Raw genomic sequence first — 576,716 nt, 5'->3', positions numbered from 1 at the left:
ATTTACTTTTTACAGCTTTTTGTTTGATCTATCTATGTATCTAATTGTGTACGTTCAATTTTCCAGTTTTTAAAGAGCTCCTTGCTAGAATGCTGGAAGAAAAAAGAAATAGTGCCCCACACTTACCCAAAATAGGAGACATCAAGAAGGTCAGCCGCTACTCCATTCCAGACCTTGCAGTTGATGTTGAGCAAGTTATAGGCCTGGAAAAAGTTAGCAAAAAGGCCAAAGCTAACACAGTTGGAGGAAGGAACAAATTAAAGAAGATTTTGGATAAAACCCGTATAAGTATTCTACCCCAGAAACCGTACAAGTAAGAATATTTTTCAAAATATTTGAAAACTTTTGTATCGATGCAATATTGTGATTACTGTAAATGTTTTTTGTTTTTAACGAAAACCTCAGCATGCATTGGTCAGACATTTGCAAACACTGGTTACTTAAAATTTGTTCCTACTCCACAATTGTTCATGTGGCTCCAAAGTTGAAGTTAGTTATTGCCATATATTTACAGCTTTACTTTTCACCTGACTCTGAGGAGGAGGCTGGAGGTATCTGTGTGGGCATGATTATGGATTTAAGGAATAATGCAGTACAGAATGGTGATATGCAGCCAGCAAGATCAACGTGGTACCCGTGTCCACTTATTGAACTTAATGTTGGTCTATTGTAACACAGACCTGATTTTCCAAGGTACTCTAGGGCTGAAGAACAAGAGTGATCCTGCAGGCCTGGTCAGGATTTACTGAAAATAGTCATTCTTTAGGTGGTAGATGTTGGTAATCCTGACATGGACCATAGCAGGCCATAGAGAGATGGTCAATGGGAGACTAATAGTGGGCTTGCTTTCAAGTCTAATACCAATTATATGCTGCTTGTCAATGCGCTAAACAAAATAAAGGAGTGCGTTTGATTGGCCCTGTTACAGACTGAATACCATTTACAAGCTATTTGCAAGCAAGCTGGCATTGCAGACTTCTCACTGACCATCTCTAGTGATAGGTTAGTGAAATGGTGGTTGTGTAATTGTTGAGGTAACATGCATATGACTTCATTAGCACAGCTGCTGTTTCATTAACCTTTTAGCAATTCTAGCCATGGGCTCATTGGAAATGAATACACGCTATCAGCACAATGAATCCCATGCTAGGTCTTTTGCATCACGTATATTCTCCCGAATCGTTCAACCCGGGGTTCTTGATGAAACAGAGCCATTGTCTTGTATCCAAGAAGAGACACAAGTATGTCTTTGTCATCTGTCTTTAGACTTATCGCTTAATGCCAGCTTTACATCATGGCCTAAGCATCATTTCCTTTTACCAATAACAGATGCAATCTAACAAACAAGTCTTAATAAGTTGAGAAATATTTAATTACAGAGCACACACCCAAGAGCTACTACTTGCTACTTCATGTCCTGAAGTAATAAAATAGTCTATTGTATTGCACTAGCCTGTTCAACAAGCCTTCTACAAAGCACTTTTCAAAGGGTCTGGGGATTGTTTTCCCTGTGGTTGGGCCTCACCCTGCCTTATTGTAGCCGCAAACAGGTGCTGCCTATAAAATGTGTGCATTCATATGATCCGCTAGCTGGAGAAAGGAACTAATTGGTGGGAAATAGCAGTTAGTTGCCTGACACTCGGAGGAAAAATGCTAGACTTCCCTGCAGTACACATTATGCAAGCCTTCAGCTAGTGCACTCCCGGTAAACGATTAAGCAGAGCCGTGCTCCTCCTGGCTATAGCGTGATGTAATGTATCAGGAGAAAAGGTACCTGAAGCTCCACTGCTGATTAGGAAAGGCTGGACTGCTGCTGTCATGGAATATGTAACATAGCAACATAATATTTTCTGCTGTCGGAAATGGACTTCAAGTGAATAGAGTTTTCTCTCTATCGCTGGTCAGATATGGATCTCTTGTCTTTCCATTTGACATTTGCTAGTGAAGCATACACTGAGAAGGATTTCCACTTGACAGGATTTCTGGTCCTGTTTAGCGATTCTCTTTAGTGTCAGGTGAAAATATATTTACCTCTTGAAGTTCAGTGACATTTCACTCCTCTTGGAAGTGTTATCACACAGCAACGTGTAGGCGGGCAGCTCCCACGCATACAGCTTTGCAGCATCCATCCACCTGGCCTTTAGTGAGGTTTTTATGTTTAGGAATACTAAATAGAAATTGACTTAAAGAAAGGTCTGACTAACAAAGGATCATTTCTTCAAAAAAGTACATTTTCTTATATAATTATGGTTATGTTGACCAAACTGCCTTCTGGTGTCTTAGCTGTGAAGGAACCTAGAAGTGCTCTATTCAATTCTTGTCTCTGTTCCTCCCACTTAGTGTTTCTACACTACAGTTTCAATTGTCACCAGGTAGAGTCAATATTTTCTCACTGTACTGTTTCACCATATCTGTAAGCCCATGCGTACGTATTGTCTGGCCACCCAGTCAGATGGGGCAGGGTTAGAAAAATGATAGCTCACCTTACTGCTGATGAAATACCAGGAAGCGTAAAATACTATTCCCCCTCTGAGTCGTAGCAACTCGAAGGAAGAACTAATTTAAGATCCAGCTATTGCCGGTTCCCGAATTAATTTAAAATCCCGTGGGGTCGCTATAGTCATAATAACATTAAGTCTATGGTGGCGCCAAAGTCAGGTGCAAGGTAGTGTGCGCCAAGACAACCTGTCTTGTGTTGAACTCCAGTACTCAAAGATATTGGTTTACATTTTCCCATACACCACAGAACATATATTTTGATATTTAGCCTATTGTTCTAGCATCAGCTAGCCACCCACGCATGCATACTTTTTTTATTAGTATTCAATGTAATATATCTTTCTAGTAAGAAACATCTGAAAAAACTGAGGCTCAGTGTTCAAATGCTTGGAAGTAAATGCTGCCGACACGTGTCAGAATTGCAAGTATTGGTTGACCTTAATTGCTTTTGTATTTCCAGTGATATTGGAATTGGCCAGTCGCAAGATGACAGCATTGTTGGCCTGCGACAGACCAAGCACATGCCGGCCACACTTCCTGTCAGTGGGACGCTGTCATCCAGCAATCCAGATCTGCTGCAGTCTCACCATCGTATCTTAGACTTTAACGCCACACCAGGTAAGAACCTGCAGTTCTCGAGGTGCTGACACCTTTCCCCTTCTGATTCTGTTCACTTATCACTTTGCTCTGGCATTCTCAAGGAGCGGCTAGTGCTGATCTGTTTTCATTAACCTAGCTGATTGCGTGAGTTCCCTCTAACAGCTGCCAACTTATCCAAATGTTTATTTTTCCACTTTTCAGGATATTTTTAGCTGCGATTTTATACATGTACCGTGTATCAATTAGTCATCAGAAAATGTAACCTCTTGGAACAGACAATCAAACAGGGTGATTAAACCAAGAGTGCATAGGGATGGCTGCAGGTTGGGTAGGTAGATAGGAGGTTGATGAATGGGGCATGTAGGGAGTATATATAGTTTGTGTAAGGGAGGGGGCTGCAATGTTATTGGCTGGATCAGTGGCCAGGACAGACTCCTGCAGTCTACTACAGAGCACATGTAGTGTTACTGCACCCTGTTAAAACTCGTACACATGTTTAACTAAAGTCGGCGGAGGAAGCCGATAGCAACCACCTTAGACGATAATCCAGCGTGTGTATGGCAACTAGAGACCAATCCGCCCGGGGGATCAACTCACCTAGCGGATGGACAACTGGTCAATGCCACTCCCCTGTCCACTGCGTGACGTCACACATGCTGCTCCGTCGTCCCTCCGCCCCCACGCATAGCAACAGTACACATCGTCAGCTACATGGCTTCCCTGTGCTTCAAACAGTCTAGAGAAGTCACACAGGGTTAACTTCACCCTTGCCTCTGGATAAGGGCCGAGGGAAGGGAGGGGGGAACATGGCAGCTCCTACAGCTATTAGAAACCAGGACAAACTGCAGGAAAAAATGGTGCTTGGTTACCTTTAAAGACCTGTATAAAGCAATAGCACATAAAACGCATTCTATGCTATAGTATGAAGCTTTACATAAGAAGCACTTGTGGCTCACACATCATGCATTAACAGGCTGGCAAAACGTATGTGAAAAACGTGCTACAGGGCAGCAAACTACTGAACCGTGGAAACAGGTTCATGTATGTGATTCTGTATGCGTAGTCTTCTGAAAGGTTAGCTAGCGTAGTGGGAGGATGATTATTTTTTCCCCCTTAATTACAATTCTTTTTTTTTTTCCTCCCTTTGTATAGCTTTTCTTTGACAGGTAGAGAAAGGAAGAGAGATTTGGAATATATTATAAATATGCACTTCTTGGCTCAACACTGCCACTCAGTGGTAACATTTGAGATTCCACACTTCGGCTAATATTGCTTTTTGTGCGGTTTCTGTATTTTTGCAGCACATTCCTTGCCACAAACACATATATTTTTTCAGCTTTCTCAAAATGTGTGTAAATGAGAAATATGTTGAATTACTTTATGAATTAATAATAATTATATACCATATTCAATTTGCAAGCTACTGCATACTCACGGTTACAGGGAATAGACATAAATATATCAAAGTTTACTGTTTTATGTAGATATTTTGAAGAAATAATGTACATATTGTCTTCTGTAGATCTGCCTGACCAAGTATTGCGAGTGTTTAAAGCAGACCAGCAGAGCCGCTATATAATGATCAGTAAAGACACCACAGCCAAGGAAGTGGTCATCCAGGCTATCAGGGAGTTTGCACTTACCGCTGTGCCAGATGCTTACTCTCTGTGTGAGGTGTCTGTCACACCTGAATTGGTCATCAAGCAGAGAAGACTTCCAGATCAGCTGTCTAAGCTGGCCGACAGAATACAGCTGAGTGGCAGGTACTTTATCTTTCATCAGTGCTTCACGATAGGATTACTTTCCAGTCAGCCATTGATTATAATGCTCTACTTATATTCAAAAGAATGTCACTGCCAATTTAAATAAATATCGCCATGATAGATTCAGCACTACACTGTAAGTTATTGGTAGAGGCTGAGTGCCATCTGCCTTTCAAATTGCTCTGAATCAGTATACCATTTATTGGCTAGCTTAAAGGACAACTATAGTGAGAAGAATATGGAAGCTGCCATATTTTTTTCCTTTTAAACAATGCCAGTTGCCTGGCAGCCCTGCTGATCTAATTGCCTACAAAAGTGTCTGAGTAACACTTAAGGTGCCCATACAGTTGATTTCCCGCCGATAGACAGCAGATTCGATCACTGTGATTGAATCTGCTGTGAAATCGATACGCAAGCGCTGACTGTTCAACCGATTTCCCTCCGAAATCGATCCTGTCGATCTGTCCGCACAAAAAATTTTGCTCGAACGCCGGCGGGTAGGGAGTGTGTCCCCACGGTCCCTTTTCCGCACTGGGCTCCGGCTGGCTTCACTTACTTCCTGTGGGGGGAAGCGCCCTCTACTGTTTAAACTTCCACTGACAGGAAGTAAAGTGAAGGCGGAGCCTAGAGTGGAGAAGAGATCGTGGGGACTCGTGCCAGCTGGATCAGGTAATGTATGCGGGGGGAGGCGGCAGCGACAGCTCCACAGATTCTATATCGATTTCATAGTGAAATCGATTCAAAATCTGTTTGCCGTGTAGGCAGCCAATGGATCCCTCTGTGATCAGATTAGATCACAGAGGGATCTATCTGTTTGTCGATCTGGTAGCAAGCGATCAGTGTATGGCTGCCTTTAGAAACAAGCATGCAGATTCTTATCAGGTCTGACAATAATGTCAGAAACACCTGACTGCTGCATGCTTGTTCAGGGGCTATGGCTGAAAGTGTCAGAGGCAGAGGATCAGCAGGACAGCCAGGCAACTGGTATTAGTTAAAAGGAAGAACATATGGCAGCCCCCATTTCCCTCTTGCTTCATTTGCCCTTTAAGATGTAAAAGGAGCCTTTACCCCTTCTAAGGGCGCGTTTCCACTTGAGCGGAAAGCGCCGCGAATCCGCAGAGTTTCCCCGCAGGCGAATAGTGCGGGAAAACTCTGCCATAGGGTGCATTGGTAACGCCGGCCGAATCGATACCACTAGCGATTCGGCCGGCTTTTCCATCCAAATCGGCTCTGGAGGCTGCGGATCCCATAGCCGTGCATGGCACGGCTGATTGGATTCGTCTGCTTTCCCCGCAGACCTAGAAGAGCTGGCGCGCCCCTCGTAGACGCGCGCCGCTCAAGTGGAATCGCGCCCTGAATGATACAATCCTATAGTATCAAGTCATCTGCAGAGTCATCTCTACAATACTCTCAGCCAAAAATGGAAGTGAGTATTTGTATTAGCATTTCTACTTGAAATGCATATGTTGTGCAAAGATAACCTGTATTTGTCTCACTTGCTTTTTAAGTTTTGTTGGAATTTAGCAATTTAATAGAGTATCTGTTTAGGTATTACCTTAAAAACAACATGGAGACGGAGACGTTGTGCTCGGATGAAGATGCCCAGGACTTGCTGAGGGAAAGCCAGATCTCCTTGTTGCAGCTGAGCACCATTGAGGTGGCCACACAGTTGTCCATGAGGAACTTTGAACTGTTCAGGAACATTGAGCCTACAGAATATATTGATGATCTCTTCAAACTGAAATCAAAGATTGGATCTAGCAACCTCAAGAAGTTTGAAGAAGTGATCAACCAAGAAACCTTTTGGGTGGCCTCTGAAATCCTAAGGGAAACCAACCAGCTGAAAAGGATGAAGATCATCAAGCATTTCATCAAGATAGCGTTGCACTGTAGAGAATGCAAGAACTTCAACTCTATGTTTGCAATTATTAGGTAAAATTCAGCTAAATCAACATGTAGTTTTAGTGTTAATAAACTGTCTAGTTATGTTTTAAGACAAGAATAAAAACTAAAGCAGTCGCATGGTTTCAGCTCACCAAGCCCCAAAACCGCTTCCATGCAACCATCTGTTAATTGCTAGTATAGTAGTGCTATGCGAGCATTGGTGGTATTCATTCAGGAATGTCGACATACTTCTTATGGCATACAGTCTAGTTCTATTAGCATCAAGTATCTAGCTGATGTAACCACTATTTATGTTACTCCAGTATTTGCCAAACTTTGTATTTTCACTAAAGGTCTCTTCATATTTCTCTGCTTTGGGAGCAGTTTATTATACCTCTGATAAACTTTCCGTGTTCCTACCAGATGTGGAGGTAGGCTGCATACTCCCAAGCTTCTCTGTCAAAATAGCATCACTACATAGACCTTATGCTTTTCTTTTGACTTAAACTCTTTGGTGCTTCACCCTTTACTCTATATCTTCTAGTGTTTTTTCACAAATGTGCTAACATATTGCCATTTGGGATCCATAATTCTTTTTATCAAGCAAAGTATATATATTAAGTTTACTGATTTTGTCTTAAAAGCACTGTTACAGTTAATATTGATATTGGTTTGATTGCAGTGGCTTAAACCTGGCTCCAGTGTCTAGACTAAGAACAACATGGGAAAAGCTACCTAGTAAATATGAAAAACTTTTTCAAGATCTTCAAGACCTGTTTGACCCGTCAAGGAATATGGCAAAATACCGTAATGTGCTGAACAGCCAGAACCTCCAGCCACCTATAATCCCGTTATTTCCTGTCATCAAGAAAGACCTAACATTTCTACATGAAGGTACTGGCATTGCTGTACTATTTATTGCATGTTGTTCTTGGCAGTTTATTAGTTCTCCATAGCAAGAGTTGCAGGTGACACTTTTCCATGTGTACAGATGTCCCACCAGATGTCAGCATCTTTCTGTTCAGTAGAGATTATCAGTGACATGCAACATTTATCTGCTGGTACAAATCAAATTGCAGTTTTCATGCAGCTTGGAATTCAGTTAACCAAATACAGTTGCTGCCCATTTGGATCTGTCTAATTCCACACCGCTTTCAATTTGCAATTAAATTTGCCTAAACAAGCATCTGATTCTCATTGATCACTTCTGGTTCACGGTGCGCTTGTTGGGAAATCTGTAACTTCTATTATTCAGTGATCTGCTAAGTTGGATGCCTCCTGCTAGTCCTTGCTTCTCCCCTGTCCATAGACAAGAACAGGCTGCTCAGCATGTGTGCAATGATTGTTCCAACACTGTCCTGTAAAATGATTTTGGATGACCATAATCCAATGAAGATATGTACAAAGCTTTAACTCTGCAAGTCCAATTAACTTTGCTTATTATTTTTTTGTTTACCCCAATCAGGTAATGATTCAAAAGTTGAAGGACTGGTGAACTTTGAAAAGCTACGGATGATCGCTAAAGAAATCCGCCATGTTGGTAGAATGGCCTCTGTGAACATGGACCCAGCTCTAATGTTCCGCACAAGGTATCATCTCATATTTACTCAGTGTGAATGCATAGTGGGATCCTTTCTTTGTAGTATATCTGAGAGTCAGATTTTGTAAATACGCTGCAGATAATTCCAGTAGCCTAATGTAGATTTCAGTAGAGGATTTACAGCTTCCTAGATGCTGTTTGTTGATCTTCAGATTCTAATGTTATATGTATGTTATACCAACTTCCTCATCAGATGTAGGGCCTGTTTCCACTACATGCAGATTGAATGCAGAAAAACTAACTCCAATGAATGCCTATGGGAAAATCTGCATCAGAAAAATCGCGTTTAGTGGAAACAGGCCCATAGGCATTCATTGGAGTCAGTTTTTCTGCATCCAATCTGCGTGTAGTGGAAACAGTCCCTAAGTGTTTTAACAAAGTGTGTGTTAGGGAAATAGTGCAACTAGCAATTATACGATTTTGTGTCTTCAATAGTCAACCCATAAGTGTCCTTAGCTGTATTCTCACCAAATCATACGTGAAACTCTAGTTTGGACTCTTATCCTTGTGCTGGTTTTGTTCTGATATGCTAGCTTTCCTTCTACAGTGCTTGGAGTAGGACCCTAGTGACGCATATCCCAGCATGCTTTATACTGCTCTTACCAGATCAAAGGAACATTTACTGACATAATTGTAGTTAGAGTTCTTGTTTCATATATCTCTAGTAGTAGCTACCAGAGGAAGAACAAGATGACAGGTGAAACTTTATTCTAACAGCTAAGAACCGATAGTTTACAGCAGTAAAGGCAGGGCTGTATTTTATCAAACAAGGCAACTGGAAAGACTTAATAGTAAGAAAGTTAAAAGAGAACTCCTGAGTTTGTCAAATAAGTGTCCAGTATCTACCACCAATGATCTTTGAATACCATTGTTCCGTGCTCATTTCCTATTTCTGCTTTGAAATATTGCAGTCTTTTGTTTACAGTGTTGTGGAGATTCTTTAAAGGGACTCCGAGCAGTGCAAAAACTATGGAAAGATGCATATCATTTTAAAGCTCTCTTTCTCCTCTTTCCAATGATATATAAACCGCCACCCTACGCCTTTTAGTTTTCGCTATTTTCGCGGTTGAAATTGCCGCGGCCGCGATTTCAATCGCGAAAATAGAGAAAACTAAAAGGCGTAGGGCGACGATTTAGGTGTCGCCAGAAAGAGGAGAAAGAGAGCTTTAAAATTATATCTATCTTTCCATAGTTAAATTGTATTACACAGGGCGACTTTTTCCTAAAATCAGCAGCTCCATTCTGCGAAAATAGTGAAAACTAAAAGGCGTAGGGTGGCGGTTTATATATCATTGGAAAGAGGAGAAAGAGAGCTTTAAAATGATATGCATCTTTCCATAGTTTTTGCACTGCTCGGAGTCCCTTTAAGTGGAAATTAAGATAGTATTTATACACCCTTCTAGTATTAATCGTGACAACTCAGTTCTTCTGAGTAGAGCCCAGCTATTTTATTGTCAATAATAAATATTTTTGTACTAAAAGTTTGTTCCTATAATTATTTTCTTTAAATAGCACTAGTTGTGCAGTTGATACTTTTTCATGGACCTGCAAGAGAAAAAAAAATTATGTACAATTTCTATTCGATGTCCAGTCCAGTACATTTTCATGGAAATGGAGTTCTCCTTTAAACTCTTTTAATTAAAGCCCTATATACACACAGTACTATACAAGCACTATATAGAGCAGGCAGGGATTTTGTTAATAAGAGCCTGTAGAATTGAGCCATGACTATCACAGCTTCTCGTGCTGTTAGATATAGCTGTTGGCTTCTAGTGTGTCTTGTCCTGACGACTGGGTCTTTCTTTCTGAGCTTGTGATCTTTCTCTCTCCCTTTTCTCTCTGTCTCTGTACCCGTGCTTCTTACTACATGGCTATCACTTGCAGGAAGAAGAAATGGAGAAGTTTGGGGTGAGTTTGTCGGTGGTCTTACTGCGACACCTTTTTCATTCTACCCATTCGCATTTCCCCCTTTCTTTTGCTTTTTCGCTTTTTGTTACCTTTTAACCCTTTGGCTGGCAGACTGTTGATTTACTCAACTCATACTGTTATCTTTGTCAGTTTACAGCTAGACTTATCTTGGTTTATTTAAATGTGTACAAACACATGTGCTCTGTAAAAGCTCTTACCTTATTCTGTAAAAGTCAACCTGTTTCTGATATTGCAGAAGCATGGCACGTGTGGCACCAAACCATAGCCACAAGAGTGATAGCACTTTGGTTATGGTTACAGTATTAAAGCCAATTACATGATTACATTTTTATTAGCAGTGCAATAAACAAGTGATTATGGCATCCAGGCAACGTCCAGTTATGATTGGCCAGGAGAGGGCAGACTGAAGACACTTGGTTTTGAATTTCCCACTATATGCCTCTGCTATTGCACTGCATCATTAGCGGAGAATAAACACTCCTAAGTACAGGTGATATATAGTCCTGTCCACCCAGTGGTTTAGCCCTGGACACAGCAAGTGACTTGACTTCCTTTTACTACACTGCTCGATATCAAACTCAGACAAGTCAAGACTCCTAATAAGATACTTTAGACCACCAACCCTCTGAATATTTCTCACGTTGGTCCTCCCCTGTCAGCAAGATGTGTTATTTTTTTTACTTTTAAAGCACATTCTGTAGTTAAGGGAGTCCAAATCATCCTGAAATAACTTTTGACTGTGTCAACATAACAAAACAATTGTCACTTCAGCTGGAAGTTTAGTTTCATGAATTAGTTGCTTTGTGTTGTCAAATTGTTTTCTTTTAGGCGTGGTAAGTGAAGGGTAACAGAACGTGACAAACGAGATTGTCTCTCTCCTTTCCTCCTCAATAACCATTTAAGGTCCATATTGCATGATTATCAGTCCAGGCCTCCTCATGTACTAACTGGCTACTATACTGACCACAGAACACAATAAGTTAACAAAATAACAGTCATCGAGCCACATCATAAACCATGACTGCAGTAGAACCATCCAGATATTTGCAGCATGAACTTCTTCTATGTTTTGGTTGCGTATATTTACTACTTATGTTTTACATGGGTAAGTGTGTGAGTCTTGTCACAGTGGAAGGGGTACATGAGCTCTTCGGGAGCAGTCTATGCAGGTATTCATGTCCCCTGTATTGTAACATATCCAGTGGTTAATGGGGATTTAGTTTTTAAAATAACTAGCTTGCATTAGCTTTGTGTTACCATAATGAAGCATGTTGGGAATATACATAGATTTTTTTTTTATTTTTTTTTAGAATACCTGCATGTCTGTGATTCTTCAGAGCCAGATGCAGAAGATGTTATTTCATTGTCGCTTGTCATCTGTTTGCAGGTCACTCAGCCAAGGGAGCACCAATGCAACTGTCCTCGATGTGGCACAGACTGGTGGCCACAAAAAACGAGTCCGTCGGAGCTCTTTCCTAAACGCCAAGAAATTATATGAAGATGCACAGATGGCTCGCAAAGTCAAGCAATACTTATCTGATCTGGAGCTTGAAATGGATGAAGAAAATCTGCAGACACTATCTCTGCAATGTGAGCCTTCAACAAATACATGTGAGTAATGGGTTATTGGACACAAACCATAAGCACCTTTTCTCCTCTGCAGACTGACTTCTAGATGCCCCTTGATGTCTGCTTGCTATGATTTGGAAGCTGCTAGCTCTTGTGTAGAGATCAGGCTATTGGTCCAGCTACCCCTAAAATTTACATAAGGCGATAGCAGTCTCCAAAACTAGAAGAAGGCAGCAGAGGACACTTTATCCAACGTGCAGCCCCAGCTTTCTTCTCCTCCCACTTCCCTGCAGAGCTCACCAAGGAAAGGGAACAAAAACATGTACATGCAAAAAGGGCGTCTGGAAATTTGGGTGCCCGAAATAGCCACTAGGAGATTATCAGGGAATGTACAAATATTCTACTATTATAGCAGTCTCCAAAACCAGAGAGACACACAACAGTGACTGCCATTGGCGTAGATCAAGTACGTTGGGAGAAGGTGAGTATACCATTAGTGTTGAAATGAATTTACCTGAACACCACACTTTAGTACTGAACCTGTGGACAGGACAGGGTCAGGGGACATTCACATACTTGTGCTCACAGCATGTTTCACATGACTCTGATACTTGCTCCTTTTGACTCTGGAAGGAGGAAGTAGTCATGTGGAACGCACTGTGAAACGCAAGTAAGGCCACTCCCCCTGATCTTGTCTGCGGGTTTGCTGCTGAATGATGCTGCAGTGTGGTGTTCAGTTGAATTTGGAACAATGTTCTGAATTAGAGAACCAAATACCGTATACAGTATATGCTCCACGTGACAGCTCGCAGCCTTATCCCGAAACTCTCTTTAGTGACCATATCCAGCCTTTACAAAAAGCATAATGGACTGTTCTGTAACAATCAAGGCAGAGGGATATTCACAGATAACACCAGTATAACTTGGGTGGGGAATTAGATTAGTTTTTCCATGGATATTGGAATATAAGCTCTTTAAAATTGTCCACCTTCTGGTTTAAGTTTATTGGTCCTTTTATCGTATTGCATTACACATGGAATTATAATGATAAAATGTTTCTTCAGTGCCAAAAACCCCTGGTGACAAGCGATCGGGGAAGCCAGAAACATCACCTGTGGCACCGCGGGCATCATCACAGCAGAAGCAGCAGCCAGCGAAGCCCGCCCAAGCATTACAGGTGCCAGCTGTGGCTCTTTATCCTTCCAGGAAGAAGGTGGCAGTCAAAGATCTTCCTCCTTTCGGTATGTTTAATAATTCTTGCTTCCTGGATAGAATAATACTTGCTTACCTAGATAGATCTTTCCATCCTATACTTTAATAAACTGTGACTCTCTGGTTGGCTGAAATTGTCTTAAAGTGAACCTGGGGTGAAAATAAACTGAGATAAACAAATAAAGAAAACAAACAAAGAAAAAAAACTGAGATAAACAAATGTATCTATCCTCCTACCCCAATTGTATAGATCGATATCCCACAGTTTTATGTTTAGACCACTTTAAAATATATTTAATGTTTTATTGTCTCTGCTCAATGACAGTCTGTCAAGTGTCACAGAGCTAAATATAAGAACTATTGACTTTTTTTATCGCCAGCTTTTCACTGCCAAGCAAGCGCTTTATAGCTATAATTACTTATCCATCTAACTAGGTCCTGACTGAAGAGAAACTGCTAATTGCTTAACTAACAGTTACAGGCAGAAAAGGAACACAGCCTGGTTAGTAATCTGCTTGGCATTGTACGTACACGTGTATCTCATCATGTCACCTCAGGTACACTTTAATAAAATACAATTTAAAAAAATAAGGAATGAGGACACCATCCGAGGCCACTGATTAAGTTATTTATAAAACTATATTTTTCCCCTTTACAAACAAAATCCTCCCAGCGGCTATTTATAAAGTTGGAAAGTGGTTAATCACTAGTGTCTTTTCATAATAATTTATTCTTCATATTGCTTGGATGGCTTCACCATGTACAAGTGAATCTCAGCAAGCCAAAAAGTTACTTACTGGAGATGATCACTCAAATGCAAGAAATTCCTACTTGTATGCACATTTAATGCAGATTATATACAGATTGGGCCAATCAAGAACTGTAGACTGTTCATTTAATTGGTCCAATAATTGTTGCTTTTAATTGGTCTTATTCCAGTTTGCATTATAGTAAACCGGAGATGGGCTTAATAAAATATTTGACACCTATCCAGGGCTTCATCCAGTCCCATGAGCACCGATGCGTCCATCGCCGTCCTCCCGAGTGCCTCCGCTAAGCTGCAATCAGCCCTGCTAACTGGCTCGGCCGCGCCAGTCGGGCTCTTCTGCACATGCGCGACTGGGCCAAATTACCGGGACTGATTGCGGCTGAACAGAGGCACTCTGACGCTGCTCATGGGGCTGGAGGAAGCCCCGGGTAAGTATGAAATCTTTTAGTAAGCCCATCTCAGGTACACTTTAAGGGTCCTTTTACACTTAGGCTAGGTTTCCATTTATGCAAAATTGGGCCAATTCCTCGGCCACAAATTCGAATGGAATTTGGCAGCCTATAGAACTCTATGCAGAGCACCCGAATTTGTGGCCGGGGAAAAATCTGAGGCCCTGCAGCATAATGATGGCGTCACCCAACCGAATCCCATAGCGCGGCTAGAGGGATTCAGCTGTGAGACGTGTCACAGCTGTGCCGCATCGCATCTCGCAAGATGTATGCCAATGCCACAGTGGAAACGATGCCTAAGGGTCGGGTCGTGTTTCTCAGCTCGTTGCAGTGGCTATTACAGTCGATGGAGAATGACACACTGCCTGCGATGCGAAGGAAATGCTCCGGGTAATGCAGAAGCTGCAGTACGTTACCATGGGACCTCTGCAGTAATCCTGAATGGACATGGGCTATAATGTGCGGTGCCACTTGTCACCTCCGGTGTAGTGTGATTTTCCAAATTGCACCGGATTCCACCTATTGTAAAAGGACCCTCAAGGACAACTATAGCAAAAAAAATAAAAATAAATAACATTTAAAATCTAAAACGTACATGTCTCACAAAGTAAAATTCACTATACATTCCTTTTTTCTTATGTCACTGTTCCTTACAATAGGTAGTGAAAATCATATAGATCCTTTCCAGGGAGTGCTTTTGTAAAGAATAAGGGCAATACTAAGAATCGCTCATGAGGAGATGGACTAGTCTAGTCCCTATCAGATGTGTCAGCTTTTTACTACCTACTGGAAGTGACAGCAACTTAGGAAAAAAGTGATTTATAGTGCATGTTACTCTAGGAGAAATTTACATTTTCTACATAGGTATTTTACAATTTTTCAGGATAGTGGTCCTGTAACTTTTTGTGCAAGTATGCATTATTTGCATCTCCAGTGATCATCTCCAGTACTTCCACTTGCATTTTCCACATCCCTGCACAACAGACACACACCTTCAGCCCTCCCTATAAAAGACTCAGCCTCTATACTTTGACATCTGTCTCTTTAATAAGGCATCAACTCTCCACAAGCGTTGAAGAAAATTCTTTCTTTATCAGAAGAAGGAAGTTTGGACCGACACAAGAAGGCAGCAGAGGACACTTTATCCAACGCGTCATCCCAGCTTTCTTCTCCTCCCACTTCCCCACAGAGCTCACCGAGGAAAGGTAACACAAAACATGTACAAGCATTAGGAGTGTACATGCAAAAAGGGCACCCGGAAACTGGCACACCCGAAAATAGCCCCTAGTAGAATGTCAGTACATTTACTGATATTCTACTATTCGCCGTGCCAATTCTGATAGTAAAATATTGGTAAATTATACCGATATTTTCCTACAGCTAAACCTTGCCCTATGCTCACACACAACCCTTCCTCTACCGATGCCTAACCCTAAACTTCCCTCCCCCCCTCTTGCCCAACCCTAATCACCCCCTCCCAATCGATGCCTAACCTTAAAATACACACCTTCCTCCCCACCCGACTCCTAACCTTAAAGACTTACCCAGCGACGCCTAACCTTAAAGTATCAGACGCTTGCTTTTTGTAGACGCAGTTTGCATGGTACGTGACCGTGCCACTATTCTATCAGGCGCTTAAACTTCCCACAGTAGCTTATTTCGCTATGGGTGCTTAAGGTGGCGCCCAAATTTCCTGCTTGCGCATTATGAAAATTAGAGCCTGGTATTAACAGTGCATATAGTAATTGTGCTGAGTGCTACTGCTGTGCTAATGGCTGTATAAAGGTGTTTCCATTGCAGTTGCCTTCTCAGGCTGGCAAATTCTTTTCCACTCAAGTTTTGTAAAGCTGCACTATTTTTTTTTTTTTTTGCTTGTGTATTTTCAACATATTAACTTAAAAAAAGTTTCCTGGCTGATTACAATGTAATTACATTACATTGTTTTTCTAAGGGCCGAATGTATCTGGGAGAACTTAGTGAGGAACTAAGTTCTTTTCCCACAGAAGACACCAGGCAGATTTAGATTGCAGGTTTTGAATGTTGTCGGGGGGGGATAGTTGGAGAGTAATTTTGTAGAAGTGGTGGGGACAGCATGTAGACTAGCTACATTTGCTAGCATCAGTTTTAGGTGTGTGTGTGGGGGGGGGGGGGGGATTGCCACATTTTTGTAGCTGCATGAGTCCATCAATTGTAAAAATGAGGACCCCAACACCAGCTAAATGTCTTCAAACTTTGTATTGGCACTTTGACAGGATGCTCACTGGTTTCTAAGTATCACAATCAATCGTTGCAAATATTCTCGGTTTGCATTTTAGAATTAAGCTAGATAAATGCTGGAGCTTCATTTATTTGTTTTGCTGTCTTCCAAACTGCATACCCTGAGTGCAAACCCTAATTTGCTACTCCTGAAGTGAAATCCAAAGTGAACAAAACTGTTACGCAAACCAGAAGCAAAAGTAAAAGGATAATTTGATTTCTCTTGTTCTACTTAGTTTATGAATCTTATCAAAGCCTTTATAAGCACTTTTGACGATTGTGCTGTCTTGGTACATTACATAACAATCTTTTATTCCTTATTACAGTTTGGTACAGCAGTGTGATATGGATGGTTTTATCTTGCAGGATATACCATGGCAGCGAGTGGCACAGTGGATAACTTCTCAGACTCTGGTCACAGCGAGATCTCCTCCCGTTCCAGCATAGTCAGCAACTCCTCATTTGACGGCATGCACTTGCATGATGGACGACAGCGGCATTCTGTGAGCATTGTGGAGACCAACCTGGGGCCGGGGAGGACAGACAGGAGAACTGCAATGGATGATCCTTGCTGTATAGGGTATGTGTCTAATGGAATTTACCAAGCTTTCTCATTTTCCTATTGTGAGCCCTGCCATGATGACCACATAAAAACTATTTATATGAATGAAAGATACATTCTCTATTCCATTATGGCAGCTTATGTCAGTGTGTGTTTGCATGCTATGAGATGAATAACAATAGAATCGTTACCATGCTCATTAGTGTTGGGATGGCATCAGAACAATGATATGAATTACACATTTGGCTAAGGGCTATAGCAGAGCTATGTATTGGGTGATTACCTGTAAGGACTAGTGTTATGCAGATTGTTCTCAGACAGTTAACTGAGAGAGATGAACTGGCATGTTTTTGCATGCCTTTTTGTCTGGTTTCCATTGCTGAACCAGCTACATCAGGAAATATACCAAAGACTTAAAGTGAACCTTAACCGTAAAAAATAAGAGTTTCACTTATCTGGAGCTTTGACCAGCCCCCTGCAGCCTTCCTGTGCCCACATAGTCACTCACGGATCCTCCAGTCCCCTGCCGCAAGCTAGTTTTGGCCAGTGCGCCTATGCGGCCCTTGTCGTGCACAACCTTGATCATGCTCCCGTTGCTGTGACCGTCTTGCTCATGCGCAGTATGTGTACGTACACGTACTGTGCATGTGCAGGACGGCCACGATGACAGGAGCGCGATTGAGGATGAACAGGGCCGCCAAATGATCAGTTGGTGAAAACTAAACTAGCTAGTGGCGGGGGACCAGAGGATCATTGCTTGACTACGAGTGCACAGTAAGCCTGCAGGGGGCTGATCGAAGTCCCAGATAAGTGCAACTCTTGTATTTTTTTACGGTTAAGGTTCCTTTTAAAGGACAACTAGTGAGAAGAATATGGAGGATGTCATAGTTATTTCCTTTTAAACAATACTAGTTGCCTGGCAGCCCTTTTGTTCTATTTATCTGCAGTAGTGTCTGAATAACACCAGAAACAAGCATTCAGCTAATCTTGTCAGATCTGAAAATTTCAGATACATGCTTGTTCAGGGTCTATGGCTTAAAAGTATTGGAGGCAGAGGATCTTCAGGACAGCCAGGCAACTGGTATTGCTTAAAAGGAAATAAATATGGTGGCCTCCATATCCCTCTCGCTACAGTTGTACTTTAATATAATATTCTAGCAAGGACGCCTCTAATCTTCAGTATAAGCGTAAGATGAGACCGATATGCTGGTGAGAGTATGCAGGTTTTACTCACATTAATAGCTTGTATTCCATGCAATCACTTCTAGCATTTGTGTTGTCATATGAATTGTCTGCAGGCATTCATGATTTCTCTTTTCTTAATCTTCTAGGCCTTATGGACATCTAGAGAACAGAGGCTTGTATGCTAGCGGACCCGTTCTGTCGTCTCCCAGCATGGAGGAGCTGTCCCAGGATCAGGGTGACAGAGCTTCTCTGGATGCCGCAGACAGTGGACGAGGTAGCTGGACTTCTTGTTCGAGTGGCTCCCATGATAATATACAGACTATACCGCATCAGCGGAGTTGGGAGACTCTACCTTTTGGCCATGTTCATTTTGACAGCACATCAGATGGGGCAGGTTATTGGCCCCCTGGGAGTCATATAGACCATGGAATATATTCTGATCATAGCACAAAGCATGGTAGACACAATCAAGGAAGAGAAGCTTTAGAACAAGCACAGTCCAGAGCAAGCTGGGCATCGTCCACTGGCTATTGGGGCGAGGACTCTGAGGGAGACACTGGCACCATTAAGAGACGAGGGGGAAAAGATGTTGCCCTTGAAGCAGAAACAAGCAGCATATCCTCACAGACTGCAGAAGAGACAAAGCCTCTACCTGTGCCCCAACACATAGCTGTGACAGCAGCTTCCTCAAAGGGTCTCATTGGTAAGAGCAGCTTATTTCTTAGTTATGTTTTAAAAAACTTAAAGTAGTCACCACTGAAGCCCCCATGTCAAATAAAATGCCTATGTGAATTAACGTGCCAACAAGCATGAGGTGGTTGAGGGTAGAGGTGGCTATTAGATGCCTTGGTAGGCTTTGATCGTCAGGTGGCAGGTAAAGCAGCAGTTTCATTTGTTTACTTGAGGTTGTGGTTTAGCAAATACTAGAGAATCACTTTTTTTAGTCAAAGGCTAAAAGTCGCAAATTTCATGAATCTGGGAATGTAACAGGGTACATGGCTCTGTCTTTAAGTAATACTTAAAATAATATATTTAAAAGAATAAACATTTGTAAAATGATTTTATTTATGAAATGGCACCTGTTCCCTCAAGAGCTTAGTAAGGCAGGTTTGTAGGTGTTGGGGCGATTATGGAGACCAGTGCTGTGCTATGTAGGATGAAATTGTGTGCTAGGAGTCACATTTCCCCCCGACAGTCCCTGGAGCTGCCTCTTAGCTAGGTGCTCCAGGTTTGCTTATATCAAAACTGGCAATGTAAATGTATTATGATACTGTTACTTTTTTCTCCAACCACTGTTATTTGATTCAAATGCTTTTTACAGAGTGAAGCTGATAAAATATTAGAAAAGTACTGATAATGATAGGATTATCATGCTGCAGTGTTTCTTATAGCAAAACTTATTTTGGCACTTTTTTTTGCCAATCAGCTGTTTCCAACAGTGCTCTCCTCCTTGGTAACGCTCAACCCCGACCTTCCCCTGATATAAAGTCCATCTTGATGCCTAACCTTAAAAGCGCCCCCCACCCCCACCTCCTTCTCCTCTTTCACCACCCAATGTGCAGTTCTCTCCTATACATAACTCTACCTCCTAACCCTGATTGAGGCATATAACCTCCCCTAAATAAGACCTCTAACCCTATCAATTACTTGTGTTCTACTAGTTTGTTTTCATGGGTTTGCTTTGCCAACTGTGTTTGGCATCAACACATCAGTAGCACATCAGTGGCACTGGTAGCCAAATCAAACACCTGACACCCAAAGGGGCATATAGCTGTTAATATGCATTCGGTGAAAAGCAGCATCCACATTAACAGGTACTCTATTCATCTGTCTTGTCTTCTGTAATTTGTATAACCTTCGGTGCAATGGGGACCTGGCAAAGTCATTTTAAAAAGTGAGATTATATAATGCAATGCTATTTCTACCCCTAGAATGCCCCAACATTCTTAAGAACTAGTGGTCATCAGTACAGCCTTGTCGATAAATAATTTGTAAATCTTAGTAGTTTTATTTGTAGATATACATTTGTTGTAGCATTGTTTAGCCCGCATTAGGCTAGGACAATTCAGTGATAGGTAATCTTGGCTCTCCAGCTGTTAAGGAACTAAAAGTCCCACAATGCATTGCATGAGTCTGACAGCCACAGTCATGATTCATAAAGGCAAATGCATTGTGGGACTTGTAGTTCCTTAACAGCTGGAGAGCCAAAAGGAAATATTCTATTATCTTCAGCCAGTGATAGCCAATACAGTTGATTCAGATCTATGTGTAGGTAGTGTCTTTGCTTAGGAGTGGGTCATAACGGCTCTATCCTAATGGCTGAAACAAGTTACACAACTGATTCCCAAATGACTGGTTATAGTTCTCATCTCCAGGAGGTTTGACCCTATGAAAACAAATCCTATGTAATATAGCCCAGTACTAGACACTGGCTCTTTGTGTTCATGCTTTGGGCTATATCATGTGGGTTGCTTGTAGCTAGTTACAGTATGCGAATGCTGTATGTCCTTGTAGCTATGAGCTCCTGGTTGTGTTACACAGTTAGCAGCAGCAGAATAATAGCAGCTACTGTGGATGGGGATTTGTAGCTGCCATGTGCTGTTTTATGTCACAGCCCAGTGTCTTGGTTTTGAGTTTTTGTTTCCTTTGTGTTCATTTTTCAGCTTTTTCTTACCGTTCTTCTGACGGATAAAGTCTAGCTGTTCCTTTGTGGCCACTGCAAGTCTGATAACCGATCTGCAACTACCTCAGTGATTGTGCAGCTGACTTCTGTCCTCTTTGATTTATGCTGTACCTTTTTCCTAGTCATTGTTCTTTTGATAGCATAGATTTCTTTTTTTGTGTAAAGTAGGGCTTTTCAGTAACGGATTTTAACAGACATTTATTGGCTAGTAAGAGAGGTGAAGTCTTCTTACATAGTTTTCAGAATCCATTTTCATATTTTTTTTACCACAAAGGGATCCGGCATACTCAAGGCAAACAGCAGTTCCACCATTCATCAGTTTCCAAGCCAACTCCAGAAGACTTATCTGTTTTAGGCTGCTGCTGGTTGACATATAAGGACTGTGAAATGTAATCCCGGCTGATCTGTTCTTGATATTTTCAGCCTAAAATCCAAACCTTGTTAGGTTGTAGATAGTAAAGCACAGAATTTCAGAAATCTCCACTGTAATGAGACTGTAGTATGATCCCGTGGCAGGCCCGGATTTACATCACAGGAGCCTATAGGCACAGATATCCTGGCACCTTAGGCTTCGCCCTCCATGAACCTACAAACCCCACTAAACTGCAGCCCAAGTGTGCTGCCTGTCCCAGCCGTCACTTCTCCCTTACCAGTCACAGGTAGCTACAGATGCCCCTTAGCATTAGGTAGCCAGAAGTACGCTATTAAGAAGCTAGATGTGCCCCCAAGTATTAGGTAGCTAGAGCAACCTCAGTATTAATTAGCTAGTGGTGCCCTGAAGGGAGATCTCATCAGTGGAATGTATAGAGCAAGGTAAGTAACCTCTCATTTACACTCTCATCAGGACTCTGCATAGGGAACGAGGGAGGGAGGCGCTCTGGAAGGGGAGTGAGCCACCCTTCCATCATCAGGCGCCTGTAGGCACGTGCCTACAGTGCCTTATGGTAAATCCGGCCCTGTCCCGTGGTGTAAACAGAGGCATTTTGGGTAGAGGCTTACATCCACTTTTGTAAGCAGACCATTTTTTGGCTTTATTCTGCACCATTCTCCTGACTCCTTCAGAACTTTTTTTAGTTGTCTGGTCATGTCCTATCTACTAGATTATTCCGTCATGAAATTACTACTGTCCTCTGTTAATTCTGCTTTCTAGCCTATCTCCTTTAAATTTTGTGAGTAAAGCTTCTCAACCCTAGTGTGATCAGACTTTAGAATAAAGAGCTTCTTGCATATTATGTTCAAGTAGTAGAGTTGCACTTTGTAAAAGAAAATTGTTTTTTTCGACTGCCTTAAGCAGACGACTGACAACTAATAGTCAGGATTTATGTCTCCTTTAGACCCCGTTCACATTACAAACGCGGATGGCCACGCATGCGGAACGCACGCCATCCGCGTTTGTGTGCGTTGCGTGGCTGATCCCATCACTGAAGTGAATGGGACAGCCACGCGTTTTTGCAAAAAATGCGTGCAGCATGCGTTCCCAGACCGAACAGGTCCAGAACACATTCAGTGTGAACATCAGACATTGCACTCTATGCAATGTCTGATGTCGTGCGTGTCGGCCACCTGCACGCGTTTCCAAAATGCGGCTGGAAACGCGTGCAGTGTGAACGGGGCTTTAGACTGCCTCCTTAGACAGAGGACTCTAAAACTGATGGTGAGGGTTTATGTCTCTTTTACTGCCTTAGGCAGAGGACTCTGTAAGGCAGTAAAGACACATGCAAGCCCTGACCGTCAATTGCCAGAGGACTCTGAGAACTCTGACAACTGATGGTCAGGACTTGTTGCTGCTGGTATTTTTATGTTGCTTTAGTTTACTGTCTGCTTGTATATAGACTGAAGAGCCAGTGCCTATTGAATTTCTATAGTCCTGAAAGGAGAAGTCATTTTTCCTGCCTTCTCCAATATCCTGCTGGTATGTGTACGCCATTGGTGAGCTGGGCACTGGGTGAGCCGAATGGTGGCTCAAATCCCCGGCGGCGTAAAATACTAGCAGTAGTCATAGCAACTCAGAGGTACTGTAGATGTGTTTCGGGATCCGGCAATCGCCGGAGCCCTGATTTACCCTTATGTGCAACGCGCAACATAACATTACTGCCGCGGCAGCTCCTAGTTTCAGCGGCCACCTGCTTTGTTCTGTATAACCTACAAAATTTTGATCTTTCACAATGAAAGAAATGCAAAACCCTTTTTAAAGAGGAACTCCAGTGAAAATAATGTAATAAAAAAAAGTGCTTCATTTTTACAATAATTATGTATACATGATTTAGTCAGTGTTTGCTCATTGTAAAATCTTTCCTCTCCCAGATTTACATTCTGACATGTTTTACATGGTGACATTGTTACTGTGGGCAAATTATGTAGCTGGTCTGGCTTTAACAGACAGCTGTAAGCAGCTATTTCCTGTCTGAACATTGTTACATTGTGGCAGTTTGCCCAGAGTACCGTACGGTACCAGAGCCTCTTGTGGGAGGGGTTTCAGCACAAAATCAGTCATACAGCGCCCCCTGATGGTCTGTTTGTGAAAATCATTATTTTTCTCATGTAAAAGTGGGTATCAGCTACTGATTGGGATAAAGTTCAATTCTTGGTCGGAGTTTCTCTTTAAGTCAAAATAGAAATGGCAGATCATAAAGGAGTGGTGTATTAAGACTGAAGTGTTTTCAAACCAAGCCCTTATCACTAATGCAGTATACATGCGTTACCAATTTTAGCCCCATTTCATAACACTGCCGTGTCACCTCCAGTATCTAGCGTTACTCCGTGCTTGTTCCAATAGTGGTCTATCTACAACTTGTACAGTTTCCTAGTTGTATATGTTCCTCTCTTTCTCCTATGTTGTAAACTACATGTCTACACTGCTTATTATCTCTGTGCAGATGATACAGTGACCCCATCACACACTGAGCACAGAACTAGTGACAGATCACTTGTTTGTGTAAACATGAATTACATGCCAGTATTTTAAAGCAGAGTAAAACCACATAGGCAGTTGTATAGCAGTATTGATCAGAGCCCCATTTTAATCAGTACACTAGCACTTTAAAATGTCACTGCTATGTAGAAAACTGTCCTACCTGTCACAGCTCAACATTTCTTTAAAACCTTGATACAGTTTACAGGGATTCAGTATATCAAAACTTCAACTCTGATATCCTGATTTTCAGTTCAACCTGCATGACCTATCCTGCCGGAAGCGGGAAAAAAGGGCGCAGGCCGCTAGTGGACAAAAAGGGCGCCGCCATTCACTCTCATAATAAATAACGTTTAATGGGTGCCGAGCAGGAAAAAAGGGCGCAGGACATAAATAACGTTTACAAACGGCGCCAGGAGATTTTTAATGATTTATAAGTGTGCTTGTGGTGATTTACGTTTATAAAATGCACCCGTGCCGAATAACGTTTATAAAAATACTAAACATATTAATCTTATTTAACTAATTAAAACATTATTTAAAGTTTTATCCCTTACTGTTTGTATAACATTATTATTCACAAAATAAAGCGATCAGTACGTAACGTAAATTGCAAAATATTTTTTGCATCCACAATTAGTAAAACATTATTATCCACATAATAAAGGGGGGGGGTCTTAGGTTTATTCACCACCAGGGGGGTCATAGGTTTAGGCACCACCAGGGGGGTCTTAGGTTTAGGCACCAACAGGGGGGTCTTAGGTTTAGGCACCAACAGGGGGGTCTTAGGTTTAGGCACCAACAGGGGGGTCTTAGGTTTAGGCACCAACAGGGGGGTCTTAGGTTTAGGCACCAACAGGGGGGGTCTTGGGTTTAGGCACCAACAGGGGGGTCTAGGAGTTAGGGGTAGGTACAGGGAGGGTTACTTAGGCACCAACAGGGGGGGTCTTAGGTTTAGGCACCAACAGAGGGGTCTAGGGGTTAGGGATAGGTACAGGGAGGGTTCTGTGTAAGAGTAGGCTTAGGTATAGTTTTAGTAAAATTTTAGTAATAATTACTAATGTTTTACAACACTTATTACGAACGTAGTTATATTTATATCATCGTTATAAAGAATATTTTCAGATTTTATTATAAGAACAAACCGTAAATGAAGGTTATTCACAATAATATAGAATAACAAATTAAACATATATTATTGTTTTTTTAATAAACGTAATTATAAGTTTAACTTTAGAAACAGGGAAGATTAACGTTTTCACAATTTCCGATTTCATAAACATTATTTAATGATTTATAATTTTGTTAAACATTATTTGTAAACGAAATATAGCACACTATTTTTATAAACCCTATTAATGATTAATTATTATTTAGAGTTTACACCCCGCGCCCTTTTTGTCCGGGCGCCCTTTTTGTACGTACGCATTCTGCCACCTCTCCATCCTAACATAACCCTACACACTGCTTTCTGCCTAATTCAAACGTCCCACCCTATACTTTGCCTAACAGTGATGCCTTTCTGATACCACACCTCCTCACACAGACCTTGCAATTACCCTTAACCCTTCTTAAATGTCTAATCTGACTTTTCACCTAACCCTAGCCCCAGATGTACATCCTGTGAACAATGCTGAACCTAACATGTTTCCTGGTCTCTCAATAGTAATAACCTAATTGTTACTTTATCCTAACCATTGGCCTCACCTTTACCCTGTCTTAAAGTGAACCTAAAGTCAAGGGGAAAAAACGAGATTTACTCACCTGGGGCTTCCCTCAGCCCCCTGCAGCCGATCGGTGCCCTCGCAGCTCCGCTCTGACGCTCCAGGACCCGCCGGCGAACACTTCCGGTTTGGCCGTCACCGGCCGACAGGCATGGGAACGCGAGTGATTCTTCGCGTTCCCAGGCTGTATATCGCCCCCTATGCTGCTATTGCGACCTCCTGGCCGCAATAGCAGCATAGGGGGCGATATACAGGCTGGGAACGCGAAGAATCACTCGCGTTCCCATGCCTGTCGGCCGGTGACGGCCAAACCGGAAGTGTTCGCCGGTGGGTCCTGGAGCGTCAGAGCGGAGCTGCGAGGGCACCGATCGGCTGCAGGGGGCTGAGGGAAGCCCCAGGTGAGTAAATCTCGTTTTTTTTTCCCTTGACTTTAGGTTCACTTTAACCATACACTCACCTATAGTCATTGCTGATACCTTTTAGGGCGGAGAGCACTGAAAATCGCAGTATAAAGGTGGCCACACACCATACAATTTTTTAAATATCTGCTAAATTCAAGAATAGCAATGACTGATTCAAAAATCTGACCAATGTACCACATACCTATGTTCATTTTTTCCCCAATCATGAATAAAATAGAAAGCTCAGAAAAAAATGATTGGAACTGTACATCAAGTAATTGACAATCCATTACACACCATACAATTCTTGATAAAGTTGGTCTAAAATTTCCAACATGTCTAATCTCCAAAAATTGAAAAAACTGGAAATCTGATTGGATTTCTTAATTGAAAATAAAACTCTCGATTTTTTTGGAGGGACAACAGATTGTAGTTATCGAATTGGTGAAAAATTGGATCTTTTAATCATATGGCGTGTGGCCACCTTAAGGCCTTGTTTCCATCTGTGCGCTTCTGTCCGCTTTTCAGCAACATGAAGCAATCTGTAACATTGATGTGCTGGTAAAAAGCAGACAGAAGCACACATAGGCCTCGATCACATCTATGCAGTGCAGTTGGCCGTGTGATTGGAACGCTATCTGTGCTGCTATCCGCTGCGCTGCTGAACCCATTCATTACAGTGAATGGGTCAGCTCTGCGCTTGTGGGCAGAACGCACACAGCAGTACGCAAGAGCATCATAGCACATCGTACTGCTGTGCCACGCCTTTGATGTGAACGGCAGAGAGGCTTTCTATGCCTTCTCCTGTTCTTGCGTGTCACCACGTCATACGTGCTCTCAAATGCACACGGAAGCGCATATGATGTGAAAATTGGGCCTTAAAGCAACTGCTGCACACAACACCCGCATTAGAGGACACCAACGTTTTTTTTAAAAAGGGCTATAAGAACTGCTGAGTTCTGATTATTATCGCACTGTAGTAGCCCCAGTCATCGGTAGTGCATGTGTTGTAGACCGTAAACAAGTCTGAGTTTTACTCCAAACTCTTCCTTTGTATAATTGTTTTTTGTATAATTTAATGTTTTCTGTAGTGTTTATTTTCTGTTGCTTGATTTTCTTCCTGTTTCGTTTCTGTTGTTACAATAATTGTCTCTTATGGTAGTGTATTGTGTTGCCACAGCACGGAAAGAAGGCCGGTACCGAGAACCACCTCCAACACCTCCTGGTTATGTAGGAATTCCCATAGCAGACTTTGCAGAAGGACATCCACAGATATCCAGAAAGCCACCAGATTACAACGTAGCATTGCAGCGGTCTAGGATGATGGCCCGAAGGGGGGATAGCGAAGGAGCACCTGCAACATCTCCACCATCACACAATCAGCCTCTTATTAAAGCAGTTAACAAGCCACAGTGGCATAAACCAATAGAGGCAGATCCTCGAATAACTATGTATCAAGCGCAAGGGGTTACAAAAGATGATGGTAAGGGTTTCACAGCTTTACAGTTCAATTCTTATATGATGATAAAGGATTTTCTGTTTATTTTCATAATGCACAGTAGTGTCACTTCTAGGGAGTGCTAAAATTTGTGAGCTGAAAAACCAAGAGTTCTAATACTGAATGTGGAGGTTTCAAATTTCTCGTATTTGAAAATGTGATTAATATTTAGTTAAACCATTAAAGTTAGTGCAAAATGAGCTAAGTACACAGTTTAGACTATTTGCTGTGAATACACGGTGCGTTTCTGTACCGTGTATCGAGCCGGTGGCTCGATTACGGCGCGTCCCCGCGCGCCTGGATCGATTCCTGCTCATCCCCGCGGGCGCTTCCTTATCTTCCGCTTCATTTATTCTTTTGTCCTGCCCGCCGGTATCGAGCGCGGAATCGATCCGGCGGGGTATCGGACACGTCGGATATTATCAATTGAGCCATCAGCGGCTCGATTGATAATAAAAAATGTAGCAAAGAAATGAACATCCCACTTTTTTTGCGCAATAATAAAAAATGTGCCGTGTATTCACAGCATTAGTCGCACAAAATGATCCCTATACATCGTTTCTTAGGGCAATTTGAAATGACTGATGTAAAGACGGGCAGTTTAGTTCCCGGCCGGGCAGCATATCCTGTGTAGGCAGATGGGGGCAACATGCGTGAGCAGTACCATGCTATGGTACCGGAACTTGCTTTGCAGGTCCTGCAATACCCTTAGGCTTTGTCAGAGGCAAGCCCTCTGGCAACATTGGGGGACACTTGTACACAATTTGGTTTGTTTGCATAGTTGATCAGGAATAATAGTTTTGGTCAAGAAAAATTGAAAGTGTGTACGCAGCTTAAAGAGAGCCCAGTGAGGGCTGGAGATGCTATTAGCTTTCTTCAGTATAGTGTGACAAACAGAACATGGCTGCCCTCATTGTATCACAGCAATAAATAATCATAAACTTTTGAAGCTGTTTGCAGCTAGATTTGCTGTGTAAACTATCTAAACTTTTGATAAGATATATAGGCAAGTTACTTGTTATAGTTACTTTTTCATCTCGGATACGCTTTAAAAAACATGTTCTGTAGCATATTAAGCAGCTTCAATCCTAGTTTACTGTGTTTTTGTTTGTTTTTTTTGTTTTTTTTTAACGGTACAAGAAAATGTTATGTGACGGTATTTTAATCTATTGAATTTGCCTTTCATGTAGCCCTTGTGCAACTTCTCTTTTTAATGCTTGTGATGGTAAATATGAAATAGTCATAACAATCAGCAATGCACAAAGGCTGTACTTATTGTAATAAATTTAAAAATACCTGCCTGGCTGGAACCTGTAGCTCCCTGCTGCCAGGACAGTGGAGGGTTTTGTAACTTCATTTTTTGTTGGAACGACTGTGCTATTTTATTGTACAGAAAGCTGTCCTAATGTGGGTGATAATGGGACAAAAAAGAAATTTGGAGGGTAGTCTAGCAGGACCGGGTAGAGGGCACAAAGAGTTAATGTCTCAACAGAGGTAATAAGTGGGTGGAGTTAAAGGATATGCTCTGTGGGAAGCAACTTCCACTCTTCTGGCAGCAAGCAGTTACAGAATGCAGCCAGCCAGCTGATTCCAGTATATTTTATGCCATTGATAACTAATTAATTAAAGACAAGGGACAGACAAGTTACCTATCAAAATCAAACAGATCTTCCCCTCTGGGACCTAGGGTGCAAAATGACGACAAGAAATAAACACCAAATAGAGGGGAGAGTACATATATATGTATAATTATCCCATAAAGAAAAGTTAGGAAAAAGTTACTACAATATAAAATATTTACATTTTATACATCACAATTATAAATATAATACAAACAAAAAAATAATAAAAAGATAATGGCCACATAACTAGCATATGTCCAAAAGATTTACAATCAATAGAACCTAAAAAAAAACCAGCAGAAAAATAGGGATTGGCCAGTCGTATAGTTTATATTGCACTGTGTTCAAATCCAAATAAGATGAAGTGGCATGAGTTCAACAGATTCAATAACACCATATCTTAAAAGTCTCCAACCCTGGAACATGTATATTGGCCCATCCAGCAAATAGTCACACAATGATTGTACAGAACCTACCTTAGGAGTACATGTCAGCCAGGGGCCAGATCCCCTTTTGCAGTCCTCCAAGTGTAATATGATGTATAGAGCGATGTTTCCTGTTACAGATATACCAGATTATGGTAGAATACAGGTAGGATGAAAAGGCTGCTAGAGATATACCTTTAAAGGGAACCTAAACTGAGAAGGATCTGGATTTTTTTCTTTTAAAATACCAGTTGCCTGACTCTCCTGCTGATCCTGTGTCTCTAATACTTTCAGCCACAGCCCCTGAACAAGCATGCAGATCAGGTGCTCTGACTGAAGTCAGACTGGATTAGCTGCATGCTTGTTTCAGGTGTGTAATCCAGCCACTCCTGCAGCCAAAGAGATCAGCAGGACTGCCAGGCAACTGGTATTGTTTAAAAGGAAATATCCATCTCTCTCTCAGTTAAGGTTCCCTTTAATGCAGAGTGCCTGATGTCATATATCTAATAGGCTTTCCCAAATATATATCCAAGTGGTAATAGCATATATCAGAAACAGAGGATTGTTCACTCTATGATGCAGATGATGCTTGTTATATCAGCGTAGTAAATCTCCACAAAATAGTGACAGGTAAATCAGTTTGTCATAGGCAGTGCTGGAGCCCCTTGTACAGGGTCAGATCAAAGTTCAATGTATATCACAGGTAGAATCCAGTGATTACTCATCTGATCCAGGAGATGGTAGAGTAGCCTGTTAGTTCAATTGTCTTTTGAACCCACAGGCTGATCTACCATCTCCTGGATCAGAGGAGTATTCACTGGATTCTACCCGTGATGTACATATAGGGCTTGATTCACAAAACTGTTAGCACGCCTGTGAAAACCCCCTTAGCACGTCTAAATGAGCTTTTCGCGCGTAAAACTTTACGCGCGCACTGCACAGAGCACCGCGCGAAGTGCCCATTAAAGCCTATGGGACTTAGCGCGCGCATAGGACTTTGGGCGCGCAAAACTTTGCGCGCGGTACTTAGTGCGCGAGCTGATTGAGAAAACCGGTGCTAACCTACTTAGCACCCTGGTTAGCGCGCCTAAAGACTTAAGACGTGCTAAGTAGGTTAGCACTGCATAGTGAATTAAGCCCATAGTCTTTTAGTGCCCCAGAAGCAAAAGTATACAAACTTTAGATGCTTTTTTTTTATTTCTGCTCTCAGAAGCTGTCCTCTGCCAGGAAAGTGTTTTATAACTCTAATTCCTTATCGGTGAGGGTTGCTATAGTGGGCTCAGTCCCGACTGGAGAGAAAAGGTCACTTGCATACCTAAATCTTATCTCTTTCAGGCAGAAAAAAAGGAACACAGCCTAGTTATTTGCATGCTTAGCACTGTACATACACGTCTGTCTCATCATGTCACATGTAACCTTCGGTATCCTTTAAGAAAATATTTGTAAAATAATGTGCATCATCTTTTTCAATTGGAAGAGTGATGTATGTGATGCAATGTTGACGCACACAGTCCTCATTTTCTCTTTTGTGTTATGTTTTTGGCAGATGATGAGCAAGTTTCTGCAGTATGAGGATGAGTTCTTGTCCTGTGTTAGGATAAGCCACCTTAATGGAGAGCACAAGAGGATGTCCCATATGACTGGAGCCTGTGGACCGTTTCCTCCTCTTCTGCCTTAAAGCAGCACTGGGCATCATCAGTCCCTCTGTCCCACTCCCTGGCATGTGAAATACTGTGAAGACATCGCCCTGGCACTTTGTCCTCGGCAAGTTGTGCCGCTTGGAAAAGACAATGTAGGAAGCTGCAATCCGATGGTAGCTGGCTGAACTTTGCACAGTATCATTCCAAACTCCTCAGTCACCACATCAGCAATGACTTAGACCTTGATTGCACTTCTTCCTGCTTTGGAGGGTGTCTTTTTTTAAAATCTGTTTTAAACTTTACTCATTTACCTAGCTGTGTCTGCTGTCCGTAGGCCAAGCTAGTCTCGTGCTTCTATCAGCCGTTTTTAACTTGAGCTGAGATTGCATTTCAATAGTCTCTTGAGTTGGTTTTTTGTTTCGTTTACAGTCCCACTTGTTACACTATGGTCCCCTTTAACGCGGGAGGAGTCCTCTGCAGTAAAGGAGGGGCCGGCTTTGAGTTCAGAGAGCGTAATTGTTACATCAGGATATTTACAGTGTTATTTCACACCTAAGTTATGACTTCTTTTTATGTTTATATAGAGATTTTCAATTCAGAAAAAAATAGAACTGGATTATATTGACGTGACGGCAGCTCGGGACTCTCAACAGATGCTACTAGTTATGACTACAAGCTCTCTCATTGCACCATTAGAAACCGGAAACCTCCTCATCCACCATAATCATGTTTTTTTAGTAGGCCATCCTCGACGAAGCGGCCCAATCATGTTGGTGGGTGGTGACCAGTCTGGCTGGCCATTGTTGGACAGTGCACTTGTAAAGAAGGCCATTGTGTAGCACTCACCTGCTCACAGCTGCTATTGTACACCTCTGTGATGAACATCGGCATCAACTCCCTTTGCACAGACTCCGGATACCTGAAGGCTGCCAATCCGAGTTAAACTCCTGTGTGAGAACATTTGATCTTGGATTATCATTATTATTATTTTTTTTTTTTTCCTTTGGAGCTGAGCTGATCATATTGATCAGTGGTTTTATATATATAAATATATATACGACTTTAAAGAAAAACAATGATACAGAATGCAGTGTTTTTTCACTGTTTATAATAACATCAGTGCTTTATTTAATGATTCTCTATCCTGTTACCATGGCTTTTGTCTACCTTACTTCTCTATCACACTGTCGGTTTTGCCTATGTAATTTGACATGTAATATGCATTTATTTGCCAGCTTTTTTATTTTCTATTCTATGTAAGTGATGGAGCTCGCGCATCTAGGCAGACAGAAGCCCAGCTCAACGACACATTGCACAAACGTTCTTAGCATCATATAATGGTAGAATATAGGACTGCTAACCTCAGTTCGCTCTGTGATGTCAAGTGCAGAATGTACAACTAACTGGTGACTTCATCATGCTTTTGATACTACTTGTACCTGTATGTCTTTTAGAAAGACATTGGTAGAGTCTGTATCCCTTTTGTATTTTTAATACAATAATTGTACATATTGGTTATATTTTTGTTGAAAATGGTAGAAATGTACTATGTTTATGCTTCTACATCCAGTTTGTATGAAGCTGGAGAATAAATAAATATAATAACATTGTTGAAGTGTTAAATACTGTATATACTAGCAGTGGCTGAATAGTGTACTGGATAAGGCCACCTGGCTAGGGTCAGTGTACTGGATAAGGCCACCTGGCTAGGGTCAGTGTACTGGATAAGGCCACCTGGCTAGGGTCAGTACCTGTTCAGTAAGGAGTTCAGTGTCCCTAACACTGCAGGGTGGCCTCTTGAGCGCGTCTCCGTGGCTGCAGCTCTTGAGCGCTTTGAGTCCTATAGGAGAAAAGCGCTATACAAATGTTCTTCTTCTTATTATTATTATTACTATACACATGTTGGGAATTGAACATATGGGTGGTTGTTTTAGTAGCTCTGCTAAAACAGTATATAATTTACTGTCGAGGGCTTTGCATCATGCACAGAGATTGGGAACCCTGTGGTGCAAATCTGCAATAAAAAGGAACAAGTCACCTAAGTAATAGGGCATATTGCAGTCCAGAATACAGCTGGGATTGTTTGCACATGATCGCCCAATGCTATAGTAACTTTACCAAACCAGTTGTACCTTCAGTTAGTGACTATCAACTGCTGTAGACAACGAAACCGAAGTAGCGATAATGGAATACTCCACTATATGTTAAAGGACACCCGAAGTGAGTGATACATTATTTGCCATTTTAAACAATACCAGTTGCCCGTTAGTCCTGCTGATCTCTTTGGCTGCGTTAGTATCTGGATCACACACCTGAAACAAACATGTGGCTACTCCAGTCAGACTTCAGTGAGAAACATCTGACCTGCATGCTTGTCCAGGGTCCATGGTTAAAAGTATAACAGGTAGAGGATCAGCATGACGACTGGGCAATTTGTATTGTTTAAAGTGTGCCAGAGCTGAACTAAATGCTAAAATCGATACTTACCCGTGGCTTCCTCCAGCAGCATAAGCATGTGGGACTCGCACATGCTTATGCTGCTGGAGGTGCTCACTTCAGGTGTACTTTAAAGTGACTCTGTAACAAAAATTACAACGTTTTTTCTACCTTCCTACAAGTTCCTAAACCTATTCTAATGTGATCTGGCTTGCTGCAGCTCTTTCTACTATAACCATCTCTGTAATAAATCAATGTATCTTTCCCCTGTCAGACTTGTCGGCCTGTGTCTGGAAGGCTGCCAAGTTCTTCAGTGTTGAACTGTTCCTCTATGCACACTCCAGTGTGTGTTTTATTTACATAAGCCAGCAGCTTCTCTGCTATCTTATCAGTGATAGAAGAGAGCTGGATAAAAATCCTCCTCTGGAGGCTGTGAAAGGAGCTGGCTGACACATACTGAGGAATTAACGACATAGGCAGAGCTGTCTGCAGGAAGCCTGTAATGTTCAGTGCATGAGAGAAGCTGGGGACAGAAGCTAAACACACACAAGTGATCTCTTGAGATTCAGAAGTAAGGCTGTATACAGCCTGCTTGTGTATGGATGTATTTTCTATGTGTGGACATACTGTACATCAACCTACTTCCTGTTTTGGTGGCCATTTTGTTTGTTTATAAACAAACTTTTTAAAACAGTTTTTGACTACTTTTAATGCAGCGGGGAGCGGCGAAATTGTGACAGAGGGTAATAGGAGATGTCCCCTAACGCACTGGTATGTTTACTTTTGTGCGATTTTAACAATACAGATTCTCTTTAAAGTGTACCAGAGCTCAAGAAAAGAAAAAGTTTTATATATACCTGGGGCTTCCTCCAGCCCCATAAGCTCTGATCGCTCCTACGCCGCCATCCTCCACTGTCTGCCACTCAGGTATCGGGTCCCATCACTTCTTTTAAGTGCTGCTGTAAAGACTATGTGTTTTTTAAGATGCTAATCTTGTTAACTGATACAAAGTTAAGGTGGCCATACACTGGTCGATTTGCCATCAGATCGACCAATAGATAGATTGAATCTGATCAGAGAGCGATCGTATGGCTGCCTTTACTGCAAACAGATTGTGAATCAATTTCACTATGAAACAGATCACAATCTGTGAAGCTGCCGCCGCCCCTGCCAGCTGTACATTACCTGATCCGGCCGGCGCGTGTCCCCGCTGCTCCTTCTCCGCTGGGTTCCGGACCGGCTGGCTTCACTTCTTCCTGTCCGGGGAAGTTTAAACAGTAGAGGGCGCTCTACTGTTTAAACTACCTGTCGTGACAGGAAGTAAGTGAAGCCAGCCGGTCCGGAACCCAGCGGAGAAGGAGCAGCGGGGACACGCGCCGGCCGGATCAGGTAATGTATTACCGCTGGCATCGGTCGTTGGGCATTCAAACGCCACTATCAACGCACTCCCGACCCGCCGGCGATCGAGCCAAATCTTCCGCACGGACGGATCGACAGGAACGATTGATTTCGTACGGAAATCAATCGTTCTTTGCACAACGATTTCACAGCAGACTCAATCACAGTGGTTGAATCTGCTGTATATTGGCGGGAAAATTGTTAGTTGTAAGGGCCCCTTTAGAGTATGTTGGCAATTTAGAATTGTCCCTATGGAATGTGGTACTGCTGGTTTGGATTGGATGCAGTGCAGTTTGTAACATTTGCACAAACTGAGAAAATTGATACTTACCATTCCCTTGCTAAAGGTACGTACACACGTCCAACTTTTTTGAAAAACTTGTCTGACTTGTCGTTTGAATGACAAGTTGGACGTGTGTACGCGCTGTCAAGCTAAGGATAACAGCCGGTTTGCCCAATCCACTCAGCTGATCTGTTGGACCAATTGTCGTTCAAATGACTGTTATGCTGGGAATACACGGCTCGATTCTGAGCCATTAAGATGGCTCGATAGATAATTTCCGACATGTCCGATCACCGTTCGATCGTTTTGCCGCTCCATTCAACATTGAAGTTAATTGAAAAAAACATAAGCGGAAGATAAGATAATCGAGCGGGCAAAACAATCGGGCGCAGAATTGAGTGCCAGAATCGACCCGTGTATTCCCAGCATTAGGCCCGCACATGTGTACAAACGACTTTTATGCTGGGAATTCAGGGCTCGATTCTGAGTCATTTAGATGGCTCAATAGATAATTTCCGACACGTCTGATCTCCTGCCCGATCATTTCGCTGCTCGATTCTGCATTGATGAAAATGGAAAAAGATAAGAAAAATGAGTGGAAGATAAGAGAATCGCCTGCAGAAACGAGCAGGGAATCGATCGAGTAGAAGAATCGAGTGGCAAAATCAAGCCGTGTATGCCCGGCATTAGACGTTTGTCCAACTAATAGACGTTCAAACAACAAGTCATTTGATGGGTCATTTAATCTAGTCCATTGTTCTATCTAGTCTATTGTCCATTATCAAGTTGGTTAAATGGCATGTAAATTAGGTAAATTAGCATATCAGCAGCTTTGTTGGTCAGTGTGTACATGACGTTTTATTTATTGTATTTATAAAGTGCCAACATATTAAGCAGCGCTGGGCATTAGTTTAGGTTACAGACAATGTTTAGGGGTGACATACAGCAATATGACAATACAGGAATACAAGAAAACCAGATCACACAGCACAGTATGAGTACAAGGTAATGCTTAGTCAGTCACTGGAGGGGAGCATGGAGATTAGGCAAGTTAGGTTCACTCAGATCCATAGCATGGGTTCACAGTAATGGAGGTGCATGATCAGGTAGGACACAAAAGGAGGAGGACCCTGCCCAAAGGCTTACAATCTAGAGGACGTTTGAACGACTTGTTGTTTGCACTCCAAGTAGTTCAATCGTCAAGTCGGACGACAAGTTGTTCAAAAAAGTTGGACGTGTGTACACACCTTAAAGAGACTCCGTAACAAAAATTGCATCCTGTTTTTTATCATCCTACAAGTTCCAAAAGCTATGTGTTCTGGCTTACTGCAGCACTTTATACTATCACTGTCTCTGTAATAAATCAATGTATCTTTCCCCTGTCAGACTTGTCGGCCTGTGTCTGGAAGGCTGCCAAGTTCTTCAGTGTTGTGGTTCTGCTATGAACTCACCCTTCCAGGCCCCTCTCTGCACACTGCCTGTGTGTTATTTATATTAGAGCAGCTTCTCTCTTAACTTTTACAAGCTGGATAAATCGTCCTCTGAGCTGGCTGGGCTTTCACATACTGAGGAATTACAAACAAGGGCAAAGCTGTTTGCAGGAAGAAAAGAGCAGCCTGAAACTTCAGTGCATGGGGGAAAGAAACACACAAATGATCTCTTGAGATTCAAAAGGAATGCTGTATACAGCCTGCTTGTGTATGGATGTATTTTCTATGTGTGGACATACTGTACATCAACCTACTTCCTGTTTTGGTGGCCATTTTGTTTGTTTACAAACAAACTTTTGAAAACGGTTTTTAACCACTTTTAATGCGGCGAGGAGCGGCGAAATTGTGACAGAGGGTAATATGAGATGTCCCCTAACGCACTGGTATGTTTACTTTTGAGCGATTTTAACAATACAGATTCTCTTTAAAGGGAACCCGAGGTGTGTTTAACCACTTTACCCCCGCGCGTACGTATTTCTCCGCCCCTTTTTCCATCCTTTAAAAACCAGGGACGGAGAAACACGTACTTTCCGCGTTCCCGACGCTGTCCGCGCTCCCGCTCGTAAACACGCCGCCCGCCGCTAGTAAAACCGCCGCCGCCCGCTCGCCCGGAGATCAATGAACGGGAAAATCCATTCCCGTTCGTTGATCTAAGCCCCACAATGACCCGCTGCTCTCCTATGGGCAGCGCGATCATTGTGAGAAGAAACTCACGTGTCCAGCCTCCTTATTCTTCCTCCAAGCTTCCGGAAGGAGGCTTGGAGGTCGCAATAAAGCAAAAAGTTACTGTGGCCATCTTGTGGCCAAATAGTAAACTACACCCTACACATTTTTCACATACAAATAAATGACTTTTACACACAAAATTAACTCATTACCTCCCACACTCCCCATTTTTTTTTTTTTTTGTAATTAAAAAAAAAATCAAAAATTTACAATTAAAAAAAATACATAATTAGTTACCTTAGGGACTGAACTTTTTAAATATTTAAGTCAAGAGGGTATAACACTGTTACTTTATAAACTATGGGCTTGTAATTAGGGATGGACGCAAAACTGAAAAAAATGCACCTTTATTTCCAAATGAAATATTGGCGCCAAACATTGTGATAGGGACATAATTTAAACGGTTTTATAACCGGGACAAAAGGGCACATAAATTTCATGGGTTTTAATTACAGTAGCATGCATTATTTAAAAACTATAATGGCCGAAAACTGAAAAATAATTTTTTTTTCCCCACATTTTTCCTATTTTCCCATTAAAACACATTTAGAAAAAAATAATTCTTGGCATAATGTCCCACCTAAAGAAAGCCTAATTGGTGGCGGAAAAAACAAGATATAGTTCATGTCATTGCGATAAGTAATGATAAAGTTATAGACGAATGAATGGAAGGAGCGCTGAAAGGTGAAAATTGCTCTGGTGGTCAGGGGGTAAAACCCCTCAGTGGTGAAGTGGTTAAAGAATGTTATCTGCATACAGAGGCTGGATCTGCCTATACAGCCCAGCCTCTGTTGCTATCCCAAACCCCACTAAGGTCCCCCTGCACTCTGCAATCCCTGATAAATCACAGCCGTGCTGTGAGGCTGTGTTTACATCTGTAGTGTCAGTCTCAGCTGCTCCCCCGCCTCCTGCATAGCTCCGGTCCCTGCCCCCGTCCCTTCCCTCCAATCAGCTGTGAGGGAAGGGATGCAGGCGGAGACTGGAGTTCTGCAGGAGGCGGGGAGAGCAGCAGACTGACACTATAGAGATAAACACAGCCAGCTCTGACAAGCTGTTTGTCAGCAGCGTGGCTGTGATTTATGAGGGATTACAGAGTGCAGGGGGACCTTAGGGGGGTTTGGGATAGCAACAGAGGCTGGGCTGTATAGGCAGACCCAGCCTCTGTATGCAGATAATATTCTTCAAACCCACCTCGGGTTCTCTTTAAGCACAAGTTTAACCTCCCATTTAATTATTATTATTTATTAATTTATATAGCGTCAACATATTACGCAGCGCTGTACAATAAATAGGATTACAGACAATGATAACAGGGGTGACAGAACAATACAGGTAATAGACAATAGATACAACAATACAGGCAATAGCAATAAGATACACAACACAATGCAGATAGTAGTACAATGCCAGATCATAAACTGGAGTGATGGTGGTAAAAATTACCAGTTCCAAATTCTGGGTCAATTTAATTAATTTAAATTGACAATGCACAATGCTTTGTACATGGCATACCTGCTCTTTTTATAATATATGTATTAAAATTATCTTTGATGCTAAAGTTCCATATCCTGATTAAATAACAGTGCAGTTTTGCTGAAGACTAACTCCCTTACTATTATTATTATTTTGTATTTATATAGCACCAGCATCATCCATGGTGCTATCCCATCATTGCCCAGAAGAGCATGCCTGCATGAGGCACTATTCAGTTTTTCCAAGTGAACACAGACTGCCTAACTGCCCCTCCCACACCACTTCCCTTTATGGTGAAGAGAGTAACTATTTGTGGCCAGTACTACAACAGAGTGCCAGAGAAATATGACTTTGTTGTAGCAGCAGTGCTGGCCACAGAGAGTTAATTTGTTAAAGCGGACCTTAACCCAGTACTTCCAATCTGCCCTAAAAGATAAGCAACAGGAAATTACTCTTACAGAAAAACATTTCCTGGTTACAGCTTTAGAGCTCCTCAGAGATGCTGCAGTGTAGTTACTTCCTGGTTTCAAGGAAAGACATACAGGGTTAAACTCCTGTGTTTACATATGGCCTGTCTGAATGGCACACCATGCCACAGAGCTAACAGCTCAAATTACAGCGGCTCATTACTAGCAGTTAAGAGAGAATTAGACCGTCTCTCCTGTGGCAGAATTTAGGTCCCTTTTTAATTCCTAAGCAGCAGGAGGTAGGTGGGGTCTGTGCTTGGCGATGAGATCTACTCCCTTACTAAGGACACTATTATTCTTTTGGATGCAAGTCTTTATGAGTGGATCCTGGGTCATGTGACTGACGGTTCCAAGGAGAATTTCTTTAGTTGTGGGAGTTAGTGCACTGTGGGGTTCGCTATAACAAATGGCTTATTAGAGTTAATATACCTTATCAGAGTAGCATTGTGAGCACTACGAACTTATGTCTGCTAATTGGCAATGACGAGAGTTCCACTCCTCCTGCCCTGATTGGACCCACAGGGGCTTAGGGCAGGAGGAGTGGAGCTCTCGTCATTGCCAATTAGCAGGCATAAATTCGTAGCGCTCGCTATGTTAACTCTGATAAGGCATGTTAACTCTGATAAGGCACGCTATTTGTTATGGTGAATCAACCCCTGTCGCTCACGAATGATGGAAAATCTGTGAGGGTGAGCTTTTTTATACATTTCACAACATTTTTTTTATCTCTATGCTGTGTTAACAAGCAGTTTGTTTTTTTTAGGAAGAACCCAACTGTTGCTTTGCCTTTAAAAAGAATCACAATTTTGGAGCCATCATTCAGAATGATCCCTCTTTGCTTTTCTCTCTGACTCATTCAACTAGCATGAGTAAGACAGCAGACCTCCTTGGGAGTTGTAACTTCTCCAGCCCTGAACTTTTCAAACTTTTTAAAACACATTTTTGTCATATATTACAAATGTGTTTGCTATTTGATGACCAATCTGTTAAAACGTCATAAAGTGTTCCTTTAAAAACAATGCAAGATGTAAAAATTGTTGCTTACATTTTATTTTGATATATTCTTTTTATTAAAGTTTTCAAATTGGTTAGAAATTTACATTCACATAGGAGTCAGGTGGCAGAAGACATAGGGAAACGATGCTATACATAAAGAATTGAAATTAAAAACGATCAATAAGAACAAATATCAGCCTGTCAAAAAGAGGTACAGGTAACATCAGGTATAATTATACTCCAATCAACAGAGAATAAAGGCAGAGAATATGTAAAGGTCTGATTATTTACTCAGCCTGAAATGGTTACGATATTGGCCCATAATCTTGTTCAATCTTCCAAAGGTCCTATAGCTGCCAAACACCATCAAATAAATCTAACCTGTTCAGTCTAGCCATGATTTCCTCCAATCGCTTCACATCAAGAATGTTCTCAAGTAACGTCCCTTGTTGGAGGAGATTGGGAACGCCACAGCGCCGCAATGGATCTTTTAGCAGCATTAAGGATAATGGCCACAAGCTTATTAGTTTTACGTGATTTGGAAGTGGGTAGCCTAGGAGCAGAGTAAGCAGTTTACATTCCACTGGTATCCACAAGATCTCACTTAATAGTTGGGAAACAGATTTCCAAAAAGGTATGATACGCAAACAATCCCAAAAAATATGCATTAAGGTACCAGTGGCGTTCTGACATCTCCAGCGAAAGGCTGAGACACTGGGATCCTATTTATTGATAACAACTGGGGTCCTATACCGCAGAAACATAAGTTTGTAATGATTCTCTTTATAGGTGGTACATAGAGGAAACCTAGAGGATGTCTCCCATAGCTTCTGCCACATGGGTGGAGTGATGTCAATGGACAAGTATTGTGACCATTCGGTCATATAGCGATGGGTAATAGGATGATCTGGGGATGGAGTGTGAAGAATTTGATAGATCACAGAGATCAGGGGCTTGATTCACAAAAGGGTGCTAACTCAGTTAGCACGCCTAAAAGCTTTGGGCGTGCTAACTACAGTGCTACAGTGCCCCTAAAATGTCGCACTGGGTGCGCCCGAAACGTCGCATGGTGCGATATTGTGGGCGCACCCAGTGCAACGTTTTAGGGGCACTGGGTGCGACGCTTCACGCACACCGCGCGGAGCGCTAAACTTTCCGCGCGCAAACTTTTTGCTGTAACATGCGCGCAAAGTCTCTAGGCGTGCTAAGAGGCTTTTTACAGGTGTGCTAACACTTGGCTCTCTTTTGTAAATCAAGACCCAAGTGGGGTTGGGTATGGCCCTGTGCACATAACATTTCAAAAGATGTAGGTTTATCAATCATGGTGGTGCCATTAAGAGACTGTGCATAATGTCTAATCTGTTGATAGTTTTATACAAGGAGGGAGGGTAAATGGAATTTAACTTTGGCTTGCTCCGCTGATAACAGTTTGTCAATAAGGTGACAAAGCTGAGAGACATCCTCCTTGACCCATGCATTTACATAGAAAGGGACAGCACTGTTGGGTAGATCTGGATTGAAGAGTACATTAATCAATGAAGGCGTTTTGGAGGTTACAGGGAACCTACGTGTGCAATATGACCATCTATATTTCGTAAACTGGATAGTCTGCAGCAGAAGAGCATTAGATGGATTATGATGAAGAGGCCATAGAAGGTAGCATGGTTGGGACGGACCATTGCTTTTCAAACTCCATCCATTTGGAGTATGCGGGACGATTGGTCCATGAGATGACATGTCGTAGATGTGTTGCTAGATAGTATTTGTCAAATTCAGGGACACAGAGTCCTCCCTGCTCCCTTCTAGTTAGCATAACTGAGTTAGGGATTCTGTGATATTTGGAGGCCCAGATATATTTCAATACATCTCTTTGTAAGGATCTCTGCGTGGTCAGAGGTACCTTGTTGCTTAAATTTTATTTTAAAAAAAAAATGTAATTGCTATGTCCACAATTTCCTCATCGTTCTCTTGCCAGCAGCTCCTGCGCTACTGCTTTTTCCAAAAGAATGTTAAAAACAAAACCATAAAATCCCAACCCTTATTATTTTCTATACTCGGGCAGGTTCAGTGGCTGCTACAACCCAGTGTTCATACTCCTAATGCACTTTCCTCTGCGAATGATCAATGCCAGATCTAAATATCGACTGAATCGGTTACAGAAGAACGCTAGCATACACACATGCATTTATTTCAGATGCCTATCATTTTTTCAATTGCATATCAAATGAAAATGAAACCAGTCACCTGTTTATCTTTTCTTCAGCTACTGTAAATTTTACCAAAATAGGGAAATGGGTTTATAAAAATATAAAGTGCACAGTAACCAATGCTTGGTAGCCTTAAAATGGGTGAACTAGAGTTAGTTTTGATCAACAAAGGCTATGACGTTGTGGGATAAAAGCTATTGATTGGATAGCAAACTTGCAGGGGTCCGATGTGTTTAGGAAGGCTAGGGCAGGGAGAAAAAGTGGAGGGGTTTGTCTCTTTGTTGCAGCTGGCATTAATGAAGAACTGGACTATAAAGATATGTAATCTATTTGGGTAAATATTCATGGTGGAAGTAACTGTTCAAATACCTGAACAAAAAGGAGATGGTTTGTAGGCCCATGAGAGTCAATCCAGTATCCATAAAACATTTTTTACAATAGGATAAAAGTCAGACATGTAGACATCTATAGCACAATTTCCATGATCATGTGGGTATATAAGTACAATATGCAGCCTAACACGTTTCGTAGCTGTATGCAGCTACTTCAGAGGCATAAAACTTGCAAATAGATGATCATGAAGATGGAGATAATATCATAGTATCAAATAGGTCTAGCAATAACATATCCTCAAAATATCCACAATAGTGTAAATAGGTCTGGATCAGACGTAAGTAGTCGTGTGGGCAAAAAAAATAGCTGATAGGCTAGTGCTAACCATACCAACAGTGATTTGTGGGAGCGTTAGAACGAACAGGTATGTTATTGCTAGACCTACTTGACACTTTAATTTTATCTCCATCCTCTGTTGAAGTATCCTCATAAAGCTATGAAACATGTGTCGGGCTGCATATTGTACTTGTATACCCACATGATCGTGGAAATTGTTTTTTTTTTGTTTACAGATCTGATTTTTCACAGATCTGATAGTTGATTTTTATCATATTGTAATAAATGTTACATATTTTGGATACCTGATTGACACTCACTGGCCTACAAATCATATCATTTTTGTTTAGTTATTGTAATAGTGTGTACCGTATATAATCGCAAGCAAGCCAAATTTGACCCCCAAAAAGTGGGTCAAGAGTTGGGGGGTCGGCTTGCTTGCGAGTGTGTCATAAATGAAGCTCCCCCCGCGGCCGCCGCTGCTATTACCTTAGCTTGGCGCCGCTTCTATTCCCCTGTCCTGCTCGTATAATCCACAGCAGCGCGCCCCACGGCGGCTGCTGTAATGAGGGAGGGAGCCGTAGAGGGAGAGAGCGGTTCCCATAGTAACGGCGATACACATCGCCGCTACAGAAAGCCGTTCTCTCTACGGCTTCCTCCCTCATCACAGCAGCCGCCGTGGGGCGCGCTGCTGTGGATTATACGAGCAGGACAGGGGGGAATAGCAGTGGGGGGAGTGGAGGTGCACAACCTACCTATACTGGGCGCTATACTGGGGCACTACGTACCCATACTGGGCACTATACTAACTATACTGGGTACGATACTAGCTATACTGGGGCATTACCTACCCATACTGGGCACGATACAAACTATACTGGGGCACTACCTACCCATACTGGGCACTATACTAGCTATAATGGGCACGATACTAGCTATACTGGGGCACTACCTACCCATTCTGGGCACTATACTAGCTATACTGGGACACACTGGGGGGAATCACACGGACAGCATTTCCTACCCCCGGCTTATATGAGGGTCAATCATTTTTTCCTGTTTTTTCAGGTAAAAGTTGGGGGGTCGGCTTGCTTGCGAGTATATACGGGTAATATTGTTTTGGTTTTTTTTACTAGTTCTTAACTATATTTGGAAATAACTGTTGCCAACTGCTTATTGGGGTGTGCTATAGACTGCCACATATCCATGATACTGCAGAACTACTACAGCAAATTGCAAAAGCTGCAAGTAAAAGTGAGACCCATAGTTGTGGGATATTGAAACTACTCATTCTAATAAAAGTGGCTGAAAGGGAAAAAGATTATTGGCGACCCTACAGGATAGCTACTTGACTCAAATGGTAACTGAACCAACTAGAGGGAATGCGCTGCTGGATTTGGTCATATCAAGTAGACTAGCTAAAGTATCAAATGTGCAGGTTCAAGAACATTTAGGTAATCGTGATCACATGGTAACATTTGATCTGGTGATTAACATGTCGTGGAGCTAAAACTATGCATTTTAAAAAAAAGTTACGTTTTATCAACTAAGTGATACATAAGTTTGGTGGGGTAAGGACACTGAAGGGAAATGGCAAACTTTTAAAAAATAATCTCAGTGAATATCATAGTAAATACATCCAATATGAAAAAAAACTAGGAATAAAAAAGGCATCTATCAATGAATAGAAAGGATGGAGATAAAATTAAGCTGAAAAGGTATGCTTATAAGGCTGCATTGAACAATCATAAAGAGTGCAATAAAATTGTAAAAAAAGAAATGAGACTAGCAAAGACTGAAGCTGAAAATCAAATCACTAGGGATACAAAATAAAATCCAAAGAAGTTTTCCAAGTACTATAAAAAGAAACCTTAGAGGTGGGCGACTGAAGTAGGGTAGAGCTATTGAATGCTTGCTTTGCTTCTGTTTTTACAAGGCAAACCTTGTTGTTTTATATTACAAATGTGGAAGGGTCCTAATCTTCTAATTTTAATATTGAATACCTAAGGCAAGAAGGAGTTGAAAGCAAGACTAAACTGATAGGGCACCTGGCACGGATGGCATACACCCTCAGGTGCTCAGGGAATTAAGTTCATCTATCTGTATACCCCTTTATCTTTTGTGACTCTTTCAAGTGTGATAGTTCCGATAAACTGGCCTACAGCCCATGTTTTCCCATTATTTAAAGAAGAACTGAAGTGAGAGGGATATGAAGACGGCCATATTTATTTCCCTATAAACAGTTCCAGTTATCTGGCTGCCCTGCTGATCAGACCGCCTGCAGTAGTGTCTGAATCATACAAGTGAAACAAGCATGCTGCTAAACTTGTCAGATTCTTCTTAGAAACATCTGGTCTGCATGCTTTTTCAGGGGTCTATGGCTAAAAGTATAAGTGACAGAGGTTCAGCAGGACAGCCAGGCAACTGTTATTGTTTAAAATGAAATAATGTCAGCCTCCACATCCCTCTTACTTCAGGCTCGCTTTAATGCTGGGCATACATGGTTCCTTTCTTCTTATCAATCGAGCCACTGATGGCTTGATTGATAATATCCGACGTGTCCGATCACCGTGGCGGATCGATTTTGCGATTGATCCCCGCTGGCGGACAAAAGAAAAAAAAACGAGCAGCAGATAAGCGCCCGCGGGGACGAGCGGGAATTGATCCATGTGCCCACGCGGACAAGCAGGGATGCGTCGGCATCGAGCCTGCGGCTCGATTCCGATGCATAAATGCACCGTGTATGCCCAGCATAAGAAGGGCATACCAATTAGATCCGGTAAATAATAGACCTGTAAGCTGAAAGAGAATCTGTACTGTCCAATTTGTACAATAAAAAAACATACCAATCGAGTCACTGTGATCTCCTGGATCTCTCTCTGCTGTTTCCTCCGCTCCCTGCCGTGGTCCTGGCTTTTAATTGCCAGTTTTAGGCAGTGTTTACAAACAACATGGCCGCTAACCAGGAAGTGATGTATGTATATATGTGTGTGTGTATATATATATATATATAGATATATACAATGGGTTGCAAAAGTATTCGGCCCACTTGACGGTTTCCACATTTTGTCACATTACTCCCACAAACATAAATCAATTTTATTGGAATTCCACATGAAAGACCAACACAAAGTGGTGTACACATGAGAAGTGGAACGAAAATCATACATGATTTCAAACATTTTTTACAAATCAATAACTGCAAAGTGGTGTGTGCATAATTATTCGTCCCCCTTTGAGCTGAGTGCAGTCAGTTGCCTATAGACATTGCCTGATGAGTGCTAATGACTAAATAGAGTGCACCTGTGTGTAATCTAATGTCAGTACAAAATAAATACAGCTGCTCTGTGAGGGCCTCAGAGGTTGTCTAAGTTTAAGAGAATATTGGGAGCAACAACGCCGTGAAGTCCAAAGAACACACAAGACAGGTCAGGGATCAAGTTATTGAGAAATTTAAAGCAGGCTTAGGCTACAAAAAGATTTCCAAAGCCTTGAACATCCCAAGGAGCACTGTTCAAGCGATCATTAGAAATGGAAGGAGTATGACACAACTGTAAACCTACCAAGACAAGGCCATCCACCTAAACTCACAGGCCGAACATGGAGAGCGCTGATCAGAAATGCAGTCAAGAGGCCCATGGTGACTCTGGAGGAGCTGCAGAGATCTACTGCTCAGATGGCAGACTCTGTCCATAGGACAACTATTACATAGTTACATAGTTATTTTGGTTGAAAAAAGACATACGTCCATCGAGTTCAATCAGTACAAAGTACAACTCCAGCCCGTCCCCCACATACCCCTGTTGATCCAGAGGAAGGCGAAAAACCCCCCACAAGGCATGGTCCAATTAGCCCCAAAAGGGAAAAATTCCTTCCTGACTCCAGATGGCAATCAGATAAAATCCCTGGATCAACATCATTAGGCATAACCTAGTAATTGTAGCCATGGATGTCTTTCAACGCAAGGAAAGCATCTAAGCCCCCTTTAAATGCAGGTATAGAGTTTGCCATAACGACTTCCTGTGGCAATGCATTCCACATCTTAATCACTCTTACTGTAAAGAACCCTTTCCTAAATAAATGGCTAAAACGTTTTTCCTCCATGCGCAGATCATGTCCTCTAGTCCTTTGAGAAGGCCTAGGGACAAAAAGCTCATCCGCCAAGCTATTATATTGCCCTCTGATGTATTTATACATGTTAATTAGATCTCCTCTAAGGCGTTGTTGCTCCTATTAGTCATGCACTGTACAAAGTTGGCCTTTATGGAAGAGTGTCAAGAAGAAAGGCATTGTTAACAGAAAGCATAAGAAGTCCCGTTTGCAGTTTGCCACAAGCCATGTGAGGGACACAGCAACCATGTGGAAGAAGGTGCTCTGGTCAGATGAGACCAAAATGGAACTTTTTGGCCAAAATGCAAAACGCTATGTGTGGCAGAAAACTAACACTGCACATCACTCTGAACACACCATCCCCACTGTCAAATATGGTGGTGGCAGCATCATGCTCGGGGGGTGCATCTCTTCAGCAGGCACAGGGAAGCTGGTCAGAGTTGATGGGAAGATGGATGGATCCAAATACAGGGCAAACTTGGAACATAACCTTGGAGACTGCAAAAGACTTGAGACTGGGGCCCGGCGGTTCACCTTCCAGCAGGACAATGACCCTAAGCATAAAGCCAGGGCAACAATGGAATGGTTTAAAACAAAACATATCTATGTGTTAGAATGGCCCAGTCAAAGTCCAGATCTAAATCCAATCGAGAATCTGTGGCAAGATCTGAAAACTGCTGTTCACAAACGCTGTCCATCTAATCTGACTGAGCTGGAGCTGTTTTGCAAAGAAGAATGGGCAAGGATTTCAGTCTCTAGATGTGCAAAGCTGGTAGAGACATACCCTAAAAGACTGGCAGCTTTATTTATTTGTAAAAAATGTTTGGAATGATGTATGATTTTCGATTCACTTCTTACATGTACACCACTTTGTATTGGTCTTTCATGTGGAAATCCAATAAAATTGATGCATGTTTGTGTCAGTAATGTGACAAAATGTGGAAAACTTCAAGGGGGCTGAATACTTTTGCAACCCAATATATATATATATATATATATATATATATATATATATGTATATATATATATATATATATATGTATATATATATGTATATATACAGGATCTTCTCAAAAAATTAGCATATTGTGATAAAGTTCATTATTTTCTGTAATGTACTGATAAACGTTAGACTTTCATATATTTTAGATTCAAATACACACAACTGAAGTAGTTCAAGCCTTTTATTGTTTTAATATTGATGATTTTGGCATACAGCTCATGAAAACCCAAAATTCCTATCTCAAAAAATGTGCATATTTCATCCGACCAATAAAAGAAAAGTGTTTTTAAAACAAAAAAAGTCAACCTTTAAATAATTATGTTCAGTGATGCACTCAATACTTGGTCGGGAATCCTTTTGCAGAAATGACTGCTTCAATGCGGCGTGGCATGGAGGCAATCAGCCTGTGGCACTGCTCAGGTGTTATGGAGGCCCAGGATGCTTCGATAGCGGCCTTAAGCTCATCCAGAGTGTTGGGTCTTGCATCTCTCAACTTTCTCTTCACAATATCCCACATATTCTCTATGGGGTTCAGGTCAGGAGAGTTGGCAGGCCAATTGAGCACAGTAATACCATGGTCAGTAAACCATTTACCAGTGGTTTTGGCACTGTGAGCAGGTGCTAGGTTGTGCTGAAAAATGAAATCTTCATCTCCATAAAGCTTTTCAGCAGATGGAAGCATGAAGTGCTCCAAAATCTCCTGATAGCTAGCTGCATTGACCCTGCCCTTGAAAAAACACAGTGGACCAACACCAGCAGCTGACATGGCACCTCAGACCATTACTGACTGTGGGTACTTGACACTGGACTTCAGGCATTTTGGCATTTCCCTCTCCTCAGTCTTCCTCCAGACTCTGGCACCTTGATTTCCGAATGACATGTAAAAGTTGCTTTCATCTGAAAAAAGTACTTTGGACCACTGAGCAACAGTCCAGTGCTGCTTCTCTGTAGCCCAGGTCAGGCGCTTCTGCCGCTGTTTCTGGTTCAAAAGTGGGTTCATGCTTCCATCTGCTGAAAAGCTTTATGGAGATGAAGATTTCATTTTTCAGCACGACCTGGCACCTGCTTACAGTGCCAAAACCACTGGTAAATGGTTTACTGACCATGGTATTACTGTGCTCAATTGGCCTGCCAACTCTCCTGACCTGAACCCCATAGAGAATATGTGGGATATTGTGAAGAGAAAGTTGAGAGATGCAAGACCCAACACTCTGGATGAGCTTAAGGCCGCTATCGAAGCATCTTGGGCCTCCATAACACCTGAGCAGTGCCACAGGCTGATTGCCTCCATGCCACGCCGCATTGAAGCAGTCATTTCTGCAAAAGGATTCCCGACCAAGTATTGAGTGCATCACTGAACATAATTATTTGAAGGTTGACTTTTTTTGTTTTAAAAACACTTTTCTTTTATTGGTCGGATGAAATATGCAAATTTTTTGAGATAGGAATTTTGGGTTTTCATGAGCTGTATGCCAAAATCATCAATATTAAAACAATAAAAGGCTTGAACTACTTCAGTTGTGTGTATTTGAATCTAAAATATATGAAAGTCTAATGTTTATCAGTACATTACAGAAAATAATGAACTTTATCACAATATGCTAATTTTTTGAGAAGATCCTGTATATATATATGTTACAGTATACAAGTTTTTATTACATAGTGAATTATCTTTACTCCAGTCAGGATTTCTCACAGTTTCTCAGCATAGGCAGCTTCCTCCCCACTCAGACAAGCTGAAACTGGGAGCAGAGACATGTCTGTGAGGGATAAACAAAGTACACACACAGAGCCTGGAGGGGGCGTGCATAACTTCTCCCTATCACAACAGAGGCAGTGCACTCCTCTCTTGGTTGACAAAGCTTGACAAAGAAAAGAAGATTACAGAGACAGTGCAACTAGAAAAGGCTGCAGTAATCCAGACCGCATTAGAACAGGTATAGGAACTTACAGGATAGAAGAAATAAGGCTGAAAATTGTGTTACAGAGTCTCTTTAACATCAGAGTCTCTTTAACAACAAACTATTTGAGGGGTTCCTAAGAAATGCTATGCAAGACTTCATAGCAGAGAATAATCTAATTTCTCCATATCAACATAGGTTTACTAAGACAGGTCTTGTTCAGCTGAGATGCTCAGCTTTTATGAGGTGGTAAATGCTGATGTGGATATTGGGAAATGCTGTAGATGTGATACTTGGACTTTGCAGAGGCCTTTGATACTGTTCCACACAACAGTCTATAGCAAAAGCTGCAAGGACTGCAGATGGGCAGATCCATACACACATCTGTGTGTATGGATGAGGAACTGGCTAAAAGACAGAAATAAAGAGTTGTGATCATTGTTTCATAATCAAAATGGGTGACTGGCTGCAGTGGGGTTCTTCAGGGGTTGGTACTGTGTCTAGTAGTCTTCAATTTATTATTTTTGTAGATGATACCAAGTTGTGCAGAATTATCAACACACAGGAAGATAGTGACATATTGCAGAGGGATCCTGATAGGATGGGTATATGGGCATGTAAATGGCAGATTAAATTTAATGTTGAAAAATGTTGGTCATATCAACGGTCTAGCACTATAACAAAATATCTGGATAGGAATGGGGACTTTAATCTTGGAGAGAACATTAGGCGTACTTGTTGACTACTTAAATAAACATATTCAATTCCAAGCAGCTGTAGCTAAAGCAAATAAAATATTGGGATGCATTAAAAGGGAAATAAAACTTGGGATGCTGGTATAATACTGCCCCTGTTTAGCTCTCAAGGCTGCATCTGGAATATGGAATTCATTTCTGGCCACTGCATTACAGGAAGGACATGGCAGTTTTAGACCTCTTTAACAGGGGGGCGTTGCGTTTGATGCAACGTTAAAGACGCGCAACGTGCCCATAATGCAGCGCATGTAGGTTATGAAATTGGGCGTTATCTTGCTCTGCGTTGTCTCTTGGTGCGCCGTTTTCGTCGCATACTGATGGAACGAAAATGGAGCATGCGTTACATTTAAAAAAAAAAAAACATTACTGAGCATGTGCAACACACATAACGCAGCAAATTTATTGCTAAACGCACAGCAAGCAGCACTTTCTAACTATTGCTACACGTTACACACAACGCAACGTGTGCACTGTGAATATCACACAGACTTTGTATTGCTGTGCGTTACTCTGCGTTATAATTTTTTATAACGTGGAACTTTAACGTCCCACTGTGAAAGAGGCCTAAGAGCAGGTGCAGAGATGAGCAACAAAATTACAGGCATGAAAGGTGTCACTTGCCAGGAAAGGTTAGATAAACAGGGCTTATTTAGGCTTGTGCAAAGGACTAGGGGACTAGGGCCTCGATTTATTATGGTCTTTGAGATAACTTTTTCCAGTTTGATAAATTACCGAATTTGAAGTTTATCGATTTCTAGTTGTATTCAAGGTTTTTCCGCATTCGGTGTGAATTCGATAAAATATCGGTAACAATTCGGTAACCATTCAGTAACGTGTTATTTCCATTTTACAGCGGTAATTTAACACAAGGCCATAAGATTCTCATGGAATTGTGGGTAAAAGGCAGGTCCTCTGAACACCACGTAGCAACATTCTGAATAGGGCTTAAACACCTGGACCAGGATTCTGGAAGTGGTTTGGGACAATCCCACAATTTCGCCAGCTGCGGCTTGATAGGAGCCTTTTCTAAAAAAAATATAGTGCAGCTAGCAAATTAGCTAATCCGGGCACTGCCTGTGTTCTCTTACAAGATGATTCAAGAGAAATGCAGATGTCCTGTTATAGCAAATAAATCCATTCTCTTGCAAATTGATATGGTTCTAGACCTTATTCTTGCCCTTCTGCGCCTTTGAATCACTCTCAGCTGATACATAACCACTTCAAATGGCTCCATCTTCTCTGTCAGCAATGATCTGACAGGAATAACGACAGAGCAATGAAGGAGATAACTAATCCTAAATGTAACGCTAAACCACGCCCACTTTCATTTTCATGAATTGCACTTTGTTCCGTTTTACGCATCATTACCGAATGATTACCGAATGATTACCGAATGCTCGCTAACAACTGTAGATAAATTTGATGAATCCTGAAATCAGCTTAACGAATTTGGTATTTTACCGAACTGTCGTTAACCAATTCGATAAGTCTTGATGAATCGAGGCCTAGATCTGCGCATGGATGTTTGATAATTGTGCTGCATAAAAGACCGTTGTTGAGCGTGTGTATGGGGCTTAAGCCTTGAGAGTTTTTTTCTGTTGTTGTGCCCTTCTCTGGATCAACAGGGATATGTGAGAGTGCGCCTTATTTTCTGGTTGATCTGGCTGGAGGTATGTCTTTTTTTCAACCCAAATACCGGTAACTATGCAACTCACAAGTCCAGTCACCAGTCCACTCCTCTGAAGTCTCTCTGTTGTCACTATTTAACTAACCTCCTCCCTTCTACAGTCACGCTGGTGCAAACTGCAGTCAAGATGTGCAAAGGGCAGGCCAAATCTGACGATGGGAACACGCCTCTTGAGAGAAATATAGATAATTGAATGAAATGTCTATTAATCTGGAAATGCTTGCAATTTATTTGACTATGGTAACAATAAAAGTGCTGGAGAGTTTACAATGTGTTTTCCATAGCTAAGCCCAGTACTTTTTGGGAAATTTGAATATTAGGGTTTGTGTTTCAGAATTATAAGACTGAAATTGTAAAGAGCAGTTCTCTGGGAGGAACACACCCATTATTATTTTTTTACTTTCCATAGAGAAAATTGCAAGTATTTAGTTTTACAGCCACTAATCTTTTCTGCTCCAGCATTATTGCCAAAATTCAGACAGACTTTCTATGACTCTAATGGTAAAAAAATAGTCACAAGCTATACTTAGCCTTCAAATTATGAGATAATTGTAAGGCTTGGTGGTGTATTCTCCACAGTCAGCATGCAACGCATGAGCTGGCGTGGAGGAGGTACACACACTAGCACCAGGAAACAGGCTATCCCTAGTATAGTGGAGGGGAGGACTGACTCCAATAGGAGATTGTGGCGCACAGAGCCGGTGCAGATCTGACAGCCACAAACAATGCTTTCGTTATAACGTCTCAGCGCAAAGTAGCGCTGAGCGCATAAACCAGAACTGAGGAGATCAGGACAGGTAGACAGAATGAACGCTTGCTAGCTAGCGGCTACTTAGCGACAGCAAGCGTCCAAAACCAGACAGACTGGAATGAGGCAGCCAATGCGATGCGGCGATGGCGTGCCTCACAAAGACAGGACAGGACAGTCAGAAAATAGCAGGATTAAGATAGATGAACGTAACACAGATAAATATACAATAAGTATGTTTTCCTAGCGTATTACAATTACAGCTATCAATGAAACTATTTGTAACGTCTGACTAACATATGTATATATCGGCAATGAACCGATATATGACATAAGCAGGAACGCTGACTAGGAATGGAGTAACACAGGGAACAGGACTCAGAAGGATTCGCTATCTCTTCGCAGAGATGAACGCAATCCACAAACGGTAACAGAACAGGATTCAGAAGGATTCGTTATCTCTTCGCAGAGATGAACGCAATCCACAAACAGTAACAGAACAGGATTCAGAAGGATTCGTTATCTCTTCGCAGAGATGAACGCAATCCACAAACGGTAACAGGACAGGATTCAGAAGGATTCGTTATCTCCTCGCAGAGATGAACGCAATCCACAAACGGTAACAGAACAGGATTCAGAAGGATTCGTTATCTCTTCGCAGAGATGAACGCAATCCACAAACAGAACCAGGAGCAGGGTAACTACCTCAGCACGGGTGGTCACGGTACGCGCAACCTACCAAAACGTGCTGGAAAGCTGACTAACTGCACACAGGATATAAACAGTTCGTGTACGTATACATCAGCGACACTGATGTATCAACGTAACACAAATACAAGGAAAATAATAAACGTGCTGGTATGCATATATATTGGCAATGAACCAATATATGATGCAAAGACCAGCAAAGTATCTTTAGAACAAGAAACACGATCGAGGGCTGAAGCGACAGCAAGACAGGCTTAAGCTGAAGCTATGAAAACCCAAGGAAACCCTGCAGGAAGCAGATCTTTATACTGAGGTCATCCAATGGGAGCAGACATGCAGATTCCCACACAGGTGAATGATAATCAGTCACAAGCTGACAGCAGGGAAAGACAGACAAAGCTATGCAGCTTGCATGGAAAGACATCAGAACTGCCTGAGCTGCAGCACTACTACTTCCAGCAACACCTGCTGCAGCAGCGATCATTACAGTACCCCCGCCCTTAAAAGCGGATTCCAGACGCTTTTCAAAACTGAAATTCCCAACAAAACAGTCTGACTGATAATTCATGATGACCGGGACAGCCCGGCAAGACCGAATTCCAGAATCAGTCCCCACAAGACTGGACCCATCAGAACCAGAGCCTACAGAACCATGCCCATCAGTACTACAAGCCCCAGTGTGACACCCATCAGAACCATGATTTCCAGAAGAAAGCCCTCCGAAACTCCCTGAGCGATACCCACCGCCTTCCAGGAACCGTTCAGAAACGCCAAAGCCTTTGCAATGCCCACCGGTACTGTCTTTACCAACACAAAACCCACTGTTGAACCAGTCCAAGGCACCAGGACAAGTTTTCTCAGAGACCTCCCAGAACACCTTGAAGCTCCAAAGAGATCCCCATAGGTCAGAATGCCCCTTAGGCTCACATGGAGAACCATCAAGAACCCCTATGGAACCTAGGGCAATTCCCGAGTCAGGGCCACAAGGACAAACATCAATATCAGGGCTTTCAGGGACCAGAACCATCTCTGGGCATGCAGGCAGACTGGCAACATCAGAACATGTTCCCACTAAGGAAGCATCAGAGCACGCTAACACCTTAGACACACTTGGGCATTCTGGCACACAAAGAACATCTGGGCACACTGGCACAAGAGAAACCTCTGGGCACGTCAAGGAACTGTGAGCCTCAGGGTCAGCCAAGACGGGACCAAAACCAGGACCGGCCAAAAAAAAATCATCATGACTAGACTTCGCAACTACTGGATTTTTACACGAGAATGCAGGATCAGACTTAGATGTCGCTGATTCCAGCAAAGTCAGTAACAAATCAGATTCAGGGGCACTAACAAGACAGGACAAATCTTCTGATGTATGCACTGAACCAGATAGGGACTCCACAACTACCTCTGGACTGGACAGAGACTCATTTAATATACTGGATTGGAGCTCATGAGGCGCTGCAGAACAAGTCAGTATTGCAGCAGCCCCCACTGGACTAGGCAAAACTGAGGAATTCCCTGGACAGGAAGGGGACTCTGGAACCTCTGCCACAGCGGCCAGAGATCCAGAATCTTTCAGGATACAAGGCAGGGTTTCAGGAATGCTTACTAAATCAGACTGAAATTCTGAGACTTCTGTTATTTTGACCAGAGAATCAGAATTATCCATGTTACAGGGCAAGACTTCTGAAACATGCAGAGGACAGGGCTGGAGTTCCTCGGCTGTTACAACACTGTAGAGGGACTCAACAACATTGGTTAAATCAGACTGTGTACAGGGCAAGGTATCTGACACACTTGCTGACGAGGACAATATTTCAATGGCTTCTGCTTTGCTGGGCAGAAATTCATCAAGTTTTATTAGAGCAGACTGTAATTCCAAAACAGCTGCTAGACAAGTGAATATTACTGCAACACCAACTGAGGTAAGCAGTGCCTCAGACCCTTCTGCTAGAGGGTTTGAAATATCCAAAGTACTGGGTGAAGCATAAGACTCTGCGACCACAGCTTCACTGGACAGGATCACTGAACAGTCCATATTGCAGGGCAAAACCATGGAAGCACCTGCTGGACAGCATAATGATTCTGTGACCTGAGTTTCATTGGAGAGATCTACTGCACAATTCATGGTACAGGGCAAAGTTATTGGAACATTTTCTGAACAAGGTAATAATTCTGCGATTTCAGGTTCACATAGCAGATGCTCTGAGCTATTCACAAAACTAGAGCGAGGTGTAGAAACAGGAAGATCAAGACACAATGTTTGCGCATCTGAATCACCATTCATTTGTAAAATTGGAAAATTCAGATGCTGGGGTTCTGAGGTTACTAGACAGGATTGCTGGGACTCGGAAACTGATGTAGTGCATCTATTGGCATCTGCTGGATCAGACAGGAGTTGAACTTTATTAACACAGGTAATTTCTGCAGAAGTGTTTGCAGAGACAGGCAAGATTTTTCTGGTGTCTGTTTCACTAAACAAAGAGTCATGAGTACTGGCTAGGCTGGACTCGGAAGTCAGCAGGACCTCTGGATTCTCTGCTGAGAAATTTGCGCAGGGCAAGGTTAAGAATGTATCAGTGGCTTCTGTTTTACTGGGAAGTAACACTGAGTTATCCATGGTACAGGGTGGAATTGCAGGAACTTCAATTTCACACAAAAAGAGCTCCGAATCACCTGCTGAATCAGCCAAAGGTGCTGAAGCAGGCGGGTCAGAACGCCAAATTTGCGAATTCGGAGTCACATAAAAATCATCCAAAATCAGTTCCCACACATCAATCAAAGGAGCCACACAGTCATACCTACACACACCAGCCTCTATTAGGTTATAGGCTGACTTAATGCATGCGTTCAATACCATTTCACTTTTTGCACTGTAAAATTGACAAAATGAACTTGAATCATTCTTCCATTCACAGACCAGGGCTTCCATCTCTCCCCTCTCGAATGGAGGATCCCATGCATACTTAACAGCGAAACATTTAGGCTGATCACAGTCTGCAGATATGATTGTGGCAGGCACATGTATAGGGTTAATTAGCAGGTGATTGGCAGATTCCTTATTCTTAAGAATCTCCAATACCTGTAGCAAGTGTTGAACTGTAGTGTATGCAAACTTCCCTTGGTTCACAAATAAGTTGATTTGTTCAATACTCTGTAATATCTCATCATAATCATACTCAGATAATTCTTTTAAACAAAAATCTTTATTTTCCCTAGCCAGGGAGGAAAGTTCATTAGTAGTTTCATAAGTCCATTTAACTCCCCTGAAAGACAATTGCATTTCATTATCTGTTAATGGCAGAATCTCATTATAGGTCTCAGTCGCTAAGGATAACGATTCTGCAGATTGGACACGTTTCTTAGAACGTTTGCGTTTTGCCTTTGACCTTGCTGTTTTTGGTGATTTATTCAAAGCTGCAGGAAAATTATCAGTAACACTTTCTGCTTGCTGCTCATTCTTGCAAGCAATTGAAGGAGTAGCTGATTGGCCTGCTGCCAGGAGTTCATTAAGAGGAAAAGGCAATGGATCTATGCGCAACCAGTTATGGATCACAAACGCTAGAAATTCCAGCGGTCTCTCTTTCAAATCGGAATGATTGAGAACATCAAATGCCCACTGGAATAATTCCCCTTTAAACAAAATATAACTTAGTTGGAGTGCCCAGGTTGAAACAGGAGTCGCTTGGAGATCAGGATTGGTCAGGAACCTGGCACATTCAGAGAAAAACTCATTCTCTGTTTCAGAGCTAAGTTCTTCAAATTTCTTAAAGGAACAGGAACCATAATTAACAGTGTCATACTTTCTGGGAATCCCCCCCACAATGGGGATTGGTAATGGGGTTTTCATAATGTAAGGCTTGGTGGTGTATTCTCCACAGTCAGCATGCAACGCATGAGCTGGCGTGGAGGAGGTACACACACTAGCACAAGGAAACAGGCTATCCCTAGTATAGTGGAGGGGAGGACTGACTCCAATAGGAGATTGTGGCGCACAGAGCCGGTGCAGATCTGACAGCCACAAACAATGCTTTCGTTATAACGTCTCAGCGCAAAGTAGCGCTGAGCGCATAAACCAGAACTGAGGAGATCAGGACAGGTAGACAGAATGAACGCTTGCTAGCTAGCGGCTACTTAGCGACAGCAAGCGTCCAAAACCAGACAGACTGGAATGAGGCAGCCAATGCGATGCGGCGATGGCGTGCCTCACAAAGACAGGACAGGACAGTCAGAAAATAGCAGGATTAAGATAGATGAACGTAACACAGATAAATATACAATAAGTATGTTTTCCTAGCGTATTACAATTACAGCTATCAATGAAACTATTTGTAACGTCTGACTAACATATGTATATATCGGCAATGAACCGATATATGACATAAGCAGGAACGCTGACTAGGAATGGAGTAACACAGGGAACAGGACTCAGAAGGATTCGCTATCTCTTCGCAGAGATGAACGCAATCCACAAACGGTAACAGAACAGGATTCAGAAGGATTCGTTATCTCTTCGCAGAGATGAACGCAATCCACAAACAGTAACAGAACAGGATTCAGAAGGATTCGTTATCTCTTCGCAGAGATGAACGCAATCCACAAACGGTAACAGGACAGGATTCAGAAGGATTCGTTATCTCCTCGCAGAGATGAACGCAATCCACAAACGGTAACAGAACAGGATTCAGAAGGATTCGTTATCTCTTCGCAGAGATGAACGCAATCCACAAACAGAACCAGGAGCAGGGTAACTACCTCAGCACGGGTGGTCACGGTACGCGCAACCTACCAAAACGTGCTGGAAAGCTGACTAACTGCACACAGGATATAAACAGTTCGTGTATGTATACATCAGCGACACTGATGTATCAACGTAACACAAATACAAGGAAAATAATAAACGTGCTGGTATGCATATATATTGGCAATGAACCAATATATGATGCAAAGACCAGCAAAGTATCTTTAGAACAAGAAACACGATCGAGGGCTGAAGCGACAGCAAGACAGGCTTAAGCTGAAGCTATGAAAACCCAAGGAAACCCTGCAGGAAGCAGATCTTTATACTGAGGTCATCCAATGGGAGCAGACATGCAGATTCCCACACAGGTGAATGATAATCAGTCACAAGCTGACAGCAGGGAAAGACAGACAAAGCTATGCAGCTTGCATGGAAAGACATCAGAACTGCCTGAGCTGCAGCACTACTACTTCCAGCAACACCTGCTGCAGCAGCGATCATTACAATAATTCTAGAAGCTACTGTTGCCAGTCTTTTTTAAAGATGCTATTTCTGTTGCTATTATTCTTTATTTAGCATTTTATATAAGACCTTCCCCTGAGTACAGATCACATGTTTCTGACCTGCATACTTCTCTCAGAAAAGGGACAATATTCTACCACAGAAGATCTGCATTACAGCTCGGCAGCCTTCATATTACTGTCATAACTTATTCACTTCAGCTCCATGATTTTAAAGAGGAACTTTAACACAGGACTTAACTTCATTCCAATCATTAGCTGATACCCCCTTTCTCACAAGAAATCTTTACCTTTACAAATAGATCATCAGGGGGATTTGTACGGCTGGTAATGGGCTGTATTCACAAAACTTCTCATAAATGACTTCTTTATCACCTAATTGATAAAAATAACCTTTTAGCACATTTACAAGTAAAATAATCACTCAAAGTAAGTTCCTGATTAATTTCATCTCAATATTACTTTTCTTATATTGCTCTTTGGGAGCCTTAACCTCCTTAGCGGGACGAGGAGGGCGCCGCTCAGGCCCCGCTGGGCCGATTTTCTTAATTTTTTTTTTCAAACACGCAGCAAGCACTTTGCTTAGTGCGTGTCTACTAGGGATGCTCGGTGGATTCCGCGGAATTCTTAATTCCGCAATTCCGCCCGGAATTAGGTCAATTCCGATTCCGGCGGTCCGTAATGTACCATTATGATCAATCCTAGAGAAAAAGTAGCATGCTTAAGGATTTGTAGCATGTCAAAAACCAACTCACCATGGCTGGGAATTGAACCCAGGCCTCAGTGTGTGTTAGGCAACTGACTTATCCGCTATACCACCAAACACACTACATGCTGAAGCCAGCCTAGCATTTACCATTATGATTAATCCTAAAGAAAAAGTAGCATGCTTAAGGATTTGTAGCATGTCAAAAACAAACTCACCATGGCTGGGAATTGAACCCAGGTCTCAGTGTGTGTTAGGCAACTGACTTATCCACTATACCACCAACCACACTACATGCTGAAGCCAGCCTAGCATGTACCATTATGATCAATCCAAGAGAAAAAGAAGCATGCTTAAGGATTTGTAGCATGTCAAAAACCAACTCACCGTGGCTGCAAATTGAACTCAGGCTGGGAATTGAACCCAGGTCTCAGTGTGTGTTAGGCAACTGACTTATCCGCTATACCACCAACACTACACGCTGAAGCCAGCCTAGCATGTACAATTATGATCAATCCAAGAGAAAAAGTAGTATGCTTAAGGATTTTTAGCATGTCAAAAACCAACTCACCGTGGCTGGGAATTGAACCCAGGTCTCAGTGTGTGTTAGGCAACTGACTTACCCGCTATACCACCAACAACACTACATGCTGAAGCCAGCCTAGCATGTACCATTATGATCAGGCCAGGCATTGCCTTGCCTTTTGTGTTCAACAGTTGTCCGAAGAGAGAGAACCCCAGATAGCCAGGTAGATTCATCTCTCTCTCTCTCTAGTAGGGAGGGTCACCGCTTTCCGCGGAATTGTATTTTCCGGAATTTTTAGGCGGAAATTGCTCATTCCGTTCCGTTTGGTCGGAACGGAATTGCTTTTTCAACCTGGCAGAATTCTGAAAATGCCTACAAAATTCTGCTGGTATCCGTTGATGGTTTTAAGCTGAAAATTCAGTTCAATGGCATCAAGTCCTAGAGAGAGAGAGAGCGCTCATTTTTCTCTTGGGTATATCACAATGATACATGCTAGGCTGACTTCCGCATGGGTTAAATTCCCAGCCATGGTATGTAAGTTGGCTTTTGAAAAACTACAATTCCCTGGAAGATGATATCCTCCTCCCTTGAGGATAGAGAGAGAGAGAAATTTTTTCCGGCGGAATTTCGAACAAATCTGACGGAATCCGTGATTTCCGGCGGAACGGAATTTGCTGGTTCCGATCATCCCTAGTGTCTACTCTGATGCCCGCCGCTAGGCTAGCTACATGATGGGGATAAAAAAAAAAATGCTGCGCATCCACTCTGGCGATCTTAATAGAACGCCAGGGTGGTTAATAAGTAACATAGATAAGGTGAAAATAGATTAAAACAGGTGAAAAAGCGTTATGAATTATTCCCATTGTGGTGAAATCCCTCCCACAATGAGATGTCATGACCAAGGTCCTGACAGTTTGGGGTGTGTGAACCTCGTTGCATTGTGGGAGAAAATTACTTTTTCCAACTGCCGAGCAAGCAGTATCTCTCTCTGTGCATAAAACTAACAAACATTCCATAGAGATCACCTGGCAGAACTAAAGATGTCACCACCAGTAATACATTTCAGAAGGTAAATCAGAGAGAGGAAACATTTTACAATGGACAAACACTGACTAAATAATGTATAAATGAATATTGTAAACAATTAGCAATTTTATACATGATGTTATTTTTACTTTGTCTTTCTCTGGGAACCTAAAGTCAACGTAAAAAAAACTTCACTTAGCTGAAACTTCTACCAGCACCCTGCAGCCTCCCTGTGCCCACACCGTCATTCCATGATCTCTCCGGCCCTCTGCAGTAAGTCTTGCTTTTGGCGACAACCAGTCGCTGGCCACTGCGCTTGCAGGGCCCTGTCTGCGTGCGTACTCGATCATGCTCCTGCCGCTGGGAGAGTCCTGCACATGGGCAGTACGAGATTTTGCAGGTGCAGCGGGCAGCGGATGGTTCTGTCACTGACATCGAAACTTACTGTGTGGGATCGGAGAATTGCGTAATGATGGCGTAGGCGCAGGGCGGCTGCAGGGAGCTGGTAGAAGCCTAAGGTAAGTGAAACTTTTTTTTTTTAGGTTTCCTTTAAATAACGTCGAGATTGTGTGTTATGTTCAGTAAATGACCATAAATTGGAAACAATAGATTCTAATTTTCTTAACCGTAAAGTGCCAATAACGGGTACAATTTTTATCTTATTTTTGATCACTTTATTTTGATCATATTGTATGAAATCAGAGAAGCTGAAGGGACCCAATGGATCCGAAACGGCCGTGTTATCGATCATTTTCTTAAAGAAATGGTTAATCAACAAGGTAGATTTTTTTCATAGATTATAACTGGTTTAGATACGATTGCAAGTTGGATTATTTAATGCTGCGGAACCATTTTCTTTCACCTCTAAATGATCTTATCGAAAATAAGTTCATCTACTCTACTGCCACTGTGTGAAAGATGCCGTCTCATGTAAAAAGGAATCTGAGGTCTGAGACCTATGGAAGCTGCCATATTCATTTCCTTTTAAACAATACTAGTTGCCTGGCAGCCCTGCTGATCTTTCTGGTCAGCGGGGTCCAAATCACACACCCGATAAAAGCATGCAGCTAAACTTGTCAAATTTGTCATAGACACTGGACACAGTTCCAACTGAACACTGTTTAACCACTTGCCGACCAGGGCTTTTCTGAATGATCTGTGCTGCGTGGGCTCTCCAGCCCGCAACACAGATCAGGTTTTAGCCAGGGCGATCAGACTTACCCCCTTTTTTCCCCACTAGGGGGATGTCCTGCTGGGGGGGTCTGATCGCCGCCGGCTCTCTGCGATTTGCGGGGGGGGCTCTTCAAAGCACTTTCGGCGCTCCGTCCCTCTCCCTCCCTCTCCCTTCCCCTCTGAGCTGCGCAGGACGGATATCCGTCCTGCGCATTGTAGGATAGGCTTCAGCCTATCAAATGACGGCGATCCCCGGCCAATCAGAGGCCGGGGATCGCCGATCTGCCTTACGGCGCTGCTGCGCAGCAGCGCCGTATCATGTAAACAGCGGGGATTTCTTCCCCGCGTGTTTACATTTTGCCGGCGAGCCGCGATCGGCAGCTCTCCGGCTGTTCACGGAGACAGCCTCCGTGAACAGACATGGAAAGGCCGCTCGAACGAGCAGCCGTTTCCATGGAAACTTGCAGACGACCAGTTTACGCCGATCGGCGTTAGCTGGTCGTCAAGAGGTTAAAGTGAGGAACTTGAGATTGGGGGGGGGGGGGGGGGGGGGTCAAAAATTCTAATTATACAGGCTGAGCTCTCCTTTGCTGCCGCCCTGCGCCGCCTGGATCCTCTGCTATTCGGCTCGTGAAGTCCTTTGCTCTAGGTCAAATTGCGCATGGCAGTCCATTCTGTGCCTGCGCAGTATGCTCTCGGTAATGAGAGCGCGATGGGATTGGAGCGTACAACTGGACTGCGCATGATCCGACAGAAGGTTTTACAGGTCAAATTGTAGAGGATCCAGGCGGGGCAGGAGGACGGCAAGGGAACGATCAGTCTGGAGGGGGCGGGAGGAAGCCTAATGTATATATAATTTTTTTACATCTCCCCATCTCAGGTACACTTTAAGATGACATTCGCCATGTTTCATTTTAAAGTCAGCTACAGTTTGATGTCAGTTAACTGGTTCGTGTTAGTGTACACTGACCTTTGTTTTTCAATTTGGGTTGTTTCCAATGCGAATGCAAATCGCAAAATGCAAGGACTTCAGTAAGATAATGGAATAAACAGGAACCCTTTATACTAGTGCAATGCGACTGGGATGCAATTTTGCCTGTTTGTAAAAGTCTTGAATGCTGCATTTTTTCTGCTTTTTTCGTCTTTTATTCACAACATTCAGTGAAAATGGCATCAAAATTGCTTTGTAAAATAGTGATGAAATTGCATCAAAATCGCAATTGCGATTTGTAGTGGAAACCAGGCCCATTTCCACTGTGCTCAGCATTTCTCTTGCAAGACGGTATGCTGGCACAGCTGTAATGTGTGACCCATCTGATTCCCTGTAGCTGTGCTACGCCTGTGTGATGCAAAAAAATGCAACATGCTCTCCGACTTCTTTTCCTCCCCCCCCCCCCCCCCGCATGCAAATCCGATGGTTGCTTATGACATGAGGTCTCTGCTTCTGGAAGTCATCTAAGTTCACACCAGGAATCGCAAAACCCAATTGTGATTTTGCAGTAAGATGTTTGGTGAGTTTTCTGCGATTGCGTTTTGCGGTTCTTATTCCGGTGAATGAGAATCGCAACACAATCGCCAGAAAAATGCTGCATGCAGGGAGGTTGCAATCAGTGAAAATCACAATAGTGCCCTAATTACCGCAGTGTAAAGGGGCCCATACACTTAATGATTTTCCCGCCGATATACAGCGGATACAATCACTCTGCTCGAACCTGCTGTGAAATTGTTGCGCAAACGCTGACCGGACGATCGATTTCCGTCCAAAATCGATCGTTCCCATCAATCTGTCTGTGTGGAAGATTTTGCTCGATCGCCGGCGGGTTGGGAGTGCGTCGATAGCGGCGTTTGAATGTCTGACGACCGACCCTGGCGGCAATACATTACCTGTTCTGCCAACGCGTGTCCCCGCTGTCCCTTCTCCGCGCTGGGCTCTGGCTGGCTTCACTTACTTCCTGTCGGGGGAAGTTTAATTAAACAGTAGAGCGCCCTCTACTGTTTAAACTTCCCCCAAAAGGATGTAAAGTGAAGCCGGAGCCCTGGAGCCCAGAGCGGAGAAGAGGCAGCGGAAACCGGGGGACTCGCGCTGGCTGGATCAGGTAATGTACGTGGGGGGGGGGGGGGCGCGGCGGCAGCTCCACAGATTGTGAATCGGTTTCATAGTGAAATCAATTCAAAATCTGTTTGCAGTGTAGGCAGCCAATAGATCCCTCTTTGATCAGATTCGATCACAGAGGGATCTATCTGCTGGTCGATCTGGTGGCAATCGACCAATGTATGCAGCCTTACAGGACTTACGAGGCCAAATTAGGGAAAAAAGTTAATTACCTGCATAATATTTTACGGCACGGAGGACGCAGTCCGCGCCCTACATGCCGATACGCCGGGTCCCCCCGCTCATTAGCCCCCCGGGCCGGCTTCCAACCCCACGGCCCGGGTCGGTCGCTACGTAGCGTGGATCGGGGAGGTTGGCCCTAGAGGTGCGCAGCCGCACTCACGGCTATGCGGACTGCGCAGCCGCGGCCAGAGCAAGCGGCCATTTTAGAAGAGGCAGGGGAGCCCGACCCGGGCCGTGGGGTCGGGAGCCGGCCCGGGGGGCTAATGAGCGGGGGCACACCCGGCAGATCGGCACGGAGGGCGCGGACGGCGTCCTCCGTGCCGTAAAAGATTATGCAGGTAATTAACCTTTTTCCCTAATTTGGCCTTGTAAGTCCTTTAAGTAATCCTTTAGGATTGCATGTGCTGCATCACTTTTCAGACTAAACTGCCTGCTAAAAGCACCTACGGTAAGTGTGATCAGGGCCTTATACTGGTATTGAGCTCATCTAGACACATTTTCCAATTTAAAATGGATATCTAGTGACACCTAGTGGTGGTTTTTAGAATTGCTAACATTCTTTTGTGTACAGTATATAAGATTATTACAGTAGAATCCCTTTATAGTAAGCTCCAAGCAGGGGCGTAACAATAGACCCTGCAAGGGGCCCTTCCTGAGAGACTGACAACTAAGGACAAGGAGAGGGAAAAATGTTTTGCTCTTTGCACAATTGTTCTAATGACTGCATCTGATCAGCTACTGATAAGGAATCATACAAAGTTTTGAAGACAAATATTTGTAGACAGTCCCTATTCAGTATGCAGCAGGGTCTTTTGTACAGTGCTAATCTAACCCCAGCCTTTCTACTCTTCCCCAAGTCCTGTGTCCTGTAGTGATGCTTGAGGAGTCTGGGCACGGAGAAAAAAAGCTTTCTATTCTCTGTGGCGGGAGGGGGCTTCATCCAAAGTCTCACAGGGGGGCCCAGCGATTTCTAGTTACGCCCCTGGCTCCAAGGAACCGGGAAAAGTAATTTACTATATCAGAAGTTGTCATACATTGCTTATTATTTATACAGACTAATTTGCTGGGACATGAGGACGGAGTTTACTATATCCAGAGGTTTACTATATTAGAGTTTACTATAATGAGATTCTACTGTATTATTATGTATTTATATAGCGCAGACATCTTCCACAGCGATGTACAGAGTATATAGTCTTGTCACTAGCTCTTCCTCAGGGGAACTCGCAATCTAATCCCTATGAAAATCATGTCCATCATAGTAAACTGGAGTGCCTGGAGGAAACCCACACAGAGACAGGGAGAACATCCAAACAGAGTAGCTTCACTGAAAAGTGTTCCAAGGAGACAGCACCCAGGTGTGCTTGCCTGGGATTGTGCCGGTGCCTTGCCTCGATTGCTCAAACGGTGCTGGTACAACCAAACGTGAAAAAGAGGCGGCACACCAATGGCTGAAAAACGTTGCTTGTATTGCATAACAGGGACACTTCATGTTATGGACACGCAGGTCCTTCATCAGGTGTATCCACCTGATGAAGGACCTGCGTGTCCGTAACATGTAGTGTCACTGTTCCGCCATACAAGCAACGTTTTGCAGCCGTTGGTGTGCTGCCCCTTTTTCTCATTTGTTAGAACATACAAACACCATACAGCTAGACGTGGCTGGGATTCAAACTGGGGACCCCGTGCTGCAAGGCGGGAGCGCTAACCACTACGCCACTGTGCTGCACACGTATACAGTATATACATGGAAAAAAGATCCTTCCCTCTGGGCATTAAAGGCATCTGAGCAATAAATTAGTAAAATATATAAAATGAACCGCTCCCTAAGGGAAGTTCGTAAATAGTGTTGGCCAGGCGCTACTTACCTTTGGGAGCTTCTCCCTAGCCCCTGCCTGTATACGTTCCACCATCTTCGTTAGCAAGACCCACATGTGCCACCACAGCCGTGAATGTGTGAAAAACTGAGATGACAACTTAAACAGTCTAGGTTGTTTTTTTTATCATGCATTACATGCATCATCATAACTACAGTGTGTAACAGAAAGTAAAGGGGGTGGGGAGAGGGCTGAGGACATGATAAACATTTGGTGCAATGATTTTGTCCAATACGCCGATAATGTGTTCATAGCTTGTTATGGAGTAGCCTGGGGCTGAGTTGAAGTACAGCAACCATTGGTTCAACCCTTATGGGACACATTCTATTTTCAAACCAGTCCCATCTGGACTTCCTATTTACAACTGTCTGTGCTTCAGGTGTACTGCAAAGGAAGCAAAACCCCGGAATCTGTCCACACACTTTATGTGCAGCCTCTACACTTTTATCTTGTTTCTTCAATGGTAATATTAAGAAAGAGTAGTTATCCATCAAAAGAAGCAGTGTGATTTGAAAAATGTCTTTACTTCTAAAGTATCATGGTGTGCCTGGCTTGCGTGTGTGTTTTCCGTGTCACTAAAACACATCCTCCTTGGTCATCTCAGAATGTTGTGAGGTCTCTGGGGAGATGCAAGGTGCATCACTGAGATCATTGGTTGACCAACAATCCTGGAATTGCTGGACAGAACTGGGCCAAGGCATAGGCAGAAAAGGCCCCAGAAGCACAGCCACCGACCGATCAGGACACATTCCTTCCCCACGCACCCCCTCCCGCTGTCACTTTCACTTCTCCAGGTTTCCTCACTGCATCTCCAGGAAAGTTTGACCAATCAAATTCTAGCAGGGTGGAATTCAATTGGTCCATTTTCAAACTGCATCGGTTTGAAAAACCATGCTTCAAGTTAGAACTATTTGCATCTCATTGACCATCCCGAAAGGCTCGTACACACGTGCAATTTAATTCTCAACCAACCACCCCAACTTGATGACCCGAACGACTTGTTGTTTGCACCATATCCGCATAAAAAAACAACAACAAATCATTCAAACGATAGTTGGTGAGGTGATGTGCTGGTTGGATAGTGCAAACTGCCTCTTATCACTCGCTCATCTAGTCATTTGCTACGCATACACACGCCGAACTATCCTCCAACAGACACGCTTGGACAATACTGAGCTTGTGTACGCGCCTTAATAGTGACATTTTCACACAAGCAGTTGCAGTTGTCCACACCTGGCTTGGTCCAGCCTGCAGTAAAACACATCTACAATAACCGTACAGATTTAACACTGCTAGATGACTGTTTAATTAGCAGACTGGCTCAGTAGCCAATTGAGCTTTGGTGGCCACAGTGAGCCTCTGAAAATCTGACCTGAGAAGGATCCAAATGTTAGCGAACAACCCATGAGCATATTTAAGCCAGTAGTCCCATCCCACTGGCCAATTGTATGCCAATGTACAGCTGATGATTCATAGAGTCCCATAGGGGCATAAAGGAAATGAAAAAACAATAATTCCATATTAAAGTATCTGAGCAAGTATAACAAGTTAAGTTGCATATAGCATTGTCATATAGGCTCAGAGAGTTGTAAAGGACCTAAGTATGGGAACAAGTATGGGAGCAGGTAGCAGAGTCTGTACATGAAGGATAGTTTATCAACAAAATAACAAGAGTTGCACAAGGGTGTGGAGTGTCAGAACAATCAAAATGACACTTTTGATCCTTATGGCTGGGAGCACACTAGGCAGTACAGAAAACCATGCGTTTTCTGCACTGTGCATTTTTTTTTTTTGCTGCATTTTTGTAAGTGTTTGCCATTGCGTTTTGTGTCATATTTTCGTGCATTTTTGTAAGTTTTGCCTTTGCGGTTTTTATTAATTTGCCTAATCAATACAATAACATACAATACCATTTAAAAAAAAGGATCAAAAACGCATGTAAAAATGCATTCCTCCGTGCATCTATTGAGATACATTATGTGAGTTTTACATGTGTTTTTGAAAACTATGCAGCAAGTAAAAAAAATGCACATATATGCGTTTTTACATGCGGCCCATAGACTTCAATTAGGGGCAAAAAATGCTACCGGTTTCCTCAATGCTAGTATTTCTACCTGGTGTGTTCCAAGCCTGACACACAAACCATTTTCTGGAGGCCAAGGTTGTCAGCATACTGGATCCAAGGGTCCCAGGTCTTCTGGAAGTGCAGGATGCTATCATGAGTGTATGTGTTCGTAGATCATGATTTGATGTACTCTTGGATAACTGGGGAGATTAAGTTAGCAGACTTTCATTGGGAAGCTAGGTAAACTTTAACTACCATACTATGAACTGTGTGAGGCGATGAACCAGGAATTTTGTAGTACTATCCTTATGGCTCATTAGTAGTATAGCAGGATCAAAATTGACTCAAATCTTAAAGGGAACCAGAGACGAAGCACCCTTGTGTATTTTACCATAAATATCAGTAAGAACATTAGAGAAAACACTTACCATGCTCTCTGTTTCATCCTCACTGCTAAAAGTGTCTGTTATCAGCTGTGATAAGAATCCCGGACTGAGCATTCAGTCTGGCTTTGCAGGGAATAATTATAGCTGAGTCATTATAGCAGAGCCACAAGGGGGCAGGCTTGGGCTTGAAAAGACACCAGAGAAGACCGACTCCGCTATAATCTTTCCATAGCAAAGCTAGACTGAGTGCTCAGTTGGGGATTCTTATCAGAGGTGATAACAGTCAGATTAAACAGAGAACAATGAAACAAAGAGCAGATTAGGTGTTTACTGTCATGTTCCCACTAATTTATAAGGTAAAATACAAGAGGGTTCTCTTTGAAGCACAAAGGCAATCTGACTATCCACTTCCCACCAGAAATCTGAGACCCAAGGGCATGTGAACCACATGTGAGTAATAGTCCCTCCACTTCACCTGAAACATCTAATGCGTAGGCATACACGGCATTTTGCTTCCTTATCAATCGAGCCGCTGATGGCTCGATTGATAATATCTGACAGGTCCGATGACCTGCCGGATAGATTCCCCGCTCGATCCCCGCCGGCGGACAATAGCGGGGAATGGAGCGGGTGATAAAGAGCGCTGGCGGGGACGAGCGGGGATCGACCCGCGCGGACGAGTGGGGATATGCGGATCCGGTGCATAATTGGCTAGGTGTATGCCTAGCATTTGAGCTTTGTGTAGCCTAACTTGTAAGACCTGTGGAAGAGTTTAACATTTGTTTCAATCAGTGAAAAATATGGGCTACCCTTCAATATGAAAATAGTGGGCCGAGTCTTAGGAGGAATGGGCGATCCCTAGATTCACATTCCATCTCTCTTGATAATCTACTATTGGTGAGGAGGCCTTATCTACAGATGTGGCATAAAGGTACGATATAAGGCCATCCTGATTACTTTTAGAATTTGCCTTACTCAATGTTGCGTTTAGCTGGACCAATATAAACAAATGAACTGACTGAAAGGAGATTTTTTTTGTAAAATTTAAACTATTGGACAAGAAGAAACGGAAGTGACTGGAAAGCAGTGCTGACATCATTTGTATGTGTTCCTATTATGCTGTAAAGAAATATGAGCTGTATAATACAAACTTCCTTGGTGTATTTGTCTATTACTTGCTGTTTATCATGGAGAATATTGATGATGGGCAGTGTGGTGTCCTACTGAGAACTTGCCTGAAGTCCCTCCAGCTTGTCAAATGTCAGTCCTGGTTTCCTGAAAAGTAAACAGAAGCCAAACCCTTTTATGTGGCTGAGAAAATCCTGATGATAAGGTTTTAGCACTAAGAAATTCAAAGGATCATTACTTTAGCTTGTTTTTCAGCTCAAAAAAGCAGATTTTACATCAGATTGAGACAGTTGTTGTTTAGAATATCAAAAATAGAAATAAAGCCATTAAACTGAAAATAAAAATGAGACTAAGTTCTATTTTGCTAATGTTCTATTTACCTTTAGGAACACACCATTCTCTCACAAGTTTGTTTTCATTTCAGGTTTGCTTGAAGGGATCTGCAAACACTGCTGATTTTTAGTGAAAAATGTGACCACCATACTTGTTAAACTAACCCTGATGTGCCAATATTCATCAACATTAATATAGCATGTACCCCTTTATTAATGACTATGTTGACCAAGTGGGAAACATGTATACGTGTTATGTAGATGACAGCTGTCGCTGAAATACCAGGCAGCGTTAAATACCCTCAGAGTTGTAGCAACTCAGAAGGAAGTAATTTGGGGTTCACCTTTGCTGGCACCCGAATTACATGTAAAATCTCTCGGTGCGGCCATAGATTTATTAACATTACGACTATGGCGGCGCCCAGGTCAGACGCAGCACGGGGAAGAGCGTGCGCCGAAGTGACCTGCTTCTCTCAAACACTCCTTGATGCATTATATAGTTGTTAGGACTAATCCATAATTGTGTATAAGTAATTCTCAAACATTCCCTAATCTTTCTCATTAGTTATAAATACTAATTCAGAGTTATCTGTATTAATTCAGTTTTGTTTACATGTTATTTGTCTTTTATAATCTCAGAACTTCCTGTTATGGATGGACTAAAAAAAAGTTGAATTATCACCTGGGTTCTTCTAGGTACAGTACATACACTGGTATAGATACCTTGTGCTGGGAACTTCACACACAGATACACAATAGTAGCACTGTGCATATCTACTGAATGATGTGCCTTTAGTGACATCTAGTGTTCAGCATGAGGAAAATCTTTCATTATAATGTTATAATTTATAAAACGACTAAAATTCAGTTCTTTTTGATTGTTTGTGAATATGATACTCATTAATTTTCAGACATGTGACCATTAAAATGTATTGTTATTATTTTCAGAGGGCAAGATGAGCTTTTTGTCCCTAGGCCTTCTCAAAGGACTAGAGGACATGATCTGCGCATGGAGGAAAAACGTTTTAGCCATTTATTTAGGAAAGGGTTCTTTACAGTAAGAGTGATTAAGATGTGGAATGCATTGCCACAGGAAGTCGTTATGGCAAACTCTATACCTGCATTTAAAGGGGGCTTAGATGCTTTCCTTGCGTTGAAAGACATCCATGGCTACAATTACTAGGTAATGCCTAATGATGTTGATCCAGGGATTTTATCTGATTGCCATCTGGAGTCGGGAAGGAATTTTTCCCTTTAGGGGCTAATTGGACCATGCCTTGTAAGGGTTTTTTCGCCTTCCTCTGGATCAACAGGGGTATGTGAGGGAGCAGGCTGGTGTTGTACTTTATACTGGTTGAACTCGATGGACGTATGTCTTTTTTCAACCAAAATAACTATGTAACTATGTAACTTGAGTATAGTCTTATAAGGCTGCATTTTTTAAAAAGATAATTGCAGGTGGTAGCTCCAAGTTGACACCCGCCCAGATAATTGTGGATAACAATAACATGAATGGAGATGACTATAAGCTAAAGATCTTAATGGATATTAAATGGCAGAAAATAGCCACATTCACCTAACCTTAGTCCTTAAAGGGAACCTGATATGAGGGATATGGCGACTGCCATATTTATTTCCTTACATCAGAAGTGTCAGAATCACACACCTGAAGCAAGCATGTCTCTGATCCAGGCAGACTTCAGTCAGAAACATCTAATCTGCATCCTTGCTCAGGGAGTATTGCTAAGGTTGGGTTCACAGTGGATATTGCAGGATTGCCCTTTTGTAGGTCGCAGTTTGCATGTGTGCTATCTTATCAGCCACATTTCCCCTTATAGCTGCAACTAGTATGGGTGGCTGTGGTGGCACCAAACCTTCCCTGACGCCCGATATTTATAGTTTTTTGCAGCACGTATATTGGCAGGTTTCCATTGGGGGATGGTTAGTGTTAGACATCGGTAGGCGAGCCCCCTCCCCTCTCCACCATCCCACCAGGAATGCAGTAGGCGGTAGTTGTAATATGCATGCGAAGCACTGCGTCCATGGCATGCATATTCCAGCTGTCATTTAGAAATATAGATCAGTAAAATTAACTGATATTTTACTATTTGTATTAGCACTACCCAGTAGTAGAATATTGGTAATTTTACAGATATCCTAATAACGATTATGTCTGGTGTCTAAATTTCCCCCCACCCCATTTTGCATGTACGCAATCTTGCCTTGGTTACAAATTAGTAGTTATTAAATACAGATTGCAGCAGCACTGCCCCCCTCCCCCTGTTTTGGCCTTGGACTCACTACAGCACTTTCAGCAGCGATTTATGCTTTCTCTGAATCTCTGGAGATTCCAAAAGTGCTTTGTTGGCAATCACAATCTTCATGCAGCATTTTCAGAGTGATTTCATAAGGAAAAGCAAGGCCCAAAATTGCTTTCCCTGATATCACTCCTAAAATTGTTTTGCTTAGTAGTGAAATCTCTCACAAAAATGGTAGTGTTTATTGACTATTTTGCATTCGTAAGTGGGTTCCAGGCCTTTGAGTCATATTTAGGTGCGTCTAGTTGTTTCTGTAGGTACTAATTTAGCTTATTTTTAGGTTCAAATAAAAGATATTTCCAGCATATGCTTTTTAAAATGTCATTTTTATGTCTTACCAAATGTTCTAAACTTTGTAGTCACTCCAATCAATGTTGTATGAAGTACAGAACTGGTATTCCTACAAGCATGTCTCCCTAGGTGTCCTCATGTATCTTCTATGTGTCTCCCATGGGTCCTCCTGTGTCCCCCATATGTTGCCCTGAGCCCCTCCAGGTGTCCTCATGTATCCCCTATGTGTCTCCCTCCTGTGTTCTCTTCACTGCAGTCATTCCTCTCTCACCCTCCCCCTTGTCACTCCTGCCCCCCACCCCCTGTAGTGTTAATAGCAATTCACCTTCTCTATGCTCCAGCGTTGATTAAATCACAGCGCTCCCCCGCTAGCCTCCTCTCCCTCCCCCTTCCCCTTGCGTCTGGCTAATGACCTCAGCGCTCCCCCCGCTAGCATGCGCTCCCTCCCCCTTGCGTATCTGGCCCCCCTGGGTGTTAGAGTCAGTAGTGACAGCTTACCTCCGCAATGTGCCCACGATGACTGCAGACATTCGTCTCCCCGGCACTTCTCGCTCTAGTGACTGGCTTGAACTGTGTGTCATCAGTTCAAGCCGGAGACGCATGGGGGAGGGAGAGAAGGCTAGCGGGGAGTTGCCACTATTAACAATACACCGGGGGGGGGGCAGGAATCACAATGGGGAGGGAGGGAGCAGGCACACAAAGGCAGGGAATCCCCGACATGGCGGCGGGTCGGTGGTTCCAAATGGCGGGCGTTCATAAGTCTAGGATTCCCTGCCTTTGCCGTATAAGACGTAGGGACTTTTTCTCCCCATGTTGGGGTGAGAAAAAGTGCATCTTATCCGGCGAAAAATACGGTAATTACTTTATTTTCTATGCATTTTATAGGGAAATACAAGAACAAAAATGCACAATTTCTCCAATTCCATATCCTATAGTTTTAAAATAAACAATGCCACTAAAGATAAAACCCACACATTTTATTTGCCCCAATTGTCCCAGCTATCGAAACATTTTTTCTAGAATTTTTTTTTCTAGTAGACTGTATGGCGAAACTATATTATTTGGAAATAAAGGTATATTTTTTTCTGTTTGTGTCCTATCAACATTTACCAGCCATTATTTGCTAAAATAACAGTAATATACCCTAATTACATAAATATTAAACAAGTTCAGGCCCTAAGGCCCTAAGGTTTTTTTTTTTGCATGTGCCTATGTTTGGTAGCTATGGGGGGGGGGGGGGGGGGGTTAAAGGGATTTGATAAATATTGATTTGATTTTTTTTTTACTTTAATTGTACTTTTTGGGCACTAGATGGAGATATACACTCTCCTGGAAGTTCTCTGAAAGTGTACTACTTTTGTACTTTCACTTTAATAAATCAACATGCCTCGTAATTTGAGGCATGCTGAATCGGTCACAGGGGCTTCGGTTGGCTTGAAGAACACGTTCCCCTTCATCAATCTATTCCCTGTAAGTGCCACCATGAATGAGCACCCTACAAGGCTCATGCTAGAAGGATTTATCCGTCCACTTAGCCATGGCTGGTTAAAGACCAACTCCGTGCAAAGTTCTAACTGTACAATACAAGGACTTTAACCACTTCACTCCACATGCTGTTTTACTCTTCCTGCCAATAACAGTTTTCACCTTTCAGTGCTCCTCCCATTCATTTAACCATAACTTTATCACACCTAAATGGTCTACATCTTGTTTTTTCACCACAAATTAGGATTTTTGGGAAATATATGTTTTCAGGAATTATTTTATTTTCATACATTTAAATTATGTTCCCAGTATAATGTATGGTGGCAATATATTATTTGAAAATAAAGGTGTATTCTTTTTTGTACCCTATCAATAACTACAAGCCCTTATTTGCTACAATAACAGTAATGTACCCTCATGGCATATATGTTAAAAAAGCTCTAAGGTAATTGTTTATGTATTTTCTTTAAATGCTTTTTTGTTGCAAGTGTTTTATTATGGTAACTATGGTGTCTTTTGTTTTGGTATATTATTTTTTTATGGCTCTGTTGCTGTGAAGCAGCCCAGCTAGAGGGGATAACAGAAAGCTTTTTAATTGGATCAGTTTCTGCTTAGTCCTGTATTATCTAGCTATTGAGCCAGCAAGAAACTGAAAGGCACTTATAATTCTTACAGCTTCCCAATAAGACACATACATTTTAACCAGAAGAAGTAGTTTGTGTACCGTGAAATGCGTTGCCATCTATTGTGCAATAGCCCTGGAAAACAGGCTAATACTTGCCTTCTTTTAAGCTGTTTTTAATTATTTTATGTACATCTGGGCACCGCTAAGTCTTGTTTTCACTAGGGGTGATTTGCAGCGTTTCCCTAAATGAAAATTCAGAAGTGGAATCATGAAATCAATAGACTGCTTCCGATTTGCGTGTGCAAAAAAAAAAAATCCTACCTGCAGCATCATGTTTTACTTGTAAGCAGATACAACAGGTTAATTTTCTTTTTATATTATGCTCTCCCTACTAGTGTACAGTAAATCTTCAGTTGATTAGCCGAGGACCAAAACCCTAGCAGCATGGGCGTAACAATCTCTCCTGCAACCCCTGTCATTGCAGGAGGACCCAGAGGCTTTGGGGGCCCTCCTCCTCCCTCTACCCAATCGCAAGTGCAGCCAGTTAGCAAAAAAACCCTCCCTGTTTGCTCTCAAAAACAGTCTCTGCCATCTCCTCCCGCCATGCAGAATAGCGACTAGAGAGGCACCTGTAATTTTTTCCTGATTCCAGACGCTGCTTCAAAGTAGAACAGTCTCTGCTGCCATTCGCTGGCTCCCGATCATGTGACCCTTATGGGGTTCAGGGACCAAGGGGCCCACGTGCTATCATTTTTGTAGGGGGGCCCTATTAAGTCTAGTTACGCCACTGCCTAGCAGCTATTGATAGTCCACTCCAGGTATCTCCTTCCTCTTACGGTATATTCTGAGTTTTCTCAAAGGAGGTATTTTTTACACCTTTTATCAATAAAATAACTGTTAGGGCACAACTGCATTAGTGGGCTCAGGCCCTTATGTCTGAAAAAAAGATGCAAAAATGAGTTGTCCTGAACTTACTTAAGTATAATATTATTTTTATGCTCTTCTTTTTAGGACATTATCTGTTGCTACATTTATTAAAAACATATTTTGTAGATAAGATGAAAAAATATCTCCCGTGTGAAAACTCAAGATAAACGTTTATTCAATAAAGCCTTGTACACACCTACAAAGACTGTCGCCTCACAGGCATTGGGACTTGATCCTTCGGTCAACAGTTTGGGGCAGACTTCTGTACAGACTTGTTGCTAGCCTAGTGGCTGGTGACACATCCTTTACTATGGAGGGGGAGGAGGGATGACACACAGCCCACAAGAGAATGACCTCTCGCATTTGGAGTGAGTGGGAGAGCAATGGGCTCACGGGTTCACTTGCTCATTGGACATCAGAAAACTTTTAGCATGCTGTATTTTTAGGGGAATTCGAGGGTCCTGTGCACACCCTAGATTTTTAGTAGAGTTTCACTCGAGGTTGCCTTTATTGACCGGCTAAGTTCTAACGTGTGTATGTAGCTTTAGGGCCTAAATCGCTCTCCACTGAATAAATCTGCATACACACGTGAGATAAAGGTCTTTGGAAACTGAAAGATCAATGATTCAATTCACTTTATTGTCATTGTGTAACACAACGAAATTACTTTTCATGATAAATATCTCCCGTGAGAAAACTCAACATAAACGTTTATTCAACAAAGCCTTGTACACACCTACAAAGACTGTCGCCTCACAGGCATTGGGACTTGATCCTTCGGTCAACAGTTTGGGGCAGACTTCTGTACAGACTTGTTGCTAGCCTAGTGGCTGGTGACACATCCTTTACTATGGAGGGGGAGGAGGTATGACACACAGCACACAAGAGTAGATAATCTTTGTAAGTGTGCCAAAGATCTCAAAAGATAGAGACGAAAGATCTTTGTATCTCGATCTTTCAAATCCTGATCGGAACTGCAAACGATTGTTCATTATACAAGGTGTGTATGAGATCTGCAGATATTTGACTTTCTGTAAAAGCACCAACTTTTTGCCTGTCTCTGCATTTTAATTTCCATATTTTCTGAGGGACCAATCTCCAGCTGCTGAAGTCAGCATGGAACTGAAAACATTGGCTGTCATTGTGATGTTTTTGTATAGTTTGGGTATCACACCAGGAACATGCATGCAGCCGATGAGTCAGAACACGTGATCTGCATACTAGTGCCAGATCAATGACTTAGAAAATACTACAGGCAAAGCATTAGCTAGGCAAGTAGCATGTTTCTTTAATGGAAGTCAGCCATGAGAAGTTCTGCACTAATATCACTTTGTTTTCCCTGTCACTATAAAAATAAATGCATTCAGGTGTCAGTTATGTTAGCAGCAGAATACATTCCAATATCTCTTGTCTACCAGCAATAACATCCACCCTATTAGCATCTGGTACAGTTTCCCCTGCGATGAATGGAAGTGTATTGCTTGGCACTGCAGCAGGTGATAATGGTGTGTGACATGACACCCATTCAGCGCTGTGCCTTCCATGAAGATTGTGTCACATGGCTGACATTGGCTGTTTCTCATGATGGTGTGTGTGGCTGTCAGGGGAGATAAAAACATACTGGGATCTTAGTATCCCCTCATAGAAAGGATTTCCTGTGTCAGATCTAATAGGATGGGTTTATGGCCTCTTGCTTTACAGATGCACTTAGCAAAGATGCTGTGAGCAGGTAATAAAAAAGGTTCAGAACAAGAAGAAACCAAAAAGCAGCTCGAATGACATGATGAACGACATTACATAATCTCCGAGTCCAGAACATCAGCTTACTGTATTGGAGTACAGAAGACAGTGCATGAAGGTTGAAGCTTTTAATTATAATTATATATGCTAATAACTCAGGACTTGTTACATTTCCGCATTGAGACATTAATATATTCTGATTGATTTTTTTCCCACAACTTCAATTTCACAGTATTGCAACAGGGAATTTTACTTTCCATTCATCTGGCTCAGTGCACCATACTACTTTTGACTTTAAATATAAGACTGTAGTGCATCATCTAGCACACCCAGTTTTACATGAACTATCCTTTTTTAAGCATCAGAAACACTTCCTATATCTAGAGATAGCTGTATATTGGTATGTAACTGGCATCTGATTCCATTCACCTGTAACCGGCCCGTTCCAAAGCCCTGGTCAGCGGGGTTGACGCAGGTGTAGTACGTCCGCGGGAGTACGCGCACACTCCTGCAGGCAGACGTAGCCGGCATGCACGCCCTCTGGCCTGGACATACTACGCGTGCATGTGCAGTATGTCCGCTGGTGACCGTGTGCGCTGGCTATGTTTTCCTGCCGGAAGGAGCACATACTCCCGCGGATATACTGCGCCTGCGCCAACCATCGTATATAACTAACTATCTGGTTTGGCTCATGCTCTGCATGAGAGAAGGTGAATCTGCAGAAAGAGTAATTGGCTGCAGTTTATCTTCCCTGCAGGACCATTACAGTATACTCAAAATAAATATGACTTTAAGTAAATCGTGATCCATCTAATATATCTTTGGAACATGTAAAGACTCAAAAAATGAGTCAACTCAGTAAACGAGTATTCACCTGCCCTCCCCATAACAACCATTGGCTTTTTCTCCACAACAAACATGAGCAGAGCTGGGACAAGGTCCTCCAGCACCCAAGGCTGAGACACCAAAGTGCGCCCCTCCATACCTCCCACCCCAGCCGTCACACACTGATTGCTCTTAGACTAAGAGGCACCCCAGGGCCCCAAACACCTTAATCTCTAGTTATCTGGCTTGTAGTCACTTCCATGTATCTCCTTTTCTTATTTCTTTCTGCTTCAAACACAATTAGAAATGACAGCTGAATGAATTATGCGCCCCCTCCTACACTGCACCCTGAGGCTGGAGCCTCTCCAGCCTATGCCTCGGCCCGGCCCTGAACATGAGTATATTCTCCTACAAGTGGGGGAAAGAGGCATCTAGAGGTGCTCAAAACCCGGCTGCATTATTGTTCTGGCATAAATTTGTCATCCGTGAGGTAAGCCTCCTCCTCATTTTTTATTTTGTTTTTGTTGTTTTTTTTTTTAACTTTGTTTTATTTACATTCTGGGTAGCTCTTTCCCCAACTTGTATTGTCACACTCCCATTGGGAGATTTGTGGGTCCCACCCACCAATGGGTTTGGCTGGAGGTCCTGGTTTTTCTGAAGAGAGTGACCATCCCAAGAAGATCCAGTGATCAACCGAGTGAGGATGGGTTTATAATCTTCTCTGGCCTATTTAGTTGGCTGCCCTCACTAGCAACCTGATTTTGTGAGTACCCTCTTTTTAATCAACTCTACAAAGAAAAACATAACTTACTGCACCATTTGGGCTCCCTGTGTCTCTGTGTTTTGTTTTTAAAGGTGCAATGTCATCTCATCCCCCTGGTAATCGACTACACCAAGTGTCATATGCTCCCAGGGGCGTATCTGGGTAATATAGTGCCTATGGCAAACACTTCCCTCCAGTATGGATATCCAGAGTTGTGTCCACCCCAGTATAGGTAGCCAGAGGTGCCCCCCTCCCAGCATAGGTATTTAGATGAGTCCCCCCCCTCCCTATATAAGTAGCTCCCCCAGTAAAGGTTGCTAGAGTTAGCCCCCCCAACTATAAGTAACAAGCGGAATCCCTCAGTATGGTAGTGGAGCATGAGAGGGGAGGGGGCAAAGGGAAGAGGGGGCAGCCATGGCGCCCATGGCATGAGCCATGCCTGCACCCCTCTCAACATGCCTCTGTAGGCTCCCAACACAACAAGTATTGTGATGGTGCCACATGAGTTGTAGTAATTCCAAGACCTGAAGGTCCATATGCAACTTTTTCTTCTGAGTTTTCTCATAGGTGATATTTTCACACTTAAATGCCCTTTAAGTCCCCAGCAATCAAGAAAATATTCAAAACTATTTTTATAGTACTTTTTCATTTACTTTATGGTACTTTTTTTAATTGCTAAGTGCTGTCTAGTGCTGAAAAGACTTTTTAAACAGAAGATAAAATAATATCTCCTAGGAGAAAACTCAGGGAAAAAAGGTGAATTAAACATGGGGCAAAGAGTCCCCCAAAAAACTGTTGCAGAACTTTTTGATCTTTGACTATTCATTTCTGAAATGAAAAGTTGCCTTACAATAGAGGTGATCAAAAACAGCCCAGGAAATGCCGTAAAGAACACTTGTTTGTATCTGCTCTTTAGTACTGTAGTGACTGCGAAAACATGTTTTGTGCGTACTTTATAAGCAAGCCAATTATCCTTAACAAAACAACATTGATAGCACTTCTGCTGACTGCAAATGGTTAGTACTTGCTTAGCAGAGGTAATGTAATAATTCTTAAACGGATAAAATAAATCTGTGCAGTTTTCACAAATGACATTTTGTTAGTTAGCCACAAGAGGTCACTGTTGTCTGCTCACCTAGAGCTGTGCTGCTCTCTGTTCAAGGAATATTTCTGTATGTCAAAAATGCATTAATTTACACTTAAAAATTAATGCAGTCACAGCTTGTTTTCATCACTGTTTAATGTAATGGCTATAGAATAAAGTTGTCCTAATTATCTCACAGTGTTATTCATGCATGTGAAAATATTAAATAATAGCAGTGGTTTCTTTTTTTTTTTAATTATTATTTCTTAGTATCTTTTTTTTTGAGTTACAGATTTATGGTTCCTAGATAAGAAATTCCATGCTGTTTTAAAGCAAGATGGTAAAGTTCGCTGAAAGTAGGTCATGCGTCACAAAATAAATGACTAATAGAGATGGAGAAGAGAGAGCGAGATAAATAAAACTATTTCAACACAGATAAATAGACTTTCAAAGGCAATTCATAAATTCAATAAAATGTAATAGAATGGAATATTTTCTGTAGGCCAAAGATTATCTTTTACTATGGGAGGAGGATACACGTATGCAGAGTCTTATCTTCCTGTTGGACCAGAGGAAGAAACACAACCTTTGATGTAACAGTTACATCAGTAGTCAGCTACTGGGAAGTATGCTGTGAAAATGGCTGTGCTCATCACTGCCATCTCCTTTATTTTCCAAAGCACATAGTGAACGGGAGTTGCCCAATCCAACTGCCAGAATACTGTGCAAACAGGTGGGGGGTGGGCGTCGGGATATGCCTTCATCTCATATAGATCCGATAAATGAAATACTGAGAATTCGGCGTTCCAGACCCCAAATGGCATCTCCCTCCGAGTTTCGACAACGTGAAGGCAGGATAGTTATTTACGACGCTGTGTAGCAGAAGCCTATGACAGCCGATCGCCATAATTGGATCAGACCCCACCAACAGAGAGCTCTGTTGGTGGGGAGAAAAGGGGGAGGGGAATCACTTGTGTGCTGTGTTGTGCGGCCCTGCAGCTTAGCCTTAAAGCTGCAGTGGCCTATTTTGCTAAAAATGGTCTGGTCACTAGGGGGGTTTAGCACTGCAGTCCTCAAGTGGTTAAGAAGCGCTTCGGCCAAGTGAGAACGGCCCTTAGGCTTTCTTTAGGTGGTATATTTTGCAAAGAGTTACTTTATTCTAAATGCATTTTAATAAGATTTATAAGAAAAAAATTCATTATTTCTCAGTTTTCGCCTATTATAGTTTTAAAATAAAATGTTCTATTGTGCATAAAACCCACACATTTTTTTTTTGCCCATTTGTCTCGATTATTGCAACGTTTAAAATATTTCCCTAGTACAATGCGTGGCCAATATTTTATTTGGAAATACTTGTAGTGAATGGGTCAGCCACGCGGTTTTGCTAAAAAATGCGTGCAGCATGCGTTCGCGCACCGCACTGGTACGGAACGCATGCAGTGTGAACATCAGACAGTGCAGTCTATGCACTTCTGATGTTCGTGCATGTCTGCCTCCTAGACACATTGCCAAAATACTGACGACGAGTGCAATGTAAACAAGGCCTTACAGTACAGTGATTTCTTTCTAGGCTGGCGGTATCACCACCTGTTACTTAACTGCACTGTCTTTCCAAAGCTAGGCAGAAAGCCCATCTTATACAGGGCTTGAACTTGTTTATCCTGTGCTCTGAGATTTCATCCATTCCATTCTATTCTGTCTACAGTAACTTTAAAAATCCTCTGATAATCAACATTTCATGGCCACGTCTCAACACTGAGCCCAAGTAGGTGGTAAGTAGCTCCGTCTGCAGGACACAGAGCATGACATTCTTGAGCTGTGCTTCTCAAAGCTGTTAGGTATAAATGCAAATTAGCATGTTTGAAAAGGCATGAGACATATGATTTTGGCAAGTGTTAAGTGTGCCTAAAAGATAACGGAATTTACAATGCAAAGTATTCTACTTGCATAGGTGGAGTCAGTAGTGTGTTCTCTGCGCTGTGGGACACCTATCTGTAGGCTTCTCTGCATAACAGGCACTGCTGAAGATGAGACCTTGTCGTAGCCACCCTGGCGTTCAATTTCCCCAGGATTTCTATGCAAAAAGTGGTTCAATTCATTGTGTAATCATTTTTTTTATTTTGAAATCAATATAGGTTATTGTATTGAATTCAATAATAAAAAAAAAAGTGTTTGCACTGGGATGTTGATGATGTTGTGTGACCCTGGTGTCATCAACGCCGAGGGAGAAGAAAAATCTGCCAAGGGACATGGAAGAAGGCACTAGGGAAGCTATCAGAGGGGGGAGCCCCCGCTCGGCAATCCGCACACATAGAAGGGGGATCCCCCCACCCGCCCGCATAGAAGGGGAAGCCCCCGCTCGGCCATCCACACACATAGAAAGGGAAAGCCCCCCACCCACCCGCATAGAAGGGGGAGCCCCCGCTTGGCCCTCCGCACACATAGAAGGGGGATCCGCCCACCCACCCGCATAGAAGGGGAGCCCCCGCTTGGCCCTCCGCACACATAGAAGGGGGATCCCCCCACCCACTCGCATAGAAGGGGAGCCCCCGCTTGGCCCTCCGCACACATAGAAGGGGGATCCGCCCACCCACCCGCATAGAAGGGGGATCCGCACACATAGAAGTGGGATAGCCCCGCCCGCATAGCCAGCACATACTCTGCCCCACTCGCTGCACAGGGATTCCCCAGGGTTGCTGGATGCTAGTTCTGCACGCTGGGGGTAGCACAGATCGCTACCCACAGCGTGCTGACAGGCATCCAGCCATCCTGGGGAATCCCTCTGATGAGGGAAAAGTGGAGCCGGCAGTGCAGAGAAACAGGAAATCTCCCTGGCAGTATTGACGAGCCTAGCTCGTCATTACCACTTTCAGCAGGTTTCTGCTGGACGAGCCAGGCTTGTCATTACCACCAGAGTAGCCTCCCTGGCGCTCAATTTCCCCAGGATATCTGTGCAAAAAGTGGCTCAATTAATTTCAAATATTTTTCAAGCACTTTTTTTTGGTAATCAACTTTTTTTAAATTCAATACATTATTGTATTGAATTCGATAAAACAAATTGTTTGCCACCAGATGTTGACGACGCTGTGTGACTCTGGCATTATCACTACAGGGAGGGTGGGAAGGAGCGAGGGGAGGTTGCTGCGGGGATGGGGGGGGGGGGGTGTCGGCCAATCACTGGGTGGGAGGAGGGAAGCCCTGCAACTTCTCTGCTTTGCAGACATTTGCATTTTCCACACTGAAAAGTGTAAAGGCCGGTTTCCACTACTAAAGTGATGCGAATGCGGCTACCTAGCCGCATTGCATCATTTCCGCCGCCGCCTGCGTCACTTCCGCATCTCCCGAATCTCTCTCCCGAAGAGATTGGACGCAACTGCGGTAATCTGCAGAATGCTGCAGATTCTCGGATCGCTCTGCACGGCTCTGCTCAACATGCATGCAGTGGAAACTCTTCCATTGCCGTGCATGTGTTTCAGGACACCCGCAGTGCGATGCGGCTATGTACCCGCATCGCACCGCTCCTAGTGGAAATGGGCCCTAAAGCCTCCCTCTTGTAAATCACTCCCGAAGCTCTGTGTCTTTGTGGCAGCTGCAGCGCCCTCCCACTTAAAAACAACATTGTGTTTTCTCCATCTCCAGCAGAGAAACATTATGTCATTTCTCAGTGGGGAGCAGAACAGAGAAAGATCATTCACCAGGCAACCTAGGCAGATGCTTGTGACCTAGTGGATGTCAAGAGACCCACCAGCCACCTTCTCTGACCTCTCTCCACTTCAGCTTACCAAAAAGATCACAACGGGGTCCCAAATCTACTACCTTGCCTAGGCTCCCATTACTCTGTAACAAAATTTTCAGCCTTATTTCTTCTATCCTATAAGTTCCTATACCTGTTCTAATGTGGTGTGGATTACTGCAACCTTTTGTAGTTGCACTGTCTCTGTAATCTATCTAATCTTCTTTCCTTTGTCAAGCTTTCTCAACCCAGGGAGGAATGCACTACCTCTGCTGTGATAGTGAGAAGTTATGCATGCCCTCTGCACTCCCCCTGAAGGCTCTGTGTGTGTGCTTTGTTTATCCCTCACAGACAGGTCTCTGCTCTCTGTTTCAGCTTGTCATGCTGAGAAACTGTGAGAATCCCTGACAGGAGTGCAGATAATTCAATTTGTAATAAAAAATTATAGTATACCGTAACATGATATATATATATATATATATATATATATATATATATATATATATATATATATATATACATATATGTGTGTGTGTGTGTATACACATACATCACTTCCTGGTTAGCGGCCATGTTTTTTGTTTGTAAACACTGCCTAAAACTGGCGATTAAAAGCCAGGATTGCAGAGGGGAGCGGCGGAAACGGCAAAGAGGGATCCAGGAGATCACAGTGACTTGATTGGTATGTTTTTTATTGTACAAATCGGACAGTACAGATTCTCTTTAATCCATCTCTGGTGGGGAGAGGGTGGTGTTGTGTGTATTACGTGCTGAAAACCGATGGTCCTGCAGCCCCGGGTAGGATTCACAAGAGGGAGACCCAACTGGCAATAACAACTTTACAGGAGAAGAGGACTCATAGAATATGTGATGTACACAGAGGTCCACTTTAAATCCAATGCCTAACTGCAGCAGTGCTTTCTCCAATCCCTGACTGATACGACTGACAGAACATATGGAGGATGCACCCTCGGAGGACAAAGCACCAGCAAATAAGAGCAGATTGTCCTGTGTCTAGCAAGGTGGCCATGGATGCTGCTTATTTCTGTTCATATTGAAAAAACAACAGTTTGCGCTAAAAAAAGAACTGGAAATTACACATTAAAATAGCTACAGCTTCTATAACTCTAGTCACAGACAGAACACGACTGCTTTCAGTATGGCAAATAACCTGCCACAGTTAGAAATGGCTTTCATTATATCCTAAAATTGTGGCCATTAAATTGCTGCACCACTGTCATTGCTGTCATTATCTGACCCTAATTCCTGACTGGATGACCTCTGAATAGAAGATGGCAAAGGTGCAGCCCTCTGTTTCCTGTCAAGACAATTTTCTTTGCTTGTTATTTTGTTTGAAATAACTCATCATGCTGACATAATTACCTTGTGAACAGGACTTTTAAAAAAAGCCTCAATTTGGAGAGTAAGGTCATTATTATCTTGAAGTGTTGGAGACGTCTGAAAATCTTGCTAAATTGACATAACTGTGGTTTGAACCACAGAAAATTGACTTTTTCATTTAAAATATACTATATACTGATAACTTGGGGGTAGGTGGAAGTTCAAGTTACAATAGAATAGGGCAGCATGGTGGCTTAGCAGCACTCTCAAATGACCAATTAACATCATGCTCTCCCAAACCAGGCACAGGGAATTTTGCCTGATGGAGGAAGTTTGCTGTACTGCAGTCAAGTAGAATATAGTGCATCAAACACGTTGTGTGCTGTACTTAACTTTGTTCAGTAAGCACACTCACCTAACATGAATAGAGTCACAGGTTTGAACCTTGCTCAGTATGCTGTCTGCATGGAATTTACATGTTTTCCACATGTTGGCGTCAGAGGCGTAGCTAGGCTTTCCAGCACCTGGGGACAAAGACAGTTTTTGCACCCCCCTCTGCACAAATTGGGCATGACCATGCATCAGAATGTGGGTGTGGTCATGGGTGGAGCAAATGTACAAATGCTGTTTGCCTTCCTTCCCCACTTTTATGCTGGGAATACGAGATGAGTTTTTGGCAGATTGATTTTCCGATTGTTTTTCCAATTGATTTCAAAATCATCATTAGATATACAGATGTGCCTCCCTTCCCCACGTTTAGATTTAGCCAGATGTACCCCTTATAGTTAGCCAGATGTGCCCCCCCCCCCATTTTCTGCTGCCGTTGACACATATGCACTCCTCTGCAGAAGGAGGGAGAGAAGCAGGGGCCCTACGGGCAGCCAGTGAGCTGCCTCTCACTCACTTGGGGGTGTGGTGGCCGTGCTCTGTGCCACATTACAGTGCTGCACCTGGGGATATGCATCCCCCTTGCCCACCCATAGCTACGCCTCTGGTTAGCGTGGGGTTCCTCAAACCACACTGGTTTACTCCCTTACATGTCACATAAATGGCAGGTTACTTGTTAATCATTATATTTAAAATAATGCACATGATTTAATAAATAATACCAGTTATAGTGATTTGTGTGATTAGGACTAGGTGGCAACCCTGGTTTGTGAGTTTCTTTCTTTATTACAGAAGTTTGCCTCCTGAAAACAGAGGTTTTTGCGATTATTCAGGTTGGCGTGAGCTTTGAGGTGTCCCTCAGTGCATCACTGCTGAATATGCACTGCTGAATTTGGTGCCCTTGAGTTTCTTTATTACATGATATTATATTTATTTATTTCCTTAAACTACAACGCTTTTGTGGCTCTTGTCCATGTCCTGTTTGCTCTTTTGGAGATCATTAGCCTTCATATCTCTCAATGCCCATGATTTATTGAATAGAAATGAATACATTAGGATCACTTTACTCAATAAACAAACAAGTTTCATGTTTTATTTGTTCACCTGATTCTCATTATCCACCAACTGGCATATAAAGTAATGTACAATTTCAGGGTGTTTTCTATCTCCTTTTCCTCTCACATCCCCAGCTAGGGAGTGTGAAGCAGTCCTTGCATAGCTGGCAACCAAGGAATATACCGTTATAACATAAGTATCTCATTACACATTTTCTCATTGCATGCTGTATAACACCTTTTTCCCCCTTCTTTATTTTTCACCACTTTTGTTGGATTTTTTTTTGTTAGCTTTTTCCCCATTTCAGTGGAGCTTATAACATCAATTAGTGTGATTGTACAGCGCCACGGAATATGTTGGCGCTTTATAAATAAATAAATAATAAATAATAATAATAATTACTTTTCATCACTTTTCTAGGTTGGTTTATTAAGGATATTACTCATCTAGACTTTTACAAATGTGTTAAATTAGAACTGACAAAGACAACCTTAAAAATAGAAAAATATTAAAGTAGTTAAAGTATTTATTTCCATTAGTCCTACATGATGGGGGCTGGAGATTACTTCTCCTTCCTGAAAGGGACAGGAAATGCAGTAAGGCATTAAAAGCACGTCACACCATGCAGACCTCAGTGCTTTTCCTGTCCCTCTCGGGATAGGAGGCAGTAAGGTCCAGCTCCATCAGTGAGCTGAGGGTGAGTAGGCAGGTCTGGCTTACTACCTTCCGGGGGATGTCTGTGAGGCGGATCCTGGTGCAGGGAGTCTTGGGGTGAGCAGCCTGTCGGGTCCTCGCGCGGAACTGTGGAAGCTGCCTGTGAGTCAGGACCTGTTAAGTCAGGGACCAGCCAATCACCCAAATCCAGAGCAATTGGCTCTGATGGCCTGGCTATTGAAAGGCTAATCCTTTAAAGGAAAGGTGTTTCAGGAAAAGTAATTGAGACTTTGCTTCAGTCTAGGAAGCAAGTCACTTCTGACATTTATCTTCGTATTTGGTAGTCTTTTTGTAGATTTAATCTAGACAAACAAGGGTTTATTGAGAAATTATCAATTCCCAGCGTTCTGGAATTTTTGCAAAACGGGTTTGATATGGGCCTGAAGTTGAGTACACTCAAGGTCCATATTGCCACTTTATCAGTCTTTTTGACGTTTCCATATCGGTGCATCCGCTAATTAAGCGTTTTGTTAGAGCCATTAAACAGAAACAGCGGTCAAGCCGAAAGCAATGGCTCCCTGGGATTTAAATTTAGTCTTAAACATGTTGACTGGTGAAATGTTTGAACCTTTACAAGACATTCCCCTGAAATACTTTTCCTGGAAAATGTGCTTCCTTATTGCAATTACATCAGCTAGACGGATAGGAGAAATACAGGCGTTATGTATTTCTCCTCCGTATATGACTATTTGGGAACAGAAGGTAGTCTTTAAACTTCTTCCAGAGTTTTTGCCAAAAGCGGTATCTTCTTTTCATGTTGAGCAAGAAATTGTCTTGCTGTCTTTTTGTTCGAATCTGAAAACTCCAGGTGAGGAGAAGTTTTCCACACTGGATGTTAAGAGATGTTTGTTAACTTATCTAGATAGGACCAAAGATTGGAGGAAGGACAGTAACCTTCTTTTACAATTTCAAGGTGGAAGGAAAGGGCTTCTAAACTTCTAAAGCTTCTAAACCCGGCCTGACTATTGAAAGGCTAATCCTTCAAAGGAAAGGTGTTTAAGGAAAAGTAATTGAGACTTTGCTTCAGTCTAGGAAGCAAGTCACTTCTGACATTAATCTTCGTATTTGGTAGTCTTTTTGTAGATTTAATCTAGACAAACAAGGGTTTATTGAGAAATTATCAATTCCCAATGTTCTAGATTTTTTGCAAAATGGGTTTGATATGGGCCTGAAGTTGAGTACGCTCAAGGTCCATATTGCCACTTTATCAGTCTTTTTGACGTTTCCATATCGGTGGGTCCGCTAATTAAGCGTTTTGTTAGAGCCATTAAACAGAAACAGCGGTCAAGCCGAAAGCAATGGCTCTCTGGGATTTAAATTTAGTCTTAAACATGTTGACTGGTGAAATGTTTGAACCTTTACAAGACATTCCCCTGAAATACTTTTCCTGGAAAATGTGCTTCCTTATTGCAATTACATCAGCTAGAAGGATCGGAGAAATACAGGCGTTATATATTTCTCCTCCGTATATGACTATTTCGGAACAGAAGGTAGTCTTTAAACTTCCTCCAGAGTTTTTGCCAAAAGCGGTATCTTCTTTTCATGTTGAGCAAGAAATTGTCTTGCCGTCTTTTTGTTCGAATCTGAAAACTCCAGGTGAGGAGAAGTTTTCCACACTGGATGTTAGGAGATGTTTGTTAACTTATCTAGATCGGACCAAAGATTGGAGGAAGGACAGTAACCTTCTTTTACAATTTCAAAGTGCAAGAAAAGGGCTTCTAAACTTCTAAAGCTTCTAAACCCACTTTAAGCAATTGGTTGACTCAAACAATTTCATTAGATTATACTAGTTCAGACTTGGTGCCTCCAGTAGGTTTGAAGGCCCATTCTACGAGAGCAGTATCCTCCTCTTGGGCAGAAAAGGCATCCGCTTCAGTCTCTCAAATTTGCGAAGCAGCCGTACGGTCTTCTTTTCATACTTTTATAAAGCATTATCGCCTAGATCTGCTGTCGAATCAAGACATGGCTTTCGGAAGGAAGGTTCTGTCCGCTGTTGTCCCGCCCTGAGGAGGCAGTAATCTGGAAGTCTCTCCAGCCTCCATCATGTGGGACTAATGGAAGTCCAAAGTTACACTTATCGGTAACTGAATTTCCATGTAGTACCACATGATGGGTCTAATAATACCCGCCCGGAATGGTGAGTAAAGTAGAGATTAAGTATGTACACATGCAATTTGACGAGGTAATCGGAAAATACACTGAGGTCTGCATAGTGTGATGTGCTTTTAAAGCTATACTGCATTTCCTATCCCTTTCAGGAAGGGGAAGTAATTTCCAGCCCCCATCATGTGGTACTACATGGAAATTCAGTTACCAGTAAGTGTAACTTTGGACTTTTCTGCCTCTTTATGAATCGGCCCCTACAACAGTGGATAGGGTCAGCTCCGGATTTACTTCACAAGAGTCTGTAGGCACAAATGTCCTGGCACCTTAAGGTGGCCATACATGGTACAATTTTTCAATTAGATAATTTAGTTCGATTATTCCATTAGATCGAATATAAAGATTTTTCCAGCATGTCCGATCATTTTTCCTGAAAAAACGGGATAATCGTTCGAATTTCTTGTTCGAAAAAAAAAATATTTTCAACTTTCATTCAATTCGATCATTTAGATCGAATAAACGGGAAAATCGAACGTTTTTATTGTACCATGTATGGCCACCATTAGAGTTCGCTTTCCATGTACCTACAAATCCCCACCAAACTGCACCGTAAGTGAGCTGGCTGACCCAGCTGTCACTTCTTCCTTAACGTCATAGGTAGCTACAGGTGCCCCTTAGTATTCGGCAGCCAGAAGTACTCTCAGTATTAAATAGCTAGAGGTGCTCTCAAGTATTAGGTAGCTAGAGGAACCGCAGTGTTAAGTAGCTAGAGGTGCCCCCGACTGAAGGGAGATCTCGTCAGTGGAATGCTGAGAGCTGGGTGAGTAACCCCCATTTACACTCAGCATAGGAAGGGAGGCACTCAGGGAGGGGAGTGAGCCACCTTTTTATCATCAGGCACCTGTAGGCACTTGCCTGCGGTGCCTTATGGTAAATCTGGCCCCGGATAGGGTGATATGGTGACATTAATGGAGGCAGGGCTTGACATCAGTGATGACAACAATGAATTTGGGGTTTCAGACTTGTTCCTCTACACCTGGGAGAGAGAGGATTTGAGACCATGTACAATGCAGCACAATGAATATCTTAGTGCTTCAAAATCCTCCTCCTCCTCCTGGGTGATGGGAAATTGTACAGAGATGGTAGGCTGTGTTTATAGGATGTTCCACCATTTGGTTCCACAGGGATAGACCTTATTTTAGAGGTAGGCTGTAAAGATATGTATTTAGCTATGTTGGATTTTTCTGGCTAACCTCTACTATATTCATGTGAGAAAGCCATTAAGGATTCCTGCTCCTCTTTTCCCTCCTCTCTCCATATGAAACTACACACTTGTTCAGGAAAGCCAGCCCAGCTAAATAAGCATTTGTTTGGCTCCCTACAGATACTGACAGTCAGTGACAGATGATAAATCATTCATATTCTATACATCCAGCTATAATTGCATGTTTGAAGGTAGCTTTAGGGCCAGTTTGCACAGGCTCCACTGCATTGTGTTGAAACGCAGCAAGCACCGAACAGCAAAGAGGTTAAATACGGTGCACCGATAGACCTGGTAATTATGGCGCGGCCATACAGAACAATATAAATATCTGTTACATTGGTAACAGCTCTATAATTCTGGCACATGCTATCTCACGCTTTTGCTGATGTCCAGCAGTCTTGCCACACGCTATCTCCATGCTATTGCGGTTTAGGGGAGAGGGTAAGGTAGTTTCTAGGCTTAATGGGTGAAGTTAGAAAAGTTCTCCCCCTCAATGCAGTCAGACTCAGGCACAATGTTTGTTGTAATGTGGCAACCAGAGCTGCCCCCTAATGTTAGGTAGGCCTCCAGTAGTTGGTAGCCAGATGTTCTTCCCCTCCCCACAATTTAGTTAGCCAGAGAGGCCCCCAGACCAGATAGTATTATGTAGGCAGGGAGGGCACCTCCAGTATAGGTAGTCAGAGAGCCCCCCCCGTGTAATAGTCCGATAGGTCTCCAATATAGGAAGTCAGAGAGCCCCCCAGTAAAGATAGCCACAGAAACCCCCCCCCCCCCCCAATATAGGCAGCCAGAGAGCCCTCCAAACCACTATAAGCAGCCAGAGAGCCCCTCTCCAGCCAGTATAGGTAGCCACAGAGCTCCCAGAATAGGTAGTCAGAGTCAGAGATCCCCTGCTAGTATAGGTAGCCAGAGAGCCCCCCAGTATTGGTAGTCAGAGATCCCCTGCTAGTATAGGTAGCCAGAGAGCCCCCACTTTATGTGGTGAGAGCAAGGGAGCCCACACAATGCAATGTGCAGGAGAGGGGTGATGTAACTTACCTCTCCAGCATCAACAGGAGGAAAGGAAAGGTCATTTCATGGTAATTTTGGGGGTGAGCCTCACAGCAATTTGTTAGTGGAGCTTCACAGCAGCTTCCAGCACCCCTTCCAAGAAGATTATTGAGGCACCCTGAGCAACCGCTGACGGCCCTGACACTATCCCCACACTATTGTCAATCCGAGCACTGACATGCCAAGTTCCGAGATGGTGCCGTACCACTCGGTTACACTGTGCTCCATCATTTCATGGCACAATTTTTACATGTACAGTATGCCCAAACAGGCAGCAGACAGCTGGAATATATCCTGCCATAGTCCCATAGTATGCGTTCACACTCCATGTAGTCCCTGACTTACGAACGGCCCGCCGATACGAATGGCATGGATTCTCTGTTCCCATGGGAACAAGTAAAAAAAAATTTCAAATTGGACTTGTAGTTTTTGAGAAAATCGATTTTAAAAAAATCTAAGAAAAAATGGCTTTTAAACTTGTATAAACAGGTACAAAGGGCAGAGGTGACACAGAGGGGGACACTGGAGGCATAGGGGGCACAGAGGAGGTACAGGGGACAGAGATGGCACAATGTTCCGACTTAAGAACAGATTCAGGTTAAGAATGAACCTACGGTCCCTATCTCGTTCGTTAACCGAGGACTACCTGTATGTGTATTGCTTCAAGCTGTGTTAGAGCATATGAATGTGAAACCCATTCAATTGTATGGGCTTGTTCACACTTTTCCGTTGTCATTATATTTCTGAGTTGACCAATCAGAGAATGCAGAATTTGATGCGGTAATCGGAATAACACAAACATTTTAGGCCAATCAAAAGACCCAGAAATACTTGGTAGTAACAGAGTCTTGTGATTGGCCCAAAATTACTGCGGAAGAGAATGCCAAAAAATTCTGCATTCTCTGATTGGTCCAATACTTCCGAGTTCTGTGAGCGGGCTAAAATTACCAGGTTGCGGTAAACCCGATTTCCGTTTTCTGATCGGAAATGTCGATTTTCAATCGAAAATGCGGCAATTTCAATTCCGCACAATCTGAATGAGCATCCCTAAGCGGCCCTAATTGTTGAACAGTTGATTGCATAAATAAATGGGCCAGAATGACATTGCAAATTGTCAGACATATGGATATTTCATTACCTGTCTACTACTGCTAAACTCATCACTGATTTATCTTTAAAATCTGCCCAATTACAACCCCATCACAAAATGCATTTTATTAACGTCATGGGAGTTGGCTGTTATCATAATGACAAGATTAATTCGGTAAAACATCATTCAAAATCTGTTTCAGTTTTTTCTTGCGGTACTTCAATGGCTGAGCAGCACATTTTCCAAAGTGCTAAAATTAATATCTTGATCCTTGAGAAAATCAAAATAGAAAAGGCTTATAGTTTGATGAGATATGATTTAATTACATGTATTGGTCTGTGCTTTCAGAAAGCCTTTCCCACACTAATTACAATTATTAGGCTAATTTTTTCACAGTACAATTAAATACCTTCATAAATTAAATATCAAATGGGTTTACCATATCAATGGTTTTGAGACAGATGTATGCCGAGTACTGTTTATTACAGTATTATTATTTTTATTTATATAGTGCCAGCTTCCTCTGTGGAGCTGTACAGGGTAAAAAGCAGTCAATAGTGGTGACAAAGGAACAGGCGGCTGGATAGTGTACTGGTTAATGGCACCGCCTTTGACATGGGAGACCAGGGTTCGAGTCCTGGCTAGGGTCAGTACCTATTCAGTGAGGAGTCCTTAGGCAAGACTCCCTAACACTGCAGGGTGGCCTCTTGAGTGCATCCCAGGGGCTGTAGCTCTTGAGTGCTTTGAGTCCTACAGAAGAAAGGCGCTATACAAATGTTCGTAAAAACGTTCTGATAAGCAGGTGAGAGCGAGATTCAGTATAGACTGAAGCAGTGTGTTAGTGGGGTGAGGTTGTGAATTTCAGTCTGTGAAGGCGGAAGTGTGGGGAAGATGGAAAGCAGCATGCAGTGTATCGGGAAAAAGGTGTCAATATACAGTAGATAAGTTAAGTCTCTCTGCTGTTGAAAGTGCACAAAACTGAATCTTAATCTCGTTTTCACCTGCTCATCCCTGCTGGGGACCATGGGTAAAAAAAAATAGTTCAACGCAAAATAGTTCATCACACATATAAAACAGATACATAGTTCATGTTATGTATGAAAACATCCAGCTATCTTACTTGTTAACTGGTATAGATGGAGTAGGGACCCTTGCCATGAGAGGAAACCTCAAGGCAGGTGAAAGGGTCTAGTTCAGAATTGGTTGCCTGCAATCTATTTTGGAAGCGAATGTCCTCTATTTGGATTGTATTGCTGCTAATGTTCCAGCTTGCTGTGAGTGTCTTGTGCGCAGTAAGTTAATGATTGTTTGTATGTAAATCAAAACTAAATAAATAATGAACTAAAATAATGTATAAACTAAAATTGTAAAAAAGTTAAGCAATTTTATTTAATACATTATAGATACAGAAAAGTTCCTCTTTTATTCCTGACCACCGCATTGTTTCTACGCAGTGATAGGGTGGTCAGGAGAAAAGTCAAAGTAACACAGCTGTTTTAACCCTTCTTCAACCATTTAGAAATTGCATTAAAAATGAAAAGATGCAGAAAATATCTGATCACGTGACAGCATAGTGCCATCATTACTTAGGTCTGGCTCCTTCCATTACTCTGACAAGGTGACTATTGCAGCAGAGAAGGGAATGCATCCACCATCACTGCAACTCCATAGCATAAAAGAGGTGCTTATTACATACGTACGCACAAAACAATAGAGCCATAAAATAAATAAGCTGCCATGGATTACAAATGTACTCAGAAATCAACAAAGGAAAGAATCCATCTAGCATGAACAACTGTATTCCATAGGCGGTGCTACACCGGGGCATGCTGGGGCACTGCCCCCCCCTCGGTAATCACTTTGCCCCCCTCTCAGTATCAAACAGTTAACTGTTTCCAGGCTCCAGCAGTGTAGAGTGAACAGGATAGGGTCTGTAAGAAAAAAAAACCTCTCCATGTCATCCTGTGTCTATGCAGGTGCTAAGTAAACAAAGGTCTTATCTAGTTGCCATAAATACCTCACAATCCTTGCAAGATCCTTTGCAATGGATGACACAAAAAATCTCTCTACCTCTGTCTGATTGTATGTTCTAACACTGTCAGTCAACAGGAATAGAGTCTGAAGAAGGCTTACAAGCTGAAAGCTTATGGTTTTTCTTTTAAATTAGCCAATAAACTAGAGCTAGTATTTTACAAACAGGAAGTTTTGAATCAGGATAATAAAATATCTAAGGTTCGCCATACAAAAATCGATTTTTTTGGCAAACCTATGTGCACCCTTTGTGCCCCCCCCCATCCCCGCAAAAAAAATAATGAAGCTGGAGCCACCACCATGTACTCCGTTCACAGGTGAAAATGTGAAAATGCACAAAGTCAAGTTTATTAGGGAAAATTCAACACATATATATATAACTTGTGAGTGTAGTACAGTTGTTCATGCTCAATTGATTCTTTTATTCGTTGATCTCTGTGCTTATTACATACGCGTCATGAATAATGTACAAGTTATTTGGCAAATGTTTCATTTAATGACTTGTTCTTAGCAAGAAACTAGAGTTTTTCCTTACTTGACATTTTATCTGTTATCTACAGTAATGTCTTCAGAGAGAGCCTGACAGAATTGAGAAATCCCCGGTGCCTATGTTTTTTTGGCTGCTCCTACTTGTATAAGTAAGATAATACAGGGAAAGAGATTCTTATTTAGAGACAGAACATTTCTTCCCCCCGCTGCTGCATTTTGAGACTAGTATAGAAGAAAAAAATCATATATTAGCACATTTGAAGTAAATGGAGCTTAGAAACTTGAAGGTCTTCCATTATTCTCAAATAGCACAACTTAGGATCAATGAGAATACAATTGCTAAATATATTGCCTGCCAATAAAGTTATGTCTTTTAAAATGCTGTGCTGTTTAATGCAGCTACAGAGCATATAAAATAAGGTGACTTCTTCCAAGTAATGCCCCAGGCATATATTAGATATAAGGTTAAGTTGTTAATAAAATGTGAAACCTTATCACCTTATGGCCCTTATTCCAGTGGTGTCACTAGGGGGTGGCGGTAGGTGCGGACTGCAAAAGGTGTCCAGCAGAGGGGGTGGCACCAGGCTCCAGGCTAAGGCAGAGTGGAGTAAGGCTAAGGAAATACAGACCAGGCTAGTGCCTGATACACTTCTCCCTCCTGCTCTTCTCCCTTCTGGCTGCTCCGTGTTGAGCTGATAACAGAGTTCAGATTCCCCCAGGGCCACATGGCGATCATCTTATCATCCCACCATAACAAACAATGTTACTACCTGGTGGGGTTGGAGGTTCATCGGGTAAGAGGGGGTGACACCATGAGTTTCTGCACCGAGTGACTCCAACCCTAGTGACGCCTCTGCCTTATTCAATTCACATTTTTCTTCTAGGTGATGTTTTAACTTTATCAATAAGATGCAAGCAAGCAAAAGAAAAACACTCCAGCCAGTACCATTTCGTCTACTTTTTGGCACTCCTATGCTTGCAGAGTGCTGAAAAGTGATTTTAAAGGATCCCAAAGGGGAACTCACCTAAAGAAATGGAGGCTACAGGCATGTATGGGCAGGAGTTTTCCATAGGGTAAGAAGGGGGCCATTAGACACCAAGGAACTTTATACAGGAGGGAGGTGGCCACTAAACATTGAGGTTGGCCCGCAACATGGCCCCAGTGTTCAATTTCAGCCCACTATGTATTTGAGTTTGACACCCCTGCTTGAAAGAGAGGATGAAAAATGAAAAAATATCTTCTTAAGAGAAAAACTTAAAGGGACTCCGAGCAGTGCAGAAACTATGGAAAGATGCATATCATTTTAAAGCTCTCTTTCTCCTCTTTCCAATGATATATAAACCGCCACCCTACGCCTTTTAGTTTTTGCTATTTTCGCGATTGAAATTGCCGCGGCCGAGATTTCAATCACGAAAATAGAGAAAACTAAAAGGTGTAGGGCGAAGATTTAGGTGTCGCCAGAAAGAGGAGAAAGAGAACTTTAAAGTGATATCCATCTTTCCATAGTTACTTGTATTACACAGGACGACACTGAATGGAGCTGCTGACTTTAGGAAAAAGTCGCCCTGTGTCACAGGCGTAGCAATAACCATAGCGTCCATAGCAATGCTACGGGGCCCGCTCTGTCCCTACGCCACAGGGGGCCCGCAGCTGAGAGGATTTTTTTTTTAAATACATATTTTTTTAAATATATATACACATTTATGATGAAGCCGGGGCCCCCCTCCTCCTCCTCTCCAGTCCCCATCCTCCCCAGTCCCCCTCCTTCCCACGAGTATAGCAGGTGAGGGGGGACTATTTTGGCTGGCGGATGGATACTTCCTCCCTGGCCAGCTGCCAGACCCGACAATTACTTTTTAGTTCCGGCCAGGGAGGAAGGAGGAGTGGAGCCCTGACAGGTGGCTGACGATGGGGGAGAAGAGGAGGACCGGAACAGCTGTGACTCAGCAGAGGCTGCCTGAAGTTCTGGAGGAGCCCCTGGCTGGACCTGGTCCTAACATGTGGCTTAGGTGAGACTTGTGCTATCAGTCTATTATCACTGCTGCTAGTGGCAGAGCTGCAGCTGTCAGCCTGAGAACGGAGTTTACATTGACAGGCTGACAGCTGCAGCTCTCCCACTAGCAGCAGTGGTAATAGGCAGGCAGGCACTCGCTCACCTCCACCTTGCTCCAGGCGATGCAGGTCCTCAGTCTCCTGTGTAGTGCAACTACTCTGCACTTCCTGCTCCTCCGTTTGGGCTCTAGTGCCTGATGTCAGAAGCAGGAAGTGCAGAGTAGTTCCACTACAGAGAAGAGAGAGGGACCTGCAGCCCCTGGAGCAACAAGGAGGAGGAGGTGAGTGCTGCCTGCCTGTCCCCCCCACTGTGTAGCTCAGTAATGCTGGGAGGGGGTGAAGGAGTTATCACACTGGAGGGAGGGGGGTTGGGACACTTCTAGGTAGGTAGGTGTGCGTTTTTATTATACTGGGGGGTGGGGGAAGGTACAAATCTACTATACTGTGTGTATGGGGGAGAGTTGGAATAGGGGACACAGCTAGCTATTATACTGCAGAGGAAAGGGGGGGGGGTCAGGAGGGGGCACAGATCTAGCTATTTCTGCTACCTCCAGTATGTACAGTATAAGGTGATACTGTATGCCTGTAAGAATATTTGCTGCAGTGTTTGCTGATCTCAGCTACCTCCGGTATGTACAGTATAAGCTGTTACTATGTGCCTGTACTGATAGTATACTAGCTGCAGTGTGCGCTGATCTTTGCTGCTTCCTGTATGTACAGTATGAGCTGTTACTCTGTGCCTGCACTGATAGTAATGTAGCTGCAGTATGCGCTGAACTCTGCTACTTCCAGTATGTAACTAGCTGCAGTGTGCGCTGATCTCGGCTACCTCCAATATGTACAGTGTAAGCTGTTACTCTGTGCCTGTACTGATAGTATATTAGCTGCAGTGTGCAATGATCTCTGCTACCCCCAGTATGTACAGTATAAACTGTTACTCTGTGCCTGTACTGACAGTAAACTAGCTGCAGCGTGTGCTGATCTCTGCTTCCTTCAGTATGTGCAGTACTGAGGAAGAAGGGGGTGGGGTCGGTTATGGGGGGTGAAGAAATGGGGGGTGGGGGCCCAACCACAAAATTTGCTATGGGGCCCAGGGAATTGTAGCTACGCCCCTGCCCTGTGTAATACAGGTAACTATGGAGAGATGGATATCATTTTAAAGCTCTCTTTCTCCTCTTTCTGGCGACACCTAAATTGTCCATATCATTGGAAAGAGGAGAAAGAGAGCTTTAAAATGATATGCAATGCATCTTTCCATAGTTTCTGCACTGCTCGGAGTCCCTTTAAGAGAAAATGGAAATTTAATAAGGACCCATCCCTGATTCAGTATATGGCATGGGTGAGTTAGGCATTAGTCCTATTCAGACATTGCAGACATGCCATTCTCCCCCTTATAAGATGCATTTGGCAGTCATAAGCTCTGAAGTGGCGAGTTCAGCAAGGAAATTAAAGGATAAATAGAGTAAGAAACTGTTTATTGACAGTGTAATTAGGAATAAGTAAGGAGGGGTGGCGGATACCAGCTGGCTGCATCCGGTTGGAACATTCTGAGCATGCTCTGACCTGGATCAGATCGGTCAAGTAACAACAAAAGAAGTGAAAAATGAGCGCTGCTCAAGTGAACTTTAATTCATGCAAGGTGCACGTGAGACAAAACAAAATTGCACATACCGGTGACAGCAGTCCAAACAAACCCTTGGTGGGTGCAGGGCACTAGAGCCTTATTGCTGTTTTGCGCGCTTCTACGGAGGCTACAAAATGGGTGGACAGGACTTGCAGTATAAATACTCGGAGGTATGCAGTTGCGTAGATCTGCACTTGCATCTCCTCCCTCTTACCTAAACTTAATTGCGATGAGAGTGCTGCCATCTTACGGTGGATCACAAACTGGGTTCCAATGTGGCCAAACTGGCACTTGCTAGTCGGCAGTGGTGACGCATAGTACCCTCTAGTGCCCTGCACCCACCTATGTTTGTTTGGACTGCTGTCACTGCTATGTGCAATTTCATTTTGTCTCACATGCATCACAGATGAATTAAATATAAAGAAAGGAGAACCGAGAGCCCAATATGGTGTAGTATGTCAGGGTAATTGGTATGTTTGAAAAAGGAGTAAATTGTATACTCACAAACATGGGTTACCTCCAGGCAACCACTGTATAAGCAGGTGAGGAGATTGACCTGTCCCCACTCAGGATTAAGAAGTCGCTCTCTGTAGACTTGAAAAGAAGGGGTATCCCCCTCCACCAAAGGTGGATATATAATGTGTTATAGACTGAACAGAGGCGCCAAAAGGATAAAACAATGTTTAAAAAGTTGAAAATTTTTTTGCTTAGGAGGCAGTGGTGGACTTACCTCCCTCAAGCAGACACAGGGAAGCTGTGCAATTTCAACATAGACAATTTTTTAATGGTATACTCCAAAGGGTTTAGTACCAAACCCTTTGGAGTATACCATTAAAAAATTGTCTATGTTGAAATTGCACAGCTTCCCTGTGTCTGCTTGAGGGAGGTAAGTCCACCACTGCCTCCTAAGCAATTTTTTTAAACGTTTTAAACATTGTTTTTATCCTTTTGGCGCCTCTGTTCAGTCTATAACACAGATGAATTAAAGTTCACTTGAGCAGTGTCGACCTCTCGCTTCTTTTGTTGTTTTATGAAATTAAAATATATATAAATATATATAAATATATATAAATTTATGAAATTAAAATATGATTTAGCGCTGTTAAAAATTGGGGATAGTAAGCATGGGTAGGAAGCTCTCCTCATGCCCCCTGTTCTCCTCCATCTCCTCCGCCCCACCCTGTCCCCCTTAGTTATGTTCTAAAGGCCCCCAAAGCTACTCTGACCCGCTGAGTTGGCTGGATTCCGTTAGCAGTGCGCAGGTGCTGCCTGGCGAAGCTAGTCCTTCATGGTGCACCCGTGGCTGCGAGCACTCTGCCCATGGCCACTTTGTAGTTGTAACATCGTGCCCACGGGCACGCTATCAAGGACACGCATCACCGGGCAATGCTTGCACACTGCTCATAGTCCCAGAAGTAGCTACGGGGGGGCCTTTAGAACATAACGAGAGTGCTGAGGAGAACAGGGGGAGTGTTGGGCATAAAAAAAGTTTCCTACTCATGCCTACTCCCCCTGTTTTGAATTTTTTAACAGCACTAAGGTGGTGTAGGATGCCTAGCAGGAGTTATCAGAGCCAGATTTTCTCCAGCACTTCCTGTTTCTCTGGCAGTCAAAAGTAACTCAAACATATTTTTTTATCATAAAGAGAAGTCAACAGTAATGTCATTAAAACAATTCTTTTATTAATTGTTTTACAGTTTCTTTAATGTTGTGTTATTATGGAAATAGTAGTATAATATAATGACATAAATTCGCTCAACCAAATCCATTTTGTTTTGCAAGAGGTTTGTGTCACACATTCGCTGCCGAAGCCATTACTGGATAATTGGTTCTGAACAAATGACACATTGCTGAGAAACACGGGAGAGGCACTGAGCCTTTTTTGTTCATTAAGCTCAACTGTTTTTATGCTGCATGTGATCTCATCGACAGGAGCTTAAATCCAAGAATACAAAATGTTTTCTAAAAGCACTGGGATTCTTCAAAGCAGGAAACCCGGAGATGAAAGGAATGCAGTTCTCTGCTCTTTGTCTGTATGTTCTCTAAAATATTTCCCAATTACCAATGAAACTAGCATAAAATCTGCGCTTGTGCTATAGCAAACCCCAGAGTCAATGAAAGTAATATGCATGCTGCTCCAGGTAGGGTAGCATGACATAAGTTCTTCTCAGTTTTACATTTACCATCCACTGAAATATTTAACACTCCGTAAGGTTTTTATTATACTTGTAGATCTGTTTGAGATCTAGCTAACTGGACGTTTCTTTTGTTATTTTGAGACCTTAGATTTAAAGGGAACCTAAACTGAAACAAAGAAAAAAAGAGTTTCACTTACCTGGGGCTTCTACCAGCGCCCTACAGCCACCCTGTGCCCACATCGTCACGGATCGATCCTCCAGTCCCCTGCTGCCACTAAGTTTCGTTCTTGCCGACTTAGCCATGTGGATGGCCACTACGCCTGTGTGGCTCTGGCCGCACGCATTCTCCATCATGCTCCCGCCACAGGGAGTGTCCTGCGCATGCGCAGAATGAGAAAATCTCATACTGCACATGCGCAGGATGCTCCGGGTGACAGAAGCATGATTGAGGACACGTGCACACCAGGGCCGCAAAGGCACAGTGGCCATCGACTGGCGAGTCAGCAAGAGTGAAACTGACTCACTGCAAGGGACCAAAGCAGGGGTAGGGAACCTTGGCTCTCCAGTTGTGATAAAACTACAAATCCCAGCATGCATTTGCCTTTATTAATCATGACTGTGGCTGTCAGAATCCTGCAATGCATTGTGGGACTTGTAGTTCCTTAACAGCTGGAGAGCCAGTTCCCTACCCCTGGACCAAAGGATTAATTTGTCCCAGCGCAGACACAGGGCAGCTGCAGGAGGTTGGTAGAAGCCCCGGGTAGGAGAAACTCTTGTTTAGGTTCCCTTTAAAGAGACACTGAAGCGAAAAAAAAATATGATATAGTGAATTGGCTGTGTACTATGAATAATTACTAGAAGATTAGCAGCAAAGAAAATATTCTCATATTTTTATTTTCAGGTATATAGTGTTTTTTCTAACAATGCATCATTCTATAATATGTGCAGATTACACAACACTCAGCATTCAAAATGATTCTTTCAGAGCAGTCTGTGAACTAATGACCTCTCTTCTGGCAGAGAAAAAGTAAATAGTTCAGGAACAGTTGAGATATTAAAAGTCAGAAAACAGCCCTCTCCACGACTTTGAAAGTGTTATAAACTGTTCTTATCACCTTGCTTCGACACCATCGTCTCACAGACTGTGAGATCACTTGACTCTCCACACAGCAAACAGGAAATAGACTTTCTCAGGCTTCTCCAATGTTTCCGTTATTTATTCAAGTCACAGAAGGACAGATAGATACAGTCATCATATCCTAGCTATGCAAATATTCATGTTGCATTATAAGCTCATGATTAGACTCCCTACTGAAGTCTATCAGGTACCTTCTTCCTACCTACGTTACACTAAACTACCTATGTACATAGCATACATTATATCAGCTTACATAAAGGAATAACATGCTTAGAGGTCCAAGTCGGCCTTGCGAGCTAGTGCAGAAGGAAGAAGCAGAAGTGAGTTCTCCATCGCTCGCTCCAGATTTAATACCGGCTAGGAAAGAGTTAAATATGACATCATCTTCGCCACCCCCTATATCAGTCTATTGGTGGACCCACTCATGGTGTCATCATACCCGCCTACTCGATTAATAATCAATGAGACATTTGACATACATGCAGGAATGTGAATATTTACAAAACATGACTGATGTTTATTGTTCCAGGCCCAGGTCAGGGAGACCTGCGGCCTTGTTCAGAACAGCTTATTGGTATGTTCTAGTTCTGCTGACAGAACTGCAGATTTTCTCTCTTCAGAGAAAATCCCCTTAAAGGGCAGGTCTGCTCATCAAGCCTTTTTGACTAACTCAGTCCAAATAACTGAGGCCTACTTAAATTATAACAATCCCCCCTAAATCGGCAAGACCCGCAGATCCCAGCGTCTGAACCTCCCAGTACCTGGTTTCTTTCGTTTGTTTCACTTTTCGATGTTCGTGCTCACACAACTTCTCTGCTCTCGGTGGTTACCCCTGGAAGAGAGAGAGCAAGACCTCTTGGTCTTCCTGTAACCAGGCTCTCTGGGGAAGCCCTACTTCTAAGTCCCTCAATACCACATGCTCAGCATTTGCGTCACTTGCGTATCACTCACAAACTTGCATGACCACAGAAAAGTGAAACTCGTTTGGTTGTTACAAAACGGAGCAGTGCCAGGTGCCTTCTAAAAGAGCGCCTTTATACAATCAGCTCCTAGGTACTACTAAACCTATACCCGTAACCCTGTTTATCCCTTAATTTAAACTATTGGTTCAGTAGATTGTTTATGAGGCACCAATCTCTGGACCAGGTTAATTTATTTTACGTAATTTTAACCCGCAACCTCACCTGGACAATGATGCCTAAAGTTGTCATCCCCATCCAGACGACCAGTGGGTGTAGAAAGAACTTTGGAACTGCAGATGCCCCGTCCGAGTGTCCCTGGAACATCACCGGAACCTTTGTCCACCAGAGCAGACTGGAACTCACCTGCTCATTTTTGTGTTCTACCTCGTTAAGATCACCTGTATCATGGTGAAATCTTACCTCTAACTTAGTGTACTGTTTGTTTAACCTTTGTAACAAAATGTGGTCGTCTTGGATCAAACCCTGTTCCCCTTTGTCCCATGTCGGGTTCTCTTTCAGGACGGGAACTACCCGTGAAACTTTGACCTTCAGAGTTCTCTTAACAATTTGAGAAACAACGTCATCAAACCTGGATGACAGGATCCATATGGGATCTCCACTCACACAATATGTTCCCCTTGGAAACTCCCCCTTATCGGAACAATTATGAGAATATACCTTGAATGTATCACTAGACCTTATGTTAAAAAACTAAACCTTTCCTTCAGCCACCGGAACTATTGGTTTGGCTTCAGGGTGGATCTTTTGAATGGTAGCCTCGCATTCTGCGTTATTGAGCCTGCAGGCTTCTTCACTAAATTTGGCTTGCCTCGGCCAACGCAGATATTTCTGCAAGAATTGCCCGCATGAGGACAACTCTACTTGCTTCACCTCCCCGTCTAGCACCAAAAAAGGTTGACCTCTCAGGTCCTGGTGTAAGACACGGGTTGAGGTGGGAACTAAGGAAGTAGCGGTGCCTAAAGGAATGTTGCACCGTTTCCATTTGTTCACCCAAACATCTCGAAGCTGCCATGCAAAAGATCCTTCTCCAGAAAAATTAATATACCTCCCCTTGTCCAATCTCTCGCTGACAAAATATGTCCCCAGCTGTCCTGATTGGACCACTTCCCCCCTTATGTCCTGAGGCACACTATGTACCTGAGGTCGGGAAGACTGTACTCTCTGCAATCGTTCGATTAAGAGTACCTCTTCACTTACCCAACTCTCATGAGGATAAGCTGTTGCATATGGACTGTGTAATATCGTCCCCTGTTGTGACCCGTGTGGTATGAATGGGGTTCCCTGTGTGGGCTTTCCCTCCCCCGGGACCGCTCTCCCCACCCTCTTTGTCACCTGGAAATGTGGCTTGATCTCGATTGTTACTTCTTGTTTCGAGAACCACCCACCCTTGGCTTTCCAGCCTTTACGTGTGTATAGTTGTTTCAGAGGCACTCTCTGTTGGTAGCTCCAGGGTGTGATGTTGTCCCCTGCGTCTCTCCGGCAGGAGAATTGACGCCTCCTACTCGTTCCTCTCCTCACCCCTCCCACCACGCACAGGAGAGATGAGAAGCCCGCAGCCTCCCCACTGCAATTAACACAGAATATACACATTAACACATTAACCTCCTCTCATACAATAAAGATAATGCAACACAACAACGTAAAACATACTTGCCTGAGCAGAAGACTTTGTAAGCCTGCGAATTCGACCAGCTTTTGGCAACTTTCCACGACACTGAGTGGATCCCTGGAACTACTGAGCGTCAGCTCTGTGTACCCACACTGGCTCAGCGGATCAATCTCCAGCGGCAGCTGCCAGCCGGCCTCGGAGCCTTCCAGTCACCTGTGATCCGGTTTAGGCTGTGACTGATGTGCACTGTCAGTCAAAGTTTAACATCCACGAGTGTCGCCGCTGGTTCTCTCGAATTGCAGCTGTGTGCTTGGCTCCCGCACACTCCCACTTATCAGTATCAGCTTGATAAGCTTTACCGTCTGCGTCCGTCTATTCCGCTTGTTTTGCTGTGGAATATCTTGAAACCATTTTTGGCCCCCGGCCCCGTCTGCCTGTATTGCTAGGCAGGGAAGGATTTCAGGCACCACTGTTATAAACTGTTCTTATCACCTTGCTTCGACACCATCGTCTCACAGACTGTGAGATCACTTGACTCTCCACACAGCAAACAGGAAATAGACTTTCTCAGGCTTCTCCAATGTTTCCGTTATTTATTCAAGTCACAGAAGGACAGATAGATACAGTCATCATATCCTAGCTATGCAAATCTTCATGTTGCATTATAAGCTCATGATTAGACTCCCTACTGAAGTCTATCAGGTACCTTCTTCCTACCTACGTTACACTAAACTACCTATGTACATAGCATACATTATATCAGCTTACATAAAGGAATAACATGCTTAGAGGTCCAAGTCGGCCTTGCGAGCTAGTGCAGAAGGAAGAAGCAGAAGTGAGTTCTCCATCGCTCGCTCCAGATTTAATACCGGCTAGGAAAGAGTTAAATATGACATCATCTTCGCCACCCCCTATATCAGTCTATTGGTGGACCCACTCATGGTGTCATCATACCCGCCTACTCGATTAATAATCAATGAGACATTTGACATACATGCAGGAATGTGAATATTTACAAAACATGACTGATGTTTATTGTTCCAGGCCCAGGTCAGGGAGACCTGCGGCCTTGTTCAGAACAGCTTCTTGGTATGTTCTAGTTCTGCTGACAGAACTGCAGATTTTCTCTCTTCAGAGAAAATCCCCTTAAAGGGCAGGTCTGCTCATCAAGCCTTTTTGACTAACTCAGTCCAAATAACTGAGGCCTACTTAAATTATAACAGAAAGTCGTAGAGCTTAATGGCTTTTTTGCATAGAGATAACAACTGGAGTTTCTTAACTCTTCCTGTACGGGAAACAATTAGACTGATGTATCTGATCTTAATGTTTTATTTCTTAGCTGTACTACACATACAAATCATAATATCATAATTTTTTTTCGCTTCAGTGTCTCTTTAAGAACAGCTACAAATATGTGAATTAGCTTAGAGAGTGTTTATAACAGTGAGGCAGATTTATCAAGACAGGTGCACATAAATTAGGAACAAAACTGAAGCTGCAGCCCTGAGCAACCAATCAGATCCAGCGAACAAATTACACAAGGAATTTGATTGGCTGCTCTAGTCACCGTTTAAGTATTACTACATCTGCAGTGGCGTAGCTAAGGAGCTATGGGCCCCAGTGCGAGTTTTACATTAGGCCCCCCCTAAGCACTCTATACATAACAAATTATATGGCACACCGAAACCTTCCAAGGACAACATAGTGTCAGAGGTGCAAGAAGGGGATGGGGAACAGCTTAATGATTATGAAAGAAAGAGCTAATACTTTATGAATAAAGACCCAATACTGCAGATGAGGGAGGGCACTATGAGGCCCCCCTGGCACAAGGGCCCCGGTGCAGTGGTGCAGTACAGACCTCTGCACCCCCTATTGCTTCACCACTGTACATCAGTCTTGATACATTTGAACCAGTGCTCATTTTGTTACTTTAAAGGGTTACTCAACTTTAGTACAAAGATCTATATAACATGTATCATCGCTATATTAAATATTATCCACTATTTCTGACAGACATCCTAAGGACACTACTGGAACATACACAGGGGAAATATAAGAGAGAACATAGTGGATGTATCCTGTAAAAGAAGAATTTATTCTTATTGCCATTAGGTTCCTTCGGAAATCAACTCGCATGTACTTTTTTTTTTTTTTCACAATACAAGTTTATTGAAAAATATGTTGAATACAAACTGTAACCATAAATGATACATATTATGCCGGTAAGGTCAATGAAGAGTTACATAACATATTTGTAGTCCTTATTGAAGAATGTGTATCATAAATTTCCTAAATTAGCTCAGTAGGTAGTATAAAGCTTCAATCTGTTTAATTGCTAGGGTCATAACAATATAACTATCGTCTTCTCATAAAGAAAAAAGTGTGTGGTATAAAAAGTTGGCTTAAAAGCAGAATGACTATGTTCCATGTACCAGTATAGGTGTTCATATTTAGTATTTCCTTAACTCCTGTAATGTAGGACTAGAAGAGTATGGGAGGTTAAGCACATGCCCAGCGGACAGGGTCATTGTACGTCTGCTGAATCCATGATGGTCTTTTAACTATCTGAATGTTGGAAATCCACCCAGATAGCCCAGGTCATTGTGCATTGTTCTGCACGGTCCTTGGAGCGGAGTATCAAGTCCTCCATTCTAGAAATGGCTTCTACTCTTCTGAGCCAGGATTTAAGTGAAGGTGGGTTAGTGGACTTCCAATTCAGAGGGATTAAAGCTCTAGCTGCGTTAATTAGGTGAATTGTCAGAGATTTTTTGTAGACCCGCATGGATTCGTGAGTCTCATGCAAAAGAAATACCGCAGGGGAGAAGGGTATCGAGGAGCATGTGACCTTTTCAATGAGAGCATGTACCTCCTGCCAAAATTGTGTGATTTTGGGGCAAGTCCAAAAAATGTGTAGCAAGTCTCCAACTCCTGAGTTGCATCTCCAGCATTAATTATTTGCATGGGGGAACATTTTCTGTAGCGAGGTTGGTGTCCTATACCATCTAGAAAGAATATTGTATCCCAGTTCTTGGGTGGTTACATTCAGAGAGCCTTTATGGTTCAAAGCGAATATTTTTCCCCATTGTTCTTCATCTAAGGTGACTCCTAAATCCCTTTCCCATTCAGTCTGAAAACGAAATTTGTTATCATTAGGGGAAGTAAGAAGAATTTGATAGAGCTGGGATACAAGATGCCTATGTGGGCCTTCACTCACTAATATATTCTCAAAGGGAGAGAGAGTCTTTGTGAGAGAAGTCTTGGGTTTTAGGGAATTAATGAAGTGTCTTATCTGAAAGTACTGCCATAAGCGCAGAGGTCTATCATTTCTCAGGGCAGACATTTCAGAAAACGACATGATCCCATTTGTTGTCAAAAAGTCTCTGACTCTAGGGCCGGAGCCACCCCGCCAATCTTGTAAGAATGGAATATCAGCTGCTGCAGGGAAGCGTATATTGCCACACAGAGGTGAAAGTTTACCCGGAAGCGACACCAGCTTCATGGCTGGTAGGTGTTTTCTCATAGTTTTGAAAGTGGCTTGTATTAAGGGATTATGCCAGGAAGAGAGAATTTTGGCTGGTATCTCAGACCATCCCAGTGTGTATGTAGCACAAGCAGTGGTTTCTTGTTCTATGGCAACCCAATTTTTGGGTGACTCTGTGTTCGCCCATTCCACCACCCTGCAGAGCTGAGACACCAAATGATATCGTAGGAGGTCTGGTAGGCTGGTGCCACCCAAGTCCTTGGGGGCATGTAAAATAGACCTTTTGATTCGGGACGGTTTTTGGCCCCAGATAAATCTATTGATGTGTGTTTGGAGACTCTTCAGGAAAGAGGTGGGTAGGTCAATTGGGATGCACTGGGATATGTATAGGAAGCGTGGTAACAGGTTCATCTTTACAGATGCCATTCTTCCGAACCAAGAAAGATTTTTTTGCTGCCCCCATCTCAAAAGGTCTGCCTTCAATGTCTCACCCATAGGTGAAAAGTTGGCTTCAAAAAGTTCAGAGAGATTTCTGGTAATTTTTATTCCTAGATATCTTAAAGATGATGACGTCCAAGTGAAAGGAAACAGTGACTGAGAGCTTTTGACCGTCTCTTCTGCTAGTGACACATTCAAAGCTATGGATTTAGTAAAGTTAATTTTTAGATTTGAAATCTGACTAAAGTTTTTGAAATGTCTAATTAAATGCGGAAGGGATTTTAAAGGGTCCTGCAAGTAGAAGAGAAGGTCATCAGCAAAGGCTGAGACCACATGCTGTGAGTTGCCCACTTTTATGCCTCTAATGAAATCATCTGCTCTGATTGCATTCAGGAAGGGCTCCAAAGTTAGTATATATATTAAGGGTGAAAGAGGACATCCTTGCCTCGTTCCATTTGAAATTGTAAAAGGATCAGAGAGCAGGCCGTTTGCTTTTACACGGGCTGAGGGATTGGAGTACAGTAACGCTATCCAACGTCTCATGCTAGCTCCAAGACCCAGGCTGGCCAGAGTGGCGTGGATGTAGTCCCACGCCACTCTGTCAAAGGCCTTTTCAGCATCTGTAGAGAGGATAAAGGCTTTGATATGGTGTTTTTTTGCGTATGCCATGAGACTAACCGTGCGCATGACGTTATCTTTGGCTTCTCTGCCCGGAATAAAGCCGGCCTGATCAGAGCAGATGTGTTCTGGGATGAATGGGAGCAACCTGTTAGCAAGTATTTTGGCCAGTAGCTTGGCATCTAAGTTAAGAAGGGAAATCGGCCTGTAATTAGTACAGTACTGTTTGTCTTTTTCAAGTTTCGGGATGACTGATATGTGCGCTTCTAGGAATTGCGATGAAGGGGTTAAGGAGGGGGGAAGATCATTGAAGGCAGAAACAAATGCGGGAGCAAGAAGGGGACTGAACATTTTATAGTATTGAGCTGTAAGCCCGTCTGGGCCAGGAGCTTTTCCAGGTTTCAAGGATTTAACAGCTAAATGGAATTCATCTTCTGTAATGGGAGCTTCGAGTTCCTCCATAGCAGAGGTTGTCAAGTTGAGTGCAGGTGAGTATTTTTTAAGAAAGTTTGATATCTCCGTTTGTCTCTTACCTACTTCTCCTGTGTTTTTTGTACCCTGGTGAAGGTTGTAGAGAGTTTCGTAGTAACTTCTGAATTCTTGGACTATCTCTTCTGATTTTAATAGTTTATTTTGCTTTTTATCAATTAGGGAGGGGATGTGGGATTGTAATGTTTGTTTCTTTAATGCTCTAGCAAGATATTTCCCACTTTTATTCCCGGATTCATAGACGATCCGTTTTCCCATCATTACCTTTCTCTTGGCTTCTGAAGTCAAGAGGAAGTCCAAGTTCAGTCTAGCTGATGTTAGCTCTTCAAAAACCTGACAGGCCTGGGAATGTTTATGGAGGGCTTCTAATCTTGCTATTTTCATTGATAGATTTATAATTTCTTCATCCCGTTCTCTCTTAAGTTTGGAACCCATGCGTATGAAATAGCCTCTAATCACGGGTTTGTGAGCCTCCCAAACAGTTAGGTTAGAAACTTCATCATTTTGATTTGTCGTAAAATAGTTGTCTAGAACACGTTTAGTTTTCTCGGTTCTGACTTCATCTGCCAGTAAGCCAGGGTTCAATCTCCAACACCAGGTTTTAGTATGTTTGTCTGGAAAGCGTAAGGTCATGAATACCGGAGAGTGGTCAGAGAAAGTCTTAATGCCAATGGATGAGTCTGCCACAAGATTGATATCTCTCTGTGCAACAAAGAAATAATCTATCCTGGTGTGCTTGTTGTGGATAGGAGAAAAAAAGGTGTAATCTTTTTCTCGTGGGTGGCCCACTCTCCAGACATCCATGCATGTCAAACTTTGCAGACTTAATTTGATGTTTCGCAGCGCTTTATAAGAAAGGGACGTGGAGCCATTGGAGCAATCTGAGAGAGGATTAAGGGGGACATTAAAATCCCCTCCTAGTATCAGGATTCCATTATAGAAAGCCGTTAATTTACCAGTGACCTGTTTAACGAATGATGGTTGCTTTTTATTGGGGGAGTAGATAGATGCCATGGTAATCTGTCTTTCACCTATTTTACCCTTCACAAAAATGTATCTGCCTTCCGGGTCCCTCTCCGCCTCCTCCACGCAAAACGGGACATTCCTTTGGAGAAAAATCGAAACTCCCTTTGTTTTAGTCGTGGGTGAGGTGGAGTGGAACGCCATCGGGAAGTCTGTGGAGAATCTGCTAGGGATATGATTGGACCGTAGATGTGTTTCTTGTAGAAATGCTATCTGTACTCTTTCCCTTTTTAGTGAGTCAAAAACTAGGGACCTTTTTTCGGGGGTATTAAGACCATTTACATTAACAGTTACGAATTTATATGAAAGAGGACCTGTCGTGGTTCTGGATCCAGAATCAATCTGGGAGTCCATGTTTGATGTTAAACCCTCTCTAGAGTAGGGGGATAAGCTTGTGGCCTTGCAGGAGTAGCAATCAGGAGCAGGAGAACAGGAGTTAAGGAAAAGGAGTAACCCAAGTATAATGTGGTACATGGAGCGTAAATATGACAGTAACTTAATACAAGGTGTGTTTTAAACCCGTCAACAATGAATAGAATGTCAAAGCTCACGCAGACACGACTTGGGTGGTCGTGACTGTCAGTTTTGTGAGAAATCAAGTAAGTGCGAACAGTTTCGCACAAAGTGGGGAGGTATTAACCTTCAACCGTCAAGCAGATATACCTCTAATCAACATAGAAAACCCCTTACCCACCCGCTTAATTGTATCAAACATATACACACATATCGCCCAAATGGTCAAAACATATTCCACTTATTAGAAAGAGGCAGGATAATTTCCTCAGGAGTACATAATGAATCTGTTTCACTATCCGTTATTCCTAACTAAGGTGGTTTAAGGAAGCTTTTGCTAAGCATAATAGGGGCGGTACAATTACCCAAAATCCCCAGAACCATAAACAAACATGTTATAACGATGCCATCTGAGTATATTGAATAGAAGGGAGAACTTACTTATATACAGCCAGGTGCTGTAATAATTAGCAAACATTTATAACAACCTGCAAAGGGAGAGGTATGGTTAATTACAGTGTTAGTACTATAAGGAGTGGAGAGGATCAAAAATCCTAATAACCTTCCCTAACCAGGCTGACAGTACACTTTGTTATTCTCAGAGCCCCTATGAAAGGGCAGGTAATCCACCTGGTGCCAAGTTTCTTCGGCAGTATATATGGGACAAAACAGACAGCGGAAAAAGTGTTTACTTTATGAAGCTTATCTATCAATCTCCGTCATCCTCTGAGGTCTCGTTTACAGAACCTTGTTTTTGAATGTCATCTTCATCATGGGCCTGAGTAACATGAAGATCAGATTGCTGATGTGGTTGCAAGGGTTCATCACGAGAACTGATCTGTGAGGATGTCCCCTTAAGGGATGGTGTTATTGTCGGATAACTGTCCCAATTTTGTAGTTTGGGAGTAGCAAGGCCTAGATCCGTGCAGAAGTCACGTAATCCCGCGTTGTTGCGGAGTACAAACAACTTTCCTCCTTTCATAACGGAGAGCGCAAAGGGGAACCTCCATCGATAGGTTAAACCGTTCTCCTTCAAAAGCTGTAGGAGAGGTTTGAGAGCCCTTCTTTTGGTCAGTGTAATGTTAGAGAGATCCTGGTAGAGATGGATGCGTGAATCATTCAAAGTAATTTCTTCCTGACCTCTCGCTGCTTGCATGATGTTCTCCTTTAGGTGGAATGATGCCAAGCAGCAAATTATATCTCTGTACAGTGTGGGATCTGCTGCGCGTGGTTTCAGTGCTCTATGCGCTCTAACAAAGTCTATTGCTGTATCACTTGGCCTGTCAAGCAGATTATTAAAGATGGCGGTTAAGGCCTCAGGGATTTGCTCTGCAGAGATTGATTCCGGGACACCCCGCACTCTGATATTACAGCGGCGCCCTCGATTGTCCAAATCTTCTAGGTGCCTTGTATGCTCTGTCAATAAGTCGGTGTGGGTTGAAGTTGTGTGGTTGAGCACCCCAATTTGTTTGTCCCTTTTGGCGCCCGCTTTCTCCAGAGATTGAAGCCTCGTACCAAGAGCTGCGACATCGGCGCGCACTTCAGCTATAGCGGAGTGAAAAGAGAACTTAATGTCCTCCGCCATTGACCTTATATCTGCGAGTGTAGAGGGTCTGTCTGGCTTTTCACCAACCTTACATGCTGCTGTAGTCGGGGAAGCTGGTGGCCTCTGCGTAATAGCGTTTTCCTCTGTGGGCGCCATCTTGGATGCCTGTGTAGGTCCCTTCTTCGTTTTGAATATCTCGGCGACCGCTGCACCGTTTTTCGTCTGGGTTGACTTGGGGTCTGCTGCGGAACTTAGGGTGCTTCTGGTTGCTCTTGCAGCCATCTGGGATGTGTGTGAGAGCTTGGTTTTAAGCTTCTAGCGGGTGTGTGCCGGGAGCTCTCGTCTCAAGCGGCCATCTCCTCTCAGCGTCAAGCCACGCCCCCAACTCGCATGTACTTATGCTTAAAGTGAACCCGGAGTCAAAATAAACTGATGAGATAAACAATTATATTTATCCCCCTACTCCTAAAAATTACTTTTTTAAGTATCCCATGGTTTTCCTTTATACTGTATATAAACATTTACAAAGTAGGTTGAATGTTTTACTGTCTCTATTCAGTGGCAGCCTATTAAGTGTCCCAGAGTTAGGAAATTGTCGATAGTTCGTGTATTTTTATTTCTTCCTGACCTCTAGAAGTTGTATTCTGCCAGTAAAACTTTTTGGGCTGTAATTTGCATATCAGTGATGTTTACTGTATTCCTGAAAAGATACACACAAGACAGAAGTGACAGCTTCCATGCCTAATGAAATGAACTCTTTCAGGCAGCAAAATAGAACAAGTAAAACAGCCTGGTTATTAATATGTTTTGTACTGTACATGCACATGTTTATCTCATCATGTCACATTCTAACACTAACCCTCCCCCCTAATGCCTAAGACTAAACTCCCTTCTAGTCCCTAACACAAACTCTCCCTCATAATGCCTAATACTAACCCCCATCCTAATGTCTAAAACTAACCCCCTCCTATTGCCTAAGACTATCCCCCATACCTAACACTATCCCTGCTCCTAATGCCTACCAGTCGCACTATCCCGCCTCCAAATGCCTAACACTAACCCTCCTTAATGCCTAGCACTATCCCACCTCATGACGCCTAACACTAACCCCCTCGTAATGCATAACACTAGCCACCTACACTAACCCCCTCCTAATGTCTAGCACTAACTCCCCTCCTAATGCCTAACACTAACTCCCCTCCTAATGCCGAACACTAACCCTCCTTAATGCCTTACACTATTCCACTTCCTAATGCCTTACATTAACCCCATTTTAATGCCTAATACTAACCTCCTACCTAATGCCTAACACTAACTCCCCTCCTACTGCCCTGCATACTAACCCCCTGTGTCAAAAGTACCAAATAAATTAGCCTAACTACTAGCCTACTTCTAGCTAGTGATAGCTGATCTGCTAGTGTTACCTTAAAGCAGTGTTCCCCAACCCTGTACTCAAGGCTCACCACTGGTGCATGTTTTGTGGAAATCCACAGAGGTAGTTAATCAGCTCTGCTGAGACACTTATTACCCCACCTGTGTGTATTTGTGGTTTTCTGCAAAACATGCACCGTTGGTGGGCCTTGAGGATAGGGTTGGGGAACTCTGCCTTAAAGCAACAGCTGAAGTATTAGCTGATCAGCTAATGATAGCCGATTGGCTAGTAGTAAAAAGATGTAGCTGAACTATTGCTAATTGGCTACTGCTAGGGTGTCGGGTGCCCAACTCACCTCCCCGACACCATATGACCCCAATGGCCTCAATTCTGGTACACTTACCGTCTGGTTTACTGCATAAGTGGTATTTAGCTGCATGAGGTAAAAGAAGTTTTCTATTCTGGTAGATTATAGTCATAATTTAGGTCATGAAATGTGCTGTATTTTACCAAAAATTGAAAAACAAATGAAAAATAGGTGATATGTTAGCGCATAATTTACTAATCACTTTAAGACCTGCATGTACGTGGCGGTAGTCAATTTTTGTGCATTTTGCAGTTTTTAGTGGAGTTCCTATGCAGTTCCTATTCCTGTTTTAGTGGAATTCCTATTAAGGCTGTGTAATAGAGAAGAATAGTGGAAATAAAACTCCAAATATTAACCTCCCTGGCGGTACGCAGTTGCGCGGGAGGGACAAAAAAAAAAAGACAAATTGTTGATTTTTTTCTCTTATAGACTTATAATATTTAGTACTTATAATAGTTGAATATATTATATTATGTTGCCATGTAATTGCTGTGGTTGCTTTGCATTGTGGTGCTTTGTAATTCATTAGCTATGTGTAGCATGTGCTTCATGTGTTCCACCACTCACTATAATCTCAGCCTTCTTGTCCATTACTCATAAACAGTGCGGTCTATGCATGACATACGCTGCTCACTGTAAATTCAAAAAAGTTTTATGTCCCTTTGGCGAGCTTTAGAATTTATTGTTAGCATGTGAAAGAGCCTTGAGTGAGCATAAATTAGCCCGTCAATCTCTTCCTGCTTGGATTGAAATCAGAGAGATTCATACATCAACCCTGGATGCTTTCTAAATGAGATTACTGGGCAGCTGCATGAGAGTAATGAAACAAAGGAACTCGATTGCCCGGACACCAGAGAATTTAAGGTTATCCTTGATGTGCTGTGTGTGGACCGTTAGAAGCACTGTACTTACCTATCAGAAAAGATAACATCTTATGTCGTTTCATAGCCCAAGCCACTACATAAATCAGCAGAAACCTTCTATAAACAATGACTGCCTTTTAATTATATCTCTACTCAAATTTATAGGTCGATTTTTTTCAACATTTCTGTAGAAGAATTATGCAAACTACAGTGCAGAAATAATGTGTAAAATGTATTTATTTTAAGCCTATTTTCCAGGTAAATAATCTTTTGCTCAAAAATTCACCACCTCTTCATAATTCTAGTGGTTAGCAGTCTCGTCTTGCAGCACTGGGTCCCTGGTTTGAATCCCAGCCAGGGCACTATCTGCATTGAGTTTGTATGTTCTCCCTGTGTGGGTTTCCTCCGGACACTCCAGTTTCCTCCCACATCATAAAAATATACAGATAAGTTAATTGGTTTCCCCCTAAATTGGCCCTAGGCTACCATACATACAGGATGCATGCATACAAACATAGGCATACATTAAGATTAGATTGTGCGCCCCTCTGAGGGACATTTATACTCTGCACAGTGCTGAGGAAGATGTTGGCGCTATAGACATACTAGATAATAATAACTTGTGTCTAGCACTCTAACCTTGTAGCATTGTGTCCTAAATTCAATTCCCAACCTGGACAATATCCATGTGAAATGTGCATGTTCTCTCTGTATCTGTGTGGGTTTCCTCCTATATCCCAAAACATACTAGTAACTTTTTGACTTATTTCTAAGTACCTGAGCCTACTGTGGCATGGGTAAAAAATCTAAAGTTTGCTCTTAGGAGATCATTTTTGCATCTTCTGGTTAAAATAACGTTTTAACTCTCTGCAATTGAAAAAGTATTATAAAGTAGGTGAAAAAAAGTACTGAGTATGTTCTTGATTGCTATTGAATTAAAATGCATTTTATTGACAAGTGTGAACATTTCATCTAGGAGAAAGCTTTACAGAAGTAAAACTGCCTCTCAGAGGTAGCACATAGGAATTTCACTGGTCCTAACTGTAGAGGAGCAGTATTAGCGCCAAATGCTTTACTGGGATAACGTGTGGCATAATGAGCATTGCTATGGTAACGCACATTATGCCACACGTTACCATAGCAATGTTCACATTATCTCGGAAAAAACACACATGGCGCAAATATAGTAATGGGTTGTGCTCCTTATTACTTTCTACGTGACCATGTCGAAATCTAATTACATATTATAGGCATTGTTCTTATTGAATACTGAAAAATATGTTATTTCATGAATATTTCTTCTTTCTTTTTCACTTCAGATATACTCTATTTACCTGAGAAGCTGAGGAAGAAAGACATAGGTATGCACACTTATGTTGACATCCATGGGTTTCTGTCAAGCTTCAAGTTTCAGCACTGCACTCTTCACAACGTAACATTATTCTCTTTATGAAACACATGAAAGACATATTTGAAAGATAAACTTGTACCTGATCAGACTTCTAGCAAGTCATGCCTGTATGAAGTATGTAAAATGACACAGTTCCCGGGAAGGAAAAACATTCATACATAAATCTAAAAGAAGAAACAGGCAGGCAGGAGGCTGCTACTACTTTAACACCAAATGTAGGTTAGATATGTAATAATGATAATGAAGGTAGTGCACCTCAAACATGTAATACGAGGGTGCAGATCACTCCTCTAACTGGAATCCGTTCACCTCATGGAGTGATGTGGTGGTTGTCAGTGGTGCTCAAATACCCCTTTTTAAAATTCGAGTTTGGTCGAATTCGAATAGTAAATTATTCGAGGTCAGTCGAATATTCGAGTCGAATAAATTTTACTATTCGATTCGACCTCGGACTTCGAGCTCACTATTCGAGTCGGTATTCGAGCTCATTATTCGAGCTGACTATTCGAATTGGCCTTAAATAGCTTCCCAACACTTGTTCTGAGGGTTAATGATGCAAGAAACATATTTTTTTCCAAGTGACAACAGCAAGTGATTATGTGGGGATGTTCCTTTAAAAAAAAAAAAGGTGAAAAGAGAAGTTGTGTCCAGAATTTTGTTCAGTACTGTATATACTTCTTCTTCTTCTTCTTCTTTATCTTCTATATCTTCTTCTTCTTCTTCTATATCTTCTTCTTCTTCTTCATCTTCTTCTTCTTCTTCTTCTTCATCTTCTTCATCTTCATCTTCTTCATCTTCTTCTTCATCTTCTTCATCTTCTTCATCTTCATCTTCTTCATCTTCTTCTTCATCTTCTTCATCTTCTTCATCTTCATCTTCTTCATCTTCTTCTTCATCTTCTTCATCTTCTTCATCTTCATCTTCTTCATCTTCTTCTTCATCTTCTTCATCTTCTTCATCTTCATCTTCTTCATCTTCTTCTTCATCTTCTTCATCTTCATCTTCTTCATCTTCTTCTTCTTCTTCTTCATCTTCTTCTTCATCTTCTTCATCTTCTTCTTCATCTTCTTCATCTTCATCTTCTTCATCTTCTTCTTCATCTTCTTCATCTTCTTCTTCTTCTTCTTATTCATCTTCTTCATCTTCTTCTTCTTCTTCTTCATCTTCTTCATCTTCATCTTCTTCTATATCGTCTTCTTCTTCACTTATTTCTCTTTTCATTTTTTTTTTTTAAAGAAATGCAGCTATTTTTGAGCGTAACAACAAATAGCTGGTGGCGCACGCATGTTGGAAGCGCCATTGTATGTGCTCCCTGGCAGTGGAAACACACAGACAGCAGGAGGTAAATTTAGCAGCAGGAGGAGGAGGATGAGTGTGTGGCAGCATGCAGTCAATGAGGCAGGCAGCGTGACATAATAGCCCTGGTACCTAGCGGTGATACCAGGGCCGTAAATAAACACAACAGGAGGTCCCAGACAGCGGTCGTGCAGCCCACATTGTGTCCAATACACAACTGGGACAACACAGTTTTCAACCCGGGCACCTCAGAAAAATTAAACCTTTTTTTGTAATGGTTTTGTAGTTTTGGTTTTACAACCAATTACACAGATATATAGCTATTTTTTGACGTAATAGCTGGTGGCAGAGTGGCAGCAGAAGGTAAATCTGTGTACCCTGGCGGTGGGAAACACAGACAGACAGCAGCAGCAGCAGGAGGAGGAATGGAGGAGAGTAATTATGTGAGCAGCTATTGTTTGACGTAATAGCTGGTGGCAGTGTGGCAGCAGAAGGTAATTCTGTGTACCCTGGCAGTGGGAAACACAGACAGACAGCAGCAGCAGGAGGAATGGAGGAGTAGTGTGAGTGTGGCAGCAGGTAGGCAGCGTGACATAATAGCCCTGGTACCTAGCGGTGATACCAGGGCCGTAAATAAACACAACAGGAGGTCCCAGACAGCGGTCGTGCAGCCCACATTGTGTCCAATACACAACTGGGACAACACAGTTTTCAACCCGGGCACCTCAGAAAAATTAAACCTTTTTTTTTTTTTAATGGTTTTTTGGTTTTTGGTTTTACAACCAATTTAGCTATTTTTGGACGTAATAGCTGGTGGCAGAGTGGCAGCAGAAGAAGGTAATTCTGTGTACCCTGGCAGTGGGAAACACAGACAGACAGCAGCAGCAGGAGGAGGAATGGAGGAGTAGGCGAGCAGCTATTGTTTGACGTAATAGCTGGTGGCAGAGTGGCAGCAGAAGGTAAATCATCTGTGTACCCTGGCAGTGGGAAACACAGACAGACAGCAGCAGCAGCAGCAGGAGGAGGTATGGAGGAGCAGTGTGAGTGTGGCAGCAGGTAGGCAGCGTGACATAATAGCCCTGGTACCTAGCGGTGATACCAGGGCCGTAAATAAACACAACAGGAGGTCCCAGACAGCGGTCGTGCAGCCCACATTGTGTCCAATACACAACTGGGACAACACAGTTTTCAACCCGGGCACCTCAGAAAAATTAAACCTTTTTTTTTTTTAATGGTTTGTTTGGTTTCGGTTTTGCAACCAATATAGCTATTGTTTGACGTAATAGCTGGTGGCAGAGTGGCAGCAGAAGAAGGTCATTCTGTGTACCCTGGCAGTGGGAAACACAGACAGACAGCAGAAGGGCAGTACACAGCAGCCCACTGTAGGTGTAAAATGTGTGGCTGCAGGCGACGTAATAGTCAAAGTGAACCAGGCTGGCTTAGTGAGCAGGAGCCAGGAGGTGGTAAAGGGTGGTAAGGCACATTAACGATGGTTCCGGCAGCCAGTTCATGTCCCCCTCTCGCCGACAACAGGGGCCAGGAACTCGCCTTCCACCCACGCCTGGTTCATCTTGAGAAACGTCAGTCTGTCCACAGACTTGTGAGACAGACGTGAGCGTTTCTCGGTGACCACGCCACCAGCTGCACTGAAGCAGCGCTCGGACAGCACGCTGGAAGGGGGGCAGGACAGCACTTCCAGGGCGTACTGCGCTAGCTCGCTCCAGATCTCCATGCGCTTGACCCAATACTCCATGGGATCAACAGGGGCATCGCTGTCAAGCCCGCTGTACGACCCCATGTAGTCAGCCACCATGCGGGTCAGGCGCTGGCTGTGACCGGAGGAGGATGCTGCTGCATGCATCTCCTCTCTAGTCACTGCTGCCGGAGCCTCTACAGTCCTGTAGAGCTCGTGGCTGAGAGACAGCAGGTCTGTGGGGCGCTTGCTGCTGCTGGATGCAGGCACCTGCTGCTGCCTCTGTGCTGGCTGCTGGACAGTGGGGGTGGAAGGCTGGGGGAAGGCTTCCTCCAAGCGCTCAACAAGGGCCTGCTGCAAGCTCCTTATTTGTTGCGCTGGGTCTCCTCCTGCAGGCGGCAGGAACTGGCTCAACTTCCCCTTGAGGCGTGGGTCCAACATCATGCTGATCCAGATGTCCTCCCTCTGCTTCATCTGGATCACCCTGGGGTCCCTGCGCAGGCACGCCAGCATGTGCGCTGCCATTGGGAAGAGGCGGGCCACGTCTGCTGGCACATCGACGTCAGTGCTGTCCTCATCCTCCTCCTCTGCCGCCTCATCCTCTCTCCACCCCCGCACCAACTCAGCTGCGCTGTGCTGATCCCCCTCATCAGCAGCCAGGTCAGGGACCTCCACCAAGTCCTCCTCCTCCTCCCCCTCAGAGGTGGACTGCGCAGCTGGTTGCCGCTCCTGCTGGTCCAAGGCTGCCGCTCCCTGTTCCAGCAAACCATCGAGGGCCCTGTTCAGCAGAGAAACCAGGGGCACCCACTCGCAGACCATAGCATGGTCCCTGCTCACCATGTTTGTGGCCTGCAGGAAGGGAGCCAGCACAAAGCACACCTGCTGCATGTGCCTCCAGTCATCATCGGGGACGATGGACGGGATGTTGCTGGTCTTGTCCCTTCTCCGAGCGGCGGAAACAGTGGCCAGGGCAAGGTACTGGTTGACAGCGTGCCTCTGTTCAACCAGACGCTCCAACATCGCCAGGGTGGAGTTCCAGCGAGTCGGAACGTCAATGATCAGCCGATGGCGTGGCAGATCCAGCTCCTTTTGCACGTCTTCCAGGCTCGCACAGGCTGCAGCCGAGCGCCGGAAGTGACGCACAACATTCCTTGCCGTTTCCAGCAGTTCGCCCATCCCCTGGTAGGTGCGCAGGAACTTCTGCACCACCAGGTTCAGCACGTGGGCAAGACAGGGGATGTGGGTCAGGTTTCCCCTGTCTATGGCAGCAACCAGATTGGCCCCATTGTCGGACACCACCTCTCCGACTCTGAGGCCTCTGGGGGTCAGCCAAATCCTCTCCTGCTCCTGGAGTTTGGCCAACACGTGGGCTGCCGTCAGCTTGGTCTTGCCAAGGCTGACCAAGTGCAGCAGCGCTTGGCAGTGGCGGGCCTTCACGCTGCTGCTGAGGCGGGGGGTTTGGCCAGGTGTGGCGGAGGATGGCAGAGGATCGGAGGAACCCGCTGCAGTTCCCCTGACCCTGCGGGGTGGCACCACCCACTGTGTTGCTGCTGCTGCTGCTGCTGTGCCCGCTGCTGCTCTCCCATCCTCACCCCCTTCCACCAAGCTGACCCAGTGGACAGTGAAGGACAGGTAGCGGCCTGTCCCGAAGCGGCTGCTCCAGGAGTCCATGGTGACGTGGACCCTTTCACCAACCGCGTGCTCCGGCCCTCGCTCCACATTGGCCATCACAAAGCGGTGCAGTGCTGGAATGGCCTTGCGGGAGAAAAAGTGTCTGCTGGGGAGCTGCCAGTCTGGGGCTGCACAAGCAAGCAGCGCCCGCATGTCGCTCCCCTCCTGCACGAGCGTGTACGGCAGGAGTTGGGAGCACATGGCCCGTGCCAGCAAGCCGTTCAGCTGCCGCACGCGACGGCTGCTGGGAGGCAGAGCCCTAACCACCCCCTGGAAGGACTCGCTCAAAAGGCTCTGGCGTGGCCTTTTGCTGACACGGGAATCACCAGACACAGCGGAGGAGGCCACTGAGGACTGGCTGCCAGAACAGGCCTCAGTGTCGGCGGCAGGAGTTGCAGAGGGGGGAGGAGCAGTGCGTTTCCGCACTCCTGTTGGTGCTGCTGGAGGAGCAGGAGGGCGGGTGGCTGCTGTTGCTGCTGCTGAAGGCTGTGCAGTGATGGGTGTGGTGCCACTGCCAGCACCAGATGCCTTCAGCCTCTGGAACTCCTCATGCTGGTGGAAATGTTTAGCCGCAAGGTGGTTGATCAGCGAGCTGGTGCTGAACTTTAAGGGGTCTGCACCTCTGCTCAACTTCCGCTGACAGTGGTTGCAAGTGGCGTACTTGCTGTACACAGTGGGCATGGTGAAAAAGCGCCAGATTGGTGACAGAAACATCCCCCTACGGCATGGAAGCGCTGCTGCCTGTCTCCCTGTGGTGGTTGGGGGGGGGGCTTGGGTGCGGCTGGTGGTGGTACTGGCTGATGCTGCTGCTGCTGCTGCTGAGCCTGAGACACCAGCAGGCTGTGGGTCGCTGCCAATGCTTGCAATGATGCGCCTCCTTGCAAGGCCCACAAGCGCATCCTCCTCCTCCTCCGAGCTGCTGAGGACGACATCCCCTGGAGGTGGTGGCACCCAGTCTCTGTCTGTCACCGGGTCATCAACATCATCCTCCCCCTCCTCAAACATGTCCTGCTGGGATGATGACCCCCCAAACTCCTCTCCTGATGCATGGATGGGCTGCTTGACTGTCGCCACAGTCTTGCTGTCCAATCCCTCATCCCCCAAAGTGCCCATCAGCATCTCCTCCTCCAAATCGCCAACAACAGCAGACAATTGACTCATCATGCCTGGGGTCAAAAGAGTGCTGAATGACAGGTCGGCGACTGACGGTGAACTGGCCTCCTCCCCAGACCCTGCTGGGCGGCTGCTGCGAACAGGGGTGGTGGTGGTGGTGGTGGTGAGGGTGGAGGCCTCGGATGCAGAGCTGATGGCGGGCTGCTCATCCTCCGTCATGAGTTGCACCACAGTGTCTGCATCCTTTTCCTCAATGGGACGTTTCCGACCCGGCTGGAGGAAAATCGGAGCAGGTGCTACACGCTGCTGCTGCTGTGTCTCTGCAGCGTGAGTTGCAGATGCTCCTGCTGGGCGGCGCCCAAGGCGTCCACGGCCAGTGGCTATGGGAGGAATGTTAGCCACTGACGCTGCTGCTGCTGCTGCGGAACTGTGCATGGTGGCGCGCCCGCGGCCGCGGCTTGCCACAATGCTGCTCCCTCTCCTCCTGATTCCCTTGCTGCCCTTCCCCTTGCCCAAACCGCGCTGGCTGCCACTTCCAGACATCTTCAATGTTTTGGGCGTATAGATAAAAGTTTTTTAAAAGGGCGGGTGAAAAGTGGGGTACTTTAATGGAGTGGGTTGGTTGGTGAGGTGACTGAGTGAGTGTCCCCTAGTACAGTAAGTAAGTAGTAACAGTCAGGAAGTACAACTAGCAGTTACAATAATCAGTAGTAATCACAAGTAAATTTAGTGTGTGTACACTCAGACAGTGAGTGCACGCAGGCAGGAGCTAGTAGCCTATGAACACAGTGACTAAGTGTCCTAGACTCCTAGTACAGTAAGAGTAAGTAGTAGCAGTAAGAAGAACTAACTAATTACAATAATCAATCAGCGATCAGAAGGAAATGGAGTGTGGGTGTGTGTACACTCAGACAGTGAGTGCACGCACGCAGGAGCTAGTAGCCTATGAACACAGTGACTGAGTGTCCTAGACTCCTAGTACAGTAAGAGTAAGTAATAACAGTAAGTAGAACTAACTAATTACAATAATCAATCAGCGATCAGAAGGAAATGGAGTGTGGGTGTGTGTACACTCAGACAGTGAGTGCACGCAGGCAGGAGCTAGTAGCCTATGAACACAGTGACTGAGTGTCCTAGACTCCTAGTACAGTAAGAGTAAGTAGTAACAGTAAGAAGAACTAACTAATTACAATAATCAATCAGCGATCAGAAGGAAATGGAGTGTGGGTGTGTGTACACTCAGACACTGAGTGCACGCACGCAGGAGCTAGTAGCCTATGAACACAGTGACTGAGTGTCCTAGACTCCTAGTACAGTAAGAGTAAGTAATAACAGTAAGTAGAACTAACTAATTACAATAATCAATCAGCGATCAGAAGGAAATGGAGTGTGGGTGTGTGTACACTCAGACAGTGAGTGCACGCACGCAGGAGCTAGTAGCCTATGAACACAGTGACTGAGTGTCCTAGACTCCTAGTACAGTAAGAGTAAGTAATAACAGTAAGTAGAACTAACTAATTACAATAATCAATCAGCGATCAGAAGGAAATGGAGTGTGGGTGTGTGTACACTCAGACAGTGAGTGCACGCAGGCAGGAGCTAGTAGCCTATGAACACAGTGACTGAGTGTCCTAGACTCCTAGTACAGTAAGAGTAAGTAATAACAGTAAGTAGAACTAACTAATTACAATAATCAATCAGCGATCAGAAGGAAATGGAGTGTGGGTGTGTGTACACTCAGACAGTGAGTGCACGCAGGCAGGAGCTAGTAGCCTATGAACACAGTGACTGAGTGTCCTAGACTCCTAGTACAGTAAGAGTAAGTAATAACAGTAAGTAGAACTAAATAATTACAATAATCAATCAGCGATCAGAAGGAAATGGAGTGTGGGTGTGTGTACACTCAGACAGTGAGTGCACGCACGCAGGAGCTAGTAGCCTATGAACACAGTGACTGAGTGTCCTAGACTCCTAGTACAGTAAGAGTAAGTAGTAACAGTAAGAAGAACTAACTAATTACAATAATCAATTAGCGATCAGAAGGAAATGGAGTGTGGGTGTGTGTACACTCAGACAGTGAGTGCACGCACGCAGGAGCTAGTAGCCTATGAACACAGTGACTGAGTGTCCTAGACTCCTAGTACAGTAAGAGTAAGTAATAACAGTAAGAAGAACTAACTAATTACAATAATCAATTAGCGATCAGAAGGAAATGGAGTGTGGGTGTGTGTACACTCAGACAGTGAGTGCACGCACGCAGCAGCTAGTAGCCTATGAACACAGTGACTGAGTGTCCTAGACTCCTAGTACAGTAAGAGTAAGTAATAACAGTAAGTAGAACTAACTAATTACAATAATCAATCAGCGATCAGAAGGAAATGGAGTGTGGGTGTGTGTACACTCAGACAGTGAGTGCACGCAGGCAGGAGCTAGTAGCCTATGAACACAGTGACTCAGTGTCCTAGACTCCTAGTACAGTAAGAGTGAGTAAGTACAAGTAGTAACAGTAAGTAGAACTAACTAATTACAATAATCAATCAGCGATCAGAAGGAAATAGAGTGTGTGTTGTGTGTGTACACTCAGACAGTGAGTGCGCACACGCAGGAGGTAGTAGTAGCCTATATGAACAGTGACAGTGAGTGTCCCTACGGGTACAGTAAGAGTAAGTAGTAAGTAAGTACAACTAACAATAATCAAACAGTAATGAGAAGGAAATAGAGTGTGTGTACACACAGACAGTGAGTGAGTGCACACACGCAGGAGCTAGCTAGTAGCCTATAAACAGTGACAGTCAGTGAGTGTCCTACTCCTAGTACAGTATAACTACAATACTATTAGTAAAGGACAGCAGAAATACTGGTATAGAATATGAGAGAAATAAACAGAGGACAGCTGCCCACAGAGGCAAGGCCCCCCTGAGGCCTAAACCTGTAAGCTTGCAGCAGCTGCCTGCAGTTCTCTAATGTAACACACAAGCTACTAACTAAAATACAATGTCTATCTAACTAACAACAATATAGGTGTATATGGCAGGTGTAGGTGAGCAAAAACGCTAGGTAAATGACCACAATAGAGCACTTGCTAAGCCAAAGCACAAAGGAGCAACTCTCTCTCTGTACAAGTCTCAGGCAAGCATGGAAAAACCTAACATGGCGGCCGCTATTTATAGGGTAGGGGCTGGCCAGGGTCCCCCTCTGTGATTGGCTGCCGTCAGAGGGCCTGGGAGCCCTCTGATTGGCTCGAAGGACATCAATCTGGGCTATGACGCTATTCGAGCTCGGTACCGAGCTCGAATAGCGCCGGGTGGCTCGAATAGCTCGAATAGTGAATGGGCTATTCGAGTGTACTCGGATAGCCCATTCGAATAGCTCCAGCTATTCGGAGCTCGAATACCGAGCTCGAATAGCTGAAAAAGAGCTCGAATATTCGAACTACTCGAATATTCGAGCTCTGCTGAGCACCACTAGTGGTTGTACACTAGTAAGTCTCAGCAAGTAAGCCTGTATTCTAAAGGTCCAGGATGAGGGGTGGAAAGGGCCCCTGCTAGAGTGTACACGTAAAACAGGGCCCCAGATATTCCTGCTAGTAGAATATCTGTAAAATTACAGATTTTCTACTACTTATTTCCAATAGTAAAATGTATTTAATCTCTACCAATCTTTTACTATGACCTAACCTAACCCTAATCTCACCCGGAACCCTCTCTCTACCGATACCTGAACTAACCCCCCCCCCCGGGGTGCTTAACCCTTGAATCCCCAGTGGTGCCTTAACCCTTAACCTGCTCCCTGGTGGTGCCTAACCCTTAACCTGCTCCCCGGTGGTGCCTAACCCATAACCCTCTCCCTGGTGGTGCCTAACCATGAATAACCCCCATGGAGGTGCAAAACTTTAACCCATAAGCCCCCCACACAAAAACACCTATGCTTTAAAACCCACGATTATCGTCAATAGGCAGAATAAATCTATTTGTAGCCACAATTTACATAGCAGGTAGTTCTGGCACCTGCCATTTTATCGAGCACCACTGGGTGGCCAAATTTCCGCATGTTGCCACTAATCGCAGCTTTTATCATTGACGCCTATGGCAGCTCCCTTCTTTCCATGGTGCCTTGGGCCCCCTTTTTCTTAAAGGGAAGGTCCAAGCAAAAAAAAAAAAAATGAGTTTCATTTACCTGGGGCTTCTACCAGCCCCATGCAGCCATCCTGTGCCCTCGTAGTCACTCACTGCTGCTCCAGTCCCCCGCTGGGAGCTTTCTGACCTCGGAGGTCAGGGCCGAATTGCGTACATTTTTACACATTCCCGCTAGTGCAGGAACATTAACGCATACATTTTTACGCGTTAGTGGTGCAACGCGTAAATATTTGTTCCTGCACTAGCTGGAATGCGTAAAAATGTATGCAATGTGGCCCTGACCTCTGAGGTCAGAAAGCTGCCAGCGGGGGACTGGAGCAGCAGTGAGTGACTACAAGGGCACAGGATGGCTACATGGGGCTGGTAGAAGCCCCAGGTAAGTAAAACTCATTTTTTTTTTTTGCTTGAACCTTCCCTTTAAAGCGGAATATAACCCTGCATTTCAACTTTGCTCTAAAACATTATTTACAGCATATTATACGCAACCAGCATTTTTTTTTACTAGACCAGCATTAGAAGGGTTAAACACAGAGGTTTAAAGTTCTGTGGAGAGATATGCAGAAGTTCAGATAGATACATTTAACTAAATAGAATGTAACAAGTGATAAATGTTACACATTCTTTGGCTGTCCTCCAGCTCCTTCTCAGTCAGAGAGAGTGAGTCACATTCAACACTTAGATACATTTATGTAAACAAAATGTATCTATGTAAGCTTCGGATGCGTCTGCAGTTCTCTCCAGGAACTTTAAAGCTCTGTGTAACCCTTCCAATGCTGGTCTAGTAAAAAAAAAAATGCTGGTTGCATATAATATACTGTAAATAATGTTTTAGAGCAAAGTTGAAATGCAGGGTTATATTCCGCTTTAACATACAAGAAAGTGAATATGGTTTTATTAATGCAATGTATTTTTAAGGAGGTAATGTTTCTCTATGCATAACTTTTCATGTAAGAAAACCACGTCAGAGACTTTTTCAACTCTAGTGGCAGCAGTTAGGAGAAGATACAGGGCAGAACACTTTGGTTAGCTAGTATATAAATTATATATTATTATATATTAAATATATTTTCTCCAGCGGACTTTTTGGAGGGGTTATATACTTATAATATATACTTACAATATATTATATTGGGGTTATAAACTTACAATATATTTTAGTTATAGTATAAGGGAGTCAGTGACATATTAAGAAAGTCTGGGAAACACTGTTCTGAGCATCACAGTGCTCTCTCGAAGATGGCCACTAAAGCCAATTTCCAGAAAACCACCAAACTGTAGGTTAAACTGGATAGTTTCTTAAGCTATTACAGTCATGGTCAATAGTGTCTTTAAACTTTAAACTGCTTCACTGTGGGGGATCTGGGTGATGGCGATATGCTGGATAAAGCATGACATAATGAGCCACTTGTTCTCTGCTAATTGGGAGATTGAAAACTTAATAGATGTGAACAAACTCAAAACAAAACATAATAGCTTCAGTGGCTCTTGAACAGAGGGTGAAGAAGCAGACATAAAATAGATACAGTCACCGCAGGCACTACATCTGCCTGTTGCGCTTTCTTTGAGGATGACGTACAAATGGGAGAAGGAAATTAAAGCTTCTACACACATTCAATAACTGTTAATTCAATAATAATGAGTCATTGGCTCGTTGTTAGGGTGATAAGGGATCAGAATGGGGACTGTACTGATGTGCTGCTAAGCTATAGCTGAGCAGCGTGTGCTGTCAATGGCGTCAATTCACCAGAGGTTACCAACCCATTTATCTCTTGGGAGGTAATTTACCTCCTGTGATATCTCCAAATAGCAATTCTCCAGAAGTATAGGGGAAAATATCGAGAGAGAGAAATGCAAGAGATAAATGTGAGATAAGTATGAGATAAATAAGTGATAGTTAGTAGTTAGTTTTTCTCCAAATCACAATTCACCAGGGAAGAAAGGGGGTGTGGCCATTCGTTATTTTTTCATCTCTTTATCCCCTGAATGAACCTGGAGATATCGTGGTTTTCACACAGCAGCTGCTGCTGTGGAAGATGGAGCCTTTTGAGCTTACTCTGTTAGGCCTGGTGCACACCAAAAACCGCTAGCAGATCCGCAAAATGCTAGCAGATTTTGAAACGCTTTTTCTTCTTTTTCTGTAGCATTTCAGCTAGCATTTTGTGGTTTTGTGAAGCGTTTTTGGTGTAGTAGATTTCATGTATTGTTACAGTAAAGCTGTTACTGAACAGCTACTGTAACAAAAACCCCCTGGCAAACCGCTCTGAATTGCCGTTTTTCAGAGCGGTTTGCGTTTTTCCTATACTTAACATTGAGGCAGAAACGCCTCCGCAATTCAAAATCTGCAGCAGCCCGGGAGTATACGTTTCTGCAAAACGCCTCCCGCTCTGGTGTGCACCAGCCCAGTGAAATACATTACCCAAGCGTATCCACAGCTGCAAGCGGATCGCAAAACGCAGCCGAACCGCTCTGGTGTGCACTAGGCCTTAGAGCTTGCTTCTATTATGAGGAGACGAAGGCGCAGGAGGAGGGTCTGTTTAATCGCCCCTCGTATTTTTCGTGAGAGAACAGCTCTTGATAATTTTACTGAGACAGAGGTGGTGAAGAAGTTCAGACTCACTCGTGATATGATTTATGATATGATCCGGCAGTAAAAGGCGGGAATACTCTGGTCACGTAGTGGTAAAACTCCGCCTCCTACCCACAATGCTTCACTTTCAAGCTTACAGAGAGGAAAAGTATCCCATGTAAATCATTAATACCGATTACCTAACTCTCTGCTTTCTCACACTTTCCTCATGCATATCTCTCCATTATCCCCTGCTATCGAACATTTTTCTCTCTGTCCTCTCACACTGGTGAATTGACTCCAGAGTGTTAAAATACCTCATGAGATAAACTACCTACCTTTTTTCTCTTAGTAAATCCTCTCTGGTGAATTGACGCCAATGGAGAGGGGAGGTGGGGTGACAATGTGGAGCCCAAGTCAGCAGGGCTGGATTTGTACTCTTTACCATCAAGGCCACTGTCACCAGCCGCCCCCCTTCAGTATAGGTAGCCAGATGACCCCTCCCCCTTTCCCTCTAGTATAGGTAGCATGATGACCGCTCCCCTCAAGTATAGGTAGCTAGATGACGCCCTTAATCCCTCCCTTTACCACTCCCACCTTTCAGTATAGGTAGCCAGCTCGCCTCCACACCGCAGTAGCCATCAGTGTTATTTCTAGCTCATCTCCATTGCAGAAGCTTCCTCTTCTCCTCCGTCTCCATCAACCACTGCTGTACCTCCAACCAGTATCTCTCACTTGTGACTTGACAGCATGTTACCAGCGAGTCAGATAGGAAGAGGAAGCTTTAACATTGGAGATGAGCGGAGAGTAGTAGGCAGGTAGGTATAAGCACAATGGTTGTTTAGCAATCTAACATCATGGGACAGCTGTACACATGCTAGATTGCCAGCTGAGATGATGTTGAATGATGACCTCAGCTGAGGATCATCTAGTTTATAATTTATGTATGAGACCTTATAGACCAATAGTCCCTCATCTGACATGGCTTTACAATTAATGGGGAAGGGTATGGAAAAGGAAGGGGGGGAGGGTTAGAAGACAACTGGAGTTTGCAGAGGACCCATGTACTGTATTGCTGCAATAACAGTTTGTTAATGGTTATACTGTTCTATACTGATTATAAATAAAAATTATCTCTGGAATTGGACTGTAAGGAAATGTCAGCTCAGCAGCACGGTGGCATAGTGGATAGCACTCCCGCCTTGCAGCGCTAGGTCCCTGGTAAGAATCCCAGCCAGGGCAACAACTGAAAGGAGTTTGTATGTTCTCCCCGTGTCTGAGTGGGTTTCCTCCCAGCACTCCAGTTTCCTCCCACATCCCAAAAACATACAGGTAAGTTAATTGGCTTCCCCCTAACATTGGACTTAGACTACAATAGACATATGACTACGGTAGGGATTAGAATGAGAGCCCCTGAGGGACAGTTAGCGACAAGATTATATATACTCTTTAAAGTGCTGTGGAAGATGTCAGCGCAATATAAATACTAAATAAAAATACCTCTGCCCCCAAGACAAAAAGAAAAATAGGTGAGAACACAGCTCAGTAGCACATCTGCACAGTCTTTCCCTTCCTTATTAAAGGGAACCTGAAGTGAGAGGAATATGGAGGCTTCATCTTCATTACCATATAAGAAAGTCATTTGCCTGGCTGTCATGCTGAGCTTAAAGAGAAACTATGACCAAATTCATCCCAATTAGTAGCTGATACCCCCTTTACCATAAGAAATATTTTCCTCTTATCAAACTGATTATCAGGGGGCTCTGTTTGGCTGATATTGTGGTGAAACCCCTCCCACAGTGTGATGTCAGGACCATGGTCCTGACAGTTTTCTGTCTGTGAACCTCATTGCATTGTGGGACATAACAGCTGTTTACAGCTGGGTCCAACTGCCAAAAAGGCAAGCAGCATCTCCTTCCACTGACATCACATGTGAGCAGTAAATATGTTACCATGTGATAAATGTCAGTAAATCAGGGACAGGGAAAGCTTTTACAATAGGCAATCACTGACTGAATCATTTATACATAATTATTGTAAAAATGAAGCACTTTTTTTATTACATTATTTTCACTGGAGTTCCTCTTTAACGGTTTTATTAAATTTGAGTTAAACACCTGCAAAAAGCATGCAGCCAGTGAAGTCAAACTAGACTCAAAACATTTGATCTGCATGCTCATTCTTGGCCAGTAACTTAAAGGACAACTGAAGTGAGAGGGATATGGAGGCTCCCATATTTATTTCCTTTTAATAAATACCAGTTGCCTGGCTATCCTGCTGATCCTCTGCCTCTAATACTTTTAGCCATAGGCCCTAAATAAGCATATGCAGATCAGGTGATTCTGACATTTTGTCAGATCTGACAAGATTAGCTGTATGCTTGTATCTGTTGTGATGCAGACACTACTGCAGCCAAATAGATGAGCAGGGCTGCCAGGCAACTGGTATTGATTAAAAGGAAATAAATATGGTAGACTTCCTCCATATTCTTCTCACTTTAGTTCAGTCCTTTAAAGTATTAGAGGCAGAGCATCAGCATAGAATTTAGGCAACTAGCATTGTTTGTTAGAGAATAAAGATGGCAGTCTAGGCACTGCAGGTTCCCTTTAATTAGCCTGCATAACAGCAAACATCTCCAATGGATGGTGGTAATCATTGCCTTCATGCCATGGCTCACTTGTCTCTTTCAATGCTTAAAGGACACATCCAAGCTTATTAAAAATAAAATAAGTCTACTTACCTGGGGCTTTCTCCAGCCCCTGTCAGCCGTTCCGTGCCCTCGCTGCAGCTCCGATCACTGCTGGTGGTCCTGGGTCCACTCTGGCGCAGGGTTCCTACTGTGCCTGCGCGAGCAGCTCTTGGAGTCGCGCTGACGTCATCTGGACTGTGCTGCGCAGGCGCAGTAGTTCTGCACCTGTGCAGAACAGCCCGGATGATGTCCGTGCGACTCAGTGAGCCGCACCTGGCGAGGTCGGCCTCTTCACCGGAGGGGACTGGGAGCCAATGGAGCTGTGGTGAGGGCACAGGTCGGTTGCCGGGGGCTGGAGGAAGCCCGAGGTAAGTGGATTTCTTTTTTTTTTTTACTCCTTGGATCACTCCTTTAAGTTAAAAGCAACACTTGTAAAAATTGGGACTTTTTTACATGAAACAAAAAGGAAAACATATTTATTTTTGAATTAATAATCTGCGTTACAGCCTACTTCCTTTATCTTTAAGTAATGTAGATATTTTGGAGTGTAAGTAACTATTCAGCACTTATAAAGTGAAAGTTAGCAATATGGCCTGTTTTTTTCAAGATGTCTTTTGCAAATCCAGTAATTAGGACATGAAGGTATGCTCGTAGTATATTCTATTTTGAGTTAGTAATGATGTTTATGAATGTAAATGCAGTCTGCTCAAGTGCCTGAGGCAAACTCCATGCAGTCAGCTAGTGCTTTTTACTGTAATTGCCATGCTGAGCAAACTATTAATTATCCCCATTGTGACTGTCTGGCGCTTTTTAATCATATCAAAGTTAATAACATCAACATAAAGGGGAACAAGAGATAACTCTTTTTGAAACTGCTCCAAATATAAATCATTAAATGACTGATGATAGCACAGTGGCCAGAAATCTTGGAGGCAAATAGGGTGGCCACCAGAGGCAGAATTCTTCCAAAGGATTGAATGGTTGCCTTACTTTCAGTAAATGTACATCAAAATAAATGGATTGTATTCCCTGATGTGAATAGGCAAGTCAGCAGCAAGCGTAAGCAGATTTCACAAAGCAGCTGTTGTGGGCCATGGTGAAGGCCATTGGTGTATACCAGTCATTAAAGAGGCATAATTAACTCCCCACTCCTTAGTTCTGATTTGTGCTGGAGACTGTTCAACCACCCTTGATCCAACTGTGAGCACTGCTCCATGTCTTTCGCTGCAGGTCACCAGGAGAGCACAAAGTACCCAGGGTTGTGTTTACCATGGTGTTTAAAAAAACAGCAATTTTTGTGTCAAGTGTTTTTTTCTATAATACACATTTTCTTCAAAGAGAGACAAATTACGTCTTTAAGATTCCCTTTTGGTATTATATGATTGCAATTCCCTCATGTTTTATTTTTTACTGTGAATTTAGAAAACCTCTGTGCCAATTTCCAGGTTGGATTATTTGAAAAGCAGCTGCTTGAAAACAAATGTAAGCTTTGCTACAAATCACTAGACGCAGTGGCGCACGGAAGGGGGGGTTTCCGGGTGTCTGAAACCCCCCCCCTGCACCGAGACCGGAAGTGGGGCTGCCGTTTGTGTGTGCGGTGGATAGTCCCATCTGACTGGCAGCACGAGTAGGGGCACCCGAGGCCTCACGCTGCGGGGGGCCTCGCTTGCTGCTGGCGGCGGGGAGCGGGCGTACGGGCACTAGCGCTGCGGGGAGAAGACTTTCCACTTACCTTCCTCGATCCTGCCAGCTTCTATCTACATCCTGTCCCGGCCGGCGTCTGTCGTTATGGTAACAGCGCCCCCTGTGATGACGTAACCGCATGTCATCACAGGGGGAGCTCTTACCGATGCGACGCTCGCCGGGAGAGGATGAAGATAGAAGCTGCGTGCAGGATGAAGACAGGTAAGTGGAAACTCCTCTCTTCCCGCTCCCCCCGCCTAACCTAACTAATGTATACTGGGCATATACCTATATAATTTATACTGGGGGACATATACTTATCTAATCTGTACTGGGGGCATAAACCTATCTAACTTATACTGGGGGCATATACCTATCTAATCTATACTGGGGGTCATTTACCTATCTAATCTATACTGGGCATATACCTATCTAATCTATACTGGAGGCATATACCTACCTAACCTATACTGGGGGCATATACCTATCTAATCTATACTGGGGGCATATACCTATCTAATCTATACTGGGGGCATATACCTGTCTAATCTATACTGCGGACATATACCTATCTAATCTATACTGGGGGCATATACCTATCCAATCTATACTGGGCATATACCTATCTAATCTATACTGGGGGACATTTACCTATCTAATCTATACTGGGCATATACCTATCTAATCTATACTGGGCATTTACCTATCTAATCTATACTGGGGGACATTTACCTATCTAATCTATACTGGGCATATACCTATCTAATCTATACTGGGGGCATATACCTGTCTAATCTATACTGCGGACATATACCTATCTAATCTATACTGGGGGCATATACCTATCTAATCTATACTGGGCATATACCTATCTAATCTATACTGGGGGGCATATACCTATCTAATCTATACTGGGGGGCATATACCAATCTAATCTATACTGGGGGCATATACCTATAGCCTATACTGAGGGCATATACCTATCTAATCTATACTGGGGGCATATACCTATGTAACCTATACTGGGGGGCATATACCTATCTAATCTATACTGGGCATATACTTATCTAATCTATACTGGGGGACATATACCTATCTAATCTATACTGCGGACATATACCTGTCTAATCTATACTGCGGACATATACCTATCTAATCTATACTGGGGGCATATACCTATCTAATCTATACTGGGGGCATATACTTATCTAACCTATACTTCGTGCAACTATATGGGCTACCTATTCTGGGGGGGACCTATAGCTGGCAACCTATACTGCGGACACCTATACCTGTCTCTACGTTGGGGGCACATTTTACACCCTCACCCCGGATGCAATTTAGCCTAGAAACTGCTAGTATTTGGCTCCACCCACACCATGTTTTGTCCACGCCCACACACCGCTTTCAGGAACCCCCCCCTTGGAAATCCTGGATTTGCCCCTGAGACAGGTGCACGAGAATACGTAAGACAAGTCAAAAGATTTATATTGCGCTTTTCTCCTGGTGGGCGATAGCAGTGTTAGGGAGTCTTGCCCAATGTGCTGGCTTACTGAATAGGTTCTGGCTTATTGAACAGGAAGAGCCAAGATTCAAACCCAGGTCACCTGTGTCATTCCCTTAAAGGGAATGTGCAGGCTATTAAAAAAAAAAAAAAAGACCTACTTACCCAGCGCTTCCTCCAGCCCCTTGCAGCCGACATATCCTATGCTGCAGCTCTGCTCTCAGCCGCTGACCTGGGGTCCCCGCTGAAAATATGGACTTGATTGACAGTGGTGCTCGTGCAGGCACAGTAGAGGACGACCTCTTGAGGTCGGCCTCTGCACCGGATGGGACCGGGAGCCAGCAGCTGAGAGTGGAGCTGCTGCGTGGGACATATTGGCTGCCAGGGGCCGGAGGAAGCCCCGGGTAACTAGATCTTTTTTTTATTAGACTGGATATTACCTTCAACCAGTACAATATCCAGCCACTTATACATAATGCTGCCAGCTTAGGAGGTCACCGCACTCAGATTGATCACAGCAGCCCTCCATTGCATCCACACCTTATGGACCAGTTAGTCAATTACTGGTAGCACCTATTTATATGGAATGGTGAACACACTGATTGGTCAGTAACTCTGGCAGCATTACCTTTTCAAAATGGTGCAGGTCTTGATCTGTAATAATTTTGCAGTAGTCATACATAGCTTCTGCAAAAATTCAAGAATTGCTCAGAAAGTAATGTTACAGTTTTCCTCAGCAAATATTTCTTCGTAATTCCATCTTCAACAGTCTAAGGTTCTAGTATCATTTTGACTGATAATAATATTCAGCATTTTACTGTTGTACCATCAAAGTATTCCGATACATTATTAATTTTACTTGTACTTAATACTTGACTTATGCACTGGAATATAAGGCTGTATGCATTGTGCTGTTGTAATGTCTTTTCTCTCAAAAAACTTAATAAAAGTTAACTGTTAAAAAAAATATTTCTTAGTAAATGCTTGAAATGTACTCACAATACAAATGAACGTGTAACGATAGTGCAGTGGGCGGATCGCCAACTTTTTAGAAAAAAAAAAAGATGGCAGAAGACTAAAAGACAATTAATAGCATTAGAAAGAATTGTACAGATGAAAATGCTAGAATAAGATAAAAGTATACAAAGGAAGGTTATGTCTCAGCATCAAATATATAGAAGAAATAAAGGTTACAGATGAAAAGATTGTGAAAAAATATATTTCAAAATATTTTTTGTCTTCTTTTATTTTAAATTAGCTTTTCAACTTTTAACCCTTTTTGTAAATACAGTAAGTAGGGGATCTAAAATCACTCCTTTTCCTATTTAAATTGAAGGGAATAGATACCTGGGGTTTAATAATAAAGAGGTCTCCTATATTCCCTTATAAGTCTCCCTGGGATTTCTCACCACATGTGTGGTTAGCTAATCTACTTCTCCAGCTTTGGTAAGGGAATGGGCCCCTTTTCCTTAAAGAGAACCCGAGGCGGGGTTCTTCCATCGCAATCCATATACAGAGGCTGGGTCTGTCTATAGAGCCCAGCCTCTGTTGCTAGTTAGTTCCCTCCAAAGCCCCCCCCCCCCCCCCCCTGCGCGCTGTCAGACCTCATAAAACACAGCCGCGCTACGTGGCTGTGTTCACCTCACTACTGTCAGTCTCGGCTGCTCCCCCGCCTGCTGAATCGCTCCGGTCCTTGCCCGTGTCCCTTCCCTCCAATCAGCGGCGAGGGAAGGGACGTGGGCGGGGACCGGAGCGATTCAGGAGGCGAGGGAGCGGCGAGACTGACAGTAGTGAGCTAAACACAGCCGGCTGCGACACGCTGCATGTCGCCAGCGCGGCTGTGTTTTATGGGGTCTGACAGCGCGCAGGGGGGGCTTTGAAAGAAACTAACTAGCAATAGAGGCTGGGCTCTATAGACAGACCCAGCCTCTGTATATGGATTGCGATGGAAGAACCCCACCTCGGGTTCTCTTTTTTTTTATAACTCTTTTATTTATTTTCCGAAAGAGAAAGATACATACAATGTACAGACTGATTCCAATAAACACATAGACCAATCTTGCTCAAAAGAGTAACATAATAAAATCAACCGTAAACATCATAACTGTCTATGCGTTTTTTTTTGGTCTCCTCACAGACGACATCCCATTGTGCATATATAGATGGATATGTTTCTCTTCTTCAGATACATATCATCTTTCATAGCCTATAATTCAGTATACAGTTATATCTCCTCTGATCCAGGTGTAGGTATGAGTAGCTGTGACCTAAATAGTGCACCTCTATTCCCACTTATACCCACTTATACCCCCTCCCTCATATATTTCGCCTAAAGCCACCTTTCCGTTAGGCCTCAGCCCTCCCCTCGCCCTCATAATTTATATCCCAATAGTCCCATATTTTCTTAAATTGGTCTTCCGTTTCATGAACTAAAGAGGTCAAATGTTCCATTGACCTAACCCATCTGATTTTATTTACCACATCTTCCATTCTAGGACATAAATTTCTCTTCCAAAAGGCTGCTATATTCATTCGGGCAGCAGTGTAGATATGATTAAGCATACGCTGAGTATAAGATTTTAAGCCTGGATATTGTTTCCCCAATAAATAGACCCAAGGGTCCAGTGGTATATGTTTCCTAATGACTTTATAAACCAAGGACTGGACTGACCTCCAATATATCTGTACCTTTGGACGGAACCAAAAAATATGTTCAATCGTGCCTATCATGCCACATCGTCTCCAGCATAAGTCTGAAGTATCAGGGTATATTTTGCTAAGTCTGGAAGGAGTCAGGTACCACTGGAACATTATTTTGTAAATATTTTCTTTTGTTTGGGTGCAAATTGAAGTCTTGCGCGCATTCATCCAAATATCTTCCCAATCTGATAACTGTAGTGTCCTATCCAATTTAGATTCCCAAAATAACATATATTTATGCTTAGCAAAAGTATTTGCCCCTGATATAGATAAGATTGAAAACAATTGTGAAATAAGACCTGGCTCTCTATTTGTCTCGATTAGAGTCTTCTCGCACTGTGTAAGAGAAGTAAGTGACCTTGATCCCCATTCCTTATTCATATAAAATCTTATTTGCAAAAACTCATAGAATCTATTATGGGGTATACCAAATGTTTCTTGTATTTGGGAAAATGCCAGTATCTTTGAGTGGGACTGGTCATACATATCTTTCCCTTAGACCCGTCTCCTAACTTTGTCAGAGAATTCTGAGGGAGAGATGGGTTTCCCTTCAAATAAATCAATGAGGACGGGTAATGAGACAAATGGTACTTTTTACATGCCCTCTGCCATATTTGCCAAGTAAAGATAATTGTATTAAGGACTTTAGTCATAGAAGTTGGTAATTTAGTTAGAATTCCTGGAAGAGTGCCTATAGCATATGGGTATATTGAGGCCTCTTCTAACTCAGCCCACTTAGTTCTCAGAGGTGATGCCAACCACTCAGCAATCTGTCGTAAATGTAAAGCTAAATAATATAACTTAAACTGTGGAACTGATAGACCCCCCCTAGTCCTATCTGATTCTAATACCTTACTTGAAACCCTAGGCCTCCCCTTAGCCCAAACAAAGCGGAGGATATCTTTCTGAAATTTATGTAACACTTTACAAGGGATGCCGACTGGTAATGTTTCACAAAGATATAAAAATCTAGGAAGCAGATTCATCTTTACTGAGTAAATTCTGCCAATCCAGGATATCTGATATTGGTTCCATGTATCTAAATCCTTACGAGCTTGTTCAAAAAAAGGTACAAAATTAAGATCAAAAAGTTTTTTTATACGTAACTGCTATTTGAACTCCTAAGTATTTAATACTAACCGTCCTCCATTTAAAGGGGAACCCATCTCTCAAAGTTGTAAGAAGCGATTGCGGCATGTTAAGAGGCAGAGCCTCTGTCTTGTCTGGGTTAATATTGAATCCTGAAAACCTTTCAAACTCATGTATCAGCTTAAGCACATTTGGAAGAGAAATTATAGGAGAGGACAATGATAGGAGCACATCGTCAGCAAAGAGAGATAGTTTGTATTCTTTCCCCCCAATAGTTATCCCCGAAACATCCCTGGATTGCCTGATTGCCATAGCTAATGGTTCTATTGGCAAACAACAGGGGCGACAATGGGCACCCCTGTCGTGTCCCATTGAAGAGCCTAAACAGAGAGGAACATGCTAGTGGAACGCATACTTTAGCCTGTAGGTTACAGTACAGTCCCTGAATAGCAGTGAGAATGTTATCCGCCAAACCGAACCTTTTAAGCACCTCAAATAGGTAAGGCCAAGCTACCCTATCAAAGGCCTTCTCTGCATCCAAACTCAGAAGCAGAGAAGGCCTTTGTGTTTTCTCAACCCAATCTATAATGTCAATCGCTCGCCGAGTATTATCTCCTGCTTGTCTTTTCGTTATAAAGCCCACCTGGTCTCCATCTATGAGACTTGGCAGCAACTAAGTTAATCTATTTGCCAGTATTTTGGTATATATCTTCAAATCTGAATCTATTAATGAAATAGGGCGATAGCTGCGAACACCTTGTGGGTCTTTACCTTCCTTATGTATTATAATTATATTTGATATTTTCATAGTTTGCGGAATCCTTCCTCCTGTAAGAAAAGCATTGTACATCCTTCCCATATAAGGTACCAACAACTGTTTATATTTCTTATAGTATATATATGAAAACCCATCTGGGCCTGGTGCCTTCTTAGAGGGTAAAGATTTAATAACATCTCTAATCTCCCCCTCCTGTATTGGGGCGTTCAGTTCCTCTAGCTGATCTATCGCTAATCTAGGAATTGATAAAGTGTCTAAAAAAGTCATCATCTTAGACCTGGTTAACTCTGGTGTTATTGGCATTTGTAGATTGTATAAATCTGTGTAGTAGCTTTCGAATGCTGCAGCTATGTGGGTTGGATCTGCCGAAGTAATGCCTTGTTTATTTGTAACCGCATATATTTCCCTTTTCTTTTTGAATTCCCTTAATTTTCTTGCCAATAGGGAATGAGGTTTGTTTCCTCGGTCATAGTATAGTTGTTTCGTCCAGGCAATGGCTCTCTCTGCTCTACGAGTTTGTAGGTCATACTCCTTAGACTTGGCTTCCTGCCAAAAGCGATAATACATGTTAGAGGGAGATAGTTTATATTTGGACTCAGCTTTTCTCAGGGACTTTAATCTCCACTGCAAAAGGGCAGCATTATTCCTCTTTTTTTGCACCGCCTCTCTGATTAGGGCTCCTCTAATTACCATTTTATGTGCCTCCCATAAGACTGCTGGATCGGCAACAGAGCCCTGATTCAAAATAAAATACTCTTCAATATCTTTTTTGATAGCACTATATATACCCTCATCTTTAAGCAATGATTCATTTAATCGCCAATGGAATGGCCCACGTGGTTTTGTATTGCATGACATCTGAACTGAAATTGGACCGTGGTCCGACCATGTGATGTCATGTATTTCAGGCTGTCTAATCTTGCTAAAGAGTAGCTGGGTGGCAAAGAAATAGTCCAACCTATCGGGTTCTCTTTAATAAAGATAAAGGGGGATTTGCAGGAGATGTGAAGGATTTCTGCCCTCTCCTGCAGAGCCTCCCTTCATATCATTGATCACGTGAGGTGGTATTGTTCAGATGGGGAAGACCCATGCTGTCCAGCTCCGCCAGCCTGGCAATACCAGCTATAATTGAAAAAAAAATCGTTAAAATTCTAGTTCTTTTTGTTTCTTTTTATATATAAAAATAGTTAACAAAATAAATTAATCAAAATTGAGAAAAAGTCACCATTCTGAGATGAGCAATATATGTGTTATCACCTGGGTAAAGCGGGTAATACATTTTAATTCTCACTTGCCCTCATTTTTGCCATTAATCAATGCCTCTCCACATCTAATCCACCAATTCAATGAAGAGAATCAAACTCAGGATGAGAAAAAAAACATCCTTCTAATACTGTTGGATGAGCATATATCCACCCTGCAGTACAGTGTTCATTGAATTATGCCATTTGAAAAGCACATGATTTGAACATTTGTCAACACTGAACACTGGTGATCTAAGAATTGAATTGAGCTGAGATTTTTTTCTATTTTTATGAAAATGAATTTCCCTTTCAGCTACTGTTTAGCCATATTGCCTACTTCTGCAGTGTAGTGAATTCTGTATGCTTTTTTGGTAGAAATATGTTATTAACAATAGTGCAAGGTGCACTGCAGAAAGCTTCTCCAGCTTAAAACGGGACTCCTGCAAACACTTTTAAAACTGTATAGTGAAAGTCAACTTTAAAAACTACATAAATGTTTGTCAATATAGGTAATACTGGTGGGTGGTGGCACCCAAAAAAAATAAATTCAATAAGACTGTGAGAAAACGCGGAAAAGCCGCTGCATATGCCAAGAGCGAGGCGGCTGACTCCGCGTCCAAAGCGGCGGTTTGCACGCATAGACACGCGCCTGGTAGTATGGTGGAATGCGGAAAAGCTGCCGCATGTCCTGACAGCAAAGCGGCTGTTTCCGCGTCCAACGCAGCGGTTTGCATACAGCAGCATGCGCTTGGTGTGGCTGGGTCTGTTAGTGCACTTAGGCAGATGGAGAGCTATGCGCGCGCGGGCCTGAACTCAGGACCTTTATACCAGCAGGGGAAGTGTCAGCTGATCAGGAAGATCAGCTGATTCCTGCAGGACTCATGATTGGCTGAATGGCTCGGGCGGGGCGGCAGAGTCCAGCAACTATATATTCTGCTGCTTGTCAGTTGCTGGTTGTCTGCCATTGCTAACACTTGCGTGAAGGCACTCAGACCTTAGCTAGACCCGACAGTGTGCCAGAACCGGCTGGAGCTGGGAATCCACACTGAGTCAGATTCTTGATAGCTTAAAGTACTAATTGAATTGTATTATTTGTTAGACCAGTTCCAGGGTGTGAGATCAAGGCCCTCACACTCCAGACTAGGAATACTGTGTATCTTCTGTGTATTCTCTAGCATAGTTCCAGGGTGTTGAGATCAAGGCCCTCACATCCAAGACTAGGGAACTGTATTATCATTTATGTTATGCTCCAGACTAGTTCCAGGGTGTTGTGAATACGGACCTCACACCCCAGACTAGGTTGTGTTATTACTGTGTTACGTTAGCCCAGTTCAGGGCAAAACCTTACATATTAGCAGCAGGGCTTCCTGCATCCCAGCCTTGGTCCCTCGTTTAGGGGTCCACAGGCTACAGGAATATCACCCACCACTCAGGGGTGAATTCCTCAGAAGTATAGGCCGCCAGCTGCTCTGGTGGTCTTTACTCAGAGTTGTTACTGTTGCACCAAACACTTACACTCTCTCTGGTGTCTAGAGGTTAGACATATCTGATTATTGACGATTCCGCAGATCCTCAATAATCGGGTATATCTGTATTCTTGAGGATACTGTGGATCGCCAAGGATCAGATTCTCTCTCTGGTTGCTGACACCGATCGTTACAAAGACAAGTAAAATAAGTGAATGAGCAGAGGTAGTACTAGAATTACCTCTCCTGTAGATAAAATAGCCAACACAATGTATCTTCATAAGATTTATTGCACAGAAATAGGGTTTAGACAAAGCATTTCGCAGGTATTGGCCGCTTCTTCAGTTCAAAAAAACCACAACAAGAGTGCCCTTGGCTGAGGTGACAGAGACTCAAGGCCCTTGACTTTATTTTTTGGGCACCTCCACCCACCAGTATTACTGTTTTACACCTCATTTTGAGAGGTTGTTCTTTTTGTTTAGTTCCCTGGATTAGGGGTCCTATGTAATCACCAGGAGCGTGACCAGTGAGGACCCTCACCAGCTCCAGCAGTAGCAGTTATTTTACACATAAAAACATACTACACTATTGGCTCGTTTTGTCCCATTTTCGGTTCTTGGAGTTTCTGGGACTAGTTCCACCCACCCCCAGTCTTTTCAATATATGAATATACAAACTGTTGACTCTAGGACTGTGCTAGTGTTTGAATGACACCATTACTCAGTTCAGTGGTGTAGCAACAGGGGATGTAGAGGTAGCACTTCTTCATATACTGTCTTAGCTCTTCATTGGTTATATGCTAGTAATGATCACTTCTATATGTACTTGGAATAGTGGTAACCATAATCCATAAACCATAAACCTTCCCTGTTTATACATCTCTGATGCGGCAAATGTCCTTGGCAGGCTTTGGTGCTCCATAGAGAATAATATGTACAGTACAGAATATTTGAGAGGAGGACCCAGAGTAAAACTTGCCCTGGGGCCCATAGCTCCTTATTATTAATAATTATATAGTGCCAACATCTGCTGCAATGCTGTACAGAGTATATTGTCTTGTCACTTACCTGTCTTTCAGAGGGGCTCACCATCTAATCCCTACCATAGTCATATATAAATGTGTATATCAAGTAGTGTATGTATGATAGTCTAGGGCCAATTTAGGGGAAGCCAATCAACTTATCTGCATGTTTTTGGGATGTGCGAGGAAACCGGAGTGCCCAGAAGAAACCCACACAGACACAGGGAGAACATACAAACTCCTGCAGATAGTGCCCTGACTGGGATTCGAACTGAGCACTGCAAGGCAAGAGCTCTAACCATTACACCTTGCAGCCTTATCCATGCCACTGAATAGTAGACTGACACTTTCACACTTGCCTGTCACACTGCAGCTGCAGCAGCATCTACAGATATAGTTGTACAACATCTATACTGTGTACTCTATTGTTCACAGCCTTGCTGCTCAGTTTGTTTTATATGCGTCTTAGGGCCCTTTTCCACTAGAGCGTTTGTGATTGCTGAATCGCAAAATCGCAAATCGCTAGCGATTTTAAAATCTCTACGGTTTGCTAAATAACATAGGAATCGCGGTAGGTAATTTCCACTACCGCGATTCATTTTTTATTAAATCGCAATCGCGCCACAGAGCGATTTTTGCCGCGATCTTGCTATGCTGTGCATAGCATAGCAAAATCGCGATTGCAAACGTCGGGAAATTGCCAGAAACTTTTGGATTTTGCTGAATCGCAATCGCTAGCGTTTAGCGCGAACGCTAGCGATTGCTAGTGGAAAAGGGCCCTAAGTCCTTTTTTCAAACCATGCTACCTTACTAATTTTTAAATACATTTTTAAATTGTGAAAACATCACATTGAAAGTAGTGGCATTGCTAATACTGCAGTTCTCCAGCAGGGGGCAGTCAGACCCATGGAAAAGGGTTATTCAAACTTATTAGGAAAATGTTATTTAGAAAATAAAACAGCAGTAAACAGTGGAGCATTAGTTTAAATACTGTGGCCTGCAGATTACTTGATTCAATCTTGTTTTGCAGTTTTGTGACTGTAGCTACAAGCAGCCCAGAGTTTATTAGTGACACTTCTACTGCTTAGGTTAAATTTACAGACTTTCAATCCTTACAATGCTCTGACACACCATTACATTAATGAAAAGCAAGGAAAGCGGCCCTGCAGACTGTACGCTTAGCATATCAGACGCAAGCTTGCCCTTTGGCCTCCAGCCAGACACAAGGAACAAACTTTCTTATATAGTCCTCCGTGTTTAATAATCCTGGAGGAAGAGACAAAATATCAAACAGATGCACCACTGACTTTTTAATGAAACGGAGGAAAAAGTGCAATGGTGGGAATCAACTGACAGAGCACAAATGTAACTCTGCAAATGGAAACTCAGCTTGAGAACCCCATTTGACAAACTGCTTGAAGACAACTATAAAACGCGTGTTCTTAGAAAAATAGCCAAGACCAAGTTTGTCTGGGATAAAATAACTAGTGCTGCTGAGTAACTTGATCAACTGAAATAAATATGCGTTCTTTATATAGAGCAATAATGTGTGGAGCAGTTTTAAAGAGAATCTGTCCTGTCTGATTTTGTACAATAAAAGGCATACCAATCGAGTCACTGTAATCTCCTGGATCCCTCTTTGCCGCTCCCCGCCGCAATTCTGGCTTTTAATCGCCAGTTTTAGGCAGTTTTTTCAAACAAAAAACATGGCCGCTAACCAGGAAGTGATGTTTGTGTATAGATATATACAGGGAGTGCAGGATTATTAGGCAAGTTGTATTTTTGAGGAATAATTTTATTATTGAACAACAACCATTTTCTCAATGAACCCAAAAAACTCATTAATATCAAAGCTGAATATTTTTGAAAGTAGTTTTTAGTTTTAGCTATTTTAGGGGGATATCTGTGTGTGCAGGTGACTATTACTGTGCATAATTATTAGGCAACTTAACAAAAAACAAATATATACCCATTTCAATTATTTATTTTTACCAGTGAAACCAATATAACATCTCAACATTCACAAATATACATTTCTCACATTCAAAAACAAAACAAAAACAAATCAGTGACCAATATAGCCACCTTTCTTTGCAAGGACACTCAAAAGCCTGCCATCCATGGATTCGGTCAGTGTTTTGATCTGTTCACCATCAACATTGCGTGCAGCAGCAACCACAGCCTCCCAGACACTGTTCAGAGAGGTGTACTGTTTTCTCTCCTTGTAAATCTCACATTTTATGATGGACCACAGGTTCTCAATGAGGTTCAGATCAGGTGAACAAGGAGGCCATGCCATTAGTTTTTCTTCTTTTATACCCTTTCTTGCCAGCCATGCTGTGGAGTACTTGGACGCGTGTGATGGAGCATTGTCCTGCATGAAAATCATGTTTTTCTTGAAGAATGCAGACTTCTTCCTGTACCACTGCTTGAAGAAGGTGTCTTCCAGAAACTGGCAGTAGGACTGGGAGTTGAGCTTGACTCCATCCTCAACCTAAAAAGGCCCCACAAGCTCATCTTTGATGATACCAGCCCAAACCAGTACTCCACCTCCACCTTCCTGGCGTCTGAGTCGGACTGGAGCTCTCTGCCCTTTACCAATCCTGCCACGGGCCCATCCATTTGGCCCATCAAGACTCACTCTCATTTCATCAGTCCATAAAATCTTAGAAAAATCAGTCTTAAGATATTTCTTGGCCCAGTCTTGACGTTTCAGCTTGTGTGTCTTGTTCAGTGGTGGTCATCTTTCAGCCTTTCTTACCTTGGCCATGTCTCTGAGTATTGCACACCTTGTGCTTTTGGGCACTCCAGTGATGTTGCAGCTCTAAAATATGGCCAAACTGGTGGCAAGTGGCATCTTGGCAGCTGCACGCTTGACTTTTCTCAGTTCATGGGCAGTTATTTTGCGCCTTGGTTTTTCCATGCGCTTCTTGCGACCCTGTTGACTATTTTTAATGAAAGGCTTGATTGTTCGATGATCACGCTTCAGAAGCTTTGCAATTTTAAGAGTGCTGCATCCCTCTGCAAGATATCTCACTATTTTTGACTTTTCTGAGCCTGTCAAGTCCTTCTTTTGACCCATTTTGCCAAAGGAAAGGAAGTTGCCTAATAATTATGCACATCTGATATAGGGTGTTGATGTCATTAAACCACACCCCTTCTCATTACAGAGATGCACATCACCTAATATGCTTAATTGGTAGTAGGCTTTCGAGCCTATACAGCTTGGAGTAAGACAACATGCATAAAGAGGATGATGTGGTCAAAATACTCATTTGCCTAATAATTCTGCACTCCCTGTTTACATATATATATATATATATATATATATATATATATATATATATATATATATATATATATATACAAAACCATTAGCAAGAAGCTGGGAGAGAAGGTGACAACTGTTGGTGCAATTGTTCGAAAATGGAAGGAGCACAAAATGACCATCAATCGACCTCGCTCTGGGGCTCCACGCAAGATCTCACCTCGTGGGGTGTCAATGGTCCTGAGAAAGGTGAAAAAGCATCCTAGAACTACACGGGAGGACTTAGTGAATGACCTCAAATTAGCAGGGACCACAGTCACCAAGAAAACCATTGGAAACACATTACACCGCAATGGGTTAAAATCCTGCAGGGCTCGCAAGGTCCCCCTGCTCAAGAAGGCACATGTGCAGGCCCGTCTGAAGTTTGCCAATTAACACCTGAATGATTCTGTGAGTGACTGAGAGAAGGTGCTGTGGTCTGATGAGACCAAAATAGAGCTCTTTGGCATTAACTCAACTCGCTGTGTTTGGAGAAAGAAAAATGCTGCCTATGACCCCCAAAACACCGTTCCCACCGTCAAGCATGGGGGTGGAAACATTTTGCTTTGGGGGTGTTTTTCTGCTAAGGGCACAGGACAACGTAATCGCATTAACGGGAAAATGGACGGAGCCATGTATCGTGAAATCCTGAACGACAACCTCCTTCCCTCTGCCAGGAAACTGAAAATGGGTCGTCGATGGGTGATCCAGCACGACAATGACCCAAAACATACAGCAAAGGCAACAAAGGAGTGGCTCAAGAAGAAGCACATTAAGGTCATGGAGTGGCCTAGTCAGTCTCCGGACCTTAATCCAATAGAAAACCTATGGAGGGAGCTCAAGCTCAGAGTTGCACAGAGACAGCCTCGAAAACCTTAGGGATTTAGAGATGATCTGCAAAGAGGAGTGGACCAACACTCCTCCTAAAATGTGTGCAAACTTGGTCATCAATTACAAGAAACGTTTGACCTCTGTGCTTGCAAACAAGGGTTTTTCCACTAAGTATTAAGTCTTTTATTGTTAGAGGGTTCAAAAACTTATTTCACTCAATGAAATGCAAATCAGTTGCTATCTTTTATTTAAGGTTATTTTTTCGATTTTCCTTTTGATGTGCTATCTGCCACTGTTAAAATAAACCTACCATTGAAATGATACTGTTCTGAGACTTTTCATTTCTTTGTCATTGGACAAACTTACAAAATCAGTGAGGGGTCAAATAATTATTTCCTTCACTGTATATATATATATATATATATATATATATATATATATATATATATATACACACGCACACGCACACGCACGCACACTAATGTGTTACAGTATACTACAAGTTTTTATCACACAGTGAATTATCTGCACTCCAGTCTGGGATTCTCAGAGTTTCTCAGCATGTGACAGGCAGCTCCCACTCCCCTCAGCCTCACAAACTGCATCACACAGACAAGCTGAAACTGAGAGCACAGACTCTCTCTGTGCGTAATAAACAGATAGAGATGAGCGTAATGACCTAATTACGATTTCGCGAAATTTCGCGTAATTAGTGTAATTACGATTATGGCCGTAAGTACATAATCGTAATGAAGAAGGATTTCGCGAAATTTCGCGTAAGCGTAATTTTCGCGTAATTTTCGCATTACAATGGGTATTTGTTCATGCCGTAATTTCGCATTAAACGCCACCGTAATTTCGCGTTAAACCGTAACGCTGCGTATACTATAAAAAAGCCGCCGACTTTAAGGGTTAATAGCAAAGCCCCCTTAAATGCTAAGAGCCTCAAATTTGGAGAATATATTAAGGAGATCAGGAGGAATAAGAGGAAAATTTTTTTTTTCAAAAAGACCTTATAGTTTTTGAGAAAATCGATGTTAAAGTTTCAAAGTAAAAATGTATACATTTAAAAACCCGCCGACTTTAACGGTTAATAGCAAAGCCTGCTTAAAGTTTAGGAACACCAAATTCCCAGGGTATATTAAGGGGATCAGTGGGAATAAGAGGAACATTTTTTTTTTCAAAAAGACCTTATAGTTTTTGAGAAAATCGATTTTTAAGTTTCAAGGGCAAAAATGTCTTTTAAATGCGGAAAATGTCAGTTTTTTTTGCACAGGTAACAATAGTGTATTATTTTCATAGATTCTCCCAAGTGGGAAGAGTTTTACTTACTTCGTTCTGAGTGTGGGAAATATAAAAAAAAAACGACGTGGGGTCCCCCCTCCCAGACCTCTTTAACCCCTTGTCCCCCATGCAGGCTGGGATAGCCAGAATGCGGAGCACCGGCCGCGTGGGGCTCCGCACCCTGACTATACCAGCCCGCGCTGATCCCACGCAATATCCTCGGAAATGTTCTATCAGTTACAATGTAACAAAGTTATTACAATGTAACAACTTTGTTACATTGTAACTACGCCGCACCCGACGTCACTCGCCGCTCAGCCGCCGCATACACTTACGCGTCCTTGCAGGACGCTAAGTCCCCGCCGGCTCCCGCTGTCCACCCCGCCCACATCTGTCACCCACATGTGGGTGACATGTGGGTGACATGTGGGAGAGGCGGGGAGGGCAGCGGAGCCGGCAGGGACTTAGCGTCCTGCACGGACCCGACAGAGCTCTGAGCTATATAGCTCAGAGCTCTCTAAAGCATCTTTGTATTTGGGCTCCAAGGAGCCCCATTGGTCCTTAGCAGACCAATGGGGTTCCTTCAAATCAGAAGGAACCCCATTGGTCTGCTAAGGACCAATGGGGCTCCTTGGAGCCCAAATACAAAGATGCTTAGAGAGCTCTGAGCTATATAGCTCAGAGCTCTGTCGGGTCCGTGCGGCGGGTGAGCGGCGAGTTACGTCGGGTGCGGCGTAGTTACAATGTAACAAAGTTGTTACATTGTAATAACTTTGTTACATTGTAACTGATAGAACATTTCCGAGGATATTGCGTGGGATCATTTATTTAAAGGGACAGGTAAGTATTAATGGTTAATTAAGAATATTAAAGGACTTTTTTCGTGGTTATGTTTTTTGTTCAATTAAAATACTTTTTCTATGTGTTTATGTGTTTATTTACTTTTAACTCTTAAAGGAAATGGATAAGGGGTACAAGTACCTCTATACTCATTTCTCCTGGGAGGGGGGGTGGGCATCTGGGGGACCCCTTTTTAAAGGGGACTCCCAGATTCCACCATGAACCCCCCACCCAGGAAATCGCGGCCTCCACCTCCACCGCCCATCGGAGGTGGAGAAGAGCCCCTTGTCCTTGGATTGGACAAGGGCTCGGAGGGGGAGGGGAAAGCTTGGCTGCCCCTCCCCTTCCGATACCCCCCAATCCATGGACCATGCGGGCTGGTATAGTCAGGGTGCGGAGCCCCACGCGGCCGGTGCTCCGCATTCTGGCTATCCCAGCCTGCATGGGGGACAAGGGGTTAAAGAGGTCTGGGAGGGGGGACCCCACGTCGTTTTTTTTTTATATTTCCCACACTCAGAACGAAGTAAGTAAAACTCTTCCCACTTGGGGGAATCTATGAAAATAATACACTATTGTTACCTGTGCAAAAAAAACTGACATTTTCCGCATTTAAAAGACATTTTTGCCCTTGAAACTTAAAAATCGATTTTCTCAAAAACTATAAGGTCTTTTTGAAAAAAATTTTTTTCCTCTTATTCCCACTGATACCCTTAATATACCCTAGGAATTTGGTGTTCCTAAACTTTAAGCAGGCTTTGCTATTAACCGTTAAAGTCGGCGGGTTTTTAAATGTATACATTTTTACTTTGAAACTTTAACATCGATTTTCTCAAAAACTATAAGGTCTTTTTGAAAAAAAAATTTTCCTCTTATTCCTCCTGATCTCCTTAATATATTCTCCAAATTTGAGGCTCTTAGCATTTAAGGGGGCTTTGCTATTAACCCTTAAAGTCGGCGGCTTTTTATATTATACGGAGCGTTACGGTTTAACGCGAAATTACGGTAGCGTTTAATGCGAAATTACGGCATGAACGAAACGCGAAATTTCGCGTTGAAAATTACGCTTACGGTATTTTCAATTACGATTTTAATGGCAATTTCGCTACGCTAATTTCGCATCGTAATCGCAAATTTCGCATGCGTAATTATAGTAATGCTAAATTACGAAAATTTTGGCTCAACTCTATAAACAGAGCCTGCAGGGGGCATGCATAACTTGTATTCATTACAACAGAGGCTGCCCATTCCTTCCTGGGTCGACAAAGCTTGACAAAAAAAAAAGATTACATATATCACAGAGTCAGTGCAACTAGAAAAGGCTGCAGTAAACCAGACCACATTAGAACAGGTATAGGAACTTATAGGATAGAAGAAATAAGGCTGAAAATTTTGTTACAGCGTTTCTTTAAAAGGGCGCCTGGTATAATAGCTGGTGCCGGGACCGCCCGCTATGCCAACCGCAGCTACAAACATTGGCTACAAATATTCCGATCAGTCAATAATGGCGCACAGCGCCTATGCATAAAAATGGCGCCGCATTAAAAATAAATGCTTATCACTATTTATCGTTAGTACTGCATAATAATGGCGCACATGGAAAAAAGAAGAAAAACAGCACACAGTAATGTTATTTATCAATAGCGCCGTTCATATACCAAACAGCAGACGTTATTGCGCACAGTAACGTTATTTATCAATAGCGCCCTACATAAACCAAACAGCAGACGTTATTTAACTGCAAAACGGTGAATGGATTTAAATGTAACACTGTCAAGGTTAGGGTTAGGCACTACCAGGGAAGATTTAGGGTTAGGCACCACAAGGGAGGTCTTAGGGTTAGGCACCACAAGGGAGGTCTTAGGGTTAGGCACCACCAGGGTGGTGCTTAGGGTTAGGCACCACCAGGGGGGTAGTTAGGGTTAGGCACCACCAGGAGGGTGGTTAGGGTTAGGCACCACCAGGGGGGAGGTTAGGGTTAGGCACCACCAGGGGGGTGGTTAGGGTTAGGCACCACAAGGGGGGTGGTTAGGGTTAGGCACCACCAGGGGGCTAGTTAGGGTTAGGCACCACCAGGAGGGTCTTAGGGTTAGGCACCACCAAGGAAGTGGCTAATAGCGCCCTACATAAACCAAACAGCAGACGTTATTTAACTGCAAAACGGTGAATGGATTTAATGTAACACTGTCAAGGTTAGGGTTAGGCACCACCAGGGAAGATTTAGGGTTAGGCACCACCAGGGAGGTCTTAGGGTTAGGCACCACCAGGGGGGTGCTTAGGGTTAGGCACCTCCAGGGGGGTGGTTAGGGTTAGGCACCACAAGGGGGGTGGTTAGGGTTAGGCACCACCAGGGGGCTGGTTAGGGTTAGGCACCACCAGGGGGGTAGTTAGGGTTAGGCACCACCAGGAGGGTGGTTAGGGTTAGGCACCACCAGGGGGGGTTTTAGGGTCAGGCACCACCAGGGAAGTGGTTAGGGTTAGGCACCACCAGGGGGGGGGGGTCTAGGGGTTAGGGATAGGTACAGAGAGGGTTCTATGTTGTAACGCTAATTTTCAATAAAATAAACAGCTAAATAACGATAAGGCTTTAATGTTAATTAGCGCTAAGCAACAAACGGATTAGCGGCAAACCGTGCGCCATTATTCGCAGGCACCATTTTCAGATGGATCCACAAATATTTGTCCTTTTAAGTAGAGATTGCCCGAACGGTTCACCGACAAACGGGAACCGGCAAACTTCCAGGGTTCGCGATCGCAGAGAACCGCAAACTTTTCCGGAAGTTTGATTCGCCCCCATAGTGCATCATGATGGTCAACTTTGACCCTCTACATCACAGTCAGCTGGCACATTGTAGACAATCAGGCTACACTCCCTCCTGGAGCCCCACCCCCCTTATAAAAGGCAGGCAGCGTCACCCATTTCACTGACTCGTGTGCCTGCAGTAATTAGAGAAGGGAGAGCTGCTGTGCAGAGACCTATAGGGAAAGCTTAGTTAGGCTCTTGTAGGCTTCTTAGGTGGCTCCTTGTTGATTCTTATTGCTAAGAAAGCACCCCTCAAAAGCTCTTTTGAGAGCTAATCTTGTTCTTGTGATCTATTTTTTTTTTTGTGTGGCCCACTGACACTTGTGTTGCATAGACAGCCTTGGTAATTCCTACTGTGTGTGCCACTGCCAGGCCCAGCACATTCAGTGACTACCTGTGTGTGTGACAGGTGCACATTGTAATACCCATCACTGCATATACCTACCTGTTGTTCACTTCAGTGCACGCACCTACCTACGTGAGCGCACGCAATGTCACTGTGCCGGTCCGCTACCTATGTGTGTGTGACATGTGCACATTGTAATACCCATCACTGCATATACTTACCTGTTGTTCAGTGCACCCACCTACCTACGTGAGCTCACACAGTGTCACTGTGCCTGTCCGGTACCTGTCTGTGTGTGACAGGTGCACATTGTAATACCCATCAGTGCATATACCTACCTGTTGTTCAGTGCACCCACCTACCTACGTGAGCACATGCAGTGTCACTGTGCCTGTCCGATACCTGTCTGTGTGTTTCAGGTGCACATTATAATACCCATAACTGCATATACCTACCTGTTGTTTAGTGCACCCACCTACCTACGTGAGCGCATGCAGTGTCATTGTGCCTGTACAGTACATGTCTGTGTGTTACAGGTGCACATTTGTAATACCCACCACTGCATATACCTACCTGTTGTTCAGTGCACCCACCTACCTATGTGAGCGCACGCAGTGTCACTGTGCCTGTCTGGTTCCTGTCTGTGTGTGACAGGTGCACATTTGTAATACCAGTCATTGCATAATTGTTCACACTACCTGTGTGACCGCACGCTGTGTAATATGCACATTGTATTGTAATACCAGTCACTGCATACCTTTCACTGCACCTGTGTGACTGCACATTGTATTAGTCAAGTCAGTGCATACCTTTCACTTCATCCCCCCCGATATGGACAAAACAGGTAGAGGCAGAGGCAGGGGCAGACCCAGAGAAAGGCCACCTGGCAGTTCTGTTCGAGGTCGTGCTGACGTGATTTTGTGCGGCCCTAGCCCAAAGTACAATGCTCAGAAGAAGGAGCGTTCCATCAACTCCCAAGATTGTCAGGACGTGGTTGACTATTTAATACAGAACACCTCATCTTCCGCAGCCACCAGCGCTACTACTAGCACCACATCCGCTGCATTTGAAACTTCGCAGGAGTTATTTGGTGGGGAAATCACTGATGCACAGCCATTCTTGTTACAACAAGATGAAGATTCTAAGCAAGTTACACCACCTCATATGTCTGAGTTAGGCGACACTATGGACGTAAGGTGTGAGGAGAAGGATGATGAAGTACCTGCTGTTGGTGCAGTTTATGAGGTGTCTGAGGCAAACAAAGCTGGGGAGGATGATTATGATGATTGTAATGATACGGGTGCCACGTGGGATACTAAGAGACATGATGACCAGGGGGACAGTTCAGAGGGGGAGTCAGAGAGGAGTAGGAGGAGACGAGTTCCTGAAAGAAGCAGGGGGAGCTCATCATCAGAAACAGCTGGTGGCAGTGTCCGGCGCCATGTATCGCCACCTATGGACAGCCAGCCAACATGCCCTTCAACGTCAGCTGCTGAGGCCACCATAGTGCCCACACCCCAGGGTGGCTCAGCGGTGTGGAATTTTTTTTAGTGTTTATGCCAAAGATCAGAGCAATCAGGGCCGGATTTACCATAAGGCACCCTAGGCACGTGCCTATAGGCGCCTGATTGTGCAAGGGCGGGTTTTAAATAGTCCCTTTCTTAGTTAAGAACCTAAAAATGTGTTCCTCCACAACAGCGGCGCTCGCCCCGCCCACTTACGCCACGATCTGGCGGCTGCAACTACAGTGTGTCCCTTCCCTTTCTTCCCGCCCCCGCCGTATTCATGCCTGCATGCAGCGCTGCAACTTGCTAGTGAGCAGCAGCTGCGTGCATAGGCACTCATGGGGAGTGGGCAGCGTGTTTGTCAGCCTCTCCTGCCGCTATCTGCTCGGCTGGGACTGGGAGAAACTGTGGGTGGCCAGGGCTGAGCAGGCTTCCCTTACTTCCTGTGAAATCAGCCTGCCTGTGCTAAGAGAGTTAGTGACAACTCGAACGGAGGTAGGCAAAAATCTCCGCTCTGCCCCCCTCTCCTGTTCACAACAGCAGCCAGCCCACATGTGTAATTCGAGTGACACTGATTGAGACAGGCAGGGAGGGGGGCAGACGAAGCAGCCCTGTCAGATTGCCCTGTCCTGTATAGGCTGCAGCTCCACCCCCTGTGTGTATGCTGCTGGGACTCGAGGGCTGAATCTGATCTTTCCCCTATGATCTGTGACAGTAGGGGGAAGGGATCTGTCAGGCCGGGGGTCAGGGGGGGTGCAGATGCATAGCTTTCTCCTCGGATTGATTCCTGCTGCTTGGCTCCAGCCTGACAAAGAGTGTCACCTGGCTGCATCATTTGAAGGGTACTTTTCCTCCTGTTAGCTAGATGATTGAATGGGGGAGTGAAGGTTTTGTTTTATGTGTGTGCATGAGGGGAGTATGTTTTCAGTGAGTGTGATCTGTGTGTGTGAGAGTAGTCTGTGTGTGTGAGAGTGATTTATGAAGTGATCTGTGTGTGTAAGTGTGATCTGTGTGTGTTAGTGAGCATGTGATCTTTGTGTGTGTGTGATCTCTAGGTTAGTGAGCGTGTGATCTTTGTGTGTTTGTGTGTGTGTGATCTGTGTGTGTGTGTGTGTGTGTGTGTGTGATCTCATGTGTTAGTGAGTGTGTGTGATCTGTTTGTGTGTGTGTAGTGTACGTAATCAAAGGGCACCTAAAAATTTGGGTGCCCTGGCAAGCTGATAGTAAAATATAGGTACATTTACCAATATTTTACTATTAAAGTGTAAAGAAGGATTGTAAAATATTGATATTAAATACCAATATTTTACTATAGCTCCACCTACCCCTACTTTCACACAAAACCCTCCCCTCTGACGCCCAACCATCCCACACTGCACAGACACCTTACTGACACCTAATACTTACCACCCATTCCGCACAAACACCCTACCTGATGCCTAACTGCCCCCCCACACCCACACACACAAACACCCTACCTGACACCTAACAACCACGCCCACGCCACAAATCGCCACAGAAAAAGAAAATAATGTAATTTTTCGGGCGCCACCATAGGCCCATTGAAATAGTGTCATTGAGGAGTAAATAGATCCACCATTACATATTGGGTACTGGACTGCTAGGATGCTTATTAACGGGCACCGAGGGCGCCCAAATTTCCACTCTACCGCCATTTCAATGTCTTGCATAGTTTTATTTTGTAACAAAATGGGGTGTGGCTTAAGGTGTGGCCTGTGCAGTGAGGGCGGAGTTTAGGGCGCCAGATCTTCTGTGCCTATAGGCTCCACAGCTCTAAATCCGGCCCTGAGAGCAATGCTATCTGTTCTCTCTGCCTCCAAAAATTCGGCCATGGAAAGACCAACACCCACGTAGGGACAACTGCCTTACGAAGGCACCTGCAGAAAAAGCACAAACTGCAATGGGAAGAGCACCTGAGGAAAAGCAGCACACAAAAGCAAAGCCACCCTCCTTCTCCTCTTCCTCCTTCAGGTGCATCATCTTCAGCCGCTTTCTCCCTTGCACCTTCACATTAAAGGGGATCTTTCGCGAAAAAAGTAGGCAGTTAGAAAATGTGACAGATGACAGGTTTTGGCCCAGTCCATCTTTTTAAAGGGGATTCTCAGGGCTTTCTTTGTTTTCAACAGCATTTCCTGAACAGCAGTTTAACTGCCAAAATAGCAAGATACCAGCCGGCCTCCCTAATCACTTGCACACTATTATGTTAGTTACATTTTGCAACTGTTGTTCAGGAAATGCTGTTGAAAACAAAGAAAGCCCTGAGAATTCCCCTTAAAAAGATGGACTGGCCCAAAACCTGTCATCTGTCACATTTTTTAACTGCCTACTTTATTCGCGAAAGAACTCCTTTAACAGCCTCCCTTTTCCACTCCGCCTCAGCTACACAGACCCATCTCCCCAGGGCCTATGCTGCATGCCAGGTATGACGGTGTCACGCCATATTAGACATGTCTTGCCTCAAAGTGGAGAGTCACACTGGAGCAGCTCTTCTGGCTGCTCTGAACAAACAGGTGGATCAGTGGCTGACCCCGCACCAACTGGAGATCGACAACATTGTGTGTGACAATGGCAGCAATCTCATTTCTGCTTTGAATTTGGGAAAGTTGACACATGTACCCTGCATGGCACAGGTGCTGAATCTCGTAATTCAGAGATTTGTGTCTAAGTACCCAGGCTTACAGGATGTCCTAAAGCAGTCCAGGAAGGTGTGTGGGCATTTCAGGCGGTCTTACACGGCCATGGCACGCTTTGCCAATATACAGCGGAGAAACAACTTGCCGGTGAGACGCCTGATATGTGATAGCCCGACTCACTGGAATTCGACCCTCCTGATGCTGGACCACCTGCTACAACAGGAGAAAGCCGTCAAACAGTATCTATACAACTATAGTCAAAGGACACAGTCTGGGGAGATAGGGATGTTCTGGCTGAAGTACTGGACACTGATGCGAAATGCCTGCAGGCTCATGTGGCCGTTTGAGGAGGTGACAAACCTGGTGAGTCGCAGTGAAGGCGCCATCAGCGACTTGATCCCGTATGCCTTCTTCCTGGATCGTGCCGTGCGTAGAGTGGTGGATCAAGCTGTGGAGGAGCGTGACCAGGAACGGGAGGAAGTGTTGTGGGATCAATTTTCAGCAGAAGCAGATGATTCCTCAACACCTGTGGCAGCACAGAGGGGGGAGGAGGAGGAGGAGGAAGAGTCGGGTGGAGAAGAGGAGTCAAATGATGAGGAAGGTGTTGTTTTGGAAGAGGAGGATGAGGAGGCGGAAGAACAACCGCAGCAGGGGTCACTGGGGGCTTGTGCTGCTCAACTTTCCCGTGGTATTGTTCATGGCTGGGGGAGGAGGAGAACTTAGCGGACATCACTGAGGAAGAGCAAGAGGAGATGGATAGTACGTCTGCATCCAATTTTGTGCAGATGGCGTCTTTCATGCTGTGCAGCCTGTTGAGGGACCCCAGTATAAAAAAACTCAAGGGGAATGAGCTGTACTGGGTGGCCACGCTACTAGACCCTCGGTATAGGCACAAAGTGGCGGAGATGTTACCAACTCACCTGAAGGCAGAAAGGATGCAACACTTGCAGAACAAGTTGGCAACTATGCTTTACAATGCGTTTAAAGAAAACCTGAACTGAAAATAAAAGTCAAAATAAACATACACAAGTTATACTTACCTCCTGTGTAGTCTACTCCTCAATCTATGTTTCCTCTCCTGCCTCCTGTTTGTCCACTGTGATCAAGGGAATTCTCCATCCTCCATTTTGAAAATCGCTATTACCCATAACAGCTTTCTGGTCAGCACACTGTTAAACTGTAACATCGCCCACTTGAGCCATAGGGAAACATGCACACATCAGTTCTCCTCTCAGCTGTAACTGACAGCAACTGATACATAACTGACAGCAACTGATATATTTCAGTTCTGACAAAATGTTGTCAGAACTGGAAGGGATCACTGTAAGAAGAAAATGGTGAGCTTCTGAGAGGAACTGATGGCAAGGTAACTATGTAATGTTCATTTGAAGTTACCTCGTGTGTTTATTTTAAATAATTTTACTCAGTACAGGTTCTCTTTAAGGGTGATGTCAGAGCACAACACAATACAGGTACCACTGCCAATAATCCTTCTCCCAACTCCACGCAGGCAAGGACAGGGCACTCCAGCGATCTCATGGTGATGTCGGACATGCAGACATTCTTTAGTCCAATGCCTCGCCTTAGCCCTTCAGGATCCACCCTCCACCAACGCCTCAACCAGCAGGTAGCCGACTACCTGGCCTTAAGTGTGGATGTAGACACTGTGAGCAGCGATGAACCCTTGGACTACTGGGTGCGCAGGCTTGACCTGTGGCCAGAGCTGTCCCAATATGCCATCCAACTTCTGTCTTGCCCTGCCTCAAGTGTCCTGTCAGAAAGGACCTTTCAACGCAGCTGGAGGCATTGTCACTGAGAAGAGAAGTTGCCTAAGTCAAAAAAGTGTTCAGTACCTCACCTTTATCAAAATGAATGAGGCATGGATCCCGGAGGGCTACTGCCCGCCCGAAGACTAAGTCAGTCTCCACACACAGCATCTCTGCCTGCACGCCGTGTGACTGGCTGCCTGCTCCAAGACTAAGTCACTCCCCAAACAGCATCTCTGCTTGCAGGCCGCTTGACTGCCTTCTCCGCCACCACCAACAGGGTCCAGGACTCCAGGCGGATTCCTGAATTTTTAAGGCCGCGGCCACCATAATAATTTTTCTGGTGCGTGTACATGGCTGCCTAATTTTTTTTTCTACACTTCGGCTGCAACAACAAAACAAAAGGCATGTACATGTGTCAATTCTTCTTCGTGATCGCTACCTTGCCGTGGTGAAGGGGCTTGCGTATCACAATGAAGCAATGACCGCCGGCTATATGAGTGTCTCGGGGGGTGGCACACCAAACATAATAAGGTCATTGCTTCATTGTGGACAGACCAAATTCGATCAGCTGGACAGTCACTGTTGTTCTGCCATTGAGTTACCTCAGCCCGGCGACCATATGGGCTTGAAAACCGCCATGGCCTGCACTCTCGCCATGGTGCGCACCAGTCCAGCACAGCCGTCACAACACAAACAGCTGTTTGCGGTGCGTTACACAGTAAGTTTGGTGTGTCAGTGTGAAGCGGTACACTAATTGCAATCACTGATTGATGTATACACATGCAAGATGTTTTAAAGCACTTTAGGCCTCCAATTTAGCATTCAATATGATTTCTGCCCTTAAAACGCTGCTTTGCGTCAAATCCAGATTTTTCCCCGGGACTTTTGGCGTGTATCCCACTCATCCATGCAAAAACTCAGATGTTACACCCCTTGAAACATTTTTTCCATCACTTTTGTTGCCAGCATAAGTGTTTCTAGTTTTCAAAGTTCGCCTCCCCATTGAAGTCTATTGAGGTTTGCGAACGTTTGCAGAGGTTCGTGAACCCAGCTCACGAACCTAAAATCGGAGGTTCGGGCTATCTCTACTTTTAAGTAGTATGCCCACATGGGTGTGTGTGTGTGGGGGGGTGAAGGTTAATTAATCAACTGGGGTTAAGGTTAATCATTTATGGGGGGGGGGGGAGGTGTTGAGCTTTGTTGCTTGTGGAAGGAGGGGCTAAAGTTAGTTGCCCACGGGGGTGGGGGGGGGGTTGAGGTTAGACACCCACGAGGGGGTAAGGTTTGGATCCCACTGGGGAGGGTAGGGTGTCAAGATTAAGTGCCCACCAGCAAGGGAGGTGGTATACAGTTATGCACCACCAAGGGAGGAAGAGGTTAGGTCATAGTAAAATATTGGTGAATATTAAATATATTTCACTTCATGAATGGAGTACTAGAATACTTCTATTCTTCTACAGCTATCTGGCGCCCTTTTAAAAAGGCACCTTTTTCACATGCACTTGAAATGTCAGGGTTGTCTGTGGCCATGGCCCATTACTTAACATTCTGCTTTGTTTTGTGACCTGATGATGTGTGGTTGCTTGGTCTTGTTTTGGAGCTTTCCTTGGTTCTTCTAAGCTTTGCATAAATGAGTTATTTATTTTGGCAGATTCAATCAAATATTCCAGAGATTTAGTTTTCCCTCACCAGTATGAAAGCCAGTGGCATGCTGCTAGGTTCTTGGAACCAGGGCTCTTGTCTTGTATCATTGTCAGGGTGCCCCAAGTGTTGCTCCTATTGGGGCAGAGATCAGTGGCGTAGCTAAGGAGCTTTGGGCCCCGATGCAAGTTTTACATGGGGCCCCCCAAGCACTCTATACATAACAATTGATACGGCATGCCAAAACCTGCCAATGGCAACTACAGTGTCAGAGATGCAAGAAGAGGCTGGGAAACAGTTTGTTAGTGATTACTACTATTCACAGCATCTATAGAAATGATTATTATGAGCACAGGACCAATAGAGAGGTAATAATGTAGATGAGGGAGAGCCCTTCGGGGCCCCTCTGGCCCAAGGGCCCCGATGCGGTCGCTACCTCTGCACCCCCTATTGCTACGCCCCTGGCAGAGATAGGGGTTGCTTATGCTGGTAAGAATATAGTTACCTATTCCTGCTCATTGCTGCTGACTTCTCTGCATCTGTTGCAGTTTTCTTATATGAGGTTTGCTTTCTTGAACCAGTTTCTTGAACCAGTTGTTTTGTCAGCATATTCATTAAGCACAGGTGCAGTTTTTTTGCAATTGGCACTTTTTTTGCACCAAGTTCCAGGTCTTTACAATTTGTGTATGTCACAATGTTGTGTATATTCAGTGGTCATTTTTGTGCTTCATATTGCTTCACTGATTGCACAAGATTTTAATTTTTTCATTTAACCACTCGTGCACTTTATTAACCGCAACTGTTTGGACATTTTATATTACAAGCAATTTACTATTGGATTTTCTATTAGTGTATCAGTCAGCCTACCAATTACATTCAGATCTAGGGGATTACTTTATTTGCTTTTTCCCATGTTTGGAATATGGCCTTAATACAATTTGTAATACTTTCATCAGAAATGACTGCATGATTTTTTGATGCAATAACAAGTGTGTCCATCTAACATCTGCAGCCACTATAACCATAATGAGTACAGCCAGATTTCATTATCTTGACAACGTTTTTGGTTTAGTATAATACATTTGGACCAGCCATATGTATAGGATGCAAATGCATTCATATGTTTAATTCTAGCTCTAAAATGCTTAGTTAAGCACTTGTTATAGGAGTCATTTTTGTTAGTAGCGTCACTGGTTTAAAGATGTTATTGTCATAAAAAAGTTGTATATGTGAGTATTGAATTTATAGTATATTTTTTGTCAAACAATGCTTGCTCAGTAACCTACTATTGGACTTTGCAAAGGCTTTTGACACTTTTCCCCACAATAACCTGGTGCAGAAGCTGAGGATACAGGAGCTAGGAGAAAATGTGTGTATGTAGATAGAGAAATGGGAGACTGTTAGTAGTGGAGTACCATAGGGGCAGTACTTGGTCCAATTATTTTCAATTTATTTATTAATGATTTAGTAGATGGAATACAGAGTAATGTAGCCATTTTTACAGATGATACAAAATAATGCAGATTTATCAACACTAAGTGGCATATTACAACCGCATCTTGACAACATGGCCATATGATAAATGTTGATAAATGTAAAGTCATACACCTTGGATATACCAGTGTTAGAGCACAAGCTAAAATAAATGGCATACATCAGACTTGGAGAAGGACTTGGGAATACTGCTTGATCACAAGTTAAGTTATTGTACACAACGCCAAGCAGTGGTAGCTAAAGCAAATACAATTCTGGGATGCATAAAACAGGAAATAAAATCTCGAGATGCTAGTATACTACTCCCTCTGTATTAATCACTTGTGAGGCCACATCTGTAGTATTGGATACAGTTTTGGGCACCACACTATAGAAAGGACATTGACCTCCTGGATCGGGTACAAAGATGAGCAACTAAATTAATCAGTGGGATGGAAGATCTCACTTGCCAGGAAAGGTTGGACAAACTGAGCTTATTAGCTTGGAAAAAAGGAGACTTGTAGGTGACCTAAATTGTCATTTATAAATACATCAGAGGGTAATACTAAAGCTTGAAAGATAAGCTTTTTGTCCCTAAGATTGTACAGCGAACAAAGGGGAATGATCTACGTATGGAGGAGAAAGATTTTTGCCATCTGTTTAGAGAGGGGTTCTTCACAGTGAGAGTGGTTAAAATCTAGAATATCTTACCTCAGGAAGTAGTTATGGAAAACTCTATATCTGCATTTAAAGAGCTTGGATGCTTTCATTGCATCCTTGTATTGAAGGGCATCCAGGGCTATAATTAATAGGTAGTTCCCAGGAGAGTTGATCCAGGGATTTATCTGACTACCATCTGGAGTTGAGAAGGAATTTTTCCATTTTAAGGTTAATTGGCCCAGGCCTTGTAAGGTTTTTGGCTTTCCCCTGGATCAATTGGGATATGTGTGGGTTCAGGACTTCTTTTTTTTTCTCCTTTTCCTTCAAATTTAACTTGATGGACTGATGTCTTTTTTTAATCAAACTGTTAGTATGTTAGGTATAATTGTTGTTATTTTATACATTTCTGTTACACTAAGCTTAATGCTTTATTTAGTTTGTATAGCCATTTACATCTGTCATAGTCCTGAGAAGAGCCCACATTGTAATCTAATGTCCCCCAAATCCAGACACACAACAGTAACCACAGCAGTCACCATAGAGACTACTAGAGCAGAGGTAGGGGAGGGACACGTTCCAATATTAAAATGACAAAATCCTTGGAAATAGCTAAGAAATATTTTCCTACAGCTAACTATGCACAGTTTTCATAAGTGTGCCTTGTTATTCCATTGTAGAAATGTATAGATAGACACAAAGCTTTCCTTCTAAGCCATATAGACAAGAGGAAACATGCTGCATGACTGCCCAGGAAATCTCCCTCCATTTGTCAAATCACCACAACAAATTTTGATTTAAGTTTTCTTTTTAACTTTTTCAGACACACAGAAAATGTATATCGCGCTTTTCTCCTGGCGGACTCAAAGCGTCAGAGCTGCAGCCACTAGGACTGGCTCTATATTCAGATGTATAGGTCTCCTTCTGAATAGGTGCTGGCTTACTTGAACAGGCAGAGCCGAGATTTAAACCCAGGTCGTCTGTGTCAGAGGCAGAACCCTTAACCATTATACTATCCAGCCACAGCATCTGTAATAAATAGGCTACAAAGGTAACCACAGCAGTCACAATAGAGCCTACTAGAGCAGAGGTAGGGGAGGGACACATTCCAATATTAAAATGACAAAATCCTTAGAAATAGCTAAGAAATATTATCACATTAGTGTGATAATTCAAGTCCTTTGTGTGTTCTCATCAGTGATGCTCGGATGGAGGTCGTGATCACTTTTTTCAGCTATCCGCCACGGGTATTCATCGCCGTGGATCAATTTTCATTCACTAAAATCCGCTTCGGCAGACCGTGAATGAACGCATTCAGGCTCGTGAAAAGTGCACAGAAGCCGTGGTTAGGTTGTGATTAGCGGAAGTAGGCGGAAGTGACTTCCTTGGGCCAATCAGAGGCCCCCAGCCTATAGCTTAAAAAGACCACATCACTAAAGAACTAATAGATAGTGTATGAAAACCCACCACAAAGAGAAAAAGGCAGAGGCACATTCCAAGACAAGATGAACATTATAAACTGGGAACAAGATAAACTGTAATCCTATATTGGGCTCTAGTCATAAAGCATTCCCGCATGCGGTAATGCTCAAAACAGCTGACTTTACCGACCATTTAGCAAAGTGTCTATTCATAAAAGCTGTTTCCGCATGAAAAGCTACAATTCCTGAGCAGGGCGGGAAATTACCGCCTTATGCTGTGATTATCTCAACATGTCACTACATGTCGATTTATAAAGATTAGAGCAAGCGGAATTGGAACGGAGAATACCGGCTGTTTACAAAACGCGATAAGGATACGGTTAACAGCCAAGCTAATGGGGACAGACCTCCCAGGCAGCAGCAGAGAGGAGGGAACAAAAAAGGCTTTCCGGAATACCCAGGCTGTGTTTTTTAACCCCTTGGGTACCTGTTTTCAGATACATTTCACATCAGAAAGCCTGCATATGTAACATTTCTTGAAGTTCTTCTAAGCTGCGGCAATTAAATATATTGTTTAGAAAGACTATTAGACAGATACAGCATAAATTCAGAGCAAGGAGAGGCAGTTTTAAACAAAAAATGCACTTCTAAAGGGAAGTTGGGGCTGCCTCCTTTATAGTAACTCTGTCTCTGCACAGAGAAAATGTATCAACTCAGCCAGCACCGCCAGTTTAGTGCGGGAATTCCCCAACCTTTTATTGCAAGTGTAAACTTTTTTATGAATTAGCACACAAAAGTCTAAAATACCGATGCAGTATTTTCCTTCCAAGATTTTTTTTTACCGCAAAAATGTGATGAATAGAGCCCAAAGTATCAATGTACCCAGCCCTCCACCCGTGCACGTGCCTGACTACATGATAAAGTATTGCAAAAAGGTCTATCACTGTTCCTAACATCTTTCTTTTCTTCTCTCTGGAAACTTATTTGTTACATTGCAAGATTTTAGCAACTAAGACTTAAAACAACCTTAATTTAATTTATTGTAGCTCATTAACCTCCTTAGCGGTATGGACGAGCTCAGCTCGTCCATTACCGCCGGAGGGTGCCGCTCAGGCCCTGCTGGGCCGATTTTCTTCAAATAAAAAGGTGCACACACAGCCGGCACTTTGCCAGCCGCGTGTGCTACCTGATCGTGAAAGAGGGTCCCCTTAGCCGCCCGAACCCTGCGCAGCCGGACCAATCAGTTCCGGCCAGCGCTAAGGGCTGGATCAGAGGCGGCTGACGTCAGGACGTCGGCTGACGTCACTCCGCTCGTCGCCATGGAGAAGAGGAAAGCAAAACAAGGAGGGCCGCTCATCGCGGCCCTTCTTGTTACTTCTGATCGCCGGAGGCGATCAGAAGTATGCGTCAGGAGCACCCTCTAGTGGGCTTTCATGCAGCCAACTTTCAGTTGGCTGAATGTAATAGATTTTTTTTATTAAAAAAAACCCTGCCGCCCTGGCATTATTAATAGAACGCCAGGGTGGTTAATGAAGCCAGATCAATGATCCTGGCTCAGTGGACGATACCACAAGTGCTCACTGTGCCTCAGTGATGTACAAGTGTCAATATAGAAGGAATGGCTCTTACAATAATTTAACACTTGGGCCCATATGCAATTTACTTTTTTTCCTGAGTTTTCTCCTAGGTGATATTTTCACACATTGTCATAAAATGAATTTTAAACCACCAGCAATCAATAAAACACTCAAAATAATTTTGCTTTGCTTTTTCCCCCCAACATTTGGGTAATTTTTCAATTGTAAAATGCTGAACAATTATTTTAAAGAGAAGATGAAAATTCTCTCCTTGGAGATAACTCTGGAGAAAAAGTTAATTGCATGTGGCCCTGGTCTTCCCGGGTTACACTCAAAGACACGGCAGAGTACAGATGAGAAACCAAATATTGAACCCTGAAACCTTACTATTGTTACCCTTGACTATTTTCAGGATGTAAAAACTCCTCTGTTCATCATGTATGCAAACAAAGGTGCTGGAAAATTAGGGCGCTGGGAAAGTACCGATAGTAGAATATTGATAACATTTACCGATATTCTACTATACACAGTGGTAATTTTTGTTAGTAAAATATTGGTAAATATTACAGATATTTTACTACAGCTAAACCTAACTGTACTCTCACACAGAACTCTTTCCCCTCCAATTCCTAACGCTAACCATCCCTCTGATGCCTAAACGTAGCCACCCTGGCGTTTTATTTCCCCAGGATTTCCGTGCAAAAAGTGGTTCAATTAATTTCCCATCATTTTCAACCAATTTTTTTTTTGCAATCTTTTTTTTTATATTGAATTCAATACAGGTTATTGTATTGAATTAAATAAAAAAAAAAGTGTTTGCTGCAAGATTTTGATGATGCTGTGTGACACTGGTTCCATCAACGCCGATCGACGGGGGACATGTGATCTCCAAGGGAGAAGCAAAATCCGCCAAGGGACATGGAAGAAGGCACTGGGGAAGCTATCAGAGGTACGAGACGAGGGATCAGCATGCCAATGGTGAGTATAAGACCCAGATGTATAGCCAGATGTATAGCCAGGTATAGTTAGCCAGATGTATAGCCAGGTATAGTTAGCCAGATGTGCAGCCAGGTGTAGTTAGCCAGATGTATAGCCAGGTATAGTTAGCCAGATGTATAGCCAAGTATAGTTAGCCAGATGTGCAGCCAGGTGTAGTTAGCCAGATGTATAGCCAGGTATAATTAGCCAGATGTATAGCCAGGTATAGTTAGCCAGATGTGCAGCCAGGTGTAGTTAGCCAGATGTATTAGCCAGGAATAGTTTAGCCAGATGTTTTGCCAGGTATATAGGGAGCAAGATGTTTGCCAGGTGTATAGAAGACAGATGTGCAGCCAGGTGTATAGGAGACAGATGTGCAGCCAGGTGTATAGGAGACAGATGTGCAGCCAGGTGTAGGGAGTCATATGTATAGGGAGCCAGGTTTGCGGGTGCCTCTGCCCCCCCCCATTGCCCCCGATGCCCCCTGACTCTGGCCGGGTGTCCCTTTTGTGGGGGGGCTCCCCTTCTGTGCTGGCTAGTAGTGGCCGGTGGGGATCCCCTCTGGGGGGGGGGGATCCCCATACTGTGCGTGCAGGTGGCTGGGTGGCCCTTCTGTGTGTGTGTGTGGGGGGCTATCCCCTTCTATGGGGGCTAGTCATGGTCGGTCGGGGACACCCCCTTCTGTGGTGGGGGGGAGGTGGGTGTCCCCATCTATGAGGGCTGTGGGTGGCCTCTCCCTCCTCTTCCCCCCATCCCTTCCGATCCCCGTGCCCCCCCCCAATCCCGTGTCTCCCCCCCTGTCAGAAGCCCTGATCTACTCACCTGAGGGCTTGCTCCTGCGGCGGAAGCGGCGCACTTCCTCCTCCATCGCGAAGTCTCGTGTTCTCTGTAATTACTGTACGCGGCTTGGTGACGTCACCAAGCCGCGTACTGTAATTACAGAGACCGGGACTTCGGCGATGGAGATGGAGGGTGTACATCTCGGCCAGCGCAGGAGAAAGCCCTCAGGTGAGTAAAGCAGGGCTTCTGACTGACAGGGGGGAGACACGGGATCGGGGGGGGGGGGGGAGACACAGGATCGGGGGTGAGGGGGGCACGGGGGGACAGGGAGGGAGGAGGGAGAGGCCACCCACAGCTCTCATAGAAGGGGACACCCACCTCCCCCCCGCACAGAAGGGGGTGTCCCCGTCTGGCCAAGACCAGCCCCATAGGGGGGATACCCGCCCCCCCACACACACACTACAGGGTCACCCACACGCACAGTACGGGGATGCCCCCCCCCCTCCCCACAGAGAGGATCCCCGCCGCTACCGGCCACTACCAGCCAGCACAGAAGGGGACACCCCCCGCACAGAGGGGGTCCCTGCACCAGCCACTCGCAGCACAGCAGGGGATTCCCCCTCCCCCCACAGAGGGGATCCCGCACCAGCCACCCGCAGCACAGAAGGGGAATCCCGCACGCTGCTGAGCACATTCTCTGCTCCGATGGCTGCACAGGGATTCCCCAGGGTGGCTGGATGCTAGTTCTGCACGCTGTGGGTAGCACAGATCGCTACCCACAGCGTGCTGACAGGCATCCAGCCATCCTGGGGAATCCCAGTGCAGCCGGCGGGGCAGAGAAACAAGAAATCTCCCTGCCAGTATTGACGAGCTCAGCTCGTCAATACTGCTTTCAGCAAGTTTTTCCTGGACGAGCTGAGCTCGTCAATACCACCAGGGTGGTTAAACCACCCTCTTACACATAACCTTAAAACCCTCCTTCCTGACACCTAACCTTAAAACCCCCTTTCCTAACATTTAACCTCCGATCCCACTGCAAAAAATTTAAACTTTTGGTCAATGTGAAAAACGAAAATTCCTGCAAAATATGAAAACTTTCCCCTAAGCAAATTTATTGGCTGGTGAACCTATGAATTGAATTTATCAGCCCATGGATAGACACTCAGTGTTACCTGTACCCAAGGGACACTGCATATGATCTGTAGTATGAGGAAGTGGGGGTGGAGAGGTGGAGGGAGACAAAAAAGAAAAATATTTGGGTAGTTTGTATTTACCAGACTGGGATACAGCAATTTGAGCAGTCAGTTATGCACAAGGCAAATGGAAAGGCTTTAGATATCGATTTACATTTAGACACCATTCTCTTCAATTCTCCTGCTGTTTGCAATATAACTCTATAAATTTTGTTTATTGCATGTCATGACCATGTTTTGTTACACATTTGAATTCAGATTTCAATTTGGTTGATTCAATTTGCTCCTGCCTTTTCAAAGATGTTATTAGGTAATATTCAAAGCATTTTGAGGTCTTTTTCTTTGTGTTACCTTTAACATGAATACAATAGAATTACATTTAAACAGTACAGAAAAAAATAACTTGTAGTGGGGGAATGGGGTGGGGGTGGTAGACCTCTTGTAATTGAATTTGGCCCACAGATTGCTGAAACAGAACACCTGTTGGGCAGATCTGGTGTTGCCACATGTAAATAACCTTTTTTGCCCCAATGCACTAAACGTGTGTGTGTGTGTGTGTGTGTGTGTGTGTGCGCGTGCGTGCGTGCGTGCGTGCGTGCACTCTTTGTCAGATCATTATTTTGCATCATAGTTTGAAAAAAATAAAATGTATTTACTGTATATTCTAGCATATAAGACTACTTTTAAACCCTTGATAATCTTCTGAAAAGTCAGGGGTCGTCTTATACGCCGGTTGTCATTGATGCCGGGTGATACGCCCTATCCTGTTACCGCCTCTCAGATCTCGCTGCTGAGGACCGTAGTGAAGCAGTGCAGGCGCACATGTGGGAGATCTGAGAGGCAGAGCAGGAGGTAAATAGGATAGAAGGGTGGGCCAGAAGGGTGAAAGAGGTGTGTTTTATGGACACAGCACAATCTATTCTTCCATACCGCTCTGATAAACAGGCAGACAAGGAGAGCTGACCAATCCACTTAGGGAGAGGGACAGTTGACCAATCCAAGCAGACAATCGCCTATATACTGTTATATATACTGGGTACCACAACAGTATCTGTTCATACATAGCAACAGTATATAATTTTTTTATTTGGTGTGTGTTGGAAGAGGGGTAGTCTTTTACAGTGAGTATATCCCAATCTCTATATTTTAACTGAAAAGGTTGGGGGGTCAACGTATACGCCCAGTCGTCTTATACGCCGGAATATATGGTATATCTATGATGAATCTTCTGATAAATCAGAAGATACAATAGTATAGATTCTGCCACTCCTTTCATCATATTCGTTCCATTCACCATTTATTCAGAGTTCCCAATGAGTCAAAATCCCAAGTTCCACACCTCTTTCATTTTGACTACTCCCAACCGACCAGATTCTTGCTACTTTCTAAAAGCTTATACCAATTTGTTTGCCATTCTTGCAGAAGTTTGTTGTATGTAAATTTGTCCAGTTCCCAACCCTCTAGTTCCATAAAATTGGACTTGAGAGCTCTCATTCTCGAAATTCTGAAGCAGAGGTGTTTTTTCAGTTTTGGGCTATTAAGCTTTTAGTGACAATAGCCGTCGACACTGTCTGGTCTGGGCCACTCCCTCCTGATTCATCTATTCTGAACATTGCGATTAGTTCAGATTAACGGCAACAATTTTTGTGTGTGTGTGTGTGTGTGTGTGTGTGCGCGTGCGTGCGTGCGTGCGTGCGTGCACTCTTTGTCAGATCATTATTTTGCATCATAGTTTGAAAAAAATAAAATGTATTTACTGTATATTCTAGCATATAAGACTACTTTTAAACCCTTGATAATCTTCTGAAAAGTCAGGGGTCGTCTTATACGCCGGTTGTCATTGATGCCGGGTGATACGCCCTATCCTGTTACCGCCTCTCAGATCTCGCTGCTGAGGACCGTAGTGAAGCAGTGCAGGCGCACATGTGGGAGATCTGAGAGGCAGAGCAGGAGGTAAATAGGATAGAAGGGTGGGCCAGAAGGGTGAAAGAGGTGTGTTTTATGGACACAGCACAATCTATTCTTCCATACCGCTCTGATAAACAGGCAGACAAGGAGAGCTGACCAATCCACTTAGGGAGAGGGACAGTTGACCAATCCAAGCAGACAATCGCCTATATACTGTTATATATACTGGGTACCACAACAGTATCTGTTCATACATAGCAACAGTATATAATTTTTTTATTTGGTGTGTGTTGGAAGAGGGGTAGTCTTTTACAGTGAGTATATCCCAATCTCTATATTTTAACTGAAAAGGTTGGGGGGTCAACGTATACGCCCAGTCGTCTTATACGCCGGAATATATGGTATATCTATGATGAATCTTCTGATAAATCAGAAGATACAATAGTATAGATTCTGCCACTCCTTTCATCATATTCGTTCCATTCACCATTTATTCAGAGTTCCCAATGAGTCAAAATCCCAAGTTCCACACCTCTTTCATTTTGACTACTCCCAACCGACCAGATTCTTGCTACTTTCTAAAAGCTTATACCAATTTGTTTGCCATTCTTGCAGAAGTTTGTTGTATGTAAATTTGTCCAGTTCCCAACCCTCTAGTTCCATAAAATTGGACTTGAGAGCTCTCATTCTCGAAATTCTGAAGCAGAGGTGTTTTTTCAGTTTTGGGCTATTAAGCTTTTAGTGACAATAGCCGTCGACACTGTCTGGTCTGGGCCACTCCCTCCTGATTCATCTATTCTGAACATTGCGATTAGTTCAGATTAACGGCAACAATTTTTGGAATGAATATTACAAACATTTTGTATCTTATACTAAAACTTCTTTATGATAGAGCAGGACCACCACATATGTGTAAGTGAACCTGGTTCCAGCTGACATCTCCAGCAAAACTCTCCACCCTGTCTTCCCATCTTTTCTAATTGGATAGGGGAAAGGTACCATTTTGCAATTAATTTATAGCTAATAAGTTGATGTTCTGGGGAAGCCATACATTTTAGAAAATTTTATGCCAATCAAACAAAGCGGGATTGGAAAAATCTCTTTTCCATTTTGACTAAAAGTAGGTAATATGGACCCGAAGCTATTTACTAACAAGCTGTAAAGCTGAGCAGTCAGTTTCTGCCCCCTTATAGCATGATATGTTTTTTAAATGGGTTCAATTCTTTATTGAGTTTTCCTTTTATTTTTGAAAGGAAGCTCTTTAGCTGAAAGTGCCATGGGCTGGTCCCACGTCCAGTATACATGCGCAATATTTAAGACTAGAGTCCAATTTAGTCCATGAGAGCAGTTCCTGGAGTAAGTAATTTATTTTTATTTTATATTATACCAATATGGATCAAATGCTGGCTCAAAGTTTGAGTTGTTACCTATAGTGGTCATTAGAAAGATTCCTGTTTTGTTCCACAACCGTAGTAGATTGATTCCCCAAAAATTCATAGTGCAGTGCATGAGATTGGAAGATGGAAAGTGTAACTGAATTTGCTAAGCCAATGATAATCTAGGGGTGCCAGGATTCAACTAAGCTCTTTTCATAAAGATCCATAATTTCTTGGGGTTAGCAATTTGCATGTCTAATATTCTTTCTAAATGCAAGCTTTGATAATAGTTCAGAATATTAGGTGCCTCTAACCCCCCTGGCTTTTTAGTACAACTAATAGCTTTGAACTGAATTCCTGCGATGGGAGGCTCCCCATATAAATTCCTGGAACAAATTATTTACCTATTTTTAGGTACAATCTTTAGGTACTGCAAAATGCATGTTTTGCATAATGAATATTATTTTAAGGAGTATTTTCATTTTAATAAAGTTAATTTTGCCTAATATGTTAAGTTGTGATGATTTTACGGTGTTCATTAAAGTCCTACATTGCTCTTACACTTGAATATAATTTCTTTTTAAAAGATCCTTAGTATTTTGGAAGATATTAATTACTAGCCGACCCGCGGCGTAGCATACGCCACATAAGGGGGTAGAGGGCAGGAAGGGGGTATTGGGCACAGTGGTGGGGAGGGGGGTTGGACCCCCCCTCAACTGGGTCCCCCATGTGTGCTCTACCTCCAGCTTAAGCTCAGCAGGAACCCCCCCCTCACCTGGGTCCCCTATGTGCGCTCCCCCTCCTGCTTAAGCACAGTAGCAGCCACCACTATTAGTAAGAGGCAGTGGGCAGGGATGACTCACCTCTTCCGTGTTCCATCGTGCGTTCCTGCAATGCCGCACAATGTATTGGTATAATTTGCCTTTTTAAAACTGAAGGAAATCTGCAATAGTTCAGCTATAAGTGAACATTTGTGGTTACCCACAATTCACTGCTACTAAATATGAAAATTACCTCTTTTCCCCCTTGGTAAGCCAAGCAAGCATCCAGAGCCACTGGTGTATAGCAAGCATATAGCTTTAAATTTTACACAGTCATATCAAATCCACATGTAGACAGCCTGTTCCAGACTTTTAGTCCTCATCAGTACATGGCAGGGATACAGCTGAGTGAGATAGGGCTTGGACCAGTACAACAGAGTAACCAAGCAGCTCAGGGTGACCCAAACCACTCGTAATGTATAGGGGGATAAAAGGGACCAAAAAGACCTCCTACTAAAAAAAAGCAAAGCTTGGTGTAATTTTCCTTCCTAAAACAGAAAGAAATATGCAATTACTCAGCTATAAGTGAACATTTGTGATTACCCACAATGCACCGCTACTAAATATGCAAATTATTCCTTTTCACCCTTAGTAAGCCAAGCAAGCCTATAGCTTTAAGTTTTACACAGTCATATCAAACCCACATGTGACAGCCTATTTCAGACTTTTGGTTCTCATCACTACATAGGCTATCATTCATAAAGCATTTCTGCATGCGGAAATGCTTAAAACAGCTGACTTTCCCGCACACGTAGCAAAATCTGCATTCATAAAGGCTCCTTCCACATCAAAAGCTGACATTACCAAGCAGAGCGATAAATAACCGCCTTGTGCGGTGATTGTTGTAAAAAATTTAGCAAAATGTTAATTCATAAAGATCACCGCAAGCGGTGTGAGGTCGGGAAGTACCGCTCCCTCTGATGTGGCGATAACAATGTTAAGTGAATGGAGACACAGAGACCTCCCAGGCAGCTGCAGTAGAGCGGAACACGGAGAAATGTGTCAACTCAGCAGCTTCCGTATCTCCGCAAGCCTACCACCAGCCTAGTTCAGGGAATCTCCACACTGCTACCGCACCTGGATACTTTATGAATCAGCAGCCAGAAGTCTAAAACAGCGTCAGCAGTGTTTTCCCACACTGATTATCCATACCAACAGCACTTTCAAGAATGATATCCATAGCAGAGATTGATATGGCTGTATAAGATAGGGCTTGGACCAGTACAACAGAGTAACCAAGGAGCTCAGGGTGACCCAAACTTCTAAGAATGTATAGGGGGATAAAAGAGACCAAAAATCCCTCCTACTAAAAAAAGCAAAGCTTGGTGTAATTTTCCTTCTTAAAACAGAAGCAAATCTGCAATAATTCCGCTATAAGTGAACATTTGTGGTTACCCACAATGCACTGCTACTGAATATGCAAATTATCCCTCTTTGCCCTTGGTTTGATATGACACTACTTCTTCTTCTTGCTTGGACCTGCCCCTTCTTCTTGCTTGGACCGGCCCTGGGGGCAGGGCACTACTTCTTCTTCTTGTTTGAAGGTTGAGGCACTTACTCTATTATATATATATATATATATATATATATATATATATATATATATTATTAGTGTAGTTTAATTGGTATAATGATTTCAATTTAATTAACACTCTCCACAATTTCTCATGCAAATTCTTTTACACAACTCATGCAGGAACCAACGCTATCCCCATAGCTAAGTTAAAAGCCGGGGTTTTCATTACCATAATAAAGTCTCTTGCATAGTCACATACACTGCGTAGAGGTCCCCCGTGTTAGTATGTGTCCTACCTCTGGCCCTATATCACACATAGTACAAACATGAAAGCATTCAGTGTGTCAAACCTACCTAGGGATTAGGAGCAGATATCCCAGCAACCTCTCATGGGACAGGTAGCGCATTAAACTAATCCACCAAGGGAGTCAGGCTACCAAAATACATCCACATGTACCATGCACACACCAGCCTAAGCTGTGTGTATGCTGGCAATGGTAACTGACAGGGAAAAGATGGAGGGCACTTGATAAAATCCTAGCCACAAGGATCAAATGCAAGAAAAAAACACAGAACCCAGGTTCCTCACCTCGCGCTAGGACATTTAAATATTTTAATATGTATTAGAAGGGGTGTGGCACCTCTCTATTGCATACTAAAATATTTGAATGTTCTAGTTCTTGGTGAGGAGACTCTCGAGTCATAGAGGAAGAGCAGCAGACTGGAGATGAAAGGGGCTGCAAATATGCCTCATGTGAGTCACAAAGAAAAGACACAGGAGTCGTATGCACAAGCAGGGGAACAGGCAGGGATGATGGAACCATCAGGAAAGTGGAGCAGGAAGAAACGGAGGTCATGCAGCAGATGGCAAAGAAAAAGAGCAGAGTGGTTGCATGCACCTCTCCTGTGCACACCTTTTTCACACATAAACCCAATGACGATGCATAACACTTTGCATCCTGTGCCGTGGACTGACCTGCAGAGGACAGGCTGGATCCCATTTGAGTACAACAGCCCTGCTTTTCCACATGCCCAAGAATCACAAAACAAAGTGGGACCAGTATCTGAGATCTCTTGAAGGAGGTAGAACCACCTCATTGTCTCTTTCAACTCCACCATCCCCTTTAACTATTTCTCCACTCAGTGGCGTAGCTAAGGTGCTGTGGGCCCTGATGCAAGTTTTACAGTGGGGCCCCCCCAAGCACTCTATACATAACAATTGCCACTGCGCACCAAAACCTGCCAATGGCAACTACAGTGTCAGAGGTGCAAGAAGGGGATGGGGAGCAGTTTGTTAGTGATTACCACCATTCAAAGTATCTATAGAAGTGATAATTATGAGCACAGGACCAATAGAGAGCTAATACTGTAGTTGAGGGAGGGCCCTTCGGGGCCCCTCTGGCCCAAGGGCCCCGATGCGGTCGCTACCTCTGCACCCCCTATTGCTACGCCCCTGTCTCCACTAACTCCCATTGCTACCGTGTCTCAGGAGGTTTGTGTACAACCTTGTCCTCCTGCGGCAAGGAAGTACCATGTTCTGATCACAGGTTTCTTGGGATCAGACAACATTTATGCTTGGTGCACACCAAAAACCGCTAGCAGATCCGCAAAATGCTAGCAGATTTTGAAACGCTTTTTCTTATTTTTCTGTAGCGTTTCACCTAGCATTTTGCGGTTTTGGGAAGCGTTTTTGGTGTAGTAGATTTCATATATTGTTACAGTAAAGCTGTTACTGAACAGCTTCTGTAACAAAAACGCCTGGCAAACCGCTGTAGTGTAGCATTTTTCAGAGTGGTTTGCGTGTTTCCTATACTTTACAATGAGGCAGAAATGCCTCCGCAATCCAAAATCTGCAGCAGCCCGGGAGTATGCTTTTCTGCAAAACGCCTCCCGCTCTGGTGTGCACCACCCCATTGAAATACATTACCCTAGCGTTTCCACATCCGCAATCGGATCTGAAAACGCTGCCGAACCGCTCTGGTGTGCACTAGGCCTTAGGGATGGAACCTGGGTACTCCAGTGACACCTTCAGCTCCCTTCGCTCCCAGTCCATTCCACCCATTCTACCAGAGGCATGTGACTTTTCTTTGATAAAAGAGATCACAACAAAATAGCAAGATGTTGCTATTTAATGGCTGTCTCTAAGATGTGATTTTTATTACAAGAATAAAGAACTTCGCTTTTACTACATGGTGCAAAATTGATATATTTGTTTTATTACTGAGGAACATTTTCTGGCTAATATTTAAAAAGAAAACTTGGTAATCTCAACTGTGCAGCAGGCTCTCATGCTTCAAAAGAACACTGGGTAAGCATTTTAAGCCTAAGTTCTGTGAGTGCTTTTTTTGCTCATTATGCTACATTATACACCATTCTCTCACAATGAGAAATTTTCAACATAATACATCAACATTTATTGTAAAACAAAGATTATATAGAAAAAGATACACAAAACAACTGGTGGCAAGAACTGCAATAACAGGATGTTACAAAAATCGAAATTTAGCTTTAACCACTTGCCGACCGCACGCTTATACCGTGCGTCGGCAAAGTGGCAGCTGCAGGACCAGCGACGCAGTTCTGCGTCGCCAGCTGCAGGCTGATTAATCAGGAAGCAGCCGCTCGCGCGAGCGGCTGCTTCCTGTCAATTCACGGCGGGGGGCTCCGTGAATAGCCTGCGGGCCGCCGATGGCGGCTCGCAGGCTAAATGTAAACACAAGCAGATCGGCGATCCCCGGCCAATCAGCGGCCGGGGATTGCCGCCATGTGACAGGGGACGTCCTGTCACTGGCTGCACAGGACGGATAGCGTCCTGTGCAGCCCGGATCACCGGGGGGGGGGGGGGGGGGAAGGTAGGAGAGGGAGGGGGAGAATGTCGCCGCAGAGGGGGGCTTTGAGGTGCCCCCCCCCGCAACATGCCTGCAGGCAGGAGCGATCAGACCCCCCCTGCACATCATCCCCATAGGGGGGAAAAAAGGGGGGCGATCTGATCGCTCTGCGTGCACTCTGATCTGTGCTGGGGGCTGCAGAGCCCACCCAGCACAGATCACAACAAACAGTGCTGGTCCTTAAGGGGGGGTAAAGGGTGGGTCCTCAAGTGGTTAATAAGTGTGACCACTTTGACTTTCCTCGCCCATAACAAGTGTAGACCCTATGACTCTCCTCACCCATAACAAGTGTGACTACTATGACTCTCCTCACCCATACCAGGTGTGTGACTACTGTGACTCTCCTCACCCATAACAAGTGTGACCACTATGACTCTCTTCACCTATAACAAGTGTGACCACTATGACTCTCCTCACCCATAACAAGTGTGGCCACTATGACTCTTCTCACCCATAACAAGTGTGACCACTATGACTCTCTTCACCTATAACAAGTGTGACCACTATGACTCTCCTCACCCATAACAAGTGTGGCCACTATGACTCTCCCCTCACCCATAACAAGTGTGACCACTATGACTCTCCTCACCCATAACAAATGTAGACCCTATGGGCCAGATTTATCAAGAGTGTCTGAGCCAAAATATTAGTAGATTTTTGCACTTGTGGATTTGCACTTTTCTTAACTGTAGTGCAGCTCTAGAAATTCATGCTAAACTGACACTATTACCTAGGATTTAAGAAGGTTCTTATTATCATGCAGAACTGTTCTCCCTGCTGGTTAGAACAGATTAAGAAGAAAAAACTGTCGATAATGCATTGATAAACCTTCCCCTATGACTCTCCTCACCCATAAATAGTGTGGCCACTATGACTCTCCTCACCCATAAAAAGTGTGGCCTCTATGACTCTCTTCACCCATAACAAGTGTGGCCACTATGACTCTTCTTACCCATAACGAGTGTGACTGCTATGACTCTCTTCACTCATAACAAGTGTGGGCACTATGACTCTTCTCACCCACAACAAGTGTGGCCACTATGACTCTCCTCACCCATAAAAAGTGTGGCCACTATGACTCTCCTCACCCATATAAAGTGTGGCCTCTGTGACACTCTTTACCCATAACAAGTATGGCCACTTTGACTCTCCTCACCCATAAAAAGTGTGGCCACTATGACTCTCCTCACCCATATAAAGTGTGGCCTCTATGACACTCTTTGCCCATAACAAGTGTGGCCACTATGACTCTCCTCATTCATAACAAATGTGACCGCTATGACTCTCCTCATCTATAACAAGTGTAGCCACTATGACTCTCCTCACCCATAACAAGTGTGACCACTATGACTCTCCTCACCCATAACAAGTGTGACTGCTATGACTCTCCACACCTATAACAAGTGTGGCAACTATGACTCTCCTAACCCATAACAAGTGTGACCACTATGACTCTCTTCACCCATAACAAGTGTGGCCACTATGACTCTTCTTACCCATAACGAGTGTGACTGCTATGACTCTCTTCACTCATAACAAGTGTGGGCACTATGACTCTCCTCACCCATAAAAAGTGTGGCCACTATGACTCTCCTCACCCATATAAAGTGTGGCCTCTGTGACACTCTTTACCCATAACAAGTATGGCCACTTTGACTCTCCTCACCCATAAAAAGTGTGGCCACTATGACTCTCCTCACCCATATAAAGTGTGGCCTCTATGACACTCTTTGCCCATAACAAGTGTGGCCACTATGACTCTCCTCATTCATAACAAATGTGACCGCTATGACTCTCCTCATCTATAACAAGTGTAGCCACTATGACTCTCCTCACCCATAACAAGTGTGACTGCTATGACTCTCCACACCTATAACAAGTGTGGCAACTATGACTCTCCTAACCCATAACAAGTGTGACCACTATGACTCTCTTCACCCATAACAAGTGTGGCCACTATGACTCTTCTTACCCATAACGAGTGTGACTGCTATGACTCTCTTCACTCATAACAAGTGTGGGCACTATGACTCTTCTCACCCACAACAAGTGTGGCCACTATGACTCTCCTCACCCATAAAAAGTGTGGCCACTATGACTCTCCTCACCCATATAAAGTGTGGCCTCTGTGACACTCTTTACCCATAACAAGTATGGCCACTTTGACTCTCCTCACACATAAAAAGTGTGGCCACTATGACTCTCCTCACCCATATAAAGTGTGGCCTCTATGACACTCTTTGCCCATAACAAGTGTGGCCACTATGACTCTCCTCATTCATAACAAATGTGACCGCTATGACTCTCCTCATCTATAACAAGTGTAGCCACTATGACTCTCCTCACCCATAACAAGTGTGACCACTATGACTCTCCTCACCCATAACAAGTGTGACTGCTATGACTCTCCACACCTATAACAAGTGTGGCAACTATGACTCTCCTCACCTATAACAAGTTTGACCACTATGACTCTCCTCACCAATAACAAGTGTGGCCACTATGACTCTCCTAACCCATAACAAGTCTGAAAATTCTCTAAATGATTTTGATTGCACCTTTTCACCTACTTTTTGGTACATTTGCAATTGCAAAGTGCCCTGCTGAAAAATTATTTTAAATAGAATATGCAAAATTATCTCCTAGGTGAAACATTTAATTTCATATGACCCTTATTCAATTTACTCTTTCTCCTAAGTTTTCTCCTAGGAGATAATTTTTCACCTACTGTTTAAAATAACTTTTCAGCACTCTGCAATTGAAAAAAGTACCCAAAAAGTCGGTGAAAAAGTTAAATTATTATTTTCTTGCTTGCCAGTAGCTTTAAGTTAGCCTGTAACATAAAAAACCCCTCTGGAGGATACTTACCTCAGGAAAGGAAAGCCTCTGGATCCTAATGAGGCTTCCCCCATCCTCCGGTGGCCCAGCAATCCAACAATGTCCTACCCCCCCCTCCACGAACAGCGGTGAGGTAATTATTTTCCTACCGGGATCCTGTGCATGCGCAGTAGCGGCTCTTCGCTCGGGCTAAGGCGGAAATAGTCAATCCTGATCGTCTCCGCTCTGCTGCGCAGTGTGGTGTACAGCTGCTGAATCTTCTCCCGATCCCGGCCTGCGCTGTTTTTCTACCTCATGCTGGGAGCAAGGCTGCTGCAGTGTGGGGATGCCAGATTACCTCCTGACTCTGACCTGCACCATTCTGCTACCTCCCGTTGGAGGGGGGGGGGGGATTGGAGGATGGGGGCTTCTGCAGCAGTCTGGTGTGCAGCTGTTGGATCTCTTCTCAACTCTGGCCCGTCCCCTGTCTTTATGTTCTGTCCATCATATAGCTGGGGGTAGTAGAGAGACAGCCCCTGTGTCTTTGTGGCAGAGCTCCTATGGCTTAAAATGGCCATACCCCGGGAGCTTTAATTGAACCAATAGTGCACCCTTGGGAGACAGTACTCCAGGAAGAAGAGGAAGGAGGCACTCGGAGATGGGAGGGAGCCACCCAGGGCCAGTTCTAGACTTTTTGCTGCCTGAGGCAAACTTGTGAGGATGCACCACCCCCCCTTCCCCATTTGGAATGATCGCACGCACCTGACAATTTACTCTGCTTTTTACATGACAACACAATAGCACACTGGCTGGCTGTGAGTGTGACAAACAAACTGCTCACCAGTGGCGGCGCCACGCTGGGGCTTACCCAGGCTTCAGCCCCAGCTGGCGACTCAGTAGCCCCCTAAAAGCCCCCCCGCCGAGTCCGACCCGACCTTGCCGAGTACTGACAGACAGTGACGACGAGCCTGGCTGGAAGTCTGAATGGGAGGAGCCGAGGAGGGCTTGGGCTGGCGCTGACTGACTGTCACTCACCTGACCACACCAACCGCCACCAGCGATCAGTCAACGCCGCCCCGCCCAGTCCCGGGTGCTGCTGCTAGTACGCGCTACGCGTATGTCACATGACGTCACGGCGGCGGCATGCCGGCATCACGTGACGTGCAGTGTGCGCTCCTCCTCGCCCGCGCAGCTAATAATTTCGCCGCTGCACCCACCCCGCATAGCCAGCCCAGCACGTGACTCGTCGTCACCGCCCAGTCAGTGCGACCCGACCCAGGCAGCCAGTCTGGCAGTGTGTGACTCCCCCAGCCAGCCCAGGCAGGCACGGTGGCAGGCACCCCACCCACGGTGACGGTGGTCAGCGGCAGCGCACACAGCCAGGTCCGTCTGACGGCGACAAGAGGCTACAGTCTGCAGCTCAAGGTGGGTGTCCTGTCCTGCTGACTGTTCACTACTCCGGCAGCCAGGCCAGCCAACTGACAATTTTTTTTTTTTGCATAAGTATGACCAGGCACTGCAGGCAGCCACCCAGGCCTGAGCTGCCCTCCTGAGCCTAGCACCAGCACGGCCATCGGCCAGGTGGCACCACCACCACCCACACCAGGCCTGGGGGGCCCATCACCAGCCAGGCCTTAGCTGCCCTGGGGCCCCCAGCCTACCACCACCAGCCAGGCATTGGCTGCCCTGGGGCCCCTAGCCTACCACCACCAGCCAGGCCTTAGCTGCCCTGGGGCCCCCAGCCTACCACCGCACCAGCCAGGCCTTAGCTTCCCTGGGGCCCCCAGCCTACCACCACCAGCCAGGCCTGATCTGCCCTGGGGCCCCCAGCCTACCTACCACCACCAGCCAGGCCTTAGCTGCCCTGGGGCCCCCAGCCCACCACCAGCCAGGCCTTAGCTGTCCTGGGGACCCCAGCCTACCTTCCACCACCACCAGCCAGGCCTTAACTGCCCTGGGGCCCCCAGCCTACCACCACCAGCCAGGCCTGAGCTGCCCTGGGGCCCCCAGCTCACCACCACCATCCAGGCCTGATCTGCCCTGGGGCCCCCAGCCTACCTATCACCACCAGCCAGGCCTGAGCTGCCCTGGGGCCCCCAGCCTACCACCGCACCAGCCAGGCCTTAGCTGCCCTGGGGCCCCCAGCCTACCACCACGAGCCAGGCCTTAGCTGCCCTGGGGCCCCCAGCTCACCACCACCATCCAGGCCTGATCTGCCCTGGGGTCCCCAGCCTACCTACTACCACCAGCCAGGCCTTAGCTGCCCTGGGGCCCCCAGCCTACCACCACCAGCCAGGCCTGAGCTGCCCTGGGGCCCCCAGCCTACCACCACCAGTCAGGCCTGAGCTGCCCTGGGGCCCCCAGCCTACCACCACCAGCCAGGCTTGAGCTGCCCTGGGGCCCCCAGCCTACCACCACCAGCCAGGCCTGAGCTGCCCTGGGGCCCCCAGCCTACCACCACCAGCCAGGCCTTAGCTGCCCTCGGGCCCCCAGCCTACCACTGCATCAGCCAGGCCTGAGATGCCCTGGGGCCCCCAGCCTATACCACCACCAGCCAGGCCTGTTCCCAATTAATCAGGGTAATTAGGATGATCTCAAACAGCTTGGACTATTTTGGAATGGTATACAACTTTGGATTTTCACACAGACTGTGACAGTTTGTGAAGCATATGAATAATTTTGGACTAGGCACTTGTAATAATGCCTCTTGTACATCCTCTAATCTTTTGGGAGACACATATGTCATTTCCTGTCAAAAAATTACTTGCTGGATGAATAAAAGTAACTTTAAAGGGGACCTAAACTGAAAAGGATATGGATTTTACCTTTTAAAATAATACCAGTTGCCTGACTCCTGCTGATCCTGTGTCTCTAATACTTTGAGCCACAGCCCCTCAACAAGCATGCGGATTAGTTGCCCTGACTGAAGTCAGACTGGATTAGCTGCATGCTTGTTTCAGGTCTGTGATTCGGCCACTACTGCAGCCAAATAGATCAGTAGCATAGCCAGGCAACTAATATTGTTTAAAAGGAAATATCTATAATACTCTGTCTAGGTTCCTTTAAGGCTGCTTCCACACAGGGACGTTACAGGCGCACGTTAGTGCAGCCTGTAACGCTCCCCCAACGCACAGCAATGTAACACAAGTGGGCTGTTCACACTACCCACATTGCGTTACATGTAACGCTGCACGTTGTAGTGAAAGTGCAGCATGCTGTGTGTTCTAGCGGCTTTAGCCGCGTTAGACTGTTTGCACATGCTCAGTGGGGGGCGGAGAGGAGGCGGGGAGATGCCGCTACAGTAGCCGCGCACATGGCTACTTAATATGCACTGCACTGGCGGCCGCTGATTGGCCGGCGGGACCACGTGATGCGGAGTGTCTCGCTCCGCATCACGTGGTCCCGCAGGCCAATCAGCACCACCCTGGGAGACCTTATGCGGATAGAGCCGCCTAACGCGGCTCACTCTACCGTCCTCTCCCGCACCAGCATGCGTTGCATAAGGGGCACGTTATGCGACCATAACGTCCACTAAAACGCAAGTCTTGGTGTGTAAGTAGTCTTAAAGGAGAACTGGATTGAGAGGGATATGTAGGCTGCCATATTTCTTTCCATTTAAGCAATACCAGTTACCTGGCTATCCTGCTGATCCTCTGCCTCCCATACTTTCAGCCATAGACCCTGAACAAGCATGCAGCAGATCAGGTTTTTCTGACAATTTTGACAGATATAAGATTAGCTGCATGCTTGTTTCTGGTGTGATTCAGACACTTCTTCAGCCAAATAGATCAATAGGGCTGCCAGGAAACTGGTATTGCTTAAAAGGAAATATGGCAGCCTCCATATACCTCTCACTACAGTTCTCCTTTAAGACAAAATTTGCCAGGGGTATGAATACATATGGGCAGCACTGTATATCTTTAGACTGAGGCTGTTTTTGAGGAATACACTGGTCATATGAGCAGAAATGTAGAGCCTTCAAAAAGGTATTTGTGCATTATGTACTTATGAAAATGTGGGCTATTTAACTGAAGCAAGTGTTATTTTCAGGGTTTGGTTTGGTAGTTTTTACTGTGATCTTCTTTGGTGTCACAAATGTAGGTTTATCATGCTTATAAATGTGATGCTGTACTATATATTCTATGGTAGATTTGTTCACTTTCTGTTACGTGTTCATATAGTTTTTTGACATGGTCTTTGCTGAATGCAGCAAGTTTTTTTTGTTTTTTTGGAGTAAAAAAAAAAAATTAACGGAAAGGTGTGTAATATCTGTAGCATGCACTTTATAGCATGTAATTGACAATTTCAGGGAATATTATATATTTTTTTTCATGTGCCCGTGAGCCCCACCTGCCACACATTGTGCCCCTTTTGAGCCCCCCCAAGAATCTGAAGCTGGAGCCGCCACTGCTGCTCACCCTCAGCCACTGCATTCCTCCTCAGTCAGGACAGCAGTGCCACCTCCTCCCTTCTGCTGTGCAAGTCAATTGAAACACTGATGCTGTCAGAATCCTCACACAGCACAGCAAGCTGCTTTTCCCCAATGGTAACATCTTCACCTCACTTCTCCTCCTACTCTGACTCCATGCTGTTAGTGCAAACACAGTACAAACATGGCGTCCCTGTAATCTCTGCGCCTGATACAAATGTTTCACCTTGCTTCATGACAGCCACTTCTACACTATCAGAGGCCTCTAGGCTAGAGCCTCAGTGCATTTATGGAAAATCCAGCCCCGTGCATTAGGGAGAGGTTAACATTAAATTACCACTAAGGAAATTCATTAGTATTAGAAAGCTGCATAAATGAAACCCAAAATAGAATACTATCAGTTATTGTATTTCCAGTACTATGATGCCTGAGCACTGCTGTTAATGCTGAATCCACTGATGCCAAATACAAGCATAACTATACAACATCCGTTTTGTTATAGAGATCTGTTACAGCTTGCTGAAAGACAAGACCAGAAATAATGTTTATCAGCCAAGAGAGCAAATAAACAGGAATCATCTAGTCGTAACACACACTGGTGCTGATCCCAATCGTGTTTAATTTGAGCCTATGCCTGGGCCATATTACAGCAACTTGTAGCTGCATAGGCAAGTACAGCTGTACAGTATTCTCAGGTGCTGCAAATCTTTCAACTTTCACATTTTAAAATAAGTCAGCAGTTACGCCTGTCATGTTTCTGTCCTGGCAGGTTCCTTTTAATCCAGGAAGAAAAGTGCTGGGATGCTGACAGCAGCTTGGCCTGCAGTGAAAGTGAATTAAGTTATGACTGACCTTAGAACAGCCCCAGTGTGTGGCTGCCACAGCTGAAATGTAAGGGAAAAAAAAAACAGTGAGAATCATGCCTTTAACATTTCTCTACGCCACTTGGACTCTGGAGTTGCTGTAAAAACAGCAATAAAAAGAGGATTTTGGGATAACCATACATATCCCACCCCACATGACATAGTATAGTGAGTGATGAGCACCAAGCTCGGGTCTGAGTTCTGCTGCACACAGTCAGAAAGCAGTGCGCAAGAATTTTCAAAATGAGGCAATGACTGTAACAGCTGGCAGTATTACGGTGCTGTCTATGTTATTAGCAGACATCTTGTATTTTTATTGAACATTCAGAGGCTGTATTTTTATCAGGATTTATTTTTTATTTTAATTTAATTTCCCGTTTTACATGTAATTTTTTTTTGCTGCACTGTATATACTTTTTAGAGCAAACAAAATGCATAAATGCCTGGAAAAGAACACCAGTTCCATAAATAAATATGTGAGCATGTAGGGCCTCTGCTATGATGATACCAATCTTTTTATGATTATTTGTCAAGAGGGGCTGCAAAATGTTCTCCCTTAAAACAGAAGTCCTGGGATGATGGACAATGGGTTTTCTGGAATTTCCAACAGGCCAAAGCTACTTGATATGGAGTGGTAAGGGGCCTAAGTGATTTACACTATCGCAGTTGCAACATCCGCACTTCATTTCCTACCAAGGACACTATGCCTTCAGTTTGTTTCTAAGAACTTCTCAATGTGCTGTGGTTTCCTCGCACATACCAAAAACAAATTGACAAGTTATTTAGACTCTTTCCAATTGGCCCTAACAAGAGTTTGAATAACAATTATGGGAATTGTTTGTATACTTTTTCCTAATATGTATGTGCATTATGGAAACTTAAAAAAACAGGAACAAACAAACAAAACTGGAGCTTGTCTGTGCAGCATAAAATAGATAAGACGCCGCCATTATACCCTGGCCATGTACTAATGGGGTCTAAACATGGAAGAAAAGTGTTAAGGTGCCCATACATGGTACAATTTTTAATTTTTTCGATTAGATAATTTAGTTTGATTATTCCGTTAGATCGAATATAAAGATTTTTCAAGCATGTCCGATCAGATTTTTCTCGAAAAAAACGGGATAATCATTCAAATTTCTTTATCGAAAAAAAAAAATATTTTCGACTTTCATTCAGTTCGATCATTTAGATCGAATAAACGGGAAAATCTAACGTTTTTATTGTATCCTGTATGGCCACCTTTAGAAACTGTAATTAGTGAAAGAAAATTTACAACTTCTATAGAAGTGTTTTTAATTTAATTTCCACTCCTATTTAATTGACTATCTTGGCCTGGTTCCCATCAGAAAGCTATAGAAAGAACTAGCATTTTTCTATGGTTAGAGGAGGACTCACCATATTGGGGACACTTTGGCGCAGTTGGTGAGCTTAAGCGCTTGTACCAATGCTACAATTCATGACCAAGAGGCCCCTGTTGCCCTTATTTCCTGTGTGCTGCAGCCCTTTGCATTTATGTATTTTTCATGTGGAGTTTGGGGATCTCCATTGCTGCGTGCATACATTGCAAACAATTGCATAAAAGTTAGTTTGTGCTACTCACACCCCTGCATTATTTATTTATAATCCCCTGTGACCACACCCACTTCTAGTACAATCATCGCATCTAATTGATTAGATTGCATATATCTAGAGAGTTCAGTCAGTAGCTAGTTGAGGTGTTTTTAATTTCATTTTTTATTCCCATTTAGTTGACTCTTGGGCTTTTGGCATTGTTCTCATTAGAAGGCTGTAGAGAGAACTAGCATTTTTGCATAGTTAGAGTAGGGCTTACAATATATGGTGCAATCGGTGAGCTTAAGCGCTGGTGCTAATGCTGTAAAGCATGACCAAGAGCCCCTGTCTCCCTTATTTTCCATTGTGTGATGCAGCCCTTTGAGTGAGAGCACGTGGTTAAAGCGGAATATAACCCTGCATTTCAACTTTGCTCTAAAATATTATTTACAGCATATTATATGCAAAAAGCATTTTTTTTTACTAGACCAGCATTGGAAGGGTTAAACACAGACGTTTCAAGTTCCGTGGAGAGATATGCAGAAGTTCAGATTGTTACATTCTATGTATCTATTGATAAACAGTTACACACTCTTTGGCAGTCCTCCAAGCTCCTTCTCAGTCAGAGAGATGAGTCATTCAACACTTAGATACATTTCTGTAAACAAAATGTATCTCTTTTCAGCTTCGGATGCGTCTGCAGAAATCTAAAGGAACTTTAAAGCCCTGTGTAACCCTTCCAAAGCTGGTCTAGTAAAAAAAAAATGCTGGTTGCATATAATATACTGTAAATAATGTTTTAGAGCAAAGTTGAAATGCAGGGTTATATTCCGCTTTAAGAATACAATTGTCTCCATAATATTGACAGCATCTAAAATTCTGAAAATATTGAAAACACATAGAAACCAATTGCCCATCAACATTTTTTGGTGGTGTGAAGAACTATTATTAAGGCCACCATGTAAAGCAAATACCCATAACAATACGTTTTGATGTTCCCGCCACTTAGATAGTACCTCTGGGAAGAGAAGTTTGTCTTATGATAGCACTTTAAAAAATATGAATTTTAATATATATGACATTGCTTTTGCAAAGCCATAGTTTAACTGCTAATCTTCACTCTTCAAAGTAATAGCTTGCACCTATTAAAATAACTTAAACATTCTTTTGTGTACCAATTTTTTTTTAAGTGTATACAATCTTAGTACTTTATAAAGAAAAGAAAAAGTTCAGGGAAGTAGAGACTATTTTTTTTATAAATAAATCTATCGTAATTTCTCTTTATTCTGTGACTGAAATAAACCTCACAATAAGGACGAGTTAACTTCCATTAAACATTCACATTTTGCTTTGCATTATACAGAATAACGAAACACTGTTTGTAACAGGTCAACCAGTCACAGAGACAATGTAGAAGTATTTTATGAAAGTTGTCAATATATACCCATTGATTTCACAAAGACATTCAGTGTAACCACTGACTAATAGCTCAATAGCAGGGCAAGAATGACTGATACAAGATTAAACAAGAAGGCTGATGATTTAACCATTGCATAAAGCATTGCAAATGTGAAAATCCACGAACAGTAGGTGTCTGTCTAGAGATGTGAATGAACTTTTATGAAGAGCTCAAGGACATTGCATTTTAAGGAACCAGTTTTCAGACTATAATAGGAAATTGGAGAGAGAGAGAGATTCTCTAAACTCTGATGATAGAACTAGGTATTATTATTCAAGCAGCTGCAGAATTCTGTGTGCATTGTTGGCAAGTGTTTTTTTTCAGTGATTGGAAAACAACATATCATTTCTTGAAGCCTACTAGTCGCCTAGAGCAAAAATCCCGGGAAGAAACACTACATGCCATTTAATTTAGACTCTCTTCAAGGTCTGATCTGATCATTTATAATTTACCATGGATCCATGTTTGACACTTGTCTAGACTAACCTGACTATAAATATTGCCAAATAAACTGAATGTAATGAATGCTTTGTGTCAAGGCTGCCAATAGAAATAGTGGCACGAAGGATCAAGTCATATAGCGACACACTTTTCAGTTAAATAGGAAATGTTATAAAAATATATGATGATATAACATTTTTGTCTTTGCACTTTTTCACCACGTTATTCTATCTGGCCAACCAGGAAGTACAGTAGCTGTGGGGGGCAAAAGTAAAGGAGGGGTATGGAGGATAAAGGGGGGGTGGGTAAATGAGTGGTGGGCACTCTCGTCCTCCCGGGTGCCTTCGTTCTCCTAGTATCAGTCCTAGTAACTGGCTCAACTGTGCCAGGGGCCGTGCATGCGCAGAAGAGCCGACTGGCGTTACTGAGCCAGATTACTGGGACCGATACCAGGAGAACAGAGGCACCTGGGAGGATGGCGAGGGATGCATTGGTGCTTATGGAGCTGGAGGAAACCCTCAGTAAGTATCAAATCTTTTAGTGTGTCCATCTCAGGTACACTTGAAAGACTCCACCCTGCTACAGACATTGCGAAAGTTCCAGTAGTACTAGGCCTCTGCTTGCTGCAAGCTGCCTGAACTCTGGTCCCATTGCCTGTTTTCTGATATCCCTGGTCTGACCAATTGCCTGTTTATTACCTGTCTTTTGGGTACTAATGCTGTACTGGGTTGCTCTCCTGGTTTTTGATATTGTGTTTTGTCTTGACTTGCCCTTGATTTTTGATTTGGTACCGCATTCTCGGATCTGTATAAAGGTGCCCATTAACAGTACCATTTTTCCTTCAGATTCGATCTTTTGATGCACTTTTCATGGAAGCCTCTGAGGACTCTGCCATTATAGCGGCTGAAGATGTACTTGTCAGCCGGGATCACGCTGATGCTGGGCATGATAAAAGAAGATCAAAGCATTGGGGATCATTACAGCGGCTGCTCCTATGCCGCTTGGAACCTCTGTGGATCGCACTGCTGTGGGGCAGATGCCGGTGACTGGGCATGATAAAAGAAGATCAAAGGACCAGCATTGGGGATCATTACAGCGACTGCACCTATTCTCCTAGTTGGAACCACTGTGGATTGCGCTGCTGCTGCTGCCACCCCACTACGGACCTCATTAGGACCATTTACTGCTTTGACACCCAGACCAGACCCAGTTACTTTCTAAAGAAGAAGCTCCCACCCAGGCTGGTGAGATCTACTGCAATGTAATTGTAGTAGTTAGTTAGTGTAGCTGGGGAAAGGGGGAGGGGGGAAAGCAGGGGTTTGTGTAGTGCAGTGTAGCTGTGGGTGCAACAGCAGTTAGTGAAGTATAGTGTAGTATAGTTTGTGGGGGCAGCAGGGGTTAGTGTTGCTTGGCAGTGCAACTTAGATACATCTTGGGGAGGGGAAGGTCTAATAGACACCCTTGGACCATGGACGCACCCAGGTTTAGTATATTTATTTACCCTGGTTTTTGCCCTCTAAACCTAGGTGTGTCTTACAGTCCGGAGCATCAGTGGCGTAGCTACAGATCAGTGGGCCCCGATGTGGAACTTAGACATGGCCCCCTCACCCCAGTGACATTTACCTTGCCACCTAGTTTGGTAAACCCACTACCATTTTGTTTCAGAATGCACACAACATAGCATTCTCACCTATCAAGCAGGCGCACTTCCCCTTTTTTCCATTAGTGCTCTTCTGTCTTCATCCCTGCGGTGTTTCTGTGACCTGTGGCATGTATGTAACCTCTTGGTTGGTCACAGTGACAGAGACAACACAGGAATTAGGACACAGGATGGATCCTGAAGGAGGGAGGAGGTAGCATGTCTGCTGGACATGTATATGATGTAGTCCTCATAGTTACAGTTACATAGGTATTTGGGTTGAAAAAAGACATACATCCATCGAGTTCAACCAGAAAATAAAGTACAACACCAGCCTGCTCCCTCACATATCCCTGTTGACCCAGAGGAAGGTGAAAAAACCCTTACAAGGCATGCTCCAATTAGCCCCTAAAGGGAAAAATTCCTTCCCGACTCCAGGTGGCAATCAGATAAAATCCCTGGATCAACATCACTGGGCATTACCTAGTAATTATAGCCATGGATGTCTTTCAACACAAGGAAAGCATCTAAGCCCCCTTTAAATGCAGATATAGAATTTGTCATAACTACTTCCTGTTGCAATACATTCAACATCTTAATCACTCTTAGGCCTGGAGCCCACTAGAGCGATTTTGTGAGCGTTTAGGGAGCGATTCAAACCTCTAGCGCTCAGCTAATGTTAATGGATGGGCCAAATTCCACTGGAGCGATTGCGATTACCAAAACGCAAAACATGCTGCATCTTTCGCGTTTAGCGTTAGCGGTTAGCATTACCGTTTCTGCAGTATATAAACGCTGGCCTAATCGCTGATCAAAACCTACACAGAGCGATTTAGCTAGCATTTTGTTTGTGTGAAACACTACCCAGAAGGCCTTGTGCTCCCCAGAAGGCCTTGTGCTTCCCAGAAGGCCTTAAAAACTCCTACTTCCTGGTGACGTCTGCTGGATGGTCGGAAGTGCTACAGAGCTGCAGGCTGTGTGCAGAGGAAGAATTTCGGACAGGGCCGGATTTCTGGGAAGGCCACAAAGGCCATGGCCTATCAGATAAGATAAGGGCAGCATGACTTGGAGAGAGAAGAGGTCATATGTCAAAGTTAATCACTTCTTCTTGTCCCACAGAGCAGCCAGCCAGCGCCCTGCTCTGCACTGATAGCTGAATTCCAGAGTTCCCCAATTCCAGCAAGTCTCTCTCTCACAATTCCTGGTGTGTTATGACAATCAGCATCTACTGTCACCTCACCTGATGATCCATTCCTCTGTATCATGGACATACAAGTTGATGTGAGAAATACCAGGGATTTACATTACAAAGCAGATAGAACTAAGTTCTGCTGAGTTTTAATGCAGGCATTCACAGACATCAGTAAGCTCTGCTAGTTTCTTCACTTTCTCCTTTACAGCTGTGACACTAACCCCAGCAGCTGTAAATTACACTTTCTTATCTCTAGTCTACCTGAATTTATGGCTTTAGGTTTTTTTTTCTTCCTAGCCAGCAGTGGTCTCAGTTAACTCTTTCCTGGCTTATTTTCTGTCCTTCAGTTCCTACCATCTCTGAGAACTGCTGGAATAAAAATGCTGTTTGCTTTTTCTTTCATTGCTAAACGGTCACTGTCACCTGAGCTGTTACTACTTCTATGCTAGTGTGTATGGTTTGGCATCCTTCTCCTTTCCTGTAGCAGCAGAGCATTGTACCATCTTAGCCATCAGCGAAAGCAGAAAGTTTTGAATCAGGATGATACCATTTATTGGCTTGAAAGAAAAAAGAGTAATCTTTCTGCGAATAAGCCTTCTTCAGACTTTGTTCCTGTATACTGTCAATATGTTAGAGCACACCGCCATATGTACATTCAACATTTCAACATTCAAAAGAGATACATAGATTTTTCAGCAAATATAAATAAATGTCATTCAGATGCTTTAAAGTGGAGCTGAACCCTTGCACAGGACAGAAGGAAAACATAGAAAAATCCACCTTGTATGTTTTTAGAGAGCCTGTGTAATTCCCCTCATCTGTGTCTAATCTGAAGTTGTAATTTGATCTCTCCCCTGTGTCCCCTGACTGCACAACATCTAAGCTCATGTTAACAATATGTCTGCTTCCATGAAAGCAGGAAGTAGACACTGCCGATTTATTGCAGGATTTGCATCAGCTGTAACAAAGAATTTTTTTTTTAAAGGTTATTATGTTGTTGTGTATCTTTTGAAGCAGAGAGGAAGTTCTGAGTTCAGGTCCACTCTAATTACAACCAAACATCCAAATGCCCTGGCCACTAATGACTTGCGCAAGTTTTCTGCTCCTGCCCAGATGTGCACATCAACCAACGCCAGTATAGTGTTATGCATTCTTGACAAGTACATACATCAGCGTCATTTCTCAAGTATGCATGCCCAGAACACTATTGGCTGCTGTGCACATTTGGGCAGGAGCGCAAATTGCAGGAATTATTAAGCAGACAGAGCATCCTCTGATTCTTGGCTGAATGGGGGACAGAGCAGCACAACTGAAAGGAGCCCATTCCAACCAATGATCGCTAGTCAGAGTGTTATTATTATTATTTATTGTATTTATAAAGCGCCAACATATTACGCAGCGCTGCACAATAGATAAAAGGGTTAACATACAAGGTAGGACATATAGGCAACTCACAACAAAACAAGATCATGCAAATGATTTGATAACAATACAATGTCATAGGTCAAAATAGAGATTGTTCTAGTCCACAAAAGGGGTGATTGTCAGTAAGATTGCATAACCAAGCTGGAAACACTAAAGCTGGCCATACACTGGCTCGATTTGCGGGCGTTTCGACAGCAGATTCGATCACTGGGATCGAATCTGCTGCCAATCGTTCGCGCTAAACGCAACCGCCAATCCAATTTCCTCCCAAAATCGGATCGGTCTGTCGATCGCGCCGTGCGGAAAAATACCGTCGATCGCCCGCGGGTAGGAAGCGCGTCGCTAGCGCCGGCCGATCCGATCAGGTATACATTACCTGACGCTGGCTCCCGGTCATCTTCTCCGCGCTGCACCGCTCTGTTCCTGCTTCCATCCCAGCGTACATTAACTTCCTGTGTCACTGCAGTGACCAGGAAGTTCAAATAGAGGGCGCTCTATTTGAACTTCCTGGTCACGGAGTGACACAGTGTACGCTGGGATGCGGTGCGGGGTGCAGTGCGGAGAAGAGGACCCGGAGCCAGCTTTAGGTAATGTATACGGGGTGGGGGGGGGGGGGGTGGGGGGGTTGGACAGGTGGCAGGAGCAGCTCAACAGATTGTGATCGGTTTCAGGCTGAAACCGATTCACAATCTGTTTGCAGTAAAGGCAGCCATACGATCCCTCTCTGATCAGATTCGATCAGATAGGGATCTGTCAGCTGGTCGATCTAATGGCAAATCGACCAGTGTATGGCTACCTTAAGGGAGAGGGCCCTGCCAGAGGCTTACAATCTAAAGGGTGGGGGTGGAGACAATAGGTGCATCTGTTGAGAGGGTGTCTAACAGAACATATTATGGTGCTGGTGTAGGGGGTATGCGAGCATGAAAGGGTGAGTCTTGAGAGCTTGTGTGAAGGTATTAACGGTGGGGGCGAGTCTGGTGGCTGGAGGGAGCGAGTTCCAGAGAGCAGCTTATTGCGGGTGGACCTGGAAACAGGAAAACAGGGAGCGAATGCCTAGGGGTAGGATGGATAGGAATAAGGTTATGCCAAGGGTGTGTGTGGGTAGAGTGTGGGGGGGAGGGAAGGGAGGTGCATGGGGGTTGAGGGCTAAAAGGGAGTCTAAGGACAGAAGGGGAGAGGGTGCGGGGAAACAGAAGGGGGACAAGGTGTAGAAGGAGGTGGAGGTACAGCATGGGGTGATGGGGGAAAGCGAGATGGGGAGGGAGATAGCTGGGAAATGGTGGAGGGGTCAGGGAGTGAATAGGAGGGAAGGGGTACATTTTGTACTGAAGGGATAAGGTAGGATGGGGTGTGGAGAGTGGAAGCATACACAGGGGGACAGCAGTTAGACCATGATGAGATAAATTTCACCAATGATGTGGCTGAAGGGGGTTCAGCAAAGTTGCATTAATAATCAATCTGGTAAGGAGCAGTCCACAGGAGATCAGCAGAGAAGTTGGCAGAACATCAATGATGGCAAAAAATCCAGCTGTGTGTGATTGGTAGATGGGGTGTCTGGTTGATAATGACGTAACTTGTCTGGAAGTCGGCGATGGATCAGTTGGTGGGGAGTTCAGCAGTGGAGCAGCCAGTGAAGATCAGTAGTGGTGTGGTTGGTGAGGCACGGTGAAACCATCAGTAGTTTGGTAAGTGGGTGTGCAGTGCTTAAAACCACTTCAGCCTACAGCGTCGAAAATCTTAAGCATCCGAGCAATGTTCACCTCCCATTCATTCGCCAATAACTTAATCGTTATAGCTTGTTTTTACCGCCACTAATTAGGCTTTCTTTGGGTAGTACATTTTTTTGGCCATTATAGTTTAAAATTAATACATGCTACAGTAATTAAAACCCATGCATTTTATGTGCCCATTTGTCCCGCTTATTACACCGTTTACATTACGTCCCTATCACAATTTATGGCGCCGATATTTTATTTAGAAATAAAGGTGCATTTTTTCAATTTGCGTCCATCACTATTTATAAGCTTATAATTTTAAAAAAATTAATAAGATACTCTCTTGACATGTATATTTAAAAAGTTCAGACCCTTAGGTAACTATTTATGTGGTTTTTTTTTTTTTTTATTGTAATTTTTTTAATTTTTTTTTAAATACAAAAATGTATTTGGGTAATTTTAGTTTGGGAGGTAAATAGCTAATTTTAGATGTAATATAATGTATTTTTTTTTTCAATTTAGGTATGTGGGTGCAGTTTACTATTTGACCACAAGATGGCCACATTCAAAAAATTCCTAGATGCGAACGATCTCGCATCTAGGAACTATAAGAAGAAGGTGATGTTTCCTGGGGGCAGAAATACCACGCTCTCTGATGAGAAAGCGTCGGCATTTCTGCCGGAGACTTAGATCGGTGAATGGGAATTATATTCCCATTCACTGATCGGGGGGGCAGCGGGAGGCAGCGGGAGCACGCGCGGGCGCGCGCCCGATCACGCGCACCACACGGCTGCAGCAGCAGTGCCCATCTGGACGGATATATCCAGATAGGGGGAAGTGGTTAAATTTAGCTGGCTGTATGTTTAGCTGGTGTATGTTCAATATGGTATTGAAGGTACTTCTATGCAGGGTGTAGAAAATCAGCAGATGAACAACAGCCCAGAGTTGCGTGCTAGTTCACTTCTGTTCCCTTCTGGCTCAATTCTGGTATAATTCGGTTTGTCTGTTGGACAGAGTGTTTTTTGGTGGTGGCGGTGGGGGGGGGGGGGGGGGGAGCAGTAGGTGACAGTAGGCCTAGGGCACTGGAAAGTACAAATCCGGCCCTGATTTCAGAGAAATGCCTCACAAAACGTGGTTTACCTCTGAGGATGTCATTGTAAAAGTGCAGCCTCATGAAGTGCCTAAAAGGTTTGAAGACTACAAAGTTAACCCGCAAGCCAAAAAACTATGGACAGAAATTACCAAAGAGCTGTATGAAGAGGCTGGCTTGTCATGGAGTGTGCTGTCACCCAAGCTGCAGGAGAGGAAAAGTGAGTTTATTAGTTTAACCTACTATTTAAAGTGTTTCGCTATATACATTTACCTTAAATCCTTTGGTTGAGTGTTGGGAACATCATCAGTCGATACCTTATGTGACATACTGTATAATGAAGCCTGGCTGCACAGAATATGAATTAAAATCATATTAATCCTCAAGTATGTACATTACCTAATAACCTGCAATATAATCAATATGTTACAAATGTGTACTATGCATATTTTACAGTGAAAGAAGTAAACAAATTGATGGAAGAATATTAAGGACAGCTTTGGAAGGGAGCTCTTGGAAGAAGTAAAGTAGAGCAAAAGTGGGTCTGGGGCATCTACTAGGACCAAATATGTTTACACTGCGCAACTTGCTTTCCTCAGACAGAGAATGGACCTGGAGCCGTAAGTAAACTTTTTATTTATGTGGATTTGTAACATACAAGATCTTTGCTCTCATCCATAACACATGCATATGCGTACACATATGTCATGTTTACACTTGAAATATTGACCAAGCTTTGTCCTTCCATATGACTGTAATGATCCACTCAGCTGGCTGCACAGGCAGACAGCTGTTTGACCATTCCTCTAGTCTGTGGGCTGCAGGTCTCTGGAAGAGAGACCTGTCTTTTCTTTGCAAGTTCCAGACCTGTTCTGCTGCTGAGGGATTTGCATACATTGGTTATGCAAATCACCTAGCTGCCTCCTTTGTAGGCTGGCAGTATAAAAAGCAATGTTTCCCAGAGTGCTTTGCTGGTCATTCCTTCATGGTTTGTTGAAACACTCCTAGAGTGTCAGCCTTGTTATTTTTTGTCAAAGTTATCTTAGAGTAATTCTTGGGACTGCACTAGGCAGTTTCCCTAGTGCAAACAAAATATAGGTAGAAGGCTGCGCATCCCTGACCCAATACTGTACAATTGAATGGTTAATCGCTGTGGCGCATGCAAAACTATGATGGAAGCTAAAATTTCTCCATAAACCAGTATTGCATTGCTTGGATGCGGGCGTACATTTTAGTCCAGGGGGGGGGGGGGCGGTGTGCGCCACAGCGATTAACCATTCAATTGTACAGTATTGGGTCAGGGATGCACAGCCTTCTACCTATATTTTGTTTCCACAGTTCTGTAACTGCCAGGCTAGCAGCACCCATTGTGCTATCCTGTTTTGCATGGTAAGTATTTAGTTTAGTTTTGCATATGTTTTGCATCTGTCTAATTGCTGAGTGTGTATTTGAGCTATTTAAGCGGTGCATATGAGGTGATGAGTCATTCAGTTGCAGCCCATATTGGTGAGAGCTTGGTTTGTTTTCTGCTCTCTGTATTGAATGTAAGTTTCCCTAGTGCAGTTAGATTGTTATCTGTTTTGTCTGTTTTGCCTCTCTGCTGCGATTGTCCTGTCGCCAACGGTGGGTGTCAGGAAATCGTTCTGTCTGTCTGGGGGTGCTAACCAGAGCAGCGGTTGTTACTGGTAGCCCCTTCTGTTCATCTTGCTTGGATCGCTCTAGCCTCTAGCGGTAGCGGCTGTGGCTCCTTCTGATCTGCTTTCTTGGAGTATAGCTGGAGCAGCGGTTGCTACCAGCTATCTCATCTGCCTGTCTTGCTTGGATCGCACTAGCCCCTAGCGGTGGTGGCTGTGGATCCTTCTGATCTGCAATCTTGTTTGTGCACCTGGATCGCACTCGCTCTGGTGGAAAGAGCAGTGGATCTTCCCTTTCTTGTTCCTGAACCCAGATCGCACTCGCTCTGACGGAAAGAGCAGTGGATCTCTCCTTTCTTATTCCTGTTTTCCGTTTGTCTGTTTTGTCTGATACGAACGCTTGCTGTAGGCTCGGTGAGGTAACCGTTAAGCAAGCGCTCACGTTCTCTGTTTCGTGTTTGTCTGTCGGTGGTTAGTTAGGCGTGCTTGTCTCTGTTGCGCTTAACGTGAGATCACACTGTAAACGCGTTCGCTGTTGCGAATGAGTGCAGTGTTCGCGTTTAGTTAGCGTTTGTTGTTTTCGTTGTTTTCTCATTGTTGTTTGCTGTGCCTTTGCTCCTCTCGTGTTCTGTTCTGATCTGTCTTGTGTCACTTCTGGCGATCGCCTTTCTCGCGATCGCGTTCTTGCTTTTGTTTCTGTTGATGTGTGTTCACCGTCGCAGGGTCGCGACTAGATTGGTGCACACACATTCATCCTGTATCTGTGCTCCTTCTCTTTAAGGGCTGTTCAGGCCCGCATTGTCTTAGTTCTGTACAATTCTCATCTGGCATTTGTGGCTGTGCAGAGGCTGTGCTCGTCTGTACTCCACAGCGCCATCTGCCGGTGGGAATTGCCCTCTGCTGGTGCATTGCACCTAGCCTGGGTTCACTTAATTATATGCTTGTGGAAGGTTTTCGTTGTGTCAGTGCGCATCTCGTGCGCTGACAACGAAAACGATTCCGCGAACGTTACAAGGACACAAGATAATATTTCTGCTGATGTGCCGGTCATAGTTGACGAAGCTGATGATAAAGATGGCATGGACAATACTTCTGTACCTTTATTCTCAGTATCAGACACACAAAGTGATGACACCTCAAACACTAGTAGTGTCACAGTACTGTCTCCTTCACATTCAAGTAGTAGTGTCCCATAAGTGTCTCCTTCACAGGCAACTACATCTGCCTAAAAACCTGCAAAAGTAACAGGAAGAGGAAGGCACAGAGCTGCACTTACTACTGGACAAACCTGTTTTGAGACCGGCGTACTAAGTTCCATGCAGGAAGCAGTATGTGCATTATATTACGCTAGATGTGATCATTATAATTTTGCAGTCAGTCTAATACCCTATATGAAGATAGTCCCTGAAGAGAAAATCTTAGACCTTCGACAGGGTATTCTTGATCTCATCAAAAAAAATATCACCTCCCAGTCATCTAATACAGTGGACTAATCACACAGCTCTTCTTCCAGCACACCTTCACAATCACCTCCAGTGCCTATTCCGCCATATCCCAATCAACCACCCTATGGGCACTTGCAATACAATCAGAGACAGGGTTACTACCCAAGTGAACAGGATGCAGCATACCACAATTACCCATATAGGCCTCCAAGTCACATGGGCTATTACCCACCTTACCAAGCTCCTTATAATGTTAATCAGCAAACCCAAGAGCCTGTTATGTACACTGATCTTACACAAACAAGGCCACAACAAGCAACTGAGAATACTGCTTCCATCAAAAGTTCATTTGTGGACCTGCTCAGACGAGATGATGTCTAATTATTAGTTTGATTTTGGCACCAATATGCAAGTTAAAGTAAGGTTTGTTAGGCGCAGCCTGAGATCCCATTACAGTTCTTATGACCCAAAAAATTATAACTTGTAGTATTAAAGGACCTCTATGGCAAAAAATGTAACATTTAAAATACATACAAATAAAAAATATGTTTCTCGCAGAGTAAAATGAGCCATAAATGACTTGCTCCTATGTTGCTGTCACTTACAGTAAGCAGTAGAAAACTGACAGACCCGACAGGTTTTGGAGTAGTCCATCTCTTCATGGGGGATTCTCCACCAGGCTTTTATTATTTATAAAGAGCCAATCCCTGAAAAAAGATTTATATAAACATGCAGACTGTTCCCCTACCTGTTTGCACACTTTTTGGCAGTTGGGCAGACCAACTGCCATTCACTAAGGAGATGGACTAGTGCAAAACCTGTCGGTTGTGTCAGATTTCTGCTGCTTACTGTAAGTGACAGCAACATAGGAGAAAAATAATTTATGGCTCATTCTACACTGGAAGAAACATACCGTATATACTCGAGTGTAAGCCGACCCGAGTATAAGCCGACCCCCCAACTTATACCCTAAAAAAAAAATGGATAAATTATAGACTCGAGTATAAGCCGGGGTATATCCAGTATAGGTAGCCAGGTGTAGATGTCTGCAGTATAGGTAGCCAGCCATTGGTGCTCTAGTATAGGTAGCCATGTGTAGATGTCTGCAGTATAGGTTGGCTTCCATAGGTGCTCTAGTATAGGTGGCCAGGTGTAGATGTCTGCAGTATAGGTAGCCAGCCATAGGTGCTCCAGTATAGGTGGCCAGGTGTAGATGTCTGCAGTATAGGTAGCCAGCCATAGGTGCTCTAGTATAGGTGGCCAGGAGTAGATGTAGGCAGTATAGGTAGCCAGCCATAGGTGCTCTAGTATAAGTAGCCAGGTGTAGATGTCTGCAGTATAGGTAGCCATCCATAGGTGATCTAACATAGGTGGCCAGGTGTAGATGTCTGCAGTATAGGTAGCCAGCCATAGGTGATCTTACATAGGTGGCCAGGTGTAGATGTCTCTAATATAGGTAGTCAGCTATAGGTGCTTTAGTATAAGTAGCCAGGTGTAGATGTCTGCAGTATAGGTAGCCAGCCATAGGTAATGTGTAGATGTCTGCAGTATAGGTAGCCATCCATAGGTGATCTAACATAGGTGGCCAGGTGTAGATGTCTGCAGTATAGGTAGCCAGCCTATAGGTGATCTTACATAGTTGGCCAGGTGTTAATGTCTCTAATATAGGTAGTCAGCCATAGGTGTGCCCCTTTCCCCATAGGCAGTGTGCCCCCCTTCCTCCCCTTGCAGGCTGAAAGATTATATAGAAGTAGAGGGGATCAGCGAGACTCAGCCGCGGGCCGACTTTTCCCTCTTGTTGGGTCCCCTCTCACGCCTGAAATAAAAGCAGCAGCAGCGGCGGCAGCTCGGTGCCTCACCTTCGGGGCGGCTCCAGGCAAAGATCAAATGTCTCCGGGCTCCTCCGTGTACATCGTGGCTAACAGGAAGTAGTAATCACACTACTTCCTGTTAGCCGCAATGTACATGGAGGAGCCCGGAGACATTTGATCTTTGCCTGGAGCCGCCCGGAAGGTGAGACACCCAGCTGCCGCGGCCGCTGCTGCTGCTCTTATTTCAGGCGTGGAGAGGGGACCCGACAAGAGGGAAGAGACGGCCTGCGGCTTAGTCCCACTGTTCCGCTAATCCCCTCTCCTATCTAATCTTTCAGCCTGCGGGGAGGGGAGTAGGGAAGAGAGGAGGAGGGGTGCGCATTGCCTGCAGGGGAAGTGGAGGCGAACTGCCTGCGGGGGAGGTATGCCTGGCCACCTATACTCTCTCGAGTATAAGCCGAGACCCCCACTTTGGGACCACTTTTTGGGTCCCAAAAACTCGGCTTATACTCGAGTATATACGATACTTCTTATTTGTATGTGTTTACGTTATGTTAAATTTGTGTTGTTGAACATTGAACAATTTTACCTTTCTAAAACTATTATGTGAGTACATATGTGCACACGATACATCACTCCAAAAATACTGTGGGTTATGTGTGCTTCATACAGATACAAAGTTGATTTTGAGGTTGTTAAGTAAACTACCACTATTGTTTCTGTGTGACTACTTTTATTATTATTATTATTATAATAATTAATGTATTGTGTGAAGTATGTGATGCTGCCACTCATACAGGTGTGTAGTCCCCTTTAAAAGCTCAAAAAATCCTACACATTGGCTAAAATTGGATAAAAAAAAATTGAATCAACCAATCAAATTGCAAATCGCTTTCGCTCACAAACCGCTATGCACTTTTTGCAAAACGCTCACCAAAATGCCAGAAAACGCTGATGAAATCGCTAACAAAATGCTCATACAAAACGCTAGCGATTGCGATTAGCGATTGCGTTTTGTAGTGGGTTCCAGACCTCACTGCAAAGAACCCTTTCCTAAATAAATTTCTAAAACGTTTTTCCTCCTGATCATGTCCTCCAGTCCTTTGTGAAGGCCTAGGGACAAAAAGCTCATCCGCCAAGCCTTTATATTGCCCTCTGACATATTTATACATGTTAATTAGATCCACTCTAAGTCTTTCTCCAGACTAAATAAACCCAGTTTATCTAACCTTTCTTTTCTCATGCCCACCGCTCCCCCATTATCCTCCATCCCCTTCCTTTATTGTGCCCACTGCAGCCACTTCCTGGCTGGCCGGGTCGGGCATTAGTGTGTATGTGCAGAGCGCTCGCAGGCAGCAGGCACATGATCAAGGATGTACACAGCTGGGCCAGCACCTGCACACTAATGCCTGACTGGGCCGAACAGGAAGTGGCTGCGGGGGCATTTGCTTAGTAAAGGTAGGGGGAGCGATGGGCATGAGAACTACATCATATACATTCCTGCTCCCCCATTTTACTTTTTACTACAGGTCTTGTATCCTTCAATGATTTCTGGGTAGCTGCACTCACTATTGCATAGGCAACTCCATCGAATAAAGTGCGCCGCGGCTAAAAAGTGTGTGTGGCAAAGACGTGATGTGGGTGAGGCCAAATACTAGCAATATACAGGTAGTCCCCAGTTAACATATCAGATAGGGTACAGGTGGTGACCTCAGTATACGTAGCGAGCTATTGGTGCTGCAGTATAGGTAGCCAGGTACAGGTGGTGGCCTCAGTAAAGGTAGTGAGCTATAGGTGCTGGATATAGGTAGCCAGAAACAGGTGGGGTCCTCAGTATAGGTAGTGAGCTATAGGTGCTGCATATAGGTAGCCAGGTACAGGTAGGACCCTCAGTATAGGTAGCGAATTATAGGTGCTGCAGTAGGTAGCCAGGTACATGTGGTGCCCTCAGTATAGGTAGTGAGCTATAGGTGCTGGATATAGGTAACCAGAGACAGGTGGGGTCCTCAGTATACCTATATGAGGTGGTGAGCTATAAGTGCTGCATATAGGTAGCCAGGTACAGGTAGGACCCTCAGTATAGGTAGTGAGCTATAGGTGCTGCATATAGGTAACCAGGTACAGGTGGTGACCTCAGTTATAGGTAACCAGGTACAGGTGGTGACCTCAGTATAGGTAGTGAGCTATAGGTGTTGGCTACCTATAACCAGGTACAGGTGGGGACCTAAGTATAGCTAGTGAGCTATAGGTGCTGCATCTGGGTAGCCAGGTACAGGTGGGGTCCTCAGTATAGGTAGTGAGCTATAGGTGCTGCATATAGGTAGCCAGGAACAGGTGGGGTCCTCAGTATAGGTAGTGAGCCATAGGTGCTGCATATAGGTAGCCAGGTACAGGTGGGGCCCTCAGTAAAGGTAGTGAGCTATAGGTGCTGCATATAGGTAGCCAGGTACAGGTGGGGCTCTCGGTATAGGTAGTGCATATAGGTAGCCAGGTACAGGTGGGGCTCTTGGTATAGGTAGTGAGCTATAGGTGTTGCATATAGATAGCCAGGTACAGGTGGGGCTCTCAGTATAGGTAGTGAGCTATAGGTGCTGCATATAGGTAGCCAGGTGCAGGTAGGGCTCTCAGTATAGGTAGTGAGCTATAAGTGCTGGAGCTGCTGCATATAGTAGTCAGAGGTGGTGCCCAGCCCAGGCAGTGTGACTTACTTGAATCCTCGTTCCAACACAGACTCCTCTCAGCGCGCTCTCCCGCTCTTCCCACACTCTCCTCCTGTTGCCATCTCACCGTATCCTATGCCATGGTTACTTCTGGCAGCACCTCTGACGTCATTGGAGGCACCGCTGGGTAACCATGGAAACAAGACGCCAGCGGCGGCTACAGGAGGAGAAAATGAGCAGCCTGGTGATAGGAGGAGAGCGGGCGAGTGGAGTCCGCGCAGGAGCAAGGTTGTGTAAGTAATTTTCACTGCGAACCCCTGGGACTACACAGAGCAGGTCGGCAGCCACCAGCAGCAGAGCAAGGCCCCCCGCCACAGTGAGGCCCAAAGTGGAGGCTTTCCTCGCTTGTACGCTGGCGGTGCCCCTGAAGTTGTACATACTGGGCTCAGTGTAATTGGTACATTACTCATGTCTATCATGCTGTACTCAAAGGAATTGTCAGCCAAATAATGCTGCCCCATGATATAGTTACTCTGGGCTTCTTCTGGCCCCTTGCAGCCGACATGTCTCGCGCCACAGCTCCGCTCCCAGTCGCTGGCCCGGGGTCCCCACCAGTGCAGAGGCCAACCTCGAGGTTGTCCTCTACTGCTCTTACGCGAGCGCCGCTGTCAATCAAGTCCACGTTGTCTGCAGTGTACTGCGCAGATTGCAGGCGGTGCTCGCACAGGTGCAGTAGAGGAGGTCAGCCTCTGCAGCGGTAGGAACCCCAGGCCGGCAGCTGGGAGTGGAGATGCTGCGAGGGACATGTCGGCTGCAAGGGGCCGGAGGAAGCCTCAGGTAAGTATATCAAGGGGCAGCATTATTTGGCTGACAATTTCTTTAAGTTGTGCAGCTTCTGTAACTTCCAGGATCAGGTTGTTGGAACTGGCTAGTAAGTTTGTCTCAAATACCCTCATTGATTATCCTAAAGCTTTTTGATATTAGTAACTTCCTACTTCATTACTATAACTTCAAGAATAATTACAGACAAGATGGGAAAACCTTTCTTCCGTGGAGCTCTGTGTATTGTAGGAATTACTGGCAACCTTGTTTTAGCTGGCTTACAAATAGCATGTCACATGTGCTGTATGTATAAACCTCAGCGCTGTTCTGTCACCCCAACCATTCTCATTATTATTATTATTATTTATTAGATTTATATAGCGCCAACATATTATGCAGCGCTGTACAATAAATAGGATTACAGACAATGATAACAGGGTTGACAGAACAATACAGGTAATAGACAATAGATACAACAATACAGGTAATAGCAATAAGATACACAACACAATGCAGATAATAGTACAATGCCAGATCATAAACTGGAATGGTAGTGGTAAAAAATTACCAGTTCCAAATTCTGGGTAAAGTGCACACAGTCAAGTATGATACACAAGGGAAGAGGGCCCTGCCAAAGGCTTACAATCTAGAGGGAGGGGCTGGTGACACAAAAGGAGGGGGTGCATCAAGAAGTTATTGGCATTATCATGAAGCCTGCAGACACCCAGTGCTCAACAAAGGTGTACAGTGTCCACCACCAAGGGACACAACAATATGCCAGGCTCAGTAGGATTTTGTTCACAGGGGGTTACAATTTTATTCAAACAGTTGCATTAATAAAACAAGACAAAAAACAACTTACATTGTGGGCCCATGCACACTGGACCCACTTGCATGAAAATCGCTCATAAGGTTTTTGCACTGAATAAAATTCTAAGTGCACCTTATTACTTAAAGAAGTGTTCAGAGTTAGCCCGTCTCTCCTTTCCTACCAGGTTTCGGCTCTATGCCGTCATCAGGGGATATATGTCACATGTGCTGGTGAGCGAGGAAAGGCTGTGATATGGAAGTGTCGCAGGCCAGCCTTTCTTGTGGAGCGCTGGGAATATGTGCAAAATCCCTCAGTCCTGGTGTGTAAAATGAGTAACAAGCTCCTACCCAGTGCAGTCAAGGTCTGGGCAGTCCATACTCCATAAGGCGAGTACAGATTTCATGCTTGCAATGAAGAGCAATTTCTCCTTCAGTCAGTTTTGGATCAAACCTGAAATGAAAAAATATTTTTGATAACATTAAATCCATTTCCAAGAATCATTTTTGATTGTAGTTTTGGGCAGTCTGATAAGGAGGTGAGAGCCTCAACTTTTTATCCAGAGAGGATGAGTTAGAATCCCTGTATTTGTAGTATTTTATAATATATTTCTACCTTCTTGTCCTTGATTTGCCAATTTTCACATTAAAGGAAACCTGTGAGAAAAAAGTGCCCCAAATGCGTACTCACCTTGGGAGACGAAAGCCTATGGATCCCCCGTCCTCTGCCAGGCCGTTCAAGCGCTGTCCCTGCCGCACAACCGTTGATATTGGCTTGACAATGGTTCAGGCATGTGCAGTACCACGGACCTGATCAGGCTTGTTTTCTTCCAGCTCAGCCAGAGCGGGTCTGTGCTACTGCACTGGTGCAGTGCAATCACACTTCAGGGACGCAGCGCTGGAATGGCCTAATGAAGGAGGACGAGGGAAGCCTCTGAAGGATCCATGGGCTTCACTCTCCGAAGGTAAGTATCTGTTATTTTTTTGGCGTTTTAAGAAGCCACATGCAGGGACGTAGCAGCTGCTATGGGGCCCTGGAGAAGAGGGGGCCCAGATGGTACTTTGTGTTCACTATTAGCTTTGCTTTGTTGCTCCACCCTCTGACTTTGTCTCAGTGCTCATAGACTAAAAACAGTGTGCACTGCATGAGAATGCAAATTGACCAATCAACTCATATTGATAAGGAAGAGTTAGGTGGCATTACTCAAGAGTGCCTGAATATTCTTTATAGGACAACTGTAACACATAACAGACACAGGACATTTATATTGCGCTTTTCTCATGGCAGACTCAAAGCACCAGAGCTGCAGGCACTAGGGCGTGCTCAGTAGGCAGTAGCAGTGTTAGGGAGTCTAGCTCAAGGTTTCCTACTGAATAATACAATACAATAATACAATAACATTTGTAACACGCTTTTCTCCCATAGGACTCATAGTTGTGTCTCAGATCAATACAGGGTTGAAGGCTGGACTGTGTTACAGAGGAGATAGTCAGGTGTTTATAAATGCCAGACTGAAGAGGTTGGTGTTCAGTTTAGTGCTTTTACTTTAATGCTTCTAGAGATGGTGCTATCCTGATTGCGTGTGGCAGGGAGTTCCAAAGTCTAGGGGCAGCATGACAGAAGGCTCTGTCTCCAAAGGTTTTGAGGTGGACTTTGGGGGTGACCGAGGTGTTGCATCCTTTAGATGTAACATTGTGGGGGGTGTGATGCAGTTGCAGCAAGTCCTTCAGGTATCCAGGGCCCAGATTGTGCAAGGATTTGAATGTCAGTAAGCCAATCTTAAACAAAATTCTCCATTTTATCGGTAGCCAGTGGAGTGAGCTCAGGGTTGGTGTTATGTGGCAATGGCGGAGTTGGTTTGATAACAGCCTTGCGGTGGCATTCTATACTAATTGCAGGCGGCATAGGTCTTTCTTATGCAGGTCTGTGTAGAGAACATTGCAGAAGTCCAACCTTGATGTGATGAAGGCATGAACTAGGATTGGAAGATCCTCTGAAGGAATGAGGTGTTTAATCCTTGCAATATTCCTTAGGTGAAAGAAGGAATGTTTCACAACAGTTGAGATTTGATTCCTGAAGCTTAATTTCCCATCAATCAGTACTCCCAGGCTGCGCACACAGTCTGAGTTGTTCAGGTCTGAGCTCCCTATCCTTAGCGGTGTTGGTTGAGACTGGGGCTGCTTTGCTGTAGAGCCCTGACCTTCGATAACAAGAACCTCACTTTTGTCAGCATTAAGTTTTAGCTAGTTATTATTCATCCACTCCTGAAGCTCAGCTAAACATGCATTTATCTGTGGAGTAGAATTTGCGACATCAGGTTTGAATGCCAAATATAGCTGGGTGTCATCAGGGTAGCAATGATATGTCAGGCCATGTTTTTGTATGATTTGTCCAAGTGGCAGCATGTATATGTTGAAAAGTAAAGGTGATAATATCGTGCCCTGGGGTACACCATATTTTAGTGGTACAGGGTTGGAGAGGAAGGGCCCTAAGGCTACCCTTTGTGTTCTGCCAGCCAGGAAGGAGTTGAACCACCGGAGAACAATGCCATCTATGCCACAGTACTCTTGTAACCTGTTAAGCAAGATTTCATGATCAACTGTGTCAAAAGCCGCTGAGAGATCTAGCAAAATCAGAATGGAACATTGGCCTTTGTCTCTTGCCATGAGCAGATCATTGCTAATCTGGGTGAGGGCTGTTTCACAGCTGTGATATTTCCTGAAGCCCTATTGAAGAGGGTCGAGGATGCTGTTTCTGGAGAGCCTGGCTTCAATTTGGAGGTAGACAGCCTTTTCAATATTTTTCCCCAGAAAGGGGAGGTTTGAGACAGGTCTATAGCTATTTAGAGCGTCTGGGTCTACGGATGGTTTCTTTGATTAGTGGCCTGACAATTGCTTTTTTCAGACAAAAGGGAAACCACCCTTCTTGTAAGGAGCCGTTGACTATTTTGTGGTATGCCGGTGTAAATAGCTCAGGGCATTTCAACATGAACTTAGTGGGGCCAGGGTCCAGATCGCAGGTAGTCTGGTGAAGGTGTGAGAGGATATCCAAGATGTCTTTTTCAGTGATAACCTTGAAATCAGACCATGGTGGTAGGCTATTTTTGCATCCATTATATGGCTCTGCATAGGTTTCTGGGGCTGTGAATTGTATGGCAGATTGTATGGAGGAGACTTTGTCTGAGAAGAAGGGGCAAATTTCTCGCACCGGTCCTGTGAAGGTCTGACGCTGGATTTCCTACAAGATGCATTGCAAACATTGGCAACCATGCGGAAAAGTTGGGCAGGTCTGTTAGCTGCATTTGCAATTTCGTGAGACAGGAATAAGGACTTTTTTTTGTTGATCAGCGTTTGATATTTTTCCAGGTGAGCAATTAGGGAAAGTTTGTCTTCAGGGGACTGATAGTTGCGCTACTGTCGTTCCAATATGCGTCCCTGTTTCTTTCGTTAAAAGTTGTTCTGAAAGTGTTGGGGTGACAAACCTTTCAAGGAACGATATTTTATTAGTTCTTTCACTTGGTGTTTTGTAGCTGGTGCTGTAAAGGAGAAGTGGATGGCGTGGTGGTCTAACCAGACTACCGGATCAGTTTCCACATTGGATATTAGAAGTTCTGAATGGAAAATGAGATCCAAAGTGTATCCTTTTCTGTGGGTAGGGAGGTTGATGGCTTGAGAGAAGCCCAGTTCACTCATGGAAAGAAGTAGCTCATTTCCTAATTGGGAGGAGTTTATATCGACCCATGTGTTAAAGTCTCCCAGAATTATCCACCTGTGTTTCAGTGTTATGCAAGATACAAGTTCTGCTATTTCCTTGAGAAAGGCTGAGCCAGCACCAGGGGTCGGTATGTTTATTTTTTTCTCAGCTGAGAGTTGGGCTGCCAGACATTCAAAAGAGTGGGTGGGGGCTACAGCGAGGGGTTTAATGTTCAAACTAGATTTGAAGCACAGAGCTAATCCTCCTCCCTTGGGTTTTTGCCTTTCGCAGTGTAAAACTGAGTAATTGACTGGTACCGCAGCCGCGAGAGTGGGACCCGAGTTCTGATCCATCCATGACTCTGTGATTAAAGCTATGTCTGAAGCCTCTATCAGATCGTGAATAACTGCTGTTTTGTTGTTTATGGACCTGGTATTGCAGAGTACTGCTTTAACCTATTTTAGTTCCTGGACGTAGAAACTACGTCCAGGAACCATGAGCGCTCCCATGGCCGATCGTGCGCGTGCACGCGCGCTCACGGCCCGCTGTTCATTAGCCAGGTAATCAGTGAATCGGGCTTTGGTGCCCGATCACTGATTCCTCTTCCCGCTGAAAAAGCGACAGCTTCTCTCGGAAGCTTCGCTTTTTCTGGCTGTAGCGTCCCCCATGCATCTCTCTAAGCGTATGTTACGCTTAGAGTGACGTCATGTAAACAAACTCATGGCGGCCATCTTGTGGCCAAAAAGTAATACTACAACTAAAAGTAAAAAAAAATAAAAATCAACACACATTTACATTATAAACCTATTGTTTACATCCCACCCTCCCAAAACTACCCAAGTAAAATGTTTAATATAAAAAAAAAACATTACAATAAAAAAAATAAAACTTGTAAATATTTACCTAAGGGTCTAAACTTTTTAAATATCAATGTAAAGATGAAATATTTCTATATTTTACACTTGTAAATAGTGATAGATGCAAAATGGAAAAAATGCACCTTTAATTCCAAATAAAATATCTTCGCCATACATTGTGATAGGGACATAATTTTAACAGTGTAATAACCGGGATATATGGGCAAATACAATACGTGAGTTTTAATTATGGAGGCATGTATTATTTTAAAACTATAATGGCTGAAAACTGAGAAATAATGAATTTTTTCAGTTTTTTTTCTTATTTTTCCTGTTAAAATGCATTTACAGTAAAGTGGCTCTTAGCAAAATGTACCCCCCAAAGAAAGCCTAATTGGTGGTGGAAAAAACAAGACATAGATCAGTTCATTGTGATAAGTAGTGATAAAGTTATAGGCTAATGAATGGGAGGTGAACATTGCTCAAGTGAAAACGACTGAACGAGAATGGGTTAATGTTGTTTGTCTTAACTTTGAGGCCTTTGTTCCTAGTTCCTGGCTGGGGGCTGCAATTTTCAGGAGCGTGGAATAGGTGCTGGCTTACTGAACACTTAACAGTACACTACTCAGCCACACGAGAGGGATATGGAGGCTTAAAGAGACTCAGCGATGAGTCATAAGGCTGTTTTTTTACTTACCCGGGGCTTCCTCCAGCCCCATAAGCACAGATGTGTACCTTGCCATTCTTCTGCTTTCTCCCATTTAGCCGCGGTGGGCCCCGATAACAGGCTCAGTGACGTCAGTCCAGGTCTACTGCGCATGCAGAGGACCCAGACTGGCTTCGACTGAGCCTGTTACCGGGGCCCACCGCGGCTGAATGGGAGAAAGCTGGAGGATGGCGAGGGACGCATCCATGCTTTTGGGGCTGGAAGAAGCCTTTGGTAAGTAAAAAAAATAGCATTATGACTCATCTCTGAGTCTCTTTAAACAATACCAGTTGCCTGGCTATCCAGCTGAACCTCTTCCTCTAATACTTTTAGCCGTACACCCTGAACAAGCATGCAGAAGATTAGGTGTTTCTGACATTATTGTCAGATCTGACAAGAATAGCTGCATGCTTGTTTCTGGTGTTATTCAAACACAACTGCAGCCAAATAGTTCAGCAGGGCTGCCAGACAAGAAAATAAACATAGCAGCCTCCATATTTTTCTCACTTCAGTTGTCCTTTAAAGGTGAACTGTAGTAAGAGGTATATGGAGGCTGCCATATTTGTTTCCATTTAAGCAATACCAGTTGCCTGGCTATCCTGCTAATCCCCTGCCTCTAAGGGCTCGTTCCCACTGTTGCGACGCTATTTCGGCCGCATTCCGACGCTTGTAAAAACGCATGCGGATGAGTTTCCGCATGCGTTTTTACCCGCGATTTCGCATGCGATTTCGCATGGCAGGGTGCCATGCGAAATTAACCATGACACTGCCAGGGCTTAATAAAATTGAAAAAGGTGCGAAATCACACGCGAAATCACGGGTAAAAACGCATGTAACAAACGCATGCGTTTTTACTATTAAATACATTAGCGGCGATTCGCACGGATTCCCGACGCAGGCGAAATCGTTGGCTCTTTTGTGCGTTTTTTTCACGCTGAAAAAAACGCACCTCAACAACGCTACAGTGGAAACAGGCCCATCCACTTGCATTACATGTGCGGATCTGCATGCGTTGGACGCATGCAGATTCGCGATAGTGGGAACGAGCCCTAATACTTTCAGCCATAGGCCCTGAACAAGTATGCAGCAGTTCAGCTGTTTCTGACAATTTTGACAGATATGACAGGATTAGCTGCATTCTTGTTTCTGGTGTGATTCAGACGGTAACAGGAAAAAAGGGCGCCGGCAGCTAGTGGACAAAAAGGGCGCCACCATTCACTCCCACAATAAGTATCGTTTAATGGGTGCCGAAAAGGAAAAAAGGGCGCCGGAGATTTTTAACGTTTTACAAACGGCGCCTGGAGATTTTTAATGTTTTATAACAGCGCCTGTGATGATTTAAGTTTAGAAAATGCGCCCGTGACGAATAACGTTTATAAAAATAATAAACATATTTATCGTATTTAACTAAAACATTATTTAAAAATGTATCCCTTACTGTTTGTAAAACATTATTATTCACAAAATAAAGCGATCAGTACATAACGTAAATTGCAATATATTTTTTACAGTCACTATTTGTAAAACATTATTATCCACCTAATAAAGCGATCAGTAAGGGGGGTGGTTAGGGTTAGGCACCACTAGGGGGGTGGTTGGGGTTAGGCACCACCGGGGGGGGGGGTCTTAGGGTTAGGCACCACCGGGGGGGGGGGGGGGTCTTAGGGTTAGGCACCACCAGGGGGTGTTAGGGTTAGGCACCACCAGGGGGGTCTAGGGGTTAGGGATAGGTACAGGGAGGGTTCTGTGTGAGAGTAGGGTTTGGTATAGTTACAGTACAATATACACCACCAGGGGGGTGGGGTTAAGGTTAGGCACCACCAGGGGGGTCTTAGGGCTAGGGATTGGTACAGGTAGGGTTCTGTGTGAGAGTAGGATTAGGTTTAGTTTCAGCAAAAAACTTTTAATACTTACTAATGTTTTACAACACTTATTACGAACGTAGTTATATTTATATCATCGTTATAAACAATATTTTCAGATTTTATTATAAGAAGAAACGATAAATTAAGGTTATTCACAATAATACACAATTATAACGATAAAACCCCTCAGTGGTCAAGTGGTTAAACATATATTATCGTTTTTTTTAACAAACGTAATTATAAGTTTCACTTTTGAAACAGGGAAGATTAATGTTTTCACAATTGGCGATTTCCTTCACATTATTTAAGGATTTCTAAATTTGTAAAACATTATTTGTAAACGAAATACTGTACAAGTACTGGTAGACAGCACACCTGTAATGTAGCAACTGATGTGCCTCGGTCAAGGAATCAGGCAGCACTCCTGGCTCCAGCTAAATTGCAAGAGGTAGGGACCGACACCATCAAATAGTATATATGCTCTTTTAAATTATAAAAGACACATTGACATGAAATAGCAACATTTCGGAGGGGACCCCCTCCTTTCTCAAGCCAGTGTCAGTGTCTAATGGCATACAATCACATACTGCTTTATATACATACAAATACGTACATGGAGCACAACCAATCACATCTACACAGTGCCTATGGCAACCAATCCCCTTACCTCTACTCAGGCGGACCTGATGGGGAACTTATGGCTCTAATATGCAGATGTGCGCAGTACTCAAAAAGCTTGCTCTGCGCAAGAACGGAGAACACGGTCGGATGCAGCACCAGAGGCGGACCTGATGGGGAACCTCTACAGTCCAGGAGAGCGGCGTAAAACACCGCCCTCTCTGGTACTAGTGTCAGCAAGTCACATGGACGGAAGGTGAACAAACCGCCCACGTGCTTGCAGTCAGATGCCTTGATCGTCTGGTACGCGGGCGCAACGGCCAGTGACAAACACAAGTTGCAGAGAGTCATAGCTGATGCAGAGAGAATCATCGGGTCCCCTCTTCCACCTCTTGATCTCCTCCACTCCGCTAGGATGAGGAAGAGGGCCACTGTGATCTCCCGTGACCCCTCCCACCCAGGCAGTCGCTACTTCAAGCTCCTCCCATTGGGCCGCCGCTACAGGTCTGTACTAGTGTTGGGCGAACAGTGTTCGCCACTGTTCGGGTTCTGCAGAACATCACCCTGTTCGGGTGATGTTCGCGTTCGGCCGAACACCTGGTGGTGTTCGGCCAAACTGTTCGGGTTCGCCCGAACGGCTCATTGCCTGGCCGAACAGGGCCCCTGTTCGGCACGAACAGGGCCCTGTTCGCCCGAATACTGCCCCCCTATGGGGTCGCAGGCATAAGGGGGGAGCATGCCCCGATCGCGGGGGGGGGGGTCGGAAATTCCCCCCACCCCCTCCGCTACCGCTCCCCCCTCTGCCCGCTTCCCCATTCAAAAGTTAGGAAGTGAAACTGTACCTGTGCGGTAGTGGGTGGCTGGCAGTGGGCGGCACTATGGAGTGACTGAGGAGGAGGAGGAGTCCGGAGAGTGACGCGTTGAGGGAGGCCGGGCAGCGGGCGGATCAGCAGTAGTACCGTACTACTGCTGATCCGCCCGCTGCCCGGCCTCCCTCAACGCGTCACTCTCCGGACTCCTCCTCCTCCTCAGTCACTCCATAGTGCCGCCCACTGCCAGCCACCCACTACCGCACAGGTACAGTTTCACTTCCTAACTTTTGAATGGGGAAGCGGGCAGAGGGGGGAGCGCTAGCGGAGGGGGTGGGGGGAATTTCCGACCCCCCCCCCCCCCGCGATCGGGGCATGCTCCCCCCTTATGCCTGCGACCCCATAGGGCCCCCAAAAGCGGGATGTTCGGGGAGTTCGGGGTTCGGCCCGAACATGCCGAACATTGCGGCCATGTTCGGCGAACTTTCCCGAACCCGAACATCCAGGTGTTCGCCCAACACTAGTCTGTACCATGCAAAACCACCAGACGGATGAACACCTTCTTCCCCCAAGCGGTTCGGCTGCTTAACTCCAACCTCCACCCACCGGGCCCGCTCACTGGCATGCCCTAGCGGGGTCTCTCTGTTAGCTCTCAACTGCCCAGGGTCTGCACTGGGGCCACCATCACCACCATCATGATTACTACTACTATTATTATTACTATTATTGGACTGCTCCTGTACGGCACGATTAACACTAACCTATGTCCCAGTTCCTGTCAATTGTAAATTGTCTGTGTTGTGCTTCTTGTCAACCTGTACTATGCCTATGCCATGTGTACCACAAAAAATTCCGAATATGGCGCTTGCTGTATTTGGCGAAATAAATCTGATTCTGGTTCTGATTCTGATATGTCATCCATCCCTCCCCTCCACGCAATACACAAGACAAGCTTAAAGCAGGCTACCTATCAATATAGTATACATAACCCGATAAGGCAATACAATTATAGGATAGATGTATATTAAATAAGAGGCTGCATATCATATTCCCTATTCATACCCCGTGGTTGAAGCGTGTCTAATTTTTTAATCCACACTGCTTCTCTATACAGCAATTTCTTAATTCTGTTACCACCCCTTCTAGGTATTGGCACTTGTTCTAGAATTTGAAACCGTAACTGGCTTACTATATGCCCAGCTTATAAGAAATGATAAGGAACAGATAATTTACTGTTTTTGTTTCTGATGGTACTCTTATGGGAAGCTGAATTCCTTGGAGTTAATAGACTGTGCTATGGATATACGATTGACACATAAATTATCCCCCACAGGGCTGACAACTGCTTAAAGGACAACTGTAACAAGAGAGTAGTGATTAGTGCAATGACCTAAATATGATTACGCAATGACCTAAATACGATTACGTAATTTATGTAATTCGCAAAATTACGATTATGATCATAATAGAAATTTCATGAATTTCGCGAAATTACGCACAATTTCACGTTTATAGGGAATTTCGTAATTATGATCGTTTTTCTGAATTACGATCGTTTACGTAGCACAAACAAATAAGAATTTTGTGTTTAACATCGAAATTCGTCTGTTCTCGAAATTGTGTTACAGTCCAGAGCCTCCTGATACATGTAAAGTGACAGCACGTGCAGGGACCTTATGCATTATAAGATACTGCAATGCCCAAAACCAAGTGTCTCAGCATGCATGACCACTAAGTGCACCTTGACAAAGAGCACCTGTCTTAGATGTGGCTGTAGGTAGAGCCTCCTGATACATTTAAAGCGAATGCATGTGCGGGGACCTTTGAATTATCAGATATTGCAAGGTCCTGATCTCACAAGATTAGCTGCATGCTTGTTTCTGGTGTAGGAAATTAGTACTTTTAGGTGCTGCTAGTATTCCACAAGCAGCATGAATCTCATTCAGATGATTAAAGGGGCCCATACACTTACCGATTTTCCCACCGATATATACAGCCGATTCGATCACTGGGATCGAATTGGCTATGAAATCGTCGCGCACACGCTGACCAAACGATCGATTTCCATCCGAAATCGATCGTTCCTGATGATTCCCGTCGTTCAGTCGATGCGGAAGATTTCCCTCAATCACCGGCGGGTCGTGAGTGCGTCAATAGCGGCGTTCGAATGCCCGATGACCGACGCTAGCGGCTATACCTTACCTGCTCTGCCGACGCGAGTCCCCGCTATCTCCACTGTCTCTTCTCCGCTCTGGGTTCCGGGTTTCGGACCGGCTGGCTACTTCCTGTCCTGGCAGGAAGTTTAAACAGTAGAACACCCTCCACTGTTTAAACTTCCCCGGACAGGAGGTAGCCAGCCTGTCCGAAACACGGAACCCAGAGCGGAGAAGAGACTGCAGAGAGAGTGGGGGATCGCGCCGAAGCAGGTAATGTATAGCTGGGGGGGGGGGGGGGGCAGCGGCAGCTCCACAGATTGTGATCGGTTTCATGCTGAAATCAATTCACAATTGGTTTGCAGTAAACGCAGCCCCATACGATCCCTCTCTGATCAAATTCGATCAGAGAGGGATCTATCTGTTGGTCGATCTGATGGCAAATCGACCAGTGTATGGCCACCTTTAAGCAAAATGACTGGAAGATTATGTAGCTAAGCTAAAAGTACTCAATGACTATTTTTATGCCACAGACTATCACCCATGTACGGCCTGCATAATCCTATGATGAAGAGCTGTTGTGTGACTGGCACTATGCCTCTCTCCTTTTCAGTGAGTATATTTATGTTGGACTCCGTAGAGGTAAGTTCTATGTGCCCAGGCAATTAACACAGCAAATTCACAACTCTAAAAATCTGATGAGAGCAGTAAGTTATTATTTGCTGCTATGAAGCAGCAGATGCTGTGACAAGCCTCATGCATCCCAAGCAACACTTACCAGCTCCTACCACCATTTGTCCCGCTAATTACGCCCTTTCCTAGAGACGGGGCGGCAGAAAGGAGATGACAAAACTGAAGAATGTTTGTGACGGGCTGTCCCCGGCAGCATCAATTTTACTGAACGAAATGTACAGTGTATTGTTCACCGCAATAGTCCCAGATTTATGCGCCTGCTGCATACTGCTTGTTTGAGAATGATTGATTTAAAATCCGTTATTTTTTGAGGGCTTGGGAGGGAGGGGATAAAGAGCCAGATGGTTAGCTTGATGAAATGGATTCAAACACCTTTCAAAAACTGGGCAAAAGCAACGATTTTAGCTTGACTGGCAGTATCTCTACCTTGCCAAGGCAATCTTTAGGGCACTGGGCAGCAGCATGTTGGAAATGGTTCTGCTAACATGAATAATATCGGAGATATAAAACCTGACAAGTGAGATACTTACTGTTTGCGTAAATTCAATAATGACTCAAAGTTCCCCTTTGATTATTTGCGTGGAATAAAATCCAGTTATGCCCAGGAATTGAATCATTTGGCATGCCCCTGTCAGTGCTTTCATGCTGATTATATCAGTACCTTGCAGCATGGTTCCGTGTGCCATTCTTTCTCTTGCTAACATCTGCTTCTCTGTTCTCAAAATATGGTGCTTCATAACAAATATATATTTTCAGATGCAGCCCTCACTGTATATTCCAGTTATCGTTGCATTAGCAGTTGTTTCAGCTACACTAGAAGTGTCTGCGTATCAGCAGATGGATCTGAAGCATTTCAAGCAAAACATTGTCGATGATTTTCATTCTCACCGTGAGAAGAAATGGCAAGGGAGCCGCGCCAGCTGTATGCAACATGCTTCTAACAGAAAGTACGGAATTTTCAACATGACCCTGTAAACTGGCACAAAACTCTACTTCACAGATGTATGTGAAATCACATCATAATAATGTGGATGAAAGCATGCAGAGATATAAATGACAAAGCTAAATGCGCAACCGTCTTGCTGCCTTTCAGTTTTCATTGGGAGGTGTTTACTTTAGAACTTTGGTAGTTTAAGGAGCGTAATCACCACTCCAACCTTTCAAGGTGTTCCTTTCAGGAAGATGGTGTAAATGGTTTCCATTGTGAAGCGAAAGCATGATGACACATCATTGCCGGAGATCCTCCAGAATGTATTTCCTGTGGTTTACCTAGACAAGGGTCATCTAAGTAACACTTATCCAAAGATCTTGTGGACTCCCACACTAGTGATGTACACAAAAGATCACCCATTCCTCTGTTTGACTCTGATGTAAACTAAATTGAAAGCTGAAAGCTGGGGATGAGACACAAAGGGAGGTTAAACCGGAAGGAAAGAGCATTATACGCCAACATATGGCTGTTTGTGAACAAGCTTCTTTTTTCTCCAACAGTCTAATGGACTGTAAAGTGGAACAACATTCAACTCATGGGCTTTCTCTGAAGCCCCATTTCATTCTCATTTTTCAGAAATGCATTTCAACAAAACTAAGTATGGAAAAAAATGTGCTTTGACATTTATATCACTAACATGTTTTTGGAATGATTTTTTTAAACTTATTTCTACAATGGATCATTCAAGATCAGGCTTCCTAATTCGAAAATATTACAGTTATTTTGCGCTCTTTGTCCTCCTGTCTCCATGGCAAACATAATATCTGGTAGTGGCATAATCCTTGTTATGGAAAGGTTGGGCAAACTGTCATCTGTCACCTAATGACTGACACCAATGTCTGCCAGTCACTATGAAGATACCACTGTGGTAGGAATCCCAGTAAGCAGTAGTTCCTACTAGAGATAAGTGAGAACGGTTTTGCAAAAAGTGATATCCTCCTGGAATGTGCAGGGAGCGCGGACTGTGTATGTGGGGTTAACTTACCTAAGCTGCCTCCTCTTTTCTGATGCACCCCATGCTGCGTTCCGTCTACTCACATTTCCACCTTCTAAACTGGACCTTCTGGTTTAGAAGGTAGAATTACAAGAAGACGGAACGTGGCATGGAATGCATCAATAGGGAGGCGGAGGTTTAGGTGAGTTTAAGCCTGCATACACAGTCCAGGCCCCCCGCACACACTCTGGGACAATTTTGCATTTCCTGAAATCATTTACTTCATGCATGCCAGTTGTATTCCAAGCAAGAGGTTGAGGGGGGGCGGGGGGTATGAGGAAAAAATCAGTAACCCTTTGCATGCTCGCATGCAAATGTTCAAACAAATGCATTCACAAATTGACTCATCCAGGCTCCACTGTTATCCCTACAGCTAAATTAAAAGCCGGGGTCTTAGTTCACAAAGGAATGCATTCTTTTGCTTAGTCACCTACACTGTGCAGAAGTACCCAGGTAAACGTAGGTGTCCGAACTCTGGCCCTGTAACATGCATAGTGCAGACATTGCATAAAACCTATTTAGGGATTAGGAGCACACATCCCGACGTCCTCTCCTGGGACAGATAGTGCATCATACCAATCGCACAGGGGAGTAACGTATGAGGCAGTCGCCTGCCGAGACTTTCTGGGAAATCTGATTGGTGGTGTTAATATACGTTTCAGATATCGCTCTTCTTGGGTTGACCAATCCTTACGTGAGAGAGCGAAACAACTACAGGATTTGATCTTCTCTAGAGAGAGGTGCTCAGATGGGAAATAAAAGGTTTACTATAGATTTGATTTTGAATTATAATACAATTACTATAGAATATTAAAGACAAGTGAGGCCAGAGAAAATTAGTTAATCCAATGTGTTATTTATGTAGGCACTAGTAAGAACAGAACTGCAAGTATTTTCTTGTACATATAGTAAACGCTAAATGTCACCAAACAGCTTTTTCTGTAAATGGAGATAAAGAGAAAGATGCTCCACACCGTTTGTCTTACAGGCCAGGAATATATTTGGATTTATGCTGCTCTTAGGAAGCATAAACAATAGCATCCTTTGGTAAGGTTCCATATGTTTTGTTGTCAGACATGGTAGGTTATTATTGTATACATTGAAGTCATGATGCACTACCTTAGTTAATATGTTCTATATTTAGAGGTCCCTTTAGACTGTTTACTATCACACCTATACATAGATAAAGGAGAAGGGTGTGCAGAAGCAGTTTGTACCTCTTCACTTATTATTGCTGATGAATGAATCCATAAATCCAGTCCAGGGAAGATTAAAGAAGGAGAAAACACAAATTTTGCACTATATCAACTTTAGTATTCTTTAATGCAGTGGAATAAAAAAGAGAATCAAAACAGCCCTGCATATTGTAATGCAATTACAATATTTAAAGTTCTGGAATATAGGATATCTTTTTAAAATGTTGTCTATAGAAATGTTAACCTCCTTGCCGGTTATCCCGAGCTCAGCTCAGGGTAACCTGCGCAGGAGGATTTCTCAGGCCCCGCTGGGCCGATTTGCATAATTTTTTCCCTACATGCAGCTAGCACTTTGCTAGCTGCGTGTAGTACGCGATCGCCGCCGCTCGCCGCCGATTCGCCGCTACCCGCCGCGCCGATCCGCCCCTCCCCCCACCCCAGGCCCCTGTGCAGCCTGGCCAATCAGTGCCAGGCAGCGCTGAGGGGCGGTTCGGGATTCCCTGTGACGTCCCGACGTCCATGACGTCGGTGACGTCATCCCGCCCCGTCGCCATGGCGAACGGAGAAGCCCTGCAGGAAATCCCGTTCTCAACGGGATTTCCTGCATACTCTGATTGCCGAAGGCGATCAGAGTGGGTGAGGGGATGCTGCCGCTCATCGGCTATCATGTAGCGAGCCCTGGGCTCGCTACATGATTTAAAAAATAAATAAATAAAAAAAAAGTGCGGCACTGCCTCCTTGCCGGATTTTTTAGACCGGCAAGGAGGTTAAGCATCTCGTTAATTTTTACGCTAATCCATCTCCTTCAGCACAGTAAATGGATGGATGCAACAAGAAGAACAACAACATCAGAAATCCCATCATGCTTTGCACAGCATCAGGGGAAAAATGCCCGGCCAAATTTCCTCTTTGCAGCTAAAAATGAGACTTGGGTAAAAGAAAAAAACAAAGTTCTGATGCTGTGAAACTGTTAAAGAAACAACAAGCCTTTCTATTGCTGCTGAGTAGATTTTTAGTCTGGAGGTTCACTTTAACATAAAGTACCGTTTGCATACATTTGGTAAAAGCGTCCATTGAAAAGGGCACAGGAAATAGCCAGTTGTAAAATATTGGTAAATGTATCAATATTCTACTGCTTTATTCATATAGTAAAATATCAGTAATATTTGCCGATATCTTACTATGACGTAATCTCTCCCTTATCTCATACAGAACTCACCCTTGTTGGTGCCTAACTGCCTAACCTTAACTCCCCCAGTGATGCCTAACCTTAACCCCTCTCCTGGTGGGTGCCCAACCTTAACCCCACTATTGGGCAACTAACTTTAACCCCCCCCCCCCCCCAGGTGGGCAACTAACCTTAGGCCCCATACTTACCTTATCATATCCCGTCGGTGTCCTGTTGAAAAGTACCATCCACTATGCAAACTGTGGCTAAAATAGCAGGTGATTTGCACTCTTTTCAACTGCTCCGCCCCGTTACCCCGAATCCTTACCTAGGCCACAGCCTATGCTGTCTTTCCACAAGTTTGGCCCATATCTCTTATATAATGAACAAACTATTTCTCAAAACCATGAAAAAGATATGAAAGATTTTTATTCCACTGTTCCTATATATAGCTATGTTTGCCCATGTTTATTTCACTGTGATTGAATCTCAATTCATTGTTTTTTATTAATGGGGTAATTTTACATAGGTATGCTAAATGTACACAGCAAGGACTATCCAATTGCATATGCTCACAATTTGCCCTTGGATACAATAATACAAGTGTACAGTTAAACAAGTTACATATCTATTTAATAGCACTCTAAAGATCCCAGAAACCTGGCCATGATTGGCCATCTCTATCTAGACCACATGAGAAGTACTAAGGAAAACACACAAAAAGAAACAAAAAATACCTGTTGTAGTCACAAAAGTAATCCAACTAATGTAACCAAATGGATCAACAGGAAACATTTTTTTGAAAAAGATTCAATTGCTTTAGTACTAGGTGAAAACATCACGTAACAAGGTATTTTACTAAATTTAACTTAAGTTAAGACCTTAGCCCATTTAATAACAGGCTCTAGGTTTGTCACCGCCGCAACCTGTCAGCGCGCATGCATGCGTCCGCGCCGCACGCGCACATGCCCGCACACATGACCGCCCACCCCGCCGGCCCCCTGGCTGTCCTGCTCATGTCCCAACAATGGCTGACCCTGTGGCACATGCGCAGTAGAGCATATGCAGGGACACACACACACCACGGACATGGGACGCAGAGACCACGGCCATCCGCACGTCGGGCAAATTGGGGCATCTGCCCTGGACGCCCGCTGCCCCCCCTGGCCGTCGCTGCCACCTCTCTAGCTGCCGCTCCAGTCCCCAGCATTAGACCTCGATCAGGCGGCGACCAATAGTGCGGGCGCTAGGACCTAGCACACCGCACTGATATGCGGAAGTGACATCACTTCCCTAGGCCACAGCCTATGCTGTCTATGCTGACTCTTTTCTTACAGCTCAAGCATACTGAGTTCCTGACCCTACAGAAATATCGGACAATCTACCTTAAAGGAAAACAAATGGATATCCAAATGATTATCCCATATCTCTCATATAATGCACAAACTATTTCTCAAAACCATGAAAAAGATATGAAAGATTTTTATTCCACTGTTCCTATATATACCTATGTTTGCCCATGGGGGCACCTGTCACTTCCTAACCTGGGGGTCCCTGTCACTACCTAACTGGACTTGGGGTTCCTGTCACTCACTACCTAAACTGGGGGTCCCTGTCACTTCCTAACCTGGGGGTCCCTGTCACTACCTAACTGGACTTGGGGTCACTGTCACTACCTAACCTGGGGGGCGCCTGTCACTACCTAACTGAGGGTCCCTGTCACTACCTAACCTAGGGGTCCCTGTCACTACCTAACCTGGGGGTCCCTTTCACTACCTAACCTGGAGGTCCCTGTCACTACCTAACCTGGGGGTCCCTGTCACTACCTAACCTGGGGGTCCCTTATACTACCTAACTGGGAGTCCCTGTCACTACCTAAACTGGGGGTCCCTGTCACTACCTAACCTGGGGGCACCTGCCACTTCCTAAACCGGGGGCGCCTGTCACTACCTAACTGGGGGTCCCTGTCACTACCTAACCTGGGGGTCCCTTTTACTACCTAACTGGGAGTCCCTGTCACTACCTAAACTGGGGGTCCCTGTCACTACCTAACCTGGGGGCACCTGCCACTTCCTAAACCGGGGGCGCCTGTCACTACCTAACTGGGGGTCCCTGTCACTTCCTAACCTGGGGGGCACCTGTCACTACCTAACCTGGGGGTCCCTGTCACTACCTAACCTGGGGGGCACCTGTCACTTCCTAACCTGGGGTCCCTGTCACTACCTAACTGGACTTGAGGTCACTACCTAACCTGGGGGGCGCCTGTCACTACCTAACTGGGGGTCCCTGTCACTAGCTTACTGAGGTCCCTATCACTACCTAACCTGGGGGGCACCTGTCACTTCCTAACCTGGGGGGCACCTGTCACTACCTAACCTGGGGGTCCCTGTCACTACCTAACCTGGGGGTCCCTTTCATTACCTAACCTGGAGGTCCCAGTCACTACCTAACCTGGGGGTCCCTGTCACTACCTAACCTGGGGGTCCCTTTCACTACCTAACCTGGAGGTCCCAGTCACTACCTAACCTGGGGGTCCCTGTCACTACCTAACCTGGGGGTCCCTGTCACTACCTAACTGGGAGTCCCTGTCACTACCTAAACTGGGGGTCCCTGTCACTACCTAACCTGGGGGCACCTGCCACTTCCTAAGCTGGGGGCGCCTGTCACTACCTAACTGGGGGTCCCTGTCACTTCCTAACCGGGGGGCACCTGTCACTACCTAACCTGGGCATCCCTGTCACTACCTAACCTGGGGGGCACCTGTCACTTCCTAACCTGGGGTCCCTGTCACTACCTAACTGGACTTGGGGTCACTACCTAACCTGGGGGGCGCCTGTCACTACCTAACTGGGGGTCCCTGTCACTACCTTACTGAGGTCCCTATCACTACCTAACCTGGGGGGCACCTGTCACTTCCTGACCTGGGGGGCGCCTGTCACTACCTAACTGGGGGGCTCCTGGGGCTACCTAAACTGGGGGGCTCCTGGCGCTACCTAAACTAGGGGGCACCTGTCACTACCTAAACTATCCAGGCCAGCCAGCCCAGCATCACCACCAGCCAACCAGCCCAGAATCACTGTCAAAAAGGCCACAGCATCACCACCAGTCAGGCCAGCTTTTACTTCAACCAGCCAAGCGCAGCCCAGCAACACCGCCAGCGAGGTCACAGTATCACCACCAGCCAACCCAGCCACAGCATCACCGCCAGCCAACCCAGCCACAGCATCACCGCCAGTCCCGCCACAGCATAACCGCAAGGCCTTTGAGCCCACACATCATCCCCAATCCAGCCCAAAACAGTATTGCCAGGACAACCAGGCACAGCAGCCAGTAGAGGAGAATTGAGAAGCCAGGTGAGAGGTGTCTACCATATTAAGGGGGCATTCTGCCTATTTATGTGAAATGCTGTCTATGTATGTGCCTCTGCCTCATGACTGCTGAATTTGTCTTGTTGGGGGCCTCATGATTGCTGAATTTGTCTTGTTGGGGGGCCTCATGATTTTTTGGGGGCCTCATGATTTTTTAGGGGCCTCATGATTGCTGAATTTGTCTTGTTGGGGGCCTCATGATTCGTTGGGGGCCTCAAGATTGCTGAATGTGTCTTGTTGGGGCCTCATGATTTGTTGAGGGCCTCATGATTGCTGAATTTGTCTTGTTTGGGGCCTCATGATTTGTTGGGGGCCTCAATAATGCTGAATGTGTCTTGTTGGGGGCCTCATGATTGCTGAATTTGTATTTTTGGGGGCCTCATGATTGCTGAATTTGTCTTGTTGGGGGTCACATGATTGCTAACTGCGAGACTATGGGAAAAGCTGAATCCTTATCATATGAGACAATAGTATTAAACCTACTTTTTTAGCTTTTTAAAACAGAAAATAAAACTGGGAGGTTCTAAAAAATTGAATACATTTTTCAGGAGTAGAATGGATGAAATTGTTTATCTTCACAGTTTATTTTCAACTTGGATTTTCCATAATGTTCATGTATGAGTTAAAACGTTTGTACAGTATTTAGTTTAACCACTTCAGCCTACAGGTGTTTCACCTTCAGCACGCAGACACTTTTCCCCTTTCAGCACTCCTCCCATTCATTCCCCAATAACTTTTTCACTACTCATCACACATAAATGATTTATATCTTGTTTTTTTTGCCACAAATCAAGCTTTTTGTGAGCGATACTTGTTTTCAGTAAATACTTTATTTTCTATGCATTTTATAGTGAAAAACCAAGGAAAAAATGAAAAAATACACTATTTCTCAAATTCCATCCCCTATAGTTTTAAAATAAACAATATTACTATAGATAAAATACACACATTTTATTTGCCCATATGTCTTGGTTATCACAACATATAAATTATGTCCCTAGTACAAAGTATAGTGACAGTATATTGTTTGGAAATAAAGGTGTATTTTTTCTATGTTGTGTTTTTTGTTTTCTCATTGTACACTACCAAGGATTAAAAGTCCTTATTTGCATAACTAACAGGAATACGCCCTCATGGCATACATATTTACAAAGCTGAGTCCCTAAGGTAAAGATTTATGTATTCTTTTTTCAAATCTGTCACTTTTTGGGGGTTTTACAAGTGTTTTATTTTGGTACAGAGTTTATGAAAATACCAATATTATTGCTTTTCATTCACTTTGGCAGTTAGAAAAATTGACATGAAATACGCCTCAACTTTCTTACTGCCCAAATTGTATTCTCTTGCTTGTCACGGTTAAAATGATACCCTATATACATAATCGCATAGCATTTTGGGCTCACAGCACACTATTAACCGCAAGTAGCGCCAATGGATTTTTCAAAGCCATTTTTTTCAACAAATGCAGCAATGTCATTCTTTCTTAGCAACGCCCATGGAGTGTCAGAACATTCAATACATGTCATAAATGTTACCATTCTGAAAATTAGAGACCCAGGCCTACTCAGATATACATATTTGGTAACATTGGGACGTATGCGGTTTTGCTGAAGTTGCACCATAACTCTGAAAATTGCATTTTTTAACAGTTTTTTCCAGTTTGGCAGTATGAAGAATTCACATGACATAGGCCTCAATCCTAAAACACACCAAATTCTATTCTACAGCTTTTTACGGTTAAAAAGATACCCTACATACATAATCACATAGTGTTTTGCGCTCACAGCACACTATTAACCGCAAGTAGCGACAATGGATTTTTCAAAGTCATTTTTTTCAACAAATGCAGCAATGTCATTCTTTCTTAGCAACGCCCATGGAGTGTCAGAACATTCAATACATGTCATAAATGTTACCATTCTGAAAATTAGAGACCCAGGCCTACTCAGATATACATATTTGGTAACATTGGGACATATGCGGTTTTGCTGAAGTTGCACCATAACGCTGAAAATTGCATTTTTTAACAGTTTTTTCCAGTTTGGCAGTATGAAGAATTCACATGACATAGGCCTCAATCCTAAATCACACCAAATTCTATTCTACAGCTTGTCACGGTTAAAAAGATACCCTATATACATAATCACATAGTGTTTTGGGCTCACAGCACACTATTAACCACAAGTAGCGCCAATGGATTTTTCAAAGTCATTTTTTTCAACAAATGCAGCAATGTCATTCTTTCTTAGCAACGCCCATGGAGTGTCAGAACATTCAATACATGTCATAAATGTTACCATTCTGAAAATTAGAGACCCAGGCCTACTCAGATATACATATTTGGTAACATTGGGACGTATGCGGTTTTGCTAAAGTTGCACCATAACTCTGAAAATTGCATTTTTGAACAGTTTTTTCCAGTTTGGCAGTATGAAGAATTCACATGACATAGGCCTCAATCCTAAAACACACCAAAATCTATTCTACAGCTTGTCACGGTTAAAAGAAAACCAAATGACAATGATGACAAATACAATGGAACTTACCATTGGACGTCTAGCAGGATTGAAGAAAAGTCAGAGGTCAGAAGTCAGGTGTCAGAAGCCAAAGCAAATTGGTGGGTCAGAAGAAGGGAGGGGTCAGCATAGTTCATTCCAAGCATGTGGCTAAAGTTCAATTTGGAAGCAGGGTCCAAAGTTCAATTTGGCAGCTTGATTATGTTTCTGGGCTTCTCCCAAGCATCCAGTTTCCTCCAACACCTCAGAAACACATTGGTAGGCCAAATGGGAGCTTCTTAAGGGACAGTAAAAGGCCAGTAAAATATGTCCAGGTTTAAAAAAAATATAGACACCCCCCCCCCCAAAAAAAAAGGAAGAAGAAGAAATTAATAATGTGGAAGAGTGTGGTATGTCCTGAAGCAAGTAGCAACGCATAGTGCTGGGGCTGAGGGGCAATCCGGGCAAAAATATCTGGACTCCCTCCTCATCTTGTGTTTCACACACACTCTGCATCTTCTCATAGGGGTGGCTTTCACTTCATTTGGGGGGATCAGGGCAGGAAAGTGTCTTTCTTTAAGTCTGAGGGTATTCTCCAAATAAATCGGATCGTTTTGCTGAGCGATTTGGGTAGGGCCAAAAATTAGAGACTTGTGGACTTTCTCCTGGAACTGCACAAAGGTGTCCCTTCTGCCTGCTTTTGCATACAAGACAAATGCGTTCTGCATTGACACCTCCAGCAAGTAATAGGCTATCTTCTTATACCATGCCCTCCGCCTTCTTCTTAGCATATAAGGAGCCAGTTTTTGGTCTGCCAAGTCCACTGCTCGCATTTTCTTGGTGTACTCCACTACAGCCTGTGGTTTTACAGTTCCCTCCCCTCTTGACGAGGCAGGAACGGTGGCCTCACTGTGGATCGTTGTTAGGATCAACACATCCCTCTTGTCAAAGTATTTTAGTGCGAGGAGTTCGCCACATCTGAGGCTGTAGGACTGTCCTCTATGTAGTTTTTTGTTCAGTACCTGTAGTGGGAGGCCTACACGGTTGGATCTAACCGTCCCACATGCTCCAGTCTTGGCTGAGTACAGGAACTTAAACAAAGGTACACTTGAATAAAAATTATCTACATAGAGGTGGTACCCCTGGTGGAGATAAGGGGTTAAAAGATCAATAACAATCTTCCCACTGGTGCCAATGTACTGTGGGCACCCAGCTGGCTGTAAAGCAGAGTCCTTGCCTTCGTATACTGTAAAGGCGAAGGTGTAGCCAGTGCCACTCTCACATGCCTTGTACATTTTTACCCCATATCTTGCCCTCTTGCTAGGTATGTACTGTTTAATGGCAAGTCTACCATGAAATGGTACAAGGGACTCGTCCACTGCAATGTCACGGTCTGGGGTGTAGAGATCTCGAAATACTGCAGTAAGGTGGGTCAGCATGGGCCTTAACTTGAATAACCTATCATGGGCAGGGTCAGTCCGTGAAACATGGTTGGTATTATCATTCAAATGAAAAAATTTAGATAGCAAGTCAAATCGCTGCCTTTTCATTGTTGCTGGGTAGAGGGGCGCGCTATGATAGAGGTCCTTGGACCAATACATTCTCAGCTGTGGCTTTGTTGTGACACCCATGCTGAGATTCAAGCCAATGAAAATTTTAAATTCGGGCACGTTGGTGGGCTTCCATTTTGTCACAGTCCAGTGGGTTGGGTTTTCAGCTAAAAATTGTTCAGCATAGAGATTAGTCTGCTCAACCATATGCTGCCAAAAGTCCACCGTAATAAAGAGCTGGTACAGCTCAATGGGTGACAGATTGTCAATAGGCACTGACACACCAGGAGTGGCTGTAAAGGGTGGTATATTGGGCACCTCAAAATTAGGGGGTGACCAAGTGCCATTAAGGATATGATCTGGTACCGGCTGCCTGCGAGGTACCGATGGCCGCTCACCCCGTCTGCTGGCTCCCCTCTGCCCAGTGCTGCTGCTGGCTGCTGTGGTGTTGCCCGCTGAGACCCCAGCTATGGCCTCTGACTGTCCAGTTGGTTCATGTCTGCTGCCTCCTGTCTGCCCACTGCTGCTGCTGGCTGCTGTGGTGTTGCCCGCTGAGACCCCAGCTATGGCCTCTGACTGTCCAGTTGGTTCCTGTCTGCTGGCTCCTGTCTGCCCACTGCTGCTGCTGGCTGCTGTGGTGTTGCCCGCTGAGACCCCAGCTATGGCCTCTGACTGTCCTGATGGTTCCTCATCAGGGGAATCAGGATCATCCCAACACAATTGGTGAGATGGCAGCCCTCCGGACTCTGAGCTTTCAGTACCTGAATCAGAGTCGCTCGGAGGGGACCACTCGCTGCCTGAGTCATCCCCAGATTCCTCACTGCTGCTCTGCTCGCAGAAGGCGACTGCCTCCTGCAAAGAAAAGTGCCTCCTCGCCATACTAAAAAGAAGAGATAGAAATAAAAAGTAAGAAGAAAAAGAAAGAAATAGATTGTGTTTTTTTTTTTGTTTTTTTTTTTTTAAAGTGACAGTTTTTTTTTTTTTTTTTTTTTTTTTTTTTTAAATAGATGGATAAAATAGATAAAGAGTAGATAGAAGGTAGATAGAAAGAGTATATAGAAAGAGTAGAGAGGGTGAAAATACCCAAAAGTTAGGAAGGGAGGTTAGAAAGAATAAATGGCAAGGAGAGGGAGGATCAGGAGATAAGGGGGTAGATATGGGGTTAAAATCAAGGAATGGGGGGCAAAATTTTAATAATATAAGTCCTACCACACTGCTGCAGTCTCTCTCTCAGCTCCTGTCAGCACAGATCACTCACAGAATCTGTGATGACAGAGAGCTGTGAGAGAGAGAGAGGGAAACTTTGTTTATAAACATTTAGCAGAATGTACATTGTTACTGGCTGTAACAATGTGCATTCTGCCTGTAAACTCATCTGATTGGTTAAGGGACCTGCTGGTCCCTTGAACCAATTAGCGCTCCGTCGGCTGGGCTGTGAACGAGCGGCGGGTGCGCGCGCATGCGCGCGCACCCGCGGAATTAACGCTGGACGTACTTGTGCGTCCATTTAGCCCGCAATGCGCCTATCTGGACGAGCAGATCCGTCCAGATAGGCTGAAGTGGTTAAATTGCTGTTGCCACTTTGCGATAGATAAGTGACTTTTGGGTTGCAATTTGGGCACTCGGCCTCCAAAAGGTTCGCCACCACTGTCCTAATCTAATGTCCCACATTGCTAAGTTCATGTAAATTTGTCTCCACCCGTGACCACACCCACATTCTGGTCTATGGCCACACCCATTTTTGGCGCGGCGTGCTATGCCGCACAACTTAGCCCTCATATTTTTCGGAGCGCGCCGCACAACTTCACTGGAATCTTCGGCGCGGCGCGCCACTTCTTCCCCGCCTATTTGCCTCTCCCCTGAGAAAATTTCTGCAGACGCCCATGGCAGAGACACTTAAGTTTTATTAGGTAAGATTAAGAAAAGTGCAATTTTTTGTTACAGTATTCATTTACAAAATATTTAGTCAGTGTTTGCCTATTGTAAAATCGTTCTTTACCCTGATTTACATTTTTTGTTTTATCATAGGTGGACATCTTTACTGTTGGTACATCATCAATATGGAATGTTTGTTTGTTGTGTGTTCTGAAGTGAGCAGAAATAACATCTGGACTACAAAAATTCCCCCGGACAGAAAGCTGTGTGACATCATAGCCTAGGCTAGGCATCACTGGGAGGGTGAGGTACATAGCAATATACAGCAATATATAGACATAGGAAGTGTTTCTGGTGCTAACTTTAAATTTGAATACTCTGAATTTCATTCCAATGTATGTTGTTTTGGTATCTCTTTAAGACATGAGAAGCTTTACTTAAAAATGAACCCAAGAAGCAGAATGCAAATGTATCAAAGGACTTGGCTAAACTACCTCATAATAATTCATCATCCTCCATTCACTGGTGTATATATATCTTGTATACAGTGCTAAATGAAACTTGTTGCTGGCTTCCACATTCAAAATTTCTTCATTTATAAACTGCAGTGGTGCAAAACTATTTTGCAGTGTCATAGGAAACTGTGAATGAACTAGATACAAAATTAGCTCTAGAGCCCACTGTTCCAGCGCAGGGTCCCTCTGTATTTATTCATCAACATTTGTTAAATGGGTGGATCTCCTCCTAGATGCAGAGAGGAAGCACACTCTGCATGTGCACCCAAATAAGCCCTGCTGAGCTCTTGCACAATATGCAGACATCAACACTTCTACAATGAAAGGGTGCAATGTGCCTAACTACTAGGTGGCACTCAAAGCACACCACTAGGTGGCCTTTGCCTCCAAATGGCCCTGGTAGGGGCGTAACTAGAAATCACTGGGCCCCCCTGCAGAACATTGGATGGGGCCTCCCAGCTGCCACTGCTGGAGGGGGGAGCAATGGTGGTAACACAAGATGAGGGAGGGGGAAGTCGGGTAGCAGGAAAAAAAGGGCGCATGATGAGGGAGGACGAAAAGGGCGCCGCCATAGACTTTAATGCAATTATCGTTAATACAGCGAAAACAGCAGAAAAAAGGGTGCAGCAAAAAAGATTGTTAACAACATTAGAACATTATAGTTTTTGAAGTAGTTATCATTTTAGAAGCTTGCAACGTTATAGTTTTTGTCATATTATTTTGTGTATACTGTATGTACAGATTTTACATTATCAAAGATATTATTGTTTCTATGTGTAAAAGGGTGTTTCTGCAGAGGTAGTGATTAGGGTTAGGCAACACCAGGGGGAGTGGCTAGGGTTAGGCACCACCAGGTGGGTGGTTAGGCACCACCGGGGGTGGGGTGTTAGAGTTAGGCAACACCGGGGAGGGGGTAATTAGGGTTGGGCGCCACCAGGGGAGTGGTTAGTTTTAGGCACCATCAGGGGAGGGTTCTGTGTGAGAGTAGGGTCGGGTTAAGCTGTATTGTTGAATTACGTAACTATTTTTAATGTTAATATCTTTCCATTATTATTTTCCATCTGTAATGACAATGGTATTTATCGTTAACCAAGTTTGACAACATTGTTTATCGCTGTCAGATTTTGTTATCCACCCATGCCATTTTGTTATCATCAAGCCAAGCCCTTTTTTCACTGCGCCCTTTTTTCATGCATGCAGGAGTCCGGCTCCCCTCCTTGCTGCTGTTTGTGGCTGCTGCTCCCCCTTCCTGTGCTGCGCCCCCTCCTGCCCCTAAAAATGGCCCTGGAGGGCCCCAGAACCAAGGGCCCCCTCAGGCTTCTCCCCATAAGGGCTCCCTTGTGGCTGCATCCCTTGCAGGGGCCATTGCTACGCCTCTGGGCCCTGGTTGCCAGACCCACTCATGATTCCACAAATAAAGATTTTGGTGTACTTTATCATGACCTTACACTGCTGAAGCTCTATACACAGGCAAGCAAATAGAGATATATTTTGATACAACATTGATGAAGTTATGCTTTAACCATATCACACCAAGATGATTTCATGCAAACTACATGCAAAACATTTCCTTTCGAAATTAATTTTAAACAGAAGGCTTACAGTTTTTGCTAAATTTTTATTCTTAAACCTTGATTGCAAACATAGAAAATTTTACTGCACAATATCTGTCATCCATCAAGGCATGTATTGTAACGTGACAGTAACTTGCATCATTGCTTTACTCGCACTGTATAGAGTTGAGACATATATGATATATGAATGGCTTTATGCCTTCATGTTTGTGGTCACACTCTGCAGCTTTTGCTATATAGCACTGCCTTTGAAAACAATAGCTGTCTTTTGTTTGGCCTCGAAAACAATTGGATGTTATGTGTTAAGGAATCAAGTCACATTTATCATTTACTCATTTAGACAGAATGGAAATGTTACTTTCTGTAAATTCACGCATAGCTTATCAGCTTCAAAATCCAAATGTATGCTTAATAACCACGAGAAATAAATCTCACTCGTACCAAGAATGCAACCATTTTATCAGATGTCATTATGATACATTTCATGGATGTGCTGTTTAGAAATAATTAGTATTTCTTCTTGTTTTCAGCCTAAAACATTTAGAAACCGTCGTACAAGATTAATTCATGTTTGAAGAAGCAGACATGGTCAAATAATGTGTCCTGTAATAAAATAACAGATGATCAGTACATTGAATTTACATTTTGCTGGATAATTCATTTAATTTCATTTAATGCTGTCAAGAAAAAGTTCAGTGACCCTTTGACGAGGCTGGCAGTAATATATGGGTCTGAATTAGTTAGGTTCTCCTGAGCTGGAAAACAACAGAAAACACAAATAATCCAGCAGACCTAATCCAGGCTTTCAAAACAATGGGCTCGATTCACAAAGAGGTGATAACCCAGTTAAAGAGACACTGAAGCGAAAAAAAATATATGATATAATGAATTGGTTGTGTACTATGAATAATTACTAGAAGATTAGCAGCAAAGAAAATATTCTCATATTTTTATTTTCAGGTATATAGTGTTTTTTCTAACATTGCATCATTCTATAATATGTGCAGATTACACAACACTCAGCATTCAAAATGGTTCTTTCAGAGCAGTCTGTGAACTAACGACCTCTCCTCTGGCAGAGAAAAAGTAAAAAATTAACTAACAGTTGAGATAATAAAAGTCAGAAAACAGCCCTCTCCACGACTTTGAAAGTCGTAGAGCTTAATGGCTTTTTTGTATAGAGATAACAACTGGAGTTTCTTAACTCTTCCTGTACTGGAAACAATTACACTGATGTATCTGATCTTAATGTTTTATTCTTTAGCTGTACTACACATACAAATCATAATATCATAATTTTTTTTTCGCTTCAGTGTCTCTTTAAAGACTTTAGGCGTGATAACCATTTTATCATGCCTAAACTCAGTTTAGGCATGATAAGTTTAGGCATGATAAGTTTAGGTGTGATAAATTTAGGCATGATGTTTAGATCGCACGCAAAGTCCCGCACGCAAAGCAGTGCCATTAAACTATATGCGAAGTGCACCAGACTTTGCTAGCGCAAAACTTTTGATCAGCTGTGCACTGCGGTGCTAAACTAGTTGGTGCTTAAACTTATCACGCCTAAACTTATCACACCTAAACTTATCATGCCTAAACTGAGTTTAGGCGTGATAAAGGGCTTTTCACCAGCGTGCTAACTGTTAGCACCACTTTGTGAATTAGGCCCATTGTGTGCAATCAGATGGTGGAACTTGGCAATTCCTACTTGAGCCACTCTGAAACATCTAGGTTGCAGGAAAGTTATTAAAAAAAATAATGCATGATTGCAGCCATGTTGACCGCGCCAAGCAAAAACTCAACTTTACTGAATAATACTTATTATTTACAACATTTATTTATAAGTTATTTAGTCAGTGTTTGCCCATTGCACAGTCTTTCCTCAACCTGATTTATATTCTTAACCACTTGAGGACCACAGTGCTAAACCCCCCTAAAGACCAGGCCATTTTTACTGAAATGGCCCACTGCAGCTTTAAGGCCAAGCTGCAGGGCCGCACACCACACACGTGATTCCCCTCCACCCTATCCTTTCTCCCCACCAACAGAGCTTTCTGTTGGTGGGGTCTGATTGCCACCCCAGATGTTTGTTTGTTTTTTTTACAAATATTTATGTTCTTTTTTTTAATAAATAAAGTTTTTTTTCTTTTACTTTTTCCCACCCTCTCTTCCTTCCACGGCCAGCCTATCACAGCGATCACTCTCTTGTGCCCCAGGGGGACAGCCGTGACACACGGCTATCCCCAGAACAGTGCTGCTGTAGATCGGAGCGGAGCCTGTGCGCGATCTCCTGTAGTAGCCAGCCCCAGGACTTGACGCCAATTGGCGTTAAGCGGTCCTGGGTCTGCCGCCGCAGTCACGCCCATTGACATGACGCGGTCTTGAGGTAGTTAAAGGATACCCAAAGTGAACTTCTTTTAAGAAATGGAGGCTCAGGCATGTATGGGCAGTCCTGATTTTTTTAGTGCGCATGCCCAGAGTGCTCCCGGTCATGGGAACGTGGTCAAGGACACTTGCCAAAAGTCAGCGCTTGTGCAGCAGGAGGGCCCCGCTATTGTGAGATGCAGAGCTTGGCAGCTGAAGTGTCATAAATTACCTAGCTGCAGAGGTAGCGACACATCCTCTTCACTCCTCTCTCTTCAGCCAGGCATTACAGTGTACCTTGCGGCTCAGGTCCCTGCATGTTTTGTGGCATGCATTATGGAGATGCAGGCCGGTACACTATACAGTGCAGCTGAAGAGAGGAGTAAATTTGTTATGTATATAGCTACCCAGACAGGTAATATATGCTGCTGCTGACATGCTCTGTTAAATTTTTGCTGGGGGGGGGGGGGGCTAGTTAAGGGTAGTTAAGGGTTTTGCAGGGGGCCCAGCAAGCTCAGTTTTGGTGGGCTCCCACCTGGCTCTATTTATGCCCCTGGCAGTCTCCTCCCATTTCTGCTGCCCCCTCTCTTTCCATCGAGCCCTCCACACAACCCCCTCCAAACAGAGGGATCTACTTCAAGTGAACTCCCAGCCACTAATCAACCACTTGTCAGTTGGGTGGCAGTTTTTTTCAGCTTCTGTGTTGGTCAATAAGTTTACATGATGTTTTAAACATAATGGCCTTAATCCACTAAGCTTTATCGAACACTTTATCAAACGTTTGATATTTTACCTCATGAGTAAAACCTAACTTTGAATTCACTAAGGTGTTATAGATTTATGAAATGTTTTATCAATAAAATGTTCAATAAATCTATAACACCTTAGTGAATTCGAAATTAGATTTTACTCATGAGGTAAATTATCAAACGTTCAATAAAGTGTTTGATAAAGCTTAGTGAATTGAGGCCAATGTGACCTATATTGGCCAATCAGTCCAATAGATGTTTCAGAAGTGCTGTGGCCAGTTGATCAGAACTGCTAGGACTTGAAAGCATTACAGCACAGAACTGTAAATGAATGCTTCTTACCCTGTTTGCTATTACTTAAAGGACAACTATCAAAGTTAACTAAAATTCTACATGCCACATATATTTCCAGTAATTACTAGCAAATAGCAGTACAAAGGCTTTTTTCATCGTTTCATATCTTAAGAGAAGAAAATATGACATTTACAGGGAACAGTGTTCACTGTGGGTATTACTATGGAGGACTGTATCCAGCAGATCCAGCATACAGAAATAATTTACTGGCTCTAACACTGTGAGTAAAATGTGTTCAGAATTATATAAAGCAGGAATATAGCTTCAAAGGTGCATAAATAATCATCAGCTGCAGTTCTGTCTGTGTGCCCAATCCTGTGTCTATCACTCTCTGCCTTGCAGTGTAAAGTAAACAGTTTGCAGCCAGGTTAAAGTTCAGCTCTGCCTCCCCTCCCCCCAATTCCGACGCACACAAATTTGTTACATTCAACTGGTATAAACAAAGCTATTTTTTCACACAGACTGTGCTGAGAGACCTCTGAAAAAACATTTTATTGTTGCTGCTGGGTAAAAGCTCTATAGGTATGTGAAGGTTTACAAAAAAACTGTTTATTTGATAGTTGTTCTTTAAACTCATATTCTGTCCTTGACTTGTAATATCTATACTGTCTGTCCTTGTATCATAGTGTCTGTGTCCGTTAAACTACTGCCAAATCAAAGTCCTGTAAGTGCCAATATATTTGGCTAAAAGAAAATTGATTCTGATTCTAACCAGAAAACTAGATTTTTTTTAGAAGGCTAATTGGCTTCTCCATTCCTATCTAATGTTGGGTACACACTATGAGATTTTCTGGGTGATTTACTGTCAGATCGATTACTTCCAACATGTCCGATTTGCTTTCCGATCGATTTCTGATCGATGTCTGTGCCATTTAATAGGAAATCAATCGGAAAATGCTCGGAAATCGATCAGAAAGCAAATCAGACATGTTGGAAATAATCGATCTGACAGTAAATCACCCAGAAAATCTCATAGTGTGTACCCAGCATAAAGGCAGATATACAGTACTTTAAGAATACAACTATTTGATTCAAAACCTTGTCTTTTCACAAAGTCATAATGCATTTTTTCCATGAAAATAATTCTGTTCCTACATCTAGTTGTGTTTTTGCAGTACTCAGGGATGAATTTACCATAAGGCACTGTAGGCATGTGCCTACAGGTGCCTGATGATGGAAAGGTGGCTCACCCCTCTCCTTCCCTATGCAGAGCATCTCCCTCTTTCCTTATGCAGAGTCCTGATGAGAGGCTACTCACCCTGCTCTCAACATTCCACTGGCGAGATCTTCCTTCAGTCAGGGGCACCTCTAGCTATTGAGGTTCAGGGCCTGGCCGAGGCAGAGGCGAGAGAGGCTCAAGCCTCAGGGCGCAGTGTAGGAGGGGATGCACAGCTCATTCAGCTATCATTCCCCTATTGTGTTTGAAGCAGAAAGAAATAAGAAAAGGGGATACATGACAGTGACTGCAAGCCAGATAACTAATCATTAAAGTGTTAGGGGGGTTTGGGGCCCTGAGGTGCGTCTTAGTCTAATAGCAATCAGTGTGTGACAGCTGGGGTGGGAGGGATGGAGGGGCGCACTTTGAGGTTTCAGCTTTGGGTGCTGGACAACCTTGTCCCGGCTCTACTGAGGTTCTGCTAGCTGCCTAATACTTGGGGGTACCTCTAGCTACTTAATATTGAGAATACTTCTGGCTACCTAATACTAAGAGGAACCTGTAGCTACCTTTGACGAGCAATGGCAGTAAGGGGGAGAAGTGGCAGGCTGGGCCAGCCAGCTCACTTGCGTTGCAGTTTGATGGGGGTTTGTAGGTTCATGGAAGGCAAAATCTAAGGTGCCAGGACATCTGTGCCTATAGGCTTCTTCGAGGTAAATGCAGGCCTGGCAGTACTCATTGTCATAATTTAAAAACCGAAGCATCTGTAACCCAGCATCTTCATTTTGAGTTTCTGTTAATCTGCCAACAACTTGCTGCATTTAATGCTTTTCACGTCTATTTTGGATTTTCTCAAAGAAAAAAAAAATTCACCAATGCTACATTAAAAAATCATCCTTACAAGTAACTTTGACACCCTTTTATCCTATCAATTTTAGACAGCTCTCTCATCTTATTTTGACAGAGTGATTAAATCATCACTTCTAAACACAAATGCTGCCTGTCAGAGGCACAGACTGGGGCTAAGAGACAGAAATGAGAGAGAACAATTGGATCTCTGCAGAGCAATGAGGCAAAAATAATCATTTCAATTTCCAGGTTTCGTTTATAAGTACCACTCTTGATTATGTGTGATTCACTTAGAAGTATTTGTTTTAGGCAGTTTATTGGATACAGTTGTAAATTATTTATTTACTATAGGTTGTGCTACTCCCCTCCCCTTCCCCCGAAAAAAAAAATAAGAAAATAAAAGAACAAGTAAATAGTAAACACCACTCTTTCTTCAAGGGTGATAATTTTCTCCAAAACTGGGTTAAAAAACTGTGCAGATATGTCAGACAGAAAAAGTGAAAGGAGCATTAGCTTTTCAAGGGACTTTATTCTACTGGGCAAGGACTCTTTCGGATTGAAAACTATAGCGCTACTATTATTTAGTGTTGGGCGAACAGTGTTCGCCACTGTTCGGGTTCTGCAGAACATCACCCTGTTCGGGTGATGTTCGAGTTCGGCCGAACACCTGACGGTGCTCGGCCAAACCGTTCGGCCACATGGCCGAACTAAGAGCGCATGGCCGAACGTTCCCCGAACGTTCGGCTAGCGCTGTGATTGGCCGAACGGGTCACGTGGTTCGGACCCGAACGCGCTCTGATTGGCCGAACGGTCACGTGGTTCGGGTAAATAAATACCCGAACCACGTCATATCTCCGCCATTTGTCTGTGGGTTTAGCTTTGGGTAGGCAGGCAGGGTAGTTCGCGCTCCAGCCACGCTAGCCAGGGTCCCCCCCAGTCATTGTGTGTCGCAGCTGGGAACAGTAGTACACCGCTCGCTCAGCCACACTATATATAGCATTGTTTACTGCCACTGTGTACCTCGCTCAGCCACACTATATAGCATTCTGTGTACTGTTCTGTGTCTGCTGGGAACAGTAGTACACCGCTCGTTCAGCCACACTATATAGCATTCTGTGTACTGTTCTGTGTCTGCTGGGAACAGTAGTACACCGCTCGTTCAGCCACACTATATAGCATTCTGTGTACTGTTCTGTGTCTGCTGGGAACAGTAGTACACCGCTCGTTCAGCCACACTATATAGCATTCTGTGTACTGTTCTGTGTCTGCTGGGAACAGTAGTACACCGCTCGTTCAGCCACACTATATAGCATTCTGTGTACTGTTCTGTGTCTGCTGGGAATAGTGGTACACCGCTCGTTCAGCCACACTATATAGCATTCTGTGTACTGTTCTGTGTCTGCTGGGAACAGTAGTACACCGCTCGTTCAGCCACACTATATAGCATTCTGTGTACTGTTCTGTGTCTGCTGGGAACAGTAGTACACCGCTCGTTCAGCCACACTATATAGCATTCTGTGTACTGTTCTGTGTCTGCTGGGAATAGTGGTACACCGCTCGTTCAGCCACACTATATAGCATTCTGTGTACTGTTCTGTGTCTGCTGGGAACAGTAGTACACCGCTCGTTCAGCCACACTATATAGCATTCTGTGTACTGTTCTGTGTCTGCTGGAAATAGTGGTACACCGCTCGTTCAGCCACACTATATAGCATTCTGTGTACTGTTCTGTGTCTGCTGGGAACAGTAGTACACCGCTCGTTCAGCCACACTATATAGCATTCTGTGTACTGTTCTGTGTCTGCTGGGAACAGTAGTACACCGCTCGTTCAGCCACACTATATAGCATTCTGTGTACTGTTCTGTGTCTGCTGGGAACAGTAGTACACCGCTCGTTCAGCCACACTATATAGCATTCTGTGTACTGTTCTGTGTCTGCTGGGAATAGTGGTACACCGCTCGTTCAGCCACACTATATAGCATTCTGTGTACTGTTCTGTGTCTGCTGGGAACAGTAGTACACCGCTCGTTCAGCCACACTATATAGCATTCTGTGTACTGTTCTGTGTCTGCTGGGAATAGTGGTACACCGCTCACCCGCCACTGTATAGCATTGTGCTCTGTGTCGCTGCTGGGAATAGTGGTACACCGCTCACCCGTCACTGTATAGCATTGTGCTCTGTGTCGCTGCTGGGAATAGTGGTACTGTATAGCATTTCTGTACTGCCACTGTACTGCTGCCAGTCAGCGTGTACTGTAAGGATAAGTGAAATGAGGAAGAAATCCGGTGAAAGAGGGAGGGGCAAGGGAAGAGGTGTTTCCCCTGACGGTTCACGTACAGGCCACAGGGGAGCACCCAAGAAAACCCACTCAATACCGCCCATGTTGTCCAGGACAACAACCCTCACAAATCCAAAAGAACAGGACCAGATAATTACTTGGATGACCTCTCAAGCGTCCAGCAGTGGGTTAAGCAGCACCAGCACATCACGCACGAGGTCCGAGTCCTCAGCCAGTTACAAGGAGCCAGTGGGCACAAAGCTGACACAACCGGCAGCGACACCACGCACACAACTGCCAGATAACCAGTCCGATGAATTACCTCAGGACACAATGGGGTATTCGCAGGAGCTATTCCCAGCCCAACAAACTTCCACCTTTCAAAGGTCAATGGAGGAACAGCCAGAAATGTTGTGCCTGGATTCACAACCGTTAACTGTGGGAAATGCACCGCGCACTGAAATACAAGGCGAGTCCGAAGAGGACTCGGAAACCCAAATCCCAGAGCAATTTGGGCAGGAGGGGTTGCAATTGCAGGAGGTCGGCCGACAAGATCTGGAAGACGACGTTGGAGTGTGCTGCGCAGAGGTTGTTGTGGGGAGCTCTACTCCACGGCGGCGGCCCACAATGACATATGACGAGTTTGAGGAGATGGAAGAGGAGGGTATGGACAATGTGGACAGAGACCCAGATTTTGTTTGTGAACGAGAACATCGCCGTCGTAGCAGCAGCACAGATGAGTCTGTTGAAGAACCCACTGCTGCACGAGCTCGCCTTGTGCCACAAGGTAGGCGGCGCGCAATTTCAGGCACCACAAGCGTGGAAGTTCAAGTGAGAGGCAAAAGAGGAGCAAACAGAAATCGCCAGCAAGGAGGCAGGTGCTCCAAAGTCTGGGCTTTCTTTGAAGACTGCACTGAGGATGTTACCATGGCGATTTGCAAGGTGTGCAAGACCCGCCTGAGCAGGGGGAAAAGTATTAACAACCTCTCCACCACCAGCATGAGCCGTCACATGCTATCCAAACATCCCACTCTTTGGGCAAACGCGTCAGGACAGGGTACCAGAAACAACACTGCCTCCCTTGGGTTCACCAGACCCGCCTCAGCAGCAGCAGTAGCCCAGCCATTGCGTGGTTCACAACATTCACAAACATCAGACGACGCTGACACTGTCACTTTCCGGAGTAGTGCTCTTGAGGTCTCCCAGTGTTCTTCAAACACAACAACCAACAGCCCTTCCGTGTGCAGCGCTACGGTTCAGTTGTCTGTGTCGGAGATGTTTGAGCGCAAGAGGAAATTGCCAGCAAATGACCCCCGGGCCGTGGCAGTAACAGCCAGCATAGCCAAGCTTCTGGCCTGCGAAATGCTGCCATATCGATTGGTGGAGACAAACAGCTTCAAGGGCATGATGTCAGTGGCCATCCCACGTTACGTGGTTCCCAGCCGCTACCACTTTGCACGCTCTGCAGTGCCTGAGTTGCATGAGCACGTGGTCAGCAAAATAACCCGAAGCTTGAAGAATGCCGTTGCCTGCAAGGTTCACCTCACCACTGACACCTGGACGAGTGCGTTCGGCCAGGGTCGATACATCTCCCTTACCGCGCACTGGATGAACCTTGTGGAGCCTGGCAGCGATTCCTCACCTGCTACGGCACGGGTGTTGCCCACGCCACAAACAGCTGCACCGCCGTCCCTCACACTGGATAACAGCAGCACCTACCTCTCTGACTCCTTCTCCTCCAACGCATCTCAAAGCTGTACCTCATCCGGAAACGCTAACCCAGCAGCAGTAGGATCGTGGAAGCAGTGCAGCACAGCTGTTGGCATGCGTCAGCAAGCGTTGCTGAAGCTAATCTGCCTTGGGGATAAGCAGCACACAGGGGAGGAAATTTGGACGGGAATAAAGGAACAGACGGATTTGTGGCTGGCACCGCTGGACCTGAAACCGGGCATGGTTGTGTGTGATAATGGGAGTAATCTCATTTGCGCTTTAAGGTTGGCTAAGCTGACACACATCCCTTGCCTGGCGCACGTGATGAACCTAGTAGTTCAGCGGTTCCTGAGGACATACCCAGGCGTGGCCGATCTTCTGTTGAAGGTGCGTCGAGTGGCCAAACATTGTAGAACTTCCAGTACTGCTTCGGGGGCACTCGCCAAGATGCAGGAGCGCTTCAATCTCCCCCACCATCGCTTGCTGTGTGATGTCCCTACGCGCTGGAATTCTACGCTGCACATGCTAGCCCGCTTTTGCGAGCAGAAGAGTGCAGTGGTCCAGTACATGACGGCGCAGTACCGAGGCGCATCCGGCCAGCTGCCAAGCTTCTGTGGATCCGATTGGGCCAACATGTTGGACCTCTGCCAAGTCCTCCAAAATTTTGAGCAATCCACGTTGCTTGTGAGCAGTGACAACTCTTCAGTCAGCAATACCATACCACTGCTGTGTTTACTGAAGAGGTCGATGTTAAAAATCAAGGAAACAGCTGTCATGATGCAACTGGGGGAATCTGAAGGAGAAAACGAGCAGCGTGATGGTACCAACATCAGGCCATCCGCCTCAGGGAACGCTGGCCCCAGCAGCTATGACGAAGAAGAGGAGGAGGAACAGCTGGAGTTGGAGCAGGAGTTTCATGCCACCACTGATGAGGGCCAGAGCGGTGCACGTTGGACTTCCACAATTCAACGCGAATGGTCAGCAGAAGCAGACCAGGAGGAAGGTGACGACTATGATGCATCACAACAACTATCACAACGCTCACAAGAGGATGATGAGGATTCTGGTGGGACTCTGGCACACATGGCTCAATTCATGCTAGACTGCATTGAACGTGACCCACGCATTGTGCGCATTCTGGACAACACCAATTACTGGGTTTATACCCTTCTGGATCCACGGTACAAACACAATGTTCCAAAACTGCTTGAAGAAAGAGTCAGACAGGTCAAAATGGAAGAATACCAGCAGGCCCTTGTGGAGACTTTAGAGAGGAGATTGACATCCTCCCCCTCCTCTAGCCAGTTGTACGCAGACAGACTGACTTCCGCAAACCCAGGACGACCAGGAGGGCAGCAAACAACGCAAGCCGCAGCTAGTACCCAAAAGGGAATGGTATCGGCAGTGTCCTTGGAGTGGGAACATTTTCTGACACCCATGCAGCAGCAGCCCACTGAACAGCAAGCGTGCAGATCCACCTCCAACACCGATCGCCTGGAGAAGATGGTCAAGGACTACATGTCAGATGACGTAGCTGTGTCTAACAATCCATCTGCACCCTTCAACTATTGGGTATCGAAGCTAGACACCTGGCACGAACTGGCAATGTATGCAATAGAGGTGCTGGCTTGCCCGGCAGCGAGCGTTATGTCGGAACGCTGTTTCAGTGCTGCCGGAGGCATCGTCACAGATCGGCGTATCCGCCTCTCCACAGAAAATGCAGACCGTCTGACTCAAATTAAAATGAATCAATCCTGGATTGGAAACGACTACGCAACACTCCAGGACCCCAACCAAGTAACATGACCAATGAACATCTGGGATGGTTTAGCGTTTCCGGTCCCTGTTTATTGAACCTCTCATCTGTATTACACTTATGACTGCATGGCGGCAAAAAGCATTGCTATATCCGCACGCTTTTTGTCCTCATGCAAGGCCTGTGTTGTTGTGTCTCAAAAAGCTTGGCCTTCTCCTCCTGCGCCTGCTCCTGTTCCATCACGTCTGCTGCTGCTGGGTTAGCATTTCCAGTCCCTGTTTATTGAACCTCTCATCTGTATTACATTTATGACTGCATGGCGGCAAAAAGCATTGCTATATCCGCACGCTTTTTGTCCTCATGCAAGGCCTGGGTTGCGTCTCAAAAAGCGTGGCCTTCTCCTCCTGCGCCTCCTCCTGTTCCATCATGTGTGCTGCTGCTGGGTTAGCGTTTCCAGTCTCTGTTTATTGAACCTCTCATCTGTATTACATTTATGACTGCATGGCGGCAAAAAGCATTGCTATATCCGCACGCTTTTTGTCCTCATGCAAGGCCTGTGTTGTTGTGTCTCAAAAAGCTTGGCCTTCTCCTCCTGCGCCTGCTCCTGTTCCATCACGTCTGCTGCTGCTGGGTTAGCATTTCCAGTCCCTGTTTATTGAACCTCTCATCTGTATTACATTTATGACTGCATGGCGGCAAAAAGCATTGCTATATCCGCACGCTTTTTGTCCTCATGCAAGGCCTGGGTTGCGTCTCAAAAAGCGTGGCCTTCTCCTCCTGCGCCTCCTCCTGTTCCATCATGTGTGCTGCTGCTGGGTTAGCGTTTCCAGTCTCTGTTTATTGAACCTCTCATCTGTATTACATTTATGACTGCATGGCGGCAAAAAGCATTGCTATATCCGCACGCTTTTTGTCCTCATGCAAGGCCTGGGTTGTTGTGTCTCAAAGCGTGGCCTTCTCCTCCTGCGCCTCCTCCTGTTCCATCACGTGTGCTCTGTGCTGCTGCTGGGTTAGCGTTACCGGTCCCTGTTTATGGAACCTCTTCTCTTTATTACATTTATGACTGCATGGCGGCAAAAAGCATTGCTGCTATATCCGCACGCTTCTTGTCCTCATGCAAGGCCTGGGTTGTTGTGTCTCAAAAAGCGTGGCCTTCTCCTCCTGCGCCTCCTCCTGTTCCATCACGTGTGCTCTGTGCTGCTGCTGGGTTAGCGTTACCGGTCCCTGTTTATTGAACCTCTTATCTTTATTACATTTATGACTGCATGGCGGTAAAAAGCATGCTATCCGCACGCTTCTTGTCCTCATGCAAGGCCTGGGTTGTTGTGTCTCAAAAAGCGTGGCCTTCTCCTCCTGCGCCTCCTCCTGTTCCATCACGTGTGCTGCTGCTGCTGCTGGGTTAGCGTTACCGGTCCCTGTTTATTGAACCTCTTATCTTTATTACATTTATGACTGCCTGGCGGTAAAAACCATGTTACCTGTGCAAAGAAACATGACATTTTCAGCATTTAAAAGACAATTTTTCCTTTGAAACTTTACAATCAATTTTCTCAAAAACTATAAGCTCTTTTTGCTAAATTTTTTTTTCCTCTTGTACCCACTCCCAAGGTGCACATACCCTGTAAATTTGGGGTATGTAGCATGTAAGGAGGCTTTACAAAGCACAAAAGTTCGGGTCCCCATTGACTTCCATTATGTTCGGAGTTCGGGTCGAACACCCGAACATCGCGGCCATGTTCGGCCTGTTCGGCCCGAACCCGAACATCTAGATGTTCGCCCAACACTACTATTATTCTATAAAGCAGAAGAGGACATTAAAAAAGTAAAATAATTAAAATCAGAGTTCACATAGGGCTTGATTCACAAAACGGTGCTAACTGTTAGCACGGCTTTTTACGCATTTTAGCGCGTTTTCGCGTGAAAAATGATTTTTGTGCGAAAATTATCACGTGAACACGACCGTTAACGCGCTAATTTTTTTGCGTGAAAACTGTTATCATTCGAAATTTCGTGTGAAACACTTTTCACAGCGTGCTAACAGTTAGCACCGTTTTGTGAATCAAGCCCATAGTCACTTAACTCATGACATAAGTAGCTTGGCACAGGCAATATGTGTCTATCACACCATATATTTCTTTGAGACGAGCAACAAAATTGATACGTGGGATGGAAGGTCTCACTTACCAAGAAAGGTTAGATAAACTGGGTTTATTTAGTCTAGAGAAAAGACGCCTTAGAGGGGATCTAATCAACATGTATAAATACATCAGGGGCAATATAAAAGCTTAGCAGATGAGCTTTTTGTCCCTAGGCCTTCTCAAAGGACTAGAGGACATGATCTGCGCATGGAGGAAAAACGTTTTAGCCATTTATTTAGGAAAGGGTTCTTTACAGTAAGAGTGATTAAGATGTGGAATTCATTGCCACAGGAAGTAGTTATGGCAAACTCTATACCTGCATTTAAAGGGGGCTTAGATGCTCTCCTTGCGTTGAAAGACATCCATGGCTACAATTACTAGGTAATGCCTAATGATGTTGATCCAGGGATTTTATCTGATTGCCATCTGAAGTCGGGAAGGAATTTTTTTCCCTTTTGGGGCTAATTAGACCATGCCTTGTAAGGGTTTTTCGCCTTCCTCTGGATCAGCAGGGGTATGTGAGGGAGCAGGTTGGCGTTGTACTTTGTTCTTTGGTTGAAGTTGATGGATGTATGTCTATTTTCAACCCAAATAACTATGTAACTATGTCACAGGAATTGCGCTGCAGACATGATGGAACGATTAAGGTACCCATACACTGAGCCGATTAGCGGCCAATCAATCGATAAAAATCGATCGATCGCAAATTGATTGACCAATCGATTGATTTGCGGCCGACATGCTGGAAAATCTAGGTCGATCTGTTGAGATTGCTTATCATTTGGGGGGCGTGGCTGGCTGCTGAGCTGCATGGCTGTGTGAGTCTGTAGCTCTGTTCCAGGGACACTGAACAACAGCGACAAAAAGCAATTTCCAGACCTCCAAACAAGGCAGAACTGCTGAGGATTGATCCTTAAACCCTCTGGAACAACATGGAGTGGCAAAAGGTCTCCTATAAGAGAAAGAAAGACAAATGCAAGCCCAAAAAGCTATCAGACTGGTATGCTGCTGATATCCAAGATGGCCACCGCTCTGAGGAAGAAGAAGAACATGGAGAACAACTGCAGCAGCCATTACCACGCAGGTCTCCCTCCAATCGTTTTTTAGGAGGTAGAGACCAACATACTCCTATCCATCAGCGTGGAAACAGTGGAGAGGACTCTCCGGACACCCCTACATCACGCAGCCCTGCAAAATCCAGGCAGAGGATTGAACCTCATGGAGCCCAGGTAGGCCATGAACTTCTTTCGCCATCCTCCATAAATGCCCCGCTCTCCCCAACAGACCAGCTGGCCAACTTCCCTGCCACAGAACAACCCCTCACGCAAGCCTTTTTTAAAGAATTCATGCTGTCTTTTAAAAGCGCTATAGACGCGGACACGCTGACGCTTGCGAACAATTTTACGCGTTACGCGACCGTCACAGACAGCAGATTACATAGAATTGAAAAAAGAATGCCTGATATGACTGTTGTTATCAACTAATTAGTAGAGGCTAATGAAGAACTTAAAGAGGAGGTGAGCTGGCTTAAGGGGAAGCAAGCGGATGCGGAAGATCGTAATCGCAGGAACAATGTGAAACTGAGAGGGATCCCAGAGTCAGTGACTACGGAGGGCCTGAAAGACTATGTTAATGATCTACTGAAAGTCACACTACCGAGCATACCAGAAAATGAACTGGTAGTGGATCGTGTCCACAGACTGCCAAAGCCAAGCTTCTTGCCAGAAAAAGTTCCAAGGGACACAATCATGAGGATCCATTTCTATCATGTAAAAGATGCTCTCCTAGCTAAAACAAGAAATGGCCAAAAACTACCTGATCCTTATAAAGATCTCTCATTATATTCTGACTTGTCCCAGATGACTCTCCAGGCGAGGAGAAAATTCATACCAATTACTGCATCTTTAAGAAACAAAAGTATACTGTACAACTGGGGATTCCCAACTAAACTAATCATCAGAAAAGATGGGTTTCAATATATCGCAAAGAATCCGGATGAAGGCCTAGCCTTGCTGGCAAAGTGGAAGATTCAGCCGACACAGCAAAAAGAGATGCAGCAATACCGTTCATCCCCACGACAGCAAAGCATGGAGTGGTCACGAGAACAAAGAGAAGAAGAGAAATCCTCTACTGCTTCTGCCTCAAAAGACACTTGAAACATCTTCCTGAAGAAAAAGAACATTCAGTGTTCACACGAACTTTCCCCCACAAGGCTTCTTCTCCCCGGGAGAAACTCTTTATCCGAGGAGAACAGTCTTAGTCCATCTAGTGGACTTGGCCATACAGGCCTATGGTAATCTGGAACGTTGACTTCTATTTCTACTCTTCCATTTCTAGTTTTTTCTTTTCCTTCTCCTTTTCTTCTTTCTTTTTTTCTTCTTCCTTTTCTTTCACTTTTTCCTTTACTGTTTATGTCTCCTATTTGTTTTTGAACAGTAAACATGATGTAAGACAGTTGTTTTTTGATCCGTTAACTTTTTCTTTCAGGAACATTTCCTTGAACTATTATTACAACATTAATACTTTAATAGAACTTCCTCCTCAACAGAAACAAGAAATGTATTTATTGTTCATCCTTCTGAGTTTTATAGGGAATGATACAGGGATTTTGACAGAGTGGGACTGGCTTAAGAACCATAGAGATAAGGTAAGAGCATTGTATACTAGATATGTCTCAAAAGTTTAATCTCTTGACACTGAATGTGAGAGGGGTTAACTCTCATAGAAAAAGATTTTTACTTAATAAATTGATTAAGGAGGAAAAAACTGAGGTTGTATGTCTCCAGGAAACACATTTGAACTCTAAAGGAGCTACCAAATTTAAAATACAAGGGTTTACAGAAATATTCCATTCTACATTGGTGGATAAGAAAAAAAGTGGAACGTGTATTGCTATAAAAGACACTCTAGGTTTTGAGAAAATGGACACATTTTCTAGTGTCGATGGTAGGCTGGTGATAGTTGGGGGGAAGATTAACCAGCAGCTATTCACTATCGCTAATATATACTCTCCCAACACTCACCAGTCTTGCTTTCTCAACAAAAAACTCAAGAAGATTATGTCAATCAAGAAAGGTATTCTGATTATTGCTGGTGATTTAAATGCGGTCACAGACCCAAAGGTTGACTGTTCTACGGTCAAAAGGAAAAATCCAACCTCAATACAGACCAGCTTAACCAATTTTGAACTAGGAAGTTCAAGAAATACTTCATAGCTCTGAGAGCATTTGGGTGGGCTATGTGGTTTAAAAGATATCTATGAAACTGCAGCAATGTTCTTTAAGACCACCTATGCCACTACTATGGGTCTGCCTAGAGGGCACCTGGAGTTCTTATGCACCTTCAGAAGCATGTAAAAGGTAGGTATAGTAGGTCATTTAACAAACAGAAAGCGTAGGAAAATACGTGATAAAATGTTACTATTTAGCTAATAGAAGAAACTGAACTGTTCTGTTACTATCATATGTGAATAAATAAATGAGTCAATGTATACACTTAGAGTTTACTTCTGATGTATGGAAAGACCTCTGTAAACAAACAATTTTATTTATTTATTTTTTTTTTATTTTTATTTTTTTTGTTTTTCTTGATATATGTAAAAAGTTACTTGTAATTGCTCTGTCATTACTGTTAATGTTATGACTGTATAAAAAAAATGAAAATTCCAATAAAAAATATTGAATTCGAGATTGCTTATCATTTTGCATTGGACCTAATGGAAATCTGATGGCAAAAAAAAGCTATCAGATCGATTTTCAATAGATTTCATACTGAAATCTATTTGAAATCTGTTCCTAGTAAAAAATGTTCCTAAACACATCAGATAGATCAGAGATCTATTTGATGATCTATCTGCTGATAATCTAACGAGTGTATGGCCTGATTTAGGTGTATGAGTCATGTAGTTCTAATGATAAAGTTTTTGGTCGAAAAGCTGGTAAGACCTATTTTTAGGACTACTGTTGTATGCTGGGTACACACTATAAGATTTTCGGGCCGATTTACTGTCAGATCGATTATTTCCAACATGTTTAGCATTTTCTGATCGATTTCCGTGCACTTTAATAGGAAATCGATCGGAAAATGCTTGGAAATCGTTCGGAAAGCAAAACGGACATGTTGGTAATAATCGATCTGACAGTAAATCGGCCAGAAAATCTCATAGTGTGTACCCAGCATTAGATCTTCTTGGTACCTCCTTCAAAGTCTGAGACTAGTCCACTGACCTTTTGGAGAGGTTCAGTTTTTATGAATATGAATTTGGTATTGTGTGTAGAGATGGCCTGAACCTCCAATTTTCGGTTCGCAAGCATGTGGTGCTTGTAGTAGTGCTGGTGGCTGCGGAAGATGAGGTGTTCTGTCTTAAATAGTCAACCACGTCCTGACAATCTTGGGAGTTGATGGGACGTGCCTTCTTCTGAGCACTGTAGTTTGGTCCAGGGCCGCATGAAATCACATCAGCACGACCTCGCAGAGACCTGCCCGGTGACCTTACTCTGGGTCTGCCTCTACCTCTGCCTCTACGTGTTTTGTCTGTTTTGTCCATATCGGGGGGATGAAGTGAAAGGTATGCACTGACTTGACTAATACAATGTGCAGTCACACAGGTGCAGTTAACAGGTATGCACGGAGTGGTATATCACACTGCGTGCACTCACGTAGGTAGGTGGGTGCACTGAACACAACAGGTATGTATGTAGTGATGGGTATTACAAATGTGCACCGGTCACACACACGTACCGTGAACAGTACAGTGACTGGTGGTATTAACAATGCAAGCGCTCACGTAGGTAGGTGGGTGCACTGAACAACAGGTAGGTATATGCAGTGATGGGTATTATAATGTGCACCTGTCACACACACACAGGTAGTCACTGAATGTGCTGGGCCTGGCAGTGGCACACACAGTAGGAATTGCCAAGGCTGTCTATGCCACACAAGTGTCAGTGGGACACACACACACAAAAAAAATAGATCACAAGAACAAGATTAGCTCTCAAAAGAGCTGTTGAGGGGTGCTTTTTTTTTTAGCAATAAGAATCAGCAAGGAGCAAGCTAAGAAGCCTACAAGAGCCTAACTAAGCTTTCCCTATAGGTCTCTGCACAGCAGCTCTCCCTTCTCTAATTACTGCAGGCAGACGAGTGAGTCCAATGCCTGATGCGGTCTGCCTTTTATAAGGGGGGGAGTGGCTCCAGGAGGGAGTGTAGCCTAATTGGCTACAATGTGCCTGCTGACTGTGATGTAGAGGGTCAAAGTTGACCCTCATGATGCACTATGGGGGCAAATCGAACTTCCGGAAAAGTTCGCATTCGATCGCGAACGCGAACCACCAAAGTTCCCCGGGAACCGTTCGCCGGCGAACCGTTCGGGCCATCTCTAATTGTGTAATCAAAGATCTCCTGGAATCCTTGGAGAGATTAATCCATGCCTAAGTACAAGTAAAATTTTTTACCTTTCACACTAATGGCTTCCTGGAGGTGGTGGCCCAATTTTGAGAGTTCTTCATTTTCCTGCATCCTATTTTGTTTCATTTTACCAAAATATTACTCTGATTTTGCTTCTGCTATGTGTACATTTAAAACAGTAATTTTGGCACTGGAGAAGTCCGATATTATGAATATCGGTAATGTTATGTTACAAATATCTTACTGTGGCCTTCCCTAGCCTGTACCTCACAATAACACCCCCCACCTACTCTTAACTCTAACAGACAGAGCCACTTGTAGCTAGCTGCTGTGTGTGGAATTCAGCTACATAATAGCTGAACCCATGGCAGCGCTGCGTAATATGTTGGCGCTTAATAAATACAATAACTAAATAAATGGCACCCGAATACTCTGCTTTTGCCAGTAATAGGAATTTGGCTACATGATAGCCAAACACCATAAGCCATTTAATAAACTCCACTGCTGAGGGTTCAGCTACATATAAGCCGATACTCCAGGCGCTGCCTACAACCCCCGCCATAATCTGGAGTTTGGCTACATGATAGTTGAACTCTGGCCATTATCACTACTTATCGCCTTTGCCGCCATCCATCCACCACTGCTAGCCAAGGTCACTGCCCCTAGACAGATTTCTTCTGCTATCCACCACCACTAGCTGGCATTCGGTGCTCATATTACCCAGTTAGCTACAATGCCATAGCCTCAAATCACGTAGCCTATGGTGGCAACCAATTTTCCACTTGGGCTTTGCACCCAACTGATTCACCTGGTCCTTTGAGGTCTGGTTATGATTGATGCTACAGCATACTGTATTATCAGCAGATTTTGCTCTATTGAAAACTTGGATTATTTGTTTTAAGATAGATATGTTTAAACAGTTCACTCACTACCCCAGCACTACTAGGTGCTTCATGGAGGTTCCTAGGTCAGAATGCAGTGATACTTTTTTTCTCATCTCACTACTTTCAGCATACAGTAAAGCGGGATAAAACTTTGAAATAATATTCAATAAAAAGTGTTTTCTTACTTTTCATTACCCATCCAACTACCATATTTTTTGTGCAGAAGTAATATTGTCTGTTTACAAAAGGTCCCAATGTATCTGTTCTGAAAGCTGCCATTGCATTTTATTGCGTAACCACTGTATTTATATATTAAAATCTATATAGAGATCACTTCTCAACTGCACACATACTAGAAGCAGAGAGAGCTCGGTTTCAGCACTTTGCTAATGTTTACATTCCTTTGTCAGATACAATTAGTAAACAAAAGATAATGTTATCACCTCTTCTGATGCAGACAGAAGCTTCCCACTAATGCAAGGAGCTTTGAACTAAATAATAAAGTTCTGTGTTTAACTGTATAAATGCTGTTCTGCATCACCTTTTTTGTGGTAGTAGGTTTAAGGTTGTAAATAATCTTAGAGAAAAGAAGAAATGATGAGTTTCATACCACTTTAACCATTTCAGCCGCCCGGGCATGATCCTCACATCCAGGCGGCTGCTCTGCTGCAGTGGCACACTCCCGCACGTGATCGTGGGCGTGCCCCAATGCCGTTCCCCGGTAGCCCTAGGATCAGTGAACGGGAACATGGTTCCCATTCACTGATCTAAGTCCCCAGGAGAAAAACCTATGGTCTCTTATCAGAGGCCGCAGTTTTTCTGACTAAAAAAAGTTCCCCGTCCTCCTTGTGCTTCCAGGTAGCGAGAAGCACAAAGAAAAAAAAACTCAATGTGGTCATCTTGTGGCCAAATAGTAAAACTACATCTACATACATTTTTGAAGGCAATTTACATACATTATAACATAAAACATTAACTGTTTATTTCCCAACACCCAAAAATTACTCTCAAAAAATTGTAATGGAAAAAAAAAATTACAATTAAAAAAAACAAAACAAAACTTAAATAGTTACCTAAGGATCTGAACTTTTTAAATATGCATGTGAAGGGGGTATATTACGAAAAATAAATAAATTATAAGCTTGTAAATAGTGGTGGACGCAAAACACTGAAAAAATGCACCTTTATATTGACGCCATACATTGTGATAGGGACAAAATGTAAATGGTGTAATAACCGAGACAAACGGGCAAATAAAATCATGGTAGCATGTATTGTTTTAAAGCTATATTGGCTGAAAACTGAGAAATAATGAATTTTTCAATTTTTTTCTTAATATTCCTGTTGAAATGCATTTATAAAAAAAATAATTCTTAGCAAAATGTACCACCCAAAAATAGCCTAATTAGTGGCGGAAAAAAACAAGATATAGATCAATAAATTGTGATAAGTAGTGATAAAGTTATTAGCGAATGAATGGGAGGTGAAAATTGCTCTGATACATAAGGTGAAAAATCCCTGCCGGCTGAAATAGTTAGTAATAGAAGGTGATTAGGACAAATCAATGATTCATTCTCTGTTCAGCAACTCCTCTGAGATGTTGATGAAGGTGATTGTATGACAAAATAATAGAACTACCTTAGCTGGAAGGAGATTTTTCTTGGCCACTATATTGTTGGGAAAAATGTTATACATAATACATCCTTTTCCTGGTGCGGGGAGAATGTATTGGATGATGAATTGAAAAACAAAAGTTTGCTTTCCTAAAACAGAAAGAATTTGCGATAATTCAGGTTGGAATGAGCTTGAGATGTCTCCCAGAGCAACACTACTGAATATATGCAAATTAACCATTGTTACCCTTAGAAGCTAAACACACCTCCAGAACCGCTGGAATGCAATGATGTGTCAGCTTGTTAATTTGTACAGAGCCATAATAATCCAAAATGCATTCAGACTGTTTCGGATTGTTTGATCCAATTTGTACAGAGCCATAATAATCCAACATGCATACAGACTGTTTCGGATTGTTTGATAAATTGAAGAAGGCTATACTGTGAACAAATGTTTACTGTTTAAGTTATGCAGAGTCCTAAGGCACTGCAATGCATTGTATTTTGCACCTAACAAGTATGATAATCACAATACAGCCTTTAGCGGGTGAATGTAATTTAATTATTGTTTGATTAGTTGAAATCTGCAGAAGAAAAACTGTCAAATTAACACTTTACTAAGATGTGTGAGATGCTGAATAAAGATGAGAAGAAAAGGAGTCAGCTGAAGAAAGATAGACTTCAGGCTTGAGGAGAAAGCAGATTTTTTTCTCTCTTCGTGAACTCAAGGCAATGAAACCAAGCCGACAAAATGAGTTTCTAGAAGAAAGTGAACTGTACGGTGTGCTTTGTCTCTGAAATAAGAAAAATGCAAATACAGCAGGTAAACTATGGCAGAGAAATCCATCCTTATTCAGCACACAAAAAGAAGCCCTCGTTCAAAACCATCTTTATGTTATGGAAATATAACCCCTTTTTCTCCATCTCATGATTCCAGGAACAAAACTGAGCTTGTTACGGTGCAGGCGAATATTCATAAAGGAATACATTTGCTGTAACAGTTTGAAAACACGCTGAAGCACTATAAGACTCATATATTCCATCAATAGTTTTCAGCACTTGAGGTCATAATTACATTTTTTTCTATTAGTTATGGAAGAAGAAAATTGTTGCTCGGTTGTCTTGGAGATCTATGAGTGCCATGGTAATAGGACCAAATGTGGTACATATTTTGGGGAGGGAGCGGGAATGCAGTCCAGGAAATCTTAGAATCTGATGTGCTACACAGGATTTTAAAGCAGGTGGGGCAGCCATTCTATCCCAGGAAAAAAACCAAGACATATGTTGAAAAAAACGTGAATGCCGTACAGTCTGTTGTCTCTCGGGTGCTCGGGTTCGGCATGTAGCGGAAAGAATTGACAGATTATTGAGTGGGGCTTGGGAAGTCATGGTACACATTGGCACCAATGACATAGTTAGTGGGAGTTAGAAGGTCCTCAAAAATGATTTTCAGGTACTTGGAGATAAACTTATAGCAAGAACCTTGAAGATGGTGTTTTCTGAAATACTGCCAGTACCATGCGCTACATCTGAGAGACAGAGGGAGCTCCTCCCGGGAGAGAACCACAAACACGGGCGCTCCCCAAGGATGTGTTCTGTCCCCGATTCTGTTCTCACTGTACACAAACAGCTGCATCTCAACCACAGACTGTGTCAAGGTTATTAAGTTCGCGGACGACACCACTATCCTTGGCCTCATCAGCGGTGGGGACGAACACGCCTATAGGAGCGAGATTGAGCGTATCTGCAACTGGTGCAAGAGCAACAAGCTTGTCCTAAACGCTGCAAAGACCGTTGAGATGATTGTAGACTTCAGGAAGCGCCCTCCACCTCTCAATCCTGTCCTCATCGAAGGCTCTGAAGTAACCAAGGTATCTAGCGTTCGGTTCCTGGGTACAACTATCACCAACGACTTGAGATGGGGAGAAAACATCACCAAATGCCAAAAGAAAGCACAGCAAAGGCTGTTCTTTCTGAGGCAACTGAAGAAGTTCGGTATGCCCCAGGAACTGATGACGAGCTTCTACACGGCCACAGTCGAATCTATCCTCTGCTCCTCTATCATCGTATGGTATGCAGGCGCTACCGCAAGCGACAAGTACAAGCTGCAAAGGGTGATCAAGGCTGCGGAGAGAATCATTGGGACACCCCTGCCTCCCCTGGACCTCCTCCACGCATCCAGGCTACGATCTAGGGCAAACAGGATTGTGCAAGATCCCCTCCACCCCGGTAGTCGCTTCTTCACCCGCATGCGCTCAGGCCGCCGCTACAGAACTATTCCCACCAGAACCTCCAGGCACAGGAACTCTTTTTTCCTTCAAGCGGTACGCCTCCTAAACTAGTGCCCCCTACGCTGCATATCCACCCAGCATGGCCCCCCGGTCATCCTGCAGAACTGCCACTTTTAGGCCCTTATATATGTCTGTTTTTATTCTGTCTGTGTTTTTATGCACCTTTTGCACAATGTTAGTTATGTTCACTGTGTTCACTGTTGTTAACCTGTAATTTTTTTTGCACTAAGCCCTACGCCTGTGTGTACCATAAATAATTCTGAGTGTGGCTTCCGCCGCACTTGGCGAAATAAATCTGATTCTGATTCTGATTCTGAGCTTAGGGATTTAAATAAGTGGGAGTGTTTTGGGTTCCTGGAGAACTGGGCAGACTTTGCAGTCGGCTACAGGTTCTACAGCAGGGATGGGCTGCACCTTAATGGGGAGGGTGCAGCTGCATTGGGGGAGAAGATGGCTAAACGGTTGGAGGAGATTTTAAACTAGGATCTGGGGAGAGGTGGGAGGGTAAAGTCTCAATATTTAGACAAGATAAGGTAAAAAGACAGTGGGAGCCTAACATTATGGGGGCTGGAGAGCGGGGTGGAGACAGTGTAAAGAGTAAGGAGGTTGGTAAAACTTCAAGTAGCTCATTTCATGTAACCAAAATTGGAAAATGTGGTGGTAAAAATATAAAGTGCATGGTAACCACTTCTAGGAACCTTGCAAATAAAATGGACAAACTTGAGTTCATTCTGATTGACAAAGGCTATGACATTGTGGGAATAACTGAGAAATGGATGGCTGAAAGCCATGACTGGATAGCAAATTTAGAGGGATACAATGTGTTTAGGAAGGATAGAACAGGGAAAAAAAGGTGGAGGGGTTTGTCTCTTTGTTAAGAACTCTTTTAGAGCTGTCCTGAACGATGAGATGGAGGAAGATTGTGAAGATGTGCAGTCCGTTTGGGAAAATATTCATGGTGGAAATAAAGGTTGCCAATTGCTTATTGGGGTATGCTACAGGCCACCACATATTCATGAAGCTGCAGAACTGCAATTACTACAGCAGATTGAAAAAGCTGCAAGTAAAAATGAGGTCATAGTTATGGGTGCCTTCAACTTTCCAGACATTGACTGGAGTATTGAGGCTACCCATTCTGGTAAAAGCAGCAGATTTCTGTCAACACTACAGGACAGTTACCTGACTCAACTGGTAACCGTACCAACTAGGGGGAATGCGTTACTGGATTTGATCATTTCAAATAGAACAGATAATGTATCAAATGTGCAGTTTCAAGAACATTTGGGAAATAGTGATCACAACATGATAATGTTTGATCTGGTGACTGATAGGGTGCGTGGCAGCAGGATCACTAAAACTATGAATTTTAGAAAAGCAAAATTCAATCAACTCAGGCAGGCACTAAGTTTGGTGAACTGGGATAATGTACTACAAGGGGAGGACACTGAAGGGAAATGGCAAGCTTTTAAACTTATTCTCAATCAATATTGTAGTATGTATATTCCATATGGAAACAAAACGTCTAGGAATAAAAAAAAAGGCCTCTATGGATGAATAGAAAGGTTAGAGATAAAATGAAGTAGAAAAATAATGCCTATAAGGTCCTAAAACAGGTGGGGACCGAGGCTGCATTAAGCAATTATAAGGAGTGCAATAAAAGTTGTAAAAAAGAAATTAGGCTGGCAAAGATTGAAGCTGAAAATCAAATTGCTAGGGATATCAAATCTAACCCAAAGAAGTTTTACAAGTACATCAACTCTAAAAAAAAAGAAACACTTCGGAAACAAAAAAAAAAGAACGAGAGCCCAAATGGTGCAGTATGTCAAAGAAACAGGACAAAATGAAATAAAACGAGTTTATACTCACAAACGTGGGTTGCCCCTAGGCAACCACTCCATATGCCGGTGGGGAGAATTAGAACCTGACCCCACTCAGGTATAAGATGTCGCTCTCTGTAGAAATAAATTTTAGGAAGAATCCTTGCCACCATAGGTGGATCGCAATGTGTTAAGGATAAGTACCAGAGGCGCCAAAAAGAGTAAAAACAATTATAAGAATTAAAATGGGGGGAGACGTACTCACCACCCTTCCAATAGACCAAAACCAATAAAAACCACAAAGTTTGGTCAAAGATTCAGCAATTTAATGGTACTCCCGGGTGCTACGCGTTTCACGGGATTATCCCGCTTCCTCAGGCAATCGAACAGGAGCACAAGCAATTGGGGGTCTGAACACAGCTTAGCGCCTCAGTCACTGAGGCGCTAAGCTGTGTTCAGACCCCCAATTGCTTGTGCTCCTGTTCGATTGCCTGAGGAAGCGGGATAATCCCGTGAAACGCGTAGCACCCGGGAGTACCATTAAATTGCTGAATCTTTGACCAAACTTTGTGGTTTTTATTGGTTTTGGTCTGTTGGAAGGGTGGTGAGTACGTCTCCCCCCATTTTAATTCTTATAATTGTTTTTACTCTTTTTGGCGCCTCTGGTACTTATCCTTAACACAACTAAAAAAAAGAAAGGTTGACTGTATTGGACTCCTAAAGGATGAGGGTGGGAACTCAATGGTGGATGACCAAGGTAAGACAGTTATTAAAAGCTTTCTTTGCTTCTGTCTTCACAAGGGAAACATCACTGTTGCAAATTACAGATGCAGTAGAGTCTCAATCTTCCAATTGTAATATTAAATACTTAACGCAGGAAGAAGTGAAGGCAAGACTAAATAAATTAAAAATAGACAAGGCACCTGGCCCGGATGGCATGCATCCTCGGGTCCTAAGGGTATTAAATTCAGTTATAGATAAACCCCTTTATCTTATCTTTTGTGACTCTCTTTAAACTGGCAGAGTCCCAGTAGATTGGCGTACTGCCCATGTTTTCCCATTATTTAAAGATACTTTGTATCAAAAAAAAAAGTTCCCCTGGGGGTACTCACCTCGGGAAGGGGAAACCTCAGGGTCCCAATGAGGCTTCCCCCTCCCCTGTAGCTGAAGGCAGTCCAGCGCTGGCTCCCCCGTAGTGTTGGGCGAACAGTGTTCGCCACTGTTCGGGTTCTGCAGAACATCACCCTGTTCGGGTGATGTTCGAGTTCGGCCGAACACCTGATGGTGTTCGGCCTTTTAAGTTCGGGTTCGACCCGAACTTCTAATGGCCGCCGAACAGGGCCAAACAGGGCCCCTGTTCGGCCGAACAGGGCCCTGTTCGGCCGAATACTGCCCCCCTATGGGGTCGCAGGCATAAGGGGGGAGCATGCCCCGATCGCGGGGGGGGGGGGGGGGGCGGAAATTCCCCCCACCCCCTCCGCTAGCGCTTCCCCCTCTGCCCGCTTCCCCATACAAAAATTTCAAGAAGTACCTGTGTCCGGTGGTAGTGGGTGGCTGCCTGGCTGGCAGTGGGCGGCACTATGAAGTGACTGACTGAGGAGGAGGAGTCCGGAGAGTGACACGTTGAGGGAGGCCGGGCAGCGGGCGGTTCAGCAGTAGTACCGTACTACTGCTGATCCGCCCACTGCCCGACCTCCCTCAAAGCGTCACTCTCCGGACTCCTCCTCCTCAGTCAGTCACTTCATAGTGCCGCCCACTGCCAGCCACCCACTACCACCGGACACAGGTACTTCTTGAAATTTTTGTATGGGGAAGCGGGCAGAGGGGGGAGCGCTAGCGGAGGGGGTGGGGGGAATTTCCGACCCCCCCCCGCGATCGGGGCATGCTCCCCCCTTATGCCTGCGACCCCATAGGGCCCCTAAAAGCGGGATGTTCGGGGAGTTCGGGGTTCGGCCCGAACATGCCGAACATTGCGGCCATGTTCGGCGAACTTTCCCGAACCCGAACATCCAGGTGTTCGCCCAACACTACTCCCCCGAAATGACCCAGAATCCTCCCTCGACAAGCGCTGATTTTTTTACCTTTCCTGGCTCCAGCGGGGGCGCTGTTGTGGCTTTCCGCACGGAGATAGGCGAAAATAGCTGATTAGCCGATCTCCGTTGGGTCCGCTCTACTGCACAGGGGCAGGAGACTTGCGCTTGCGCAGTAGAGCAGCCCGACAGCAATCGGATATTTCCGCCCATCTCTGGGACGGAGTGCCAATACTGCGCCTGCGCTGGAGACGGGAAGGTAAATATTTACATCCCCCGCTGTTCGGGGAGCTTTATCTCTGCCGCCATGGGACTGAGGAGGACAGGGGAAGCCTCAATAGGATCCAGAGGCTTTCCCCACCCCAGGTGAGTACCCCCAAAGGGAGGTTTTTCTCGATACAGGTTTTCTTTAAGAAGGGCAAAAAAATCAGATCCGGAAAATTATAGACCTGTAAGCTTAACATCAGTTGTATGCAAACTATTTGAGGGGTTACTAAGAGATTCTATACATGATGACTTCATAGAGGAAAATAATCTTATTTCTCAGCATCAGCATGGGTTTACTAAAGACAAGTCCTGTTTGACTAACATGCTCAGCTTTTAAGAGGTAGTGAACGCTAATGTGGATATTGGGAATGCTGTAGATGTGATATACTTGGACCTGCAAAGGCCTTCGACACTGTTCCCCACAAAAGTCTGGTGCAAAAGTTGAGGATGCAAGCAGGCTCGGACAGAGCCGCCGAACCACCGACGGTCCCATCGGTGGGCCCCGACTGCCCCTCCTCCTTGGGGCCCCTAGAAGGCGTGCGCTGCATGGGAGAGCCGGGGAGGGCAGCCCGACTGTTTTTTTTTTTTTTTTTTATGTCCCTTAAAAAAAACTATTTTCCCCGGGGGGGCCCCCTCCTATCCTCCCCCTCCCTCACCTCGGAGGGCCCCCCTCCTGTTACGAGCAGCGGCGGCGGTTACAGCAAAGTTCCTGCGAGGTATAGCAGAAGATAGAGGTCCAGCTGCCTCCCGGGCTACGCTGTCTCCTCTATGCCGCTCGCACTGCTTCCTGGTTTAGTGCGAGCGGCATAGAGGAGACAGCGACTGGGAGGCAGCTGGACCTCTATCTTCTGCTTTACCTCCCCGGAAGTTTGCTGTACCCGCCGGCGCCGCTCGTAACAGGAGGGGGGCCCTCCGAGAGTCCGAGGTGAGGGAGGGGGAGGATAGGAGGGGGCCCCCGGGGAAAATAGTTTTTTTTAAGGGAAAAAAAACAAAAAAAAAACAGTCGGGCTGCCCTCCCCGCGGCTTGTAAGGAGGGGGGACACCCAGGTGAGGGGGAGCATAGGAGTCGGGGCCCCCACTGGCTACCCACTCGGCTACCTAACTGCCCACCCTCCCACCTGGCTACCTAACTGCCCACCCGGCTACCTATCTACCCACCCAGCTACCTATCTGCCTACCCTCCCACCCGGCTACCTATCTGCCCACCCGGCTACCTATCTACCCACCCGGCTACCTATCTACCCACCCAGCTACCTATCTGCCTACCCTCCCACCCGACTACCTATCTGCCCACCCGGCTACCTATCTACCCACCCAGCTACCTATCTGCCTACCCTCCCACCCGGCTACCTAACTGCCCACCCGGCTACCTAACTGCCTACCCTCCCACCCGGCTACCTATCTACCCACCCGGCTACCTAACTGGCTGCCCACCCGGCTACCTATCTACCCACCCAGCTACCTATCTGCCTACCCTCCCACCCGGCTACCTAACTGCCCACCCGGCTACCCTTCTGCCTACCCTCCCACCCGGCTACCCTTCTGCCTACCCTCCCACCCGGCTACCTAACTGCCCACCCGGCTACCTAACTGCCTACCCTCCCACCCGGCTACCTATCTACCCACCCAGCTACCTATGTGCCTACCCTCCCACCCGGCTACCTAATTGCCCACCCGGCTACCTAACTGCCTACCCTCCCACCCGGCTACCTATCTGCCCACCCGGCTACCTATCTGCCCACCTGGATACCTATCTACCCACCCAGCTACCTATCTGCCCACCCGGCTACCTAACTGCCTACCCTCCCACCTGGCTACCTAACTGCCCACCCGGCTACCTATCTACCCACCCAGCTACCTATCTGCCTACCCTCCCACCCGGCTACCTATCTGCCTACCCGGCTACCTATCTACCCACCCGGCTACCTATCTACCCACCCAGCTACCTATCTGCCTACCCTCCCACCCGGCTACCTATCTGCCCACCCGGCTACCTATCTACCCACCCAGCTACCTATCTGCCTACCCTCCCACCTGGCTACCTAACTGCCCACCCGGCTACCTAACTGCCCACCCAGCTACCTATCTGCCCACCTGGCTACCTAACTGCCTACCCTCCCACCCGGCTACCTAACTGCCCACCCAGCTACCTATCTGCCTACCCTCCCACCCGGCTACATAACTGCCTACCCGGCTACCTATCTGCCTACCATGCCATGGGCGTCCCTACATAGGGCAAAATGGGGCATGCACACTCCCCTGGCTAGCTGCTGCCCCCCCCTAGCTACCCGGACGTGGCTGGCCCGCCCGCCCTGGGGTGGCAGCGGAGAGAGAAAAGAAGCGGCAGGCACAGCGGCGCTGCCTGCCGCATCACTTAATTCTAAAGGGGGGAGCGAGAGAGGGGGAGCCCCAAGGTGAGGGAAGGGGGAGGGGGAAACGTCCTCCCTTCCCCACCGCTTCTCTTCTCTCTCCGCTGCCACTGAGGACACCTATAGATCTGGCTATTTAAACTGGGGACACCTATAGACCTGTCTATCTATACTGGGGGGCCCTGTCACTACCTAAACTAGGGGCTCCTGTCACTATATACACTGGGGGGTCCCTGTCACTGCATACACTGGGGGGCTCCTGTCATACCTAAACTGGGGGTACCTGTCACTAACTGAACTGGGGGGGCGCCTGTCAATACCTGAACTGGGGGCACCTGTCACTACCTGAACTGGGGGGCACTGTCACTACCTAAACTGGGGGCACCTGTCACTACATACCCTGGGGGGCACCTGTCACTACAAACACTGGGGGCTCCTGTCACTACATACCCTGGGGGGCACCTGTTACTACCTTAACTGGGGGGCACCTGTCACTACAAACACTGGGGGCTCCTGTCACTACCTAAACTGGGGGGTATCTGTCACTAACTAAACTGGGGGGCTCCTGTCGCTACCTAAACTTGGGGGTCCTGATCACTACCTAAGCTGGGAGGCTCCTGGTGCTACCTAAACTAGGGTGCACCTGTCACTACCTAAACTATCCAGGCCAGCCCAGCATCACCACCAGCCAACCAGCCCAGAATCACTGTCAAAAAGGCCACAGCATCACCACCAACAGTCAGGCCAACATTTACTTCAACCAGCCAAGTACAGCCCAGCATCACCGCCAGGCCGGCCACAGCATCACCGCCAGGCCTTTCAGCCCACACATCATCCCCAATCCAGCCAAAAACAGTATTGCCTGGCACAGCAGCCAGTAGAGGAGAATTCAGAAGCCAGGTGAGAGGTGTCTACCATATTAAGTGGGCATTCTGCCTATTTATGTGAAATGCTGTTTATTTATGTGCCTCATGACTGCTGAATTTGTCTTGTTGGGGGCCTCATGGTTACTGAATTTGTCTTGTTGGGGGCCTCATGGTTACTGAATGTCTTGTTGGGGGCCTCATGATTGCTGAATTTGTCTTGTTGGGGGCCTCAAGATTGCTGAATTTGTCATGTTGTCATATTTGTCATATCTAACCTATGCTGAGGGAAACTATTCTGGCTACCTATATTAGCCCACTTCCTTACTGTTACAGTTACATTACAATTACCCCCCACCCATGTGATGTCATGTCCACACCCATTTTTTTTGTCGCTGCGCGCTTTGCTTTTTTGGGGGGGGGGGGGGTGTTGGTAAATTATCCGCACCGGGTGTCAAACACCCTAGCTACGCCACTGGAGGGGGGCACAGCTTGGAAGGGGGGGAATTGGGCACAGAGCGGCGGGGAGGGGGGGAAGCGTCCCCCCCTCCCTCACCTAGAGCCCCCCCCTTCCGCGCACCCCCCTCCTCCAGAAGTGCAGCCAGCAGCGAGCGGAGAATAGCTACAGAGATGATGCTATCTCCGAGTCCGCATGCCGCTGCCCTGCTGGTCTCTGACTGTAGTGTGTGACGCTGTCCAATCACGTTCTCGCAGTACTTCCTGCTAGAGCGTGATTGGACAGCGTCACTACAGGAGACAGAGACCAGCAGGGCAGCAGCGGCATGCGGAGCGGAGCGGAGATAGCATCATCTGAAGCTGGTAAGCTATACTCCGCTCGCTGCTGGCTGCACTTCTCGAGGAGGGGGGTGCGCGGAAGGGGGGGCCCTAGGTGAGGGAGGGGGGGAGGCTTCCCCGCTGATCTGTGCCCTCTGCCCCCCCTTCCAAGCTGGGGGGGACTTGCATTGTGTGGGGGTATCTCTGCCACCAACCTGATTGCATTGTGTGGGGGTATCTGCAGCCAACCTGATTGCATTGTGTGGGGGTATCTGCAGCCAAACTGATTGCATTTTGTGGGGGTATCTGCAGCCAAACTGATTGCATTTTGTGGGGGTATCTGCCATCAACCTGATTGCATTTTGTGGGGGTATCTGCCGTTAACCTGATTGCATTGTGTGGGGGTATCTGCCGTCAACCTGATTGCATTTTGTGGGGGTATCTGCCACCAACCTGATTGCATTGTGTGGGGGTATCTGCCGTCAACCTGATTGCATTTTGTGGGGGTATCTGCTGCAATTTGACTACTTGATGAATTATCATGAGGCATGTAACTACTTGAATATACAATGTATCTGGTCGGACCTAATCTCTGTGAATAACGCCGCTACTTATTTTGTGTTTTGTATTTTTTTTTTTTTAAGTCTGCCCATGACTCATCATGACCATGCCGATGTTCCAGTGCATGGTGACACCCATTTAGTTTCGCATTTAGACATATCCCTATTGGAGACTGTCCTCAGAATTGCTCACAATCTATTCCCTACCATAAAGTCATGCAAAATTTCTAGAGTACATGTGTATGTGAGCCCAAAATGGGGGGGAGGGAGGAGGAGGAGAGGGGGGTGGGCCCCTGGCTGAAACTTCCTCGGTGGGCCCTTGGTGTCCCAGTCCGACCCTGGATGCAAGGACTGGGGAAGAGTCTGTGTTCATGGATAAGAAACTGGCTAATGGACAGAAAACAAAGAGTTGTGATCAATGGATCATACTCAAAATGGGTGACTGTTAGCAGTGGGGTCCCACAGGGGTCTGTACTGGGTCCAGTGCTCTTCAATTAATTTATTAATGACCTAGTAGATGCAGTAGAAAGCAATGTTGCTGTTTTTGCAGATGATACAAAATTGTGCAGAATCATCAACGCTCATGCTGGGAATACACATTACGTTTTTCGCGTTCGATTCTGCGCACGATTTATTAGCCATTCGATTTTCTGCTCGATTCTCTTATCTTCCACTTGTTTTTCTTATCTTTTTTCCATTCACTTCTTTGAGAAATCAAGCGGAAAAGAATCGAGCGGAACATCGGACATGTCGAAATTTTATCATCAAAGGCATCTATCGGAACGATTCTTCGCAGAAAACGTAACGTGTATTTCCAGCATCAGGAAGATGGTGACATATTGCAACAGGATCTGGATAGGATGGCTATATGGGCACATAAATGGCAGATGAAATTCAATGTTGAAAAATGTAAAGTCATGCATTTTGGTGGTGCCAATGGTCTAGCAACATACAAAATTAATGGGATACAGTTGGGGACATCAAACTCCTCTTAGGAGTACTCATCGACAACAAGTTAAATAATCGTATTCAATGCCAAGCCGCTACAGCTAAAGCTAATAAAATTTTGGGATGCATTAAAAGGGAAATAAAAACTCGAGATGCTACATAATATTGCCCCTGTTTAACTCTCTAGTAAGGCCATATCTGGAATATAGAATTCAGTTCTGGGCACCACATTACTGGAAAGATATTGCAGTTTTATAGCAGTTGCAGAGACGAGCAACAAAATTGGTACGAGGGATGGAAGGTCTCACTTACCACGAAAGGTTAGATAAACTGGGTTTATTTAGTCTACAGAAAAGACCCCTTAGAGGGGATCTAATTAACATGTATGAATACATCAGAGGGCAATATAAAAGCTTGGCGGATGATCTTTTTGTCCCTAGGCCTTCTCAAAGGACTAGAGGACATGATCTGAGAATGGAAAACGTTTAGCCATTTATTTAGGAAAGGGTTCTTTATAGTAAGAGTGATTAAGATGTGAAATGCATTGCCACAGGAAGTAGTTATGGCAAATTCTATACCTGCATTTAAAGGGGGCTTATATGCTTTCCTTGCGTTGAAAGACATCCATGGCTACAATTACTAGGTAATGCCCAGTGATGTTGATCCAGGGATTTTATCTGATTTTTTTCCTTTAGGGGCTAATTGGACCATGCCTTGTAAGGTTTTTTTTGCCTTCATCTGGATCAACAAGGATATGTGAGGGAGCAGGCTGGTGTTGTACTTTGTTCTCTGGTTGAACTCGATGGACGTATGTCTTTTTTCAACCCAAATAACTATGTAACTGTGTAGATAAATACTTGGTTCTACTTACATAACATATGTACAATATTGTACTGTCCACATTTTGATTTCATTGAGTTTTATATAGCAAATAATGAGAAAACCGTTCCTGGCATTTTCCATTTTAGTTCTTCTGACTGAAGCCAGTCTTGATGTCATTTCCTCCCTTAGGCCTCGTTCACATTGCATTCCGCTCGCATTAGCGTTCGTGTTGTGGTGGGCATACCGTTTTTGTGAAAAGCACTTTTCTAAACGCTTTTCCAGAGCGTTTTTTTAAATTCACTTCCTGACGCAAGTCAGGAAGTGAACTCTTTGACCCGGAAAAGAGTAAATACAATGTATTTATTCATTAAACCGTGAACGCAATAAAGCGATTTTAGCGCTCTTCCTATACCTTTCATTATAGCAAAATCGCCCGAAAAATTGTCCAGGCACCGCTTTGCTGAACACACAGCGCATGAACCGTGCTGATATGAACCTTCTCATAGACGTTCATTGCACAAGCATTTTAGGGGCCATTCTAAAAATCTCCTGCGCTTGGAAAAAGCCCGAAAACGCCTCTAGTGCGAACGAGCCCTTACTCTTTTTCCCCAAGAAACTGCACTGTCATATCTAGCTTGCACTGTCATATCTAGCTTGCTTTGTAAACACATTTGAGCACAGGATAGATATTTCAGCAGCTTCTCCCTTCTCAGCCTTTTGGTACTCTGAACTGCCCTCAGCCAATCAGTGAGGAGCAGGAATGTGGGAGGGGAGATGACAAGCTTCCTTCTCGTCGGCAAAGTACCAAATAGAGCCAGGCAGACTGAGATAAGAATTATTACAGCAGAAACATTTATGATTAAATTGGAATGCTTGCAATGCAGGGTTAGATTGTAGGCTGCCTAATAAACACAGAGCAGTGGGTAAATGGAATTTGATTCTGTGGCTGACAGTCTGCTTTAAGTACATAGTTCTCATGTCCAGCATGTGCCCATGAATGTGTTGTATATAGGTGTGTTTAGTTTTACATACATTTTAGGTCCTCAGATGACACCAGAGCAAGTTAAAACCCTCCCGTTTTGCATTTGGCAAAGTATAACTCCAGGAAAGGCACTTGTGATGCTTTGTTCCCTGCTTTTCTCAAAGCTGAACTTGTTTTGTACGTGGGAAAGGTTTCTGCAGTGCAGTAATTGTACCAGAGGGCACAGGTGGTTACGACAGATACCAAGCAGTGCTGACACTGATTGCACCTTTTTGTGTGTGACTTATGTAATATTAATGAATGCGGCATCTACGAAGCACCGTACGTTAATAAATGCACAGGGCAAGCTGCTTACTGCAGCAGCCGCCTCTACGTTTACTGAAAGGATTCATTCATTACAAAGGAATGACAAGTACACATTTATGGGCATTCTATATTTTTCTCCAAATATCTCTATATCTACTCATACTTAATTACAATTTTCATAAGATAGGCACTTAAGTATGCAGCTTTCTAAAATCTTGCAAAACATATAGCTGATCTATTGAAGATTTATTTTTCATTAGCAATAGTGGAGAATATAATTTTCTGGTGAACAGTCTTTGATCTTATACAAAATGTAATGTTATGCAAAGGAGAGCCAAGTTACATTTTTTTATGGCGATTTATTTAAAGGGACTCTGAACAGTGCTAAAAAAATAGTGTTAAAAAATAACTTAACTGTGGTTTATCACACCTGAGTTCAATTTCTGTAGTCACCCCCAGGCCTGATTACTGCCACACCTGTTTCAATCAAGAAATCACTTAAATAGGAGCTATCTGACACAGAGAAGTAGACCAAAAGCACCTCAAAAGCTAGACATCATGCCAAAAACCAAAGAAATTCAGGAACAAATGAGAACAAAAGTACTGTAATTGAGATCTATCAGTCTGGTAAAGGTTATAAAGCTATTTCTAAAGCTTTGGGACTCCAGCAAACCACAGTGAGAGCCATTATCCACAAATGGCAAAAACATGGGACAGTGATGAACCTTCCCAGGAGTGGCCAGCCGACCAAAATTACCCCAAGAGCGCAGAGAAAACTCATCCGAGAGGCCACAAAAGACCCCAGGACAACATCTAAAGAACTGCAGGCCTCACTTGCCTCAATTAAGGTCAGTGTTCACGACTCCACCATAAGAAATAGACTGGGCAAAAACGGCCTGCATGGTAGATATCCAAGGCGCAAACCACTTTTAAGCAAAAAGAACATTAAGGCTCGTCTCAATTTTGCTAAAAAACATCTCAATGATTGCCAAGAATTTTGGAAAAATACCTTGTGGACCGACGAGAAAAAAGTTGAACTTTTTGGAAGGTGTGTGTCCCATTACATCTGGCGTAGAAGTAACACAGCATTTCAGCAAAAGAACATCATACCAACAGTAAAATATGGTGGTGGTAGTGTGATGGTCTGGGGTTGTTTTGCTGCTTCAGGACCTGGAAGGCTTGCTGTGATAGATGGAACCATGAATTCTGCTGTCTACTAAAAAATCCTGAAGGAGAATGTCCGGCCATCTGTTCGTCAACTCAAGCTGAAGCGATCTTGGGTGCTGCAGCAGGACAATGACCCAAAACACACCAGCAAATCCACCTCTGAATGGCTGAAGAAAAACAAATTGAAGACTTTGGAGTGACCTAGTCAAAGTCCTGACCTGAATCCTATTGAGATGTTGTGGCATGACCTTAAAAAGGCGGTTCATGCTAGAAAACCCTCAAATAAAGCTGAATTACAACAATTCTGCAAAGATGAGTGGGCCAAAATTCATCCAGAGCGCTGTAAAAGACTCATGGCAAGTTATCGCAAACGCTTGATTGCAGTTATTGCTGCTAAGGGTGGCCCAACCAGTTATTAGGTTCAGGGGGCAATTTCTTTTTCACACAGGGCCATGTAGGTTTTGAGTTTTTTGCCTCACTAAATAATAAAAACCATCATTTAAAACTGCATTTTGTGTTCAATTATGTTATCTTTGACTAATAGTTAACGGTTTTTGATGAGCAGAAACATTTAAGTTTGACAAACATGCAAAAGAATAAGAAATCAGGAAGGGGGCAAATAGTTTATCACACCACTGTATATATATAATTGTTTATATTTCATCAGTTCGTTTCACTTCACATTGTGCAAATTGCGCAACCTGCGTTATGTTATGTGCACATACCAAAACACTGTAAAGCACACTGTGCTAGCAATGTGCGTATTATGTACTTAACATGGGCTGAAATATTTGTGCAATTCTCACTAGAATTCTTGCGTACGTACCAGTAAATTGCTGTGCGCTGCCTGTCCATGGCAATTTTAGCATTGTTCTGTGAATATATATCCAAATACCAAGTATTTTGGAATAACTTATAGTTCTCATATATGCACGATTTACAATGTGCAAGTGGTTTAAGAAAAGATATGCAAATAATTTTGGAAACTGCCAATACACAAGTACCGTACCTCTTTTATAGCGTGTCTTCTGAAATTTTCCTTAAATCATGGCATAGCATAGAATATTTGTGGTAACTACATTCCAGTTGTAAACTTTAATATGCATAATGGATCCAGACTTTGTCTTCAACAAAGCCTTTCTCATTTCCAGTTAACTGTGGTCAGTTTGGATATTTGGTGAATAAGAGGTTGCTTACTTTTTGCCTGGATGATTAGGATGTTAAAAAAAAAACTTTGTTCCTTTAAGTGGAATACTGAATATAGCTTGCATCATTTTTGCATTATCACTTTATAAATTATTTAGGCAACATTTGCCCAATGGAAAATCTTTCCTCAGCCTAATTTACATACTTACATGTATTACAGCATCTTTACTGCTGACAAAGTGCGTCACTAGGAAATGATTGTTGTGAACTGAGCACTGAACAACACCTGAGGCCATATACAATTCACTGTTTTACCTGAGTTTTCACGTGTCAATAAAATACCTTTTAAATCACCAGCAAGCAAACAAATACTCAAAATAATTTTGATAGTACTTTTTCGGCTACATTTTGGTACTTGTTCCATTGCAAAGTGCTAAAAAGTTACTATAAATCAAAGATGAATTTTTTTCTCCTAGGAGAAAACTCAGGGGAAAAAGTGAATTGCCTTTGGCCCCTGGTCTTCCAGAGTGCTTTGGGGCAGAAGGCTGTGTGGCATCATAGCCTAGGCAGAGCAATTCTGGGAGAACAGTTTTTTATACCAATAAACATCAATATAGAAACACTAGAAAAAAAGACCTGTCCTGTAACTGATGGGTGCTAGGCGTGCGCAAAGGCCATGCGCGATCCCGCAACCTTGCATGCAAGGCCACGACCCATCTCCCTGCAATGCTCTGATGAAACCTGTGCGCATGGCCGCAACCACACACACACACATGGCTGCACGCGCACACCCACGACTGCTTCCTGTCGACACAAGTCCACAGGGCCGGGCCGAGGCATAGGCTGGAGAGGCTCCAGCCTCAGGGCGCAGTGTAGGAGAGGGCGCAGAATTCATTCAGCTGTCATTCCTAATTGTGTTTGAAGCTGAAAGAAAAAAGAAAAGGGGATACATGGCAGTGACTGCAAGCCAGATAACTAGATATTAAGGTGTTGGGGAGGTTGTGGGCCCTGTGGCGCCTCTTAGTCTAATAGCAATCAGTGTGTGATGGCTGGGGTGGCAGGGATGGAGAGGCGCACTTTGATGTCTCAGCCTTGGGTGCTGGCGGACCTTGTCCTGCCTCTGTTAGTCCACACATGTGCCGCGCATGAATGCTAGGCACAATGGATTCAAGGACACAGTAGGACATGCACAGGGACGGACAGATTGTTATATAGGATATAAAGTGTTTCTGATGTTGAAACTGGATAATTAACATAAAAATGGGTATCCTGAATAATGGATTACATTCTTCTATATGTCATTATGGTCCCTCTTGCAACAATTAAACCTTCTGTCCGAAATTACTTTACATTTTGTTAAAATATTAAATACATATAGTGGGCCGAATAAGAGACAAAGAAGAAAGGGGTAGTGTCCTCTCACCTGTTGGAGATGTTGGGTGGGGTGGGGGCAGGCTTAGAGGCCTTTGGAGATGGGAGATAAAGGGTTATAGAAGGGCAATGAGAAACCGCTTGGATAAGTGTTCTTTGTAAGTGTACTTATCTTTAAATAAAAATAACTATTAATGTACTTAGAAAGTCGAATGAATTACTTAAAGACTGCAGTGTAACCGCTTATGTGCTACTAATGACAGCCTTTTCAGTTCCAACACTGAGGCCAAAAGCACAGCAGCAGAAATAATGGTGCAGAGTACAGACAAGTGGATAACAAGCTTTGCCCGTATCATTCAAGGACATTGTTCGCTTTAATACTAGGGGGAAAAAAAGCTCATCATCCTTCAAGCAATTATTATTGCTGTTATTATCGGTGTATTTATATAGCAATGATGCTTTACAGAGTATGTCAAACAACGAATGCATTAAAAGATGGCAGTGCACCGCCTCACGCAATACAATACATGGCAACGTTATGTTAACATTTTGTTTAACTGTTGCGGTTTTCTTTCTTTGCTTTTATAAACAAGTAACAACAATACTAGCCTTTTTTTACAGCAATATTTATTAGGTATGGTGAGGATGATTGCCAAATACAGGATTCAATGAAATGTCACAAATAATTGCTAGTGAATTCCAAATGTGTCACTTATAACTTTTGCTTTTTCAGTTAATGGTTAAATGGAATGAGTGAATCTGCACTCTAGTTTGTGGCTAGTGTTGGGCGAACAGTGTTCGCCACTGTTCGGGTTCTGCAGAACATCACCCTGTTCGGGTGATGTTCGAGTTCGGCCGAACACCTGATGGTGTTCGGCCTTTTAAGTTCGGGTTCGCCCCGAACTACTAATTGGCCGCCGAACAGGGCCGAACAGGGCCCCTGTTCGGCCGAATACTGCCCCCCTATGGGGTCGCAGGCATAAGGGGGGAGCATGCCCCGATCGCGGGGGGGGGGGGGGGGGGGGGATGGGGTCGGAAATTCCCCCCCACCCCCTCCGCTAGCGCTCCCCCCTCTGCCCGCTTCCCCATACAAAAGTTTCAGGAAGTACCGGTCCAGTGGTAGTGGGTGGCTGGCAGTGGGCGGCACTGTGAAGTGAGTGACTGAGGAGGAGGAGTCCGGAGAGTGACGTGTTGAGGGAGGCCGGGCAGTGGGCGGTTCAGCAGTAGTACAAAAGTTTCAGGAAGTACCGGTCCGGTGGTAGTGGGTGGCTGGCAGTGGGCGGCACTGTGAAGTGAGTGACTGAGGAGGAGGAGTCCGGAGAGTGATGCGTTGAGGGAGGCCGGGCAGTGGGCGGTTCAGCAGTAGTACGGTACTACTGCTGAACCGCCCGCTGCCCGGCCTCCCTCAACGCGTCACTCTCCGGACTCCTCCTCCTCAGTCACTCACTTCACAGTGCCGCCCACTGCCAGCCCCCCACTACCACCGGACCGGTACTTCCTGAAACTTTTGTATGGGGAAGCGGGCAGAGGGGGGAGCGCTAGCGGAGGGGGTGGGGGGAATTTCCGACCCCCCCCGCGATCGGGGCATGCTCCCCCCTTATGCCTGCGACCCCATAGGGCCCCCAAAAGCGCGATGTTCGGGGAGTTCGGGGTTCGGCCCGAACATGCCGAACATTGCGGCCATGTTTGGTGAACTTTCCCGAACCCAACACTATTTGTGGCTACACCCTGTAATGAAACGGAAATTAAGTGTATGCACATACAGTGGGTTGCAAAAGTATTCGGCCCCCTTGAAGTTTTCCACATTTTGTCACATTACTGCCACAAACATGCTTCAATTTTATTGGAATTCCATGTGAAAGACCAATACAAAGTGGTGTACATGTGAGAAGTGGATCGAAAATCATACATCATTCCAAACATTTTTTACAAATAAATAACTGCAAAGTGGGGTGTGCGTAATTATTCGGCCCCCTGAGTCAATACTTTGTAGAACCACCTTTTGCTGCAATTACAGCTGCCAGTCTTTTAGGGTATGTCTCTACCAGCTTTGCACATCTAGAGACTGAAATCCTTGCCCATTCTTCTTTGCAAAACAGTTCCAGCTCAGTCAGATTAGATGGACAGCGTTTGTGAACAGCGGTTTTCAGATCTTGCCACAGAGTCTCGATTGGATTTAGATCTGGACTTTGACTGGGCCATTCTAACACATAGATATATTTTGTTTTAAACCATTCCATTGTTGCCCTGGCTTTATGTTTAGGGTCATTGTCCTGCTGGAAGGTGAACCTCCGCCCCAGACGTCTTTTGCAGTCTCCAAGAGGTTTTCTTCCAAGTTTGCTCTGTATTTGGCTCCATCCATCTTCCCATCAACTCTGACCAGCTTCCCTGTGCCTGCTGAAGAGATGCACCCCCCCGAGCATGATGCTGCCACCACCATATTTGACAGTGGGGATGGTGTGTTCAGAGTGATGTGCAGTGTTAGTTTTCTGCCACACATAGCATTTTGTATTTTGGCCAAAAAGTTCCATTTTGGTCTCATCTGACCAGAGCACCTTCTTCCACAAGTTTGCTGTGTCCCCCACAAGGCTTGTGGCAAACTGCAAACTGGACTTCTTATGCTTTTCTGTTAACAATGCCTTTCTTCTTGCCACTCTTCCATAAAGGCCAACTTTGTACAGTGCATGACTAATAGTTGTCCTATGGACAGAGTCTCCCACCTGAGCTGTAGATCTCTGCAGCTCGTCCAGAGTCACCATGTGCCTCTTGACTGCATTTCTGATCAGCGCTCTCCTTGTTCGGCCTGTGAGTTTAGGTAGACGGCCTTGTCTTGGTAGGTTTACAGCTGTGCCATACTCCTTCCATTTCTGAATGATCGCTTGAACAGTGCTCCGTGGGATGTTCAAGGCTTTGGAAATCTTTTTGTAGCCTAAGCCTGCTTTAAATTTCTCAATAACTTGATCCCTAACCTGTCTTGTGTGTTGTTTGGACTTCACGGTGTTGTTGCTCCCAATATTCTCTTAGACAACCTCTGAGGCCCTCACAGAGCAGCTGTATTTGTACTGACATTAGATTACACACAGGTGCACTCTATTTAGTCATTAGCACTCATCAGGCAATGTCTATAGGCAATTGACTGCACTCAGATCAAAGGGGGCCGAATAATTATGCACACACCACTTTGCAGTTATTTATTTGTATAAAATGTTTGGAATCATGTATAATTTTTGTTCCACTTCTCATGTGTACACCACTTTGTGTTGGTCTTTTATGTGGAATTCCAATAAAATTGATTCATGTTTGTGGCAGTAATATGACAAAATGTGGAAAACTTCAAGGGGGCCGAATACTTTTGCAACCCACTGTAATGTATGTGTGTATGAGTCGGGGTAAGGGGGGGACAGTTCTAGCTATAATGGATCCCTGGGCAACAACGACATCGGACACCCCTCACCTGCAACTCCCCCCACCTCAAGTAACATTAGCTAGCCCCTTTGTTCTTGAAACCCCAGATAGCATTGAGTGTTCCCTCGAGGCCCCCGGCCTAGCTAGTGGACCCCTCAGGTCTCCCCTCAAGTGAATTGTGGTCCCCTGGGGCTCCTGAAGAGTCAACCAATAAACAGCCGGATCCGCCAAGGGTGTGAGGAAGCAATGCACAAAAAGAGAGATAACTGGGTCTCAACCTGGGTTATTAGCAATAATAGTTGTGGCTTTAATTTAATGTGTAGTCGATTGAATGCGTTGGGGAAACCGGGGTTGGGAAGGGAGGGGGGGGAGCGGGATGAATGAACTATGAATGGTATGAAAGGGCATGTGGAGGTCTGCATGGTAATTTATGGATGGGGAGACATTGGGATGTGCATTAACGGAAAGAGTGATATGTAATCATGTTATTGTTAAGGTAATTTGGAGGTATGAAGTATAATAGGTGGACATATAGGTATGAAATACAGGTAGGAGAAACACTGCGGTAGAAGTATGTGCATTGTGTCTGACTCTGTTCTTGCTTAATTTTTGCTATCAATTCCTAATCTACATTACATTACACCACAACACCTAATGCTTGTCTTGTCTCTTTGCATACATACTGTATGGTTTTCTGTATTAAGAAACCCATATGCTAGTTGCAATGAAAAATACAGCATTATAAACTATATGGAGAGGAGAGTAACTAGAAAACACTGCCGCCCCCTGCAAAACTTTAGCTAGTGCACACTTGAATGTGTTTTCCCCATGCAGATAAAAACAATCAAGCACTGCAAGCATTTTCTCTATCAATTACATTAGCTTCTGTGATAAAATGTGCATGTTTTCACACATACCGACACACACAGAAAACGCATACAGAAAACCAACACATGAGTGTGCTCCCAGTCTCAGCTTATTAAACTCACTCTGTCCATCTCTAATGGAGCAGAACGGGCTTTGCAGACTTCTCCAGCATCACTACAGTGCAGAGCACTTGGGGGAGGGGTAGAGAGGTTGGGGAATGGGCGCTGTACACAAGAGCCTGCTGCACACTGAATAGGGACTGTCTACACATTTTTGTCTGCAAAACTTTGTATGATTCCTTATCAGTGGCTGAACAGATGCAGTTATTAGAACAACTGTGCAGAGAGCAGAAAGCTTTTATTTTCTGTGTCCTTAGTTGTCTGTCTCTCAGGACAGGTAGAAAAACTTCTCCCCCACGGGGCCCCCTGAGGCTTTTGGGCCCCCCTGCGGCTGCATCCCTTGCAGGGTCTATTGTTACGGCCCTATATATGGAGGTGTTTTCCTTCCCTTAACCTGCTATATACAAGTCTTGACTGAAGCTCTGATTTAAGCAGATGTCCAAATATAGGAACTGAACAAATAAAAAGTTACCAGAAGAAACTTTCCATCAGAAATAAATATACTTTCAATTTCTCAGATGCATTGATACTCCTGTACATGACTATAGTGGTAAAAGTATGGTATAACACGTAGAAAGTTTTAAAACTCAAAATAATACAAAAAAAAGTCAATAAAATGCATGACAATCCTGCTGCGGCTTATAGCTCCTACCTCTGCTCTGGAATACGGCCAAGTGTATTTGTTCTGTTTGTGGACTCAAGGAGATGTTCTGGTTTTATTATCTGAAGGAATAATATCATTACGAGATACACAGAGGGAAGCCTTTGCATCTGTCAACTTGGATCAGCATTTTACACCACAGAAATAAAACCACAGATAGGAAAATTATAGTGGCTTAATATCATATTTGCAGAAATTGCAAAAAAGTCCTGTGAGTTTATTCGTCTGTATAATGCTCTCCTATGTTCTTTTCTTTAATAGTGTACCACTTGTATAGCAAGTGTTTGGTCACATCATATTAACAGAGTCACAGACGGTTATTGATCTGCCTTACACAAATCTTTGCGATGTTTACTTGCTCTGGACAATGCTGAGTAGCCCCGCGGGCTTGCCTGGTTTGTCTCAAATACATAATTTGGAGCAGAGAAAAATAAGAAATAGGGAACATAGCTCCAAAAATGATATGAAGATCAGTAGGAGTTTTCTATTTGACTGCCTATCAAGGAAGAAATTAGGAAATATGTGTTCCCATTACGGCAGCACTTCACTGCTGTTCACTGATTCGCTTTATCAAACTGAGATGAAGATGTTTCTGTTATCCAGCTTAGAAAATAAAATGAATACTGAACAAAAAGAAACCTGAAAAACATGACAATAGGGAGAATTGTGTAGATCATTCTTTCATAACTGATGGGATTTTGCCAAATACAAAATGGAACTTTTCTGAGGACACAGAGGAAGATTCTTGTAGTCGCACCAGTCCCATTTCCTGAATGCTCTGTTTCCTGCTACAGAAACACCCGAAAATGGAATAATGGGGAACTAACCAGCAGAAACACTTGTTTCAGAGATACAATCACTGGTGTATTTGCAGATAGTATACTGTCCAGACATAATCTGGCTACCACTACATAAAGAAGCGCACTGAAACCATGTAAAACGTAATATGTCATATATGGGAGCAAACTGGAATGTTCTGTACCAGGGCCGGGCCGAGGCATAGGCTGGAGAGGCTCCAGCCTCAGGGCGCAGTGTAGGAGGGGGCGCACAATTTATTCAGCCGTCATTCCTAATTGTGTATGAAGCAGAAATATATAAGAAAAGGGGATACATAGCAGTGACTGCAAGCCAGATAACTAGATATTAAGGTGTTGAAGAGGTTGGGGGCCCTGTGGCCCTCTTAGTCTAATAGTAATCAGTGTGTGACAGCTGGGGTAGGAGGGATGGAGGGGCGCACTTTGGTGTCTCAGCCTTGGGTGCTGGAGGACCTTGTCCCGGCTCTGTTCTGTACCATCACTATACAAGAAACAAAAGAAGAGAGCTTCCCACAATCTTATAACCAAAATGGTAATCTACAAAAAGTCACATGGACCAGTTCACAGTATAGATGTAATCTTTATTGAGGCAACAAAATACTAAAAACAAGCTAAAAACAAGACATGGCCATCATGCCTCCCCATGGTCGGTGTTGGCAAGTGGAAAATTATACATCATCCATACATAAGGGTGAATATATCTAAAATACAACAGTATCAGGTCCCTTGATAGTCAATAAAATTGTAACTCTCACAGACTGACTAAACTTAGTATAATCTGACACATTGCCCAAGTGAAATTCTTGCACCAGTATAATAATAAATCCGGTAATGTGTGGCAAAAATGGGCAAGGTATGTGTCAGAGATGAGTGCTCAGATTCATGAGCTGTGTATTTTTTATACCACTTTATACCATTTTATACCACTGAAATGTGGCACACAATTACAGGGAGTGTATATGACCTAGTTTGACTATAATACTATCAAGATATAAGGCTCAAAGCTCAAAGATGTCCACTAGTATATTAACATAACCATGTATAAAAAATGCAATACAGAATCCCTAAAAATAGATATAAGGTAGTTCTCAAATATGAATGAAAAGGTGGTCTGGCACACTGTCCAAGTGAAAAAGTGCCCCGGTATATGATAAATCCGTGTGAAATGGAGTGAGGTAGATTAAGGCTGGAGAATCAGGCCAAAAGTGCAGTGAGGTAAATACAGTAGATAGTCAAGAGTCACGCCAAGCATGCTTAGTGCTCAGAAGAAAAATAAAGTGACCAGTGCACGTAGATGATAAAAAGTACAGGTAAGGAACAGAGTAAAGCTCAATCCAGAGTGTTGGAGAGGAAGCCGGTTCAATGAGGTAGTAGGAATCAAAGGTATATAGGGATTGTTGGTATAAATAAAACAAATGAAAGAACCAGTAGTTTGTCGATTATGGAAGATATCTAGGAAAGATGGTGCTAACTGAACCAGAGAGGAGGACACTGATGGCCAAGTAACGTGCAACGGCTCACCATCACTATACAATTACCATCACCATACCAAAATTCTATACAAAGTCTACGAAAAGCAACTACTTTCACTGCCAAAAGCCAACCCCACATAATACATTCATGCAGCATAAATACATTGTGCACTCTCTGTTAAGTATGGCTCTTGAAACAAAGCCCCCATAGGATAACATAAACCACTCGACCTAACCAAACATGTTTTATGTTTATGGGGATTTGTCAGGGGAAGATAAGGTGCTACAATGAAAAGGCTGGTACACTTGATGCGATTTTACCATCAAATAGACAGGGAATTTCCCATCATTTGATTATCTCCAATATGTCCAATCTGCTTCTGATCAAGAGAGGGATCACTTTTGAAAGCAGTCCTGCAAAAATCAATCCCTTTCTCGATCAAAAGCAGATTTGACATGATGGAAATTATTGAACGATGGGAAATTTCATGTCAATCTGATGCAAAAATTGAATCATCTGTATCAGCCTTTAAGACATGTGTTAGTGGAACAGCACACGTGTACTTCTTTCATGGAAAGTAACTGTGAATGAGATGATTGGAAAGAGTTTTAGAGATAGGAACAAAGGTCATGCAGCCAGCATTTTGGCATGTACAAAGAGATAACTTATTACTGGAATCTCAGACCCGGGTGAACATTTCCCAGGGAAAATAGGAAGAATGTTACATGCAGCAGGGTCTACCGAGATTACCATCAGTAGTGGAAACAGTTCTCAGTAGAATTTTTTGTTGAGCATGAGGGGATTGTAGCAAGACTTCAGACTGAAAATCTGGAGGTTTCCTTCTGGAGGTCACACTGTCAAGTGAGTAGGTCCTAGAGGGAACTAGGATTATAAGGAGCTGTATCCAACTATTAACTGGTGTGGTAAGTGGGATGCTGAGTAATATATTGACTGGTTTATTGACTGACCATTCCTGAGTCTCACAGAGTACCCTCTAAGACCCAAAGCAGAAAAATGAATGTAACCAAATAGCTCAGTTCCCCCGTTGACTGTGTACTGGTGACAATGCTTGTCATGGTTGCCAAAACTTGCCATGTCATGTTAAAGCTTGAGCACAGCTGCCATAGATATCCTATGCTGTGTGTGTGTGTGTGTGTGTGTGCGTGTGCGCGCGCCCGCGCGCGTGTGTGTGTGTATGTGGCCATCACTCAAAGACATCTTGACCGATTTCAACAAAACTTGGTATACAGATCCCTTACTACTTGGGAAGATCTGTTTTGGGGTCTCACGCCTGCGCTGCACATCTGGGTGGAACCACAAACAGCCAATCAGATTTCACCCAAAATTTAAAAGGCTGCTGTCCTCACAGTAATAAAGCCAAGGTCCCTAAACTTTGCACATTTGTTCATTTGGTGACTGGTGTTAAAATTCAAGGAAAGTGGGCAGAGCATAAAACAGCCAATCAAATTTCAGCCATTCATTTTAAATGGGAAAATGTAAACTACAGCTATTCTTACACTGTTAATTGCAGGGTTTTCAAACTTTAGTATTGTTAAGACATCAGCACTCCCACATGCAATTGGCGTGCAGTAATACAGGGAGATTGTAGTCAATATAACCAAGAAGAAAAAAACCTGTACATAAACACTGCACCACCAATTAAGTATACAGTATAAGGTAACAACTTTTATTGAACTATAGAAAAATCCATTCCATAAAAACATCTATAAAGAGGTAAAAACCACTAGAAAACACCTATACAGACACATGATAATGCCATAAATATAACCTTACCTCACCTCTGATCTATAAAGAATAATGTAGAGAGCCCAAATTGAGGTTCAAAGAATGAGCCCCAAATTTGAGCAAACGACCTGGGTCGGACAAATGGGAAATAAACCAGTGCTAGTGCTCAAAGGAACAAGTGAAGACCCAAAGGAAAGTGAATGGATATGCTCAAAAACAGATCATGTAAAAATATGGGGTGATACATTTTTCATGATAAGCAGGCACACAGTAACTGGTGACAAGTAAAAATAATAATAGCATACTATACCAGCCCAGGGTCACAACAGGGTATGAGTATGGCAGCAATAGTTGCAGGTAGAGGGAGGCACAGAAGCGCTCCATGCGTGGCGTGGTCCACTTGACCACTTCATCAGGAGCTAGGGATTGTGGGTATTTTCGATATATATATATATATATATATATATATATATATATATATATATATATATATATATATATCCATGAGTAACATTGGCCAAATTGGTATCACCTGTGCATATGGTGTATCCCTGCGCATTGTCCCGCACGTTTCCTGTGGCTGGATGGCAAAGAACCAGCACCCGATAGGGTAAATAATCCAAGGAGGAAGTGCGTCACAGCCAATCAGGCTGGCGCACCTTCTAGCTACCACTACGGAAGCCCATAGTAAAGGATAAGCCGGTAAACGTGCGCACTTCCCAGCGTGTGTAACCACGCTGGAGCGCACTTAGTAAGTACGGTGGCCCAGGATAATCCAAAAAGGGAGGGACGTGCGGTCCCTGCGTGAATAGCCACGCTGGAGCGCAGTGGTACGGTGGCCAGAGAGGAAACAAATATTCCGACTGTCCAAATTAAAGCAATATGCATTCAATTAGTTTAAAGCACAGATTGGGGTAATATTAATCAATAAGTAGCATATCCTAGGAAACGGCCGAAAGGCACTCAGTTGGGAGGCACATAACATAAGTATTGATATGAATATACATAACATTATTTTGCCTAGATCGAGAAAACTAATAAGAAACAGCATACATGTAAACAGATATGTAATATTTGCTTTCAAATACAAATACATAAGCGACAAGGGCACATGAAACCATAATTCTTCTGTCAGACTATGTAAACAAAATGTCAGTGACAGTGTCCATGCAGAATCAAAGGGGCACTTAAAAGGACAGTGTCCAATTCCTATTGATAATGTATTCCAAAATAAGAGAGAGGAATCCCCATATATAATTTCAATTTGTAATTTCCTTTCAAAAGGTGCAGTGTTTATGTACAGGTTCTTTTCTTCAGGGTTTTCAAACTTGGCACAGTTGGTCACTGGGTGACTGGGATTAATATTCAGAAAAGTAAGTAGAGCCTACAACAGCTAATCAAAATTCCCCTATTGATTTTCCAGAAGAAAATGTAAATTGCTTTCATTCTTACACTGTTATCAGCAGAAGCCTCAAACCTGCTACAGTAGGTCATTGGGTGACAAGGGTTCAAATTTAAGAAAGGGGGCGAGCCAAAAACTGCTAATCAGATTTGTTTGCTTGATTTCAATAGGAAAATGTAAACTGCTTCCATTCTCACATTATTGATGCCAAGGACCCCAAAGCTCACAAACTTGGCCTTTGAGTAACTGTGTGTCAAGGTTAGGAAAAGTGTCTGGACCTAACAACAACCAAATACAAACCCAAGCAATGCCAGGTCTTCCGCTAGTATATGATACATTTATAATATTAATAATAATAAATAATTATAGTTACAATCTATATATATAATAGAGTAAGTGCCTCAACCTTCAAACAAGAAGAAGAAGTAGTGCCCTGCCCCCAGGGCCGGTCCAAGCAAGAAGAAGGGGCTGGTCCAAGCAAGAAGAAGAAGTAGTGTCATATCAAACCAAGGGCAAAGAGGGATAATTTGCATATTCAGTAGCAGTGCATTGTGGGTAACCACAAATGTTCACTTATAGTGGAATTATTGCAGATTTGCTTCTGTTTTAAGAAGGAAAATTACACCAAGCTTTGCTTTTTTTAGTAGGAGGGATTTTTGGTCTCTTTTATCCCCCTATACATTCTTAGAAGTTTGGGTCACCTTGAGCTGCTTGGTTACTCTGTTGTACTGGTCCAAGCCCTATCTCATACAGCCATATCAATCTCTGCTATGGCTGTCATTCATGACAGTGCTGTTGGTATGGAGAATCAGTGTGGGAATCCACTGCTGACAGTGTTTTAGACTTCTGGCTGCTGATTCGTAAAAAAGTATCCAGGTGTAGTAGCAGTGTGGAGATTCCCTGAACTAGGCTGGTGGTAGGCTTGTGGAGATACGAAAGCTGCCGAGTTGATACATTTCTCCATGTTCCGCTCTACTGCAGCTGCCTGGGAGGTCTCTGTGTCTCCATTCACTTAACATTGTTATCGCCACATCAGAGGGAGCGGTACTTCCCGACCTCACACCGCTTGCGGTGATCTTTATGAATTAACATTTTGCTAAACTTTTTACAACAATCACCACACAAGGCGGTGATTTATCGCTCCGCTCTGCTCGGTAATGTCAGCTTTTGATGCGGAAGGAGCCTTTATGAATGCAGATTTTGCTACGTGTGCGGGAAAGTCAGCTGTTTTAAGCATTTCCGCATTTGGAAATGCTTTATGAATGATAGCCTATGTAGTGATGAGAACCAAAGGTCTGCAATAGGCTGTCACATGTGGGTTTAATATGACTGTGTAAAACTTAAAGCTATAGGCTTGCTTGGCTTACTAAGGGTGAAAAGGAATAATTTGCATATTTAGTAGCGGTGCACTGTGGGTAATCACAAATGTTCACTTATAGTTGAGTAATTGCATATTTCTTTCTGTTTTAGGAAGGCAGATTACACCAAGCTTTGCTTTTTTTAGTAGGAGGTCTTTTTGGTCCCTTTTATCCCCCTATACATTACGAGTGGTTTGGGTCACCCTGAGCTGCTTGGTTACTCTGTTGTACTGGTCCAAGCCCTATCTCATTCAGCTGCATCAATCCCTGCCATGTACTGATGAGGACCAAAAGTCTGGAACAGGCTGTCTACATGTGGATTTGATATGACTGTGTAAAATGTAAAGCTATATGCTTGCTATACACCAGCAGCTCTGGATGTTTGCTTGGCTTACCAAGGGGGAAAAGGGGTAATTTTCATATTTAGTAGCAGTGCATTGTGGGTAACCACAAATGTTCACTTATAGCTGAACTATTGCAGATTTCCTTCTGTTTGAAAAAGGCAAATTACACCAATACAGTGTGCGGTATTGCAGGAAGTGACGACAGTGGAACGCACGATGGAACACTGAAGAGGTGAGTCATCCCTGCCCGCTGCCTCTTACTAATAGTGGTGGCTGCTACTGTGCTTAAGCAGGAGGGGGAGTGCACATGGGGGACCAAGGTGAGGGGGGGGGGTTCCTGCTGAGCTTAAGCTGGAGGTAGAGCACACATGGGGTACCCAGTTGAGGGGGGGTCCAACCCCCCTCCCCACCGCTGTGCCCAATACCCCCTTCCTGCCCTCTACCCCCGTATGTGCCGTGGGTCGGCTAGTACAGTAATATTTGTTAAAGCAGAGCTCCAGTTAAATGGTATGAACTATTAATTAATAGAGTTGGGCCGAACGGTTCGCCGGCGAACGTGGTTCGCGCGAACGTAGGTGGTTCGCGTGCGGGTACCGCACGCGAACCTTTTGCGGAAGAAGTTCGGTTCGCCCCATAATGCACTGAGGGTCAACTTTGACCCTCTACATCACAGTCAGCAGGCCCAGTGTAGCCAATTAGGCTACACTAGCCCCTGGAGCCCCACCCCCCCTTATATAAGGCAGGCAGCGGCGGCCATTACGGCCACTCGTGTGCCTGCATTAGTGAGAGTAGGGCGAGCTGCTGCAGTCTCTCATATAGGGAAAGATTAGTTAGGCTTAACTTCTTCCTGGCTGCATACCTGTTCTGTTCAGTGAGCCCTCAGCCCACTGCATACCTGTACTGTGATCCTGCCACTGCATACCTGTACTGTGATCCTGCCACTGCATACCTGTTCAGTGATCCTGCCACTGCATACCTGTTCAGTGATCCTGCCACTGCATACCTATTCTGTTCAGTGAGCCCTCAGCCCACTGCATACCTGTACTGTGATCCTGCCACTCCATACCTGTTCAGTGATCCTGCCACTGCATACCTGTTCTGTTCAGTGAGCCCTCAGCCCACTGCATACCTGTACTGTGATCCTGCCACTGCATACCTGTTCAGTGATCCTGCCACTGCATACCTGTTCAGTGATCCTGCCACTGCATACCTGTTCTGTTCAGTGAGCCCTCAGCCCACTGCATACCTGTACTGTGATCCTGCCACTCCATACCTGTTCAGTGATCCTGCCACTGCATACCTGTTCTGTTCAGTGAGCCCTCAGCCCACTGCATACCTGTACTGTGATCCTGCCACTCCATACCTGTTCAGTGATCCTGCCACTGCATACCTGTTCAGTGATCCTGCCACTGCATACCTGTTCTGTGGACCCGCCACTGTATACCTGTTCTGTTCAGTGGACCCGCCACTGTATACCTGTTCTGTGAACCCGCCACTGTATACCTGTTCTGTTCAGTGGACCCGCCACTGTATACCTGTTCTGTTCAGTGGACCCGCCACTGTATACCTGTTCTGTTCAGTGGACCCGCCACTGTATACCTGTTCAGTGAACCCGCCACTGCATACCTGTTGTGTTCAGTGAACCTGCCACTGCATACCTGTTGTGTTCAGTGAACCTGCCACTGCATACCTGTTTAGTGAACCCGCCACTGTATACCTGTTCTGTTCAGTGGACCCGCCACTGTATACCTGTTCAGTGAACCCGCCACTGTATACCTGTTCTGTTCAGTGGACCCGCCACTGTATACCTGTTTAGTGAACACGCCACTGCATACCTATTGTGTTCAGTGATCCTGCCACTGCATACCTGTTCTGTGAACCCGCCACTGTATACCTGTTCTGTTCAGTGGACCCGCCACTGTATACCTGTTCTGTTCAGTGGACCCGCCACTGTATACCTGTTCTGTTCAGTGGACCCGCCACTGTATACCTGTTTAGTGAACACGCCACTGCATACCTATTGTGTTCAGTGATCCTGCCACTGCATACCTGTTCTGTGAACCCGCCACTGTATACCTGTTCTGTTCAGTGGACCCGCCACTGTATACCTGTTCTGTGAACCCGCCACTGTATACCTGTTCTGTTCAGTGGACCCGCCACTGTATACCTGTTCTGTTCAGTGGACCCGCCACTGTATACCTGTTCTGTTCAGTGGACCCGCCACTGTATACCTGTTTAGTGAACACGCCACTGCATACCTATTGTGTTCAGTGATCCTGCCACTGCATACCTGTTCTGTGAACCCGCCACTGTATACCTGTTCTGTTCAGTGGACCCGCCACTGTATACCTGTTCTGTGAACCCGCCACTGTATACCTGTTCTGTTCAGTGAACCCACCGCATCAGTGCGCATACCTGTGCAGTTAAGTGAACCCACCTACCTACGTGAGTGCACGCAGTGTGATATACCACTCCGTGCATACCCAATATGGACAAAACAGGTAGAGGAAGAGGAAGAGGTAGTGGCAGAGGCAGAGGAAGGCCACCCGGCAGGTCTGCGCGAGGTCGTGTAAATGTAATTTCGTGTGGATCTGGCCCACAGTACAGTGCTCGGAAGAAGGCACGTCCCATCACCTCCCAAGATTGTCAGGACGTGGTTGAGTATTTAGCGACACAGAACACCTCATCTTGCTCAGCCACCAGCGCTACTACTAGCACCACTTCCGCTGCATTTGACACTTCGCAAGAATTATTTAGTGTTGAAATCACTGATGCACAGCCATTGTTGTTACAGCCAGATGAATTTTCACCAGCTAATATGTCTGAGTTACGCGGCAACACTATGGATGTAACGTGTCAGGAGGATGAAGGACCTACTGATGGTGCAAGTTTGGATTTGTCTGAGGCAAGCGAAGCTGGGCAGGATGACTACGATGATGACGGTAATAGGGATCCTCTGTATGTTCCCAATAGAGGAGATGAAGAGGGGGACAGTTCAGAGGGGGAGTCAGAGAGTAGTAGGAGGAGAGAAGTTGCTGAAAGAAGCTGGGGCAGCTCTTCGTCAGAAACAGCTGGTGGCAGAGTCCGGCACCATGTATCGCCACCTATGTACAGCCAGCCAACTTGCCCTTCAGCATCAGCTGCTGAGGTCCCCATAGTGCCCACATCCCAGGGTGGCTCAGCGGTGTGGAAATTTTTTAATGTGTGTGCCTCAGATCGGACCAAAGCCATCTGTTCGCTCTGCCAACAAAAATTGAGCCGTGGAAAGGCCAACACTCACGTAGGGACAAGTGCCTTACGAAGGCACCTGGAGAAAAGGCACAAACAGCAATGGGATGGCCACCTGAGCAAAAGCAGCAGCAGCACACAAAAGAAAAGTCACCCTCCTTCTCCTCTTCCTCCTTCAGGTGCATCATCTGCTTCTGCCGCTTTCTCCTTTGCACCTTCACAGGCACCCTCCTCCACTCCGCCTCTGCCCTTGAGCGGTTCCTGCTCCTCTGCCCACAGCAGCAGTCAGGTGTCCGTGAAGGAAATGTTTGAGCGGAAGAAGCCACTTTTGGCCAGTCACCCCCTTGCCCGGCGTCTGACAGCTGGCGTGGCGGAACTGTTAGCTCGCCAGCTGTTACCATACCGGCTGGTGGACTCTGAGGCCTTCCGTAAATTTGTGGCCATCGGAACACCGCAGTGGAAGATGCCAGGCCGCACTTATTTTTCGAGAAAGGCCATACCCCAACTGCACCGTGAAGTTGAGAGGCAAGTGGTGTCATCTCTTGCGAAGAGCGTTGGGTCAAGGGTACACCTGACCACGGATGGCTGGTCTGCCAAGCACGGGCAGGGCCGCTACATTACCTACACAGCCCATTGGGTGAACCTGGTGGTGAACGATGGCAAGCAGAAAGCGGCGGACCAAATTGTGACACCTCCACGGCTTGCAGGCAGGCCTCCTGCCACCTCCTCTCCTCCTGCTACATGCTCTTCGCTGTCCTCCTCCTCCTCCTTGGCTGAGTGGCAGTTCTCCTCTCCAGCTACACAGCCCCAGCTCCGCAGGGCCTATGCTGCATGCCAGGTACGACGGTGTCACGCCATCTTAGACATGGCTTGTCTCAAAGCGGAGAGTCACACTGGAGCAGCTCTCCTGGCTGCTCTTAAGAAACAGGTGGATGAGTGGCTGACCCCGCACCACCTGGAGATAGGCAACGTGGTGTGCGACAACGGCAGCAATCTGCTTGCCGCTTTGCATATGGGGAAGCTGACACACATACCCTGCATGGCACATGTCATGAATCTAGTGGTTCAAAGATTTGTGGCAAAGTACCCTGGCTTAGCGGATGTCCTGAAGCAGGCCAGGAAGTTCTGTGGGCATTTGAGGCGCTCTTACACAGCCATGGCACGATTTGCAGAAATTCAGCGTAAAAACAACATGCCGGTGAGACGCCTCATTTGCGATAGCCCCACTCGATGGAACTCGACCCTGCTCATGTTCTCCCGCCTGCTAGAACAGAAGAAAGCCGTCACCCAGTACCTCTACAACTGGAGTAGAACGAAACAGTCTGGGAAGATGGGGATGTTCTGGCCCGACAACTGGACACTGATGAAAAATGCATGCAGGCTCATGCGGCCGTTTGAGGAGGTGACCAACCTGGTGAGCCGCAGTGAGGGCACCATCAGCGACTTAATTCCCTACGCGTACTTCTTGGAGCGTGCTGTGCGTAGAGTGGCGGATGAAGCTGCGAATGAGCGTGACCAGGAACCGTTACGGCAGGAACAGGCATGGGACCAATTTTCATCAGACCCAGCTGTTTCCTCAACACCTGCGGCAGCACAGAGGGGGGAGGAGGAGGAAGAAGAGAGGTCGTGTGCAGAAGACGAGTCAGACTCAGAGGATGATGAGCAAGGTGTTTCTTTGGGGGAGGAGGAGGAGGAGGAGGAGGGGACAGCGGCAGGACAACAACCGCAGCAGGCGTCGCAGGGGGCTTGTGCTGCTCAACCTTCCCGTGGTATTGTTCGCGGCTGGGGGGAGGAGGTTGACTTACCTGACGTCACTGAGGAAGAGCAAGAGGAGATGGAGGGTACTGGATCCGACTTTGTGCAGATGTCGTCTTTTATGCTGTCCTGCCTGTTGAGGGACCCCCGTATAAAAAACCTCAAGGGGAATGAGCTGTACTGGGTGGCCACACTACTAGACCCTCGGTACAGGCACAAAGTGGCGGACCTGTTACCAACTCACCGGAAGGTGGAAAGGATGCAGCATATGCAGAACCAGCTGTCAACTATGCTTTACAATGCCTTTAAGGGTGATGTGACGGCACAACGCCAGCAAGGTACCACTGCCACTAATCCTCCTCCCGTGTCCACGCAGTCAAAGACAGGACGCTCCAGCGATCTCATGGTGATGTCGGACATGCGGACGTTCTTTAGTCCAACGCCTCGCCGTAGCCCTTCCGGATCCACCCTCCACCAACGCCTCGACCGGCAGGTAGCCGACTACCTGGCCTTAAGTGTGGATGTAGACACTGCTGTGAACAGCGATGAGGAACCCTTGAACTACTGGGTGCGCAGGCTTGACCTGTGGCCAGAGCTGTCCCAATTTGCCATCCAACTTCTCTCCTGCCCTGCCGCAAGCGTCCTGTCAGAGAGGACCTTCAGCGCAGCTGGAGGCATTGTCACAGAGAAGAGAAGTCGCCTAAGTCACAAAAGTGTTAAGTACCTCACCTTTATCAAAATGAATGAGGCATGGATCCCGGAGGGCTGCTGCCCGCCCCAAGACTAAGTCAGTCCCCGCACACACAGCATCTCTGCCTGCACGCCGTGTGACTGGCTGCCTGGCCTGCCCCAAAAAGACTAAGTCGCTCCCAGTCCCTCCACACAGCATGTCTGCCTGCAGGCCGCTTCACTACCTTCTCCGCCACCACCAACAGGGTCCGGGACTCCAGGCGGATTGCTGAATTTTTTAGGCCGCTGCTAGCAGCGGCCGCTGTAATAATTTTTATGGTGCGTGTACATGACTGCCTAATTTTTCTGGCTGCACTGAGGGCAGCTGCAACAACAAAAGAAAAGGCATGTACATGCGCCCATTCCCCTTCGTGATCATTACCTTGCCGTGGTGAAGGGGCTTGCGTATCACAATGAAGCAATGACCGGCGCCTAGATGAGTGTCTCGGGGGGCACACAAAAGATAATAAGGTCGTTGCTTCATTGTGGTCAGACCAAATTTGATCAGCTGGACAGTCACTGTTCTGTCATTCAGCTACATCAGCCAGGCCGACCATATGGGCTGTAAAGCCACAAAAACCTGCACTCTCGCCATGGTGCGCACCAGTCCAGCACGGCCGTCACTAGTACAAACAGCTGTTTGCGGTGCGTTACACGGTGAGTTTGGTGTGTCAGTGTGAAGCAGTACCTTAATTACACTACCTGATTGATGTATACACATGCAAGATGTTTTAAAGCACTTTAGGCCTGTCATTTAGCATTCAATGTGATTTCTGCCCTTAAAACGCTGCTTTGCGTCAAATCCAGATTTTTCCCGGGGACTTTTGGCGTGTATCCCACTCCGCCATGCCCCCCTCCAGGTGTTAGACCCCTTGAAACATCTTTTCCATCACTTTTGTGGCCAGCATAATTATTTTTTTTTTTCAAAGTTCGCATCCCCATTGAAGTCTATTGCGGTTCGCGAACTTTAACGCGAACCGAACGTTCCGCGAAAGTTCGCGAACCCGGTTCGCGAACCTAAAATCGGAGGTTCGGCCCAACTCTATTAATTAAGCCTGCAGTATATGACCCATTCTCCACACATTAGCTTATTGAAATCCATTTTAAAATATTAAAAAATAGGAATAGAATAGAATGACTGAGCATTAATTAGGTATGTCATGTACAATTGCACCATTTCATCAATTTGTCATTGGTGGCTGCATGACTGCCACTATTAATAAGAAAAAAAATAAAAAGAGTTTATAAAGGTGTGTGATTTTTAGTGTGAGATGGAGCAATGGGATGCCACCAGCTTAATAAGTATGCACAAAATATGGGTTGTTTTATCATTATACTCAGTGTTATGTTTCCATTATAAAATCCCCTTGTGTAACACCTGACTTGTTAATGGCGTCTCCTTCATGTATGCTAAAATAGCTCATTTGACATCTTATACTTAACAGTGTGTCAAGGCCCATGTGACTTCAAACACTATCTTAACAGACAGAAAACAAGTCAAGCAGAATCCCTGCCATCTGCAGCCTTATTTCATTAATTTGTCAGCACATATTAACACACATTGCATAGGCATTATAGGTAGCTAGACGTGGCACAGACTTTGAAATATTTAATCAAGATGTCTGCTTCAATTCTGGTATGTTTACAGGCTATAAAGTTGTTAAAGGGACTCCGAGCAGTGCAGAAACTATGGAAAGATGCATATCATTTTAAAGCTCTCTTTCTCCTCTTTCCAATGATATATAAACCACCACCCTACGTCTTTTAGTTTTCGCTATTTTCGCGATTGAAATTGCCGCGACCGCGATTTTGATCGCGAAAATAGAGAAAACTAAAAGGTGTAGGGCAACGATTTAGGTGTCGTCAGAAAGAGGAGAAAGAGAGCTTTAAAATGATATCCATCAAGCCATAGTTATATTGTATTACACAGGCCGACACTTTCCCCAGTGTCAGCAGCTCCATTCTGCTGAATGCAGCTGCTGACTTTGACAAAAAGTCGCCCTGTGTAATACAATATAACTATGGCTTGATGGATATCATTTTAAAGCTCTCTTTCTCCTCTTTCTGACGACACCTAAATCTTCGCCCTACGCCTTTTAGTTTTCTCTATTTTCGCGATCGAAATCGCGGCCGTGGCAATTTCAATCGTGAAAATAGCGAAAACTAAAAGGCGTAGGGCGGCGATTTATATATCATTGGAAAGAGGAGAAAGAGAGCTTTAAAATGATATGCATCTTTTCATAGTTTCTGCACTGCTCGGAGTCCCTTTAAGCCAGTTATTTTATTGTTACAGTTCCTATTTTTTGTGAACAGGGGATGTTTTCTGATTGCTAGCTGCTGAGGGTAAACACACGTCACAAATATTTTTTTGCTATGTTCAACAAGCCTGACTGTTCAGAGCTAGAAGAAAAAGAATGAAGAGGAAAAGTGCAATAAAAATGCAGAAAAAGAGAGGGAAGAAAATATGGAAGAAATGAAGCAGGAAAAGGAAAAAAGGAAGGTTATATAAGAAGACTAGCTGATTGCCCGGCGTTGCCCGGGTATGTATTTGGCTGGTGTTGGCTCCACCTACTTTTTCTAACCCTAACACACAATTACTCACTGACCAAGTTTGTGAGCTTTGCAGTCTTTGGTATCAATAATTTGCATTGAAATGAAACAAATCTGAATGGCTGTGTGTGGCTCCACCCCCTTTTCTGAATTTGAACCCCAGTCACCCAATAACCAACTGTACCAGGTTTGAGGCCTGTGCCATTAACAGTTCAAGAATGGTAGCAATTAAATATTCCCTTTGAAAAGCAACAGGTGAAGTTTGATTCACTTTTGTAGACTCCACCCACTTTTTTGAATATTAATCCCAGTCACCCAGTGACAAACTGTGCAAAGTTTAAAAACCCTGCCATTAACAGAATGGCTGCAGTTTACATTTTCCCAGTGAAATTTGTATTTGTCTACACCCACTGATGACCCGGCGTTGCCCGGGTATGTATTTGACTGGTGTTGGCTCCGCCCACTTTCTAACCCTAACACCCAAACAGTCAATGACCAAGTTTGTGAGCTTTGGGGTCCTTGGCATCAATAATTTGTATATTCCCATAGAAATTAAACAAATCAGATTGGCTGTTTGTGGCTCTGCCCCTCTCCAGCATTTGAACCCCAGTCACCCAATGACCAACTGTAGCAGGTTTGAGGCATCTGCTATTAACAGTGTAAAAATGGCAGCAATTTAAATATTTCACTTGAAAATCAACAGGGGAATTTTGATTGGCTATTATAGGCTCCACCCACTTCCCTGAATATTAATCTCAGTCACTCAGTGACCATCTGGGCAAATATTGGGAACCCTGAAATAAACAGTGTAAGAAGGGCTGCAGTTTACACTTTCCCAGTGAATGTTGTTTTTGGCTCCGCCCACTTTTTGTAACCTGGACACAAAGTCACTACTCAATGCCCAAGTTTGTGAGTTTTGGGGTCCATGGCATCAATAATTTGTATTTTCCCATGAAATGAAACAAATCTGATTCACTGTTTGTGGCTCTGTCCCCTTTTCTGAATTTGAACCTCAGTGACCCAATGACCAACTGTACCAGGTATGAGGCTTGTGCCATTAACAGTGCAAGAATGGAAGCAATTTTAATATTCTCCTTGAAAAGTGACATGTGATTTTTGATTGGCATTTTTAGGCTCCACCCACTTTTCTGAATATTAATCCCAGTCACCCAGTAACCAGCTATGCTAAGTTTGAGAATTAACAGTGAAGAAGGGCTGCAGTTTACAATTTGCCAGAAAAATCTGTTTTTAACTCCACCCACTTTTTGTAACCTGGACACACAGCCACTGACCAAGTTTGTGAGCTTTTGGGTTCCTGGCATCAAAATTGTGCTAATGGAAGCAGTTTATGCAGCAAAGAAATCTGGCTCCGCCCTTTGCTGGATTTGAACCCCAAAAACTTAACGATCGACTGTAGCAGGTTTGAGGCCTCTGCTATTAGTGTGAGAATGGCTGCAGTTTCAATATTCCCCTTGAAAATCAATAGGTGAATGTTGATTGGCTCTCGTAGGCTCCACCTGCTTTTCCTAATATTAATCCTAGTCACCCAGTGACCAACTGTGTGAAGTTTGAGAACCCTGCCATTAACAGTGTAAGAAAAGCTGCAGTTTACATTTCCCCATGTAAAAAGTTAGTTGTTTTTGGCTCCACCCACTATTTCTAATGTTGACATACAGTCACTTAATGACCAAGTTTATGAGCTTTGGTGTCTTTGGCATCAATAAGTTGCATTTTACCATTGAAATCAAACAAATCTGATAGGCTGTTTTTGGCCCGCTCCCTTTAGAATTTAAACCCCAGTCTCCCAGTGACTGACTGTAGCAGATGTTAGGCCTCTGCCATTAAGAGTGAATGAATGGCAGCAATGTAAATATTCCCCTTGAAAATCAATAAGTACATTTTGATTGGCTGTTGTAGGCTCCACCCACATTTCTGAATATTCATCCCAGTCACCCAGTGGCCAATTGTGTAAAGTTTGGGAACCCTGCAATGTAAAAAAAACCTGCAAAGTAAAAAAGGTGAATTTTGATTGGCTGCTGTAGGCTCCACCCACTTTTCTGAATATTAGTCCCAGTCACCCAGTGGCCAACTGTGTCACGTTTGAGAACCCTGCCAATAACAGAATGGCTGAAATCAATCTAACAAATCTGATTGGCTGTTTGTGGCTCCACCCCTTCAGTGATTTTGGACCCCAGTCACCCAATGACTGACTGTATCAGGTTTGAGGCCTCTGCCACTAACAGTGTAAGAATGGTAGCAATGTGAATATTCCCCTTGAAAATCAATAAGTACATTTTGATTGGCTGTTGTAGGCTCCACCTACATTTCTGAATATTCATCCCAGTCACCCAGTGGCCAATTGTGTAAAGTTTGGGAACCCTGCAATGTAAAAAATGAAGTTGTTGCCACCGCCCACTTTTTCTAACCTTGACATACTGTCACTCAATTATCAAGTTTATCAGCTTTGGGGTCCTTGGTATCAATACTTTGTATATTCCCATTGAAAAATAAACAAATCTGGCTGTTTGTGGCTCCGCCCCCTTCCTGAATTTGGACCCTAGTCACCCAGTGACCAACTGTACCAGGTTTGAGGCATCTGCTTTTACCAGTATAAGAGAATGGTAGCAGATGAAATATTTCCTTTGAAAATCAACAGGTGAATTTTTATTGGCTGTTGTAGGCTCCACCCACCTTCCAAAATCTTAATCTGTCACCCAATGACCAACTGTGCAAAGTTTGAGAACCCTGCCATTAACGGTGTAAGAATGGCTGCAGTTTATATTTTCCCAGTAAAAGTTGTTTTGGCTCCGCCCACTTTTTGTAACCTTGACACACAGTCACTCAATGACCAAGTTTGTGAGCTTTCAGGTTCCTGGCATCAAAAATGTGTGAATGGAAGCAGTTTATCCACCAAGGAAATCTGATTGGCTGTATGTGGCCCCGCCACTTTAGTGAATTTGGACCCCAGTCACCCAATGACCGACTGTAGCAAGTTTGAAGCCTCTGCCATTAAAAGTGTAAGAATAGCAGCAGTTTAAATATTCCCCTTGAAAATCAATATGTGAATTTTGATTGGCTGTTGTAGGCTCCACCCATTTTCTTGAATCTTAATCACATTCACCCAGTGACCAAGTGTGGCAAGTTTGAGAACCCTGCGATTAACAGTCTAAGAATGGCTGCAGTTTACATTTTCCCATTTAAGATGAACGGCTGAAATTTGATTGGCTGTTTTATGCTCCTCCCACTTTTCCTGGATTCGTAACCTCGGTCACCAAGTGACCAACTGTGCCAAGTGTGGGGACTCTGGCTTGATTACTGTGAGAATGGCAGCCTTTTACATTTTTTCCATTGACTTGAATGGGTGAAATCTGATTTGCTGTTTGTAGCTCTGCCCAGGTGTGCAGGGGGGCCGCGAGACCCCCAGAACATATCATCCCAGGTAGTAAGGGATCTGTATACCAAGTTTCGTTCAAATCGGTCAAGCCGTTTTCGAGTGATCGCGGCGCGCGCGCACACACACACACGCACGCACGCACGCACGCACGCACGCACGCACACACACACACACACACACACACACACACACACGATTGGAAGAAAAAAGGACATTACATAGAAAATGAAGAGAAGGATGAGAAGAAAGTGGATATGGAAGAGGAACAGAGAAAGAGAGGGACTAATACATATAATTGGGATAGAAAGATAAAGTAGGAAAGTAGGAGGACATGGAAGGAAAAGTGAAAAAATGCGGAAGAGAATGTAGAAAGATAAGGAAGAGAAGAAAGAAGTGTGAAGATACTAGTGTTGGGCGAACATCTAGATGTTCGGGTTCGGGCCGAACAGGCCGAACATGGCCGCGATGTTCGGGTGTTCGACCCGAACTCCGAACATAATGGAAGTCAATGGGGACCCGAACTTTTGTGGTTTGTAAAGCCTCCTTACATGCTACATACCCCAAATTTACAGGGTATGTGCACCTTGGGAGTGGGTACAAGAGGAAAAAAAAATTTAGCAAAAAGAGCTTATAGTTTTTGAGAAAATCGATTTTAAAGTTTCAAAGGGAAAACTGTCTTTTAAATGCGGGAAATGTCTGTTTTCTTTGCACAGGTAACATGCTTTTTGTCGGCATGCAGTCAGAAATGTAATACATATAAGAGGTTCCAGGAAAAGGGACCGGTAATGCTAACCCAGCAGCAGCACACGTGATGGAACAGGAGGAGGGTGGCGCAGGAGGAGAAGGCCACGCTTTGAGACACAACAACCCAGGCCTTGCATGAGGACAAGAAGCGTGCGGATAGCATGCTTTGTACCACCATGCAGTCATAAATGTAATAAAGATAAGTGGTTCAATAAACAGGGACCACGCGGCAACGCTAACCCAGCAGCAGCACACGTGATGGAACAGGAGGAGGCGCAGGAGGAGAAGGCCACGCTTTGTGAGACACAACAACCCAGGCCTTGCATGAGGACAAAAAGCGTGCGGATAGCATGCTTTGTACCGCCATGTAGTCATAAATGTAATAAAGATAAGAGGTTCAATAAACAGGGACCACGCGGCAACGCTAACCCAGCAGCAGCAGCAGCAGCAGCACACGTGATGGAACAGGAGGAGGCGCAGGAGGAGAAGGCCACGCTTTGTGAGACACAACAACCCAGGCCTTGCATGAGGACAAAAAGCGTGCGGATAGCATGCTTTGTACCGCCATGTAGTCATAAATGTAATAAAGATAAGAGGTTCCATAAACAGGGACCGGCAACGGTAACCCAGCAGCAGCAGCAGCAGCAGCAGCACACGTGATGGAACAGGAGGAGGCGCAGGAGGAGAAGGCCACGCTTTGTGAGACACAACAACCCAGGCCTTGCATGAGGACAAAAAGCGTGCGGATAGCATGCTTTGTACCGCCATGTAGTCATAAATGTAATAAAGATAAGAGGTTCCATAAACAGGGACCGGCAACGGTAACCCAGCAGCAGCAGCAGCAGCAGCAGCAGCAGCACACGTGATGGAACAGGAGGAGGCGCAGGAGGAGAAGGCCACGCTTTGTGAGACACAACAACCCAGGCCTTGCATGAGGACAAAAAGCGTGCGGATATAGCAGCAATGCTTTTTGCCGCCATGCAGTCATAAATGTAATACAGATGAGAGGTTCAATAAACAGGGACCGGAAACGCTAAACCATCCCAGATGTTCATCGGTCATGTTACTTGGTTGGGGTCCAGGAGTGTTGCGTAGTCGTTTCCAATCCAGGATTGATTCATTTTAATTTGAGTCAGACGGTCTGCATTTTCTGTGGAGAGGCGGATACGCCGATCTGTGATGATGCCTCCGGCAGCACTGAAACAGCGTTCCGACATAACGCTGGCTGCCGGGCAAGCCAGCACCTCTATTGCGTACATTGCCAGTTCGTGCCAGGTGTCTAGCTTCATGCCCGGTTTCAGGTCCAGCGGTGCCAGCCACAAATCCGTCTGTTCCTTTATTCCCCTCCAAATTTCCTCCCCTGTGTGCTGCTTATCCCCAAGGCAGATCAGCTTCAGCAACGCTTGCTGACGCATGCCAACAGCTGTGCTGCACTGCTTCCACGATCCTACTGCTGCTGGTGCTGGGTTAGCATTTCCGGATGAGGTACAGCTTTGAGATGCGTTGGAGGAGAAGGAGTCAGAGAGGTAGGTGCTGCTGTTGTTATCCAGCTGTTTGCGGCGTGGGCAACACCCGCGCCGTAGCAGGTGAGGAATCGCTGCCAGGCTCCACAAGGTTCACCCAGTGCGCGGTAAGGGAGATGTATCGACCCTGGCCGAACGCACTCGTCCAGGTGTCAGTGGTGAGGTGAACCTTGCAGGCAACGGCATTCTTCAAGCTTCGGGTTATTTAGCTGACCACGTGCTCATGCAACTCAGGCACTGCAGAGCGCGCAAAGTGGTAGCGGCTGGGAACAACGTAACGTGGGATGGCCACTGACATCATGCCCTTGAAGCTGTTTGTCTCCACCACTCGATATGGCAGCATTTCGCAGGCCAGAAGCTTGGCTATGCTGGCTGGCTGTTACTGCCACGGCCCGGGGGTCATTTGCTGGCAATTTCCTCTTGTGCTCAAACATCTCAGAGACAGACAACTCAACCGTAGCGCTGCACACCGAAGGGCTGTTGGTTGTTGTGTTTGATGAACACTGGGAGACCTCAAGAGCACTAGTCCGGAAAGTGACAGTGTCAGCATCGTCTGATGTTTGTGAATGTTGTGAACCACGCAATGGCTGGGCTACTGCTGCTGCTGAGGCGGGTCTGGTGGTGAGTCTGGTGAACCCAAGGGAGGCAGTGTTGCTGGTGGTACCCTGTCCTGCCGCGTTTGCCCACAGAGTGGGATGTTTGGATAGAATGTGGCGGCTCATGCTGGTGGTGGAGAGGTTGTTAATACTTTTCCCCCTGCTCAGGCGGGTCTTGCACACCTTGCAAATCGCCATGGTAACATCCTCCGTGCAGTCTTCAAAGAAAGCCCAGACTTTAACTGGCTGAGGACTCGGACCTCGTGCGTGATGTGCTGGTGCTGCTTAACCCACTGCTGGACGCTTGAGAGGTCATCCAAGTAATTATCTGGTCCTGTTCTTTTGGATCTGTGAGGGTTGTTGTCCTGGACAACATGGGCAGTATTGAGTGGGTTTTCTTGGGTGCTCCCCTGTGGCCTGTACGTGAACCGTCAGGGGAAACACCTCTTCCCTTGCCCCTCCCTCTTTCACCGGATTTCTTCCTCATTTCACTTATCCTTAAAGTACACGCTGACTGGCAGCAGTACAGTGGCAGTACAGAAATGCTATACAGTGGTGGGTGAGCGGTGTACCACTATTGTCAGCAGTGACACAGAGCACAATGCTATACAGTGGCGGGTGAGCGGTGTACTACTGTTCCCAGCAGACACAGAGTGGAAGTAAACACAATGCTATATAGTGTGGCTGAGCCGTGTACACAGAGTGGCATTAAACACAATGCTATATAGTCTGCTATATAGTCACCCCGAACAGGGTGATGTTCTGCAGAACCCGAACAGTGGCAAACACTGTTCGCCCAACACTACTGGGAGGGAACGCAGATTTTAGTACCTAAACACACGATACAACATGTTTTCCGGGGTCGGACTCTGAGGCACATACAGATGGTCCCGATCATCATCCTCATCATACAACTCTTCTCCTGAGTCTGACCCACCCACCACCTCTGCCACCCCAACATCCCCAGACACAGACCCCTCATCGTCCTCAACATTAACTTGGGATGCTGGCCTGAGCCAGACCTCCTCCTCCACATCAGGCCCCATCATCTCCTCAATGGCAGCCCTCATTAATCGCTCTGGCGACGGACTGATGGACACAACGTTCTCCTCCGGGGAGGGCTGCTGCTGACCACTGGCTGCTGGGGTGGATGTTATAGCTTGCGTGGGGCGTTGGCTGTTGCTGTTGTTGGGAGTGCTGCTCACAGCGGAGGTCTCTGGGGAACTCATGTTGAGCTCATATAGTGGTTGACGGTGAGTGGAGTATTACTGATCCCAGCAATATACACACTGACTGGCAGAGTACGCAATGCTATATAGTGTGGCTGAGCGGTGTACACAGAGTGGCAGTAAACACAATGCTATATAGTCTGGCTGAGCGAGCGGTGTACTACTGTTCCCAGCAGAATCAGAGTGGCAGTAAACAATGGTATATAGTCTGGCTGAGCGGTGTACACAGAGTGTCAGTAAACAATGGTATATAGTCTGGCTGAGCGAGCGGTGTACTACTGTTCCCAGCAGAATCAGAGTGGCAGTAAACAATGGTATATAGTCTGGCTGAGCGGTGTACACAGAGTTTCAGTAAACAATGGTATATAGTCTGGCTGAGCGGTGTACACAGAGTGTCAGTAAACAATGGTATATAGTCTGGCTGAGCGGTGTACACAGAGTGTCAGTAAACAATGGTATATAGTCTGGCTGAGCGGTGTACACAGAGTGGCAGTAAACACAATGCTATATACTCTGGCTGAGCGAGCGGTGTACTACTGTTCCCAGCAGACACAGAACAGTGAACAGAATGCTATATAGTGTGGCTGAGCGAGCGGTGTACCACTATTCCCAGCAGACACAGAACAGTGAACAGAATGCTATATAGTGTGGCTGAGCGGGCGGTGTACCACTATTCCCAGCAGACACAGAACAGTGAACAGAATGCTATATAGTGTGGATGAGCGAGCGGTGTACCACTATTCCCAGCAGACACAGAACAGTAAACAGAATGCTATATAGTGTGGCTGAGCGAGCGGTGTACCACTATTCCCAGCAGACACAGAACAGTGAACAGAATGCTATATAGTGTGGCTGAGCGAGCGGTGTACCACTATTCCCAGCAGACACAGAACAGTGCACAGAATGCTATATAGTGTGGCTGAGCGAGCGGTGTACCACTATTCCCAGCAGACACAGAACAGTAAACAGAATGCTATATAGTGTGGCTGAGCGAGCGGTGTACCACTATTCCCAGCAGACACAGAACAGTAAACAGAATGCTATATAGTGTGGCTGAGCGAGCGGTGTACCACTATTCCAAGCAGACACAGAACAGTGAACAGAATGCTATATAGTGTGGCTGAGCGAGCGGTGTACCACTATTCCCAGCAGACACAGAGTGGCAGTAAACAGAATGCTATATAGTGTGGCTGAGCGAGGTACACAGAGTGGCAGTAAACAGAATGCTATATAGTGTGGCTGAGCAAGCGGTGTACTACTATTCCCAGCAGACACAGAACAGTAAACAGAATGCTATATAGTGTGGCTGAGCGAGCGGTGTACCACTATTCCCAGCAGACACAGAGTGGCAGTAAACAGAATGCTATATAGTGTGGCTGAGCGAGGTACACAGAGTGGCAGTAAACAGAATGCTATATAGTGTGGCTGAGCAAGCGGTGTACTACTGTTCCCAGCAGTGACACAATGACAGGGGGGACCCTGGCTAGCGTGGCTGGAGCGCGAACTACCCTGCCTGCCTACCCAAAGCTAAACCCACAGACAAATGGCGGAGATATGATGTGGTTCGGGTATTTATTTACCCGAACCACGTGACCGTTCGGCCAATCAGAGCGCGTTCGGGTCCGAACCACGTGACCCGTTCGGCCAATCACAGCGCTAGCCGAACGTTCGGGGAACGTTCGGCCATGCGCTCTTAGTTCGGCCATATGGCCGAACGGTTTGGCCGAGCACCGTCAGGTGTTCGGCCGAACTCGAACATCACCCGAACAGGGTGATGTTCTGCAGAACCCGAACAGTGGCGAACACTGTTCGCCCAACACTAGAAGATACGCGGAAAAGCCGCCGTTTCTCAAGGTGAGGCGGCTGTTTCCGCGTCCAGCATGGCGTCACAACGCGGAAAAACCGGCGCATGCCGCATAGGCAGAGCGGCGGAATCCGCATTGGGAATGGCGGATTCCGCATTGGGAGCAGCGGAATCCGCATTGGAGGCGGCGAACTTGCCGCATGGCAGTGGCCCTGACAAAAGGGTTGAGCATGGGGAAGTCGCCGCTGGTGTAGTGAGCGGTGCGGCGGCTCCCACGCTCGGTTCGTTGGATACATTGCAAAACAGTACTGGTGTGGCTGGGACTGATAGTCCACCAAGATTCAGAGTGACACGCGCGCGCGCACAGAGGCAGAGCTTATATACAGCCAGAAGTGAGTCAGCTGACCAGGCTGGTCATCTGACATTTTCTACAACTCTCATTGGTCCAGCAATTAGGGAGGGGCCTGGAGAGTGTTCTGGTATATATACTGCTGGCTGTTCAGTTGCTGGTTGTCTGGCGTTGCGATCACAACGTGGTAGCACGCAGAACTGAGTCTGATCCGAAAGTGTGCCGGGACCAGCTAGAGCTGTAATCCTACACTTAGCTAGATTTGTTGATAGCTTAAAGTACTAGTTTGATTGTGATTATCTGTTATGACCTTCTGCCTGCCTGACCATTCTCCTGAACTCTGATCCTGTACTTTGTCATTCTGATTCTCTGTTGCCGAATCCCGGCTCGTCCTTAGACTCTGCATCTGCCTTCTGATTGTGTACCTCGATATTTCTGATACCCTGTTGCCGAACCCTGCCTGTACTTTAGACTTCGCCTGTGCCTTCTGAATCTGTACTTTATCTGTCCGTGTGTTTACGACCTGGCTTGTCCGACCTCGAGAACCGACCTTACTGTTAGAGGCGGTTCCCAGTCCTGATAGTGACACTCCCTCTTGAGTGTCACTCTCGTTCTGTCGTTCCTTCTCTCAGCCTGACTCCTCCCTCCGGGAGAGTCCAGAAGGAATTAGGCAGTACTCCTTACTGCTCTGAGGCCCAGTCCTCTTAATATTACTGTTTGCACCAAACACTCTCATTCTACTCAGGTGTCCAGAGGTTAGCTGGTATATCGGATTATCGGTGATACTGCAGATCATCTATAATCTGGTATATATCTGTATTCCCAGTGATTCTGCAGATCACCGGTAATCAGATCCTCTCTGTGTTACACCGATCGTTACAGAACGCCAGACCAAAAAACAGATGGACGCACGTGCTGACCCTCTGGGTGTGCTTGCCACTTCGGTGGATAACATCCATCAAGCACTGGGCCAGCACAAAGCATTAATTGATGCCTTATCAGGCTCTGTACGAACCCTCCAGACGTCAGTTGATTCGGTGCGATCCCCTCTTAGTGATGACATACGTATGGCCGTACCTGATAAATTTTCTGACTTTCGGAATTTTAAGAGTAGAGTGTTATCGTATTTCAAGTTGAGACCCCGATCCTCGGGGACTGAGACCCAACGGGTCATATTTATTAAAACCTTGTTATCTGGTGACTCCCAGACCTGGGCGTACAATTTGCCTGCCGGTGACTTAGCCCTTACCTCTGTGGAGGAATTCTTTAAAGCCATGGCAGTAATTTACGACGACCCAGACCTTGCCTCGACCTTTGAGCGGAAGCTCAAGCTTTTACGTCAAGGCAAGGGTCCGGTCGAAGATTACGCGGCTGAATTTAGGAGGTGGTCAGTTACGGCCAGGTGGGACACTTACGCCCTGCTAGATTGTTTTTTGTCAGGGCTGTACGATGAGGTCTCTGATCTGATTCGAAGTCAGCCCGAGCCCAAAACAGTCGATGAGGCCATCTCAGCGGCCATCCGAATTGACCGTAGGCTGCGCTACCAAAAACAGACCAGGGGTAGTCATCGCGTCAGAGTAGTGTCTTACGCTACACCTCAGGTAGCATCACCTTCCTCAGTCTCATCTGCTCCAGTCTTACCTCCACCCGAGCCTATGCAGATAGGTCGATCAAGATTGTCCCAGGTGGAGCGAAGACGGAGGATGATGGAACAGTTGTGCCTGTATTGCGCTGAGGGGGGGCATAGGGTACGAAACTGTCCTAATAAGCCGAGAAACCCTACCACCTAGGAGTTGTAGGGGGTAATACCCTAGGTGCCCGTCTCATACCCCTAAAAGAAAAACGTTTGCTCCTTCCATGTACGATTACATGGGGGGACAAATCTGAAGCCACAGAGGCCTTTGTTGATTCAGGCTCAGCGGCTAATTTTATGAGTTCCGAGTTTGCATTGAAGTTGGGCATTCTGCTCACCCCAGTAGAACCACCTATCCAGGTTACTGCCGTGGACGACTCCCTGCTACAAAGGGACCGTCCGCTGTCTCAGACACCAGAGGTGGAAGTCACTATTGGGGTACTGCATAGGGAGAGATTAAGTTTTCTTGTTTTACACATGACCACCTCCACAATTGTCTTAGGAATGCCCTGGCTGCAGCTCCATTCGCCACAGATTAGTTGGGCTGCAGGACAATTAACCAGTTGGTCAGACTTCTGTTCCCAGCAGTGTCTAGGGAAAGTGACATTAGGTCAGACCAAGATTCAAGTGGAGGGGGTTCCCGAGCAATACTCTGAATTCTCGGATGTATTCTGTTCCAAGGCTGCTGATAAGTTACCTCCTCATCGCCCTTTCGATTGCCCCATCGATCTCCGTGCCGGTTGTATGCCCCCCCGAGGTCACCTGTATAATTTGTCTGGACCGGAGAAAGTGGCCATGCAGGAGTACATCCGCGACAATCTAGCCAAAGGGTTCATTCGCCCCTCCCGGTCGCCTGCGGGGGCCGGTTTCTTTTTTGTTAAGAAAAAAGATGGAGGTCTTCGACCTTGCATCGATTACCGAGGCCTGAATAAAATCACGGTGAAGAATCGTTATCCGCTACCATTGATAGACGATTTGTTCACACAGGTCACTAACGCTAAGATCTTCTCAAAGTTAGATCTGAGGGGTGCATACAACCTGATCCGCATTAGAAAGGGCAATGAATGGAAGATGGCCTTCAACACACCCAACGGGCATTACGAGTACTTAGTGATGCCCTTCGGGTTGTGCAATGCGCCAGCCGTCTTCCAAGAACTAATCAATGAGGTTTTCAGGGAGGTGTTGGGTAGATTTGTGCTGGTATACCTCGACGATATACTGATCTATTCCAACAACCTCCCTGAGCACAGGATCCATGTTAAATTTGTATTGGACAAATTGAGACAAAATATGCTCTATGCCAAGGTGGAGAAGAGTATTTTTGAGGTATATAATTTCCACCTCGGGCCTGTCGATGGATCCTGCCAAGGTCACAGCGGTCTTGGAATGGCCACAACCAGTGGGGTTGAAAGCTTTGCAAAGATTTTTGGGCTTTGCGAACTACTATAGGAGGTTCATAAAGGGGTACTCCACAATAATTGCCCCCCTTACCAGTCTCACAAAAAAGGGGGCAGATACCAACCACTGGTCCCCTGAGGCTGTTGCAGCCTTTTCTCATCTGAAAAAATTGTTTTGTTCAGCACCTATTCTGAGACATGCAGATACGTCTTACCCTTTTATTGTGGAGGTTGATGCCTCAGAGGTTGGGGTGGGGACGGTGCTGTCTCAACGGTCAGGGTTGCAGGGCAGATTACATCCATGCGCTTATTTTTCCCGTAGGTTTTCACCGGCAGAAAGGAACTACGATATAGGCAACCAGGAACTTCTGGACATTAAGTTGGCGTTTGAAGAATGGCGCCATTGGTTAGAAGGGGCAGAACATACGATCACGGTCTACACTGATTACAAGAACTTAGAATACATCGAGGGGGCTAAGAGGCTGAGTCCCCGACAGGCCCGTTGGTCTTTATTTTTTACGAGATTTAGGTTTATAATCACGTACACTCCAGGCAGCAAAAATATCAAGGCAGATGCCCTGTCCAGATGTTTCGAACCAGAGACAGCACAGCCTACCGCTCCTGAGTCCATCATCCCGCAGAGCTTAGTATTAGCAGCCACAGAGACCTGGGAAGACTGGACGGAGACTTTAAATCCCCTTCAGCAGGATGTCCCTGAGGGGAAGCCTGGGGGGGGTGTTATTTGTGCCTCTGCCATTCCGTCTCCGGGTGCTACAGATGGTCCATTCACACAAGAATGCGGGACATCCTGGGGCGTCTAGAACGCAAGATCTTGTGGCCAGGTGTGCTTGGTGGCCTTCTCTGGCAGCAGACTGCAAAGAATTTGTTAGGGAATGTGCGGTATGTGCTAAAAGCAAACCCTCCCGGCTGGCACCTGTAGGTACGTTGCAGCCTTTACCCACCCCGAGTGAACCATGGACCCACTTGTCCATGGATTTTGTGGGTGAGCTTCCCAGGTCAGAGGGCATGTCGGTCATTTGGGTGGTAGTAGACCGCTTCAGCAAGATGGCCCATTTTGTGCCCTTGAAAGGACTCCCCTCGGCCCAGGAATTGGCCGACTTGTTTATCATACACGTGTTCCGGCTGCACGGCATTCCGGAAGACATAGTGTCCGATCGGGGAGTCCAATTCGTATCTAGATTCTGGAGGGCATTCTGCCATCAAATGGGCATGAAGCTATCGTTTTCATCGGGCTACCACCCACAGACCAATGGGCAGACGGAGAGGGTCAATCAGTCTTTGGAGCAGTTTTTGAGATGCTATGTTGCAGAGGCGCAGAACGACTGGGTCAAATTTCTGCCCTTTGCGGAATTCGCACAAAATAATTTGAAAAGTTCTTACACCGTATTTTCTCTGTTTCAGGTAGTGTCTGGAAGATTGCCCAAATTCTCACCATTGCCAGTGGCCTCCACCCCGTTTCCAGCTCTGGAAGCCTGGCAAAGATCTTTTAAAGACATTTGGCGGACGGTGAGAGACAGTTTGGAAAAGGCGTTTTTGAGTCAGAAGGGGCAAGCTGACAAGAGACGTTCGGTGGAGTGGAGATTCCAACCAGGAGACTTGGTTTGGGTATCCACACGTCATTTGACCCTGAAACAGCCCTCAGACAAATTGGGCCCCAGGTTTGTCGGTCCGTTTCCAGTGGCGGAAAAGATTAACAACGTTACTTATACCGTTGACCTGCCCGCCAGCATGCGTGGGGTAAGGTCATTTCACGTATCCCTGCCTAAACCAGCAGTCCATGTGGGCTCTACTCCTCCTCCTCCTGTCATTGTGGATAGTCAACCTGAGTTTGAAATAGAGAAAATTTTGGACTCACGCATTGTCCAGAACTCGGTACAATATCTGGTACATTGGAAAGGGTATGGCATTGAGGAGAGACAATGGGTGCCGGGGACTCGCATGCATGCGGACGAGTTAAGGAAGGAGTTTCATGCCTTACATCCCGAGAAACCTGGGAGGAGTTGTCCGGAGTCCACTCCTCGGGTACTGTGAAGATACGCGGAAAAGCCGCCGTTTCTCAAGGTGAGGCGGCTGTTTCCGCGTCCAGCATGGCGTCACAACGCGGAAAAACCGCCGCATAGGCAGAGCGGCGGAATCCGCATTGGGAACGGCGGATTCCGCATTGGGAGCAGTGGAATCCGCATTGGAGGCGGCGAACTTGCCGCATGGCAGTGGCCCTGACAAAAGGGTTGAGCATGGGGAAGTCGCCGCTGGTGTAGTGAGCGGTGCAGCGGCTCCCACGCTCGGTTCGTTGGATACATTGCAAAACAGTACTGGTGTGGCTGGGACTGATAGTCCACCAAGATTCAGAGTGACACGCGCGCGTGCACAGAGGCAGAGCTTATATACAGCCAGAAGTGAGTCAGCTGACCAGGCTGGTCAGCTGACATTTTCTACAACTCTCATTGGTCCAGCAATTAGGGAGGGGCCTGGAGAGTGTTCTGGTATATATACTGCTGGCTGTTCAGTTGCTGGTTGTCTGGCGTTGCGATCACAACGTGGTAGCACGCAGACCTGAGTCTGATCCGAAAGTGTGCCGGGACCAGCTGGAGCTGTAATCCTACACTTAGCTAGATTTGTTGATAGCTTGAAGTACTAGTTTGATTGTGATTATCTGTTATGACCTTCTGCCTACCTGACCATTCTCCTGAACTCTGATCCTGTACTTTGTCATTCTGATTCTCTGTTGCCGAATCCCGGCTCGTCCTTAGACTCTGCATCTGCCTTCTGATTGTGTACCTCGATATTTCTGATACCCTGTTTCCGAACCCTGCCTGTACTTTAGACTTCGCCTCTGCCTTCTGAATCTGTACTTTATCTGTCTGTGTGTTTACGACCTGGCTTGTCCGACCTCGAGAACCGACCTTACTGTTAGAGGCGGTTCCCAGTCCTGATAGTGACACTCCCTCTTGAGTGTCACTCTCGTTTTGTCGTTCCTTCTCTCAGCCTGACTCCTCCCTCCGGGAGAGTCCAGAAGGAATTAGGCAGTACTCCTTACTGCTCTGAGGCCCAGTCCTCTTAATATTACTGTTTGCACCAAACACTCTCATTCTACTCAGGTGTCCAGAGGTTAGCTGGTATATCGGATTATCGGTGATACTGCAGATCATCTATAATCTGGTATATATCTGTATTCCCAGTGATTCTGCAGATCACCGGTAATCAGATCCTCTCTGTGTTACACCGATCGTTACAAGAAGAAGTCAATAAGGAGGAGGAAGACAATATGGACACAGAACAGAAGGGGGGGGGGGGAGAAATGGGAATAAGACCTAAAACGAAGCAATGAAAGAAAGAAAGGGAAGAAGAAGCAGAAGTTGAGTAGAATGGAGGTGGGGTAAGATGTGGAAGAAGAGGGCAAGGGAAGGAAAAATACATGGCAGAGCAGTAGAGATGGCTCGAACCTCCGATTTTGGGTTCGCGAACCTCAAACGTGAACTTCCACAAAAGTTTGCGTTCGTGCGAACCAGGTAAACCGCAATACACTTCGTTGAGCAGGCGAACTTTAAAAACTACAAGCACTGTTTCTGGCCACAAAAGTGATGGAAAAGATGTTTCAAGGGGTCTAACACCTGGAGGAGGGTATGACGGAGTGAGATACACGCCAAAAGTCCTGGGGAAAATTACTGATTTGACGCACAGCAGGGTTATAATCCCTAAAGTGCAGAAATCACATTGCATTCATAAATTGGAGGCATAACGTGCATTTAAACATCTTGCGTGTGTATACATGGATCAGCAGGTAGTGTAAGTAGTGTACTGCTTCACACTGACAGACCAAACTCACTGTGTAACGCACCACAAACAGCCGTTTGTGTAGTGATGGCCGTGCTGGAACTGGTGTGCATGATGGCGAGAGTGCAGGCGACGGCGGTTTTCAAGCCCATATTGTCGGGCTGAGGTAGCTTAATGACAGAACAACAGTGACTGTCCAGCTAATCGAATTTGGTTTGTCCACAATGAAGCAACAACCTTATTATCTTGGGTGTGCCCCCCAACACACTCATATAGATCATTGCTTCATTGTGATATGCAAGCCCGTTCACCGCTGCAAGGTAACAATCACGAAGGGGAATTAACACATATACATGCCTTATGTTTTGTTGTTGCAGCCGCAGTGCAGCCAGAAAAATTAGGCAGGCATGTACACGCACCAGAAATTTTGTTATAGCGGCCGCTGCTAGCAGCGGCCTTAAAAATTCAGGAATCCACCTGGAGTCCTGGACCCTGTTTGTGGTGGCGGAGAAGGCAGTCAAGCGGCCTGCAGGCAGAGATGCTTTGTGGGGAGTGACTTAGTCTTGGGGAAGGCAGCAGCAGCCAGCAGGCAGGCAGAGATGCTGTGTGGGGACCAGAGCCGGGACAAGGTCCTCCAGCACCCAAGGCTGAGACACCAAAGTGCGCCCCTCTATCCCTCCCACCCCAGCTGTCACACACTGATTGCTATTAGATTAAGAGGTGCCACAGGGCCCACAACCTCCCCAACACCTTAATATCTAGTTATCTGGCTTGCAGTCACTGCTATGTATCCCCTTTTCTTATTTCTTTCTGTTTCAAACACAATTAGGAATGACAGCTGAATGAATTGTGCCCCCCTCCTACACTGCGCCCTGAGGCTGGAGCCTCTCCAGCCTATGCCTCGGCCCGGCCCTGGTGGGGACCAAGTCTGACTTAGTCTTGGGGCAGGCAGCAGCGGCCGGCAGACAGGCAGAGATGCTGTGTGGGGACTTTCTTAGTCTTCGGGCAGGCAGTCACGTGGCCTGCAGGCAGAGATGCTGTTTGTGTGGAGACTGACTTAGTCTTCGGGCAGCCAGTAGCCCCCCGGTATCCATGCCTCATTCATTTTTATAAAGGTGAGATACTGAACACTTTTTTTTACCTAGGCGACTTCTCTTCTCACTGACAATGCCTCCAGCTGCTCTGAAGGTCCTTTCTGACAGAACTCTTGAGGCAGGGCAAGCCAGAAGTTGGATGGCAAATTGTGACAGCTCTGACCACAGGTCAAGCCTGCGCACCCAGTAGTCCAGGGGTTCATCACTGCTCAGAGTGTCTATATTTGCACTTAAGGCCAGGTAGTCGGCTACCTATCGGTCGAGGCATTGGTGGAGGGTGGATCCGGAAGGGCTAAGGCTAGAGCATCCTGTCCTTGCCTGCGTGGGCATGGGAGGAGGAGGAAGATTACTGGCAGTGGCACCTTTATTCTGTTGTGCTGTGACATTACCCTTAAATGCACTGTAAAGCATACTTGCCAGCTTGTTGTGCAAGTGCTGCATCCTTTCTGCCTTCTGGTAATTTGGTAACTTTGTGCTTATACAGAGGGTCTAGTAGCGTTGCCACCCAGTACAGGTCATTCTCCTTGAGTTTTTTATACGGGGGTCTCTCAACAGTCTGGACAGAATGAAAGACCCCATCTGCACAAAGTTGGATGCCGACCTACTAGCCATCTCCTCTTGCTCTTCCTCAGTGATGTCAGGTAAGTTCTCCTCCTCCCCCCAGCCATGAACAAGAATAATACCATGGGAAAGGTGAGCAGCACAAATCCCCTGCGACGCCTGCTGTGGTTGTTCTTCTGCCTCCTCCAACTCAAAAAAACCCCACCTTCCTCACCTGACTCCTCTTCCCCAGACAACTCCTCCTCCCCCTCCTCTGTGCTGCCGCAGGTGTTGATGACAAATCTGGTTCTGGTTGTGATGTTTCCAACAACTCTTCCTCGTCTTACTGTTCATACTCCTCTACAGCTTGATTCACCACTCTACGCATGGCACGCCCCAGGAAGAAAGCAAATGGGATCAAGTCGATGATGGCACCTTCACTGCGACTCTCCAGGTTTGTCACCTCCTCAAATGGACGCATGAGCCTGCAGGCATTACGCATGAGTGTTCAGTACTTCGGCCAGCAAATCCCCATCTCCCGAGAGCATGACCTTTGAGCGTACCTGTACAGATATTCGTTGATGGCTTTCTCCTGTGGTAGCAGGCGGTCAAACATGAGGAGCGGTGAATTCCAGCGAGTCAGGCTATCACAACTAGGTCCACTGCACAGCCACATACTCCCTGCTTGCCACCAGTCACAAGGTTGACCCAATGTGCTGTATAAGTAATGTACCTGCCCTGACCGTGCCCTGACCGTGCTTTGCAGACCAGGCATCCGTGGTCAGATGACCCAACGCTGTGTGCCAGAGATGACACCACTTGCCTTACAACATCCCGGTATAGTTTGGGTATCGCCTTTTTAGAAAAATAATTGCGGCCTGGTATCTTCCACTGCAGTGTCTCAATTGCCACAAATTTTCGGAAGGCCTCAGAGTCCACCAGCTGGTATGGTAACAGCTGGCGAGCTAACAGTTCCGTCAAGCCAGCTGTCAGATGCCGGGCAAGGGGGTGACTGGCAGACATTGGCTTCTTCCGCTCAAAGATTTCCTTAACAGACACCTGCCTGCTGTGGGCAGAGGAGCAGGAACTGCTCAAGGTGAGAGGTGGAGTGGAGGAGGGTGGCTGTGAAGGTGCAAGGGATAAAGCGGCTGAAGATGCTGCACCTGAAGGAAGAAGAGGAGGCGGAGGGTGGCTTTACATTTGTGTGCTGCTTTTCCTCAGTTGGTCATCCCATTGCTGTTTGTGCTTTTTCATCATGTGCCTTCATAAGGCAGTTGTCTCTACGCGGGTCTTGGTCTTTCCACAACTCAATTTGTGGTGGCAGAGAGTACAGATGGCATTGCTGTCATCTGAGGCAGACACACAACATTTTTTTCACACCACTGAGCCCTGAGATGATGGCACTGTGGTGGTGGCGGCAGCAGCTGACCTTGAAGGGCATGTTGGCTTGCTGTCCATAGGGGGTGATATATGCTGCCGGACACTGCCACGAGATGTTTCTGATGACGAGCTCCCCCTGCTTCTTTCAACAACTCGTCTCCTCCTACTCCTTTCTGACTCCCCCTCTGAACAATCCACCAATGTGTCCCAATGTGAAGTCACAGAGATGCAGTGAAAGGTATACACTGACTGCTGGTATAATACAATGTGCAGTCACACAGATGCAGTGAAAGGTATGCAGTGACTGGTAGTATAATACAATGTGCAGTCACACAGATGCAGTGAAAGTTATACAGTGACTGGTGGTATAATACAATGTGCAGTCACACAGATCTAGTGAAATGTATACACTGACGGCTGGTATAATACAATGTGCAGTCACACAGTTGCAGTGAAAGATATAAACTGACTGCTGGTATAATACAATGTGCAGTCACACAGATGCTGTGAAAGGTACTGACTGCTGGTATAATACAATGTGCAGTCACACAGATGCAGTGAAAGGTACTGACTGCTGGTATAATACAATGTGCAGTCACACAGATGCAATGAAAGGTATGCAATGACTGGTGGTATAATGCAATGTGCAGTCACGCAGATGCAGTGAAAGGTATGCAGTGACTGGTGGTATAATACAATGTGCAGTCACACAGATGCAGTGAAAGTATACACTGACTGCTGGTATAATACAATGTGCAGTCACACAGATGCAGTGAAAGGTATGCAGTGACTGGTGATATAATACAATGTGCAGTCACACAGGTGCAGTGAAAAGTATGCACTGACTGGTATATAAAACAGAGTGCAGTCACACAGATGCAGAGAAAGGTATGCAGTGACTGGTGATAAAATACAATGTGCAGTCACACAGGTGCAGTGAAAAGTATGCACTGACTGGTATATAAAACAGTGTGCTGTCACACAGATGCAGTGAAAGGTACTGACTGCTGGTATAATACAATGTGCAGTCACACAGATGCAGTGAAAGGTACTGACTGCTGGTATAATACAATGTGCAGTCACACAGATGCAATGAAAGGTATACAATGACTGGTGGTATAATACAATGTGTAGTCAAACAGATGCAGTGAAAGGTATACACTGACTGCTGTTATAATACAATGTGCAGTCACACAGATGCAGTGAAAGGTATGCAGTGACTGCTGGTATAATACAATGTGCAGTCACACAGATGTAGTGAAGGGTATGCAGTGACTGGTGGTATAATACAATGTGCAGTCACACAGGTGCAGTGAAAAGTATGCACTGACTGGTATATAAAACAGTGTGCAGTCACACAGATGCAGAGAAAGGTATGCATGCAGTGACTGGTGGTAAAATGCAATGTGCAGTCACACAGGTGCAGTGAAAAGTATGCACTGACTGGTATATAAAACAGTGTGCTGTCACATAGATGCAGTGAAAGGTATGTAGTGACTGGTGGTATAATACAATGTGCAGTCACACAGGTGCAGTAAAAAGGTATGCACTGAATTTGCTGGGACTGGCACAGTTTAGCAATTAGCAAGGGCCAGCTGTGACAGACAGGGCTGTATGTGCAGTGTCAGTGGGCCACACACACACAAAAAAAACACATCACAAGAACATTAGCTTTAAAAAAAGCTTTTTTGAGGTGCTTTTCAGCAACAAATATCATCAAGGAGCAAGCTAACAAGACTTTAAGTTTAGCACCCTAGGGGGCGGGTCAAACTCGCTATATGTTCGCGCTTTGCCGCGAACGCGAACCTGCGTTGTTCGCGCGAACAAGTTTGCCGGCGAACCGTTCGGGCCATCTCTACAGAGGAGGAAAGATTAAAGGGGGTGAAGGAACAAAAGAAGGAAAAAGACATGAAAAAGGAAAAGAAAGAAAATGCAGAGAAGTCTCTGTAATCTGGGGACAAGGCCAAAAGCCAATATTAAATGACAGTGGAATTTGGACCCTCAAGCAGCACTGCATTAAAAATGTGCAATGGCTCAGGAAATCTTCCAAAAACTATTGATTGTGAATACAGTTCATCATTTTGTACACAAATGAAACTTACAGTTTTACCACACAAAGAACAAACCATGTATAAACATGATCCAAATACACCACTGCTTCCACTGGGCACAAATTAATTTTAGATGGACTGACGTTAAAGTGGTCTAACACCCAGCATTTCAACTTTGCTTTAAAATATTGCTTACAGCTTAGAAACTGTTATGCCAGATTTTTTTTTTGCAGAAATTCACTGAATGGATTAAACATGACATTTTAGTGTTGCATTCAGCTATAAATCCTCCTCAGTGCTGAGGTTTAGATACAAATGTATCTATTTACAATGTAAATAAACAAACACCTCTCTGAGAGAGCACAGAGGGCTTCCCAGACAGGCTATTCAGAGGTCTATTTGCATTCCAAACAAAGATACATTTGTATCTAAACCTCAGCACGGATGCGGATTTCTAGCTAAATGCAAAACTAAAATGTCATGTTTAACCCATTCAGTGAATTTATGCTTAAAAAAAATCTGGCATAATAGTTTCTAAGCTGTAAGCAATCTTTTAAAGCAAAATTGTAATGCTGGGTGTTAGACCGCTTTAAGTAGAAAACTGTGCTGTGGTCTGTTAAATCTAAAATTGAAAGTCTTGTTGGAAATCATGGATGCTGCATGCTTCAAACTGTAGAGCAGGAGGACCATCCATGTTCTTAGAAACACACAGTTTAAAGGCATGCATTAGTGATGATATATGTTTGTGTTCGTGTGGTGACCTACAGGTTTTGAATTTGCTTCTTCAGATGATGGCTTTTTGAAGAAAGTCCTTATATATTTCAGCAGGAGAATGCATTTTGCAACCCTTTCACAGGCATGGCTTCATAGTAAAAGAGCTAAAGGTGCTAAACATATTAATTCATTAAACTACAGTACTATATAACCATATCCATAATTAAACCAAATTATGAATTAGATTTTGTGAAAATCAAAATATCTTTGGAACAATACTTGAATGTTTACAACATCACAATTTACTAAATTTAGGGTTGGTTAAAGGACCACTATTACAAAAAAAATGTTACATGTAAAATACATGTGCACACCCTTACATTGTGCCCCAGAATAACATGCATTCAGGGCCGGATTTGTGGAAAGGCCTCCTAGGCAGAGGCCTAGGGCGGAAGGGGCAGTTGGGGCGCCTGTTATGCAACCTAGCTATGTACCGTTACTGCCCGCTTGCTCCCCACTTTCACCCCCGCTTGTCTGTCTATGTGTGAGATGCAACTTTCCCTTACTCCGCTGCCGCTACAAGACCTGCAGCAACCAGCGTGGCCCCCAGTGATGAGTCAGGCGAGTGATGACCAATCACAGCACTGTATACTTCACACTTTCTTTATGTGAAGTATGCAGCGCCCTCATTGGTCACCACTCGCCTGACTCATCACTGGGGGCCACGCTGATTGGTGCAGGTCTGAGAGAGGAAAGCCCGGGCAGCGAGCAAGGGGAAGTTTGGGTCTTAATTAAAGGCAGAGAAGTGGAGGTGAAAGCAGGGAGTAAGCCGGCAGTAACAGCACCAGTTAATACACCAAGATGCGGGAGAGAAGGAAACGGAAAGCCGCCAGCGAGCAGGGCAGCAGACCCAGGGAAGCTGCTATCATCATACAGCATAAGGTGATCAGGTGAGTCATGGCAAATGTGCCTGCATATATTCAGTGTGCTTGTACACACAATTAGGGCATATTGGTGCTGTCTCCGTGAGTGGCCGCCCCCTTTTCCCCGGCACCAGATTCAGACTGTAGCTAGCTGCATGACAGTCTATCATGTAGTGGGCTGTGCAGAAGCTCCAGCCACCCTCTCACTCCCAGGCTCGCATCTCTGGTTGTCGGCAACAGCTGCAGTCTGCCTTTCCCTCTCTGAAGCACACTAATACAGGGACAAGTGACATCCTGCAGACACCAGTGGTATGCCAGGTAAACGGCCCCCTCTTCCTCCCCTCTTGTCATTTTCTCACTGACCAGCTTTGATCTCTGCTGCTCTTATCTCTGCTCCCACCAGCTGCATCCCTCCTTGTCTTGTAACCCTTCCACTGCTGATCTTAAGCTGAATACTCACCTAACTACGTAGGAAGATGGCTCACAAAGACGTCCACGAGCATTCTCCAATCCATCTTCCTGCTGGCTGGTACATGCGACAACGGCACACGAACAAGAATTCAATAGATCTTTGTACTTTGCGCAGGAGTTGTTGAAGCTTAAAGATCTGATCCTCCGTGACAGACATTGTCGCTGCGCATCTCAAACGTTTATGTAATCGTGCAACTGCACCAATGTCGTGATACCAAAATGATCACTTGTCGCTCAAAAAAATTGCCAGTTGTCGGAAAAATAGTGTAGTGGATACGGGCCTTTAGCTTTTTACACTATTACACAGGTCAGGGCATCCTAATCATCCTGTAGCCATGGCTACTTAAAGGGACTCAGAGCTCAGTAAAAGGCAAAAGTGTATACATACCTGGGGCTTCCTCCAGGCCCCATACGCTCCAATCGATCCCACGCCACTGTCCTCGACCTTCTGCAGCGCCGGCACTGGTTCCCCGCTCTACCGTCAGTCGGCTCCAGTCTATGCAGGAGATGTGCGCTCTTCGCGTATCTCTCCAGCAGTTGCCGGAGAGATACGTAAAGGGCGAACTTCTCTTACGTGAGACTAGCTCAGACTCACGGAATGCAGGGACCCGGTACCAGCGCTGCAGAAGGTCGAGGACAGCGGCGTGGGACCGATTGGAGCGTATGGAGCTGGAGGAAGCCCCAGGTATATATACACATTTTTGCCTTTTACTGAGCTCTGGTACACTTCTTAATAACTACGTATTTTGTTATCTAGGGGCATAGTGGTTATTAAATTATGTAATCTGATGAAAAGGTGCATCATGTGCGTGTGTGAGGGGTGCTGTTGGTCGGTGGGGGGAGGGAGGGGGGGCAGGGGCGGCTGGTGATAGTCGGCCTAGGGCGGCAAAAAGCACAAATCCGGCCCTGCATGCATTATAAATTACTTTTCTCCTTTGTTGATGTTGCTTACAGTAAGGAGTAAGAATCTGACAGAACTAACAGGTTTTGATCTAGTCCAGAGATGCTCAGCGTTTCCTTTATTTTTTACAAACTACTTCCTGGAAAAGATTCATACAAGGATGCACATTTTATATGTATGTACACACATGTACAATAAATTTTACAATTTTTTTTGGTGATACCGGTAGTGTTGGGCGAACACCTAGATGTTCGGGTTCGCGAACGTTCGCCGAACATCGCCGCGATGTTCGGGTGTTCGCGCCGAACTCCGAACATAATGGAAGTCAATGGGGACCCGAACTTTCGTGCTTTGTAAAGCTTCCTTACATGCTACATACCCCAAATTTTCAGGGTATGTGCACCTTGGGAGTGGGTACAAGAGGAAAAAAAATATTTGAAAAAGAGCTTATAGTTTTTGAGAAAATTGATTGTAAAGTTTCAAAGGAAAAACTGTCTTTTAAATGTGGAAAATGTCATGTTTCTTTGCACAGGTAACATGCTTTTTGTCGCCATGCAGTCATAAATGTAATACAGAGAAGAGGTTCCAGGAAAAGGGACCGGTAACGCTAACCCAGCACAAGCAGCAGAACACGTGATGGAACAGGAGGAGGCGCAGGAGGAGAAGGCCACGCTTTTTGAGACACAACATCCCAGGCCTTGCATGAGGACAAATAGCGTGTGGATATAGCAATGCTTTTTTCCGCCATGCAGTCATAAATGTAATAAAGATGAGAGGTTCAATAAACAGGGACCGGAAACGCTAACCCAGCAGCAGCAGCACACGTGAGGGAACAGGAGGAGCCGCAGGAGGAGAAGGCCACGCTTTTTGAGACACAACATCCCAGGCCTTGCATGAGGACAAATAGCGTGCGGATATAGCAATGCTTTGTACCGCCATGCAGTCATAAATGTAATAAAGATGAGAGGTTCAATAAACAGGGACCGGAAACGCTAACCCAGCAGCAGCAGCAGCAGCACACGTGAGGGAACAGGAGGAGCTGCAGGAGGAGAATGCCACGCTTTTTGAGACACAACATCCCAGGCCTTGCATGAGGACAAATAGCGTGCGGATATAGCAATGCTTTTTGCCGCCATGCAGTCATAAATGTAATAAAGATGAGAGGTTCAATAAACAGGGACCGTAAACGCTAACCCAGCAGCAGCAGCAGTAGCACACGTGAGGGAACAGGAGGAGCCGCAGGAGGAGAAGGCCACGCTTTTTGAGACACAACATCCCAGGCCTTGCATGAGGACAAATAGCGTGCGGATATAGCAATGCTTTTTGCCGCCATGCAGTCATAAATGTAATAAAGATGAGAGGTTCAATAAACAGGGACCGGCAATGCTAACCCAGCAGCAGCAGCAGCAGCACACGTGATGGAACAGGAGGAGGCGCAGGAGGAGAATGCCACGCTTTTTGAGACACAACATCCCAGGCCTTGCATGAGGACAAATAGCGTGCGGATATAGCAATGCTTTTTGCCGCCATGCAGTCATAAATGTAATAAAGATGAGAGGTTCAATAAACAGGGACCGGAAACGCTAACCCATCACAGATGGTCATTGTTCATGTTACTTGGTTGGGGTCCAGGAGTGTTGCGTAGTCGTTTCCAATCCAGGATTGATTAATTTTAATTTGAGTCAGACGGTCTGCATTTTCTGTGGAGAGGCGGATACGCCGATCTGTGACGATGCCTCCGGCAGCACTGAAACAGCGTTCCGACATAACGCTGGCTGCCGGGCAAGCCAGCACCTATATTGCGTACATTGCCAGTTCGTGCCAGGTGTCTAGCTTCGATACCCAATAGTTGAAGGGTGCAGATGGATTGTTCAACACAGCTACGCCATCTGACATGTAGTCCTTGACCATCTTCTCCAGGCGATCGGTGTTGGAGGTGGATCTGCACGCTTGCTGTTCTGTGGGCTGCTGCTGCATGGGTGTCATAAAATTTTCCCACTCCAAGGACACTGCCGATACCATTCCCTTTTGGGCACTAGCTGCGGCTTGTGTTGCTTGCTGCCCTCCTGGTCGTCCTGGGTTTGCAGAAGTCAGTCTGTCGGCGTACAACTGGCTAGAGGAGGGGGAGGATGTCAATCTCCTCTCTAAAGTCTCCACAAGGGCCTGCTGGTATTCTTCCATTTTGACCTGTCTGACTCTTTCTTCAAGCAGTTTTGGAACATTGTGTTTGTACCGTGGATCCAGAAGGGTATAAACCCAGTAATTGGTGTTGTCCAGAATGCGCACAATGCGTGGGTCGCGTTCAATGCAGTCTAGCATGAATTGAGCCATGTGTGCCAGAGTCTTGCCAGAATCCTCATCATCCTCTTGTGAGCGTTGTGATAGTTGTTGTGATGCATCATAGTCACCGGCGTACCTACCAGGGATGCGACCCCCTCAGCCGCAGGGGGGCCCGGGGCTGCTCTGGGGCCCGCTCACTGTGCGTGGGGGGAGCGCTGCTCTGGACCCCCCAGCAAGGTGCTCAACTGGCCGCAGCGTCTAATAGACACTGCACCAGTTCATTCCCCGCTGCCCCGCTCCAGCAGCCTGCATAGTCTCCGGCAGGCAGAGCAGGGCTACGGCAAGATGGCCGCCGAAGAAGCCCTGCACTGGAGACTATATGTGTCTCTAGTACAGGGCTTCGGCAGCCATCTTGCCGTAGCCCTGCACTCTGCCTGTCAGCGCCGGAGATGTGCTGCAGGAGGACTCGGGGAGCTGCGAGCCAGATGCCGGGAGAGGAGAAGACTTCTGTCAGGTAAGTGAATTGTTTCTTTATGATTACGATTTTCTGGCCCACATTACGATTTTGTGGTGAACACTGCCCACGTTACGATTGTCTGGTGAATGCTGTCCACGTTACGATTTTCTGGTGAACGCTGCCCACATTACGATTTTCTGGCCCACATTACGATTTTCTGGTGAACACTGCCCACGTTACGATTGTCTGGTGAATGCTGTCCATGTTACAATTTTCTAGTGAACGCTGCCCACATTACGATTTTCTGGTGAACTCTGCCCACATTACGATTTTCTGTCCCACATTACGATATTCTGGTGAACGCTGCCCACGTTACAATTTTCTGGTGACTGCTGCTCACGTTACGATTTTCTGGTGACTGGTGCCCACATTACGATTTTCTGGTGATCTCTGCCCACATTACGATTTTCTGGCGAACTCTGCCCACATTACGATTTTCTGGTGAACTCTGCCCACATTATGATTTTCTAAAGGCCCACATTACGATTTTCTGGTGAACTCTGCCCACATTACGATTTTCTGGCCCACATTACGATTGTCTGGTAAAATGCTGCCCACTTTACAATTAATTTACAGTAAAACGCTGCCCCATTACGATTATTTGGCACCTATGGGGGGGGCCCCATCCAAATATTCGCAGGGGGGCCCAGTGATTTCTAGTTACGCCCCTGATCATAGTCGTCACCTTCTTCCTGGTCTGCTTCTGCTGACCATTCGCGCTGAATTGTGGAAGTCCAACGTGCACCGCTCTGGCCCTCGTCAGTGGTGGCATGAAATTCCTGCTCCAACTCCAGCTGTTCCTCCTCCTCTTCTTCGTCATAGCTGCTGGGGCCAGCGTTTCCTGAGGCGGATGGCCTGATGTTGGTACCATCACGCTGATCGTTTTCTCCCTCAGATTCCCCCAGTTGCATCATGACAGCTGTTTCCTTGATTTTCAACATTGACCTCTTCAGTAAACACAGCAGTGGTATGATAATGCTGACTGAAGAGTTGTCACTGCTCACAAGCAACGTGGATTGCTCAAAATTTTGGAGGACTTGGCAGAGGTCCAACGTGTTGGCCCAGTCGGATCCACAGAAGCTTGGCAGCTGTCCGGATGTGCCTCGGTACTGCGCCGTCATGTACTGGACCACTGCACTCTTCTGCTCGCAAAAGCGGGCTAGCATGTGCAGCGTAGAATTCCAGCGCGTAGGGACATCACACAGCAAGCGATGGTGGGGGAGATTGAAGCGCTCCTGCATCTTGGCGAGTGCCCCCGAAGCAGTACTGGAATTTCTGCAATGTTTGGCCACTCGTCCCACCTTCAACAGAAGATCGGCCACGCCTGGGTATGTCCTCAGGAACCGCTGAACTACTAGGTTCATCACGTGCGCCAGGCAAGGGATGTGTGTCAGCTTAGCCAACCTTAAAGCGCGAATGAGATTACTCCCATTATCACACACAACCATGCCCGGTTTCAGGTCTAGCGGTGCCAGCCACAAATCCGTCTGTTCCTTTATTCCCCTCCAAATTTCCTCCCGTGTGCTGCTTATCCCCAAGGCAGATTAGCTTCAGCAACGCTTGCTGACGCATGCCAACAGCTGTGCTGCACTGCTTCCACGATCCTACTGCTGCTGGGTTAGCGTTTCCGGATGAGGTACAGCTTTGAGATGCGTTGGAGGAGAAGGAGTCAGAGAGGTAGGTGCTGCTGTTGTTATCCAGTGGGAGGGACGGCGGTGCAGCTGTTTGCGGCGTGGGCAACACCCGCGCCGTAGCAGGTGAGGAATCGCTGCCAGGCTCCACAAGGTTCACCCAGTGCGCGGTAAGGGAGATGTATCGACCCTGGCCGAACGCACTCGTCCAGGTGTCAGTGGTGAGGTGAACCTTGCAGGCAACGGCATTCTTCAAGCTTCGGGTTATTTTGCTGACCACGTGCTCATGCAACTCAGGCACTGCAGAGCGCGCAAAGTGGTAGCGGCTGGGAACCACGTAACGTGGGATGGCTACTGACATCATGCCCTTGAAGCTGTTTGTCTCCACCACTCGATATGGCAGCATTTCGCAGGCCAGAAGCTTGGCTATGCTGGCTGTTACTGCCACGGCCCGGGGGTCATTTGCTGGCAATTTCCTCTTGCGCTCAAACATCTCCGACACAGACAACTGAACCGTAGCGCTGCACACGGAAGGGCTGTTGGTTGTTGTGTTTGATGAACACTGGGAGACCTCAAGAGCACTACTCCGGAAAGTGACAGTGTCAGCGTCGTCTGATGTTTGTGAATGTTGTGAACCACGCAATGGCTGGGCTACTGCTGCTGCTGAGGCGGGTCTGGTGGTGAGTCTGGTGAACCCAAGGGAGGCAGTGTTGCTGGTACCCTGTCCTGCCGCGTTTGCCCACAGAGTGGGATGTTTGGATAGCATGTGGCGGCTCATGCTGGTGGTGGAGAGGTTGTTAATACTTTTCCCCCTGCTCAGGCGGGTCTTGCACACCTTGCAAATCGCCATGGTAACATCCTCAGTGCAGTCTTCAAAGAAAGCCCAGACTTTGGAGCACCTGCCTTGCTGGCGATTTCTGTTTGCTCCTCTTTTGCCTCTCACTTGAACTTCCACGCTTGTGGTGCCTGAAATTTCGCGCCGCCTACCTTGTGGCACAAGGCGAACTCGTGCAGCAGTGGGTTCTTCAACAGACTCATCTGTGCTGCTGCTACGACGGCGATGTTCTCGTTCACAAACAAAATCTGGGTCTCTGTCCACATTGTCCATACCCTCCTCTTCCATCTCCTCAAACTCGTCATATGTCATTGTGGGGGGCCGCCGCCGCCGTGGAGTAGAGCTCCCCAGAACAACCTCAGTGCGCAGCTCACTCCAACGTCGTCTTCCAGATCTTGTCGGCCGACCTCCTGCAATTGCAACCCTTCCTGCCCAACTTGCTCTGGGATTTGGGTTTCAGAGTCCTCCTCGGACTCGCCTTGTATTTCAGTGCGCGCTGCATTTCCCACAGTTAATGGTTGTGAATCCGGGCACAACATTTCTGGCTGTTCCTCCATTGACCTTTGAAAGGTGGAAGTTTGTTGGGCTGGGAATAGCTCCTGCGAATACCCCATTGTGTCCTGAGGTAATTCATCGGACTGGTTATCTGGCAGTTGTGTGCGTGGTGTCGCTGCCGGTTGTGTCAGCTTTGTGCCCACTGGCTCCTTGTAACTGGCTGAGGACTCGGACCTCGTGCGTGATGTGCTGGTGCTGCTTAACCCACTGCTGGACGCTTGAGAGGTCATCCAAGTAATTATCTGGTCCTGTTCTTTTGGATTTGTGAGGGTTGTTGTCCTGGACAACATGGGCGGTATTGAGTGGGTTTTCTTGGGTGCTCCCCTGTGGCCTGTACGTGAACCGTCAGGGGAAACACCTCTTCCCTTGCCCCTCCCTCTTTCACCGGATTTCTTCCTCATTTCACTTATCCTTAAAGTACACGCTGACTGGCAGCAGTACAGTGGCAGTACAGAAATGCTATACAGTGGCGGGTGAGCGGTGTACCACTATTCCCAGCAGCGACACAGAGCACAATGCTATACAGTGGCAGGTGAGCGGTGTACCACTATTCCCAGCAGCGACACAGAGCACAATGCTATACAGTGGCGGGTGAGCGGTGTACCACTATTCCCAGCAGCGACACAGAGCACAATGCTATACAGTGGCGGGTGAGCGGTGTACTACTATTCCCAGCAGACACAGAGTGGCAGTAAACAGAATGCTATATAGTGTGGCTGAGCGAGCGGTGTACTACTATTCCCAGCAGACACAGAGTGGCAGTAAACAGAATGCTATATAGTGTGGCTGAGCGAGGTACACAGAGTGGCAGTAAACAGAATGCTATATAGTGTGGCTGAGCGAGCGGTGTACTACTATTCCCAGCAGCGACACAATGACTGGGGGGACCCTGGCTAGCGTGGCTGGAGAGCGAACTACCCTGCCTGCCTACTCAAAGCTAAACCCACAGACAAATGGCGGAAATATGACGTGGTTCGGGTATTTATTTACCCGAACCACGTGACAGTTCGGCCAATCAGAGCGCGTTCGAGTCCGAACCACGTGACCCGTTCGGCCAATCACAACGCTAGCCGAACGTTCGGTGAACGTTCGGCCATGCGCTCTTAGTTCGGCCATGTGGCCGAATGGTTTGGCCGAACACCATCAGGTGTTCGGCCGAACTCGAACATCACCCGAACAGGGTGATGTTCTGCAGAACCCGAACAGTGGCGAACACTGTTCGCCCAACACTAGATACCGGTCCTTAAGTTATTTTTATTTTCAGGCCTGAACTAGAATAATACCATTGTTGCAAACTACCATTTTTTCTCAGACTTTAAAAAATGCATGAAAATTACAAAATTTAAAAAGAAGTGTCTAGCTTCTAATCCCGAAAACTGTCCTCCTTATATTTTCCTCCTCATGTAGCTTTCTTTCTCTCAGTCCATACAGATATGAGAAGCAGACACTGTGGCTAAAACACAGACTACATTTGTCATATATTTGATTAATCCTTTTACAGCTGCACAGGAGTTACTTCGATTGGTGGGGGGGAAGGGCAGCGGAACTACAGCCGGGTATTTTTGGACATGCCTGCTCCGCCTCCCTCCCATCTCCGCAGAATAGCGCACGGAGGGTTGTGATATTTATTTCATCCAAACTGCATAAGTACTCCTCTTCCTCCCGGGAGTCACGCACTGTACGCTCACATCCTCTGGCTCCTGATCACATGTCGTGTGGATGAGGAGGGCGGCACCATTACACCTTTGCTTCTTATTTTGTCGCTGATGCACTTTCAGTTTTGTGCACTGCTGTGCACAATACTTTCCTTCCACTCAATTTTAGATACAAAGCCACTTTGTAAACCTAGCAGACCATGAAGATTATATCCAGCAAACCCTGCTCTGTCATCTGACTATCCTACAGATTTGTGGCTGAGATGCTGTTGTTCCCAATAAATTGGCCTATAGGAGTAGCAAGCCACTAATTAAATCAGAAGTTAAATGGTTAATTAATGAATTGATAGAAATCAGGGAAGTCGCTAGACTATTGCCTGCACCCCCTGGTAATTATGTATTGGCAAAATACTGGGATTAACAGTCTTTCATACTAAACTGGCACTGATTGTTCTGCTATGTATTCCGTTTCTAAGATAATGACTAAAAATGAACTATGTATATAGAACAAAAGATATTCTTTTTTTGAAAGATTAGGTTGCTCTCCAAATACTCATTATGTGAAAATGCACCATATCAATTACAATGCCAACTGACTTACATTCTCACACTATTATATCATTAACCTTTTCTATTAGCCTTTCTTTCTAATGTGTCAATATATTTCTGAAAAGGAAATTTCAGTTTTGTTTTGAACGGTATAAACTCTTGTCTTTGCCTGTGTGAGAGAGAGAAAATGGTGTCTTGGTAAGATATAACAACTTAAAGGATACCTGTAGCGACTGTATCAAGAGGTATATGGAAGCTGCCATATTTACTATATTTTTTGGGACCATAAGACACACTTTTTATCCCTCAAAAGTACCTGCGTCTTATGGTCCGAAGTGTTCCCCATGTGGCCTTCTTTGCCCCTGCCTGTGTAGCTTTCTGTCCCCCCCATTGTGCAGCTTGCTGTCCCCCATTGTGCAGCCTTCTGTCCCCCATTGTGCAGCCTTCTGTCTCCTATTGTGCAGCCTTCTGTCTCCTATTGTGCAGCCTTCTGTCCCCATTGCCCTGGCCTGTGTGCTTCTGTCCCCCGTGTAGCCCTATATGTAATAACTAATTGGCTTGAAGGGGGAATGCATTGTATCCCAAATTGGCTTGAAGAGGGGCAGGAGTTGTGTCCAGGTTGGCTTGAAGGGGGGCAGGAGTGGAGTCCCAGGATGAGATTCTGAGCAGGGCGTATGCACTGATTCCCTCTGTGCATTCTGCGGCTCCAGCTTCTCAGGACTCAAATCAAAACAATGTAGAGGAACAGTATAGTGGTCGGCATTACCTGGAGAATTTGCCCTTTAGATATAGCAGGATGAATTAAAAATCAAACCCATGTTCTCAACTGCGTGCTCAGGATGGCATGGTGCAACAGCATTTCAATGTCAAAGAAGATAGTGAAAAACATCCGGCACTGCAGTGAATGGAAATTGTGTTTATTCCAGACTGTGCTCAAAAATGGAATGCATACAGCAAACAGTTCAAAATATAGAACAATACAGTCCTACCATGGGTGTGTAGATGGCAGTGGGCGCAGGGTGTGATACGGGCAGCCTAACGGCCGTTTCGCCGTACGGTGCTTCTTCTGAGGCTCGAAGCACCGGCGTGTGAAACGGCCGTTAGGCTGCCCGTATCACACCCTGCGCCCACTGCCATCTACACACCCATGGTAGGACTGTATTGTTCTATATTTTGAACTGTTTGCTGTATGCATTCCATTTTTGAGCACAGTCTGGAATAAACACAATTTCCATTCACTGCAGTGCCGGATGTTTTTCACTTTCTTCTTTGACATTCTCAGGACTCAATCCAGTGGAGCGATGCGAGCAGCCAATCAGGAGGGGATGCTGCATTAAATGAGCCAATCACTGCTGCCTTATCTTCTAACTGGATCTGACAGTGCCGAGGGTGGGAGCAGAGCTGCATCATTTAGTTAGTAGTTGGTCCAATAACGGAGCTCTGCTCCCCCCCTTGGGACTGTCGGGTTCTGTTAGAAGAGAAGGCAGCGGTGATTGGCTCATTAAATGCAGTGCCCCCCACCTGATTGGCTGCTCGTTTCTCCCCATTGGAATGAGTTCTGGGAAGCTGGACAGAGGGAATCGCTGCATCCGCACTGCTCAGAAGCTTATCCCTGGACTCCACTCCTACCCCCCTTCAAGTCAAAGGGGGATACCACTCCTGCCCCCCTTAAAGCCAATCTGGACACCAGGCACGTGCAGACGGAGGGCCTCTGGGTGCTCTAGCACCCCCTTTTTTGTTACAGAGGTCATGCGGGCCCTTCACCCAGACTTCTTCCTTAGTTGCTCAGGGCAGGGGGAAGGGAGAAATTTTCCCTCAGGCTGCCTTCCTTTCATTTCATTAGGGCCAGGATTGGTGTTCACTTACTGCTGCACACTCTTCTCTCAGTCATTGTTGCTGCCAGACGAGTGCAGAAGACTTGCAGGGAGCTAGCTGAGCTGAACTCCTGCTTCCTTCCCTTCATGCCCCCTCGTATTTCAGCCGTTTCTGTAACTCCGCCCCCTGATCTCAAGTTTCCCGTTCAGAAGCTGCAGGATGCATGCCCAGCACACAACTGTTGCTGCAGTGCTGACTGAGTCAGAGCCACCGAGCAAGGGGATCGTGCAGGAACACAAGTCACACCACAGTGAGGTGACACAGAGAGGAGAGTGAGTGTCTGTAGCTGCTACTCTGTCAGGAAATGCAGGCATGTGGTGCAATGTTTGTGTACAGTATATTTGGCATTATAGGGAGATACTGGGGGGAGGATAGTGGCTGCACTATGGTGAGCAGTGGCATCAGTAATTAGTCAATTTATTAACTGCATAAGGATTTCCCCAAACCTCTCCCTCACCACTGAAGTTGTAGCTGATATTGTATGTAACACTAGGCAATCACTGTCTCATCATTTAGAAGTTCTTTACTAGCTGCAAAGAGCAGGGAAGTCCTGGATGCAGAGAGGAGGGGAGTCCTGGCTGCTGGGACAAGACAAGACAAGACAAATAACATTTATATTGCGCTTTTCTCCTTGCGGACTCAAAGCGCCAGAGCAGAGCAGCAGCCACTAGGGCGCGCTCTATTGGCAGTAGCAGTGTAAGGGAGACTTGCCAAAGGTCTCCTACTGAATTAGTGCTGGCTTACTGAACAGGCAGAGCCAAGATTCGAACCCTGGTCTCCTGTGTCAGAGGCAGAGCCCTTAACCATTACACCATCAGCCAGGCCTGGAGGAACAGAGTGCACAGGCAGGAACACTGAAGAGGAGGAAGAGCCTCATCTGACATCACATAGATATCTGGCAGACAAGCTGTGACATTCAGTTCACACAACACATCAAAGTCCTCTCTGCATTGTATCTTCCTCCCCTTCCTTTTGAGCCAGTGCTGAGCCTTAAAGAGATACTGTAACCTCAAAAAGATCCCCTGGGGGGTACTTACCTCGGGTGGGGGAAGCCTCAGGATCCTTATGAGGCTTCCCACGCCGTCCTCTGTCCCACGGCGGTCTCGCTGCAGCCCTCCGAACAGTCGCCGACAGACCCGACTATTGATTCAATATTTACCTTTGCTGGCTCCAGCGGGGGCGCTGTGGCTGCTTTCGGCTCCGAAGTAGACGGAAATACCCAATCTCAGTCGGGTCTGCTCTGCTGCGCAGGCACCGGAGACTTGCGCCTGCGCAGTAGAGCAGACCCGACGGCGATCGGGTACTTCCGCCTACTTCGGAGCTGACAGCCGCAAGAGCGCCTGCGCAGGAGCCGGGAAAGTAAATATTTACATCACCGCTGTACGGAGGGCTGCAGCAAGACCCCCAAGGGACGGAGGACGGCGTGGGAAGCCTCATTAGGATCCTGAGGCTTCCCCCTCCCGAGGTGAGTACCCCCCAGGGAAATTTTTGAGGTTACAGATTCTCTGTAAGGTGGCCACACATTTGTTAGATTAGCAGCAGATAGATCATCAGATATATTTCTGATCTATCTGATGTGTTTAGGAACATTTTTTACTAGGAACAGATTTCCAATAGGTTTCAGTATGAAATCTATTGAAAATCGATCTGATGGCATTTGTTTGCCAATGCAAAATGTTAAGCCATCTCAACCGGTCCAACTAGATTTTCCATCATGTCAGATCGATTGAAATCGATCGAAATCGGCTGCAAATCGATCGATCGGGCAATCGGCTGAGTGTATGGGCCCCTTTATGGTTTCACAAAAGATGTCTTCACCTGTTACAGGTTTTGGAGGGAAACATAAGGACTCATTCCCATTTGGGGCAATTTGCCGAGTTTCCCAGGACATGATTTCAGACATGGAATTGCGGCTTATTGAAATCAATAGGCTGCTTCCAAATTCTCATGTGGGGGAAAAACAGTGCCAGCTGCATTTATTTGCATACCACATCCATCTCCATAGCTGTGGCAGCACGGTGGCATAGTCATTAGCACTCTTGCCTTGCAGCGCTGGGTTGAAATGCCAGCCAGGGCACTATCTGTAGGGAGTTTGTATGTTCTCCCCGTGCCTGTGTGGGTTTCCTCTGGGCACTCCAGTTTCCTCCCGCATCCCAAAAACATACAGATAAGTTAATTAGCTTCTTTCTAAAAAAAAATGGCCCTAGACTACAATGGACATGACTATGGACATCTTCTGCAGCGCTTTATGCAGAAGATGTCGGCACTATATAAATACTAAATAACAATTCCTGCAGTACTCGCTGGCTGTCACCGACAGATGTGGGACCCAGGTGCCAGCAAGATTGAGGAACTTCCAAGAAGCTTGGCACCTCCATGGCAACCGTGTCACATAGCAACCTGATGTCACGTAGTAGTGCTCTCATGGCTGCCAGAGGAAGCAACATGCAGTGTGACAGAGGGGCACAGAGGGGATGGTGTGGGAGAGGCCACCTGACTGCTGACTACTACTTGCTGGCACTGTTTCGGGGAAGAGGGGGGTCAGTTATTGGAAGAAGATGCTGCTGCAGGGGAAAGGGGGGGGGGGGCGAGGCCCCTTTTTTTAAATTCAAGCACCCCCCACTGAAGAATCCTCTGCACGGCCCTGCTGGACACAACTCCTTCCCCTCTTCAAGCTGAATTGGAACACAACTCCTGTCCCCCTTCAAGCCGATCAATAAGTATATATAGGGCTACATGGGTGGACAGAAGCACACAGGTAGTGGGGAATGGGGACAGAAAGCTGCACAATGGGATACAGAAGGGTGACAGAAGGCTGCAAAATGGTGGACAGAAAACTGCACAATGGAGACAGAAGGCTGCACAACAGGGGACAGAAGTCTTCATAATGGGGGACAGAAGGCTTTAAAACCAGGGGACAGAAGGCTGCACAACAGGCGACAGAAGGCTACACAATAGGGGACAGAAGGCTGCACAACAGGGGGACAGAAGCAACAGAGGTGGGGGGCAAAGGAGGCCACAGGGGGACAGATGGGACACAGGAGGACACTGGACAAAGGAGATACAGGGAGACAGAGAAGGAAACGGGTACAGAAGAGACACAGGAGGTCATAAGGGGCAAAAAGAGGACTCAGGAGGGACAGAGAAGGACACAAGAGGTACAAGGGGAACATAATATTTGGTGGTGGTGGTGTTGGGAAGGGGGGGGGGGGGGTTGGTTGAGGGAAGAAAATCAACAAGACACCACTGTACCATGGATGCACCAGGTTTAGTATTTATTTTTTTTACCCTGGTTTTTTCCTCTAATCCTGAATGTGTCTTATGGTCTGGGGCATCTTAATGCAAGTTGCCTGGCAGTCCTGAACCTCTGTCTCTAATCATTTTATCAGCAGACCCTTTATCAGCAGACCCTGAATAAGCATGCAGATCAGATCTTTCTGACTGAATAATTACTGGATTAGCTGCATATTTGTTTCAGGTGGGTGATTCAGACAGACACCGCTGATGCATGAAAGATCAGCAAGATGCCAGGCAACTAGTATTGGTTAAAAGGAAATCTATATGGCAGCCTCCATAGCTCTTGCACTTCAGGTGTCCTTTAAATGTAATGCCGAAGCTGATAGGAAACCAGTGAAACGGCCTGCACAGGGGCAGCAAATGAGGAGTGGTAGTCAAGGAAGCTAAGCCTTAATTCAGAGGCAAGATTATAGAGGCAACAGTCCAGTTGGTGGAAGAGGATGTTGCATAAGATGACTAAATCATGCACTAGAGTTGGTAATTCTATTATGACTTAAATGAGGATTGCAAACATTTGTCACCAAGTAAAACGACCCCTTTTCTAACACCATGCCAGGTATTTAGGATCACATACCATTTATACTTAACTAGAAGGTGCAACATTGCAGTGTAATGTTAAAGTGGACCTGAACTCTTGTACAGGGCAGAAGAAAAATATATAGAAATGCACTCTGTATGTATTTAGAGAGAGAGATTTGTCTAATTCCCACTTATCGGTGACTAAGCCCAGGTTATAATTTGATCCCTAAGCTGTGTCCGCTGGCTCCTAAAACAGCAGAGAGCTAACTGAAAATTAACACATGATGTTAACAATATGTTTGCTTCCATGAACGCAGGATATATAAACACTGGAGATTTTTCACAGGATTTTATCAGCTGTAACAAGTAAATGTTATTCTATAAAGGTTATTAAGCTGTTGCTTATCTTTTAGAGCAGAGGAAGTTCTGAGCTCAGGTCCCTTTTAATTGAGCAAATAGAATGAACATATTTTGGATTGGAACAGGGTATAGTTAACCTCCTTAGCGGTAACCCCGTGCTGGACACGGGGTAAGCCGCCGGAGGGTGCCGCTCAGGCCCTGCTGGGCCGATTTTCATAATTTTTTTTTTGCTGGACGCAGCTAGCACTTTGCTAGCTGCGCCAGCACTCTGATTGCCGCCGGCCCCCGCCCGATCGCCGCTATTTGCTGCGGCGCGCGGCCCCCCCCCCCCCCAGACCCCAGCGCTGCCTGGCCAATCAGTGCCAGGCAGCGCCGAGGGGTGGCCCGGGACTCCCAATGACGTCCCGACGTCAGTGACGTCGGTGACGTCATCCCGCCCCGTCGCCATGGATTTCCTGATCGGAGATCGCCGAAGGCGATCGAAGCGGGCGGGGGGATGCCGCTCAGCAGCGTCTATCATGTAGCGAGCCCTCGGCTCGCTACATGATTAAAAAACATGATTAAAAAAAAAAAATGTTTTAAAAAAACTGCTGCGCTCCCTCCTGGCGGTATTTTTCATACCGCCAAGGAGGTTAAGGAATGCCTGAAGTGAAAGGAGTATGGAGGCTGCCTTATTTCTTTTCTTTTAAACACTGCAAATTGCCTGGTTGTCTCTGCCTCTAATACGTTTAAGCCATAGGCCTCGAACAAGCATGCAGATCAGAATTTTGATTGGATTTACCACATGCTTGTTTCCAGTGTGTGATTCAGACACTACTAGAGATGCAACGAACGGTTCGCCGGCGAACGGTTCCAGGCGAACATTGGGGGTTCGCGTCCGCCTGCGCCAGGCGAACTTTTCCGGAAGTTCGATTTGCCCCATAGTGCACTATGAGGGTCAACTTTGACCCTCTGCACCACAGTCAGCAGGCACATTGTAGCCATTCAGGCTACAGTAAGCCCTGGAGCCCCACCCCCCCTTATATAAGGCAGCCTCCGGCGGCCATTAGCCTCACTTGTGTGCCTGCTATTAGACAGACTAGGGCGAGCTGCTGCAGACTTGTTCTTCTAGGGACAGATTAGTTAGGTTCTTGGCTGCTTAGTTTGCTCCTGGCTGATTGTAATTGCTTTTATTGCACCCTAGCTTTTGTCAGAGCTCATCCTGTACTTTATTTTTTTTTACTGTGTGTCAAACTGACACTTTTGTTGCATGCACAGCCTTGCTAATTGATAGTGTGTGTGCCACTGCCAGCAGCTCAGCACATTCAGTGACTGACTGCCTGTGTGTGTGACAGGGAGCTGCACATTGTACTACCCAGTACTGCATATACCCAGTACCTGTTGTGTTTACTTAACCCACCTCATCACTGCATATACCTAGCTTTGTGTTGAGTGAACCCAGCTCACTGCATATACCTACTACCTGTTGTGTTTACTTAACGCACCTCATCACTGCACATAACTACCTGTAGTGTTGAGTGAGCCCAGCTCACTGCATATACCTACTACCTGTTTTGTTGATTGAACCCAGCTCACTGCATATACCTACTACCTGTTGTGTTTACTTAACCCACCTCATCACTGCACATAACTACCTGTTGTGTTGAGTAAACCCAGCTCACTGCATACACCTACTACCTGTTGTGTTGAGTGAACCCAGCTCACTGCATATACCTACTACCTGTTGTGTTTACTTAACCCACCTCATCACTGCACATAACTACTTGTTGTGTTGAGTGAACCCAGCTCACTGCATATACCTACTACCTGTTGTGTTGAGTGAACCCAGCTCACTGCATATACCTACTACCTGTTGTGTTGAGTGAACCCAGCTCACTGCATACACCTACTACCTGTTGTGTTGAGTGAACCAAGCTCATTGCATAAACCTACTACCTGTTGTGTTTACTTAACCCACCTCATCACTGCACATAACTACCTGTTGTGTTGAGTGAACCCAGCTCACTGCATATACTTACTACCTGTTGTGTTGAGTGAACCCAGCTCACTGCATATACCTACTACCTGTTGTGTTGAGTGAACCCAGCTCACTGCATATACCTACTACCTGTTGTGTTTACTTAACCCACCTCAACACTGCACATAACTACCTGTTGTGTTGAGTGAACCCAGCTCACTGCATATACCTACTACCTGTTGTGTTTACTTAACCCACCTCATCACTGCACATAACTACCTGTAGTGTTGAGTGAACCCAGCTCACTGCATACACCTACTACCTGTTGTGTTGAGTGAACCCAGCTCACTGCATATACCTACTACCTGTTGTGTTTACTTAACCCACCTCATCACTGCACATAACTACCTGTTGTGTTGAGTGAACCCAGCTCACTGCATCCTACTACTGCCTGTTGTGTTTACTCAACCCACCTCATCACTGCACATAACTACCTATTGTGTTGAGTGAACCTAGCTCACTGCATATACCTACTACCTGTTGTGTTGAGTGAACCCAGCTCACTGCATATACCTACTGCCTGTTGTGTTTACTTAACCCACCTCATCACTGCATATACCTAGCTTTGTGTTGAGTGAACCCAGCTCACTGCATCCTACTACTACCTGTTGTGTTTACTTAACCCACCTCATCACTGCACATAACTACCTTTTGTGTTGAGTGAACCCAGCTCACTGCATATACCTACTACCTGTTGTGTTGAGTGAACCCAGCTCACTGCATATACCTACTACCTGTTGTGTTTACTTAACCCACCTCATCACTGCACATAACTACCTGTAATGTTGAGTGAACCCAGCTCACTGCATATACCTACTACCTGTTGTGTTGAGTGAACCCAGCTCACAGCATATACCTACTACCTGTTGTGTTTACTTAACCCACCTCATCACTGCACATAACTACCTGTTGTGTTGAGTGAACCCAGCTCACTGCATATACCTACTACCTGTTGTGTTTACTTAACCCACTTCATCACTGCACATAACTACCTGTAGTGTTGAGTGAACCCAGCTCACTGCATACACCTACTACCTGTTTTGTTGAGTGAACCCAGCTCACTGCATATACCTACTACCTGTTGTGTTTACTTAACCCACCTCATCACTGCACATAACTACCTGTAGTGTTGAGTGAACCCAGCTCACTGCATATACCTACTACCTGTTTTGTTGAGTGAACCCAGCTCACTGCATATACCTACTACCTGTTGTGTTTACTTAACCCACCTCATCACTGCACATAACTACCTGTAGTGTTGAGTGAACCCAGCTCACTGCATATACCTACTACCTGTTGTGTTGAGTGAACCCAGCTCACTGCATATACCTACTACCTGTTGTGTTTACTTAACCCACCTCATCACTGCACATAACTACCTGTTGTGTTGAGTGAACCCAGCTCACTGCATATACCTACTACCTGTTGTGTTTACTTAACCCACCTCATCACTGCACATAACTACCTGTTGTGTTGAGTGAACCCAGCTCACTGCATACACCTACTACCTGTTGTGTTGAGTGAACCAAGCTCATTGCATAAACCTACTACCTGTTGTGTTTACTTAACCCACCTCATCACTGCACATAGCTACCTGTTGTGTTGAGTGAACCCAGCTCACTGCATATACTTACTACCTGTTGTGTTGAGTGAACCCAGCTCACTGCATATACCTACTACCTGTTGTGTTGAGTGAACCCAGCTCACTGCATATACCTACTACCTGTTGTGTTTACTTAACCCACCTCAACACTGCACATAACTACCTGTTGTGTTGAGTGAACCCAGCTCACTGCATATACCTACTACCTGTTGTGTTTACTTAACCCACCTCATCACTGCACATAACTACCTGTAGTGTTGAGTGAACCCAGCTCACTGCATACACCTACTACCTGTTGTGTTGAGTGAACCCAGCTCACTGCATATACCTACTACCTGTTGTGTTTACTTAACCCACCTCATCACTGCACATAACTACCTGTAGTGTTGAGTAAACTTAGCTCACTGCATATACCTACTACCTGTTGTGTTGAGTGAACCCAGCTCACTGCATATACCTACTACCTGTTGTGTTTCCTTAACCCACCTCATCACTGCACATAACTACCTGTTGTGTTGAGTAAACCCAGCTCACTGCATACACCTACTACCTGTTGTGTTGAGTGAACCCAGCTCACTGCATATACCTACTACCTGTTGTGTTTACTTAACCCACCTCATCACTGCACATAACTACTTGTTGTGTTGAGTGAACCCAGCTCACTGCATATACCTACTACCTGTTGTGTTGAGTGAACCCAGCTCACTGCATATACCTACTACCTGTTGTGTTGAGTGAACCCAGCTCACTGCATACACCTACTACCTGTTGTGTTGAGTGAACCAAGCTCATTGCATAAACCTACTACCTGTTGTGTTTACTTAACCCACCTCATCACTGCACATAACTACCTGTTGTGTTGAGTGAACCCAGCTCACTGCATATACTTACTACCTGTTGTGTTGAGTGAACCCAGCTCACTGCATATACCTACTACCTGTTGTGTTGAGTGAACCCAGCTCACTGCATATACCTACTACCTGTTGTGTTTACTTAACCCACCTCAACACTGCACATAACTACCTGTTGTGTTGAGTGAACCCAGCTCACTGCATATACCTACTACCTGTTGTGTTTACTTAACCCACCTCATCACTGCACATAACTACCTGTAGTGTTGAGTGAACCCAGCTCACTGCATACACCTACTACCTGTTGTGTTGAGTGAACCCAGCTCACTGCATATACCTACTACCTGTTGTGTTTACTTAACCCACCTCATCACTGCACATAACTACCTGTTGTGTTGAGTGAACCCAGCTCACTGCATCCTACTACTGCCTGTTGTGTTTACTCAACCCACCTCATCACTGCACATAACTACCTATTGTGTTGAGTGAACCTAGCTCACTGCATATACCTACTACCTGTTGTGTTGAGTGAACCCAGCTCACTGCATATACCTACTGCCTGTTGTGTTTACTTAACCCACCTCATCACTGCATATACCTAGCTTTGTGTTGAGTGAACCCAGCTCACTGCATCCTACTACTACCTGTTGTGTTTACTTAACCCACCTCATCACTGCACATAACTACCTTTTGTGTTGAGTGAACCCAGCTCACTGCATATACCTACTACCTGTTGTGTTGAGTGAACCCAGCTCACTGCATATACCTACTACCTGTTGTGTTTACTTAACCCACCTCATCACTGCACATAACTACCTGTAATGTTGAGTGAACCCAGCTCACTGCATATACCTACTACCTGTTGTGTTGAGTGAACCCAGCTCACAGCATATACCTACTACCTGTTGTGTTTACTTAACCCACCTCATCACTGCACATAACTACCTGTTGTGTTGAGTGAACCCAGCTCACTGCATATACCTACTACCTGTTGTGTTTACTTAACCCACTTCATCACTGCACATAACTACCTGTAGTGTTGAGTGAACCCAGCTCACTGCATACACCTACTACCTGTTTTGTTGAGTGAACCCAGCTCACTGCATATACCTACCACCTGTTGTGTTTACTTAACCCACCTCATCACTGCACATAACTACCTGTAGTGTTGAGTGAACCTAGCTCACTGCATATACCTACTACCTGTTTTGTTGAGTGAACCCAGCTCACTGCATATACCTACTACCTGTTGTGTTTACTTAACCCACCTCATCACTGCACATAACTACCTGTAGTGTTGAGTGAACCCAGCTCACTGCATATACCTACTACCTGTTGTGTTGAGTGAACCCAGCTCACTGCATATACCTACTACCTGTTGTGTTTACTTAACCCACCTCATCACTGCACATAACTACCTGTTGTGTTGAGTGAACCCAGCTCACTGCATATACCTACTACCTGTTGTGTTTACTTAACCCACCTCATCACTGCACATAACTACCTGTTGTGTTGAGTGAACCCAGCTCACTGCATACACCTACTACCTGTTGTGTTGAGTGAACCAAGCTCATTGCATAAACCTACTACCTGTTGTGTTTACTTAACCCACCTCATCACTGCACATAGCTACCTGTTGTGTTGAGTGAACCCAGCTCACTGCATATACTTACTACCTGTTGTGTTGAGTGAACCCAGCTCACTGCATATACCTACTACCTGTTGTGTTGAGTGAACCCAGCTCACTGCATATACCTACTACCTGTTGTGTTTACTTAACCCACCTCAACACTGCACATAACTACCTGTTGTGTTGAGTGAACCCAGCTCACTGCATATACCTACTACCTGTTGTGTTTACTTAACCCACCTCATCACTGCACATAACTACCTGTAGTGTTGAGTGAACCCAGCTCACTGCATACACCTACTACCTGTTGTGTTGAGTGAACCCAGCTCACTGCATATACCTACTACCTGTTGTGTTTACTTAACCCACCTCATCACTGCACATAACTACCTGTTGTGTTGAGTGAACCCAGCTCACTGCATCCTACTACTGCCTGTTGTGTTTACTCAACCCACCTCATCACTGCACATAACTACCTATTGTGTTGAGTGAACCTAGCTCACTGCATATACCTACTACCTGTTGTGTTGAGTGAACCCAGCTCACTGCATATACCTACTGCCTGTTGTGTTTACTTAACCCACCTCATCACTGCATATACCTAGCTTTGTGTTAAGTGAACCCAGCTCACTGCATACTACTACTACCTGTTGTGTTTACTTAACCCACCTCATCACTGCACATAACTACCTGTTGTGTTGAGTGAACCCAGCTCACTGCATATACCTACTACCTGTTGTGTTGAGTGAACCCAGCTCACTGCATATACCTACTACCTGTTGTGTTTACTTAACCCACCTCATCACTGCATATACCTAGCTTTGTGTTGAGTGAACCCAGCTCACTGCATCCTACTACTACCTGTTGTGTTTACTTAACCCACCTCATCACTGCACATAACTACCTTTTGTGTTGAGTGAACCCAGCTCACTGCATATACCTACTACCTGTTGTGTTGAGTGAACCCAGCTCACTGCATATACCTACTACCTGTTGTGTTTACTTAACCCACCTCATCACTGCACATAACTACCTGTAATGTTGAGTGAACCCAGCTCACTGCATATACCTACTACCTGTTGTGTTGAGTGAACCCAGCTCACTGCATATACCTGCTACCTGTTGTGTTTACTTAACCCACCTCATCACTGCACATAACTACCTGTTGTGTTGAGTGAACCCAGCTCACTGCATATACCTACTACCTGTTGTGTTTACCTAACCCACCTCATCACTGCACATAACTACCTGTAGTGTTGAGTGAACCCAGCTCACTGCATACACCTACTACCTGTTGTGTTGAGTGAACCCAGCTCACTGCATATACCTACTACCTGTTGTGTTTACTTAACCCACCTCATCACTGCACATAACTACCTGTAGTGTTGAGTGAACCCAGCTCACTGCATATACCTACTACCTGTTTTGTTGAGTGAACCCAGCTCACTGCATATACCTACTACCTGTTGTGTTTACTTAACCCACCTCATCACTGCACATAACTACCTGTAGTGTTGAGTGAACCCAGCTCACTGCATATACCTACTACCTGTTGTGTTGAGTGAACCCAGCTCACTGCATATACCTACTGCCTGTTGTGTTTACTTAACCCACCTCATCACTGCACATAACTACCTGTTGTATTGAGTGAACCCAGCTCACTGCATATACCTACTACCTGTTGTGTTTACTTAACCCACCTCATCACTGCACATAACTACCTGTAGTGTTGAGTGAACCCAGCTCACTGCATACACCTACTACCTGTTGTGTTGAGTGAACCCAGCTCACTGCATATACCTACTACCTGTTGTGTTTACTTAACCCACCTCATCACTGCACATAACTACCTGTAGTGTTGAGTGAACCCAGCTCACTGCATATACCTACTACCTGTTGTGTTGAGTGAACCCAGCTCACTGCATATACCTACTACCTGTTGTGTTTACTTAACCCACCTCATCACTGCACATAACTACCTGTTGTGTTGAGTAAACCCAGCTCACTGCATACACCTACTACCTGTTGTGTTGAGTGAACCCAGCTCACTGCATATACCTACTACCTGTTGTGTTGAGTGAACCCAGCTCACTGCATATACCTACTACCTGTTGTGTTTCCTTAACCCACCTCATCACTGCACATAACTACCTGTTGTGTTGAGTGAACCCAGCTCACTGCATATACCTACTACCTGTTGTGTTGAGTGAACCCAGCTCACTGCATATACCTACTACCTGTTGTGTTTACTTAACCCACCTCATCACTGCACATAACTACCTGTTGTGTTGAGTGAACCCAGCTCACTGCATATACCTACTACCTGTTGTGTTGAGTGAACCCAGCTCACTGCATATACCTACTACCTGTTGTGTTGAGTGAACCCAGCTCACTGCATATACCTACTACCTGTTGTGTTTACTTAACCCACCTCAACACTGCACATAACTACCTGTTGTGTTGAGTGAACCCAGCTCACTGCATATACCTACTACCTGTTGTGTTTACTTAACCCACCTCATCACTGCACATAACTACCTGTAGTGTTGAGTGAACCCAGCTCACTGCATACACCTACTACCTGTTGTGTTGAGTGAACCCAGCTCACTGCATATACCTACTACCTGTTGTGTTTACTTAACCCACCTCATCACTGCACATAACTACCTGTTGTGTTGAGTGAACCCAGCTCACTGCATCCTACTACTACCTGTTGTGTTTACTTAACCCACCTCATCACTGCACATAACTACCTTTTGTGTTGAGTGAACCCAGCTCACTGCATATACCTACTACCTGTTGTGTTGAGTGAACCCAGCTCACTGCATATACCTACTACCTGTTGTGTTTACTTAACCCACCTCATCACTGCAGATAACTACCTGTAATGTTGAGTGAACCCAGCTCACTGCATATACCTACTACCTGTTGTGTTGAGTGAACCCAGCTCACTGCATATACCTGCTACCTGTTGTGTTTACTTAACCCACCTCTTCACTGCACATAACTACCTGTTGTGTTGAGTGAACCCAGCTTACTGCATATACCTACTACCTGTTGTGTTTACTTAACCCACCTCATCACTGCACATAACTACCTGTAGTGTTGAGTGAACCCAGCTCACTGCATACACCTACTACCTGTTGTGTTGAGTGAACCCAGCTCACTGCATATACCTACTACCTGTTGTGTTCACTTAACCCACCTCATCACTGCACATAACTCCCTGTAGTGTTGAGTGAACCCAGCTCACTGCATATACCTACTACCTGTTTTGTTGAGTGAACCCAGCTCACTGCATATACCTACTACCTGTTGTGTTTACTTAACCCACCTCATCACTGCACATAACTACCTGTAGTGTTGAGTGAACCCAGCTCACTGCATATACCTACTACCTGTTGTGTTGAGTGAACCCAGCTCACTGCATATACCTACTACCTGTTGTGTTTACTTAACCCACCTCATCACTGCACATAACTACCTGTTGTGTTGAGTGAACCCAGCTCACTGCATATACCTACTACCTGTTGTGTTTACTTAACCCACCTCATCACTGCACATAACTACCTGTAGTGTTGAGTGAACCCAGCTCACTGCATACACCTACTACCTGTTGTGTTGAGTGAACCCAGCTCACTGCATATACCTACTACCTGTTGTGTTTACTTAACCCACCTCATCACTGCACATAACTACCTGTAGTGTTGAGTGAACCCAGCTCACTGCATATACCTACTACCTGTTGTGTTGAGTGAACCCAGCTCACTGCATATACCTACTACCTGTTGTGTTTACTTAACCCACCTCATCACTGCACATAACTAACTGTAGTGTTGAGTGAACCCAGCTCACTGCATATACCTACTACCTGTTTTGTTGAGTGAACCCAGCTCACTGCATATACCTACTACCTGTTGTGTTGAGTGAACCCAGCTCACTGCATATACCTACTACCTGTTGTGTTTCCTTAACCCACCTCATCACTGCACATAACTACCTGTTGTGTTGAGTAAACCCAGCTCACTGCATACACCTACTACCTGTTGTGTTGAGTGAACCCAGCTCACTGCATATACCTACTACCTGTTGTGTTGAGTGAACCCAGCTCACTGCATATACCTACTACCTGTTGTGTTTCCTTAACCCACCTCATCACTGCACATAACTACCTGTTGTGTTGAGTGAACCCAGCTCACTGCATATACCTACTACCTGTTGTGTTGAGTGAACCCAGCTCACTGCATATACCTACTACCTGTTGTGTTTACTTAACCCACCTCATCACTGTACATAACTACCTGTTGTGTTGAGTGAACCCAGCTCACTGCATATACCTACTACCTGTTGTGTTGAGTGAACCCAGCTCACTGCATATACCTACTACCTGTTGTGTTGAGTGAACCCAGCTCACTGCATATACCTACTACCTGTTGTGTTTACTTAACCCACCTCAACACTGCACATAACTACCTGTTGTGTTGAGTGAACCCAGCTCACTGCATATACCTACTACCTGTTGTGTTTACTTAACCCACCTCATCACTGCACATAACTACCTGTAGTGTTGAGTGAACCCAGCTCACTGCATACACCTACTACCTGTTGTGTTGAGTGAACCCAGCTCACTGCATATACCTACTACCTGTTGTGTTTACTTAACCCACCTCATCACTGCACAAAACTACCTGTTGTGTTGAGTGAACCCAGCTCACTGCATCCTACTACTGCCTGTTGTGTTTACTCAACCCACCTCATCACTGCACATAACTACCTATTGTGTTGAGTGAACCCAGCTCACTGCATATACCTACTACCTGTTGTCCTGAGTGAACCCAGCTCACTGCATATACCTACTATTTGTTGTGTTTACTTAACCCACCTCATCACTGCAGATAACTACCTGTAATGTTGAGTGAACCCAGCTCACTGCATATACCTACTACCTGTTGTGTTGAGTGAACCCAGCTCACTGCATATACCTACTGCCTGTTGTGTTTACTTAACCCACCTCATCACTGCATATACCTAGCTTTGTGTTGAGTGAACCCAGCTCACTGCATCCTACTACTACCTGTTGTGTTTACTTAACCCACCTCATCACTGCACATAACTACCTTTTGTGTTGAGTGAACCCAGCTCACTGCATATACCTACTACCTGTTGTGCTGAGTGAACCCAGCTCACTGCATATACCTACAATTTGTTGTGTTTACTTAACCCACCTCATCACTGCAGATAACTACCTGTAATGTTGAGTGAACCCAGCTCACTGCATATACCTACTACCTGTTGTGTTGAGTGATCCCAGCTCACTGCATATACCTACTACCTGTTGTGTTTACTTAACCCACCTCATCACTGCACATAACTACCTGTAGTGTTGAGTGAACCCAGCTCACTGCATACACCTACTACCTGTAGTGTTGAGTGAACCCAGCTCACTGCATATACCTACTACCTGTTGTGTTGAGTGAACCCAGCTCACTGCATATACCTACTACCTGTTGTGTTTACTTAACCCACCTCATCACTGCACATAACTACCTGTTGTGTTGAGTAAACCCAGCTCACTGCATATACCTAGCATCCCCCCGAGATGGACACAATGGACAAACCAGGTAGAGGAAGAGGTAGAGGCAGACCCAGAGGAAGGCCACCAGGCACCGGCAGGTCTGTGCGAGGTGGTGTTGCTGTGATTTCGTGCGGACCTGCCCCAAAATACAGTGCTCAGAAGAAGGCACGTGCCATCACTTCCCAAAATCGTGAGGAGGTGATTGAGTATTTATCACACAACACCTCATCTCCCGCAGCCACCAGCGCTACAACAAGCACCACATCCACTGCATTTGACACTTCGCAGGAGCTATTTGGTGGTGGTGGTGAAATCACTGATTCCCAGCCACTACTGCCACAACAACAAGAAGGCGCAGGTACACCACCTCATACGTCTGAGTTAGGTGGCGATAGTATGGACGTAACGTGTATGGATGGGGATGATGGTGGACCACCTGAAGTTGGTGCACTTGAGGAGGTGTCTGAGGAAAGCGCAGCTGGCCAGGAGGATTATGATGACGATTATACGGATACCCCATATGTTCCCGGTAGAGGAGATGACCAGGGGGACAGTTCAGAAGAGGAGTCAGAGAGGACTAGGAGGAGACGACTCCATGATAGAAGCAGAGGGAGCTCGTCCTCAGAAACAGCTGGGGGCAGTGTCCGGCGCCATGTATCGCCAGCTATGGCCAGCCAGCACACATGCCCTTCAACGTCAGCTGCTGATGCCACCGTAGCGCCTTCAGCCCAGGGGGGCTCAGCGGTTTGGAAATTTTTTAACGTGTGTGTCTCAGATCGGAGCAAAGCCATCTGTTGTCTCTGCCAGCAAAAATTGAGCCGTGGAAAGGCCAACTGTCACGTAGGGACAAGTGCTTTACGAAGGCACCTGGAGAGAAGGCACAAACAGCTATGGCAAGAACACCTGAGGAAAAGCAGCACCCCTCAAAAGACAAGCCGCAGAGAACAACCGCGGCAGCCGTCACAGGGGGCTTCTGCTGCTCCACGTTCCCATGGTATTGTTCGTGGCTGGGGGGAGGAAGAATGGATACACTTTTAAACAATTTAAAAATACAACCATCTAAACTTTCAAACAATTTAAAAATACAACCATCTAAACTTTCAAACAATTTTAAAATACAACCATCTAAACTTTCAAACAATTTAAAAATACAACCATCTATCATTTCCAAAAATTTTTAAAAAAAGGGCAAAAACACTTGCCCTCCGTAAAACATTCTTGGCAAATGCTTTTGACTTGGTTTGTCTTCCGCTGGCTCAAGGGTCCATCTGACCACAAATGCCTGGTCTGCAAAGCACGGTCAGGGCAGCTACAGCATGGGTCTCAGCAGGCTCCCACTTCGGGCCGGAATCCAACCTTCATTCCCCGCGGTGACAATGGCAGACTTGCCCTCCATAACGGATTCCCGTTAAAGGATTTAAAGTTAATTCATTTCAAATACACAGCAGGGCCTCGAAAGTCCGTCTCCTGTATTGTTATTTTTGGTCACTACCTCGGGGCGGGCGTGCATGCCTGCCTGCTGCCCTCCTTGGATGTGTAGTGGTAGCCGTTTCTCAGGCTCCACACCGGATTCCATACCTCATTCCCCGGCCATTACCCGGGGTCACAAATGGCAGACTTGCCCGCCTCCATATGATTCTCGTGAAAGGAATGTGGTGTCATCTTTGCCCGCCATAACTGGTTCTTGTTAAACAATTTAAAGTACATTCATTTCAAATACACAGCAGGGCCTCGAAAGTCCTCCTCCTGTATTGTTATTTTTGGTCACTACCTCGGGGCGGGCGGGCGTGCATGCCTGCCCGCTGCCCTCCTTGGATGTGTAGTGGTAGCCATTGCTCAGGCTCCACACCGGATTCAAACCCCTCATTCCCCGGCCATTACCCGGGGTCACAATGGCAGACTTGCCCGCCTCCACAGGATTCTCATTGTAGCGGTACTGAACAAGTACACAGCAAGTAGAAAATGTAATTTAAAAACAAAACGTAAGCTTTTTAACAATGCCATGGAAAGTTGAGAAGGAAGTCACACATTACCTGACATCACTGAGTAAGGAAGAGCAATCTCGCCATATTGCGCAGTAGTCCAGCATGGCCGTCACTACACAAACAGCTGTTTGCGGTGCGTTACACAGTGAGTTTGGTGTGTCAGTGTGAAGCAGTACTCTAATTACACTCCCTGATTGATGTATACACATGCAAGATGTTTGAAAGCACGTTAGGCCTGCAATTTAGCATTCAATGTGATTTCTGCCCTTAAAACGCTGCTTTGCGTCACATCCAGATTTTTCCCCGGGACTTTTGGCATGTATCCCACTCTGCCATGCCCCCCTCCAGGTGTTAGACCCCTTGAAACATCTTTTCCCTCACTTTTGTGGCCAGCATAATTTTTTCTATTTTTCAAAGTTCGCCTCCCCATTGAAGTCTATTGCGGTTCGCAAACTTTTCCGCGAACCGAACCTTCCGCGGAAGTTCGCGAACCCGGTTCACGAACCGAAAATCGGAGGTTCGCGACATCTCTAGACACTACTAGTGCTGCATGAAAGATTAGCAAGATGCCAGAAAACAGTTATTGTTTAAAATTAAATACTCTACATATGACAGCCCCAATATCTCTCTTGCTTTGCGTGTCCTGTTTCTGCAAGGGCCCCTGCCTGATCTGCACGTCTATTGTAATCTCCTGAGAGCTCTGATGTGATTTAATATTTCAGTTCACAGAAAAGAACCCATCTTGGAATAGGTAACTATTCAGGTGATTATTCCCTAAGCCCACATATGCCTCAGGATTTGTAGGTTCAGTGAAAGGTGGAGTTTAGAGCACAAGATTGTCTGCGCCTAATAGGTCCCTTAGATTCAGCACTGGGGGAGGACCATAGCTACACATCCTATTGGGGCAGGAGAGAGGGGTATAGTTCTACTTGTTTCTAGTGTCAAAATTCACAAGCCTTCATAGTCAAAAGGATCAGCTACTAGGGACTTAGGTCTTCTTTCAATTTGTATACATATAGTATGTGTTATGGTGCCCATACACGGTACAATAAAAACGTTCGATTTTCCCATTTATTCGACATAAACAATCGAATCAAATGAAAGTCGAAAACAATCTGTTTTTGTATGAAAAGATCTTGTAGATCCTAATTGTAAGATTTGTTTCAAAGACTGCAATCTTTATTTGCATTGTCTTCATAACAAGATTAAAGATTAAATATTGAAGTATGTGTATTATTATTATAATTTTTTTTTTGTATGAAAAGATCTTTTAGATCCTAATTGTAAGAATTGTTTCAAAGACTGTAATCTTTATTTGCATTGTCTTCATAACAAGATTAAAGATTAAATATTGAAGTATGTGATTGTGTATTATTATTATTATTATTATTTTTTTTTTTTTTTTAGTAAAGTAAGTTTGTCCTCATCAAGGAGAGTCCACAGGTACAATGCGAATGCAATTTTGGCCTTCTTCCTGTTAGTTAATAGAGCCATTTGTAATCTCTCTGTGGTAAAAATTCCCTCAGCACGAAAAAAAACCCCAATACTGTGAGGTAAAACACCCCTATATACTGTAGTTGCTCTGAGGTAGTATTAACTTCCCAATAAATAAACTGAACCACTCAGAGGAAATATACAGCTCAATAGATGCTTCGAACTACAACTGCAGCTCGAGCTGAAAAAAAAAGAGATTCAGGTTGAAAAAAGGCCCTTCCGATCAAATAAACAATTGGATCGAATACTTTATTTTTTATCTCAATCTTTTTTCTCAATTTGATTTTTCATATCGAGCGTTCGTGTATGGTACCTCGAAAACAACTGTGCAATTTTTTCGATCTAACAAGAATTTATCTAACGGGAATTTATCTAATAAAAAAGATGAAAAAATTGTACCATGTATGGCCACCATTACAGTGATTATTAGCATGAAAGAACCTTAATAAAAGCCCATTGTTTTTAATGTTCCTCTTTCATGTTCTTTTTCTCATTTTATAAATCTTAAATAGTTTATTCCTTCATCTTGAAATATTTTTATACTGTTAATGTAAAACTTGTTAATACAGTATTTAACTCTTACATTTTAGCTCTCTTTATGTTAATTTTAATAAACACATGTAAACATTGCACACCATTTTAGGATTACTAGCTTACCTATTAAATACATTTGAAATATTGTTTACTTTTTTGTTCTTTGTAACCAACAGTGGTAAATAAGTTGTTTTAGAAAATGTTATTAGGCCCTCTGTTGCAGAAAGGTGCACATAGTTACGAGCTTAGCAATGTTCCATGCTTGAACAGCACTGATAATTACTTAATGCCGTCCTCCTGCAGTTTCCTTCTAACATTAGACTACGTATTGACACGCTCAATGGAAACATGTTGCTATGCCTAAACACCAAACTGCTATGTGTCCAAGAACTGGCTTCCTAATGACAAAACCTATTAGAATTGGAAGTAAACTTTCCTAAGTAAATTGCTACTGGAAGTCAGTATTCAGACACTACAAAAATAAATGAAAATGTCTTCTCAACACTCCTTCACCCCAAAATAGTAATTCAAAAAATTAAAGGACAAGTACATTTGGGCAATAAGTATGTTGTGTACCGTAATTTGCCCCTGATAAATAATGCAATTTTAACTTTACATTACTGAAATTGAGGTATAAGAATCCCGAGGTAATGATGTAGCCAACTATGGGCAGAAGTACAGACATTGCAATTGCTACCCATCCTCCTCCCAGTACTATCTTCCTCTCCATTTCTACTCATCTTCCCCTTGTTGTCTCTTCCCCCTATTTATCCCCCTATAAAACAACTCTTGCTAAGCTACTATAAGTCACTTTGCTAGTGATATGATGCTAACGATTACAACGATTCATGCTTAGTATATTGGAAATAAAAAAAATGTACTGGGTCAGAGACATCCCGTCTCCTGTGAGTATAGAGTTAATGCTTAAAGGATACACGAGGTTACATGTGACATGATGAGATATAATGGCTGCACTTGGGGATCTGGAGGGATTAATGACTGTGCTGCATACAGTATTACCGTCATCAACCCCTCGTACAGCCAATACCTCCTCCAGGCCCCCAAGTGCTGCAATTATTCACTCCCTTTTATGCAGCCCAGTATTTCCCCCCTCCCCCTTTCCTTGTTAATTGTTGTGGCCAGGACTTTCACACCTGTGCTTTTTTGGCATTTCCTTTATCAAGAAAGTGTTACTAACGACTTGGTAAATTGCTGCAAATGGGAATGTAGCTATTAGTACACACATTACTCTGTGCTCAGTGTTCCCTGTGACTCGTGTATTAGTCGTCCCCTATACTTTTATGAAGTGAATCAGACCTAAATTTCTAGACTTATACTCGAGTATATACAGTACATGTGTATGTACAGTACCAAGCACACAAATAACTATGCTGTGTTCCCTTTTTTACTTTCTCTGCCTAAAGGGGTTAAAAATCAGGTATGCAAATGAATGCTTCTGTCTGGGTCGGGACCGGGTCAGACTATTGCATACCCCTCACTGATAAGAAATTATAGCCATTAAATACTGTCCTGTCATAAAATGGCTTCTGAGAGCAGAAAAAAGCTAGAAAGGGGCAATCATTCATACAGTTGAGTTCAAAATTATTCAACCCCCACTGAAATTGAGTGTTTTGGCCAGTTTAACATTGACTTTGATCATTTCAGTCATCTTGTTTACAATTAAATCAAAGAGGCACTTCTAAGTCAAACAAATATAACAACATTTATAATGAAATAATCACAAATGTCTTTTCTGTGCTCACATCATTATCAGTTTTATTCAACCCCGAGTGACATTCATTCTTAGTACTTAGTACAACATCCTTTTCCAGTTAAAACAGCTTTTAAACGTGAAGCATAGCTTGACACAAGTCTCTTGCAGTGATCTACGGGTATCTTAGCCCATTCTTCATGGGAAAAAGCCTCCAGTTCAGTCACATTCTTAGGCTTGCGCGCTGCAACTGCTTTCTTTAAGTCCCACCAGAGGTTCTCAATCGGATTCAAGTCTGGTGACTGTGATGGCCACTAAAAAATGTTCCAGCCTTTAATCTGCAACCATGCTCTAGTGGACTTGGAGGTATGCTTGGGATCATTGTCCTATTGAAAGGTCCAACGTCTCCCAAGCCTCAAGTTTGTGACGGACTGCATCACAATTTCATCCAATATCTCCTGGTACTGAAGAGAATTCATGGTACCTTGCACACGCTGAAGCTTCCCTGTACCTGCAGAAGCAAAACAGCCCCAAAGCATGATTGACCCCCCGCAATGCTTCACAGAAGGCAAGGTGTTCTTTTCTTCATAGGCCTTGTTCTTCCTCCTCCAAACATCCAAGGGCCAAAACAGTTCTAATTTTGTTTCATAAAACCACAGAACACTATCCCAAAACTTTTGTGGTTTGTCCACATGACTTTTGGCATACTGCCGTCGACTAGACTCTTCTTATTCTTTGGAAACAGCAAGGGGGTGCGCCTGAGAGTTCTGGCATGGAGGCCTTCATTACGCAGTGTGCACCTTATTGTCTGAGCTGAAACTTCAGTACCCGCATCTGACAAATCTTTTTTCAATTCCTCAGCAGTCACATGGGGACTTTTCTCCACCTTGCGCTTCAGGTAGTGCACAGCAGTAGAAGTCAGCATCTCCTTTCTGCCTCGACCAGGTAGTGTTTAAACAGTGCCCTTTGCCTTGAATTTGCGAATGATGCTTCCTATGGTGTCTCTTGATATGTTTAACATCTTTGAAATCTTCTTATAGCCATTGCCTTTCCTGTGAAGAGAAATCACCTCTTCTCTTGTCTTCCTGGACCATTCTCTTGACTTCACCATGTTTGTAACCAGTAAATGTCTAGAAGGAGGTGAGTATCACAGTCATTTTAAATCTGCCTAATTGGTTCTTATTATGCTTGATTGCTGCTTGTTAACATCCACAGGTGTTTTCAATACCTGATCGAAAACACTTGAATGAACCTCTGTTCTTAAAAGTGGTAGTCTTTAAGGGGTTGAATATTTGTGTCAATGAAGAAATCACACAAAAAAAAAAACATTTAATACTGTATTTCAAAAACAATTGATGTCATTTTAGTTGCATTTGGTTCTTTAAAAAGTCCTTGTAAGATTTAATTCTGAACACAATTACAAATGTACACTAAATTCCCTAAAACCCTTTACAGCATTGGGAGTTGAATAATTTTGAACCCAACAAGGCGACAGCCTGTTACAGACTTTCTGGTCCTCCTCAGTGGTTCTGTGTCACCATAAGCTTGCAGGGTACTCTGTAGTATTGGTCCAAGCCCTATCTCATAGAGCCGTATAAACCCCTGCCGTGCACTAAGCATTCTGTGCATGCGCACATTGCAAAACTTGCAACTGCACATGCGCGGGAGTGCAATCAAGGCTGCAGTCTTGCTAGTGCCACACATGAACAGGGCTCAGTTAGACAGCTTTCACAGGGGCACAGAGGAGGAACGCAGCGGACTGGGCAGACTACAAGGGGCTGGAAGAAGCCCCAGGTATGTCAAACTGAACCCTTTAAAGGCACGCACACGCCTGATTTCTTAAAACGACGGGTCGCCAGCGGCCTGATGACATGCGCGGCGCAGTATGTCCGGGTTAGAGGTCAGAAGAGTTGCCTGACACCGGCATCTATTGGAGAAGACCGGTGGATCATGGCGGGAAACAAGAGAGGAGGTAAATATCTAATTTTCCTTCCCTAGCCACCGCACCTTCCTTTTTGTCAGTTGTGGTATCCTCTAAGAAAAAGAATACATTTGATCTGACTGCAGTAGCAATTAAGATAACAGGCAACATAAATAAATAAATCTATGAATCATTTTTTTATTCATTTCTTTGGCTGTAGAAGACAGCTGTCAGGTGAGCTATGCCCCATTTGTGTCTGGCCTTTAGTGTGTACTTTACAGATATTATGCTGTATTCATGCATCAAAGAATGTGTAGAATATCAGCATTCAGCATTCTTTGTAAATAGTTATCTGACATTGGAAAAAAAATGACTAGAACATTGTGGTGTGGTAGGAAATTACAAGTGGAGTGTCCTTATCAGTGGTACATTTCTCTTACATAACTCAGAAATTGTTAAATGGGCATCAATTCTATTCACAAATGGAATGTTATTACACACTGCAAAGTAGTCTGCTTTATGTTTCATTGCCAGAGCTCAGGTTGAATATATACTTGGTACTTTGGCTCTTGAGTCTCTCTGTTCCATAAAAGGTCAGTAAAGGTGATACATAATGTATGAAAGATATAGCACATAAATCACAATCCCTAATTGCTGAGAAAATACAGTGCAAACCACCACTCATCAAAAGGGAAAAGGGCAGATCATTGTCATTACACTACTCACACAAGGGCAGATTCAAAGCTACAGTTTGAAATAGTGGAAACGATTAACTTTAAACTTCACATTTCTGCTCAAGTCTCTAGGCTTACAGCAAAATACTCAAACTCTAGAACCTAAAACCATCTCCACAGACGTAAATAGATCAATAACAATCTAACAACTTTAACTATTTTCTGTTAACTAATTATTACTTAACTAGTGATTATGAATAAATTACCAATCTATTATGAATAAATTACCAATCTAGTCAGACAATTGACCCATATTAAAGAGAATCTGTACTGTCCGATTGGAATGTTTTCTATTGTATAAATCGAGTCACTGTGATCTCCTGCATCTCTCTTTGCCGTATCCGCCGCTCACTGTCGTAATCCTGGCTTTTAATTGCCAGTTTTAGGCCGTGTTTGCAAACAAACAACAAGGCCGCTAAACAGGAAGTGATATGTATATATATAAATATATATATATATATATATATATATATATATATATATATATATATATATATATACCGTATTTTTCGGACTATAAGACGCACTTTTTCTTCCCCAAAAGTGGGGGGAAAAAGTCAGTGCGTCTTATAGTCCGAATACTACTATTATGACCTGCGGATCCTTTCCCGTGTCCTGCCTGTCCTAGTATCTGCGTGTACTACGTGCAGCTGCAGCTTTCCTCAGGCTGTCTGCTGCTTTTATCACCAAGATGTCCCCGTCTGTAATACACACATCTGTCCGCACTGTCCCCGTCTGTAATACACACAATTGTCCGCACTGTCCCCGTCTGTAATACACACAATTGTCCGCGCTGTCCCCGTCTGTAATACACACAATTGTCCGCACTGTCCCCGTCTGTAATACACACAATTGTCCGCGCTGTCCCCGAGTACATACATACATACATAAAATTGTCCGCGCTGCACGTCCGCCCGCCCCCCGTACTGCCAAAGCTGTCTGGTAAGAAAGTCCGCACAACTTTACCGATTACATAGACATCGTTCCTCATGCTGTCCCCGCTTTCACCGCGCTGTCCCCGGGTACTGTCTCCAGGGAGTCCCACTCAACTTGGCAGAGAGATGTACCAATCAGGCAGGGGGCGCTGGCCCCAACCGCCAATCACGCTGCCCACTGCTCCGGGTTCCTCTCTTGATAGGAAGCGCTGGTCCCGCGGGCGGGACCACCTCTCCGTCATTGGGGCCAATCACTGTGCACTCTGCAGTGATTGGCCCCAATGACGGAGAGGTGGTCCCGCCCGCGGGACCAGCGCTTCCTATCAAGAGAGGAACCCGGAGCAGTGAGCAGCGTGATTGGCGGTTGGGGCCAGCGCCCCCTGCCTGATTGGTACATCTCTCTGCCAAGTTGAGTGGGACTTCCTGGAGACAGTACCCGGGGACAGCGCGGTGAAAGCGGGGACAGCATGAGGAACGATGTCTATGTCATCGGTAAAGTTGTGCAGACTTTCTCACCAGACAGCTGCGGCAGTACGGGGGGCGGGCGGACGTGCAGCGCGGACAATTTTATGTATGTATGTACTCGGGGACAGCGCGGACAATTGTGTGTATTACAGATGGGGACAGTGCGGACAGATGTGTGTATTTACTCTGGGACATACAAATGTATGTATTACAGACAGGGGGACTGCTGGGCGATAAAAGCAGCAGAGGAAAGCTGCAGCTGCACATAATACACGCAGATACTAGGACAGGCAGGACACAGGGAGACACCAGACACTGGGTCACGGATGACACAGGGATAGCAGACACTGGGATAATAGAGGAAGGGGGTCAGAAGACACAGAAAGACACCAGAGACACAAAGGGGACAGAGGAAAACACAGGGGACACTAGAGGTACAAGTAAAGCACAAGGAGGACATAATCATTGTGGGGGGAAAGGTCCATAATACGCCCCTGCACCATGGACGCAGCAGGTTTAGCATTTTATTTTTTTCCTTGGATTTTGCCCTCTAAACCTAGGTGCGTCTTATAGTCCGGAGCGTCTTATAGTCTGAAAAATACGGTGTGTATATATATATATATAAATTACCAAGGGGTGAGCAGCACAAACCAAATTTTTTTATGCAATTCTATGCAAAGCATGCACGCAGCGCTGGAGGTCCCCAGACTCCATAAGAAATATATAAGTACAGAGGGGCTGCAGCACACAACAGGAAAACAGTGACAGGGGCTCTTGGTTACGCTTTAACGCGCTTAAGCTCACCAACTGCGCCAAAGTGTCCCCAATCTGGTGAGTCCTACTCTACCATGCAAAATGCCAGTTTTTATAAGCAGTCTAGTGGGAACTAAACCAAAAACCCTAAAGTGTCAACTAGATGGAAAAAAAGGAAATTAAAAACACCTCACCCTTCACCTAGCTACCAAACGAACTCTCTTAACATGTGCAAAGCACTCATTTATATACTTAACTGTGCTAGAGGTGGGCGTGGTCATGCAGGCTCACATTGGAAAATTATAAATAAATTACCAAGGGGTGAGCAGCACAAACCAAATTTTTTTATGCAATTCTATGCAAAGCATGCACGCAGCGCTGGAGGTCCCCAGACTTCATAAGAAATATATAAGTACAGAGGGGCTGCAGCACACAACAGGAAAACAGTGACAGGGGCTCTTGGTTACGCTTTAACGCGCTTAAGCTCACCAACTGCGCCAAAGTGTCCCCAATCTGGTGAGTCCTACTCTACCATGCAAAATGCCAGTTTTTATAAGCAGTCTAGTGGGAACTAAACCAAAAACCCTAAAGTGTCAACTAGATGGAAAAAAAGGAAATTAAAAACACCTCACCCTTCACCTAGCTACCAAACGAACTCTCTTAACATGTGCAAAGCACTCATTTATATACTTAACTGTGCTAGAGGTGGGCGTGGTCATGCAGGCTCACAGGGGAAAATTATAAATAAATTACCAAGGGGTGAGCAGCACAAACCAAATTTTTTTATGCAATTCTATGCAAAGCATGCACGCAGCGCTGGAGGTCCCCAGACTCCATAAGAAATATATAAGTACAGAGGGGCTGCAGCACACAACAGGAAAACAGTGACAGGGGCTCTTGGTTACGCTTTAACGCGCTTAAGCTCACCAACTGCGCCAAAGTGTCCCCAATCTGGTGAGTCCTACTCTACCATGCAAAATGCCAGTTTTTATAAGCAGTCTAGTGGGAACTAAACCAAAAACCCTAAAGTGTCAACTAGATGGAAAAAAAGGAAATTAAAAACACCTCACCCTTCACCTAGCTACCAAACGAACTCTCTTAACATGTGCAAAGCACTCATTTATATACTTAACTGTGCTAGAGGTGGGCGTGGTCATGCAGGCTCACAGGGGAAAATTATAAATAAATTACCAAGGGGTGAGCAGCACAAACCAAATTTTTTTATGCAATTCTATGCAAAGCATGCACGCAGCGCTGGAGGTCCCCAGACTCCATAAGAAATATATAAGTACAGAGGGGCTGCAGCACACAACAGGAAAACAGTGACAGGGGCTCTTGGTTACGCTTTAACGCGCTTAAGCTCACCAACTGCGCCAAAGTGTCCCCAATCTGGTGAGAAACGAACTCTCTTAACATATGCAAAGCACTCATTTATATACTTAACTGTGCTAGAGGTGGGCGTGGTCATGCAGGCTCACAGGGGAAAATTATAAATAAATTACCAAGGGGACACTTTGGCGCAGTTGGTGAGCTTAAGCGCGTTAAAGCGTAACCAAGAGCCCCTGTCACTGTTTTCCTGTTGTGTGCTGCAGCCCCTCTGTACTTATATATTTCTTATGGAGTCTGGGGACCTCCAGCGCTGCGTGCATGCTTTGCATAGAATTGCATAAAAAAATTTGGTTTGTGCTGCTCACCCCTTGGTAATTTATTTATAATTTTCCCCTGTGAGCCTGCATGACCACGCCCACCTCTAGCACAGTTAAGTATATAAATGAGTGCTTTGCACATGTTAAGAGAGTTCGTTTGGTAGCTAGGTGAAGGGTGAGGTGTTTTTAATTTCCTTTTTTTCCATCTAGTTGACACTTTAGGGTTTTTGGTTTAGTTCCCACTAGACTGCTTATAAAAACTGGCATTTTGCATGGTAGAGTAGGACTCACCAGATTGGGGACACTTTGGCGCAGTTGGTGAGCTTAAGCGCGTTAAAGCGTAACCAAGAGCCCCTGTCACTGTTTTCCTGTTGTGTGCTGCAGCCCCTCTGTACTTATATATATATATATACACACACACACACACACACACACACACACACACTGATGTGTGTGTACGTGTGTGTGTGTGTGTGTTTGTGTGTGTGTATATATATATATATATATATATGTATATATATATATATATATATATATATATATATATATATATATATATATATATATATATATCATGTTACAGTATACTACAAGTTTTTATTACATAGTGAATTATCTGCACTCCAGTCTGGGATTCTTACAGTTTCTCAGCATGTGACAGGCAGCTCCCTTCCCCCCTCAGCCTCACAAATAAACAAAGCACACAGAGCCTGCAGGGGGCTTGCTTAACTGGATTCTCCTATTATTCTTTTGTTCTTTTTTTCCCCCTCTAAATCTTCATAGGTATAATGTTAGAAACATTTCATACCAGGGAAAAAGTCTCAGGAAATATTCCTCTATGCTGTAAAACGTCATGACTCTGCTTGCATTTCTATCTGTCAGCATGTTTGTGCCATGATTTCCCACACGCTGGAAGCTGGATATGTTATTGAATCAAGCAGCAAATGTGGTGCAATAATTTTAACAATCAAGCCAATTTTTTTTTCATCTTCAATCAAGTCAAGCCCCAGGTGTAAAACACATCATAGTTACTGGGTGCGAAGCTTTTGCTGTAATTCCAGAAGAAAAGCACAGCAAGCAAAACTGAGGTGAACATAAACAACAGCGTGACTTTTGTTACCTTTGTTTGGCATCATCTGAAACTAAACAGAAAATGTATTTTTGAAATCATTGCCAGAATAAACAGCTGAAGCTAGATGAGACTGGATAATAGGTGGTAAACTCTGTCACAGGTGACAGCGATGCTGAGTTGTATGCACCGCTCTGCACTGTCACCTGTGGGAATGGGCTGTAAGGGCTCTATGGCCTACACTGTGATGCATCATGGCTATGCCTAGTGAGTGAGTGGTCCTTTCCAAATCCTTTAAAAGTAACTAGCTTCAGCTTGCAGCAGTTAGTTAAGATGTGCATAATTACCAGTTAAATATTAACATCTTTGATATGAATTCAACAGCTACATACAAGACATGCTGTATTTACACCATCCTTGAGGGGCATAGCCGTACGGCCCAACAGTCTGGTCTGCATAGCTGTATTTAAAGTTTATACTGCCCATGACACCCTCGTGAGATGATGCTCTTTTGAAAGATATACAGTGTTAGGGCTAGTTGAGACTACCAGAGCTTTTCTAAGTGCTTTGTAATTTTAAAAGCTCTTGCTAATGTAAAGCTATATGTGTGTTCTCGCTATAAATCCCCCATTGCATTGCATTAGCAAGAGCTGGAGATAATAAGGCAGGAGAAAACTTGCCACCACACAGTGAGAGAGTTATCCTATCTCTTCATTCCTTACGCTACCTCCTCTGTAGTTAAGTTACCTCTTCTGTAGTTAAGTTACCTCCTCTGTAGTTATTTTCACATGCAGTTAATTAACAACTTTAGAATTCTGGAGTTATTTTAAGGATTGAAGAAAGACAGAAGAGTTAACTTTAGGTTTGCCTGAGGTAAAATGTTTCCTGAATACTACATGCCTCATCACCATGGTGATAACTCTAGAAACATTATTCAAGACAGGAGATAAGCTTAGTGAATTGAGGCCATTGATTGAAAGTATCTAATCCAAGGTTTACATACTGTGACCACTGTTTAAATGTTTTTCTGTACAAAACATGTAAAATGGAAACTCATCTGCATGGCACAGACAGACACAGACATCACCCCTTCCCCTCCCAGACACAAACATGGGCATTTGGGTTGGGGCAGGGTTAGCCACCAGATCAATAAATCCTAAAAGTTAAAAACTTGTAGCAGGACGCGTTGCTGCACATGGCACTGGCCATCCATTGCCTAAGGGTAAATGTGCCCTAAAGTGCTGTAAAGTGCATTCACAGCACTGCATATAAGCATTCAATTCAGACATGGATTTTAATTTTACTAGCCCTTTAAACTAAACTAAGTGTAATATATCAAAATGCCACAAGATGGCACTGTGTGTTATTATGATTTATGTTCATTAGATTGTTTTCCTGTTCATCTTTCTCTTTCTGTTGCTGCTTTTCTTCCTGTCAACATGTTTGTGTCACAATTTCAACATCAAAATTGTATTTGTGAACCGCAAAAGTACTGTATATTGGCAGACGTCAATAATTCCTATTACTATTCCATTATTTTAAGTGCAATGAGCATACTGTAATCTAGAAATAAGCAAAACTTTTCAGAAGATGAGAGAATTAACCACTTCAGGACCACAGTGCTAAACCCCCCTAAAGACCAGGCTATTTCTTTTAAAATAGGCTACTGTAGCTTTAAGGCCAAGCTGCAGGGCCGCACAACACAGCACACAAGTGATCCCCCCCCCCCTCCTTTTCTCCCCACCAACAGAGATCTCTGTTGGTGGGGTCTGATCGCCCCCCCCTGTGTTTATTTTTTTAAATAAATATTTATTGGTTTATTTTTTAAATAAATATGTGTATGTATATATTTTCCCCCTGCTCCCTCCCTCCCTCTCCCCGCCAGCCAATCAGCGTGATCAGCTGTCATAGGCTTCAGCCTATGACAGCCGATCACTCCCCAGCCTATGGAGGGGACAGCCGTGTCACACGGCTGTTCCAAGTACAGCGCTACTACAGATCACAGCGCTGTACTGAGTAAATAGACAGCGAATCTGCCGTCTAACAGTCTCCTGAGCAGCGATCGCCGCTCGGAGACTGAAGACAGGGCAGAGCTCCGCCCCTCAAGCAGGAGATGCGCAATCTCCTGCAGTAGCCGGCCCCAGGACTTGACGCCATTTGGCGTTAGGCGGTCCTGGGGCTGCCACCGTGGCCACGCCCATTGGCTTGGGGTGGGGCGGTCTTCAGGTAGTTAATCTGCAGAAGCCATGATTGCAGCATCTAGTAAAGAGGAAGTATATTGCTCTTTTGATAAGTTAATGGTGATACAGGAAATCCTGCCTTCTTTAAAGCAAACCTGAAGCTATAAAAAGTATGATATATTGAATTGTATGTGTAGTACGGATAATGAATAGAACATTAGTAGCAAAGAAAAGAGTCTCAATTTTATTTTCAGTTACATAGCTTTTTTTTTATAACATTGCATCATTCTGTCACATTTGCACTTCTAAAATCATGCTTTGTCTTTTAAGCTATAAAACAAAGCAAAAATAATGACCCTTTGAATCTTCCTGATGCAAAAACCTTATCTCAAGCTGGCTCTCACTGTTTCCTTGGCTGTTTAAGTGCTTTGTAAAACAGGACTGTTTTTGACCCAAGTTGGGTCGAATAGCTCAGAGAAGCTCTTTTGCAGAGATAACAACTGAAGTTTTTTTCTTTCAACTCTTCCTGTACTAGAAAACAATTTGAGACTCTTTTCTTTGCTACTAATGTTCTATTTCTAAGCTGTACTACACATATTGTGGCACGTCGATGGGGGCGGGATTCGCCCCAAGCTTTGCCAATTTATACATGGCTTATTGGGAAAACGCACTTATCTGGGGCAATAATCCATACGCGAAGCATTTAGTTTTTTATACGAGGTTTATTGACGACATTCTTATTATTTGGGATGGTGACGCGGAGGAGTTCCATAATTTTGTAGAATACTGTAATAAAAACACTTTTAATCTAACATTCACCAGTGTTGTAGATAGTGAAAGTATTGTGTTTCTAGATCTTACCCTAATGGCAGATAATGAAAATCACTGTATACAATCAAAAACACACTTTAAACCCACCGCAGGGAATTCCTATCTACATGTAACAAGTTGTCACCATCCAAGATGGATCCAAAATATACCAAGGGGCCAGTTCTGTCGCTTGAGAAGGAACTGTTCATCAACCAAAGATTATGAAGAGCAGGGTAACATCTTGGCCGATAAATTCCTACAAAAGGGATATAAGGAGAAGCACATAACTGAGGTGAGAGAAGAATTTAAGAATGTCGATAGAGTAAGCAAGTCCAGGCCAAAGAAAAGGAGATCAGAATTTGAAAATAAGAGAGGACCCTCCTTTGTCACAACTTATAACCGAAGTGCTATGGAGATAAAGAACATTGTGAAAAAGAATTGGCAAATCGTATTGCAGGATCCCTGGCTGAAGAGTGAACTTCCAGAGAATCCGGAAGTTATCTTTAAGAAAGCACGATCAATTAAGAATAAGCTCGCGCCAAGTAATATAAGAAACCAGCAACAAGAGAAATGTTCTTCTGGACTTCTATTCCCGCATCTAGTAGGAAACTACAAATGCAATAAAAAACGGTGTGGGTGCTGTTCTTTCATCCAAAACCGTAAATCCACCATCTGTGATAGCAATGGTGAAATAATCAAATTGAAAGATTTAATCAATTGTAGTTCCTCTTTTGTTATTTATGTACTAACCTGTGGGTGTCAAAATAAATATTATGTTGGTAGAACCACCAGACCCCTGCGACAACGGTTAGGCGAACATAAGAGGAAGATCTTGGACGGGTGCACAAAACATACAGTCCCAAGGCATTTTTTGGAAGCACATGATGGCAAAGTGGATAGTTTGAAGATCATGGGGCTGGAAGTTATCACTAAGAATATTAATAAAGGCTTGAGATACAAGAGGCTCTGTGAACGTGAATCCTATTGGATTTTTAAACTAAATTCCCTCACTCCAGCAGGCCTTAATGAGGGGTTAGAAGTAGCCACGTACATATAAGATCAACTACATAAATGTATAGAGACGTCTATAGGGATTTGACCTTTGGGGGGGGGGGGGGGGGGGGGAGGGCGTCTGAGCATGGGCGTGCATCTGTGAGTATGCTTGTGTGCATGCTTCTTCCCTTTTCCTCTTTTTCAAAATACTCCCCCTCATGTTGAGATTAACGTTTGCCATGATAATCATTTGGATAATTTCTGTCTATGAAAAATTGGGGGAAGATGATAAACACGCCTTCATGTGCTTATGATAAGCTTATGACTGAAGGTTCCATGTATTCATGCATTTATTTTGATCGTCCATGTATATGTCTATTTGCTGATTTATCCACCCATCAACTACTTATAGACGTATGCTTATGAGTTTTTTATGAAGCCATGTGTATATGTATATGTATTTATTATTTTTATTGATAGGTTTATATCTGATTGCTATGAATCATCTAGTAATTTGATCCAGGACTTTAGCTGCTATAATGTACAAACATGTGGAGATTTATAAGGTCTTATGGCATTAGATTTATTGTTAATATTATGTATAGGACTGTCCATAGTTTAAATAAGTTGGGAAGATTCATATGAATTTATATTTATATTTATATTATTTATAGGTTTTAAATTGAAATTTTATGTGTTATATTAGTCATTCGCCCGATACGGGCAGCGGTGATGGAATTTAGAGATTAATTAACAGCCGCACCGCCCCCACCCGGAAGAGCGAAGCCATTGTATTTGTTTTTGTCCCCGCCGTCACCAGGCAACATGACGTTGAACGTCCGCACGCCCTTTGTAAGGCGTATACGTATTTCCGGCTCCCTACCCGGAAGAGTGAGGCCACTGCATTTTGTTTTTGCCTCCTCTGGTTGCCGGGCAACATGACGTAGAACGCCCGCACGCCCTTTGTAAGGCGCACACGTATTCGCGGCATATCGGACTTCCATAACCTTTAACATAGGTTGCTAAGCAACCACTCGTATTTTTAATGCGTCCACTGCGCCATTGCGTCATCTGACGAAGGCGTTGAATGCCGAAACGCGTAATGACGCAATAGGCGCAGGCAGCTGCTAAGATTCCGCCGCGTTCCTCCTCCCGCTGGCGCTACCGGAACTCCGGACTCCAATCACTGCTGGCCACAGTATTGAGGCGACCAGAGTTGTTTTTTCCATCTGCAGGAAGCGGTGATGATACACTCTTTGTGAGATATGCGATGTTTTATCTGATTATATTGTAAGTTTATTTTAACCCTTTTGCGTATGAAGCTAAATTAAAACAGTTAATGCACTAGAGAGCGCTCTTGTTTTTCCAATCCCTTGTACTACACATACAATTTATTATCTCATACATTTATTTTCACTACAGGTTTGCTTTAAAGTGGAGTTATAAGTGATACAATTGTTTACTAAGCAATTATACGCCAACAGTAATATGCCTTAAACTAGGAAGGAAGAGGGTCAGTGTTGATAAGAAAAAATACATACTTACCTTGCCAAATGGACATTTTATTCTATGAACCACCAAATCTCATTGTTACAACTGCAGAAAGTCCAGTGCATGGATTAGTGTCCCCAGTGCTCTCCTGCCTGATCATGATGTGTGTAGGCCTTTGTCTACTACAATACATCTTACACCTCCACCCTCTGACTGATGAGGGTCCGGTAGAAGTGCTGAAACAGTCTAGCATCTTAGGCTGCCCCTGCAAGATGACATGAATAGAGATGGCCCGAACGATTCACCGGCGATCGGAAACCAGCGAACTTCCGGGGTTCGCGATCACGGAGAACCGCAAACTTTTCTGGAAGTTCGATTCGCCCCCATAGTGCAACATGAGGGTCAACTTTGACCCTCTACATCACAGTCAGCAGGCACATTGTAGCCAATCAGGCTACACTCCCTCCTCGAGCCCCACCCCCCCTTATAAAAGGCAGGCAGCATCACCCATTTCACTAACTCGTGTGCCTGCAGTAATTAGAGAAGGGAGAGCTGCTGTGCAGAGACATTAGGGAAAGCTAAGTTAGGCTCTTGTAGGCTTGTTAGCTTGTTATTTGCTGATTCTTATTGCTAAGAAAGCACCCCTCAACAGTTCCTTTGAGAGCTAATCTTGTTCTTGTGATCCATTTTTTGTGTGTGTGTGTCCCACAGACACTTGTGTTGCATAGAGTGTTGCATAGACAGCCTTGGTTATTCGTGCTGTGCCACTGCAAGGCCCATCACATTCAGTGACTACATGTGTGTGACAGGTGCACATTGTAATACCCATCACTGCATATACCTACCTGTTGTTCACTTCAGTGCACCCACCTACCTACATGAGCACACGCAGTGTCACTGTGCCTGTCCGGTATCTGTCTGTGTGTGACAGGTGCGCATTTGTAATACCAGTCATTGCATAATTGTTCACAATACCTGTGTGACCGCACGCTGTGTGATATACCACTCCGAGCATACCTGTTAACTGCACCTGTGTGACAGCTGCACATTGTATTGTAATACCAGTCACTGCATACCTTTCACTGCACCTGTGTGACTGCACATTGTATTCGTCAAGTCAGTGCATACCTTTCACTTCATCCCCCCCCCCGATATGGACAAAACAGGTAGAGGCAGAGGCGGGGCAGACCTAGAGGAAGGCCACCCGGCAGTTCTGTTCGAGGTCGTGCTGAAGTGATTTCATGCGGCCCTGGCCCAAAGTACAGTGCTCAGAAGGAGGCATGTCCCATCAACTCCCAAGATTGTCAGGACGTGGTTGACTATTTAACACAGAACACCTCATCTTCCGCAGCCACCAGCGCTACTACTAGCACCACATCTGCTGCCTTTGACACTTCGCAGGAGTTATTTAGTGGGGAAATCACTGATGCACAGCCGTTCTTGTTACAACAAGATAAAGGTGCTAAGCAAGTTACACCACCTCATATGTCTGAGTTAGGCGAAACTATGGACGTAAGGTGTGAGGAGGAGGATGATGAAGTACCTGCTGTTGGTGAAATTTATGAGGTGTCTGAGGCAAGCGAAGCTTTGGAGGATGATTATGATGATTATGATGGCAGTAGGAGAACAGAGGCGCCAGCAGGATAAAAGTGGATAAAAACTTTAAAATTTGCTGGGAGGAAGTGGTGGACTTACCTCCATAAAGCAGACACGAAAGACTGTCTGAATAGTAGTCACATTTATTAATTAGTACCCCAAAACAGTGCAACGCGTTTCGCAGGCCCAGCCCGCTTCATCAGGCAATAAAAATGGGGACAAGACAGAATTTCAGCAATAGCAGGTGTAGCGCCTCAGTGCCCTGAGGCGCTACACCTGCTATTGCTGAAATTCTGTCTTGTCCCCATTTTTATTGCCTGATGAAGCGGGCTGGGCCTGCGAAACGCGTTGCACTGTTTTGGGGTACTAATTAATAAATGTGACTACTATTCAGACAGTCTTTCGTGTCTGCTTTATGGAGGTAAGTCCACCACTTCCTCACAGCAAATTTTAAAGTTTTTATCCACTTTTATCCTGCTGGCGCCTCTGTTCTCCTACTGCTATACCGTGTCCACCCCTGGTGGAGGGGTGATCTACCCCCTTTCGCATCTACAGAGAGCGACTTCTTATCCCTGAGTGAGGACAGGTCTAATCTCCTCACCTGCCTATACAGTGGTTGCCTGTGTGGTAACCCATGTTTGTGAGTAAAATTTTCTCACGATAACCTTTACTTCATTTATGCTTAACATACTACACTATATTGGGCTCTCGGTTTCTCTACTCTTTATGATGATTATGATGATACGGATGCCACGTGGGATCCTAAGAGACATGATGACCAGGGGGACAGTTCAGAGGGGGAGTCAGAGAGGAGTAGGAGGAGACGAGTTCCTGAAAGAAGCAGGGGGAGCTTGTCGTCAGAAACAGCTGGTGGCAGTGTCCAGCACCATGTATCGTCACCTATGGACAGCCAGCCAACATGTCCTTCAACATCAGCTGCTGACGCCACCATAGTGTCCACACCCCAGGGGGGCTCAGCGGTGTGGAAATGTATTAGTGTGTATGCCAAAGATCAGAGCACTGCCATTTGTACTGTCTGCCACCAAAAATTGAGCCGTGGAAAGGCCAACACCCACGTAGGGACAACTGCCTTATGAAGGCACCTGCAGAAAAAGCCCAAACTGCAATGGGAAGAGCACCTGAGCAAAAGCAGCACACAAAAGAAAAGCCACCCTCCTTCTCCTCTTCCTCCTTCAGGTGCATCATCTTCAGCCGCTTTCTCCCTTGCACCTTCACAATCACAGCCACCCTCCTCCACTCCGCCTCTCACCTTGAGCGGTTCCTGCTCCTCTGCCCACAGCAGCAGCCAGGTGTCCGTGAGGGAAATTTTTGATTGGAAGAAAACAATGTCTGCCAGTCAACCCCTTGCCCGGCATCTGACAGCTGGCTTGGAGGAACTGTTAGCTCGCCAGCTGTTACCATACCAGCTGGTGGACTCTGAGGCCATCCGTAAAACTGTGGCCGTTGGGACACCGCAGTGGAAGATACCAGGCCGCAATTATTTATCCAAAAAGGTGATACCCAAACTGTACCATGAAGTTGAGAGGCAAGTGGTGTCATCTCTGGCACACAGCGTTGGGTCAAGGGTCCATCTGACCACGGATGCCTGGTCTGCCAAGCACGGTCAGGGCAGGTACATTACTTACACAGCCCATTGGGTCAACCTGGTGATCGCTGGCAAGCAGGGAGTATGTGGCTGTGCAGCGGACCTAGTGACACCCCCACAGCTTGTAGGCAGGCCTGCTGCCACCTCCTCTCCTCCTGCAACATCCTCTTCGCTGTCGTCGTTCTCCTCCTCCTTGGCTGAGTGGCAGTTCAACTCTACTGATGCTGTGATCTCCTCTCCAGCTACACAGCCCCAGCTCCCCAGGGCCTATGCTGCATGCCAGGTACGATGGTGTCACATCATCTTAGACATGTCTTGCCTCAAAGCGGAGAGTCACACTGAAGCAGCTCTCCTGGCTACTCTTAACAAACAGGTGGATCAGCGGCTGACCCCGCACCAGCTGGAGATCGACAACATGGTGTGTGACAACCGCAGCAATCTCATTTCTGCTTTGAATTTGGGAAAGCTGACACATGTACCCTGCATGGCACATGTGCTGAATCTAATCATTCAAAGATTTGTGTCAAAGTACCCAGGCTTAGAGGACGTCCTGAAGCAGGCCAGGAAGTTGTGTGGGTATTTCAGGCGGTCTTACACGGCCATGGCACACTTTGCCAAGATTCAATGGAGAAACAAGTTGCCGGTGAGACGCCTCATTTGCGATAGCCCGAGTCGCTGGAATTCGACCCTCCTTATGTTCTTTCGCCTGCTAGAACAGGAGAAAGCCGTCACCCAGTACCTCTACAATTACAGTAGAAGGACACACTCTGGGGAGATGGGGATGTTCTGGCCCATTAACTAGACACGCATGCAAAATGCATGCAGGCTCATGAAGCCGTTTGAGGAGGTGACCAACCTGGTGAGTTGCAGTGAAGGCCCCTCAGTGACTTAATCCCGTACGCTTACTTCCTGGAGCGTGCCATGCGTAGAGTGGTGGATCAAGCTGTGGAGGAGCGTGAACAGGAACAGTTATAGGAGGAAGCGTTGTGGAATCAATTCTCATCAGAACCAGATGTTTCCTCAACACCTGCGGCAGCACAAAGGGGGGAGGAGGAGGAAGAGTCGTGTGGGGAAGAGGAGTCAGACTCGGATGATGAGGAAGGTGTTTCTTTGGAGGAGGAGGAGGCGGCGGCAGAAGAACAACTGCAGCAGGCGTCGCAGGGGGCTTGTGCTGCTCAACATTCCCGTTGGTATTGTTCGTGGCTGGGGGGAGGAGGAGGACTTACCTGACGTCACTGAGGAAGAACAAGAGGAGATGGATAGTACATCTGGATCCAACTTTGTGCAGATGGCGTCTTTCATGCTGTCCAGCCTGTTGAGGGGCCCCCCGTATAAAAAAACTCAAGGGAATGAGCTGTACTGGACGGCCACGCTACAAGACCCTCAGTATAGGCACAAAGTGTGGGAAATGTTTTCAAATCACCTGAAGGCAGAAAGGATGCAGCACTTGCAGAACAAGCTGGCAACTATGCTTTACAATGCGTTTAAGGGTGATGCCACAGCACAACACAATAAAGTGTTGAAATCCTTCTCCCATGTCCACACAGGCAAGGACAGGACGCTCCAGTGATCTCATGGTGATGTCTGACATGCGGACTATCTTTAGTCCAAAGCCACTCGCGCAATAAAACTTAACACGCGAACGGAGGAAACTGTTCATGCGCACAATGCTTGCACGTGCAAAGCCTTTACACTCGAGTTTGCACGTGCAAAGCCTTTACACTCAAGTTTGCACGTGCAAAGCCTTTACTCTCAAGTTTGCACGTGCAAAGCCTTTATACTCGAGTTTGCACGTGCAAAGCCTTTACACTCGAGTTTGCACGTGCAAAGCCTTTACACTCGAGTTTGCACGTGCAAAGCCTTTACACTCAAGTTTGCACGTGCAAAGCCTTTACACTTGAGTTTGCATGTGCAAAGCCTTTACACTCGAGTTTGCATGTGCAAAGCCTTTACACTCGAGTTTGCACGTGCAAAGCCTTTACACGTGATAACTGAGTTATCACGCTTTAGTGAATCGAGCCCATAGTGTAGCAGATAATATCTGAGTCGGTGGCTGCCTGCCTGGGGGCTCCTGGCTATTTATGTGTCTTTCAGTAGAAACTGATTTTTATGTGGCTTGGAGGGAGGAAGTTTGTTAGTTAGGGAAGTTATGATATAAAGGTGCTATATAGTGTACTGGTTAAGGGCACTGTCTCTGACATAGGAGACCTAGGTTTAAATCTCAGCTCTTCCTATTCAGTAAGCCAGTACCTAGTACCTATTCAGTAAGGAGTCCTTGGCCAAGACTCCTTAACTACTACTAACTACTATTGCTTACTAAATGCACCCTAGTGGCTGCAGCTCTCAAGCTCTCTGAGTACGACAAGAGAATAGTGAGTACCATGGAACAACCCTCTCACCTGGGGCATTGCTAGGATCAGAAATGATCTGGGGCAATTAGATGGGTATCAGGGGAGGAGTTTTAGTACAAAGTGGGCAGAACTGAATGGATGTAGCAATAAACAGGTAGCATATCGCCCAACATGAATTAGTAGTGTCACCTACAAAAACATAGGTAGCATATCACCACAAAACATACTGTAGTAAAGAGTTAAAGATACCCCCAAAATAATTACACAGGTAGAGTGACCCTTAAACATACATTAAACAGTTAGTTTATCCCATAAACAGGGACATTAAAGGACTACTGTAAGGGGTAGGGAGAAAAAGAGTTTAACTTACCGGGGGCTTCTAATGGTCCCCCGCAGACGTCCTGTGTCCGCGCAGCCACTCACCGATGCTCTGGTCCCTGCTTCCGGTTGCCTGCGCAGGTGCACCCTTGCTCCCGCTGATGTCACCAGGAGTGTATTGCGCAGGCCCAGTACGGTCTGCGCCTGCGCTCCTGGTGACATCAGCGGGAGCGAGGACATGGTTGTGCAGGCACAGTGGTTTTCCTGGAAATTCCAGAAGAGAACCGGAGGCAGGGACAGGAGCATCTGTGAATGGCTGCGCGTGCACAGGACGTCTGCAGAGGACCACTAGAAGCGCCAGGTAAGTTCAACGTTTTTTCCCCCTACCCCCCCTACAGTAGTCCTTTAAGAGTTCCCCCTCAACCTATGTTATCCTCCTATCATATCCTCCATTCTCCCAAGCCACATAAAAATCTGTTTCCTCTGAAAGATACAAAAATAGCTAAGAGCCCCCAGACAGGCAGCCCCATCTCAGACATACACCCCTCTTCCCTATTAGGAAACCCCCTTCTCATGAAGACAAGCAGATCCCAGTGACAAACAGCGAGTGATAGACAATGCAACTAGCTGCCTGGGAGGTGGACATACCTGGTCCTGGCTGCTTGACTGTATCAGTGCAGAGCTTTCATCATTTTCCTTCTCTGCATGGTGCATGCTGCCAAAACTATGGATTTTATCTGATCTAGAGATGCAGCTGCCTAGAATAACCAAAGGTTCTGACATCACTAGGTCCAGCCAAATCTTTAACAATGGCGGCATGCACCATGCTCGGAGGACAGAAGCTCTGCACCAGTGCAGATGAGAGGGGATCAATAAAGTGGATCAGGTATATCTCCCTCCTGGCCAAATGCACTGTTGCTCGCTGTCTGTCAATGGGGCCTGGAATAGGAGGCAGACAACTAGGGCACCATAATAGATGTTTGGGGCATGAGCCCTGAAGCTTTTTGCTTAAAGGATAAGGGTTACTTGTGACATGATGAGATAGACATGTGTATGTGTAAACACTCTCTTTCTTACACCATCTGCGACACTTTCAGCTTCCGCACTCACTCAGCCACCAGCTCCTCCAGCATAAACTCCAAGTGGACTAAAGGGATGACACTCAGGCCTTCTGTGTTTTAAAGCTTTATTGAAGTGGAGTGCATTTGGCTGGAGCCTGTAAGACAACAGGGAAACACTGCCAGTATCTGGGATACTGCCAGTCCACCAGCCCACCTCTTCCACAGTCAATCTTTGCACTCACAAAAATATATATAAAACAGTGATCGTATAGAGGATTTTACATAAAACAATAATATGAACATTACAGCAACATACCTGTACGATAACAGGGAAACACTGCCACTATCTGGGATACTGCCAGACCACCAGCCCACCTATATCATAACAGGCAGTCATTACATTCCCACATACATGTTACAGGATATATACTGTATATATATAACAAAGCATACAGAATAATGAACAAAAGAAAACATTTACAGAGATATTACAACAGGGTGATGTGAGACACTGCATGTCTCATCAGGCAGCCATTTCAGGAAGAGCACATGGCTCTCTAACTTACATCATCTACTCAGCCCAGCATGTACTGCAGGGCCTGCAGGCTGCTAAAAAGCACACACATCTTTACATTCTACAGAACTATTATGGATATATCATAACTTTTTCCAACAGATAGATTAACTCTAGCTTCAGAGAACATAGACAGAGATCCTACTACCTCTTCCACAGTCAATCTTTGCACTGAGGAGACCAAACCAACAGGTGGAATACACAGGGGGCTTTCTGGAAGAGTCCATTGCTAACATTTAGTGTAAAACTTCCCTCAGTTTTAGCTAATGACACATTTATTTGCCTGTGCTGACACTCTTGAACAAATTAAACTATATATAACAAGTGTACATTTCTGCAGCTCCTGTATGTTGGTATGACCCTCTTGCAAACCTGCAGACTGGATATTTAGTGAACCTTTATGTGCCTACAAATCACTGTGCTACATATGCACAGTGCCAAGTGCACTAATAACTATTCCTTTTTTTCTTTCTCTGCCAGAAAGAGTTAAACATCAGCTATGCAAATAACTGTTTCTGTGTGCGTCAGGACTGGGTTGGACTACAGCGTAATCCTCACTGATAACAAATTACAACCATAAAATACTCTCCTAGCAGAAAATGGCTTCTGAGAGCAGGAAAGAGATAGAAAGGGTCAATGGTTCATTTTAGCTCTGGCTACTTCAATAAATGTGACATTGAGCAGAAACAATAAAACAGTAACTGCTTAAAAAGTAGATTTAAATATAAAATACAACTGTGGGATATCTAAAAAAAAGTCATTTTTAACCAGCCTGGCGGTATGGACGAGCTCAGCTCGTCCATCACCGCCGGAGGCTGCCGCTCAGGCCCTGCTGGGCCGATTTGCATGAAATAAAGTGCAGCACACGCAGCCGGCACTTTGCCAGCCGCGTGTGCTGCCCGATCGCCGCCGCTCTGCGGCGATTCGCCGCGAGCAGCGGCGAAAGAGGGTCCCCCCAGCCGCCCGAGCCCTGCGCAGCCGGAACAAATAGTTCCGGCCAGCGCTAAGGGCTGGATCGGAGGCGGCAGACGTCAGGACGTCGGCTGACGTCGATGACGTCACTCCGCTCGTCGCTATGGCGACGATCTAAGCAAAACAAGGAAGGCCGCTCATTGCGGCCTTCCTTGTTTATTCTGGGCGCCGGAGGCGATCGGAAGAACGCCTCCGGAGCGCCATCTAGTGGGCATTCATGCAGCCAACTTTCAGTTGGCTGCATGAAATAGTTTTTTTTTTATTAAAAAAAAACCCTCCCGCAGCCTCCCTGGCGATCTTATCAGAACGCCAGGGTGGTTAAGAGAAGGAGGATAGATACAATTGTTTACCTCATCAGTTTATTTTCATCTCCGGTGTCCTTAAAGTATGCCACTGTGGTGGTAGTGAATAGGTGGTATGCTGAAGAATGTAGGGCTGCTTAAAAGCAGCCTTACTATCACTGCATTTTTGATAATGGGGCTTAAAAGCCCACTTTAACCTTCAATAGCTGCCTTTCTTTAAAAATAGGATCCTCTCTGCACTTGGACCTGTACAGTTCGTGGGGGTGATGTGCTCTCTTGGGCTGTGAGGATATAAGTAAAGGATAAAGAACAAAGCAAATTTTAGTTGGCACTGTTTCTAATGGAAGGTGCAATACATTTGGTAAAGGGCCTATATATAAAATGTAAAAGGGAAGGTCCGAGCTTTAAAAAAACAAGATCTACCTACTTGGGGCTTCCTCCAGCCCCTGGCAGCCTAACTATCTACACAGCCAAAAATCAGGCCTTCAGGGTAATCCCTGTCTGGCTGCCAGCCAAGCAGGAAGTGATGCTCACTTCCTGTTGACGGGCGCGGAAGCGTATTGTTAAAACATGCTTCTGCGCATGCAATACACTTAAAACTGCAGCAGTCGATTTAAAGACACAAGCACCGCCACATGATTTCCGGTCCGTAGCTATAACGTAGGTATGCGTTTGCGCTAGATAGGGTACTTCCAGTACAGCACACCGCACTGCATGCAATGTAAACTCCCCCATAGACTTTCATTACCCTAGAGAGCCCGCACTGCTCCAGTGTGAAAGGGCCCTGAAGTTGATGGGCATGAAAAAACACATTTTCACATAGATTAATATTTTGTGAAATTATGAGTCAGTGCACGAGTATTCTAATTACCGCTATGTGCAAAATACATTTTTACAGTTTTTACAGTTTTAAATTTTTCATTATAAATTTGCATCATAATTCAAAATTTTGTTGAAAAATTACAACTATGCAGAATTCAAGCCCATCACTATGGTACTTATCATCCCCTCATCCCTATTAAACCATTGGTGGGAAGCAAACATGCATATTACAGTCTTAGATGGGAGCCCCTGTAGACTGTTTACTAAATGCATAAATTTTGCATGCTCCCACACAAGTTGGCTGAGAAAAGGCTTGGAATGAATTCCTGAAATGTACAGAGCTAAACTAAAAAAAGATTGCTCAGCAATGGCCTCAATTCACTAAGCAGTTTAGATTAGTCTGCTGATGGTTTTTAGTCTACTGATGGTTTGGTGTAATGTTTTAGACCTGTTTTTAGACTTGGTCTAAAACATTTGGTAATTAGGTCGGTAAAGCAAGGGAAATGATCAAAAGATTCAATTCACAAAGGCAAACAATGAGTAACCACGCCCACCTTTTCTGACAGAGATTAGACCAGCAGATTTCTGTCGGTAAAGTAATTCTGTGAGGTATCTTAGACGTGAGGATGGAACCTTTTGAATTAATTATGTATCCAGAGGAGAGCTCGTCAGAGAAGGATGTCAGTCATAGCTACTCGTTTGTGAATTGCATCTTTTGATCATTTCCCCTGCTTTACCGACCTAATTACCGAATGTTTTAGCCCAGGTCTAAAAACAGGTCTAAAACATTCGGTAATTATCCAGTTCGGCCTATCTGGATGAGCTTCCTCGTCCAGATAGGCACTGCTGCTTCTGCCGCATGGTGCGCGCGATCGGGCGCGCTCCCGCGCGCGCACCCACCGCCCGCCGCTAGCCCCCCCGATCAGTGAATGGGAATATAATTCCCTTTCACCGATCTTATTTCCCCGCAGAAAAACCGACGCTTTCTAGTGAGAGAGCGCGGTATTTCTGCCCCCCAGGAAACTTCTCAGTGAACTTTAGTTCCTGGATGCGAGATTGTTCGCAACCAGGACTTTTTTTTACTGTGGCCATCTTGTGGCCAAATAGTAAACTGCACCCACATACACTTTTAATAAAACAATTCTATTATTTTACATTTAAAATTAGGAGTTTCCCTCCCACACCAAAAATTACCCACATACATATTTTATTTAAAAAAAAATAAAAAAATACAATAAAAAAAAAACTAAAACAACATAAATAGTTTCCCAAGCGTCTGAACTTTTTAAATATGCATTTTAAGAGAGTATTATTTATTACCCACATACACTTTTTTATTTAAAAAAACAAAAATACAATTAAAAAAAAACAAAAAACAACATAAATAGTTACCTAATGGTTTGAACTTTTTAAATATGCATGTCAAGAGAATATGTTATTATATTATTTAAATTTATAAGCTTATAAATAGTGATGGACACAAATTGAAAAAATGCACCTTTATTTCTAAATGAAATATCGGCACCATAAATTGTGATAGGGACATTGTTTAAACGGTGTAATAACCGGGACGGATGGGCAAATAAAATACATGAGTTTTAATTACGGTAGTTTATATTAATTTCAAACTATAATGGCCAAAAACTGAGAAATAATGAATTCTTAATCTTCCTGTTAAAATGGATTTAGAAAAAAATAATTCTTAGCAAAATGTAGCACCCAAAGAAAGCCTAATTAGTGGCGGAAAAAACAAGATCTAGATCAATTCATTGTGATAAGTAGCAATAAAGTTATAGGCGAATGAATGGGAGGTGAACGTTGCTCGGATGCATGAGATTTTCGGCACTGCGGTGCTGAACCGGTTATTAGTGAATCCCCTCTTAATGCAACTGATTTACACCAAACCATCAGTAGGCTAAAAAACATCAGTAGACTAGTCTAAACTGCTTAGTGAATTGAGGCCAATATACCAGTTTCATTTTAAATTACATTTAAATGGTAAGACCTCCTAATCAATCTATTACATGCATGTGTGGTTTAATCAGAGTTCCCCAACTCTATCCTCAAGGCGCACCAACAGTACATGTTTTGCAGGAAACCACAAACACGCACAGGTGAGATAATTAGTGTCTCAGCAGAGCTGATCAACTTTTGTACATCTGTGGTAGTGTTGGGCGAACAGTGTTCGCCACTGTTCGGGTTCTGCAGAACATCACCCTGTTCGGGTGATGTTCGAGTTCGGCCGAACACCTGACGGTGCTCGGCCAAACCGTTCGGCCATATGGCCGAACTAAGAGCGCATGGCCGAACGTTCCCCGAACGTTCGGCTAGCGCTGTGATTGGCCGAACGGGTCACGTGGTTCGGACCCGAACGCGCTCTGATTGGCCGAACTGTCACGTGGTTCGGGTAAATAAATACCCGAACCACGTCATATCTCCGCCATTTGTCTGTGGGTTTAGCTTTGGGTAGGCAGGCAGGGTAGTTCGCGCTCCAGCCACGCTAGCCAGGGTCCCCCCCAGTCATTGTGTGTCACTGCTGGGAACAGTAGTACACCGCTCGTTCAGCCACACTATATAGCATTCTGTGTACTGTTCTGTGTCTGCTGGGAACAGTGGTACACCGCTCGTTCAGCCACACTATATAGCATTCTGTGTACTGTTCTGTGTCTGCTGGGAACAGTAGTACACCGCTCGTTCAGCCACACTATATAGCATTCTGTGTACTGTTCTGTGTCTGCTGGGAACAGTAGTACACCGCTCGTTCAGCCACACTATATAGCATTCTGTGTACTGTTCTGTGTCTGCTGGGAACAGTAGTACACCGCTCGTTCAGCCACACTATATAGCATTCTGTGTACTGTTCTGTGTCTGCTGGGAACAGTAGTACACCGCTCGTTCAGCCACACTATATAGCATTCTGTGTACTGTTCTGTGTCTGCTGGGAACAGTAGTACACCGCTCGTTCAGCCACACTATATAGCATTCTGTGTACTGTTCTGTGTCTGCTGGGAACAGTAGTACACCGCTCGTTCAGCCACACTATATAGCATTCTGTGTACTGTTCTGTGTCTGCTGGGAACAGTAGTACACCGCTCGTTCAGCCACACTATATAGCATTCTGTGTACTGTTCTGTGTCTGCTGGGAACAGTAGTACACCGCTCGTTCAGCCACACTATATAGCATTCTGTGTACTGTTCTGTGTCTGCTGGGAACAGTAGTACACCGCTCGTTCAGCCACACTATATAGCATTCTGTGTACTGTTCTGTGTCTGCTGGGAATAGTGGTACACCGCTCGTTCAGCCACACTATATAGCATTCTGTGTACTGTTCTGTGTCTGCTGGGAATAGTGGTACACCGCTCGTTCAGCCACACTATATAGCATTCTGTGTACTGTTCTGTGTCTGCTGGGAACAGTGGTACACCGCTCGTTCAGCCACACTATATAGCATTCTGTGTACTGTTCTGTGTCTGCTGGGAACAGTAGTACACCGCTCGTTCAGCCACACTATATAGCATTCTGTGTACTGTTCTGTGTCTGCTGGGAATAGTGGTACACCGCTCGTTCAGCCACACTATATAGCATTCTGTGTACTGTTCTGTGTCTGCTGGGAATAGTGGTACACCGCTCGTTCAGCCACACTATATAGCATTCTGTGTACTGTTCTGTGTCTGCTGGGAACAGTGGTACACCGCTCGTTCAGCCACACTATATAGCATTCTGTGTACTGTTCTGTGTCTGCTGGGAACAGTAGTACACCGCTCGTTCAGCCACACTATATAGCATTCTGTGTACTGTTCTGTGTCTGCTGGGAACAGTAGTACACCGCTCGTTCAGCCACACTATATAGCATTCTGTGTACTGTTCTGTGTCTGCTGGGAATAGTGGTACACCGCTCGTTCAGCCACACTATATAGCATTCTGTGTACTGTTCTGTGTCTGCTGGGAATAGTGGTACACCGCTCGTTCGCCACTGTATAGCATTGTGCTCTGTGTCGCTGCTGGGAATAGTGGTACACCGCTCACCCGTCACTGTATAGCATTGTGCTCTGTGTCGCTGCTGGGAATAGTGGTACACCGCTCACCCGTCACTGTATAGCATTGTGCTCTGTGTCGCTGCTGGGAATAGTGGTACACCGCTCACCCGTCACTGTATAGCATTGTGCTCTGTGTCGCTGCTGGGAATAGTGGTACTGTATAGCATTTCTGTACTGCCACTGTACTGCTGCCAGTCAGCATGTACTGTAAGGATAAGTGAAATGAGGAAGAAATCCGGTGAAAGAGGGAGGGGCAAGGGAAGAGGTGTTTCCCCTGACGGTTCACGTACAGGCCACAGGGGAGCACCCAAGAAAACCCACTCAATACCGCCCATGTTGTCCAGGACAACAACCCTCACAAATCCAAAAGAACAGGACCAGATAATTACTTGGATGACCTCTCAAGCGTCCAGCAGTGGGTTAAGCAGCACCAGCACATCACGCACGAGGTCCGAGTCCTCAGCCAGTTACAAGGAGCCAGTGGGCACAAAGCTGACACAACCGGCAGCGACACCACGCACACAACTGCCAGATAACCAGTCCGATGAATTACCTCAGGACACAATGGGGTATTCGCAGGAGCTATTCCCAGCCCAACAAACTTCCACCTTTCAAAGGTCAATGGAGGAACAGCCAGAAATGTTGTGCCTGGATTCACAACCGTTAACTGTGGGAAATGCACCGCGCACTGAAATACAAGGCGAGTCCGAAGAGGACTCGGAAACCCAAATCCCAGAGCAATTTGGGCAGGAGGGGTTGCAATTGCAGGAGGTCGGCCGACAAGATCTGGAAGACGACGTTGGAGTGTGCTGCGCAGAGGTTGTTGTGGGGAGCTCTACTCCACGGCGGTGGCCCACAATGACATATGACGAGTTTGAGGAGATGGAAGAGGAGGGTATGGACAATGTGGACAGAGACCCAGATTTTGTTTGTGAACGAGAACATCGCCGTCGTAGCAGCAGCACAGATGAGTCTGTTGAAGAACACACTGCTGCACAAGTTCGCCTTGTGCCACAAGGTAGGCGGCGCGCAATTTCAGGCACCACAAGCGTGGAAGTTCAAGTGAGAGGCAAAAGAGGAGCAAACAGAAATCGCCAGCAAGGAGGCAGGTGCTCCAAAGTCTGGGCTTTCTTTGAAGACTGCACTGAGGATGTTACCATGGCGATTTGCAAGGTGTGCAAGACCCGCCTGAGCAGGGGGAAAAATATTAACAACCTCTCCACCACCAGCATGAGCCGTCACATGCTATCCAAACATCCCACTCTTTGGGCAAACGCGTCAGGACAGGGTACCAGAAACAACACTGCCTCCCTTGGGTTCACCAGACCCGCCTCAGCAGCAGCAGTAGCCCAGCCATTGCGTGGTTCACAACATTCACAAACATCAGACGACGCTGACACTGTCACTTTCCGGAGTAGTGCTCTTGAGGTCTCCCAGTGTTCATCAAACACAACAACCAACAGCCCTTCCGTGTGCAGCGCTACGGTTCAGTTGTCTGTGTCGGAGATGTTTGAGCGCAAGAGGAAATTGCCAGCAAATGACCCCCGGGCCGTGGCAGTAACAGCCAGCATAGCCAAGCTTCTGGCCTGCGAAATGCTGCCATATCGATTGGTGGAGACAAACAGCTTCAAGGGCATGATGTCAGTGGCCATCCCACGTTACGTGGTTCCCAGCCGCTACCACTTTGCACGCTCTGCAGTGCCTGAGTTGCATGAGCACGTGGTCAGCAAAATAACCCGAAGCTTGAAGAATGCCGTTGCCTGCAAGGTTCACCTCACCACTGACACCTGGACGAGTGCGTTCGGCCAGGGTCGATACATCTCCCTTACCGCGCACTGGGTGAACCTTGTGGAGCCTGGCAGCGATTCCTCACCTGCTACGGCACGGGTGTTGCCCACGCCACAAACAGCTGCACCGCCGTCCCTCCCACTGGATAACAGCAGCACCTACCTCTCTGACTCCTTCTCCTCCAACGCATCTCAAAGCTGTACCTCATCCGGAAACGCTAACCCAGCAGCAGTAGGATCGTGGAAGCAGTGCAGCACAGCTGTTGGCATGCGTCAGCAAGCGTTGCTGAAGCTAATCTGCCTTGGGGATAAGCAGCACACAGGGGAGGAAATTTGGAGGGGAATAAAGGAACAGACGGATTTGTGGCTGGCACCGCTGGACCTGAAACCGGGCATGGTTGTGTGTGATAATGGGAGTAATCTCATTCGCGCTTTAAGGTTGGCTAAGCTGACACACATCCCTTGCCTGGCGCACGTGATGAACCTAGTAGTTCAGCGGTTCCTGAGGACATACCCAGGCGTGCCCGATCTGCTGTTGAAGGTGCGTCGAGTGTCCAAACATTGTAGAAATTCCAGTACTGCTTCGGGGGCACTCGCCAAGATGCAGGAGCGCTTCAATCTCCCCCACCATCGCTTGCTGTGTGATGTCCCTACGCGCTGGAATTCTACGCTGCACATGCTAGCCCGCTTTTGCGAGCAGAAGAGTGCAGTGGTCCAGTACATGACGGCGCAGTACCGAGGCGCATCCGGCCAGCTGCCAAGCTTCTGTGGATCCGATTGGGCCAACATGTTGGACCTCTGCCAAGTCCTCCAAAATTTTGAGCAATCCACGTTGCTTGTGAGCAGTGACAACTCTTCAGTCAGCATTACCATACCACTGCTGTGTTTACTGAAGAGGTCGATGTTAAAAATCAAGGAAACAGCTGTCATGATGCAACTGGGGGAATCTGAAGGAGAAAACGATCAGCGTGATGGTACCAACATCAGGCCATCCGCCTCAGGGAACGCTGGCCCCAGCAGCTATGACGAAGAAGAGGAGGAGGAACAGCTGGAGTTGGAGCAGGAATTTCATGCCACCACTGACGAGGGCCAGAGCGGTGCACGTTGGACTTCCACAATTCAACGCGAATGGTCAGCAGAAGCAGACCAGGAGGAAGGTGACGACTATGATGCATCACAACAACTATCACAACGCTCACAAGAGGATGATGAGGATTCTGGTAGGACTCTGGCACACATGGCTCAATTCATGCTAGACTGCATTGAACGTGACCCACACATTGTGCGCATTCTGGACAACACCAATTACTGGGTTTATACCCTTCTGGATCCACGGTACAAACACAATGTTCCAAAACTGCTTGAAGAAAGAGTCAGACAGGTCAAAATGGAAGAATACCAGCAGGCCCTTGTGGAGACTTTAGAGAGGAGATTGACATCCTCCCCCTCCTCTAGCCAGTTGTACGCAGACAGACTGACTTCCGCAAACCCAGGACGACCAGGAGGGCAGCAAACAACGCAAGCCGCAGCTAGTACCCAAAAGGGAATGGTATCGGCAGTGTCCTTGGAGTGGGAACATTTTCTGACACCCATGCAGCCGCAGCCCACTGAACAGCAAGCGTGCAGATCCACCTCCAACACCGATCGCCTGGAGAAGATGGTCAAGGACTACATGTCAGATGGCGTAGCTGTGTCGAACCATCCATCTGCACCCTTCAACTATTGGGTATCGAAGCTAGACACCTGGCACGAACTGGCAATGTACGCAATAGAGGTGCTGGCTTGCCCGGCAGCCAGCGTTATGTCGGAACGCTGTTTCAGTGCTGCCGGAGGCATCGTCACAGATCGGCGTATCCGCCTCTCTACAGAAAATGCAGACCGTCTGACTCAAATTAAAATGAATCAATCCTGGATTGGAAATGACTACGCAACACTCCAGGACCCCAACCAAGTAACATGACCAATGAACATCTGGGATGGTGTTGCGTTTCCGGGCCCTGTTTATTGAACCTCTCATCTGTATTACATTTATGACTGCATGGCGGCAAAAAGCATTGCTGCTATATCCGCACGCTTTTTGTCCACATGCAAGGCCTGGGTTGTTGTGTCTCACAAAGCGTGGCCTTCTCCTCCTGCGCCTGCTCCTGTTCCATCACGTCTGCTGCTGCTGGGTTAGCGTTGCCGCGTGGTCCCTGTTTATTGAACCACTTATCTTTATTACATTTATGACTGCATGGCGGTACAAAGCATGCTATCCGCACGCTTCTTGCCCTCATGCAAGGCCGGGGTTGTTGTGTCTCACAAAGCGTGGCCTTCTCCTCCTGCGCCTGCTCCTGTTCCATCACGTGTGCTGCTGCTGGGTTAGCGTTACCGGTCCCTTTTCCTGGAACCTCTTATATGTATTACATTTATGACTGCATGCCGACAAAAAACATGTTACCTGTGCAAAGAAAACAGACATTTCCCGCATTTAAAAGACAGTTTTCCCTTTGAAACTTTAAAATCGATTTTCTCAAAAACTATAAGCTCTTTTTGCTAATTTTTTTTTCCTCTTGTACCCACTCCCAAGGTGCACATACCCTGTAAATTTGGGGTATGTAGCATGTAAGGAGGCTTTACAAACCACAAAAGTTCGGGTCCCCATTGACTTCCATTATGTTCGGAGTTCGGGTCGAACACCCGAACATCGCGGCCATGTTCGGCCTGTTCGGCCCGAACCCGAACATCTAGATGTTCGCCCAACACTAATCTGTGGATTTCCACAAAATATGCTCTGTTGGTGGGCCTTGAGGACAGGGTTGGGGGACACTGGTTTACATCACTGAGCTTTTCCAGAACAGTAACAAACATTTACAGTACTCTTTGCTTTATTGACTGTGCATTTCCTTGTAGAAGTGAGGGAAGGTTTGCTGCTATCATTTGTCATTGAGATGAACTATTTCCATTCAAGATTTACAGTGCTTATGACAACAGGCAAATGCATTATCGTGATGTTCTGATAACAGTAAGGTTTGGGCCGGTGGTCAGTGATTTATTGCATACTGCCAGCAGCTATCGATCAGTGGTTTGCATAAGAGTGACATTATTATAAAGATTATATCCAAGGCTATTTTTCCTAAATATAAAGTGATTTTAACAGCCTATTGCAGAATTGCTGAACAATGTTAATCAAGTGAATTTTTTCTGAGTTTGAAGCCGGTCTCAAGACACGGTTCTATATATTCCACCTGATAATTTAGCAGTCAAAGTGGTGGATGGATTTACGAAGTGCCAATAGAAATTAATTTGCGCACACAGTTTTTTTTTACTGGTATTAATGCAAGCAATGTAAAATGCATTGTGCATTACTAGTATAAAAGCCTGCTATGCAAATAGCAGTGAGAATCCTGCGGATACCCGCGGGTTACCCAAAATGCGGGTCGGGTCCAGGTACCCGCATTGATTCTAAACGAGTTGTGGGCAAGCTGCTGGTGTGGGTCGTGGGTAGTGAAAGCAAGCATAAGACAATTCTGTATCTTTTGCTTCTCAAAATCTGTGATGATTGCTGGGACCAGAATACTGACTTACTGCTCTTCTTTAACCCTCTGGGCGATACAATTATATCGCCCAGGAGGTGGCGCAGCACTATTTTTTTTAATTTTTAATTTTTTAAATCATGTAGCGAGCCCAGGGCTCGCTACATGATAGCCGCAGCGCAGCGGCATTCCCCCACCCACTCCGATCGCCTTCGGCGATCAGAGTAAGCAGGGAATCCCGTTCAGAACGGGATTTCCTGCTGGGCTTCCCCGGTCGCCATGGCGACGGGGCGGGATGACGTCACCGACGTCATGAATGTCGTGACGTCGGAGGGAGTCCAGATCCACCCCTCAGCGCTGCCTGGCACTGATTGGCCAGGCTGCGCAATGGGGTCGGGGAGGGGGGGGGACTGCACGGCATGGCGAGCGGCGGCGGATCGGCGGCGAGCGGCGGCGATCGGAAGTTACACGCAGCTAGCAAAGTGCTAGCTGCGTGTAACAAAAAAAAAATTATGCAAATCGGCCCACCAGGGCCTGAGAAATCCTCCTGCGCGATATACCCCGAGCTCAGCTCGGGATTATCGCTCAGGAGGTTAATACTAGCAGACTACTTTCTGCTCTCAAGCTGAGACCTCCCCCCATACTAGTACATACAGTATACCTGTGAACATACCAGTGTGAGATTGAAAATGTGTTTTCTAGTGACTGAGGATATTTTGTTTGGGCAAGAGCTAGAGAATGTTCTTGCATGTTCGCTTAAGCTGGAAGGAGGAGGCACAGAAGCACAGGGAAGGCAAATGGAAGGAAATTAGGATGGATCTTTTCAAAGGGTATACAGCAATTAAGAGCAATACCCCCCCCCCCCCAAAAAAAAAAAAAACATACAAAAAAACAACTGTTTTCATTTTATTCATAACTGAAATAGATTGTTTTCCACTTGGAAATTGGCCTGTATGGACAGGTGCACAACTACAGGCAAACAAAACTTTACAAGTACATTTTGAGCTCAAAAGAAAATGTGTGTGGAAAACTCATTTGTTTTCTCTGCTTGCAAGCATGCTCCCTGCTTTAGCTGTGTTTAAAAGTGATGCTTGACATAAGTTAATCGGTGAGCTTATACTCTGATAAAAGCAGGCTGTGCCAGTGTATGTCTGCCCCGGGACTAGGGAAACATAATGCCTGCATTTGGCTTTTAGGGCTGCACATTCTTGGAAACAAAAACAGCTTCAGAATGTGGGAAAAGGTGTGAATGCAATGCAAATGCAATATTCATATTCATTGCATCCTAACCATGTTTATTGTGTGTTTCTGCTGCATTTAGATCTGTAAATTCCAAATGCAAAGGTACAATAGACCATGCTGATTGTGGAAAACCATGTGTAGAAAGTACTTGCTGTCATGCTATAGAAACACATGACATTTGCTGATTTGTTACAGGAAGACATTAATGTTAGATGAATAGCTAGTATGCTGGCAAATAGATGAATATATAATATGCTTACAAGGAAGACACAATACCTGTTTTTATATGACAGGATAGCAAAGTACCTGCTGTCATATTACAAGAAGAGAAAATACATGCTGACATGCTAACTGCAAGACAGTTCCTGCTGTTAGTATGTCAGCATATTACAGGAAAACAATACCTGCCATTCATCTGGACACACATTTCTGCTCAAAATAATTGTTGGGATTTTCTGTGACATTAGGTGGGTATGGTAAGCATTAGGGTCAGGTGGTCATGGAAAGTCAGTGTTAGGACATGGCAAATAAAGTATTCAATACTGAGGATGTCAAGTAATTCAGCAAACCTGACCTGGGCTAGAGACATTTACAGTGTTATGTTATTAAAAACGATCTTTCCATTTTAGCCTACAGCCACTAAAAATGTTAAGTCACATTTTTAGTGGTCCTGCTTTCTATACCACTCCCCTGTAAGAACAATCACAAGCTAAAGTGTCCTGATGTTCCTGTAAGTCTCCTGATTGATATACTTGATTTATTTAGCAGTATAAACATGTGATCCATCAATAGAGCTAGGAAAATAACATTTATGATGGAATGTCAAGATGGTAACACCCATTAGCCGCTAATAACAGGCATAGTTAAATGCTACATACAATACAACTTTTTTGACACTATTTTGACACTATTGGCGCTAGTTGTTCTTTTATTATGTCCATTGCCAACTCAAAAAGAAAAATCAAAGCTGAATTATAGCAAACCTAAACTGAAAAAAGTCGCCCAGTTTAACTTACCTGCAGCTTTCTGAAGTCCCTCTGGTCCCTCTCAGTCATTCCATCCTGCTCAGTCATTCCCTGTGCCCCTCCTAAAGCTGCATGTGTGGCTCCATGTTGCGTGTCTCCTCTATCGTGCTCCTGGGAGCGTTCTGCGCTTGGGCAGTTTGTAAAAATGGTAACTGCGCATGCGCAGGACGCTCCCGGGAGCTGGGGCCGCACAGTAGCCTGCGACTGCTTTCGGAGGGGCACAGCTGCTGAATGGAGCAGCACAGAATGACTGCAAGAGACCAGGAGGAGTTTAGGGCTGGTTCACATTGGGGCGATTCTTCAGCGCTTTGCTGATCACCGGCAATCAGCAAAGCGCTGCTACAATGTATCAGGGAATCACAAGCGCAAATCACGCTGAATTGTGAGATCGCGAACACGGTCGCGGGCAAAGTGCCGAGTGTGAACCAGCCTTCAGAGGGCTGGAAGAAGGCCCAAGTAAATAAACTGGGCAACTTTCTTTCACTTTAGGTTCCCTTTAAGTGGTAATAAGGAGGCTGCCATATTGCTGTCTTGCTGTCAATTTATTTCCCCTGGTGTCCGGCTGAGGGTTTTTTTTTTATGCACCCCTCCTGTACCAGGCATGCAGTTAGATGATTTATTTGTGCATACTCATACTGGGCCAGTAATTCAGAATACATAGGCACGGAAGATAATCAGCACAGCAACCACACAATAAGCTTTTTTAAAAAGAATTCTGGAATAATAACTTTCATTTTCCTCTCATTATAGGTTTCTTTTAATCATGTCTCCAGAGGAGACAAACAGTTGGAAAATATCACGTGCAGTTATATACATGTGTTGCTGACATTTTGCCAGCTATAGAAGTACAATTTGTTGCCATAGAAGTCTGTTTGTAAAGTTAGAAAATGATGGGGGAAATTACGATTCTTTCACATCCTGCAATAACACTTTAAAATGAGGTTGGCACTTATTTGGACTCGGTTTATGAGTTTATAAGTTGCTACAGCAACATCAGAACTTGAAGCCATTACAATATAAGTACAAGCAAAATAATTTTTATTCCATATTAGAAAATGGCCTGTTGATAGAGATGGCTCGAACCTCCGATTTTAGGTTTGCGAACCTCGAATGCAAACTTCCGCAAAAGTTTGCAAACCTGCGAACTTTGCGAACCGCAATAGACTTTAATGGGCAGGCGAAAACTTAGAACACTAATTCTGGCCACAAAAGTGATGGAAAAGATGTTTCACAAATATTAATATTAATATGTATATTAATAGTATATATCCTAGGTTCTCAACGTGTGGTACGCGTACCCCAGGGGGTACTTCTGATGGTTCCAGGGGGTACTCGGGCTTGATATACTTAACCAAGAATAACAAACTTAGAGTTTTAGAAAATGATAAATCCTATATAAACCACCCCAAATTAGTATTTTAGTTAATTAAAAGCAATAGTAAATGCTTGGAATGAGTTTAGAACCAATTATCATATACTACGAAAAAATATATATTTGTCAAGGGGTACTTGTGATAGGGTTTACTATGCTAGGGGGTACCTGGTGAGTACAGGGTTTTAAAAGGGGTACATACCAACAAAATGTTGAGAAACACTGGTATATATGGACTTGATTAATTCAAGTACTACACCAATTACTAAAATATGTGTTCATGCATATGCTTATGCATGTCTGCTGGCTCTGGGTGTAGCACTGGATGTTAAATGAACCAATTGCAAGTCACCTAGTAACTTTATGGTTGTCCAATGACTCAATACTGCACCGACTTCTAAAGTAGCGTACCAACATATTGATATGCATGTCTGCGAAATTTGTGGTGCAGTATCCAATTTTTACTGAGCCATTGAGAACTGCCAGACTTGGGATCAGACTGAATTGTTATACTGATAGATCCATGTATACTAGTTGACCAGTGCCACACCACTCGCTTACAAGCTTGTTCGCATGCATATTGGTCTGCATGCCTACAAAATCTATGGGGTGACACCACATTAGATTGGTCAAATAGTATACAGATGTATATTAATTTATTTGTACGGCACTTACCACTAATACCTATTTATTTGGGATCATTGGAACCTGGGGATCCACGCCCTATTGTGGTTTTAATTGTTTTTAGCTAGTGGTTGTTGGTAAAATAAAGATTTTGTTACAAATTTATTCAGCGTTATGAACTTTATTATCTTTATCATAAGTTAAGGGGAGGTTGCTTTGTCTCTTTGTTTGTGTGCACTACATACTGTGTGGCGGTTGCGGGGCTGGTGGTGGGTGCCTCAGGTTCTGGTGAGACCGGCGATGGCCGTTTCGTGTCCGACTGGATGCTTGGTTACACTGCGTTCCACTTGCCAAAGAACGCAGTTACGCTGTTAAGATGACGCCCAGCATTGGCGCTCTGCACCGGGTGCTGAAAGGAACGGCTTCACAATTTATTAGGCTGTTTGTGAGCTCTGCTTGCTTAAAGGGAATCTTAAGTGACATGTGACATGATGAGATAGGCATGTGTATGTACAGTGCCAATCACACACATGAATATGCTGGAACTGAAAGTTTTTCGACAGTCAGGACCCAGTCGGACTATAGCCTCTTTCACTGTTAAAGAATTACAGATTTCCTGGCAGAGAACTGAGCTTTTGAGGGTATGGGATAGATAAAAAGGTCAATAGTTCATATATTTTAGCACTCAGAAATAAGGGACAGACTGTTTCATTGAGCTGGGAAAAAACAATTTATCAACTTTTTAAAGTTTTTATACATAACATAAAACTGTGGGATATCTAAACGTCATTTTTAGAAGTAGGAGGATATGGATGATTCCTGTCAGTTCCGGATAACCGAGACTCTACTGTACTTTGTTTAATTTAAGATAATTTTCATTTCAGGTAAGGTCTGAAATACAATTTTAAATTACAAATATCAAAACTACCAGTTTGTAATACACAGTGTGTGAGGAAAATATGAATCTATTAAAAGCAATACAACTATACACTAGGGACGGTTATAGACTTAATCGGTTCCTAAATGCTGTCCTGCAGATCTGCCTTATTTCAGTGCGTCTTGCTACAGCGGTAGATAATCTAAAGCTGTATTAAGTTCTTATCATTGCAAAAAACAACAAAATCATATTTAACTAACTGAAGTCTGCAAATCAACCGCTTTGTTGAAAAGTTGTGTCGGTGATGTTTCCAGCAATTAATGAATAATATTGAGTCTGAAAGCTTAACAGGAACAGACTGAACTGAAATTGATTTATGCAATTAACAGTTAAATACGTAATTTTCTGAAGCTAGAAAGACCTAAATTAAAGTGGACAGAATCCAATAAACTCTTTACTTTTTTGTATTTTTTCTTAGGTGAAGTTAAAAAGTAGATTAAGCATTGTAGAGTTACATAACTAGTGTGCTAATAGGGGCATTTGATGAATTGTCTCACGAAAATTAAACAAGGATAACAATTCGGCATAACAAAATAATTACCCATATAATCTGTTGGTCCATGACATATGAATATGGTAGCGACCTTTTAATTTGTAAACTGATTATTCAGTATGTTTGAACTTATAAACTGAACATCCAAGTACAAAGCAATCACACTGAGTCAAAACAGATGAGCTACAAAACAGATTTTTAGAATTGATCCCATTCAAGCTTTTGTTGTTTATTGATGTAGAGGAAAACAAGTTAAAAATCAACTGGAGTCACAGGCAGTCTGGTTTCAAAGGTAAATAAATATTCTTTATGACCTTACACTTGGCAATGCTTCCTTGCATCAACATTCTTGTTGTGTTCAAATTAAACAGGATAACACTATCCATCTTGGCTAAACAGACAGCTTACGTATTTTTCAAGGCATCAAGGAAATTTGCATCACAGTCAATCACGGCAATCATCCCCCTATCTTTACTGACATTTCCACAGCAGACAATAAAGGCTCGGAGAACCTGTTTGAATGCTTTCAAGGACAGCACAGGGGAAGCGGAACAAATATCCATAATGCTGCTTAATTTGTGTCCTATGTTTTACGTAGCCCTGCAGAATCAAGTCATGGCCAATAGGTTCCCAGTAGTGGATACGACATAGTACTAGTGGAAGAAGTAATTTAAAAATGCATATATAAAGAAAATGTCAGGTTTTTTTTTTTTTGGGTTTTTTTTTAGCACCGCATAGTTCTTCTTTCATAGGAAAAATCTTTTATAGCTAAAAAAAAAATAATAATAATAGGGTATGTTCATTAAATAGTTTAAAATAATACCTATGTTTGTTATAAAATACACATGCAGCAGTTTACTCTATTCTTGATGTCTTTGCAATGAAAAATGAATGATCACTATCACTAAGCAAATTTTATCATTATAGACAGGTATCCCCATTAAATACACAACTGTAACGATTGATGTAGCAAAACAGGAGTCTGGTTATTGTGTGATCTGCAGTATCACCAATAAACCAGACACTATACCTGATTATGTGGTGATCTGCAGAATCACCAATAATGCACGTATAGCTAATAAGGTAATAACAATCATGTATAGTGCTTGGTGACACTGTAGTACTGATCAGTTTGGTAAAACCTCTCCAGAGGAGCTGGCGGGTACTGTAAGTAATGAACCTCACCAGTGACAAGGGCTCACTGGTGAGTGGAGTGGTCAGACAGATCGGTTTGGCAACAGGCGGGCAGGTACAGTACAAAATCGGCAGGCAAGAGGATAGAGATATTCAGGCAGAGTCAGCAACAGAAACAGATGGGCTAAAGTACAGAATCGTAAAGCGAGAGCGAAGTCAGAAGAGAGCCAGAGTCATACACAGGTTATCAAGCAATATAATAACAATAGTAATAATAAATCCTAGTCCTGTGTGAAATCCCTGGTTTCCTCCCAGATCAAAGCACACCAGATCTATCTAAGGTCTGAGTGCTAACACGAAGCATTCGCAACAGCAGACAGTTTGCAAGTGACTCCAGAAGGCTTAAGAAACAGAGGAGACCCCTCGGCCATGCCCCTACCCATCAGCCAATTGGAACCGCCGAGAGTTTCCTCTGAGGTCAGCCAACCGGCAGGTCAGCTGACACGCCTTCTTCCAGCATAAAGGTCCTATCTGTGCTCACGCGCGTGACAAAGCCACCCTATGAGCCACTGACAATCCCCTCCTCGGCGTGCTAGATGCCGGAGGGATGGGAGAAACGCCCGACAGAGAAACCGAAGCAGCTGCGGGGGTATCCTAACTGCCCACAGCTGCATCTCCAGAGAATGTTACAATAACAGATTTTTAAATTTTTTCCACATATTTAAAGTAAAAATGCTATCTAACACATAGAACACCTACATGAAAAGGTAAGTGCCCCACCCTACTTACTCAGCTCCCAGTAATCTAGTCTAATTGATAATCATAGAGGCGCTTGGCTGTGAAACAGACCAATACCAGTTCCTTTCTCCATTGATTGCCGGATGAAGCGGGAGTTTGTCCGTGAAACGCGTTGCATACTGGAACTACAATTAAATGTTATTTTTCAATCAAAATAACAAATCTTTGTCTGTTTGTCTTCAAGGGAGGTGAGTCCACCAACTTCCCTCTTTTAAACTGATTTTAGACATTTTGATTCTATTTTGGCGCCTCTGTTCATAAAATTTGTATCTAATTGATAATCAGGTTTAGCTGTCTGAACACAGCCAAGACTGATAGCAACCAGTCCATTGCAATCTTAAGCCCAATCTACACCACACAATTTTTTGTCCGATTCGATTCGATTCATTGATTCGATTCGATTCAATCCGACATGTCCGATCGGGATTCGATTCGATTAAATTTGCCGTTGCAAAACAATGGTAAATTGAAGCAAATCGAATCCCGATCGGACATGTCCGATTGAATCGAATCAGACAAAAAATTGTATGGTGTATATGGGGCTTAAAGTTGTGTACACAGATCGAATCTTGATTGGCCAATTTTACCACTTCCAAGTAGCAATGAGAGTGTAGCTACACAATTTGCTCGAAGTAATGAAAATATTTTTGCCCTCATACCATATGGAAGTCGTAAAATTGGCCAATCAAGCTCCCAATTGGCTGTGGTAGTAAAACGAACGTGGTACACTGTTTGTGGTGATCAGGAACATCTTACCATGTGAAAAATGTAATGTGCAGCAGCCACTGCAGGGAAAGAGCAGTACAATACAAGAAGAGGAGATTTTATATCTCCCTCCCACATGGACATGTTACATCCCACTCCTGTTGATGCCGACAATGCCTTCCCTACATCTGAGGAGGCTTTGATTCCTTTTTAAGGGTTCACAAAATAAAAGAAAAAAACAGAAGGGTGACTAATGGAGACATAGCCAAACATGTAAATACAGTTATAAAAAATAATGTTATTTATAGTTGTCCTTTAATTAAGGAACGTCCAGAATTATCACTAGAATATTGTTGCTGAAAATAAACATGATATTCAGAGACTATCCAAAATCCAAAACCATATAAGAGGCAGTATTATTTAATGCAGAAGGCTTGAATGAGCACGAATGTCCCTAGAATTGGTTAGATATCAATTTATTGTGAGCTGGAATAGCTGGATGAAGGTCATTGTCCATTAACTTAACAAACCAAAAATGCCTATTGTAACGATTGTGGGATATCTCCGTGTTCAGCGCACAAAGATGTGCGCTGACACTCAGAGCCGGGACAAGGTCCTCCAGCACGCAAGGCTGAGACACCAAAGTGCGCCCCTCCATCCCTGCCACCCCAGCCATCAAACACTGATTGCTATTAGACTAAGAGACGTCACAGGGCCCACAACCTCCCCAACACCTTAATATCTAGTTATCTGGCTTGCAGTCACTGCCATGTATCCCCTTTTCTTATTTCTTTCTGCTTCAAACACAATTAGGAATGACAGCTGAATGAATTCTGCGCCCCCTCCTACACTGCGCCCTGAGGCTGGAGCCTCTCCAGCCTATGCCTCGGCCCGGCCCTGCTGACACTGCGGAGGTCCTCCACAAGCGTGTCAAGATGCTAGAACCCAGCTTTTGGTGCAAGCACCAGTAGAGGGAAATTCCTGTCGGCAGAGGGCGCTGGGGAGCGCAGAGGAACCAATCCCCTGCACCTCCACAAATGCCAGACAGGAATTGCACGAAGCGCAGAATGCAATCGCAAGAGAAGCGATTGCGAATGAGAACGAGCAAAGGGACAGGTTGTATGTGTGTGCGCCAATCTAGTCGCCACCCCGCGACCGCGCACACACAACAGCAGGTGCGAAACAGAAACGCAACTGCCAAGAACGGCGATTGCCAGAAGTGACACAAGGCAGATCAGAACAGAATACGAGGATAGCAAAGGCACAGTAAATCATACAATGAGAAGATATGGAAAATAATAAACGCTAGCTAACCACGAACACCGCACTCATTCGCAACAGTGCACGCGGTTATGCGCGGTCTCCACGTGATAAGCACAATAGAGACAAGCACGCCTAACTAACCATCAACAGACAAACACGAAACAAAGAACGTGAACGCTTGCTTAACGGTTACCTCATCGAGCCTACAGCAAGCGCCCGTATCAGACAAGACAGACAAACGAGAAACAGGAACTAGGCAGAAAGGATCCACCGCTCTTCCGCCAGAGCAAGTGTGATCCAAGCAGGAACACGGATCAGAAAGATCCACAGCCGCTAACGCTAGCGGCTAGTGCGATCTAAACAAGACAGATCAGATGAGGTAGCTGGTAGCAACCGCTGCTCCAGCTTACACTCCAGGAACTAGATCAGAAGGATCCACAGCCGCTACCGCTAGAGGCTAGTGCGATCCAAACAAGACAGAGCGATTCGCTATCAACTGCCGCTGGTGACAGCGCAATCGCGACAGACAGGACAGAATAGGCAGTACAAATTATACACAAACTGACTGCACTAACTAGGAATGCAAGGAGCACTCCCCAAGAATTAACTATACTAAGATAGCAGTGGCTGACACTCCAGGTGAGTCCAGCAGGAACAAACCTCTATGAGCAGCGAAGCATTGTGGGACACACATAGTACTTATAGTACACGCCTCCAATGAATGTGGCCAGGCAATTTGCATGACAACGTATGCAAATTCCTCAGCAAGCACAAGCTGCAAAACTGACAGAAGGTCTTCTTTCCAGAGTCCTGCAGCATGCAGACCTGAATAATGATCAAAAGGCTGCCTGCCTGCGCAGGCAGCCGAGCGGATCGTTACACCTATATTGTACATTTTCATATATGCCATTTACTGGTATACCTCAAGTTGGACAGGTCAGGGAGGAGGATTTGCACCATAAAGGAACATACAGATTGTTTTATCTCTTAAAGGTACAGTTTATAACTCATGTAATATAAATATTCATGTATTGAGGTCATTATAAACTATCAGTAAACATAATCTGACATCAACAGCTTTAGGCAAGGCTCACAAGATAAAAGATAAAAAAAAAATACTAGATAAAAAATGATCCTGTAAAAATTGATCAGTTTTCTGTTTCAAATGGATCAGTTTGTTATATTGGCAATTCGTTTTTCATCCATTATTTCTATTCCGTTTCACGCCTGTTGCCATCACATTCGCTTTCCTCCACCACTGCTGGCACCACCTCTCTGTTTCTGCCTCTCTTTCTGTCCACTGCACAGAAGCACCATTATAGGGATTGAAGCCTCAGCAGAAGCGTTGAGGCTCCCAATTGGATTTTAACAGACCAATGGGAATCCTCAAACCAGGGAGGATTCTCATTGGTTTATTGCAAATCCAATGGGAGCCTGATGCTTTGAATGGGGCTTGGATCTGTGTACCGGCACTTCTTTAGCAGGGGTGGCAGCAGCAGCAGCTGAAGACCCAACCTGAATTTGACTGTAGGAAGTGAGTAAAAAAATTAGCAAAATGGCAACCAGCCTAGTGGGAACAGACACCATCTGTTCTCCTAGGCCACCATTAGTTCCGTTGGCATCTGCTTTTGTCCGGCGGATCCTGATAAATTGCGGACCGTGCATCCTTGCACTCAGCTTTTCAGAACAGTATGAACAGATTTGTTACGAACAGACTGATGTGTGAACGGACTCTATTGCATAGGATTTGTTCCATTTTGATCCACTAAGTGAAATGTTTTTATGCTAGTGTGAACCAGGCCTTAGGCTAATGAAGTTAGCATTCAGATACATGGATAGAGCTGTTTGCTTACAAAATTGGTCCAACATGGTTATACAGATGCTGTTATTGTACTACTAAAAAGGGCCACCCATTAAAAAATGGGCGCTAGGCTACAGGCGTCCGTCCGCCCCCCTCCCGTGCAACGCGAGCACAGATGCGTCCTGCTTGCCGGTCCTCCACTGCTGTCTGCAGTACAGTATATGCACACAAGGGGATGTTGCTTGCTTGGCAGTTGGAAAAAGCTGTTATTTCCCACAATGCAATGAAGTTCACAGACAGCAAACTGTCAAGTCTGGAAGCAAGGGGACACACACACAGGGACAGGACGCAGAGACACAGGGGTTTTATCATATAGGACTAGCCGGTTTAATAACAGGCTCTAGGTCTGTCACCACCGCCACCTGTAGGCGCACATGCGCACACCCGCCTGCTGCGTATTTGCACCCCCGCTGCGCTCCCTCACACGCACGCGCTTGCTCGTCCGCCCGGCCTCCTGGCTGTCCTGCTCCCATCCGAACAATGGTTGTCCCTGCGGCACATGCGCAGTAGCAGAAAGCAGGGACACACACACACGGACATGGGATGCAGAGACACAGGGGTTTTATTAGGTAGGATGTGTCAAGGTGAATTTAGGAAATCATTGCTCCATACACATATATATCAAATTTGAAATGCCATATGTGTGAGCCTTGTGTGTGAGCCTTGCCTACCATGATAACAGGTACAGAAATTCTGTTACCTTTTTGTTTTATTCGTTTTATTTTAAGGGTTTTCATTATGGGAATAATAAATGTATACATCACATGGGTGCACTGTGTGTCCATATTTAAGGCAGATTAATAAAGTATTTGCATTTTCCTACTCACAGTCTTCTCTGCTTTCCTGTTCCTGATTGAGGTGGTAGGTTTCCAATCAGGGATGCTCAAAGTGCAAATCATTCCAAGTTGATACAATTTCAAGAAAATATATGTAGCATGAAAATATTATTATTATTATTTATTGTATTTATAAAGCGCCAACATATTACGCAGCGCTGAACATTAATTTAGGTTACAGACAATATTTAGGGGTGACATACAGCAATATGACAATACAGGAATACAAGAAAACCAGATCACACAGCACAGTATTAGTACAATGTAATGCTTAGTCAGTCACTGGATGAAGCATGGAGATTAGGCAAGTTAGGTTCACTCAAATGCATGGCATGGGTTCACAGTAATGGAGGTGCCAGATCAGGTAGGACACAAAAGGAGGAGGACCCTGCCCAAAGGCTTACAATCTAGAGGGAGAGGTAAGGACACGAATGGTAGGGAACCAGAGTTCAGCTGTAGGTTTAGAGCACTTGTGAGGGGTAGTAGGCCAGAGTGAAAAGGTGAGTTTTGAGGGCTTTCTTGAAGATGTTGAAGGAGGAGGCTGCCCTAATGGGTGGAGGTAGGGAGTTCCATAGTGTTGGAGCAGCTCTTGAGAAGTCCTGGAGGCGTGCATGGGACTGGGTGATGCGGGGGGCGGTTAGGCGAAGTGCATTGGAAGAGCGGAGTGAGCGGCTAGGTGTGTACCTCTGAGTAAGATCGGAAATGTAGGTTGGACAGGTTTTGTGGACAGATTTGTAGGTCAGACAAAATAGATCAAATCCAGCGGCAGATGTATTTGTTCAATCCATTTTCAAATGGCATATATTTACATGCAATTAGAATGGCATTTGCACCAACTTAGAAATATTTGTATTTCACTTAACTGATCAAAGTTTCTGGATGTAGATTCTACGTCCTAATAAACCCCCCTGTGTGTGACAGTCCCAATAAAATAAAAAAGTATTTTTTTTAAATTCTCCATTAATTTTTAACCCAAACTTAGCCTATTAACCCATTATTAACCCCTGCAATACCTATGCCTGTTTATAAACGTTTAATGACTGCCGCCAGTAGCGATTGGATGCAGTCGCTAGGGCGAAAGTTTCAGGCCCCAATGCTCTACAGATGTAACGCTCTGCCATTGCCTCTGCACCTGTGCAGCTCTATGCCCCCTGAACTGTCACCCTAGCGAACGCATTCGATCGCCACAGACACACAGATTGGGAATAACGGTCCACCACATGCTCAGCTAGAAGTAAAATGTGTCACGTGGGGTATCATTTTTATCAGGAAGGGCCAAATAATTTATTCGTAAATGTTATAACTGTGGGATGTGTGATGTGAAAATTAGGAAGGGTGAAAAAGGAAAAACGTTTGTTTTCTGCATTTACGCCTAATTTATCCCCATAAATGGACTATAAAACATAATCGTTTTGGGAGAAAAATATTACCCAGAGAAAGCCTAGATTGTACTGAAAATAACAAGATATGTATCACTAAGATGGCATTGATAATTGAAAAGTTACTGCTGTATCAAAACGACACAGCTAAAGTGTCAAAAACGCCAGGAACGTTAAAGTGTAAAAACCGTGGAACAAGAACCAGTTAAAGTGGACATGAACCGAGTAAACTTATTTAAAATAAACACATGATGTACCTGCAAATGAATTTTACATACTTACCTCGCCGTCGGTTCCTCTCAGAAGCTCACTATTTTCTTCTTACAATGATCCCTTCCAGTTCTGGCACTTTGTCAGAACTGAAATATATCAGTTGTTGTCATTTATATATCAGTTGCTGTCAGCTATAACTGAAAGGACAAGTGATGAGCAAGGTAATGTCTATCACAGAGGAATAGTAGCAAGTAGAGATGTAGCGAACGGTTGGCCAGCGAACGGTTCCAGGCGAACTTAGGGGGTTCGCGTTCGCCTGCACCAGGCGAACTTTTGCGGAAGTTCGATTTGCCCCATAATGCTCTATGAGGGTCAACTTTGACCCTCTGCATCACAGTCAGCAGGCACATTGTAGCCATTCAGGCTAAACTAAGCCCTGGAGCCCCACCCCCCCTTATATAAGGCAGGGTCCGGCGGCCATTACACTCACTCGTGTAACTGCTAGAGAGAGGAAAGGGACAGCTGCTGCAGACTTTTTCTCCTAGGGACAGATTAGTTAGGTTCTAGGCTGCTTTGCTTGCTCCTGACTGATTATTATTGCTTTTAATGCACCCATCAACAGCAGCAGCTCTTTTCAGAGCTCATCCTGTACATATTTTTTTTTTCTGTGTGTCAAACTGACACTTTTGTTGCATGCACAGCCTTGCTAATTGATAGTGTGTGTGCCACTGCCAGCAGCCCAGCACATTCAGTGACTACCTGTGTGTGTGACAGGGAGCTGCACATTGTACTACCTAGTACTGCATATACCCCAGTACCTGTTGTGTTTACTTAACCCACCTCATCACTGCATATACCTAGCTTTGTGTTGAGTGAACCCAGCTCACTGCATCTAACTACCTGTTGTGTTGAGTGAACCCACCTGGCCACCTCACTGCATCTAACTACCTGTTGTGTTGAGTGAGAACCCACCTCCCTGCATCGTAAGTACCTTTACTGTTCAATGTACCCAGCTCACTGCATCTAACTACCTGTTGTGTTGAGTGAGAACCCACCTCACTGCATCTTAAGTACCTTTACTGTTCAGTGAACCCAGCTCACTGCATCTAACTACCTGTTGTGTTGAGTGAGAAGTTAACCCACCTCACTGCATCTTAACCACTTGCCGACCAGTGGTTTTCTGGCTGATCTGTGCTGCGTAGGCTCTCTAGCCCACAGCACAAATCAGCAAGCAGCCAGGGCGATCAGACTTACCCCCTTTTTTCCCCACTAGGGGGATGTCCTCCTGGGGGGGTCTGATCGCCGCCGGCTCTCTGCGCTTTGCGGGGGGGGGGCTCTTCAAAGCCCCCCTCCGCAGCGTTTTCAGGGCTCCGTCCCTCTCCCTCCCTCTCCCTTCCCCTCTGAGCTGCGCAGGATGCATATCCGTCCTGCGCATTGTAGGATAGGCTTCAGCCTATCAAATGACGGCGATCCCCGGCCAATCAGAGGCCGGGGATCGCCGATCTGCCCTACGGCGCTGCTGCGCAACAGCGCCGTATGATGTAAACAGCAGGGATTTCTTCCTCGTGTGTTTACATTTTGCCGGCGAGCCGCGATCGGCAGCTCTCCGGCTGTTCACGGAGACAGCCTCCGTGAACGGACATGGAAAGTTTCCATGGAAACTTGCAGACGACCAGTTTACGCCAATCGGCGTTAGCTGGTCGTCAAGAGGTTAAGTACCTTTACTGTTCAGTGAACCCAGCTCACTGCATCTAACTACCCAGTACCTGTTGTGTTTACTTAACCCACCTCATCACTGCATATACCTAGCTTTGTGTTGAGTGAACCCAGCTCACTGCATCTAACTACCTGTTGTGTTGAGTGAACCCACTTGGCCACCTCACTGCATCTAACTACCTGTTGTGTTGAGTGAGAACCCACCTCACTGCATCTTAAAGAGGAGCTGTTAGGTATAGGGTCTCAGAGAAAATAAACACATATATCAGTAGCTAAAGATTGGCTGTACTTACATTACATATGCATTTCACTGTCCACGTTTGGATTTCACAGAATTTGTATATAGTATATGCAGAGAATGATGCTCCTGACAGCTCATGGCAGGTTCCATGTTTGTGAAGCCAAATGTGTCGTCATGTCTTGCCTGCTTCTGATCACAGAACAGCTCATACTGAATAACACTAGTTTGCAGTGAATATTAATGAGCCATGTGGCTAGGAACAATAGCGGACTCCTGCAGTCTACGCTGCCCCGAGATTTATCTGTGCTGTGGCTGGACTGAGTTTTAGAAGCTGCTGAAACTTGATCCCGTCTTCTCCTTAGCAGCCGAGGGGAGGGCCCCAGAATGCTTTGCAGTATGTTATGCGGCTTGCGTCCAGCTTAGCTCTAAGCTTTGCTGATAAGCATACATCAAAGGTAAGATAGATCTTTATCTTCAGTAATGTCTTTTTGGCTTCCTTCTAAACTGTTTAACACAGGAGACTAGAGGTTTAAATTAGCTTCTGCAGCCTGACAGTTACTCTTTAAGTACCTTTACTGTTCAGTGAACCCAGCTCACAGCATCTAACTACCTGTTGTGTTGAGTGAGAACCCACCTCACTGCATCTTAAGTACCTTTACTGTTCAGTGAACCCAGCTCACTGCATCTAACTACCTGTTGTGTTGAGTGAGAACCCACCTCACTGCATCTTAAGTACCTTTACTGTTCAGTGAACCCAGCTCACTGCATCTAACTACCTGTTGTGTTGAGTGAACCCATCTCACTGCATATACCTAGCATCCCCCCGAGATGGACAAAATGGACAAGCCAGGTAGAGGAAGAAGTAGAGGCAGACCCAGAGGAAGGCCACCAGGCACCGGCAGGTCTGTGGCTGTGCGAGGTGGTGTTGCTGTGATTTCGTGCGGACCTGGCCCAAAATACAGTGCTCAGAAGAAGGCACGTGCCATCACTTCCCAAAATCGTGAGGAGGTGCTTGAGTATTTAACACAGAACACCTCATCTCCCGCAGCCACCAGCGCTACAACAAGCACCACATCCGCTGCATTTGACACTTCGCAGGAGTTATTTGGTGGTGGTGGTGAAATCCCTGATTCCCAGCCACTACTGCAACAACAACAAGAAGGCGCAGGTACACCACCTCATACGTCTGAGTTAGGTGGCGATAGTATGGAGGAGGGGGATGATGAACCACCTGAAGTTGGTGCAGTTGAGGAGGTGTCTGAGGAAAGCGCAGCTGGCCAGGAGGATTATGATGACGATTATATGGATACCACATATGTTCCCGGTAGAGGAGATGACCAGGGGGACAGTTCAGAGGAGGAGTCAGAGAGGAGTAGGAGGAGACGACTCCATGATAGAAGCAGAGGGAGCTCGTCCTCAGAAACAGCTGGGGGCATTGTCCGGCGCCATGTATCGCCAGCTATGGCCAGCCAGCCAACATGCCCTTCAACGTCAGCTGCTGATGCCACCGTAGCGCCATCACCCCAGGGGGGCTCAACGGTTTGAAAATGCTTTCACGTGTGTGTCTCAGATCGGAGCAAAGCCATCTGTTGTCTCTGCCAGCAAAAATTGAGCCGTGGAAAGGCCAACTCTCACGTAGGGACAAGTGCCTTACGAAGGCACCTGGAGAGAAGGCACAAACAGCTATGGCAAGAACACCTGAGGAAAAGCAGCACCCCTCAAAAGACAAGCCACCCTCCTTCTCCTCTTCCTCCTTCAGGTGTATCGTCTTCATCCACTTTCTCCCTTGCACCTTCAAAGCCACCCTCCTCCACACCGCCTCTTCCCTTGAGCGGTTCCTTCTCCTCTGCCCACAGCAGTACCCAGCTGTTCGTGACGGAAGTATTTGAGCGTAAGAAGCAAATGTCTGCCAGTCACCCTCTTGCCCGGCGTCTGACAGCTGGCGTGGCGGAACTATTAGCTCGCCAGCTATTACCATACAAGCTGGTGGAGTCGGAGGCTTTCCGTAAGTTTGTGGCCATTGGTACACCGCAGTGGAAGATACCAGGCCGCAATTATTTTTCAGAAAAGGCCATACCCAAACTGTACCGTGCAGTTGAGAGGCAAGTGGTGTCATCTCTGGCACACAGCGTTGGGTCAAGGGTCCACCTGACCACGGATGCCTGGTCTGCCAAGCATGGGCAGGGCCACTACATTACATACACAGCCCATTGGGTCAACCTGGTGACCGATGGCAACAAGCAGGGAGTACGTGGCTGCGCAGCGGACCGACTTGTCACACCTCCACGGCTTGCAGGCAGGCCTCCAGCCACCACCTCTCCACCTGCTACCACCGCTTCGCTGTCGTCATCCTCCTCCTCCTCCTTGGCTGGTGCCGTGATCTCCTCTCCAGCTACACAGCCCGAGCACCCCAGGGCCTATGCTGCATGCCAGGTACGATGGTGTCACGCAGTGTTAGACATGTCTTGCCTCAAAGCGGAGAGTCACACTGGAGCAGCTCTCCTGGCTGCTCTTAACAAACAGGTGGAGCAATGGCCGACCCCGCACAAGCTTGAGATCGGCAACGTGGTGTGTGACAACGGCAGCAATCTCATTGCTGCGTTGAATTTTGGAAAGCTGACACACATACCCTGCATGGCACATGTGCTGAATCTGGTCGTGCAAAGATTTGTGTCCAAGTACCCAGGCTTAGAGGACGTCCTGAAGCAGGCCAGGAAGTTGTGTGGGCATTTCAGGCGCTCTTACAAGGACATGGCACGCTTTGCGGACATTTAGCGTAGAAACAACTTGCGGTGAGACGCCTGATTTGCGATAGCCCGACTCGCTGGAATTCCACCCTGCTGATGTTCTCTCGCCTGCTAGACCAGGAGAAAGCCATCACCCAGTACCTGTATCATTACAGTACAAGGACACAATCTGGGAGGATGGGAATGTTGTGGCCCAACAACTGGACACTGATGCGAAATGCATGGAGGGTCATGGAGCTCTTTGAGGAGGTGACCAAACTGGTGAGTTGCGATGAGGGCACCATCAGCGACTTGATCCCCTACGCCTACTTCCTGGAGCGTGCCGTGCGTAGAGTGGTGGATACAGCTGTGGAGGAGCGTGAACGAGAAGAGTTGCGGCAGCAAGAGTCGTGGGAGCCATTTACACCCGCACCCGATGTTCCCACAACACCTGTGGCAGCACAGAGGGGGAAGGAGGAGGAAGAAGAGGAGTCGTGTGGGGAAGGAGAGGAGTCAGACTCTAATGATGGTGATGATGAGGAAGGTGTTTCTGTGGAGGAGGAAGAGGCGGCGGAAGAAGAACAACCGCGGCAGCCGTCACAGGGCTTCTGCTGCTCCACGTTCCCGTGGTATTGTTCGTGGCTGGGGGGAGGAAGAGGAGTTGCATCCCATCACTGAGGAAGAGCAAGAGGAGATGGAGAGTACGTCTGCATCCAGCTTTGTGCAGATGTCCTCTTTCATGTTTTCCAGCCTGTTGAGGGACCCCCGTATCAAAAAACTCAAGTCGAATGACCTGTACTGGGTGGCCACGTTACTAGACGCTCGGTACAGGCACAAAGTGGTGGACCTGTTAACAACTCAACACAAGGCGGAAAGGATGCAGCACTTGCAGAACAAGCTGTCGATGATGCTTTACAATGCGTTTAAGGGTGATGTGGCTGCACAACGCAATCAAGGTACCACTGGCAGTAACCCTCCTCCTCCCAAGTCAACTCAGGCAAGGACAGTACGCTCCAGCGATCTCAGGGTGATGTCGGACATGCGGACGTTCTTTAGTCCAACTCCTCGCCATAGTCCTTCCGGATCCACCCTCCACCAATGCCTGGACCGGCAGGTAGCCGACTACCTGGCCTTGAGTGTGGATGTAGACACTGAGAAAAGCGACGATGAACCCTTGGACTACTGGTTGCGCAGGCTTGACCTGTGGCCAGAGCTGTCCCAATTTGCCATACAACTTCTCTCTTGCCCTGCCGCAAGCGTCCTGTCAGAAAGGACCTTCAGTGCAGCTGGAGGCATAGTTACTGAGAAGAGAAGTCGCCTAAGTCACGACAGTGTTCAGTACCTGACCTTTATCAAAATGAATGAGGAATGGATCACGGAGGGCTACTGCACGACCGAAGACTAAGTCAGCCCCCACACACAGCATCTCTGCCTGCAAGCCGCTTGCCTTCTCCGCCACCACCAACAGGGTCCAGGACTCTAGGCGGATTCCTGAATTTTTAAGGCCGCTGCTAGCAGTGGCCGCTACACTAATTTTTCTGGTGCGTGTACATGCCTGCCTTATTTTTCTGGCTGCACTGCGGGCGGCTGCAACAAAAAAACAAAAGGCATGTACATGTGCCCATCCCCCTTTGTGATCATTACCTTGCCGCGGTGAAGGGGCTTGTGTATCACAATGAAGCAATGACCGCCGGCTATTTGAGTGTCTCGGGTGGGGGTGGCACACAAAAGATAATAAGGTCGTTGCTTCATTGTGGTCAGACCAAATTTGATCAGCTGGAGAGTCACTGTTGTTCTATCATTGAGCTACCACAGCCCGGCAACCATATGGGCTTGAAAAACGTCACGGCCTACACTCTGGCCACGGTGCGCACCAGTCCAGCATGGTCGTCACTACGCAAAAAGCTGTTTGTGGTGCGTTACACAGTGAGTTTGGTGTGTCAGTGTGAAGCAGAACTCTAATTACACTCCCTGATTGATGTATACCCATGCAAGATGTTTGAAAGCACGTTAGGCCTGCAATTTAGCATTCAATGTGATTTCTGCCCTTAAAACGCTGCTTTGCGTCAAATCCAGATTTTTCCCCAGGACTTTGGGCATGTATCCCACTCCGCCATGCCCCCCTCCAGGTGTTAGACCCCTTGAAACATCTTTTCCATCACTTTTGTGGCCCGCTTAATTTTTCTATTTTTCAAAGTTCGCCTCCCCATTGAAGTCTATTGCGGTTCGCGAACTTTTACGTGAACCGAACTTTCCGCGAAGGTTCGCGAACTGGGTTCGCGAACCAAAAATCGGAGGTTCGCGACATCTCTAGTAGCAAGCGCAAATCACTGTGTATGTCCCTGCTTTAGGCAAACTCAGTTCTTACTATATAGCTAATATTGCTCTGTTATAGATCCATGTCATGGGGTATTCGTCATCCCGCCACCAGGACACCCTTCGGGGAACAAACTCACCTGAGATGGATGACCACCGTTAGGTTGGCCCACTGCGCTTTATCACCAGGATCCTCTGTGTCATCAGGGTCCCAGTTCCTTATGTTTCCTTGTATGCAGTTTATATATAACCTCAAAAGCAAAAAGCTTGCATAGCGTAATACTGTTTCTTTAAAAACACACCTTTATTTATAAAAAAAAATTACATTTTCCTCTGGGTCAATTGCGCATAGAGTAATTATTACGGGCTCTCCCCTTGTCTTCCCGGCCAAGGCTTGCTGCTACTCCGGTCAGCGTCTCTTGTAAATCTGCGCTCGCTCTTCGCCTTTGTCTAAGCCTCGCCCAGCACCAGCTGTATTATAGGAACTGAGTTTGCCTAAAGCAGGGACATACACAATGATTTGTGCTTGCTACTCTGCGTTACTCTGTGTTATCCAAATTGGCAGCCAGCCAAGTTGCAGTGCACTCATTGGGACAATGACATTCATGTGTAGCCTTTTGCTATAACATATATGTGGACACTGGAGCGCATTTAATTTTGAAAAGAAGGTAATGTCTATGTTTCTCTATGGCTCAAGTGGGTGATATTACAGTTTAACAGTGTGCTGACCAGGAAGCTGTGATGGGGTAATGGCCATTTCCAAAATGGAGGATGGAGAATTCCATTGATCACAATGGACAAACGTGATGTAGGAAAGGAGAAAGAGATTGATGAATAGACTACACGGGAGGTAAGTATGACGTTTCAGTTTAGGTTTGCTTTAATGGGCTCAATTCTGTTAGTGTTTAGTAAATAATTACCTCATAGAATTGGGTTTACCTCATGAGGGAAATCAACTTTTGAATTCTGGTAGTTTAAGTAAAGTTTTATCTCATGTAATTTCATGAGGTAATTCATGCGGTAATTTTCTACTAAAAATGTGTGGTATTTAGTAGTGAAATACCTCACGCTTGAATTCTGAAGTAAAGTAAGGTGCGTGTTTGCATGTCTTTTACCTCACATAATTAGACCTACCTCTACCACATGATAAATGCAGCGCTGTGACAGAATTGTGATGTCAGTCACATAACATGGAGCCTTTTCAGCTTGTTCTGTGTTCAGGGCCCCCATATTTTGCTGAAATAAGTAAAAGTAATCTGACCAACAATCCCACCCAGCCCCAGCTTCCATTTTGTTTTAAAAAAGAAAAAGTGCTCCAAACCCTGCACATCCCTTCATCTGCTGCCCCCCCCCCCCCCCCCCCAACACTGCCATTCCCCAACCTCTGGTTGGGAAATAAAAAAGTAAAAATGCTCCAACCCACACACTGTATTTTTAAAAAAGATTAAGTAAAACTACGGCAAACAACAATTCCCCCCCTCCTCCTCTGGTTAAAAGTGCTCCGAGCCCCCCCCCCCCCTGCAGCCTCTAAAAGTAAAAGTGCTGTAACCCCCTCTCCAGACCTCCAGCCTCTAAAAGTAAAAGTGCTCACACCCCCAGTCTCTAAAAGTGCTGACCCCTCGACCAGCCTCTAAAAGTGCTCCGACCCCCCCTCCCCCCAGCCTCTAAAGGTGCTCCTACCATCCCCCTCCCCCCATCCTCTAAAGGTAAATGAGTTGGATTTTTTTTTTTGTAATGGATGCCTATAAATTTACTTTTCATAGGTTGCTACATAATCAAATACACCTCCCCTCCTCAAAAAAAACCCCAAACATCTTCCAAAGACTATCCTAACTTATGGAAGACAATTAAAGACTATTACTTATTTGCTGCAGGCTTACCACTGAAATACCTCATGTTTTACCTCACTCTATGCATTTACCTCATGTTTTACCTCATGTTCTGAAATGGAGAAAAATCTTTCAGAATTCATAAAAGAAGAGGAAAATACCTCATGAGGTATTTTACCTACCAAAAAATATTTACCTCACAGAGCTACCAGAATTGAGTGTTCCTTATAAATCTACAAAGCTACAAAACATTAAAAAATGGCCATACTTTAGTATCAACTATTTATTTCCTAAATGTTACAAGAAATGGTCAGTGTGATTGACTGAAGTGAATTATAACATCTTTTTTTATCAGCTAGATGAGCCTTTTTCAAGTACTGCTGTAGAAAACCATTGCAGATTCCCACTGTGATATGCAAAAATGTACCAAAGTAAACATTCTGCTTTATTCCGCTCCCCATGCTCAATCATTTTTGTCACTGGGTGATTTTGTGTTATGTTAGCACTGCAGTATGATGCAAATGGCAGATATCCAAAGTGCGCTTTCTATATTACCCAATGCATGCTAAAGATATGTCCTATTATGAATTCATATGCATGGAACACACTGGCTGTGACTGATTCTGGTTTCAGTCCTGACCCTCTGAGCTTATTGTTTCTTTTTGCATGACCTAAAAAGAATGAATAAATATTTCATTATACAGCCCTGACAGTGTTTTACTATCTTTCTTCAGTGATACATTGTCAAAGATCTCATAATTGACCTCTTTAGCTGTTTCCGCCTCCCAACCACAACAGCAATCTGCTCATCAGACATCTGAAAAGAACAGGGTCTAGTTCACTGTGGCAAATAGAAGGAACATCTTCAGAAAATATTATAGCAAGCAAAAGTAGAATTATTCATATGCCACTGGGCAGCAGCTGTATTAATGAACCTTCAGTGCTAAAATAAAGATTGCTGTAATAGAAAGGGAGATGAAATTGAATTCATTCAATTTCTGTCAAGGCCAAGCACATTTATGCAGTCTATGGCAAATAACAATGTTTAGTTTTTTGCTCCAGAGAGACCGATAAGCTATTGTGACTGTATAGATAATATATCTGAATGGCAGAAATGTTTAAGGTGGAACTCAATTTTTTCCTTTTTTTCACTTCCAATGGAGTGGGAAAAGGGTTAGAACTGTGGGTCTGTGGTGGTTGTTTGTCAGTATTCACTAAATACTAAGAAGTGGGCGAAAACCTGTTCAGCTTGTACCTAGATAGCAATACAGGCACTCTGACTAATACATACAGCTGGATAAAGTCTGGATTTCCAACTTAAATATAGCAAAAGGATGGACACAGTTAAAGTACTGTAAAGTACTGCAATAAACAAATGAGATAAACAATCAGGGCAGCACGGTGGCATAGTGGTTAGCGCTCTTGCCTTGCATCGCTGGGTCCCCGGATCAAATCCCAGCCAGGTCAACATCTGCAAGGAGTTTGTATATTCTCCCCGTGTCTGCATGGGTTTCCTCCCACATCCCAAAAACATACAGATAAGTTAATTGGCTTCCCCCTAAATTGGCCCTAGACTACAATACATACACTACACGATATAGACATATGACTATGGTAGGGGCTAGGTTGTGCGCTCCTTCGAAGGACAGTTAATGACAAGACTATATGTACTATGTACAGTGCTGTGGAAGATGTTGGTGCTATACTTCAACATTTACAAAGTAGTTTGAATGTTTTACTGTCTCTAATCAGCGCCAGCCTATTAAGTGTCCCAGAGTTCACTGGTTCATGTGTTTTATCTCTCCTTGCCCGCAGAAGTTGTATTTTTCCACAAACATTTTTATGGCTGGCATTTTCTTACCAGTAATGTGTACTATATTCCCTACAAGGTACTGACAAGACAGACACTGTCACTTCCATGCCTAGAAATGAACTCTTTCAGGCCGAAAAATAAAGCAAGTAGAACAGCTGGTTATTAATATGTTTTGTACTGAACAAACCTGTTTATCTCATCATTTCACACATGTTGCCTCGAGTACACTTTAAATAATTTTATTATGAGGCCATGATCAAGAATGCAGTGTCACTACATTACTGATGTTTATCTCTGCAGTAAAAAAACTTGCCCCTGTAATTGTTTACATTATAAAAAGGAGTCATCATATGGTAGTAACAGGGTTTACATGTGTTATCCTCAGTTCATTATATATATGATAATAAGTGTGGAGAATTGATTTAAATGGTAGAAACAATGGAAAAAGCAGTGGCGTAGCAATAGGGGGTGAAGAGGTTGCAACTGCACCGGGCCCTTGGGCCAGAGGGGCCCTCCCTCAACCACAGTTTTAGATCTCTATTGGTCCTGTGCTGGTAATAATCACGTCTATAGATGCTTTAAATTGTTGTAATCATTGTTGTAATCATTAACAAACTGTTTCCCATCCCCTTCTTGCACCTCTAGCAATGTGGTTGTCCTTGGCAGGTTTTGGTGTGCTGTCTCAAGTGTGTGTGTGTGTGTGTGTGTGTGTGTGTGTGTGTGTGTGTGTGTTTGTGTGTGTTTGTGTGTGTTGGGGGGGGGGGGGGGGGGGTAGAGGGTAAGGGGGGGGGGGTAGAGGGTAGGGGGGGTGGGCAATGCAAAACTTGCACTGGGCCCCATAGTTCCTTAGCTACACTACTGGGTAAAAGTACAAAACATACTTTTTACATGTACATACGAATTGATATACTTAATTCTTGAAAAAAAGTAAAATAAACAATGCACATATACTGTATACAGTACCGTGTAGCTGTATTTGTCAGAACTTTTTTAGGCACACTTATGTGTAAGTACACTAAGACTAAGTTTCCATTGCTGCGATTCTGGGCCGATTCCCCGCCCACGAATTCGGATGGATTTTAGCAGCCTATAGAAGTCTGTGTAAGGCATCCGAATTTGTGGCCGAGGAAAAATCTGAGGCCCTGCAGCATAATTGCATGCGTCACTGTCCGAATCCCATAGCCACGCAAAGCGCAGCTAGAGGGATTCGACTGTGAGAGGCAGCAGCTGTGCCAGCATCGCGTCTCGCAAGACGCATGCCGCACACAAGTGGAAACGAGCCCTAAGACCTTAACTTATGTGCAAAGCAATTTTATATTGCACAGTGAAATTATTCTTTTAACCATTATATTCTCTAGGTAAAACATGCACCCCCCATGACTACGCACTCCCTACGTTATGAGTTCATCACAATCTCACTGTAACCTAGAATAGCCTACAAATACCTGGAAAATAAAGCTAAGGTACTCTAATAGATTGAAAGATAGTTGATCCTGTCTTACGAGTCGTTACTAGGTCCTCCAGGTTATAGACAACCTCTCTAATTGATCATGAAATTCTGGGGACAGAAAGAGGTGGAGCTAGAAATAAAAGGGGTTTGACTAACTGTGACTGCTAAGGGAAATGTATAATGCTTTAGAATTATTTATTTGCTATGTTTAGCACTTAAAATGCCTTTAAATGTGTTATTATCTGTACTAGCAACATAGGTAATATTATACATAAATGTTTTATTGTTTTAACTCCACCTGTTCATTTTATTGGTAATGTCTCCTTCTGAGCAGACAACATTTTATGACTGAAGTAAACATGTCCCTAATGTTAAAAAACTAAGCCTCTTGTCTTAGGCACTGAACATTAGGCCCTATGGATCTATACTGCTACACAGTAGCAAAACAAGACTTTTGTAACAAAAAAAAACCAAAAAAAAAAAAAAGCTTGCCATTCAAAATACCAGGCCTGCTATGATCCCATAAGCTGTATGGCACTCCTAATGCAGTTGATTCACTAAACCGTGCTATGACAAATAGCACACCTTATCAAAGATAGCACACCTTATCAAAGTTAACATGCCTTATCAGAGTAGCATAGCGAGCTTTACGGACTTATGCCTGCTAATTGGCAATAGCACTTGTCCTCCCCTGAACCCCTGCAGGTTCGTAGCGCTTGCTATGCTACTTTGATAAGGCATGTTAACTTTGATAAGGTGTGCTATCTTTGATAAGTTGTGATATTTTTGATAAGGTGTGATATCTTTGATAAGGTGTGCTATTTGTCATAGCACGGTTTAGTGAATCAATACCAATGTGTGCAAACCTAGCAAGGATGTAACCAGAAATTAGTGATCAAACCCCCTCCCCTGAAAGAAATGATAACTCTTTATCTACAGCAAAAACGACAGTGTGAGAGGTAATAAACTAGACAGTGTATGCACGGTTCTACACTACAACTACTTCTAGAAATCATAGAATCATATCATTAGGCAGTGTTTCTTACAAGTAATGCCTTGTCCATCATTGCTGTTCAGGGGTGTCTACCAAAGGAAACAATTAGGCAACATGTCCATTAAACAAAAAATATGCTTTAAGTTTACCAAACAGCAATTAGGCAACATGACTCCTCTCTAAAAATAAACATACTGTACATAACAAGAAAACAAAAGTGCTTACATAGTTTGTCTCCCCAAACATAGCCTATCTCCTGAAAACAAAAAACTAGGCTGCATGTCATGCCAAACATAATTAGGCAGTATTAGACCCCTACATTTTAATTAGGCAGCATACCTCCCACCCACCTTCCTACATAAGTAATAAGCAAGAAGGGTTGACGACACACTGCTTACACGTTTCCTCCACACCTGACATTTTCAGCAAACCTATTGGATATTTTTCTGTTACAAACCTTGTGGAATGGCTTGGCAAGATAACTGAAATAAAGTTTGATGAAATTACCAATTACTTGTAATGTATCTATAGCCAGAGCTAGATGGTCGGCTCGGCACTCAATGCTTGGCTTCTAGATATTACTATGGACCATTCTGTGCTAGCTACAGTGTTGATGTAGATAGGAGGCAGAGTACCAATCCTTGCTTTTAGGGTTAATATTGGCTAGATAGTAAGGCATACCAGATAAGTTACAGGTAGAGATACTGGCCTTACAGCCGTTTTGTGGTATTACCGCTTCCTCAGAGACCAAAAAGGGTATCAAATATTGTGCAGCAATATAGTTCTTAATATATGTTGTATCCAACTACTTTCTACTCACCACTGTCTAACTGCACATAACGGGCACATGCTGCCATCACCATGGCCACATCTGCTTCAGGGAATCATCCTGCCCACTTTGGGGGTCACGTGTTTCAGCAAACCTATCCACGCTTAGGGCTGTAGTCCAGCCTGGTACATCTCTACCAGACGTGTATCTGGAAGGGTGCAGGCATGGCACGTGCCCCAGACGCCCTCCCTCTTCAAACAACAGGGGGGCGCAGTGCTGCTGACAGCATTCCTGAGTCTAAGGGAGTAACAATCATCCAGCAGCCTGGCCGTCTCAGTCTTTGTCATATATCTATATTAGAAGCTATTGAGAGGTGAGCTCCGAACTTTTCCCTCTCTCCCTACCACAGATCATTTCTCAGTCCCCTGAGATAGCAGCAGATGTTTTTGGTCTGGAGGTTACAGGATCTCCCATTCATTCCCCTCTCTGGCATTCACACATTCCTCAGCCTTATCTCAATGTGCTGTTTACTTGCGTTTATTTATGGCACTCTCTGCACTTTAACCATTATCCTGCTGGCATCTCTGAGGCCAGTTTAACAACCTCTCTCTTGTACAGTGTACCTCAATAGTTAAAATGCTTTATTTCTAGCTCAGTATCTATCTACTGATATTTAATAGGTTGTCAGGCTTTTAATATGTTATAATTGTCACTACAAATGTTTCATTGCTTTCATTCATATGAGAGTGGTGGCTGCCATATTTATTTCCTTTTAAACAATACAGTTGCATGGAAATCCTGCTGATCTTTCTGGTCACTAGGGTCTAAATCACACACTTGAAACAAGCATGCAGCTAATCCTGTGAGATGTGTCATAGACATTTTATCTGCATACCTGTTCAGGGTCTATGGCTTAGACAGGAATCACACTTGTCTTTCAGTTTTCAGCTTGCCTTTATCTGAGTACATTTTCTGCACACCATGGGCCTGATTCACAAAAGGGTACTAAGTGTTAGCACGCCTAGTTAGCATGCCTATTCATGCTTAAATCAGCTGTTCGTGAAACGCATTGCGCTCAAAGTCCCATGCGCAAAACTTCGCGTGCGCAAAGTCCGGTGTGCGCGAAAGGTCGCATCGTGGGGCGACGAAAATGGCGCGCCCAATGCGCCTATAAGGGCGTTAACATCGCACTATGTGACAATAAGGTCACACCCAATGTGCCCTTATAGGCGCATCGGGTGCACCGACGTTTCGCGCGCACCGGACTTTGCACGTGCAAAGTTTTGCGTGCGGGACTTTGCACACGAGCTGATTCAATTTTCTTGGTGCTAACTACTTAGCACCCTAGTTAGCACGCCCAAATACTTTGGGCGTGCTAACTGGGTTAGCACCGAATAGTGAATCAGGCCCCAAGTGTGTTTCTATGCAGAAAAACGTGCGTTTTTTTTCACAACAGCTAATGTAATTTATACAGAAAACTGACAAAATGTGCAGAAATCTCATGCAGAATGTCAGGTTTTTTTTCTGTGCAAGAAAAATACATTAAGTGTGAACTAGCCATTTGATCAACATTAATTCTCAGTTTTTCTGTGCAGAAAATGCGTATGAAAACAGTCAAGTATGTTCCCTGCCTTAAATTATTAGAGGCAGAGGATCAGAAGGATAGCCTCATGTATTTCATAGTGACTGTTACATTCTGGTATTTGTGTATGCGCATGTGTTCTGATTGTGTGAAGGGGTTACCCTTTCCAAAAAGGTTAGACAGGATGCTGTTGATTATAGGTGTGTGTGTGTGTGTCTGCGTCTGTGTGTGTGTGTGTCTGCGTCTGTGTGTGTGTGTGTGTGTGTGTGTGGGGGGGGGGGGGGGCACAATTTTAGTATTTGCCATGGGCGCTGTCTTACCTAGATACGCCACTGATCTCTACCTGCGTACCCAGAGACATTCCAAGTTGGACTGCAGTCCTGTGCTGCTAAGTAGTTGGATATAATGTATATTAAGAACTATATTGCTGAACAATATTTGATACCCTTTTTGATCTCAAAGGAAGTGGTAATATTGCAAAACAGCTGTAAGGCTGGTATCTCTACCTGTCACTTTTCTGGTATGCTTGTACTCTCCACTAATAAACGCTAAAAGAGAGGACTGGTGCTCCGTCTCTGATCTACTGCAATACTTGTAATGTATGTATTATTATTATTAGTAATAAACTTTATTTATAAAGCGCTAACATATTACACAGTGGTGTACAATAGACAGGGGAGAAATTACAGCATTACAGTGGTACACAGGGGCATTCTAATGTTCAACAATGGTACATAAAATAGTGAACAATTCAGGGATTAAGAAAAAACAAGTACTGAAATTAGGGGATTTTTCTCTCTCAACAAATAAATAGAACTTAAATGAAGCTCTTCTTTTAAAGCAAAGGGCCTTATTTGCACATGTACCTAACAAAGTATGTTATGTAGATAGACTATTTTATCTGAAATAAGATTAACACTTCAAATATTTCCTACACTGAAAGGGGAGTTTAGAAAAAGTACTTTCATAAGCAGCGCTGCTTTGAGCCTCTAGTTTGGCTGTTTTCTTGTTGATGATGTGTACGGCTTACCTTTGTAGTGTTGTGTATTGAAAGAGAAAAGCCAGAAGGATTTTAGCAAAAGCCATTTCTTCTTTTTTTTTTTCTAAATCTGCAGAAGATTGGACCGGCGTTTCACAGGAAAATCGAACGCATTGAAGGTGGTGCCAAATTCTGCAGCTGTTGGCAAGCCGGAATGGAACACAGGCTTCATTCAATAACTAACACACCTTTAGAAATCTAAAGCGTTCCTTTTTTTTTCATTGCAGAATCACATTCTTTGTGTTTACTTCAGCCATTTATCCTAATCTAACAAACAGGGACAGAAAAGCGAGTGCGAGCACATTGTGCTGCAAGCAGGGAAGAATCATTTCCTTCATTTACTTCTTTTGGAAAGTGCTACAAACTTCACAAATAAATGTTTAGCCTTGTCCAAACTTCAGAGATCACCTTAATGATCGGTTAGCACATTAGCATATTCCTTTGAGAATACATAAACACGTAACCGGCAATTTACAAATAGCCGCATTAAAATCATTCCGACGTGACACAGGCAGAGCTATTCTGTGTGACCTCTGCTGTGCGGCTTGCGCTGCTAAATAGAAACGTAGCTCACTTGCTTTACTCTTATGATGGATTATTTTTGCGCACTGTTCACATAGTAATATGATTTTCTATTAGCATAATTTCAGTTTGAGGGCAGTGCAATTTTGGCGGAATGTATGAAATCATATTTTTTAGCCTTAGTAATTCCGCCACTACACTTTATTATGTTAAATCTCTAGTAATATTATGCTGACTGATTTTTATCGACTCAGTTGAATGAGTAGCTCTTCAGTAGTGCTCCTCTGCAATTACCCAAGAGGAGTTAGGCCCCGTTCACACTTGCGGTTTTGTAAAAACCGCACCGGATGCCCGGACCGCACCGGATCCGGACCGGATCCGGTCCGTTTGCATCCGTTTTCCGTGCGGTGTGAACACGGTTGCGGTCCGGATCCGGTTTCTTAAAGAGATAACAACCTGTATAAATACCTGGGGTTCTGGGAGGTCAGCAGAAGCTCTGGGGTCATTGTTGGAGACAGGTGGACGTGTGGAGACCATCCTTGGATACAGAGACTGCAGTTGGGACCATGGATCCAGTCATTTTTTACTCTTATTACCTGGGAATTCTCTCCTTCCTGTTGTTCACCTACTACTATGTGGGGAGAAGGCGTGCTCCTCGCAGGAGATGGTGGGTGCACCCTCTACTAGCCAGGAGGCAGAGGAAGGGAGAGTTCCAGGCCCTCTACCGTGACCTCAGACGACACCCACAGAAGTTCTACAGCTACACTCGGATGTCTATTCCCCTGTAAGTATTTAGGCCTAAATACACCAACCCCCACCATCCCTAAAACACCCCACCCTCACCCCCACAACACCTCATCCCTGTATACCTAGCTAAACACACCACCCTGACCCCCACACTCCTGTATACCTGGCTATACACTACACCCCCACCCTCCACAACACTCCCAAACCTCTGTAAACACACCTCCCCCATCCTCCACCCAACACCTTGTCCCACAACAGACTTTACAGCTTCTTCCTTTCCATCTCCTGACAGGTTTGATACCCTCTTGGAGATGGTGAAGGATGACCTAAGGAAGAAGGATACCACGTTCAGGAGAGCAGTCACACCACAAGAACAACTACTCATCACACTGAGGTATGTAAAAACATTTTTTTTTTTATTTTAAAAAACAATTATTAACCTTTTCAACATGAAAATATTCTTCCAACATCTAAGACAAAACATTTCTATGGTATAGCCCGGTCAGTGTTGAGGAACACCAACCACCAGGGCATAGTTGCAGGGCATAGCTGCCCAAGTGTCTTTCGGGGACACCAGTCCCTAAAATTAAAGTGCTTTAAAAACTTAACCACCGGCACATGACCCTCAGAGCCATGGATCAAGGACACAGGTCAGTGAAAAGGCTAGGCCTCTCACCGACCAGTCAAGGTGTCCTTTATCCATGGTTCCAAAGGTCTTGTGCAAGTGGTTAGGAACAACAACAAAGTGAGGAGCAAGAGGAACCGACGGCAGAGGTGCAGGACTACAGGTCTAGTGCAACAGGCACAAGGTTGTGACCCAGGTAGTGTCTTTCGGGGACACCAGGCCCTAAATTAGTGCTTCCAAAACCTAACCACAGGCACATGACCCTCTGAGCCATGGATCAAGGACACAGGTCAGTGAAAAGGCTAGGCCTCTCACCGACCAGTCAAGGTGTGCTTCATCCATGGTTCCAAGGGTCTTGTGCAAGTGGTTAGGAACAACAACGAAGTGAGGAGCAAGAGGAACCGACGGCAGAGGTGCAGGACTACAGGTAGTGTCTTTAGGGGACACCAGGCCCTAAATTAGTGCTTCCAAAACCTAACCACCGGCACATGACCCTCTGAGCCATGGATCAAGGACACAGGTCAGTGAAAAGGCTAGGCCTCTCACCGACCAGTCAAAGTGTCCTTCATCCATGGTTCCAAGGGTCTTGTGCAAGTGGTTAGGAACAACAACAAAGTGAGGAGCAAGAGGAACCAACGGCAGAGGTGCAGGACTACAGGTAGTGTCTTTCGGGGACACCAGGCTCTAAATTAGTGCTTCCAAAACCTAACCACCGGCACATGACCCTCTGAGCCATGGATCAAGGACACAGGTCAGTGAAAAGGTTAGGCCTCTCACCGACCAGTCAAGGTGTCCTTCATCCATGGTTCCAAGGGTCTTGTGCAAGTGGTTAGGAACAACAACAAAGTGAGGAGCAAGAGGAACCGACGGCAGAGGTGCAGGACTACAGGTAGTGTCTTTCGGGGACACCAGGCCCTAAATTAGTGCTTCCAAAACCTAACCACCGGCACATGACCCTCTGAGCCATGGATCAAGGACACAGGTCAGTGAAAAGGCTAGGCCTCTCACCGACCAGTCAAGGTGTCCTTCATCCATGGTTCCAAGGGTCTTGTGCAAGTGGTTAGGGACAAGAACAAAGTGAGGAGCAAGAGGAACCGAAGGCAGAGGTGCAGGACTACAGGTAGTGTCTTTAGGGGACACCAGGCCCTAAATTAGTGCTTTCAAAACCTAACCACTGGCACATGACCCTCTGAGCCATGGATCAAGGACACAGGTCAGTGAAAAGGCTAGGCCTCTCACCGACCAGTCAAGGTGTCCTTCATCCATGGTTCCAAGTGTCTTGTGCAAGTGGTTAGGGACAAGAACAAAGTGAGGAGCAAGAGGAACCGAAGGCAGAGGTGCAGGACTACAGGTAGTGTCTTTAGGGGACACCAGGCCCTAAATTAGTGCTTTCAAAACCTAACCACTGGCACATGACCCTTTGAGCCATGGATCAAGGACACAGGTCAGTGAAAAGGCTAGGCCTCTCACCGACCAGTCAAGGTGTCCTTCATCCATGGTTCCAAGGGTCTTGTGCAAGTGGTTAGGGACAAGAACAAAGTGAGGAGCAAGAGGAACCGAAGGCAGAGGTGTAGGACTACAGGTAGTGTCTTTAGGGGACACCAGGCCCTAAATTAGTGCTTTCAAAACCTAACCACTGGCACATGACCCTCTGAGCCATGGATCAAGGACACAGGTCAGTGAAAAGGCTAGGCCTCTCACCGACCAGTCAAGGTGTCCTTCATCCATGGTTCCAAGGGTCTTGTGCAAGTGGTTAGGGAAAACAACAAAGTAAGGAGCAAGAGGAACCAAAGGCACAGGTGCAGGACTACAGGTGCAGTGCAACAGGCACAAGGTTGTGACCCAGGTAGTGTCTTTCGGGGACACCAGGCCCTAACATTAAAGTGCTTTCAAAACCTAACCACTGGCACATGACCCTCTGAGCCATGGATCAAGGACACAGGTCAGTGAAAAGGCTAGGCCTCTCACCGACCAGTCAAGGTGTCCTTCATCCATGGTTCCAAGGGTCTTGTGCAAGTGGTTAGGGACAACAACAAAGTAAGGAGCAAGAGGAACCAAAGGCACAGGTGCAGGACTACAGGTGCAGTGCAACAGGCACAAGGTTGTGACCCAGGTAGTGTCTTTCAGGGACACCAGGCCCTAACGTTCAAGTCCAGCAAAAACAAAAGTACCCTGACATGGTCATCTGAACACCTCTGAACCTTGGTTGAAGGAGATGGGGCAGGGAAAAGGTTGGGCTAAAAAGCCCTGGGATGGTATCCTTCCTCCGAGGTTCGGAGATATTCAGAGGAGCATGTCCAGGAACAATATGACTGTTTTTTTCAAATTGTATCGACACCACTACTAGAGAAGGTGGGAGTTGCTGCCTGGAAATCCGGACTTTCTTGGGTGCTGGTCGTGGATGAGCTGGACCCTGACAGCGGCGGTCCATATTGACTGCCTCTGTAGCCAGTGTACATCTGTGATGAAGATTGCCAGGGGGGCACCACTGTAGGTTGTGGGGGTCTAAAAATTGGTGGTTGGAGCAATGGCGTGTCCATGTGTTGTTTGATCGCCTCCAGCAAAGTGGAATGGCACGCCATCATGTTTTGGGAAGGCACTTTTTCCAAATACGGTAGTAGAGACATCACAGTGTGAAAACACGGGTGTGCCTGCAATTTCAGCAGTTCCTTACTTTGTTGATGCATTTGCTGCATCATGTTCTGCAGCTGGCCCACCGACTGATGATGCTGCGCACGCAGTTGGTCGATTTCTCCTCTGTGCATCTCATGCATCATTTTAAGCTCGTCCCTGTAGTGCCCATGTACAGCTTCGAGCTCACATTGCAGTGGACTGATGTGGGCCTTGTACTGCTCCATGATATGGCCCCTGTCCCCATCTTGCAACTGCCGGGTTATGAGAGTTTGGTGGCTCTGCATAATCCCGAGAAGTCCGGAGACAGCCCCGGACATCTCGGACTCTGTCTCTCTTCTTGTTGGGGGGAGGGCACCTCGACGCCTCACTGGTGGGGTGGTAGCATCTTCCCGTCCTCTGGCCGGCGTCGGGGTTGCCCTGCGCGCTGGTTGTGCTGCAGTCTCTCTGTGCTCCTCTCTTTGCTCTTGGTCCTCTGAAGCTTCGATTGTGGAGGTGCAGCTTCTGCCACACTCGGTCCTGCAACCTGCAAATCACAGCTCTCTTCGCCCAAGTCATCCTCAAAGTCGAGAGCTTCGATAGGGAAGGACTCCCTCCTCCTACTCCTCTCCTCGGGGCAATAAGTCACATCGGCGACCTCATCATCCACCAAGCTCTCCTCACTGCTGAAGCGTGCCTCCTGGGTCGGTTCCTTTTGCTCAAAATTGTCTTCAGTCCTGTAGATAAAAACAATATTTATTGGTTTGCCAAACAGCATGTGGCGTCAATTCACAGAGCTAGCAAACACTAATCAAACACTTTATCAACCGTTTGTACCAAACGTTTGATAAAGCTTTTGAGAAAAGTTTGCTAAAGCCATGGGAATTGAGGCCAGTTTATAGCAATACATGTCCGAAGTCATGGTAGTTGTCTGCTACAATGAGTTCTCAGTTCCTGGCCACAGTAGTGGTACTTACAGTCTAGGTTCCAAGCTTGCATTTATGAAAGATAATTGCTTGGCGAATTGGTATTCCTTTAGGCGCTTTCCCCCGCCACTGCCACTTCTTTCGGCAAGTTTTTTCCTGCGTAGAAATTTCACGTAGGCATCACGCATATTGCGCCACCTTGTCTTGAACCTTTCTCCTGTAACGACATGAAAAATTGATTTTGATTATTTCTCTTGTAGGTACATGGCAACTGGACAAACATATACATCGCTACATGTGACATTTCGTATTGGGAAGAGCACGGTGGCAGGCATCGTCGTGAGGACTTCGAGGATCATTTGGACGCGACTGAGGGCCAGATACATGCCAGTGCCAGACACCAAGAAATGGGAGGAGATCGCCCAGGGCTTCTGGACCGAGTGCAAGTTTCCTAATTGTGTTGGCGCACTGGATGGGAAACACATCCGTATTCAGAAACCCGTGGGGAGTGGCAGCCATTATTTCAACTACAAAAAATACTTTAGCATTGTTCTAATGGCAGTGGCAGATGCGGACTACAAGTTTGTGTACGTGGACGTGGGGTCGTACGGTAGTTCCAATGACTCTGGAATTTTCCAGCGTACGACCCTTTGCCGGCTGATGGAGGAAGTCAGACTGCGTCTCCCCCGTGACACACCCTGGCCTGGGACAAGGGCACCGGCCTACCCCTATGTGTTTGTGGGGGATGAGGCCTTCGCCCTGTCCGACCATGTAATGCGTCCGTACCCAGACAGGGGACTTGATGCCAGCCAGCTACACTTCAATGCTCGGTTGAGCCGTGCAAGGAGAATGGTGGAGTGCACATTTGGGATCCTGGTGTCAAAGTGGAGGGTGTTCCACACGCGCATGCTGCTGAAACCGGCCAACGCAGTTGTCGTGGTGAAGGCAGCATGCATCCTCCACAACTTTGTGCGGCAGGAGGAAAGAGAGACTCCGGAACCCCCGAATGTGCTTCCACTAATGCCCCTGAGGAGGTATGCAACCAGGCCAAGGGTAGTGTCACTGCGGAACAGGGACCGACTGAGACTTTATTTTAACACACCACCAGGACGAGGGTGAATGTTTGGTTTTTAATATGTTTTGTTAAAATGTGTATATTTTGTAGTTTCAAGTTTTTAAGTGATTTAAAATGTGTTAATTTTTTAAAATAAATTGTTGTTTAATAATTGGTCATTGTGTATGTTTTATGTGCACAGGTGGGGTACATCACAGGTGGGTGTGATACATCACAGGTGGGGTACAGGTGGGTGGGATACATCACAGGTGGGGTACAGGTGGGTGGGATACATCACAGGTGGGGTACAGGTGGGTGGGATACATCACAGGTGGGTGGGATACATCACAGGTGGGTGGGATACATCACAGTTGGTTGGGATACATCACAGGTGGGGTACAGGTGGGTGGGATACATCACAGGTGGGTGGGATACATCATAGGTGGGTGGAATACATCACAGGTGGGTGGGATACATCACAGGTGGGTGGGATACATCACAGGTGGGTGGTATACATCACAGGTGGGGTACAGGTGTGTGGGATACATCACAGGTGGGGTACAGGTGGGTGGGATACATCACAGGTGGGTGGGATACATCATAGGTGGGTGGGATACATCACAGGTGGGTGGGATACATCACAGGTGGGTGGGATACATCACAGGTGGGGTACAGGTGTGTGGGATACATCACAGGTGGGGTACAGGTGGGTGGGATACATCACGGCTGATGGAGGAAGTCAGACTGCGTCTCCCCTGTGACACACCCTGGCCTGGGACAAGGGCACCGGCCTACCCCTATGTGTTTGTGGGGGATGAGGCCTTCGCCCTGTCCGACCATGTAATGCGTCCGTACCCAGACAGGGGACTTGATGCCAGCCAGCTACACTTCAATGCTCGGTTGAGCCGTGCAAGGAGAATGGTGGAGTGCACATTTGGGATCCTGGTGTCAAAGTGGAGGGTGTTCCACACGCGCATGCTGCTGAAACCGGCCAACGCAGTTGTCGTGGTGAAGGCAGCATGCATCCTCCACAACTTTGTGCGGCAGGAGGAAAGAGAGACTCCGGAACCCCCGAATGTGCTTCCACTAATGCCCCTGAGGAGGTATGCAACCAGGCCAAGGGTAGTGTCACTGCGGAACAGGGACCGACTGAGACTTTATTTTAACACACCACCAGGACGAGGGTGAATGTTTGGTTTTTAATATGTTTTGTTAAAATGTGTATATTTTGTAGTTTCAAGTTTTTAAGTGATTTAAAATGTGTTAATTTTTTAAAATAAATTGTTGTTTAATAATTGGTCATTGTGTATGTTTTATGTGCACAGGTGGGGTACATCACAGGTGGGTGTGATACATCACAGGTGGGGTACAGGTGGGTGGGATACATCACAGGTGGGGTACAGGTGGGTGGGATACATCACAGGTGGGTGGGATACATCACAGGTGGGTGGGATACATCACAGGTGGGTGGGATACATCACAGGTGGGTGGGATACATCACAGTTGGTTGGGATACATCACAGGTGGGTGGGATACATCACAGGTGGGTGGGATACATCACAGGTGGGGTACAGGTGGGTGGGATACATCACAGGTGGGTGGGATACATCACAGGTGGGTGGGATACATCACAGTTGGTTGGGATACATCACAGGTGGGTGGGATACATCACAGGTGGGTGGGATACATCACAGGTGGGGTACAGGTGGGTGGGATACATCACAGGTGGGTGGGATACATCATAGGTGGGTGGAATACATCACAGGTGGGTGGGATACATCACAGGTGGGTGGGATACATCACAGGTGGGTGGTATACATCACAGGTGGGGTACAGGTGTGTGGGATACATCACAGGTGGGGTACAGGTGGGTGGGATACATCACAGGTGGGTGGGATACATCATAGGTGGGTGGGATACATCACAGGTGGGTGGGATACATCACAGGTGGGTGGGATACATCACAGGTGGGGTACAGGTGTGTGGGATACATCACAGGTGGGGTACAGGTGGGTGGGATACATCACAGGTGGGGTACAGGTGGGGTACAGGTGGGTGGGATACATCACAGGTGGGGTACATCACAGGTGGGTGGGATACATCACAGGTGGGGTACAGGTGGGTGGGATACATCACAGGTGGGGTACAGGTGGGTGGGATACATCACAGGTGGGGTACAGGTGGGTGGGATACATCACAGGTGGGGTACAGGTGGGTGGGATACATCACAGGTGGGGTACAGGTGGGTGGGATACATCACAGGTGGGGTACATCACAGGTGGGTGGGATACATCACAGGTGGGGTACAGGTGGGTGGGATACATCACAGGTGGGGTACAGGTGGGTGGGATACATCACAGGTGGGGTACAGGTGGGTGGGATACATCACAGGTGGGGTACAGGTGGGTGGGATACATCACAGGTGGGGTACAGGTGGGTGGGATACATCACAGGTGGGGTACATCACAGGTGGGTGTGATACATCACAGGTGGGGTACAGGTGGGTGGGATACATCACAGGTGGGGTACTGGTGGGTGGGATACATCACAGGTGGGGTACATGTGGGTGGGATACATCACAGGTGGGGTACAGGTGGGTGGGATACATCACAGGTGGGGTACATCACAGGTGGGTGGGATACATCACAGGTGGGGTACAGGTGGGTGGGATACATCACAGGTGGGTTGGATACATCACAGGTGGGTGGGATACATCACAGGTGGGGAACAGGTGGGTGGGGAACAGGTGGGTGGGCCACAGGTGGATGGGCAACACGTCGGTGACACAAATCAATAGCAAAAGTGGAATACATCACAAGCAAACAAAACCACAAGCCCCCCCAAACACTTCTAGTCAACATACCCTCTGTGGCTTGCTGTCTCTTGCTCAAGTTATCAAAGCCCTCCACATACAGCTTGGCAATTTTTTTCCACAGGCCTCTGCATTTCTTGACGTTGCTGTGGTCCGCATCCCCCTTGTCCCACAGGGCTGGTATCTGCTGCACCTGTAGGATGAGGTCTTCTGCTGTGTAGGGCCTCACCCCCTCGTTATCAGACAGATCGTCGGACATGTTGCTGCCAAAGAGCTCCAGCATAAAATCACTGCTGCTCCACTCTGTGAACGCTGGGCCCATGTGGTCCCTGTTATAAACTGTTCTTATCACCTTGCTTCGACACCATCGTCTCACAGACTGTGAGATCACTTGACTCTCCACACAGCAAACAGGAGATAGACTTTCTCAGGCTTCTTCAATGTTTACGTTATTTATTCAAGTCACAGAAAGACAGATAGATACAGTCATCATATCCTAGCTATGCCAATCTTCATGTTGCGTTACAAGCTCGTGATGAGACTCCCTGCTGAAGTCTATCAGGTACCTTCTTCCTAACTACGTTACACTAAACTACCTATGTACAGCATACATTATATCAGATTACAGAAAGGAAGAACATGCTTAGAGGTCCCAGTCGGCCTTGCGAGCTAGTGCGGAAGGAAGAAGCAGAAGTGAGCTCTCATAGCTCCCTCAGCCTTTAATACCGACTAGGAAAGAGTTAAATATGACATCATCTTCGCCACCCCCTAGACCAGATTATTGGTGGACCCACTCGTGGTGTCATCATACACACCTACTTGATTAATAATCAATGAGGCATTTGACCCATATGCAGGAACGTGGATGTTTAGTAAATATGGCCAATGTTTTCTGTTCCTGTGGTGTAGTGTTAAGGTCAGAGTAGTCCGATGGCCTTCTTTTAGGAACATGTTCTCAGTATCTGCGTGTATCCTCTGCTACACGCAGACCCTGAGATGCCTCTGCCTGCATCACAAAACCTCTATTTATTTTAAAGGCATACACTGCGGACAAGCCTTTTACATAAAACTCAGGCCAAGTAACTGAGGCCTACTTAAATTATAACAATCCCCCCTAAAACGGCTTGACCCGCAGATCCCAGCGTCTGAACCTCCCAGTACCTGGTTTCTTTTCTTTTATGTTTCACTTTTCGATGTTCGTGCTCACACAACTTCTCTGCTCTAGGTGATTACCCCTGGAAGAGAGAGAGCAAGACCTCTTGGCATTCCTGTAACCAGGCTCTCTGGGGAGGCTCTACTTCTAAGTCCCTCTATACCACATGCTCAGCATTTGCGTCACTTACGTATCACTCACAAACTTGCATGACAACAGAAAAGTGAAACTCGTTTGGTTGTTACAAAACGGAGCAGTGCCAGGTGCCTTCTAAAAGAGCGCCTTTATACAATCAGCTCCATCACAGGTACTACTAAACCTATACCCGTAACCCTGTATATCCCTTAATTTAAACTATTGGTTCAGGAGATTGTTTATGAGGCACCAATCTCTGGACCAGGTTCATGTGTTTTACGTAATTTTAACCCGCAACCTCACCTGGATAATGATGCCTAAAGTTGTCATCCCCATCCAGACGACCAGTGGGTGTAGAAAGAACTTTGGAACTGCAGAGGCCCAGTCCGAGTGTCCCTGGAACATCACCGGAACCTTTGTCCACCAGGTCAGACTGGAACTCACCTGCTCATTTTTGTGTTCTACCTCGTGAAGATCACCTGTATCATGGTGAAATCTTACCTCTAACTTAGTGTATTGTTTGTTTAACCTTTGTAACAAAATGTGGTCGTCTTGGATCAAAACCTGTTTCCCTTCGTCCCATGTCATGTTCTCTTTCAGGATGGGAACTACCAGTGAAACTTTGAACTTTAGATTTTTCTTAACAATTTGAGAAACAACGTCATCCAACCTGGATGACAGGATCCATATGGGATCTCCGCTCACACAATATGTTCCCCTTGGAAACTCCCCCTTATTGGAACAATTATGAGAATATACCTTGAATGTATCATTAGACCTTATGTTAAAAAACCAAACCTTTCCTTCAGCCACCGGAACTATCGGTTTGGCTTCAGGGTGGATCTTTTGAATGGTAGCCTCGCATTCTGCGTTATTGAGCCTGCAGGCTTCTTCACTAAATTTGACTTGCCCCGGCCAACGCAGGTACTTCTGCAAGAATTGCCCGCATGAGGACAACTCTACTTGCTTCACCTCCCCGTCTAGCACCAAAAAAGGTTGACCTCTCAGGTCCTGGTGTAAGACACGGGTTGAGGTGGGAACTAAGGAAGTAGCGGTGCCTAAAGGAATGTTGCACAGTTTCCATTTGTTCACCCAAACATCTCGAAGCGGCCATGCAAAAGATCCTTCTCCAGAAAAATTATTATACCTCCCCTTGTCCAATCTCTCGCTGACAAAATATGTCCCCAGCTGTGAGGTCGGGAAGACTGTACTCTCTGCAATCGTTCGATTAAGAGTACCTCTTCACTTACCCAACTATCATGAGGATAAGCTGCTGCATATGGACTGTGTAATATCGTCCCCTGTTGTGACCCGTGTAGTGTGAATGGGGTTCCCTGTGTTGGCGTTCCCTCCCCCGGGACCGCTCTCCCCACCCTCTTTGTCACCTGGAAATGTGGCTTGATCTCGATTTTTACTTCTTGTTTCGAGAACCACCAACCCTCGGCTTTCCAGCCTTTACGTGTGTATAGTTGTTTCAGAGGCACTCTCTGTCGGTAGCTCCAGAGTGTGATGTTGTCCCCTGCGTCTCTCTGGTAAGAGAATTGACGCCTCCTGCTCGTTCCTCTCCAATCTGGAACCATCTCACTCTGCATAACCAAGACAAGGTACCCCTGAATCACACACTCCACCTTTTGCACGTACCCATTGTACTGCAATGTACCTTTTAACAAACCTTTGGATCGGTGCGTCGATTCTGGGAGTGTGGTATTACTCAATAGCAGATTTACACTGCCTTTCCAGTCACCCTGCCAGCACACCTGACCTTTCAGACCTTTCACCCACATTGTGCCATGAAATTTGTTTCCTCCTGGCACAAGTGCTCTTTTCCTCCATCCCTGCTTGGTCCATCTGTGCCAATCAGAGGGAGGGGTGAAAGGATCAGTACCTTTGTCACCCAACATCAACATGTTTGGGCCTTGTATTCTCATTAATCCCTTATTATACATGAGAATGTCAACTCTTCGTTCTCCTAGGACGAAATGGCAACCTAGGATCACCATCAGCACGGTACTCTTCATTATAAAAGCACCACCTTGGGAAAGAAAAACATTAGCAATTTGCACTATGCTTTGCTCAGTCAGTTTTTTTAGACGTTTTCCAATCTCAGGAACCTCGGTTTTTAGTCTCTTTCCAATTTCAGAAATCTCGTGTTTTAGTCTCTTTCCAATTTCAGGAATCTCGTGTTCCTCCAAGCTTAGATTGGCATCTGGAACCTTTCGCTTATCCGACTGACATCTCCATCTTTGCTGCCAGCACTGCAGCTGTCTCAATTCCATATTGCCAACCTGAAATCGAAATACAAACAAATCAATTCTTATTAATGATTTGGGATTCGCCCTGCGGCTTGTACTCTTTACCCTTTAAAATGATCAATATATACCGTAATTGATCTCGTTGTTTTATGGTTCTCATGAACTCTGTTTACTCTTATTGGTAGATTGGAGTTAAACTTCACCCCCCTACCTCAGTACTATCCTCAGTACTTACCTGTTTAAAATATGCTCCCGCGGACTTCACCTTTGGAAGCTCGCTTCACCTTTGGAAGCTCTCACCCCATTGCAGCTCACTCCACATCCCCCCCTATCTGTCCATGCGCGGCCGTCGCATGCACAGATTCCGGATGCCACACCTGTTGCTGCTTTGCAGGTGAGCCTGCAATGCTCTTACTCATTATCGCATCTACTTATCTAGAACTTCATCGCGATACCAGCTCTGCTAGAAGTTCTGTGTGTTGTACCCTCTGATCAATGTTTGCCGTGCCACTACCTAGACTACCCGAAAAAAAAAATGGCTGCCTCCCTGTAGGAAGGGGCACTTTACACTTAAACTACACAGGGTGCAGGGCTAAGCATACCAGCGTCACATGCCTGTATGCAGATCCCTGAATGCCCACTTGGTAGGTAGTCACATGGCAAACACCGTACTGATACACTGTCACTCTGTACATGGCAATTCTATCATCTGTATAATTGCCCCATGAACTGCGGTCAGTTTTTGTTCTTTGTGCTACAATTGATAGGAGCTGGAAAAAACATATTTGACCAATCAGTGGACAAAAAAAAAACGCACAAAAAAACAGCCCCAGCCCAGCATAGACCTCTCAGTCAAGCTCTGGCCCTGTCCACGACAAAAAACGGAAAAAATCGTTACCACTCTGCAGCAGCGGCGACGGAAACCCGGATTGGTCAACTACCTTTTTTCCACCTCCGGCACCCCCCTGATGCACTGTCCCCCCCTATACGCTATTGGGAACTCATGCTGCACCACCCATTAAGGTGCCCCACTTACAGGAATAATCCCGTAAGCAACTCAGTACAGACACTTTCCTGACCTGCACTGCTACGTGTGTCCCTGCACCTAGCTGGGACACTCTTCCTATCTGTGCTCCTGCTAATCTGACAGTAATAGCTTGGTGCACGTATCCTGGCATTCCTTTCCATGGACTCAGGGAAAAACTCTGGGGAAATACTTTGAGACCCGAGACACACAGTAGCATGTCTCTGTATTTCTACCCCCCTCCCTTTCAGCTGCTCTGCCCGGAGCTGCGAGCACAGCCTGACGTGACGTGGATCCCCCAGCCCCTCCTCCCCCCTGCCATGACGTGTGGGGGCCATGACTCTCTGGGGCGGGCTCTCTCCACTGCCGCCATTTTGAGTCCTGGACTGCCAGCTAAGATGGCTGCTCCCATAGCAGCCTCTCGTTCCTATATCTTAGGAGAGAAAACAAAATACACACAGAACAAACATTTTTATGCATAGTTACACACAGCATCGATACATTTTACCGAGAGTCAGCCTTCCGCTACCTATACTCTCTGGGATGCTTGCCAAACTTGAGACCAACCGCGTCACAGCTGCAATGCTAAATATATTACATCTTAGCATCACCCAGGAACGTAGAAACCTCTCTCTCCTCACAAATCATCTGCAGTTTATCTCTGCCATAACTCAAACCTACTCAAGCGCGCAGCGTAACTCTAAACCATATTAACAGCTAGTACTGCTGAAACGCACAACAGACAAACTGGCTAAACAACATAACAGATACAGATATTTACAAGCATGTTAGCAGCTCTGACTGGAAACTAGATAAGCTTTCTCTCACTACACTTTTCCACTACGCTCCTCTCTATCCCCTCTCCCTCCCATCCAGCCCCAACAGACTGAAGCACTGCTGGCTTATCTCCTGCTGCGGGGGACCCCCCCCCCCCCTGCTCTATCTGGACATTTTTCCCAGCCTCTGTAGAGACGGGGAGAGAAGAGAAGAGAAAGAAAAGAAAAAAAAGGAACCTCTGCAACACAGGAACTTTGAATCCTAAGAAAAAATCAAAACACATAAACTCTGAAAACAGCACTATGCATTTACAAGATGAGAAGCCCGCAGCCTCCACGCTGCAATTAACACAAAACACAGAACACATTATCCCCTCCTCATACAATAAAGATAATGCAACATAACAACGTAAATCTTACGTGCCTCTGCATACTCTTCGCAATTCATCAGCATTCCGCAACGGTTCTTCCACGAAACCGAATGGACCCCGGAATTTTCGACAGCGGATCGACCTCTCACAGCACGTTGCCAGCTGGCCACAGAGGCTTCCATCCGATCCATATTTAGGCTGGTGACTACAGTGCACAATGCAGTCACAGTGTAACGTCCAAGAGTTTCGCCGCTGATTTCTCGAATTGGTGCCGTGTGCTTGGCTCCCGCACACTTTCCACACCACTTATCAGTATCAGCTTGATAAGCTTTACCGTCCGCTTCCGTCTATTCCGCTTGTTTTGCTGTGGACTATCTTGAAAACACCTTCGGCCCCCGGCCCCTGTCTGCTTGTACTGCTAGACAGTGTTCAATCAGGGTTTAAATCGGCACCATTGTTATAAACTGTTCTTATCACCTTGCTTCGACACCATCGTCTCACAGACTGTGAGATCACTTGACTCTCCACACAGCAAACAGGAGATAGACTTTCTCAGGCTTCTTCAATGTTTACGTTATTTATTCAAGTCACAGAAAGACAGATAGATACAGTCATCATATCCTAGCTATGCCAATCTTCATGTTGCGTTACAAGCTCGTGATGAGACTCCCTGCTGAAGTCTATCAGGTACCTTCTTCCTAACTACGTTACACTAAACTACCTATGTACAGCATAGATTATATCAGATTACAGAAAGGAAGAACATGCTTAGAGGTCCCAGTCGGCCTTGCGAGCTAGTGCGGAAGGAAGAAGCAGAAGTGAGCTCTCATAGCTCCCTCAGCCTTTAATACCGACTAGGAAAGAGTTAAATATGACATCATCTTCGCCACCCCCTAGACCAGATTATTGGTGGACCTACTCGTGGTGTCATCATACACACCTACTTGATTAATAATCAATGAGGCATTTGACCCATATGCAGGAACGTGGATGTTTAGTAAATATGGCCAATGTTTTCTGTTCCTGTGGTGTAGTGTTAAGGTCAGAGTAGTCCGATGGCCTTCTTTTAGGAACATGTTCTCAGTATCTGCGTGTATCCTCTGCTACACGCAGACCCTGAGATGCCTCTGCCTGCATCACAAAACCTCTATTTATTTTAAAGGCATACACTGCGGACAAGCCTTTTACATAAAACTCAGGCCAAGTAACTGAGGCCTACTTAAATTATAACAGTCCCCATCCAAAATGGCCACTATACCATAGAAAAAGCATAGGAAGTGGGGTAGAACGTCCGGTTTTTATAGCCAGTGTGTTGTGCGCTCTCCGGTTCTCATTGGTTTGTATTGGCCGGATGCAACAGTCCGGCTCCGCTCCGGATACGGCTGCCTGAGGAGCCGGACCAAAAAATAGCGCATGTTGGGTCTTACGCCGGAGTCCGGATCCGGTCCGGCTCCGGTCCGGACGAAACGGACGCATGTGAACGGACGCATAGACTTTCATTGCTATGCCGTGCGTCCGTTCCGTCCGTTCCGCATGCGGTCCGGCTCCGGCACGGCGATTCCGGATGGAAACCGCTAATGTGAACCGGGCCTAAATGATGGTTGGCCTATAAAATTGGCTTTGTAAGATTAGGAAATGACCAAGATGCCTACATGAGAGGTGAAGTCTTACTTCAGAATGTGCAATCACTTGGCAGACTTTGGCCATCTATGTTGGGTCATTGTGGTTGAGCATTGGAAAAACGCACTGCAGATGCCATGGAGGATAAAAAAGGTTAGGGCTTTGTATGCTATTGCTGCCATGATTCCACCACTTAGCCAGCGGTTTCTTCATAAATAAAACAAATGGCCTGATATGAATGTTGCTTATTCACCTTATTTGCAATGCCTGAAGATGTCTGTAGAAACATTTTCCAAGACCTTTGGCAACCATGGCTTTAATTAACCCCCTTGCCATTCCAATTATTGCGGCAAGGGGGCAGTGCAGCACTTTTTTTTATATCCTGTAGCTAGCCTAGCACTAGCTACATGATAGCCGCTGAGCAGCGGCATCCCCCTACCCACTCTGATCGCCTCCAGTGATCTGCGCAAGCAGGAAATCCTGTTCAGAACGGGATTTCCTGCATGGCTTTCCCGTCACCATGGCGACGATCGCAATGACGTCACCGACGTCATGGACGTCGGGACGTCAGAGGGAGTCCCGATCCACCCCTCAGCGCTGCCTGGCACTGATTGTCCAGGCTGCGCAAGGGGTCTGGGGGGGCGGCGCAGCGCGACGGGTAGCGGCAAATCGGCGGCGAGCGGCGGCGATCGAGTTATGCACCCAGCTAACAAAGTGCTAGCTGCGTGCAGTAAAAAAAATTGTGAAAATCGGCCCAGCAGGGCCTGAGCAATCCTCCTGCGCGGGTTACCCCGAGCTCAGCTCAGGATAACCTCTCTGGCGTTATGATTATTTTCGGATTTAGGGTCTACAAGCCGTGCAATTTTTTTCACAAGCTTTGAGACCCTAAACACAAGAAAAAAACATACCACCGAGAGATCTCCAGCAGCTCCTGCAAATAACTCACTCAGGCATGGGATTACCGCTCTGAGCTGTGGATTTCCACTCCGAGCTTGTTTTGGGATTACCACTAAGAAGGTTAAAACTCTCTACAAGGAACAGTGTTAGCTTCTCACAGTTGGTGGAAGTGTAGCACATGCAATGGACAGCATCGCATGCCACCACTCTAGTAACATCACCTTGTATGGATAATTAGTAATGGTCCTGATTCATCATGCATGGGTAAGATTGCCATGCAGAGGTGAAAAACGTTGCCCGTTAGCGCTACGCATGTTGTGGCAGTAGTGAGTTAAGGGGCAATGCTCTCCTGGTGTTACTACAGGTAAAATTGCCATGTGCTGCTGCTTGCGCATTGCAATCCTACCTCTGCATAGTGAATCAGAGCCAATATCACCATTGCAGGGTAACTAAAGACAACTGCCAAAGATGCATCATGGAGCCTAGCAAGAAAGCCTACCCTAGCTGTTGGTGCCCCAGGCACTCTCCCAGGAACAGATGCTGTGAAACGACTGGGTTATCCTTCATTTACTTACCTGGAAAATAGATTTCCAGAAGAACTTTATAATATAATCTGGCAACAAAAGTTCCTGAATTTATTGCTGTTATTGTTAAACAAAATAGCTCAAGAGAAGAGCCTATATAAAAGAGATGTATTAATTATTCAGAAGTGCTTGTTTACATAATAAACAACCTCTGGAATAAATAATAAAAAAAAAAAGGCACACACGACAGGAAGAATTTGGATGCTGAACATGAGTTTTAAGGCAGAGGAGTGAGAATGAATTATTTATAATGATTTAAAATTCTTTCAGATAGGTGTTGCTCTTTGCACTTAGATGGTGGTTAAAACAAGTAAACTGCTGCATGTACAAATTACAGGAATTATTCTAGTCAGAGTATTTCTGACACAAACATAGAATGTGAACAATGATTTGATCAGCTAGATGAGACTAGATATATGGGTAAAATGTGCTGGAATCAGAAATCGTTTTCCACAAATATCTGGAAGATATATCTAATGAGGAAATGTCATCCATGTCAAGTGCAATGAGATAAAATAACATCTCAGCATTTCTCTTGCTGAATAATATTGTTAATGTCAAGTAACTATATATTATTCAGAGTAATAATGTGTAACCGAGTCACAGGGGAGTGTATGCCTCAGTGAGGAGGTCACCCTCTCCTGCACCTTGCACTTTGGGCTTGCATACAGGGTCGGCAGGGGAGTGGCAAAAGCAGAGTCAGGGTCAAGCGGGGTCAGCAACAGGAAATAAAGTGATGTGGAATAGTGATGAGCCGAACATCAAATTTAAGATTCGCGAACGGTAAACGTGAATTTCCGCAGAAGTTGGCGAACAGGCGAATCTCCATAGACTTCAATGGACAGGCAAATTCTAAAATTTACAGGGACTGTTTCTGGCCACACAAGTGATGGAAAAGTTGTTTCAAGGGGCCTATCACCTGGATGGGGGCATGGCAAAAGTCCCACCAAAAATTACATAGTCGCAGCAGAGCTGTGTTTCAATCTCTAGGGCAGAAATCACATTACATTCTTAAATTGGTGGAATAAAGTGCTTTAAAACGTCCGGCGTGTGTACACGTCCATCAGGTAGTGTAAGGGCTACACCCGCTTCACTCTGACAGACCAAATGCCGCGTTTAATGCACATGCAGTCCACAAATAACTGCAAAGACCTTTAGTGAGTACGTCAGGTGAGCATTTCTTTGTTTTTACTAGTTGACACCTCCAGGACATAAATGTTAGTTCTCTCGGCGGCAATCTTCATGTAGTGGTGTGTAGTGGCCGCTCTGCTTGTGTGGTTTTTCAGCCTCTATGGTCAGGCTGAGGTAGTTCAATGACAGTTAAGTGACCCAAAAAAAACACTTATTCTGCACTGAGGACTTATACGGGGGCCAGTAGTACCAACAGACCTGTCTCCAACAGCTAACCCATGCACTGGCCACAGAAGAGCAATACAATAGCAAGAAAAACAATGTATCAGTCCTAAGAAGGGCTTAGTTGTTCAGGACAATGTGGTAGCAGCAAGAATCTGCACTGAGGACACAGAACACAAGCCTACTTAACTCTCTCCCTGTCACAACACACTGTCCCTCATCTGCCTAGCACAGAAGCCAAACACAGACTGCAAAATGCCTTCTGTGCTGGCTTTCTGATAGGTGGGAGGGATAGCTGATTGGCTGCCATGTGCCTGCTGACTGTAAAGTAAGGAGTCAAAGTTTAGCTCAATGATGATGTATGGGGGTGGGTCGAACACCCCTTGTTTGCCACAAATAATTTGCTGGGAGAATAGTGGCTATGGTAGCTGGTGGCTATGGAGTAGCGTCTCTCCTGATAGTTACACTACTGGATAACACCTACACAAAGTGGACCAAAAGAAGGACAATCAGTGATCCGGCAACATGGTTATTGGTGTTTAAACCTCATTGATATAAACAGAAAGCAAAGGCAAATCTCTTAGCAACATAGATAGGCAGGGCCAGGTTATCCGCTCTGTGTACAAAGGAAAAGGCTGGCTGGTGCTTCATCCAAGTTTCTCCATCTACCTCATGCAGGTGATGATGGGAGAGGAGGAAGAGTTTGAAAAGCACACAGAAAGCTGTTCGGTCCAAAGGCTCATACACACACGTACCAACAATCTGTCCAACCATCTTCCAAACATGGTCTGTTGGAAGATAGTTGGGCGTGTGTACGGCTGGCAAACAACCAGATGACCAATTAATAACAGGTTGTTTGCCAGATCCAACTGGTGGATCAATCAGGCCAACTATCATGCAGGTTGGAATGTGTGTGCATGTGTTTTGAACAACTTGTTGTTTTTGAATGCAGACATGTTGTGTGGTTTGTCATTTAGCTTCCACGCATAGTATTTAAGTTAGCTGTTTGGCGTGTGTGTACGTAATTGTCAGGTAAACAACTTGTTATGTGGTTGGTCCATGTTGTGTGGTTTGTTGTGCATTAAGTTGGACATGTGTAGGAGCCTTAACACTAGTATGGGAAGACAGATTTGCAAACCAAGCCATCCACGTTATAAAAAAGTAATCATGAAAAGATGGTAAATGTGCAATGCGCAGAACTTTGCACACTGCAAATGAATATGCATTCCCCACAATATGCATAAAAACATGAGCTTGAACAAGGACTTAAAATGTTAGGAAGATGACTAGAACTGAACAGCACTGTCTCATGAAGCCTAGCCTAAACCATGTGCTATAAATACCAAGTAATGTGTAGTAGATAAAAAAAAAGCAAAATGCATATAGATTTCAAGTTCCTGTCAGGTCTAAAAGATGAGCTCTGATTGGTAATATGGCTCCCAGCTATTGCAGCTTTTGTATATGCACTGCCTTTGCTTCCTGGTTGGCGTAGATAGAGGTTTTCTGATTGCTCCAGTTGCGAAAAAACTTTTTTCCATAGAAAAGAAAAGATAAAAAAAACTGCAAAGGCAATTTTAAAATAGAAAAATACAATGATGCAGCTTGTATGGAGCAGTATTGTTCTTCCTTATTTTTAGGTCATGCACTATACATCAAAACGTGTAGAGAACAACAAGAGTGTTGTTCCAATCCATACTATTTGAAAAGTTTTAGCTTCCAGCCCTTTTAGATGCTTGACTAGCTGAGAAAAGGTTAGCAAAACAGAAGTACAGAATTGACCTTATTCAGCCGGTCAGATAACATTCACATATACACGATAAGTGACGGAAAATCAATGAAGAAAATAACAATTAGTATGCTGCAACACAACAAGTTAAATGTAATGGAGAGAAGAAATTTAGGAGATAAATGGCAACAAATACACACCACTTTAAAGGTGTCCAATACTCTGCAGAAAACAAAGCAGCTTTAGACCTTTTCTTTTGATAACCTGCCAGAGGAATTTCAAAAAGATGACGGTAATTTGCATTATGCTCGGCCTTACCTCAAAGTTAACCAAATACATAATTTGTCTTAAAGGAAACCTTGTAGTGAGATGAATGTGAACCCTGAGATCTCTAATCCCTTTAATAAGATGAATAGCTGCCTTACTGCCACACATGATCTTTTGGCTTCAGACCTCCTTCAGTCACACACTTGCAGCATGCTTGTAGCCAGTGCAGTCAGAACACTTAAAGTAGCAGGGACAGCCATACTACCCCAGGAAAAAAACACAAATATAATATAAGATAAATACTTGTTCTACTTACATAACATATTTATTGTACTGTTTTGATTTCTGTGAATTCTATATAGTAAATAAAGAGAAAACTGTTCTAGGCATTTTCCATCTTTACAATCTCTGACTGAAGCCAATCCTCATATAATTTCCTCCCTTGCTCTTTTTGTTTCCTAAAAAAACTGCACTGTCTTATCTAGCTTGCTTTTTAACCACAGAACAAAGCATAGATCGTACTTTAGCAGTTTCTGCAGTTTCTGCAGAGGGGTGAGGTGTATCTCCCTTTCCAGGGGAGGTAACAAGCTTCCATCTCCACGGCAATGTACCAAATAGAGCCAGGCTGACTGAGATAAGATGAATTACAGCAGAAACATTTATGATTATATTGGAATGCTTGCAATGCAGGGTCAGGTTGTAGATTGCATAATAAACACAGAGCAGTGGGTTAATGGAATTTGATTATGCGGCAGACAATACAGCTTTAATGTACCTACTTGAGCTGGATTTGTCAGTCATAAAGACTGATTCGGTATGTCACAATATTCAGCATCTTAACTATGATCAGGAAAAAGTCCTGTGCATGGATTTAACCATTCAAACGGTCATACAAGTAAGCCTGCGCAAAGGACATTAGGAATTCACCATGTGATGACCAGTAGGGATGCTCCCCGAATTCCGCGGAATTCAGATTTCTGCGTTTCCGATCGGAAATTGGCAATTCCGTTCCGGCGCATCGGAACGGAATTGCTATAGCGCTAAACGGTAATTGCGGAATTTCATTGCGGAATTCCATCGGAATGCGGATTTTTTAGGCCAATCAGAAGGAAGACCGTAGACAGAAGCTTAAAAGTGAAAACAACAGGATTTGTGCATGAAAATCGGAATTTCATCACCAATTAGAGTCTTCACAAAAACTAACCAATCCTATGTTAGCAACCAGCTCCCTAGCTACCTATCACCAGCTATCCCACCCATTTTGTATATAAGAGAGGTATGACAGTCACAAAGCTTGTGGGTTTCAGTCTGGTGTTGGAGAGAGACCCATATTAGTTGTTTCAACATAAAACAATAGTCTTTTTAAAGACTGTATATTAAACAAAAGTCTTTTTAAAGACTGTGAGAGAGAATTAGATTGAGTGTGAGCTATTAGTATTAGTCGTAGCTAGGTGTATTTGTGAGAGAGTGACAGTAGATTGTTAGTTTGAGTGATAGTAGATTGTAGTGTAGTGTACTAGTAGTTGCTGTGTGGAGAGGGTTAAACAGAGCCAGCCAGGCCGCAGGCTTAGTGTTTGACAGAGTGAGAGAGTTTGATTGATTAGTTGAGTGTAGTGCACATTTATTTTTTTGTTTTCTAAGTTCATTTTTTTTGTTTTTTGTTTTCTTTATTTTGTTTTTGATTTATTTTCTTTATTTATTTTACTTTGGTTCTGTCGCTCATACCCCTTCCCCAATAAAGTTTGTGGCCCCAAAACAATAGAGCGAGAGCAGCAGCAATTTCCTGCCATTCCTAAAAGAAAATGGAGTGATGGTGGTGTTGGTGGATCACATACGTGATCAGGTTGAGGGTGGCAGCAGCAGGAAGCATTCCCCCCTGGTCAGAGATGTCTTCCCTGTGTTTGCACGCAGAAAAATGTTGACAGAGCAGCAGGCGAAGAGAGTTGCGTATTATTTAGATCAGGAACTCTCTACCCAGTCTGAGGAACTTGAAGCTAGTTGCAGCAGCACCAGTAGTGGCCAGGTTCCTCATGACCAGAACCCGACTGCAGCTGCCTCTCTTGACAAGGTTGCTTCCTCCCAGTGCTTTCCTCCAGAAGTAAAGCACACCTACGTCGATGAGAGAGATGTGGAGAAGGATTAGGAAGTGGCATTGGAGGAGACCATGGGACCAAGCTCCCAAGAAGTGGTGCATTCTGTGGTGACAGAAATGGCCCCTGTGTTTTCTTCATCCAGTAATCCATCACAACTGGGAGCTTGTGTCACCAGTCAACATCACCACCAGTCAACTACTGAGGTGTTTCGTGGCCAGGTGGAGGGTCCAGAAGAGTCACTTGTGGGTTCCAGTGCTTTGGTTGAACTGGATGATTTTTTTGGATGATGAGGCGGCTGATCCAACGTGGTCACCATCTGGTGGGTTAGGCACTAGCAGGCGTGATCAGAATGGAGAAACAGAGCAGACGGTTGGCCAGCAGCCTGCAAGTGCTTTCCCGTCTGTCAGTACCCACCAGTCCAATACTGAGCTTCGACGTGCTAGAACAGGTCGCACCACTGTTGGACGTGCACGCATGTCCCCTGCGTGGAATTATTATACTGTTCCTGCAGAGAATTAATCCAGGGCAGTTTGTTCTGTGTGCCGTAAATCGGTGAGCAGAGGCAAATCAGGCAGCGGGTTCGGCACTTCAGGGCACAGACTGGAGTTTGAAAAGGTAAAGAATGACAATAAGATGGGTGGAGAAAAAGCAGCAGCAACAGGCCCCTCCTCTTCTTTTTCTATCCGTCCTGTCCCTATCCAACCTGCGTCCCATTCTACTTAAAATCCCTCTGCATGCCAGGGTGGAAGAGGGCTCCAGACCTCGACAAGCACCTCATCATCACCCTTGTTGTTTTCCTCTGAATCACCAGTGTTCCAGCGTCAGGCCTCTGTGCCAGAAATGTTGCAGAGGAGGCGGATGTTCCCTGCAACTGATCCGTTTGTTGTGAAAAATAATGCGCTCCTTGCAAGACTGTTGGGCCAACAGCTGCTGCCCTACCAGTTTGTGGACTGTGCCCCCTTCCGCAGACTGATCAAAAGTGTTGCTCCACAATGGTGGATCCCCAGCCGGCATTATTTTGCCAGGAATGCTATCACTGCCCTTCACCAGCACATTGTGGAGTATGCCGGCCGGGGGTTTGAATCACGCTGTCGGTGGCAAGGTGCACTTCACTATGGATGGCTGGAGCAGCAGGCATGGGCAGGGAAAGTATCTAACTTTGATATTGAAGAAAAGAAATGCGTGCACCTTCCGTCTTAGATTATCCGTGTTTTATTTTCAGCAGGGGGAATAACATCACATAGGACTCTATGTAGTAGTCAGAATGGTTAACATACCATATTGTGGAGCGGTGGAGGTAGAGGAGGTGGGTGGCGGGTGTGGATGGCGGAGAGCGACGGCCGTTTCGTGTTGCAGAGACACTTGGTCACGCTGCGTTCCACCTAGTTACGGAGAGGTAGCTGGTTCCGGATTATGACGGAGATAGACTCCGCCTCTTCCGGAATAGCTGTCCTCTCTGTGATTGGAGTAGCGTGGGTAGCCACGTCAAGCGCGTCAGGCGCGATGCATCTAGTGTGTGCGTCCAAAGGGACATACCAATAAAAACTACATTACCCATAAATCAATAGGCGGGACATCCGAATACGAAGTCTGCCTATCTTACTATATTAGTAAAAGGACCCTAATTTGGGGCAAGAGCGGGACAAGAGAAACATTTTATCCTCTCACAGTCCTGGGTAAGGGTATTTTTGGTATATGGTGCACAAAAAACGGGTTGTCCTTACAGGAACCCAACCATCATGCCTGTGCTATTTGACCAGGCTGACCCCGCATGAAAAGACTGTGTCGATGTATTTTAAAGTGACAGTGACTCATTTTAGTGGAACAATCAATTAAAAACAAATTGGACACTCAGCAGCTATTACTGGACATGTGGATAACATCAAATATTAAAAAATATATGTCATTAGATATTCAAAAAAAGGGGGAAGGAGATTCTTACATTATAAATTAATAATTGAGGACAACTGGAATATAATTGGGTGAATCTCATAGGAATAAGTAATAGCCATCCCCAACCCCACGTTATGCAGAAAGGACCACTATTATAAATATACATATATATGTATATATACATATCTTCATCAGTCAATGGACTAACAATCCCCCACATAAATTTACCACATGTAGGGGGCAGAACAAACTCCAACGATATAGATGCACCCTATGGTATCAAGGTTTCTACCATTATGGCATACCAAAGTAGGACAATGGCATCTCGAGATTAAAGGTGCAGAAGCAACAGCCCCTTTAGGGGTAGGATCCGAAGAGGAGGACGAAAGCGATCCAGAAACCGATGTAAAAATGGTGAGATGGGAAAGATCGAGCACATTGAGGGACGTGAACAAAAAGAAGAAAGCAAAGAATTAAGCAAAGAAAAGTTACAAATAAAGACTGTTGAAAGTGAATTACAAGTGGTGAATATCTCTGGACAAGAAATCCATAAGAACTGTATTTCACTACTAAAGAAGGGACTTAATTTCTGCCCTACACAAGAATTCGATTTTGTCAACTTTTCAATTGATCTCTACAAAGCTACCCGTAGATTGGTTATTCGCCAAAAATTCTTTCAACCTAACGAAACTAGCAAACCAGATATTAATAAAGAACATGAATCCTCAAGGAGCTCACCCGCCACCATTTCTTCAGTCTTTCCCCCTATGACAGCTACAAACACAACCATGGGAAGGGAGATAATCCCAAATCCCGTTGGCTGCAGTAGCGAGGGGACCCCTCTGCTTTCCTTCCCCTTTGATGCCTCTGACCTTTCTACTGTCTCCTTTAACCAGCTGGGCGGTATGGACGAGCTCAGCTCGTCCATCACCGCCGGAGGCTGCCGCTCAGGCCCTGCTGGGCCGATTTTCATGAAATAAAGAGCAGCACACGCAGCCGGCACTTTACCAGCCGCGTGTGCTGCCCGATCGCCGCCGCTCTGCGGCGATCCGCCGCGAGCAGCGGCGAAAGAGGGTCCCCCCAGCCGCCTGAGCCTAGCGTAGCCGGAACAAAAAGTTCCGGCCAGCGCTAAGGGCTGGATCGGAGGCGGCAGACGTCAGGACGTCGGCTGACGTCCATGACGTCACTCCGCTCGTCGCTATGGCGACGATGTAAGCAAAACAAGGAAGGCCGCTCATTGCGGCCTTCCTTGTTTATTCTGGGCGCCGGAGGCGATCGGAAGAACGCCTCCGGAGCGCCCTCTAGTGGGCTTTCATGCAGCCAACTTTCAGTTGGCTGCATGAAATAGTGTTTTTTTTATTTAAATTATATTCCCCTTGTCCTCAATTATTAATTTATAATGTAAGAATCTCCTTCCCCCTTTTTTTGAATATCTAATGACATATATTTTTTAATATTTGATGTTATCCACATGTCCAGTAATAGCTGCTGAGTGTCCAATTTGTTTTTAATTGATTGTTTCACTAAAATGAGTCACTGTCACTTTAAAATACATCGACACAGTCTTTTCATGCGGGGTCAGCCAGGTCAAATAGCACAGGCATGATGGTTGGGTTCCTGTAAGGACAACCCGTTTTTTGTGCACCATATACCAAAAATACCCTTACCCAGGACTGTGAGAGGATAAAATGTTTCTCTTGTCCCGCTCTTGCCCCAAATTAGGGTCCTTTTACTAATATAGTAAGATAGGCAGACTTCGTATTCGGATGTCCCGCCTATTGATTTATGGGTAATGTAGTTTTTATTGGTATGTCCCTTTGGACGCACACACTAGATGCATCGCGCCTGACGCGCTTGACGTGGCTACCCACGCTACTCTAATCACAGAGAGGACAGCTATTCCGGAAGAGGCGGAGTCTATCTCCGTCATAATCCGGAACCAGCTACCTCTCCGTAACTAGGTGGAACGCAGCGTGACCAAGTGTCTCTGCGACACGAAACGGCCGTCGCTCTCCGCCATCCACACCCGCCACCCACCTCCTCTACCTCCACCGCTCCACAATATGGTATGTTAACCATTCTGACTACTACATAGAGTCCTATGTGATGTTATTCCCGCTGCTGAAAATAAAACACGGATAATCTAAGATGGAAGGTGCACGCATTTCTTTTCTTCAATACCATGATTTGATTCTCTGTCCCTATATCGCAGCGGAGCACACGTCCTACAAGTAGCAGCAGCAAGGACCAAGCTGGAGACGGTAAGAGTGATTTTGCTTACTATTCCCTTCTACTGGACATATGAATAGGAGTGCCGCACCACATTTTCCCTCTATCACAGTAAAGTATCTAACTTTTACCACCCATTGGGTCATCCTCCATGGTGCTGAGGAGGGTGCAAGATCTGGTGCATCTCAGCTGGTGGTGCCGCCACGTGGGTTGAAGGGGAGGCCTGTTCTACTTCCCTCTGCTACCTGTTCTGTCCAAGGCCAGTCCGCCATTGCTGAGCCTCGCAGCAAGTGGTCCCACTCCTACACTGGTCTGCAGCACCATCGATGCCATGCCATGCTGAAACTTGAATCCATGCATGAGAACAGGGAAACCGGATCTGTAATCCTTGCAGCCTTACAGGATCAGATACAGCAGTGGCTGACCCCCCGAAAACTGGAGACAGTTGTAGTGGTGTCTGATAATGGTGCCAACATGCTGGCCGCCATTTCTAAGGGTGACTACACACAGTTACCTTGCTTGGCCCACGTCTTCCACCTTGTAGTCCAGAAATTTTTACGTACTTTTGATGGGTTGAAGGACGCTGTGGCCTCAGCACGAAAAGTGTCAGCCCACATCCGTCGCTTCGCAACCACCACCACGGCCTTGAAACTGCTGCAGCGCCGCCATAGCCTGCCGCAGCACAGGCTTATTTCTGATTGTCCGATGCGGTGGAACTCTACCCTCCACATGCTGGAGAGGTTGTGGGAGCAGCGAATGGCGGTCAGGCTATACCTGTCTCAGACATCTTCCTCCAGAACAGGGCCACTGGACTACATTACTGGGGACCAGTGGCAGCTGATTGGACAGGTGTGCAAAGTCCTGGAGCCATTTGAGCAGGCAACAAAAGTGGTCAGTGCGGCATATCAGTAGTGCTCCCTCTTGTCTTCATGCTGGACAAGGCTCTTGACAAACTGCTCGAATAGGGGGAGGATGCCCAACTGAACAGTGGTCAGTCAAGTGGGGGAGTGAGTGAGCATGCTGAAGTCCTGGATGAGGAGGCAGAGCTTGTGGAAGCAGAAGAGCCCATTGTCCGGGGGTGGGAAGAAGATTCTGATGTGGAGCTGGAGCATGACGACATTTCTGACAGCCAGGAAGAGGTGATTAATGGCAGACATCTCTTCCCTATGGCTGCGCATAAGCTCCAGAGCCTCCGTAAGGACCCCTGGATTAAAACTCTAAAATCAAGGCTCGACATGTGGGTGGCCCCCATCTTAGATCCCCGGTGCAAGGGGAAAATGCGGCAGTTCATACCCCCCTTCCAAGCAGATGCCAGGATGAGCCACTTCCGGGATGCCCTACTTCGTTGGGTAGAAGATGCGTTTCCTGCACTTGTATCCCGGGCCCAAGCTACCAAGCCTCATCATACTCAGCAAAGCTCTGGTGGTCCCACTCCCAGCAGCAGCACCAATAGCCAATCTGTGAACCTGCTGAATATGTTGAAGGAATTTTATCAGCCAATGCCAGATACTCCTACTAGCAGCAGCACCACCAGCGGGCAAAGTAGTCACCACCAGCGGCTGGCCCATATGGTGAATGATAACTTGGGGTCGGCCAGTGCTCCAGACAATATGGAGAGTAATGATGACCCCATGGAGTATTGGACAGAACAACTGGATACCTGGCCTGAACACGCTCAGTATGCACTGGAGGTTCTTGCATGCCCCGCCGCCAGTGTTTCTGAGTGAGTATTTAGTGCTGCAGGTGGGGTGGTCACCGACCACTGGACCTGCCTGTCCACAGACAATGTGGAAATACTAACGTTCATAAAAATTAACGAGCCACGGATCAGTGATAATTACAAGGCCCCTCTCACTGATTCATGATGATGATGATTAGACTAAATTACAATGTGCTGTTTTTCAAGCCTCAAAGACTCTCCCTCTCAAACTCTTCTGCCTATCACTACCATCGCAAATTTTTGCATTTTAAGATAAAACATTTCTGGTTTTGCAGCAATCCGACGTCACTAACCCTATGCTTTTGGCCTAAGACAACTCCTGCTGCTCCCAAAAAAATTGTAATGACCGCCGTGGAACCACCGCTAGGTCCCATGGTCTACGACAACTCCTGCTGCTCCAAACAAAAATTGTAATGACCCCCTGTGGAACCACCGCTAGGCCCCATGGCCTACGACAACTCCTGCTGCTCCCAAAAAAAAAATTGTAATGACCGCCGTGGAACAACCTCTAGGTCCCATGGCCTACTAAGTTTCAAAAACGAGGTTTTAAATGAGATTACTGAAATTGTACCGCCGGAATGCGGAATTCTGCGGAATACCATCGGAATGTAGCGGTTACGTAATTTCATTCTGATGGAATTCGGAATTTCCGCGATATCGGAAATCGCCATTTCCGATCATCCCTAATGACCAGCCATTTATGCTCCAGGCAATGGCTGCAGTCATTGCCAGTCATATATACACAGTTTCCCAGTCAAATATCCATCGGGTCTCCCATTTAGAAGTTTTTCTTAGACGTTTTAACAGTTGAATATTCATCAGGTCTCTCCAGAGCCAGAACAAGGTCCTCCAGCATCCAAGGCTGAGACTGAGTGCGCCCCTCCTTCCCTCCCACCCCAGCCGTCACACACTCATTGCTATTAGACTAATACTGGGAATACATGGTTCGTTTTTGAGCCATTTAGATGGCCATGTCCGATTGTTTTGCCACTCGATTTTTGATAGCAGTGAATGGAAAAGGATAAGAAAAACTAATGGAAGATAAGAGAATTGACTGCAGAATCGAGCAGCGAAACAATCGAACTGGAGAATCGAGCAGCAAAAATGAGCCGTGAATGCCCAGCATAAGAGGCGTCCTAGGGTCACCAACCCCCCCAAAACCTTAATCTCTAGTTATGTGGCTTGCAGTCTGTGCCATGTATCCCCTTTTCTTATTTCTCTATGCTTCAAACATAGTAGGGGAATAATAGCTGAGTGAGTTGTGTGCCCTCTCCTACACTGCGCCCTGAGGCTGGAGCCTCTTTCGCCTCTGCCTCGGCACGGCCTTGGATCTCCCTTTTAGAGGTTAGGTGGCCAAAAGGCTGAATTGATTCGCTAAGCTGATTACTGGCCGAGGCATTGGGAGCCACTGTACATGTTAGATTCTCTGCAGAGATGGTTGTTTGTGATCACATCGGCTGAGTTTCATCTGTGTACATAGGACTTCATCTTTGGTTTTGCATGTTTTGTTCTGTTTATTTTTATTCTCACTTTATTTATATATTTATTTTACAAGGTAATGCTTAGTCAGTCACTGGATGAGAGCATGGAGATTAGGCAAGTTGAGTTCACTCAAATGCATAGCATGGGTGCACAGTCAGTAATGCAGGTGCATGATGAGGTAGGACACAAAAGTAGGAGGACCCTACCCGAAGGCTTACAATCTAGAGGGAGAGGTAGGGACACGAAAGGTAGGGACCAGATTTCAGCTGCGGGTTTAGAGTACTTGTGAGGGGTGGTAGGCCAGAGTGAAAAGGTGAGTTTTGAGGGCCTTCTTAAAGATGTTAAAGAAGGGGGCTGCCCTAATGGGTGGAGGTAGGAAGTTCCATAGTGTTGGAGCAGTTCTTGAGAAGTCCTGGAGGCGTGCATGGGACTGGGTGATGCGGGGGGCGGTGAGGCGAAGTTCATTGGAGGAGCAGAGTCAGCAGCAGCTAGGTGTGTACCTCTGAGTGATGTCAGAAATGTAGGTTGGACAGGTTTTGTGGACAGATTTGTAAGTCAGACACAGTATCTTGAATCTGATTCTGGACTGGATAGGAAACCAGTGGAGGGATTCACAGAGGGGAGCTGCCGTGGTGGAGCGATGGGAGGAGTGGATAATTCTGGCTGCCGCATTCATGATGGACTGTAGCGGGGCAATTCGGTTCATAGGGAGACCAGACAGAAGGGCATTGCAGTATTTAAGGTGGGAAATTATGAGGGCATGGATGAGGAGTTTGGTGGTGGCAGAGGTCAGGAAAGGGTGGATCTTACATATGTTACAGAGGTGGAAAATGCAGGACTTTTTGAGCTTTTGGATGTGGGGAGTGAAGGAGAGTGCGGAGTCTGGCAAGACACCCAGACAGCGGGGAGTCCGGGGTGACACCCAGACAGTGGGTTTGAGAGGTAGGGTGAATGGTAGTGTGGTTAACAGTGACATGCACATCTGGGAGGTTTAGGCATGGGGGGGGGGGATCATACATTCTGTTTTGTCTAGATTTAGTTTCAGGAACCTAGCGGACATTCAGGAGGAGATGGCTGATAGGCAGGAGGAGATCTTGTCCATGGTAGTGGTGGATAATATGTGATAGGGGTGTGGAGGTAGATCTGGGTGTCATCTGCATACAGATGATAGTTAAAACCCATATCTATTTCTCACAAAGCTTTCTTGGTACCCTTTATCTATTTTTGTAGTGTAATTTATCAATTACCTTACTACTGATATTTTGCATCAGCTGAAGCTCCACAAATCCACTACATCCAATACTTTTGCATATTTAATTTAACAAATGTAGGACACCCTATATGATTTTATCTTTTATATATGTTTCGGCCAGAACCGTCTGTCCACTTTGGGTTCTGGCCGTTCAAAACGCGAAGTGGCCATGCACCTGTGGCCAATGTTAGAAATAAAAAGATTCCCCGCCACATAAATGCATATTGTGGCCGTCTCGCTGCCGCCAAATGTATCCAAAGGGGTTAATTTAGTTACTTCCTCTGGCGGCAATGTGATAGATGAAGCCGCCTCTTCGACTCTGCCTCCTCTCCTCCCTCTGCCCCCTCCTATGCAAGTTTGGCAGCTGGGGACACACGTGTCCCTGATTGTTCGTAGTGGCAGGGAAGCAGAGTGGGGAGGCTGCATGCAGACATTACTTTTGCCAGCACCCGCTCTGCAGGAACGAACGGCAGGATTCCCTGCTGCTATGAACGAGTCTGGGGGACACGCGTGTCCTCGGCTGCCAAACTTGCATACGGGAGTTGGATACATTTGGCCGCAGCGAGACGGCAACAAAATGCATTTATGTGGCCGGGAATCTTTTATTTCTAACATTGGCAACAGCTGCACGGCCACTTCGCGTTTTGACCGGCCAAAACCCAAAGTGGCCAGACTTCGGCTTCTGGCCGTAACATATACAACATATTTAAGATTGTAAGCTCGCAAGGGCAGGGTCCTCCTCCTAATGTTTACAGTTTTTGTCGCAATATTTGTGCTGCTTGGGACTCTGCTGTACATTTTTTGGTTGTACCTATGTTCCCCTTGTCATCTTAGTGTGCTTTGTAAAGCAATGTGGGATTGTTTATCCCAAATCTGGCACACTACTCCTTCCAGCTGCTCAAAACCACCGCCCCAACCACATAGTAGCAGAACACCACTACTATTATTTTACTGGCTGTGGCCGCTAATTCAGCAATTTAACATGGGCGCCTATAGCAGCATCCAAAGTCATGCCCAAATGTACTGCTTTGTGTTGTGCTTCACTAGCTTATGACAACTTTTATATATACTGAAATATTTAAAGGAAAATTGAAGTGAGAGGTTTATGGAGGCTATAAAATATATTTCCTTTTAAGCAATACTGGTTGCCTGGCAGCCCTGCTGATTTGTATTTGGCAGCAGTAGTGACTGAATAACACCAGAAACTAGCATGCAGCTAATCTTGTCAGATTTGACAATAATGTTGGAAACATCTGATCTGCATATGCTTGTTCAGGGTCTATGGCTAAAAGTATCAGAGGCAGAGGATCAGCAGGACAGCCAGGCAACTGGTATTGGTTAAAAGTAAATAAATAAGGCAGCTTCCATATGTCCCTCACTTCAGTTGTCCTTTAACTTGCTTGTAGATACATTACAATATTTTAATTGGCCATGGCAAGATGTCTTTCAGTTTATGTTTGCCTCTGATGAACCAGTTATGGAACTGTAAAATGCCGGTCTGGCTTGCTTCTTGACACTAATCAAGCCAAGTTTTATTATACTTATAGCTCATAGATTTTTATGTTTTGAATCCCAGTTGTTTATTGTTAATTAATTAGTGTTATTTTGTACGTATTGTTTACTTTATGTTTTCTAAAAATCCCATTTATTTCTGCCCATATAGGCATTTCGTCTTCATAGTGTGAACTGAGCCTAATTGTCTTTTATTCCTTGTCTACTTTTTTCTCTTTTAAAACAAGAATTTCTTGTAATAAGCAAGCATGGTAACAGGAACAAAATGTTTGCATTCATTCAGGTGTTCTTTTTAATACAGAAAGCATAATTGTGTTAATCTACAGTCTGCCTGAGCAATGTAATTAGAAAATGCAACAATAACTACATTCATTTTCAGCCCAATTATCCCAGCCTTCTCAGTGTAGGTATATGTACCTGCTTAAATTAGCTTTCCTAAGAGATACATTTAGATAAGTAAAACATGTTACACAGAATGTGTTCCTGCGTGTCTTAACAAAAGATTATTATAAAAAGAAAAGTTTTCCATTTATTTTATTGCAAAAGTAATTTCATTTTATGCCCAGTACCTCAAAAACACTTTTATTTATTTTTTTCTCTGCTGGTGCAATCAGAAATGCAAGCGCTATTATAGCAACCGACTGTATGTTTCTTCTAATGCTGAATCATAAAAGTGTAGTAGTGGATGACACTCTTGCATTGCAGTGCTGGTTCTCTGCTGGTCCGAATCAGGACACTTACTGGATGGAGTTTGTATGCGTTCCTTGACTCTCCATGGATTTTCTTGTGGCATTCCTGTATCCACTCATATACAGATAAGTTAAAGGGACGCCGAGGAGTAAAGAAAATCAAAATCGGAACTTAAATGGGGCTTTCTCCAGCCCACCGTAGGTCGGGAGATGCCCCGGCGTCTTCCTGGCTCGTCTACCGGTCCCTCCGCAAAAATCACGACCAGTGACACCACAGTGGTGGTGAGAGCCCATGCAGGTAAAAGTGTCCTATATGCCAAAGGGTCCTGTGCTTTTATACAGACTTTGCATCCTATGAGGCTTACACTGGAACTGTGTTACAACTCCGAGTGCCATTACAGCATGCATCAGCAATCTTTTTGCTTTTCGTCATCAAATGCAAAGTCCTATAGAGGACACCTAGACAATGGAGTGACACTGGCCAATTATGATTGGTGTGTGTGTGGTATGTGAGGTTGCTTAAAGGGACTCTGAGCACTTAAAGAGACTCTGACCAGTACTGCAAAGTACTTAAAGATGGACACATTCTGTAGCTTGTGCTCTCCTCTTTCATTTGATGCCTAATGGTCATTCTACACCACATAGTTTTTGCTCAATTTAAATTTTAATATCATGGCTGCCATATTGGCTATGTTATAACTTTCGGGTCACCCCTGTCTTCTCTATTAGAGAAGTGCATCACTGAATGAATCAGGAAGAGGAAGTGACACGCATGGCCATTGCAAGAGGCTTCTCCAAAGGGGTCATAGCCAGGGCCGGGCCGAGGCATAGGCTGGAGAGGCTCCAGCCTCAGGGCGCAATGTAGGAGGGGGCGCAGAATTCATTCAGCTGTCATTCCTAATTGTGTATGAAGCAGAAATAAATAAGAAAAGGGGATACATGGCAGTGACTGCAAGCCAGATAACTAGATATTAAGGTGTTGGGGAGGTTGTGGGCAATGTGGCGCCTCTTAGTCTAGCAATCAGTGTGTGACGGCTGGGGCGGCAGGGATGGAGGGGCGCACTTTGGTGTCTCAGCCTTGGGTGCTGGAGGACCTTGTCCCGGCTCTGGTCATAGCACAGCTTTGTTGGAAGTCATCTGGCTTAACCACTTAAGCCTGTCTGGAGGAATATGTTCATACAGATAGGCTGTGCTGCTTGTAATGTGCGCTCCCGCGGCCCGCCGTTAGCCCCCCAATCAGTGAATGGTAATATAATTCCTATTCACCGAACTAAGTCCCCCGCAGAAAAACCGACGGTCTCTTAACAGAGACCGCGGTCTTTCAGCAAAAAAAAAAAGTTCCCCGTCTTCTTTCTAGTTCCTGGAAGCGTCATCGTACGCTTCCAGGACTTTTTTGACTGTGGCCATCTTGTGGCCAAATAGTAAACTACACACACATACATTTTTTAATAGATAAATAGCTAATTTTAAATGTAAAAAAGCATGTTTACCTCCCACACCAAAAATGACTCACAAAAAATTTTAAATACAAAAAAAATAAAAAAAATTACAATTTAAAAAACAAAAACAAAAAAAAAAAACATAAATAGTTACCTAAGGGTCTGAACTTTTTAAATATGCATGTCAAAGGAGTATATTAAAATACTTTTTTTTAAATTATGGGCTTGTGATAAGTGATGGACGCAAATTGAAAAAATGCACCTTTATTTCCAAATAAAATATCAGCGACATACATTGTGATAGGCACATCATTTAAATGGTGTTATAAGCGGGACAAATAGGCAAATAAAATACATGGGTTTTAATTACGGTAACATGTATTCATTTCAAACTATGATGGCCAAAAACTGGGGGCGTGGTCGGAAGCCGATGGAGTAAGACGTGCTGGTGCTGAGCTCCTGCTCTAAACTCCGATAAAACACATACTAGAGCAAATTAGAACGACACAAACTGCTACTGACCTACCCGGTTGCCTTTCCTACACGTCCAGGAGCAAGCTGGTGCCGGCCCTGCTGATGACCCGCCGCGCTTCAGAGGCTATCGCCAAGCTACGCAAATTTCGCATGGATGCCCAAGATGGCGACGAGAGTGCGGGAGAGGAGGAACCCGCCCCATCCTTACAACAAATCATGGCTGGAGTCTCGGCGTGCCAGTCGGCCCTAACGCTTATCACCACTAAGCTGGAAGAGGTACGAACCGATGTCTCACTCCTCAGAGCGGACATGCAGACTCTGCGTACTAGAGTCTCCGACGTCGAAGCCAGAGTAAGCAACGCGGAGGACCGCATCGGGCCCTTGGAGCGTGACGTACCCCGAGCGCAAAGAGATATCAAGACGCTTATAGACAGGCAAGAAGACCTTGAAAATAGAAACCGTCGCTCCAATGTGCGCATTGTGGGCCTACTTGAAAAGGTAGAAGGAAGCGCGCCTGCAGAATAAGCTGAAAAGCTGCTTGTAGATCTGTTTGGAAGGCCTACATTCTCCTCGGTATTTATTATTGAGAGGGCCCACAGAGTGTCGCCAAAGGTCCTGGCGCCTGGGAAACCACCACGCACTTTCATTATGAAGCTCCTTAATTACCGCGACAGAGATGCGACACTGCGCGCAGCCCGCGCCAAAGGGGACATCACATATTTGATTAGCCGCACCCAGGCTATGCATATACATAGGTTAGGATTTAGTTAGTGTTAGGCCCCTCCCATGGAGGATTGACTTCTTCGCAGTGGGAGGGACGAGTACTTAATAGGTTGCATGCAAGCTGTTAATGGAAACCAACATCCTCCTCTAGTGGTAGACAGGTCATGTGTATGCTCGGTGTGTATTCGACCCCACAAGTGGGGCTTGCACTCTTTTGCAGGTAGGCACTAGTCTGTTTTTAAGTAGCGCTGCTCATTTCCTTGCTATGTACTAATGTAATTCGTTTTTGGTCAGCTGCGCCTCCCACTTAACAGCCATGCTTTTGGTGTATATGCAGAGCTTCTATTTGGGTTCAAGGTGCGTTTGTAGTTCCTGGGGGTGCTCAGCGCATCTCTGATGGAGGCCATTCGGAGGCGGCCTGGTGTTGCGCTGATCCACCTTTTGCGCAATCACATATGAAAACGCCAGAATATCCTTTTATCCAGACTTCTCCATAGACCTGCAAAAGCAATGGGCACAGTTTGTACACGCTAAGAAAAGGCTCCGTGACCTGGGCCTGATGTACGCCATGCTCTACCCAACAAAGCTACGTGTGGTTGCAGATGGTGAAACGCATTTTTTCTCCACTCCAGAAGAAGTCCAGACATGGCTGGATGCACGGCCGCGTGCTCCGGCCTCACCTGAAAGGAATCTAGATATATGAAAGTATCCGTGAGTACTGTGGTTGAGAACTGATCTGTTCCCCCCCCCTCTCTTCCCCCTCACTATCGCTGTCACGTATCTAATCCACTTTGAACTGTGATGGGTATCCCTACTCCTGCTGGCGGCATTGGTCTTGAGGCCTATAAGCCTGGACGTTGGACTGTAGCGCAATGGGCACATGTCTACATAATGTGAGACACTCTTTTTTTTTGTACAAAGCAATGAGCCGCTTACATTCACCAAAATATCGCCTAGGCCTGGAATGGCGGCCTTTCTCCAGACATGCGGACGAAAGCCCAAGAGCTGCGCTCTAAATGTCTCTACTCTGCCTTTAAATCTAATAGGCCGCAAGGAAATTATGATCAGTACCTTGCCGCAATGACAACCGTATTTATCTATCCATTTACCTATTTACTATAATGTCGTTAACCACACAGTTTATTTGCTTTGGGGAGGGGGGGTTCAGTGACACCCATCTTGGAAATAAGTGTTTAAAAGATGGCGTCTGGTGGGTTCTTCGATAAAAGTTGGGGTTGCCGGGGGGGAGATGTCCGTATTTCCCTTTTCTACCCTGTTTTCCCTTTTGTTTTTTTTTGGGAGTGTGCACGCCCCCCTCACTAGGGCCTATACCCCAAAGTCAATTATATTGCTTCCCGTCACTGGGCCCTGCGGGAGGGGGTGTCCCCACTCTCCCTATTGACTTTATTTTTCTCCTTTTTTTATCCCTGGACATCCCCCCCCAGTGTTACCCACGTCCACACACGCTCGATGTGTGGCCTCGCAATATATATGTGCAGGTCATAGCTTATAAATGTATTTAAATGCCATTTGGGTGATGTTGGGAGATGCATTGCCAATGCATAGGCGTTTAAAGCAAAGCAGTATGTAAAACACGTATACTACTGTTGCTCTAGCAATACATATAGAACAATGAGCAGGAGCCAGAGAGAACCTGGCCCGTGGAAGTGCAGTTGGAAGTTTAAGCACCTGCCTCTTCCTTCCGCACTGATAAAAAGGCTATACCATCTTAGGTATTACCCTCTAGCAGATACTACAGCTCTTAGCTGTGGTCTGCTACATGGTTATTGTTCTTAGTTTGGGGTGTAAGGACCTTCCTGTTGTTTTGGAAGGTCAGGGTGGGTTAGGGATTGGGGAAAGTTTATGTTTTGTTCTGAATCCCTCACTTGAGGGGAAAATATACTACATCAATACATACATGGGCCATAGGAAAAGGTACAAAAAGGTGCAGATCACATCGCATTTTATCCTGTATATATACATAAACAGCAATGAGAATGGCACAAAACAACCTTAAAATTCTTAGCTGGAATGTGAGAGGCCTAAATAACCCAGTGAAACGGCAGTTGGTGATGACATATTTAACACGTCAGAGAGTGGATATTGTGGCTTTACAGGAGACACATCTTACGGGTGACAAGACACAGGCACTACGTAGGAGCTGGGTGGGATGGTCGTTCCACTCCACATATTCCCAATATTCAAGGGGGGTGTCGCTCTTACTTAGGAAATCCCTTACTCTCCAGATACTAGCGGCTAGGGAGGATCAAATGGGCAGATATATATTTTTATACTGTAGAATCTCAGGAATTCCCATACTTATTCTTAACATATATATTCCTCCCCCATATGCAGTGGGCATAGTTAGAGAAGGTATAGATTTCATCTTAAGACATCCCTGTGCTCATGTCCTCTGGCTAGGAGATTTTAACTCAGTCTGCAATCCCTCCCTAGATAGATACCCCCCTAAACAAGATATAACCACCACACTAGCTAATTTAATGAACGAACTTAAATATACAGATTTGTGGCGCCATTTTTTCCCTATGCAACTTTCATATACATGCCACTCAGCTACGTTTAACACCTCATCACGCATTGACCTGTTCTTTGTGTCTCCTCAGTTGTTAAAAGATGTGTCTCATGTAGAAATCCTACCACGTTTAGTCTCAGACCATTCCCCGATCACACTTAAGGTTATATGGGGAAATAAGCCCCCATTCCAATACTGGAAGCTTAACCCGTTCTGGCTAGATCTAATAACTACACATGAGAAAATTAGTAAAAATCTAGAAGACTTCATTTTTATCCATAGAGATGAGGAAGATGTGTCGTTGGTGTGGAATACTTTTAAGGCATTTGCCCGAGGTGTGTTCATTGCGGCAGTAGCGGAATGCAAAGAAAATACTAAGCGTAATGAGCAAACACTACTACAACAGATAGCGTGCGCTCGTACAAACTATTTTAATACCCGTATTCAAGAGTATCTCGATCAATGGAAAACGGGCGGCCTGGTGATGCGCTGATCCCACTTTTTCTGCGCAATTCTTAATTTTACTGGTAGCGCGCCCAGGCTATGCATATGCACAGGTAGGTTTTAGTTAGTGTTAGGTCCCCTCCCATGGAGGAAAGACTTCTACGACAGTGGGAGGGACAAGTACCTAACAATTGCAAATTGTTAGTGAAACTACTATCCTCCAAGTGGTAGACAGGTCATGTGTGTGCTCATTGTGTATTTGAATCCCATGAGTGGGGTGTGCACTTTTTTGCAGGTAAGCACTCATCTGTTTTTAAGTAGTGCTGTTCATTTCTTTGCTGTGTTTGATTTAATTCTGGTCAGCTGCTCCCACTTGTTAGTGTTTCTTTGGTGTATATGCAGAGCCTCTGTTTGGTTCAAGGTGCGTTCGTAGTTCCTGGGGGGCTCAGCGCATCTCTGAGCTGAGGCCATTCAGGGGCGGCCTGGTGATGCGCTGATCCCACTTTTTCTGCGCAATTCTTAATTTTACTGGTAGCGCGCCCAGGCTATGCATATGCACAGGTAGGTTTTAGTTAGTGTTAGGTCCCCTCCCATGGAGGAAAGACTTCTACGACAGTGGGAGGGACAAGTACCTAACAATTGCAAATTGTTAGTGAAACTAACATCCTCCAAGTGGTAGACAGGTCATGTGTGTGCTCATTGTGTATTTGAATCCCATGAGTGGGGTGTGCACTTTTTTGCAGGTAAGCACTCATCTGTTTTTAAGTAGCGCTGTTCATTTCTTTGCTGTGTTTGATTTAATTCTGGTCAGCTGCTCCCACTTGTTAGTGTTTCTTTGGTGTATATGCAGAGCCTCTGTTTGGTTCAAGGTGCGTTCGTAGTTCCTGGGGGGGCTCAGCGCATCTCTTAGCTGAGGCCATTCAGGGGCGGCCTGGTGATGCGCTGATCCCACTTTTTCTGCGCAATTCTTAATTTTACTGGTAGCGCGCCCAGGCTATGCATATGCACAGGTAGGTTTTAGTTAGTGTTAGGTCCCCTCCCATGGAGGAAAGACTTCTACGACAGTGGGAGGGACAAGTACCTAACAATTGCAAATTGTTAGTGAAACTAACATCCTCCAAGTGGTAGACAGGTCATGTGTGTGCTCATTGTGTATTTGAATCCCATGAGTGGGGTGTGCACTTTTTTGCAGGTAAGCACTCATCTGTTTTTAAGTAGCGCTGTTCATTTCTTTGCTGTGTTTGATTTAATTCTGGTCAGCTGCTCCCACTTGTTAGTGTTTCTTTGGTGTATATGCAGAGCCTCTGTTTGGTTCAAGGTGCGTTCGTAGTTCCTGGGGGGGCTCAGCGCATCTCTGAGCTGAGGCCATTCAGGGGCGGCCTGGTGATGCGCTGATCCCACTTTTTCTGATCAATGGAAAACATTAGCCCGTAAGCATAATCAGCTTATAGAAGAAATTACCAAAAGCAAGTTATTCTTTAACAAGCAGGCCTTCTATGAGCAAGGGGAGAAGGCGGGTACCCTCCTGGCAACAATATCCAAAGCATATACTTCTCCCCCAGTGATAACGCATATTGCGGATCCCCAGGGTAATGTAGTTACAGGCAGCCCTGAAGTTAACAAGATCTTCTTTGATTACTACAGCTCTTTATACAAGAGTCAGACCGCTGCCTCTAGAACAGACTCGGAGATATACTTAGCCGAAACTAATCTCCCACGCTTAACTCCTGAACAGCGAGAAGCTCTGGACGCCCCCCTCACCCTAGACGAAGTTACGTTAGCCATAGCTAGTTTTCCAAACAAAAAAGCGCCTGGTTTAGACGGGCTGCCAGTTGAAGTGTATAAAAGATACGATGAAAAAATAGCCCCTCTCCTTCTACAAACGCTCACTAATGCATATGAATCCGGCTCACTACCACAATCTATGCAGGAGGCGTTGATAATTGTACTGCCTAAACCTGGCAAGGACCCACTTTATTGTGATTCATATCATCCAATATCTCTCCTGCCAGTGGATATTAAAATACTGGCAAAGATTTTAGCAATTAGACTAAACACTGTCATACTCTCTTTGGTCCATACGGATCAAACCGGGTTTATGCCAGGTAAAAACACGGCCATGAATGTGCGTCGGCTATGGACAAATTTGCAAGCTCATCACATAAACGCTGGCAGGAGAGTGGTGGCGTCCCTCGACATGGCTAAAGCCTTCGATACAGTGGAGTGGTCATACCTTGAGGCGGTCCTTGCCAGGTTTGGCTTTGGTGACGCCTTTTGCAGATGGGTAAGCCTTCTTTATGGCTCCCCGAGTGCTAGGGTATGCACCAATGGCTGGATTTCAGAAGCATTTAAACTGGGAAGAGGTACCAGGCAGGGTTGCCCCCTTTCTCAACTGCTCTATGCGCTGGCAGTTGAGCCACTGGCGTGCCGTATCAGATTACACCCTGAGATACGCGGATTCCGCACTGAGCACACTGAGGAAAAAATTGGCCTCTACGCCGACGACACGATTCTTTATCTCGCGGATTCTGAAAGGTCTCTACAATTAGCAATTACAACAATCGAGGAGGCAGGATATTACTCTGGTCTTAAATTAAATAAAGCTAAATCTGTGATAATGTATGTAGACAAAGCTCCTACAGGGACAGACACGCCAACGACAGCTCTACTCACAGTCCAATCTTTTAAATACCTGGGGGTACAAATCAGTCTTCCTCCTAAAACATATCTTCAGCTGGAGATATACCCCCTAATTCAATTAACACAGGCCAAATGCAAGTCATGGTCCAAGCTGTATCTCACTATTGTAGGCCGCATAAATCTTATTAAGATGGTTTTACTGCCCAAGCTCCTGTATGTCCTGCATCAATCGCCAGTCTATGTTCCTCTTACAGTATTCAAAAAAATACGCTCTATTATAATTGCATTTATTTGGAATAACAGGAGAGCCCGCATTAAGCACTCACTGTTAATAAATCCTAATGGTCTAGGAGGACTTGCACTACCCTCAATACAACATTACTATTTTGCTGCCCAGGTACAGCATATTGCATCCTGGTTCAAGACAGGCTCTCTTTATAATGCTGAGGCATTGGGATACAGCCTGGACCTAGACAAAGAAAGTGTGGCACTGGACCTTTTAAAAGGACACCTAACACCCTCTAAAGCATTAAACACCATACTAGCACAAGCGCACTTGGTATGGAAACGTATCAACGCAATCTATTCCCTGACCAGTTATGACCCCCGTACACCCTTATGGGACAATCCCAATTTGCATGAACTCACTAAAATCCCCGACACGCACCTATGGCGTCAAAGTGGGGTAATGTTCCTAAGCCAGATAATTAAACAGGGCAAGCTCCTCCCATTTAAGATTCTAGTTGACCAGCACCCAACATTAGCTCCACATTACTTCCGCTATCTCCAGTTGAGACACACTATCCATCATCAATTTAGGGGTAATGCTGTGCAAATAGTGCCTCATCCTATACTATCTATGATAGCGGAAGGCCCAACCAAACACCTAATAGGTAGCCTGTACAAAGAAATCACATTATTCAAAGCGTTAGAGCGTACGGAGCCAGCCAAGACCAAATGGTCAAATGAGGGCCTGGATATTGGAGATGAAGATTGGGAGGATGCACTTACAGCAGTTCAGAAAGTCTCACTTAATGTTAAAGATCGTGCCACCCAACTAAATTTTATATATCAATCGTACCTAACCCCAGCTAGGTTGGCCAAGTACAAACCAGAAGCCAGTAATGAATGTCCTAAATGCAAGACTCTTGCCCCATCCTTCTATCATCTGGTGTGGAAATGTTCCCCAGTGGCCAGCTTTTGGTCCCAGGTAGTGAAATTCCTACATGATAAAATGGGTTGCCCTGTAGAACTTGATCCTTTATTATGTCTGCTTGGTATTATAACAGACGAAGAACTGCATTCTAGTACTAAAACATTTATACAAGAAACACTCTTTGTGGCCAGACAGGAAATAGCCTTGCACTGGCTGTCCCCGTCCCCCCCAGGGCTGGGTAGCTGGATCAAGAGGCTGGACACTGCACTGCCCTTTAAAAAACTAATATATACTCACAGGAAGCGCATCCCACAGTTTCACTTAATTTGGGATAAGTGGAAAGACAGGTAATAGCAACACACTAGACACCTATATGTAAGAGTATTAAGTGTGCCCATGTATGACGCAGTCCCAGTATCCTTAAAACTGGGCACTGTGCACACTATGGAAAATTCTTAACTGTAGGTCCTCAGGACAAATACCCCTTTAGGTATAAGATGTGCACAGTGTTCTCTTATTAACAGTCCCTTGCTGGTACTACGGATTTAGATACATGGATACCCTGCATGTATTAATACCATGTTATACAACACCAGAACAATCTTTGTACCTATTGCCTGAAATTGTATATTATAAGATATGTATATACCGTACTGTACACTATGCACCGAATGTACTATAATACATTGTAGTATGCATCTGTATGTACTATGACCATGTTTATGATCCTCAATAAAATATTTTTTATGGTTAAAAAAAATGATGGCCAAAAACTGAGAAATAATGATTTTTTCCATTTCTTTCTTAATATTTCTGTTAAAATGGATTTGGAATAAATTAATTCTTAGCAACATGTATCACTGTAAAGGATTGCGGAATGGCCGTCGCATGCTCTGATGGCGTGGCGGCCGTTTCTGCGTCCAGTCCAGTGGTTTACGCGCGGCGACATGTGTCTGATCTGGTGCAGCCTTCCTGTGCACATAGGCTGAGGAATACACGCGCGCGCGCGGCGAGACAGCAGCTTTATGGGAAGCAGAGAGGGATCAGCTGACTCCCTTGGTCAGCTGATCCAAGTTTGTATGCGGATTGGCTGGAAGGAACTGGGCGGCGCTGGGCAGCGATGCACTATATAACCACTCGTCCCTCAGTCTCACATCATCTGCCGTTGCAAATGCTAACGTGTTAGCACACAGACCTCAGTCAGATCCAACAGTGTGATTGAACCAGGAAGGACCTGGGAATCCACACTGAGCTAGAATACTTTCTCATGCTATGCTATGTTATGCTTTAGACCAGTTCCAGGGTGTTGTGACTACGGACCTCACACCCAAGACTAGGATACTGTGTCACTTCTATGTTATTCTTTAGACCAGTTCCAGGGTGTTGTGACTACGGACCTCACACCCAAGACTAGGATACTGTGTCACTTCTATGTTATGTTTTAGACCAGTTCCAGGGTGTTGTGACTACGGACCTCACACCCAAGCCTAGGATTCTGTGTCAGTTCTATGTTAGCTTAGCCCGGTTCCAGGGCATAGAGAATAGGCCCTCACACCTAGTTAGGGCAAGCCTGTTAATATTAGCAGCAGGGCTTCCTGCAACCTAGCCTAGGCCCCTCTCCTAGGAAGCCTCTGGCCTAGGGATTCACCCACAGTCTGAGGTGAAATCCCTTCTTCTTCTTACCTCCAGTTCCTCTGGTGGTTCTCTCTCAAAGTGCTACTGTTACACTGTACACTCACATCTCAGGTGTCCAGAGGTTAGACATACCTGGATTATTAGTGATTCTGCAGATCATTCATAATCTGGTGTATATCTGCATTACTGGTGAATCTGCAGATCACCAATAATCAGATTCTCTCTGCGTGTTGACACCAATCGTTACAATCACCCAAAGAAAGCCTAATTGGTGGCGGAAAAAATAAGATATAGATCAATTCATTGTGATGAGTAGTGATAAAGTTATTGGCAAATGAATGGGAGGTTAAAGATGCTCAGATGCAAAAAATTAACAACCCTGTGGGCTGAAGTGGTTAAAGGCCCATGAGAGGTGCTCGGGGTAACACTGCCGGCTGTGAGATAGCAGGACACGTTGTACACCGCCTTGTTCAGTTTTTAAAGGGGATTTTTTTTGTAGGGGTATTTGCTACCAGTGTGATAATAAAATATCAATTGTTATTTGAAGAAGTCTATATATTTTCAATTGATTTTTTTCAATTTTGTCACAGTACAGCCCCCCAAATCTATGGGTAAACTGGATATTACCGTATTTCGCGCTGTATAAGACGCTCCGGCACATAAGACGCACCCAGGTTTAGAGGGCAAAAATCAGGGAAAAAAATAATCGAAACCTGGTCTGGAGCGTCTATATATTAGAAGCATCTTGTACATGTCCACCCCCATGGTGTCCTCCTATGTTCCTCATGTGTCCCCCATGTGTCCTCCTGTATGCCCCATGTCTCCCCCTGTATGCCCCATGTCTCCTCCCTGTGTCCTCTGGTGTGACCCCCTTGTCCTTCCATGTCCTGGACTCCCCCCTGTGTCCTCCTGTTAGACCCCTGTGTCCTCCTGTTAGACCCCTGTGTCCTCCTGTTAGCCCCCTGTGTGTTCCTGTCAGCCCCCTGTGTGTTCCTGTCAGCCCCCTGTGTCCTCCTTTCAGCCCCCTGTGTCCTCCTGTCAGCCCCCTGTGTCCTCTTGTCTGCCCCGTGTCCTCCTGTTAGCCCCCTGTGTCCTCCTGTCAGCCCCCTGTGTCCTCCTGTCAGCCCCCTGTGTCCTCCTGTCAGCCCCCTGTGTCCTTCTGTCAGCCCCCTGTGTCCTCCTGTCAGCCCCCTGTGTCTTCTTGTCAGCCCCCTGTGTCCTCCTGTCAGCCCCCTGTGTCTTCTTGTCTGCCCCGTGTCCTTCTGTTAGCCCCCTGTGTCCTCCTGTTAGCCCCCTGTGTCCTCCTGTTAGCCCCCCGTGTCCTCCTGTTAGCCCCCTGTGTCCTCCTGTCAGCCCCCTGTGTCTATTTGGCAGCCCCCTGTGTCTGTTTGGCAGCCCCCTGTGTCTGTTTGGCAGCCCCCTGTGTCTGTTTGGCAGCCCACTGTGTCTATTTGGCAGCCCCTGTGTCCCTGCTGTGCCTGGCTCGTGTCCCTGCCTGCGCATCTCCTCCCTCCCCTTGTGTCTCTGTGCCCCCCCCCCCCCCCCCCAGTGAAAACAGCGGCAGCAGCAGCTTACCTCCTCCATCTTGCCCGCGGCGAATGAAGACATCCGGCTTCTCCGTGCGGCTTCCTCTAGTGTCGGGCTTCTAATGACGCGTCATTGATGACACGTCATTAGAAGCCCGGCACTAGAGGAAGCCGCACGGAGAAGCCGGATGTCTTCAATCGGCGCGGGCAAGATGGAGGAGGTAAGCTGTTGCCACGGCTCGCACGGGGGGGGGGGGGGGGGGGGGGGCACAGAGACACAAGGGGGAGGGAAGAGACGCATCAGGGGGGAAGCCAGGCACAGCGGGGACAAAGGCAGGGAATCCCCGATGGCGGCGGGTGGGCGGTTCGTATTGGCGGGCGTTCGTACGTCGGGGATTCCCTGCCTTTGCCGTATAAGACACAGGGACTTTTTCTCCCCACTTTTTGGGGAGAAAAAGTGCGTCTTATACGGCGCCAAATACGGTATATAGCAAGCGCTCCTTATTTATTATTGATGCTTTCATAATAGTACAATTAGACACTTGAGATACTGATATTAAAGGATAGGTGGAAGCTGGGACATTCAAACAATGCAAACATTAAAATGCAGTGCAAGTGTCTACTTAACTCCAATACTAAACAACCAATAGAGAATAAACCAACAGAGGATGGCGCTCACAACTACTTAACACCAGCGTATTGAATGATATGAATGTGAGCCAAGCTTGTTCGCCTCCTCTATGTATTAAAATTCAATATATATCAGAGAGGATGGCGCTCATAGCTGTCACCAAAAGTTCAATCCGATCCCATACAGCAACACAAGGGGTCCTCAATCACAATAACAGTTCCTAAGAGCATGCACTTAAATCAGTTCATGTAATTCTGCTTCCCCATGGATCCATATACTGTCAGATAGGGAAACCTCCACCTCACCCTTTGTGAGTTACTCACCAGATGATGAGACCTTCAGTCAGGTCTAGCAGCACATTAGGTATATACTAATTCATAGGAAACATTCCATATTTTATATCAACTCATATTGGCCTAAGCTTTCTGATATCATACAGCAAAAGAGGGGACAATTAGAATAGAACAGCAGTATTGGACATTATAGGGATCCTTAGGTCACTGATTTCTTGTCTGCTTGACGTATCACACAATATCTGGAGTGTCATTTTTTTTATACGCTAATCCTTTCCTGTATGTTTTTGGGAAGCCTCAAAATAATCAAAGATTAACAGAATTACTTATCAACCAATAAGAATAGCTTCACTGCTAATAATGGTGACAGCATTTTGATTGTGGACTGAAGGAAGGGGAGATTTCTCAAACTATTGCGCGCACTAAATGCAATGATGCATGTGTTTATAATAATGATTGCTCCTTAACATTTATCAGTTGTTTTTTGCCTTTAAAATCTGGTGGTGCTTTGGTGTGCTTTAAGCTCCATTCCAATGTTCTACATACAGCGCAATCTACAGTTGTGAGCATACACTCAATAAAATGTTGTAGTGTACTACCGTGTTCCATGCCGCACACACACCCGACCATGCTTTTATCACGTGAAAAGCATACTTATCGCGTGAAGTGCAACGCCGTACGTGCAATAAAAATTATCACGTGATCGCTAAACTTTTCACGCGCAACACTCATGCTCAATGGTTTGCGCGTGAAAAGCTTTAACACGCTTTAGTGAATCAAGCCCCTAGACACAAATGCAATTCACTTTTTCTCCAAGGTGATTTTCACACCTTAGAAATAACATACATTTTAACCACTTGAGGACCTAGGGCTTTACCCCCCTTAAAGAGGAACTCCAGTGAAAATAATTTAATAAAAAAAGTGCTTCATTTTTACAATAATTATGTATAAATGATTTAGTCAGTGTTTGCTCATTGTAAAATCTTTCCTCTCCCAGATTCACATTCTGACATTTATTACATGGTGACATTGTTACTGTGGGCAGGTTATTTAGCTGTTTCTAGCTGTTAGACAGCTGTAAACAGCCATTTCCTGTCTGTGAACATTGTTACATTGTGGCAGTTTGCCAGGAGTACCGCGGTATTCAGAGCCTCTTGTAGGAGGGGTTTCAGCACAAAATTAGTCACACAGCGCCCCCTGATGGTCTGTTTGTGAAAATCATTCTATTTCTCATGTAAAAGGGGGTATCAGCTACTGATTGGGATAAAGTTCAATTCTTGGTTGGAGTTTCTCTTTAAGGACCGGCCACTTTTTTTCCATTCAGACCACTGCAGCTTTCACGGTTTATTGCTCGCTCATACAACCTACCACCTAAATGAATTTTGGCTCCTTTTCTTGTCACTAATAAAGCTTTCTTTTGGTGCTATTTGATTGCTCCTGCAATTTTTACTTTTTATTATATTCATCAAAAAAGACATGAATTTTGGCAAAAAAATGATTTTTTTAACTTTCTGTGCTGACATCTTTCAAATAAAGTAAAATTTCTGTATACATGCAGCGCGAAAAATGTGGACAAACATGTTTTTGATAAAAAAAAACCCATTCAGTGTATATTTATTGGTTTGGGTAAAAGTTATAGCGTTTACAAACTATGGTGCAAAAAGTGAATTTTCCCATTTTCAAGCATCTATGACTTTTCTGACCACCTGACATGTTTCATGAGGGGCTAGAATTCCAGGATAGTATAAATACCCCCCAAATGACCCCATTTTGGAAAGAAGACATCCCAAAGTATTCACTGAGAGGCATAGTGAGTTCATAGAAGCTATTAATTTTTGTCACAAGTAAGCGGAAAATGACACTTTGTTAAAAAAAAAAAAAAAAAGTTTCCATTTCTTCTAACTTGCGACAACAAAAAATGAAATCTGCCACGGACTCACCATGCCCCTCTCTGAATACCTTGAAGTGTCTACTTTCCAAAATGGGGTCATTTGTGGGGTGTGTTTACTGTCCTCGCATTTTGGGGGGTGCTAATTTGTAAGCACCCCTGTAAAGCCTAAAGGTGCTCATTGTACATTGGGCCCCTTTTGGGGTGTATTTTTACACATACCCATGCTGGGTGGGAGAAATAACTCTGTAAATGACAATCTTTTGATTTTTTTACACACAATTGTCCATTTACAGAGTTATTTCTCCCACCCAGCATGGGTATGTGTAAAAATACACCCCAAAACACATTATACTACTTCTCCCGAGTACGGCGATACCACATGTGTGGCACTTTTTTGCACCCTAACTGCGCTAAGGGGCCCAATGTCCAATGAGTACCTTTAGGATTTCACAGGTCATTTTGAGAAATTTCGTTTCAAGACTACTCCTCACGGTTTAGGGCCCCTAAAATGCCAGGATAGTATAGGCACCCCACAAATGACCCCATTTTAGAAAGAAGACACCCCAAGGTATTCCGTTAGTAGTACGGTGAGTTCATAGAAGATTTTATTTTTTGTCACAAGTTAGCGGAAAATGACACTTTGTGAAAAAAACCAATAAAAATCAATTTCCGCTAACTTGTGACAAAAAATAAAATCTTCTATGAACTCACCGTACTACTAACAGAATACCTTGGGGTGTCTTCTTTCTAAAATGGAGTCATTTGTGGGGTTCCTATACTGTCCTGGCATTTTAGGGGCCCTAAACCGTGAGGAGTAGTCTTGAAACAAAATTTCTCAAAATGACCTGTGAAATCCTAAAGGTACTCATTGGACTTTGGGCCCCTTAGCGCAGTTAGGGTGCAAAAAAGTGCCACACATGTGGTATCGCCGTACTCGGGAGAAGTAGTACAATGTGTTTTGGGGTGTATTTTTACACATACCCATGCTGGGTGGGAGAAATAACTCTGTAAATGGACAATTGTGTGTAAAAAAATCAAAAGATTGTCATTTACAGAGGTATTTCTCCCACCCAGCATGGGTATGTGTAAAAATACACCCCAAAACACATTATACTACTTCTCCCAAGTACGGCGATACCACATGTGTGGCACTTTTTTGCACCCTAACTGCGCTAAGGGGCCCAAAGTCCAATGAGTACCTTTAGGATTTCACAGGTCATTTTTGTTTCAAGACTACTCCTCACGGTTTAGGGCCCCTAAAATGCCAGGGCAGTATAGGAACCCCACTAATGACCCCATTTTAGAAAGAAGACACCCCAAGGTATTCCGTTAGGAGTATGGTGAGTTCATAGAAGTTTTTATTTTTTTGTCACAAGTTAGCGGAAATTGATTTTAATTGTTTTTTTTCACAAAGTGTCATTTTCCGCTAACTTGTGACAAAAAATAAAATCTTCTATGAACTCACCATACTCCTAACGGAATACCTTTGGGTGTCTTCTTTCTAGAATGGGGTCATTTGTGGGGTTCCTATACTGCCCTGGCATTTTAGGGGCCCTAAACCGTGAGGAGTAGTCTTGAAACCAAAAATGTCGCAAAATGACCTGTGAAATCCTAAAGGTACTCATTGGACTTTGGGCCCCTTAGAGTACTTAGGGTGCAAAAAAGTGCCACATATGTGGTACCGCCATACTCAGGAGAAGTAGTATAATGTGTTTTGGGGTGTATTTTTACACATACCCATGCTGGGTGGGAGAAATATCTCTGTAAATGACAATTGTTTGATTTTTTTACACACAATTGTCCATTTACAGAGATATTTCTCCCACCCAGCATGGGTATGTGTAAAAATACACCCCAAAACACATTATACTACTTCTCCTGAGTACAGCGATACCACATGTGTGACACTTTTTTGCAGCCTAGGTGCGCTAAGGGGCCCAACGTCCTAATCACAGGTCATTTTGAGGCATTTGTTTTCTAGACTACTCCTCACGGTTTAGGGCCCCTAAAATGGCAGGGCAGTATAGGAACCCCACAAGTGACCCCATTTTAGAAAGAAGACACTCCAAGGTATTCCGTTAGGTGTATGGCGAGTTCATAGAAGATTTTATTTTTTGTCACAAGTTAGTGAAAAATGACACTTTGTGAAAAAAAAACAAAAATCAATTTCCGCTAACTTTTGACAAAAAATAAAATCTTCTATGAACTCGTCATACACCTAACAGAATACATTGGGGTGTCTTTTTTTCTAAAATGGGGTCAGTTTGTGGGGTTCCTATACCGCCCTGGCATTTTACGGGCCCAAAACCGTGAGTAGTCTGGAAACCAAATGTCCCAAAATGACTGTTCAGGGGTATAAGCATCTGAAAATTTTGATGACAGGTGGTCTATGAGGGGGCGAATTTTGTGGAACCGGACATAAGCAGGATGGCCTTTTAGATGACAGGTTGTATTGGGCCTGATCTGATGGATAGGAGTGCTAGGGGGTGACAGGAGGTGATTGATGGGGTCTCAGGGGGTGGTTAGAGGGGAAAATAGATGCAATCAATGCACTGGGGAGGTGATCGGAAGGGGGTCTGAGGGGGATCTGAGGGTTTGGCCAAGTGATCAGGAGCCCACACGGGGCAAATTAGGGCCTGATCTGATGGGTAGGTGTGCTAGGGGGTGACAGGAGGTGATTGATGGGTGTCTCAAGGTGTGATTAGAGGAGGGAATAGATGCAAGCAATGCACTGGCGAGGTGATCAGGGCTGGGGCATGAGGGCATTCTGAGGGTTTGTGCGGGTGATTGAGTGCCCTAGGGGCAGATAGGGGTCTAATCTGATAGGTAGCAGTGACAGGGGGTGATTGATGGGTAATTAGTGGGTGTTTAGGGTAGAGAACAGATATAAACACTGCACTTGGGAGGTGATCTGACGTCGGATCTGCGGGCGAACTATTGGTGTGGGTGGGTGATCAGATTGCCCACAAGGGGCAGGTTAGGGGCTGATTGATGAGTGGCAGTGACAGGGGGTGATTGATGGGTGGCAGTGACAGGGGGTGATTGATGGGTGATCAGTGGTTTATTACAGGGAAGGACAGATGTAAATAATACCCTGGCGAATTGATAAAGGGGGGTCTGAGGGCAATCTGAGCGTGTAGGCGGGTGATTGGGTGCCGGCAAGGGGCAGATTAGGGTCTGATCTGATGGGTAATAGTGACAGGTGGTGATAGGGGGTGATTGATGGGTAATTAGTGGGTGTTTAGAGGAGACAATAGATGTAAACGCTGCGCTTGGGTGGTGATCTGATGTCGGATCTGCGGGCGATCTATTGGTGTGGGTGGGTGATCAGATTGCCCGCAAAGGGCAGGTTAGCGGCTGATTGATGGGTGGCAGTAACAGGGGGTGATTGATGGGTGGCAGTGACAGGGGGTGATTGATGGGTGATTGACAGGTGATTGACAGGTGATCAGTGGGTTATTACAGGGAAGCACAGATGTAAATATTGCACTGGCGAATTGATAAGGGGGGGTCTGAGGGTAATCTGAGAGTGTAGGCGGGTGATTGGGTGCCCGCAAGGGGCAGATTAGGGTCTGATCTGATGGGTAACAGTGACAGGTGGTGATAGGGGGTGATTGATGGGTGATTGATGGGTAATTAGTGGGTGTTTAGAGGAGAGAATAGATGTAAACACTGCGCTTGGGTGGTGATCTGATGTCGGATCTGTGGGCGATCTATTGGTGTGGGTGGGTGATCAGATTGCCCGCAAGGGGCAGGTTAGGGGCTGATTGATAGGTGGCAGTGACAGGGGGTGATTGATGGGTGGCAGTGACAGGGGGTGATTGATGGGTGATTGATAGGTGATTGACAGGTGATCAGTGGGTTATTACAGGGAAGGACAGATGTAAATAATGCCCATGCGAATTGATCAGGGGGGGTCTGAGGGCAATCTGAGCGTGTAGGCGGGTGATTGGGTGCCCGCAAGGGGCAGATTAGGGTCTGATCTGATGGGTAACAGTGACAGGTGGTGATAGGGGGTGATTGATGGGTGATTGATGGGTAATTAGTGGGTGTTTAGAGTAGAGAATAGATGTAAACACTGCGCTTGGGTGGTGATCTGATGTCGGATCTGCGGGCGATCTATCGGTGTGGGTGGGTGATCAGATTGCCCACAAGGGGCAGGTTAGAGGCTGATTGATGGGTGGCAGTGAGAGGGGGTGATTGATGGGTGATTGACAGGTGATTGACAGGTGATCAGGGGGGATAGATGCATACAGTACACAGGGGGTGGGGGGTCTGGGGGGGGGGGGTCTTGGGAGAATCTGAGGGGTGGGGGGTGATCAGGAGGGGGCAGTGGGCAGGGGGGGGGAGATAAAAAAAATAGCGTTGACAGATAGTGACAGGGAGTGATTGATGGGTGATTAGGGGGGTGATTGGGTGCAAACAGGGGTCTGGGGGGTGGGCAGGGGGGGGTCTGAGGGGTGCTGTGGGCGATCTGGGGCAGGGGGGGAGAAATCAGTGTGCTTGGGTGCAGACTAGGGTGGCTGCAGCCTGCCCTGGTGGTCCCTCGGACACTGGGACCACCAGGGCAGGAGGCAGCCTGTATAATACACTTTGTAAACATTACAAAGTGTATTATACACTTTGTATGCGGCGATCGCGGGGTTAACATCCCGCCGGCGCTTCCGTGTGGCCGGCGGGATGTTGCGGCGGGTGAGCGGTGACAGGTGCCGGCGGAGGATCGCGTCACGGATGACGCGATCGCTCCGCCCATGCCCCTACAAGGACCGCCGCCTTTGGGCATGAGCTGGTCCTTGCGGGGTCCACTTCCCGGCCGCCTCTGTGCGTTAGGCGGTCGGAAAGTGGTTAAAGAGAACCAGAGACGAATGAATAAATAGATTTATACATACCTGGGGCTTCCTCCAGTCCCATCAGCCAGAATTGCTCCTACGCCGCCTTTCTGAGCTGCCTCTATCTGCCTGTACCGGGTCCCGTCATTTCGGCCAGTCAGGGCTAGACGACGCAAGCGCAGTGCGCTCCCTCCGTATTGCGCAGGCGCATGTGTAAAGAGACGGAAGGAGTCCCTGTGGATGCGGAAAACTGGCCGCATCCGGTGAAAGTGACGGAACCCGGTACCGACGGATAGAGGCAGCGGAGGATGGCGGCGTGGGAACGATCCATGCGGATGGGGCTGAAGGAAGCCCCAGGTATGTATAAAATCTTTTTCTATTTTTAAGGTTCTTTCATCTCTGGTTCCCTTTAAGCCACCAGCAAGCAAGAAAATACTCAGAATAATGTTGACAGTATTTTTTCACCTACTTTTGATATATTTTCAACTGTACAATTCTGAAAAATAATTTTGAACAGAAGATGAAAAATGATCTCTTAGAAGAAAACGTGAAAACGTGAATTGCATATGGCCAATAGACTCTCTTCCAGGGTTTTTCAACATTTCTACATCATGAATGCCTTTATGGAAGACCTAGTGTGTTGTGAGTAGCATCATATAAGGCACCAGTGGCTATTTTATTTATGAGTACTCCACTGTTGAGTGCATAAGTTGCTCCTACTTTTACTCTTACTTTTAGATAAGAAGATTATTTATACAAATTTGTTTATATATGGTTTTTCTCGCTACTTTTTTTTTCATAATTTTAAACTTTATTATAATAAATAGACTGCAACAAGTTCAAGTATACTATCCATGGGTATATGTACACTGAACCAGATGGCGTGTGTTTGGGGAGTGTCTGCCCTGCACTGAATCAAGCCACGCCCAATGTTGTCAACCCGAAGAATTAGGGAAACATCACGAGAGAATGGCCCCTCTATGGACAGTATTTGATACAGCAGGAGGTAATCCCTTCGGCACCTGCATCACCACACTGGATGGCACTGAATGCACCAATTCCTGGTCTGGTGAGCTACAGGTACTCTGGGTCATACAGGTACTCTGGATTCATTGATGGACTGATAATATTTGTGGTAACAGACTTCTATTGCATAGTTACCTAGGGTGCTAGGTCCTAAATGGATACCTAGGATATAGCACACTTTGGATGTGGGGACACTTGCATGCTTTTAATGTTTTTATGATCAAGGTGTGTTGCTGGTACAATAAAGCTAACAACTAGTTATGAAGAGCTACCAATCTTTAATTAATTATATTTCATTGTATGCAAAGGGTTATGTTCCTATTCAGCAACTAGAAGAAAGCCTATAATGACGCGTGTATGTGTGTAAGCTGTGATGGGAACTTTGAGTCTATTCAGTGTGGGCCTAAAGTTTTAGTTTCACAAGTAAATACACATAAAAGGGATCTGCAGTGAAAATAACATAATGGAAAAAAGTGCTTAGTTTTGACAATAATTATTTATAAATGATTTAGTTAGTGTTTTCCCATGGTAAAATCTTTTCTCTCCTTGATTTACATTCTGACATTTATCACATGGCGACATCTTTACTGCTGGCAGGTTATGTCTGTGGAAGGAGATGCTGCTTTTTTGGCAGTTGGAAACACCTGTTATTTCCCACACTGCAAAAAGGCTCCCACAGCGTGATGTCAGTACCTAGGTGCTGACATCACACTGGGGGAGGGGTTTTACCACAATATCAGCCATACAGTTTGAGAAAAGGTAAAGATTTCTTGTGGGAAAGACGATATCAACTACCGATTGGGATGAAGTTCAATCCTTGATTACAGTTCCTCTTTAACCTCTTGAGGACCATGGTGGTAAACCCCCCTAGTGACCAGCCTAATTTTACCATAATTGGCCACTGCAGCATTAAGGCCAAGCTGCAGGGCCGTATACCTCTGCACACAAGTGACCCCCCCCCCTTTTCTCCCCACCAACAGAGCTCTCTGTTGGTGAGGTCTGATCGCCCCCCCTGTGTTTATTTTTTTTTTTATATAAATATTTGTTTGTTTTTTTTTAAAATATTTTTTGCCATTTTCTTTTTTTTTTTTCTAAATCCCCTCCCTCCCCCCAGCCGGCCAATCACGGCGATCGGCTGTCATAGGCTTCTGCCTATGAGAGCCAATTGCTCTCTTGTCCCCCATGGGGACAGCCGTGTCACACGGCTGTCTCCAGTGCAGCGCTGCTGCTGATCGCAGCACTGCACATGTAAATACACGCCGTGTAACAGTCTCCCGAGCGGCGATCGCCGCTCAGAGACTGAAGGCGGAGCTCAGCTCCGCCCACCAAGCGGGAGATGCGCGCGCACCGTGCGCGCGATCTCCCGTAAACTGCTGCCCCAGGACTTTCCGCCAATTGGCGTTAGCTGGTCCTGGGGCTGCCGCCGCGGCCACGCCTACTGGCGTGACGCGGGCGGCAATCGGTTAAAGCTTTAGAATATGAATGGTACATGCATTAAAATGGCAATGTCAGTTTACAAACCTTAAGGGACATGACAGGTTCACCTTAAAATGGTGTACGTAAAAAGCAGTCTTCACTCAAAGCTTTAAATATAATATGCTATTTACTTTTCATTTACCTTAACATCTGACCAAACTAAACTGACCTAGTTTAACCCTGTCAAATGCAAAAGGTCTTTCAACAGCAGTACAAATACAAACCACTCTGTCTCATGAGTACCTGTCACAGGGAGATTGAACAGTTCAAGTGTGTCTTGCAGTGTCTGCTGTACTATGGTGATAAGATTGATTGGCCGGACTAATTTTTATGTTCCTTCAGTCTTGCAGGAATGAATGAAGCATACAAATCAGATGACAGCGCATAAAGTAGGAAGTAAATCTCTAATGGTGGTTGCTTTCAATTTATTACACCATTAGTGAATAGCGATTAAATAATTTACTTGCCATAAACTGGAACACAGTTCGTCTCTGTTGTGAGTACCATAGGGTGAGTCATGAGTGCGTGATGATAAGAAATGTTGGTACAGGCACTATATTAATTTCTTGAAACTTTAGGCTATGTTCTTTTCTTCCTAAGTGTTTCACACGGCTGGCCTCTAAATTAAATTTCTCATCTGCTTAGAATGAGGAGGCAAGGATATGAACAAAGCAGAGAGCAGGAACCTACCAAAATGTAAGAGGTTTCTTTGCTTTTCTTTCCATACCTGCTTCAGAAAAGCAGCATTTTCCAGTTTATACTTATGTGATGTATTTCCACTTCAAGCTTTTAAAGCTTTTAAAGTGGTCATGATCTCTTGCACAGGACACAAGGAAAACAGAGAAATGCATTCTGTGTGTTTTTAGAAAGAAGAGCCTAATTCCCCCTCATCTTCAAGTAATCCCAAGTGTAATTTGATCCCTCAGCTGTGTCAGCACGGAAGTTTAGTAGTCCTTGGCAGACACAGATAATATGTACACACTTGGTGTTAAGCATTTGTCTGCTTCCATGAAAGCAGGAAGTAGACACACTGCAGATTTATTGCAGGAGTTTTGTAAGCTGTAATATAAGGTTATTATGCTGTTGCTTATCTTTTAGAGCAGAGAGGAAGTTCTGAGTTCAGGTCCACTTTAAGATCATAGCCAAATGCAGTTTATCTTTAGTAAAGTAATCTGAATGTAAGACAAAGATGATTTTCCTGATCTATATCTGTTTGGGAAGTGATGCTGAAACTGTAGCAAATGCTCAGCTTCTCACTCTATAAGGACCCGTTTCCACTATCATGAATTCGCATGCATTTCCCGCATGCGAATTCGCATAGGCAATACAAGTGGTTGGGGCTGTTTCCACTTGTCAGGATTTCTTTGCGGTTTTGTGTACAGGAACAATCTGCACAGCAGAGCCAGCAGAACTCGCTCGGCGATTCGCATACAATGTAGTTAATAGGAAATTTGCATGCAGTTCCGGTATGCCAATTTTCATGCGGATTCGCATACGATTTCACTTAAAACCAATGTAAAAGCACACAAGCTCTGAAATGGTTAAATTTGTATACATACAAACATATGCGAAATTGTATGCGAAATCCTGGTAAAATTTGCTTACAAGCGCTAACGAATTTGCATCTGCATGCGATTTCGCTAACGCGGTTTCCGAGACGATTCCGCACCGCACAAGTGGAAATGGGCCCTAAGACATCCATGTGCTGGTGGGGGAGAAGGAAAGGGAATGACTTCCTTTCATTTACTGAATGGGACAGAGTAGAGGTAGGTAGGCACCAGGCGCTTGCTGCAGACGAACACTATGGACTCCCCCTGCTAGTAGTTGTGCTCACATCAACATTGATACATTATCCAACAAGAAGGAAAGTTTGAGCACCAGCTCATGCAATTAGGGATTTAATGAAAGTCACATAGGCATACAGGCATTCCAGTAATAGGTAATAGGGAGAGAAATACCGGCCTTACAGCCGTTTCACGGCAACTGCCACTTCTTCAGAGAGACCAAGAGTATCAATACTCTTGGTCTCTGAAGAAGCGGCAGTTGCCGTGAAACAGCTGTAAGGCCGGTATCTCTTCTCCCTATTACCTATTACTAGAATGCCTGTATGCCTATGTGACTTTCATTAAATCCCTAATTGCATGAGCTGGTGCTCCGACTTTCCTTCTTGTTGGATTCCTTTCATTTACTTGCTTTTCCAGAGATACTACAGGAAGCCAGAAGAATTCCTCACTAAGGATGGAAGGAATGCCATATATGACAGCTGATCATGTACAGGTGCATTATAAATTTTATCCCCGATACCAGAATGTTAAAGAATCATGCAAGAAGGGAATTTGAAGTGAGTGGAATATTGTTCCTTTAAAAATGGAAAATTGCCTAGCTGTCCTAGTAATCCCATTCCTTTAATATATTTAGCCATAGACCCGGAACAAGTATGTAGATCAGATTTTTTTTACCCATGTCTGACTCGATTAGCTGCATGCTTGTTTCTGGTCTGTAATTCAGACACTACTGCTGTAGCAATACGCTGTATTGCAGTTTAGCCACTAGGGCCTCAATTTATCAAGACTTATTGAATCGGTTACCGACAGCTCGGTAAAATACCGAATTTGATAAGTTGATTTCAGGATTCATCAAAGTTATCTACAGCTGTTAGCGAGCATTCGCTAATTATTCGGTAATAATACGGTATGCATTCGGTAATGATTCGATAAAACGGAAGAAAGTGCAATTCATGAAAACTAAAGTGGGTGTGGTTTAGCGTTAAATTTAGGCTTAGTTATCTCCTTCACTGCTCTGTCGTTATTCCTGTCAGATCATTGCTGACAGAGAAGATGGAGCCATTTGAAGTGGTTATGTATCAGCTGAGAGTGATTCAAAGGCGCAGAAGGGCAAGAATAAGGTCTAGAACCATGTCAATTTGCAAGAGAATAGATTTATTTGCTATAACAGGACATCTGCATTTCTCTTGAATCATCTTGTAAGAGAACACAGGCAGTACCAGGGTTAACTAATTTGCTAGCTGCACTATATTTTTTTTTTTTAGAAAAGGCTCCTATCAAGCCGCAGCTGGCGAAATGGTGGAATTGTCCCAAGCCACTTCCAGAATCCTGGTCCAGGTGTTAAGCCCTATTCAGAATGTTGCTACGTAGTGTTCAAAGGACTGCCTTTTACCCACAATTCCATGGGAATCTTATGGCCGTGTGTTAAATTACCGCTGTAAAATGGAAATATCGACATGTTACCCAATGGTTACCGAATTGTTAACGATATTTTATCGAATTCACACCGAATGCGAAAAAACCTTGATGAATACAACTAGAAATCGATAAACTTTGAATTTGGTAATTTAACAAACTGGAAAAAGTTATCTCAAAGACAATATTAAATCGAGGCCTAGGTGTCTGTTATTAAGGATTCAGTTATGTTCTACTTGTTGGTTGCTTCCTGTGTGTGAAATCTGGGCATACCTGGTTTGTTTCTGCCGTTCAATTCTCTGCTCGATTGTTTTTGCCACTCGATTCTGCAGTCAATTCTCTTATCTTCCGCTTGTTTTTCTTATCTTCTTTCCATTCACTTCTATCAGGAATCGAGCGGCACAACGATCAAACGAGAGATCGGACATGTTGGAAATTATCTATCTGCCTCAAAAACGAACCGTGTATTCCCAGCATAAAGGTCCGTACACACGCCGGACTTTAGGCAACGACGGGTCCGTCGTTGCCTCCCGCTGGGTGGGCGTGCCAGCGACAGTCCGGCGTGTGTACGCTCTGTCGTCAGACTGATACGGCTGTTTCTGAGCGATCCACACGCCGGACTGTCGCTGGCACGCCCACCCAGCGGGAGGCAACGACGGACCCGTCGTTGCCTAAAGTCCGGCGTGTGTACGGACCTTAAGGGACACAGGTCTGTGTGATTAGCATGATTAAAACCTCTCAGTTATAATCTACAATGTTGAAGGGAGAGCTGGCAGGCACTCGGGCAACACTGTGGCATGCAGGCAAACAAACATCAACACCCAGCAAACCATGTGCTCAAGATGAAAAGGCAAAGTATCTGCAAAATATCCGGGGGAGATATAGAGTATCTGGCACTATGGTTTATTGATGGCAAATTAAGGACATGAGTCCTGTGACATAATGCAATAAAAAAACATGGCGTGCAAAAAACACAAGCAAAACATCAGAACTGTGTCATCAAAATCATCACATCAATGTAGACACGCTGTACCTGGGTGTGGGGAAGTGGCAGGTGTGGGCGCCAAATGGTGCACGGTCCTTACGGCCGTTTTGCAGGGCTAAACGCCTAGCTTCATCTGAGGCGTAAGTGCACAATAAGTCTGGAACGGCAGCGAAGTTAAATGTGCGTCTAGCAAGCAGGGGCATAACTAGGCCCCACCGGGCCCCCCTGCAGAAATTCTGAGCGCCCCCCCCCCCCCCCCGGCAGGAGGGGTCGCAGCATGAGGGGAAAGCCATGCCCACAGTCGGCGGGGAGGGGGGACGGTCCCCCCTCCCTCACCTCGGGGCTCTCCCTTCTGCGCTCCCCTCCAGCTGAATGAGTGTCCGGGCAGCAGCAGCAGGGAACGGCTGATACATACCTTCCGTCTTCCGTGCGTTTCAGCGTGCATTACTCACTCTAGTCTCTGACGCGACTTCCTGTTTTATACAGGAAGTCGCGTCAGAGACTAGAGTGAGGAATGCACGCTGGAGCGCACGTAAGACAGAAGGTATGTATCAGCCGTTCCCTGCCGCTGCCCGCCGCTGCCCGGACACTCATTCAGCAGGAGGGGAGCGCAGAGGGGAGAGCCCCTGAAAAACAGTCGTAAGGACCGTGCACCATTTGGCGCCCACACCTGCCACCTCCCCACACCCAGGTACAGCGTGTCTACATTGATGTGACGATTTTGATGACACAGTTCTGATGTTTTGCTTGTGTTTTTTGCACGCCATGTTTTTTTGTTGCATCACATCACAGGACTTATGTCCTTAATTTGCCATCAATAAACCACAGTGCCAGATACTCCATATCTCACGGATATTTCACAATTATAATCTACCATGTGTGTCTGTAAATAGAAGCAATCTAACATAACAAACAACTGCAGCCAGGGCTGTCAGTCAACTGGTATTGTTTAAAAGTACATTAATGCTGTGCCCTGATTACAGAATAGACTTTAAATTGCCTCAGCCACTTGCTATATATTTATATATAAAAAAAGGACAATGTTTTGCTTGAAAGCAGGAGTGATATAGTACAAGTAAGATACTCACCTCCAGAAAGACTAGTCCAGCTGTTGTTCCTGAAACATAAGGAGAAGTAATTAAGGAGAACTTACAAATATAAATGGAAGTTAATGGTCAATTACCTATTGGATGACTTTGCAGCAGGCATCTGAATTATCCTGTGGATAAAGAGTTACTGTTATTGACCTAGGAATTTAGTTTTGAGAAAGGATAAGATCTGTTTTTCTTCAGCATTCATACTTACCTTTTTGAAAGTTCAACTGCTGAGGTTCACCTACAAGGGAAAAAAAAACCTTTAGTAATATGAGAGTCTAATTAATTATTTACTTATTTTATTTATTTATTTATCTATTTTATTTATTTATTTAATGTATGTATTTATTTATTTATTTTTTTAATTAATTAATTTATTTATTCAACATCTGGTATTTAGAGTAACGTCTAACAACAAAAGATCTGGAATTACTCACAAGGACAGCACCAGAAGTTTGTGTATTTACTTGATGGGTGGGAAATTAGAGGGTTTTGCTGATCAGCAGAGATTGGGCTTGGTGGCAAGGGACACAAACTGATTAGAACTTTGTGGCTCAATAGACCTGTCCGTACTTACATGTTCTCTTACTTAAGGGCCCTTTTACACTTAATCAGTTGGTATGCGTTAGTGTGCGTTAGTATGCGTTAGTATGTGTTAGTGCATGTTGGTACACGTTTTTTCCATAGCAGTGCATTGGGAAGAAGATTTCAGTTAAAACGTGTTAAGTGTGAAAGGTGCCATAGCAAAACATGGGCATTACTTTGAAAATCAGTTTTCTTTCGGTTTTAACTGAGAGCTGCTATAAATCACCTATTTATTTCGACACCAGCAACTTCTTATAGTTGAGTCTCACAGACTGTGAGATAACTTGACTCTCAACACAGCAAGCAGGAGATAGACTTTTCTCAGGCTTCTTCAATATTTAAGAAGTTTATTCACTACACAGATATACAGAAACAGTTCATCATATCCTAGCAAAGCAGATCCTCATGTTTAAGTTCTTGGCGTTACAGCTCTTGACTAACCTTCCTCCTGAGTGTTAGTCGGTTACCTTCTTTCTAGACTACGTTACTCTAATAATACCTATGTACAGCATACATTAGATCAGATTACATAAAGAATGAAAATACTTAGAGGTCCCAGTCAGCATCTAGATAGCATGGAAGTAGGAAGCAGAGCAGGAATCAGAGTGAGCTCCGTTCGCCCACCTGGCTCTTTAATACCGACTAGGAAAGAGTTAAATGTGACCTCATCTTGGCCATCCCCCAGACCCGACTATTGGCTTAGACCCCTCGTGGTGTCATACTACCCACCTACTCGATTAATATTTAATGTCACTTCTCACTTACATACCGGAATTTGGTATTTTGTCAATATGGCCTATGTTTACTGTTCTTGTGGTGTACATGTTGAGGTCAGTGAGACCTGTGGCCTTGTCCATAGAACAGCTTCTTGGTATGTCCTCGTTCTGCTGACAGAACTGTAGATTTTCTTTCTAAGAGAAAATCCCCTTAAAGGGCAGGTCTGCACCCCAAGCCTTTTTGACTAACTCAGTCCAAATAACTGAGGCCTACTTAAATTATAACAAGAGCAACTGATTAAGTGTAAAAGGGCCCTAAGGAATTGCGAATTTAAAAATGGATTGATTAATGTGAAAAAAAACTTTAGTAATATAAGAGAGATTCTAATTAATTATTTATTTTATTTATTTATCTATTTTATTTATTTATTTATTCAACATCTGGAATTTAGAGTAACGTCTAACAAGAAAAGATCCGGAATTACTCACAAGGACAGCACCAGAAGTTTGTGTATTTACTTGATGGGGGGGAAATAAGAGTTTTGCTGATCAGCATAGATTGGGCTTGGTGGCAAGGGACACAAACTGATTAGAACTTTGTGGCTCAATGAACCTGTCTGTACTTACATGTTCTCTACCTTGAGGAATTGCGGAATTTAAAGAGACACTGAAGCGAAAAAAAAAATATGATATAGTGAATTGGTTGTGTACTATGAATAATTACTAGAAGATTAGCAGCAAAGAAAATATTCTCATACTTTTATTTTCAGGTATAGAGTGTTTTTTCTAACATTGCATCATTCTATAATATGTGCAGATTACACAACACTCAGCATTCAAAATTAGTCTTTCAGAGCAGTCTGTGAAGTAATGACCTCTCCTCTAGCAGAGGAAAAGTAAATAGTCCAGGAACAATTGAGATAATAATAGTCAGATAACAGCCCTCTCCACTACTAACTTAGTCGGAGAGCTTAAAGGGAATGTCCAAGCAAAATAAAATAATGAGTTTCACTTACCTGGGGCTTCTATCAGCCCTATGCAGCCATCCTGTGCCCTCGTAGTCACTCACTGCTGCTCCAGTCCCCAGCTGGCAGCTTGCCGACCTCGGAGGTCGGCGGGACACATTGCGTAAATTTTTACGCATTCCCGCTAGTGCAGGAACATTAACACATACATTTTTACGCATTACTGGTTCAATGCGTAAAAATGTACGCATTAAACCAGTAACACGTAAAAATGTATGTGTTATTGTTCCTGTACTAGCGGGAATGCGTAAAAATGTACGCAATGCGTCCCGCCGACCTCAGAGGTCGGCAAGCTGTCAGCGGGGGACTGGAGCAGCAGTGAGTGACTATGAGGGCACAGGATAGCTGCATGGGGCTGGTAGAAGCCCCAGGTAAATGAAACTCATTTTTTTATTTTGCTTGAACCTTCCCTTTAATGGCTTGTTTGCATAGAGATAACAACTGGAGTTTCTCAACTCTTCCTGTACTGGAAACAATTACACTGATGTATCTGATCTTAATGTTTTATTTCTTAGCTGTGCTACACATACAAATCATAATATCATCATTTTTTTTTTCGCTTCAGTGTCTCTTTAAAAATGGATTGATTAATGTGTAACTTAGTAAGATAATTCAGTATTAATCTAGTTGTTATATTTACCAGGTTTATGAATACCTGTTGAATTTATCTAACCATGTGTTCATTTCTAGCTATAACCGGTGCACCGGCAATGAAGAACCAAGATTTCAAGAAGAATTGATGTATATTATATGTTGTAGTATTTTTCATTGGTTGAGATAATAAGATTTTGACCCATTTGTCCTTCTGGGTCATAATAAATTCTTTACTTGCCATTATACCTCGTCAGTGTCTGGTGGATTCCTCCCAGTTAGGAAAAGAAGATACTGGTTACACCACTTATATATTTAATAAAATTTGTTTGGGTGTGGTCTGCCTTCTTAAAGTGTAACTGCCGGGCATAAAATCAAAAATCAATTCTTTATTTTTATCTGGTAAACAAGTAATAAGGATGCTAACGAGGCTATCCTAAAGTTAAAATCACTATTACTTTTCTTGTTGATAAATTATCATTCCCCATTTTACCTGACTCTTATTTGGTACACACAAAATTTGGTACGCAAGAAGAAAGTTGCAGGGCATGCTGGGTTGTCCTTTTTTACTTCTATACTTCCCCCTCAGACTTAACTAATGCAACCTGATTGGCTGAAGCCTCTTTCCCTCCTGTTTTCCCCTCCCACACATCTGTTCCTCTCTGATTGGCCAGTACTTCTCATGCTAAGACAATGCACTTTCTAGAGTGGAGGACGGGCAATCAGGCAGAGGAGACTAAGGGAGGAAATTACATCAGGATTGGCTTCAATCCTTAAAATGGGAAATGCTAAGAAGGATTTCCTCTTTTTTACTGTAGAAAAATCGCTAAAATAAAAATGTAGACAGGGCAATACAAATGTTACGTAAGTAGAGCAAGTATTTATCTACTTATATATGTGTTTTTTTTTCCTAAGATAGCATGGCTGACAGCTCTTCTTTAAAACAAAATATATTTGCAATAATTCAACTTTAAGTGAACATATGTGGTTATTGCAAATACCTTCTGTTTTAAAGGGAACCTGAACCAAGTACAATTGCTTAAAATAAACACATGCTGCTATACTTGCTAATGAATATTACATACTCACCTCACTCAGTTCCTTTCAGAAGTTCACTTTTTTTTTTTTACAATGATTCCTTCCATTTCTGACAAGATTTTGTCAGAACTGCAATATAGCAGTTGCTGACAGTTTTATACCAGTTGCTGTCAGTTATAACTGAAAGGACAACTGATGAGCTGAGTAATGTCCATATTTCCCTATGACTCTAGTATATATATGTATATATGTACACACACACACACACACACACACATACATACATACATACATACATACATACATACATACATATATATATATATATATATATATATATATATACATATATACATATATACATATATACATACATATACATACATATACATATATATATATATATATATATATATATATATATATATATATATATATATATATATATATATATATATATATATATATATATATATATCTCAGTTTAACAGTGTGCTGACCAGGAAGCTGTTATGGGGTAATGACCATTTTCAAAATGCAGGACATAGACTTCCATTATTTACAGTGGACCACCAGGACCCAGGAATAGAGAAAGAGTTTGATGAGTAGGTAACACAGGAGGTAAATATGATGTGTGTATGTTTATTTTGACTTTTAATTTTCAGTTCAGGTTTGCTTTAAAGGGAACCAGAGAGGATGAACTATACATACCTGGGGCTTCCTCCAGCCCCATACGCATGGATCGCTCCCACGCCGCCGTCCTCCGCTGCCTGGATCCGCCGCCACCGGGTCCCGTCATTGCCGCGAGTCGGCAAGTCGGCCGGCGGACGCGGCCAATTCTCCGCATCACAGGGTGCTCTCCCCATACAGATACGCATGTGGCTGCTTACTGCGCAGCCGCATGCGTACATGTATGGAGGGAGCCCCTGTGATGCGGACAATTGGCCGCGTCCGCCGGAAGTGACGTGCCCGGTACCGGCGGATCCAGGAAGCTGAGGACGGCGGCGTGGGAGCGATTCAGGCTTATGGGGCTGGAAGAAGCCCCAGGTATGTATAAAATCTTTGCCTTTTTTCACCCCTCGTTCCTCTCTGGTTCCCTTTAAGAAAGCAAACCACACTGGGCATTATTTTTTAGTTGGAGGGTTTGGTCTCTTTCAGTCCCCTATACTTTCCTTGTAGTTTCGGGGCACCCCGAGCTGCTTGGTTACTCTGTTACTAAAGTTTGTTGAGTGAGCTGCCAATTCACATATTTATCTGTATACCAAAAGACAACAATATACTGTATTTGCAAAGGCGTATCCCTTGCAAATGAGCTGGAAGCAATATATACCATACATACTTTGGCAGCATGATTTCACATTGGCATGAAACAGTTTTCTATGGAAAATTTGGCCGGCTTTGCTCACTTTCCAGTGCTCTGTTCCAGCATCTCATGATTTGATACAAGTACCTGAACATAACTGCAACAGATTAAATTCATTTTCTCAGCATTAGCAGAGATGTAGTATATGATGCTTGTGCTACTGTATTATACAATGGTTGTTACAGTGAAATGTGCTTATTATGATGCTCACTTGTTTGTTTAATATCAACAAAACGTGCAGTTGCTAGTCTATGTTCTCTTTACCTTCAGTATTTATCTTACGATAGAATTTATTCCATCAACCCACACAATCACTTAGACTTATATTTTTGTATCGTTTTTGCAGTGCTGTACTACTACTTAGCAGATGAATTACTTGACAACACAAAAAAGCAAAACATTCAGCTAAGCTAAGGGCATTGCAGGCAATGTATGCCATCCGAGGCTGGGAGTACAATTGTCAGAATCATGTAACGCCCCACTGGCCATTGATTTGAATGGCCTATTTGCATTCACTACACTGGGGCACGCTGTGGCACTGCCCCCCCCCCCCCCCCCGAGTGCCCCCCTGCTCAGTAACATACAGTTACCTGTTTCCAGGCCCTAGCAGCGTACAGTGAAGAGGATAGGATCTGTAAAAAACTCTCCATGTCAGCCTGAGTCTATGTAGGTGTTAAGTTATCTATTTTCCATAAATACCTCACAATCCTTGCAAGAGCCCTTGTAGTTAATGTATCTTAATCATACTTATATTTGTAAAATACATTTCTCTACCTCCTTCCGACTGTATGTTCTAACATTGTCAGGCAACAGGAATAGAGTCTGAAGAAGGCTTACAAATTGAAAGCTTACTGTTTTTCTTTTAAATTAGCCACTAAACTAGAGCTTAGTCTCCAGCAATGCTTAGCTACTAAGGAACTGCAAACACAGTGCTTGCCTCTTCCCCCTCCCCTTGCTTGCAGATTCATGAGACACAGACTGGGGGCTGGAATAATTTGTCTGTGATCTGTCCACACAGGAGCAGCTTGCTAGCAACTTAGCAAAAAAAGATTAAAGCATGCCCGCAAACTAGCTAAGAAGCTAATTGTATCCCCTGAGTTAGGCAAAAAATATTTAAAGCTCGCCATACAAACTTTGATTTTGATCACCTAAATGGGCCCAACCAGTCAGCCATTGTGCCCCCTTCGTGCCCCCCCCCCCAAAAAAAAAAACTATTGAAGCTGGACTCGCCTCTGCCTATTCAGGAATTGCACATCATTTGTGGTCATTTGTGTTTGCAAGTTTTTTTGCCACATTTTAAAACTGGACAGCTCTGCTTTTTTCCCCCACAATGAATGCATTTGCAATGCCCTATTTGCAATGTCCTATGCCTCAATCTCAAAAATCACAAGTATTTGTGGAAAATTGAGTGCAGAGGGAAGATGCAGGACGAATGCAGAGTGCTGCAAACCCCCCAAAATGCCGGTAAAATCACTGATGCTAGTGTGCTCCATAGTAAATATGTAAAAAAAGGAATAAAGTGAGTAATCCAGCACTCAAGAGCTGTATAAGGTAGTCCTCTTCGCAACTAAAATGACACAACCACCACAGCCCAACTCGTGGCCACTCACTAGATCCATTGACCATACTAAATGATCATATGCACGTCTGGTCTCAAAAAGGCTCATTTGGAAGCATTGCAAAATGGAATTCCCTCCCGGAGTGTGGAGCATTTACATTGAAATCAGCTCACACAATAGGGTAATAATAACGTCTTTAAAAACGGTTTATTTCTCAACAAAACATTTAAAGAGGAACTCCAGTGAAAATAATGTAATAAGAAGTGCTTCATTTTTACAATAATTATGTATAAATGATTTAGTCAGTGTTTACCCATTGTAAAATCTTTTAAATCCCTGATTTACATTCTGACATTTATCACATGGTGACATTTTTACTACTGGCAGGTGATGTAGCTGCTGCTTGCTTTTTTGGCAGTTGGAAACAGCTGTAAACAGCTATTTGCCACAATGCAACAAGGTTCCCAGACAGGAAACTGCCAGGAGTATGTACTCAAGAGTTTTTTTGTGGGAGGAGTTTCACCACAATATCAGCCATACAGAGCCTCCTGATGATCCGTTTGTGAAAAGGAATAGATTTCTCATGTGAAAGGGGGTATCAGCTACTGATTGGGATGAAGTTCAATTCTTGGTCACAGTTTCTCTTTAACAACTCATACAGTTTAAATGCATGTCCATTACAGACACACCAAAAGAGTGCAGTTGGGCTAGAGTAACATGGAAAACTGGCTCACAATGATTGCACTCCATTTACTACCATTGGCACCTCTCTTCTCTGCACCCCCCCCCCCCCTCTGGTCCTCAAGGGTCAACTGTCAAAAATACTTAGTAATTGTTAATACAGGGTCAACTGTCAAAAATACTTAGTAATTGTTAAAACATGGATAGATATACGTGACAATACAACTTTTCAGCTCTAGATTTTGCTCTGTTTTGGTGTTAAAACTTTTACATTTGTGTTTAAAATTTCTAACTTCTGAATTTGGTCACATATCAGGAGCATATTGGGGAATGACTCTTGGTTCCCCTGAAATGTTTGTCCTTCTTCCCAATTGTCACTTTTACAGCATTGGTTTATAAACAGAGAATATATCAGGTTGATTGGGCAAGTAAAATAGGTATTTTCCACATATGATGCTCTGGGTGTGATAAATGTATACTATGAATACATGTTATAGTTAATTTAAAGCATACATGAATATTTTGAAAGTATTTAACCACTTGCCGACCGCGCACTCATAACGCGCGTCGGCAAAGTGGTAGCTGCAGGACCAGCGACACAGATCTGCGTCGCCGGCTGCAGGCTAATTAATCAGGAAACAGCCGCTCGCGCGAGCGGCTGCTTCCTGTCAATTCACGGCGGGGGGCTCCGTGAATAGCCTGCGGGCCGCTGATCGCAGCTCGCAGGCTAAATGTAAACACAAGCGGAAATAATCTGCTTTGTTTACATTTGTACAACGCTGCTAACAGTAGCAGCATTGTACCAGATCAGCGATCCCCGGCCAATCAGCGGCCGGGGATCGCTGTCACATGACAGACAGGAGCCTGTTAGAGGCTGTACAGGACAGATCCGTTCCTGTGCAGCCTCCGATCTCCGGGGAAGGGAGGGAGGAGAGGGAGAGGGAGAATCCTGCGGTGGAGGGGGCTTTGAGGTGCCCCCCCCGCCAGCCACACGCAGGCAGGAGCGATCAGACCCCCCCAGCACATCATCCCCCTAGTGGGGAAAAAGGGGGCGCGATCTGGTCGCTCTGCCTAATGTTTGATCTGTGCTGGTGGCTGTAGAGCCCACCCAGCACAGATCTCTGTAATAAGCGCTGTTCCTTAAAGGGAAGGTTCAGGGACGCTGTGAAAAAAATAAAAATCCAAATCCACTTACCTGGGGCTTCCTCCAGCCCGTGGCAGGCAGGAGGTGCCCTCGTCGCGGCTCCGCAGGCTCCCGGTCTCCTCCGGTGGCGCGCCCGACCTGGCCAGGCCGGCTGCCAGGTCGGGCTCTTCTGCGCTCCAATGTGCGGCTCACTGGTGCGCGCTGACGTCATCGGACGTCCTCCGGGCTGTACTGCGCAGGCTCAGAACTACTGAGCCTGCGCAGAACAGCCCGGAGGACGTCCGATGACGTCAGCGCGCACCAGTGAGCCGCACATTGGAGCGCAGAAGAGCCCGACCTGGCAGCCGGCCTGGCCAGGTAGGGGCGCGCCACCGGAGGAGACCGGGAGCCTGCGGAGCTGCGACGAGGGCACCTCCTGCCTGCCACGGGCTGGAGGAAGCCCCAGGTAAGTGGATTTGGATTTTTGTTTTTTCACAGCGTCCCTGAACCTTCCCTTTAAGGGGGGGGGGGGGGGGGGTAAAGGCTGGGTCCTCAAGTGGTTAAACATGATCATAGACTTGAGATCATAATGAGGGCACTTAGTGAGCACCATCAGTGGTGGTAAAGAGGTAGAGTAGTGCCTTTCTATATACCTTTCTTTATTTATATGAATGTTTAAAATATGATCTAATTTTGAAACAAGTCTTAAAAGTAGACAAAGGAAACCTATTTCTTCCCTTTTCAGTGGTGTGGCAATTTATCTGATGAAGATGAATGATGGGATCTTGTGGGATTAGCACTCAGGAAGGTTTTTGCCATAAAGCTAAAGCTAAATCTGAGGGCATCAATTAATTAACATAATTCATTGTATAGAGTTCAAAGTGGACCTGAACTCTTGCACAGGATAGAAGGAAAACGTAGATAAATGCACCCTTAGAGAGCTTGGTCTGTTTAATACCCCCCCCCCCCATTTGTGTATAATCACAAGTTGTACTTTGATCCTCCCCTGTGTCACATGACTGCCTATGGCAGATAAGCAGATAAGCTCATTTGAAAGCAAAGCACAGGCTGTAAACAATATTTTTGCTTCCATGAATCAGGTAGTAGAAACTGTGCAAATTTATTTTAGGATTTTTTTTTTACATTTTTTTGTTTAAAGGTTATTGTGTGGTTGTGTATCTTTTAGAGCAGAGAGGAGTTCTGAGTTTAGGTCTACTTAAAGTAGTTACTAATGTTTTTTTTTAATGCTTGGACCACAGAAACAAAGAAATACCAAGTCTTGGAAGGAAACCTCTTTTTTTTTTCTTTAAAGTGTACCAGGGGGTCTTGGTGTTCCCTGTTTTTATCTCTTTTAAAGTGTACCAGAGCTGAGTTATTATAAAAGTTTGTACATACCTGGGACTTTCTCCATCCCCATGCGCACAGATCGCTCCCATGCCGCCGTCCTCAGTCTTCTCCATCTTCGGTACTGGGTCCTGTAACTTCAGCCAGTCACGGCCAGTCTGCACAAAAGAAGTGTTCGGTCTCTTCGTATCTCTCTGGAAGACTGAGGATGGCTGCATGGGAGCGATCCGTGCGCATGGGGCTAGAGGAAGCCCCAGGTATGTATAAAACTTTTATAATAACTTAGCTCTGGTTTCCTTTAAATAATTTTGGCAAGACAAAAACCAGCATAAAATGGAAATTAACTTGTATTATTATTATTATTATTATTATTATTACTACTACTATTATTCTTCACATATTTATTTTTAATGTATTATTGATATATGAATTATTTTAATATTAACATATTGATTTTTTTAAATACTTTAATAATTTTAGTAATTTGTAATATATTTTTTGTATCTTATTTTTAAATTCACATTGCTAATATTTATGTTATTGCAGATTCAACATGAGTAGTAGTAGTGAATACTGCTGAAAACACAGAGGGCAGCTCCACTGCACTGTATCTGCTCACAAATCACCTGACATGTCTTCTTCAACATTCAGTGGATATGTTTATTATGCCTCTGTAAGTTTAGCCTTGCACAAACATCAGCAGGGAGTCACTGGCAATGGGATTTGCAGTAAAGTCATGTGTCAGAAGATAAAAAGCTTTCTCCTCGTACGTCTTTATTCTCATGTAACTTCATTATGCTGGGAATACACGGTTCGTTTTTGCCTTCGTTTAAACCTTCGTTTCGATTGTGCCTTTTGTCCTTTTCGATCCCGAAATAATCAGTCATACGGTTAATATCACCACCCACGGTTTAGTTTTTTTTTCCGATTCTGATGGTTTCGTTTTTCCAATGATCGAAGGCTGCAAAGAAACGAAACGAAAATCCCTTTTTACAGGGACGGACTAGCATAAACGAATATATAATCGATCTGAACAGCCATCAAGCCTACCAATGGCTCGATTAGATGGATAAAGAGAGATAATATCAAACATGTTCGATCACTAGTCGTTCGTTTTTGGGGTCTATTAATCGAAACTATAATGAGATTATGACTATTTTCACATACGTTTTCAACACTCGATTCGTTTACCGAACGAATCGAAGGTTTAAACGAAGGCAAAAACGAACCGTGTATTCCCAGCATAAGTCCCATGGCAGTGGTGTAGCAATAGGGCATGCAGAGGTTATGACTGCACTGTGGCCCCCCGACCAAAGAGGACAACGGTTATTAAACCACTGTACTAGCTTTTCATTGGTGCTATGCTAGTACTGATCACATGGTAATCATTAACAAATTTGTCCATCAGTATAGGGCAACCTCCATATCCCACACACCTGAAACGTATTTCAACCTAAATAACCCCAAACTCTATAACAGTCTGAGCCTAATAGTAATTATGCTGCTGAGATGTAAAACATTCCATATGCCATACTTACATTATTATTTGCATTTAGTTTCTAGCTATGCATGTACATTTTATTCTTATTTCCATAAAAACATTTGGAGTGCCTCTATAGAGGATCATATGGGAAGAGAATAAAATTATGGACGAAATAAAAGCTACCTTAACAATGCTGGATCAGGTAGCCTTTTCAGATTTATGCTTTTGATTTTATCAGATAACAAGCGTCATTATACCAGCAGAGAAACTCAATTCAAAGTAGATTTGGTAGAAACAGAAAAACATACTTCACTGGATTTTACATAATGTTATAATGATCTGCACTGAGAAGAACCAAACATGGGAGCATCTGTTTACATTCTGCACCGGGGCAGAGCCAGCAGGGAACAAGAATAATAACGCATAGCCACTCAAACGCAGATTTAAGAGACACTGGGAAGAAAAATGAAGCCGCCGCATTTAAAAATTTTGTAGAAGCAAAGGCGATATCATTTTTTCATTTTTTTCTTTTTCCCCCCACAGAAACCCTTTTATATTTTATCAGCATGTGATTCTGGAATGCCTGTTGGATCGCTGAGCTCAGCAAGAAAACCACAGGTGGAGAATTGCGCTCAGCGTAGTCTGTGTATTTCCAAAATCCTTTTGCACCTGGGGCATCTCCATCCTCTGCCGAACCCTTGCGCTTTCTAGTCTCACACGCTTTTATTTTAGCTTCACATTTTCATAGGATGACGATTTTTTGTCTTTTTCATTTATATGATTGATGGACAAAGTATTTGTTTTCACTTATGAAAAAACTAAGGAGAATGATTGCTAGACTCTGACACGTCTATGTTTTGTCACCGAAGGAAATCTTTAAATAAATGATATCATAGTAAGAACAAACACATCTACTTTGGACGTCAGTGGTCCTCAGATAATCTCAAGGAATGAGAGAGGCTGAACGCTGTAGCATTAAAACAGCACCTTGTGATTCTCTCTTTGTTTACATGATGCCCGCAGCATTGATCTGCTTAAAATTCTGTTCTTGTTCAGTTCTTGCTTCCAACCTCATACTGAAGGACTGCAAACCAGAGATTGTATGTTTTTCATTTTTTTTCTTTTTTTTAATCTTCACTGTGTCAGGGTATTTTGACTTGAGGATTGTGCCAGGAAAGATTTTACTTGTGGCTTGGGTTTTGATCAATATTTTCTTAGCTACTTTTTTTTATAGATGCCAGAGCTTAATGAGTGACACATTTTTATAGCATTCATCTCCTGTATTTGTAAGACAAACGCTGTAGCGTTATGCTTTATTGCATTGGAATGAAATAATTGCAGGTCAGCATATAACCGATGTGAGCGCCAAGCTATTTATTCCAGAAAATGTGTTTTTTTTTTCCTTTTTATTTCTGGTTTTATGCTGTTTTTAGAATGCCTATATAATAGAGATGAGCTGTTGTTTTATGTAAAATTAGTTTTCAGGGAGCACCGGGGGGGGGGGGGGGGGGGGGTCTTATGAGCCTTAGTGGTGCTATTGTTAAGGGGAGATTTTGCTTTTCCCATTGACTTCATACATTTCACTTTTAGCACAAAAGGTTAAACTGTAAAGTCTTGAAAAACTTTTTAGTTTTGGGGAAATCTAAATCTGCTTATCTTTTTTTGTCAATCAAGTGGGTTTAGCTTAAACCTTACTCATATGAAAACTATTGCTTTAATGAGATATGAAAATTAAAATTCAGATGACTACATACATAAATGTGAAAAGTAATAAATATCTGACTGTATACTATGTTTCTAGCGATCTAGTTTATTATAACTTTCATAATGTCTAATTATAACCTCAGCCCCAAAGAAATACCCTTTCTAATACTCAAGGCCCTTACATGCTATGTCTGTTGCGCTGCAGAATAATTTTGCATGCCAACTTCTGGATCAACAGGGATATGTGAGGGAGCAAGCTGTTGTTTCTGATTTCTGTTTGTTTCTGGTTGAACTCGATGGGATGTATGACTTTTTTCAACCCAAATAACTATGTAACTACTGTATATGTAACTTTCTGCCCATACAATTCTATGGGGCCATTCAAATCAAGTTAAATTTAGAGATGTGGCAAACTGTTCGCCCGGCGAACATCTCTGGAGGTTTTACTACTGCCGGGTCGTAGTACGCCTGCGCTGCCTGGCGGAGCGCGTCCTAGATCGCGCTCCTGTTGCCGGGCACTCTCTGCGCTTGAGCGTGATGTGATTCATGACGTCACGCACATGCGCAGAAAGTGCCAAAAAGTATGAAACAGGTTCTCACAACATAAAGCTAGACACTGTAAGGACTTTGGACATGTGGACTCTGACCTGAAATTTATGGTCAAGGACCACATTCCGACGTCCTGCAAAGGAGGTGTATGGATCACCAGATTGAAACAAAAAGAGGTCTACTGGATTCACAGTTTGGGAATGCTATATCCGAAGGGACTTAACCTCCTTAGCGGTATGCCCGACACTGTGTCGGGCATACCGCTCTCTGTCCTCAGGAGTCCCCCATAATTAAATAATTTGTTCACATGGCAGTAAAACCTTTAGCTAGCACTAGGCTAGCTAGTAAAGGGGTTCGGCACCCCGGATCCCCCCGACCCCCCCCCCCCCCCCGATCCCCCCGTTTTATACATTACCCAGCCTGGATACAGTGATCGCGCAGCCTCCCTGCAAAGCTCCTGTCTCTCTATGGGGAGGATCGAGTTTGTGCATGACGTCATGTGCGACAGAGGGAGGGTGCTCAGACCTGACACCCATAATGCATATTATGGGTGTCAGGTGCAAGCATTCCTAGATGAACAGGTTCCTGGAAAGTGGATTGGTCATCGTGGGCCAGTTGAATGGCCCCCATGGTCTTTCGATCTGACCCCCTTAGACTTTTATCTTTGGGTTCATCTGAAGGTAATTGTCTATGCTGTGAAGATACGAGATATGCAGCACCTTAACCTCCTGGGCGATAATCCCGAGCTGAGCTCGGGGTGTGTTGCGCAGGAGAATTTCTCAGGCCCTGGTGGGCTGATTTGCATATTTTTTTTTATGTTACACGCAGCTAGCACTTTGCTAACTGCGTGTAACTTCCGATCGCCACCGCTCGCCGCCGATCTGCCGCTACCCACCGTGCCGCGCAGCCCCCCCCAGACCCCTTGCGCAGCTTGGCCAATCAGTGCCAGGCAGCGCTGAGGGCTGGATCGGGACTCCCACCGACGTCAAGACGTCAGTGACATCATCGCGAGCGTCGCCATGGCGACGGGGAAGCCTAGCAGGAGATCCCGTTCAGAACAGGATCTCCTGCTTGCGCTAATCGCCAGAGGCGATCAGAGGGGGTGGGGGGATGCGGCTGCACAGCGGCTATCATGTAGCTAGCGCTAGGCTAGCTACATGATTTTAAAAAAGTGCAGTGCCTCCTCCTGGGCGATGCAATTGTATCGCCCAGAGGGTTAAACTACAGATACTGGAAGCCTGTGCTAGCATTTCTCCTGCGGTGTTGCTATCAGTGTGTGAAGAGTTGGAGAAGAGGGTTGCATTGACAATTCAACACAATGGGCAGCACATTGAACACATTTTATAAGTGTTCAGAAACTTGTAAATAACTCATGAAAGAATAAAGTTACAAATAAAACCAAGCACACCATTGTTTTTCTTGTGAAATTCCCAATAAGTTTGATGTGCCACATGACCCTCTTCCTATTGAAAAAACAAAAGTTGTATTCCAAATGGCAGACTTCAAATGGCCACCATGGTTACCACCTATCTTCAAAAGTTTCCCCCGTCACATATACTAATGTGCCACAAACAGGTAGTTAATATCACCAACCATTCCCATTGTATTAAGGTGTATCCATATAAATGGCCCACCCTGTACATTGGTTTTCCATGATCAAATTTGTATGATATCTGCGCACATATGCTGGCATAAACATATAGCCCCAAGAGTACATAAATCAAGCTGCTAAAGTTAGTCTAACACTAACCTTCCGCATATCACCTATGCTTAACCCTAAACTTCTCCTACCTTTAACTCAACTTTACTGTCAAAACTTATATGTCTCCTTGCTGACCTCATTCAGCACCATGTCAGCTGCTAAATAACTGTTTATTAAAAGGGTCCTGAATTTTTTGGGGGTTACATTTTATGTATGCTATTAGTGGAAGTTATTTTTTAACCTATTGCTGACCGCTCCACGCTGATCAGAATGAATGCGGCGGCAGCTCCAGGACCACTCCACGCCAAATGGCGTAAAGTTCTGGGGCGGAGTTTTGCAGGAGATTGCGTGCATCTCCGCTTGAATGACAGAGCTCCGCTCCATCATCACTCTCCCAGCGTTGATCGCCTCTGGGGACTGTTAGACAGCAAAACCGCCGTGTATTTACACCATACAGCGCTGCGATCTAAGGCAGCATTGTACTGGGGACAGCCGTGTGACACATAGGCTGTTGTCTATGAGCCCCGATCAATGTGATTGGCTGGCGGGAGGAAAGGCAGGTGGGGAAATATAAAAATAAAACAAATTGCATTATTATAAAAAAAAATATAAATATTATATAAATATTTATAAAACATATACATATTTATAAAAAAACAAACAAACAACACAGCAGTGATCAGAGCCCACCAACAGAACTCTCTGTTGGTGGGCAGAAAAGTGGGGTAGAATCACTTGTGTGCTGAGTTGTACTGCCCTACAGCGAGGCCTCAAAGCTTCAGTGGCCTATTTTGTAAAAAATGGCATAGTCACTAGGGGGGTTTAAGACCGTGGTCCTTAAGTTGTCAAAATTACAGATCATTATGAACTGCTTTGGCACATTTTATAAAATTCATCTGAAGATTCAGTAAGCTGTTCTTAATGTCAGCTGGGCTGCTTTAATTTAATTTGGACAGTAAAATAATGAGGAAACAAATGTATTATCAGATTAGATGCTTGTCATGGCAGTCCAATTTGTCTGTGAATTTGATAAGAGCTCCATTCTTTGAAAACTTGCAGTCCCATCACTTTGTTTTCCAACTGCAATAATGGCAATGGTATGAAAAAAAAAAAGCTTTTAGTAACTTTCTTGCATAATAGCACATCTTAATCTAAATCTAAAAGTTTCTCACAACTATAATTATACAGACCCAGAAGTATAACCCAGAGCATGCTTTTGTAGTGAAGAAAGTGAATTCATTTATAATTTCTTAAATTGCTGCTGGTATGTCTACTGATATATTCCATTGGCCCTAAATTTGGATATTGAGTGAGGCTGATATTTAGAATATTGATAAAGTTCACTTAGACATATTCTGCTGCTGACTTTAATCCTGTGTTTTTTTCTGGGGTTTTTTGTGTATTTCTCCTCCATCAATCCACTTTTCTTCAGAGTTCCCATTCACCTTCTTGAATGATGTGTAGCCTTTCTAATAAATATTCCTTCATGTGACACCTAACACTAACCTCCCCCAACACAAACCCCTTCTTTATGCCTACCTTTAACCCTTTCGTATCCATTGTCGGACTCAATCTCAAGAGCTCCTAATGTTGGGCCACATCCAACAAGGCAGCCCTGGGCCGAGTCAGGAGAAAATGGTGCTGGAAATTTAGGTGCAGCTGTGGCCCCCATAGGCTGTAATGTGAATTATGGCTATAGCGGTGCTTTTTCCGTAATTTTTAAGCCGTCAATAGATGGAGTCTAAATTACGATAAAAACAGCATAATTCAGACCCTAGCAATAGCAATTACCCGGTGTCAATAGTGGCCTGGAGGAGAATTGTAATTAATGCGACCGGGACATTTGCAGAAGCACAGTGAACCATTTATCAGCTTTACCCTGCACCCAAATTTTACAGTGCCTTAATTACATAGTCATACAGTGGGCTGCCTTTGGCTGCGCCACTGATGGGTCCAGTCCGACACAGCATCAGGACTCAGGGCCCTCTGATCCAAGAGTCGGACTGAGTCCTACACTTTGATTGCCTTTAGCAACAGGATGGGCCATTATGCCACATAATATACGTATTACATGGGCATGTTTGGGCTGCCAATGGCCAAGCTGCGGTTAGGACATTTAAAGAAGTTATTAGGGAGGTGCTTAAGAGGGTGTGGCGAACACAATAGCAAAGTCATTTAACCCTTCACACCCTCATATTCATTTTTATACAAATGCTTTTACAGAAATCAAGAATCCAGGAATTACTGCTATCCCTACAGCTAAGTTAAAGAGAACCCGAGGTGGGAATTACTAATACTATTGGGGCACAGAGGCTGGTTGCGCACACTAAGACCAGCCTCTGTTGCCCCATCGTATGCCTCCATGTCCCCCCTGCTCGCCGCTATAGACCCCGCAGTGCTGGCGACACGCAGCGCGTCGCCAGCACAATGTTTACCTAAGCGCTGTCAGTCAGCGCCGCTCCCCCGCCTCCTCCGCATTGCCGCTACCCGCCCGCGTCACTTCCCTCCTATCAGCGGGAGGGAAGGGACACGGGCGGGTGCGCCGATGCGGAGGAGGCGGGGGAGCGGCGCTGACAGACAGCGCTAAGGTAAACATTGTGCTGGCGACACGCTGCGTGTCGCCAGCACTGCGGGGTCTATAGCGGCGAGCAGGGGGGACATGGAGGCATACGATGGGGCAACAGAGGCTGGTCTTAGTGTGCGCAACCAGCCTCTGTGCCCCAATAGTATTAGTAATTTCCACCTCGGGTTCTCTTTAAAAGCCTGGGTTTAGGTACAAAAGAATACATTTTCTTGCATAGACACCTACACCGTGCAGAGCTACCCTGGTATTTATAGGTGTCCTAACTCTGGCCCTGTAACATGCATAGTGCAGACATGCAAACATTCATTGAATCAAACCTATCTAAAGATTAGGAGCACATATCCTGATGTCCTCTTTTGGGGCAGATAGTACATCACAGTAATCCAAAAAGGGAGCTAACAAAATATATCCATATGCACCATGCATACACCAGCATAAGCTGAATGCATACTGACAAAGGTCACAGACAAGGGAAGGAGGGAGTGCGATGTATTAAACTCTGGCCAGTGGCCACAAGGGTAAGTTACAAGAAATAATAATACATAAATCCAGGCACATCACCTAAAGCTAGGATATTTAAGTAAGTTATTTTAGCACCTTCCTACTAACTTATTTATATGTCCTAACTTGAGACGATGTGCCTGGAACTATTTTTTTTTTCTTATACTCAGCTGCTTCTTCTTCCAGATCTCAGTAAGGCACAGTCCCTGAATGCTCATTTATGTAATTTGTCTCCTAATTATTAGTGCAGATGTTAAGCAATAACAACACCGGGGTGCTGAGAAATAAGGAAGGCCAGCTAGGCAGGGGTGTCACATGGAACAGGAGAGTCATGGCAAGATAGGAAAGAGCATGGGAAGCCAGAAAAATATTTAGAACTCACTGGTAAGGCCTTGTTAATGAGATCGGCCTGGATGGAGGTGGCAAAGCTACCGTATAGCCACTTACACTTCACTTTGATGCAGTCTCTACAGGCCTTAGTCCCCAACCCTATTGGTTGGTTGGTATTGTTTTTCCTATATTTTTGCATCCGCTGCTCTATGTATTTTCTGTTCTACCTTTCTGTTACCATTTTGCTTTTGTATTCAGTACTATATTGGCATCCATAACTCATCTGCTTTTTGTGTTTACATATATTGGATTCCTTATGTACATGTTTCCAATGATGAATAGTGGTTAAAGGGGCACTATGGCAAAAAAGTATGTTTTATAGCCACTGTACTATGCCTAGCTGTTTGTAGAGCATAGTGGCTTACATGTAGTGAGGCACAGGGGCTTTTTTTTTTAAACACTGACATCTCCTTGTATACATTATCAGTCACGTCGGCAGAAGTACCTTTCCGACGCCACTTAGCCTGTTCCATGTAGTTGTAGGGAGGCAACTTTCCCTGTTGCTGTAACTGACGTTACAGTTTTCCCCTCTCTGCAGCGCTGGAAGGTTTGTTCTAAATTTCAACTGCACGATCGTGCAGTTATTAGTGTTGTCCGGATCATGAACGATTCGGATCTTTGATCCGACTCTATTTTATGAGTCGATCATCCGAATCATCAAAATGAGTGATTCGGATCGCAAAAGGGGCGGGGCCAGGAGCGACACGCCCCCTCTCAGCGAGCAGCGGGGTCCTGGAAGCAGAGCTGAGATGGATCGCTCTGTTGGATGGGAGGCAGCCTTGCAGGGACAGCAGGTAGATAAGAGAGAGGGGACATGGGTGCCACTGCCAGATATGTGTAGAGCACACATACTGGCTGCAATGTGCTGCCGATTATAGGCTGGCTGTTCCGTAGTGCTGCACAGTGATCACATTGGAAGCTTTTGGCTCAGCACAGCTCAGTAACTTTGCAGACAGTGTGATTGAAAGGCAATATAATCCTCCTGCACTCAGCACTAAACAGCTGCACTTATCTTCTGGGAATGCTTTCTTTCACTGTGCGACCTTTTCTTTCAAAGTGTACAGATGAGCATATAGGTGAAATATATGTAAAGCATATGACTTCAGCATGTGGGTATTACGTGCAAACATTTCTGCTCTCTGCTCGTCCCTCCTCCCTTCTCTGTCCACTCCCTGCCCTCTGTCCATCTTCTCCCCTTCTCTGTGTGTCCACTCCCTCCCCTTCTCCTGTCCACAGACCTGTCCTGCTGTTCATTTCACCCCCGAATGCTTCCGGTAGTAAAATGATCCGAGATTCGAATCAAAGATCCGAATCTCTTCAATGATCCGATTCGAATCATCCGGATCATTGAAAAGATCCGAACTTCCCATCTCTAGCAGTTTTCTTGCATAAACATGGCGGCATACTCATGGGGTTTGGCCACGCCCCCTGACCCCTATAGGACAGACTTCTCTATAAGTATAATGAATCGCCCCCCCTCCGCCATTCTTTTTATCTGTCCTCAATGGACAGGTTCTCTGTGAGTTTTTTTTTTTTTTTTCCTTTTTCTTATGTCATTTTTTAAACCTACCTCTTTTTTTCTTTTGAGAGGTAACTGCTTCCTTCTGCGGGTTTCTGAGCCTCTTCCCGCACTACAGTGGCCGTCTATATTTTCTCTTAAAGAGAGGAAAAGGCCAGGATACTGCTGCTGCTCCATTCGTGATTCCTCCGAGATCTCGCGAGAGTGGGAACGAGACTTGGGGATGCGGCCAATCAGGCATAGCTTCCCATGCCAGAAGTTAAGATGGCGCAGGGTGTATCACAGCAAGTCTCGTGAGACACGGGATTTGCCCCCTCCTGCACGGATTGGCCAACAGAAGAACTTAACCAGGAAGCTGGGACTCAGAGAAAGCGTCCAGCGTGGTGTTGCAGTAGCAGCGTGGGTGGCAGCATTCAGCAGCTGGTACCACGCTCCTGTGACAGGATCCCAGGACCAGATGCACGGAGGTACACTTGTATCCTATTCGTCTTCTGAGACAGGTATGAGGAAATCTCCTGTTATGTATATGGATAAGCTGCAGTGCTGTGATGAGGGACTGATCAGTAAAACTGTTTTACTTAGGTGATATGGAGGATTCATTGCCAGGAACTTCTGCTGGGGCCTCCAGGTAACAGGATACTAAATGTATCCATGACACTGGTGTGAGCACAGGGGGTGTGCTATTGTATGTTTCTCTAGTTCACCCGGTGCTGGGCAGTATCCTAAAAAGAGTGCTTTTCTCTCTCTCTTTATGTATTTTATTCGGATTTTTTTAGTGAAAACACCATATTTTGTTCCTTTTGTGTTTTCACAGTCCGGATGAGAGAGAAGAAGGGCTTATGGTCGCTAAAGGCATCCAGCCCTTGCCAAATAGACCTGATCCTCGCTCTCAAAACAGCTATCAGCTTTATCTGCAGTCAAGCTTACCTAGAAGAAGTTCTCCTAATATGGACTATGACTATAGGAGAAACTCTGCTAGAAATATTGATTACATAAGGCAAACATCAGAACAACGTTCAGGGAGAAGCCGTTATAGCGAGTTCAGAGACAGGTCTCCTAGAAGATATAATGACTATCAATATGATTTTAGACGGTCATACAGACGTCCACCTTCATATGGCGAATATGACTCTGATCATTTTTCACCAAGGAGATATCGATATGCAAATCATTCCCCGCAAAGGCATCAGCAGCCTAGGTCCCAGTCTTCTGACTCAGAAGACTTGGTTCGACATAAAAAACCAGACCCTAATCTATGCTGGTCTTGTGCACAACCGGCTATTCCTGGTAAAAAAGTATGTGAATCCTGTTTTACAGAACTGGCGAGGGAAAAAGATAAGGATAACGAACAAGTACTATCTTTTATACAGCAAGCAGTTCAGGACACTTTTCAAAAAATGTCGGCTACTCAATCTAATACAGCACCAGCACCACCACCGCAAACAGATGATACAATGTCTCAAATTGATATGCCTCCTATAGGTTTTGATTTTGCATTGATTCCTGCTTTTGTGACTGCTATAAAAACAGCAATTGATTGGCAGGAAGGGGATGATGGTAATCAGGAACCGGATAAGTATTATCTGCACCTCCAGACTCAGCCTAAATCTTTTCCCTTTATGAAAATAATTAAAGATGTTATACTAAAGGAGTGGTCTAGACAAGACAAAAAACCTGCCTTATCCAACAGGTTCTCAAAACTGTATCCATTGAAAGATGAGGAGGCAAAATTGATTGAGTCAGCCCCTGTGGTAGATGCTTCTATAATGAGACTGGCCAAACATGTAACCTTGCCAATGGATGATGCCATACTTTTCAAAGACCCATTGGACAGGAAAATTGACATGGATATGAAGAAAGCCTTTTTAGCTTCAGGAGCTGCCTGTAAACCAGCAATAGCCTTGACTTCATTGGCAAAGGCCATAAAAATATGGGTGGAGAATGTAGAGATTATGTTAAACTCAGACACAGACAAACAAACCATCATTAAAGCACTAGAGGAGTTAAAACTTTCAGGAGACTTTGTAGGAGAGGCAGCAATAGACGTAATAAGGTCATCAGCAAGATCAATGTTGCATAACGTCACCGCAAAGCGAGCCCTCTGGTTGAAACCCTGGTCTGCAGACCAGGCATCAAGGAATAATTGGTGCAAAATTCCATATGATGGTGTCCACCTTTTCGGCCCTGTCATGGACAAAGCTATCTCCTTGGTTTCAGGGGGGAAAACAGGACTTATCCCACAGGATAAAAAGCAACAAAACGATAGACAGCAGGGCCCTAAAAGATCAACTAGGTTTCAGCAAGCTAAATCATACAGACCAGGAAAGCAGTTCAACAAGAACTGGAGGGGTACTCAATCTTCCTTCATCAGGAATAACAAAAATAAGGCAACAACTTCCTCTCAACAAAATAAAAAACCTTTTTGAGGGTGCGCCCACTCGGGAGACTCCGGTAGGGGCAAGGCTTCGTCACTACTGGAGATCTTGGGTGGAAATTTTAGAGGATACTTGGGTGCTGAAGACAATAAAACAAGGTCATACCTGGAGATTCAAAAGGAGGCCTCCGACAAGCAGATTTGTATTAACAAATGTACCGGAAAACAGGATGAAACAGCAAATATTAATGAATTATGTACATTCTCTGAAGTCAGCAAAAGCGGTAATAGAGGTGCCAATTCATCAAAGATTCAAAGGGATCTATTCGCCTCTATTCTTAGTGCCAAAAGCAACAGGAGACTGGAGGCCAGTTCTGGATTTAAAATTCCTAAATCGCTACATAAAGGTGAGCCACTTCAAAATGGAGTCCCTGCAATCAATAACTCCAATGATACAAGTGAACGACTGGATGACCTCTATAGATCTAGCCGATGCATATCTCCATGTCCCTATAAACCAAAAGTTTCAAAAATTTCTTCGTTTTGCAGTGCAGGAAAAGCATTACCAGTTCCAATCACTACCATTCGGGATATCTACAGCACCGAGGACGTTCACAAAAATTGTATTACCAGTCATAGCATTCCTCAGGGCTCAGGGCTTAAGAACGTTTCACTATCTAGACGATATACTTCTTCTACACCAAGACAAAACTATTCTGCGCAATCACCAGAGGACATTGTTAGACACATTGAAAAGTTTAGGATGGTTAATAAACCTGAAAAAAAGTCAGCTTGTTCCGTCACAAGATATGGTGTTTTTAGGGGCCAGATTCAAGACAACGGAAAACAAAATTATGTTACCGAATCAAAAAATAGACGCAATTGTACAGAAAGTGGATCAAGTTCTTCACTCCCGTCGATTATCTGCAAGAAGCTGCATGAGTCTTCTGGGGACATTGTCGTCCACAATTCCAATGGTGAGATGGGCCCATTGGCACATGAGAGTTCTTCAAAACTTCTTTCTAAGGAGGTGGAACAGGAAATGTTTGAATCAACCTCTGTCTCTGACGAGAGAAGTGAAGTCGTCCCTGGTATGGTGGAAATGCAGAACTCACCTGCTGAGCTGTCATCAGATCCAGCCCCCAGATCCAGTTTTGATCACGTCAGATGCAAGTATAGTAGGCTGGGGGGCTCATTGCAACAACATCTTCATCCAGGACAAATGGATCACTCGGCAGAGTTATGTCCCGTCCAATGTCTTGGAACTAAGGGCAGCTTACATGGCATTAAGATCTTTTCTCTTTCTGATACAGGGCAAAAATGTTCTACTGAGGATAGACAATATTACAGCAGTAACCTACATAAGACGGCAAGGAGGCACTCGGAGTCTAACCCTCTTACAAGAGACAAGCGAAATAATGAGGTGGGCTCAAAGGCATCTATTCAATCTTACAGCCACATACCTGCCGGGGGAAAGAAATATCGTAGCAGATCGCTTGAGCAGGAGTTTTGCGGACCCAAACGAATGGCAGCTGAACAATCAGGTATTCACTTTATTAGTCGAAAGATGGGGAATACCGGAGATAGATCTTTGGGCAACGTCAAGGAACTCGAAACTACCGAAATTTTTCACGAGATATCCCCATCCCCGGTCGATGGGAACAGATTGTCTGACGCAGAAATGGAGATTCAAAAAGGGGTATGCTTTCCCACCATTCCCAATGATCCCCAGATTTCTCCAAAAAGTATTAAAAGAGTCCTCCACGATCATAACTATAATGCCGTTTTGGCCTCGGAGGCCCTGGTTTGCGTTAGCCAAGGAACTGAGCATAGTGGAACCGATGCCTCTACCACTCAGACACGACCTTCTGTACCAGGAAAACCTTCTATACCCAGAGGTGGAGTCACTACATTTGACAGCCTGGCTACTGAAAGGCAAGCATATTTAGAACAAGGTTGTTCAAATAAAGTTGTAGAGACACTCCTCAAGGCTAGGAAACCTTCCACAAATCGAACATACTATAAAATCTGGGAGAAATTTCATGACCATGCAACAAAATATAACTTTGATAAGCTATCCCCATCTGTAGGGAACATACTGGACTTTCTTCAAACAGGAGTGGAAAAATTGTTAAGCCTCTCAGCACTACGAGTACAAGTTTCAGCACTGTCTGCTTTAACGGGTTTAAAATGGGCATATCATCCATTAATAATACAATTCTTAAAAGCAGTGATGAAAATTCGTCCACCAAGAACACCGTTTTTTCCCAAATGGGACTTATGCATAGTATTAGAGGCATTGTCTTCTTCTCCTTTTCACCCGGTGGAAACAGCCTCTTTACAGGACACAACTTTAAAAACATTGTTCCTAACAGCAATTTCATCTGCTAAAAGGGTGTCCGATATTCAAGCTCTCGGCTGTTCAGAAGGATTGCTAGAATTTTTTCCAGACAGGGTAGTGCTGAGACCAGTTCTTTCATACGTTCCGAAAGTGGCTTCAAGCTTCCACATCAATCAAGAATTAACACTTCCTACATTTACGGTTGAGGGAGATAGTCACCCACTGGATGTAGGTAGAGCATTAAAGGCATACTTAACAATCACAGCACCATTTAGATCTTCTGATCATTTGTTTATAAATTACCAGGGGGTTAACAAAGGTAAAAAAGTCACGGCAAGGACTCTCTCTGCCTGGTTGGTGAAAGTGATTCAAAGAAGCTACCAACTGAGGGGTCTACCAATACCCCAGGAGATAAAGGCTCATTCAACACGAGGAATGGCAGCCTCATATGCTTGTTTCTCTAAAGTCTCTATGGACACAATTTGTAAGGCGGCCAGCTGGTCCTCAGTGAATACATTTATGTCACATTACTGTATTGACCCTGCTTCATTATCTTTATCATTTGGGAAAGCTGTATTGTCGGCAAATTGTAAATAAATTAGTGTGTTTATTGCAATCATTATTACCCTCCCTTGTGTTTAATTTGGTACATCCCATGAGTATGCCGCCATGTTTATGCAAGAAACTAGAAAATTGAATACTTACCTTCCGTAATTTTCTTTTCTTGTATAAACAATGGCGGCATACGAATCCCACCCTTCTGTCCATTCGAGGACTGATTTATACAAAGAATGGCGGAGGGGGGGCGATTCATTATACTTATAGAGAAGTCTGTCCTATAGGGGTCAGGGGGCGTGGCCAAACCCCATGAGTATGCCGCCATTGTTTATACAAGAAAAGAAAATTACGGAAGGTAAGTATTCAATTTTGTAGTATAGTGATCCCCCATGAGCCGTAAAGAGTAGCAGCTTATGTGCTGTGAGGGGAGTGGAACGCACCCTCCCTCTTACGTGAGACGCAACTGCATGTGAGGAGGACTGTGGAGGAATGCATCATCATTACTGATGACGCTGCCCGGCAAGGACCCCTGTAGCTGAAGCTGGCATGTGCTGCGCAGACAGAGCGGCAGCTTGCAGAGCAGACACAAGCACTGTAGCTGTGTCCTGCTAATTGTACAGTAGTTGTGATTGTTGTTTTTTTTGTGGTGAATTTTTTTTTTTTACCCAATCGTTTTTTCAGTATTTTTTTTCTAAAGCAAATTGCAGGTAGTTATTCATTTTTTTTTTATTACTCTGGCTGAATAACTACCTGCAATTTGCTTTAGAAAAAAAATACTGAAAAAACGATTGGGTAAAAAAAAAAATTCACCACAAAAAAAACAATCACAACTACTGTACAATTAGCAGGACACAGCTACAGTGCTTGTGTCTGCTCTGCAAGCTGCCGCTCTGTCTGCGCAGCACATGCCAGCTTCAGCTACAGGGGTCCTTGCCGGGCAGCGTCATCAGTAATGATGATGCATTCCTCCACAGTCCTCCTCACATGCAGTTGCGTCTCACGTAAGAGGGAGGGTGCGTTCCACTCCCCTCACAGCACATAAGCTGCTACTCTTTACGGCTCATGGGGGATCACTATAACTGCACAATCGTGCAGTTGAAATTTAGAACAAACCTTCCAGCGCTGCAGAGAGGGGAAAACTGTAACGTCAGTTACAGCAACAGGGAAAGTTGCCTCCCTACAACTACATGGAACAGGCTAAGTGGCGTCGGAAAGGTACTTCTGCCGACGTGACTGATAATGTATAAAAGGTGATGTCAGTGTTTAAAAAAAAAAGCCCCTGTGCCTCACTACATGTAAGCTACTATGCTCTACAAACAGCTAGGCATAGTACAGTGGCTATAAAACATAATTTTTCGCCATAGTGCCCCTTTAAGAGCTGTTTTCTGGTCTTTCTGCTCCCCGTACTTGAGGTTCAGTTCTACTACTGTAATGATGATCAGAAACGCTCACTAAAATATGACTTTGACCAGCAACTGTATGACACTCAATCTCTAACAGAAGATCAACTGTAGTGCACATTAACCACTGAGTAACCACAAGGTCAACTATCTAAGTAAACTAGTACTTATGTTGCTGTATTAAAAACAGTGGCACGTAACAGCTAAAAATGTATCTTCTGTTGAATTACTTTTAATGTACCATTCTGGTGTTCAACTTATTTTCCTGCCACCTTGACTTATGAGCACAATAAATAAGAAATAATATTTAAGCTTTAAAGTGGTGCTTCAGATGAAACATATTTTTACAGTTGTATAGACTGGAGATTGGTTCACACATCAGTCTGGTTGGTATATGATCTGCACACTAGATGGGGAGATTAATGGTCATCATTTCCTGTCATGTTGTCATTCATTGGCATGTACTTAGGAACTTCAGCAGAAAAAAATCAATGCTAGGCAGACATTTGAATACACTGCTGAAACATCATCTATCCAAATTGTCTTCTTTGCCAAAAGACTATTCATTCTGTGCAGCCAGTGCACAAAAGAGTGGTTGGCATAAGCACTTTCATGCTATCACCTGATAAAAAACAAAAAATAAAAAACGGGATCCACTTACCCGGGGCTTCCTCCAGCCCCTGGCAGCCGGTATGTCCCTTGCCGCAGCTCCGGTGTCCTGGGATCCCTCTGTTTCAGATGCCGACCTCGCCAAGTCGGCATCTACTGTGCCTGCGCCTGTGCAGAACGCTCCAGACCACTGAGCGCTAACATAAGCGGCGCGGCCGATGGCTCTGCACTGCTTTGACTCTGTCTTTTCAGCCACCACCCTGCTAACTTTACACGCAAGACTGGATTACACACTGATATTTCATACGTCCATGAAATTCACATTGTATATTAAATAAAATGATTTGAACCTCTGTCACATTTTTATTAGTATTCAATAGCTGGTGTAATTATGTATACCTAATAAATGACTATTATAAATGATTGCTGTGCTTTTTGCACTGTTGGTGGAAATACATTATGACTGTGACATCAATCTAAACAAGACACCCACACTCATTTATACAGTAATCATTATGGAGCTATTTAAATAGAGAGACCAATCCTATTCTAATGAAATAGAAATACAACATAATTGTAATTGCTTTTTTATATAAGCGACAAAATAGCAGAAACAGACTATAGATTTGTTTCCATTAGCTACATTTTACCATCCAGTCTTTTTGTATACATAGAGATTGGAATCCAAAATGATTTCTTTACACAAACTGTGGTTGCTTCAAGTTAATCACACACTTGTCGATTTTCCTGTTCGATTTCTGGCAGATTCAATTACTCTGATCAAATCTGACATAAATCTAAGCCCCAACATGCACAACCGACGATACTTTCGATAAGTTTTGGCCATAAATAGAATGAAATTATAGTTTGAACCTGACAGATCTTGATTGGTCAGGGTTAGGTGGGGGCAGTGGTAGATCTGCAATTAGAGGAATAACTAAGGAATAATCTGATGATAATAATACTCTAACTACGCAGACTATAATCAAAGACCGTGATTTACAAAAACACTAATGGATCTATTATTAGATTATTCTTTGATTACCTACCTAGGACAACTGAGACACCGTTGTTTCTGCATCATTTTGAAGCACAAGTTTGATTGATTTACATTTATTACAGGATTGATTACTTTAGCCTTTGCCCCTCCCCAAAGTATTTTAATTGTTTTTATGTTTCCCTTGTTTTGGGTTAGAGCTAGTAATAAAATTGTCTATGATTAGATGAATTGTAATCTGGATGTCATGTATGCCTTGTCAAAGGATGGATCTTGTATCTTTTGAATGAACTCATTTATAGAGGAACTGTAACCAAGGATTGAACTTCATCCCAATCAATAGCTGATACCCCATTTCCCATGAGAAATCTTTACCTTTTCCCGAATAGATCATTGGGGGGGTCTGTATTGCTGATATTGTGGTGAAACTCCTCCTACAGTCTGATGTCACGACCAAGGCCCTGTCAGCATGCTGCTTGTAAGCCTCGTTGCTTTGTGGGAGATAACAGCCAGGGCCATGACACGGAGTGACGCTGCTTCCTCAGGAGGCGGAGGTGTGGGGGCGGCGACATACTTGCATCAGGCAGCAAAAAGGTCAGAACTGGCCCTGAAAACAGCCTTTTCCAACTGCCAAGCAAGTGATATCTCTCTTTGTGCACAGAACTCTCAGTAAACAAGTAAACAAACATTCTGTACAGATCACCTGGCAGTACTAAAGATGTCACCACCAGTAACGAATTCAGAACATAAATCAGAGAGAGTAAAAGACTTTACTATGGAGAAACATTGACTAAATAATCTATACATGCATATTGTAAACAATAAGCAATTTTATTCATAATGTTATTTTCACTACAGATCCTCTTTAATAAGAACCTGAACTGAAAATAAAAAGTCAAAATAACCAAACCCAGGTCATACTTACCTCCCGTGTACTCTACTGCTCAATCTCTTTCTCCTCTCCTGCACACCGTTTGTCCACTGTTATCAATGTAATTCTCCGTCCTCCATTTTGAAAAGGCCATTACCCCATAACAGCTTCCTGGTCAGCACATTGTTAAACTGTAATATCACCCACTTGAGCCATAGGAAAACATGGACTTTACCTTGCACATTCAGTTGTAACTGACAGCAACTGGTATAATTCAGTTCTGACAAAATATTGTCAGAACTGGAAGGGCTCACTGTAAGAAGAAAATGCTGAGCTTCTGAGGGGAACTGACGGTGAGGTTAGAATGTAATATTTATTTGCAGCTACGTCATGTGTTTATTTTAAATAATTTCCCTCACTTCAGGTTCCCTTTAAGCTCTATCCTGTACACAATATCTAATTAGGTACAGTAGATGCATGTCTCTAATCTTTTTCTGTTCTTTCACATTAGAGAAGGATCTATCTTTTTGCCACATTGGGTAGCAATCTTCAAGTGTATAGCCACCTTTACATATAGATCAGTGCATTGAACTGTGATGTTGTCTACTTGCATTGAGTACACAGTAGTGGAAAGGGTTACCATAGCTACAGTAAAATGCATGAACATACAGCATGGAAACATCTAGTTACTGCACGTACATTTCTTGTTGAAGGTGACATTACTTCACTTATTGTTGGTGATTTTGTACAGATGATGAACCCGAATGAATGAGCATATTACGGTAAATCTAGTACAGTGACTCCTTGAGATGTCCCAGTGGAATGCCTGAGAGGTAATAACTGTTCATGATGCAAATATGGAAATGCATTGTCATTATTTGTAAAGCATGTCTTAAAATTTCATAATGAGATGTGAATTACTATTGTACAACTTTTCTCCTAATGTTAAATTAATGTAGAACTTATACTGCCTGGGGTCTTAGTAGCTATATTGAAAGATGGCCATGACAATTCTCAATTGAGATCTGTATTGTTTTGAAGCTACCTTGATGTTACTTATGTATGTTTGAGCGAGGGTAATTGTCACAGGGAATTATCTTACTGATATGATAAATGTCATAAAAAGACCAAAAGTATTACAGCAGAATTTATAACTTTCAAAGTAAAAAGTTTTAATAAAACCTGAAACAAAGCATCTAATCTATATGCCACAAGAGGTAGCGCTCACGGTGTTCAGTTGGTTAAGGTTGACTCACCCTCAAGGGAGAAAACACATCTTAAAAAAACCTTTAACTAAAAATGCCAATAGGTGCAAAAGACCAAGTGCAAGAGGCCAGACTCAGTACTGTGGAAACCACTACATACATTTACCATCCGGTGCAATCCCTGGCAAAATTGTTTCTAGACCATAACATAGATTGACTTAGATTAACCTAGTCAATTTAAAGTCCAAGTTCAAGAGACCTAAAAACTATCTAGCATAAAATACATGATATTCCTAACTAATATCAGCATATAAGGCATAGGAACAGTTTCTTCACATCAATTTCCCAAAATGCAGCATCCAATGTACTTCTATCGATTTCAGACAGGTCACCTCCACCAGCACCCTTTGTGTGCCACTCACCCCTGTCCTAGACCAACCAATGGTCTATATGAGCCTTGGGACCGTTCCCGGGTCATCCCCCACCACTCCAGCAAGTATAGTCTCCACACGCCACCAGTAATAGAGGATAATCTTCATATGATGAATACCTCAGCAAGAAAAAACCTCCATAGCGTAATACTGTTAAAAACTATTTATTTATAAAAAGCAATTGCACTCACATGAGCTTGGATAAAATCAGCGTTTGAGTAATTTGATTACACGGGCTCTCCCCCGTTTGGTGGCCAGGCTGGCAGGCTCCTGTCAGTGTTCCCCCTTCGTTTCCGCCGCGCGCACGGAATACACGCTGGGATGCCACACACGCCTCCTCGCCTCTGCTCACCCTCGCATGGATTCCCACTTCCGCATCAGGCTCCGCCCGATCGATTTCGTCACTCAGTGACTCATCAGGGGCATGGAGCCCGATGCGTGTGGTGGGGATTTTCTAACCAGCACCCGCCCTACTGCGCACACTCCCAGGTACCTCTCCTACGCATGCGCTCTAGCTGTGCTAGGGCTACCTAAAAAATATCGCCATCTAGAGGTTGCATATGGCAATGCATCCCAATTCCAATGCATTCCCATTACACATTACTACATGTATATGCAGCCTGCGAGTCTGCCGCCATCTGGGGGTTACAATTAGCAATACATCTTACATTCAATAAAATACCATAAACATAAAAGTATATATGTGTTTGATTAGCACCCTGTCTATATACATATGCATAATCCTTCCTTTGGCACAATTCCTCAATATTAACACCTACTGCAGCACCCATGCGTGTCCATTCATCTCCACTCCATCTCCCCAACTAACCTGTAATTTTTTCTCATCCCTCATCCCCAAAAACCGTTGCAAATACTATTATATATGCTAACTTACCTACTCTATTTTTTACGTATATATATATATATATAGAGTAAAGATAATTGAACACCCATTTACAGTTGTATAGTGATTTTTCCAAAGACCCATACATCCCAATCCCCCCTCATATATCCCCTCTACCATTTACTTTAGATATCCCACCATACATCATATGGGAGAGCAAGCTCATCTATAATGGCTAGCCACACCAGACTGATAGTATTCCAGGTTTTTTAGGATGTATGCGCACACATCACACCCCTACTCCCCCAGAAAACATACCAGGTCAATGTCTATATTAAGACTAGAGTTGGGCCGAACCTCCGATTTTCGGTTCGCGAACCGGGTTCGCGAACTTTCGCGAAAGGTTCGGTTCGCGTTAAAGTTCGCGAACCGCAATAGACTTCAATGGGGATGCGAACTTTGAAAAAAAAAATAGTTATGCTGGCCACAAAAGTGATGGAAAAGATGTTTCAAGGGGTCTAACACCTGGAGGGGGGGATGGCGGAGTGGGATACATGCCAAAAGTCCCCGGGAAAAATCTGGATTTGACGCAAAGCAGCGTTTTAAGGGCAGAAATCACATTGAATGCTAAATGACAGGCCTAAAGTGCTTTCAAACATCTTGCATGTGTATACATCAATCAGGGAGTGTAATTAAGGTACTGCTTCACACTGACACACCAAACTCATCGTGTAACGCACCGCAAACAGCTGTTTGTGTAGTGACGGCCGTGCTTTACTGGTGCGCACCATGGCGAGAGTGTAGGTTTTGGTGGCTTTACAGCCCATATGGTCACCTGGCTGATGTAGCTGAATGACAGAACAGTGACTGTCCAGCTGATCAAATTTGGTCTGACCACAATGAGGCAACGACCTTATTATCGTGGGTGTCGCCCCGAGACACTCATCTAGGCGCCGGTCATTGCTCCATTGTGATACGCAAGCCCCTTCACCACGGCAAGGTAATGATCACGAAGGGGAATGGGCGCATGTACATGCCTTTTCTTTTGTTGTTGCAGCTGCCCGCAGTGCAGCCAGAAAAATTAGGCAGTCATGTACACGCACCCGAAAAATTATTACATCGGCCGCTGCTAGCAGCGACCTAAAAAATTCAGCAATCCGCCTGGAGTCCCGGACCCTGTTGGTGGTGGCGGAGAAGGTAGTCAAGCGGCCTGCAGGCAGACATGCTGTGTGGAGGGACTGGGAGCGACTTAGTCTTCTTGGGGTAGGCCAGGCAGCCAGTCACACGGCGTGCAGGCAGAGATGCTGTATGTGCGGGGACTGACTTAGTCTTGGGGCGGGCAGCAGCCCTCCGGGATCCATGCCTCATTCATTTTGATAAAGGTGAGGTACTTAACACTTTTGTGACTTAGGCGACTTCTCTTCTCTGTGACAATGCCTCCAGCTGCGCTGAAGGTCCTTTCTGAGAGGACGCTTGCGGCAGGGCAGGAGAGAAGTTGGATGGCAAATTGGGACAGCTCTGGCCACAGGTCAAGCCTGCGCACCCAGTAGTTCAAGGATTCCTCATCGCTGTTCACAGCAGTGTCTACATCCACACTTAAGGCCAGGTAGTCGGCTACCTGCCGTTCCAGGCGTTGGTGGAGGGTGGATCCGGAAGGGCTACGGCGAGGCGTTGGACTAAAGAACGTCCGCATGTCCGACATCACCATGAGATCGCTGGAGCGTCCTGTCTTTGACTGCGTGGGCACGGGAGGAGGATCAGTGGCAGTGGTACCTTGCTGGCGTTGTGCCGTCACATCACCCTTAAAGGCATTGTATAGCATAGTTAACAGCTGGTTCTGCATGTGCTGCATCCTTTCCACCTTCCGGTGAGTTGGTAACAGGTCCGCCACTTTGTGCCTGTACCGAGGGTCTAGTAGTGTGGCCACCCAGTACAGCTCATTCCCCTTGAGGTTTTTTATACGGGGGTCCCTCAACAGGCAGGACAGCATAAAAGACGACATCTGCACAAAGTCGGATCCAGTACCCTCCATCTCCTCTTGCTCTTCCTCAGTGACGTCAGGTAAGTCAACCTCCTCCCCCCAGCCGCGAACAATACCACGGGAAGGTTGAGCAGCACAAGCCCCTTGCGATGCCTGCTGAGGTTGTTCTCCTGCCGCTGTCCCCTCCTCCTCCTCCTCCTCCCCCAAAGAAACACCTTGCTCATCATCCTCTGAGTCTGATTCGTCTTCTGCACACGACTTCTCTTCTTCCTCCTCCTCCCCCCTCTGTGCTGCCGCAGGTGTTGAGGAAACAGCTGGGTCTGATGAAAATTGGTCCCATGCCTGTTCCTGCCGTAAGGGTTCCTGGTCACGCTCATTCACAGCTTCATCCGCCACTCTACGCACAGCACGCTCCAAGAAGTAAGCGTAGGGAATTAAGTCGCTGATGGTGCCCTCACTGCGGCTCACCAGGTTGGTCACCTCCTCAAACGGCCGCATGAGCCTGCATGCATTCTCCATCAGTGTCCAGTTGTCGGGCCAGAACATCCCCATCTTCCCAGACTGTTTCATTCTACTGTAGTTGTAGAGGTAGTGGGTCACGGCTTTCTTCTGTTCTAGCAGGCGGGAGAACATGAGCAGGGTTGAGTTCCAGCGAGTCGGGCTATCGCAAATGAGGCGTCTCACCGGCATGTTGTTCTTGCGCTGAATTTCCGCAAAGCGTGCCATGGCTGTGTAAGACCGCCTCAAATGCCCACAGAACTTCCTGGCCTGCTTCAGGACATTCGCTAAGCCAGGGTACTTTGCCACAAATCTTTGAACCACTAGATTCATGACATGTGCCATGCAGGGTATGTGTGTCAGCTTCCCCATATGCAAAGCGGCAAGCAGATTGCTGCCGTTGTCGCACACCACGTTGCCTATCTCCAGGTGGTGCGGGGTCAGCCACTCATCCACCTGTTTCTTAAGAGCAGCCAGGAGAGCTGCTCCAGTGTGACTCTCCGCTTTGAGACAAGCCATGTCTAAGATGGCGTGACAGCGTCGTACCTGGCATGCAGCATAGGCCCTGCGGAGCTGGGGCTGTGTAGCTGGAGAGGAGAACTGCCACTCAGCCAAGGAGGAGGAGGACAGCGAAGAGCATGTAGCAGGAGGAGAGGAGGTGGCAGGAGGCCTGCCTGCAAGCCGTGGAGGTGTCACAATTTGGTCCGCTGCGCCCTGCTTGCCATCGTTCACCACCAGGTTCACCCAATGGGCTGTGTAGGTAATGTAGCGGCCCTGCCCGTGCTTGGCAGACCAGGCATCCGTGGTCAGGTGTACCCTTGACCCAACGCTCTTCGCAAGAGATGACACCACTTGCCTCTCAACTTCACGGTGCAGTTGGGGTATGGCCTTTCTCGAAAAATAAGTGCGGCCTGGCATCTTCCACTGCGGTGTTCCGATGGCCACAAATTTACGGAAGGCCTCAGAGTCCACCAGCCGGTATGGTAACAGCTGCCGAGCTAACAGTTCCGCCACGCCAGCTGTCAGACGCCGGGCAAGGGGGTGACTGGCCGAAATTGGCTTCTTCCGCTCAAACATTTCCTTCACGGACACCTGACTGCTGCTGTGGGCAGAGGAGCAGGAACCGCTCAAGGGCAGAGGCGGAGTGGAGGAGGGTGCCTGTGAAGGTGGAAGGGAGAAAGCGGCAGAAGCAGATAATGCACCTGATGGAGGAGGAAGAGGAGAAGGAGGGTGGCTTTGCTTTTGTGTGCTGCTGCTGCTTTTGCTCAGGTGGCCATCCCATTGCTGTTTGTGCCTTTTCTCCAGGTGCCTTCGTAAGGCACTTGTCCCTACGTGAGTGTTGGCCTTTCCACGGCTCAATTTTTGTTGGCAGAGCGAACAGATGGCTTTGGTACGATCTGAGGCACACACATTAAAAAATTTCCACACCGCTGAGCCACCCTGGGATGTGGGCACTATGGGGACCTCAGCAGCTGATGCTGAAGGGCAAGTTGGCTGGCTGTACATAGGTGGCAATACATGGTGCCGGACACTGCCACCAGCTGTTTCTGACGAAGAGCTGCCCCAGCTTCTTTCAGCAACTTCTCTCCTCCTCCTACTCTCTGACTCCCCCTCTGAACTGTCCCCCTCTTCATCTCCTCTATTGGGTACATACAGAGGATCCCTATCATCGTCATCATCGTAATCATCCTGCCCAGCTTCGCTTGCCTCAGACAAATCCAAACATGCACCAACATCAGTAGGTCCTTCATCCTCCTTACACGTTACATCCATAATGTTGCCGCGTAACTCAGACATATGAGCTGGTGAAAATTCATCTGGCTGTAACAACAATGGCTGTGCATCAGTGATTTCACCACTAAATAATTCTTGCGAAGTGTCAAATGCAGCGGAAGTGGTGCTAGTAGTAGCACTGGTGGCTGAGCAAGATGAGGTGTTCTGTGTCGCTAAATACTCAACCACGTCCTGACAATCTTGGGAGGTGATGGGACGTGCCTTCTTCCGAGCACTGTACTGTGGGCCAGGTCCACACGAAATTACATTTACACGACCTCGCGCAGACCTGCCGGGTGGCCTTCCTCTGGCTCTGCCACTACCTCTTCCTCTACCTGTTTTGTCCATATCGGGTATGCACGGAGTGGTATATCACACTGCGTGCACTCACGTAGGTAGGTGGGTTCACTTAACTGCACAGGTATGCGCACTGATGCGGTGGGTTCACTGAACAGAACAGGTATACAGTGGCGGGTTCACAGAACAGGTATGCAGTGGCGGGTCCACTGAACAGAACAGGTATGCAGTGGCGGGTTCACTAAACAGAACAGGTATACAGTGGCGGTTCACTAAACAGAACAGGTATGCAGTGGCGGGTCCACTGAACAGAACAGGTATGCAGTGGCGGGTTCACTTAACTGCACAGGTATGCGCACTGATGCGGTGGGTTCACTGAACAGAACAGGTATGCAGTGGCGGGTTCACTAAACAGAACAGGTATACAGTGGCGGTTCACTAAACAGAACAGGTATGCAGTGGCGGGTCCACTGAACAGAACAGGTATGCAGTGGCGGGTTCACTTAACTGCACAGGTATGCGCACTGATGCGGTGGGTTCACTGAACAGAACAGGTATGCAGTGGCGGGTTCACTAAACAGAACAGGTATACAGTGGCGGTTCACTAAACAGAACAGGTATGCAGTGGCGGGTCCACTGAACAGAACAGGTATGCAGTGGCGGGTTCACTTAACTGCACAGGTATGCGCACTGATGCGGTGGGTTCACTGAACAGAACAGGTATGCAGTGGCGGGTTCACTAAACAGAACAGGTATACAGTGGCGGTTCACTGAACAGAACAGGTATGCAGTGGCGGGTTCACTTAACTGCACAGGTATGCGCACTGATGCGGTGGGTTCACTGAACAGAACAGGTATACAGTGGCGGGTTCACAGAACAGGTATGCAGTGGCGGGTCCACTGAACAGAACAGGTATGCAGTGGCGGGTTCACTAAACAGAACAGGTATACAGTGGCGGTTCACTAAACAGAACAGGTATGCAGTGGCAGGTCCACTGAACAGAACAGGTATGCAGTGGCGGGTTCACTAAACAGAACAGGTATGCAGTGGCGGGTCCACTGAACAGAACAGGTATGCAGTGGCGGGTTCACTAAACAGAACAGGTATACAGTGGCGGTTCACTAAACAGAACAGGTATGCAGTGGCGGGTCCACTGAACAGAACAGGTATGCAGTGGCGGGTTCACTTAACTGCACAGGTATGCGCACTGATGCGGTGGGTTCACTGAACAGAACAGGTATGCAGTGGCGGGTTCACTAAACAGAACAGGTATGCAGTGGCGGGTCCACTGAACAGAACAGGTATGCAGTGGCGGGTTCACTTAACTGCACAGGTATGCGCACTGATGCGGTGGGTTCACTGAACAGAACAGGTATACAGTGGCGGGTTCACAGAACAGGTATGCAGTGGCGGGTCCACTGAACAGAACAGGTATGCAGTGGCGGGTTCACTAAACAGAACAGGTATACAGTGGCGGTTCACTAAACAGAACAGGTATGCAGTGGCGGGTCCACTGAACAGAACAGGTATGCAGTGGCGGGTTCACTAAACAGAACAGGTATGCAGTGGCGGGTCCACTGAACAGAACAGGTATGCAGTGGCGGGTTCACTAAACAGAACAGGTATACAGTGGCGGTTCACTAAACAGAACAGGTATGCAGTGGCGGGTCCACTGAACAGAACAGGTATGCAGTGGCGGGTTCACTTAACTGCACAGGTATGCGCACTGATGCGGTGGGTTCACTGAACAGAACAGGTATGCAGTGGCGGGTTCACTAAACAGAACAGGTATACAGTGGCAGTTCACTAAACAGAACAGGTATGCAGTGGCGGGTCCACTGAACAGAACAGGTATGCAGTGGCGGGTTCACTTAACTGCACAGGTATGCGCACTGATGCGGTGGGTTCACTGAACAGAACAGGTATGCAGTGGCGGGTCCACTGAACAGAACAGGTATGCAGTGGCGGGTTCACTAAACAGAACAGGTATACAGTGGCGGTTCACTGAACAGAACAGGTATGCAGTGGCGGGTTCACTTAACTGCACAGGTATGCAGTGGCGGGTCCACTGAACAGAACAGGTATGCAGTGGCGGGTTCACTTAACTGAACAGGTATGCGCACTGATGCGGTGGGTCCACTGAACAGAACAGGTATGCAGTGGCGGGTTCACTAAACAGAACAGGTATACAGTGGCGGTTCACTAAACAGAACAGGTATGCAGTGGCGGGTCCACTGAACAGAACAGGTATGCAGTGGTGGGTTCACAGCACAGGTATGCAGTGGTGGGTTCACAGCACAGGTATGCAGTGGTGGGTTCACAGCACAGGTATGCAGTGGTGGGTTCAATGAACAGGTATACAGTGGCGGGTCCACTGAACAGAACAGGTATGCAGTGGTGGGTTCACAGCACAGGTATGCAGTGGTGGGTTCACAGCACAGGTATGCAGTGGTGGGTTCACAGCACAGGTATGCAGTGGTGGGTTCACAGCACAGGTATGCAGTGGTGGGTTCACAGAACAGGTATGCAGCCAGACAGGAACAAGCTAAGCCTAACTAATCTTTCCCTGAGAGACAGTCTGCAGCAGCTCGCCCTACTCTGACTAATGCAGGCACACGAGTGGCCGTAATGGCCGCCGCTGCCTGCCTTATATAAGGGGGGGTGGGGCTCCAGGGGCTAGTGTAGCCTAATTGGCTACACTGGGCCTGCTGACTGTGATGTAGAGGGTCAAAGTTGACCCTCCATGTGCATTATGGGGCGAACCGAACTTCCGCAAAGGTTCGCCTGCGGGACGCGAACGCGAACCACTGAAGTTCGCATGGAACCGTTCGCAGGCGAACCGTTCGGCCCAACTCTAATTAAGACCACCCGGTCTCAAAGTACCCATCCTGTGGATCCTCCGGGTCTCCTCCTGTGACACTCTCTTTACTTTATTGCATCCCCTCCAGTTCGGGATAATTTTTTGGAGTCCACAGAAGGATAATTCTTTAGGATTGCAATCATGGTGGCTCCCAAAATGGGCTGAGACACCGTGATTTGGATATCCCTTTTTGATGTTGCGAACATGCTCCCCCATTCTCTCCTTAAGTGTACGGGTAGTTCTGCCTATGTACTGCCACCCGCATTTGCACCAGGCAAGGTATATGACAAACCTGTCATTACAGGTAATGAACTCCTGAATCCTAAAACTCCTCCCGTTACTGAATGATACCACATTGTCAGTTTTAACACCCTTAGCTTCCCTACAGGCCTGGCACCCTCTACATGGGAAAAACCCTGCCGTCTGCCATCCCTGCATTCGCGGGACCTTTTTTGGCTCCACACAACTGGGTGCCAGGATCTGTTTTAAATTTTGGGCTTTCCTATAAATAAACTTTGGTTGGGTTGGGATTATACTCCTAAGGGTCAGGTCTGTCTCCAAAATCCCCCAATGCTGTTTAATGATATTTTGGAGCTGTTTGTACTGGGTGTTATACCCTGTGATGAAAGCCAGTTCATACTCACCTTTATCATCTTCAACCTGCTTTTCCTCCAGAAGTGTCTGTCTATTCAACATCCCTACTCTCTCAATCTCCTCATCCAGCTGGCCCCCATCATAACCCTTCTCCACAAACCTCCCTTTCAGGGTCTCCGCTTGCCTATAGTAATCTTCTATATTCGAGCAATTGCGTTTCATCCTTAGAAACTGCCCTCTTGGTATCCCTCTAATCCATGCCGGGTGGTGGCAACTATCAGTTGATATATAGCCATTCCTATCAGTGTCTTTAAAATAGGTTTTAGTCCCCATTAAATTTCCCTCTCTCATTATTTCTAAGTCCAAGAACTGAATTTTGTCTATACCATATTGCATGGTGAGAGAAATCCCCAAACTGTTTTCATTCAATTTGTTCACATATTGTTCCAAATGCTCCTGTCCACCCCCCCATATAAAGAAAAGGTCATCAATGAATCTTCGCCATAACCTCACCGGACCCCCTTCCCCCAGCACTGTTTGTTCCCACCTTCCCATGAACAAATTTGCGAGACTAGGAGCATAACTCGCCCCCATGGCGCATCCTTTCGTTTGGCTGTAGAAGTTTCCACCATGCCAAAAGTAGTTCCTTTCCAGAGCAAATTTAAGTAACCTCAAGATATAAACCCTCTGTTCATCTTTTATTTTACCCTCTCTCTTAAAGAAGAAGTCAACTGCCTCCAACCCCAATTCATGTTTGATATTAGTATACAACGAGGATACATCCATCGTAACCATTACTTCTTCCCCTTTCAGTTCCTTCCCCTCTATAATCTGAAGCATATGCTTGGTATCTTTGAGTATGTTGGGGAGTTTTTCCACCATGGGTTTAAGAAACTCATCCAGATACTGTCCCAATCTGTGGGTGACCGACCCTATCCCACTAACTATGGGCCTTCCTGGGGGGTCAGTTTTGTTTTTATGCATTTTTGGGACCTGGTATATGACGGGTATTCGAGGAACATCCGGAACAATGTATTTGAACTCCTCATCCGTGATAAAACCCCTATCCATCCCTTCCCTGAGTATCTCTCTCAATTCTGCCATATACTTACATGTAGGGTCTCCCTTCAATCGGGTGTATGCCTCTGCATCCCCTACCAACCTATCTAATTCATTTTTATACTGCATTTTACTTAAAACCACCACCCCTCCCCCCTTATCTGCCGGCCTAACCACTAAGTTCTTACTCTCCAGCATCTCTTTCGCCACCTCCCTGTTTTTCCCATTTTTTTGCTCTGGGATATTATCCATATCCTTAATAACCATATTTTTAAATACCTCAATCGCATTGTAGTTAGTATCCTGTGGGTTAAATGTGGATTTTGTGCGCAAATTAGTATGTATATATCTATCTGGTTCCTTATGCCCAAAGTTTCGGTTCGGACGGCCAGCAAAATACTTTTTTAAGTGAAGTTTTCGTGCAAATTTATTGATATCAATATACGTATTAAATTTGTCCATACCTTGCCGAGGTGCATGCTTCAGGCCTTTATCCAATATATTCAATTCTCTAGTGCTCAAGGTGGTACCACTAATGTTAAACACCCCTTCCCCCATCACTGCCTCATCCTTTTTGCCCCTCTTCCCCCCCCTTGTGCCTCGTCTGGCTCTCTTTTTCCATAGGGGCCATGTTGCGGTATATAGCCTGCCATTTCTTGCCTCCATTCTCTCTCCCCATACCTCGGTGCCATCTCTAAAAAAGGTTCCATCTGTTTTTGCTGTCTTATAGGATCATAACGGTTAAACGTTGGTACATTAAAATGATTTTGAAAATCGCTCCTGTACCCCCTCCCCTGCCCTCTATCTGACATTCGATTTGAACCCCTATTTTGTCCCCACCCCCGATTAGTGTTTGCCCACCCCCCTCTTCTCTCCTCACCTAAGTACCCATAATTAATCCCCTGTTCCCCCCCCTGTGTGTAGGTGGGCCTGGGAGCTGGTCTATGTTCAGTGCGCTGTTCTTCCATAGGTATATTCTGTTTCTGCTGTCTCATTTCCTCAGCCTTAGCTAAAAGCTCTGCTGCCTTTATCTCCTCTTTCTTCTTTATTTGCCATCTATAAGTTTCTTTTTTCCTTGTAGCATCTGCATCCCTTTGGAATTTTTTCTGTTTCTCTACTCTAATATCTGCTTGAGTTTTTTCCAATATCTCACCCAATCTTTTAGATCTACTTTTATATTCCTCAGAATTATTGATCGGGGTCATTTTAGTTTTAATTTCCTCTATTTCCCCTCCCAGCCTTGTTAGTCTTTTTGTCTTCCTTTTTATCAACAATTTCACCAGGCCCTGCCCGCACTTATCAAAATATTCCTCCCATTCTTTATCGTTTTCCTCATCATCCTCCCCATCATTAGCCATCATATCCCACCTCAACCTTTTTGGTATAATGCCTTCTTTATCATATTTGGTAAGTGCGGCCAGGTCCCACCAGGTGTTCTGCTCCTTCATCATCACTGTCTGGAGTTTTTTAAACTCTTGTTCCATGGTTCCTCCTATCTCCCCCCCATCCACAAACACCTCATCAAGGTTCACAATTCTACGTGCTCGTTGTTCAAACGCGTCCATTTTTTGTGAGCACAGGTGATTGAGAAACACACCACCACCTTAATTCTCAGAAATCTCAGGATCCCCTGTGTCAGAAATACCCCCCAGGTTAATCCACCCCGCTAATTAAGTACAAGTACTGGTTCGCTCCTCTTATTACAAAAAACTATTCCAAAAAGAGGTCAGCGCTCACAGTTTACCCCAATGAGCCCCCCCTATCACCTGTTCGCCTCCTCTTAAAAGTAAAAAATATATGCCACAAGAGGTAGCGCTCACGGTGTTCAGTTGGTTAAGGTTGACTCACCCTCAACTGAGAAAACACATCTTAAAAAAACCTTTAACTAAAAATGCCAATAGGTGCAAAAGACCAAGTGCAAGAGGCCAGACTCAGTACTGTGGAAACCACTACATACATTTACCATCCGGTGCAATCCCTGGCAAAATTGTTTCTAGACCATAACATAGATTGACTTAGATTAACCTAGTCAATTTAAAGTCCAAGTTCAAGAGACCTAAAAACTATCTAGCATAAAATACATGATATTCCTAACTAATATCAGCATATAAGGCATAGGAACAGTTTCTTCACATCAATTTCCCAAAATGCAGCATCCAATGTACTTCTATCGATTTCAGACAGGTCACCTCCACCAGCACCCTTTGTGTGCCACTCAGCCCTGTCCTAGACCAACCAATGGTCTATATGAGCCTTGGGACCGTTCCCGGGTCGTCCCCCACCACTCCAGCAAGTATAGTCTCCACACGCCACCAGTAATAGAGGATAATCTTCATATGATGAATACCTCAGCAAGAAAAAACCTCCATAGCGTAATACTGTTAAAAACTATTTATTTATAAAAAGCAATTGCACTCACATGAGCTTGGATAAAATCAGCGTTTGAGTAATTTGATTACACGGGCTCTCCCCCGTTTGGTGGCCAGGCTGGCAGGCTCCTGTCAGTGTTCCCCCTTCGTTTCCGCCGCGCGCACGGAATACACGCTGGGATGCCACACACGCCTCCTCGCCTCTGCTCACCCTCGCATGGATTCCCACTTCCGCATCAGGCTCCGCCCGATCGATTTCGTCACTCAGTGACTCATCAGGGGCATGGAGCCCGATGCGTGTGGTGGGGATTTTCTAACCAGCACCCGCCCTACTGCGCACACTCCCAGGTACCTCTCCTACGCATGCGCTCTAGCTGTGCTAGGGCTACCTAAAAAATATCGCCATCTAGAGGTTGCATATGGCAATGCATCCCAATTCCAATGCATTCCCATTACACATTACTACATGTATATGCAGCCTGCGAGTCTGCCGCCATCTGGGGGTTACAATTAGCAATACATCTTACATTCAATAAAATACCATAAACATAAAAGTATATATGTGTTTGATTAGCACCCTGTCTATATACATATGCATAATCCTTCCTTTGGCACAATTCCTCAATATTAACACCTACTGCAGCACCCATGCGTGTCCATTCATCTCCACTCCATCTCCCCAACTAACCTGTAATTTTTTCTCATCCCTTTACTTTACTTTAGATATCCCACCATACAATGCAATAAAGTAAAGAGAGTGTCACAGGAGGAGACCCGGTGGATCCACAGGATGGGTACTTTGAGACCGGGTGGTCTTAATATAGACATTGACCTGGTATGTTTTCTGGGGGAGTAGGGGTGTGATGTGTGCGCATACATCCTAAAAAACCTGGAATACTATCAGTCTGGTGTGGCTAGCCATTATAGATGAGCTTGCTCTCCCATATGATGTATGGTGGGATATCTAAAGTAAATGGTAGAGGGGATATATGAGGGGGGATTGGGATGTATGGGTCTTTGGAAAAATCACTATACAACTGTAAATGGGTGTTCAATTACCTTTACTCTATATATATACGTAAAAAATAGAGTAGGTAAGTTAGCATATATAATAGTATTTGCAACGGTTTTTGGGGATGAGGGATGAGAAAAAATTACAGGTTAGTTGGGGAGATGGAGTGGAGATGAATGGACACGCATGGGTGCTGCAGTAGGTGTTAATATTGAGGAATTGTGCCAAAGGAAGGATTATGCATATGTATATAGACAGGGTGCTAATCAAACACATATATACTTTTATGTGTATGGTATTTTATTGAATGTAAGATGTATTGCTAATTGTAACCCCCAGATGGCGGCAGACTCGCAGGCTGCATATACATGTAGTAATGTGTAATGGGAATGCATTGGAATTGGGATGCATTGCCATATGCAACCTCTAGATGGCGATATTTTTTAGGTAGCCCTAGCACAGCTAGAGCGCATGCGTAGGAGAGGTACCTGGGAGTGTGCGCAGTAGGGCGGGTGCTGGTTAGAAAATCCCCACCACACGCATCGGGCTCCATGCCCCTGATGAGTCACTGAGTGACGAAATCGATCGGGCGGAGCCTGATGCGGAAGTGGGAATCCATGCGAGGGTGAGCAGAGGCGAGGAGGCGTGTGTGGCATCCCAGCGTGTATTCCGTGCGCGCGGCGGAAACGAAGGGGGAACACTGACAGGAGCCTGCCAGCCTTGCCACCAAACGGGGGAGAGCCCGTGTAATCAAATTACTCAAACGCTGATTTTATCCAAGCTCATGTGAGTGCAATTGCTTTTTATAAATAAATAGTTTTTAACAGTATTACGCTATGGAGGTTTTTTCTTGCTGAGGTATTCATCATATGAAGATTATCCTCTAATACTGGTGGCGTGTGGAGACTATACTTGCTGGAGTGGTGGGGGACGACCCGGGAACGGTCCCAAGGCTCATATAGACCATTGGTTGGTCTAGGACAGGGGTGAGTGGCACACAAAGGGTGCTGGTGGAGGTGACCTGTCTGAAATCGATAGAAGTACATTGGATGCTGCATTTTGGGAAATTGATGTGAAGAAACTGTTCCTATGCCTTATATGCTGATATTAGTTAGGAATATCATGTATTTTATGCTAGATAGTTTTTAGGTCTCTTGAACTTGGACTTTAAATTGACTAGGTTAATCTAAGTCAATCTATGTTATGGTCTAGAAACAATTTTGCCAGGGATTGCACCGGATGGTAAATGTATGTAGTGGTTTCCACAGTACTGAGTCTGGCCTCTTGCACTTGGTCTTTTGCACCTATTGGCATTTTTAGTTAAAGGTTTTTTTAAGATGTGTTTTCTCCCTTGAGGGTGAGTCAACCTTAACCAACTGAACACCGTGAGCGCTACCTCTTGTGGCATATATTTTTTACTTTTAAGAGGAGGCGAACAGGTGATAGGGGGGGCTCATTGGGGTAAACTGTGAGCGCTGACCTCTTTTTGGAAAAGCATCTAATCTAACCTGAACCACGCCACACAGTATAAGATGTTCTGTATGCACCAAATGAATGAGCTTGTCGACCCCTAACAAATATAATTAAAAAGTACTATTTAGTGTTCATGCTGGCCATAGCAACCCTAAAGTATAATCCCTTACCCACCACTGGGCAACACAGAATAGGAAAATGGGCAGTGTGGTGAAAACAGGTTGTGGGGAGAGCTGAATAACAGACATAACTTCAAAGTAGGTGATGCACAGGCTAAATAGTGCACTACATAGGAGCACAGGGTTTGAGTCTTGGCTGTTCCTGTTCAGTAAGCCTGCACCTATTCAGTGAGGAGACTTTGGGTACAGAGGCGTAACTAGAAATCATTGGGCCCCACTGTGAAACTTTGGATGGGGCCCCCTTACCCCCCCTCCTCTGCACAGGTAAACTGTGAACCAATGTTATTCAATTGGCTAGTGCACACTTGAAAGTATTTCCCATGCAGATAAAAACAGATGCAAAATGCATACAGAAAACCGACAGAAGAGTGTGCTCCCAGCCTCAGCTTATTACACTCATTCTGTCCTCCTCTGATGGAGCAGAACTGGCTCTGCAGATTTCTCCAGCATCACTACAGTACACAGCTCTTGGGCAGGGGAAGGTTGGGGCACAGCAGTGCTGTACACAAGAGCCTGCTGAACACTGAATAGGGACTGTTTACAAATCTTTCTCTACAAAACTTTGTATGATTCCTTATCAGTGGCTGAGCAGATGCAGTCATTAGAACAAATGTGCAGAGAGCAGAAAGTTTTTGCTCTCCATTCCCATGAGGTGTCAGTCTCTCAGGACAGGGTAAATAATCTTCTCCCCCCACGGGGCCCCCTGTGGCTTCTGGGCTCCCCTGCGGCTGCATCTCTTGCAGGGTCTATTGTTATGCCCCTGTTTTGGTAAGACTCCCTAACACTACTACTGCCCATAGAGCTCTGGCGCTTTGCGTCTGCATTATTAATGTTCTGTATCATTGGATACATGCTGTAGCCACTATGGTGGTGATGTGCCACAATCATTTTCCATGTTTCCCTATGGGTCACTTTACATCCATGTTATAACTGAAAGCTTTCTCACAACACACTGCTTGCAGCATTTTTGGACCCAATGCAAATACGATCACTACATGAGGAATCGTTGTGCTGGACGTGAAATGACCATAGAGTCAGTCTGCCTGTACCGTCGGCTCCTACCCAATGAGCCATTCCTTAAAGAGACTCTGTAACAAAATTTTAAGCCCATTTTCTTCTATCCTATAAGTTCCTATATCTGTTCTAATGTGCTCTGTCTTACTGCAGCCTTTCCTACTTGCACTGTCTCTGTAATAAATCTTATCTCCTTTCCTCTGTCGTGTCTTTCGGGCTGAGGCTGGAATGTGTGGAATGTGCAGCACTGCTTGTCATTGGCAGAAGCTTTACACACCCCCTCCAAGCTCTGCATGAGTCACACAGTAAGCTAGTTCTCAGCCTATGATACTGTGGTTAGAAGCCAGTCCTTTGTTTGTAAACGCTGCCTAAAACTGTTCATTACAAGCCAGGATTGCAGCAGGGAGTGGCAGAAACAGCACAGAGGGGCACAGGAGAAAATAAGGAATAGAATGGTATGCTTTTTATTGTAAGAATTTTAGAGTACAGATTCTCTTTAAAGAGAAACTCCGACCAAGAATTGAACTTTATCCCAATCAGTAGCTGATATCCCCTTTTACATGAGAAATCTATTCCTTATCACAAACAGACCATCAAGGAGCGCTGTATGATTGATATTGTGGTGAAACCCCTCTCACAAGAAACTCTGAGGACCATGGTACTCCTGGCAGTTTCCTGTCTGTGAACCTTGTTGCATTGTGGGAAATAGCTGTTTACAGCTGTTTCCAACTGCCAACACAGCAAGCAGCAGCTACATTACCTGCCAACAGTAAAAATGTCACCATGTAATAAAGGTCAGAATGTAAATTAGGGATTTAAAAGATTTTACAATGGGCAAACACTGACTAAATCATTTATACATAATTAATGGAGTTCCTCTTTAAGTAGTTTTGTGTTTTGCGATCTGCCCTCTCCACTGTTATTTCTCACATGCCCAATTAACTTGATTTTGCCAGGACTCTGCCAGATCTCTCTGCCGATTCCTCACAAATATAAAAAAGAAAGCCCAGGTTAGTTAAATTGTATTAGTTGTTATCAGTTGTTTACTGTACTACCTATATAACGTGCCAGAAATATTACTGCCACACAAAGACTTGTCCCTGCACCTCATGCCAAAGTGTAACACATTCTTTGAAAACTGGCCGTATGTTAGCAGCATGCTTAAAGTGAACCTTAACTGTGGATAAAAAAAGAGTTTAAATTGTACCAGAGGAACACTTATAAAAGATCTATACATACCTGGGGCTTCCTCCAGCCCCCTCCAAATCAATCGCTCCCACAACGTCTTCCTCTGCTTTCTCCTGGTCTCGGTAGAAGCCCCATAAGTTTGGCCAGTCGGTGTCAGTCGGCGCATGTGCAGTGCGTCTGCGCATTTCTCATCTCGCTCCCGCGGCTAGGAATGTTCTGCTCCTACGCAGCAGTACTGCACAGGCACAGAGTGTTATCTGCCATGGGAGTACAATGGGGCACACACAGCAGCCAAGCCGTGCATGCGCAGTACGCCCCAACTTGCCATAACTATGGGGCTTCTACTGGGACTGGGAGAAGGTGGAGGAAGACATTGTGGGAGCGATAGATGTAGATGGGGCTGGAGGAAGCCCCGGGTATGTATAAATCTTTTATACATGTTCGTCTCTGGTTTACTTTAACTTACCTGTGGCTTCTACCGGCCCCCCTGCAGATGCCCTGTGCCCGCACCATCACGGGAGGATGCTCAGGTCCCCCACAGTGGCAAAGTTTCATTTTCATTTCACTACTGCATGAGTGTGGTAGTGAGTGGTGTAATGCTTCCCATAGGTCGTGTTACAGTGGTGACACGCATAGCAGCCACGGACTTTTGGGAAGGTTAACCCCCCCATCCCACGTTCACAGGTGGGGGAATTCCGAATTTGAGTAGATCACTACTCAGAAGCCCATCCCTGCCTATATTTGGATACCTATACTGAGGGCACTTATGCCTAGCTTCCTGTACTGGGGTCACCTATACCTGGCTTCCTATACTAGGAGCACCAATAACTGCCTTCCTATATTGTAGACACCTATACTTTGATACTTTTACTGGGGGCATCCATACCTAGTTTCCTATACTGGGGGCACTTAAACCTAGCTACATATACTGGGGGCACCCACACCTGGCTTTCTATACTGGGGGCACCTATACATGGCTACTTATTCTGGGAGCATCTATACCTGGCTTCCTTTACTGAGAGCACCTATACCTGGCTACCTATACTTGGCTAATTATACTGGTGGCAACTATGCCTTGTTCTTCTACTGGGGGCACCTATACCTGACTTCCTATACTGTGGGCACCTATACTTTGCTACCTATACTCGGGGCACCAATACCTGGCTAGCTATACTGGTGGCACTTATACCCGGCTAGCTATACTGGGTGCACCTATACTTAGCTACTTATACAGAAGGAACCTATACCTGGCATCATATACTGAGGGCATCTATGCTTAGATACCTACCTATCTACCTATTCTGAGATATGCCTCACTCAGATCCTTTGTATGAAAAGCTTTGCAATTACAACTAACAGGAGCAAAACACTGCAACAAGTTTTGCTAACATCCTTGCAATGCATATTGTTGTGCTGCATATAGTTTTGCCACACTTTTGCACAATATTATACCCTCTCTTTCTCACTCACAGTAATGTATTAAATGGTTAATTGGCTGTAGTAATACAGTGACGGACAGGTAGGCTTACAGGACCTACTCTTCTTCTTTTCTCGCTGTCTTGTCTAATGTTAAAATGTGAGATTTTGTACCGTTGCGCATTATACATTTATTTCCAAAGTCCTCTTTGAATGTTATAAAAATACTTGCTTTAGCAGTTGACATTTTTTCGGTACTGTTGCTGAAGAATGTACCATTCATTAAGATTCCGTTTTTTCTGTCTTCAGGGATCTTTTGTCATTCTTATTATTATGTTATAAATGCAGTAGTGACAATAACTAGGGGCACAGGCTACCATCCTGACTTTTAATGAGGATGTGCGTTTCTTGGAGCACTTTACCAATCTAGCAACAACATTTGTCTGAATTAGCCTGACATATGCAATAAAGGCAGCATCCCCATCCCTTTAGTGTCATGATAGCTGTCTGTCATTATCAGGTCAAAGCAGCAAAACTTGCATGAAGCCGAGAAAGCTGGAATTAATGAAAAGGGAGGTCCAATAAAAAAAAGGCTAATCACTTGGCCTTTTGCTCAACATTTTTCTGGCATTTTTACAGACTGACAGAATGACCAATTACCTTCTGATATGTCAGTTTGGCGTTTCATTAGTGAAAAAAACAACCGTGTTTGATCAGAAAACCTCCTCAGTAGATTTATTCCTATAGGTAAGTCCAATCAAAGATCAGTGCTGTTAGTCCTTTAGCAAATGTGTGCTGTAGCCAGTGACTCTTTCATCTCCATCACTGTGTCCTGTGCCCGTTCCTGCTGTAGCGGAGAAAGAACATTTTATGCATTATTACTCAAGGTCATCAGCTTTCTCTCTTCTCTTTATATTTTCCTTGCTGGGCCATCTCTATCGTCACCTCTGCTATTTAGTTCCTTTTAACCCAAATTATCAAATAGAATTATTATTTTTTTCGCTTCTCATGTTTTAAATTAGCATTACTTATTGCTACAGCTTCCTCGAAATAACCTTCTGTATGTTAACATTCCACAGTTCTTCATAAAACACTTTTAATTTGGAAGCTGAAGTTTTACTCCACTATGGGCTGTGACTAGGACAAGGTCCAATAAAAGTGCTTTGGAATTGTAACGATTGTGTAATTATTTCCGTGGTCAGTGCACAGGATGCACGCTGACACTGCGGAAAACCTCCACAAGCGTATAATCGGAGAGAACCCAGCAATGGTGCTATGCACCTGTAGAGGGGAATTCCTGCCGGCAGATGGAGCTGTGGAGAACAGAGAAACAACCCCTCTGTACTGCCACAGATGCCAGATAGGAATTGTACGAGGGGAAGCAATGCAGGGCAAGATAGTCCTTAAAGAGAGAGAGCACAGAGACAGTATGTATGTGTGTCCACCAATCTAGTCGCCACCCAGCGACGATGAACACATAACAGCGGAAACCAAGTGAGAACGCAATCACAAGAGATGACGATTACTAACAGCGAAACAAGACTGAGTAAGCACAGAGAAGGAATGTATGTATGTCCACCAATCTAGCCGCCACACAGCGACGGCGAACACACAACAGCAGAAACCAAGTGAGAACGCAATCGCAAGAGATAACGATTGCCAACAGGGAAACAAGACTGTGTAAGCACAGAGATAGAATGTATGTGTGTCCACCAATCTAGTCGCCACCCAGCGACGGTGAACGCACAACAACGGAAATGAAGTGGGAACGCAATTGCAAGTGTAGCAATTGCCAATACTGACACAAGACTAAACTAGCCCGAGCACAAGTATAAAGAAAGAGCACAGGGACAGAATGAATGTGTGTCCACCAATCTAGTCGCCACCCAGCGACGGTGAACACGCATCAGCAGAAACAAAGTTTGAATGCAATCGCCAGACTGGCGATTGCCAACAGACACAAGACTGAGCAGGACAGAGCACGAGAGTAGCAAAAGGCACAGCAAGCAACAACATAAAGAACATCAAGGAAAATAACAAACGCTAGCTAAACGCGAACACCGCACTCATTCGCAACAGCGAACGCGTTTAAGCACGATTACCACGCGTTAGGCGCCCAGTGATAAGCGTGCCACTCTAACTAACCAAAGTACACAAACACGAAATAGAGAACGCGAAACACCTCACTGAGCCTACAGCAAGCGTTCGTACCAGACAAGAGAGACAGACAGATGGGGCTACCAGTAGCAACCGCTGCTCTGGCTAGCACCCCTAAGGCAGAATATAGAAGGAACCACCATTGCTACCGCTAGGGCGGATGCGATCCAGACAGACAGACAGATGGGGCTACCAGTAGCAACCGCTGCTCTGGTTAGCACCCCCAAGGCAGAATACAGAAGGAAGCACTGCCACTACCACTAGGGTGAATGCAATCCAGACAGATGGAGCAGCCAGCAGCAACCGCAGCTCTGGCCTACACTCCCAGACAGACAGAACGATTTCCTGTCGACCGCCGCTGGCGACAAGACAATCGAGGCAGAGAAACAGAACAAGGCAATACAAGGAATACAACCTGACTGCACTAGAGGGATGCCTAGTGCAGTCCCCAGGAATACTCTAAGATAATCTTTAGTAAACAATAGCAAGGCTGACACTCCAGGAGTGTTTTAGCAGTAACAAACCATCATGGCCAGCAAAGGATCCTGGGAGAACATGGTATTCATACTGTAATCCTTCAAAGGAGGCAGCTAGGCAATCTGCATGCCAAGTGTATGCAAATTCCTCAGTAGCAGAGCAAGTCAGAAACTTGCAAAGTAAAAACAGGTCTCTTTTCCAGAGACCTGCAGCCCTCAGACTTAAGGAATGGTCAAACAGCTGTCTGCCTGTACAGACAGCTGAGCGGATCATTACAGTACCCCCCCCCCCCTCCTCTAGAGACGACTTCCAGACGTCTCTCAAAACTGATATTAACAAAAAACTCTGACTGAAGACTCATGAAGGTCGGGGCAGCCCGACTAGGCCCACTTCCAGAGTCAATCCTCCCGAAACCGACCTCGTCGGAAGCAGAAGCCACCGAAACATGCCCATCAGTACTACAAGTCTCAGCGTAACACCCATCAGAACTGTGAATGCCAGAGAAGGACCCATCGACACCCTCCGAGCAATGCCCACCACCTTCCAGGGACCGTCCAAAAATACCAAACCTGCCACAATACCTATTCGAAGTGTCCCTTTCCACAGAGAAGCCATTGTTGATCTCATCCAGGGTACCAGGAAATATTTCTCCCAGAATCTCCCAGAACACTTTGAAGCTCCGCAGAGATCCCAAGAGGGCTGAACTATCACCAGGCTCACATGGAGAACTACCAAGAACCCCTATGGAACCAATGACAATTCCGGATTCAGGATTACCAGGACAACCATCAAGATCAGGGCTTTCAGGGACCACTTTTGGGCATGCAAGCAGGCAGGCAATATCAGAACATGTCTCCACCGAGGAAGCATCTGGGCATGCTGGTAATCGAGACACACTTGGGCTTTCTGAGTCACAGAGCACATCGGGGTACTAGCACAAGCGAAACCTCAGGACATGTCGAGGAACTGCCAACCTCAGAGTCCGACACGACAAGACCAAAACCAGGACCGGGCAAAGAATCATCACGTGTAGTGGTCACAAGCACTGGACTTTCAAAATCCGACTTGAATTCAGACTTAGAAGTCTCTATGACTGTACTGGTATCTAACCAACACTCATCATTGACTACGCATTACTGAAGCTCCACAAGAGCTGCAAAAGTAGTTAGTATAGCAGTGATGCCTACTGAAGTGGGCAATGCTTCAGACGGCCCTGCGGGACAGGAGGCACCTCCTAAAAGTTCTGCACCCTTTGGGAGGAACTCGGAGACCTCCAGAACATCAAACAAAAGCTCAGGAGCATTGTTTCCCAAGTTTTCTGACAAAGAAATCAAGGATTCTGAACTATCCATGTTACAGGGCAAAACATCAAATACATTTTGCGGACAGAGCAAATGTCCCAGGGATGGTTCTACAATCCGCTGAGACTGAATTTTATCTTCATGAACAAGATGCACAGGAATATTTACTGGAACACACACTGACTCCCTAACCCTAATCTCACTGCATGCAAAATTCTGCATAGCAGTCAAACTAGACTGCAATTCCAAAATAGCAGAAAAACAGGTGAGAATAGTAGCAATACCTAGACGAGCCTCTAGTGTCACTGCAGGAGATTTTATGCAAGGCATTATTGACTCATCCAGAGTACAGGGTAGAGAGTCAGTACTAGCTTCTGAGCAAGAAAGGGATTCATGGTACAGGGCAGGCTCACAGAGATCTTCTCTGGACAAAAGGCAAAGATTCCCCAGTAACAGATTCGCAAAACCAAAGCGCTGTCTCACCCTTAGACTCGGCTAACAATGTCGAATCCAAGGAGTCAGGACGCAAAATTTGCGAATCCAAGATCGCTTTAGGTTGCGAAACTGATGCTTCCAAAGCGCAAACCTCCGCAATCTGTGGACCAGACTGCAAGTTGTTCAGGACAGAAACACTGGAGCAACTGTCATCAGGCAACGGGCCTTTACAGGTGTGAACAGAGTGAGACATAGTTTCATTTTTCAAGTTGCGACAACAAGAGGAGAAACCTTATTAGACAAATTAATATTACTTTTGATGCTGCATAGTTTAGGAATTTTCCCCACAGCAGGATCATAAATGGAAGGTCTTAAAGAATTACTGAGAGAAAAAGATCTGTTTTTAATTGACAAGGGATTCCACATATCTTTGACAAAACTGACACATTTATGTTGCTCACAATCTGCAGAAACGCCTGAGATACAGGCATTAGATCGCACAGATTCACATTCCACAGAAACTGGAGAGAATCTTTCAGAATTCACACAAGTGTCCACCACCGTAGTACATCCATTCATTTCAGATCGCACAGTGTCTAAACTCACTTGCTTTACCCCAGAAAGACAGGAACAATCATCCGATAATAGTGTCTCTTTATTGGAGTCAATTGGTTGGTGTGTGTGCAATTCATCCAAAATCGTCTGCCACACACAAATCACTGGATCCACAAAACATTCATCACACTCATCAGAATCAATCAAAGTGTACAGAGAATTAACACAAGCATTAAGAATCTCTTCGCTTTCTGCGATGTAAAAATCGCAAAACGCCTTCCAATCAATCTCGAACTCCTCCATCAAAGCCCCAATTGCCCATGAAGCAAATGGAGGCTCAAACAAGTCTGTATCAAGGTAAGATTCATATGGGTTGGGATCAGGAATATGCATAGATTTTCTTACACCTTTAATATACTGAATAATTTTGCCTATCATAGGATCCACATATGTTTTAGCTTGGGGCAAGAACACCTGAGACTGAGAAGTCTCTCTGGATTCATCATATTCAAGTGTTTTCCACATTTCAGACTTTACAGAAATAATTTCTTTATTAGTAGTTGCTATGGGCAACGGATCTTTCAGCTGGAAAACCTTCTGTAATGAGCAACGGGGCAGCTGCGGCGAACAGCACCGCCACCGCAGCTGCCTCTGTGCCTCTGCCCGTCCTCCCGGCGTCTAGGACGCCGAGGATGGAACGTTCTGTGTATCAAAGGGTCACCGTCTTGCACGGGCGTGCGCACAGACGGGACCTTTATGCTGGGAGGAGGCTCGTCAGCTGACCTGCTGGTTGGCTGACGTCAGAGGAGTCTCACGGCGCCCAGGATTGGTTGATTGCAGGGGGCGTGCCAGTGAGGTCTCCTCTGCTTCTTAAGCCTCCGGGCTTCATTCAGTAACTGTCTGCTGTCGTGAATACTTTTGTGTTAGTGCTCAGACCTTAGACTAGATCCCAGGTGTTGAAACCAAGGACTTCACACCTAGACTAGGAAATTGCTCATTGTTATTTAGCTGTGTATGATTCTGGCTAAACTCTGACCTCGCGTCTGCTCACTGATTCTGTACTTCTGCCTATCTGACTTGTTGCTGAACCTCTGCCTGTTTACCCGTTATCCTTTGCCTCACGATTCTGTACCGATACCTCTCTGTTGCCGAACTTAGCCTGTCTGACCACTCTGTCCTCACCAGTGGGTCTAGCCTCTGGTGAGGGGATTCTAGTTTATAATCACCTGCTCCTCAGGTGATCATTAGTTGCAGTACTGTTGGTAACCCCTGCTCCTCAGGTGTTCACTAGCCTGCAGTACACTCTTAATCACCTACTCCTCAGGTGATCATTAGTTGCAGTACTGTTGGTAACTCCTGCTCCTCAGGTGTTCACTAGCCTGCAGTACAGTCTTAATCACCTGCTCCTCATGTGATCATTAGTTACAGTATTGTGTGTATCACCTGCTCCTCAGGTATCCTCTAGGCTGCAGTACTGTCTTAATCACCTGCTCCTCAGGTGATCACTAGGCTGCAGCACAGTCTGAATCACCCACTCCTCGGGAAATTCTATCTCTTCAGTATGAGTATCTCCAGCTTGCTGGGGCTTGTACTCTATTATACAGTCAGTGCACTGATAGTACCTTACCAGCCCCTCTGGTAAGGTCTTGCAAAACTAATAAAGTTACGGTTGCACCAAACACTGCTCTCTAGCACCCTTCAGCTATACTGGTATTATTGGTGATTCTGCAGATCACCACACAATCAGGTATAGCTTCTGCATTATTGGTGATTCTGCAGATCACCATATAATCAGACATCTGAGTTGCTACACCCAACCGTTACACCTTCCTAGATTCTTTCCTGTTCATCTTCACAGCATTGGATTGCAGCTGATCAGATGAAAAAGAACCCTGGAGCTAAATAGATCTACAGGGAATTGCTGAATCATCAGACTGGGCTACAACCAACAACTCATTAGCTTATGGTAATGACTGAGAGGTGTTGCATAAACCAATCTGATTAGCATCTTGCACTGCAGGAAAAAACTCATAGAAATAGCATGGCATGGGAATTCCAAGCTAACGAGAAAACAAGTGACCAAGAAATCTGCAAGGGTTATGTCTCAGATTCTTGTGTCTGGCATACTCAGCAGCCCACACAAACAGATCTCCTTGGAGAAGATTGTAAGCAAAAGTGGAAATTTTGGTGGCCTGGAAATCAGGATTTGCCAAGAATCTGGAACACTCTGATATAAAGTCATCTCTGGTTTCAGAGTTCAGTATCTTAAACCTCTTAAAGATACAAGAACCATATTCGACAAAATCGTACAAATCGGAAATTCCCTCTACACTGGGAATTTCGGTTTGGCTGGTCATACTGTAATCCTTCAAAGGAGGCAGCTAGGCAATCTGCATGCCAAGTGTATGCAAATTCCTCAGTAGCAGAGCAAGTCAGAGACTTGCAAAGTAAAGACAGGTCTCCTTTCCAGAGACCTGCAGCCCTCAGACTTAAGGAATGGTCAAACAGCTGTCTGCCTGTGCAGACAGCTGAGCGGATCATTACAGGAATGCATTGATATATATCTTTATTATCTAGCTAATTAGTATTATTTATTTTAATGCAAATTTTAATCATATTAGCAGTGAAAAGCAGGCTACTTGATGTTTGTACACTGGATCACTGTCTACTATGCATCTCAAATAGAAGTTCTCAAATAGAAACCCTGACCCTTCAACTAACCTCAAATTTAACCCTTTAAATAAGATCTAACAGTACCCTGACAGTTACCCCCACTGTTAACTCCAATAACATCTTATCTAAGATGTTACTATAAAGTTACCACTCCCATAACCCTAACTTATCCCTAACTTGATCGTCAGACTCTACTAGACCTTAAAGGGAACCCAAGGTGAGAGGATATGGAGGCTGCCATATTTATTTATTATACCAATTGCCTGGCAGCCGTGTTGATCTTCTGGCAGAAGTAGTGCCTGAGTCAAAACCCTGGAACAAGAAAATGGCTAATCCAGTAAAACCTGAGTCAGCTGAGTCAGAGGACTTGATCTGCTGCATGTTTTTGTTCAGGGTCAATGGATAAAAGTATTAGAGTCACAGGATCAGGAGGACTGCCAGGCAACTGGTATTGTTTAAAGGAAATAAATATGGCAGCCTCCATATTCCTCTCATCTCGGGTTCCCTTTAAGACCCAGCACTAAACTCTATTATAAAACTTCTATACTGAAGTTACTCCACTAAATGTTATACTTTGGTTCCAATCTAATTATTCTCAGTATAACAGCTCATCCAGCTTTGTTGCAATTGATTGTAAGGGTTTCTAAAGAAATTCACATTATCAGAAGGCCTTCAGCACAAGGGAAATTCTAAGCTGCTTTACAAGTTATGGCTAATCCTGAAACCCCACATTGTTGGAGACTTCTTTATTGTGCCACTTGTTGACCTAGTGGCTAGTGCCATATCAGTTCTTCTTCTACCTACAAAGACTTATGCTGGGAACACACAATGGGCTTGATTCACAAACCGGTGCTAAGTGTTAGCACCGCTGTGAAAAGCCACTTTGTGCCCCCTAAGTAGCTTTGCGTGCACTAACAGTCGCGCAAAGCTACTATGCACACAGCCCCGCTCAGTGCGCGCATCACGGGTAATAGTGCGCAGTGTGATGATAACGTCGCACCCGCTGCCCTGTAAACGTCACACCCAGTGTGATGAAAACGGCGCAGCGGGTGCCCCCGTAACGGCTCATCAATGCACTGCTTTAGGGGCACCGGATGCACCATTTTCGTTTACAGGGCAGCAGATGCGACGTTATCATTGCACCGCACACTAGAACCCGCGCTGCACACACACTGAGCGGGACTTTATTCATTGTTTGGGAGCAAACCACCAAGGTTTGCGCCCATTACCTGTTAGGGCTCACTAACCGGCTTAGCGCCAGTTAGTGAATCAAGCCCAATATGTTTTTTGTGTTCGATTCTCTGTGCGATCTATTAGCCATTCGATTCTCTGCTTGATTCTCTTATTTTCCGCTCATTTTTCGTATCTTTTTTCCATTCACTTTTATGAGAAATCGAGCGGGTGGAGAATCAGACATATTGGAATTTTATCTACCGAAGGCATCTATCGAAACGATTCTCCGCAAAAACGTAATGTGTATTTCCAGCATTACATATGCAGCATACAATCTGGAATGTAGAATCGTGCTAAATACTAAAGGTCCATATGCACACTAGATTAAACTCAGTCGAGACGGATGCTAAAGACCACCTCTGCCAAAAATCTTGTGTGTGTGTATGGTAGCTAGTGTTGGGCGAACAGTGTTTGCCACTGTTCGGGTTCTGCAGAACATCACCCTGTGTGGGTGATGTTCGAGTTCGGCCGAACACCTCATGGTGTTCGGCCTTTTTAGTTCGGGTTCGCCCGAACAGCTCAATGCCCAGCCGAACAGGCCAAACAGGGCCCCTGTTCGGCCGAATACTGCCCCCCTATGGGGTCGCAGGCATAAGGGGGGAGCATGCCCCGGTTGCGGGGGGGGGGGGGGGTCGGAAATTCCCCCCACCCCCTCCGCTAGCGCTCCCCCCTCTGCCCGCTTCCCCATACAAAATTTTTCAGTAAAGTTCAATAGTACCTTCAGTGGCTGGCCTGGCTGGCACTGTGGTGTATTGTGAGTGAGGAGGAGGAGGAGTCCGAGTAGGACGCGTTGAGGCCGGGCAGCGGGCGGTTCAGCGGTAGTACCCTTGTGGTACTTCCGCCCTTCCTCTGACCTCACGTCCTCTACGTGATGACGCATACGAGGGTACGCGTGACGCGTACCCTCGTATGCAGAGGACGTGAGGTCAGAGAAAGGGCGGAAGTACCACAAGGGTACTACCGCTGAACTGCCCGCTGCCCGGCCTCAATGCGTCCTACTCAGACTCCTCCTCCTCCTCACTCACAACACACCACAGTGCCAGCCAGGCCAGCCACTGAAGGTACTATTGAACTTTACTGAAAATGTTTGTATGGGGAAGCGGGCAGAGGGGGGAGCGCTAGCGGAGGGGGTGGGGGGAATTTCCCCCCCCCCCCCCCCCCGCGACTGGGGCATGCTCCCCCCTTATGCCTGCGACCCCATAGGGCCCCCAAAAGCGGGATGTTCGGGGAGTTCGGGGTTCGGGCCGAACATGCCGAACATCTGGCCCATGTTCGGCGAACGGACCCGAACCCGAACATCCAGGTGTTCGCCCAACACTAATGGTAGCCCCAGACCCATATGTCGGTGAGAGATACGGCTTGCCAGTAGAGATGTCGCGAACCTCCGATTTTAGCGGAAGGTTCGGTTCACGGAAAAGTTCGCGAACCGCAATAGACTTCAATGGGGAGGCGAACTTTGAAAAATAGAAAAAATTATGCTGGCCACAAAAGTGATGGAAAAGATGTTTCAAGTGGTCTAACACCTGGATGGGGGCATAGCGGAGTGGGATACATGCCCAAAGTCCCAGGGAAAAATCTGTATTTGACGCAAAGCAGCGTTTTAAGGGCAGAACTCACATTGAATGCTAAATTGCAAGCCTAACGTGCTTTCAAACATCTTGCATGGGTATATATCAATCAGTGAGTGTAATTAGAGTTCTGCTTCACACTGACACACCAAACTCACTGTGTAACTCACCGCAAACAGCTGTTTGCGTAGTGACGGCCGTGCTGGAATGGTGCGCACCGTGGCCAGAGTGTAGGCCGTGGTGTTTTTCAAGCCCATATGGTCGCCGGGCTGTGGTAGCTCAATGATAGAACAACGGTGACGGTCCAGCTGATCAAATTTGGTCTGACCACAATGAAGCAACGACCTTATTATCTTTGGTGTGCCACCCCCACCCGAGACACTCAAATAGCCGGCGGTCATTGCTTCATTGTGATACGCAAGCCCCTTCACCGCGGCAAGGTAATGATCACGAAGGAGGATGGGCACATGTACATGCCTTTTGTTTTTTTGTTGCAGCCGCCCGCAGTGCAGCCAGAAAAATTAGGCAGGCATGTACACGCACCAGAAAAATTAGTGTAGCAGCCGCTGCTAGCAGCGGCCCTAAAAATTCAGGAATCCGCCTAGAGTCCTGGACCCTGTTGGTGGTGGCGGAGAAGGCAAGCGGCCTGCAGGCAGAGATGCTGTGTGTGGGGACTGACTTAGTCTTCGGTCATGCAGTAGCCCTCCGGGATCCATTCCTCATTAATTTTGATAAAGGTCAGGTACTGAACACTGTCGTGACTTAGGCGACTTCTCTGCTCAGTAACTATGCCTCCAGCTGCACTGAAGGTCCTTTCTGACAGGACGCTTGCGGCAGGGCAAGAGAGAAGTTGTATGGCAAATTGGGACAGCTCTGGCCACAGGTCAAGCCTGCGCAACCAGTAGTCCAAGGGTTCATCGTCGCTTTTCGCAGTGTCTACATCCACACTCAAGGCCAGGTAGTCGGTTACCTGCCGGTCCAGCCGTTGGTGGAGGGTGGATCCGGAAGGACTATGGCGAGGAGATGGACTAAAGAACGTCCGCATGTCCGACATCACCCTGAGATCGCTGGAGCGTCCTGTCCTTGCCTGCGTGGACTTGGGAGGAGGAGGGTTACTGCCAGTGGTACCTTGATTGCGTTGTGCAGCCACGGCTGCACAAGCCACCCTCCTTCTCCTCTTCCTCCTTCAGGTGCATCTTCTTCATCCACTTTCTCCCTTGCACCTTCACAGCCACCCTCCTCCACACCGCCTCTTCCCTTGAGCGGTTCCTTCTCCTCTGCCCACCCTGCTGATGTTCTCTCGCCTGCTAGACCAGGAGAAAGCCGTCACCCAGTACCTGTATCATTACAGTACAAGGACACAATCTGGGAGGATGGGGATGTTGTGGCCCAACAACTGGACACTGATGCGAAATGCATGGAGGGTCATGGAGCCCTTTGAGGAGGTGACCAAACTGGTGAGTTGTGATGAGGGCACCATCAGCGACTTGATCCCCTACGCCTACTTCCTGGAGCGTGCCGTGCGCAGAGTGGTGGATACAGCTGTGGAGGAGCGTAAACAAGAAGAGTTACGGCAGCAGGAGTCGTGGGAGGCATTTACACCCGAACCCGATGTTCCCACAACACCTGTGGCAGCACAGAGGGGGGAGGAGGAGGAGGAGGAAGAAGAGGAGTCATGTGGGGAAGGAGAGGAGTCAGACTCTGATGATGGTGATGATGAGGAAGGTGTTTCTGTGGAGGAGGAAGAGGCGGCAGCCGTCACAGGGGGGCTTCTGCTGCTCCACGTTCCCGTGGTATTGTTCGTGGCTGGGGGGAGGAAGAGGAGTTGCGTCCCGTCACTGAGAAAGAGCAAGAGAAGATGGAGAGTACGTCTGCATCCAGCTTTGTGCAGATGTCCTCTTTCATGTTGTCCAGCCTGTTGAGGGACCCCCGTATCAAAAAACTCAAGTCGAATGACCTGTACTGGGTGGCCACGCTACTAGACCCTCGGTACAGGCACAAAGTGGTGGACCTGTTAACAACTCAACAGAAGGCGGAAAGGATGCAGCACTTGCAGAACAAGCTGTCGATGATGCTTTACAATGCGTTTAAGGGTGATGTGGCAGTACTGGGTAGTACAATGTGCAGCTCCCTGTCACACACACAGGTAGTCACTGCATGTGCTGGGCTGCTGGCAGTGGCACACACTATCAATTAGCAAGGCTGTGCATGCAACAAAAGTGTTAGTTTGACACACAGAAAAAAAAAATATGTGCAGGATGAGCTCTGAAAAGAGCTGTTGCTGTTGATGGGTGCTATAAAAGCAATAATAATCAGTCAGGAGCAAGCAAAGCAGCCTAGAACCTAACTAATCTGTCCCTAGGAGAAAAAGTCTGCAGCAGCTGTCCCTTTCCTCTCTCTAGCAGGCACACGAGTGAGTGTAATGGCTGCCGGACCCTGCCTTATATAAGGGGGGGGGGTGGGGCTCCAGGGCTTAGTGTAGCCTGAATGGCTACAATGTGCCTGCTGACTGTGATGCAGAGGGTCAAAGTTGACCCTCATAGTGCATTATGGGGCAAATCGAACTTCCGCAAAAGTTTGCCTGGTGCAGGCGAACGCGAACCCCCTAAGTTCGCCTGGAACCGTTCGCCAGCGAACCGTTTGCTACATCTCTACTTGCCAGATCATCTCTGCTGAATTCTGCCCAACTCTTTTATTTTCCTACCTTACCATGTCTGGACCAGCATGCACCACTCATCGTCCTTCCGCCCCAGAACATATTGCTAGCCTGCAGGCTAGTGACATGTCTGCACAGCCAGGGGCGTAACTAGAAATCACTGGGCCCACCTGCAAAACTTTGGATGGGGCCCCCTCCCGCAAAGGAGGGGTAGAATAGTGCTGTACACAAGACCCTGCTGAACATTGAATAGAGAATCTACAAATCTTTGTCTGCAAAACTTTGTATGATTTGTTATCAGTGGCAGAGCAGATGCAGTCATTTGAACAATTGCGCAGAGAGCAGAAAGTTATTTCTCTTCTTGCCCTTAGTTGTCAGTCTCTCAGGACTGGGCCCCCTGTGGCATCTGTGCCCTCCACGGATGCATCCCTTGCAGGGTCTATTGTTACGCCCCTGTGCACAGTATTTGGACCTGAACTGATGGCTGAGGGATCGATTCCAAATCCCTGCCGAGTGAGAGTTTATCACATGTGTAGCTAACTTAACATATGACACATTGGGGGACATTTATCAAGAGTGTCTGAGACAAAATATTGGTAGGTGTTTAGAAATCCGTGCAGAACTGTCTCAGACATCCTAAGAAATCACTAGATAGAGCAGATTTCTTCTTAAATTGTTAGGAATAGGAGGAGTAGGAAGGTCTCTCATGTGTATGTACAGTGCAAAACATATTAATAACCAGGCTGTGTCTCATTTACTTTGTTAATGTTTAAACATAAAATAAAACCATAGGATATGTTAACTATTTCTGCCGCCCAGACGTGAAGCTCACGTCCGGGTGGCTGCTCTGCTGCGGTGCCGCGCTTCGGCGTGCGCGATCGCAGGCACGCCCCCGTGCCCCCGTGGTGTCCCCCGGTAGCCCTGGGATCAGTGAACAGGAACATGGTTCCCGATCACCGATCCGTCTCCCCAGCAGAAAGACCGAAGCGCTCTAACTAGAGGCTTCAGTCTTTCTGCCCGGAAAAATTTCCGCATCCCTCTTGTACTTCGGCGTAGCGAGAAGCACAAGGAGGGAAAAAAATTCAAGGTGGCCATCTTGTGGCCAAATAGTAAAACTACATCGTCATATTTTCTACATTACAATTTACACATATAATATCATTAAAAATTAACTGTTTATTTCCCACACCAAAATATTACCCAAATAAAATTTTTCATGGAAAAAAAATGTACAATAAAAAAAAAAGACATAAATAGTTACCTAAGGTTCTGAACTTTTTAAATATGCATTTGAAGGGGGTATACTATGAACATTTTTTAAATTATAAGCTTGTAAATAGTGATGGACGCAAAATGGAAAAAATGCACCTTTATTTCCAAATAAAATATTGGCGCCACACATTGTGATAGGGACAAAATTTAAATGGTGTCATAACAAAGACAAACGGGCAAATAAAATACATAGGTTTTAATTATGGTAGCGTGGATTATTTTAAAACTATAATAGACGAGAACTGAGAAATAATGAATTTTTTCCTTTTCTTTCTTATTAATCCTGTTAAAAAGCATTTTTAAAAAAATAATTCTTAGCAAAATGTACCTCCCAAAGAAAGCCTAATTAGTGGCGGAAAAAACAAGATATAGATCAATAAATTGTGATAAGTAGTGATAAAGTTATTAGCGAATGAATGGGAGGTGAAAATTGCTCTGATGCATAAGGTGAAAAATCCCCGCGGGCTGAAATGGTTAAAAAGCCATTTTAGGAGTATGAGGATAGACACAATTGTTTATATTATCAGTTTATTTTCACCTTGGGTTCAATCAATATAGCAGAAATGTAGACAATATACTCTGTTCGGTGCTGCAGAAGATGTCAACGTTTTATAAATACTACTACTACTAATATATATAGTACAGTTGTTCATGTAGATATTAATGTTTATTTCCAGAAAACTGAACTATGTGCAGTAGACAATTCATGTATGCATTTCAAGCTTAAAAACGTTTAAATGAATAAATAAGTTACTGGTGATTAATTTAAAACACATCAGTGAAAGCAAAATGCCCATTGGCAATGATGAGTGTGTTAACACAAGCTGATCATTACAGCATATTGCAACCCCGTCATATTTCCGCTTTTCTAGTTTTGAATGTTGCGCTAATCACAATCACTTTATATGTGTATTTAAATTTATCAGTGACCCTGATTCAGACGAGTCTCAGGTGGCTTTTAACGGCAGTCACTTTGCTTTTCATGTGATCCGCACCATAATTATCACTGCAATGATGTGTTTCACATTCCACCGTGTTTCTGATTATGGTACTCTTCAAATCAGATTAAATGGTTAGCCGCATGAAATATGCATCATGTCTAAGGTTTTCACTTGCATTTACATCATACTGCAGCCTTCATTTTAATTAGTCCCGGATCATTACTGTGTCACTTCATGTTCCTTGTGCGCCTACCTGCTCACAAATTACTGCTAAAGGTTAAATGGTTGTAGCAGAAATGAAATTATGCAAGATCATGTCGATTTCAGTTATTATGAACAGTTTATTATTGTGTCATCTTTTCTAAATCTTCCACTTCCTGTATAATTTTAACATCTTCTTAGGAGAAAGAAAAAAAACGAACAAACAAATATAGCCTTCTATGAACCGTCTACTTGCACTTGAATTATTGTATATTACACAGACAATGGGCAAACTGTAAGACTAATGATGTAAACATTATTTTATCGTCACGGAAATAGTGCTCTGGAGGCAGTTAGTCTAGCCTACTTTCACTTCTATGTCCCCAGTATATGTAGCCAGGGGTATATGTCCCCAGTATATGCAGCCAGGGGTATATGCCACAGTATATGTAGCCAGGGGTATATGTCCCCAGTATATGCAGCCAGGGGTATATGTCCCAGTATATGTAGCCAGGGGTATATGTCCCCAGTATATGCAGCCAGGGGTATATGCCACAGTATATGTAGCCAGGGGTATATGTCCCAGTATATGTAGCCAGGGGAGTAGTAGTCCCCAAAATAAGTAGCCAGGTGTCCCCCCAGCAGAAGCGCTGAGAAGAGGGAGAGCGGTAGGCACAGCGGGGAAGGGGGGACATCTTCCCCCTTCCCTCACCTTGGGGCTCACCCTCTCTCTCGCTCCCCCTGCAGATATGAGTGGCGGGTGGGCAACAAGACACTTACCCTATTCGCGGCAGAGTAGAGCGATCTGTGCTCCCCCACTCTGGTCTAGTCTAGACCGGAGTAGCGAAGCACGGATCTTTCTATGCGCCGCGAATAGGGGTAAGTGTCCTGTCGCCCTCTCGCCACTCATATATATATACAGTATATATATATATATATATATATATATATATATATATATATATATATATATGTAATGTACAATGTATTATGTATATACTTGCTCAGTTTTGCAAGAGGACGTCCACTGTAAACTTCTAGTATGCCATATATAAGCATGAGCATATGTCTGGCTATGGAGTTGAAGTATTAATCCTTAGATGAGTTAAGAATAACAGCTATATGCATCATAGGGCAATACATAAGCTTGGCAAATGAGCTTTTTATCCCTAGGTTTGTACAAATGACAAGAGGGCATGATCTGTGTATAGAGGGGAAAAGTTTTCCAACATATTTTTTGGAATATAAGACGCACCTAAGTTTTAGGGCAAAAATCAGGAAAAAAACAAACTAAAACTAGGTGTGTCTATGGTTCAGGGGCATCTTATAGACATTTCCATCCTAAACTGTCTCATTCTAAGCTACACTGCCCAGCTACACTAACCCTACACTTTATTGACCTCTGCTGCCACCATCAACTACACTACACTCTACTAACCTTTGCTGCCACCACCAACTACACTACACTACACATCACTAACTCCTGCTGCCACCACCAACTACACTTCCCTAACCACTGTTGCCACCACCAACTACACTACAATACACTACACTTCACTAACTACTGCTGTCACCACTAACTACACTATACTTCACTAACCCCTGCTGCCCCACTAACTACACTACACTTCACTAACCTATGCTGCTATCACCAACCACACTACACTACACTTCACTAAGCCTGGATGTCACCACCAACTACACTACACTACACTTTACTAACCTCTGCTGCAACCACCATCTGCACTACACTTCACTAAGCCCTGTTGCCACGATCAACTACACTACACTAACTAACCCATGAAACATCTCACCTGATCCAGCTGCCACAATCCTCTCCTTCTCCATCTCCCTCTGGTTAACCAAAAGGGTGCTGTCATTCAGGATGAAGCTCTTCAGTATCTCAACCGCCACTCTTCTCTTCACCACAGTATTTGTCTGTAGACTGCGGCCTTCCGGTTTCCACGCACCGCTGCTGTCCTTCCTCTACTGTATCACCTGCAGTGGACATGCGCCTCACCTTATATGTGACCTCAGTGCACGTGCGCTTCAAGTCACAAAGTATAGGAACTGTAACCCAGAAGTGTTGAGGAGGACACTGTAACCAGGAAGGACAGCAGTGGTGCGTGTACACCAGAAGGCTGCAGTCTACAGATGGATACTGTGGTGAAGGCCTTACGTCTAATGCACGCGTGCCTCACATTATACATGACCCCCCTGCATGTGGGTTACAGGTTACACAGTATAGGAACTGTATCCTGGAAGTGTCGATCGGGGACACTATAACCAGGGAGGATGGCGGCAACACGCATACAGGAAAAGGCTCTAGTCTACAGATGGAGACTGTGGTGAAGAGGAGCGAGGTGGCTGGATCCGGTAAGAATATTCCAGCAGCCACAATACCCTTGCATTTGGCCATCCAAGGCAATAATTACTGTATTTTCCCCCAACTTTTCCAGTTAAAATATAAATTTTGGGATATACATACCGTATAAGACTACCCCTCTTCACTGTTAGACATTTGTATACTGTATTGCATGTACTGGTGCTATACTGTGTAAACAGGTACCGATACTGGTGCTGTACTGTATGTGGTAACCAGTATACAACAACTAGCCAATCAGTGCAAGCGATGTACCTTACCAGCGATTGGCTGGTTTTTGTATACAAAGCCTGCTTGGAATGGTCAGCTATCCCTGTCTCCAAGACTGTCAGAGCAATAGAGCAAACACGCCTCTTTCACCTGTCTGGCCCGCCCTTGTATACTATTACCTCCTTCTCTGCCTCTTAGATCTCGCACATGCGATCTTGCTCCTGCAATCCTCAGGAGCAAGATCGGAGAGGCAGAGAAGAGGGTATGGTAATAAGATACAAGGGGGCCAGACGGGTGAAAGAGGTATGTTTTTCTGGGCACAGTGCCACTCTATCTATTTTTTTCCATCTGTCACGGATGCCTGCAGCTTGCTCTGCCCTTCACTTACACCTTGCCAGTGAGGTGCCCCCTCACCTCGTCATTGGGACCGTGTTAAGTCATTTCTTTCCACGAATCCTTGTGAGTGGATTCTCTTCTACCATATGTGTACAGCACCGCCCTTGCTGCTTTCATACGGTCACTGCATATGGCGGCGGTGTGGCCGCAGATGTTTTTGAGCTCCCCCCACCATATGTGGCAATCGCAGATTCTCCAGTCCGGCTCGGAAGTATCACCACCTGCCCTAACACCCGGCATACAAGACGACACCCGACTTTTGAGAAGTTTTTCTGGGTTAAAAAGTAGTCTTATGTGTCAGAAAATACAGTAATTCCCAGCAAATATGATGCAGGGATTTTCTCTGATTGTTATCTGGAGGAGGAATTTTTCCCTTGTAAATTGGACCGAGCCTTGTAAGGCTTTTTTGTCATCCCATGGATTGATACATTAGGCTGGAGGACAGAAATGTACCTATTTTTTTTTATTTTTCACCTGGTTGAACTTGACGGATGTCTTTTTTTTCAACCAAACTAACTATGTGATTCAGTCAAAATATGTACTCAGGATTGCAAATCATCAAATAGGAGTTTAGCAGCATAGCGAGGTAGGTTCATGTAGGCTGCAAGGCATGCTTTAAGGGGCTCTTCAGTAAAGATTCTAAGGATACTAGCAAGGAAAAATTAACAAAGGGTAAGCGTATATGAATTATAAGACTAATAAAATGAATTTCTGAATTTTCTGAATGTTTTTTTTTTTTACTTTAAACTATTTTAGGAAATGCGTAAGGGATGGTAATGTACCTCTATCAGTGGCGTACCTAGGGCATTTGACACCCTGTGCTTGGTATTAAAAGACACCCCCCCCCCCCAGCCATATAAAAAAAAAACAGTGACTGTGTAGGCCAGGTGTAGGCTCCCCCCCCCCTAAAGTTGGCCTCAGTATAGGTAACTAACAAAAAGTGGGTGCGGCTTCACGCGTCACAGCGGGAAAATGGGCGGAGCTAACTGTAATTTAAAGTGAACCTGGGATGAGAGTGATATGGAGGCTGCCATATTTATTTCCTTTTAAACAATAGGCAGCCCTACTGATCTATTTGGCTGCAGTAGTGAACTGAATAAAACCAGAAGCAAGCATGCAGCGCATCTTGTCAGTTCTAACAATATTGTCAGAAACCCCTGACCTACTGCATGCTTGTTCAGGGTCTACGGTTGAAAGAATTAGAGGCAGAGAACCAGCACGGCAGCCAGGCAACTGGTATTGCTTAAAAGGAGATAAATATGGCAGCCTCAATATTATTCTCACCTCGGATTCCCTTTAAATGTGCAACGCAAAGACAGTGGGCCCAAGTTTTGGTGAGCCTTTCCCCAGAAAATTCACATAATTGTGCAGGTTTTCTCAAGAAAATACGCAGCATTACAACGCAACACTACAAAAAGTGGTAGCGCAGATTAACACTGCATTACCGTTGCATTAAGTAGGAACAGTAAAGCATACAGTCAATGAAAAGTATGCTTTCCTGTACCTGGTAACGTGTGCGTTTAGAGGTAATGCACTGCATTGTCACACAGTGAACGTTGCGTAGACTTTTTATTGCAGTGCGGTAAGCTGCGTTATAAAATTATCGCAGGTCCGCAACGTCCCACTGTGAACCTAGCCTAAAATAAAAACTAAAGTAACATCTACTTAAGACTTGTACAGTATGTATTATGTGCATTTCAATACAATGGAAACTTGTATTTTTTATAAAAAGTTTACCATAACAAGAAATATAATTTCAAAGATCACTATCATAAACAGTTGTTAATGTTATAATACATATTTATGCATACATGTAAAATGTACATTTGTTTCAGAATAGAACGCACTACAGATACCTTTGTTTTTTTAACATGTTGCCATCGCTTACAGTAGGTATTCAAAATGTGACATATTGACAGTTTTTGGCATTGTCCTTCTCCTCAGGGGAGATTCTCAGTATTTACTTTATTTTTCACAAAAGTTCTCTCTGGAAAGGATGTATTGAAAGATGCCGGAAGGCCTAGCTTCACCTTTGCAGACTATTTAGTCATTTCAAAATACTGAAAATCTGGTGTTTCATCCCACACATTCATCAAAACATTGTCACATTTACTTACCATCTTCCAACAAAGCAGGGCTTGAGAAAGGACATCAAGTTGAAGTGCCTGCAGCAGCGTTTATAGTCGCCATTTCCACTGCTCATATGGGCTTTCTCCTTCCCCATGTCTTTTTTTATATGTGTCCTTCACAGATCTCTCTCTTTTTTTTTTTTTAGTTTAGATACACTGTTGTCAAAGAAAAATAAAACCATTGACTATATGCTTAAACATGTTTTCTTTTCTGTTTACTCTAGCTAATGGACAGTTAATCCCTTTCCTCCCCTGTGCATTCAGGTTGCTATAGCTGATAATGCACCCCCTTTCCACAAACACAGGATGAGCTGTAGATGCTTTAAACAACACAAACTAGCTGATTTTTCTAGAATATCACAAGGCATGGTACCGTGACAACACAGTTGTTGTTAAATTCTGATATTATTCATTTTCTTATATATATATATATATATATATATATATATATATATATATATATATATATATATATATATATATATATATATATATATATATATATTTAATGCATTTTGGAGGCACAGAAAATGCTATTTATGTAATAAACACACAACTTAGCTTAGAAAATATAGAAGCAAGAAGTTTTAAATCAGGATGATACCATTTATTGGCTAACTACAAATGAATAAGAATAAACAAGCTTTCGGCCTTGCAGCCTTCGTCAGGTTTACATCCTGTTAGTTTGCAAGCTGGTGGTACAGACAGCTTATATACATGCAACATCAAAAGGGAAAACAGATATTTTTTTAAGCATAAATATATTAGTAAACTTTGGCCCATATGCAATTCATGTTTTCTCATTCTCTCTTGAGATTTTCCTAGATGTTATTTTCACACCCTACCATAAACACTCTAAAGAGTGCCAATGTGGGTCTATAAAATTCAATAACAACTAGTCACATGCCCATAATTAGTTAAAACATATCATAATTTTATTAACGGACTATAAATAAAATTATAGGTTTTCACTGATTACAGGCATGTGACTAGTTGCTATTGAACTTTATGGACCCACTTTGTTAATTGACCTGAGTGGGTCACTGGCTTCTGTCATACTGACACAAACTTTTTTGCTCATCAGTGTGTTTTTTCTCACTTATATGGTAATATATGGCCTTTTAAACCACCAGCAAGCAAGAAAACACACTGGATAGTGTAATGGTTAAGGGCTCTGCCTCTGACACATTAGGCCCAGAGATCAAATTTCAGCTCTGCCTGTTTAGTAAACCAGCACCTATTCAGTAGGAGACTCTGGGCAAGTCTCCCTAACACTGCTACTGCCATAGAGCATGTCCTAGTGGCTGTAGCTCTGGCGCTTTGAGTCCGCCAGGAGAAAAGCGCAATATAAATGTTTCTTGTCTTGACCTATTTTTTTTTATACTTTTTCAATATTACAAAGTCCTGAAAAGTTATTTTGAAGAGATGAAAAAATTCTCTCCTTGGAGAACACTCAGGAGAAAAAGTTAATTGCATACGGGCATTTGTGTTTCACTTACTACATTCTGCCTTTTGTTTCTCCGACTTTTCATCCCAGTCAAGGAACATACAGACATGGGTTGTCTTGTACCTGCACTATTAAATTCTCTTCTGTAAATCATCTGAAAGGCTTTTTTCTCTCTCTTTTTTCAAATTCTGAGCAGCTTAACAATCACCAAGCTCTACAAATGGTCAACAACACAACAGGAAGTAGAAATAAGTTTTTGAAAAAAAACCTTGTGCATTTTAATTGGTGTTTTAATTGCATATATTACTAATAGGTAAAGAATTTTCAGTGGGACCAACATTTTAAATGCAGCAATATTGCCCAATCATAGAAAGCTCACACTTAGTTAACTGGTCCAAATTATTTGATACTAGCTGGTCGCCCGGCGTTGCCCGGGTATGTAATTGGCTAGTGTTACCTCTGCCCACTTTTTCTAATCCTAACACACAATTACTCAAGGATGACCTAGTTTGTGAGCTTTGCGGTCTTTGGCATCAATAATTGGCATTGAAATGAAATAAATCTAATTGGCTGTGGCTCCACTCCTTTGAAAATCAATAGGTGAATTTTGATTAGCTTTTGTAGACTCCACCCACTTTTCTGAATATTAATCCCAGTCACCCAGTGACCAACTGTGCAAAGTTTAAGAAACCTGCCATTGACAGAGTAAGAAAAACAAAAGTTTGCTTTCTTAAAACAGAAAAAAATTGCGATAATTCAGGTTGGAGTGAGCTTAAAATGTCTCCCAGTGCATCACTGTTGAATATATGCAAATTAACCATTGTTACCCTTAAAAGATAAACACACCTCCAGAACTGCTGGAATCCAATGATGTGTCAGTTTATTAATTTGTACAGAGCCATAATAATCCAACATGCATACAGACTGTTTTGGATTGTTTGATCCTCATCAGTGCATGGCATGGATTCATTCGGCTCTATGTAGTAGGGCTTGTAACACCGAGAGGTACAGACTAACCAGCAAGTTCATGGTGACCCAGAACTCATTGGAGTGTGTAAGGGACTACAATGGTCCTAAAAGCCCCCTTACTAAGATGTTAAGAAAAACAAAAGTTTGCTTTCTTAAAACAGAAAGAATTTGCGATAATTCAGGTTGGAGTGAGCTTGAGATATCTCCCAGTGCATCACTGCTGAATATATGCAAATTAACCATTCTACCCTTAGAAGCTAAACACACCTCCAGTGTAACAGTGTAAGAATAGCTGCAGTTTACATTTTCCAGTGAAATTTGTATTTGTCTCCGCCCCCTTTTTGGTTATGGGAATAAAAAGTATCCTATACTTTATTCCCGGTAATGTACTATGTGTGTGCCAAATTTCAGTTTACATTCTAGCAGTGAAATTTGTATTTTTCTCCACCCACTGATGTCCTAATGTTTCCCAGGTATGTATTTGGCTGCTGTTGGCTGTGGCCACTTTTTCTAACCCTAACACACAATTGTCAATAGTCAATGACCAAGTTTGTGAGATTTGTGGTCTTTGGCATGAATAATTTTCATTGAAATGAAACACATCTGATTCGCTGTTTGTGGCCCCACCCCTTTTCTAAATATTTAACCCCAGTCACCCAATGATCAACTGTACCAGGTTTGAGGCTTGTGCCATTAACAGTGCAAAAATGGCAGCAATTAAATATTTGCCTTGAAAATCAATAGGTTAATTGTGATTGGTTTTTTTAGGCTCCACCCACTTTTCTGAATATTAATCGAAGTCACCCAGTGACCAACTGTGCAAAGTTTTAGAATCCTACAATTAATAGTGTAAGAATGGCTGCAGTTTACATTTTCCCAGTGAAATTTGTGTTTGTCTCCGCCCACTGATGACTTGGCATTGCCCAGGTATGTATTTGGCTGGTGTTGGCTCCGCCCACTTTTTCTAACACTAACACAAAATTACTTAATGACCAAGTTTGTGAGCTTTGCGGTCTTTGGCATCAATAATTTGCATTGAAATAAAATAAATCTGATTGGCTGTGGCTCCACCCCTTTTCTGAATTTGAACCCCAATCACCCAATGGCCAACTGTACCAGGTACAGGTGATTACCAGTGCAAGAGGCTTGTGCCATTAACAGTGCAAGAATGGCATCAATTAAATATTCCCCTTAAAGATTAATAGGTGGATTTTGATTGGCTTTTGTAGGCTCCACCCACTTTTCTGAATATTAATCTCAGTCACCCAGTGACCAACTGTGCAAAGTTTGAAAACCCTACCATTAATAGTGTAAGAATTGCTGCAGTTTACATTTTCTCAGTGAAATTTGTATTTGTCTCCGCCTACTGATGTCCCGGCATTGCCCGATTATGTATTTGGCTGGTGTTGGCTGCGCCCACTTTTCCTAACCCTAACACACAATTACTAAATGACCAAGTATGTGAGCTTTGCGGTCTTTGGCATCAATAACCTGCATTAAAATGAAACAAATCAGATTGGCTGTTTGGGGCTCCACTCCCTTATATAAATTGAAACCCCAGTCACGCAATGATCAACTGTACCAGGTTTGAGGCTTGTGCCATTAACAGTGCAAGAATGGCAGCAATTAAATATTTGCCTTGAAAATCAATAGGTGAATTGTGATTGGTTTTTGTAGGCTCCACCCACTTTTCTGAATATTAATCGAAGTCACCCAGTGACCAACTGTGCAAAGTTTTAGAATCCTACAATTAATAGTGTAAGAATGGCTGCAGTTTACATTTTCCCAGTGAAATTTGTGTTTGTCTCCGCCCACTGATGACTTGGCATTGCCCAGGTATGTATTTGGCTGGTGTTGGCTCCGCCCACATTTTATAACACTAACACAAAATTACTTAATGACCAAGTTTGTGAGCTTTGCGGTCTTTGGCATCAATAATTTGCATTGAAATAAAATAAATCTGATTGGCTGTGGCTCCACCCCTTTTCTGAATTTGAACCCCAATCACCCAATGGCCAACTGTACCAGGTACAGGTGATTACCAGTGCAAGAGGCTTGTGCCATTAACAGTGCAAGAATGGCATCAATTAAATATTCCCCTTAAAGATTAATAGGTGGATTTTGATTGGCTTTTGTAGGCTCCACCCACTTTTCTGAATATTAATCTCAGTCACCCAGTGACCAACTGTGCAAAGTTTGAGAACCCTACCATTAATAGTGTAAGAATTGCTGCAGTTTACATTTTCTCAGTGAAATTTGTATTTGTCTCCGCCTACTGATGTCCCGGCATTGCCCGATTATGTATTTGGCTGGTGTTGGCTGCGCCCACTTTTCCTAACCCTAACACACGATTACTAAATGACCAACTATGTGAGCTTTGCGGTCTTTGGCATCAATAACCTGCATTAAAATGAAACAAATCAGATTGGCTGTTTGGGGCTCCACTCCCTTATATAAATTGAAACCCCAGTCACGCAATGATCAACTGTACCAGGTTTGAGGCTTGTGCCATTAACAGTGCAAGAATGGCAGCAATGAAATATTCCCCTGAAAAATCAATAGGTAATTTTTGATTTTTTTTCGTAGGCTCCACCCACTTTTCTGAATATTAATCCCAGTCACCCAGTAACCAACTGTGCAAAGTTTGAAAACCCTACCATTAACAGTGTAAGAATGGCTGCTGTTTACATTTTTCCAGTAAAATTTGTATTTGTCTCCGCCCACTTATGACCCTGCGTTGCCCGCTTATGTATTTGGCTGGTGTTGGCTGTGCCCACTTTCCTTACCCTAACACACAATTAATCACTCAATTAATTACCAAGTTTGTGAGCTTTGTGAGCTTTGCGGTGTTTGTGAGCTTTGCGGTGTTTATTGTTGCAACAATAATTTGCATTGGAATGAAAAAAATCTGATTGGCTATTTGTGGCTCCACCCCCTTTCTGAAATTGAACCCCAGTCACCCAATGATCAACTATACCAGGTTTGAGGCTTGTGCAATGAACAGTGCAAGAATGGCAGGTTTGAGGCTTGTGCCATTAACAGTGCAAGAATGACAGAAATATTCCCCTTGAAAATCAACCAACTGTGCAAAGTTTTGAGAACCCTACCATTAACAGTGTAAGAAAAACAAAAGTTTGCTTTCTTAAAACAGAAAGAATTTGCGATAATTCAGGTTGGAGTGAGCTTAAAATGTCTCCCAGTGCATCACTGTTGAATATATGCAAATTAACCATTGTTACTCTTAAAAGCTAAACACACCTCCAGAACTACTGGAATGCAATGATGTGTCAGCTTGTTAATTTGTACAGAGCCATAATCATCCAACATGCATACAGACTATTTTGGATTGTTTGATCCTCATCAGTGCATGGCATGGATTCATTTGGTTCTATGCAGTAGGGCTTGTAACACCGAGAGGTACAGACTAACCTGTAGGCTCATGGTGACCCAGAACTCATTGGAGTGTGTAAGGGACTACAATGGTCCTAAAAGCCCCCTTACTAAGATGTTAAGAAAAACAAAAGTTTGCTTTCTTAAAACAGAAAGAATTTGCGATAATTCAGGTTGGAGTGAGCTTGAGATGTCTCCCAGTGCATCACTGCTGAATATATGCAAATTAACCATTCTACCCTTAGAAGCTAAACACACCTCCAGTGTAACAGTGTAAGAATGGTTACAGTTTACATTTTCCAGTGAAATTTGTATTTGTCTCGTTTTGGTTATGAGAATAAAAAGTATCCTATACTTTATTCCAGGTAATGTACTATGTGTGTGCCAAATTTCATTCAAATCCGTTCAGCCGTTTTTGCGTGATCGAGTAACAAACATCCAAACATCCAAACATCCGAACTTTCCCATTTATTATATTAGTAGGATTAGCTTTAGTTAAGGGTCAACATGATTGTAATACAATAGATCAGAGGAGTTTGTGATTTCTGTCTCTAGGTACTTTGGTCATATGTCATAAGTAGGAGAATTTGTTCTGAAATAGTCTTAAATGCTATGGTGGATAATTATTGCTAATGATGTTGATTAAGTATCATTAACTTTATAGCACAAGGTCTTAATTTATTATTAACTGTTGCTAACAATCTGCTATAATCCATCATTATTATGTTATCTTTAGCAAATAAACTGAACTTTGGTTCCTTATAGCCTATTCGCACTGAACGCTGAAAAGCGGATGCGTTTTAACTAATCAGTTGTTACATAGCAGTGCATTGTGAAAACGCATATAATGTGAAGTGAACTGACCCTGAACTGACACTGGACTGCATGTGAGTTTTCCATTCAGCTGTAACAACAATTGATTCAGTATGAATGGACCCTTATACCCTACTTGTAATCCCAGTATTTGACTACTGGCCTAGATAAGGGTTCAATCAGAAATAGATTATCCACCAGGCAACAGAGGCAGTTGCTTTGATCTAGTGAAAGGTCAGGGGCCCAGCAGCCCCAATAAAGATTTATTGCTCCTGTTGATGTAACTCTTTATGGTCCGTTAAAAACAAAGTCTTTAGTAATGCTCTCTGTAACATAGATAATACGACACATACAGACAGTGTTTTCTCCTGGACCCCCCCCCCTCACCTCCTTTAGCTGTCAGACACAGGCTGGGATCTGGAATGACTAATGTTATTTGTGTGATCTCTGTCCAGCATTCTCCACTAATAAAAATGTTTTGAAAACAAACAGCAGAAGCTGCTTGCTAGCCAGGGCTATGGAAAACGCATGTGCAATTCTGTCTAGTGTGTACCTACCCTTAGTTTTATCACCCGAGTTATACCTGAGTGTGGCCACAGCCATGCTCAGACGTGAATCTTGTTAGTTTGACATGCTGTGGTATTACACGGCAGAAAAAAGATGTAATTTGCAGAGTGTGAGCAGAAGGGAGCAAAGTATCTATTACAGGGGGAAGGTGGTGATTTAGGGCTGGTCCAGCTCTGGTGTATTCAAATTTGTTGTTGTAAGGCAATGTGAAACACTATGCTAGCTGATAAAAGTGCAATTAGATTGCAGGAAAGCTGGTAAATATACACAGCATGATGCAGAGCTTGCCTGGAGGGTCTGTGGGCAAAAATCTGGTTTCACCCCATTGTTATTATGACTGCATGTGTGGATAAGGTGTTAAACAAGTTGAAAAGTTTTTGGCAGTTCCTAGACTCCAGTATGCAGATGTAAAGTTCAAATTCAAAGTAATAACATTCAGACATTATGGGAAATTTGACACTGAACCTTTGATTTGTGACAATATTATACTTCTGTATAATAGCTAGCGATGGTCAAAAATGCTGATTTCCGATTCTGTTGAAATTCCAATTTCCGCAAATGCTAATTTTCTTTACTGATGATAAACTGATGGTATTGCGATTTCCTATTTCTGAATTTTGAAAACGTATTGGATTTTTACAAAATTTTGTAATATTTTGCCGATTGACATAATTTTCGCGGACATCTGCAAAATACTACAGATTCCGTTAAAAAATAATACTTAACATTACAATATACTTGTAAACAGTTAATTGGCTAAATACATTAGAACTCTGCAGCATTCAACCAATCAGAGAATGTCAATTTTTAAAATGGAAATTGGATTGCCACAGTAATTATAGGTGAAATCAAAAGACTTGGACGCTATGTGTTTTTTCAAGACTTCTGATTGACCTAAAGTTTCAAAGGTTTTCTGATTTTCACCGTAAATCATCGCATTCTCTGATTGGTCCAATACTACTTAGTATTTCCAATTTTCTGAATCTTCCAAATTGTCACGGTAAATCGGAAAATGGTAATAATGGACCAATCAGGGATTTTCATTTTAAAAATTCTGCATTCTCTAATTGGTTGATTTAGATCAGAAAATTGACCTTCCGTAATAATAGCTGTACCATCCTAGCATCACTTTGGTGGATGCCAGGTTACAGAAGAATCTTATCTATCCACAATTAATCTAGTCCAGTTTATTAATATAAACCTTCTATGGAACGTTAAAAAGTATGGTGCTAGAATACTTTATGAGATAGGATTAATGCATCCAGTGCCTTAATATGTTAGCATTCCAAGCTGTAAACAATACAAAAATGGTGAAATGTATGGTGCATTACAGCGTTATATTTTAAAATGGGGGGGGGGGGGCATGCCAAATTTAGCCTCCCCACAAAGCTTTATTGTACCTCCCCCTCCTCTTCAAAGTTCTTGTTCATATCAAGGACAAGGGGCTCTTCACCACCTCTGGTGCCCAAGAGGAGGTGGGGTGCATAGGTTTTGGGGGATTGTGTTGGGATTTGGGAGCCTCCTTTAATAATGGGATCCTTAGATGTCCATCCCCTTCCAGGTAAAACTTTTGACCTTATACCTATTTAGAGCATCCTTAGACCCGGATGCTCTAAACAGTTACAGACCTGTCTCCAACCCTCTTTCTTGCGAAAGTTATTGAAAAGGCTGTTTCCAACTTGAAGCCAGGCTTTCAAGAAACAACATCCTTGACCCTATTCAATCTGACTTTAGAAAAAAAATGAAACAGCCCTCACCTAGATCTGCAATGATCTGCTCATGGCAAGAAACAAAGGCCAATTTTCCATCCTGATTTTGCTTGACCTTTCAGCTGCTTTTGACACAGTTAATCATGAGATCTTGGTTAACAGGCTACAAGAGGACTGTGACATAGATCGATTAGTTCTCCAGTGGTTCAACTCCTTTCTAGCTGGCAGAACACAAAGAATATCCTTGGAGTCTTTCGTTTACAACTCTGCACCACTAAAATATGATGTACCCCAGGGCGCAATACTATCCCCTTTGCTGTTCACCATATACATACTGCCACTGGAAAAAATGTCCAAAACATTGCCTGACATATTGCTATGCTGATAACTCCCAGCCAGGGGTGCTCATCACGAGCTCGTGATTATGAGTAACTCGTGATCACGATCCATTTCTTGCGATCACAAGGTCGTAATCGGCAGTAGTGATCAGCTCTCGATCACGAATGCTGATCACGAATGCACTCGTGATTGCACTCATTACCCGACTCGTGATCATGAGTTACTCATGATCACTAGTCGGTATTCGTGATGAAAAACCAGCCAAATTTAGTGGTTAATAGCAAAGCTCCCTTACATGCTAGAAACTTCAAATTTGCCAGATATGTTAAGTAGAGATGGCCTGAACCATTCACCAGGCGAATCTCTGTGGGCCCTGTACTACTTCCGGGTCGCTATGACCCAGAGTAGTATGCCTGCGCTGGCCCGGCGGTGCGCATCCTATATCGCGCTCCTGTTGCCGGGCACTCTCTGCGCATGAGTGTGACGTCATTCATGACGTCACGCACATGCGCAGAAAGTGCCCAGCAACAGGAGCGCGTTCTAGGATGCGCACCGCCGGGCCAGCGCAGGCGTACTACTCCGGGTCATAGCGACCCGGAAGTAGTACAGGGCCCAGTGATGCAGAGATGTTCGCCACATCTCTAATGTTAAGAAGAACAGTGGGAACAAGAGCAATTGTTCTTTTTCAAAAAGACCTTTTAGTTTTTGAGAAAATCGATTTTAAAGTTTAACCTCCTTAGCGATAACCCCGTGTGTGACATGGGGTAAGCCGCCGGAGGGTGCCGCTCAGGCCCTGCTGGGCCGATTTAAATAATTTTTTTTTTGCTGGACGCAGCTAGCACTTTGCTAGCTGCACCAGCACCCTGATCGCCGCCGCCGCCGCGCGCCCGATCGCCGCTATCCGGTGCAGCGCGCGGGCCCCCCCCCAGACCCCTGCGCTGCCTGGCCAATCAGTGCCAGGCAGCGCCAAGGGGTGGATCAGGTCTCCCAATGACGTCCCGACATCGGTGACGTCATCCCGCCCCGTCGCCATGGCGACGGGGGAAGCCCTCCAGGAAATCCCGTTCTTTGAACGGGATTTCCTGATCGCCTATCCCCGGAGGCGATCGGCGGGGCTGGGGGGATGCCGCGCTGAGCAGCGGCTATCATGTAGCGAGCCCTGGGCTCGCTACATGATTTAAAAAAAAAAAAATAAAAAAAAAAATGCTGCGCTGCCCCCTGGCGGTATTTTTCATACCGCCAAGGGGGTTAAAAAGAAAAAAGTATACATTTAAATGCGGTAAATGACAGTTAATGTATTTAGCACTTTAAATCGATTTTCTTAAAAACTATAAGGTCTTTTAAAAAAACGTTTTTTCCTCTTGTTCTCACTGTTATTTTTAACATATCTGGCAAATTTGGTTTTTCAAGCATGTAAGGGGGCTTTGCTATTAACCGCTAAAGTTGTCGGGTTTTGGCGGGTTTTTAATCACAAATACTTTTTCCCTCTGAAACTTTAAAATCGATTTTCTCAAAAACTATAAAGTCTTTTTGACAATTTTTTTTGTCTTGTTCCCACTGTTCTTCTTAACATATCTGGCAAATTTGGTGTTTCTATCATGTAAGGGGGCTTTGCTATTAACCGTTAAAGACAGCGGGTTTTTAATCACGAATCACGACTCGTAATTCGTGATTACATGCAGTTATTCGACTCAAAACCGCCTTCAAGTCGGATATCTGTTTCTATTCGTGATCATGATCATGAGTCAATTCATAAGTGGGTGGAGTCAAATTCGTGATCACTCAAATTCGTGATTGGGGATATCCGAGCATCACTGCACCCAGCTACATTTATCAGTCAAACCTGGTGTAACAGACCCTACTCCACAAATAAACACATGATTAGCTGAGCTTCTGGAGTGGATGAATAATAACTCGCTGAAACTAAATCCTGACAAAAGTGAGGTTCTTGTTATCAGAGATCAGCGCTCGACAGCAAAGAAGCTCCAGTCTCAGCTAGTCCCATTAAGGATAGGGAGCTCAGACCTGAACAATTAAGACTTTTTACGCACTGGGTGTACTGATTTATGGGGAATTAAGCTTCAGGAATCAAATATCAGCTGTTCTGGAATTGGTTTTTGCTCATGCAGGTTCTGGACAGGAGGGAAGGGGGGGTGTTGAATGGTGAGAGTAAAGGGGGAAAATGCCCAAAAACCAATAGCCGATATACAGCCCTTCAAGCAAAGACCTACACCACCTGCAATTAGTACAGAATGCCGCTGAAAGAATTTTAGCAAGCAAACCCTGCCATTGCCACATAACACAAACCCTAACCTCAGTCCATTAGCCACAGATAAAATAAAGAATTATGTTTAAGAATTCTGTTTAATATTCAAATTCTTGCACAATCTGGGCCCTGGATACCTAAAGGATTTGTTGCAACTGCATCACACTCCCCCACAATCTCCCCCAGAGACCACCTCAAAACCTTTCAAGACAGAGCCTTCTGTCATGCTGCCCCCACGCTTTGGAACTCTTTGCTGCACCCAATCAGAACATCTCTATCCAAACTAAAAAGCCACCTGTTTAGTCTGACATTTATGAACACACTAGTAGACATTAGCCTGTTTAAAAACGGGCTTTAGGTCTTTGTCTCTGGGTGCGCGCGCATGTCTGTGTGAATGTGCACGCACCCATCTGCTGTACACACCCGCCGCACACGCATGCGCACCAACCACACCTGCACACCCGTCCACCCACGCACACACCCACCCGCCTGACTGGCCCCGTCCTCCTGTCCCAACGGTCCATGCTGTGCACATGCGCAGTAACAAAAAGCATGGACCCAGGGACACAGAGACAGTGTATGCAGGGACACTTGTCTCTTATTAGGTAGGATAACTATTTCCTCTATAACACAGTCCAGCCTTCAACACTGTATTGATCTGAGACATATATACACGCTTTGAGTCCTATGGGAGAAAAGAGCTTTACAATGTTATTGTATTGTATTGTACATATTCAAAAAAGCAAACCTAACCCTTTTAGTACCAGCCATCTCTGGCCCTTTAAAGAGAACCCGAGGTGGCTTTGTATAACGTTAGTGGGGCACAGAGGCTGGTTGGGCACACTAACACCAGCCTCTGTTGCCCCATTGTGTGTGTCAAAGACCCCCCTGCTCGCCGCTATACCCCCGCAATGCTGGCGACACGCAGCGTGTCGCCAGCACAATGTTTACCCTAGCGCTGTCTGTCAGCGCCGCTCCGCCGCCTCCTCCGCATCGCCGCTACCCGCCCTCGTCCCTTCCCTCACGCTGATTGGAGGGAAGGGACGAGGGCGGGTAGCGGCGATGCGGAGGAGGCGGGGGAGCGGCGCTGACAGACAGCGCTAGGGTAAACATTGTGCTGGCGACGCGCTGCGTGTCGCCAGCACTGCGGGGAGGATAGCGGCGAGCAGGGGGGTCTTTGACACACACAATGGGGCAACAGAGGCTGGTGTTAGTGTGCCCAACCAGCCTCTGTGCCCCACTAACGTTATACAAAGCCACCTCGGGTTCTCTTTAAGAACCAGATACTTTTTTTGCTGAATTTCGAGCTGTGATCATTGTGACTGGCTCACAGCAAATTTCACTAATTTTTGCCCAATATGCAAAAATTGCAAGAATAAGCAAGTAAAGGCTGCCTCAATGTATAATGTCTTTAGAATAGCGTTACATTGTGCTTGCTCTGAGCTTCTCAAATTAAGCTTGGAAATAAAAAAAGTGTTGCAAATTTGTTGTAAAACTATCTCATTATCTTTTTATAATCATGGTAAGCCAATAAAAGGCAGCTGATAGGGCTCATAAGGTATGACAATACGCAGCATTAAAAAACACTGAAAAATAATGATGCTTTAATTCACTGGCATTACAACCTGTCCAAGATGCTACAACTAGCAACTTCAGGTGATTTATTCCATCAAAGGTTACCAGATAATGAAGTTAATGTGGTTGAAATGCCAATAAAAGCTACAAATCATCCCTAACTGAGCGCATAAAATGGCCAATATGACATGTATATTCTTACCCTGAACTGCTTATTAAAGCGAGAGGATATTTTTTCTAGAAAGGATGGCAATTATTGTTGTAAGTCTGCAAGATGTATATTGCCGGATAATGCTTCTCTCCTGATTCCCTTTCATAATGGTGGCTTTTAAAAGTACTTGGCACACACAACTGATTCCAAATTAGGTTCTGCTTTAGTTATTAATTCCTGTCTAGTTAGCACAGCTATTGTGAGATTCTTGTTCTGGACGATACTGCTTTCTGTGAATTCCTGCAGACTATTTGGAGTGATTACTAAATCGAATCTTTTGTCAATACCCCTAGTAATGATTTCTAAAATAAATATTTAAAGGTTACGGTGGTACTAAAAAAAATGGAGCAAATAAAGGAAACTAATGTTTCCACGTAAGACTGCAGAAAAGTGAAGAGGTCACTCGCAGTGCATGAGAGTTTAGGGTTACTTATGATATTTTGCTATTTCCTGTGTAGCAAAACATGGTAATACTTGCAGTATATTAAAACAGTAGCAGCGGTATAAGTGTTAGGGTTAGTCCCAATCCACTACAACATTACTATCCTAGAATTAAAGCAGCCCTGTCCGAAAATACATTGTTTATAAAATATTCACACAATCTATATATGGAAGTAACAAATATACATATCACAGTATGCTTTTATTGTTACTTTCTTTTCATGGGTGAATGCTGGTGCTTTTTTTTTGTTTGTTTCATTGGCAATGCCATTTTACTTGCAGTACTATTATTTTTATTTATATTGTGCCAGCATATTCACTGCTACTTAACAATGACAGTGACACACACTGTATATTGAGACAATTATATGATGCAAGCAATGGTAATACAAATACACAATTATACAATATACCTGATAGGAGGTACACAGCAGTAGAGCAAGAAAATAAACAGAAATACCTGGTGAGAACTTATAGTCTAAAGGAATAGAAAGATGAAACACAAAGCGAAGGGAGGCAATACGGTGTGGTGTCATAACTATGTAGAAGAGAAAGAGACCTAAGTGGATCAGCAAAAAGGATAACACGTCTTAGTTAAAAATGTAAGATGTGAGTAGAGATGTCTCGAACCTCCGATCTTCGGTTTGCGAACCTCGAACGCGAACCTACGCAAAAAGTTCGGTTCGCGCAAACTTTAGAGAACTGCAATAGATTTCAATGGGGATGCGAACTTTGAAAACTAGAAACATTTATGCTGGCCAGAAAAGTGATGGAAAAAATGTTTCAAGGCGTCTAACATCTGAGTTTTTGCATGGAGGAGTGGGATACACGCTAAAAGTCCCGGGGAAAAATCTGGATTTGACGCAAAGCAGTGTTTTAAGGGCAGAAATCAGAATGCATGCTAAATTGGAGGCCTAAAGTGTTTTAAAACATCTTGCATGTGTATACATCAATCAGGGAGTGTAATTAGAGTACTGCTTTACACTGACACACCAAACTCACTGTCTAACGCACCGCAAACAGCTGTTTGTTTTGAGATGGCCGTGCTGGACTGGTTTGCACCATGGCGAGATTGCTCTTCCTCAGTGATATCAGGTAATGTCTGACTGCTTTATCAACTTTCGATGGTTCTTTCTCTACCATTGTTAAAGCTTACATCTATTTTTTTTAATCCATAGAGAGAAAAATCAACAGAGCCTCAGAATACACTCAGGAGAGCGAAACAGCTGTCAGGCAGCTCACCGCTCCCACCTCACCCCACAGCGCAGTAGAAAATAAGTAGGATGTATCTATCTATGTCTGCTTTTTAATCTTTGATATGTGGTCGGATTAATAAAGATTTTTTATGGATTGCATGTGCCAACTTCTGTTGCTTTTTCTCTCTATGGATGTATACATGTTGATGTGAAGACCAGTTTGAGCACGCAATCTGAGCCACACTTATAAAAAGCAATCCATTTTCAGGAGTCCAGAGATCCACACATTAAGAGATCTGATTGCTTGGTTGCAGGACTGTGGTGCCTGTACTCTACACATTTTTTCCTTTTTGTTAATCTATTTTTTTTCAATTACTTTTTCTGCTGGCTGTTCAGTACCTTTAACGAGAATCTGTTATGGAGGGCAAGTCTGCCATTCATTCAACTGTGTGAAACTTTCAATGGTACTTTCTCAGTACCATGGTGACCACGGTTAGTGGCCGGGGATCAGCGTTTGATTCCAGTCTGGAGTGGGAGCCTGAGAAACGGCTACCACCACACATCCATGGAAGGCAGCAGGCAAGGCACGCAAGTCCCGACTCAGGGAGGTAGTGACGAAAAATAACAATACAGGAGGACTCTTTCGAGGCCCTGCTGTATATGAGACAAATAAACTTTAAATCCTTTAATGACAATCTGTTATGGAGGGCAAGTCTGCCATACATTCAAGTGTAAGGACTGCCAGGCATAATACAATGTGCAGTCACAGATGCAGTGAAAGGTATGCAGTGACTGCAAACAGCTGTTTGTGTAGTGATGCCCGTGCTGGACTGGTGCGCACCATGACGAGAGTGCAGGTGATGGCGGCTTTCCAGCCCATATGGTGGCCGGGCTGAGGTAGCTCAATGACAGAACAACAGTGACTGTCCAGCTGATCAAATTTGGTCTGTCCACAATGAAGCAACGACCTTATTTTCTTGGGTGTGCCCTCCCCCCCCCCCCCGAGACACTCATATAGCCGTAGCCGGCGGTCATTGCTTCATTGTGATATGCAATCCCCTTCACCGCGGCAAGGTAACGATCATGAAGGGGAATTGACACATGTACATGCCTTTTGTTTTGTAGTTGCAGCTGCAGTGCAGCCAGAAAAATTAGGCAGGCATGTACACGCACCAGAAAATTTTTTATAGCTAAAAATTCAGGAATCCGCCTGGGGTCCTGGACCCTGTTGGTGGTGGCGGAGAAGGCAGTCAAGCGGCCTGCAGGCAGAGATGCTGTGTGGGGAGCGACTTAGTCTTGGGGCAGGCAGTCACACGGCGTGCAGGCAGAGATGCTGTGTGTGGGGAATGACGTAGTCTTCAGGCAGGCCTGACGGGCTTTGCAGACCAGGCATCCGTGGTCAGATGGACCCTTGACCCAACGCTGTGTGCCAGAGATGTCACCACTTGCCTTTAAACATCACGGTACAGTTTAGGTATCGCCTTTTTTCGAGAAATAATTGCGGCCTGGTATATTCCACTGCGGTGTGTGGCTTTGCTTTTGTGTGCTGCTTTTCCTCAGGTGGTCATCCCATTGCAGTTTGTGCTTTGTAATCATGTGCCTTCGTAAGGTAGTTGTACCTACGCGGGTCTTGGTCTTTCCTCGGCTCAATTTTCGGTGGCAGAGAGTACAGATGGCATTGCTCTCATCTGAGGAAGACACACAAAAAAAATCCACACCGCTGAGCCCTGTGATGATGGCACTTTGGTGATGGCTGCCGACGGAGTGTTAAAGCGGATTCGAGATGAAAAACTAACTATAACAAGTAACTTGTCTATATATATCTTATCTAAAGTTTAGATAGTTTACACAACAAACATAGCTGCAAACAGCTTTAATAGAAAATGATTATTTCTTCCTGTGATACAATGAAAGCAGCCATGTTGTTTGTAAACATTACACAGAGGCAGGCTTATCTGTATCTTGATCACTAAGCCTGTGAAAAAAACCTAATCGCCCCTCCTCCCTCCTCCCCTCTGCCTCTGAAATCAATGGCTAGTAACATCTCCTCCTCCTCCTGCCCAGACTGAGCTCCCATGAGCCCTTGCTACTGCCAAGGCTCTCTGAAAACCTGTGGGCGTGGTTTATTTAGTTTATAAGGAATTAGAGTACTAAAACAAAAACAAAAAAGTATTTGGCTTGAGGAATGCCCTATAAACAATAGGAAAGGAACACAATTATGCAATGAGTAAAAGTTCACCTCGGATCCAGCAGGAGGAGGAAGATATGTCACGCTGAGGAAGATGAGGTGTTAAATAGTCAACTACGTCCTGACAATATTGGAGGTTGATGGCACGTGCCTTCTTCTGAACACTGTACTTTGGTTGAGGGCTGCATGAAATCACGACAGCGCAACCTCGAACAGACCTGCCAGGTGGCCTGCCTCTGGCTCTGCCTCTTGTTTTGTCCATATTGGGGGGGATGAAGTGAAAGGTATGCACTGACTTGACTAATACAATGTACGGTTACATAGGTGGAGTGAACAGGTTGCAGTGACTGGTATTACAAATGTGCTGCTGTCAACAGGTGCAATGACTGGTGGTATATAACACTATGCGCTCACGTAGGTAGGTGCACTGAACAACAGGTGGGAATGCAGTGATTGGTATTACAAATGTGCACCTGTCACACACTCACACAGGTACCGTGAACAGGTGCAATGACACTGCGTACGGTCACGTAGGTAGGTAGGTGCACTGCACAACAGGTGGGTATGCAGTGATTGGTATTACAAATGTGCAGCTCTCACACACACATAGGTACCGTGAACAGAAGCAGTGACACAGCATTTGGTCACGTAGGTAGGTAGGTAAGAGCACTGAACTACAGGTGGGTATGCAGTGATTGGTATTACAAATGTGCAGCTGTCTCACACACACACACACACACACACACACACACACACACACACACACACACACACACACACACACACACACACGTACTGTGAACAGGTGCAGTGACACTGTGTGCGGTGACGTAGGTAGGTAGGTAGGTAGGTGCACTGAACAACAGGTGGGTATGCAGTTGATTGGTATTACAAATGTGCACCTGTCACACACACACACACACACACACAGGTACCGTGAACAGGTGCAGTGACACTGCGTGCGATCACGTAGGTAGGTGCACTGAACAACAGGTGGTATGCAGTGATTGGTATTACAAATGTGCACCTGTCACACACACACACACAGGTACCGTGAACAGGTGCAGTGACACTGCGTGCGATCACGTAGGTAGGTGCACTGAACAACAGGTGGGTATGCAGTGATTGGTATTACAAATGTGCAGCTGCCTGTCACACACACAGGTAGTCACTGAATGTGCTGGGCCTGGCAGTGGCACAGTAGGAATTACCAAGGCTGTATATGCAACACAAGTGTCTGTGGGACACACACACACACAAAAATAGATCACAAGAACAACACTAGCTCTCAAAAGAGCTGTTGAGGATTAGGAGTGCTTTTTAGCAATAAGGGGCTTGATTCACAAAGCGGTGCTAACCTACTTAGCGCGTCTAAAGTCTTTAGACGCGCTAACCAGGGTGCTAAGTAGGTTAGCACCGGATTTCTCAATCAGATCGTGCGCTAACTTTGCGCGCGTAAAGTTTTACGCGCGCAAAGTTTTACGCGCGCTAAGTCCCATAGGCTTTAATGGGCACTTCGCACGGTGCGCCCTGTGCTCTGTGCAGTACGCGCATAAAGTTTTACGCGCATAAAGTTTTGCGCGCGTAAAGTTTTATGCGCGAAAAGCTTGTTTAGACGTGCTAAAGGGGTTTTCACAGGCGTGCTAACAGTTAGCACCGCTTTGTGAATCAAGCCCAAGATCAGCAAGAAGGAGCAACCTAACAAGCCTAACACAAGAGCCTAACTAAGCTTTCCCTATGTCAGCAGCAAGGTTCTCTCCTTTCTCTAATTACTGCAGCCAACTGAGTGAGTGAAATGGCTGACGCTGCCTGTGTTTTATAAGGGGGTGGGGGGCTTCATTAGGGAGTGTAGCCTGATTAGCTACCCTGTGCCTGCTGACTGTGATGTAGAGGGTCAAAGTTGACCCTAATAATGTAGTATAGGGGGGGTCAAACTCGCATAAAGTTCGCGTTAGATCGCAAATGCGAACCAGCAAAATTTGCGCAAATAATTTCCTGTGCGAACCGTTTGGGCCATCTCTAGATGTGAGTTTAAATGTTGTAGTTAAAGGACAACTGTAGTGAGAGGTATATGGAGGCTGCTATATGTATTTCCTTTTAAGCCATACCAGTTGCCTTGCAGGCCTGTTGGTCAATTTGGCTGCAGTAGTATCTGAATCACAACAGAAACAAGCATGCAGTTAATCTTGTCAGATCTGAAAACAATGTCAGAAACACCGGATCTGCTGCATGCTTGTTCACGGTCTATGGCTAAAAATATTAAAGGCAGAGGATCAGCAGGATAGCCAGATAACTGGTTTTACTTAAAAGGAAATAAAAATGGCAGCCTCCATATACCTCTGACTACAGTTGTCCTATAAAGATCTTGAGAGATGGCAAGAGCTTAATAGAATGTGGAACAGAGTTTCAGAGGTGAGAAAAAGCTCATGAGAAGTACTGAAAGCAGGTCAGAGAGGATCAAACACGGTGGGTAAGGAATGGGGGGGGGGGGGGGGGCTTTATGGCCGGAGCTCTGCCACCACTGTTTAAAGATTTTAGCATATTATGGGTAATGCAACTTTCAGGTCCCATTAGTGGTAGGACAGAGTCTCGGGACTAGCTGCACTGCACTGCCCCTGCTCCAACACTACAATGTGAAACTGAATGTCTCCTTCTAGTTTAGTGAGGAGAGTGAATTTGGTTCCGCTCATACATGGGTACTTCAGGTCTGAATTTATTGGAGAAGATGCAAGAAGGGGGAAGCATTAGTGTGGCAAGAAGCAAGAAGGGGGGGGGGGGGAGTTACAGAACAGAGTTCTGGATGGATTGGAGGGGATCTGATTGGTTCCCAAATAAGCTGTACTGGTGGGTGGTACAGTGAATATGAAGAGGGCATGTGCTAGCATTTTAGTTTTTTCCTTTTTTTATTCTTTGAATGAAGAATTACTCCTTGGCAGCAGACTGGAGGAGACAGGATTACTGGTGTTTCATTGATATCGATATTATTTTGTAAAGGGTAATACATTCAAATCACACAAGCTCATTATTATTTGTGTTGAGTTAGGCTGCTGAAGGACATGCAGGAGTAGATTGCATTGAGGCAGTCAAGGACACAAAGGCCCTCATTCAATTCACTTTTTCTCCTAAGTTTACTTTTAGGTGATATTTTCACACTGTATCAATACAATGCCTTTTAAGCTACCAGTAAGCAAGATAATACTCACAATAATTTTGATTGCACTTTTTCACCTACTGTTTGATACCTTTTCAATTGCGGAGTTCTGAAAAGTTATTTCAAATAGAATTTGACGCATATCTCATAGGAGAACACTTAGGAGAAGAAGTGAGTTGAATAAGGTCAAAGATGTTAAAGAAGGGAAATTAGGATCAGGAAGGTTGATTTGGGTTTGCAAGTAAGGTAACACTAAAAGTCAGAAGAATGATTAGTGCTACTAGAACACAAGCATAGATGGAGAAGGAGGGGACCCAGGACAAAGCCATAAGTTCATTTAACCACTTGAGGACAGCAGTGTTAATCCCCCCTAAAGACCAGGCCATTTTTTCATTAAATAGGCCACTGCAGCTTTAAGGCCTCACTGCAGGGCCGTGCATGTCAGCACACAAGTGATTTCCCTCCCCCTTTTTCTCCCCACTGACAGAGCTTTCTGTTGGTGGGGTCAGATCGCACCTAGCATGTTTTTTTATTTTGTTATAAACATTTATTTCTTTTTTTTAATACAATTTTTGTATTTTTATTTTTTCTTTCCCCTCTCCCTCCCCCCATCAGCCAATTACAGCGATCGGCTGTGAACAGTGGATCCCTTCTGTGTGGCGTGTCACACTACTGTCCCCAGTACAGTGCTGCCATAGATCGCAGCGCTGTACTATATAAATGTTAGACGGCGGTTTCGCCGCCTAACAGTCTCCGAGCGGCGATCGCCGCTGGGAGACTGAAGGCGGAGCGGAAGCAAGGATGCGCGCAGCAGCCTGCACAATCTCCTGCTAGTCCCATAGTAGGCCGTTCATGCCAATCGGCGTGGAGCGGTCCTGGGGCTGCCGCCGCGTTCACACCGAATGGCGTGGAGCGGTCGGCAAAGGGTTAACTGGGAGTGGGAAAAGGGAGAAAAGGGAGTAGGTCGAGCAGCTGCTGGGTAAAATCCTTTCCAATCTTTCTGCCTCTGCATTGTAATGTCACCCTGTTATCTGAAGGTTTTTTTAGTCACAGAAAAGTACTTTCTGATCTGTACACTGTTCACAGAAGGGAGTTTGAGCTCCATCTGGTAACAAGAGGAGAAAAATAATTTAATCTGAAAAGGGCTGTTTCACTTGGTCAGCTAGTTACAATGACATAACTGGAACAGTTGACTGAAGATAATGATTAATTATATTCTGAACAGTTTAGATGTTTTTGCCTAAGTACAGATGCTGGTTTAGCGCAATATAACCTAGGCCATTGACTTTATAATTTTCTTTCACATGGTATGCCTAGTAAAAAAAAATGTATTTTCGGCATTGTGTTATTTGTAAACTAATTACTAAATGTCTCCCATATGGATAGCTTAAATGTTAATGTGATTTCAATATGAAAATATTTTCTAGGCAGCATGTTTTCAAACCCAATTTGGATTTTACAAAACATTAACTTGATATGAGGCAAACATATTCTTATTAGGAATAGTCTGCCAAAACAGTGTAAATTGATTTTGCATTAAAAAGTCTTATTTCGAGAAAGATTTATGAAAACAAAGGGAATATGAACAAAGTGGAAATAGATTAGTGCTTTACACCTTTCCCTGCATCGCTGCACATTGTAAAATATTTCAGAAGGAAACATAAGGCTATTTATAAAGGACTGATGCCTTTTTGTGATTAAAACACTGGCATGTTTTTTCCTTTGTCTGTTAGTTTCATTTTGGAAATAACATGTGACCTGCTTGACCAGTGAGAGAATAGGAGAATATCCCAGACCCCAGTGAAAGAAATAGCTCTGCTTGGTGATTGGTTGTTGACAGGGGCGTAGCAATAGGCCCTGCAGCGCCTGCGCCCGCGGAGGGGGCCCGGCCCCCCCCTGGGGCCCGCTCGGGGCCGTTTTTTGGGGGCTGGACTGGTGGCAGCATGAGGGGAAAGCCTTGCCCACAGTCGGCGGGGAGAGGGGAAGTTCCCCCCTCTCCCTCACCTCGGGGCTCTCCCCTCTGCGCCCCCCTCTAGCTAGTGAATGTGTGTGGGCAGCGGGCAGCAGCGGCGGCGGGATACATACCTTCTTCCTTGCGTTCCATCGCCGCCTTCTCGCTCTAGCGGCTGACGTCACTTCCGGAAGCGGAAGTGACGTCAGCCGCTAGAGCGAGAAGGCGGCGATGGAACGCAAGGAAGAAGGTATGTATCCCGCCGCCGCTGACGTCACTGCAGGGGGATTTTCAGGTGTCTGCTGCCCACATTAGGATTTTCTGGTGTCTGCTGCCCACATTAGGATTTTCTGGTGACTGCTGCCCACATTGCGATTTTCTGGTGAACTCTGCCCACATTACGATTTTCTGTCCCACATTACGATATTCTGGTGAACGCTGCCCACATTACAATTGTCTGGTGAATGCTGTCCACGTTACAATTTTCTGGTGACTGCTGCTCACGTTACGATTTTCTGGTGACTGGTGCCCACATTACGATTTTCTGGTGAACTCTGCCCACATTATGATTTTCTGGTGAACTCTGCCCACATTATGATTTTCTGGTGAACGCTGCCCACATTACGATTGTCTGGTGAATGCTGTCCACCTTACAATTTTCTGGTGACTGGTGCCCACATTACGATTTTCTGGTGAACTCTGCCCACATTATGATTTTCTAAAGGCCCACATTACGATTTTCTGGTGAACTCTGCCCACATTACGATTTTCTGTCCCACATTACGATTGTCTGGTAAAATGCTGCCCACTTTACAATTAATTTACAGTGAAACGCTGCCCCATTACGATTATTTGGCACCTATGGGGGGGGGGCCCATCCAAATATTCGCAGGGGGGCCCAGTGATTTCTAGTTACGACCCTGGTTGTTGACCAAAAGTCAGCCCCTTGAATGGGAGTGTCTAGTGTTTGCTCCCTATCCTAAGCTTCTTCATTAAATGCATTTGACACTTTTTTAAGTGCAAAGGAATTCTTATGGAAAAATGCAAACTGTTTAAACGGATCTTTCTTTAGAGGATGCTAGAAACTGTTTCTTTGACAAGATGAGTGTCCATAACACCATGAGAAGACCGACAGCTGGATAATAACTCATTTATTCCATTTCAAGCAGTAGAAAAACTCTACCTGACAGTTTTGAAACCCCATCAAAGAAAATACAGCAGATATGCACAGCAACAAGTTCAGCACAATTCTCCCAAACACAGCTAACATTTTCCTTATTATAGTCCTCACACAGAAGTCTGGTCTTATCGCAGGCTATTGTTTTACTGAAGATTCTAGCAAAGCATACCTAGTTCTGGTCTTCTCTGAGACCATTGATTGAATAAGTAAATAAAGACAACAACAAAAGAACTTAATTACACAGCTGCTCTTCAAACAGAACATACAACAAACATGATACATTTTAGGAACATCAAACTGTACACAAAACAGTATAATAATATTACAGTTTTATTTTCATTTTAAATGTAAACTAATAGTTTACATTTGTAATGCTGTTTTAAAGATAGGATCCAAAATGTTTTCTGAAAACATACATACACACCAGAACAAAGGCTATAACCAGCCAGGGCTTCATTTTAATTGGGCAGTAGTTCTAGCATGCCACCTTTATTGACATTATTAGTGGCCAAACAGAGATGTTGTGTTTCTCTAAATGACTAATTCTAGGCATAAACAATCAATAACAACAACATAAATAACATTTGTAAAACCCATTTCTTCCAAAGAGCTCAACACACATGTAGCCAGTGGTTCTTCAATCAGTGTCAGCTGGACCAGCAGAAATGAGAAAGTACTTTCTTATGTGCATGAAACTTTAATGGGGACAAGCTTGTAAACTACAGAGAATGAGCTTACATTTCTGAAATGAGAATATCATAAAAAAATCCATATTAAAAACAACAAAAAGTAATCCATTTTTAAATTAAGGAATGTAAAACCTTCTTATTTTATGTGTTTGATTCAACATATTTCATATGATCAATTTCTGTAGAAAGCCAAAAACCCATAAATAGATATCCTCCTCTTTCCATCCTTGTATTGAGATATATCCTCTGAGGAAGTGGCTATTTAGGCTCTGATTGTTGTTGGCGCTCAAAGAATTTTTGATTTGTTTTGGATTACTTTTCTCCATCCCAAGTATCCATCAAGTTGTACTTAGATGGATACTTGGAACTGTAATTTGTAGACATAATTTAGCAATGTATATGTAACAATGATACAGAGGCACCAGAAGAATAAACATGTCTAAAATGTTTAAAATTTGTGGAGGCAGTGGTGGACCCACCCCCTCCAAACAGACACAAGACATGCCAACAAAGTTTAGCAGAACAAATTTATTTACACACTCCAGGGGAAAATGCAACACGTTTCGCAGGTAAGTCCCCACCCCATCAGGCAATAGGCAGGAGTAGGTACAGTTCAGGTCTGTAGCTGGGCCAAGCGCCTCTGTCCCAGTGGTGGGTCCACCACTGCCTCCACAAATTTCAAACTTTTTAGACATTTTTATTCTTCTGGTGCCTCTGTATCCTTGTTCCATTGTTCTGAGTCCCCCCTTGGTGGAGGGGTGGCATCCCCTTTTTTTCTGATCTATGGAGAGCGACTTCATAATCCTGAGTGTGGTCAGGTTTAATCTCCCCACCTGCTATTACAGTGGATGCCTTTGAGGTAATCCTGCTCTGTGAGTATATTGTATTTACTCTGCCAACTTTATTCCATATTACCAGTAAATACTACACTATATTTGGCTCTTGGTGTCCCTATTTTTGTTCTATTAGATATGTATATGTTCTTGTTTTCACATCACCATGGATATATTCCTACACGTATGGTTATATAAGTGAGATTGTTTAAAATTTCTGAAAACTTGTACTCTGGATCCTACCATCTTTATCCATTAGAGGCCTATGTAAGACTCTAATACTCTGTCACACACTTCGTGCTTTTCATCTGTTCTGATGTTTATCATTAATCTATACTATACGTGACCTGAGATCCATCATGGCAACTTCGATTGCTTATGAATTTACTGTATAGTATATTGCCCTTTTCACCATGGGTATTTCTGACCTGCTTTGAAGGTTTGCTGAGCTGTAAATCATTAGAGTCATATCAATTTCAGGAGTGACCTGTAACCATGGAGACTTGAAATACTGTTTGGTGACAAGGCTTTCATGTTACAATATGGTATTACCTTATGCTGGCATATTACTCAGTTCTACATTGTTTGCTGCATTTTTTTGTATACAGCAAAAAACAGAACACACACACACATATATATAACTTCTGTCTGATGGCTTGTTTGCTACATTCTTTTGCTATTAGAGGGGTACAGTTGTGCATGTGGACTGGGTAATACTGCTACTGCCAAAATACCTTCATACCAGTCTTCCACGTCCTTATGGATGGAGGGAGTTAAATTATTTTATGTGTGCTCCATAGCCGATGCTTTTTGACAGTATTTAGGGGCCCATACATTTAACGATTTTCCCACCGATATACAGCAGATTTGATCACAGTGATTGAATCTGCTATGAAATCGTTGTGCATCCGAAATCGATCGTTCACGTTGATCTGTCCGTGCGGAAGATTTCACTCGATTGCCGGCGGGTCGAGAGTGCATTGATAGCGGCATTCAAATGTCCGACGACCGACGCTAGCAGCAATACATTACCTGTTCCGCCGTCGCGTGTGCCCGCTGTCCCCGAGGTCACTTCTCCACGCTGGGCTCCGGCTGGCTTCACTTACTTCCTGTCCCAATAGAAAGTTTAAACAGTAGAGCACCCTCTACTGTTTAAACTTCCCTCGACAGGAAGTAAAGTGAAGCTGGAGCCCAGAGCGGAGAAGAAGACAGCGGAGACCTGGGGACTCGCGCCGGCCGGATCAGGTGATGTATGCGGGGGGGGGGGGGGGGGGGGGGTTAAGAGGCAGCTCCACAGATTGGGAATTGGTTTCACAGTGAAATTGATTCAAAATCTGTTTGCAGTGTAGGCAGCCAGTGGATCCCTCTTTTAACAGATTCGATCACAGAGGGATCTATCTGCTGGTCAATCTGGTGGCAATCGACCAGTGTATGGCGGCCTTTTAAGTATACAGTGTGTAGTTATTTACATTTTAATATGGACTAAATCCAACATAGCATTTACAGTATATTTGAAATATATTTTTATGTACTAAAGAAGATATAAAGATATTTGTGGTTGAGTTATGTGTTGTTAGAATCCCTAGGTCTGTCCTTGTGTGGACCTGATCTTGCATTGTTTTGGCTCCTCCTGCATGTCTGTGCTCTCTCTCTTTTGCTTTTTTTCATACTTGATTGTCTGCTCAGCCATCAAGTAATTGCTCCCATCTACTATTTAGGTGATGGGTTTTCCAGTGAACCCTGCTGTTGCATTTGCAGTGTAGTCTAGTTCTGGTAACAGTTTAATGCACAGCGCAATGGTTTGAAATCCTGGTCCTGTCTTGTTTTGTCTTGACCATGACCTGTTACATCCATCCTGAATCCTGTTCAAAAAATTGGTGGGGGGGGGGGGGAGGCTCAACATTCGAAATGGACCTTGGGTAACACATATAACATGAGTAGCCTGGATACTTGCATATGGATGGATACTTGGATATGGAATGGATATACATATATTCAAAATGCTGTCGGTCACACCTTCATTAAGCAATTCTGTAAGCTCATTCAAAAATGCCTCAGTAGGACCACCATAGAGCACATTGTATGTGTCGCTATCTATCAGTTAGTTTCTAATTTCTTGCAAATACTATTATTTTTGCCATACAACAGTCCCTCCCCCTTTGCCAGCAGGTTTACCACCCACTTTTCCTCCTTATTCATCTCTTCCAATGTATTTTTCTCCAGCTTACTGAAGTTGGGCCTGTCATTACCTTTGGCTCTCTATTTATTTTGGAAACATCATCCAAGACTATCTTTTTGAACACATCTACATGTTGGTTATTTGTGTGTGTAGGATTAAATACTGAGGGTTTTCTGAGATCACTGTGCTTAAATCCATCATATCTTTCATATATTGGAGACCAAATAATGTGGGAAATTCATTGCTGAAATGTTTTCTAAAACCCAGTAAAAAATTAAATTTATGTTCCCTGGTTTTAACCACTTGAGGACCACAGCGGTAAACCCCCCCTAAAGACCAGGCTGTGTTTTGCATAATTGGCCACTGAAGCTTTAAGGCCAAGCTGCAGGACCACACAACACAGCACACGAGTGATTCCCCCCCCCCCCCCTTTTCTCCTCACCAACAGAGCTCTCTGTTGGTGGGGTCTGATCGCCCCCCAGTTGTTTGTTTGTTTTTTTACAAATATTTATCTCTATTTATTGTTATTAAAACTCACCACCACCGGAAAGCCAATCACGACAATCGGCTGTCATAGGCTTCTGCTTATGACAGCCGATCGCTCTCTTGTCCCCCAGGGGGACAGCCATGTCACACAGCTGTCCACAGTACAGCGCTGCCGCCGATCGCAGCGCTGTACTGTGTAAATAGACGCCTATCACGCCGTCTAACAGTCTCAATAGCAGCAATAGCCACTCGAAGTCTGAAGAGGGGGCATAGCTCCACCCCCTGAGCAGGAGATGCGCGTGCAGCCTGCGTGCGATCTCCTGCAAAATGCAGCCCCAGGACTTGACGCCAATTGGCGTTAGGCAGTCCTGGGGCTTCTGCCGTGACCACGCCCATTGGCGTGGGCCGGTCTTCAAGTAGTTAAAGGGTTCTTTACATGTAAAAAAGCACATTTATGTAAGATCTGCACATATTGTCCCTTCATAACAGTAGCATTCAATGCCAGGAGTGATGGGAGGCAAACCAAAATAGTTCAGTTTTTAACTTGCCATTCTACTCATTTAGCTTTTGTTACAGAATGCCCGTGCCATCTATAGTATGTGGGCCCCACGGGCTGAAAAATTAAAAAGTGCTTTTCAAAGAACATGTATAACATTTAAAACCATTTGAAAACTCACAGCTCATCTGATCATTTTGGTAAAAACATGTAATAAAATGTTATGCAGTGGAAAGATTGTCTCAAAACTGGAGGAGTGGAAACATCATTAAAAGCCTCTCCAAGTGTGAGGCAAAATGGATTTATTGTTTGAATTCACAACAACCAGTAGACTTAAATGTAGGGATAGATTTAAACTGCTTTTCAACAGGTGAATGAGAACTTTATATAAGTAGATACTGTATGTTATGGACATTGCTATTTTGCTGTTTTATTACTGTATTTTTGCATTTTAAGATGTACAAGGGTGCATGTCCCTTTTAAGACTGAGGGCTGACTCGCCGGGATCTATGCCAATTGAAGGTAGTAATTGATGTTACTTATGAATATGTATTTAAAGAGGAACTAGTGCAAATATTATAAAATATCTCTATAGAGAATTCTTAGCATGGCCTTTATTCTTTACAAAGACATTCCCTGAACATGATAATTCAGGGACTTTGCAAGGGATGGTTCTGCAAGGGGCCCCAGAAGCCACAGGGGGCCTGTGGGGGGAAAAGTTTGAGAGACTGACAGCTAAGGGCATGGAGAGAAAAAAACGTATTCTGCTCTCGCACCATTGTTATATTGACTGCATGTGTACACAACACAGATAAGGACTCATACACACTTTGGAATTTGTACACTGTCCCTGCTCACTAGGGTTCGGAAAAAACATCTGTCTCTCACTGCTGTAAAGTTCTGATGACTTACAAACAAAGGAGTCACATTTTGAAAAAAAAGTTGTAGACTTTCCCTTTTCAGCAATCACTCTAAAAGGATTCCTAGATTCTTATCACACACAGGCAAATGACCTTATGGCGTCTGATTACTTTTACAACACAGTGGAGTGGAGATTGATGTCTGACTGTTGCTGCCTCATTGAGAGCTTGTTGTCTCACATGAAGTCCAAGATCCTGTTATCCTATAACAGTATCAATCAGTGACTGCACGATTTGCCAAAGTTACAGTAAATACTATATCTTATGTTCAGCATGTCATTGTTGTTCCTCCATATAGCATGTGCTCTCATGTAGTAAAATAATATGGCTGTGTGTGTATGTATGTACTGGGAGCAGAGCTGCGACAAGGGACTTGTCAGCTGCAAGGGGCTGGAGGAAGCCCTGGGTAAGTAGATCTAGGGATAGCATAGATTGCCTGACGTTTTCTTTAAGTCTAAGTGTTTTTATTTACATGGGGAAAACACATTGGTCCTTTTCCTGTGTAGAAAGCGAGGGGGGTGGGGGGCCCCATCCAAAGTTTCGCAGGGGGGCCCAGTGATGTCTAGTTATGCCCCTGTGATTAATACAAAGATGCTGCCCAGTATCCCTGCTTACTGCACACTATTTTGGCAGTTGGACGGAGCAACTGCCATCCACTAAGTGCTTTTAAAAATAAAGAAAATCCTGAGAACCTCCCTATGAGAAGATGGGCTAGTCCAAAATCTGTTGGTAATGTCAGATTTTTACTACTTACTGTAAGTGACAGCAATATAGGAGAAAAGTAATTTATGGCTCATTTTACTCTAGGAGAAATTTACTTCTTATTTGTATGTGTTTTATATGTTAAGATTTTCGCGACCGTTTCTCTTTAAGCTAAGTTAGAAGGGTGACATCACATCCCCTGGCGAATGCTGCGGGCAAAATCCAAATTGGAAATATACTGTTAACCACACTATTTTAATATGCAATAAAACAAGTTTTACTTCTGCAGTGTGGTCAATAGTAGTGTTGGGCGAACATCTAGATGTTCGGGTTCGGGCCGAACAGGCCGAACATGGCCGCGATGTTCGGGTGTTCGACCCGAACTCCGAACATAATGGAAGTCAATGGGGACCCGAACTTTTGTGGTTTGTAAAGCCTCCTTACATGCTACATACCCCAAATTTACAGGGTATGTGCACCTTGGGAGTGGGTACAAGAGGAAAAAAAATTTAGCAAAAAGAGCTTATAGTTTTTGAGAAAATCGATTTTAAAGTTTCAAAGGGAAAACTGTCTTTTAAATGCGGGAAATGTCTGTTTTCTTTGCACAGGTAACATGCTTTTTGTCGGCATGCAGTCATAAATGTAATACATATAAGAGGTTCCAGGAAAAGGGACCGGTAATGCTAACCCAGCAGCAGCACACGTGATGGAACAGGAGGAGGGTGGCGCAGGAGGAGAAGGCCACGCTTTGAGACACAACAACCCAGGCCTTGCATGAGGACAAGAAGCGTGCGGATAGCATGCTTTGTACCACCATGCAGTCATAAATGTAATAAAGATAAGTGGTTCAATAAACAGGGACCACGCGGCAACGCTAACCCAGCAGCAGCACACGTGATGGAACAGGAGGAGGCGCAGGAGGAGAAGGCCACGCTTTGTGAGACACAACAACCCAGGCCTTGCATGAGGACAAAAAGCGTGCGGATAGCATGCTTTGTACCGCCATGTAGTCATAAATGTAATAAAGATAAGAGGTTCAATAAACAGGGACCACGCGGCAACGCTAACCCAGCAGCAGCAGCAGCAGCACACGTGATGGAACAGGAGGAGGCGCAGGAGGAGAAGGCCACGCTTTGTGAGACACAACAACCCAGGCCTTGCATGAGGACAAAAAGCGTGCGGATAGCATGCTTTGTACCGCCATGTAGTCATAAATGTAATAAAGATAAGAGGTTCCATAAACAGGGACCGGCAACGGTAACCCAGCAGCAGCAGCAGCAGCAGCAGCACACGTGATGGAACAGGAGGAGGCGCAGGAGGAGAAGGCCACGCTTTGTGAGACACAACAACCCAGGCCTTGCATGAGGACAAAAAGCGTGCGGATATAGCAGCAATGCTTTTTGCCGCCATGCAGTCATAAATGTAATACAGATGAGAGGTTCAATAAACAGGGACCGGAAACGCTAAACCATCCCAGATGTTCATCGGTCATGTTACTTGGTTGGGGTCCAGGAGTGTTGCGTAGTCGTTTCCAATCCAGGATTGATTCATTTTAATTTGAGTCAGACGGTCTGCATTTTCTGTGGAGAGGCGGATACGCCGATCTGTGATGATGCCTCCGGCAGCACTGAAACAGCGTTCCGACATAACGCTGGCTGCCGGGCAAGCCAGCACCTCTATTGCGTACATTGCCAGTTCGTGCCAGGTGTCTAGATTCATGCCCGGTTTCAGGTCCAGCGGTGCCAGCCACAAATCCGTCTGTTCCTTTATTCCCCTCCAAATTTCCTCCCCTGTGTGCTGCTTATCCCCAAGGCAGATCAGCTTCAGCAACGCTTGCTGACGCATGCCAACAGCTGTGCTGCACTGCTTCCACGATCCTACTGCTGCTGGTGCTGGGTTAGCATTTCCGGATGAGGTACAGCTTTGAGATGCGTTGGAGGAGAAGGAGTCAGAGAGGTAGGTGCTGCTGTTGTTATCCAGCTGTTTGCGGCGTGGGCAACACCCGCGCCGTAGCAGGTGAGGAATCGCTGCCAGGCTCCACAAGGTTCACCCAGTGCGCGGTAAGGGAGATGTATCGACCCTGGCCGAACGCACTCGTCCAGGTGTCAGTGGTGAGGTGAACCTTGCAGGCAACGGCATTCTTCAAGCTTCGGGTTATTTAGCTGACCACGTGCTCATGCAACTCAGGCACTGCAGAGCGCGCAAAGTGGTAGCGGCTGGGAACCACGTAACGTGGGATGGCCACTGACATCATGCCCTTGAAGCTGTTTGTCTCCACCACTCGATATGGCAGCATTTCGCAGGCCAGAAGCTTGGCTATGCTGGCTGGCTGTTACTGCCACGGCCCGGGGGTCATTTGCTGGCAATTTCCTCTTGTGCTCAAACATCTCAGAGACAGACAACTCAACCGTAGCGCTGCACACCGAAGGGCTGTTGGTTGTTGTGTTTGATGAACACTGGGAGACCTCAAGAGCACTAGTCCGGAAAGTGACAGTGTCAGCATCGTCTGATGTTTGTGAATGTTGTGAACCACGCAATGGCTGGGCTACTGCTGCTGCTGAGGCGGGTCTGGTGGTGAGTCTGGTGAACCCAAGGGAGGCAGTGTTGCTGGTGGTACCCTGTCCTGCCGCGTTTGCCCACAGAGTGGGATGTTTGGATAGAATGTGGCGGCTCATGCTGGTGGTGGAGAGGTTGTTAATACTTTTCCCCCTGCTCAGGCGGGTCTTGCACACCTTGCAAATCGCCATGGTAACATCCTCAGTGCAGTCTTCAAAGAAAGCCCAGACTTTAACTGGCTGAGGACTCGGACCTCGTGCGTGATGTGCTGGTGCTGCTTAACCCACTGCTGGACGCTTGAGAGGTCATCCAAGTAATTATCTGGTCCTGTTCTTTTGGATCTGTGAGGGTTGTTGTCCTGGACAACATGGGCAGTATTGAGTGGGTTTTCTTGGGTGCTCCCCTGTGGCCTGTACGTGAACCGTCAGGGGAAACACCTCTTCCCTTGCCCCTCCCTCTTTCACCGGATTTCTTCCTCATTTCACTTATCCTTAAAGTACACGCTGACTGGCAGCAGTACAGTGGCAGTACAGAAATGCTATACAGTGGTGGGTGAGCGGTGTACCACTATTGTCAGCAGTGACACAGAGCACAATGCTATACAGTGGCGGGTGAGCGGTGTACTACTGTTCCCAGCAGACACAGAGTGGAAGTAAACACAATGCTATATAGTGTGGCTGAGCCGTGTACACAGAGTGGCATTAAACACAATGCTATATAGTCTGCTATATAGTCACCCCGAACAGGGTGATGTTCTGCAGAACCCAAACAGTGGCAAACACTGTTCGCCCAACACTACTGGGAGGGAACGCAGATTTTAGTACCTAAACACACGATACAACATGTT

At 44.8% G+C, this 576,716-nt stretch overlaps 1 protein-coding gene and 2 long non-coding RNA genes across 14 annotated transcripts in view; 2 read left to right on the top strand and 1 right to left on the bottom strand.

Moving 5' to 3' along the window:
- Window positions 1–32,788, top strand: part of RAPGEF2 (Rap guanine nucleotide exchange factor 2) — a 417,203-nt gene extending 384,415 nt beyond the window's left edge. For 6 of the 12 annotated variants that reach the window (XM_068278845.1, XM_068278844.1, XM_068278851.1 and 3 more), the window contains 14 exons: window positions 67–313; window positions 2,960–3,117; window positions 4,622–4,862; window positions 6,411–6,794; window positions 7,429–7,640; window positions 8,212–8,335; window positions 10,231–10,254; window positions 11,663–11,886; window positions 12,909–13,085; window positions 15,327–15,479; window positions 16,897–17,110; window positions 18,424–18,980; window positions 27,159–27,479; window positions 31,088–32,788. In XM_068278845.1, coding sequence (XP_068134946.1) covers window positions 67–313; window positions 2,960–3,117; window positions 4,622–4,862; window positions 6,411–6,794; window positions 7,429–7,640; window positions 8,212–8,335; window positions 10,231–10,254; window positions 11,663–11,886; window positions 12,909–13,085; window positions 15,327–15,479; window positions 16,897–17,110; window positions 18,424–18,980; window positions 27,159–27,479; window positions 31,088–31,113 — 3,062 coding nt within the window. In that variant the 3' untranslated portion in view covers window positions 31,114–32,788. The remainder of the gene's footprint in view (window positions 1–66; window positions 314–2,959; window positions 3,118–4,621; window positions 4,863–6,410; window positions 6,795–7,428; window positions 7,641–8,211; window positions 8,336–10,230; window positions 10,255–11,662; window positions 11,887–12,908; window positions 13,086–15,326; window positions 15,480–16,896; window positions 17,111–18,423; window positions 18,981–27,158; window positions 27,480–31,087) is intronic. The other 6 variants (XM_068278846.1, XM_068278848.1, XM_068278855.1 and 3 more) reach the window with 4 other exon arrangements.
- A 167,965-nt stretch (window positions 32,789–200,753) lies between these two features.
- LOC137546720 (uncharacterized) lies at window positions 200,754–233,799 on the top strand. The gene is made up of 4 exons (XR_011026329.1): window positions 200,754–200,806; window positions 217,292–217,370; window positions 231,242–231,396; window positions 233,708–233,799. It is a non-coding gene; the product is annotated as an uncharacterized lncRNA (long non-coding RNA).
- On the bottom strand, window positions 233,248–493,862 carry LOC137546724 (uncharacterized). The gene is made up of 6 exons (XR_011026330.1): window positions 493,736–493,862; window positions 473,439–473,468; window positions 473,317–473,352; window positions 473,222–473,250; window positions 471,422–471,530; window positions 233,248–233,780 (listed from the first exon to the last, which is right to left on the bottom strand). It is a non-coding gene; the product is annotated as an uncharacterized lncRNA (long non-coding RNA).
- Between the last annotated feature and the right edge of the window lie 82,854 nt (window positions 493,863–576,716).

The sequence above is a fragment of the Hyperolius riggenbachi genome, chromosome 1 (genome assembly GCF_040937935.1).
Source record: "Hyperolius riggenbachi isolate aHypRig1 chromosome 1, aHypRig1.pri, whole genome shotgun sequence".
Lineage (NCBI taxonomy): Eukaryota > Metazoa > Chordata > Amphibia > Anura > Hyperoliidae > Hyperolius > Hyperolius riggenbachi.
The sequence above is the reverse complement of the archived record's forward strand: the minus strand, read 5'-3'. Positions and strand labels throughout refer to the sequence as shown.